The sequence below is a fragment of the Geotrypetes seraphini genome, chromosome 8, assembly GCF_902459505.1.
Source record: "Geotrypetes seraphini chromosome 8, aGeoSer1.1, whole genome shotgun sequence".
Lineage (NCBI taxonomy): Eukaryota > Metazoa > Chordata > Amphibia > Gymnophiona > Dermophiidae > Geotrypetes > Geotrypetes seraphini.
In genome coordinates, this window is record NC_047091.1 from 29,474,226 (window position 1) to 30,050,941 (window position 576,716).

The following is a 576,716-nucleotide window of genomic DNA, read 5'->3' on the forward strand; positions in this document are numbered from 1 at the left end:
TAGTCGACTCTATTCCACACCAGCTGCTGAAGTAAGCTCTAGGATGACGGCTGGGAGTTTCTCTTAGTTATTTGCAAATTTATGGTATTCGTGAGGGGGCTGCACACCAAACCCCTTCGAACATGGAAGGAGACCTATATTTATATAGTCTCTTTTTACTAAGTCGCGGTAGACCCGTGCTCTTCAACATCTTTATAAACGACCTGGAAATTGGTATGACGAGTGAGGTGATTAAATTTGCAGACGATACAAAGTATTCAGAGTAGTGAAGACGCAGGAGGATTGCGAAGACCTTCGACGTGACATAAACAGGCTCGAGAAATGGTCCGCAACATGTGGATAAGTGTAAGGTGATGCATGTCGGTAACATAAATCTTATAGACGAATACAGAATGTCCGGTGCAGTATTTGGAGAGACCCCCCAGAGACAAGTCAATGAAGCCGTCCACGCAATGTGCGGCAGCGGTGAAAAGGGCGAAAAGAATGCTAGGAATGATTAAGAAGGGGATCATGAACAGATCGGAGAAGGTTATCATGCCGCTGTGCCAGGCCATGGTGTGCCTTCACCTGGAGTAATGCGTCCAGCACTGGTCGCCGTACATGAAGAAAGACACGGTACTACTCGAAAGGGTCCAGAGAAGAGCGACTAAAATGGTTAAGGGGCTGGAGGAGTTGCCATACAGTGAGAGATTAAAGAAACTGGGCCTCTTCTCCCTTGATAGAAACATTCAAGATACTGAAGGGAATAGACTTAGTAGCTAAGGACAGGTTGTTCACCCTCTCCAAGGTAGGGAGAACGAGAGGGCACTCTCTAAAGTTGAAAGGGGATAGATTCCATACAAATGTAAGGAAGTTCTTCTTCACGTAGAGAGTGGTAGAAAACTGGAACACTCTTTCAGAGGATGTTATAGGGGAAAACACCCTCCAGGGATTCAAGACAAAGTTAGACAAGTTCCTGCTGAACCAAAACATACGCAGGTAAGGCTAGACTCAGTTAGGGCACTGGTCTTTGACCTAAGGACCGCTGCGGGAGCGGACTGCCGGGTACTATGGATCATTGGTCTGACCCAGCAGTGGCAATTCTTATGTTTTTAGAGGTTTCTACCATGGCATAGAGCACTGAAGGCTCTGACGCTCATGGGAATTCTATGAGTGCCAGAGCAGCATCGGAGCATTTAGCGCTCTGGGCCATGGTAGAAACCTCTACTGCAGCTTAGTAAAAAGGAGGAGGGGGTAACAATTTAAAGAACCTTTTTGAAAAAATATGTGAAGTCTAGGCTTGGCGCATCTTAACATGGGATTTTCCTGCTCATGAAGCCCAGATTCAATGTAGCGCATTTTAGCTTTTTTTTTAATAGAAAATAATATCATGCAGGTAGTTTCTTATGTAGCCGTTAGCATGGTGCTCTCTGCTGTCGTTGGCGCTGGAGCACTTAGGGCCAGAGGCTCTAAATGACGCCAAGCTCGGTGAGGTTGTCAGTTTTTAAAAACGGCCCTGTTTACAGAATCACACCTAGCGACATCTAAGCAGACTTAGGCGTCGCTAGGCATCAAGACATAAGCGCCGCTCCATTAGACCAGCTTTTCACTCGCCTGCTATGGCGGCGCCTCTGTTGGACACCTAACGATACCTAAGTCAACCTCGCCTGTTCTCTGTCCATAACCACGCCTACTTTTAAACATAGGCATCATTAAGCGTCCTTAGGCGTGGGAAGGCGCCTCCACTTAGGCGTCATTAGGTGTCCTAAGAGTATGGCGTCCAAATTCTTAAATTGATTGATTAATGTTATTGTTTGATTGACTGAAAACCAGCGCGGTCAATTACCGTGCATATTAAGCCAGTTAAAAAAAGAAAAATTTGGGCGCAGATCCTGAACTTAGGCGTTGTTAAGCAGCTGCAATTAGGATGCCGTTTATAGAATTCCCCAGTTCCTGCCTATTATTTATGAGGTACTGGGTGCTCCCACATTACCACCACGTTATCCAATTAATGCACGTTAATCAGAACACATTAACTGGATGGCTCAGGCACACCTTCTCCCTGCCCATGGCATGCTGGCCCAGTGCAGAGTTTGGAGCACAGCGTTCAGCCTGGATTTATGTTGATTTTCCAATATCCACAATTGCTTTTCAATCTTTCAATTCATATTATGACCACTGAAGAAGACTTGTCTGTCGAAACACGGTCCATGTAGGGTCCTTTTTTTTCTGTCCTATGCATTTGTGGGCTTTTTTATAGCATCTTTCAATTGACTGAATAAATGCCTGAATCAAGAACATCTTTTCCGTGGTCTCTTTTGCTCTTTCCATTTCACTGTGGCATTGTTGGGTTTTTCTTCTTGTGTTGTCGACTATTCCCCCTCTACTAAACATTTTTCAAAAATAATGTGAAGGAAAGGGGAAATTACCTAAAAAAAGCTTTAACCTGATTTTTGTGCAATAACTACTCATTAGGTCTTAACATCTTTTAGTAAAAGAGCCCCTTATTTATTACTGACTAGCTGATTACCTGGCGTTGCCTGGATATTTATTTATCCCAATCAAATGTCGTTTTCAATAATTTTTACATGTGACTCCCTTCCTATCCCCACAGATAGTAAGTCATATGTATGCCAAGTTTGGTTGAAATCTCTCCATGGGTTCCAGAGTTATGCTGGAACATCATCTCAGTGAGGCCGAAAAGTATGGGTTAGATACTAATATCAGTCTTTTTTGAAAATTTTTACATGTCACACCCTTCCCACCCCCACATAGTGATATGTATACTAAGTTTGGTTGAAATCTGTCCATGACGGGAGTAAGTGAAAGTGTCCATGCAAAGAGTAGGCAAATATGCACCTAGATTAACATATTTTACACAAATTATATTCCTATTCCACTCAGGACGCGTATATACCATGCCCCAGCAATCTTTCTATTAAAATTATGCACATTCATGCCAACACAAGTACTTACAAGCCTCATTTAATTTTATTTAAAAAAAACAAACAACATTTTATATGTCTCTATTGCCACAATATGTTAAAACAATCTACCCACGTAAGGTTTTGGTAAGGTAAAAATCAAGAAATGCAGATGAACTAATTAGCTATATGTATGATGATTTTGGATTGCCATGTTTTAGTGTTTATGTATTTTTAAGCTTTTTTGTATGTTATTTTGGAAACCGCTGAGATTTTTGGTGGTATAAAATTATTTTAAATAAATGTAACTATTCATCAGGAGCCTTCCTGGATTTTGAGGGCTGAATTGACAGGAGCCCCCTCTCTATATGGTGCCTGGTGCCTCCACCTGAAGTAAAAAGGTATTGATGGGCAAGAAAAAAGGACATATGTCACCTCACGGAAAAAAGGACATATGTCACTGGGTGACAACTCTGCATCCCTGGAGTCACTGGATGCTTAGCAGCTCAGCAAATGAGACAGTTTCCTGCACTGTCTCTCCCTTCTTCCTCCCCCTTCATGTCGGGCCACGAAAAACGGTACTCTGCAAACTCCATCTTGGGATAATTGCTTGCTAGCTCTGCCAATCCAATTTCTTAAAATGTCAAAACATTTCTGTTAAGCCAGAAAATAGCTGCAGAAAATCACACAGTTTGTAGGACGTGACAGCTGTTTCAACAACACCTGGAGTCCCTGAATTAATCCTGCTTAGCTAATGCTCAGATGCAATTTGCTCCTCTGTCTGCAGGAATTCTTAGTGGAGAGAGAGGGCAAGACATAGCCTTGCAATTGAGCTGTCATAATCTCGGTGCAATCCCCACGGTTGGATGTGACACAGGGGCCATTTGAAAACATCCTTATTGCTCTGTGATGTTACAACTCTTCCTATTGTCTGAAACTGGGATCATGAATTACCTATTGGATAGTACAATTCACAGTCATTTGTATTTATTGCAGTTCATGGAAAGCCTTGAAAGGTAGGGTAAAGATGAACACGTTTCTGGAAGGCTAGAGAGTCGTGTTGCACACAGCAAATACCCTACATCATATAACTACTGTGTTTCCTCGCAAATAAGACCTATCTCGCAAATAAGACCTAGCATGATTTTTAAAGGTGCTCCTAATATAAGCCCTGCCCCCCAAATAAGCCCTAGTTAAGATCAATCCCCAATGCCCCTCGCGAATTTCCCCAACACTCCCCGACTCCATCCCTGACACACAGGCTGCTTCGCGGTCTTCCCCGCCAGGACCAGGCCTTCCCTCTGCTGCATCTTCAGTGATATGGCAGAGGGAAGGCCCTGGCGGGGAAGGCCATGAAGCAATCTATTCAGAGCACTGCCCGCTGCTGTTTTTGGTGGTCTCGGAGCGGAGGTATGTCAGTCTCACAGTGATAGGGTTGGTGGAGTTCTGCTGCACAGGGGGATGGGAGGGAGGGATAGAAAGATGCTGCACAAGGAGATGTGTGAGAGGGTTGGTGGAATTCTGCTGTACAGGATGGGTGAGAGGGGAGGAAAGATGCTGCACATGGAGGTGGAGAAGAAAGGAAAGAGGAAGAATTGGGGTGGAGGAGAGGACGGAAGAGATGTTTGTTGTACAGAAAAAAATAAGACATCCCCCAAAATAAGCCCTAGTATGTTTTTTAGACCCAAAATTAATATGATACTGTCTTATTTTTGGGGAAACATGGTAGATTTGTCCAAGAGAAATGAATTGATAACAAAATTACCCTATCACCAGAGCTTGGGAAACCAGAAAAAATATATTTAAAAAATACTGTATATCAATAATATAGTTGTTGTTTTTTTCTCTCTCTTGCTGAAACAAACAAACAAAACAAAGCCCTGGTAAAATATTCAGAGAAGAGTTTGAGTCAAATATGATAAGGAGGTTTGATTTGGGTGGAACTCAAGCCAGGAGGATTTAAGCATGGCGTCAGTTTGCACAGTTTATGCCTGAGACCAGAAGAACTTCTCTTTAACCCTCTTCCCAGTCACTTGGAGAAAGAAGCCTGGAATAAATTCTGAGGATCTCTGTCATGAGTTTTGTGTGTGGTTTTGTCTGCATTTGCCTCTCTTAAAAGCAGAAAAAAGGTTCTTAAATTGTTCTGGTGGTCCGGATCTTGCTGTTCCTGAGTAAGTGGGTTAGACATGTCAGCCACCATGCTGTGTCTTGCTTCAGGGTCTGCCGTGAGGTTTGCAGTTGGTCTTTATATGTATATAGTGGGGTTCTCAAACCTTGATTGGCTGGGGTTTGAGGTGGGTGACTTTCTCAGGAAGGCAGGCGATTTCAGCAGGGAAGTCTATTGGTCACAAAATTTGAATTTTAGCGGGAAAGCCAGTTGGTCAACTTGCTCAGCTTTAAAATTTGTGCCCAAGGACATTCCCTCCAAACTTAAAATTTGTGACCAACATATTTTTCCCTCCAATATTCAAATTTAATCAACTGACTTTTCTGCCAAAATTCAAATTTTGTGACCAACAGACGTTGCTGCTAAAATTTCCCGCCAAAATCTCCTGCCTTCCTGAAGAAATCACCCATCTGAAACCCCAGCTAATCGGGTTTCAGAACCTACTATTTATTTGAAAACCATTTCAGAAAACGCTTTGTATTGCAACACCTTTACAGCTCATGCATTGTAACACCATATCAGAAGCTCATCTAAACCGCTCTGAATTGACTATAGAAGCTTTCAATCTATATATATAAAATCGGAGGTATGTATGTGTGTGTGTATGTGTGTATGTGCCGCGATCACGCAAAAACGGCTTGACCGATTTGAACGAAACTTGGTATGCAGATCCCTCACTACCTGGGATGATATGTTCTGGGGGTCTTGCGGCCCACCTGCATACGTGGGCGGAGCTACAAACATAAAATCAGATTTCACCCATTCATGTCAATGGAAAAAATGTAAAAAGCTGCCATTCTCACAGTAATTCAAAAACGGCTTGACCGATTTGAACGAAACTTGGTATGCAGATCCCTCACTACCTGGGGTGATATGTTCTGGGTGTCTCGCGGCCCACCTGCACACGTGGGCGTAGCTACAAACAGAACATCAGATTTCACCCATTCATGTCAATGGAAAAAATGTAAACAGCTGCCATTCTCACAGTAAATCAAAAACGGCTTGACCGATTTGAACGAAACTTGGTATGCAGATCCCTCACTACCTGGGATGATATGTTCTGGGGGTCTTGCGGCCCACCTGCATACGTGGGCGGAGCTACAAACATAAAATCAGATTTCACCCATTCATGTCAATGGAAAAAATGTAAAAAGCTGCCATTCTCACAGTAATTCAAAAACGGCTTGACCGATTTGAACGAAACTTGGTATGCAGATCCCTCACTACCTGGGGTGATATGTTCTGGGGGTCTCGCGGCCCACCTGCACACGTGGGCGGAACTACAAACAGAAAATCAGATTTCACCCATTCATGTCAATGGAAAAAATGTAAAAAGCTGCCATTCTCACAGTAATTCCAACTACCTGGGGTGATATGTTCTGAGGGTCTCGCGGCCCACCTGCACACGTGGGCGGAGCTACAAACAGAACATCAGATTTCACCCATTCGTGTCAATGGAAAAAAAGTAAAAAGCTGCCATTCTCACAGTAATTCAAAAACGGCTTGACCGATTTGAACGAAACTTGGTATGCAGATCCCTCACTACCTGGGGTGATATGTTCTGGGGGTCTCGCGGCCCACCTGCACATGTGGGCAGAGCTACAAACATAAAATCAGATTTCACCCATTCATGTCAATGGAAAAAATGTAAACAGCTGCCATTCTCACAGTAAATCAAAAACGGCTTGACCGATTTGAACGAAACTTGGTATGCAGATCCCTCACTACCTGGGGTGATATGTTCTGGGGATCTCTTCACCCAAGAATTTATATGTTCAAAAAAATGTAAACAGCTGCCATTCTCACAGTAAATCAAAAACGGCTTGACCGATTTGAACGAAACTTGGTATGCAGATCCCTCACTACCTGGGGTGATATGTTCTGGGGGTCTCTTCACCCAAGAATTTATATGTTCTTGCTCCTGGAGGTGAAACTAAAAATTTTGTTTATAATCACGTTTTGCGTTAGTTGTATTGTATTCATTTTGTCAAATATTTCACATTATAATTTGAATATTGTACTTTTTATTAAGCTGTAAAACAATAATTTCATTCACCACTATAAAGTATCTTTATTTATATCCATTTACAGTGTTATTGCTATAATTAAATACCCGTGCAACGCCGGGTCATCAGCTAGTAACCTATATAGAGAGAGCATGACAGCTGAGACATCAGTTGCACTTACTCAGACATGCCAAGACCAGGTCAACCTCAACAATCATGACGCCAGCCACAGAAGCCTATGCGAGCAAGGTTCATAAAGGCCCATATTATTAGTTTTTGAGTAGATTTTAAGGACCTTTACATGTCCAGAAACTAGGGTTGTGCATTTGCTTATTGTTCTTTTGGCTTGTTAATATGCCTTAAAAAAATTTAAACTGCAAAACATGGATCTGCTAAAACAAATGTGTGCATGCTAAAAAAAAAAAAAATGCTTCTTATGTTTTGGAGGGAGCATGTCAGGAGCAGGAGTTACTGCATTTTAACCAGTTAGTGCATCCACATTATTGCACACTAGGGCCCGGATTCTGTATTGAGATTCAAGTTGTGCTTGCAAATCTGTGCATATTGCTGATTTGCACATGCAACTTAATTAACAAGCCAATTGCTAATTGGCACTAATTAAAAAGGATGCACAAACTTTCTGAGCATGGATAAATTCTAGTCAGCGTATCTCATAAGGGGGTGTGGCCAAGGAAGGGGCATGGGTGGATCGTAGTGGACGTTCCTAAAAGTTAGGCGCACTGTACAGAAGATACCCCATCCACACACAACTTAGGCGCAGGTATTGATGCCTGGTTTTCATTGGCTTAAAAGGGCGCACCTAAATCCTAGCCGCACATACTGCGCTAAGTGTGATTCTGTATGTGGCAAGTGCCTTTTATAGAATCAAGCTAACTGCTGGCCTGATCAGCGCCAAATTTTTAGGCACCATATACAGAATTTGGCCCGTAGGTGACACAGGAGCCGTTGCCCTTTATAGAACAGGAGGTGATAAGTACGCACTAATGGCAATATTAGCACAGGGCGATTAATGCAAAAATACAATCAAAGGCATTTTGAAGGATGCAGAAAAAAGATGGCCTTAGTGTGGGGAAAGCTAGTTAAAGAACCCTATAGTTGATGCCAATGAATTTATTATACATAGTTATCTGTTTTGCACATGTTAAAACGTTCTAATGCTTGGTAAAAAAAAGCCTTAAAATGAAACAAAACAAAAAAACACTCAAAAATCACGACAAAATGCTAAACAAAAACCAAACCCAACAATGAGCCAAATGTTTTAGCTTTTGCGCATGCCTTGTACACAGTGGCGCAGCGAGAGTAAGTGATGCCCAGGGCGAAGGCGCCCTTCTCCCAACCTCTTCTCTGCTGCCCCCCGTTCCTTCCCAATCCCCCCTTGCCGCACGCGCATCCCCCTTCCCTGTACCTTTTTAATTTTCCAGGCGAGAGCAACAGCAAGGACTTTCTGCCTACATCGTGTCGGCTGTCCCTCTGACGTCAACTTCGGTAGGCGTGGGACCCAGAAATGACGTCGGAGAGAGGCGGCACTGATGCGAGCAGCAAGTTCATAATGCTGCTCGCGCAGGAAAAATTAAGAGGTAGAAGGGAAGGGGCGCACATGCACGGCAGGAGGGGTCGGGAAGGGAGGACAGAGAGGGTGCCTGCGCCCTTTACAAAGACCATGCCCGGGGCAGATCCCCTCCCCCCCTTACTACGCCCAGTGTTAGTACATATGAATCAATGTTTCCTATGCATCGTCCCACTTTTTTATTTTTATTTTTTACTACAACTTTGATAAAATGCTTATGTGGGGGGAATAAAGTAGACCCTTCCCACTGTCCATATTAACTCATTCTCGCCAGCATCTGAGCTGCGAAACAGAGATGTGGTAGATATTTTGTAAAAATTAGAAAAGAGGACACACTTTTTCTAGAAATACTTTTTATTTAAAACTTTAAAACCATAGTATCCCATACAGCAAACTGTGCACTTTGATATTTCACAGTGTTTTAAAAAGGAAATAATTCAGCAATTTGTCTCGTCTTTTTTTTTTTTTTTACATCCGCCTGGTATGATCAGCGAGTAACACAGTTACTATGAAACCAAAACTGTTATAAAATGCTTACAAAAAACTATATTTATAGAAATTCTGCATGTCCACAAAGGGATAATAACCCTGATTGGCACAGAGACCAGGTTTCGAGAAATGTGTCAAGGTACAGACAGAGCAAGGATACGCTACCAAAAACAACAAGCACAATTGTAGATTGTCCAACAGAACCCACGAGAGCCGAAAAGTCATTTAGTGGGTCCCAAAGTGAGAAGATCCTTGACAAAGTGAAAACATCTACGAACCTTACAGCCAACTCATTCTTGTCTCTTGCATTTGTTAATACAGTGAATTAAATAAGGGTGTCAGTGGGTTATTGAAATCGTAGATTTGGCTTGGATTCTGGGGTGGTTTTTTTTTTCCTGTTCGCCAGCATTTGGGAACAGCAAAAATTCAATTTCCTATCCTTAGCTGCTGGAATAGAAATAATGGTGAGACAATAATATTAATAATGAAGAATAAGAGATTAATATGTAGGCAACTCTATATCATAAAGGCATCCTTTTGCTAAGGCGTGCTATAACAGATTTAACCCACTTTTATAATCTGCATATTGTAATTCGCTGATTGTCCAACTCTCTTCGGTGTGAACCACCTAGAAGTCGTCTGATTATGGTGGTATCGAAGAATAAAGTTACATTATATGTTATGTTAGCATTTAGCATGCACTAATTGTTATCATGCGCTAAATTGATTAGCACACCTTAGTAAAAGGACCCCAAAGTGACTAAAGACTTCACAGAACATGAGATTCTATGGAGAAGGATTCCAGTGCCACAAAAACCCAAGATGCCACTGTCCAAAGCTTTTTTGAACTCTTGTTTATATCAGTTTCCAAGTTTATTTACATTTTTATATACTGCCAATTGGAGGGACCATCGGTGTGATTTACTTGTGTGCACATTTGCTAATATAAAAAACCCAAAAAAACTCTCTTCCTCTTTCTGGGGTCCTTTAACTAAGGCGCGCTAATGGATTTATTATGCGCTAAGGTGCCCATAGAATATAATCTTTAGCATACACTAAATCGGTTAGCACGCCTTAGTAAAAGGACCTCTATTTTTTGTTGCTCTTTTCCTTGCCTGTGTCTCTGCTTTCTACCTCCGACCATGACAAACTCTTCACCCACCACTGCAACCAGTTTCAGTGACAGGTTCATTCCTCGCCTCCACCCCCCTCCCGGTCATTGCCCCTGATGCAGCCTTGTGTAGGCGAAACACGATGATGTCAGACACAGTATCCTCTTTGCTTAATAAAAGTCTTTTCAAGTTATTTCTCTTTCTTTCTTTTCATCTAATACTGCAGGAGATAAATGTTTTTTTTATGGAGTTCATCTACAGTGATGGCTCCTTGGATTCTGCTTGTGGACAATTTCCACCTATGTGCCCAGGCTCAAGTAAAAGCTGGCTTCAGAGCAATTTGGGAACTAGGATACCCCAGTTGTTGCAGGATCCTGGAAAAATGGCATTTGCAATTCCGCTCTCAAGTTAACAGGAAGTGACAGTGCTCAGGTTGGGGTTACCTTGGTAGCACAGGATTCCCTAAATACAGGGCTTGGAGTAGCCATCCCATTTTACCCCTGTCTTTAAGAATGGCCCTTGTTTAAGTGTGCTAATTCCCAAGTGAATTCAGCTAAATCACTTTCTCTTAGGACAAGCAGGATGAGTCAGCCACATATAGATATTGTCCCAACATCTCCCAATTTGCGGATAAGCTCTCCAATAGCTCAGAGAGATTTTTTTTTCTTTTTTCTCTGAGCACGTGCAGTGCCCAGGCCCCACTGGGCATGCCCGAGCCCTACCCATTTCCCCCTGCTTCCCCCTAATCCTCAGTCTTTAGTTTCCGCCCGTTCCCATCGGTCGGATTTTCTATAGCTCTTCATTACAACTTTTCTACTCATCACCTTGAAGATGCCTGAATCATCTAAAGAAACGACTGGGATGCAGGAGAAGGATGAATACACTGGATCCTCATGAATTGTGCGCCCACTGATTGGATCTGGCGCTCGAGGTTTCCGTGTTGCTTGCATTGTGCTCACATGTCACCACGTGCACGCAAGCTAAGGAAGAGGGCACTGGGAGACTTCATGAAAAGAAATGAGGCCCGAGATTCTTCCTCCAGCAGCCATCCTCATCGGAATGCAGCAGCGGGGGGATCCACAAGCTACAGCGGCAAGGAGCCTCCAGGATGCCCTGGCTCAGCTAATCCCCCCGCCTGCACTTGGCCCGGTAGAGAAATATCTCCCTGAGTCCCTGCATGCTGCTGCGTACAGCCAGCCTCTGCAGGGCAGCCAATAGGAGTCTCACCAGACCGAGAGATCTCTCCAGGAGTCACTGCATACTGCATGAGCAGGGGCTAATGGAGGAGTGGGCAAATGAGAGACATGAAAACTCAGAGGTCACCAGCTTGAAACATTCTCAAGAGTCACCAATGAGCCTGTTCTGAATGGTAGCTCCTGGGTACAGAGGGGTTTTATCTGTTCAGGCTAACTAGAAAAGCTGGGTCAGCTTTTTATTTTCTGGTGAGCAGATATTCCGACTTGAGAGCAAAACTTTCCAATCAGAAAGGTTTTATGCTGAGGCTCAGAAAAATCTGTCGAGATTTGCACGGAATAGAATTTCTCATGCATTCATAAACACCACTTCAACCAACGTTGCTGGTCAAGCAAAAGCCATCATGTCCTGTGCACAACCACAGAAAGCAGCAATTACTTCAAGTTTCAGAAATATCAAACCCTTGTGTGTGCGAGCCTGATTGTACATTTATATTCAGTGAGAAGGATGCTGGGATTTGACCGACGCTGCACTGCTCTTCCCCTGTTCTTTAGGAGTGCATGCATGGCTTTCCAAAGAATTATCAAAATGCAAATTGAAATGCGCATTTTTGCAAAAATCAAAGCAGAGAAAGCAACAGCAATCGAGAGGAATGATTTGAAGATGACAAAAGCCTCAAATGGAAGGACAACATTTCCTATGGCGCATTTTAGAACCACAGAGATGATTGAGAATGTTTTTTCTTAGGTCCCCAGACATTCACTGAGAAGCAGTGTAATGGGGCAAAACCAGGAATGGATCAGTTTCTCCCTGATTACTTGGAACTTGTCGGCAATCTTGACATGCAGCTGTATCTTAAGGTGAATATGGAAGATATCTTCCCATTTTGTGCATATTAAAATTATCTCTGAATTTTGCACAAAGATATCAGCTAATTTATTTTCATACCAAACATACCTTACATATCAGGTTTTATAATTACTCACAAATACTAGGGGGCATGAAAACAGGATGCTTTAAAAGACATATTTGGAAGCCAAATGACCCAGCACTAATTAGGCACATAAAGCTTGCAAGGGCTCAGAGCTAAAGAACACTGCTCTGTGAGGCAGTGGAACGTTTCCCAAATTACCGGAGAAGTACATAGTGCAATATATGGGAACCACTGGTCAGTGGCGTAGCGTGGGTGAGTGGTGCCCCTCTCCCGCCGTGCACGTGCGCCCCTTCCCCATACCTTTTTACCTTGGCACCAGCAGCCACTGGCTGCTCGCGTCGGCTTTGGCGGTCTCTGACATCACTTCCTAGGTGCGGGACCCGGAAGTGATGTCGGAGAGAGCACCGAAGCCGACGTGAGCAGCAAGTTTGTGGCTGCTCGCGCAGAAGATTATAAAGGTACGGGGGAAGGGAAGGGGCATGCACATACAGCGGGGGGGGGGGGAGGGGAGAAGAGCAGGAGGGGTACCAGCACCCCTGAGGAAAACCACACCTGTGGTGGACTGCCCCCTGCCACTGGGATGGATTTAACTTTGCAAAAAGTACTTGTAAAACCACCTTACACCTTCACTCATAACCACTAACACTGAGAGGAGAACTAGGCATAAGAGGTCAATATTCAGCTGTTGGGCGAAGAGGGGTCATTCTATAAATGGCGCCAGAACTTAGGTGCCCTACTGGCAGCTAAGTTAATTGAGAAATGCCATTTAAATGGCAAAAAGATTGGTAAAAATAAAATGCCCACCAGCACCTAAATAAAAGGCACCAGAATTGTGCCTATGTACTTGCTTAATGGCGCTAAATACCGTTATGGCTGTGGCTAATGCTGGCATTAACTACTATAAAGCACCTGCGTAGGCCAGATTCACGACATAGATAGGCGCCAAAAATGTAGGCCTGGAAAATCCTGACCTGCATTTCTGGTGCCTATCTTTCATGGAGGCGCAATTCTCTATAGGGCGCCATCGTGTGATTCACAGGCGATCGGAGGCTGCTTTATTGGCGGTCGCCGATATAGGTGCACTCTACAGAATCCGGGCCTGATCGCTTGGCTCATTGCTGATGCTGTTATTCTTGGATATGCAAAGCTGGGGCTGGCGTGGGCTTCGGCTGTGAATATCCATTTATTTTTAAGCCGGTTAAATCATAGCAGCTTACATCGATTTTCAAGCACTTAAGCGGCCAGGGGTTACTGCATAAAATAGGACAGCCTTTATGGCGGTCTAATTTATGCGCTAATATAACCTGTATTTTCTCCATTCAGTTTTGGTGGCAGCCTCTGTGATGGCTTACGGTAAAGGGTTAAAGGGCAAAGGACCATGGATTTGATAAACCATCTTTCTGTGGTGCAACCAATGCAGTTTACATTTATTATATGCAAGTATCTTCTCTGTCCCTAGAGGGCGCACAAGTTTTGTACCTTGGGCAGTGGGAGGGTTAAGTGACTTGCCCAGAGTCAAAAGGAGATGCAGTGGAAATCCTTATCAGCCCAATGTGGTAACCATGGTAACTTTGTACATGGAGGAATAGCCAGGGTCCTCCTTGTAGTTTAGAAGCAAGAATTCTGTAAGCATCAGTTTGATTCTTTCAGTGAAGGGGCAAAGTAGAAGCTCCTAGGAGCATGCATTTATCAGCTTATAATTGGCTCATTTAGGTGTATAAGGGGCCTTTTTACAAAGCTGTGGGAAAAAGTGCTAAGGCCACTTTTTGCTACAGATGGAAAATGGTCAAATTTTTCCATTTTCCAATTTAATAGCCATGCACTAAGGTTGCCTTGAGCACGCGGCTGTTAACTAAGGGCTCAAGTGTTAACCCTCCGTTAATCAGTTAGCACATGCAATACTGGTGCACCGATTAGTGCAGAAACGCCCACCCTCTGCCCCCAGACATGCCCCCTCGGCTAAAAAATAAATACATTTTTTAGTGCACAGGTAACACACACACATTTGCAATTTACTGCAGAACGTTTCAATGCACCCTGCCGCACACCATGGTAAACTAGAGCAAGCGTGTGTTAGTGCTCAGCGAAGCTTAGTGGAAAAAATGGCCTGTACAAAATTTGTGAGTGTACAAATCACTTATGCACTCATATATCGACAAATTAAAGCATGTACAAATTCATTTGTGTGTGCAGAATTTTCTACACACAACCTCCCTCCCCCCCCACACACAAATGTGTAAATCATTGCACCAAGAAAAATGCAAAAGCTTTGTTTTAAATGAAGACCAACCAAGCTTGATGTGGGCCTAAATCTTTCTGCAGTGCTGAATCGTGACATACCGTGAGCATGTGATGCAGATCCATTCCAATATTCTCATAATTATGAGTGAACGCAACATGGCCTCCTATTCTAGATCTGTTGTGAGGTTTTTGATGGCAAAAGAGAGGCACCAGTCAAAGCAGCTGTGTTTTGGGTGGGAGGGACACTCATCTAACTTGGTGGACAAACAAATCTTACTGTTCTGCCCACAACTGCACTTGGGGGTGGATATTGCCTCCTTTGTTCCTTATCGTGATGTAACAACCGTTTCACGAGACCTTCCCTATTGTACAGTAGAACCTGCCTCCCACTATACCAATGACCCTCTTCCAAAGCTGTGGCAAAAGAGGCCTTAGTGTACCCTTACACGGGTTTTTCCCCACACACAAAGGCCATATCTATCATAGCTGGAAAATGGCTGATTTTCATAAGAACATAAGAGCTGCCATACTGGGACAGACCGAAGGTCTATCAAGCCCAGCATCGTGTTTTGAAAAGTGGATAACCCAGGTCACAAGTTGTTTGTGGAATTCCAAGCGGTAAAGTCATAGTGCTCTCTGACACCTGATAGAAACATAGAAACATGATGGCAGATAAAGGCCAAATGGCCCATCTGCAGCATCCACTATCTCCTCCTCTCCTTATTGGCTAAGGCTCTTAACATTTGCATCTCCTCTCCCTATTGGTTAAGGTTCTTTACACCTGCATTGTGATGTCATAGAACTTTATGATTATAGAAACATTGTAACATGATGACAAGGCCAAATGGCCCATCCAGTCTGCCCATCTGCAGTAACCATTATTTCTTCCTCTCTCTAAAAGATCCCACATGCCTATCCCAGGCTTTCTTGAAATCAGACACTGTCTCTGTCTCCACCACCTCTTCCAAGAGACTGATCCATGCATCTACCACCTTTACTGTAAAAAAAAGTATTTCCTTAGATTACTCCTCTTAACTTCATCCTATGCCCTCTCATTCCAGAGCTTCCTTTCAAATGAAAGAGACTCGACTCATGCACATTTATGCTATGTAGGTATTTAAACGTCTCTATCATATCTCCCCTCTCCCGCCTTTCCTCCAAATTATACAGATTGAGATCTTTAAGTCTCTTGAAAAGTAGGCAAGGTTAGAGAGGGAGAATAGACGTGGTTGACTTAGGTGTCACTAGGCGTCTGAGATAGGAGCTGGTAAATTAGAGCTAATATACCGGCACTTACCTCTAGGATGTCTAGTGAACTCTTAAGTACACTTAAGCGCCATTAGGCATGATTGTAAAAAGGATGCCTCCTGATTGATTGACGACTGCGTAGATAGGCCTCTATAAGTTGGTTAGACATCATGTATAGTATTGGGCATTAATTAGCGCAGAAACACCCGCTCTCTGACCCCACAGATGCCACATCGGCCAAAAAAACCCAAAAAATTTATTTTTGGTGCATAAATGCTCACATGTGCACCTTATTGCATTTGCCTCAGGGTGCCTTACAATACGTCATCTTAATCTACAGCAGGGGTGTCAAATGTCGTTCCTACAGGGCTGCAATCCAGTCGGGTTTTCAGGATTTTCCCAATGAATATGCATGAGATCTAATAGCATCCAGTGAAAGCAGTGCATGCAAATAGATCTCATGTTTATTCATTGGGGAAAGCCTGAAAACCCGACTGGATTGCGGCTCTCGAGGACCGACATTTGACACCCCTGGTCTACAGAAAGCATGTGCCAATGCTTACTGCAGCTCGGTAAAAACACCCCCCCCCCCCCCCAAGCGAGGCTCCATGAAAAAGCCAGTACAGCCTTTTCCTGGCCGCTACGCAAAGAGCAGGTGACACAGCTGGCTGCAACCAGCAGTTCAACCCTGAAACAGTAAGGCAGGGGTAGGGAACTCCGGTCCTTGAGAGCCGTATTCCAGTCGGGTTCTCAGGATTTCCCCAATGAATATGCATTGAAAGCAGTGCATGCAGATAGATCTCATGCATATTCATTGGGGAAATCCTGAAAACCCGACTGGAATAATACGGCTCTCGAGGACCGGAGTTCCCTACCCCTGCAGTAAGGCTTATGACCTGGTCTGCCATCCTATGCAGCACTTTATTCAGAATCACCTCAATCCCAATCTCACGGCAAATGGTGTTGATCAGCTAATGAATTCTTTCAAAGGATTATTTAATTAATCACACAGTAGGAGGATGGTGAATTTACTCATGAATGAACCTCTTAAACTCACTAGTGTGACATCCTTAATTACTAGCGTAATTGTGGACATGAGGGAAGAAAGGACATAACCTTGTCACGATTGGGGTTTTTATTCTAGCTGCGGTAGTAGAAATGCAATGCCTTTATTTAGACGTTTGTTTAAAGTCACTGCTGTAAAAGTTAGAATAACAGAAAAAGTGCTTTATTTATGGGAGAGTTCAGGGCCAGAGCAGGTTACAGCTGACATGGTCAAGTTCTACTGGTAAAGAAGAAAAAAAAAGAATGAAAGAGAGCTGAAGATGAGGCAAGAGAAAACTTCTCAATACAAATTGCGTATACAAACGAGCAAAAAAGCACAACCAGCCTGAAGAAAGGGGGCAAAGATGACTTTAATTGATATGACCCAACATTTCCCGTGTTTCGGCTTCAAGCCTGCGCCAGGAGTCTAAAATAATAATATACAGCAACATATTAAATACATAAAAACAACCTCATGTCAAATCACATCTTGATCAAAAGAATGATAATAAAGAAATCATAAAGAACTTACCCCTCCCCCCCTTTTACTAAGCCGTGGAAGAGGTTTCTACTGCAGCCTGTAACGCTAAATGTTCCAATGCTCATAGAATTCCTGAGTGTCGGAGCATTTAGTGGCCTGGGCTACAGTAGAAACCTCTACCCTCGCTTACCCCTCCCCCCCTTACAGTACAGTGAAAGCGGTTTTTAGCACCATCTGGCATGTTGAATGCTCCGTGCTTCTCCTGACACTCACGTTCCTACGCTGCTCCGACGCTCAAAGAATTTCTTCATGTCGGAGCATTTAGTGGCCTGGGCTGCAGTAGAAACCTCTACCATGGCTTACCCCCCCCCCCCCTATACAATACAGCGAAAGCAGTTTTTAGCATCAGCTGACATGCTCTGCATTTGGCGCGCACTAAATCAGTTAACTATGCCTTAATAAAAGGACCCCTATGTTATTTATGATTTCTTTATTATTCTTTTGATTAAGATGTGATTTGACATAAGATGTTTTTTTTTAGGAGTTTATATGTTGCTGTACATTATTTTTATTAGACCCCTGATGCAGGCTTGAAGCTGAAACATGGGCCATGTTGCGGTATGTTAATTAAAGTCACCTTTGTCCCCTTTCTTCAGGCTGGTTGTGCTGTTTTGTTTTATTTAGTTTGTACTTTTCTAATCCCTTTCGTGTTGGCCTTGACCAATGCTAACTGTGTGCCTTGAACGTTTAATGAGCTTTAATGTACTTCCGCATGGGGACATCATGGAGACCTCTCACGTCTTGTTGAGAGATTTACAGCCTAGCGATGACATGGCTCCCCTTTGACCTTTGAATTTTTCAGACAGTTTAGCTACAATCTAAGTCTAGTTTGCAACATACCAGAAATCAAATTTTAATATGCAAAGAATTTCTTATTCAGCTGTTTTATGACAGGGAAAAGAAGTCCTACTTGGAAACTACCTCTATAAAGCAGACAGGTCTTTGGTAATTCTTATTGAATGGGTCTGTGGCAGGATCCCACTGAATTCACTCTCAAAAAAAATATCCGATGCTTGTTCTTGAAGGACAAATTAATGTTAAAAGTAGCCTGACATTGACACAAAAGCAACACGTACATCGCTTTCCATCACCAATGTGGTTGGAATTGGTATCACTTACTTCCTCAAAATGGATATGCAACGTTCTGTCTGGGCTGAAGTCTAGGGCCTGGCCTGATCTGTGCAGTTCTTGTGAAGGAAGGGAGAAATTGACCTTTATTCAGGCTAATGAGGGTTAACAGGGCCTACAGCACATGAGCGGACAGCAATGCCCTTCCTTCTGACAATTCCAATGGAGTTTGTGTTTAAGATGACAGCGGGTTCCTCCTCCTGTTGCTCTGGGGCCTGCCATTTCTTGGAATAGTTCAAGATTCCAGCCCTGTTAAAGATCATTTTGACCCTTCCCAGCTTGCTGTCTGATTCAGACAGATCTTGCCTTCTTGTTATGCCGTTTTCATGTCTCACATGGGCCTTATTATCGACAACAAGAAGCCAACACAGCATTGAGGTAAAAGGTCATGGTAAACTGCTCAGCAGCAAGCAGCTTGGAGAATCTGGTTTTACTTTAGACTTCGGATAAATGTGCTGTTTATGAAAATTCAGAATCAATGCTCATAGTCATGGTGAAGGACTCAACACCTGTATTAACAAAATGTTTGTTTGTTTGTTTTTTTTATTGCCATGCTCAAAGAAACCTAGTCTTTGTCTAGGCTTCTCAATATCCATTGAGGCCTAGGTCATCTCGGTTCTCTTTGTCTCCATATGTTGAACGTGTAAACAACAGACTCCAGGATTTAGCTTGCTTGGACTTCAAGTGGCCTGTAAGTACCTAAACCTTGATATCTGAAAAAATAAAATCTCGAAACAAACTAAAAAAATGTATCAGCTTGTAGTCCATGCGATAGTTGATGTTCTCCAGATGATCAATGAGCTGTGTTGAAGGCCTTGATCTTGAAACACAACCAAACCAGATTTCCCTTTGTTCCACACGAGTAGGCATCCGTCCTGTACTCAGCCAGGTCTATGGAAATACTGGTGTTAATCCAGTGTTACAGGTCATATTGTCCTTCCCTGGTAGCCTCCTGTCATTAAAAGTGTGCATGTTAATTACTGCATCCGTTTTCACCATGACTGGGGCCTGAGGTTTGTGTTTGATCCGCCGCTGGCAGGTGAGTGATAAGCGGAGTTCGTCAGCCATAGTGCTACAGAAAGTTCGCTAAAGGAAACAAAACATAAGAACGTCATAACGTCAACATATCCATAAACAGTCTCTCAGCATGTCGCATGTAGTCACCAGCAAAGTACAACGTCATACACCTACCTGACTACTTGGAAACAACACAGGAAATGTCTTATTTTATTTGTAAAGATAAATAAACTACACACTTTTTATTTGTGCTTTGTTTTAAGATGTAGGGCATGGCTCTTGCCCAACAAAATAATCCTCCCAAGCCATTCCCTAGCCACTGAATCCTGCAGCTGGGACATTAACCCCAAAAGACGACGGCCTTCTGGACTGATCACCAGAAATATAGCTCTGTGTATGTGTGCATATGCATGTAAGTGTGTATGTGCAATTTGCATGTATATATTTGTGCGTGAATGTAATTATGGCAAATCTAACCTGTAAACTGTCTATTTGTGTCGAGCTAGGATAAAACCTGTATTGGAAAACTTTCAGTGTAAGGATAACTATGGACAATTGTAACCTGTATATTATATATGTTAATATTAGACCCCTAGCATTTGTCAAGTTAGGATAATAACTTGTGCGTAAACTTGAACTGGAATTATGGCAAATCCAGTGCCAGTCGTAACCTGTTAACTGTATGCTATGAATGTTTAACCTGTAACCCGTTCTGAGATCTTTGGGAATAACGAGAGAGAAAACGAATTAAATAAAAAAATAGATTAATATGTGTGTGTCAGATAAGTTGAGGAAATATATTCATTCATGTTTTTTTTGCATTCTTCCCAGAAGTATTTACTCCAGTTACCATCTTTGGATGAAGTGAAATTTGTTAAGACACGAAAAAGGGCATTTTATGATGCAGGTTCAAATTTATGGCATGGATGGACAATTGAAATACACTTTCCCCTCCCTATTCGCGTTTTCAGCGATCGCGGATTCGACTATTCACAACTTTTTGCCCAGGCCCCCCCCCCCTAGAGAATCACTCGGAGGCAGCCCGCATCGACCAGAACCGGCCCCCAGGACTTGGATCAGGATGAGGAGGAGGAGGCGATCGGAGGGGGAGAAGGGCGATCGGAGGAGGAGAAGGGCGATCGGAGAAGGAGGAGGCGATCAGGGGAGGAGAAGGGCGATTGGAGGCGAGCAGCCGCCCCTTAGCTTAGCCTTAGACGTAGCTCAGGTGGCAACTTCATGCACGGACCTTACCTGGTGATCTAGCGGTGACATGGGGCAGCAGCGATCTTCCTACACTCCTGTTCTGTGCAGAGCCGTGCTGTGAGGTCCCGTGGTCTCACGAGACTACTATGGGCACTCCTTTTGTAGTCTCATGAGACCACAGGAACTCGCAGCACAGTTCTGCACAGGGCAGGAATGTAGGAAGATTGCTCCTGCCCCGCTAGACCACCAGGTAAGGTCTGGGGGTGGGTCAGAATCGGCCCAAAAGTTATTTGTGAATTTTCCTTATTCGCGGGCCGGCTCTGCCCCCAACCCCCATGAATACGGAGGGGGGAGTGTACAAGCCATAAAAAGTTCTTTGAGTTTCCGGCTTTTCTTCGGAGAAGTTTTATGATGTGAATTGAATCGGATTGGTATGAAATAATGCGTGCTAAATGTTAAGGTAATATTTTTATTGATAACGAATGGCAGATTATGTATAATTTATAGAAGAGTTATTGATTGGGAGGAGTATAATAGTTGGGGGATTATATAATTGGGAGAGCTTATTTAATATATTGCCAATTTTATTGTATTATGTATTGTTTTAGTATTGTAAACCGCTCTCGCATTTCGGTTTGAGTGGTATATCAGGTATTAAAATCAAATCAATCAAATCACATGTGCATGTGTGTGTATGTATGTGTGCAAGCATTTGCATGTGCAAATAGATAAATGTGTTTGTACATGTGCATGCATGTGTGCACATAAGTATGTTTATGTGTGTATGCATGTATTCATGTATGTGGAAGTGCATGTATGTGTGTGTTGGGAGAGAAAAAGAAAAAAGAGGAAGAGAGGGAGAAAGAGAGAGAGCAAAAGAGGGACAGAGAAAGAGGGAGAGAGAGAGAAAGAAAAAAGAGAGGAAAAAGAGGGATAGGGAGAAAGAGAGAAAAGGAGAGGGAGAGAAAAAAAATTAGAGATAGAAAAAGAGAGAGAAAGAAAAAGAGGGAGAGAGAGAGAAGGGGAGAGAGAGAAAGAGATAAGGGAGAGGGAGAAAGAGAGAGAAAAGGAGAGAGAGAGAGAAAAAAGAAAATGAGAGAGAGAGAGAGAGAAAAAGAGAGGGAGAGAGAAAAAAAAATGAGGGAGAGAGAAAGAGAGAGAGAGAGAGTAAATCTGTTGAAATGATAACACTTGCCTGTTGACGCTCCGCTGTTTTCCGGAGCTTATACATAAATTCTCCAATGGCCACAACCACCGAAAGAACCAGGCCTCCTGCTAACACGATGAAAATCCCTCCGACATTCTGGATCCCCAGGGCACTGGCCTCCTTGCTCTCCTCTTCAGGGCAGCCGCCCCCACGCCACCACTTCTCCTTCATTATGTGCAGTTTGTCTTCCTCCTGCAGCTGAAGAATAGCTAGTGTGATCCTATCGCGATAGGGCGAGCCTGGAGGGTGAAGCGCAGTTAAAGCAGATTGCAGGTGAGCCTACGCAGAGGACTCCACAACAGTCATGCAAAAGCCACACATTTTTTTCCACATCAAGTTGAGCGTGCAAAGTATGTCACGGACTTCTTGGTGTATGTGGGCTAAAAATAATTAATTTGGATCCTATCTCTGGCAATTATACTAAATGGCTTAACTGCAAACGGTGTGCAGACTGCAATTTTGTCACTCACCCATGGGAGTTCCAATTCCATAGCCTTTAGAATCAATTAGCCCTCCAATCTGGGTCAGGTTGCAGTTCCGCTGTATAATATATTCAATGGTGGTTGATTCCATTAGTAGAGCATAATCAGCTGTGAGGACTCGCTGAATCCCTTCCTCTTTATTTTTAACAATTGCTGAAGGCTTGCTGCTCATGAAAGCCCACATTTTTTCAAAAGTGGAAATCTTGGATTTCTAAAACAGAAGCAGGGACAATGACATATGAGATAGTAATTTGGGGGGCTTGCAACCCCATACCTATAAGCAATGAGCACAGATCCAGAAGCAAGCGCATTACTGGGCTTAAGACCGCGCTTGAATGAGACACCTCCAGAGTATAGTCAGGGCTGCAAGTAGGAGTCTTTTGTAGTGTTTAATTTCCCAAGTCACTTACTGGAAGTTTTGTTTTGATTCAGTTTTTGTTTTCACACTTGTTTTGGGGGAAATATTGGACTCCAAAATTTAAAATGATTTATATGGCGGGGAGAGGTTCCTGTCTGTTTAAATCGCCTGTCCAGAGCTAACCGGAAGTATTCAGCAGCAAGTGACTGGACAGTACCGCTGAAAATGCCCAGTTAGCACCCAATGCAAAACTAGCAATTTTGGGAGTGATCCCGGGCAGCGTCAACACTTGACCAGTTAAGTACAAAAACTAGCAGCTAACCAGCTAAGGTAACTGCATAAATACGACCATATCAAACACACTTCTTCCTAGTCTGTTAAATGCTAAATATTGCACTTAACCAACGGTGTGTTAGCTGGTCTTGTATACTCAGAAATTCAATCCTGGACGTTGCCTGTCATTGAATTTCAGAGGATAACATCGATGGTGGCTAGCAAAGCATTGATCACCGCCAACTGAACACTGAGCCTGTTGCTATGAGTGTACATGCTTTCCTAAAACTGCACATGTGCTAATAGTGTGTACATTATCAGGATAGAATGCACATTGTCCACAAAGAGTCCACACTGCCTCCCTGACCCCCCCCTCCCCCACTACGCCACTGCCCCAGCCAGTTGGGTTTTCAAGATATCCTTAATGAATATGCATGAGGCAGATTTGCATGCCTGTCACCTCCTATTATATGCAAATCTGCCTCATGCCCGGGTGCTTCCTACCCTTATTATGCCACTGCTGCAGTGAACTTCACATAAAAAGACCCAGGCACGTATCTCACCATAACCCCCTTATAGTGTCTGTTGAGCCCTCTAAAACACATCCAAAACCTACTGGACCCAACTATACACCACAGATGTTACCTATATGTAGATAAGACAGAAGAGCCCCTCGTCTTGGGATACAGGCAAAAACAAGAAGTCCCAACAAGGATCCCAGTTTCGGCGTTTAGAAGACGTCTTCTTCAGGGGACATGTGAGCAGAAATATCCATGCTGAGCTGATCGCTGATCTTTCTGCTCATGTGTTCCCCTAAAGGCATCTTCTAAACACCAAAACTGGGATCCTTGTCGGGACTTATTGTTTTGAATATGGGATTTACTATTTTGAATAAGGACTTATTTTGGTTGTTTAAGACATCCCCCTTGTCTTTCCTTGTTGTTTTTCCCTATATGTAGATAAGGTGGAATTTGGGTGGGTTTTGGAAGGCTCCCATAATGTACTATAAGTGTATTAGCTATAGTGGGATATGGACCTGGGTCCCCTTCTCTGCTTGCTGCTCTACTAGGAGTGAGCATAACATCTGAAGAGATCATAGAGCATTATTTCAGCTACAGCCTTCATATCTTTCCAACCTGGTGTTATTCCATGCCCCAAGGCGTTTACTACAATCTTTGAATGACAGGGTAGTTGTTCCTCATATCTCGAAGGCATATCTTGCGTCAACCAGAGATTGTGCATTCTTTTATTTAGTTCCGCGGCTATGGAATAACTTGCCCATAGACTTGAGAAAAGAAGAATCTTATATAAATTTCAAAATACATTTAAAAGCATATTTTTTTTCAATTGGCTTTCTAAAATTGAAAAATTGAGTTTGGGACTGTAATCTGTATTTATGTAATGATTAATCTCATGGAAATTTTTAGTTGTATGCATTAGTTATGGTTTATTGAGATTTGGTTTTATTATTGTTTTATTATTAGAATTGTTATTATTGAGATGTTGATTGTTGTAGTATTTTATGAAAAAAAAATAACTTTTGTTTTTATTCTTTCCTTTTCTATTTTTAAATGGAGCTCTTTTCTTAATGAATGTGAACTATACGTTGTAAATCGCTTGGATCCTTTTTTAGGCTCTTATGCAGTATATAAAGTTTTTAAATAAACAGATCGTATATGCTGGCTTTTGCAAAGCTACGGAAGAGGTTTTTACTGCGGGCTGGTGAGGTAAAATTGCTTGTACCATACTCATACTTTAGTTCTCCCACCTCAAATCGGTTGGCCATAACATCAATTCATTTGGTTAGGCCAGGGGTAGACAATTATGATCCTCGAGAGCCAGAGCCAGATCAGGTTTTCAGGATATCCACAATGAATAGGTATGAGATGGATTTGCATGCACTGCCTCCTTGAGATGCAAATCTATCTCATGCATATTTATTGTGGATATCCTGAAAACCTGACCTGACTATGGCTCTCGAGGACCGGAATTGCCTACCCCTGGGTTAGACTAATGTCAACTCATAATTCTGGGGGGGGGGGAGGGGGGTTTGCTGCTGTTCCAAATTTATGGAAAAAGGGAGGTTCCAAATGAGTTACATTGTGAACCTTCTTATTTCAAATTTAGAGCTTTATTGAAGACTTATCTTTTTGGATTGGAATTCCCTTAATTATATTATTTTCAGGCTCTGTTGCAGGGGTAGGGAACTCCGGTCCTCGAGAGCCGTATTCCAGTCGGTTTTCAGGATTTCCTCAATGAATATGCATGAGATCTATTTGCACGCACTGCTTTCAATGCATATTCATTAGGGAAATCTTGAAAACCCGACTGGAATACGGCTCTCGAGGACCGACATTCCCTATCCCTGCTCTATTGGATGTTTTATCACTTTTACCCACCCATCCCTCTTTACAAAAGCCATAGGTATCCTCTTTTTTATACACAAAATCTGGCAACCCTAGTGGGGAGGGAGGGAGACAAACATTCAAAATACTGAAGGGAATGGACTTGGCAGATACAGATTGTTCACCCTCTCCATGGTGGGGAGAACGAGAGGGCACTCTCTGGGATTGAAAGGGGATGGATTCCGTACAAACGTGGGGAGGTTCTTCTTCACCCAGAGAGTGGTGGAGAACTGGAACGCTCTTCCGGAGGCTGTTATAGGGGAAAACACCCTCCAGGGATTCAAGACAAAGTTGGACAAGTTCCTGGTAAACTGGAATGTACGCAGGTGAGGCTGGACTCATTTAGAGCACTGGTCTTTGACCTGGGGGCTGCGGCGGCAATTCTTATGTTCTTATGTGTTTATTAGTGCCGGCTGCGGCAGAAACAGCTCTGACGCTCATAGAATTCTTATGAGTGTAGGAGCTGTTACTTCCATGGCTGGCGCTAAAAACCACGCTATACTTTTGTAAAAGGAGGGGGGGGTTAATTTTTACTTTTGTATTCTTAACCTTATGGTAACAGATCTTTCAACATTGGCGTTCTTTTCCTTTTCTTAATTTTTGGAAACTGCACTGATGCTGTAGTGAAGAGCATTATATAAATACTAATAAACCTAAATACTCCAATGCTTATAGAATTCCTATGAGCATCGGAGCATTTACGTTGCCGGCCTGCGGTAGAAATCTCTACCGAGAGTTTATGAAAGAAGCCCACAGGCAGGTATGTACTGTTTCATTCACATCTTTGGGGGTGGGTGGGAGAAGGTCAGTGTCCACTGAGGGGGTGTGAAGGGGAGGTTAGGCCATGGGTTACCAGATTTTACGGAAGTAATATCTGGACCTATGACCACGCCCCCAGGCCTGCCCTATTCTGCCTGGCTCTTCCCTATTCCACTTAAGTCATGCCGCATTGTACCCCAGCCCTGCCCCCGGCCCCGCCTCCTCAACCTGTCCACTTGATCAGAGCAGCATCGGCTGTGCATTGCAGGTGTAACACGACGATATCACATGCATGTGCACATGATGTCATTCACGTATGCGCAGGTGCCTTCCTGATGCCGATCCCAGCAGAAAGCTTTTGAAAACTCAGGCAAAGTGCCAGGTTTTGAAAAGTCATCTGGATGCCTGGACATGTCCTTTAAAAGGAGCCAGGGTCTAAAAGGAGATACATGTCCGAGTAAATCCAGACGTCTGGTAACCCTAGTCAGGCCTTGAACCCTCCAGTGGTCATCTAGCCCAAAATGTCCAAATTGTTCCCAGGACGTTTTCTAAAACATTTGATTATTGCAGAAAAACGTCCAAATCATAAGCCTATCCCAGTCCCATCCAAATCATGCCTCTGCCATGCGAGCACACAAATAACATAACAGCATAGAAATCTGTCTACAAAACACACTTTGAAAAGCGTGAATTGGAAGGGTTTGGAGAGAAAAATGTCCATATGATTCTTTATGCCATATTTTGGACATTTTTTTCTTTTTTTAAAATGATCCCCATAGTATCTGCAATAATAATCTGCCCCCCTCCCCTTTTTACAAAACTGTAGCACAGTTTTTAGAGCCATCTGTGGCAGTAACAGCTCTGATGCTCATAGAATTCCTATGAGTGGCGGAGCTGTTACCACCGCGGCCGGCATAAAAAAACCATGCTAAACTTTTGTAAAAAAAAGGGAGGGGGGAATAATGTGATATCGTAAAATATTCACATAACAGAGAGATATGCTCCATTGTCCGCAGAATACAAATGAAACATTTTCAGGTGTATCTGAACAATGGAAATCTTAACGTGAGGAAGAACCCCATCCTTTCAATACATAAGTAGCCAGGGTGCTCTAAAGGTGACACGCATATTCTTTTTCACTTTATTTCCATGATTAGCTAGGTGCATTAACTATCCATGACTTTGCCTCAGGCAGACCCATCTGCTCTCTTCCAGACTTCTGCAGCTTATATAATTAATACGAGAATCTTCTACGAGAGTGCGGTGCTTGAAAAAGAAAATATGTTTCTCTTGTTCGGAGTGGTGGGGAAAAACCTTTTTGAAATAAGGGACTGTAGGGGTATTTTGGGCCCTCTTTTACTAAGCATTGGAGTATTTAGTGCTCTGGGCCGTGGTGGAAACCTCCACCGTGGCTTGGGCAGCGTCTGAGCCTTGCCTTGTCCTGCAGCCCTGGATAGGAAGGATCGTATGGTACAATGCAGTGGTTCCCAAACCTGTCCTGGGGGTTCCCCAGCCAGTCAGGTTTTCAAGATATCCCTAATGAATATGCATGAGAGATATTTGCATACTTGTCACTTCCATTATATGCAAATCTCTCTCATACATATTCATTAGGGGTATCTTGAAAACCTGACTGGCTGGGGGTCCCCCAGGACAGGTTTGGGAACCACTGGTACAATGCTACAGAATCAACAAACTGGGCAGGCGGCACCTTGGCCACTCTTTCATCCCACATACAAAATCTACACACAACAAAACGACAGTTCAAGAGCTTATTGCTGACCTACAAGTGTGTTCATTCTGCTGCCCCTCAATATCTCTCCTCACTTCTCCCTCCTTATCCGCCTCCCAGAGAACTCCGTTCCTCAGTTAAGTCACTCTTAAAGTTACCCTTCTCCTCCACTGCCAATTCCAGACTTCGTTCCTTTCATCTAGCTGCCTCCTGTGCCTGGAATAAATTACCTGAGTTTGTCCATCAAGCCCCTTCCCTTGTTTAAAAGCAGACTGAAAACCCACCTTTTTGATATAGCCTTCAATCTTTAACCCTACTCCTCTGATGTCATAATGCCTCATTCCACCAATAAGAGCCAACCTCATCAGTGATGTCACAATGGCTTGATTGTCCTGTACTCCCCTCTGCCCTCCAACCCAGCCAGCAGATGAACCGTTCCCCTTAACTGTATCCATGACATCCTGTTTGTCTGTCTTGCCTGTTGTTTAGATTGTAAGCTCTTTTGAGCAGGAACTGTTTTCTTATTCTTTGTGACTCTGTGCAGCACTGCTTGCGTCTGGTATCGCTATAGAAATAATGAATTGTAGTAAGAACAGTAGATTTATTATGGCCGCAGCATTGTACTACTTACATATGTTAAAGACAGTTTACAGTATCTTGCAATTACATATGTGAGTGCAATTTACAGTATAATGCTAGAGTTATCAGATGTCTGGATTTACCCGGACATGTCCTTTGTATAGAGGACATGTCTGGGTAAACAGACAGCTTTTCAAAACCCGGCACTTTGTTCCAGAGCTTAACTATTCTCTGAATGGGGGGAATAAAAATTCCTCCTATTGGTTTTAAAAGCATTTCCCTGTAACTTCATCGAGTGTCCCCTAGTCTTTGTAATTTTCCCTCTCCCTTTCTCCTCCTCCTCTGCCCCCAAATCCTATCCCCAGCTGAGTGCCTGGCCGCCGCCCGTTTGTGTTTCTGACTTTCTTATGCAGCAAGGTCAGTTTATTTCTGCCAGGAAAAATACAAATTTTCTTGCAAAAAAAATGAACTTTCCATGAACTTAAGGATAAAGCATGACAGATAATTGCACTATAAATTGCAGAAAATGTATTATAGACAGGTATTTATCAGCCACAATTGGTTCACCAGCCTTTAATAATTTTAGTGGAAGGAAAATCAACTGAAGGCACATTAACCTACAAATTAACACAAGTGCTTCTGGTTACTGCACATGAAGTTTTGCGTGCATGTTTTAAAATGTTCATTAAACTGAAGATGTGAAATAAACCTAAAACAAACAAATTGGTGTTTTTTTTCAGTGCATATTACTAAAATGTTTTCTTTGAGCCGAGAGTCACATTTCTTAAATCATAGAAAGAACAGCATATAAGTAAAATGACTAATCCATGGGGATATGCAGTAATATCACAAGTTTGCATATAAACACAAGGACAGAACGTGTCATTTTGGGATGTTAAAAAAGACGATTACAAATCAGGACCATAAGCCCCTGCATAACTCACACTCTCTTTGTATTAGAGTTACCATATGAAACATGATGGCAGATAAAGGCCAAATGGACCATCCGCAGCATCCACTATCTCCTTTCCCTATTGGCTTAAGCTCTTTACACATTGTGATGTCATAGAACTTTATGGTTATAAAAACCCTTCCAGTGCTTTTCTAGAGTAGTACCGTGTTTCCCCGATGATAAGGCAGGGCCATCAAATAAGACAGCCCCCCCTTTTTAGAAAAAATTGTAAAATAAGGCACCCCCCCCCGCAAATAAGCCACCCACCGATACCTGCGCTTACCCGAATCGGGTGGTACGGTGAGTGACTCTGTGTGGTCCCTCCGTCTACCGCGGGGGTCGGCAACCCGCGGCTCCAGAGCCGCATGGGCTCTTTTCCACCTTTGCCGTGGCTCCGGTAGTGTGTCACGCAGGCATGCAACTTACAAGTCCGGCGTCGCGGCGGGAAATAGCCATGCTGAGCAGTGAGCTCAGCACGTACACAGATGAAAGCCTTGCTTGCTGATTGGTCCGGCGGCCGTGCCGCCGGACCAATCAGCAAGCAAGGCTTTCATCTGTGTAGTGCTGAGCTCACTGCTCAGCATGGCTATTTCCCGCCGCGACGCTGGACTTGTAAGATGCACGCCTGAAAAAGAAATCATCCTGGCCGGGGTCGGTGTCATGCCCCGAAGATCTACAGCCTTCCTATCTCCCTCTCCCTTCTACCTGCTTCCGGCCACATCCCCTGCTCCGCGGCTCTCTTCGGCAACTCAGCAGCAGCGATCGACACAAGCTTCTGACGTCGGGGCCTACCCTCTGCGAGTCCCGCTTGTTTCAACTTCCTTTTTCCACAAAGGCGGGACTCGTAGAGGGAAGGCCTCGATGTCGGTAGCTTGTCTTGATCACCGCTGCTGACAAGTTGCTGAAGAGAGCCGCGGAGCAGGGGGGTGTTGCCAGGTGCAGGTAGAAGGGAGAGGGCCAGATGCAGGACTCGTGGGTGAGGGAGCAGAAGAGAGAGAGAAAGAGAGAGGGGAGGGAAACAAAAGGAAATATTTCATACTGGGCTGGGCCGGAGTGGAGGGAGGGTGGAAAGATTCTAGCTACAGGGTGCAGTAACAAAGGAAAAGGGGGGGAAAGCTGAAAATGGAGATAGTGACACAAAGAAGAGAAAGGGTAAGCAGGACCTACTGAATAAGGATAGAGATACAGAGGGGACATGAAAGGGTAAATAAGGCATCCCCCCGAAAATAAGCCATAGAGCATATTTTGGCCTTCCAAAAAAAATAAGACAGTGTCTTACCATCGGGGAAACACGGTAGCACCGGGAGTTGGGCAATATACTGCCGGGATTGGCATCAACACCAGAGAAGAAATGAATCTACTTATAAGATAAGTTATAAGTCTTTATTTTCGTAAAAAATAATATATATATGAACTTGTATGGAAAACTTTTTAGAAAAATTTAAATAAGATATGGAGTTTTTCTAGATCGTGGATGTATTTTCCTATGGCAGCTTTTTAGTTGGCATAGAGTTTTTCAGGTGACGAATATCTGTAAAAATACTGAGGTCTTTTCTCCATTTTCATTTTGAATTTTTTTTTTGACAACTATATCTGTGGATTTATCTCTGGTCTTGAGTTTTTGTGAATATCTTTTTGGTGGCTGTATTATTTTTTGATATTCAGCTTGTTTGGATTTGTATAGAAACATTGTAACATGATAGCAGATAAAGGCCATCTAGTCTGCCCATCCACAGCAACCACTATCTCTTCCTCTCTCTAAAAGACCCCACATGCCTATACCCAGGCTTTCTTGAAATCAGCATATTTAGCAGTCTAACTTACAGAGATGCCACCTCTGAATATCCACAAAGAATGTGTGTATATTTATTCAGTTTTCTAATCTATACCATTCTCTCAGGGGAGCTCAGAACGGTTTACATGAGTTTATTCAGTTACTCAAGCATTTTTCTCTGTCTGTCCCGGTGGGCTCACAATCTAATGTAGCAGGGGCAATGGGGGGGATTAAGTGACTTGCTCAGGGTCACAAGGAACAGCATGGGTTTGAACCCACAACGTCAGGGTGCTGAGGCTGTAGCTTTAACCAGTGCACCATTCTAGAAATCAAAAAGTAGTAAAAGTGAGTCAAGTATAGGACAATCAAGCCATTGTGACATCACTGAGGAGGTTGGCTCTTATTGGTGGAATGAGGCATTATGATGTCACAATACTAGCTTTGATTATCAGAGGCTGAAACTGTTCACACTTTATTTATATAATTTATTCAGGCATTTTTCCCTGTCTGTCCCAGTGGGCTCACATTCTGTCTAATGTACCTGGGGGAATGGGGGGAATTCAGTGACTTGCTCAGGGTCACAAGGAGCAGTGGGGACTTTAACCCACAACCTCAGGGTGCTGAGGCTGCAGCTTAATCACTGCTCCACATTTTCAGTCATAGTATGATAAAAGATAGCATGGTAAACATTGGCAAAGGTGACAAAGCAGTTAAAGCATGGTAAAAACATAAATGACAAAACCTAGTATGGTGAGACATAGCATGGCGAGTATAGTTTGGCAAAACATAGCACGATAAACAAAGCATGGCTAATATAGTATGACATGACTTGGTAAAAATGGTAAAGCAAATATGCATGACAAAACATGGCATGCAAGATGTGGGGTAGCAAGGGGTGGTGGGGGGGCGTACTGCCCTGAGCGCCATCTTCCTCCTCTCCACCCCACCTTCTCACTCCTTCCTCTGCAACACGCACACATCCCTTCCCTTCCCCCAAACTGTTTAAAACTTGGGCGCGAGCAGCAACCAACGTACTGTCCGCGTCGGCTTCGGCGCTCTCTCCGGCGTTGCTTCCGGGACCCACGCTTAGGGCAGTAAGTTGGTGGTGCGGGGGGGGGGATGGGGAAGAGAGCTGGGGAGGCCGCTCACCCTCGCTGCGCCACTGCATGGAAGACATGGGATGGCAGCTGTACAGTATATCTTAGTAGAAGGAGTCCTCGGTTTCACAATCATTACTGTAATGGCACACCACTGATAGCCTGGCAGTGAGCTACTTCACAAGGGAGACATGACCGTCTATAGTTTGAGTGGCTTTGCAGAGTTTTGTACAGAACTCTTCCCCAAGTAGTTTCTCAGAAAGAGGATGCCAGTTCAATGCTGGCGTTAAGGTCTAGCGCACGTGGCAATGCCCTAATGCAGCTTAGTTAATGTTAAGACTTTAATCAGTTTGGAATGCTAGTTGTGAGAACTTTTGCGTCCAATTGTGTTAGTGGTTTGATCTTAAATTCTTCTTCTTACCAGGCCTTTAGAAGATTGTGAAAAACTTATCTGTTTGATAAATCTGTATAATCTAGATAAGTTAATAATTTCTTAATGTTATATTTTATATATAATGTGTGTTTTGTGGTGTGAATTCGCTGTGTTTTTACAGTTCTTGCCTCTTATTGTAAACTGCACTGAACCGTGAGCTATTGTGGTATAAAAATACATTTATTATTACAGTGGTACCTTGGAATCCGAACTTAATCCGTTCCAGAACCCCGTTCGAGTTCCAAGACAATTTTTCCCATTGAAAATAATAGAAATTGGATTAATCCATTCCTGGGTCCCAGAAGCAGCAAGATTGGGTCCCCCTGGCAGAGTCAGCAAGATCAGGATCCCCCTGGCAAAGGCAGCAAGATCGGGCCCACGTGGCAGAAACAGCACGATCGGGCCCCCCACCAGCATAGACAGCAAGATCGGGCCCCTGCCAACATAGGCAGCAAGATTGGCAACTGCAAGTGGTGCTCAGCCCAAAGCTTCCCTTCCAAGCAGAAACAGGAAGCTGCGTCAGAGGGGAAGCTTTGGGCTGAGCAATGCTTGCAGTTCCTGTACATTCGGATTCCAAAGCAGCGTTTGGATTCCAGGGAAAAATCTAATTTTAAAAAAAGTTTGGATTCCAAGTTGTTCAAGTTCTGGGGCGTTCGGATTCCGAGGTACCACTGTATTATTATCTAAATCACACCATATTGAATATAATCTTCAAAGTGTGTAGCTATGACCCGCCTGTTCCATGCAGAGAATCCTGTTATAAGCACATTTTATTTTAATATTCTGTTTTGCTTTTTATGGGGACATTGTGTAGGGTAGACCATTATCAAAAGAAAAAGCTAGGAGTATAAGCCCCTTTTCATTCCCTTCTCCAAACATTTCCTTCATGTTAATCCTTTCCATATACTGTGGCACTTTCTTTTGACACCATGCTCCTGAAAAGGTTCAATCAAAGATGGTTCGGAAGGGGATATTCATTTCTCAAACAAACTAGGATTATTCAATACAGCAACTAATACATGTCAACCAGTTATGAGAGGAAAAAGGATCTCAGAAACCTGCTCAGCAACTGACATAAAGGTAAACTTAGTCTGAGACTTAGATTTCGATCATTGATCCTTAAAAACCTCCCAACAATTTACTGATCGACACTTATTAGTACTGAAGAATCCTAGTTTGTTTGAGCTGTAGCTTTTTGGGGGTTCTGCTTTCCATCTCTTTGTCTATTGATATTCATATCTTCCCTGTAAGGGACCACAATGCGCTGAATCTCCAATCATCCATGGCCAAAAACGGTTCAGCTGTCATTTGGAGAATTCCTGCGGCAAAAGCCTATGGCCTGCCATGATCAGGATGACATTCCGTGTCCCTGATCGACAGTGCAACAGATGTGCTGATGTGGGCACAGTGCCCAGCAACGTAGCACTGGAATAGGGTCCCTTACAGAAACAAAAGTCAGCCAGACCCGATGTGAATCTGTCATCCCTAACAGCAGCTGTGAAATGTAATCTTATTTTACCTTGCAATTTATTCTGTAGTGCAGCCACTGGGCGGGAAGACTGAGAGGCTCTTCCTCTCCAAAATGCAACCCTATTCTCGCTGGGGCCATTGCTATAACCGTATTGACATTCTTCCTGCATCTTAACCCTTCTGAAACTTGACATCCAAGCAACCAATAATAATTTAGATTTAGCAGTTCACTCTTCACTTATTCGGTCGTAATCTGCTGTGCACTTCCGAAACACCCAGGCTACCTCCTTGAGGGTGAAGGTTCAAGAAAGCTTTCAGAAGAGAAAATGGGCTGGGATCAAACGTTATTTCTCCATTACAGTACAGCTGGTTAAAAAAAACAACAACCCTGAATCAGTAAATCATTTCAAGACAGTCCTCTGTCCAGGCCAAAACCAGATTCTCGACTTGGGCAAGAGAGTAACTGGGACGGACAACTAGAGCAAAACCCTCCCCCTTAATTAAGTGAAAACCAACAGTCCTCTTTCTGAGGGTTAACAAAAACCTGCAAATGAGTTAATTTCCATACTGATTTCTTGTATTTTTCAAGTGAAGTTCATTTTTCAAAGCCCTTGTTCCCAACTTTCTAATTAATTGTATCTTCTAAGAAAAGCAAACATATATAAAGCTTGTTGCCTTGTCGGTGAATGCATATTTCCCCCAGTCTTTTGTACAACTTATTTAATTTACAGAAACAAACAAATGTGGTTTGGCTTTTCTCAGCTTGGGAGTTTAATTAAATAGCGTGCCATCACATCTAGTTTTGTAACGCTAAAGCATTCACATGCATAATTCAGTGTGTTAAAATATGGGTAACCGGAGCCAAGAAAACAGGTCTGGTTTGTATGTTTTTATCTTGAACATTTGTCTGCTTCCCCCCCCCCCCTCTTTTCTTTGGCACAAGCCTTTGTCTTGGGAAATGCCTTGTGTCAGATTTGAAATATTAATACAGGGAAAGGAATCAACAATAAGAGTGTCCTGTCATTTAAAACAAGATAAGGAATTTCAAAGACGTTTCTTGTGTCATTTGGCACCGTTTAAAAACAAAAATGACGCACATGGATGAGCAAAATTGTGTTTTGCTTTGGTTTTCATTTTAATCTGCACTACTGGTAAATAGCCCAGGTTCAAACATTTCAGTGCACTGTTGGCAGATGAAACACACTAAAATATTTTAATGTTAATATTTGTTTAAACATTAAAATATTTTAATGTTTAAACAAATGAATCAGAATTAAACAAGAAAGAAGAAAGAAAATAAAACAACAAAAAACATTTTGGCATGCACACTTCCAATGAAAAATTGCCAGGGCAGACTAAATTGTTGCTTTTGATGGGATGTAGAGCAAAGAGTTTAGCATATCAGTCTGGGAAAAAGTGTTTTTGCAAGTAGTGAGAGCTGAGACCATGATAAATAAGCTGAAATAAATAGTGATAAGTTTAAGAATCAGTTCTATAATTGAGCATGTGCACTTTGCATGTAAGTCCAACACTTCTCCCTCTCATCTCTCTTCCCCATTCATCTGTACCTCAAGCCTCTCCCATCACCATATCCAATATTTCTCTGTCCCTCCTTATACCCAACAATTCACCTCTTTCTTCATTTCCCCATGTGCATCATATCTCTTTCCCTGTCACCCATGCCCAACAGTTCTCCCTTTCTATTCCCACCCCACTTCAGCATCTCTTTCCCTAAATCCCTCCATTCTTCTATCCTATGTCCCAAGTTCATGCTCCCTTCCCTCCTTTCTTCCATACTTTGTCTGAAGTTTCCTCCCTTCCTTCTGTGTCCTAACATGCCCCTCTTCCTTCCTTCTGTGTCCCAACATATCCCTTGTACTCCTTCTCACTTGCCTCTCTCCCATGGGTGTTACTTCCTATGGCTGCTTCCCTCCTCCCTGCCTTACTTCTCAAAGCTGTGGCCACGGTTCCTACATTAGGCCCACAGTTGACTCGGAAGCCTTCCCTTCCTGTCCCAATGCACTCCTCTTCCTCCCTTCCATGTCCCATCGTACCCCTCATCCATCTTCTCACTTGGCTCCCTCATGCGGGTGTTACCACCTCTGGCTGGCTCTCTCCTCCCTGCCGTACTTTTCTTCCCAAAGCTGTGACTGCGGGTCCTGCACGCAGCCCACAGCTGACCCAGAAGCCTTCCTAGCAGAGAGGGAAAGCTTTCGGCTGTGGGCCGCATGCAGGATCCGTGGCTGCGGCTTTCAGAAGAGAAGTACAGCAGGGAGGTGGGAGCCGGCCAGAAGAGATAACACCCGAGGGAGGGAAGCAAGTGAGAAGGAAGAGGGGTGTGTCGGGACAAGGAAGGGAGGATGAGGGGTGCATTGGTACATAACGGGAGAAGCAGGACCCTGGTTTGTAAGTACGAGTCCGATGTAAGTTGGGTGTTCTTAAACTGAGGATTAAGAACATAAGAAATGCCTGCACCAGATCAGACCTGGGGTCCATCCAGTACAGTGATCCGCACACGCGGAGGCTCAGCCAAGTGTACCCTGGCGAATACATTAGTCACTCGTATCCCTCAATGTCTCCTGCAAGAAGATGTGCATCCAATTTTCCCTTAAATCCTAGAATGGTGGTTTCCGCCACCATCTCTTCCGGGAGAGAGTTCCAGGCGTTCACCACTTGCTGTGTGAAGCAGAACTTTCTGACGTTTGTCCTGGCTGTGACCCCTCTCAGCTTCAGGCCATGACCTCTGGTCCGAGTCTGGGTTAAATTTTCCAATGTGAATAATGCTGTTTCTTGCTCACCATCCTTTCCCCCTGCTGGTGAGTGAGCTTGCTCCATTTTGTCGATTCCTTTTAGCAATTTAAAAGTCTCTATCAGATCCCCTCTCAGGCTTCTCTTCTCAAGAGTGAATAATCCCAGTTTTCTGAGGCGATCTTTGTAGCTTAAGTTCTCCATATCTTTTGCTAGCTTTGTCGCTCGCCTCTGCACCCTCTCCAACAGTGTTATATCCTTCTTCAGGTATGGAGACCAATGTTGGACACAGTATTCCAAGTATGGTCTGACCATTGCTCTATAAAGCGGCATTATGACCTCCCTTGATCTACTCATGATTCCCTTCTTTATCATGCCTAACATCCTGTTAGCTTTCTTTGCCGCCGCTGCGCATTGAGCCAACGGCTTCAGGTCTTTCTCTTGTTCGCTCTTCCCCAATGTTATACCTAACAGTTTTTACTCATGCTCCTTGTTTTTGCTGCCCAGGTGCATCACTTTGCATTTTTCTACATTAAAACTCATCTGCCAATTTTCTGCCCATCTCTCAAGTTGCTTCAAATCTCTCTGGAGTTCTTCGCTGTCTTTTTGTGACCTGATTGCCCGGCATAGCTTTGTGTCATCTGCAAACTTGATGATAGCACTGGTCGTTTTTTCTTCCAGGTCATTTACGAAGATATTGAATAAGATAGGCCCAAGAACCGAGCCCTGAGGCACACCGCTAGTTATTTTCTTCCAGTCTGAGTACTTCCCATTTATGCCCACTCTCTGTCTTCTGTTTTCTAGCCATTTTCCTATCCATCTTAGTATATCCCCTTATATTCCATGACTTTGTAGTTTTTTGAGAAGTCTCGCATGAGGTACTTTGTCGAACGCTTTCTGGAAGTCCAAGTATATTATGTCAACCGGTTCTCCGCTATCAACTTGTTTGTTCACTCCCTCGAAAAACTGAAGTAAGTTTGTCAAGCACGACTTCCCTTTCCTGAAGCCATGCTGACTACCTCTCAGTAGGTCATGGTTATCCAGATGCTGTACTATGCTGTCTTTAATCAAAGCCTCAACCATTTTCCCAGGGACCGATGTGAGACTCACAGGTCTCTAGTTTCCCGGTTCTCCCCTTGATCCTTTTTTGAAGATTGGGATGACGTTCGCCATCTTCCAGTCTTCTGGTATCCATCCGGTTCTAATTGACATGTTGGCGAGGGATTGCAGTAGTTCTCCGATTTCCACCTTTAGTTCCTTTAATACTCTTGGGTGAATTCCCTCTGGGCCAGGGGATTTGTCACTTTTTAGTTTGTCAATCTGTGGTGAGGCTTTTTAGTTTGTCACTGTGGTGAGGCTGTCCTCTATTTCCCCCTTGAAAACTTTCACTGTTTTGGGTATTGATGTGGCGTCTTCCTTGGTAAAGACAGAAGCAAAGAAGGAATTTAATCTGTCTGCAATCTGTTTGTCCTCTTTGATGTATCCTTTTCTTCCTTGGTCGTTGAGAGGGCCCACTGTCTCCTTTGCAGGTTTCTTCCCTTTAACATATCTAAAAAAGGGTTTGAAGTTTTTGGCCTCTTGGGCTATCTTTTCCTCATAGGCCCTTTTGGCTTCTCTCACAGCCTTGTGGCACTTCTTCTGGTCATCTTTGTGACTGTTCCAAGCCTCAGTTGTTTTCTCGCGTTTCCATTTTTTAAATGAGTCCTTCTTTTCCCTAACTGCATCCTTCACCTCTTTGGTTAGCCAAGCTGGTTCTCTTTTGGCTTTAGTTTTCCTTCCTTTGGCTATCTGCGGGATGTATAGATTTTGTGTTTCGGTGATAGTATTTTTTAGTAGGGACCATGCTTGCTCTACCGTTTCGATTTTGGCTATCCTTTTCTTGATCCGTTTTCTTACCATGATTATCGTACCTTCCTTTTTTAAAGTTAAAGGTCGTGGTTAGGGTCTTTGTTCGCTTCCCCTTCCCGATGTCAAGTTTAAAGTAGATCATACTGTGATCGCTCGTCCCCAGCAGGACCGTGACTTCTACTTCTTTTGTTTGCCCAGTTATGCCATTTAGGACCAAGTCCAAGGTGGCGTTTCCTCTTGTCGGTTCTCCTACCATTTGTTCTAGGAAGCAGTCACCCATCATTTCCAGGAACTTTATTTCTTTGCCGCAGCTTGAGGTTACTAGGTTCCAGTCTAATCCTGGGAAATTGAAGTCTCCCATGATCGTTACATTGCCCGTCCTACATTCATGTCTTATTTCTTCTATCATCTCAGAGTCTGATTGCCTGTATGCTATCTGGCAATATGTTACATAAGAACTGGGTCAGACCAGTGGTTCATCGTGCCCAGCAGTCGGCTCACGCGGCGGCACTTAGGTCAAAGACCAGTGCCCTAACTGAGTCTAGCCTTACCTGCGTACGTTCTAGTTCAGCAGGAACTTGTCTAACTTTGTCTTGAATCCCTGGAGGGTGTTTTGCCCTATAACAGCCTCTGGAAGAGCGTTCCAGTTTTCTACCACAAGCTGGGTGAAAAAGAACTTCCTTACGTTTGTAAGGAATCTATCCCCTTTCAACTTTAGAGAGTGCCCTCTTGTTCTCTCTACCTTGGAGAGGGTGAACAACCTGTCTTTATCTACTAAGTCTATTCACTTCATTATCTTGAATGTTTCAATCATGTCCCCTCTCAGTCTCCTCTTTTCAAGGGAGAAGAGGCCCGGTTTCTCTAATCTCTCACTGTACGGCAACTCCTACAGCCCCTTAACCATTTTAGTCGCTGTTTTCTGGAACCTTTTGAGTAGTACTGTGTCCTTCTTCATGTACGGCGACCAGTGCTGGACGCAGTACTCCAGGTGGGGGCGTACCATGGCCCAGTACAGTGGCATGATAACCTTCTCCGATCTGTTCGTGATCCCCTTCTTAATCATTCCTAGCATTCTGTTCGCCTTTTTCGCCACCACCGCACATTGCGCGGACGGCTTCATTGACTTGCCGAACAGTACTCCCAAGTCTCTTTCCTGGGGGGTCTCTCCGAGTACTGCACCGGACATCTTGTATTTGTGTATATGATTTTTGTTACTAACATGCATCACCTTACACTTTTCCACGTTAAACCTCATTTGCCATGTCGCAGCCCATTTCTCGAGTGTGTTTATGTCACGTTGCAGGTCTTTGCAATCCTTCTGTGTCTTTACTACTCTAAATAACTTTGTATTGTAATGTAATGTAATGTAATTTATTTCTTATATACCGCTACATCCGTTAGGTTCTAAGCGGTTTACAGAAAATATACATTAAGATTAGAAATAAGAAAGGTACTTGGAAAATTCCCTTACTGTCCCGAAGGCTCACAATCTAACTAAAGTACCTGGAGGGTAATAGTGAAGTGAAAAGTAGAGTTAGAGGAAAAATAAAAATAAAATAAATATTTTAAAAAGACAGCATTGGTCTAATTTATTGTCTGCAAATTTAATCACTTCGCTCGTCGTTCCAATTTCCAGGTCGTTTATAAATATGTTGAAGAAACCCTCGATCCAAGATGGCCGAACGCTAGGAGGTCTGGGTACATTCTCCCTAAGCTCACTTCATTTACTTGTTTGCAAGAACTTTACCTGCTTAGAAATGCCGAAGAGGAGAGGACGAAGCGCTGGTGGAGCCTCACAGTGCTCCAGGACTGCCGTCTTCGGCAACATTGAGGAGCTGATGAGGAGAATACAGGAAACGCCAATACCATCAGGGAGTTCCCTGCAGGAGTCGCGCAGTGGTGGCGAATCTGTGCCGTTCTCCATAGGGCTGGAGACATCGCTAAGCCCCGATGTGAGAGCACCTCCCCCACGCCCTCAGTCCACCAGTTCCCCGCGAGCGGAGGTACTTCCGGAGGTCGGAGTTTACCTCCTCCCTGAGGCTAAGGAGATCTAAAAGGGAACTGTGCTGCCGGAGTCCTTGCTGCTGCAGGGAAGCCCAAATGTGGAGACTGAGGAGGAAGCAGAGGGGGAAGCAAGAGCCCAACAGGACGTTGGAAGGAATAGGTTGCCAGTGGGTGAGCTAAGTAAACCTAATTTACACTTTCTTCAAATAGAGAAGCCCCGGGAGGTAACATTAGACTCCGTGTGGGACCTAGTGGCTAACTTGGCAAAATCCATAAGTCCACAGTTACAACAACTTGAAATCAAATTTAATGATCATGAGACTGAGATTAAAAACCTGAAGACTGGAATTGAGGACTTTAAGACCTCAATACAGAATGTATATCAAGAACTAAAGGTTACTAAACAAATTACTGAGACATTAATTAAAGATAACACTAACTTAAGAAGGAAGATGGAGGCAATGGAAAATTTTTCCCGGAACAATAATCTTAGATTGATTAACTTTCCCAGGGTGCCTAAGATAGCCCCTAGAGAAATGTTGAAACGTTACATGATGAAAATACTTGAGCTTTCTGAAGAAACATTACCTCCATTTACACAGGTCTATTACCTTCCAAATAAGACACAGGAACAGCAACAACAACAGAATTTGGGACATGATTTAATGAACATATCTAATATTTTGGAAACATCTGATAAAGAATTGGTGGTTCCTTTACTTTTAACAGTAGCTCTCGCACCAGACAAAAACTGGTTGCTGAAACTTTTCTTTAAAAATAAACAAAAATAATTTTTAGGTTGTAAAATACAGATGTTTCCAGATTTGGCCAAGGAGACCCAGCGAAGGAGACGTGAATTTTTGTTAAGGAAACCTGGTGTTATAGCTCTAGGAGCTACATTTTATTTGCGACATCCATGTAAATGTGTAATTAATTATCGTTCACATAAATTTGTTTTCTTTGAGCCATCTCAACTGACAACATTTCTCTCAACTTCATGTTTGGAGAAAGATGGAACATGAGTGCTAAGTTTAAGAAAGGGTGTATTAACCTCAGTCAACTAGTATATCTTTGTAATTCAATTCTTATTATTATTATTTGCCCATCATCCACCTTGGATCCCATTTGAGGACTTGAGTAGAGATTTAAGCTTATATTTGATGTTTTGATGTTTCATAATGTCTATTTACTTATTTTCTTGCTGAATTTCCTTTCTGTACAAGTTATGCATACTTGATTATATTGAAAATTCAATAAATATATATAGAAATAAATATGTTGAAGAGCAGGGGTCCAAGCACCGAACCTTGCGGCACTCCACTTGTGATGCTTTCTCAGTCTGAGCATTGTCCATTTACCCCCACTCTCTGTTTCCTATCTGCCAACCAGTTTTTAATCCATGTAAGTATTTCACCCTCGATTCTATGGCTTGCAATTTTTCGAAGTAGTCGTTCATGTTGAGCCTTATAAGTCAGTAACCTTTTGTTATTTGTTAGTGTTGTCTGGTATGTATTTTAATTGCTGTTATTGTGTATGTTTGCCTTTGTAATCCACTTTGGGTAAAGGTAGACTAGAAATAAACTGAACTAAACTTTTGAAAACTGCCCACAACACCCCCTACTGGCAGCAATGCAGTTGGAGGACTCTCGCTCAGCTAAGAGGCAAGAGTGTAAAGGGCCCTTAATTAGCACATGGATTTTACCTTTTGAATTTTATTCTAAGTTTGTTTTCCCAACACAAGGTTTATTGCGAGCAGCATACAAAATGTCAGCATGGTCAGAAATCCCACCAGGAGATGCCATCTATTTTTCTCTCTGTTTTACCTGGTTACACATGACATCTTTCAAATAATATAAATTAACCAAGAGCATTGCTCATTATAATTAGCAAATTGTGAGTAGTACAGAAATACTGTAGAAAGCAAAGCCACTCTGGAGCCTAGTGATGCATCTCAATTCAACATACGATGTACGGGGTGGGGGAAGGGGCAGGGTAGGAAACATCCCACGACTCTACGTGCAGCATCTTCTACCACGCTGGGTGGCATTATAATAATAGTTCTACAGTTGTCATTGTAAAAAGGCTGACAAAAATAGAAATATATTCAATTTGAATGCCCAATAAACTGGATATATAATAAAATGCATTCAAGATAGACTGTAGAGCAGGGGTGTCAAAGTCCCTCCTCGAGGGCCGCAATCCAGTCGGGTTTTCAGGATTTCCCCAATGAATATGCATGAGATCTATCTGCATGCACTGCTTTCATTGTATGCTAATAGATCTCATGCATATTCATTGGGAAAATCCTGACAACCCGACTGGATTGCGGCCCTCGAGGAGGGACTTTGACACCCCTGCTGTAGAGGTATCACTGTGGTTTTATTAAAATGGTGGAGAAAAAGACCTTAGTGTCATGTTGGATTTATTGGAAAAAAAAAACAAAACCCTCCACTACTTAAATTCTTTAAAGTTAAGAACACATTTACTTCACTTCATGTTAGTAAGTAACACTGATGCACAGTATTCTGAGAGCACCTGACTATCTTAGCCAAAAAAACCTCGAAAAGAAAGCGAAAACTTATCTGCCGCAAGGGACACTGCCGTACAGGTCTTCAGCCGGAAGAGAACAGGAGGTACCGGCTAACAACTTTCCACACCGGCAGATTCGACAGCAGGTCAAATATCCATCTCATAGAAGTTTTCTAAAGCGAACTCCCTACCATGGTTCTAAATAGATTGATCTATGCTTTTAATTGTATTACTTTTTGATTTAATGTTTTCTATGGTTGCTTTGCACGATGTGTTGTTTCTTTTTATGTCTGTGGTTTAATTATTTTATGCGATGGTTTTACTGAATGTATGTTTATTCTGTACCTTGCCTGGATAGATGGTTATAAGTATTCTAAATAAATACGAGGTTCTTTTACTAATGCTAAGGGCTCCTTTTACGAAGCCGCGTTAGCGGTTTGCCGTGCGTAATAGCACGCGCTAGACGCTAACACCAGCACTGAACTGGCATTAGTTCTAGCTGAGTAGCGCGGGTTTAGCGCGTGCTTAAAAGCTGCGTGCGCTAAAACCTCTAACGCGGCTTCATAAAAGGAGCCCTTAGCGTATGCAAATTAACATTAGGCATGCGCTAAGTGCAGCGTGGCCCATAGGTATAAAATAGGACACACAGGATTTAACAGTTCTGTTAGCGCTCACTAAGCTTTAGTAAAAGTGTACATAAATCATTACCCCCTCCCCTTTTACAAAAGCATAACACGGTTTTTAATGCCGACTGCGGCAGTAACAGCTCTGATGCGCATAAAAATTCTATGAGTGTTAGAGCTGTTACTGCCACGGCCAAGGCTAAAAACCATAGTGCGGTTTTGTAAAAAAAAAAAAAAAAAAGGGGGTGTGTGGAGAAATGCATTTGCACGGTTAATAAGGGATATATACCAAATGGTAAACTACTCCCAGTCATTAAAGTTAATATCCATATATTTTGTATGCTATTTCTAGAAACCTAAACCAGGGGTAGGCAGTTCCGGTCCTCGAGAGCCGGAGCCAGGTCAGGTGTTCAGGATATCCACAATAAATATGCATGACATAGATTTGCATTTCAAGGAGGCAGTCCATGCAAATCCATCTCGTACATATACATGGTGGATATCCTGAAAACCTGACCTGGCTCCGGCTCTCAAGGACCAGAATTGCCTATCCCTGACGTAAACTATAACAGTTGGGAATACCCATAAGACCAATGTAGACTGCATAATGTGCTTTTTCTTGTATTTCAAGAGGTCCCATGTTTAAACGTTGAAACCCAAGCAGCTCTTACCTTGAAGAAGGACATGGTGGCTCCATTCAGTATAGTTCCATATTCTGTTTTCGTTTGCTTGGCTAGGTCATCGGCTGAGTCGATTGGGGATTCCATTCTCTCCACTGTTAGAAAGGCCGCAAGGTTGGCAGTGTATGAGGAAATAATGATAAGTGTGAAGAACCACCAGATGCCACCAATGATCCTTGTAGACAGGGCTTTGGGCATCAGTTCTGATCCTACAATAAAAAGGATTTATTTTTGATTAAAAACAAAAGAAATGACAAAGAACAGTGATTCAGGAATGTGTTTGGTCATGGATAAGACTAGAACAATGCATGTCGTGATCGATCTTTTCGTCAACCCATCTAAGATTTACCCAAAGAGGTGTTTGAAACTGCATGGCTTCCTTCTGGCACACGTAATGGGGGTCTACACAATCTCATTATCTTTGAATATTTCTTAAAATGTGTTATCAAAGCTGGATTATGGTAACTTAGTTTATGCAGGGATAGTGTCGGCACAACTAAAATGTTTACAAACTCTGCAGAATATGGCTATTTGTCTATTAGGTAAAATTAGGATGACGATGCATGTAACTGCTCTTTACTTAAAATTTCATTGGTTACCAATAGAATATAGGATTAAATTTAAAGTGTTGATGTTAGGTCATAAAGCTTTGTATGAGTTACAACCTGGAAGAACCATGAAATTAATAGCTACCATGGAAAGAGGAGTACGCTATGTGGCCACAAAATCTAAAATGTTTTCGTTAGCCGGAGTGAATTTATGGAACGCTCTGGTTGGACAATTAAGGCTATGCACAGACTTCCCTAAATTTAAGAAATGATTGAAAACTCAGTTGTTTGTTGATTCCTATATAAAGAGGTTGATTCCTATATAAAGAGGTTGCGTTAAGTTTCATATATTTCAGTTCCTGAAAACTCTACTATGCAAGCTGTTTGTTATTGTTTGTATAAGTTGCAGAAAATCTGTTTTACTACTTGGAATCTAGCTAGGTTCTTGGGACCTGGGTTGGCCACTGTTGGAAACAGGATACTGGACTTGATGGACCTTCGGTCTGTCCCAGTATGGCAATTCTTATGTGAGCCAAGTATAGAAATAATCAAGCCATTGTGACATCACTGATGAGGTTGGCTCTTCTTAGGCATTAGTGGAAAGAGGCATTATGACATCACAATCTCAGCTCTGGAATGTTGCTACTCTTTGGATTTCTGCCAGGTACTTGGGACCTGGGTTGGTCACTGTTGGAAACAGGATACTGGGCTTGATGGACCTTCGGTCTGTTCCTAATATGGCAATTCCTTTATTCTTAATCTGCTGCCTGTGTTCTTACCATCACAGGTGGACCTGCAACCTCATAGTTTCAGTTGAGCAGTAAAAACAGGTTTTGTGGGACTCCCAAATGTCTTACTTGCACCACCTTTGATGATAAAAACATGGATGGTTGACTCCTATGTACCTTAGATAGAATGCTACACTGGACTTGTCAGTAGACCACGCCCTGCCTCTTGGGGTTCTATAGGCTCTTTTTATCCCAGTGCTTTATTTTTGTTTTATGTACCCAGCCACTAACAAATTTCTCTAACATGAACAGGGCATGGTATCTAAGGTTAACATCATTACCGTGAGGCAGCCTGTGCAGATATAAATTGGTCAGAGACCAGAACTGTTAATAATTTAAAGAAACACTTTAATGTTTCAGAAAATTTAATTAGCTGCAAGTTTCGCTGTCTGCTATTATTTCAAATTTGGGAGAAACACATTATTTTAAAATCTTAACATATGGCCCAGTTCAAATTAGCACTAAAAGAATATTATGCACCACACACTTTGATCTATGCAAAAGAAATGCTGTAGGTTATTGAAAAGCACTGAAATGTTGTCAGACACCACATCTGAATTGAAATTTCATTCTCCTGCATCCCGAGGATTTTGCTATTTCAGATTCCAAACACACATTGAAGGATGGTGTCCCCAGAACACCTTATCTTACCAGCAATTGCTCCCGGGATTTACTGTATTACTTTTGAAAAGAGATAAGTTGCAGAGTGAGTACCTTCATAGAAAGTAATCTTTGGATGGTGCAATTTTAGCCACTTAAAGCAGTATTTCATAAAGAACAGTAGGCATCCACTTTTCTTTATCAAATAGACTTGAAATAGGCATGATTTTACCACCCTACAAGTCAACACCTGGTTATAAAATTCCCATCCACTTGTACAAGTAATATATTTACATGATGACAGGTAGAAAGCAGGTAGAACTTGAAATGGATAAGAAATCCACGTAATACAAGAATTATTAGTGGTGGCACTGCTGCTGAAAGTCGACTAACATAGGGCCATAGATGTAGATACCAGTATGACCCTTATTCTAGAACAGTGATTTTCAAATTGTGGGTCAGGACTCCAAAAGGAGTCTCATCCTCAATGGATGGGGGTCACAGAAACAAGGCTGCTTCCTCTCTGTCTGGGTGTCCTCTGTGATCGATATTCAGCACAAACTCCAATTGATTCAAAACACTGCAATCAGACTGATCTTTGGCATGAAGAAATACTTCACTGGCTACCCATAAATGCTAGGATTTTGTTCAAGCTATCCAGCACCTAAAGAATGGCACGGTGACAGAATTCATCACTGTTCCTGTCCACGGATAACTGTGGGAAACCATCCCCATGCCATTCTTTAAGGAGAGAGAGAGAGGAATCAGAGTATGAATGGGCCCAGCTACTGACCCTCAAGCCTTGCATTGAAGAATGCTGGTGTAGAAGGACTGAGGTTGAGACAGACACTAAAGAAGGACATGGAATGGTTTCCAGCCACTGACCCTCAAGCCTTGCATTGAAGAATGCTAGTGTAGAAGGTCTGAGGTTGAGATAGACTCTAAACAATGACACGGGATTGTTTCCCGTGGTTATTAATGGGGATGGGAACGGTGATAAAGGCTGCACCATCTATCATGCCCTCGACTCCAACTCTCCCAAACAAATAATCCACTTGTTCTCTGACTCGCTCTTCACATCTTCCAGAATCAACAGTAATTGTCAACTGATCATCCCCTCACCAGAAGAGTGAAATATAAGCGAATATTTAACACACTGCTCACTTACCGTACATTGCCACAAGAACCTGGAACAACGTCCCCACATCCATAAGGACAGAGTCAAACTACCTCTCTTTTAGGAAAAAGCTGAAAACGTACTTATTTGAGAAATTCCTTATTGCTCAGTTGCTCCTCCTGCTTACCTAGCTAAGAATCGTTTTCATTTGTCACCCCTATTTAACTTTATTGCCACACCCCTATGTGACTTTGATACTGTGCCCCTTCTTATCCCATATATGTATCTGAAATTGCCATCCTCTATATAATTGTATACCCTTCCCCCCTTCTGCCCTATCTGTTCTTAAGGAATTAGCCACTCTTACTGATGAGATGTAATTAATACCACCCATCCTACCTTTGGGCCTCTTACTTGAAAATCACCTTGAACCAGTATTGGATAAGTGCGATCCAGAAATTCAGATTAGATTAGCGACAGAGAGCTGGTTTTGTGAGCCAGTGTCATTCACAGACCCTGCCTCTCCCCTTCCTGTTAGACTAGAAAGCCTTTTCTATGAGTAATAACTTACAACACTATTCCTTGTACTGAGGACCCTTCCTTGTCAAAATTGGCAATAATGGTATTGGGTCATTCATCTCCTCAAACAAGGAACAACAGCCACTTATATCGTCTAAAATACTATAACACAGAGGAGGAAAAACATCTTCAACCAAGTCCCAAAGCCCCAAATGCTGAAATATTAAAAAGTTGCTCTCATAAGAGCAATATGGTTATATTCATAAAAGAAGCACATGTGATACAATTTCTGCTAAACGTCTTTGCTCGGTTGTAATTATAAATGCTTATTTAAGCTTCTGGATGTTTAATAATTCAGAATTTCTAGCTTTGCAAGTTGGTTGTAAGATTTTTCCTTCCTACTTGGGTCATTGATCTGACATGCTATATACATTCACATCAGGCTTGTACAGTATTGCAATGTGGACAGTATGGCATACTTTCTAGAACATTCTCTCAGGCAAAGCTGGGATGCTAGGAGATAGCCATGAGGGGCCGCTGAAAAGTTCTCAGCCCAACCAACAAAGTTGGGGCAGTCTTCATCGAGGGCAATACACGTGGAGGGGCATTTTCGATAGGATATCTGAGGTTGGCCGTTTGGGGCAAGACGTCCACAAACCCAACAGAAAAAAATGGCCATTTTCAAAACTGCCAAACGTCTATCTTTTATTTTTGAAAATTACCTATGTATAAGTTTTGGTCCTTAGGACATCTATCTTTTTTGGCCATTGTCAAAAATAAAAACGTCCACATGAAAAAGGCACAAAAGCAAGTTTTGTAGACATACCCAACTAATTTGTCTTATTGTGGCAGAGGAATCCCTATCAGCTGAGTTGGCAGGAATTCCCAAAACCATCTCAGCTGATGGGGATTCCTCTGCCACGATCAGCTGATGGCAAACCCTCAATGTGATATTTTTCCCCCCCATCTCTGGGTGGTGGGAGGGGGTTGTAACCACTGGGGGATTAAGGAGAGGTCATGCCTTAAATCCTTCAGTGGTCATCTTGTCAGTTTGGTCACCTTTTGGGTACTTAGATGTGTTTTACTTTGGTGTAAGTTCTGCCTAGGATGTCCCAGAAATGCTTCAATTATTGCTTCACAATGTCCGGGTGGCAGCCTGCCCAATGCCCACTCATAACACACCTCCCAACACAGCTTAGAAGTGCTGCTGAATGTCCAGAATGTTTGTTTTGATTATTGTTCTTTGTAACAAACAAATCAGCTACTCAAAAAATTTTTATTTTTCCACTGACCCTTAACGCAAATGCTTTCATAGATATAATAATGGTCTTTATGGATAAATTTCTGCACATTTAAGAGACATTTCATGGACCTTGGCGGTACCTTCTGTATATAATATACTTTTCTCTACACAAAATAGTGGCACCAAAGATCGTCATTAGTCACCCAATTAGTAGTAGTAAATTTATATTATAAGTTAGAATATATTAATAGTCATCTCACTCTACGCGGGTGGGTGTTGGCATTCCAACATAGAAACTATGTTTCGCCCTAATCAGGCTTTATCAAGGATTATCCCCCTTACGCTGAACGGCTCATGCTCCCCACGTTCAAGCGGTTAAAGCACTGAACGCGGGGAGCATGAGCCGTTCGGCGTAAGGGGGATAATCCTTGATAAAACCTGATTAGGACGAAACATAGTTTCTATGTCGGAATGCCAACACCCACTTGCGTAGATTGAGATGAGTATTAATATATTCTAACTTATAATATAAATTTACTACTACTAATTGTGTGACCAATGACGATCTTTGGTGCCACTATTCTGTGTAGAGAAAATTATATTATATGCAGAAGGTACTGCCGAGGTTCATGAAATGTCTCTTAAATGTGCAGAAATTTATCCATAGAGACCATTATTATGTTTTGATTATTGGCACTAGGACGTCCAAGTGCTGACTTAGGCAGGTTTTTGGACATTTTAAAGGTTTGATTATGAGCCCCTTAGTCTAGCAATTTTCCACTTTTTGTGTTCTGTATTTTTCCAATGGAACAACAAAAAAAAAAAAAGTGGAAAATCAGTGGACTAAAGCCCTGATTCTCCAAAGTGCGTCCCGATTTTAGGCAGCTGTAGGCGTCCTACAGCTGTCTAATCAGCCAATCGGGATGCATGTTTTTTAAAAAAATGCTCCCCAGGCAGGCCGCCTATATTGAAGGCGCCTCCGGGAGCCTAGGGAGGCCCGCAAGACGCCTAAGCTCGCCTAAGGGCCTTAGGCGAACCTAGGCGGCTCTACGCGTCTCCCTAGTAGAGGAAGAGATGCTTAAAATGTAGGCCAGCAAAATGCTGGTCTACATTGTAAGTAGATGCGGCTGCTATACTTATGGCAGTAAGGGATCTTCCTGCTGCAATAAGTATAGCGGCCGCAATTGCAGCCGCCTGTCCCATCGCCGACAGGAGGATGCCCAATCCTCCTGCCGGAACCCCCCTGGAACCCCCCTCCCCCCAAACTGGTATTCGCCGACAGGAGGTTGCCCAATCCTCCTGCCGGAACCCCCCTGGAACCCCCCTCCCCCCCAAACTGGTAATCGCCGGCAGGAGGATGCCCAATCCTCCTGCCGGAAAGCCCGACGACCCCTCCCTCCCCCAACTAACCTTTACATGTTGGTCGGCTGGACGGGTCTTGCTGCCGTCCAGCCGATGGGCCCGCCTCATGGAAATGAGACGGGCCCGGCTCATCCCCACTAAATCTAAGGCCTGATTGGCCCAGGCTCTAGAAGCCTGGACCAATCAGGCCTTAGGCATAGCGGGTCCGCCCATCCCCACTAATCCTAAGGCCTGATTGGCCCAGGTGCCTAGCCTAGCGATTACCAGTTTGGGGGGGAGGGGGGTTCCAGGGGTGTTCCGGCAGGAGGATTGGGCATCCTCCTGTCGGCGATGGGACAGGCGGCCGTGACTGCGGCCGCTATACATATTGCAGCAGGGAGATCCCTTGCTGCCATAAGTATAGCGGCCGCGTCTAATTTAACCCGATTCTCTAACCGGCGTCTGTACCATGGACGCCGGTTACAGAATCGGGGTTTAGTGTAGGACCGATTCTGTATAGGACACCTCTCCTGGGCGTCCTATACAGAATCAGGGCCTAAGTGCATAGCCCTCGATAGAGACTGCCCCAATTTTGTTGGTTGGGCTGAGAAATTTTCAGTGGCCTCTTGTATACATTGTCAGTGAGATAGGAATTAATAGATTTAATGTACCCCAGGAACCATGTTCTCAACAATGTTCAAATACAGAGCTTCGGTAACTCTCAATACCCGAGAGATAGTCGTGCATAACTCTAGTTGTCTCTGTATGCCAGAAGGTTGATACCATGGTGATTAGAATGCTTCTCTAAGTGTCGAATATATGAGATTGGAATTCCTGGCTATCATGCTTACCTGGAGAGATGAAGAATCTAAAAACAGGGAGATTTATTCCAGATTCAAGGCTTTGGCAGAAAAAACTGTCTTTGGCTTGGAATTAATCTAATTCATTGATATGGTGAATTCCATTTACATTCCCATGCATCACTTTGTGCAGACATGGCACTCCAGGGCAGTGCTTGCCTGGGATTGTTAGCATGGAATATTGCTACTCTATGGGATTCTATACGGAATCTTGTTACTCTTCATGATTCCAGAATCTTGCTACTCTTTGGGATTCTGCCAGGTACTTGTGATCTGGATTGGCCGCTGCTGGAAACAGGATACCGGCTAGATGGACCATTGGTCTGACCCAGTATGGCTATTTTTTTTTTTTAATGCTCTTTTTGATTATGAGATGAATAATAATAATAACAGTTTTATTTACCATCACTACCAATGGCTCAGGATGGTTTACAGCAAGAAAGAAATTAGCAGTCATAAAAATCAATGACAATTAAAATAGTCATCGTACATGAATTTAAAAAATTGCCAATAAAATCAAATAATTTTTGAATACCCACGTTCTCAGCCGTCTATGAAAGATCATGTAATCTTGCTTAAGTCCCATATTTCGTGCTAAACAATTCTAAAGAATAGCAGCAACTAGACTGAAAAGCTTCTTCTGTGAAGTTGTCAACCGGGTCGCCGAGGCTGCTGGCAACTGCAGGTTGCTCATGACTCTTAGGGGTGTAGTTATCAATATGGGCCACCATTAACACGCTATTTTACCACAGGTCCCGTTTTATGCAATGATACTTAGATACTAATAATTGGGATTAATATTAACATGTCTTAATGGTAGCTAACGTCACCCCCTAAAGCAGGACCTCTAGACATGTTCGGGCTATGTAAGAATATGTTATGGCTAATGAAATAGTTCATACAACACAAGTGCTTCATGATCTAAGATAGATTTGTATTGTATTTTTTTTTCCTTTTCGGGAACTAATTTTAGATTATGGCTTCCAGCTCTTCAAAGCCTCACCCAGACCTACCCTCCACTGATGTTTTCTGTTTCCACCAGTAGGACACTTTTGGTTGATAAAATTCCAGATGATACTAAATTTGGTCATTAGCATTACTTGTAAGATACATACATAGTAGATGATGGCAGATAAAGAGCCGAATGGTCCATCCAGTCTACCCAACTTGATTCAATTAAAATTTTTAAAATTTTTCTTTGTCAATGATATAACGCAATCATTCAATTTTGACAGTGTCAACATTGTGATGGTTACAGTCAAAAGATGACTTCAAGTATAAGATATAGGGACAATCGGACCCAGATATATTTAGATATTATACTTAAAAAATAACAAGAATTTTGTATTCTACAATAGCAAACATGAGTATGTCTTCAATGCTTTTTCTATGTTACCCTCCCCTCCCCCCACACACAGTGGCGTGGCAGGGGTGAGCGATGCCCCTCTCCTGCCCTCTTCCCTGCCCCCCTGCCACGTATGTGTACCCGTGCCCTTTCCCTTTCCCCCCCCCCCGGTATCTTTTTATCCTTAGCGTGAGCAGCCACGAAATAGCTGCTCACATCAGCTTCGGCGCTCTCTGACATCACATCCTAGGCGCGAGTCCCGGAAGTGACGTCGGAGAATGCTGAAACCGACGCAAATAGCAACTTCGTGGTTGCTCACACTGAAGATTTAAAAAAAAAAAAAAAAAATGGAACCGGGGGAAGGGAAGGGACAGCAGGAGGGGTGCGAGCGCCCTGAGGAAGACCGCACCTTCTTTACTTGCCACTGCACACGCGCGCACACACACACAGTAGATGCCACTTACAAGGAAATATTTTCAGTGTAACTGAGTTTTGATTTCTGAATACTATAATTATAGTGCAGAAAGCCATTTTTGTCAGGTTTCGGGCATGTGTCTGTATGAGCCATCAATTGCTCTAGAAGGTGCACTTATAATCACCCTTCTGCTATACAAGAAGCACAACAGCATACAACTCATTCAACAAACACCAGCCTAGGCGAGGAAACAATGCTTCACAGCACTGGCAGATACCCCGAGCCATTAACTGGCACAGTAAAGAGCTTTCAGTACACCTGCATTATAAGAAGATAAAAGTTCCTTTATGTTGACAAGCTCTTCTGTAATCGTTGCGAGACAAAAACTCCAATTTCAAGATCTAGCGCACCCTCTTGACAGCAGTCAACGACAGAGTTGCCCTCTCTGGTGCTCCACCGCCATGTGACAGCGACATTTCCTTCCTGTACTATTTGCTTCGCTGACAAGTGGAGGTAACGCTTTATCTTGTTTCTGTCAAATGCAAACAAAGCTGCGGTGGGAAAGAGCAAGAGAGAGAGACAGAGAAGAGAAAGATGACGGTGTACCTTGTTGCATGAGCGCTCCCACCGCAAACCAGAAGCTGTTCAGGAGGGTGAAGCTGTTTTCCACAATGTCGGAGCCTGGGTTGCACGGATGGGCATCGTACCACTCATAGGGGCTGAACCTGGTGTTGAAAACAAAGCAAAAATTGGTAAAAGTGGCCCAGGGCGGGGCGGAATTAACCCTTTCATGTCCGGTCTTTTGCTCGATAAGTGCGCCCAAAACTTACTAGACATCTCCGAAAACACGGTAGGAACAATAAGTCACTAGATAGATGCATACAAAAACAAGAAGATGGAATTAGCCATTAACGGGCATTAAAGGGTTGGAAGCAAGAGAGATCAAAATGCGTTATCCCAAGACATCTCCTGTGTGCAGCACATGGGAAAGTCCATGTGAAACGTGCATTTGTACTTGAAATAGAGAGTCAGCTTTCAACACTGTGAATCATCCTGGTTTTTCTCTCTTGCCTTTCTTAGCTCGTCATTCCATGGTCTCCCATCTTTTTAATAGTCGTTCATGGTTTCTGTCTCATCACCTCTGACTGCTCATGATAACTAAGAGGAGCATAATCAAAACATATGCCTAAGTCCGATTTGGGCGTATGGCAGGGTAAAATATATGCACAGCTATATGGAACTGGTCTCATTTACCAGCTATATAGCCTACTAGACCTTATGTGGTATTCATGACTGGGTATGGTGTATGGCTCATTTTATTTAATATACCGCTCTTCCTTATACAATAATAGAACGGTTTACAAAATTGATAAAACCTACAATAAAATTATCTATTTCTCAAAAAGAAAAAAGATTAAATAAATTTTAAAATTTTAAATTTTAAAAAAAATGCTAGTAAATCTGAAGCATAGCAGATCCGTCCAACTGAATTGAAGAAACCTGTTCAATGAGATGCGCTTTTAGTAAAGTTCTGAATCTTGAGTATGTAAGTTCAAGACGCAGCTATTAAAGGCTTGGGAGAAGAGCCACGTTTTCACCTACTGCTGAAGTAGAGGCAGTCTAGGTAGGGTTGGATGGGCAGCTTTCTAACAGAGTGTTTCTGCACATAACACACTGCAATATTTATTTAAGAACATATAACATAAGAACATAAGCAATGCTTCTGCTGGGTCAGACCTGAGGTCCATCGCGCCCAGCAGTCCGCTCACGCGGCGGCCCAACAGGTCCAGGACCTGTGCAGTAATCCTCTATCTATACCCCTCTATCCCCTTTTCCTGCAGGAAATTGTCCAATCCTTTCTTAAACCCCAGTACCATACTCTGCCCTATAACATCCTCTGGAAGCGCATTCCAGGTGTCCACCACACATTGGGTAAAGAAGAACTTCCTAAGTCGTTTACATTCAGGTACTCAAGCATTTTTCCCTGTCTGGGCTCACACTCTTCCTAATATACCTGGGGCAATAGGGGATTAAATGACTTGCCCAGGGTCACAAGGAGCAGCATGGGATTTGAACCCACAACTTCAGGGTGTTGAGGCTGTAGCTCTAACCACTATGCCATACCCTCCCCATATCTTTGGATATGTCTTGGAAAATTATCCTCAAACACAAAGAAAGGCCAATAGTCAATTTTAGAATTCCAAGCTTCTAGGAGGCGTCATTGCTGACAGCTGACTGTCAAAAAGCCAAGGCAGACACCATAAGCAAAGATCCAATGGTAGTACCACATAGATCACACAAGTCTAGGCTTACCAGATTTTACTTTAGTAAAATCCGGACCCCACTAGATCCGCCCACAGGCCCGCCCAGTTCCACCCATCCCTGCCCAGTTATGCCCCAGTCACGCCCCCAATCCTGCCCTAGCCCCCCCTCTCCCCCCCCCCCCGCTGCCTGCTTTCTTCAGGCAGGAGGGCATCCGCACATGCATGAATACTCTCCTGCCCAACGCAATGTCAATGAAAAACCTGGACTAAGTGCCGGTTTATGAAAAGCCGTCCAGGGAAATCTGGACGTCTGGTAACCCTACACAAGTCACTTTTAATAAAGTAACTTGCGTGATCTATCTGGCAGCTTGTACTAGTGGTCTCGGCTCAGTACAAATACGGCCATTATTTTTCATCAACATTTCTCTCCCTTTGCCTATTTATCCTGCTCCGGAGCCCACCTGCTGCGTCCGTGATGACACAATCATTGGTAGAAATAGATTGTGATGTCATAGGCGATGAGTCACAACTTTGATCAATGGGCGTTGATTGAAAGGTCAGACGCACTAACCCCTCCCCCTTTTACCAAGCTGCGCTAGAGGTTTTTAGCATGGGCCGGTTCAGTAAATGCGCCGACGCTCATACAATCCCATGCTATAAGCCTTTCTCGTATGGGATGTGTTCAGCCTAGGAAAGCTAAACTTATTTCAGGGCAGTGATGCTTTCTGAAAATGCTAATATTTGTAAACACAATTATTCACACCTCCTTTTTCTCATAAAGATTTAATTAAAAAACACGTAATTGGCATAATAAATGTCTGTGGAGCAGACATGTTAATTAGTGCCATTTCTCTTTGCTCGCCCCTAAAATTCTTCTACAATAGCTTCTAAATGAATTCTTTCTTAGAAGAAACCCTACTGCGTAATTAAACTATAAAACATAGTATGAAGCCAAGGGGCCAACCTGTTCAAGGATTCTTCCCCCCACCCCTCTAGTAATGTGGAACAAAATGTGACTAAATCGTATTGGAGCCCATACATTTCTGAAAAATCACTTTTTGAAATCCCCTTTGCCTTTTGCCTTCCTTCCTAGAGAAGATCTGACTATTTTAAGATTTGGGTGCACCATCTGGTTGCACCTAACAGGTGAGAGCAGTCTTCCCTTTTCCTCAGGAAATGTTGAACAAGTCTACTGCATAGGGTTGCCAGATTTTCCAATCAGAAAATCCAGAAACATTCCATGCTACTCATCCAGGACAAGCAGTGGCTTCCCCCAGGTTTTTCCTCAATAACGGACTATGGACATTTGCTCCAAGAAATTATCCAAACTTTTCTTAAAACCAGCTACATTTACCGCTCTTACCACAACTTCTGGCAACATGTTCCAGAGGTTAACTCTTCTCTGAGGGGGAAGATTCTCAAAACTTCACGGTAAAATCCAACGGGCTTCTATAGATGTCACTATTGTAATGATTTCAGAAAGGCGAGTCATTCTCAAAAGACCCCACATGCAAATGAGATTTGCGGATGTTCACATATGTTCGCTAAATTTACTTGAGATGAGTTGAGCAGAATACATCTGTATATTTAAAAAAAAAAAAAAAAACACCCCACAAAACTATTTGGGTTTTTCCAGGTACTAGTGACCTGAATTGGTCACTGTGAAGACGAATTAGATGGACTAGATGGACCATTGGTCTGACCCAGTAAGGCTAGTCTTATGTTCTTATTATTAACTAGATCTCATTGCATAAAATGAGACTTGTATTAAATAGCAAGTTAGTAGCATAATTACTGTGTATTACCATTAAGATGTTATTTACCACTAACTCTTGCTATTTTAATAACTTTTCCCCTTAATTAAAAAAGCGAAATGTCTCTAGAAATTGAAATCACTGTTTTATGTAATAAAAGTGATCCCAGTATAGGACCATTAAGCCACTGTGACATCACTGACGAGATTGGCACTTATTGGTGGAATGAGGCATTATGACATCACAATATCAGCTCTGGTCACTAGATACTGAAAGTCTTCACACAAAGGGAGGAAGTTATCAACGTGTGCTGTGTAGATGCGTTATTTTAACACGAACCGGTGCTAGTTTAGCACGGGTCTCATTTTATACAATGGGACCCAGTTATTGATAAGATAAAACAGAACATCATAATAGTTGCCTGCATTGATAACACATTTCAATGCTACTCCTCATTTCTGACAGTTATCAGCCCATGAAGCAAAAATAGGAAGCGTTGTTTTTTTTTTTTTCAGCTGGATGGGGAGACAGAGACAATGGGATTTGTGACAATTTACTTTGGATAGTTTTCCTTTCTTAGCATAAAGTATTTTAAATGTGCTCCCCCCCATTAGTCCACTTGGATACGTGAAAATAAGGGTAACACAAGTTGCAAGGGATACTATTGTATTAGGCTAACCATCGCCCCCCCCTTTTACAAAACCGTAGCGCAGGTTTTAGCGCCAGCCAAGGCGGTAACATCTCCGATGCTCATAGAATTTCTATGAGCGTCGGAGCTGTTACCGCCACGTCCGGTGCTAAAAACTGCGCTACGGTTTTGTTAAAAGGGGGTGGGAGGTGTTTAAATTAAAATAATACATCTCCTCTCTTCATCAGGTCAGTGGACTCCTCTGTGTCTTGCATCTGAATTCCTAAAAAGAGTTTCATAGGAAACTTAATGCTATGTCTGTCTGTCCAAGTTAGATTGTAAGCTCTTCTGATCAGGGACCGTCTATTAAATCTCAAAATGTACAGTGCCTTGTACGCCTTTCAGCGCTTTATATTAGTGATAAATAGTAGTAGAAAAAAATATATCTTCCCTCCTCCTTCCAGAAAAAGCTATTGCAAAATCATTTTAAATGTATTTACTCTCTGGAGGGTAAAGCTGTCTGACTGAAGACATATCAGTGTGTTGGTCTTGAAATATATGCCAGGAAGCGTTCAAATCCCTGCCCACAGCATTCTGAAGTCTGCAAACAAACTAGCCTTTGGACACCCATATGCTACTACTTGTCATTAAAATCAAGAGGCCGTCCCAGGGCTTCAGATTTTATAGCTCTGACACCTCTTAACAGATGACTGGAGCCAGCCATTTGCTTAGGTTTTTTTTTTATCATTTTACTGCCCCAAGGGCAAATCTGATGGATTTAGCAGCATATTTATAAGTAATCAAATCTGAATTAAGAAAACTGAAATAGACAAAATTCATGCCCGGCTGTGCCATTAAAACACCCCAGAGATGGATTGAAGTGGCACTGACCTACGATGATGGCTCCCTGCAGTCTCTGGCGGGTAGTTTTGAACTCCCAGCTCCTTGAATTAAGGTTTTGCTATCTGTACCGGGATTCCCTTTGGAGAACAGGCCGAAAAATAAAGGAGCGTTGAGACATTACAGCTGTCATTTTGCCATATATTTTCATGACCTCAAGATGCTATAAATACATATCTATTTAACTGCTGTACATATTTCTTTCTTGTGTCTTCTCCAGGCTCTGTAAAGGCCTTAATTGCATTGTGCAAAATTGAGGCCTGTGGGTTAATGTCTATACTTCTGTGACTTACAGCACACAGCTGGGCACGTCTGCAAAAATGCACTCTTGTCTTCAGACTCTTCATCACTGCAGGGTGAAAGCTGATTACAATGCTCAGCCTGTGTTTTACCCGGTCACATCATCACATTTTCTTGCATCATTCAAATAATGAATATTCTGTTTTCTGAGGGTATCATCTCCAGAACAAAACATGGACTGACAGCAACATATCAGTCTTCTTCTGTGATAAAGTGTCCACCTTTGAGATCCATACCTACCATAAGAAGGGTAAGGTGGAATAGCAACATTATGTCACTATTATACCATTTATGGTCCCTAATAGCCACTCATAGGGAGAAGGGTGAGGGATGGGAGGTCTGGGGGGTGGATAGGTTTGAATGGGGGATGTTTGGTGTGTTTAGGCTGGATGGTTTTTTTTAGCTTTAATTCTACCATGTTGGGACCATTACTGAGAACATTCTTGCCCTGGTGCTTTTGTATTTCATGTCTTTGAAGGAGGGAATTTGTAGTAAGGACTTTTTTCATAAGTATTATCAGTTCATATTGAAGCTCAAGCGTGCGTGTATTATCGCTGCCTATGTTGGGTCCACTATCATCTTTGACTTTATAATACACCGAAGAGGGAGTGGAAAATATGAAAAAGGATTTGCAAAAGTTAGAGGAATGGTCTAATGCCTGGCAACTAAAATTCAATGCAAAGAAATGCAGAGTAATGCATTTGGGGATTAATAATCGGAAGGAACCGTATATGCTGGGAGGTGAAAAGCTGATATGCACGGACGGGGAGAGGGACCTTGGGGTGATAGTGTCCGAAGATCTAAAGGCGATAAAACAGTGTGACAGGGCAGTGGCTGCTGCCAGAAGGATGCTGGGCTGTATAAAGAGAGGCGTAGTCAGTAGAAGGAAGAAGGTGTTGATGCCCCTGTACAGGTCATTGGTGAGGCCCCACTTGGAGAATTGTGTTCAGTTTTGGAGACCGTATCTGGCGAAGGACGTAAGAAGACTTGAAGCGGTCCAGAGGAGGGTGATGAAAATGATAGGAGGCTTGCACCAGAAGACGTATGAGAAGAGACTGGAAGCCCTGAATATATATACCCTAGAGGAAAGGAGAGACAGAAGAGATATGATTCAGACGTTCAAATACTTGAAGGGTATTAACGTAGAACAAAATCTTTTCCAGAGAAAGAAAAATGGTAAAACCAGAGGACATAATTTGAGGTTGAGGGGTGGTAGATTCAAGAGCAATGTTAGGAAATTCTACTTTACGGAGAGGGTGGTGGATGCCTGTAATGTGCTCCCGAGAGAGGTGGTGGAGAAGAAAACGGTGACGGAGTTCAAAGAAGTTGGGATGAACACAGAGGATCTAGAATCAGAAAATAATATTAAATATTGAACTGGGCAGACTTGCACGGTCTGTATATGGCCGTTTGGGGGAGGATGGGCAAGAGAGGGCTTCAATGGCTGGAAGGGTGTAGATAGGCTGGAGTAGGTTTTGACAGAGATTTTGGCAGTTGGAACCCAAGCACAGTACTGGGTAGAGATTTGGATTCTTGCCCAGAAATAGCTAAGAAGAAAACATTTAAAAAATTTAAATTGAATCAGGTTGGGCAGACTGGATGGACCATTCAGGTCTTTATCTGCCGTCATCTACTATGTTACTATATTAATACACACGTGTTTGAGCTTCAATATAAGCTTCAATATGAACTGATCTTACTTATGAATGCTTGTGGTATCACATGGACGAAACATAATTTTTGATTGTTTGGTTTTATTGCATGTAATCATGATGACATGAAAACAATAAATTTACTAACGGCTTAGCACCACATGTTACACACATGCCGTCAGCATTGACGTAGAGAAGGCTTCCTGCTGCAAAGCTTAGTCAAGATATACTGCACAAAACTGTAAGTGGCAAAGGCCATGGATCAAAGTGAAGCAACATTAGGTACTGAGATAGGCAGAGAGACACGTTCATCTTCACCGGAACAAGAAACAGCCTTACCTGGCAATGACGAACAGCACACAACTGACCCCCAAGTAGGCGAGTAAAATGTACATCCAGATGTCGGGGGACAGAGGGTTCAGGAAGGAAAAGACTCCTGGGTTGGTCCCATTTGGCTTTCTGTAGAGGATTCCGATGCCCAGGGTCATGAAGGGCTTGGAAAAATCTATGGCTTTCTCCCGAAGGTGGGTGATGGTTAAGGGTGCAACGGCAAGGTCAGCTTTCTGAAGAAGACAATAAAAGACAGAAATCATTTCAAAGAGAAGCAGGGTGGGTAGACCGTCATTAAGCAGCCTAGAAACACATACAGATTTATTTAGAAAGCCAGTGTGCTTCGTACATTTTGACCTAATGGCAACCAAATTTTATCAGCCTGGTAAGAGAGTCGCCTCAACTTTTCCTAATAACTTTTAAAAATTTCCTCCAGAATTAACTGTAAATATTATTTAGACACAGTATTATTTAAAATGTCATCTTTCTTTCTTCAAAATTCTCTTATCACTCCTTCTTTTTGTCTGATTCCTTGAGTCGTAAGTTTGATTTCTTTTGGGCCCTGATATTCAGCCAGCAGTGATCAGCATTTTATCCCAGGACAAGCAGGCAGGTATTCTCACTAGTGGGTGATGTCATCCGACAGAGCCCCGATACGGACATCTTGCAAGCATGTCTTGCTTGAAGAAACTCAGAAGTTTCGAGATGCCCGCACCGCGCATGCGCCAGTGCCTTCCCGCCCGATGCTCCGGGCGTGTCTCCTCAGTTCTTTTTCTTCCGCGGAGCTGAGAAGTCTATCTTCAATTTGCGCCCATTGAATCTCTTTTTTTGCCTTCTTTTTTGCCGCGGGTTGAGTTCTTTTGGCTCTCCTGTGCATTTATTTCTTTCTTTGATTTCTTTTTCAAAAAAAAAAAAAAAAATTTTTCCATCCGATACCGGGTCGGCCGCGTGGCTGGGGCCCCGCGCCTTCGACCTTGCGGCGGAGCTTTTCCGGCCTATGTCCCGGCCGATCACTGGTTTTAAAAAGTGTAGCAAGTGCCAGCGCGCGATTTCGCTCACGGACCCTCATCGACGCTGCTTACAGTGTCTGGGACCGGATCACTTCCCGAAATCGTGCCGGTCTTGCTCCACTCTGACGGCGAGAGCATTTAAGCGTCGCTGTCTGCTGTGGGAGTCCATGTTCAAGATGGAAGCTTCATCGGATCCTGCAGCTTCGACATCGACATCGACAGGTGCTTCGACTCCTTCTGCGAAGCCCTCTGCCTCCCCAGCTGCTTTGGGCCTCCTGAAACCGGCGTCGTTCACACCGGTTTCGGCCCTGGCTTTGGCGCCGGTGCCTTCATCCATCTCCTCGGAGCAGGTATCGACCCCGACAGTTCCTCCGGTGGTGCTCAAGGTGCCGAAGACTGGCAAGCAGAAGCACGTAGCACCCAAAGAGCGCGGAGACCGTGCGGAAGGGCCCCCTTTTGGTGCGGATCCCTCCATATCGGCTTCGTTGCGGTCCATCCTGGAGGCTCAGTTCGTGGAGCTCATGCAGACCATGGGGCCTCGGCTGATTGCCACCATCCAGGGTGACCTTCCAGCTTCGGCTTCGAGGGACGGTCCGCCCCCTCCTCCTCTTCCTCGCCGCACTACCTCGTTACTCTGCGAGGAGGAGCGGCGAGCGGTGTCCGGGTCCTCGAGGAGGTCCTCCGTTAGCGCTGTACCTCCTTTGGAACCGATTTCCTCGAGGAGGGCCTCCCTTAGTGATATGCCTCCCTTGGAGCCCATCCCCTCGAGGAAAGCCTCGTTTAGTGACCTGCCTCCCTTGGAACCGATTACTCCGCCCCATGACTCAGTGTGGCGTCCACCTTCGGGGCCACCCAGTCCTGGGCATAGCAGGAAGCAGGACGAGTTCTTCCGAACCCCCTATCAAACCTGGGCGGCGTCGGGGGAGCCTCCGACTCTGCCGCCTCTGCGATCGACGGCATCGAGTCCAATCTGCTCCTTGGAGGCGTCTGAGACAGTTTCTCACAGACGGGCTCGATCCCCTTCCAGGCATCGGGAGGGACATCGATCCAGACATTCTTCGAAGCATTCCTCTCGACACTCGACCGTCTCGCCTCAGAAGAAATTGCCTCAGTTGGGGTATGCTGCTTCGACTGGGTCTCCTCCTCCGGGTCCAGAGTTCGAGGACCCCAAGGTTTTCTACTCGTCCTGTTGCTCGCAGGCCTCTCTGGAGCCTGAAGCCTCTTCTTCTTCTAGTCCGTCTCGAAGACCGGCGACGGCAGACCAACTATCCTTTTCATCGTTCCTCAGGCAGATGGCGGATGACATGGACATTACTCTCGATGCTGGGTCTCGATATTCCAAAGAGTACCTCGATACCATGCACTTGCCTCGTCCTCCGGCAGAGTCCTTGCGACTTCCCCTGCACAAGCTCCTCGACCAGACCTTCATGCGATGCTTCGAGTCTCCTTACTCTATCCCTGCGGTCCCTGGCAAATTGGATGCGCGGTACCGCACGGTGCATTATAAAGGCTTCGAGGGTCCTCAGCTTTCTCACTAGTCCCTCCTGGTCGAATCCTCGCTCAAGCGGTCTCATCCTGGCCAGGTCTATGCTTCAGTGCCTCCGGGCCGCGAGGGCAGAACCATGGATAAGTTTGGTTGACGCATCTATCAGAATTCGATGATGGCGTCTCGAGTCCTGAATTACAATTTCCACTTTGCAGCCTACTTGGAATTTTTTCTACCTGTGCTTCGGAAGTTCACACCATATATCGAATCCCAGGCTAGGTTTGAGTTTGAGGAAGTGGTTGCTTCGCTCTCCCAACTTCGGCTTCAGTTAATGCAATCTGCCTATGATGCGTTCGAGCTCTCCGCCCGAGCAGCGGCCTGCTCGGTGGCGATGCGCCGGTTGGCCTGGTTGCGGACCATTGATATGGACCCGAATCTTCAGGACCGCCTGGCGAACGTCCCGTGTGCTGGGGCAGATCTTTTTGACGAATCCATCGAGACTGTCACGAAGAAGTTGTCTGACCACGAAAAGTCCTTCCAATCTATCCTTCGGCCGAAGCCTAAGCCTCAGCAGTCTCGACCTTCTCGTCTGCCGTTGATTTATCAGAGGCGTTATCAGCCGAGGCAAACTCCTCCTGCGAGGCAACCGGCGAAACGTCAGCCTCCCCGGAAGGGTCAGCCTAAGTCTCAGTCGCCTGCTGTCCCTAAGACCACTCAGCCTTTTTGACTGTCTCGTCGAGGGCATAACCAACCTCGTTCTACCTCCCCCTGTTTTTCCCATCGGAGGGCGCCTCCATCATTTTTATCATCGCTGGGAGGCCATAACAACCGACCTCTGGGTCCTTACTATCATCAATGATGGATACTCTCTTCATTTCCATCGGGTCCCTCCGGACCACCCTCCAAGAGAGTATCCTTCCAACTTGACTCAGACCGCCCTTCTTCTCCAGGAAGCTCAGGCTTTGCTCCGGCTTTGTGCCGTGGAGCCGGTCCCGACGGACCAACTGAACCAGGGGTTTTACTCCCGGTACTTCCTTGTTCCGAAGAAGACGGGTGACCTGCGACCCATTTTGGACCTCAGGGCCCTCAACAAATTCCTAGTCAGAGAGAGGTTTCGCATGCTGACACTTGCTTCTCTCTACCCTCTCCTCGAGCGGAACAACTGGTTATGCTCTCTGGATCTCAAGGAGGCCTACACTCACATTCCCATTCATCCGGCCTCCCGCAAGTTCCTCAGATTTCGGGTGGGACGTCTACATCTGCAGTATCGAGTGCTTCCATTCGGCCTGTCCTCGTCTCCCAGAGTCTTCACGAAGTGTCTGGTGGTGGTGGCCGCTGCACTCCGGAACAAGGGTCTTCAGGTATTTCCATACCTCGACGACTGGCTCATCAAGGCCCCGTCAGCTCCAAAGGTCATTTCGGCGACCTTGACCACGATCTGCTTCCTGCAGAGCCTGGGCTTCGAGATCAATTTTCCCAAATCTCATCTGCAGCCTACCCAGTCCCTTCCCTTCATCGGGGCGGTACTGGACACCATTCAGCTTCGAGCATTCCTTCCTCCTCAGCGCATGGATGCTCTTCTTCGTCTCTGCCAGTCTGTGTCTTCTCGCCAGTCTATCTCAGCGAGACACATGATGTGTCTACAGTTCATGTGACACCCTTTGCCAGGCTCCATATCAGAATTCCTCAGTGGATCCTGGCTTCTCAATGGAGTCAAGTGTCAGACCCGTTGACTCGACACATCATAGTCACTCCTGCTCTTCGGCAGTCTCTACTTTGGTGGATGACCTCTTCGAATCTATCCAGAGGTTTGCTGTTTCACACTCCTCCTCATCAGAAGATTCTCACAACCGATTCCTCGACCTATGCCTGGGGGGCTCATCTGGATGGGCTTCGCACTCAGGGATTCTTGACCAGTGCGGACCGCCTCCATCAGATCAATCTTCTGGAGCTCAGAGCCATCTTCTATGCTCTTCAAGCTTTTCAACATCTGCTTCACGACATGATGGTCCTCATCCGTTCAGACAACCAGGTCGCCATGTATTATGTTAACAAGCAGGGGGGCACGGGATCGGCCTCCCTCTGCCAGGAAGCTCTCAGAGTCTGGGATTGGGCTGTTCGCCACAATGCCTTCCTCAAAGCTGTCTACATTCAGGGGAAGGACAATGTCTTGGCAGACAACTTGAGTCGTCTCCTCCAACCTCACGAATGGACTCTCCATTCCAACCCCCTTCATCAGGTCTTTGCACAATGGGGGACGCCTCAAATAGACCTCTTTGTGGCTCCCCACAACTTCAAGCTGCCTCAGTTTTGCTCCAGGATCTACACTCCTCATCGACTCGAGGCAGATGCCTTTCTGCTGGATTGGGGGAATCGATTTCTGTATGCGTTTCCTCCATTTCCTCTCATTCAGAAGACTCTGGTCAAGTTGAAATCAGACCAAGCCACCATGATTCTAATAGCTCCTCGGTGGCCCAGGCAACCTTGGTTCTCCCTTCTACTTCAACTCAGCAGCAGGGAGCCATTCCTTCTTCCAGTGTTTCCTTCACTGCTTACTCAGCATCAGGGATCTCTACTTCATCCCAACCTGCAGTCTCTCCACCTGACAGCTTGGTTCCTCTCAACATAACTCCCCACCAGTTTTTCCAGGTGGTGAGGGATGTCTTGGAGGCTTCCAGGAAGCCTGCTACTCGTCCATGCTACTCCCAGAAATGGACTAGATTTTCTTCATGGTGTATTTCCAATTCTAAGGAGCCTCAGCGAGCCTCCCTATCCTCTGTGTTGGATTATCTTCTACACCTGTCTCAGTCCGGTCTCAAGTCGACATCTATACGAGTCCACCTGAGTGCTATTGCGGCTTTCCATCAGCCTCTACAAGGGAAACCTCTCTCTTCTCATCCTGTGGTTTCCAGATTTATGAAAGGACTTTTTCATGTCAATCCTCCTCTCAAACCGCCTCCAGTGGTTTGGGATCTAAATGTTGTCCTTTCTCAGCTTATGAAACCTCCTTTTGAGCCTCTGAGCAAGGCTCCAATAAAGTTTCTCACTTGGAAAGTGGTTTTTCTGGTGGCCCTCACATCTGCTCGCAGGGTCAGTGAGCTTCAGGCCTTGGTGGCGGACCCACCTTTCACTGTTTTCCATCATGACAAGGTGGTCCTCCGCACTCATCCGAAATTCCTACCTAAGGTGGTCTCTGAATTTCATCTCAACCAATCCATCGTGCTTCCAGTGTTTTTTCCAAAGCCTCATTCTCATCCTGGAGAATCAGCTCTGCACACTCTGGACTGTAAACGTGCTTTGGCTTTCTACTTGGATCGCACCAAACCACACAGAACTGCTCCTCAACTTTTCGTCTCCTTTGATCCAAACAAGTTGGGACGACCTGTATCGAAGCGCACCATCTCCAACTGGATGGCGGCTTGTATCTCTTTCTGCTATGCCCAGGCTGGATTACCCCTTCCCTGTAAGGTCACAGCCCATAAGGTCAGAGCAATGGCAGCCTCTGTAGCCTTCCTCAGATCGACACCGATTGAGGAGATTTGTAAGGCTGCCACTTGGTCCTCGGTTCATACATTCACCTCTCATTATTGTCTGGATACTTTCTCCAGAAGGGATGGACAGTTTGGCCAAACAGTGTTACAAAATTTATTCTCCTAAGTTGCCAACTCTCCCACCATCCCATTGAGGTTAGCTTGGAGGTCACCCACTAGTGAGAATACCTGCCTGCTTGTCCTGGGATAAAGAAATGTTACTTACCGTAACAGTTGTTATCCAGGGACAGCAGGCAGCTATTCTCACGTCCCACCCACCTCCCCTGGGTTGGCTTCTCTGCTAGCTACCTGAACTGAGGAGACACGCCCGAAGCATCGGGCAGGAAGGCACTGGCGCATGCGCGGTGCGGGCATCTCGAAATTTCTGAGTTTCTTCAAGCAAGACATGCTTGCAAGATGTCCGTATCGGGGCTCTGTCGGATGACATCACCCACTAGTGAGAATAGCTGCCTGCTGTCCCTGGATAACAACTGTTACGGTAAGTAACATTGCTTTCTTGACCATCGGCGGTGCTAACCCTGGAAATTTAATGTCAAACTTCCTAAAATACCTCCTCTTGTACTAACGTATAGCGTGAGTTTTTTTAGCGCCGGCAGTGGTGGTAACTGCTCCAATGCTCAAGAATTCTATGAGCGTCGGAGCAGTTACCATTGCTGCCAGCGGTAAAACTCACGCTATGCATTAGTGAAAGAGGGGGGAAAGTGATGTTTGCCAGTGTAAATAAACACTGCATTCAAATTACTTTTACTTGTGAAGTCACACAAAGTTTCTTAGATGATCTTCAAAAATGAATAACATGCAAGCATTTCATATTAAAAGTGAAAGAAGAAAAATAGAAATGTTTTTATATATCCTGTTTTTTGTTTTCAAACAAAAATAAATCCCTAATTAAAATGGCTTTCCTTGGGAGTCCATTCTTCCTAATTATTCTGTTAACATATATATAATTTCATACATATATCATATATATATACAGTATATATCATATAGCATATCTGGAAAATGGGAATGGACACTGAAATACAACACCATTGTTATATTACAGCTTGTTCTATCAGCTGAATAATAATCTAAGGTTCTCATTCTTCTGTAAACATGTTCATCCTTCCTCCGCTGCTTCCTCAACATGATCAACAAATCTCCAGGTCATTTTCTCGACTAATGCTAAGTTGTATTGTTTGTGGTACATGCAATGTGGGTCAAAAAAAGGCCAAATGTATTTCAAAAAGAAAATTACTCTCTACTGCATGCAATTATAATTAATTATCTGTCATTGTATAATCAGACAGTTTCACAAACAGTTTGGATTCCACACTCTACAGTAGAGAAAAGACCCAAGATGGTATCTATTATTTTAATTTGCAAAATGGCTGTCACCCATACGACCTGGCTGTTCTTTTTTTCTTTTTTTTTTTTTGAAGAGTATGCATGGCACGCCAGGAGGAAGATGTCACACTGTTACCATGGCACTAAATTCCTGTGCCAAGCACATGATTATATGTTTCAGAGGGAATACTGAGAACAGATGAAGCTTGTTGTGAATAAGTGGACATTACTTCTGCTGGAAATTTAGTGACTTGTATGACATTTCAACAGCAAAGCGCCCAGTGACGTAATAAGAGGGGCAGGGGTGCAGACTGCCCCAAGTGCCATCTCGATGGGGGCGCTGGCATATCTCTGCCCCACCATGCCACCCTCATGCCATCCGCCCCTCCCACCCATACCTCTTTAGATCTTCACCAGGGCGAGAAACCTCTCCTGCCTGTTGCTTGCGCCAGCCTGGTTCCCCTCTGAATCATGTCTGGGTCATGGGGCCAGGAAGTGATGTCAAAGGGAAACCCAACTCTGGCACAAGTGGCGTGCTGGAGTAGCTAGAAAGCTCAGAAAAGACTGTGGCGAGCCGTTTTGTTAATCTTCCGCTTAAATAAATAGAAGCTAAGCCGGCTGGAACAAGTTTAGCAACCATTGTTAAGGGCATGGTAAGTTTTAAGAATCTGCCTCTAGATGTGCCTCAAGGACTGGATTGAGAAGCAGTGATTTATAGTATTGTATAACTTACACAGGTGTCAGTTCCATCATGCTCCACCCAGAACCTTCCCATACCCTTGCCCAGGTAGGTCTCATAGAAACATGATGGCAGATAAAGGCCAAATGGCCCAGCCAGAGCATGCACTATCTCCTCCTCTCCCCAAGACATCCCACATGCCTATCCCATGCTTTTTTTTAATTCAGACACAGTCTCTGTCTCCACCACCTCTTCCGGGAGACTGTTCCATGCATCTATCACCCTTTCTGTAAAAAAGTATTTCCTTAGATTACTCCAGAGCCTATCACCTCTTAACTTCATCCTATGCCCTCTCATTGCAGAGTTTCTTTTCAAATGAAAGACTCAACTCTTGCGTATTTACACCACGTAGGTATTTAAACATCTCTATCATATCTCCCCTCTCCCACCTTTCTTCCAAAGTATACAGATTGAGATCTTTAAGTCTGTCCCCATATGCCTCAATATCAGATGGTACATGCATAACTTCTGGATCCTTGAAGGGCCAAGATATTCAATGCCGGTGCTTATACATGGCTCTAGGTTGAATATTTTGGTCTAATTCAGCTTGCCGTAGTCTGAATTTCACCCAGTTCACTTTTATATGTTCTGTCATGTTTCCATCGTTCTGGCATCAAAATATACTTTTGCTTTGTCTATCAGGTCAGTCTATTACTTTCATGCCCCTGGCTTTGCCCTGAACATCTCTGAGATCTGCAGTAGGTATTGATGTCTCATTCAATAGCCTGGACCTTACCAAAGAAGGAATCTCCACTCTTGAGCAAATTTTCCTCTCTCGCTGTCCCACTGGAACTCTGTCTAGTGTCTAAGTAGAAGGAAAGCCCAGCCATAGGGCACGGGGACATGGAGGGGATACACAAGTCATCATTCTTGCTTCAAAATTTAGGCTACCCTGGCACCATTATAAAAGAAATCACACTGGCTTTTCACTGCCCCTTCCCCCTACACACACTTGGAAATCGAGGCTCAAAATAGCTGAAGAAAACCTTTGTCAGTCTAGTTTGGACTTGGGAAATGTATAATCAAGCAGCAGGCGCACAAAGAAAAGACCACACGCTGTGCCTCTCCTGAGGACTTTGACGAGGTCTTTCCTTATTATTATGGAGCCTCACTTATACACGGTTTCAAGGCAGGTCACTGTAGACATTAAGAAGGAAGAAATAATATCGTAGCAGCATGAGGCAGCGCATTCATTTCACTTCCCTACAGTTTGTCTTCTGACCAAGCTAATAGCTTTGCCAGGCAGAGGCCAGACCTGTTCAAGTGCTGCTGGATGCTCGGAGAGTCTCAGGATTGCTAAGCACCTCAAGCTCCATTAAAGATGCAAATGAACCTCCACCTGAACGGCAGCCGGATCCTTTTTTCTTAATTGCAGATCTCAGAGAGGAGAAAAAGAGTAGCTTTTAGTGGCTGGCAGCATGATTTCATTAGGATGCACAGTGGAAGCCCCATTACCAAGCTCCCAACCTCATGGAAAGAGAAACAGGTTCAAAGTGCCCGAGGGCATTGGTTTCATCTTACCTGTATTTTCCTTCTCAGGGAACAGATGCACGTAATGTTCTTTCACGGGAAAATACTCAAGAGGTTGACAGGCTGGCAGAACTTTACTTTTACTGGTGAAGGTGTTTATTATTTGTAACATTTCTTAAGAAAATAAGAGTTGCCATACTGAGACAGACCAAAGGTCCATCAAGCCCAGTATCTTGTTTCCAACAGTGGCCAACCCAGGTCCCAAGTACCTGGCAGAAACACAAAGAGAAGCATCATTCCAGAGCTGAGATTGTGATGTCATAATGCCTCATTCCACCAATGCCTAAGAGCCAACCTCATCAGTGATGTCACAATGACTTGATTATCCTATACTTGGCTAACATAAGAAATGCCATACTGGGACAGACCGAAGGTCCATCAAACCCAGAATCCTGTTTACAACAGTGGCCAACCCAAGTCCCAAGTGCCTAGCTAGATCCCAAGTAGTAAAACTTTAATGGTCCATCAAGTCTTATTCCTACTAACTGAAAAAGCTACACTGGCTCCCGATTGAAAGTAGGGTAAAACTCAAGATCTTACTGCTGACATACAAAACCGTTCACTTTTCAGAACCACAATATCTAGCGGCCAGGCTACATAACCATACACCACCAAGCACCCTGCACTCAAGCCAAGAGTCCCCACTGCAAATACCCTCCTTCAGGACATCAAATACGAAAGCACCAGGGCAAGAATGTTCTCTGTGGTGGCTCCAAGGTGGTGGAACGTCCTGCTGAAGGAATTAAAGCTAGAAAGGGACACCAGAAAATTCAAGAAAGGGATAAAGACCATTCTGTTCTCAAACTACTTCAATCTGAAACTGAGAACTGACAGAGCAAGGAGGCACCATAGAGGGAAAAAGAAAGCTGGCTGGCAACACGATAAGAGGACAAGAAATGTACACACATAGGAGATGATGATATGATGGAAATCGTATACGGTGCTATAATAAATTAGGATGAATATAACTAGAATATGAGTAAATAGGGCAAATTAGGATGTGTGTAAATAGAGTTAGTTTAAAGATTAATGTAATGTAATGTAATGTAATTTATTTCTTATATACCGCTACATCCGTTAGGTTCTAAGCGGTTTACAGAAAATATACATTAAGATTAGAAATAAGAAAGGTACTTGAAAAATTCCCTTACTGTCCCTATGTAGGTTGATGTAAATATAGTATACTAAGTTAGAATGGTTAATGGTAATCTTGAACATCATGCATTATTTGCTAAAATTATTTAGAATGCATGTTATTAGGGTATTCATATACAATAGCGTAACAATGCAAATGCTTAAGATAGAGTGTAAATACTGTACACACAGTCAAAAAGACTAAATGTAAAAGATTTACATCTAATGAGAACATGGATGTAAATTAAAGAACTAAGGCCGATATTGGACAGACCTGCATGGTCTGTTTCCCATATATGGTGATTCGGTGTAGGATGGGCTGGGGAGGGCATCAATGGGAACTCCACTCATTTGGAACATGAGGATGTTACTGGCCAGCTTTATGGTAGATATCCTGCAAACAACGGGATGGTTGGATAGGCTGGAGTGAGCTTGGACGGCAGCTTCAGCATTTGGAAACTACCAGGTGGACTTTACAGTCTATGACCCAGAAATAGCAAAGAAGAGACAAGTTAATCTACTCATGTATTTTTTAAACTAAACTAAACCTTAGGTTTGTATACCGCACCATCTCCACAAGCGTAGAGCTCGGCACGGTTTACAGGGTTAGGTTGAAAAGGAGCTACAATGAAGGGTTATAGGAAATGAGCTAGGAAGATAAAGAGGGACAGGGTACCAAAGAGCAGGAGGTATTAGATTTTTGAAAAGAGCAAAGTTTTCAGGTGTTTGCGGAAGGATTGGAGGGAGCTTGAAATTCTGAGCGGGGATGTGAGGTTATTCCAGAGTTCTGTGGTTCTAAAAGGGAGGGATGTTCCTAGTTTTCCTACGCGGGATATACCTTTTGCAGAGGGGAATGATAGTTTCAGTTTTTGGGAGGATCTAGTGGAATTAGGGTTAGAGGAGTTCCAGAAGAGTGGGATAACGGGAGGGAAGATGCCATATAGGATCTTGAAAGCTAAACAGGCACATTTAAAGAGGACTCTGGAGTGAACTGGGAGCCAGTGAAGTTTGGACAGGAGTGGGGAGACGTGGTCAAACTTGCCTTTAGCGAAAATAAGCTTGGCCGCAGCGTTCTGGATTAGCTGAAGTCTATGGAGTTTTTCTTTAGTTAGGCTTAATTAGATGGAATTGCAATAATCCAGTCTAGAGAGGATGGTGGATTGAACAAGGACGACGAAGTGAGAATGATGAAAGTACGATCTCACTTTCCTCAGCATATGAAGACTCTTTAGTCTTCATATGCTGAGGAAAGTGAGATCGTACTTTCATCATTCTCACTTCGTCGTCCTTGTTCAATCCACCATCCTCTCTAGACTGGATTATTGCAATTCCATCTATTTAAGCCTAACTAAAGAAAAACTCCATAGACTTCAGCTAATCCAGAACGCTGCGGCCAAGCTTATTTTCGCATTTTTTTATCAAGAAGTTGAGGTGGTCATTGAAGGAGAGAGTCTATGATGATGCCAAGGACTTTGCTTGAAAACTCAAGCTGAAGAGTGGAGCCGGTATAATGGGTATAACTTATGGGCAGACTGGATGGACTGTTCAAGTGTTTATCTGCCGTCATTTACTGTGTTACTATATGTAAATACACCACACCAAAACCAAAGGCGAGTGCAGTATTGAAATCCCTCACAGAAACCCTCTAACTCTGTATTGCAACACCTTTGCAGAAGCTCATGTAAACTGCTCTGAATCGACTCCCCCAGTCATTAGTAGTGGTATAGAAGCTTTCAATAAACATACCTCCCCTCCTATGCCTCTGTCCCTTAGACAGCAGGGAGGCATATCAGGGGTGGCAGTCTAGTCGTTTGTATACATGAATGGCCCCATAGGGGCACAATGACCTCTTATAAAAAGCATTTCTGTACAGCGCTATAGAATGTTATAGAAATGAGAACCTCTTATTCAAGTTTATTAAAACAAATTTTTATACTGCTCAATCAGACTTTTAAGCGGTGTACAAGTAAGTGCTAATGGGGAACCAAAGACACAGGCTTACATAAGTAGAACTTGAGATAAGTTACAAGACAAATATCTCATAACATATAAACAAACGGGCACAAGAGGAAAGAGGGAGGAACTATAATAATCAAGTAAAGTTAACGTAAAAGGTAGGTACGATAGGAAGGAAATGTTGTTTTTTTTTTAATTATAATGATAATTAAAAAATTGAAAAGTTTTAGCCCTAATAAGGGCAGTTAGGTGTCAAAAGCATCTTGAAATAGAAAGGATTCTAGGTTATTTTTAAAATGAGAAAGAGAAACTTCTGTACGAAGATGGTTAAGGGTAGAATTCCAAAGAGAAGAGGCATTTACCGTGAAATTATTAGATCTAATGGTGTTGATATGTTTTAGGGAAGGAATTGTTATGAGATTTTGAGATGTAGGACGAAGAGCTTTAGAGGGGAAGTAAGGTTAGATTATTAATAAATTCAGGTTGGTTACTTGATTGAGTTTTAAATGTCAATAAAATAATTTTATAATTGATTCTATGCTCGACAGGGAGCCAATGAGCTTTGTAGAGAAGGGGTGATACGTGATCATATGTTTTTGCACTGAAAACCTTCCAAGCAGGTTCAAATTATACCATTGTTTACTGGCTCTTACGAAGTCTGTGCCACGTGCTCACCACTCCTCCGTAATCCTCCCGCCCTTGTGCATCTCTTTCATCAGGAAATGCTTGCTGTTATTTCGCTGTGATGTATTACGATCCAGGACCCACTGTGCTAGAACTTCTATCTATCGAAATTGTTACTTAGCTAAGCTTGATTACTTTTGGGGAGGAAAGAAACTAAAAGCCAGAGATGGAGATTTGCCCGATGGGCATAGAAGAAGACGAATGTCACGTCGTCTTTTAACAGAGGCCGAGGCTGATTCTCGCCAACTGTGCAAACTGAAAGGAGATGTCTTAATTCTGAATGTGTGATGGGCATAAAACAGTTGGAGATGGAGAACGGAAAGCCAGTTGTCCATTCTTGTAAATATCAGGTAGGGTTACTAGATGTCCAGATTTCCCCGGACATCTCCTCTCTTTAGAGGACTTGTCCGGACGGCTTTTCAAAACCCAGCACTTTGTCCGGGTTTTCAAAAGCTTCTTCTTTGGGAAATTTCAAGGTGCCTTAAAAAAGGCGCCTGTAGACAGTGGCGTAGCAAGGGTGGGTTGCACTCCCCTCCCCCACTGCGCATGATCCCCTTCGCTTCCCTTGTACCTGTTTAGCTCCCCAGCGTGAGTAACATCTTTAGGGTTACCAGACGTCCTTTTGAGGACGTCTGGGGGTTCCTGAAGGCTTTTCAAAACCCAGTACTTTGTCTGGGTTTTGAAAACAAATTGCGTCGGGAGGGGGCAGCCGCGCATGTGCAGATGCAGTGCGGTGATGTTGCATGCAAATGTGCATGCACCGTGATGTCATTGTGTTGCATGCGTGGATGCCTTCCTGCCCAACGAACGGACGGGGATGGGTGGAACTGGATGGGGGGGCAGGTCTTGAGATCCAGATTTTATTGACATAAAATCTGGTAACCCTATCTTTAACTTGCTGTCCGCACCAGTGTCAGCTCTCCCTCTGACGTCACTTCCTAGTCAGACCCAGAAATAACATCAGACAGGAGGAGGAGGAGTGGGATGGAGCGGGGGTGAGGCAGAGACGAAGAGAGGTGCCCCTTCCCTTACTACACCACTGCCTACAGAGAAACTTTATGATGCCTAGCATCAATGTAGGTGTGATTAACGCCAGAAGTGACATTAGGCACCAAAAAGCTTCTCCGTAGACACTATTCACACCTAAGGTAGGCGCCAAAAATATAGGCCTTGAAAATCCTGGCCTTAATTTCTGGTGCCAACCTTTTCCCAAGGCGCGATTCTCTAAACGGCACCGTCGCATGATTGACATATATTCGGCGGCAAGAAAATTCCAAAGGTAACCCCAAAATATTCTAGCTCACACAGGTCCCACTCAGATGTCTCTTTCAAATTGGGGTGATAAAAGGTGATCACCACCTCCGAAAAATCTAATTTCCCAAAAACGATGGGAGCCTTTCCTTTCCAATTACCAGTATTTCATCCCACAGACACAGATACAGTTAGTGTGGTGCTGGGGATAGAAGCAGCTGCTGGCATTATTCATAATTATTTCTGTTTGATGATTGCAGTTTCAATAAAGTAAGCAGTCACGGGGCAATGATATTCAAAAGTCTGAGCTTGTACAAGAGATTAATTATTGGAGAACGGTAATAAATGCAGGCCTCTGATGCTATTAATAATGACATAACCCCAGGATTAATGGACCCATCTCTTGTAACCAATCAGCTTTAACAAGGCCGACTGGTTTATTGTACATTGCCCTTTCGCACAATGCTATACTTAGACATCGGTGATAACAACACATTGGTGGAGGGATACTGTTGAAATTCCTGCATTTCATGATTGCTGGTAGCAAAAATCCATAAAGAAGATTAACTCTCGGTTCAGGCTGCAGTGGATAGTCAAACTGCAGTTGCTCTTTTGGAGGGAATTAGCTTCAGGTGTGGAATTACCAGACGTCCGGATTTAGAGAACACGTCCGGGCGTCTTTCTCCGGGTTTCGAAAAGCTTCCAGCTAGGAGCAATGTTGGGACGGCATCTGCGCATGTGAGGATACAACACGGTGATGTCAAGCGCATGCGTGCATGCGGGTGATGTCATCGCATCACACCAGCGCATGTGCAGATGCCCTCCCGACAAGTGAACAGGTTGAGGGGGCGGGGCTGGGAGTGGAATGGGGCGTGACTCGAGCGATACTGGGCTGGGATGAGCGGAACTGGGCTGGCCTATGGGTCTGGATTTTAGTTCCAGAAAATTTGTTAAACCTATTCCAGTGCAAACTGAGTGGGCAAAACTCAAAAAGGCAAGATGCAAGCACAGAGAATCTTCAGTTCCAAGGACGAAAAGGGAGATCAAAATAGGCTGCATGGTTTTGTGGTGGGAAGGGAGCATAGGCACACTTAAAGACTTTTATGGTTATCAGACATTTTCCTTCACATTCCATAAAGGTCACCCAAATTCGGGTTACTGGTCACTTGGACTGACTTACTAGGGGTTAGGCAAGGAATTAATGTTCCTTCTCCCAAGGGTCACCAGAGAGCCAGTTCTGCTCTGTTTTTCAGAGATTTTAACCCTGGAGTCCTATTTTCTCCCCCCTTTTCAAGTTTCAAGTTTATTTAATTTTTGATGAATCGCCTATTACAATTTCTAGGCGATGTACATATTATAATTAAGATAGAAGAAACTTACAAAATAAATTCAAATAACAAATTTAAAACAATTCAGACATGAGTTTGAGGAATGGGGTTAAAAGTTACAATATTTGGGATTGGTTAGAAAAAAAGGAAAAAACAAAAGGAAGGGATTCATAAAACCAAAGCACAATGTAATAAAGTAATCAAGTTTTAAATTAGTTAAAATAAACTAATGTTAAGAATCATAGGCATCTTTAAATAAGTGGGTTTTTAACAGTATTTTAAATTTTACAATATCTTGTTCAGATCGAATATACTGAGGCAGGGTATTCCACCATTGTGGGCCCATAACGGTGAACATATCTGATCTTCTGGTTCCAATAATCTTCAATGATGGTACCGAGAGCAGATTTTGATCAGATGATCGCAAGGAACGTTTAGGTTTGTATGGAATCAGTGATCTGGAAATGAACTGTGGCTCGTTAAATGCCAATGTCTTAAAAATAAGCAACAATATTTTAAACAGGATCCTGTGGCCTATAGGTAACCAATGCGCATCTATTAAGAGTGGGGAAACATGGTCAAACTTTTTTGCTTTATAAATTAATTTTACGGCTATGTTCTGAATTATCTGAAGTCTTCTTTTTTCTTTGTTAGTAATATTTAGAAATAAGGCATTACAATAATCAATTTTTGATGTTATAAAAGAATGAATTAATATATTCAAAGAGGATATGGTAAGAAATTTGGAGATAGACCTAATCTGACGAAGTTTGTAAAAGCAGTTTTTAACAATGAGGGAAATATGATCGTGGTATGAAAGTTTCTCATCTATCAATATACCAAGAATTTTAACTGATGGGACCAAATTAATTAGAATGTTATTAAGATAAAAAGGTTTTATAAGTGACAATTCTTTCTTCCAATTAAACAAAATGGATTTAGTCTTGTTGATATTTAAAGCCAGTTTATTTTTGTCCAGCCAATTTTGAATTTGTTCCAATTTTTGGTTTATAGCTAAAATTTCTGAGTGGTTTTCGGGATCCAAGGGATGTATGAGTTGGATATCATCCGCATAAGAGAATGGTATAAAACCTAAGGCCTGACTGATTTCTAATAAAGGAGATAAGAAAATGTTAAATAGTAAAGGGGATAAGATGGAACCCTGGGGAATTCCAAATGTTGAGGTAAACGAATTAGAATTTTCATTGTTGAATCTGACTGAGGAGGTTCGATTTGTAAGGTAAGATTTAAACCATTTTAATACTCTTTCATTTATTCCTTTTTCCTCAAGTCTGTGTAGGAGTAAATCATGATCTATAGTGTCAAAGGCAGCCGAAATGTCAAGGGAGAAAAGAATAACGGATCTATGGTGATCTAAATAGTATTGGATGTTAGAGGTCAGTCCTATCAGAGAGTATTCGGTGTTATGAAATTTTCTGAATCCGGTTTGATTCGGATGTAGTGCATTTGTTTTCTCAATGAAGTCAGAAAGCTGATTAAAGATCAGCTTTTCTGTTAATTTTGCAATAAATGGTATGTTAGCGATTGGCCGATAATTTGATACTTCATTTATACTAATTTTTTGATCTTTGACAATAGGAGTAATGGATGCCTTTTTCCAGTGGGATGGAACAGTAGATGTAAGCAGGCTATTCTGGATGAGAGATAATATGAATGGCCCAAAATGTAAAAAATATTTTTTTAAGTAGAATGGAGGTATTAAATCAAATTGAGAACTTTTTAAATTCATTTGTAGAAATAAGGATTCAATATCTCGAAGAGAAGGAATTTTGAAGTTTGAGCATTTTGCTGTCAGAATTAATTTAAAAGAAGAGAATCTGAGGTATTTGGGATAGAAGATATAGATTGAGTAAATGAGTTTCGAATTTTGTTTATCTTTTGAATGAATGCATCTGCTAACTCTTGTGCATTTAAGGAGGAATTTTGAAAAGTGTTCTTTAGGTTGTTTTTTGGATCCATGGATTTTAAAATTTTATATAGTATAGACGTGTTTTTTGCTTTTTCAATTTTTTTGGAGTAATATAGTTTTTTTACCAAGTTAATTTTTGTTTTATACAGTGAAACTTTATCTCTATATAATTGAAGATTATCAATTGTTTTATTATTTCGCCATTTTCTTTCAAGGGAGCGCACTTGTTGTTTAATCAATTTTAATTCTGAATTATACCAAGGATTAGTGATTCGATGAAGGGAGAGAGGTTTGGATATTTTTGGAGATATTTTATCAAGGAGAGATTGCAAAGATGAATTCCATGCAAACATTTGGGTTTCAATGGAGTCTGAGTGTGTTGTTAAAATTTCTGGATCAAGTAAAGAAGTTATATCTATATTATCTAGATTGTCAAATTCTCTATAAGATATAGTTTTAGTTTTAGAGGGTATAAATAGATTAGTAGTTTTAGCGAAAGTAAAAGTAAATGATATGAAATGATGATCAGACCAAGGGACAGGTACTACTGAAAGATCTAAAAGATTTGACTGTTGAGATTGTGGTAACAAGATCATATCTAGTATATGATTGGCTATGTGGGTAGGAATTGTTATTTGTGGATGCATCTGAAGAGGTATTAAGATATTAAGTAGGTCCTTAGTGTTAGAATTGTCAAAATCATCAAAATGTACATTAAGATCACCTAATATGAACGGGATAGTGGTTGAAGACGAGAAATCAAAAATAATATCCTGAAGATGTGTCAATTTATTTAAATCTATGGGTGGTGGTACATATAATAGTAGAAAATGGAGCTTATTATTTAAATTACATTTTAATTGTAGAAATTCAATTATAGCAGCTTTCGGGGATTGATCAGTTAAGTTTAGGAAGTTATGTTTATAGATAACAGCAAGTCCACCACCCCTATGGTTATGACGATGGTTGTAAAGATAATTGTAATTGGAAGGACAACAGTATGATAAATAGGCTTCTTCACCCTCTGCAAGCCAAGTTTCTGTGATGAATAAAGCATGTAGTTTCTTATTTTCAATTTCATCTTTTATTAAGTGGTATTTGTTTTTAATGGATCTAGCATTAATTAAGCCAAGTCTAAAATCACTGGTACTGCATATTTCTGTGCTATTACTGGAGGGAGTAGAAATAGGGATTTGTATGAGAGAGGAGTGAGTTAAGTTGCGTGTTTTATTAAATATAGGCCTATGTCCTCAGAAAGGTGGAATACTATTTCCAATTGAGTCAGTTAACATATTGTGGAGTGTTTGCTTGTTAAGATCGAAAATCTGATTGACTATGAATAAAAAGCTTAGCAGAAAAGAATGTATTAAAAGAAATAAAAATAGATTATTGGTTCTAAAAGAAGGATTAGGGAATTGAGATTTCAAATCGCCCTCCGGCTGCGCACGAAGGAGCGCACCAAGGAGCAGGATCTGCTCGTTTTACTCTTATGGTGAATTCCCCCCAAGTCCAGTGATAAAGGACCCTAATTCCTATTAGTCCAGGGAATCTATCCCCCCTTCAGACCAAGAACTCCCTTGCTTTTCCCAACCTCCCAATGCAAGGTCCTTTTCCCTCCAGTCAGTTTTCTGTCCATGCACATTAATATGCAAATTAGTTTAGCAAGCTCAATAGAAGAGCCCACAAGGCCTTCTTAGACCCAGATAATCTTTTGGTATTTTCCCCCCTTGTGGACGTTGATAGGATGTATAACCCATCATATTCATTCAACTAATCTAGTTAGTGAACCATTAACACTCAATAGTTGTCTGCTAACAATTGGTTATTGGCATTAATTAGGGCTAATTTGGAGTTGTACATGCAACTGCCTAAGGGTGGTCCAACAGTAGGGCTAAAGGTATCCCGAATAACATTCATGTGAAGTTTTGGTATCGGTTACATCATTTTGCTTTTACTTGAATATCGTTCAATACCTGCACAATAAAAAGAAATAATGAATAAGCGGAGGGGCATAATACCAAAATACATGGTTGTGTTTACATCAATTCTTTAACACAATCACATTTTGGGAGTTAATACGTGTCCGTTTGCAAATTTTCAGAATTAGTTGTGCAAATCCAAACCTCTCCCCCAGTTTCCTAAAAAGTTGGCTTTTTAAAGACGCTTTTAACTGATTCATTTAAATTTTAATATTTTACAGTGGACTAGGAACACTGCCAAGTGAAAATTAAGTGGGTTAACGTTCCCCAACCTCTTGTTTCATTACCTATCCCTTTTTATTTGTTTTTGAATTGTATTTAAGTCACTTTTTTTTACCTCCCTTTCTCAAACGTATTATTTTATTATAATTAGTACTAATTGTCCTGTTTTTTTATTTTTATTTTAACCTAATTTTTAGCTAAATGTAAATCGCATTGGATTTGGATTTTGCTATTAAATCAAATATTTTAAATAAACTTGAAACATGAAATAATAAACTTGAAACTTGAACGTCTTTTGCATATGCACGGCATACACATGAACCCAGTGGCATAGCAAGGGCAAGTGGCGCCCCTCCCCCAACCTTTTCTCCATCCCCCCGCCCCTTCCCCCGTACTTTTTAAATTTTCCAGGTGCTAGCAACATCACGAACTTGCCCGTGTCAAGTTTCAAGTTTATTAGGATTTTATATACCGCCTATCAAGGTTATCTAAGCGGTTTTTACAATCAGGTCTCAAGCATTTTCCCTATCTGTCCCGGTGGGCTTACAATCTATCTAACGTACCTGGGGCTATGGAGGACTGAGTGACTTGCCCAGGGTCACAAGGAGCAGCGCGTGGTTTGAACCCACAACCCCAGGGTGCTGAGGCTGTAGATCCAACCACTGCGCCACACACTCCTCCATCGTGGTGGCTATCCCTCTGATGTCACTTCCTAGACGCCCGGAAGTGATGTCAGAGAGGTGGCACCGACGTGGGCAGCAAGTTCGTAATGCTGCTCGCGCAGGAAAAATTAAAGAGGTGCGAGGAAAGGAGTGCACGTGCTTGGCGGGGAGTTGAGGTGAGAAGGAGGGGGGCGGTGCCCTATACATAGACCGTGCTCATGGCGGATTGCCCCCCCCACCCCCCCACTACCACACACTTTCTCAGTTCTTATCCATCTTAGGATGAATCCCTCCACTCCTTCCAGGACATAATTTATGTGATATTGACTATTTTATTTATTTAAAAATTTATATACCATTTACAAAATTACAGTCATACATATTTAAGAAATGCTAAACATGTTTCAACAAGAGAAACACAAGAAGACATTAACTAAGGTATCACTATTAAAATCTTTTTTAAATTCATCCTATCAGATGAATCATTTACAGGACAGGAAAGCATTAACAGAGAATAGCGTTAGCAGAGGAAGGCATTGACAAATAAGCTACAGATCAACATTATTAGGTTAGCGCTCTACCATTTCTGAGATGAATATTCTGAGTCGTTCTGTGAGCTTGGGAAACCAAAGACTGTTTTCCATGTGTTAGACATACACCATGCTGTGGTAGCGTTTTTAGCGAGCGCTAACCCCCGCGCTACGTGGACAAACTAACGCCATCTCAACAGAGGTGTTGGCGTCTAGCGCGCGGGGCGTTATAGCGCGCTGAAACCGCTAGCGAAGCTTAGTAAAAGGAGCCCACAATATCTGAAACCATTTGATGCCTCTAACACAAGGGCTCCTGTCTTAGAGTCTGGTTGGCTGTTTGCAGTGAATCTTTACAAGGAAAACTTATACATACAGCTATTATGCACTCGTGTATGACTAACGTCATTTTCCTTATTTGGCAGGCTGAGTCCACGAAGAGCGTCCCAGGACTCCCCCATGCTGAATCGGGTTCTGCCATTTTCCAAGATTGCAGTGCAAACACAGGGGTGAGTGAGCATCACTTCCGCCTCTTCATGAAGGTGTGCTGAGGGGGAGAGATCTGGGGAGCTCAGGAGGTGGGGGCCGCCACTAGACACTAGGGATATACCCTATGATTTGGGGATGGGCCGGATCGGGGAGTTGGAGGATCAGGAGACATTCAGAGAAGTTGGAGGATTGGTGACTGGCACATTTAACTTGGGGGGTGGGAAAGGTATTGTGAATTTTTGTGGGGGGGGGGAGGTAGTGGTGACCACTCACTTGACAGCAGATTTTGTTTAAATGCCTCTCTTCCTCTCATTTCATGAGCTGATCACTGCTCACTCCCTTGACAGGAAGGGGGGGGGGTACTTTGCAGTGAGCTCCAGATTGCTGCCACACATTTGCCTTTTTTTAGATTAAATTAACATACCCCCTCTTTTACTAACGCGTAGCATGGGTTTTAGCGCCAGCAGCGGCGGTAACTGGCACTAAAATCCATGCTATGCATTGGTAAAAGAGGGTTTTTAAAAAAAAAAAATTCATTTTTGTGCTTCTTTTAATTGTCTTTTTTCTTTTGCTTTCCTATTTTATTTATTTACTTAAAATTATTTATAACCCGCCTATCCACAAATCTAAGCGGGGAACAGTAAACACATACAAAATCATAATAAAAGGTACAGACAAATACATCACAGCAGAAGGCATGGTGGTGAAAGGTCAAAGAGACAATTTTGAGTTGAAAAATGTGGCTGTTATGGGGGAAAAAAATGCGGTATAAAAGGAGATGACTGACCTGGGAGTGTGCTTAGAGAGCTGTTTGACAATGGAAAACCAAATATTTAAAATAATCAAGGTGGGATACATGCAAATTCGAATGCTTTATAGATGGAAGCCAATATTTCCAGCACATGATCTCTCTACTGTGGTTCAGACGTTGATCCTGACTAGGATGGATTATTGTAATTCCCTGTACTTAGGAGTTGTGAAAGGGAAGTTGAGGGCTTTGCAAATACTTATCAACTCCGCTGCAAGATTGATCACAGGGGTTCCTAGGAGTACCCATATAACGCCTGTGTTGAAGAAACTACACTGGTTACCTATGCAAAAAAGAGCGCAGTTTAAGATTGTTGCGATTATACATCAGACATTGTATCATTCTTCCTCAAAGATCTTACAAGAATTCTTTGAGATCTATAAACCGAGAAGAGAGCTTAGAGACATAAATGGGATGAAATTAAGTTTTGAGGGTAGAATGTCGACTATGCATGCTAGGATCGGAGCGTCAGTGATACCTGTAGCTGGCGTAGACCTATGGAATGCCTTGCCTAGTATCCTGTGGTTTTGTATGGGGAGGATGAATTTTAAGAAAGTGCTGAAAACTCAATTATTTGCCAATGCCTTCTTATGCTAAGGGGTATTTCAGATGATAATCACCTTTTAGAACTTTTCTGACATCAATGCATGATTTAAAGCTTGTTTGTACTTCTGAATTGATTGAATTTGTGCTGTATCCCTTTTATATCAGGGATGATTAATTATGTTGTCTTGACATATAACATATGTCTATGTTATATGTTATAATCGGAGGGAAACAAGATTTTATGTACGTGATACGGAAATTGCATAGTTGTATGCGGTATATAAATTTTTAAATAAATAATATATTTTGTACACCATGCTGTTGATATACCGTAGTGCATTTAAAACTCTTAATAAACATAAACATTGGGGGGTTTTTCTGACAGTGCACAGTTTGTGGTCATTTACACGCTCATTGCTGGCAAATGTTTGCAAAAACCTCCAGTTAGAAGTCATGCAATCAGCGGCTCTAATGCATGTTTTTCCCCATCACATTACAGGGTACAGATAGAGTTACCTTACAGGACATTGAGCGAATGGGGTATGGATATTTTAGGTTAGGTAGGGAACACTTCCAGGTCATGGACCTGGGGGGCCGCCGCGGGAGCGGACTGCCGGGCACGATGGACCCCTGGTCTGACCCAGCAGAGGCAATGCTTATGTTCTTATGTTCTTAACCCCTAACAAACAAAAGAGAAAGAAAAATTCTTTCAACTATACATCAGACTTCGCGTCTTGTTTTGCATGTTTCTCGAGTTGTTTTGCAAGGATTATTTGAAATTGCTCAGCCTAGAAGGTGTCTGAGATCGAAAAATAGCATAAAACTGAGCTTAGAGGGTAAGATGTCGAGCTCTCACATTAGGATTGGTGCAGCGATGCCACCTGTGGCAGGTGCTAAGCTTTGGAATACGTTGCCTGGAATTTTGAGATACTGTGCTGGGAGGATGAATTTAAAAAAATTGTTGCACTCATATTTCTAAGGTACATCACACATCTGCTAGGATTGACTATACTCTCCTTTCCCGTTCTTCTTTTCACTGTGTCTCTGGGGCGTCTATTGGGGCCTTGGCTATTTCGGACCATGCTCCGATATGGCTTGACCTGCTGCTGGGGGGGGGGGTGGAATCGGGGTGGTGGATATAGATGGAGATTTCCTACAGCTCTTTATCATGACCTCGATTTTTCCTCCTTTCTGATCAAGTCCTGGAGAGATTTTGTTTCATTCAATGGGGAGCATGTGGAGGATGGGGACCTTTTTTAGAGTACAGCTAAGGCGGTGTTGCGGGGAGCCATTATAGAATATAGCTCCTGTAAGTGAAAGATTATAGCTTCTAAGATTTTGGATTTGGAAAAGAGGGTTAAACTCAGCCATCAGTTGTTTATTCGTTCTCCCACCACACAACATCGGCATGACTTCTATACTGCCCAGACGGCTTTCAATACCTTATTGCATAAGCGGGCGCGTAATTCTTTATTTTATTCCAAATATAAATTTCATAGGTTTGGTAATAGGCCTGGTCGAATGCTTGCCAATTTGACTAAGGGGTGGAAAGGTCCTACTTTGATCTCTTCACTGTGCTCTGCTCCGGGACAGCTTGTGACTCAGCAATCGCAGCTGGAGGCCCTTTTTGTTCAATATTATCAAACACTTTACACAGCAGAGGTCCGTGGATAAGGCCCAGTTGATTGAGGACTTCCTTGACTCTCTGGCATTACCCATCTTGCCGGATGCCGCTAGTGAGGTTTTCAACCTCCCTATTTCTCGGGAAGAGGTTCTAGGTGTGAAGAGGCTTCCCCTGGTTAAATCTCCGGGACCTGATGGGTTCAGTGGTGAATTTTTCAGGCTTCTTAGTGGCTACATTGTGGACCCGCTTTGTCGCTATTTTAATCAGGCCATTGAACATGGCTCCTTTCCCGAGCTGGCAAATCAGGCTCTTATTACAGTTCTGCCTAAGCCAGGAAAGGACCATAGCCTGGTCGAATCCTACTGCCCTATTTCCCTTATTAATGTGGACTTAAAAATATTGGCCAAATTGTTAGCGGTCCGCCTGGCTCCTTATTTGCCCATCTTGATACAGGAGGATCAGGTCGGTTTTGTGCCGGGCAGGCAGGCGAGTCATAATGTACGCAAACTTTTGTTGGCTATGGCACATTGTGACTACCGTCAAATTCCTTCTCTGGTCATTAGTTTTGACTCGGAGAAGGCATTTGATCGGGTCGAATGGGCCTTTCTTTTTCCGTTATTGGCTAGATATGGGATCTCGGGGTTCTTCCTGCAGGCCTTATGAACCTTGTATTCCAACCCGGCAGCAGCTGTGCTAGTTAATGGCTGTCCCTCCTCAGTATTTCGACTGGAGAGGGGGACTAGGCAGGGTTGCCCGTTGTCCCCACTTTTATACATCTTGTTTTTGGAGCCTTTATTGATTCGGCTTCGGCATCATCCGGATCTCTCAGGGGTGGAGGTGGGCGGCTCGTCGATCCGCTGCATGACTTTTGCTGACAACATTATGGTTATTCTTACGGACCCGAAGAAGGCTCTAGGTCCTTTATTGGATCTCTTTCATAGTTTTGGGGAGCTCTCTGGATTGAAGCTTAATGTCTCTAAATCGGAGGCTATGGCTTTACATCTTGATATTGATATGGTGTGGCCTCTTTTCCCACTGAGAGCGACACCTCTCCAGGTTAAATATTTAGGGGTCTATGTACCTTCCGCTCTGAATCAGTTGTATGAGGCTAATGTGGGGCCCTTAATTAAAAAAACGGTTGAGCTCCTATGTCTCTGGGGTGCACTCCCTCTCTCTTTGTCCGGGCGTATCTATTTGTATAATATGATGCTGGTGCCTCGATGGTTGTATCTTCTACAGACCTTACCCTTAAGGCTGAAACGTAGGGATTTGGATGTTTTATATAAAGCGTTGCGGACCTTTCTGTGGGGTGGCAGAAGGCCTCGCCTACCACTTCATGTGTTAATGTTACCTCTCTCTATGGGTGGATTTGGTCTGCTTGACCTTCAGCTCTAATTTGGCCTGTGGGCTGAGGGTTCTCCATGATTGGTGTCTTGAAAGTTCGGTTGCCCTAAATTATCCACTAGAAAAGGATTTGTTGGGACCGGTGGCGGGGTTGTATGTTCTTCATGCTCCTTCTATCCGCTTGCCCCTGCCTATACGGACTCATGTTGTCTGGGCCTATATGCGCTGGGGCTGGAAACTCTTGTGTAGAAAGTTTTCTTTGAACTTTAGTGAGACACCGTTTCTTCCCTTAGTAGGAAATCTGGACTTTACTCCGGGTTCGGAGACTCGTACTTTTAGTATTTGGCATTCCCGGGGCATTAAAAGAGTGGGGGGCCTTCTACATGAGCGGGGGCGCCTGCTTACCCCCTCGGAACTTCAGTCCTTATACGACCTCGTTGATATGTTCGGGTACTTTCAGGTGCGTAATTATATCTCTGGCCTAGACGCATTGGGGGTGTCAGCTCACAGTGCTGATCGCTTGGGTAGGTGTCTGGCTTTATGGGAACCGGTAGCCCCTAAGCTGAGCTATTATATCTCGACCTTACTGACCTTGTGTCCTGATACTCAGACTGGTCACTTGGCACGCGCCTGGAGCCAGGACTTGCAGAGTGACATCTCGCCGGATGTGCTTTCCCATGATTTTGGCAGCATTACGGCTGTTTCTTGGAGTATGATTCATCGGGAACAGGAATATAAGTTCTTGCATAGAGCTTTCATTTCACTAGTCCGGGCCTTTCGAGCGGGTTTTGCTGATAGGGATACTTGCCCTAAATGTGCCTCTCCTGGAGCCACGTTGGGGCAAATGCTTTGGACCTGCTCCTGTATATAGCGGTTCTGGTCTTGGGTTTGGTCTTATCTTCGCTCTTTCGTGCCGAATTTGCCAGCTTGTTCTCCTTTGATTGTTCTTTTTTATGTTCTGGATGGGATGGGATCTATGTCCGGAGGGCACCGTATGTTTGTGCAGAAAGCCTTCTTACTGGCCAAACGGGCGATTTTGGTGTGCTGGCGGGAGCAGGCTATCCCAACGGCGGTACAATGGCAACGTTCACTCTTTGAATTGGCCTTGCTGGAGCGCCGGGCTGTGTCCGGTAGGGTTCCCCGTAGTTGGGATCGTTTTCAGGAGATTTGGGAGGCTTATTGGACGGCTTTACCGCATCGTTCTAGGAGTTTACTGCTTAACTCATAGGATATGGGGAACTGCACCTCTTTCTTTTCTGCTCTCTGGCGCTTGTTGCTTGTTTCCTCCCTCACTCATACATATACATACCTGTGTTTTCCATACCTGTGTTTCTCTGACATCTTTCTTCTTGTTGTGCCATCCATGAGGGAGGGGGGGCTGGGTGGGGAGGTTGGGTATCTTTGGGGTGATATTTGTAAAATCATTTCTGAGCACTTGATTCTTTATGGCACTGTGTGACTGTTGTATTCTTTGTTGATGCCTTGTACTTAGGGTTTGCCGTGGTGTATTATTGCTCTTTTGGCACGGCTGCCTTTTGTTGTGTTCTGTGTTTTTTCTTGATTTGCTCAATAAAATATATTAAAAAAAAAAAAAAAAATTGTTGAAAACTCAATTGATTGTTAGTGCTTTCCTTGCTTTCCTGTGTTAGGTTTTTATTATTATTATTATTTTGTGAGAACTGTGCTGCAATTGTGTCTGTATGTAGTGTTCAACTTGTTATGAGCGTAATTTTTGTAAACCGTATAGTTAATATACGGTATATAATTTTTTAAATAAATAAAAAATGCGCAAAAAAAAGGCAAAACTGAACCTTTTCCATGCCTGTTCTTATTCCAGATTTTGGGTATCTCATATTGCAGTATGATGGGAATAACCTATCAACTTTATTCAAATTTTCTTTTCTTAAAATGAGTCTTAAAAAAAAAAAAATCCTTCAGTCGGAAACATGAAGCCCAAATGGGCTCAGCTTGCCCAGCAGCACAGATAGTCATAATTGATACCCATTCCCCTCCAGCAACTTGTTTTACACCTAGGGTTCCTTTTACAAAGGCGTGTTAGGGCCTTAACGCAAGGAATAGCGCGCGCTAAATTGCCACGCACGCTAGCCACTACCGTCCCCTTTTCAGCCCATAATGTAAGCTTTGGAGGTCTGACAAGCACAAAGCAAAATATACACTTTTAATCTCTATAAGCCACACAGATCAGCCATGGCACAACTATTTTCTGCAGAAGGGAAGCAGATACTTTACCTATTATGGGCTAACTGAGACGGAAAAAGATTGAGCTGGGCTTGGCTTAGTCTAATGTACCTACTGTAGCAAATGGCATTTTGGTTTGATTTTATCTGTACCTCTGGTGGCAAAGAAAGCATGCATTCTACGGCGTTATGAATAGATAAGGTTATTTCTCGTAATGATCAGCAGTAAATCACAGGATAAAATTTCGGTTATTTGCCATATGGAAACGGCCATTTGAAGCTCCCCAGGGACGGATTCATGCCTCTGAATTTCTAAGCCAACTGCACAGCAGTTCTGAGTAGTTGATCTGAAGTCAGCTGTAAAAGTCACTTTATTGTGAAGATGTTGTCACTGCAAATATTTTTATGTGCATTTATCTGGAAAAAAAAAGAAAATGCCTATGGCAAGCTTTTAGCAAACTTGACAGCTTTTTGGTGAGATCATTTAAAACCTTTCCTTCATATAGCTGGGGGGTTGAAATATAGCCCATAGTCTGTTATGGAGAAAGACATGGGGGAAGCCACTGCTTGCCCTGGATCAGTAGCCACTCTTTGGGATTCTAGAATCTTGGTACTCTCTGGGATTCTGGAATCTTGCTATTCGTTGAGATTCTGTATGGAATGTTGCTACTCCCTGGATTTTGGCCAGGTACTAGTGACCTGGATTGGCCACTGTGAGAATGGGCTACTGGGCTTGATGGATCATGGGTCTGACCCAGTAAGGCTATTCTTATGTTCTTACCTCTTTAAAAAGGGGATGTGCTTAAATGAACAGGAGACTCACAAGGACATTTGGGGTCTAATTCTAAAAATTGTGCCATGAGTTAAAGGTAGTAGATGCCCTCCTGCTACTTAACTCAGTTGCTTTAATTAGTTTTATTTGGCATGGTGATTGACCATACCGTTAAAAACCTACTGGTTTTAAAAGCATTACCGTATTTTCACGCATATAACATGCGCGTTATACACGATTTTACAAACCGTGCATAACCTTGCGCGTTATATAAATTTTTTTTACATAGTTCCCCCCCTGACGTCCGATTCACCCCCCCCGCAGGACCGCTCGCACCCCCACCCCGAAGGACCGCTCGCACGCATCCACACCCCCACCCCGAAGGACCGCTCGCACGCACTCCCACCTGCACCCACACCCCCACCCTGAAGGACCGCTCACACCCCCACAGCCTCCCGACCCCCACCCCATCATGTAGAAGCTCCTACCGGTGTCCTGCTGCTTCCTCTTGGCGGTCCCGGCCTACGCCTGCGTTGCTTCCTCTTCCGGCGGTCCCGCCCTTACTCTGATGTCAGAGAAAGGGCGGGACCACCGGAAGAGGAAGCAGCGCAGGCGCAGGGCTCACAGAAGGGCCGGGACCGCCAAGAAGAAGCAGCAGGACACCGGTAGGAGCTTCTACATGAGGGTCGGGAGGCTGTGGGGATGCGAGCGGTCCTTCAGGGTGTGGGTGCGGGTGCGGGTGGGAGTGCATGCGAGCGGTCCTTCGGGGTGGGGGTGCGGGTGCGTGCGAGCGGTCCTTCGGGGTGGGGGTGCGAGCGGTCCTGCGGGGAGGGTGAATCGGACATCGGGGGGGGCATCAGGCTTTCAGGGTGGGGACAGGACTTCAAGGGGGAGAGGAGAGTCGGGGTGGGCGAAAGGAGAGTCGGGGTGGCCAGAGGAGAGTCGGGGCGGGCGAAAGAAGAGTTGGGCGGCGACGGGAGAGTCGGGGCAGCATGCGCGGTATACGGGTGTGCGCGGTATACAAAATTTTTTTAACATATATTTCAGTTTCCCGCGCGCTATACCCGTGTGCGCGTTTTACTCGAGTGCGCGTTATCTACGTGAAAATACGGTACTCTGTAACTTCATTGAGTGTTCCCCAGACTTTGTAATTTTTGATAGATTAAAACATCGATCTACTTATACCCATCCTACACCATTCAGGATTTTGTAGACTTCTATCATATCTCCCCTCAGCCGTCTCTTTTCCAAGCTGAGGAGCCCTAACCTCTTTGGTCTTTCCAAAGAAGAGCGATCAAGATGATAAAGGGGATGGAACTCCTAATCCCACTATATCATTTTTCAGATATGGTGCCCAGAATTGCAGGAGCCCTTCCCACCTGCAAAGTAATTTAAACAAAATGACCGTGTGCTAAATGGCAACATATTAGCACAAGGCCATTAAACATCAGCTGCAAAAAGTCTGTCAGAGTTGTTACAGTACATTGATTGCTTACAGAGTAAGACCGGACCCTTCAGAGCTTGTCTTTCCTTACTAATTGAAAACACAATATTGAGGCACTGCCTCCTACTGGCAGCAATGGAGTTGGAGGACTCCAACTCAGCTTAGAAGGAGCAGTGGATGACGTATCATGGGCATATCACCAAGAGATGCACACAATTTATGGAATACTGCTGGGTGTGCTTAGTTATTGACTTGACATACGTAGGTGTATGTAACTTTTGCCAAGGAAATGCAGCTTTGTGCTAATATTTTCTAATGACTTAGACATGCCCTTAAGACTTAGACATGCCCTTAAGACAGCTATCTGAAGGAGCTTTTGTTAAACAGGCTAATTTCTGGCACCTATATTGAAGATCTAATGTATAGAATTGCTGCAAGGAGGTTAAGGCCAGGACCCCCAGTGTGATTGGGGATACTGGTAAGAAGGAGAAGAGGCAGTGAAGAGCGAGGGGTGAAAAATCAGATAGGTAGATGACTTAGCAGACACCATTCATTGGCTAGGCTCGTGTTTTAGCACTAGGTTCCCACGTTGGCTTGGTACTGCTTCACTATTGTTCCGTGAGCAATTCACAAGACAAAGCTCCTCTGGGCAGAAAGAAACTGAACATGAGTGTTTTCAAGGTTCTCAAGAGGACGTGGCTCCAAAATGTTCATGGTCAGAGCTGGCACTGTGTATTTCTTGGAATTTTTTCTTAGCCTGTGGGATAATGTCAGTAACCAAGTGCTGCCCTGCATGGGAAAGTTGGAAGAGCTACCGGTACTTGTTCTTCTGAAAAACAATACAACCCCCATGTCCTAGTTGGACAAACCGTCTCTAGTACTTCATTACCTTCGAATGTTTTGATCTCACAGTAATTCTATGGAATGAAGGAAGCTGGGGGTTTTTCTTCTTTTTTTAGCATGTGAGCTAAGAGCTTTCCATAATACAAGGGGGTGCTAAAAAGTTCTCAGCCCAACCAACCAACTTCCTAAATTCAGAGTGTTATTTTGCCACTGTAGCTAAAAAGAGTGTTATCCTATTTCATTAAGTGCCTTTTGCAGAAACAAAATTCTCCATTTTGACATTGTTTCAGTTCATTGATTAAACCATATCCATGTCATTCTCTTCTTGGTTGGGATGAGAACTTTTCAGCACCCCCTCATAACGTGGGACATTTTATATTCATCCCCCAATAACAAGAAGCGTTATTTCTTGACATAGCTTCAACAGTTATGGTGCTTAAGGAAAGATAGTCAAGAATACCTATAGAACATGACAACCAGATGTTACAGAGGTGATTACCCCCTTCATTTTAATGGTGTCAAAGAACATCTAGTTATGGAGAAATGATCACCGGACCATAACATCATCATGACAAGTTTTGATGCCCTTAATTCCAATAGTATACTACAACGATTGGCATGAAAAATGATGCGATTCGGAAGGAATTTTGTCATCATCAAACTGCATATCATGTCTCCAAAATACACTATTTGCATTCCCCATTGATATCAATCGAAGAGACAGAAAAGCCATTTCCCCTAAACTAGTTTAGAATCTGGCAATGAGGTTCATAACATTGGCCAGCTGAGGATGGAAAATACACAGAGAAGCCTATGCACTGTGCCAGTATTAATTTCACCTCTGAATTAAGATTACAGAACTCAGCTTGTGATACCTATTTCTCAAGTTAAAATGATGCATGGCGCTGACTCAACTATTCAAGTCTTCCAAATTTAATTCGTCTATTTTTTGTCCTTGCCTTATAGCTTGCTTTTTTTTTAACCACATACCACTTCCTTTTCACACGTCATCAATTGAGAAAAGCTTTTATTTTTTCCATTATATCTAAAATTTAAAACATTAATATAATGCTGAGTAACAAAATAAGAACAAACATATACAATATAACAAATAAACAAACACCATAACACATAAAATCAAATACAAACATCATAACAGAACAATTTGAAGGCGTGGCAAAGAAGACTTTACACATAACAAATAAGCTTTCGGCTGCCATCGGAACACCAGATCCTTAATCATTTGCATCTCATTTGGGCAGTGAATTCCACAATGCAGAAAGACTTAAAAGGAAAAGCCTAGAACCGCACTGTCCATCTCATTCCCCTCCCCTCACAAAATGATGTCAATACTGATGTATGCTGTGAACATTGGTAGACTGGCTGAGAAGACCATTATACTAGGACTAGAGGCAAAAGACAATTCCTATAGAATTAAAAAAACAGCAACAATAACTTAAAATGAATCAAAAACTCAACGGAGCTCTTCCAAACAGCAGACCTGGGCAGATTTCCATAAATTATACTGCAATAATCATAGCAAAAAAAAAAAAAAATCAGGTTCTGAACTATCATTCTAAAATCACCCAGTTCCAAAAACAGACACAACAGACGTAAAAATTAGTAACACAGTAAATGAAATGACCGCAGATAAAGACCTGAATGGTCCATCCAGTCCGCCCTGTGATCACACATATTACAATTCCATGATTAAATTAAAATGTCTTTTTTCTTTTTTATTTCTGGGCTATAGGCCCTTAGAAGTCTACCCAGTACTGTTCTTAGGTTCCAACTACTGGAGTTGCCACCGAAGCCCATTGGGTAGGTAGCATTATAAAATGCAACCCACCCAATCTTACTAAAGTGGAGACACTTATTCAAACTTCAATCCAACTTTATCCCTAGGAAGTTCATTTCAGTACTCACAGGCACATCACTGCCTAATACCGAATGGTAGCAGGGGGGTCTCATAATCCATCCATATCACGATAGATGACTAATGCCATCATCTTCTGTTTATTAGAGAAAAATCAAACCTCAAAATCACTGTACAACTACAAAAAAATAATGATAGAAACTGGAAAACTGCCATGCATCTGAACTCAAGAACGTCTGGGGAAGGCAGATAGGGTCTAAGTAGGGTTACCAGACATCCGGATTTATCTGAACATGTCCTCTTTTTAGAGGACATGTCCGGACGGCTTTTCAAAACCCGGCACTTTTGTGGGGGTTTTGAAAAGTTTCCAGCTCGGGACGGCATCAGGAGGGCATTTGCGCATGCGCAGATGCAATGCGGTGATGTTGCACACATGCGCACATGCGAGTGATATCGCTTCATATCTGCCCATGCGCAGATGCCCTCCCTGATGCGGCTCCGAGCATGAGAAGAGGTTGGGATAGAAGGGGCATGACTTGGGTGGAATAGGGCGGGGCTGGATAGAACTGGGTGGACCTGGGGGTGGGGCCATGGGTCCAGATTTTACGATCAGAAAATCTGGCAACCCTAGTTCTAAAGAGAGGAGGGGTTGGTATATGGTAGGTATGGGCAGATTTCACAGGTCAATTGGGGGTAATTCTCTATAGATCATCTATGGCCATTCTAGAATATTATCGTTAAATTCATATTTACAGTACACACACTTAACTCTAGGTGTGAGCACTTACGCTAGCTCAATGGCTGGTGTGCAAATGTTTATGCCTAACTGTAAATTCTATAACTCGCACGCACTTAACTACTTGACATGCCCCAGACCTGTCCATTCTCTTCCCAAGTCCATACCCTCCTTGAAGTTATGCACTTGGGAATTTGAGTGTGCAATTTATAGCATATTGTCTAAGGGTAGTTATGGGCATAACTCCCAATTAGGGACAATCGCACGCGGACAAATGAGCACAGACAAATGCGCACAGGACGTCAGAGCACCAGATTAAAAGTTAAATATAAAGTACTTCGAGGGGGGTTTTGGGAGTGTTGGCGCTGCCGTTGGAGGGTTCGGGAGGGGGTAACCCCCCCCTCCCATTACAGAGGAAACTTTAATTTTTCCCTGTTAAAGGGAAAAATTACAGTTTCCTCTGTAAGTGTGTGTGTGGGGGTTCCCCCCTAAAGGCAGCACCAACACTTCTAAGTAAACCCTAATCCTAACCCTCACTCCCCTCGGAGCGCTTTAAATTTAACTTTTAATCCGGCGCACTGACGTCCTGCGCGCATTTGTCTGTGTTCATTTGTCTGCGCACGATTGTCTCACGCGCTTTAGTCCCGTCACCACCAATTAATACCAATTTACTTTAATTCTAGCCAATAATTGACCGTTACAGCCAGTTAATAGTCAATTAAGTCATAAGGAGCAAATTCATATTGAGGCGCCAACCACGTTGGTGCGTGCTAATGATCAGTGCACGATAAATTCTAAGATGCCCATTATATTCCTAAGAACGTCTTAGTGTTTAGCGCATACTAATAGCATGAGCTAACACAGTTAGCGTGAGCTAAATCAGAGAGCACCCTCTGATGAAGACTAGATGGGCCATTTGGCCTTTATCTGCCATCATGTTTCTATAACCATAACACATTGCAAGTGTGAAGAGCCTTAGCCAATAGGAAGAGGAGATGCAAATGTTAAGAGCCTTGGCCAATAGGGAGAGGAGGAGATAGTAGATGCTGCGGATGGGCCATTTGGCCTTTATCTGCCATCATGTTTCTATAACCATAAAGCTTTATGACCTCACGATGCAGGTGTAAAGAGCCTTAGCCTATAGGAAGAGGAGATGCAAATGTTAAGAGCCTTAGCCAATAGAAAAAGGACATGAAAATGTTAAGAGCCTTAGCCAATAGGGAGAGGAGGAGATAGTGGATGCTGTGGATGGGCCATTTGGCCTTTATCTGCCATCATGTTTCTATAACCATAAAGCTCTATGACCTCACAATGCAGGTGTAAAGAGCCTTAGCCTATAGGAAGAGGAGATGCAAATGTTAAGAGACTTAGCCAATAGGGAGAGGAGGAGATAGTGGATGCTCTGAATGGGCAATTTGGCCTTTATCTGCCATAATGTTTCTATGTTCCTATAACTATAAAGCTCTATGACCTCACAATGCAGGTGTAAAGAGCCTTAGCCTATAAGAAGAGGAGATGCAAATGTCAAGAGCCTTGGCCAATAGGTAGAGGAGGAGATAGTGGATGCTGCGGATGGGCCATTTGGCCTTTATCTGCCGTCATGTTTCTAGAGTAGGGAGGGGCTCATCTTAATTCTTCCATCCAGGGTCCATTCAGTCCCAGCTAAGTCACTGGCCTTGGCACTATCCAGAAAGCTGATGATAAAGGGGAAAAGGACAAACTTTGCAGCCATTTTACTCCTGAAGTTTATCTCTATTATACACTGATGTTTGTAGATACTGAATTGAGTTCAAGTGTTGAGAGGGACTCAATACTGAGGTCTTGTACTGTGAAACACTCTTTTATAACTGTGTGCAGAGTTTGTTAAACTATTCAAATTCCAGGCATGCATTTTGGCTTCCATCCCACTAATTAGAGAAAGAGAGAGAGAAAGCAAAGAACGGCTGTATTTCATTTTCATCGAATTTCTATAATTCTTTGCCTAAACCCAAGTGTTCCTGTACGATTATTAACTTTTAAAATGTAGTGCTTCTGAATTGCCCTGATTTTACTTGGTTTCTCATATTCTAAGCGTTCTCATGCAGAAACCCCAAAGCTTGGCTTCTGACCCCTGGGATGGCTGGAGCTGAGGATGGTGCAGAAGCAGCCTTCGTGGCCCTGGAGTTGGGGGAGAGGAAAGAAGAGAGAGCCTTGCAGGCATTTTATTCCCTTTTTACCTAACAAATGAATAGGGTGTCTTAGAAACATAGATGGCAGATAAAGGCCAAATGGCCTATCCAGTCTGCCCATCCGCAGTAACCATTATCTCTTCCTCTCTCCAAGAGATCCCATGTGCCTATCCCAGGCCCTTTTGAATTCAGACACAGTCTCTGTCTCCACCACCTCTTCCAGGAGACTGTTCCATGTATCTACCATCCTTTCTGTAAAAAAGTATTTCCTGAGATTACTCCTGAGCCTCCCACCTCTTCACTTCATCCTATGCCCTCTCACTCCAGAGCTTCCTTTCAAATGAAAGAGACTCGACACATGCGCATTTACATTACGTAGGTATCATATCTCCCCTCTCCCGCCTTTCCTCCAAAGTATATAGATTGAGATCCTTAAGTCTGTCCCCATACGCCAGGGATCTCAAAGTCCCTCCTTGAGGGCCACAATCCAGTCGGGTTTTCAGGATTTCCCCAATGAATATGTATTGAAAGCAGTGCATGCACATAGATCTCATGCATTGGGGAAATCCTGAAAACCCGACTGGATTACGGCCCTCAAGGAGGGACTTTGAGACCCTGCCATACGCCTTATGATGAAGACCACACACTATTTTAGTAGTTTTCAACAAATTAGCCGATAGGGAGGCAGGCCAAAGGTCAAGCTTGCATCTTGTGCATTCATAAACAGACCCAAGTTCACAAATGAAATGTCCTGACCATCAGGAGTGTAATACATATGGAGTGGCATTTTCAATAGGCCGGCTGAGTTTGAATGTTTTGGGAAAGTCGTTCAGAAATCCAGTAGAGAGTGGAGCAAATTCTATAAACGGCGTCCTGATTTTAGGCAGCGGTAGGCGTCCAACCCCTGTCTAACCAGCCAATAGGGACGTACGTTTTCTTAACACAAGCCCTGAGACAGGCCGCCTACATTTTAGGCATCTGTGGCAGGTGCAGGGAACTTTCTTACCCAAGCTTTCATAGCTTGTTAAAGTCATACCGTACCTTTTTAAGCTTGCGTTTGGCTCGGAGGGCTGAATTCAATGAGTTTCTGGCATATTTTTTCATCAATTTTGGTGGTTTTCCTCTCTCCCTCTCTTATCCTTTTCTCTCTTTCCCTTTCTAATACTTTCCCATAATGAATTTGTAGCTCCTTTCAATATTCAGATTTGATTGTAAACCGCTTCGATTTTATTTGAGAGGCGGTTTATAAACATTAAATAGTCCCCATAACAAATACATAAGGAAATTACTTAGCAGCTGAATCTGCTAGAATAGCTTTGCAAATATTTAATAGCTTCTCTTAAACAGCTGAGGTAGCGAAACAATATTCCTGTTCTTTCATTCCCCAGCTACAGCAAGTGTACGGCAAAATAAATCACATCACTTGTATAACATAGATAAACGACATTCAAATGGCTTTATTAATCAAGAGTGTAGGGCAAATTGAAAGCATTAATATACAGATTTTTGCTATACATTATTTCTCTGCCATTTTGCCCTTCTGGATCGACTAACTCCAAGCCACGAGGGGAAGCGAAGCAGCCCTGAATTACAAACTCCTCATTCTAGCACACTCAGGGCTCTGTTAGTATGGTGTGCTTCGCAGGATGAGAAATTTAACATGCCAGGCCGACCCGAGACTCACCTTGAGCTCAGATTTGGAAAACGCAAGCCTTTAAACCTAAAATGTCCATATGAGCTCCTAGCTTCGCTCCTATCTGCAAGTAGGCAAACCTTTAAATGGCCAGAGCAAAAAGGGGGAAGGGTGGGTCAGAGAAGGGGAAAGCAGGGATCGGTGAAAGAAAGGCAAGAGACCATATGAGAGCCAGGTGTATCTGTGTTTCTAAAACTAGGGGTGGGCTGTCATTTGCAATTACAGGAAGTGTCGATGGCTTATCCCATGTCATTAGCAAATGAAAATGATCCGATTTTTTTTTTAAGACATTTTCTGCAGAATATTAACCCTTAGCACAGGGGTAGGGAACTCCAGTCCTCAAGAGCCATATTCTAGTCGGGGTTTCAGGATTTCCCCAATGAATATGCATGAGATCTATTTTCATGCACTGCTTTCAATGCATATTCATTGGGGACATCCTGAAACCCCGACTGGAATACGGCTCTCGAGGACCAGAGTTCCCTACCCCTGCCTTAGCAGCTACCCAGGTTACCAGCGTTGTCATGTGACATAGCCAATTAGCACCTATATTTATTGGCTGACCTGTTAAGCTGAATGGCTAGATTAGCTCACACAAAAAGCAGGTTTATTTTTGGGCCCTATAAGTTAGCTGGACAGCCGATGAACGCTAGTTTGGCCGGCTAAGCTAAAAGCAGCTAATTATAGGCTGGAAATTCCATGCCTGTCGCAGCTGACCATGGAATCGACCCAGCTAACGCTGAATTTCGCTCTCTCGGCAGGGGAGTTTTTCCCCGTTTGCTGCTAATCATGTGTATCATTTACAAATTGTGCATTCTCTTTGAAAATAGTACATGACAGCTGCGAACAAGCAATTTAACCAGTCGCCGGCTATTTCCAGCTGGTTAAGTCATTTTGAATATCATCCGGGAGATTTCCCATTGAGCAAGCTTAATCGTTGTTTATTTTAAGAATTTCTATACCGTTTACAACTAAATAATGACGGAATAGAGCTTCCAAGACTGTATATATGACTTCCTGCTGGTATTGAATGGAGGGGAGCAGCGGCCTAATGGTTTGAGCTGCTGCCTCAGCACCCTGAGGTTGTGAGTTTGATCTCAGTGCTGCTCCTTGTGACCTTAGGAAAGTCACTTATCCTTCCATTGCCCTAGGCTAGATTATGAGTTTGCCATGACAAATAGGGCTAATACTTAAGAGTACCTGCTTACTAGTCAATGCATTATAAATAGGGTTGCTAGATTTTCCAATCGGAAAATCCAGACCCCCTAAACTCGCCCCCAGGCCCATCCAGTTCTGCCCGTCCCCACCTTGTAATACCCTAATCCCACCCCCAGTCCCTACCTAGTCCCCCCTCCCCGCTGCCTGCTCCTCCCTCCCCGACGTGATCTGAGGAGGCTTTTCAAAACCCGGACAAAGTGCCGGGTTTTGCAAAGCCATCTGGACCCACGGACACGTCCTGAAAAGGAAATCCGAATGTCTGGTAACCCTAATTATAAACCACTTTGGAAAATCTCTTCATGAAAAGGCAGTTAAAAAATCCCAGTAAATAAATTTGACTTTATCCAGGCTCAAGTGGGTTGCAGACCTCTACCGTTTCTAGAGATGAAAGTTTGTCTCATGTCTGTCACCAGACGGGACTGCTCATCCAGTACATGTCTCCCCTTCTTCAAGTTAATAACTCTAGAAGATAAGGTTTTGTCCAATTCGTTGTATATTTTTTGTTAACATTTTGTTAACCGAGTCAAGCCCTCTTGTAGGATGAATCAATATATAAAATTAAAGATTGGATTGGATTTCCATAATGCCCTGGGAGGTCCAGTGGCAGTGTGTACTCATTTCCAATCTAACAAGCTTTGTCACATAACCTCTATAGCAGATCGTGTTCAAAGAGTTAGACAGAAGGCATTGTCTTTACGGTCAACAAGGGGCCCCTTGTCCGTGTTAATTCATGCTTTATGGCAGAGGCACAGGCCACACGTTACTGAGACCAATTTACAGCGCACGTGCGTTACCACCAGTCAGCAGCCTGGTCTAATGCCACTAGCAATTTCTCTGCCATTTCATTTTCACCGTCTGGCATGCCACTTTGCGGGCAATACGACTGTGTTTGGCGCGTCGGGGTGGTGGTATATAAGCATGAAACCAGGTCCAGCGTAGTCACTTAAACAGGGAAAAGGCTAGCAACCCAAGTGACTATTATGTCCATCCAGCCACCGTTAGGAACGTGCATTTGTGTGAATTTCATTTTTAGAATTAAATGAAAAAAGAAAGAATAAGATTTCATTTGTTTTTGCTTCTTTTAAAATTAAGACCTATCCAGCCACATAAGTTTCCCACAAACCCACCTCATCTATCTTGCACTGCAGCCGTTATTGTTCTGGCAGCTGGGGGGGGGGGAGGGTTTGAAGTCTTCATGGCCCTGCCTTCTTTCCCCACCACCCCACTGCTTCTACTTCCCGGAAGCCTCTCTCCTCAAATTTGTTCACTTACATTTGCATTATATTTATTGACTTCTATGCTGCCTTAACTTTTCAGTTCTAGGCGGATTACAATTAGAAATATCTGGCTATTTCCAGAAAATTACATTTTTATTCTACCGGTCATTGGACTGACCTCACTTGACATATGCACATGCACGTGACACCACTGCATTACATCCCGCTGCGATCCCGAGGTGGAAGCTTTGCAAAACCCCGGACAAAGTGCCGGGGTTTGAAAATCTGTCCAGACGCCCGGATATGTCCTCTAAAAAGAGGACATCTCCGGGTAAATCTGGACCTACCTTGCATGATTTCTTTACACATATTTTACAAAAGACTTTGAGTTCAGCAGAACCTTTTTATAAAATAATCAGGGAACCGTGCACGTCCCAACAGAGTGAAAGCCTTGTTGAATGCCCACTGCTGCTGACAAATTTCAAATCTGTGCTAAATTTATTCCCTATTGGTATTTGATTAGATATGGAATGAGAAAGAAAAACATAACTAATTCAGCATACTTGTTTTCATTTCCCCCATGTGCCTGGTAATCAGATAACAGAATTGTTCCTGAATATAAGAGCGTTAATTTTCCTAACCTTTACTAAACTTCCTGCGGTGGATAAGGTTGATTATTAATCATTGTTAAGCGTTGCCTCCCTAGCACTCTCTGATCGTGACATGGAAAAAAAAAAGCTCCATCATATGAAGACAAATAACCGAGGCCTAGATCTTTTTGGGGAGCTGTGATCGAATGAGACTTTCAAATTAAGGACAACACCAAACGGGAAAGCGGCCTACAGATGATGAGTGACAGGACAATGTAGTGGGGGAGAAAGGGAAAAAAAAAAAAAAGGAAACTTTTAGAGCTATTATCAGGCATCAAGGAATGGTGATTGGACTCCACTGTATTTAATATCCACAGGCCAGTCATGGGAATTGCAGGCCTTCGGTCGTTTTTGAAGGGCACATCGTTCTCACGGGCAGCCATCAAAGTATTTCCAATGACCTTCCGGAAAATAAGAGGGGTGGGGGGAGGAGGTATGCTCTCGCTCTCTTTTTCCTCAGCATCTTAGGTTTCTGTCACAGTTTTAAAAAGGGACTATTGCACAGGAAATATTAAAAGCCTTATTCATGCTTATCGCTAGGCTTTATATATCTTCCTTTGTCATAACATCAGGGCAGTTCAAAAATTAATAAACATAATAGAAAACATAGGAGTCCTTTTACTAAGGCGTGCTAACTGATTTAGCGCGCGTTAAATTCTAAGGCACCCATTATGCAGCACATGGAACGTCCCGGTGGGAGAAGGCCGCAAAGCAGCCTGTCTAGATTGCTGCTGCCGCCATTTGGAATAAGGTATTTCGGTCTTGCAGTCGGTGGGGTTCGGATGGGAGGGCGAGATGGAAGCGGTGGGGATGCGGCAGGGGGGGGATGGGAGGGAGTCATATTTTGATGATTGGGCTGCTCCAGAACTATAGGAAATTAATAGCAAGATGAGCAAGATGTTCTGCCAGAACAATTAATAGCAAGATGAGCTCAAGAATCACCTAATTGTAGGCCTAGCACAGATTCCATAGCTAGCAGGATTGATCCCCAATAATTTAATTCATTTTTAAGCTATGGTAGTAAGGTGCTGAGGAGATTACTACCGCGTTTCCCCAAAAATAAGAACTAGTTAATTGTTTGGGCCCAAAATTAATATATGTGTCTTATTTTCAGGGAAACACGGTACTATCGTCATACAGTTGTGCTGTGAAAAAGAGCTGGCTCATCATAAAAGTGCTGAGTCATTTGAGTGGCCCTCAGAGAAAGACAATCAAAACTTACCGGAAAAAAAAACAGATGGGCCGCTATCACGGCCGTTATTGTTAACGATTTCAAAAAGCCGAGTCATTCTAAAAAAAAAAAAAATCACGCATGCAAATGAGGTCCATGGAGTTCCGCGAAGGGTCGCTAAATTTACATGTGATGAGTCGCTGATGATAGCGATCGACACATGCGCAGATTACATCACGAAAAGAGGTTTAAATGTGCGGCATGCGCCGGTAAAAGCAACGCCGCCATCATCATCTTCGGGTCTCTTTGCATATCTTCTCATTGGGACAACGTGGAAAGCGCGAGGATAAGAATCACCATCCATAATGCCGTACGCTCTTGTAGCACAAAAGATGCGCAGCTCGCAAACGCCTATAATTCACGGGCTTTTTGTACTTTGTTTTATGTTGAATCTAATCATGAAATCAATAAATCTGCACTATAGATATAAATATCTTCCAAGGGATGTAAATCTTCTACAAAATCGTCAGCAAAAACAGTGGTTGCCTTGTCCACTATTTTGTCATACCACTATTTTGGCAACCACTGTTTTTGCTGACGAATTTAATCATGAGCCACAGCCAGAAACACATGAGAAATGCTTTTGTTCCCTCCCCACCAAAAAAGAAAAATCTACAATAATTCATGTGAATCTTGTATGTTATCATGGGCCACAGCCAGAAACACATGCCTGAGATGCGATTTTCACAGTACTGGCACTTCCAGAGCAGTCAGTGAATTTTTTGCTCGCCAAAAGTCAGTACCGCGCTTGGGGAATCACATGGCGATAATAGGGAATCACCCAGAGTGCTCATTTGAATATTGATGATTCCATTTTAATATTAATGACTTCGTTGTACTACATTTGCACGGCAGAGTCAGAGACTGCTAAAAAGCTCGGGAAAGACCGCGGTGAACCGTTTTGACAATCGGCCGCTAAACCGACTGGAACAGGTTTAGCGACCATCGTTAAGGGCACGGTACGTTTTGATTTAAACTTGCTGGGCCACGTTGACTGGAATGGGACAGAGGAAAGAATGGTGTTTAAAAGGTGCCAATGCCTGGGTTCCTGCGTAGATTTGAGGTACTGAGAGATTCCTACCTAAAATGACATGGAATAAAGTCAAACAGAATGCTTACAGGCTTCAGAAATTATCTTCCAGCTGAGCCCCTTACACACAGACCTTTGAATGCTTACTGCAAGACAACTGCTCAGCTGGCTCTACTGAAAACGTGTCTGAAGACAAACGACATCGCCGCTTGGCACTCTTGTTGCTAACCCTGGGGCTGGTGCAGAAAAGCCAGCAGTTAAAAGACACCACCGCACAGCATCTTAAAATCAGTGGTAATGAGGAAAGCCCAATGCAGGGACTTGAACACCAGCTCTGATGTTTGTCTTCTGCAGCAGCATCTGTGAAGATTTAATGCACCTTTATTCTTTTCGATGCGAGCATAAGTATTCACGGCTTGTTTTGTTGTCTCCAAGAAGAGAACTGGTTAAAAAAAAAGAGACAGAATGGGGAAGATGATGGCTCTGTGCACAGAAAAAGAAATCGTATCTGCCCATTTGCTAGACTGTGCATAAATATTAGCCTTACATAAGTTTTATGCAAAGAAAGCTTTGTGATCTTAATATTTATGTGCAGAATAACATTCCAGCGCACTTGTAGATGTGTTCCAAATACTTGTTTTATTACTCAGATGCGCGCACAGTACTAGCTGTCCTTAGTGTAGAATTTTGCACGTGTGTCCAGTGTGCTCTTCCTGTGTGCATCAATTTGGCATATATTCAGCTTACTGCATCAGCAAACACAAATTGAGCATGAGAAAAGACAAACGGTTTGGGCTCTTCAGCTTGGAAAAGATGCGGCTGAGATAGGATTGAAGTCCACAAAATCCTGAGTGGAGTAGAGCGGGTACCAGTGGATCGATTTTTCACTCTGTCAAAAATTACGAAGACTAGGGGACACTCGATGAAGTTACAGGGAAATACTTTTAAAACCAATAGGAGGAAATTTTATTTTCACACAGAGAATAGTTAAGCTCTGGAACGCGTTGCCAGAGGTTGTGGTAAGAGTGGATAGCGTAGCTGGTTTTAAGAAAGGTTTGGACAATTTCCCGGAGGAAAAGTCCATAGTCTATTATGGGGAAGCCACTGCTTGCCCTGGATCGGTAGCATGGAATGTTGCTACTCTTTGGGGATTCTGCATGGAATGTTGAACTCTTTGGGGTTCCAGAATCTATTGCATGGAATGTTGCACTCTTTGGGGTTCCAGAATCTATTGCAGATGACACCAAGATTTGTAACAGAGTAGACACCGAAGAGGGAGTGGAAAATATGAAAAAGGATCTGCAAAAGTTAGAGGAATGGTCTAATGCCTGGCAATTAAAATTCAGTGCAAAGAAATGCAGAGTAATGCATTTGGGGATTAATAATAGGAAGGAACCGTATATGCTGGGAGGAGAGAAGCTGATATGCACGGACGGAGAGAGGGACCTTGGGGTATTAACGTAGAACAAAATCTTTTCCAGAGAAAGGAAAATGGTAAAACCAGAGAACATAATTTGAGGTTGAGGGGTGGTAGATTCAGGGGAAATGTTAGGAAATTCTACTTTACGGAGAGGGTAGTGGATGCCTGGAATGCGCTCCCGAGAGAGGTGGTGGAGAGTAAAACTGTAACTTAGTTCAAAGAAGCGTGGGATGAACACAGAAGATTTAGAATCAGAAAATAATATTAAATATTGAACTAGGCCAGTACTGGGCAGACTTGCACGGTCTGTGTCTGTATGGCCGTTTGGTGGAGGATGGGCTGGGGAGGGTGTAGATGGGCTGGAGTAAGTCTTAACAGAGATTTCGGTAGTTGGAACCCAAGCACACTACCGGGTAAAACTTTGGATTCTTGCCCAGAAATAGCTAAGAAGGAAAAAAAAAAAAAAAAAAATTTACATTGAATCAGGTTGGGCAGACTGGATGGACCATTCAGGTCTTTATCTGCTGTCATCTACTATGTTACTATGTTACTATTGTTACTCTTTGGGATTCCAGAATCTTGCTATTCTTTAGGATTCTGAATGGAGTGTTGCTACTCTTTGGGTTTTGGCCACATACTAGCGACCTGGATTGGCCATCGTGAAAATGGGCTACTGGTTTTGATGGACCATTGGTCTGACCCAGTAAGGCTACTCTTATGTTCTTATGAATATTAATGTTTCCATTAGATGTCCATGTGCTAAACCTTCAGTGCAGAGATCTAACTCAGAAGTTCTCAACCTCAGCACACACCAGTCAGGTTTTCATTATTACCTATGATGAATACGCATGAAATGCATTTGCATGTGGTACCTTCATCCTATGCAAATCCATTTCATGCATATTCATTGTGGATATCCTGAAAACCTGAATGCCTAGGTTGGTCCTGAAAACTGGATTGAAAACCCCTCCTTTTATGCAAGCTTACTGCATCGGCCCCCTCTGTTTTGACTTGAGCAAAAGAGTGATAAGAAATGCCTCTCTGGCATGAAGGGGTGTTTTCGATATGACATCCAAATCTGAGTTTGGAAGTTTTGCAGAAGATGCACAAAAATCCAGTAGTAAACATGACCATTTTCAAAACAGAAAAACGTCGATACTTTATTTTGATTCAAAAATGGCAGTTTCTCACATGTTCTTGCCCTCAGTATGTCTATCATTTTGAACCATTAAAAAAATAACACATATACACACACACACACATCCAAAAGAAAAACACAGAAAGCAAGCCATTGGGATGTAGGAGGGGTAGCATGTTTACTAGACTGGCCGCACAGAACTTCATATGAAAAGGCCCAGGTACGTATCTCACCATAACCCTCATATATTGTATAGTGAGCCATCCAAAACCTACTGAAAAAAACTGTATGCCATTGGCGTAGAAAGGGGGGGGCAAGGGGGTCGGTCCACCATGGGCACCATGTTGGTGGGGGCGCCAACACCCCTCTTCCTCTCCGCCCCCGCCTCTTCCCATTCCTCTCCTTCTTGCGCGCACCCCCTCCCCTTCCCCCATACCTCTAGTTGAAGACGTTGTTTGGCGGTCAACAGCATACTCTTCACGACCCCGTCGGCTCTCCTGCTGACATCACTTCCAGGTGCTGTGCATAGGAAGTGACGTCAGAGAGAGAGCTGATGGGGTCGCAAGGAGCACATTGTTGACCGCCGCGAGCAACAACTTCAACTAGAGGTATGGGGGAAGGGAAGGGGGGTGTACGTGGCAGGCGGGATTGGGGTAGGAGCAAGGAAGTGTGTGCGGCAGGAGGAATTGAGGAAAGAGCGGGGGGGGGGTGTGGAGACGAAGGTGAGGGGGTGAGATGGGGTCAGTGATCACTGGGAAAATGTGGAGGGGTCATACTTTCATCCCTCCAGTGGTCATCTGGTCAGTTTGGACACCTTTTAGGCATTTATTCATTGTTAAAATAGGTCTAGCCTCAAATGTCCAAAATTGTGCCCTGGACGTTTTCTAAAATGTTCAATTATTGCAGAAAATATCTAAATCATAAGCCAGCCCTAGTCCCTCCCAAACCATACCTCCACTGGAGACAACAGGAAGTGGGCAGTGGTAGACCTGGAAGTTCATTAGTTGGAGGATATCACATGTCATGTAAGACCTATGTCAACACAATCAGGAAGTACAAATGGGAAGACCAAGGGGGGCCCAGCGTTTTGTAGCTGTTGCCATTTTCAATGTTTCTGCAGAACAAATTAATAGGGCCGGTATTTTTTTCTTGCCCCATTAAATATAGCAGACATTAATATCTCACACAGCCTCAGCAGAGTTTGAAAATAACCGTGACTTACATGGTCAATGAGCTCTCTAATCATGCCGTTCCATTGTCCCTTCTCGTCTTGAGCGCCATATTTCCCATCTTCCACTAGACGGATTTCATAGGTAAATCCAAGGATGCGTTCCAGTTCCTTCAGAAGATCAATGCAGTAACCTTCAAAGCGGTCACTACCAGAAAGAGGCTTGTCAGACTTCCGAAGCATGACATAGGGTTCTTCCTGGAAATGCAAAGAACTATGAGGGCTGGGTTCTAAATTGCTCATGAAAAATCTGCTTAAAAAGTAAAACACATCCTTGAGATAAGTCAACACTGTCAATCACGCATTAGGCGACTCTAACAGATTGTGTCTACATTGTAGGTGTCTCTAACATAAGCCGGGTTTACCAAGCCTACGCAGTAGAGGTAAGATGCCGGACCGGCAGCAGGATAGCTCTGTGAATTGCTACTGCTGCCCGGCAACATTTACAACAAATTGAAGCTAGATTGGGGGGGGGGAGGGGAGAATGGGGAAAATACTGATTGGGGGGAAGAAGGGTGAAAGCATTAGATGCCGGGAAGGCAGAGAGAGCCAACCAGGTAGGCTGGCCGGCAGCAAGTTACCGCTCCCTCAATAGTGCCTCCTGAGGCCGCCACCTTTGTTTGGCCTCATTATAGGGCTGCCCCTGCTACTAATACTGCTTACGCAGCCCTGTACACCATGGAACAGACAGTCCCCGCTCTAAAGAGCTTGCAATCCACAGTAGTTGAGCGGCCTGCAGTGATATTCAATGGCACTAAGTAATTCAGCATCACTCAGTATCATTGGACAACTTCGCTCAAGTAATTTAACTGTCTTGGAGCCATTTCTGGCTGGGTTAAATCACTTTGATCATCGAACCCATCTTGACTGTTTAATTGTTCAGTCACAATATCAATAGAAACATTTGAACGCAGGCACTCTGCGGAGCAGATTCCACACTCTACCCAGACAGCGTACTTTTAACGCAGTACCACTTTCTGTCTCCTAAACTGGTCCCGCGTTAACTAGCCGCAGGAGCCATATGCCAATGGGAACATTAATAATAATAATAATAATAATAATTTTATTCTTATATACTGCCAAAGCCATAGTAGTTCGAGGCGGTTTACAATAAGAGGAGCTGGACAATCAGCGACATACAACCTGCATTCGTAAAATAGTGAGGACACCCTCAAAAGATGCAGCACTAAATCTGCATTTACTACTTTATAAAATATAGTGGCGGGGCGGGGGGAGGGGGGGATTCACCCCGGGTACTTTCTTGGTGAGGGCACCAGCACCTGTACTCATCTCCCGCCCCCCCCTCCCTGCTGCATGCATTCGCCCCTTCCCTTCCCTCATATGTCTTTAATTTTTAGGGCAAGTAAAAGCCGGCAAATTTGTTTTAAGGCTTTCTATGATATGAAATAAACCAGGCACTTATCTTAGAAGGCCTTAAAACAAATTTGCCGGCTTTTACTTGCTCTTTAAGTGATTTAGAGAATATATTTAAATATTCACATATACTATTCATGATTTTATTGCATTTAAAAAACTAAAAAAAGAAAGATAAAAAATATTTAAAATAACTTTACAGAGTTTTTGGACCAGTGATGAAAACCTAACCCCGATTGTTCATAACTTTATTGATTGTGATCTAGGGGTTTTTTGAGGTCCTTTTTTCTCTGTTTTAAATACATTATATACTACACATAGTGTTCCACGTTTATTGGTTGAGTTTCTCAATTTTGGACACTTAAGGAGTTTCCACTTATTTCTTCAGTTTAATTTTTAGGGCAACATCATGAACTTTCTGCCCATGTCGGTGTTTTATGGGTGAAGGGAAGGATCATGTGTATCCAGCGTGGGGGGGGGAGGGGTGCCACTCATCCTTGCTACGCCACTGATAAAATCCTATGTTATGCTGCAGCAGCTGCAAATTTTAACACATTTTAGTAAAAAGACCCCTTAATTATTTTTTAAAAAAGGATTTATAGTTCAGAATTGTTTTTCACCCCTCTTTACTAGTTGAAACGAAGAGCCACTCTAAAGAATTCTAAGAAACCTTCTTTAATGAAAATTAACAGTTTTATTAAGGCAGAAGTCTGATGCTGGCAATCCTCTGAGAAGTTATGGGTGAAAGCCATATCATGTTCCGATTACATTTTTATTTCATCTGTGAAAAAAGACCTCATAAGTGAAAAGATAATGAAATAAATGTATTGGCTGTTTAAGGTATCAAAGTATTATTAATTTCCAACAGGCAGCAAAGACACAGCCGCGAACACATTCGAAAGCTGAAACGCAGCGCATTAAAATGTCTCCAGCCTCGCCAATGCATCTTGAGGTCTTAAACATTTCCTAAGGGGAAATTCTGAGCTCTGTGAGCTACTTATTCACTGACTATTTCACAATTTATTGCTCAAAATGGCCAGACAACCAATTCACAGCTTGCTAATCAATTTCTCAGCCAAGGTGCCCTCAATTCCACAGCTTCACGGCTCCTGCGCTGCTCTGCGAGAGCTTTTCTGGGCAGTGGGGATAAAGAGCTTACTTGCAAACAAGTCATGCCAGTATTAGCAAAGAAAACAAGAACAGAAGGAGAAAATGACCATTCAAACTTCTCCTTTCAAGTAATCTCTCTGGCTTATCAGTCGCACTGCTATAAAATCTTAACCCCAGGGCACCAGTTACTCATGAAATGATGGTCTCTCTTTAATTTTCTCACTGTTAAATGACTCCTTCAGTGGCTTCTCAGCAAAGTGGTTAACTTCCTTTGAGTCAAACTGAAGACTGTGAAACATCCATGGAAGTTCATGAATCAGGGGTAACATAACATCTTTTTATTTTGAAGAACCAAATCCCCCCTCAAGATGTATCCCTGCCTCCCTCCACCCCCCAACCATACGTATCCCTCTGTTTGCAGCGAAAAAATTTGCTAGGCCAATGTAGCTTACTCCATCTTGCAACCTAAACAATGAGCATGGTGGACAGCTGAAAAGATATCTACCTTCTCAAGGTAGAAAGGTAAGAAAAACATGTACGTGTTTCGGCCCTATGGCCTGCTTGAAGAGTGTGAATGATATTTTTATGAAAGAATTGAAAAGTCTCAACTGATTATTGCATTTTAACAATGTCCAGGGCAGGATTAAAGCACAGGCAAACTAGACATGGGCCTAGGGCCCAAATATTTAGGAGGGGCCCTCTCAAAAGTGTAAATCAAGGCAGATTTTTGTCCTGGTACTTTAGCTGCTGCCATAGAGAAGAGAATAGGGAGGGAACAGAGGGCGCAGACCATTGTTGGCCACAGAGGTCACTCTGGCTATTCTTCCTCACTCCTTGTGTACTTCCTGCTAGACAGCAGGGGGAGCCAGTGAGCAAGGCTTCTTACTTGCTCTTTCCTCCTCTGCTAGTTGCAAGGCTCCATTTGTGGGAGCTTTAAAATATATTTAACTTACAATGAGGAGCCCAACATCACTTGGTTGCCAAGGGCCCAACAAAGGGTAAATCCTGTCCTGACAATGTCCTTAATATTGAAACACTATCCTATCCTATCTTGCGATGTATTACATTACATTACTGTTTTCTATCCCGCCAATACCTTTTGATTTAAAAAAAAATTTGGTCTGGGCATTCCCAGGGAGCTTACAAAGTTGAACAGATAGAATAAGCTTGCAAGAATTGATAGATAGTAATAGATAGTAAGAGTGAAGGGGTCTGGGGAAGGGATTATAAGGCTTTTTTTTAGTTAGATATTTGACAAATTTTTTGAAAAGCATCATTTTTCAGTTCTTTCCTGAATGTTTTGCAGTTGGTCTGTTTTTGCTGCTCTGGTGGCTACTAGTTTGTCATATAGTTTTTTGCTTTGTATGCCTTTTAATGGGGGGGGGGGGGTGAAGAGAGCCTGTGTTCTCCTTGGTCTTCATGTGTTTTCTCTGATTAGGTGTAGTTCTTCCCCTTTATCCTTTTGTTTCCTGTACGTCCGCGCATCTTTGCCCATGTATCCCACTTTTTTTTTTTTTTAGTAACATACGCCGCTTAGAAACTTGATAAGCGGATTATCCCATTTGAAATAAACTCGGAAACTTGAAAACTCGTAAACTAAAGAGAAAACAAGCATTCAACAGCAGACAGACTTGGTTTTCAAGAGAACGCGCTCTGTTTCTCTTTAGTGTTTCGATATTAAGGGCATTGTTAAAAGGCACTAATTGGTTGACACTTTTCAATTTCTTTTCACAAAAATATGGTTCAGAAATTGAGCACCTAAGGTCGCCTTCATAGTCTTGCCAAGAAATCTGACAACATACACCAAAGTATCCCCAAAGCCAGGAGACCATCAAATGAAAAACAAACAACCACAGAAAATAAAGAAGGCATCAAGAAAAAGGAATGAATGTTTTAAAATCAGCCTGGCAGTGTTACTAGGCTGATTTAACATTTGACTCTCCTTGCTGCTCCGTTGAACAGACAAACTGTTCCCTAGTGCTAGAGCCTGACCTAGAATGCCTGCGGCAGGACTGGATCCGAGCCCTAGGCAGATGGTTGCCAAGTGAAGAAGAGATGGCAAGCAGGCACTCATAAAATTTGGACAGCAAGTACCACTCTCCATCATCTTCTAGCTACAAGTAATACCAGATGTGTCGGGTCAAATCTACCCTACCCCCTACCAAAAAAATCAACACACACCACAGCTGTGCTAGAAAACATGTTTGCTAAACCTTAGACTACTATCTCAGATGGTAGGAGGGTATAACTGAGAGGGATATCTCTAATAAATGATTGCAAAAGCGCAGAGAATTTGAAGGTGACAAAGGACAGAAGGATAAAACTAGTCCCTTAGGCAGCGGAACACTTTTTCGTTTGGGGGACCCAAAAGCTCCATCCTAGCCCCAGCAGGATCCTGCGGCACATCTTTCTCTCTCTCCAGCTCCCGACTCCCCCACCTACCTACTTCAGTTTTAAATCTAGCAGCCCCCACGCTGTGTCAACAAGCAGATCTGCCCTGGAAGTTTTCATTCTGCTGTGACGCTGTGTGGCAGACGTGTTTTGGCTGCGCTGCAGCTGGTCCGGGAGGAGGTGGGAGGGGGAGTAGAGCCATCGACTGTCAATTTGGGGGGAGACTGTGGCCCCTGCGGCCTCCCCCATTCCGATGCCTATGCTAGTCCATAATGTCTGCCTATTGAGACTAGGCAGTCAGGACAGAATCTTGAAAATGTTAAGAAGAATGAATTAACCAGCTTGGTCAGGACTGAGCCCTTTGTAATTCACCCCCTTTCTTACTAGTCCAGATTTTTTTTGTCATTAAAATAACAAAGGGAAGAGCCCAGCCGTACCAGAACTGTAGTGACAATCAGAGATCTGTTCATTAAAGAGTCACTGACATTGGGACCTCTTGTTTTGGAGACTTCAGTAATGTTCAGTCCACCAGAAGAGCTCCATATCCCAACCTGTAATGGAAGAAGAGTTACGAGACCTTCAGTTTCCACAGCACTGATGTAGCACTCGAGAACGTAAGTCATGCCAAGGTTCATCAGGCCTAGCATCCTGCCTCTGGTTCATTTGAAAGTTTCCAAAATGACCAACGTAAATGCTTTTGTTGCTATTTCATTAGGGTTACCAGACGTCCGGGCATGTTCTCCTTTTGAGGACATGTCCGGGGATCCGGAAGGCTTTTCAAAACCCAGCACTTTGTCCAGGTTTTGAAAAGAAATCGCATCGGGAGGAGGCATCCACACATGCGTGGATGCAACGCCGTGATGTCACGCGCACATGCATGCGACGTCACCGCGTCACATCTGGATGCCTTCCTGCCGAACAAACAGGCAGTAGGGGCAGAGTTGGGGCATAATGGGGCGGGGATGGGTGGAATTGGGTGGGCCTAGGGGTGGGTCTAGGGATCCAGATTTTACTAACGTAAAATTTGGTAACCTTATATTTCATAATATAAATATTTATGTGCCCGTGTTGACCCTCTGATATTTCAGATATATATGTTCTAAAAATAATGCTTCTATCACATGTAACTAACTAGTGCATGTATATCCAATTCACCTTGTCTTTTAGAACGGGTTCTATGTTGCCCATCCAGTCTGCCCATCTGCAGCATCCACTATCTCCTCCTCTCCCTATTGGCTAAGGCTCTTAACATTTGCATCTCCTCTTACTATAGGCTAAGGCTCTTAACACATGCATTGTGAGGTCATAGAGCTTCATGGTTATAGAAACTTTTGTAACATGATGGCTTATAAATACCAATTGGTCCATCCAGTCTGCCCATCCAAGTTTCCAAGTTTATTAAAATTTGTTATCCTGCACCAAGGCTCATAGCTTTCTGGGCAGCTTACGATCTAGGAGGTCAAATATTAGCTTTACATAAATCAATATAAAATAAATTAAATATAAAAAAGCAATCTAAATTAAATTAGTTTAAAAGGTTCATAAATCAAAATCAATATTTAACCCCCTCCTTTACAAAGCTGCGCTACTGTTCTTAGCGCCGGCCACCGCGGTAACAGCTCAGATGCTCGTGAGCGTCCAAGTTGTTACCGTGGCGGCCGGCACAAAAAAACACTAGTAAAGGAGGGAGTAAGTTTCTAATGTCTCCAGGGTTCTTTCCACTTTTTAACCATTCTTGTATGTAGCGGAGAAGAGAAATGTGTTTAGTTCTGATTTAAATTCTTCAAGATTCTCTAATAATCTGATTTTTAGTGGCAGACCATTCCAAAGTTGGGGGCTCTTATATGTTTGTGAACGATGGTATTATAAGGCGTCTTTGATTTTCCGATCTAAGTGATCTAGACCAGTGGTTCCCAACCCTGTTCTGGAGGACCACCAGGCCAATCGGGTTTTCAGGCTAGCCCTAATGAATATGCAAATCTCTCTCATGCATATTCATTAGGGCTAGCCTGAAAACCTGATTGGCCTGGTGGTCCTCCAGGACAGAGTTGGGAACCACTGATCTAGACGGCACATATAGATTCAGAAAATGTGCCAGATGGAGAGGTTCCTCTGTCTGTGTAATATGCACAACGCCCGCTATCTCCTCCTCTCCCTAAGAGATCCCACATGCCTATCCCATGCTATGTTGAATTTTGATACTATCTTCATTTCCACCACCTCCAGTATGAGACTATTCCACGCATCTACCACCCTTTCTGTAAAGCATTTTCTTACATTCCTCCTGAGCCTGTCACCTCTTAACTTCATCTTATGCCCTCTCCTTCTGGAGTTTTCCTTCATTTGAAAAAGGCTCGCCTCTTATACCTTAATGCTTCGGAGATATTTAAATGTCTCTATCGTATCCCCTCTCTCCCATCTTTCCTCCACATACTAAGGTCTCTAAGTTTAGCAGAACTTGAGACATCCCAACCCGGATGCCTCAATTCCGAATTGTTTGTCGTTTTGAAAATCTACCTCTACATTTATTGTTCACAATCACCTCAAAAGTTTCCCATGTGCTCCAGGATCAGGCTCTGTATTACATCAAATCATATCGAATTCAAGACAAACTTTTGGCTTTGATCTAACTCAGTTAGTCCATGCTTTCACAGGAAATGCCAAACAAAATTACAGTTGGGTTTTGGTTTTTCTGACGCTTTATTATATTCTTGTCATATTTATCACATATGCTTCTGAAAATATATTATAGGGTTTCCCATATTCAACTTTTATCTGCCGATGTTAAGCTGTTGCATTTACATTACTGTAATTTTCTTTTGCTTAAGTCTCACTTATTCTTGCTGTCCACCACCTTGGGTGAATTTCTTCCTAAAACATGGCAAATAAATCCTAATACATAAATGAAGTACAGAGTCCTGTGTCCCAAGATGATAACGGTTGCCTCGTAATTTAGGCCTGAACTCCAGACCAGTATCAGACACCTTGAAATTCAGGCTTATGAATATTTCATCAGCCAAACAGTGCATTATAGCGAAAAGGTGAATAATCTCCTCCGGGTAATGCCATCTTAATACTTAGAACATCTGTACTTTTTTTTATTGATGATCTGCAGGTTCAACAAATATAAGCTTGCATGAAGCAACGCTAAACAGAGTTTCAGATTCAATCACATTTGGGCATATCATTACCACAGCGTAGATGCTGGCAGAAGCTCGAGGCTTGAACAGGTTAAGGTCTCCATTGACAAAACAAACAGATTGAAACAAATCTCTTGTGTTGACTAAAGATTAAAGAGGAGTGAGAACATCCTCTTTGAGTATGCAAAGGATTTATCAGCTTCCTGTGGGCTTATGGTGGATAACATTACAGCGTACGGGTTCAACAGCGGTGTGCGTACATGAGTAGCCTCTTATGAGGAGATTAAGGAATGTAGAATGATCCCATTTTTGTAACCAGCAGCTTGGCATGTTGTATTAATAAGAATTGGATCAATATTCAAAAGTGCTTAAATGAAAATTCTTGCAAAATACCCCAACAATATTTGGCTAGTACCAGAGCAGAGAGAGCCGGACATATGCACTGTGTCCACTTAGCTATATGCACAGAGGCTGCATGGTATCAGGTCAAAATAGTCACAACAAATAAGCCCCTGACAAATAAGGCCCACTCCTGACTGTTTAACCCATGTTGCTGTTGCTGCAAGCTGAGGTACTTGCTCAGTGCTGGGCTTAGGCATGGGTAGCAGAGGAGAGATGGGGTGGGGGGGGTGTGCAGGGGAAAGAGAAGGGAAAATGCTGAACCTAGAATGCGGTAGAAAATGGAGAGAGAGAGAGAGAGGAGAGACAAGGCACAGACAAGATAGGGTTACCAGATTTTGCATGAGTAAGATCCGGACCCCCATAGACCCACCCCCAGGCCCGCCCAATTCCACACATACCCACCCCATTATGCCCCAGCTCCGCCTCCGCTGCCTGCTCGTCGGGCAGGAAGGCATCCACGTGTGGATGCCCCCTCCCGACGCGATCTCTTTTCAAAAGCCGGACAAAGTGTACTCAAAAGGAGGACTTGTCTGGGGAAATCCGGCGTCTGGTAACCCTAAGACAAGAGATGCTGGTCATGGAGTAAGAATGGGCAGGAACACAGGCTAATGCAGGATAAAATGTGGATAGGGACACTAAGGGTAGATGCTGAACAGGGACACAGGGAAGAGATGCTGGGCTTGATAGATAGAGAGGCAAAGAGGAGATGGATGGCAGACATGGAGAGAGAAGAAATGTCAAGGGCTATTTTGTTACACGGGCCATTTTGTGAAAGGCTAGCTGGTTTTAAGAAAGGCTTGGACAAGTTCCTGGAGGAAAAGTCCATGGTCTGTTATTGAGAAAGACATGGGGGAAGCCACTGCTTGCCCTGGATCGGTAGCATGGAATGTTGCTACTCTGGGGATTCCAGAATCTTGTTACTCTTTGGGTTTTTGCCAGATACTAGGGACCTGGATTGGCCATCGTAAGAACGGGCTACTAGGCTTGATGGATCATTGTTCTGACCCAGTAAGGCTATTCTTATGTTGAGGTGCCAGGCTAAATATCATCACTGTATATAGAATGCTGCATATTTACTGCTGAAAATTACGGAGGAGTAGCCTGATGGTTAGTGCCGGGGGCTGAGAAGCAGGAGAGCCCAGTTCAAATCTCACCGCAGCTCCTTGTAATCTTGGGCAAGTCACTTACACCCAGATTCTTTAAACAGTGCCCTTGTAGATGGCTGCCTTAAAAGTGGCTGTCGATCACGTGCCAACCACACCATGGTGCCATTTAGAGAATCGTGCCTCCGGCAAAGATCGGCACCGGAAATGTAGAACAAGGTTTTCAAGGCCTACATTTCCGAAGCCTACCTTTGACGTGAATCGCATCTCCGGAGGTGCCTACCAGCACCTAATACCACTTCCAGCATTAGGCACCAGTAGGACTGGCCACTGCGAGAACGGGCTACTGAGCTTGATGGACCATTGGTCTGACCCAGTAAGGCTATTCTTAGGTACTTAGGTGTCTCTGGAGTTGCTATTCGGTGCTGGTATTTTAAGTGTCAGTAGATGCACTGAACTTTTTTAAAGTTCCATTTTAAACGGCATAAGAACATAAGAATAGCCTTACTGGATTAGACCAATGGTCCATCAAGCCCAGTAGCCCATTTTCACGTTGGCCAATCCAGGTCCCTAGTACCTGGCCAAAACCCAAGGAGTAGCAACATTCCATAAAGAATCTCAAAGAATAGCAAGATCCTGGAATCCCAATGAGAGCAACGTTCCAGAGCTGTGATTCTGATGTCATAATGTCTCAGTCCACAGTGCCTCAGAGCCAACCTCATCAGTGATTTCACAATGGCTTGATTGTCCTATACTTGGCACACATAAGATCATAAGAACAGCATTTCCCTCTTAAATTAGGTGCCATTAGGGCACCTACCAACGCATAGGTTAAGGCACCATTTATAGGATATGAGACCCTAATTTTTCATTGCCTCAAGTTCAAGCTTAGGGCCCGATATTCAACTGGCAGCCATCAGCATTATGTTGACGGCCTGCTGATGTTAAACCCAGACATTCAATGCTGGGAAATGTCCAGGTTCCGGCATTGAATTTCAAGGTTTCCAGTGCCAGCACTGAACTGACTATGACAAACCACATAACACCCCCCCCCCACACACACACTTTTTTTTTAACAAAACCGCAAAAGTGTTTTGGTTTTTTTTTTGCACAGGCTGGTGCGCTGAATGCTCTGTGCTGCTCCTGACCACTTCGCCCCTGCCCCTCCTCCTCCTGGAACTAACCCCAAATAGCCGGCTTTCAGTTCTGCAGAAAATTATCAGCTAATTTATCATCCAGGAGCCAATTCTGGCCACTTAAATTGCTTCGAATATTGACCCCTTAGATTGTGAGTCCTCCAGCCTTCATTGTAGGCAAACCCGCCACGTGCACATTCATTGCAGATATCCCTAGAGAGTCCCTGAGGCAGCGGTAGAGGAGCCGCAAAAACGCTGGTCGCATCGGAGTCTTTGTATAAGGCTGCACGTTGTATGCGAGTGTCTTAACATAGAAACATAGAAACATAGAAATTGACGGCAGAAAAGGGCCATAGCCCATCGAGTCTGCCCATACCAATGACCCACTCCCTGATTCTTACTCTCCTAGAGATCCCACCTGAATATCCCATTTTCTCTTGAAATCTAACACGCTGCTGGCCTCAACCACCCGCTGAGGCAGCTCGTTCCAATGATCGACCACCCTTTCGGTGAAGAAGTACTTCCTAGCATCACCCCGAAATTTCCCTCCCCTGATTTTCAGCGAGTGACCTCTGGTTACCGAAGGACCTGTAAGACTGAAGATATCATCTTTCACCTCTATACGCCCAGTAATATACTTAAAGGTCTCAATCATGTCCCCTCTCTCTCTTCGCTCCTCCAGTGAGTACATCCGCAGTTTTTTTAACCTTTCTTCATACGTGAGATCCCTGAGCCCCAAGACCATCCTGGTAGCCATTCGCTGAACCGACTCAATTCTCAACACATCCTTTCGGTAGTGTGGTCTCCAGAATTGAACACAATACTCGAGATGAGGTCTCACCATGGATCTGTACAGTGGCATTATGACTTCAGGTCTTCTGCTGACAAAACCCCTACGGATACAGCCCATCATTTGTCTTGCCTTAGACGAAGCCTTCTCTACTTGATTGGCAGCCTTCATGTCGTCGCTAATGATCACTCCTAAATCACGTTCCACTGTGGTCCTGGACAAGGTTTCACCATTTAGTGTGTAAGTTCTGTGTGGATTTTTTTTGCCTAGGTGCATTACTTTACATTTTTTAGCATTGAAGCCTAGCTGCCAAGTTGATGACCACTGTTCAAGCTGTCTTAGGTCCTGCGTCATAAAGTCGGGCACACTGCTTTTGCCAACTATGTTGCATAGTTTGGCATCGTCGGCAAACAGTGATACTTTTCCTCTAAGTCCTAGGGTCAAATCTCCTATGAATAAATTGAATAGAATCGGCCCTAAGACGGAGCCCTGAGGTACTCCACTCATCACTGCTGACGTTTTGGAGGGGGTACCGTTTACCATCACCCTTTGAAGCCTACCATCTAGCCAATCCCTTACCCATGTAGTGAATGTATCCCCCAATCCCATCGATTTTAGTTTGTTCAACAGCCTTCGGTGTGGGACGCTATCAAAAGCTTTGCTGAAATCCAAATATATAACGTCAAGGGACTCTCCGGCATCCAGATGACTGGTCACCCAATCAAAGAAGTCAATCAGATTAGATTGGCAGGACCTTCCCCTGGTAAATCCGTGTTGATGTGGATCACGTAAATTTTCTTCGTCTAGAATTCGTCTTACGCCATTGTATCTTCAACACCATTGGCTGCCGACTCCTTTCCATATTCAATTTAAAATCCTTGTTTTTAACTTTTGAAACAATCCATTGCAATAAAAGTCCAGTTTATCTTTCTTCTCTTATTGCTTCTTAATGTCCATCAAGACTTTTGCGTTCTTTGAATGATCAGGGTCTTCAAATTCCTTCTGTTCAAGCAGTTCATTATGAATGAACTATAGAGAGAGAGCTTTTTTTCTATGTTTCACCCTCCCTCTGGAATTTTCTTCCAAATATAGTACATCTTGAATCAACTTACTTGAAATTTAGAAGTTTTTATAAAACATTTATCTTCGATAAAGCCTTTTCTATTTAGTTAGGTGACCCTGGTCTTGTGAAGGTCTGCTAACAAAGCAGTCTGCAGGATATTTTTAATCTTTTTTTATTTTCCCTTTTTTTCATCCTGTTATTTTTTTTTTAATTTGGATTTGGAGTTCTTTTCCTTTTAATTGTAATTTTGTAAATTTGTAATTTTGTAAAATTGTAAAATTTTGTAATTTTTTGAAGGAAGTCGGTAAATTAAATAAAACTAAACCATAAACCATATATGAAGAAGACTGCAAAAGGCACTGGGAAAATGGATTGCACATGGAGATAGATAAGTCAAGATTTATTTCCCATATGATTTAATTTATCAGAGCTGCCCTTGAGCAGGTGTAAATGATTTTTGAATTGATTGAAACTGTATGTTCCTGATAGACATTGGTGTGCACATATTTATGAGAAAAAGTGGGGAGGATTTTGCAAGCCATGATCAGGAAGTGGGGAGTCTCAATGATATTGTTAAGCAACCTGGTTTTCTGAGGCTTTTTCTTACTCCAAAGGAAAATATGTTTTTGATTAGAGGTTTATTGTTGTGAATGATATATTTAACCTGCCAGGGAAAATTGATTTTTGAAGGCTGAATCTTGCAGGGGTGTTTGCTTTTCTAGAGATTATCCTGAAAGCCAAATAGGCTGGAAGTGTTCTGAGCAAACACAAAACCTGGAAGAAAGGATCGATGTTTCACAACAAAAACAATGGATCCGAAGACACAGAAAATGGAGCAAATGTTCTGGATGGCCAGGAAACTTCTAGTGCAAAACTTTATTAATCTCAGATAGTAGATATCCTGCAAACAACCGGATGGTTGGATAGGCTGGAGTGAGCTTGGATGGCAACGTCAGCATTTGGAACCTAGGACAATACCAGACTTTACAGAAATAGCAAAGAAGAGTCAAGTTAATCTAATCATGTATTTTTTAATGGGTATAACTTATGGGGAGACTGGATGGACTGTTCAGGTCTTTATCTGCCGTCATTTTCTATGTTATAACGAAAAGCTCTTGGATACCAAAAACTTGTGTCAGAGTTATACAGTAATTTCATCATATAATTGATGCTCACAGGGTTTGTCGTAGAAACCGGACTCTATACGGGCCGTGTTTTGGCAGTACTTTGCCTTCCTCAGGGGTCCTGATGATACATAACCTGAGATTAAGTGAAATTGCTGCAGGTAGGTGACACAATTCCAAAGAACAATAACTTTCTTTATGGAAAACGCAGCTACTGACAACAGCTCATAGCTCATGGAAGTGTTCCGAGACTTGGATTAAGAATACCTGTTCTACTTATTAGGATTTTACTGGTGATATGTACTGATCTCACTGTCTTAAAAAACAGAGGTTAAGAAGGCTTTACTTGACTATCAGATCTTTGTGGGAAGAACACTCTGTCTGATAGGGATTTCCAACACTGCAAAAGCTTTCCTTTTCTTGGTATTTCAATGATAAATTCTCCAAACCATGACTGCAGATCTTGGACAACCTCAGACAAATTGCTGGCTGAAGTTTTCCAGTCATACTGGGAATAAAATGGACCCATGCAGACCAGAAGTCCATTCTACCTTTGTTTCACTCTACTCGTAATCTGAGTTGACACAGCGATGAGAGCTAAACCATTTACTCTTAGGCTTGAACTGTCGCCAACTGCCCTCTTAATACATTGAGTGACACAGAGCTAAATATGTACTGACCTTGCATACAGAGTTCTAACACATTCTCTAAAGTGAAAATACTCTGACTTTAGAAAAAAAAAAAAGTATCAAATCTTTAAAACCTCATCTTTATTCCACAGCGCATTTGTCGGGATTAAATAGAGAAACATAGTGGATGGCAGGAAATGACTGTTTGACCTACTCAGCCTGTCATTGTTGTCACGGGTCTTACTTGATCGTGGTCATCTCCATTCCTTCACTACTAAGGTCCCTTTTCGCTGAGCATTTTCCACTGAGGATTTTTCACAATGTTGACATCATGTTTCACCTCTCCCACCCCCTATCCCTTTTATGAAGCCACGTTAGGCTTTTTTTTATCACCAGCCATGGCGGTAAAAGCTCCGACACTCATTCTTATCATATAGCAAACTGAAACCAGTGAAATGAAACCAGTTACTCTGATATCACTTATAAGTGGGATAGTGAACTTCAAATACCCAAACACCCGTAACTTTCTGGTATTCCTACTGGGGTATGAATATCATCACTAGTTCACGTAAAACCCACTGAAGGCTGTTATGCATAATTTTAATTCAGCTCTACTTTTGACTGCAATAAAACTTTAATACTTAACTTTCACCCGATGGATGCTTCGCCGTTTCGCTATTTCTTGCTTCATCAGGGGTTTGACATTTTTACAGTCTAATCTTTCCACAGCCTCAATTGCATAAACCTAACATTCCGATTGCTATAATTCTTAAGCTTTCGTCGTGATCAGCTTGCAATTACTTTTAGGTACGGGTGTTTGAAGTTCACTGTCCCCCTTATAAGTGTTATCAGAGTAACTGGTTTCATTTCACTTGTCTCAGTTTGCTATAAGATATTATTTAGTTGAGCAAGTTGTGTTCCGATATGGTTGGATTTGACGTTGTTCTTCATTCTGACATTGCTCTACATATCCTCGAGATATTTGATAACTTATTTTTTTATTTTAACTTCATTCTCCACCAGTCACATTGTCCTTAGCAGGTTACAGTTACAACTGGTGATTTACTCTGGTACCGCATACCTTTCTGTCGCAATCCTGATTTTAATTCCTTTAACTTGAAGCCACCTTTGGAATGCAGAAAATATTGTCTTTAGCTTATTATTGTGGTTTGCTTTTTTTAATCTCATGTTTCACTTGAAATATACCATACTCTCAATATAGCCATTACCTGACAATTCAATCAAACTCTTTGATCACGGGAAGCCTCCATGAATTGAAAGGATTACATTATTTTTTTGCAACTATTTAAAAGATCAACCTCAAACCTAATTACAATTGGACAGCCAGGTATTGACTACATGCTCATAAAGAAGGAAGCACTCTGCTAGAACAGTAAGGTCAATGGAGGGGACAAGATTAAGGATATTAAAGCATTAGCCTTTGGTGCCAGAAGCCAATGGGAGACAATTAAAAAGAAGACTTGACACTGGTTAGAAGGTGAGGAGCTAGGTGAGTCAACAGTCATGGTCTAATCAATGAGGCTGGAAGCCCCAGGTTCTCCACAGTACAATAGATTAAAGTTTTAGAACAAGATATAGCTTTTGGTGTAGTAAGGAGGGGGGAGGCGAGGCGGGTGCCATCTTGGTGATGGCACGGGCACCCATACCCATCTCCGCTTCCCTGCTCCTTCCCTGTCCCCCCACCACCACCGCACATGCGCGACGCTTCCCTTCCCCCATACCTCTGGTAACTTTCTTGGTGACATCGGAGGAAGAGCCGACGCTGGCGCGACAGCAGGTTGGGGGTAGCTGTTCACGACAGGAACATTACAGAGGTACCGGGGGAAGGGAAGTGGCGCGGGCGAGGCAGGAGGGGGAGGGCGGGGAAAGTAGCGTGCGGAGGTGAAGGGGGCAGAGAGAAGGGCGGAGGAGGGGTGCCAAAGCCCTGGGCACCTCTCACCTCGCTACGCCACCGGCATATAGCAACCGCATTTTGAAACGATTTCTTGGATCACTCACCAAGGGGCTGAGTCTTTAAAGGGCGCGAAAAGTAAGGCGCTTCTTAGATGCCTAACTTAAGTGGCAAAATGCACTTACAGGTTCAATAATTAGTTTTAAAAATTTAATTGGGCGATAGGCGCCTATCCAATTCTATAAAATATAGGTGCCTATTGCAATGTGCTTGGCACATAACGTCTAAGTGGGCGTTTCTAGGGGTGCGCCGCTAAGCGCAATTCTCCAGAAACCTAGGCGCCTGAAACATAGGCCTTTAAAACCCTCACTTACATTTTAGGCGCCTAAGTTTTTACAAAGGCGGGCTAGCTGTGATTTTGTAAATGGCGCCTAAGCACAATTGACATGCGGCCGGTGCCTTTTTTTAAAAATATATATATAAGGCACCAGCTGGTTTAGGTGCCGTTTATAGAATCAGCCCCCCAAATGGCCAATTTAAAAAGTAAGGTGGAACCAGGCCATACGCCCAAATAATGAACTTCATGACAAATTGGGAAACAGCATTCTGGTTTCATCCAGCGCAGTGAACAATTGAACATGACACACTTCAGAACAGTGGTCTCAAACTCATGGCCCAGAGGCCACATGCGGTCCGCCAGGTACTATTTTGAGACCCTCAGTATGTTTATCATAATCACAAAAGTAAAATAAAACAGTTTCTTGATCATATGTCTCTTTAGCTATAAATGACAATATTATTACCGTGTTTCCCCCATTATAGGACCTCCTCCTTTAGTAAGACACCCCCTTTTTTTCCCCACCTGGGAAATATAAGGCCCCCCCCCCGAAAATAAGGCACTATTTGGCAAGCATGTCTTGGCGATCCAGAGTACTGGTACAGTACTGTATGCGTGGTCACACAACTTCCTGCTTCCGCTGTCCAGGAAAACAAGCCCAGGAACACCCTCTGTACACCGAAGCCCTGATTCTCCAAAAGTGCGTCCCGATTTTAGGCAGCTATAGACGTCCTACAGCTGTCTAATCAGCCAATCGGGATGCACGTTTTTAAAAAAAAAAATGCTCCCCAGGCAGGCCGCCCGGGAGAGGCGTCCTATACTAAATGCCGATTCTGTAACCGGCGTCTTTAGAGAATCGGGTTAAATTAGACGCAGCCGCCATACTTATGGCAGCAAGGGATCTCCCTGCTGCAATATGTATAGCGGCCGCGGTTGTTGCGGTCGCCTGTCCCATCACCGACAGGAGAATGCCTAACTCCTCCTGTCGGAACCCCGAGCCCCCTCCCCCCCCAAACTCATAATCGCCGACAGGAGGATGCCCAACTCCTCCTGTCGGAACCCCGGAACCCCCTCCCCCCCAAACTCGTAATCGCCGACAGGAGGATGCCCAACTCTTCCTGCCGGAAAGCCCAACGACCCCCCCGCCCCAACTAATCTCCCTCCCCCAACTAACCTTTCAATGTTGGTCAGCTGGACGGGTCTTGCTGCCGTCCAGCCGATGGGTCTGCCTCGTGGAAATGAGACGGCACGGCCCATCCCCGCTAAATCTAAGGCCTGATTGGCCCAGGCTGTAGAAGCCTGGACCAATCAGGCCTTAGGCATAGCGGGTCCGCCCATCCCCACTAATCCTAAGGCCTGATTTGCCAAGGTGCCTAGCATGGGCCAATCAGGCCTTAGATTTAGCGGGGATGGGCCGGGAAGGGGCGTGTCGCCTCATTTCCACGAGGCAGACCCGTCGGCTGGACGGCAGCAAGACCCGTCCAGCTGACCAACATTGAAAGATTAGTTGGGGGAGGGAGATTAGTTGGGGCGGGGGGTCGTTGGGCTTTCCGGCAGGAGGAGTTGGGCATCCTCCTGTCGGCGATTACGAGTTTGGGGGGGAGGGGGTTCCAGGGTTCCAACAGGAGGAGTTGGGCATCCTCCTGTCGACGATTACGAGTTTGGGGGGGAGGGGGTTCCGGGGTTCGACAGGAGGAGTTGGGCATCCTCCTGTTGGCGATTACGAGTTTGGGGGGGGGGGGGGCTCGGGGTTCCGACAGGAGGAGTTAGGCATTCTCCTGTCGGTGATGGGACAGGCGGCCGCAACAACCGCGGCCGCTATACATATTGCAGCAGGGAGATCCCTTGCTGCCATAAGTATAGCGGCCGCGTCTAATTTAACCCGATTCTCTAAAGACGCCGGTTACAGAATCGGCGTTTAGTATAGGACGCCTCTCCCGGGCGGCCTGCCTGGGGAGCATTTTTTTAAAAAAAACGTGCATCCCGATTGGCTGATTAGACAGCTGTAGGACGTCTATAGCTGCCTAAAATCGGGACGCACTTTTGGAGAATCAGGGCCTTAAATGTTTTTCTGGTTTGTGATAGTTTTTTCTGGTTTGTGATACAGCTTTTCTGGTTTGTGATGACCTGTACCATATACAGGTAATAAATGTCTTTTTTTCAGCAATAAATGTGTACTGTATTCTTCTTCATGGAAAAATAAGACATCCCCCTGAAAATAAGACCTTGTGCATATTTTGGAGTTTTTAAAAATATAAGACAGTGTCATATATTCGGGGAAACAGGGTATTAAGACTTAGCCAAAAGGAAAGATTTATATACTATAAAGAGTTTTACCTCATGCAAAATTGTCATTTCATTAATAAGACATTATTTTTTCTGATGCCTTCCAAGTACCAAAATGTGGCCCTGCAAAGGGTTGGAGTTGGAGACCACTGATTTAGAAGGAAAGGGAAGGGATTGGATATTCCTCCTTTCTGTGGTTACCATCCAAGTGGTTTACATACTTGTAGAACAGGTTTTAGAACGTTTTATCGTACATGTTAAACAAGAGTCACTGTGCCTACAGGGGTCAGTGGCTACCAGCTCTTCCAAAACATAATTTATGATTTTACAATCACTGTTTTATTAGGGCAGAGAGAGAAGAGAGTACTTGCCAACCTTTTCTATTCCATCCTCCTTCAGGCTAATGATATCCAAATCAAAATCGGTCCTTAATCCGCTTGTTTTGTTGAAAACAATACGCCCTGTTAGTCCATCCCATTGGGCCTGCGGGAGGTACAGAACATGAAGGCAATTGTTATGCATCATAAATCATAGTTCCCTACAACTGTACAAAGCTTCGCTTTAATTACTTCTCTAGCTGATGCTTCCCCCCCCCCCCCGCCCCAGAAGGCTGTGATTATTAATTAATCAGCCCCCGCCATAGCTCACACTGCAGAACAAAGATGGCATCTTCCATAGATTCTGGGCTAGCTCTCACCCAGAGCTGTGTTTGCACTTTTTTTTTTTTGGTAACGTTTCGTGCTGAGGCTTATTTGAACATGCAGGCAAAAAGAGACCACTCATTCTCATGTCCATCAAGCAACAAGAACCGGAAGTTATTGAAGAGACATTTGTTTTGCAGTGTGAAATAAGGGAATTGATGATTTGTATGGTCTGAGCCGCTGGTCGCTTTTGTTTGGATGTCAAATATTTATTGAGTGCATGTTTTATCTTTTTATTGTGCACGTTCTATTTTGTGCTCTGTAAAAAAAAGCAGGTTATAAATAAATTAATTAAAAAACTCCTGTTGCCTGGGATTTTGATTTTTCTGAGGGGACGGGGGGGGATCTTGGATCTCTGTTTTATAAGCAGCAGGGCTGATATATGGTTAAGTGCTGCTGAAAATTAGCAGAGACATCCAATCAAACAATTCACTGACTGTTTCTGGTCGGTTAAATCATTTTGAATATTGACTAGGTACTAATTAACACCCCCTCCCCCCCTTTTTACATAGGAACTCTGAGTGTCAGAGCAGTGCAGATGATTCAGCATACCAGCCGGCACTAAAAACCACTTGTGCATAAGAACATAAGAATTGCCAACTCCGGATCAGAACTTAGGTCCATCAAGTCCGGCGATCCGCACACACGGAGGCCCCGCCAGGTGTATCCTGGCATAGATTTAGTCCCCATATCACTCTATGCTACTCATAAGGAGATGTGCATCTAGTGTGCCCTTAAATCCTAGAACGGTGGATTCCGCAATTACCTCCTCTGGGAGAGCATTCCAGGTGTCCACCACTCGCTGTGTGAAACAGAACTTCCTGATATTTGTCCTGGACTTGTCCCCCCATTAGCTTTAGTCCATGCCCTCTTGTCCGTGTCACATTGGACATTGTAAATAACTGTTTTTCCTGCTCTATTTTGTCAATTCCTTTCAGTATTTTGAAAGTCTCGATCAGATCCCCTCGCCATCTCCTCTTCTCAAGGGAGAACAGCCCCAGTCTCCTAAGTCGTTCCTCGTAATCCAGGTTCCCCATACCTTTCACTAGCTTTGTTGCTCGTCTCTGCACCCTCTCTAGCAGTTTTATATCCTTCTTTAGGTTGGGAGACCAAAGTTGGACGCAGTATTTCAAGTGTGGTCTGACCATCGCTCTATAAAGCGGCATTATGACTTTCTCTGATCTACTCGTGATTCCCTTCTTTATCATGTCTAGCATTCTATTTGTTTTCTTCGCCACCGCTGCGCATTGCACCGATGGTTTCAGGGTCCTATCTATCAGTACGCCCAGGTCCCTTTCTTGTTCGGTCTTTCTCAGAGTTGTACCTGACATTCTATACTTGTGTTCCTTATTCTTTCTGCCTAAATGCATCACTTTGCATTTTTCCACATTAAACTTCATCTGCCATTTCTCTGCCCATTTCTCCAATTGACTCAAGTCGCTCTGGAGTTCCTCGCTATCCTTCTGCGATCTGATTGCTCGACATAGCTTTGTGTCATCTGCAAACTTGATTATTTCACTGGATGTTTCCTCTTCTAGGTCATTGATGAAAATATTAAATAAGATGGGCCCAAGTACCGAGCCCTGGGGCATACCGCTAGTCACTTTCTTCCAGTCTGAGAACTTCCCATTTATGCCCATCCTCTGCTTTCTGTTCTCCGGCCATTTGCCTATCCATCTTAGTATATCTCCCTCTATTCCATGGCTTTGTAGTTTTCTGAGAAGTCTTTCATGTGGAACCTTGTCGAACGCTTTCTGGAAGTCCAAGTATATAATATCCACCGGTTCTCCACCATCAATTTGTTCGTTCACTGTCTCAAAAAATTGAAGTAGGTTCGTCAAACATGATTTCCCTTTCCTGAAGCCATGTTGACAGGCTCTCATCAGGTCGTGTGTGTCTAAGTTTTATAAAAGGGGGGTGGAGGGTGGGAAAGTCTCACTGGTTATAATTGATGTGTTAAAATAATGTGTATGCTCTTTGTAAGGCACCCAGAATAGTAGGTAGTGCAGAAAGAAGATTTATTAAATAAATAAAACCATTAATTGATCTGTTAGACCTTTACTCTGTTCATTTTATGTTGGTCTTCTATTGACCATAGTTAAATAATGCAATTGGCTCAGAATTCTGCTGTTTTGCTTGCAACCGTGTGTAGATAAAGAAAGCATTTTACTCCATCTCTTTCATCTCTGAATTGGATACCAATTAGATACTGTCTGCAGTTTAAAACGCTAGCGGTTATCTTTATGGATCCTTTTTCTTTGCACACAGCAATTTCCTTTGGGTCCTTCAGCGGTGTCTCCTCTCCCTCGCCAACAAAAGCTGCCGTTCGGTCTGCTATTACCGAATATCTGGCTGAGTGGCTTGAGATTGGAGATTGATCTTTGAACTTTCTGAAAGAAGATACCAGGTATCACTCAAATGCAAACATTTGCAAAGGGGGTTTGGTTTACTTCACCACCACCAGGTTTTTCCAGATACCCTTCACTCACACACTTCTAAAACATGACCAGGTTTCTGCGAACACACCTTCCTGGTCAATCTGGCCACCAGAGATTGCTCCAGTCTCCACTGAGTCCTCTTTAACCCTCCCTGGACTTCTAGGTCTTCTGGATGCTTATGGTACCATTACCAGTCTCTATGCTGGTTGCAACCAGTCCCACTTGCCAGTCACCATTAGCCTAGGACCCCAAATTTCTCTGGCTACTTCCTGTTGGGTCTTCTGGCCACTTCCTTTGGTCTCTCCACTGGTCACTTGCCAGTCACTTCCAGCCAGGCTTCCACCAGTACACTGATCCCTCCATTGTCCCAGGCACAAAACCTTAGATTATCATCCCACTAAGGACAGAAAAAGTACCTGCAAATGTTGTGTACAGCTCTACATACATCTACTAGCACTGAGTTCCATGGGCCACTGCACATAGGGCTTTTGCTGCCGATCCTGTACCATTTTTATGGCCTGCCTTGGAGCTGTTTCTGCTCCATTGATGTCATTAAAAAGGTAAAACAGACTGACGAAGCATCAGAGCTTTCAAATGTCACCACTCACTGGGGCTAACAGCATTCCGTCGAGGACACCAGCCCTGTTTCCACATTCTGCATTTAATGCTTCAGTGCTAAAACTTGATCATTTCTGATCAACGAACCAAACAGATGGGATCTTGTGACCAGGCAAAACAGTGTGAAGGTCTCAGTCACACACACTGACTTGTTTCGCTGCAACGTGCATTAGCAAAACCACCTTCTCCTGCTGATGGAAATACAAAGTGTTATGACACCGAAGGGACTGGCAGAGGGAAGATGAGATAACTGAGCTATTTACCTCTGAGATTCATCCGGCTCTGTTATGGAATGAGCCAGCGATTAGAGCCTCAGGGCAGTCTGTCTGCTGGCAAGTGCCAAGATTTAATCAGGCTGCCTCAAGATACTGGTCACTTTGACTGCTGATTATTATTCTGCAAGACGAGCTTGCTGCTGTGTCTCAACTGAAGTTTGGTTTTAATTTTTGAAAAGAAAGAAACAATTCTTTAAAATTTTTGTTTTTACTGTATAGTACCTGCCCTTAAAAGAAATCCTGTCTCTCTCTCAACTGTTTCAAAACAGCAGGATTTTGCCCCCTAGATGCCACTGTTGCTTTATCATTTCTATGGCGCAATGCAATTTTTCATCACAATTAACCCAATTTAAGAAGTGAATTTTGAAGAATTAAGCTGTGCCCATCTGATTAGATGCTGTACATTGCAATAAGCAAAATGATTTACTCTATCCATGCAGCCCTTAGTGAGCAGTGGAATGGGCTGTTTTCTTCAGGCCAGGCACGGAAACAACAGCTTTAGAGTCTTAGCTGTGAAACCCTGAAATAAAGAAATGAAATACCCGCATACACACTTGGGCTGCAAATCGAGTGTTACCTCTTTTATAAAATTCATGAAGCGGTTTCCGAACCTCCAGGCTTTGTGTCGATGGCACTGCAGGGAATTGACGGTCATCTGAGGAGCCCTCTGGTAGCAAACTGACACGATATGAACAGCATCAAACGTCAGAGCCGCGTCTGTCTAAAATAAAGGGGGGAACAGCACTGGAGTTGAGAGGAGCAAGACAGAGGAGGAGAAATGCAATCGATCATTTTGATTTGCAGGATTTTTAATTGACATTGGAAAGGGGGCATGCAAGGGGTTCAGGTTCCCTAGGCAAAGTTTCTGCTTTACACTAGAGGTTTGCACGGGAACGAGGATCGCGGGAATCCCGCGGGTCCTGCGGGGGTCCTGTGGGAATCCACCCTAACCCACGGGACTCCCACAGAGACCCCCCTCTGGCTCACGGGACTCCCACGGGGACCCCCTCTAGCCAACGGGACTCTCACGGGGATGGAAGGCTTTGGAAGCAGGGTTCGTCCATATAATATAATGGACACGTCAGCCTTAGTAAAAGAGGGGGTTTATAAGTTAATTAACTGAACAGAAAACAAAAAAAGTTTTCCACCAAAGAGATTCTACAAAGAAAACAGCAGCGCAAACACAAAAGAAACTGTGGAATTGATGATCCTTACAGAAGTAATTGCTGCTTTTTATGGGGACGGGCAGGGATGGAGGTAATTCCTTGCGGGGACGGGTGGGGACAGAGAGAATCCTGGCGGGGACGGGTGGGAATGGAGAGGATCCTGGCAGGGACGGGCGGGAATGGGTGGGATTTCTGTCCCCATGCAACTCTCTACTTTACACCCCCTTAAATAACTTTTTTTGGGGGGGTGTTTTTGTATGTTACTTGCCCACTCTTCCTCAGGCAAAAGTGCACATTGATGGTTCTTTGAGTTGGGGGGGGGGGGGGGAATGCTGCCAGTATCTATTGTTACCTTTCTCTGCCTCCACCTTCCTCCCACGAAGAGGCCACCCTAGGCAACTGCCTAGTCTTGCCTAATAGTTAAGCCAGCCCTGTATTGAGAAAGCCTACAGAGAGACCAAGGGTTCCTTTTACTAAGGAGCGCTAGCAGTTTTTACTGCGCGCTAGACGCTAACGCCTCCATAGAGCTTGCGTTAGTATTTTTCGTTTAGCGCGTGGTTTACGTGCGCTAATCTTCAGCGCGTGCTAAAAACGCTAGCGCACCTTAGTAAAAGGAGCCCCAAGTCTATAACCTCGTAAACAGGAAGTGCAGGTGCCGTTTTAAATCTCTGTTAGGACAAAGTCTCCGGGTTCTCTTATCCCAAAGCCTCGAGAGAAAATAATCTGCATATTTTACCACTTACGATTTTGATACCTCTAGGCAATAGGAAACAGCAGATCCCAGAGAGGGTGGGGGGGGGGGTGAGGGGTCACAAGACTGGAAAGGCAGAAGGGGGGCAGAGGAAGGCCAGTGTGCTGATTGTAGAAATAGTGCCTCAGTCGATCGGCGCTTACATAAACGGTGCTGGCCCTGTGTCATTCCCACTTAGGCGCTATTTATAGAATCATGACTACAGGCGCCTACGTAAAAAACGTAGGCACCTGAAATGCAGGCGCCTAAGTTTTTTAAGAACCGTGCTTAGCAACTCCACCCATAGAAACGCCCACTTAGGTATTGGATGCTGCTAAGCACCATGGGATAGGTGTCTCTATTTTATAGAATTGGATAGAACCCAATTCATTTTTTTTGCAATTATTGAGCCTATTAAGGGTATTTTGCCAATTAAATTGGGTGCTCTTTATAGAATCAGCCCTGATATGTGCATGACCCTAAAGTACGCAGCTGGAGGTTTCATTTTGGCTTGGGTATTGGGTGCTCTTGAGATCTGGCACCCTAAGCAGTTGCTGTGTTGTCTATGGCTAAACCTGACCCCACTTTCATTTTGACGCTTCCTGCAAGTACAAAGCACCCATGACCTGTTGCACCTACTTTTTTTTTTTTGCGTAGGTATTTATTTCATGGAAAATAGGATACAAAGTTGAAAATTCAACTTAAGGGAGGTGTTTTAAAAGCAGCACTTACACATATAGATTGGCTGTACGTGCAAACAGTGATTTTCAAAAGCCACTATTTACGTGTGGAGATTTCAATCATTGATGCTGATTTCAAGGGGATAATGTTTGGATGTGGATAGGACTTGCTTTGGTAGGCCAAAATTAAAGATGTGCATTTCCCTTTTTACAAGAGAGATACAAGGGCTGCCAAAAATTTTGCAAGTCGGCCTTTACACCTGCCCCGAGTCATGCACAAGTGCCAACTTGAAGGGGCAGGAGCAAAGCCTAACAGTGTCACCTTCTCCACTCCAACATCTCCTAACATAGCATCACAATCCCTCCCAAAGAAAACTTCCACAAAATAGCGTTGTAGAGTCTAACCCGTCCAACATAGCATTGGTGTCTTTAACCCCCTTCCCCCCACCCCCAGATACCCCCTACTCTAGATTTGGCCATGAGGATGATCATAAAATAATTCTCGCACCGTCATAACTCCACTTAGAAGACCATCGGGCCTGGGTACCACCTGAAGCCGTTCCATAGACCACTTTTCAGCAATGGCAGCCACGTAGGGGTTCTCCATATTCAGGATACGAAATCCAGTTAGATTCACTCCAGAGTAGCGATACGGCTCCAGATCTAATGCATAAAGGTCCTTAAAAAGAAGGAAAGACCTCTTTACACATCTGCAACATTTTTCATTTTTTTCCCATCCTTGTTTCATTTTCGGACAGGGAAATGTAGGAGCAGAGAAATATCTGTAGCAGAATCCAACCAGGGTCAAAACCACAGTGCCTGTTCTGGGGCAATACCACCCATTTATATGGGGAGGTCTAATATTCAAAAGATTGCTTGCTTTTAACTTTAAGAGCTACAGGCCAGATTCTATAAATCAAACTCCAGAATGGGCTCCAGAAAAGATCAACACTATGCACGATACTATAAAAAGGGAGCGTTCTTATTTTGGGTGCCAGACTTAAGCCTGCTGAAACCAGGAGTAAATGCCCAAGATGGGCAGGCTGCTCCTTGTGACCCTGGGCAAGTCACTTAATCCCCCATTGCCCCAGCTACATTAGACAGTGTGTGAGCCCACCAGGACAGACAGGGGAAAATGCTTGAGTACCTGAATAAATTCATGTAAACCATTCTGAGCTCCCCTGGGAGAACGGTATAAAAAATAAATAAATAGTGTGAAGAGTTTCAGCCTCTGATAACCAGAGCTGGTATTGTGACCTCATAATGCCTCATTCCACTAATAAGAGCCAACCTCATCAGTGATGTCACAATGGCTTGATTGTCCTATACTTGGCTCACTTTTCCTACATTTTGATTTCTAGAGTGGTGCAGTGGTTAAAGCTACAGCCTGGGCACCCTGAAGTTGTGGGTTCAAACCCACGCTGTGCCTTGTGACCCTAGGCAACTCACTTAATCCTCCCCCCCCCATTGCCCCAAGAACATTAGATAGAATGTGAGCCTCCCAGGACAGATAGGGAAAATGTTTGAGCACCTGAATGTAAACCACTTAGGCTATAAGTGGTATATAAATACTTAAATATTCTGTAACAATGCATGCAATTTTTTTGACTGCTCCTGACACTGCCATGTCCTTCCCATGACCACATCTCCCTTTGAGTGATGCACTTTGGGGCTGATTCTGGAAGCAGCGCCTGATGTGTCAAGCGCTTACAAAACCAACAGGCGCTACTTCCAGAATCGCGGCTCGACGGAACCCTAGGGTTATGTCAGAATCGCAGCCAGCGGTGCGTAGTGGCGCTGAAGTCTGGCACCGCCCCCCTATCCACGCCCCCTTCCGGGCTTCAGCATCACATGTGCCACTAGCCATCAGGGAGATAGGTGCCAATTGGGGAGTCCACTTAGTGGCGGCTATTTTTTATTTTTTTGTTAATCACCTTTTAATTGGTGTTAAATGGTGCAATTAGTGTGTCATTTATAACAAATTAAAACAATTAAGTTAAGAGGCCTGCAGCCTACCACCATCTAACTTTCTGTGACACGATGAGAATCTGGCCTCATGTGATTTGGCGTGTGTAATAGACGTGCATGCAAAAACAAATTGTTGTTAGCATCCAATGATGGCTTGTTAAGGAAGTAGGTTGCACGCATGTCTCAACAGTTTGCCCAAATTTAGCCACCAAACTATGGACACCATATACAGAATCTGGGGATTTGATCCTAAATGAGTCTCTTTGAAAAGATACCAGGGCTGAAAATTCAGGAGTGGGTGATAACAGGGGTAGAATTCAGGCAGGGAAAAAAAGTTTGGAGTTTAGCACTGATTTCAGCACTAGCCTCATATATCTAGGCAAAAAGAATTGCAGACCTACATTTCAGCTGAAAATTTAGGAATGTCTATTTGGCCAAAATTAGGTGAGATATTTAGGAGCATAAATTGAGTCAGCTGCTGACCATTGCTCCCTTGAAGCTGAGCTGGGGTCCTCCAGCTGCACTGCTGCCAGTGGGGGGGGGGGGGGGTGAGGGGAGTGGACGCTGCTTCAATATTGTGTTTTCAATCTCTAGAAACAGGCAGGGTCTGTGGAGCTTGCCCGCTCCTCGGTATTGGAACTGTGCTAGTGAAACAGCGCCACCCACTGGCAGGAGCGTAGCTGGAGGACTCTGCTCAATTTAGAAGGAAGAGTGCTGCTGACACGGAAATAAAGTGGGTGCCAGCCAATATTCGGTACTGGCACCTTCATAGCTAAGAGGGCAATGATAGGACTATTGTCAGTGCCTGTTCCTCCGCCCCCACCCCTTTCCCGGCACGAACTTCACAATGTTGTGGCAGTCAGACAAGAGGTTTGACAGGACTGCGTAGATAAATGCTGCTGAATATTTGGGGATTTTAATGGATGAATATTGACCCCGTGTTGGCCATGTAAGTAAAGATGCAATAAATAAGAAAAAAAAAAAAAATCTCTTGATTTAAACAGAGGCATTGGAAATATGCGGCACATAGATATTTTAGATGCTGGAAAAAATGTCACTTTCACCAGATCTGCTGATTTTTTTTCAGTAAATTATTCCACAGCGAATAATGAAAACGGATGCTGTAACTGTGCAAATTTATGTGGGAGGGTGAGTGGGAGGTGGGACTTCCATTTAGGATTGGCTCTTCCCCAAAAATGCAACTTATTTTAAGGACAGTTTGCTCTTCTTCCAGCGTCTTGTGCTCAATATGTACAAGGTGTGACTTAATTACATTGTTTTATTTGTTCTTTTTTTTTTTTTTTAATTCAATTGCTAGCTTGCCTTTTCAGAAAATGATGCTCAAAGTGGGTTCCCGACACAACAGCATTAAGGGTGGGAGTAAGTAAGATCACAGCTTCGTTTACTGCGTGGAACTGCAAGTTGTTGAATCCCTTAGTAAAAGAACAATAGAACTTACAATCAGCTTCACAAACTGTGATATTCTAGTCCATTGGGAGTATCGGACCAATATACAGTAGTAAGAAGCAGTATGGTAAAAATGATGCACAATCTGATGGGCAGTAAGACCCTTCCCCCCTGAAGTACCTGTATGTAAACCGCTTTGAGTGTGGCTATAAAACTACAAAAAGGTGGTATGCAAGTTCCAGTCCCTTTCCCTGATGTCATAGTCCCTCATTCCAACAATAAGAGCCAACCTTATCAGTGGTGTCACAGTGACTTCATTGTTCCATAACTGGCTCACATCTGATATTATATCAGAGGTGAGTGTGGCGCGGTGGTTAGAGCTTCAGACTTTTCACCCTGAAGTTGTGGGTTCAAACCCCACACTGCTCCTTATGATTGGGGCAAGTCACTTAATCCTCCACTGCCCCTGGTACATTACATAGATTGGGAGCCCTCTGGGACAGAGAGGGAAGTACCTGATGGTAATACAATTTGTCCAAGTGGTTTATCAAATCCCAATCCCTTATCCTAAAAAAATCAGCACACAGATCATCACATTCACTGTCCATATGTGTCCACTTGTAACTTTTATTTCAGCGTTGTCAAACTTTGTTTTACGGATGAATGCAAGGGACCAGTGTCTTCCTACCAGAGCATCAATATGTCTGTAATAATGACCTATTTTTCTCAGTGCAACCAAGTGAATTATGCAGCAGTTTGCTAAGGCTTTCGGCTCTCTCTGTGCCAGGAGGCAGCGCTCTCTCTGTGTTCTCAGTGGCCTTGTACCAGTCGAGGCTGAATTCATAATGTCAATTTGCAGATTGCTATCAAACAAGAGATAAAAGCCGTTATGATATTAAGGTCAAGACACCCAGTCTGCAAATGAAGAAAAGTGACCTTTGTGCTGTTAAAGAAGAGAGCAATCATGTATCCTTCACTCGGCTGGCAGCTGACCAAACGCCTCTTGTTGGCAATTGGTCTGCACGAGAGATTGTAGCTACATAGTCCTGCTCTAATTTAATGCACTTCTTGGCTCTTGCTGCAATATTGTCATACAAAGCAACAAAAGCCAGTCGAAATGAGTTGGCAGATTCTGGATCCCCGGGAAGCTCCTCTAGGGTTGTTTTCATGGTTAAGGATTGCTGAATATCAATGGCTGAACTAGACAAGGCCACTTAAGCAGGCAGGAGCCTCAGCCACGCTCCACTGGGATATCTTTGTGTGTATGCCCGCCTGCAAAACCATGCAGAATCGGAGATATGTGTGTAGGAGCTATAAAAACACCATTGGCATATACACACACATACAGGCTTTCAGATGCCACTGTTGTAATCATTCTTATGTGCAATTAGCATACAATTGTAAAAACCAGTTTTATAGACATAGGGCCGGATTCTATAAACATCGCTGTCATCGTTGGCTGCCTATAAACTGGCTGCCAATCACGTGTCAGTCATGCCATGGCAATTTCTAGGATCAAGGCTTCGTAAAACATAGGCACTGGAAATGTAGGCCAGGGCTTTAAAGGCCTACATTTCTGATGCCAACAGTGTCAGGTATTGTAAAGTGCCTCCTTAACCGTGATGAAAGCACTGTTTTTCTAGGAACAGGTAGGCGCTTACATTAAAAAAATATCTATTTTAATTGTGTTTAAATGGCTTTTTTCCACTTAAGTGCCTCCTTAGCCGTGATGAAGGTATTGTTTTTCTAGGAACAGGTAGGTGCTTACATTAAAAAAATATATATATTTTAATTGTGTTTAAATGGCTCTTTTCCACTTAAGTGCCTCCTTAGCTGTGATGAAGGCACTGTTTTTCTAGGAACAGGTAGGCGCTTACATTTAAAAAAATATATATTTTAATTGTGTTTAAATGGCTTTTTTCCACTTAAGTGCCTCCTTAGCCGTGATGAAGGCACTGTTTTTCTAGGAACAGGTAGGTGCTTACATTTCATATATTTTAATTGTGTTTAAATGGCTTTTTCCACTTAAGTTAGGCCCTGGGTGCTATCTTGATGTGGCACTGTTCCCCCCTTCACCTGTCTGCCCCCTCACTCCTTCCCATTCCTCCCCCACAGTACTTCTAGCTCTTCACCAGCCTGAGCAGCAGCCCTAACCTGCTGCTTGCACCAGCTTCAGCGCTCTCCTCTGATGTTACTTCCGGGTCCTGTGACTAGAAAGTGACATTAGAGGGAGAGCCAGCATCAGTGCGGGCAGCAAGTTGGAGATGCTGCTCAAGCTGGGGAAGCTAAACAGGTACGGGGGAAGGGAAGGGGCGCGTGCACGGCAGGGGTGAGGGTGGGGAAGGACCAGGGGGTGGAGAAGATGATGAGGGGGTGCACCACCGCCATGAGCATCTTCCACCTTCACTATGCCAGTGACGTGCATACACATTAAATGCCAAAATTATTATTTGCAAGGGGGGGTAGGCAAGACTCCCCTGTACACACACAACTTTTTGAACTGCCATATGTTGCACGCAGCCTGTATACTTTGACCCTCTTTCCATCTGGCATAAATATAGGCACCTAAACATTAGACGCACTGATACTGGGCTATGCTAGCATTCTATAATTCAACTTTTGTAGAATAGGTTTCTACTGTGTGACCTTAGGGATCCTATAAGGAGGTGCCGAGTAATAGAAGTATCCTATATATATCCCTAGGTGTTGTTCCTGCCTAGGCCCCCTACTGTAAAGTTACCCTGTATATGCAGTAAGTCAAGAATGCTAAAGCCGCTATCCATGGTGCTGAATCAGACTGCTGCAATGCAAGCCTTTCTTTGCCACTTCGACTCTCACTTTAAGTTGGTTTATATGTTCAGTCTTGGCCATGTGGGGGATTTTTTAAAATTTTATTTTATTCTATTGTCCTTTAATACTCAATTTTTGGAAATCTACATGGAATCAAGTTAATAATCTATTAGAAAATCCGGTGACCATGTCACATGATACTGTTTTATTCGGTACGTCTATGAGAGTTAAGAGTCAAATATCATCTAATAATAATAAACTCTTACTCATTGTGACGGGGGTTGCCATACAACATATTATGAAAAATTGAGATAATCTAAACCAGTGTTTATTTAGAAGCATATTACTTAGCTTTATCATGTGGTCTCTGGCCACATGATAAAGCTAAGTAATATGCTTCTAAATAAATGTTTAAGTTAGCACTAATTTATAAACTAAATTCACAAAAGCAAAGAGAAACTAATACGTTTAAATATAACTTGAATAAATAAGGACCCGATGACGAGTTGACACATAAAGCTTGGAGCAATGAGATCTAATTGAGCTCCAAGTGGTGCCGCTGAGGATCCTGGAAGAACAAGTAAAAAGTTCTGGCACATAAGGGTATATAAATGGTAGTTAAGTTTATTCCTACTGTTTAAGGTATCTTTTGTTATTAACCGTGCCGAGCTCTACGCTTGTGGAGATGGTGCGGTATACAAACCTAAGGTTTAGTTTAGTTTAGTTTAGTTTAGTTTAGAGCACTACCAGATGTACACGGCATTGTATAGAGCCACAAAGGAGACAGTCCCTGCTTGAAAGAGCTTCAATCTAAACAGACAAGATGGATAAACAGGATGCCAGGGTAGCAGATACAGTTAGGGGGCATGGTAAATCTGCTGGCTAGGGTAGTGGGCAGAGGGGATTAGGGTTATGGATTTAAGACTGTATAAAAAAAAAGGTAGGTTTTCAGTCTACTTTTAAACAAGGGAAGGGAATGGACGAAGTCGGGTAGTTTATTCCAGGCATACGGGGCAGCTACATGAAAGGAACAAAGTCTGGAACTGGCAGTGGAGGAGAAGGGTAAAGATAAAAGCAGACTATCTGAGGAACGGAGTTTTCGGGGACGCATATAGGGAGAGATAAAGATGAGAGATACTGAGAGGCTGCGGTATGACCATACTTGTAGGTTGGTAATATACAGGGTCAATTTTATAGGTGGGTGCATCCACTTTGATGCTGTGCAATGAGTCTATTCTATAATGCATCTGAATCTTGGTATTGGTCTGCTCAACACATGCACACTACACATGAACACCTGTAGTTACAGCAGCCAGAGACATGGCATAACTGTGGTGGCATAAATATGGTAGGGACACAAGCAACTGATAATATCTATATATTTAAAGGTCCTATAGGCTGCTTAAAACCTAAGTTGGTTCCAAAATATACTTACATTAATCATAACATCAACATAAAATTTATTTCACTAAACAATAAAACAAATAAAATCAAACATTCTATATCCAATTTCCTGCAAACAAAAATATCCTCATCCATTTAAAAAACAATAAAGGCTACTGAAAATAAAGTGGTCTCTTAAAAACTTTTTTAAATCTCTGCATATTATTCACCATCCTTAACAGCTAGGTTGTTCCACAATTTTACTCCTGAAACTGGAAGTTTATTATTTATTTAAAACTTTTTTATACTGTTTATAAAAAAAACCACCCTAAACGGTTTACATCAAATAAAACATACATAAGATAAAAACCATATCGTAAAATCTCCATAAATAAACAATTTCTTTTCTTCAAATGCCAACTAATAAATCTTAAAAATGCAGTAGCAAACAGCTGAGTTTTCAACTGCTTCTTAAATTAAAACCAGTTTTCACATAGTCACAATTGGCCCACCAGAGTTTCCACCAGAGCTTTCCACGTTTTAACACTAGCAATGCAGAAAGTCATCGTTCTAGTGTCTGCATAATTTCCCTGCACGATCAGAATTAATAGCTTATGATTTTTAGATCGTAAAGATCTATGAGGCTTATAGAGTGACACAACTTGTCAAAATAGCAGTGTTTGATGGTAAATAGCCGAAATGCAACTGGTAACCAATGTAATTGCTTCAGAATTGGCGTATCACGTGCCATCCTGTCAACTCCCATTACTAACCCAGCTGCGGCATTTTGTACAAGTTGTAACGCTCTCCCTCTTGTTACATGCATATCTGGGAGTCTCACACATGCTTCACCCATAAAAATGGCCTCTTGCATTTAAATGTTATGCCACTAAAGGGTTCCCTTAGTACAGGGGTATCAAAGTCCCTCCTCGAGGGCCGCAGTCCAGTCGGGTTTTCAGGATTTCCCCAATGAATATGCATGAGATCTGTTAGCATACAATGAAAGCAGTGCATGCAAATAGATCTCATGCATATTCATTGGGGAAATCCTGAAAACCCGACTGGATTGCAGCTCTCGAGGAGGGACTTTGACACCCCTGCCTTAGTAAAATAATGCTTAGACACCCTGTTGGCATTTTCATGGGTAATTGTACACTTAAGGTGGCAAGTGCAAGTACTGTGTACACACAGGTACCCAGTTTGTAGACGTACACTTTATCCCCAGATTCTACTGTGTATTTGGCGTTAAAAATTGTACGTGCCGTTTAATTGACTAAGAAACCAATAGGCACTGATAATCGGGTATTGAAAATCAATTATCAGTGCTAGTTGGCATCACTTAATATTCACATGAACAATTTTAGGCCTTGGGATCAGCGTGCAAATTTTACACTTGGCTCCCCAAAATGGTGCAGCCATGGGAGGGTTGGGGGTGGATCGGAGATGTTCCTGCAATTTTTCTGTGCTGTTATAAAATGAGGAGGATCCATGCCTAATTTAGGCACGAGGATTTACACCACAATTCACGCCAAAAATTAGGCACAGATCCCAGTGCTATTCACAGTTCTATAAATGGCACCTGACTTTTAGGTGCAAAAATCTGTGGAACCACTCCCCCCCATTCCCCCCACACATATATACAGATACTTTTTCGCTCCCTAGTGGCCTCACAGTGGAGAGTTAAGCGACTTGTCCATAGTCACAAGCAGCTGCAGTGGGAATTTCACACGGATCCTCTGGTTCTCGTCTCACTGCACTATTAGGCTACGCTTCCACTCACTGCACATATGCTCAGTCGGAGGGTCTGAAGAGGGACATTTATATTTACAGCACCATTTATTTGGATTCATTACATGGGTGAGAGGATCGAGAGGCCAGGCACCCAAAGGGGCAGTGGTCTTGGGCATCTGCAAAACCGAATCAGTGGCAGCCAGGGAGATGGTTACGGGAGGGACAAGATAGGGAGGGGAAGGTAAGGATGGAGACTTAGCAGGCTCAAAGGGAAGGCAGGGGAAGACTATTAGGAGGGGCAAAGCCAAAGGGACAAATGAACAGCAGAACTGCGGGCAGGTACTGGGAGTAATTTAAGGGGTCAGCACAGGTGTGTCAGCATCTTTTGTGGTCCACCTTTTCAACCATTTCATTCCATTAATAAATGCTATGCATGATGGATAACCGGACCAGGGTTAGATTTAGGTATTCCCCGAGCAATCTCATTCTGATTTTAAAAAGATTTAAATACCTAGGGATATTAGTCTATTCTCGTCTCACCTTTAGTGATCAAATTTCTGAATTAATGAGGAATGGGTTTTTTTGACCCTTCGAAGGCTTCATTCTATTGGGCCAGAGGTCAGCAACCTTTTTATAGCAAATAGCCAATTTATCCAAAATGTTTCACTCAAGATTTACAAAGAGCCACAAGGTGTAGCTTCTCTCCCTTCCAACCCCTCGCAGGTCTCTGCACCTCTCATACATCCCCTGCCCCTCCCCATCCCACAGCCAAGGTTCTCTCCCCTCTCCAGCCCCTGACCCTTTAATATCCCTTCCAACCCCACAATTCCCCCTTCCGGGCCTACTGAGATACCTGGTGGTCCAGCAGGAGTGTTTGTGGCAGGTGCGCAGCCCTCTCGCTCCTGTCTCCTTACAGCTGCCTTCTAAAATGGCTGCCATGACCCCCTCGCAGCAGCTCACGGTACTACAGGAAATGCCGCGAGCAGCTGCAAAAGGTCACAGCAGCCATTTTAGAAGGCAGGAGCAAGAGGGCCACACTCCTGCCACAAAGACCCACCACCAGGTACCTTTGTAGGCCCGGGGGGGGGGGGGGGGATCGTGAGGTTGGGAGGGAAATTGAAAGATCGGGATGTGGAGAGCCACAGCCACATGCAAGAAGAGCCACACGTGGCTTGTGAGCCGCAGGTTGCTGACCTCTATATTAAACACTACTTTGATAAGAAAAATTTTATTCATTGATATATGCTTTCATTTTCTCCAAATCAGATTATTGTAAAATTATATAAGTTCAATCTCGGACGACTTCAAACATTCCAAAATTCTGCTATAAAGTTATTGGGTCATTAAAAGCAATTTTGATCACGTTGCACTTTTATTTTTACATTATCATTGGTTACCTCCATCATATAGAATTCTGTTCAAAATGTTAACGCTAACACACAAATTTTTACATATGCAGCAGCCTAGTTATTTAAATGTTTTAACTATCTCACATACTCCATTGCGCACACATAGATCGTTTCAAGATAACAGGTTGGTAATTCCAACTGTTAGAAGAACTACATGGGAATTCACTCGGTCCAAGGCTTTTTTTTCTGTCTTGCACGTAGTCTACAGAGTTCACTTCCCAAGTCAGATCTGTTTATAACCTAATTTAATAGCTTTTAAAACACCTTTAAAAAAAAAAAATAGATTAGCTTTTAAATGATTTCCTTTGTTTTAACTGCCAACTAATTTATCTAAACCATGTGCACCCTTCTCACCGAATACACACACTTTGCAAGCACCGCTGTTTTAATTTGAGTCTGAGATGCAAGTTAGGGCAGCAAACCCCCTCCCCCTCCCCACCTTCCCGGGATTACCCAGCCGAGAAGCATATTTTAGCTACTGAGCATGATTTAATGCTTGAACAGTTTTAGTCATTCCTGATCTAAACTCCCTTAATATGTCCCGCAGGGAAGGGGTAAAATGCAGACCTCGCGGATCTAAACCCGCACGTACTTAAAAATCTGAGGTCCATGCTGCTTGTAGTTAGTTTCTGGCTCTGACAGACCTCGGTGACAATTTAGCTCTGACGGATCCGTCTCAGCATAGGGAGGGAAAAGTATTAGGATCCATCAGCGCTAAAATGTCACCGAGGTCTGTCAGAGTCAGAAACTAACTACAAGCAGCACGGACCTCAGATTTTTAAGTACGTGCGGGTTTAGATCCGCGAGGTCCGTCAGGTCTGTGAGGTCCGCGTTTTACCCCTTCCCTGTCCCGCAGTTAAAATTTGTCCTTAAGTTAAAAGCTGCCTGAGATGTGCCAGTTCACTGCAAACCCCCCCCCCAAAAAAAAAAACAAAAAACAACCCAACCATCTCCTGTATCCCAGCTTCAAACCACAAGAGCAGAGTCAGTTTCAGGTTCTGTATTAAAAAAAAGAAGTTTCTCATTCAGCCCTTCTGTTTGGCAAAAAGTTGATGCTTTCCATGCCAAATGTTGAGACAATGTATCCGTTATTGACTAGGGACCATTTAGAAACATTCAAAGCAGCAACAACAGACTAATTCATCTGCACCCCATGAGTCTGCTAATATAGCAAACTAAGTACATGCGATACAACGTAGCCTCGAGGAGTGACAGATTAAAATACCTTTCCCTTGGTATGGCTGTTACTCTAAGAAAGTGGCATTAATTGTGGTTGCTTATCTATTAATTTATTATAATTCTCCCTTTCAGCTCCAGGCTTCCATACACATGAAATACACTGTATTCTCAGCAGAAGCTGATTAAAGCGGGTAATCTGGGGAGTGCTTAAAGCTGCCCAGAATAGATAGTAACAACAGCAGTAATTAAAATGTCATGTGAATTTGAAAAATAGGCATCACAAAATTTTCAAACTTCCAGGCTGCTGCAGAGTCTTCCTAATGAGTAAGAGGGTACCTGGTCTTTAATGCCAAGCATAACTCAACAACGCTTGTCCAACGGTGACTGATAATAGCGACAGCGATCACCAGGAAATGCATCGTCTACCCAGCGGATTTAATGAAAGCAGAAGTTAACTCCAGGACGAGTTATGGAAGTTAATTTCAAGATGAGTAATTTGAATGCAAGGAAGAAAAAACAACAAAAAACGAGCCAATACGTTTCCGGTCTCTGTATTAAAAGCAGTAATTCTCCACGGCTGAGTGGGAAGGATGACAACGCCGAGGAACCCAGCTGTAAGATATATGGCAAACATGGATTTAATTGGAGGACTAAAAGTGGAAAGATGTTGCTCATTGAGAGGCTACGGAGCATTGTGCCAGCTGACGTAAAGGTTGCGAATGCTGCCTCTGCAAAACTTTCCTATCCCCCAAGGGAACTAATATTTTTCTTCTCTAAAATAGAATAATAGGGTAACATTTGGATTTCTTAGGTATTCTAGGCACCCTGGTGCCCCTTGGGTACATAAATATATTAGTACCAAATTTTGGACAAAATTTGAGACTGATTAATTTTCCTAAATTAACCACCACTACAGCATTGGATATGTTTAAATGTTATCTTTCAGAGGTTTTGAAAGTCTTTTCCACCAATTTCAAAACTTTACTATATTTCCTTGGGAAAGAAGAACTCTCCGGAGGATCATCAGGAACCTGGAATAGATGTTTTGGACTTGACTAATTTATTAGAGACGTCAGAATCAGAGCAGTTAATGACTGCCACACTTTTTCTTCAATTAGCTCAAGATGCAGATAGAGATTGGCTCTTAAAGTTATTTTTTAAGTATAAAGATGCTTTGTTTTTGATTCAAAAAATAAGAATGTATCCAGATGTTTCTAGGATTACACAAAAAAAAGAGGAAACAGTTTTTGCTCTTGAGACCACAAGTTTTAAAATTGGGAGCAACATTTATATTAAGATTCCCCTGTAAATATTGGGTTAATTTTAGAGGAGCAAGATATATCTTTTTTGATTCTGCACTGTTATCTAGATTTATCTTGGACAAGGAGGTGATAACTGCAAGTACCCCTAGCAGTAGCCAAGATAACGCTCCTTAAGTATTAGGGACCACTTCAGGCTGCCTGATTATTTCCTGAGAAAATTAAGGAGTAAAATAGTCTTCGATCTTTGACACTCCTCCCTCAATGATTGTGCACTAACAGTTGATAGAATGGTATAATTTTCCTTTATGTTATGTTCATATATAATTGATGTATGATGGATACTGTTTTATTTCGTTATGATTGTGTTATCATAAAAATTTGAAATTCAATAAAGACAAAATTATAAAATGAATCCTCTATAATAAAACCCTAAGCGCGCATGCGCACTTAGGATGGCGTGTTCCCTGTCTGGGTCCGTGCCGAATTCCATTTTTGAACACGGAGGCAGGGAACACACCGGCAACTCCCCCCTCCTGTCCTCACTCACCAACCGCTGCCGCTCCTCTTCAAAGCAGCCTGCTGAGGTTCGCCAGCCAGCTGTAGCGAACCTCGCAGGCCGCTCTCCACCTTGGTAGCACGTTCCCTCTGATGCGATCGCATCAGAGGTAACATGCCACCGAGGTGGACAGCGGCCTGCGAGGTTCGCTACAGCCGGCCGGCGAACCTCAGTAGGCTGCTTTGAAGACAAGCGGCAGTGGCGGCAGCCCAGTATCTTCCTTCCAACCATGGCCAACTCAAGTCACAAGTGCCAAGATCCCAAAAAAGTAAAACTGATTTTATGCTGCATACCCCCGAAATAAACTGTGGATTTTCTTAAGTCCATCTTAATAATGGCTTATGGACTTTCTCTTTAGGAACTTGTCCAAACCTTTTCTAGACCCTTCTAAGACATTCTCTGGAAACAAATTCCAGACTTTAATTACACATTGAGTGAAGAAGCGTTTTCTTCAATTAGTTTTAAATTTACTACTTAGTAGCTTCATCGCATTATAATTACACTTAATGTGTTGTTTTGACAATACTTGTAACACACTTTCTGTGCTTCCCTAATCTTTGGGGTGTTTTTTGTTTTTTTTTTAATGTTCCTTTCTTCCTCTTTTTTGAGATAGTAAACGACTTAGATCTATTAATGACTTTACTGTATGTCAAATAAAGTTGTTTCTAATGATGACGATAATAAATTAAAAGAGAGAGGAGGCAGGTGATAAACACACATCTTCCTTATTCCATTTTCCTTGTCAAAACATACCTCTGCTGCTCATATTGTGTGTCTAACAATAATAGGTTTATTTTTCACTTAGTTTAGAATCGCAATTCCCACCGGAGTAGAGTGAAAAAGCCGAGAGTAGAAAATGAAGATCATGTGGGGCCTACCAGAGTGGTGAAAATGAAGTGGTAGTATTCAGTCATCATCCCCATTGCCATGGCCTGCAAACAAAGAGAAAATAAAGAGCAATCAGAATCCGTGAGAAGCCCAAAAGAAATAAATATATGCATAAAACCTGTAAGCGACAGTAGCAGGAAGGAAAATCTATTTCAGTTTAGACTATTGCATTTTGTGAAGCCTCTGGATATGCAAAGAGGCCGAGCTGATTATTCCTGGGTACAAAGACTTAATAATTATCGAAATCTATCCTGGGGTCAACACTGGTGCCTGTTCCAGCTTCACTATAGATCACTGTTGGTCCATCGTCTCCTAGGATTATCTAGATCTTGTTTTCCTGTGGTCCTAATAGTACTTAATTGCATCCAGCAGATACCATTAATTTTCTGCTCACTGCTTTCACAAATTGGACAATCACTTGAGTGATCGAGACTTGAAGAAACAAGAAATCAAGCAATAAAAATACGTTAACTGTGTATCAGTACTGGTGGGAAGATATCTTTTTGGATATAGGCAGATGATGAATAGAAGGTTTTGGATCATTTATTCAGTCTGCGAAGGAGAACAGAGAGCACAGAGGTGTGGGCAGTTCATAGACTTCATTCTTATATACTCAGGGGGTAATTCCATAGGGAGCCGGAAGATGCATACATGCAGGGCAGGATTAATTCGTCGATGGCCCCCTAGGCACACAAGTACACTGGGCCCCTTGCCCCGCCCTACCCCACCATGCGCCCAGACGGCAACAGGAAGCTGCGTCAGAGGGAAGCTTTGGGCAAGCAGCACCGCTTGCACAATTACAATTCCCGTTTCATTTCTTACCCGCGTTGCTTGTCTTACTTTCTGTCGATGAGGAGGGCCCCGCATTGCCGATCGGGGGGGCCCGCGTTGCCGATCGATGCTGGAGGGGCCCATCGCCATTTGGAAAAAACAATGTTGATGCCCTCCTTCATCGGGCCCCCCTGACAATTTCGAACCCTAGGCACGTACCTACTTGGCCTATTGGTTAATCCTGCCCTGCATACATGATGGTCTCCCAATAGAGGTGGTGGAGACAAAGACTGTGTCTGAATTCATGAAAGCTTGAAAGGAGAGAGTGGATGCTGCGGATGGGCCATTTGGCCTTTATCTGCCACCATGTTTCTATGTTTCTATTTAGGTGCCTAAATGGCTACCTGTGTCCCTAAATGACCTCTTACAGAATACTGTGTAGTGGAAAAGTATGCACCATTATTTAATCCACACATTTTGCCAGTGGCATGTTCATGGGTGGAGTCTGGGTGGAGAATGGATGGAACACACAGGTATGCATATAAATTATACCATTCTATCATTTACATGTATGGGCTTCTACTGTTGCTATTGTGGGAGTGAAGCTGTGGAACGATCTTTCTGGCCACTTGCAGTTGTGTGCTAGCAGACTGAATTTAAAAAAACCCCAAGTACTTTATGGTTATAAAACTATGATGGCAGATAAAGGCCAAATGGCCCATCCACAGCATCCACCATCTCCTCCTCTCCCTATTGGCTGAGGCTCTTTATACCTGCATTGTGATGTCATAGAAACATGATGGCAGATAAAGGCCAAATGGCCCATCCTGTCTGCCCATCCGCAGTCACCCTTATCTCTTTCTCTCTATGAGAGATCCACATGCCTATCCCACGCCTTCTTGAATTCAGACACAGTCTCTGTCTCCACCACCTCTTCCGAGAGACTGTTCCACGCAACTACCACCCTTTCTGTATAAAAGTATTTCTTTAGATTACTCCTGAGCCTGTCACCTCTTAACTTCATCCTATGCCCTCTCATTCCAGAGCTTCCTTTCAAATTAAAGAGGCTCGACTCATGCGCATTAAAATGCCGAGATGAGTAGCATCCTGCCTGACCTTTGTCTGATACCCCTGTAACCTTGTGCGTTATTTTTCACATGCTCTCAAATCCGACACAATCAAACTAGTGAAACTGAAAGCACTGTACAAGGAATAAAGACACCCCGCTCCCCTATCCTGTAACTTGCAATGCCACATCATGTATACAATCCAGGAAAGCAGCCTGTCTGCAGCTGCCTGTGACCCCCATGACCTGCCACTTCTGTAGCCAGCTGTGTAACTGAAAGTCCATCTTTTTGGAACTGCATTTTTATAAGCAATGTAATCTAAACATGGAATGATCTTTGATCACTTATGGCATTGCAAAGAAATTTTTCTCTGGGGTTTTGGTTTTTGGGTTTTTTTTGTATTTGTGATTTATATTATGTAAACTTATTAGGTTTAGGTGGTGTATACATTTTTTTAAATCATCTTTATTCAGTTCCACCACAAAACAATAACAAACATGGCTCAGTTCAAACAGAATAAGAAAGAACAACAGCCTACTCTACAATGCCAAACAGGACACAGCCATATATAGAACATAGGCCACGGAACTGGTAGTGTATACATTTTTTAAGTGCATGCATTTATATCAGCTATAGGTCTGGTGTATATTATCGCACCATAATGTACATGAATTTTGGGTCGCTTGCACTACTGTTTTATAAAGAAAAGTGTGCACCTACTTTCCTTATAGAACAGGTTTCAAATAATGTCATGATCAGCTCATATTATCTCTGCAGATAATGCCCCCCCCCCCCCACGCACTCAGTACTCACTTGTTTCAGGATCTGAGCTGCCATTATGTGGCTACAGTCAAATATGATACGAAACTCCTTGCCACGCTTCATTTCCTTCAATAAGGGCCTGGCATCGTCACTATCTATAGGAAGCTGACGGATCTTCAGCCGAATGTTGTATCGAGAGGGAGCCATGATAAGTTCTTGCAGTCGGATGAGGCCTTAAGGAATGTCATGTCGGGGAGATAAAAGCACAGTATGATCTGCAGGGAAGTTTTCTGCTTCAGTAAATCATGTAGACATGGCCAGTAGGGTCTGACGAGGTTGAGAGCAGCCCAGAGGTCCATTGGGTCCAATCTCCTTCTGATAGTCTTAAACGGTGGTTCCCAACCCTGTCCTGGAGGACCACCAGCCAGTCAGGTTTTAAGGATAGCCCTAATGAATATGCATGGAGCAGATATGCATGCCTGTTACCTCCATTATATGCAAATCTCTATCATATTCATTAGGGTTGTCCCAAAAACCCAACTGGCTGGTGGTCCTCCAGGACAGGGTTGGGAAACTAGTCTAAAAGGAGGAACCTCGAGCCAAATGCTCCAATCTCATTATCTTGCATCATATTTGAGCTTTCAATCAAGAATAAATAATCAACAAGTTTAATAATGGTTGAATCTTTTATAATTATTAAACTTGTTGATTATTTATTCTTGATTGAAAGCTCAAATATGATGCAAGATAATGAGATTGGAGCATTTGGCTCGAGGTTCCTCCTTTTAGACTAGTTTCCCAACCCTGTCCTGGAGGACCACCAGCCAGTTGGGTTTTTGGGACAACCCTAATGAATATGATAGAGATTTGCATATAATGGAGGTAACAGGCATGCATATCTGCTCCATGCATATTCATTAGGGCTATCCTTAAAACCTGACTGGCTGGTGGTCCTCCAGGACAGGGTTGGGAACCACCGTTTAAGACTATCAGAAGGAGATTGGACCCAATGGACCTCTGGGCTGGGCTGCTATATATATAATGAATGAACAGTTAAACATCCTATTAGTCTTCTAGGTCTTTGTACATTGGGTTAGAAATGCTCTGGAAGAATGCTTCCCACCAGGGCTTGGATAAGAATTGCATTTGCTATGTAAAAGTATCGGCAAGTTGTACTCTTTTTAAGAGCAAGGCAGACAACTAATTGTCTTCTTTGTGGGCTCAGTGGGTCCTCCTCTCTAACCTGGTCTATGGGTCATGATTTTCTCTCAATATGTACAAATCAGAATGGTATAATGAATTTACACGTGGCCAGGCTGACTTCCACATTCACCGGGTTGGATGGACAGATATGGTGTCCATTTAATACATTCCATTCCACAATGAATGCACAATGATTGCTGAGAAAAAAGGCATCAATGGGAAAGACATAAGCCAAGGAGATGTCATGACTATGATAAACTTCACAGATGCATTTTCTAATTAAGTAAAGCCTCAGTCAAAGCCATTATTCTAATTAAAATACATTGTTGTTAAACTGAGTGGTTTTTATCAGTAGGATTCTTGATAGGTATGGCCAAATAGTGTGCCTAAAACCTAGGATCCCACCCCCACCCCCATTTGCATTTTATGCTGCACCACGAAGTCTCCACTAGTTGCAGTCATTGATGCATGCAATTCTAGTTGTTCGCTTTATGATCAAACTCTCCATTTACCCGTGCTGTCATCATAAACCACGGTGGCTGACCTCCACTTTAAGAACTGCACAAGATCCAGAATGGCGTGGCTGAGAGAGGCGTAGTCTGGGTAGAGATTGACGTAGAACGTGTCCCGGTTGTCCAAAGCATGGTGCTTCCATCGGACCTGAATGTGTGGTACCTCTAGTGCATTGCAAATAGACTGGACAGCATTCGATGAGGAGCTATGAGAAGGTCCAAAGATTGCCACCACTCCCAGCGTGAGCTGATCACAGGCTAGAAGACAAGGGAACCAATCAACTATAAATGACACAGGAAAACTTATGTTCTGGGGCAGTATTATCTAAATTGTTCACCAGTTATAGCATGCTGAAAGATCAATATTTATGATCAAAACTGTGTCAGTCTATAATGTGAATATTAAAAACAATTTGACAAATATTCAAAACTATTTAACCAGCCAGGAATTGCTCTTGGCCATTTAAATAGTGTTTTAGTGCCTAAACATGGATATTCAGTGGGAGATAACTTGCTATCTCTTATTGAATATTCATGATTAGTGGCTCGACACTAACCAGAAATGTCATGCTGGCTAGGTGTGGACATTCAACACCAAATTGGCCATGTTTGGCTGTTAAAATAGACCATATAAATTAACTGAGTTTCTTTTAGCTTTCATAATTTTTGAAAGAGTCAAAATTCGATTCACCCATTCTACATTACTCAGGATTTTATAGACCTCTATCATATTCCCCCCACCCCCCCACCAGCCATCTCTTCTCCAAGCTGAAGAGACCTAACCTCTTTAGTCTTTCCTCATAAGAGAGGAGTTCCATCCCCTTTATCATCTTGGTTGCTCTTCTTTGAACCTTGTCTGATTCCTATAAATCCTTTTTGAGATACAGTGATCAGAATTGAATGTAATATTTAAGGTGAGATTGCACCATGAATCAACATAGACGCACTATAATATTTTCGGTCTTGTTTACCATCCCTTTCTTAATTTCTAGCATTCTGTTTGATTTTTTGGCCACCGCCGCACACTGGGCCTCTATGCTACGGTGGACTACTACTGCTACTTATCACTTATATAGCGCTGAAAGGCGTACGCAGTGCTGTACATTTTGACATTTATAGATGGTCCCTGCTCAGAAGAGCTTACAGTCTAACTTGGACAGACACACATGACATAGAGTGTAGGGGATGCAGAACCCAAGGTGAGAGGAGTTAGGAGTCGAAAGCACTCTCAAAGAGGTGGGCTTTTAAACGGGCCTTGAACAATGCCAGAGACGGAGCCCATTGTAGGGATTCGGGCAGCTTGTTCGAAGCATACGGTGCAGCAAGGCAAAAGGGACAGAGTCTCTCTGTCACCTGATAAAATGACTCCTATCAACAGGGACATTATAAAAAATGTATTGATGTTTGGGAGCCATTAACAAATTATTGTAAGGATTGATTATATTTAATAATATATTTCTTCCCCTTTTATTTATTGAAGTATAGGATGGGGGGGGGGGATGGATTTAATTTCAAATTTATCTGAAACTATAATGTTATATTGGAGGGAGGGAGGGAGGAATTTATATTTTGATTCAATATTTGTGTGATTAAATAGTGATATTAAAGTGTATATGATTGCATTATAAATCGCTTGTTGAAAGTTTAAAAATGAATAAAGATTTTTTTAAAAAAATGACTATCTTTTTATGTCCTTGTAAAATTTATACTTATAAAATTTAATCTGTTGAGGAATTTTAAGTTTTTTTTAAATTTAGTTTTATTTTGTGGGCACAATTTTCAGCTGACCATAATCAGTGTTTTGCTGACTCTGCCAGCTTTACCCCTGGATGTACAATGGCAGACATGTCATCATTTTCTGTAGGAAGCTGACGAATCTTCAGCTGAATATTGTACCAAGAGAGAGCTATGAATGTTCGGGCATATGCAACCAGAAAAAAACAGCTGGACATATAAATATTCTAACTCATAGCTAGTGTCACAACCCTAGCCCTAAAGCTCGGCTTGTGCCAGGTAAGGCTTTGGCTAAACCTAGCCCAGCCATTAAAAGAGCTAATCAGTGTGACAGGCTAGAGTCCAGGAATAGGGAAAACTCTGCATTCCCCTTTAAAACCCAGATTACAGATCCCTGGGGAGAGGAGGACTATGAGGGTAACAGCCTGGAACAGCCACAGAATCCTCCTCCTCACTCAGCTAACTCCCAGCTGCAGGACCTGATTAGAAGTCCTGGGAAAACTAGGCAGAAGCTGCAGGCTGCCCCTCCCCCTCAGAGAACAGGGCGTGGTCGCCTCAATGCACTAGAGGCTGCTCTGAAGAGGAAGCGGGAGTCTGCCCTGGGCCAGCCCAGGAAGGAGGTTTGCAGGACAGCTCTTCTGAACCTCAACTTTACCAGGACATTGAGATGGTGGATCCAGCCCTGCCCCTTAAGCTAACCAGCTAGCAGAACCAGAGCTCATGGACTACCTAGAAACTGCCAACATTACAGAAGCTTGCCCCATGGAAGAGAGTTAAGTTTCATTGCTGGTTGTTTTCTGTTTGTATGCTCATGCTAGCAATCGTTTAGTCTTCTTCCTGGGGAACTCTTTGCACCGGTGAGAAGTAAGGGAGCAGTGCTGAGCTCCTTACTAGGTGCCTGAAAGTGAAAACCTTTTTGGTTAGGTTTCAATATGCTGGACTGTTTGAGTTTATGTTTGTCTTTTGAAAGCAAGAAAAGTTTCAATTTTTGATTGTGTGCCTGAGGAGGTAGTTTGGGGAAGAATCCAGGCAATATCCTAGGTTGGGATTGTGGGGCCATTTGTGCATTCTGTTGCTTAAAGAAGAAAGTTAGTGGATTTGGCTACTCCCCTCCCCCACCAACTACTGTTAAGTTGGTTGGGGCCAAGCCACCCTTTTATCTAGGCTTGGACACAACACTGTTTTCAATTATAAAGAAAGTGTGATGATTGGTTACTGCCTATTTGCCAAAGGCAGAACGATTGGGACTACACTCTGCTACTTACCTGTGATTCCTGCAAGAAAGGTGTGAGTTGTTGGTTGTTTGTTTTCAACTCAATTTTATTTTGTTCCATTTTCTTATGTTTTGGGAAAGAATGAACTGAACCCTGTTCAAGCTTCATGTCCACAATAAAGTGGGACTTTATTTTCTTTTGAAAGTGACTGTTTGAATCTTGTTGCTTTCTCATTGGATTGTGTGACCAGCAGGACTTCCAGCTTTTCTGGAAGCATGTAGGACGCAGTCTATTCTGAGTGCTGACCGGAGCCAAGCGTATCCACGGGTCCGGCGGTGCCACATTTGGTGTCAGAAGTGGGATATAGCGCCTCCTGCTGGACGTTTGGTGAACTTTGAAAAAAAAAAAAGTTTTGGCTTTTTGGATTTTTTTTTGTTTGTTGTTTTAGTTTGTTTGTTTGTTCCTGTCTTGGAGACTGGTTCCAGATTTGGCGGTTCGGGTTACCAGTCGGAGCGAAGGCACTGAGGAGGATATCCTGGTGGCTGAACAGAAGCAGTGTGAAGCACGCAGTCGGAGAAGCCTCGCCTTCCCTACGGTGGACCAGAGTCCGAGGGTGTCCAGTAAGGACCCGACCAGGGTTGAGAGGACAGAAACGCAGACAAGCGACTGGAGGCCTACTAACCAAGGCGCAGACTCACCAATCTTTCTGGTAAGAGTACCTCGGCAAAGGGGGTTGGTGAGGGAGATAGTGGTGCTAGTGTGAAGTACCCCACTTGGTGTGTTTCTCCGTTTGTTCCTGTTCCAGGCCCGGAAGCAAGATGGATCAGCAGCAGCTGATGGCTTTCCTAGCTGGCGAAAGACAGAAACAGAGCGAAGACCTGCAAGCAGTACTAAAGACCAACCAGGACTTGTGGTACTGGTTGCAGGAACTGTCTAGGAGACAGCATGATGAGATGGTATTGGCGATGGGGGAACAGACTAAGGTACTGTCTCAACTTTTACAGAGGCCCTCGCCAGCCACAGGCAGTGAGCCAGGACTGAGCTTTACTCAACCAACTGCAGGAGCAGCTAACCCGCTCGCAATGTTAAATCTATGTAAGATAACACCGGCAGATGCTCCGGATGAGTTCTTATCTGCCTTTGAGAGGGTAGCTACTGCTGCTGGTTGGCCGCAGGGTCAGTGGGCTGTTAGGCTTCTGCCCTGCCTAGCAGGGGAAACATTATCCGCTTTTCAGACCTTATCCCCTGAACTGGCCAATGACTATCAGGCCATCAAAAGCCATATTTTAGAGTACCTGGGGTATACTCCTGAACATTATCGGCAGAAATTCAGATCTACCGTAATGCAGGAGAAAGAAAGACCTAAGGCTTTAGTCCAAAAACTATCTAAGCTTGCTGAGAGATGGTTATATCCTTGGTTAGGAGACCCTAGGGCTTTAGTGCTAGAAATTATCAGGGAGCAGTTCCTGGAATCAGCCCCCCAAAATTTGAGAGGTTGGGTCCGGAGGCAAGGCTGTAAAACCCTGGTCCAGACTCTGGAGGTTGCTGAGGCATATTTAGATGCCCAGGGCGCTGCCGAAGAGGAACGAGTAACCCCTGCTCAGAGTACGGAAAAAGCAAGGACAGCCATAGGCCAAGGACAAGCTGGAAAGACCTCAGGGTATGTCAAGCCTAAAGAGCCTGTGTTAGGAAAGGCTCTCACATGTTATCGGTGTGGGAAGGCTGGGCATACCCAGAGAGCTTGTAGGGTTCGAAAAGATCTCGTAGTAACCCAGGGAAGTAGAGCCAAGATCCCTGAGGAATACCAACTGGTCGTCTTGGTGGCAGGTAGGGAGGTCTCAGCTCTTATCGATACAGGGGCCGAGCAGTCGGTTGCATCAGCCCAGCTTTGGGATGACCTAGGAGAGGACCCGAACTTAGGTACTAAGGGAGTACCTATTACCTGCATTCATGGGGAATCCAGGGAATACCCCCTGAGAACCTTGACAATAGAGCATGACAAGAGAAAAACTCCCATACCTGTTGCAGTTTTGGAAACAGCACCCTACCCTTTAATCTTGGGAAGAGACTGGCTGGCCCTAACGAGGACCGAGGTTCCCAAAGGGGAGAGTGGCCCAGAGAAATGCGTGTTGGGAAGCCGGGTGGTAAGGAGAACAACTCCCTCTCCGGAGGAAAGGCAGCGAGCACCAAAACCTAAGAGCTGGAGGCCGACTATTCGTTGGGTCCCGCTCTCGGATAGGGCCATAGCACCCACTCGAGCTTACCCTAAGACAGCGGGTTATGACCTTTACGCTGCCCAAGAGCAGACTATCCCTACGAAAGGGAGGGTCTAGTGAGGACTGACATTCAAGTATCACGTCCACCAGGGGCCTATCTTAGGATAGCCCCCCGATCTGGGTTGGCTTTGAAACATGCAGTAGATGTTGCTGCTGGAGTTATTGACCCAGATTATAGGGGGAATGTTGCCGTACTCCTTGTGAATCAAGGGAATACTGATTATCAAGTACGGGTTGGAGATCAGGTGGCACAGTTAATATGTGAGAGGATTTGGCACCCTGACATAGTGCAGTGGTCCCGTCTCCCTGATACAAGAAGGGGGCAACAAGGGTTTGGGTCTACTGGGGTAGGAACACCAGGGGTTAGCCCACACCCAGAATTGTTACCCAATCTGCCGGGAGATGCGGGGGCTGCTACCCTAGCCGCACTTGAGGCGGAGATATTGAAGGTAAAGGGAGACTTAGCAGCAGCACGCCAGGAATGGGAATCGGGCTTTAAGTCTCAGGCTGAGGCCAGTTTCCAATCCTGGAAAGACCCCTTAGTCCAGGAGAATAAAAGATCCAGGGAAGAGGTCCTAGCTCAGTGTCAACAGGAATCAAAAAAACTTAACCATCTTGTAGAACAGTTAAAATTAGTTCAAGGGCAGATGCAAGAAAATCAAGCCCAACAGCAAGCTGTACAGCATAGTTTGAGGGAAATAAAGACTACCTGTGGAGAACTAACAAATAAAACAGGGAAGGCGGAGAGTTGGGCTGTAAGGCAGCAGGCTCAAGAAGAACAATTGGAGCAGCATGCCCAACACTTTGAAAAGGTCCTGGACACTTTTAAAGAGATGGAGCAAGACCTGGGAGAGTTAAAAGAACAAATTATGCAAATGAAAAAGGATGAGTTAGGAAGCATGACACAGGTCATAGTGGCCTTAGCCCAACGCGTGGAGGGGTTAGAAACTCCCAATGGACAGGACAGCGGGGCCTTGGAAAGTGGTTATGAGACCCCCCGTTTTAAGATGGCCCGAGGATTTTCAGGACCCTGACACACCATCCCTAAATCCAGGGAAAAAATTTAATAAACACCGGAAGCGTTGACACCCTATCCAGAATTCAGGAGGATGTGGCGGGCACTCCGCAGACTAGGGTTGGGCAGACATTAAGGGTGAGGGTATGTCACAACCCTAGCCCTAAAGCTCGGCTTGTGCCAGGTAAGGCTTTGGCTAAACCTAGCCCAGCCATTAAAAGAGCTAATCAGTGTGACAGGCTAGAGTCCAGGAATAGGGGAAACTCTGCATTCCCCTTTAAAACCCAGATTACAGATCCCTGGGGAGGGGAGGACTATGAGGGTAACAGCCTGGAACAGCCACATAATCCTCCTCCTCACTCAGCTAACTCCCAGCTTGCAGGACCTGATTAGAAGTCCTGGGAAAACTAGGCAGAAGCTGCAGGCTGCCCCTCCCCCTCAGAGAACAGGGCGTGGTCGCCTCAATGCACTAGAGGCTGCTCTGAAGAGGAAGCAGGGAGTCTGCCCTGGGCCAGCCCAGGAAGGAGGTTTGCAGGACAGCTCTCCTGAACCTCAACTTTACCAGGTTGAGATGGTGGATCCAGCCCTGACCCTGAAGCTAACCAGCTAGCAGAACCAGAGCTCATGGACTACCTAGAAACTGCCAACATTACAGAAGCTTGCCCCATGGAAGAGAGTTAAGTTTCATTGCTGGTTGTTTTCTGTTTGTATGCTCATGCTAGCAATCGTTTAGGCTTCTTCCTGGGGAACTCTTTGCACCGGTGAGAAGTAAGGGAGCAGTGCTGAGCTCCTTACTAGGTGCCTGAAAGTGAAAACCTTTTTGGTTAGGTTTCAATATGCTGGACTGTTTGAGTTTATGTTTGTCTTTTGAAAGCAAGAAAAGTTTCAATTTTTGATTGTGTGCCTGAGGAGGTAGTTTGGGGAAGAATCCACGCAATATCCTAGGTTGGGATTGTGGGGCCATTTGTGGCATTCTGTTGCTTACAGAAGAAAGTTAGTGGATTCGGCTACTCTCCTCCCCCACCAACTACTGTTAAGTTGGTTGGGGCCAAGCCACCCTTTTATCTAGGCTTGGACACAACACTGTTTTCATTTATAAAGAAAGTGTGATGGTTGGTTACTGCCTATTTGCCAAAGGCAGAACGATTGGGAATACACTCTGCTACTTACCTGTGACACCTGCAAGAAAGGTGTGAGTTGTTGGTTGTTTGTTTTCAACTCAATTTTATTTTGTTCCATTTTCTTATGTTTTGGGAAAGAATGAACTGAACCCTGTTCAAGCTTCATGTCCACAATAAAGTGGGACTTTATTTTCTTTTGAAAGTGACTGTTTGAATCTTGTTGCTTTCTCATTGGATTGTGTGACCAGCAGGACTTCCAGCTTTTCTGGAAGTACGTAGGACGCAGTCTATTCTGAGCGCTGACCGGAGCCAAGCGTATCCACGGGTCCGGCGGTCCCACACTAGCCATGATGAATCACATAAAGACAGATGCATAAAGACTATGGGTTCCTTTTATCAAGGCGCGCTACGGGGATTAGCGCGTCGGACATTTCATCAAGTGCTAACCCCGCAGCAGCCTAAAATCCTAACGACTCGTCAATGGAGACATTTACTAGCGCAGCAGGCGGTTTAACGCGCAGTATTCCACACGTTAAACCGCTACCGCGCCTTTGTAAAAGGACCCCTATGTGTAAGCAGTGTTATTTTGGTGAATTGTACTGAATATTGGCACTTAAGAGGCTACGAGTCAGCACCACCCATGGAACGCCCCCCAAATAGCTGTTTTGTCTTGGGCGCTAAGCAAGCATTTTCAGTGACTTGATCCAGTTAAGTTCATGCCCTTAAGGTATAGACAAGGTCTTTTACTAAAGCGCGCTTGTCGATTTAGCATACGCTAAATAATGCGTGCTAAATGCTAACATGGCCATAGAGTATAATGGGTGTGTTAGCATATAGCGCATGCTAATATTTAGTGCACGCTAAATCGGCTAGTGCGCCTTAGTAAAAGGACTCCAGAATCAACTAAACTTGAGGTCTCATTTAACAATTCAGACGTTAGCTTTGCCCCCAAGGAAACTCACACTTCCTCAGGACTTAAGCGATGCCACTCAGGGCTCAACACTTTCATTGCCCTGAGCGTCAGATCGTCATTGGTTCTTTCTCTTAGATTTTTTTGCTTTTAAATATTTTTACTTTTCCAAAATTTCCCAGACTAAGTTTAGTGATAGTGTTTATATATATATTAATTTTTGGAAAAGTAAAAATATTTCAAGTTTCAAGTTTATTTAAAATATTTGATTTGATCGCAAAAATCCAAATCCAATGTGATTTACATTTAGTAAAAAATTAGGTTAAAATAAAAAATAAATAAAAGACAATTAATACTAATTTTAATGAAATAATATGTTTGAAAAAGGGAGGAGAAAAAAAGAGGATTAAATACAATTCATAAACAAATAAAAAGGGATAGGTAATGAAACAAGAGGTTGGGGAAGGTTACCCACTTAATTTTCACTTAGCAGAAATTTAAAACAAAGAACCGATGACGATCTGACACTTAAAACTTAGGGCAATGAAAATGTTGAGCCCTGAGTGGTGTCGCTTAGGTTCTGAGGAAAAGTGAATTTACTTGGGGTACAGCTAATGCCTGAAATGATCCAGTTAATAAATTTGGTTAGCCCCAGAAGGGTTATTTAAATGGACAGAAGTTGTATGTGTTATTAAAACTTATTATACCACCTGGTCCAAGCGGTTTACAATAAAAATTCAATATAAAGAGAACTCCAATAATAATAGAAAAGACCTCCAAACGTTTACACAAGAATTAAATCATTCATTTAAAAAAAAACCTCAATTTAAAATAAATCAGTTTATATAACTCTAAAACTAAATTAAATCTAAATTGAATCTGAATGTCCCCTAATCCTACAATCATGGGCATCACACTGCAAGATCACTCAATTTCAATAAATGAGTAATCTCTGAAAAAGATAAATCATTACCAAACGCTTCACAGAAATATAAAGCTTTCAATGATACCTCCAATCAAACATCCTGAGGTAAATGATTCCATAAATGGGAACCAATGAAATATAATGCTTTATTTCTTGTTGATTCCCACTTTGCTTTGTTAGCCGAGGGAAAGACCACTCTATTGTCTTACATTGATCTCAATATTCTCATCGGTATAAGGGATTATTAAAGAATGTAGATACTCAAGCCCGACGAACCAATGTCAAAGTTTTAAACTGAATCCAATAACATATAGGCAACCAATGATATTCTATCAAATTTATTTTTAAAACCCAATAATGTGATCACATTATTTTGAATTGTTTGTAATCTCCTAAGATTAAATTTTGTAATACCCATATAAACAATATTACAGTAATGTAATTTAGACCTTAACAATGCATATTCTCCCAAAACAATTCTCTAATTGCCTGTAGTTTTCTCAAAGTATGAAAACATGATTTAACTAAACTGGAAACTTGGCCTTCAAAATTTAGTTGCTAGTCAATAATGATTCCCAAATACTTAAAGGTCGATACAAGTCTCTCTTAGCCGTTCAATCATTTTGACTATCGAGCCCTATATTAATAAGTGTAACGTTAAATCGTGTAAGCATTGAACCTGAAGGGTAAATCTGAGAGTTTTCATCAGTCTAAATAGGAAAAATCATTTTAAACTTTTTAAATTCATAACCCATATTTTTTATACATAAAAAAAAACCATTGTAAAAATAATGCAGGGATTTAAACGTGTAAAAATCAGCATGTAAAAAATCATCTACCTAAAACTGTCTTATAAGACATGCATCAGAAGGCTTTGTAGAGAAATACTGCCTCTGTAAAACGACTCCAAATATCCGCCATCATTTTTTAATTTGGTCAACTGCTGGAGCACTGAACTGCTACAGGGCCAATCAAATTCTCGTGTTCGTCTGCAGAGAATGCAGTTGGGATCACTGCAGCAGGCAGGGATTGCAAGATGATGAATGCCAGTGAGGCCTGGGCAGATTTTCAGGTGAAATCAGCGAGCTGGTCCAAACCTGTCTCCTTCTACAAACATTTGCTCTCCCCTTGCCATGCATGACCATCCAGATGGTCATCTCTTCTCAGGCATGGAGAAAAGGGTCATTGAGGAAACACACCATAGTTTCCAGCAGTACTTTTGGAAAAGAGATTTATGCTGTTCTTAAAGCCGTGGTGATGCAAAGTTTTTTTGTCTCAGGAATTAACTGCTGCCTTCCTATTCGAATCCAATCCAATTTTTCTTCTTCCAATAAAATCACCTTTTGTCAACGAATTTCATACTACTTCAGTTTTAGAAAATCAATAAAAACAAATTTGTTTAATCGATTGTAACCTAAGAATCTTATAGTGTATCACTTCTCCCAACCTGTACCTTATATTTGATGACTTTGTATTGTAACCACTTCACTGATTGTCCAGCACCTCTTGTTGTAAACCGCCTCAAACTATCATGGCTTTGGCGGTATATAAAAATAAAATTATTATTATTATTAGAATTGAAAATCCCCCTCCCTCTTTCTTCCTCTGTATTTGCTTTAAAAGCAGCCAGATGTCCTTACCTCCAGGTAGATCAATCAAATAGGCAAAACCCAAAATAGAGAACACCTCCAATACTAATTAGAAAAATAGTTCTAAGAGTGTTTTTGTTTAACAAAGTGGGTTGTGCATACACTACTCAAATTAAATATGAAGAACATCAATACATGTCTATAAATTTAGTGAGAAGACATCAATGTAGATTGAAAATTTATCTGGAAGTTTCACAGTTTGTTCGCCGGCCCTTCACATTGAGATAAGTCCCTCTCTTTAATATTTTGTCAGGGCTGCGCAGTCATTGTTTTACCAAAAATGGGTTGCACATTTTTTCACTCTCTCTAATATATTATGCATGTTTGCACTATTCACATTATATGCACAAAGGAAGACTCCATGATGGTGTTTGTCTGACTTTTCAATCTACACTGAGATCTTCTCAGTTCTTGTAAACCGTGCCGAGCTCCACTTCCGTGGAGAGGATGCGGTATATAAACTTAAGGTTTAGTTTAGTTTAGGTAGGTCAGGACATGCTTTAAAGAAACAGCTTTACCTTCAATTTCCCTCCCCAAAACAAATCATGGTCATTTACGTGATGGAATGCATCTTTTTTTTTTTTATTATCAGGCACCTCTAATCTGGAATGATTTACTAAACTAAACTAAAACTTAACCTTATATACCGGGTCTTCAACCAAAGGAAGCTCGCCGCGGTTAACAATAAATTTAAAAAATAAAGTAAACTGAAATACAAGAGAGTTAGTTTTCAAAATGTTTAAACGCCAGAGAGCTGCTAAAATTCTTAACTCGTTGAATTCCTTTCCTAGATGGAAAAGAAAGTTTAAATCGATGAATGCTTCTCGTATGTGAAAATCTATAAACATTCCAGGAAGTACTTACAGACACACTCACATAGGCCAAGAAAATCTTGGCATAAATGGAGTACACTAAGGCTTCAAAACCCGGACAAAGTGCCGGGTTTTGAAGGGCTGTCCGGACCCCTGGACACGTCCTCAAAAGGCCTTCAGGGTCTAGGCACAATCCTATAAGGCCACAGCACCCAACTGCAAGGGGGTGTATGCATGGGCAGAACACGGACACACATGTACTTTGTAGAATAGTATAAATTATGTGCATCACTTGGCACATTCAAATGTGCCAACTTATGCCTGCCATTGGCATGGGATAAAAGGGTACAGTCAAACATGGCCTCCAACGCTAACTTAAGCTAATATTCTATAATAGAATCTTGATCTCAAGGTTCCGTTATGGAATTAACACTAAACCCATGGCCCATGGGGTGCGTAAACTGAGATGCCCAATTTACAGAACAGTCGCCATACTTATATACGATATACTTATACGTCAATCATTACAGCCCTTTTGAAGTGACTCGCTGCCTCACTCACACTTCATTTGAGCTGAACTCACCTTTTCGGTTTGCCTCAAAACTATCGTAGAGGTTAATCCTCTGGATGTCGTAGGTTAGAGTTGTGTTGGGTAGCAATGTTCTATTCCTGTTGATAATGTTGGCGGCGAATCGAAAGGCGTGCTCCTCGGCGCTCACAAGCTGTCCGCCCGGCCCTTCTAGAAACTCGAAGATTCCTCCTGCAAGAATCAAACAAAAAAAAGAGGAAGTGAAAAAAGAAATAAAAACCAAAAAGCTAAGACTTGCCTGTAAGGGTTAAATCAGCCAGGCCGAGAATCCAGGAAGCCAACTGATCAAGGACCTCTAGAAATGGGATGTTCATAGCTATGGAATACTTGTTTCTCTTTTTATATTTATATTTGATTGGACGGATAGTTTACAATAATACATACAGTAATAATCATAAATGAGCCAATACCCAGGCACACTTACCTAAATAGCAGAGGGTAAAAATACAAATATAACCTCCAAATGTATACATTTTAATTTTATATTGTTTAATGTATGGACTTATATTCTGCCTGGCCAGTGAACTGCTACGAAGCAGATTCCATTAGAACTTAGAATATAAATTTACAGTATTAAAACAGAAAAACAAAACATATGGAGTCACAGTTTAGTGACGCTGATGCTATTTAAAGGGTCTCTTTGTGCATTCTTTTATATTTGAATGAGATTATTCTGATTTAGACTACTGACCTACAAATGCACTCACTCAGCTGCCCCTCACAATCTCTCTTCACATATCCCCCTATGATGCCCCCTCCCCCCCCCCCCCCGTGAGCTCTGCTTAGCTGGCAAGTCCCTCCTTTCTGTGCCCTTCTCTTCAACTACTAACTCCAGACTCCATCCCTTCTGCCTTGCTGCAGAGTATACTTGGAACAGGTGTCAGGTCAAAAGCGCGCCGGGACAAAGGCGCGCCCAGACAATTGAGCGCAGCGTGGAGGTGCGCGCCGCACAAAATTACTGTTTTTAGGGCTCCGATGGGGGGACGTGGGGGGGGAACCCCCCCCCACTTTACTTAATAGTGATCGCACTGCATTGTGGGGGGTTTGGGGGGTTGTAACCCCCCACATTTTACTGAAAACTTCACTTTTTCCCTGTTTTTAGGGAAAAAGTTCAGTTTACAGTAAAATGTGGATGGTTACAACCCCCCAAATCCCCCATAATGCCAGCGCAATCTCTATTAAGTAAACTGGGGGGGGGGCTCCTCAACAAAAAACCCCGTCTGATCCCCTAAAAACTAATTTTCTTAGGCGCGCGCCTCTGTCTTGCGCTCAGTTGTCGGCGCGCGCCTTTGTCTTTCGCGGGGTTGTCTATGAACCCTTGGAACAAGCAGGCCGTTTCCCTACAGTGGGCTCCGTCTCTGGCAGTGTTCAAGGCCCAGTTAAAAGCCCACCTCTTTGAGAGTGTTTTTGACTCCTAACTCCTCTCACTTCGGGTTCTGGCTCCCCAACCTTATATGTCATGTCTGCCTGTCCAAGTTAGATTGTAAGCTCTTTCTGAGAAGGGACCGTCTATAAATGTCAACCTACCTCGTTGAGAGTGCTTTCAACTCCTTTCACCTTGGGTTCTGCTTCCCCAACCCTACATGTCATGTCTTTCTGTCCAAGTTAGATTGTAAGCTCTTCTAAGCAGGGACCGTCTAAAAATGTCAACTCACCTCTTTCAGTGTGCTTTCGACTCCTCTTACCTTGGGTTCTGCATCCCCAACTCTATATGTCATGTCTGCCTGTCCAAGTTAGATTGTAAGCTCTTCTGAGCAGGGACCGTCTATAAATGTCAAAATGTACAGCGCTGCGTACACCTTTCAGTGCTATATAAGCGATAAGTAGTCGTAGTAGCAGACTCCTGATGAAGGCTTGCAAGCTGAAACACAGCTTGCTTTGAATCCTTTATGAGGATTTTTTTTCAATATAGACATTTTCCTAAGTTGATTACTTACTTACTCTCTGCTGTGCTATTTTCTACTCCCACTTGTTTGAACACCTACATTTAGGCCAGTGGTCTCCAACTGAAACCCTTTGCAGGGCCACATTTTGGATTTGTCGGTGTTTGGAGGGCCTCAGAAAACAAAAAGAGTTAACGTCTTATTAAAGAAATGACAATTTTGCATGAGGTAAAACTCTTTATAGTTTATAAATCTTTACTTTTGGCTAAGTCTTAATAATAACATTGTCATTTATAGCTAAAGAGACATATGATCGAGAAACTGTTTTATTTTACTTTTGTGATTATGATAAACATACCAAGGGCCTCAAAATAGTACCTGGCGGGCCACATGTGGCCCCCCAGGCCGTGAGTTTGAGACCACTGATTTAGGCCAAGTCAATGGTAGGTGTACATGGTTTCAACAAACTGCACCATGCAGCGGGTGTGACTTGTAATATTCTGTAAGTTGTGTGTCATGCCCACGTCCCTTCCATGTAGTTATGCGCTAAAGAAATTATATGCTACCTTATAAAGCAGTACATAATGCCATTAGTTCTCTCAGCTATTATGCCATTAGTTCCCAATTATTGAATTCCTCCTTATATGGAAAGGATGCCCCCTAGTGATAGTCTTCTGAAACTACTGCCAGCATCAACTTGGGCAACTGCTGTCTGGCATCCCTGGGAAAACAGTGAAGGATCTTTGGGTAAATCCTGGGGTGGGGGTGAGGTCATGAAGGGAGGATTCGGATCAAGGGCATGGTTTGAAGTCAGGAGTGGGGTTTCATTGGGGGAATGGATGTAGTTAGATTTTTTTTTTGGGGGGGGAGAGGATCAGACTTATTGGGCGGGACTTGGACATGGTGGGGGTTTGTACATGTCAGGGATTGAATATGGGGATGGTGGACTGGGCATCAGGGGATGGAATTTATAAAAAATGGGGATTAGCAGGGAGGTTCACTAGCCTTGCGCACTATTGACTAAGGTACACCGACAATATCGCGCACGTCAATTGTGCCCCAACCATAGCACCACGTCAAATGCGCACACCGACAAGTGCACGCATGACTGAAAGGGAGCAGAATTGTCAGGAAGGGCGAGGATTTGTAAACTGAAAGGGAGGAATCTGGAAGCGGAATTGTCAGGGCGCAATTGTAAGTGTAGCGGAATTTTTGGGAAGGGAGCGGAATTATAAACTGAAAGGAAGGAATCTTTTACACCCCCCCCCCCTCAAAACTGAAGGCATGGGAGCGGAATTGTCAGGTCGCAGTTGTCGTATGCTCATTTGAAGGGCCACCATGGCTGTGTTTTGTGAAGGTCACTGCCACGCTGTCGTAGGTAAACCAGCTGCAAAAAGTGCACACATTTATCAGCAAATAAAAAACACAACTTGTGTTTTTCTGATCATTTTCATTTGGCAACATTCTAGGGCTCAGATTGTGATGTCATAATGCCTCATTCCACCAATGTCTAAGAGCCAGTTTCATCAGTGATGTCAGAATGGCTTGCTTGTTTTATACTTTGCTCATATAAGAACATAAGAGCAGCCATACTGGGACAGATCAAAAGTCCATCAAGCCCAATATCCTATTCCAATAGTTGCCAATCCAGGTTAAAAGTACCTGGCAAGATCCCAAAAGAGTAAAACAGATTTTAAATTGTGATAGTTAGATTGCGAGCATGCCGGGACAGATAGTGAAAATACTTAGGAGTACCTGAGTACTATTCAAATATAAGCAGTGCATTTTTGCACGCCCTTCTTAATAATGGCCTATGGACATTTTTTATTTTTTTTTATTTTTCACTAATTGTTGAACAACAATTTAAAGAAATTAACAATTGAAATAAGAAACAATCAGTAAATTATAAAATAATTCCACATATATGACTAATTCAGTGTCCACAAAATAAGGAGAGAGAGACCATCACCTCCAAGGGAAGTTGGATCTGAGGAATAACTCATAACTAATCACATTACAGAGTGTAGTTGGATTTAACAAACTGCCTGGGAGAATCTGGAGCTCTAGAAGCTGTCTTGCCCTCTAAGAAGAAATTTAATTGATCAGGATCATAAAATATATATCAACTATTCTGATAGGTAACACAGCATTTACAGGGAAAACATAACTGAAAAGTTGCTCCCAAACTCAAAGTTAACTGACGATAAGCCAGGAATTTCTTCTGTCTGGCTTGCGTCCATTTTTACACATCTAGAAATATTGAAACATTGAAACCATGAAATTCCGCATTATCAGTCTTATAGTATAGACGAAGAACTGCCTCTTTATCCTGAAGGAAAACGAAGGTTACCAGTAAAGTTGCTCTAATAGTTATTTCTTCTTGTATTGATGTTTCCAACATACCAGTGAGATCCAAGTCTCCTGGTACGATTCCTTTGCCTTTATCTTCTTTGGGAATATTCAAGTAGTATATCTTTTGTAATGGTGGCATATTATTTTCAGGAAATTTCAACACTAATTTTAAGAAGGAATTAAATAAGTCTCTCGGTGTTTGAAATTTGGAGACCGGAAAGTTTAATAGTCTAAGATTTAAATTTCTATTTGCATTTTCTAAATTTTCCATTTTTCTAAAAAGCAAAGTCTTTTCCTTCAGTTGTGAATTAATGGAAACCTTCACTTCTGCCATTGATTTTTCCAGGTTGTCCATTCTATTAGACTGATTTAGGAATTTCTCTTTCAAAGCTTTTAAATGAATACTAGTACTCTATACTAAGGAAAGAAATTGGGAGCATACCTTATGTACTGATTCCAGTCCACTCCAAATTGCTTCCATGTCGATAACCTCGGGTCTTATTAAAGGAAGAGGTATAGATATTCCGGTGATTACCCCAATGGTTCCCAGCTCCTCCTTCACTGCTTCCTCGCAGATTCTCCTCCATTCTCTAATGTCGACTGCAAAGGAGTCGACAAGCCATGGACTGCTTCTGGGGTCAAGGGTGAAATCTGCAGCGCTGACGAAGAGATCATCTCCGGCGCCTCCTGCACTGCCGACGGCATCCCCGACATCTTCCCGGGATGCGGAGGAACTCCAGGCCCCAATGGGCTAAGAGAAACCTCGCTCTCCAGGACCGAGGTCTGCCCACCTCGGTCTGCGGATAAGCCCGATCCAACCAGGGTGGCATATGCTGTAATTGCCACTTGCCTCGTCAGTGAAGTACCAGATGAAGCTGGAAGAAAGCCCCTCTGTTTGCCCCTGTGCTTGGGCATAATGAAAGATAAAAAATGTTAGATGAAATAAAGATTGCCAACAAAGTGCAGCCTTCAGACGCGACTCACTCCGTCGTCATCTTGGTCTCCTTATGGACATTTTTATAAAGGAAATGATCCAAACCTTTTTTTAAACCCTGCTAAGCTAACTGCTTTCATTCCGAAGAACAAGCAAACACCCCATGATAATTATAGCAAAGAAAAAAAGTGGGGGAAAGGACTGTACACATCAACCTGAGATTAAAGCCAGTTTATTAAATACAATCATCTATTGTAACATAAAACATATATGATCAGTCTTTCCTTGCTATCCTTCCAGACCCGACACGGTCCGTGTTTCGGCTTCAGAAACGAAGCTTGCCTCAGGGGTGTAGATGAAAATCCAATAGATGGCGCTGAAACACCTGTCATCAGAAGGAAAAGTACTTTATGGCGCAAAATCAAATAACTTCTAAAATGTAGCAAAAAAAAATATCTGATCGCTGCTAGAACTGATCGCAGTTTGGATGCAATCCTGAGATGCATGCACAGCATAATTACCTAATGAGCCAATTAACCCAAATTATTGGTGTTAATTGGCAGTTATTTGGACTTACATGTGCTTCTGCCTGCGTGCTAGCCCATAGAGTTACATACTGAAATTGTTTCAAAACCAACCTAAAAGGGGGTGTGGCCATGAGAGGGATATGGGCGGGGTCAGGGAGCATTCCCATAACGTAGCAGCAATGTTATAGAACTCCTGGGTTGGGCACTGAACTTGTTCACACGGATTTACCCCAGGTTTCACTTGGTCTAAGTCCGCACTCCCAAAGTTGATCAGTTTCTACCTGACAAAGATGCAGCGAGACCTGGAAACCTACAACAAGCGCAATGCCAGCTGCGGAAACCCCGAGAGAACATGTTTTATCCTGTTTAGCTTTTCTATCGATACCTTTTTAAAATATTTGCTTCACACATTAGTGTTAAATTATTTTAATGTATAGTTGAACATTTTAATGCAAATTAACTACCTTCATGTGCTTTAATTTTTAGATCAACAGTATCTCCTGCGGTCAAATGTAAGACATTGAAAACATAACTAATCGAAAACCATCTCAATGTCCTTAATGTTCCTTTAATTTTCTTTTAAACTTTTTTTTACTTTTTTTAGGCCTCAGACTAACCATTAGGTGCCATGCATTTCTATGGTCACCAAACAAACTTATGGCAATGGCATCCTCATTAGCCCCATTATATATTTTTTCACATTTTTCTTATTTAAAGTGCTCAGTGCTATTTTTCTTTAGTGTCTCATATAACTTAATTCTTAAAATTATTATAACTTAATTGACTTATCTTAAGTCAGTCTTGTCTCGTACTATCATCGGGAAGGGACCTGTCATTGCCATAAGTTTGTTTGGTGACCATAGAAATGCATGGCACCTAATGGCTAGTCCGAGGCCTAAAAAAAGTAAAAATAGTTTAAAAGAAAATTAAAGGAGCATCAAGGACATTGAGATGGTTTTGGATTAATTTTTAGATCAGCATAAATTAAATCACTTTTGCATGGACTACATTTTTTCAAAGGGATTCTAACCCAATGGAGTTCAACAACCGTAGAGGCCATAGTTTAGGTTCATTATAGCCCAATATCTTGCCCCTTCCTTCTTGTAGACAACGATGACCTGAGAGACCAAAATCCAGTCCTCATTATCATTATACAGCTTCTGAACTTCGAGAAAGCTCCTCTCCTTATGCTGATGAAGCTTCGGGAGGCTTCAACCTCAGTAATATGAGACTCCAAACATCTGTTGAAACATAACGGGGTTTTCTAAATAGTCACTATGGGCAATGGCCCGACAACTAGAATTTATTAAACAGGAAGGAGTAAAACCAATATGCACAGATGGTACATATCATTATCATTGCTTCTGGCAAAAAAAAGTTAAAGCCTGATACAGGATGAAATCAGTCCAGATTTGCTAGCATAATGGAGATATATATATATAAGAACTGTATCTATAGAGAATCACATGGGAGAATCCTCTCTAGGGACTTGCGATTATTCTAAAAGTGACATTGAAAGCGCCAACCACATTTCCCGTTTCATTCTTCTGTCATTTCCCATTGGAAAAGACACAAAGAATTAGCAATGTTTCATCTTGTGCTGCTCGGCCATTTTTATTGTGCATTGTAAAATGAAACACATAAGGGAAACTGGGAGATGATGGAAATGTGCCTAGGCCAAAAATATTGTGTCTGATATTGAATCTACCTGGTTAAATCACACTGACTTGATGATCCCCAGATTTTCAGCCGCACGTAACTGAAAAATCTAGCGACATCGCCGTAGCGCTAGTCACATAGGGCCAGATTCTCCGGTAGGCGCCTGTGAAAATGACACCAAAAGCTTTGAAAGCAGACAAAGCATCCTTTCCTTTTTAAACAATGCTGTTTTAAACAACTCCTGTAGCAGCACAACCAAAAGACTTCCAGTCCACCTGCATTTCAAGGAGTCTTTCTGTAGCTGAATGGTGTGTTCGCCGAAACACAGACCGTGAAGGTTCCCCCTTTCTTAAAGTGGATTACTACTGTTCGAACTTTGGATATAACAGATATATCGTTATTTGTCTGCACTTTGGATATGATTAACTTTTATAAATAAGTCAAGATCAAGAACATCCCTCTCCATTCTCTTTTGCTTTGGCTTTGGACTTCACATTTACTGTGGAAATATTAGGGTCATCTTTTTCTTTGGTTGTCGATCAAAGTTAGATGCCATTTGTAGAATCGTGCCTAGTGTCGCCTAGCTTGACGTAAGCATCGCAAGGCATCATAATATTAGGTGCCGGTGTATTAATTGAGGGTTTTCTGGCCTAATGTATGGGTACCTAACTCAATCCATGACCAAACTCTACTTCTAACCATGCCTACGTTTCATGTAGGCGCCTTGGTGTAGACCCCTACCAGGAGGTGGTAGGTGCCTATCAAGTTAAGCATCTACCAGTTAATTAATTTTTTAGAATTGTTTTTTAATCATTCTGATTAATTAAAAAAAACACACACCCCAATAAGTTAGGAGTCTAACTCGGTAGACGCCTCAATCTAAATACATACCGGTAGGCACCTTTTACAGAATTAGGGCCTCAGTGCTGGGCCGGTCCAGGAGCAGAGGCAAAATTTACCTGGGTTAACAGTGATTTTCAGTCTACTAACTGGGAGCAAAAAGAATGTTCTAGCTTTTTCTGGGTAGTTTTCCAAAAACTGGTCTGAATGTCAGAGAGCACCCAGATAACTTCTGGTGGCAACACGTCACCCAAATATTCAAGGCTGGTACTCAGATTAGGCCTGGCATTGAACACCTGAGTCTGATCCTGTCCCTAGAGGGTCAGTGTCTTTAAGATCATGGGCCAATGTGAGCTCAGCATCAGGCTTGATCACCCATACCTCTATGTGAACAAACACAAATAGCAGATAAATTAATTTCTAGATGCAGGGGAAGTGCGGTCCGCCCCAGGTACGGTCTTCCTTGGGGCGCAAGCGCCCTTCCTCCTTTCCACCCCTCCCACTGCCATGCATGCATGCATCCCTTCCCCATCCTTTTTTAACTTCGAGCCACCAACTGGCTGTCCGCATCGGCTTTGGCGCTCTCTCTGACGTCACTTCTGGGAGATGTGCTTAGGAAGTGATGTCAGAGGGAGTGCCAAAGCTGACGTGGGCAGCCAGTTGGTGGTTCGACGTTAAAAAGGTATGGGGAAGGGAGCGCGTACGTGGCGGGGGTGGGTGGGAAAAAGGTGGGAGCCCTGGACACTGCTCATCCTTGCTACACCACTGTCTAGGGCAGCAGTTCTATAACTTGCCACACCAACTAGGTGCCATGAGGCCAAATGGTAGGTACCTAGTCTAAAAACAATAAGAAATTGTTTTATTGTGTTAAATGATTGCTGTTCAAGACTCGTGACTTTTGAAGCCTTTCTGTTTGGTTATCTTTTAAACATTTCGTTGTGCTTTAAGTGTACTTCCCATAGCATTAAGCCTTGTTTTGTTGTTTCGACTCCTGATGAAGGAGGACCTGCTGAAACACAACTGTGTCGGGTCTTGCATTGCTATGAACAATATATGAGCATTTATGCTTCCAAAGGTCAAATAAAGGTTACATAGAATCTTGGACATCTAAGTGTACCACGTTTCTTTGATTATATAGTAGCTGCCAGTTTTAAAGGTGCCATAAGGTCTACCAGGCTAATTATTTTATGGACTTTTCCTCCAGGAACTTGTCCAATCCTCTTTTGAATCCTACTTTATTGGTCGCCTTGACAACATCCTCCAACACAGATGCCACAGCTTAATTCCGTGCTGCCAAAAACACTTTCTACTAATTGTTTTCAATCTGCTGGCCATTAGTTTCCTAAAGTGTTATCTTCTTTTTTTCAGTTGTACCTCCATATATCTGAAACAGAATGACAATACGAAACGCATCGTCTTTTCACATAACCGTTCTAAGAGCGTTGGAACTGTCTACACAATACACCTCGCCTCGTTTCTGTTTTCCAGTTCCAGTCTCTATCCTGATTCTCTTCTTGCACAGCCAATCATGATCATTAATTAGAAAGCTCTAATGAAACAGCAGAATAGTTGATTAATCCATAATCTAAATCTTGATTACATATTACAGTGGGGACATTAAGTCCTGTTAATTACTGAAGCTTTTCCCGTTATAGCATAAGTAATGCTTCAGTGTTTTAGGCCTCGGAAAGATGAGTAGAATCTGAGGTCGTACGAGAACCAAGCTAGTATAAATTTGATGGGATTTTCAGATTTTCTCCAGATGCACTGGGGAGAAGGGAGATGGAGTCTAATTTTAAATATTTCATCTCCTGAAAGCTAAAGGGTTGTACGTGTGTTTGTAGTGAAAATGTAGTGTGTGTGAAGTAGAGAAAATCAGGAGTGAAGGTTAATATTCTTAATAGAAATAACCAATAATATTTCAAATTTTAATTTTTTTAACAGTGATGTGATAAAATTTTATGAACTAAAAAAAAAAAAAGAAAGAGGATTTTACAGCACCATTCTGAAATGTATGTCTATCTCATGTCATGAAAGAATTTCAAATACCACACTTGTCCCCTCCCCCCCCTCTCTCTCTCTCTCTTTTTTTTTTTTTTACAAAACCATGATAGCGGTTTTGCTGCTCCCGACGGTACAGCCTCAGCACCCTGAGGTTGCGGCTCAAACCCACACTGCTCCTTGTGACCCTGGACATGTCACTCCATTGCCCCAGGTCCATTAGATAGATTGTGAGCCCACCAGGACAGACAGGGAAAAATGCTTGAGAACCTGAATAAATTCATGTAAACCGTTCTGAGTTCCCCTGGGAGAAAAGTACGTCTGTCCGGTGGTGTCTGTAAATGGTTTTAATAATCCATTTAAGTCTCCCCTAATTTTAGATTTTGGTGTGAACTGCTTAGAATTCAAATAGGCAGTATATCAATATGTAATGAACTTGAAACTTGAATCATGTAATTTTCTGCTCAAACTCCATCCATTCACGCCCCACGCCATCAAAACACGGCATGCACTTTTCTACTAGCTGGCATTCTCTAAAACAGTGTCTCTCAAACTTTCTCGAGCCGGGACACACTAAAGGTAGTGGCCAAGGCTTGAGGCACCCAGAAGTGCGCAGTCGCCATGATGACTTCATACATATGCGTGACATCATCACGTCAATGTCCGTGCTTGTGCAGAGGCCCTCCAGTAGGGGGTGCCAGCAGGGAAGAGGGCCGGAGAGGAGAGGCACTGGTGCCAGATGATTGCCTACAGCAGTGTTTCTCAACAACTTCAAGCTAAGTACCCCCTAAGTCTAAGAAATATCAACTGAATACCCCAACCACAGACCTCCCTAGGCCCACCCAAATCCCATCCCCTTTACTAATTTTTTCCATTCATTTGTCATATACACAGCAGATATAAATTCTCAAAACTGACACATTTCAATCACTATATTGAAAATAAAATCATTTTACCTATCGGCGATCCTCTGCAGGCTGCTGTAATTAGCTTTTAAGATGAGACCGGGATGCCAGGGGGGAAGCTGGAGGACTTTGGAGAGAAGGGGGATACATGCAGGCCTTCGGTGAATCGGGCAGCGCTGGCGCTGTACCGCGTAGGGAAGTCAGCTGGCAGGCGCCTCTCTTCCTCCTCAGTGTGCCTCGGCACACTTGGAATCTCAGGAGACACACCGCTTGAGGTACACTGTACCAAAAGGTCATGTATGCGTAAGAACCGGCTAGAATGCCACCATTTTTGTGTGTTCTTGCTACTTAAAATTAGGCAATTACCCCCCACCCCCTCCCCCATTCATCACAACCACACCCAAAGCGGTGTGCATCCAGGTACTTCAGGCATTTTCCCTATCTGTCCTGGGGGGGCTCACAATCTATCTAATGTACCTGGGGGCAGTGAAGGATTAAATGGCTTGCCCAGAATCACAAGGAGCAGTGTGGGGTTTGAACCCACAACCTCAGGGTGCCGAGGCTGTAGCTCCAGCTAGTGTGCCAAACTCTCCACCCACACTATGCTAAGATTGGTCACGTTGACATTAGATTAACATATACAGGCTAGAGAAATACACATTAATCCATATGAAAAATTAATATGACCTGTATAAACTTAGCTTGGTGAACAGAGCTGTTAGTGATTCTTGAAAGAAAAACAAATGCAATTTTATTTATTTATTCAATTTTCTCTACCGTTCTCCCAGGGGAGCTCAGAATGGTTTACATGGATTTATTCAGGTACTCAAGCATTTTTCCCTGTCCGTCTATCTAATGTACCTGGGGCAATGGGGGGATTAAGTGACTTGCCCAGGGTCACAAGGAGCAGCGTGGGTTTGAAACCCCAACCTGAGGGTGCTGAGGCTATAGCTTTAACCACTGCGCCACACTCTCCCACTCAATTACTGCAGAGCGCAGAGAAGACAGCCCCAGGTTCCGTTTTTCATTTTTATCTCTGCTCAGGTTAACATGTCCTGCATGGTGGCAATGTGGAACACCTTTCTCTGCCATGCCTGCCATTTTTTTTTTTTTTTCCGCTTCGCAAGAGTTTTATGCAAAGAGAGAGATCATTACATGCATTGGACAAAGCCAGAAATACAGCAGCCAGCACTGAGTATGACCGGACAACATTTTTACCTAGCAACAGCAATCTCCTGACTCATTCCTTGCTCCGGGATGCCTTGCTGGTAATCCCAAAGACATGTGGTTCGTTGGACATCAGCCAGATCTTCTTGCCTCTTTCTTTTCAACAACGGGTAGACATTTTAGCTTAATCCTCCATTTCATTAGTTCTGCATTGGGGAATACTCTCTCTGAACGGTAAAATCTTGCCATTACAAGCAGCAAGATGAAATGCGGACTTCTTAAATAGCACAGCTAATGATAACATAAGTTTGCTATAATCCACAGACAAATATTCTCAGCTCTGCATGCAGACCCTTAAAATGTCAAAGCTCTTGCATGTTTTCTACGATACGGAGCCAAAATCTATAACCCGCGATGTTAATAGCGGGGAGCCATTTGTTAGGGCCTTGCGCCTGCCTTTTGATTTAAGTGTAAATCAATAGGCAGGTTAAACATGTCTTTTTTATATCCATTTTTAAGCTAAATGATCTCCAGAGAATGCCAGTTTGTGATGCCTCTCCCTGCCTCCAACGAATTGTAATTAAGCTTACATTTATTTTTTTTAAAAAACAAAACAACCTAAGCGTGCAATCGGGGAAAGTCTAATGCAAGAATCATAGACTACAGAGTTAGAACACCTAAGCATTAGTCAAGAAAGTATAGAAAAAGTCCTTCTGGATCTGTGAATTCAGTTCTTTTTTTGTCGTGATCAGCCACTGAACGAAGGGTAATGAGACTTGGTTAAGGCCCTCCTGCAGTAGCTACACCTAATTCACTTCTGCTTAGTCAGTACATCCTGGGGCCTGTGAGAGATTACTCAGCAATAATGTCAATTATAATGGTATCTGAAAGCAGCTGATAAACTGCAAAGCCCTAATGGGAATACTGCCCCCTTTACCTATCCTTAGCACAAATAGAAATAGACCTGCCTTGCAGATGCACAGGGGTGCGTGCGCCTATCCCTGTCTTGGTTTAACCCTTTATTTGGCATTGTTGCTCAGAAGCAGGGTTGCCAGATTTTCCCAGAGGAAAATCCAGACCCATGGCCACGCCCTCAGGCCTGCCCCATCAAAATCACGTCGGGAAGGGGCATCCGCGCATGCGTGGACGCAATGCAGAGACTTCACGTGCACGTGATGTCATTGTGTCGCATCTGCACATGTGCGGATGCCATCTGGGGCCGTGGCTGGGGCAGACGGGGTGTAATACAGGTGGGCCTGGGGGCGTGGCCATGGGTCCAGATTTTCCTTTAGGAAAATTTGCCAACCCTAGTTAGGAAGGCCCCCTTTAGAGAATCTGGCCCTTAGATGCTAACCGGTAATTTTCAGCGAGAATAACCAGTTAAGTATTGTTTATTCAAAGTATTTGATTAAACGCTTATCCAGCAGTACAAAGCGTTGAACAAAATTTAAAATTTACAGGAAGACAGACATGTCTGCAATGTAAAACATATATATATTAAATTATTGGACAAACTGAGACTAAACAGACAAACTCAAGTCTTTAAAACAATAGGAAAAAGGGGCGGAAATACAATTTTTATAGAAAGAATATATAAAAGGAAAATACAGTAGGAGAAGGGAGATAAAATAAAAAAATAATTAAGAAATTAATGGCATGGGAATAAAAAACAGTTGAATTTGTTAAAGTAGGTAGATAACTCATTAGCAATTATATGCATCCTTAAAGAGAAAACACTTTAAACCACTCTTAAATTTCTGCAAGTTACATTCTGCTCTTAAATATAGGGGAAGAGAGTTCCAGGTCAAAGGGGCAGTTACTAAAAAAATAAGGGTGCGACGAGTGCCAATTATCTTCAGAGATGGGACATTGAGGGTATGCCGGGAGGCTGATCTTAAGGCTCTAGGGGGATCATAAGGGATCAAGAGTCTGTCCATAAATGCCGGGGCATTGGTTTGTAGAGTTTTAAAAGTCAAGAGGGCAATTTTATATGTTATTCTGTTTACAACGGGCAACCAATGTGCTTTTTTGTAATAATGGAGTGACGTGTTCAAATTAGCAGATAACCTCAAACAAGCAATGTAACTGGCTGGTGGCCATTTTGGGCTGCTTAAATTGCTTCAAATATCAGCCCATTGATTTGCACGTAAAACTATGTTAAATCTTGTTCCACTTAAGAAATAAAGTCTCTTGGAATTGTACTTCTCCTCCAGCCCTGGCCTAGACAGGATCTATACTCTCTTTATCTTCATGGTTAATCAAAGCCAGGCCCGGCCTCCAGGATTAGGATTTCAGAAGGTTTCGAGGTAAAACTTGGCCTATCTTAAACTAAACTAAACTAAACCTTAGGTTTGTATATCGCATCTTCTCCACAATCGTAGAGCTCGGCACGGTTTACAAGAGTTGGGAGAGAAAGGAACTCCAATGAAGGTTAAAGGATATAGTGAGAAGAATATTTGGAGGGCTTAGGATGCCAAAGATGGAGTATGTATTACATTTTTGAAAACAGCCAGGTTTTCAGATGTTTGCGGAAGAGTTGGAGAGAGCTCAGGATCCGAAGGGGGGAGGTAAGGTTGTTCCAGAGCTCAGTGAATCTGAAAGGGAGGGAGGTCCCTAGTTTTCCTGCACGGGAAATGCCTTTTAATGAAGAAAAGGATAGTTTTAGTTTGTGAGTGAGTCTGGTGGTATTAAGATTTGTGGAGTTCCAGGAAAGTGGGATAAAGGGAGGGAGGATGCCGTGAAGGATTTTGAAAGTTAGACAGGCGCATTTAAAGTGGACCCTGGCGTTAATCGGAAGCCAGTGAAGCTTGGACAGGAGCGGTGAGACATGGTCCAATTTACTTTTTGCGAAGATAAGCTTAGCCGCGGCATTCTGGATCCGCTGAAGTCTATGAAGGTTTTTCTTGGTAAGGCTTAGGTAGATTGAGTTGCAATAGTCCAATCTGGACAGGATGATGGATAGGACGAGGACAGTAAAGTGATTTTGATGGAAATAGGATCTTACTTTCCTCAGCATGTGAAGGCTGAAAAAGCATTTTTTTGCCAAGGAATTGAGGTGGTCATTGAAAGACAAAGTACAGTCGATGATGATGCATAAAACATTGCTTGAGGACTCCAGCTGCAGAGTGGAGGCAGAGGGATGGAGGTGGGAAGTTGGTCTAGTTTTGGGCCGAGCCAAAGTAGTTTAGTTTTGGTCTCGTTCAGTTTCATTTTGACAGCATGGGCCCAGGACTGAAGGTTCGTTATACAGAAGGATATGTTCTCTGAGAGGTTGGTAAGGTTTGGGTCGGTCTCGAGGAGGACTAGGATGTCATCGGCATAAGTGTAAATTGTTTCTAGGGAGGATAGATGGAGGAGTTTAAGGGAGGACATATAGATGTTGAAAAGAATAGGGGAAAGAGGAGAGCCTTGCGGGACTCCACAAGTTGGTTTCCAGGGAGCGGATGAGGTGCCATTCATGTTGACGGTGTAAGAACGAGAACATAAGAATTTTGAGAACCAGTCTAGGACTGTGGAGTTGATGCCTATATCAGAGAGTTGGTAGACTAGGATGTCATGGTGAACAACGTCAAAAGCAGCGGAGAGGTCGAATTGAAGGAGGACGGCGAACTTATTTTGAGAGTGGAGTAGTTGGACCTTTGAGATTAAGGAGGTCAGTAAGGATTCGGTGCTGAAATTGGGACTGAATCCATATTGGTAAGGTAGGAGAACAGAGAATCTCTCTAAATATGATGCGAGTTGGGTGGCTATGATGGACTCGAGCAACTTGGTTAATAGAGGGATATTTGCTATTGGGTGATAGCTGGATGGTGTGGAGGGGTCTAGGTCAGATTTTTTCAGTAGAGGGGCCAGGGCAATATGACCCATTTCTGGGGAGAAGAGGCCCGAGTGTAAGGCGGAATTAATGAGTTCGGTAATAGATGAGATGGCCTGCACGGGAATTTTCTCATATTTAATTCTGTTGCTTGCAGAAACATAGCGAAGGCTTTTTCTGGAGGGCTGCATAAGAACATAAGAACTGCCATCTCCGGATCAGACCCATGGTCCATCGAGTCCGGCGATCCGCACACGCGGAGGCCCAGTCAGGTATACACCTGATGTAGTTTTAATCACCCATATCCCTCTATGCCTCTCGTAAGGAGATGTGCATCTAATTTGCCTTTGAATCCTAGCACAGTGGATTCCTTAATAACCTCCTTTGGAAGAGCATTCCAGGCGTCCACCACTCGCTGCGTGAAGAAGAACTTCCTGACATTTGTCCTGGACTTGTCCCCCCTTAGCTTCAAACCATGTCCTCTTGTCCGTGTTGCTTTTGTCTTCCTTGGGCTTCTCTGATCTGCCTGTGCTCTGGGTTTTTCCTTGACTGTCTGAACCACACTCTCCCTGCTCTGCCTTGACTGAGCCATGTCCTCTTTGCTCTTTACTTCAGGATTTAAGGTGAATGAGGGTTTGTTAGGGGAAACCGGTAACTTTCTACATACTCTATCACAAATAGAAAAAAAAATGAATAATAGTAGAATGAAGTCCACGGGGCTCTATTCAAAAACTTTATTGTCTCCACAGGCAAAGAATAATCCTTATAATGAAAACAGGTGGGTTTGAAAATGTGGGCAAATTTGATTACTAAGGCAAGATGAGATGATTGCCCTTGAATAAGCATTTTCATTTTTATCCACCTATATTCCGTATCATCACAGAGCTCCTACTGGGTCCTACAGGACCCATGTCCCTGCCCCCAGGCCCTCCCCAGCCCTGCCCCCGCAACCTGTTCTCGTGCTTGGAGCCACGTCAGAAGGGCATCCACGCATGCGCGGGTGTCATGCGATGATGTTTACTGTGTGCAGAGATTTCTAGGCAGCATAACGTTGCTTGAGGAAAACTGGAATCTCATTATCCAGTGACGCTTTACATTTTACTTTTGAATCTTCATTTTTTAACTTTTAATTTTTAGGTGTAATAATTCAACATTTGTTTACCCACATTTCAGCTCAAGTTTCAAGTGTATTATGGCTTGATGTATCACTTTACCTTCCAAAGCGGTTTACAACATAGAGTTTCTAAGGGCTCCTTTTACTAAGGTGTGCTATGCTTATTAGCACACACTAACCATGCGCTAAAATGCTTAGCGCACCTTAGTAAAACAGGGGATAAATATTATTTAAAAAGGGGAAGAGACATACATCATTAATATAATAATAATAACTTTATTTTTCTATACCACCAACACCCAAAGAGTTCTAGGCGGTTGACAAAGTAAGAGGACTGAACAATTCAGTGATGAAACAGAACACATAAGAAGCCACAATACGATATAGCGTTTTATAAAACTGTAGTATGAATACTATGATATAATCATCGATCAAGTAACACATTTTTTGAACAAATAAGGCTTAACTAATTTCCTGAAAGTGCAATAAGAGGCCGTCTGTTGAATCATATCATCTAACCAGACTTGAACTTTACCTGCTTGATAGGTCAAGGTTCTATGAAAAAACTTTTTATAACGGCAATTACAAAAAGTAAATGAACCAGAGCGCCGAGTAGACTTAATCAGACTATACGATTCAAAATGAGAAAAAAGGTAAGATGGAGATAATTCAGAGAGCACTTTATAACAAATGCAAGTAAATTTGAAAAGTATTCTAGCTTCTAATGGTAGCCAGTGCAGTTGACGGTAATAAGGGCTGACATGTTCCTGTTTTTTCAACCTGAAGAGTAAACGAACACCTGTATTTTGAATTAGCCTTAGTCTTCCTAGGATTTTTTATAGGATCCCAAATAGATTATATTGCACTAATCGAGAATAGACAAGATTAAAGCCTGAACTAATAGTCTGAAAGAAATAGGGTCAAAATATTTTTTAATGGTACACAATTTCCATAATGCAAAAAAAACATTTCTTAACAAGCTTATCAGTGTGTTCCACTAGAGTTAAATGACGATCTAGTGTAATTCCCAGAACTTTAAGAGAGGGAACTATTGAATATTCTTGTCCTCTTAAATAAAGAGTTTTATCCATGATTTTATCATTAGGACCAGCAAGAAAAAATCTAGTTTTTTCAGTATTTAATTTCAACCTAAATTCAATTGTCCATTGTTCAATCCAAATTAGGATAAAGGTGATCTGATTTTTTATTTCCGTAGTAAAAGAGATGACTGCTATCAGTATCGTGATGTCATCAGCACAAAAGGGAAATGGGCGGGGTTACAAGGCTTAAAATAAAAATGAGATGGCAGAGGTCTTTTGGATGCATTTTATGGGCTCCTTTTACAAAGGTGCGCTAGCGGTTTTAGCGCGCGCTTAGCATATGCTAAAATGCCGCGTGCGCTAGCCGCTACTGCCTCTTTTTAAGCAGGCGGTAATTTTTTGGCTAGCTAATCTTGTGCGTGCGCTAAAAACGCTAGCGTACCTTAGTGAAAGGAGCCCTATGTCTTTTGTGGTTACATAGAATCGACATAGCCTCACACTTTTTATCTCTTTTCCTTTCCCCATATGTATATCTTTTCTTTCTTTGTTCTCCTTTTCCTCATCCTTTCATACTGTTGGGCCAATCAGGAAGCACATCACCGTTCTCTTACATAAATTTATAACGCATTTCACATAAACATAATTAAATGTATGTCACAAATATAATAACACCAATTATAAGTGAAACATAGAAACATAGAAACATAGAAATAGACGGCAGATAAGGGCCACGGCCCATCAAGTCTGCCCACTCCAGTGATCCTCGCTATCTATCTTTGCGGATAGATCCCACGTGTCTATCCCATCTGGCCTTAAAATCCGCCACACTGGTGGCCTCAATAACCCGAAGTGGTAAGAGAAGATAGCATAGCTGGTTTTAAGAAAGGTTTGGACAAGTTCCTGGAGGAAAAGTGCATAGTCTGTTATTGAGAAAGACATGGGGGAAGCCACTGCTTGCCCTGGATCGGTAGCATAGAATGTTGCTACTCTTTGGGATTCTAGAATCTTATTACTCTCTGGGATTCCGGAATCTTGCTATTCTTTGAGATTCTGTATGGAATGTTGCTACTCTTTGGGTTTTGGCTAGGTACTAGTGACCTGTGTTGGCCACCGTTAGAACGGGCTACTGGGCTTGATGGACCATTGGTCTGACCCAGTAAGGCTATTCTTATATTCTTATCTCATTTATATGCATGTACACTATAACCATTTCTTCCAATCAGAATTACATTCCTGATTTATCATATTCTGACATCTGTGCATATTCCCATAGGACCCCAGAAGAAGGTTACTTATAACCGAAACACGGACCGTGTCGGATCTCCACCACTTACTTTCCTGCGCGTTATATGGATTGGATATTTGTTTGCATCGCTTTTATTCGTGAAGATTTTCAATGAACCTTTACATCAAGACCATTGCTTTTTGGGTTTCTGATACTTTACGTTGGACTATATGCCCTGGCTACTGAATCAGTCAGCTGCTGCCTCTCTAATAGCCCAAGGCGCCTAAATCGCCCTGCGCTGAGATGAGGTGGAAGGGGGTAGAAGAGGGGGGGAGCTAGCAGAAAGCATGGACTATGCACAGCACACGGCACATCCTCTGGAGCCTCAGAAGTAATTACCCAGAATGACCTTTTTCAGCAAAATCTGGTGTAGAACCAGGCAATTAAAGCTCAGTTTAATTAGCATGGAGCCAATATAAGACGGTACAAATTCATCCACAATTACATTAAAGGTGCTCAATTATCAAACCATTTTTGTGCAATTTCATTTCTTAACGATGCTATATTGTATTGCGAGTATATATGTGTTTTATTCCATCGCAGGTACTAAAAGGGTTAGGGTCTTAATTATCAACGTGATGATGTGTTGTTTCACTACTAATCTGTGCTGGTTTAGCTCAGGTCCCATTTTATGCAGTGAGATTTAGTTAGTAATAGTTGGGGTTAACAGTAGCACACATTAAGAACGTCCCCCTTCATTAAAGAAGAAAAGAAATATGTCTAGAATTCAAAGTCACTGCTGTGTGTAATAAAAGTGAGCCAAGGATAGAACAATGAAGCCATTGTGACATCATTGATGAGCTTGGCTCTTATTGGTGGGATGAGGCATTATGACATCACAATCTCAGCTCTGGTTACCACAGGCTGAAACTTTTCATACTAAGGGGAGGGGGAAGACGTTATCAATGTCGGCTGCTATTAATATAGGTTATTTTATCACTAACTGGTACTATTTTGGCATGGGTCTCATTTTATGCAATGAGACCTAGTTACTAACAGCTAAGCTTAGCAGTAAAATAATATGCATATATCTTTAGTTTCTAGGTTGAGAACTCCCTCCGTTATTTAACATACCTTTTAGCATGTGTTGTTAATTTGCAGCACAAAAACCAGTTAATATATTGCATTTAAAGCACACCGTTTACTGCAGTGTTAATTACCTAGGATAGGTTTTTCTGCTGAGAACCGGGATGCACTGAGGAAGGAGCAAAGAATGCACTTTGCCGTTAGCATGGGTGTTGATATGCCTTAGTGGCTAATGTCCTGCGTTATGTCAGGTGGTCGCGTGGCATGAAACAGATCTTAACTAAGGGATTGTAGCCCTGAGGAAACCCCCTAAGGGTGAAACATGTCGGTGCACTTGTCCCTTATCATCACCTCCTAAGTTAAGTATGAAAGCAGTCATGCTACATTAATCTATATAATTTATGTCATTGGAGTCTATATTAAAAATATTGAAAGATTTAATGCGTAAAGCCAGTTGTTATGAAATGTTATTGAACATCTGGTGGCATTTCTGAGGGCCTGAAGAGTAAACATCTAAATAGAAGGCATCTAAGAGGAGGCCGGAAGGAGACCTTCTCTCAACAGTGGTTTACTGGCTAATGTGGCAGATGATACAGAACGCATAAGAATGCTAATGCACTTCTCCCTCCGAATCCACGGTTTCAGTATCTGTGGATTCGGTTATTCGAATTTTTTTTTTTTTTTAACAAACAACCTATCTTAATTTTTTGCCTATTTTTAAGCCGTCCAAGCCTCCCTGGAACCTTACCGGGTGGTCTAGCGGTGAAGCGGGGCAGGAGCGATCTTCCTATGCTCCAGCCCCGTGCAGAGCCGTCATCAGATTGGCTGCCGGGAGTTCCCGTTGTAGTCTCGAGACCACCAGGTAAGGTTCCGGAGACGCAGGAGGGAGGCGGGGGTGGGTCAGAGCCAGTCGAGAAGTTATTTGCGATTTTTCATGCTTCGCGGTCTGGCTCTGCACCTAACCCCCGCGAATACCGAGGGAGAAGTGTTTTCAGTGGCACTTAACTGGCTAAGCACAGCAGAATATCGCACTTCATGCCAAACTCAAATGTTAGAGGTATTGCGGAGGGGGGGGGGGGGCAGAATCAGCTTAAGTGCTGATATTTTGTGCTTAAACAGCCAGAAACTGTTATAATGCCCATGTATTGCTCCATGGTATGTCTGCACCTCGAATACTGTGTTCAGTTCTGGTCGGCGTATTTCAAAAAAGATATAGCGGAATTAGAAAAGGTACAGAGAAGGGTGCCAAAAATGGTAAAAAGGGATGGGGTGATTAGCGGCTGGGGCTCTTCAGCCTGGAGAAGAGACGGCTCAAGGGTGATATGATAGAGGTCTATAAAATTCTGAGGGGAGTGGAAAGGTCTAGGGGGCATGCGATGAAGCTATTAAGTAGTAGATTTAAAACAAACCGGAAACAAAATATTTCTTCACACAACGTGTAATCAAACTCTGGAATTCATTGCTGGAGAATGTGGTGAAATCAGTTAGCTTAGCAGGGTTTAGAAAAAGTTTGTATAATTTCCTACAAGAGAAGTCCATTGGCCATTATTGAGATGGCTTGGGTAAATCCTCTGCTTATTCCTAGGATAAGCGGCATAAAATTTGTTTTACTCCTTGGGATCTTGCCAGGTACTTGGGACCTGGGTTGGCCACTGTTGGAAACAGGATGCTAGGCTTGAGGGACCTTCAATCTGTCCCAGTATGGCAATTCTTATGTTCTTATATTCTTATTTACTGAAGAAAAGTGTGTGCTATTTTTATGTGGTAACCTATGGCGACTTAAGAATATTGACTTAAGCGACTTTCTTTAACCAGCTTAAAAATACTTGGATATTCAAAGTCGAGGCCCACACAAGTCCCAACTTTGAATATACAGGATTAACTTCATCAATGGTGGGGGAAATGCTGATCACTACTGACTGAATATTGGACCCCATATTGCTAAGTTCAGTAGAAAACTTTTCTTAGCGTTAGTGAGATGACTACGTTGCCCAATTGCTAAGAATGTTTCCTACAATTACCACGGAGGGTCTGCAGCGACCGCAAGGTACCGTTTGCAGTTAATGCATGTGGAATGCATACCCCTAACAAGGCTTAGTAAATAAGACTCTAAACAAGATCTTACCTAGCTACACAAGCTCAGGGTAGGTAGAATAATTGGGAATCATAATTTGTGAATGGCAAGGCTAAACTATGGATTACCTCCGGTCGGTTTTACGGAACTTTTTTTTTTTAAGGTAACTTTGTTTTTATTTCGTTTCTTATTTTTCTTATCTTCTGACCTTGTATTTTTGCAAGGAACACATTGAGCCATCGCGATCGCAGTGCGATTGCAGTTCTCAGGCATATAAAAGCAGTCAAGGCTGGAAACAAAAGGGCCTCCAAGGCACACAATGTGCAGAGAGTTGCTTGCATGCTGCGTGCATTCCTCCTAACTCAAGCAATGGCATCATCTCTTCCCCACGATGCTGCCATATCCAGGGCTGCACTCCTTTTTGGCCAGAATCACAGCACTGTGGGATATGGCAGAAAACATCTGCAAAAACAACCCTGGCAGGACCACATGTGGTTTTCCCAGCTGAGTAATGTATTTATCATGTGACTACTGACCAAACTACTGTCCTTCTCAAGAAGACAGTTAAAAGAGGGTTTGGCAGACAGAGAAAATGGAAATGTCTTACAAACACGTAATAGCCTCAATATGTCACTCTATGGATTAGCATTATGATATTCTTAAAGGCAGAATAAAAATGTCTTCCCAGAAAGGGTCCAAAAGACCCAACACTTTTATCAAAATCTTGGCTCCATGGACAAACTGCCGACTGAGATTGGGTTGCAGGCACTAAGAGTGTGTCCCCGAGGAGAGCATGCTTGAGTGAGTCCCTTACCAGATGCCATAAGAACGTGGCCCTGCCATTGCATTATAGAATCAACTGCTGCCTGAAATACTGCAAATTTTGATGGAGATTATCAATAGTTTGGATATTATTATGGTCACTGGGCCATCTATTTTTAAAAGTACAATAAAACCTTGGTTTGCGAGCATAATTCATTCCAGAAACATGCTTGCAATCCAAAACATTCGTATATCAAAGCAAATTTCCCCATAAGAAATAATGGAAACTCATACGATTTGTTCCACAACCCAAAAACTTTTAATACAAAATACTATACGTTCTGTACCGCAAGACTTCACTCATTTAGAACGGTCACCATACTCCTGCAGCGTCAGAGTAAGAAGAACCATCGGCTCAGTTGTCATGTGCATATACTATATGTACTCGTATTGCAAGACCTCGCTCGTTTATCAAGTTAAAATTTAATAAAACGTTTTGCTGGTCTTGCAAAACACTCACAATCCATGGTTGTACCGTAAACCATCTAGAGCTTTTGGTGTCTGACAGTATATAAGATTTAAGTTGTAGATTTTGTGCCAACATTAAAAAATATGTCAAATATAAAAGACATTATGAGTACAGCTTTGATTATCTGGGAACTAAAATCTGGAACGACCAACCGGCTGGAATTAGATCAGTACCTACTTACTGCTCTTTTCGCAAATTGCTGAAAACCTACTTCTTTGAGAAATGGGCTGCCTTATAATGACGCCTTATAGTGCTGTCTTTAATTTCTAATTTTTTTGCCATTATTCTCTCTTTGTCCTTAATTTACTGTTTGCAATTTTTTTGTAAACCGCTTTGAATCCAGTTGGAGATATGCTCGGTATATAAGGCACCATTAGCATTACAACATTTCGATTATCCTCCAAAACAGTACTAATTCACAGAGTGCCTTTTAAATGACCCTCTCTACTGTCTTTCTACTTCCAAGATTTCTATTTTATTTCAATTTATTAACACTAAATATAGAAAATCTTGTTTGATTTCTAAGTCTCCAGGTATGTCATGTTTCCGGAGAAGATACAGCAATTTAAAGGATGAACGGTGAGCTTACAACAGGAAGGATGCTATTAATATTTCTGGTTAAATTAACTGATTAACTGCAGCTAGGGGGAAATGTATGGATCAGCATTTTATGCTGAATAAATGAGAAATTAATGGAATGTGGTCAAATTGTTTTCAGGAAATACAGGTAAGGATGATTAGAAAAAAAGATATTTAAATGGTAATCTAATCAAAACTCCACTCAGACTGGGAAAGTAGTAGAAACTGTAACTGGAAAAAGTACCTCGGAAGAGAAATGCTGTATCCTCGGGGCTCAATCAGGTAGGGCAACAGCAATACAAATAAGCAGTAAAAATGCAATTATTTCTCACGATTCAGAACTTTGGAAGCTACTTTATCATCTGCACTGGCTGGCACAGGGGGAGATGAGAAAGAGAGTCTCTTTGGTTTATTAATGGTCCCATCTAGGTAGAAAAGCACTAGAATAATATTAGGGGGGGGTTTTGCTGCACATTTTCAGTTCTAATAAATCCATAGAAAAATACAACTTTGTGACGTCATTGAAGTGTGCTCTCTGGCTTCCAGAGAACTAAGAATAGGAATGTGATGAGTCAGAATGTTCTACTGTTCACCTTGTCAGGAGGTCACCGTTACCAAGTCCTGTTATATTTCAGGCATTAAAGTTTGCAGGACCCAAACTTGTTATCTGACATTGGCTTCTGAAAGGCAAAATTAATTTTTTTAGCAGAAACATGACTTTTATAAATCTCATAATTTGTTGGCTTGGTTGGTTCTTTGGGAAGGTTTAGATACATCTGGTGTTGGAAATTGAGAAGTGGTGTGAATTTGAGAGGGTGTCAGAGGCTATTGTGTTGCCAGTTTTACAATTTTTATGTCCTAACGAGATCAACGGTCGATTGTTGTTCCTTTTCTATAGTGAAACAATTAGGTAAAGATATTGGGCCATGTTTGACTATGACTGTCAATAAATCTTTTGAAACTGGCATGATGCCAGTGTTGTTGAAAAGTACATTACTACAGAGGGATGGTCTGGATGAGACTCTATTAGGGGAATTACAAGCCATTTGTATGGAAGATCATTGAAAGGGTGGTCTTGGAACAATTGGAAGATTTTGTGGAACAAGAAGATGTATTGGATTGCCATCAATATGGCTTTTGAACAGGGCATAGTGTTGAATCATTGTTGGTTTCTATGGTAGATGAGTTGAGGATAGAGATGGATAACAATAACATTTTTTTGTGTGGTATCATTGGATGTGTTAAAAACTTTTGATATGATGGACAATAAGATTTTATTGGGTAAACTGGCAGCAATGGATAAGTACAAGGAGGTGTTAAAAAGCTCTCAGCCCAACCAGGAAGTGAATGACATGGAGCCATGGAACTTACAGGCTATTCCACATATTCACCCCTAAGTTCAACACACTTGGTACATCATGTCTGCAGTTTCCGTAACCCTTCCAAAAAATACTCTGACATCTGTTCACTGAATTACTGCTCCGCTGCTGCAATCACCTCTGAATCACACAAAAATTGTCGCCCTTTCAAACTCTTTTTAAGGTTTGGAAACAGAAAATAGTCAGATAGAGCAAGACCTAGTGAGTAGTGTCTATGCACTGAAACCCCAACTTTGCCAAAACATCCATCGTTTGGCCAGACTTGTGAGCGGGTAAACTGTCTTGCAAAAAGAGAACTCCTTTCCGCAGCTTCCCTCTCCTTTTTTCTTTCAGTGCCTCATTAATCAGCACAGCAAGTTACACGAACACAGGATGTCTGGTACGGTACTCGGAGAGACCCCCCAGGAAAGAGACTTGGGAGTACTGGTCGACATGTCAATGAAGCCGTCCACGCAATGCGCGGCGGCTGCGAAAAGGGCGAACAGAATGCTAGGAATGATTAAGAAGGAGATCACAAACAGATCGGGGAAAGTTATCATGCCGCTGTACCGGGCCATGGTATGCCCCCACCTGGAATACTGCGTCCAGCACTGGTTGCCTTACATGAAGAAGGACATGATACTACTCGAAAGGGTCCAGAGAAGAGCGACTAAAATGGTTAAGGGACTGGAGAAGGTGTCGTACAGTGAGAGGTTAGAGAAACTGGGCCTCTCCTCCCTTGAAAAGAGGAGGCTGAGAGGGGACATGATCGAAACATTCAAAATAATGAAGGGAATAGACTTAGTAATAATAATAATAATAACTTTATTTTTGTATACCGCAGTACCACAACAGTTCAGAGCGGTTTACAAGATAGAGACAGGTTGTTCACCCTCTCCAAGGTAGGGAGAATGAGAGGGCACTCTCTAAAGTTAAAAGGGGATAGATTCCGTACAAACATAAGGAGGTTCTTCTTCACCCAGAGAGTGGTAGAGAACTGGAACATTCTTCTGGAGGCTGTTATAGGGGAAACACCCTCCAGGGATTCAAGATGAAGTTAGACAAGTTCCTGCTGAACTATAATGTATGCAGGTAAGGCTAGTCTCAGTTAGGGCACTGGTCTTTGACCTAAGGGCCGCTGCGGGAGCGGACTGCTGGGCACGATGGACCACTGGTCTGACCCAGCAGCGGCAATTCTTATGTTCTTATGTTTCTCCACCGGTTAGAGGATGTAAATTTAAAAACTCTCATCAACATCTTTTCTCATATCAGGCAGCATTATGGGGTAAAGATCTGGAACTATTACTTATGCTCACTAATACTTATGGGGAATTTAGAAGACATCTAAAAACATATCTGTTCCTGAAGTACTTAGGCAGCTGATTTGTACAATCTTGTTCCACAATAACTGATCTCTAGAGCTGTAAATCAGTAGCTTTTACTTTGTTAGTTTTACTTAAATTTTAGCATTTTTAACCATTGTAAACCGCATAGAGCTTCACGGTCCTGCGGTATATAAACTGTTATTATTATTCTGCAATAACTGTTTGGCCCCTTGGAAGAAAGTCAGTCATTACAACACCTTCCTGATTCCAAAACACTGTGCCTTGACCTTTTCTGCTGACTTGAGTCTTGAATTTCCTTGGCCTTGGAGAACCCGATCTTCGGGAGGCGGGGCCTACCGGCAGGAAGGGTTGAGCACTTTCCTGCCAGCGATCGTGATTTCTGTGGGCAGGAGGGGTTGGGCACCCTCCTACTGCGATCATCAGGGGGGGAGGGGAGACTGGCGGCCATAGCCGCGGCCACTATACTAATCGCAGCAGGGAGATCCCTTGTCGAGATTAAGTATAGTGGCCACGTCTAAACAAACCCGATTCTGTAACCGGCATCTGGAACATGGACGTTGGTTACGGAATCGGGTTTAGTTTGGGCAGGTGTAGGCCCGATTCTGTATAGAATGCTCGGGACGGGCGTCCAATACAGCATCCGGGCCTTAGTGTTTGCATAATACATTTCTGGATTTCCTTTGGAGTTTTCTTCTGCAGGAATAGGAACTCCATGACGGCTTGGAGTTCCACCACACTTGAAAATTCTAAACTTTTCGTTGACATGGTTAAATCTACTCAGTGTCAAAACATAACATTATTGATTTTGCAAATTGGCACATTGCAAAATAAAATAGCACTCTTTTCAGCTACAATGGCAAAATAACGCTCAGCATTTAGGAAGTTGGTTGGGTTGAGAACTTTTCAACACCCCTCTGGTATATGATTGGTTTATCTCTTACTTTCAAAATCAATCAATTCAGGTAAAGAGGAGGGGTTATGCGTCTAAGGTGGTTCCCATAGGTAAAGGAATTCCACACGGGTCTGCTTTATCGGCACTTTTTTAAATCTTTATTTAGCATCATTAGGTGATGTGTTGCTCGAGCCATGTGTCAGTTAACATTTATATGCTAGAGCCATGGCCATTTCAGTAGCAAGGGTGAAGTTGTGGGATGATCTGGTTGGTCAATTGAGACTAATCAATGATATTGCACTGTAACTATGGCAACATGTAACCTGTATATTATGTCCAGTATATTGGTATTAGATCCCAGGTATGGGTAAAGTTAGGATAAAAAAAACTTGTATTCTGTATTAATTTGTAGTTCTGCTCCTACTTCCCTGAGCTTCGAGTAAGTTAAAGTCGATGTCTGTTTTTTATATGTTCTTTTCCCCAAATTTTATTATGTAATTGCTTAGAAAGCTTTTATAAGCGTTGTATCAAATTTATTTATTTTTTTAAATTTCTTTATTGATTTTCAAATTTTGACAGTGCAATACAAATACATTAAACATGAGCATTATACATAACGCACTTAAAATACACAAAATTAATCCATTACCAGTCATTTTCTCCCTCCCTTCCTCACATAACTATTACACTGCACATGCATATGTTATTGCATTATTATAGATAAATACCTTTAGCAATCCCAAATATCTTCCCTTCACCCCAAACTCCCCCCCCCCCCAGGATGTGTAAGGAATCTGTAAAAAGGGAAATACCTGACATTCATTGCAATTCAACATATGCAGTCAATGGGCTCCACACCTTATTGAATGTCATACTAGACCCCAAACACTCCACATTCATTCTCTCATATTTATACGTGGAACAAATATTTGCCCACCAAAATGTGTAATTCAGTCTGTCATAACTCTTCTAGTTATGCGTAATCATCTGGATGGCTAAGTCTAATAGATGCTGGCATTGTCATATTGATATAGGGACATTGTATCACATTTTTAATAAAATTTTGAAACTTTTTAATAATAAAACTTATTGAAAAAAACTTGTTCTGTAGCTGTGGCAAATTATAACCTGTTAACTATATATAATATATGTTAACTAACACAGTATCCACCTATCCTTTTGTTTTGTTTTTTCCTTTATTGTTCTTTCCTTTCAAAACATTGTCGTTCTCCCCCTTCCTTTCGTGCCAGTCCTTATATCTACCCTAAAGTCCATTTTTTTTGCATCTTGATGTTAGTCTGTTATTATGTCCTATCTGTTTCCCTTTTTATGCAAGCCGCTTTGCTATTTGAAAAGGCGGGATATTTAAGATTTTAATCAACTTGGAAACTTAACCCGTAACCCATTCTGAGCTGATTAGGAGAAGGGAATAAATTAATTAATAAAAGGTTCAGAGATTTTGAAAACAACTCTTTTTGTAGATGCCTATGGGATCGTGAGAAGTAGTGGCTAAAGGGATGAAGAAGATATAGGATGAACGCTCAGTATATTGTTTAGTATTTTGTATTTTGGATTTTATTGTGTGTATGTATTTTGGAACGCACTTAGGGCTCCTTTTACTAAGCCACGTTAGCGTTTTTAGCACACGCGGCTAGAACTAATGCCAGCTCAATGCTGGCATTAAGGTCTAGTGCGCGCGGCAATTTAGCTAGTGCTATTCCGCACGTTAAAGCCCTAATGCGGCTTAGTAAAAGGAGCCCCCTTAAAGTCCGTAAAAGTAAGCAGCCCGAGTTTATCGACAGACTTCTCATTCCGTATAACCCATCCCAAACTCTTGGCTCTATGTCTCAGAATCTCTTTACTATACCATCACTGAGGCTAATTAACACCATGAGATCTAACGATTTCGCGGTTTACAGCACCCACCCTATGGAATTCTATGCCTAATCATCTACGAGCAATATCTGTATTAGATCGATTAAAATCTAGTCTAAAAACTTTTTTTGTTCCAGGATGCATTTGGATAAAAACTGCCCTTTTAAGGACAAAACAATCCTTTTCCGATTTCACCCACCCTTCTTCCCTTTGATGTTCTTTTTGCAAATATTGTAGTTCTTGCCCATCTCCTTATGTTTGATGTAAGTCATGTCATTTGTTCTACTTACATTCCCTAGTGTTGTCCATCTATGTTAATTTTATAATTTGTTTTTATAGTATCTATTCTCTGTATTATTAGAAGCCTGAATGGGCGGTATAAGAAATTTTTAATAAACATGAAACTTAACAAACTTGAAACTAATAAGATGAATAGTGTATGACAGTGCTCAGTACTACCCTTGAGTGCAATATTTGAGCTAAGGGTGGATTATTCTGCGCTATTTATTGCACACTCTTGCAAACAGAAGTTACAAACGATATGAAATGATAACATTTCCTGTTCCATTTCAGTTGTTAAACATCTCTACAACCCTTCTCTTATGATTAATATTTTCCCAAAATTAAAAAAATAAAATGCTGCTGGTTCATTTCATAGCTTTCCCTCAGCTATTTAACCAGACTTAATTTCATGTTCTTCAATCCAGAACAATTTCTTATATTTTGACATCTGATCTTCTACACCTGATGGATCCCATCCTTGACAAGGCATGTTTCAGAAGCCTGAGACTGTAGCAATTATGATAGCTGGTGAGGCAGGAAGACCATTACAAGAAACATTTTATAACTTGTTGCCTAGGTAGAGAGGACCAATTTTATGGAGGAACGTAGGTTCTCTGTGTCTTTATACAGCAGCTTCTGAAAAGCTGTAGAAATTGTGCCTAAAATTAAGCTGTTTACACCTTCCTGGAAGCAGGTGTAATGTTCACAAGTATTGCATGAACCACTTAAGTACTTTATAAAATATACATGGAAATCTCGATTCCATCTATGCTGCACCCAAATTTCCCCTGACCCACACCAGATCTGCACTCATTCAGTTATCGTAGACGTTTATATGTAGAGGTCGGGGTTGGAGCAGGGTTTGGAATTACAAGAAACACCTGAATTTTCAAAAGTGACATGAATTTTACCCAGGAAAAAAAAGTATCTGCATGAATCAGCATTTGCAAATGGATGGCGGCACTTTTCATGAGATAGGATTGTACGATTACAACTCACATCAGGCGAACCATAACCAGATGCCATCTACACCAAAATCCAAAATGATGAAATAAACTAAAAAGCACAATATAAAAAACACCTCATATAGATCATCACAAATCCATAAGCAGGGATGCAAGAAAAACCAAAGGCAACATCTTTTCAGAGACTAAAGTAGAAATAAGTGTAAAGAAAAGAGTCTTTAAGGGCAGCCAAAACTCTTGGAGCCAGTAAACAACATAAAGCCCTGGACTACTAATTGTCCTTTTGTTACTTAAGAAAAGCAGCCAACCGTGAGGGCTCAAAGAAAACATTTTACAGAATGAGACTTCACTATACTTTTACAAGGAAATTTCAAAAAGAAAAGTGTTCCTATTTGGAAAGCACAAAGCCTAATGGAAGAAATTGTTTTCGGTTGAGTTCTGTGGCCTTTGCTACATCAGAAAACATCAGAATCTTATGATGCATAAATACCTTACTCTGATTTTTATTTTAAAGGGAATTCCACTTTGCATAGAATATACAGATTAGAACCAAGATATACTCAGTTTCCGATGGTCATTTAGGAAAGGATCTGCCCCACATGTATTGTGTAAGTCCCTGAAGTGGAAGCAGCCATTTTACAAAGTTAAATGTTGAACAACGTGGATCCTGCTACTTCCATGTGGATATGATGGGCCCTTACATGTGGCACTGGCTTCACTCACTGGCCCTTTAAAGAGCTGAAGTGGTTTACATATTTTAGACACCTTTGCATTTTGTACCTAGGGCAATGAAGTGTTAAGTGACTTGCCCAAAGTCACAAGGAGCTTCAGTGGGAATTAAACTCACAACCTCAGGGTGCTGAGGCATCTGTCCTAACCACTAGACCACTCCTGTGAGACCCTTGCAGCTTATCCAGTTTACATCCTGCTGCAGTACCATAGATCCCAGTTGATCTCTTGCTTTTCCGTACACTAATTCAACAGAGAGAATTTGCTGCGATTATCCCAAACTTTCTTGACCTGGAAATCCAAAAGACAAGTGAACTGCATCCATTTCAAAGGCTTTGTTGTGCTCGGCCGCTTCTCCTCAAGGGGCATATTCTAAAATTTTCTTTTGTGAACACAGAAGGAAAATAGAAGGAAGTGTCTGTTCTATTTCTTGTTTTATGCATTTGCTCCACGTCAGGCTTTAATGCGTGCAACAGGATCAAAGATCTTTAATGGATTTATAGAAGGCCTTGTTGTGCACACATGAAGTCTGGGAGGTTGAATGATTAATCAGCTCCTTCTCTGCCTCTGTGGAGTGGCAGGTGAAAGCTATAATTAAAGATTTAATAAGCCGAGTTGGAATAGGTGAAGTGACACTTCTGAGCAAAGGCCCTTACGGGGATCTTTTTGTTGCTGTTGTTATGTTAATGGAGGAGCTGAAAGTATATTAATTATAAGTGATGACAAACCCTACAGATGTTTTCTTCTCTGTGTTGAGGGGGAAAAATGTATCCCTATAATTTGGGGATCCCTTTAATCCAGTTCTGTCAATCATGGGAAAACTGAATCCCAAGAAGAGACCCTTTAGTAACACAATTTCCCTGCTTTCAATTTCCGTATCCAAGGGCTACAGTGATTTAAGGTTGATCCATAGCATACTCTGGCTCTAGGAACAGGTTAGCTAATGCACATGGTCTCATTTACTGAGAATCACCTGAAATCCAGATCAAAGGTGTTCTGGAAGATTGGATGAAGAACGTTTTACCTCTTCTTATATATACCATATTTCATTTCATGTATCAGAATTTTAAGAGATGGTTTCTATATGTAGACTAATGTGTCAAACCTGGAAAAGACCGACACCGTCACCGGTGGGGAAAACTTTATTGAACAGTAAAACTTTTGAAAGGACAGAAGCAAATTTTCCTGGTGACTATTTAATGGAATATCGTTCCACAGTTGTGACTCCACAATTGAAAATGCATTTTGCATGATTTCCAGAGAGTTTTACAATGCTAAGAGTGTTCTTGCTCACTAGACCTTAATGTTCTGGTAGGAGTATAGGAACAGAAAAGGTCACAGAGATTGTTGTTCATCAGACTATAACTTGGTTTTAAGAAAACTTTGGACAAATTCCTGGAGAGAAAGTCCATAGTCTGTATTAAGACATGGGGGGAGCTTCTGCTTGCCCTGGATCAGTAGCATGGAATGTTGCTACTCTTTGAGATTTTAGAATCTTGTTACTCTTTGGAATTTTGGAATCTTGCTATTCCTTGGGATTCTGTATGGAATATTGCTGCTGTTTGGGTTTTGGCCAGGTACTAGTGACTTGGTTTAGCCACCGTGAGAATGGGCTACTGGGCTTGATGGACCATTGGTCTGACCCAGTAAGGCTATTCTTATGTTCTTAACTCTAACAAATCAAGTCAAGGTCAGTCAAGATGGGTGAAATGTGATCAAAGGGCCAAATTCTATAAACGATGTCCCAATTGGTAGGCATCCTACTGCTGTCTAACCAGCCAATCACAATGCACATTTTCTTTAAAAAAAACAAACAAACCCGAGGCAGGCCGCCTACACTGTAGGCATCTGTCACGGGTGCAGGGAGGCGCCTAGGGACGCTTAAGCTCACTCAAGGGTGAGCATGGGCGTGGTCTTGCCCGGAAGTAGTCTTAGGCAAGCTTAAGCGGCCCTAGGTGTCTTTCTAGTGCCATGTTAGGCACCAGAAATGTAAAATGCTGGCCTACATTTTAAACAGACGCAGCCACTAAACTAATTGCAGCAAGGAAATCTCCTTGCCACGATCAGCTGCGGCAGGAAACCCCTGAACCCCACTGCAAGTTGGCCGGCAGGAAGGATGCCCACTCGCTCCTGCTAGAACCCCCGAAACAACCCCCGGCAGGAGGGATGCTCACTCTCTCCTGCTGGTACCCCCCCCCCCCCAAACACATGACCCTCCCGATATCCTCCCAAATCTGTATGACCTGTATGTACAGGTTGCAGGGTTTTTTTTTTGCAGCGCTATTCTACCTATGTTTATGACTGTCACTTTATTCTGAGTCTTTTTTCTCCACCTGCTACCATTGCAGATAGATTGTTATTCGTTTTCGCTGTGGTTTTAATCCTTTCCGATAGTAAAGTAAATTTAGTGTTGTTAATTCTGTTGAAACCCTTATTGTTTGTGGTTATAAAAAACAGACTATCGTCTGCGTACAATCCAATTGAGATGGGGCTTAGAAGATATCGTGGTACTGAAACGTATCTGCTAGGTTTAGCAATCGTTATAACACAAAAGGAGATAAGCCTAACTAAGAAAAACCTCCACAGACTCCAACGGATTCAGAATGCTGCGGCCAAGCTCATCTTCGCTAAAAGTAAATTTGACCATGTCTCTCCGCTCCTGGCCAAGCTCCACTGGCTTCCGATAATCGCCAGGGTCCACTATAAATGCGCCTGTTTAACTTTCAAAATCCTATATGGTATCCTCCCTCCCTTTATCCCTCTTTCTTGGAATTCCTCAAACCCTAATACCACCAGATCCTCCCAGAAATTAAAACTATCCTTCCCCTCGCTAAAAGGCATTTCCCACACAGGAAAGCTAGGGACCTCCCTCCACTTCAAAATCACTGAGCTCTGGAACAACCTTACCTCCCCTCTTCGGAACTTGAGCTCTCTCCAAGTTTTCCGCAAACATCTGAAAACCTGGCTTTTCTCAAAAAATGTAAGTCTCCCTCCAACTTAGGAATCAAGGAAACTCTTATATCTTGGCATCCCAAGTCCTCTAAATTTTCTTCACACTTCTACCTCTAACCCTCTGTTGTAGTTCCTTCCTATTTCTCCTACTGTAAACCGCGTCGAGCTCTACGAACGTGGAGATGATGCGGTATACAAACCTAAGGATTAGATTAGATTAGATAAGACGTCTTCAGATTGCACAGAACACTGCCATAAAACTTATTTTTAAGGTTAGCAAATTTGATCATGTAACCTCTCACCTGATAAAAGCTCATTGGTTGACAAGTGCATATAGAATCCCCTATAAAATTGTCCTTCTGCCCTTTAAGACTTTAACATGAAAAGCACTGATCTTCTTAGACAAACTCTTTCCCCTTCCTTTACTAAAGTGTAGTGCGGATTTTAGCGGCGGCAGTAACTGCTGTGACGCTCGTAGAATTCCTATGAGCGTCGGAACAGTTACCGCCACTGCCAGTGCTAAAACTTGCAATTTATCAAATTTTAATAAAAACGAGTATATGCCCCTCTCAATTCAGATCAGAATATTTTTTTTTTTTTTTTTTAAATCTCCCTTGATCTTTCATACGCATTCAGCTGTGTTGGTATATGGGAATATATTAAGGGGTGTGTGGGGAGAACCCGTTTGTATGTGGGTATGCCCGTTTGTAGCTGTATGTGGGGGTGGTGTGTGAGTAGAGGACAGACAGACAATCGGACCTTAGCAGTAGGAAGAAATGCACCCCAAGTGCTCTAGATCAGTGGTCTCAAACTTATGGCCCAGGAGCCATATGCGGCCCGCCAGGTACTATTTTGAGGCCCTCGATATGTTTATCATAATCACAAAAGTAAAATAAAACAGTTTCTTGATCATATGTCTCTTTAGCTATAAATGGCAATATTATTATTCAAACTTAACCAAAAGGAAATATTTATAAACTATAAAGAGTTTTTACCTCATGCAAAATTGTCATTTCTTTAATAAGACATTAGCTATTTTTTTCTGAGGCCCCTCCAAGAACTTACAAATCCAAAATGTGGCCCTGCAAAGGGTTTGCATTGGAGACCACTGCTCTAGATGGAAACTGTATCAGTAATTCTAGGCTTGCATCTAATTTACTTTTTCTAGGAAAAGTCATAGACAGAGAAGTATTGTATCAATTACAGTCCTATCTAGAGTTAACATGGTGCACTGGATATTTGCCAATTTGGCTTTTGTTCAGAGTTTAGCACAGACACTGCATTGATGGTCTGTTTGATGCTCTGACTGGAAGGTTTAATTCTGTGAAAGATTTCCCTTCGTCTTTCGCTGGTCTTTACAGCCGTCTTGGAAACTGCATCTTGGAACGTTGGAAACATAACGTCCCATCACATCAGTGGCGTACCGAGGGTAAGAAGAACCCTGGGGTAGTGGCACCCCTCCCCCGCCCTTTCCATGCTTCCCTCTGCTGTGCACACATCCCCTTCCCCCCTCTAGTTGTTCACTGCCGCGCATGACAAGAACTTCAACGTGCTCCTCGCGACCCATGTCGGCTCTCCCTCTGACGTCACTTCCTAGGCGTGACACCTGGGAGAGATGACGCGGTCACGAGGAGAATGTTGAAGTTGTTGCTGAAGGCACCAGGGGTGGACTGCCCCTCTCCTTACTACGCCCTTGCATAATATAAAAACGTTATTTATATACTGCAGTACCTTAGAAAATTGAAACCATGCAAAAAAAAATAAAATAAATACGATCATGTTTCTCGTCTTCTCCGCAAAGCTCATTGGTTCCCCATCACACACTTCTTCACCTATAAAATACGACTTTCTTGCTTTCAAAACAAAAGACTCCCATCAACCAGCTTTCATTGAGGAACTTTTAATCCCATAGGAATCTTGCAGGACCCTTTGATCTAGCAATCAAAACCTGCTCACCGTCCCTCCAACATGAGAACTCTTTTACGATGCCACTCACAACTCCATCTTCTCTGTCATGGCTCCCACCCTGTGGAATGCCCTTCCCGCTGATCTTCGTTTAGATAAATTTAAATCCAACCTTAAAACGTTTTTCTTTAAAGACGCTTTCACCCTGTAAATTCCATTATCTATGAAAATTGATCATCCTTTACAAAACAACCAAAACACTTCTTTTCAAGGGACCCCCCAACCTAACTGTACTTCCCTTTCCCATTTTCCTCTTTTTATTGTTATTTTCATCTCGATGTATTTATTTTTCTCTCCTTCCCATCCTCTCCTAATGTATCATGTACTTCTACTTAGTTTAGATAAGTTTTTTTTTAAATATATATATTTTTAATATATATTACTTTTTTTGAAAATATTTTTATTATTTTTATTTTTTAACACAAAACACAACATTCAGAAACATAGCCCAAATAGAAAAACAAGTGATAAGAAAGTCTATCGCGTTGTTCTTCGTGCAGACCATAAAGACTCAAAACAGACCACTACTACCCCCCCCCCTCCACCCTCTCCCAACCCACCCACCCACTCCCAGAACTCCAGTGTCAAAAGTTCAGGAGAGCACTTCGGGCTCTATGGGATAAGTTGTCCCAAACAGGCGTCCAAATAGCCCGAAATCTTCTCCAACGCCCAGAACCACCATGTTTAACATCCAAATATTCATATTTTAACAAATATATATTACATTTTATTGTAAGCCGTTTAGATACCTGTATGATAAACAGTTTATCAAAAATAAAAAAAAAACTTGAAACTGTGACAATAAAAACAAATGACCTAGAAATTATAAAAATGTCTTAAATAAGTAGGTTTTCAATAATTTCCTGAACTGCTGGTAAGAGGCGGAGCTAACGAGCAGATGCACAAACTCTTATCACAAGAACCTGCCTGAAAAGATAGAAGTCGTTGAAAATAGCTCTTGTATAAATGACCCTTTACCGATGGGAAAAGCAAACAAATTACAATTACGTCTTGGGTGTTGTGAACTAATGAATAAAAAATGACCCGCAAGATAATCAGGTGCTAAACCATGTAAGACTTTAAAAAGCATATACAACCAAACTTAAATTCGACTCTGGCCTCAACTGGTAACAGTATAGTCTTTGGTAATAAGGTGTGACATGATCTGATTTTTTTTTTTTTTCAAATTGAAAATTAATCGGACTGCCAGTTCTTAAAAGGGTTTTGGAATCTCCTCTCTTGGCTTGTTCTCAGGGAGCACCTTTCCAGGGCCCTGTCAAAAATCTGGAATTTAGCCCGTGGGAGATCCCCCAGGGAGGACTGTATGCTGGCCTGATCTTTTCAAGCTGCACACTACACGACCAGGTGATATAGAGGGTCTTTTTTTTTTGTTTTGTTCCCAATGGAGTCAAAATGCAATGCCTGTCATCAAAACAAAACAAAAAAAACAGAGATAAAACTCCCCCAGCCAATAGCCAGAGAACAATAGGAAGAACAACACAAATACAGCAAAGTGTGCAATAACAACTGTTTAAAAATACATCAACCAGCCTCCCCCATTCCCCCCAATACCACCCCCCCCTTCCAGTGACACACAGAAAACAATACGCAATCAGGTATAGACCAGGACCAATCTCCATAAGAGCTATAGGTCCCCCTTCGAGCTACCCCTGGGGCCCCCGGGATCCCCTGCAGCTATCTCTTTCAGAGCATTTTTCCATGCAATCAACTCGAGGGATTCTGCAGCCATCCACATATGCAATACTCCCCATTTTGCTACCAAAAGGGCCAAGTAGAGAAATTTCCAGTAATCCCCAGTAATATCCTGGGCATGAAGATTAGCCCCCCATGGCCCAACACTGGGACCCTATGAGACCACTGCATTGGTCTCTGTACCCCCCAGGCCGGAAACGGAAAGACTCCATTCCAATAATCACTCAGTGTCATTTTTGATATGAGGTATAAATCCATATTAAGATGTTTTGAGGATCATGCACAAAAATTCAGTACCAAACATTCCCGTTTTCAAAACTGCAAAATGTATATCTTGCTTTTTTCAAAAAATGGTATATTTTGCAGATATGCTATCTTTTTTGAACCATTAAAAAAGTCTTATACCCGTTACATTAACGGGTGCTAGAATATATGTGTGTGTGTCTGTCTTTATTTTTTTCTCTCTCTCCTTAGCCGCTTTCTGTATTTCTGTGTGTCTTTCTTTCTTTCTTTTTTTTTCCTTGGCTGTCCACTACCACCCCTTGCCTGCTCCCCCTGTCCATTCTCCCTTCCTTTTACCTCCCCTGTGTTCTCCACCACCCCATCACTGCTCACCTTATCCAGCAGCAGCCCTTCTCTCTTTGTTTTACCTCCCCCTATCCATCATCACCTCCTTCCTGCTCTCCCTGTCCAGCGGTAGGCCTGCCTTCATTTTTCTGCCCCCCCTGTCTATCAGCACCTTTTTCCTTCTCCCCCTGCCTCCCTTCCTTTTTCTGCCCCTCCATTTCCGTGTGCTGCAGCATTTCCCTCCCACCCCACTTCCCTGTGTAGTATTTTCCTCCCCCCCCATACCTTCCTCCTTAACTCCATGCCCTACCATTCGAAGCCGGCAACAGCAGCAAATTTTAAACGCTACTTCTGCCCGAAGAAGCCAGGCCTTAACCACAAAGCTGGGGGGGAGGGTTTTAAAAGATATTGCGTCGGTGGTGGTGGTGGTGGGGGGTGGTTTGAAAAGCCAACTTGCCTTTTTTATTGCTTCAAAATCCGTTTGACTGTGATGTTGCCGATGACCCAAGTCAAATTCAAATGGAAATTATTGAACTTCAGGCAAATGAACGCATTAAAGATAAATCCAAGGAAAGAAACTTGATCGATTTTTATACATTTTTGAACTCTGAGCAGTTTTCAAATTTGAAGGAACTTGCTTTGAAAATTTATCTTCATTTTTGGGACAACATATCTTTGCAAACAAACTTTTTCCTGAATGAAATATATCAAGTCAAAATAAAGGGCAAATTTAAACTAAACTAAAACTTAGGCCCTGTTTTACTAAGGTGTGCTAACCGATTAGCGCACGCTAAACACTAACGCATGCATGTTAGTCTATGGACGTGTTAGCGTTTAGCGTGCTAACCGGTTAGCGCATCTTAGTAAAACAGGGGGTTAGTTTTATAGACCGAGTCATCAACCAAGAGGAGCTCGACTCGGTTTACAATAAAGTAAAACCTAATACAGTACATAAATTTGAGAAGAAAAGGTAGACTGAAATAGTTCATTTCCAAAATGTTTCGCATACAAAAAAGTTTTCAGAACTTATCTGATGAACATTTGAAGTCGCTACTTGTAAGTAGCGTTTCAAAATTTGAACCTCAGTTTAAGATTTTAAAAACACAGAAACAGTTCCACTATTCACATTCATGGTTTTATTATAATTTGTGATGAAAATATGAGAATTTGCTGGTCGTGTTCGTCGCCATTAATATACGATCATTTAATCTCACATACTCTGTAATTAGTTTATAAAATTTTCTGCTTTCAATAAAATTCATAGATCTAGAGTTATTTATCTTTGCATGCATGTTAGTCTAATGTCGTTCGGGTTTGGCCGCCACAGCCAGCAGCCGCAGCGGCCGACATCCGCCTCAGGCTGCCGACAGCCTCCGTGGCCAGCAGCCGCAGCGGCCGACATCCACCTTGGGCCGCAGACAGCCGCCGCGGCCAGCAGCTGCTGCAGCTGACATCCGCCTGGGGCTGCCGACATCCGCCTCGGGGGGGGAGGGAGAGAGAGAACTTCGCGCGCATGCGCACTCCTACCTGCGGTGCCCTACAGCTCACAGAAAACGGGCGCACACAGGTGGGAGTGCGCATGCGCGGCTTAGCGTTTTATTATATTAGATATATATACAGTATATATCCAAAAGAAAAATGCACAAAACAAGCCTTTGGGATGTTGGAGGGGCCAGCATGTTTACTAGACTGGCCGCACAGACATCCCAGCAGAGCAGTGGGCACTGCAGAAAACTTCAGGGTCTCCAAACTTTTTGTCACAAAGGCCACATTGGGTACTTCAGCACTTTTCAGTGGGCCGTAGTAAAAAAAAAAAAGATAAATAACTCTAGATCTATGAATTTTATTGAAAGCAGAAAATTTTATAAACTAATTACAGAGTATGTGAGATTAAATGATCGTATATTAATGGCGACGAACACGACCAGCAAATTCTCATATTTTCATCACAAATTATAATAAAACCATGAATGTGAATAGTGGAACTGTTTCTGTGTTTTTAAAATCTTAAACTGAGGTTCAAATTTTGAAACGCTACTTACAAGTAGCGACTTCAAATGTTCATCAGATAAGTTCTGAAAACTTTTTTGTATGCGAAACATTTTGGAAATGAACTATTTCAGTCTACCTTTTCTTCTCAAATTTATGTACTGTATTAGGTTTTACTTTATTGTAAACCGAGTCGAGCTCCTCTTGGTTGATGACTCGGTCTATAAAACTAACCCCCTGTTTTACTAAGATGCGCTAACCGGTTAGCACGCTAAACGCTAACACGTCCATAGACTAACATGCATGCGTTAGTGTTTAGCGTGCGCTAATCGGTTAGCACACCTTAGTAAAACAGGGCCTAAGTTTTAGTTTAGTTTAAATTTGCCCTTTATTTTGACTTGATATATTTCATTCAGGAAAAAGTTTGTTTGCAAAGATATGTTGTCCCAAAAATGAAGATAAATTTTCAAAGCAAGTTCCTTCAAATTTGAAAACTGCTCAGAGTTCAAAAATGTATAAAAATCGATCAAGTTTCTTTCCTTGGATTTATCTTTAATGCGTTCATTTGCCTGAAGTTCAATAATTTTCATTTGAATTTGACTTGGGTCATCGGCAACATCACAGTCAAACGGATTTTGAAGCAATTTAATTTCCCTAGCATTGGCAGCCAAATCATCAGAATTCCATACATGCCAATATGTGAATAAATGAATACGCACTTTTAAATATAAATTTATGCAATTACAAATCGAGTATTACACCACTGCAAGTATTCTTATGGACAATTAACCGTAACAACTAGTAACGAACTTCCAGATTCAATTTAAAGATTTGTCACAGCGCCAGAGCTACCTATAACGCTGCGAATTAACACGGTCAATCCAGGCTGAACAAGTAGGAAGAAATACCGTGAAGTATACAATTACAATTCAGTGTTAAATAAAGTTGTGAATAATATTAATTAATATTAACATAATATGGAATATCAATATATTTTGAACACAATTTTAATTAATGCATTTGAAATGTGTTTTGGGTTTTTGGTTGGTTTGTTTTTTTTGTGGATTCTCATTGGAAAATTTGTTCAATTGGGCACATTTTCGCACAATTCTTCCACGGGCTGGATAAAATCATATCACGGCCAGATGTGGCCTGTGGGCCACACTTTGGAGACCCCCTGCATTAGAGGATAGATTATATTATACTCCTATTGGAAAGACCCAGGCATACATAAGAAAGCTGTCATCATTTTCCAATATTTGATTTTGTTTGACAGTATCTGTCATTGCAATACCTGCTCAGCTGAGTGGCCAGCCATGAAAAATAATCAGCCCTTCCAAACCAATGTCGTGCTCCTACACTGTTGTCTTAAACCATTGCCTCTTTGCTAGTTCACACAAAAGAATTGGTGGCATCATCAGCATGCATTAAGATACGCATCAATGTTCCAATCCCCTCTTCCAGATTTAGGCTGCCTTCACTAAAACTTCCCTCTCTTTCCCAGTTTCCATGGTGAGGCCTTCCCGCTGAAAAGGGACCTATATTCGGTGCCAGACGCCAAGCCATGCATGCTTAATATATTTCACTGCTGGCTGAAGTATCTTTGCACCAACCGTGAAAGGAAAGATCCATTTCTTCCCCCCACCAGTTAACGGGTCAAGGATCTCTTGACAAAGACTGTGGATTGGATTTATGTCCGTTTTGGTCTTGCTTGGAAGAATCTGGAACTGTTTCAAGTCTTGTCTTTTTCACTGTTGCACTGTATTGTGATGCAAGAGTTCCAGAAAATCTTTTTTAAACCCCCCCCCCCCCCCGAGATATGCCACTTCGCTGAGCCCTCTCTTCTTGATCCCGTGATAATATGAAAAATACTCGATAGTATGATTTCAGGCTGTTTCGTTCCTCTTTGCATAATATACTGTATATATGGTATACATATTTTTTGTTTTTCCATTAATTTCCTGCACATTGGATACATATCTCAGTATAGCAGGGACATGAAAAAGATATAGGAAGACACTTTCTGAAGACACTTTCAGGACACCTTTTTGGAGTCCACGTACTGTGTTCATTGTTCTTACAGAATTTTTGATCATTTCTTTTTATTTATTTATTGATAACTTACCAAATTACAAATCTGACAATTGCAGAAAAAAAGATTCAGAGGGTAAAACTAAACCAAATTACAAATATTAAGAAAAATTTGACACATCCCAGAAGTCCATCACAGGAAGAGGCTATAGAAATTAAAAGGTGTAAAACAAAACTAAGAATACATCATAGGATAATTCCTGATACAAACAACTGCATTGCATTTTATTTTCCAAGTAATATCTATACACTGAGGCTATATATTAATACTCTGAAAATCTACACAATCAAGATAATGGCACATCTCTTACTCTACCCACCAAAAAAACCCCTCTTAATTGATATGACTGAAAAAGAGACACCAGTTATAGTCTCTGTACCAGGAGTGTCCAAATTTGGTGCTCACCAGGTTGGGTTTTCAATAAGGAATATGCATGAGGCAGCGCATGCAAATAGATCTCCTGCATATTCATACGAACATAATGGCCTTACTGGGTCAGACCAATGGTCCATCTAGCCCAGTAGCCCGTCTTCACGATGGCCAATCCAGGTCACAGGTACCTGGCAAAAACCCAAATAGTAGTAACATTCCGGAACACCAAAGACTGTCAAGATTCCATGAAGAATCTCAAGAGTAGCAAGATTCTAGAATCCCAAAGAGTAGCAAGATTCTAGGATCCCAAAGAGTAGCAACATTCCATGCTACCGATCCAGGGCAAGCAGTGGCTTCCCCCATGTCTGTCTCAATAACAGACTATGGACTTTTCCTCCAGGAACTTGTCCAAACTTTTCTTAAAACCAGGTGCATTAACCGTTCTTACCACAACCTCTGGCAACGTGTTCCAGAGCTTAACTATTCATTGGGGAAACCCAGACAACTTGACTGGATTGTGGCCCTCAAGGTTGGACACCCCTGTTCTAAATGAATATCAACTGAAGTAATTAAGATCAGACCTGAATGTTCCTTATCAGCTCCTTCTCTGAAAGAATCATCTCTTGTGCTGTGCTCAACTCAACTCGGCTGGGAACAATAAGCCAGGGCAGTGTGTGGCCTAGTGATTAGAGCTACAGCCTCAGCACCCTGAGGTTGTGGGTTCAAACCTCATGCTGCGCCTTGTGATTCTGGGCAAGTCACTTAATCCTTTACCAATACCTCCCTGGAAACAATTTTAATTCTGTTTCTATCTCTGAAAAGTGGAGAGTCTCCTTTACTTCGGGCTCCTTTGGGGTTCTGGAAAGTCCCGATCCAGATAAGTTATTTTGCAATTGCAATTACAAAATTTTTTGAATGATTTTGACAGCTATTGTAAAGGGACGGGAGGTTTTTGAACCATTGAGGTTTTTACCCTTTCTAGCATGTCTGCTTAATACAAATATCAGCAGCATACGGGGTTCTGTGGCCCTTTTCCTCCTTGAGTAAATTGATCTTTAAGCAGATTGAAGTAAAGAAGATTCTCCACTTTTCAGAGATATAAACAGAATTAAAATTTTTCCAAGGAGGTATTGGTAGTGAATATTTTTTCTCTCTTTTTCCTGTATTTTTTTTTTGCAAGTCACTTAATCCCCCCTTGCTCCAGGTATGTTAGATATAGGGCTCCTTTTACTAAGCCGCGTTAGGGCGGAAGAGCGCATGCTAGACCTTAACGCCAGCATTGAGCTGGCGTTAGTTCTAGAAGCATAGCACGTGGTGTAGCGTGCGGTAATTTCCTGCGTGCGCTAAAAACGCAAGTGCACCTTAGTAAAAGGAGCCCATAGTGTGAGCCTGCTGGGACAGATTGGGAAAGATGCTTGAGCACCTGAATGTAATCTGCTAGAAGCAAAATAACAGAGTTGCACGTAAATAAGACTATTTTCCCTTTCCCCAGAGCCAACAAACTTATCCTTGGAACCTATCACTGATGTAACACCAGGAAAAGGCTCCTTTGGCTTGATTCCTTACTTGCCCATGGTAAAATAAATAGGCAAAACAACAAAATTCCTGGCCTCCACGATTCTCCATGGGGCTCCAAAGGGGTTTCACAATACATGCCTCTTTGGCTTTTTCCCCGTGGCTACATGCCATCAGCTCTTAAAAGAGGAAGATTCTCAATGATGACATCAGCACAGCTGTGCACTGGGTTCAAGCGACTAATATTGATCCCAGAAGAGCTCATCTTTGTTTCATAACCCTACTGCACACCAGCCCAGCCAGCAGATTAACCTTTTCCCTTAACTGTATCCATGACATCCTGTTTGTCTGTCCTGTAAGCTCTTTCTGGAACTGTACAGCGCTGCGTGCGTCTGGTAGCGCTATAGAAATAATTAGTAGTAGTGTGAAGAGTTTCAGTCTTTGGGAAGCAGAGCTGAGATTGTGATGTCATAAGGCCTCATTCCACCAATAAGAGCCAACCTCATCAGTGATATCACAATGGCTTGATTGTCCTGTACTTCCCTCTGCCCTCCAGCCCAGCCAGCAGATGAACCGTTCCCCTTAACTGTATCCATGACAACCTGTTTGTCTGTCTTGTAAGCTCTTTCTGGAACTGTACTTCCAGTAGCACTATAGAAATACGTTAATAGTAGTCGTAGTTGAGTTCAGACTGGATTCCACTGACCTCTTTAGCACTTAATGGGAGAGGCCTCTCAATGATGATGCCAGTGTAGGAATGCTTGGAGTTCCAGCAACCTATGTTGTTCCCAATAGGTCTCACCTCCATTCGGCACAGGCTGGATTCTATCAATCTCTTCCGTATTACTGTTGGCCACTTCAGATTTAACCAATAGTTGTAGGCTATCATTTTTTTTTTTAATTGTTAATTCAATTCTATATAATGATAGTGAAAAAGCGGTCACACTAGTTCTCTTATTAATGAAATACAAAGAGTTCAGCAGCAGTTTGGTAGGGTGAGGGGTGAGGAGCCTATTTCTAAGTTTAAAAGACGGGTCTTAAAGCCTATTCTCTGAACACACACACAAAAAAAGAGAAACATGAAGGCACATGAAGACCATATGGCCCATCTAGTCTTCCTATCCATGCCACCTATTATTCCTTTCTTTCTCTTAGAGATCCAATGTATTTTGTCCCAAGCTTTCTTAAATCTTTCTGGATATCCACAATGAACATGCATGAGAGAGATTTGCATACCAAGAAGGCAGTGCAGGCAAATCTCTCTCATGCATATTCATTGTGGATATCCAGAAAACCTGGCCTGCCAGTAGATCTCAAGGACCGGACTTGGGCAGCCCTGAGCTACACATTTTGGCCCAGATTCTCGAACCGGTGCTAGTATTGGTGGCCGCCTTAAAAGCGACCACTGATTGTACGTCAATCGTGCATGAGCAATGGTTTTGGAACCGCACCGACGCAAAAGATAGTCGTTGGACCTGTTTTGCCAGGGTTTTCTGGTCTACATTTCCAGCACCCATCTTCACGTGAATCGCTCCTACATAGGTGCTGTAGGCCGCCTGATGCCACTTCTGGCATTGGCCACGCCTACTCTGGCATTCAGCGGCCTAAAGCGCCTACATAAGCGCAATTGTGGCACCAGTTTTCCAATCTATACGCCTCAAATCTTGATTAAAAACACCATTTGGTCAGCATTTTTAATGGAAGTATGGGCGCCTAGACAATCGATTCCATTGCGAGAATCTGTGCCTTTATCTCCATCGTCTGCAAAGCATTCACTACCCTTTCCATGAGAAAGTATGTTCTGGGCTTATTTCTGAATCTATCCCCTTTCACCTTCATCCTATGTCCCCTCCTTCTAGTCCTTGTGCGGACTCTGGTGGACTTTGGCAGGTGCCTCAGGTCGTTTTATTTCCATTCTTTCTTTTGTTCCTCCTTTTTAATCTTTTACTTCTTCTTTCAAATTTTTAAATTTTAAACTGCTCCTATGTTTCTTACTAAAGAGCCCTCCAAATAGCTGAATGTCAGTCATAAATAATACAGTGCTAATTTAACAGATGAATCCTCAGATGACTGTCATGAGCAAAAAAACCTTCTATGCTCAATTTACAGCCCAATTCTTCATCAATCCTTCTTTTATCCACCCTTTTTTTCATGCTCAATGACTTTTTCTTTCTTTCTTATTTTTATATACAGTATATCATTTATAAAACACTATCTCTCCCGCATTATGAGGGCTACCTCTCCCGACAAGATCGTGTTTCAACAGCTTTCTTCAGGGTTGAGGCACCTCCACTTTTAATATAATCTGCAACAAAAAATTCCCAGGACTCCATATCACTAAATAATCTCTTATAATAAAACGCTAAGCGCGCATGCGCACTCTCACCGCCGTGTTTACTGATCTGTAGTTCCGTGGTCGGCAGAGTGCGCATGCGGGCTTGCCGGCTCCGGCCAACAAAGTTCATTTTTTAGTTCAAAGCCGCCGCCGCGGCTCCTCTATCAAACCTCACCAGAGTCAGAGAAGACTTCTGACTCTGGCGGGGATCAAGAGAGGAGATGAAAGCGTCAGCTTTGAACTAAAAAATGAACTTTGTCTGGCCGGGCATCTGGGGTCTGCAATGCGATGGTGCGGGTGCACGGAAGGCAGACATTGTGTGAGCAGGGCAGGATGACCGACTCCCGAAATAGGCAGCTGCACGCTGGCCACTTCAACGCTTCCTCCTTGGCTGCTCAACGAAACGCGACAAAATAATGAACAAGCAAACAGACCCACGCGGAGGGAGGATAGACCTGTGAGGATGGTGGACAAGGTGTGAGTGTGTGGAGGGTCCATCAGGGTAAAGGGCTGGGGACGGGCAGCCTGCCCAAAGATTCAGTGCAGTGGCCAGGGAGGGGGTTGGGTTTGAATTGGTGCAGGCTCTGGTGTTGAGGTGTTTTTGGCAGAGCAGGGACGAGGGACAGGGGGAGTAGGGAAGAGGTGCTACTGGGCCGGGGAAGCAATGAAGAGGGACAGGGGGAGCAGGGAAGAGGTGCTGCTGGACAGGAAAGTGGAGTGAGGAGGGAAATGCTGCTGGTGAGAAAAGGGGGCTCGGGCTGAAAGGGAACAAATGGGAAAAGGGGGCTGGGGGTGGGTGGGTAAAAATGGGTTTGGAGCTGGGGCTGAAAATAGGGGACATGTGAGGGAAGGAGGCTTTACTAGCACCTGTTACTGTAACGGGCTAAAACACTAGTTCTATGAATATATATATATTCACACAAGCTCATTCCAAAAGGTAAAAGGTAAAGCATACCATATAGCCATGTTCTAACAAGGTTCCAGCATATGAGGGGCAGCTGAAATGTTCTCAGTCCAACCAACAAAGTTGGGGCAGTCTCCGAGGGCTATACCCTTCATCCATCGATTTTCCACTTTTTCCGCTCTGTATTTTTCCAATAGAATTGAAAAATAAGTGGACAATCACTGGACAAAGTGTATAGTCTTCAATAAAGATTACCACAGCTTTGTTGGTTGGGCTGAGAACATTTCAGTAGCTCCTCGTATGTGCCCTTCCTACTCTCTACACAGCATTACTGCTTTCCACAAACTTTGGCATCTGTCTGTACTAGGAACTTCTCTCATGTGAGGAAAGACTAAAACGGTTAGGGCTCTTCAGCTTGGAAAAGAGACGGCTGAGGGGAGATATGATTGAAGTCTACAAAATCTTGAGTGGAGTAGAACGGGTACAAGTGGATCGATTTTGCACTCCGTCAAAAAATTACAAAGACAAGGGGACACTACAGGGAAATACTTTTAAAACCAATTGGAGGAAATATTTTTTCACTCAGAGAATAGTTAAGCTCTGGAATGCATTGCCAGAAGTTGTGGTAAGAGCTGGTTTTAAGAAAAGTATGGACAAGTTCCTGGAGGAAAAGTCCATAGTCTGTTATTGAGAAAGAAATGGGGGAAGCCACTGCTTGCCCTGGATCGGTAGCATGGAATGTTGCTACTCTTTAGGGATTCTGCATGGAATATTGCTACTATTCAGGGTTCCGGAATGTTGCTACTCTTTGAGATTTTGGAACGTTGCTACGCCTTGGGTTTTGGCCAGGTACAAGGGACCTGGATTGGCCACTGTGAGAACGGGCTACTGGGCTTGATAGACCATTAGTAACCCAGTAAGGCTATTCTTAGGTTCTTAAAGGATTTCAACGGGGAAAAAAATGTCACTGCAACGTGGAGCAGACCGATTGGGCAGTTGCTACACTATGGGCATCCATTCAGTTTCCTCATTCAGTCTCTCTGGGGCAGCGCATGAAGCTGAAAAAACCAATTTTGTATTTCTTTTTATTGACAAAATAATACATATGTCTTGGATGTATCTATACATAAAACACACTGAGAACACAACCTGTAGTGGTTATACCATACAAACGTAAACAAACTCTGTACATAGTTTCATATGAAAAAAAAGAAAACTGTATGCCAAAAGAAAGAGAGAAAACAACATAATGTATTATTCGCAGTCCACTCCTCTTTTTTGCTCCCTGATTTACCCCCCTCCCCCAATCACACCAGTTCAGTAACTAAAGCTCGCCGGACATTGGTGCGGTGACAAAGACGCACCAACAATTGCGCGCAGGACGTATGCATACCACCGGTCCCGCCACTTTAAACCAATAACATTACTGCTGTGAGTGGGGGTATGGGGGGGGAAGCCCCCAGTACATGTAGAAGTCCTCACGCTCCCATTGCAGGGGGGGGGTATTGGAAGGGTGAACCTCCCCAAGTACACTTAAAACTTCCATTTCCCATTCAGTTTTCGGAGTTCGGGAGTTTTTCCGTGTAGTGGGGGGGGAGTGTTTCCCTCCCCACCCCCCATGGGAGCACGAGGACTTGTAAATGTAGTCCCCCCCTCCCCCCACACACCTTTATGGCTAATGTTATGGGTTTAAAGCAGCGGGACCAGCGGCACGCATATGTCATGCGCACGATTATCGGCGCGTCTTTGTCGGAGCGCTTTTGTCCTGTGCTCAATTGACGGGTCACCATCACACCGCACAAAGGAAGAGAAAGAGAAAAAAGAAAGAAAACACTCCCGTCCCCTTCTTCCACCCCTCCATGTTGCTTTTTTACATTAAAAAAAATATATTCCGCTTTACTAAAGAGCAGCGTATACAATAGACAAAAGCTATTTGTTTGTTGGTGTTGGTTTTTCCATCTATCGGTTAACTGGGGAGCAGCTGCTGGGATCCTGATACAAACAACATCTTTTACACCAGTCATAAAATCTACCCTATGTCACAGTCAGATAACATAAATAATGCAGTGTGCCCAGAATATCACATATTCCAAATCTATAGTATAACCTGGGGCATGTACACTTGAAAAATAATAATTCTGTTTGCTGTGTCAGTGATAGGAGAGCGCTTATCTCTGCAGTAGGACTAGCGATTTATTCTGTTTACCCATTTAAAAAACTTACCCAAAGGTGTTCAAGTACAACTCATAAATCTTTATTAACGCACAGCGTAACAAACCTATTACCCAATTAAAAGCTGCTTCTTTTCTCGTTGAGATATAAAGACAACAGCGAAAGCAAACCTCTAAAAAAAAAAAAAACCCTAAAAGAAATGTCCATTCGTCTGGCTCATACGATCCACTGTGATATCGGACAACAGTGGAAGACTCATGAAGGTTATGATCTTTTCAGAAATAGCAGTTTAGTGGTGGAAATGTGTGATGACATCACAGAATAGCCGAAAGTTACTTCTGTCTGCATGATGCTCAAATGTTGTCATAATCCAAGAAAAGGGACCAAGTCTTAGAAATGGAGTTATTCAGCAGGCCAAGTAATCAATGCAAATGTTAAGAGCCTTAGCTTATAACAATAATGTTCTATGACCTCACAATGCAGGTGTAGCCTATAAAGAGAGGAGGAGATAAAGGCAAAATGGCCCATCCACAGTATCCACTATCTGCCATCATGTTTCTATAACCGTAAAGCTCTATGACCTCACAATGCAAATGTTAAGAGCCTTAGCCTATAGGGAGAGGAGGAGATAGTGGATGCTGCGGATGGGCCATTTGGCCTTTATCTGCCATCATGTTACAATGTTTCTATAACCATAAAGTTCTATGACATCACAATGCAGGTGCCAAAAGCCTTAGCCTATAGGAAGAGGAGATGCAAATTTTAAGAGCCTTAGCCAATAGGGAGAGGAAGAGATAGTGGATGCTGTGGATGGGCCATTTGGTCTTTATCTGCCCTCATGTTTCCATGTTTCTATAACTCTATGACCTCACAATGCAGGTGTAAAGAGCCTTAGCTTATAGGAAGAGGAGATGCAAATGTTAAGAGCCTTAGCCAATAGGGAAGGGAGGAGATAGTAGATGCTGCGGATGGGCCATTTGGCCTTTATCTGCCATCAAGTTTCTATGTTTCAAATGAAACACATCCCTAATATCCATTGCATGTTAATATGTGATCCCAAAATGAGCTAATGATATAAAACAGTTTTCCATACACACCCGTACTGTGTTTCACCATATTTGGTGCACAGAAAGATGGTGTCTGGTATTCATTACATACTGTGAAACACTTTAGGGACCAGCGAGTCCCTAATGAGGGAACAGAGGGTAGTGTACCATGCCCCACTTTTAGTTTTTGATGGAGTGGAAAGCGTGAAGGAATTGATTTTTCCTGGTGCTCTGAAGCAGTTTTAGTGATGAAGCAATAAGTTTCATGGGCCATGTGCACGCTCTCGGTTTATTCCTTGACCTCACGCTGTTTTTCAGCCACTTCGATATAGTAGATTTAACACGAAAGGCGAAAAGGCATAAAATAAACGTGTGAGTTATCTGTGGCAATAGCACTGGAGATAAACCAAGTTTATTTATGAGAAAGATGGAAGTGAGAAAATGGATGTTCCTTATAAAGTGCCCACAGTGTTGGAGCGTTCTGAATGCAATAGATGTTTTGGGGGCTTGCTGGCTCCCACATCTTGCAGACACATGTCAGGCTCAGTTGTAATCCTGAAGGGAATCTCTGTGTCATTTCTGTCACATGCACCCGGAATAAATCTTCAGCTGCATTGCACACACGGCAGAGAATGGGATCTTGAAGAACTTGTTCTAACAGCAAGGTGGAGGACAGTATTGTCAACCTTGTTCAGGTAACTGGCTGCACTAGATTTTGTCAAAACAATTATCCAGACAAAGGGGGAATAGTTTTGAGAGATCTGATTTGTACAGATAAAAAGTCAAGTTTTTGCTTTCAAAAGTCAACTCTAGACTTTCAAATACATTGTGGATTGTGGACATTCAGTTTGCAGCAATCAAAAGGTAATAAATATTTTTGCATTTGTTTATTCAAGTTTATTATTAAGTTTATTAGGTTTTTTTATATACCGCCTATCAAGGTTATCTAAGCGGTTTTTACAATCAGGTACTCAAGCATTTTCCCTCTCTGTCCTGGTGGGCTCACAATCTATCTAACGTACCTGGGGCTATGGAGGATTAAGTGACTTGCCCAGGGTCACAAGGAGCAGCGCTGGATTTGAACCCACAACCCCAGGGTGCTGAGGCTGTAGATCCAACCACTGCATAGAAACATGATGGCAGATAAAGGCCTATTAGCCCATCCGCAGCATCCACTATCTCCTCCTCTCCTTATAGGCTTAGGGGCTCATAATCAAAACAAAAATATGTCCAAACACCAGCTTAAGTCAGTACTTGAGCTACCTAAAATATAGGTCGTCCAAGTGCCGATAATCAAAACTGTTTTTTGGAAGTATTCAGAGACTTTTTAGGCCTCTGAATCCTGCTGGGCGCCCAGAGCTCAAAGGGACAGTTTTGGAGCAGTGGTTGGGGGGAATAGCCTTACTGGGTCAGACCAAAGGTCCATCTAGCCCAGTATCCCGTCTTTGCGGAGGCCAGTCCAAGTCACAAGTATCTGGCAAAAACCCAGATAGTAGCAGAATTCCATGCTACTGTCCCATGTAGACTATATAGTCACATGTAGACTATGGACTTTTCTTCCAGGAACTTGCCAAACTTTTCATAAAACCAGCTACATTAACTGCTCTTACCACATCCTCTGACATCATGCCCCAGAGCTTAACTATTCTCTGAGTGAAAAAATATTTCCTCCTATTTGTTTTAAAAGTATTACTCTGTAACTTCTTCGAGTATCCCCTAGTCTTTGTAAATCTTGATGCAGTACAAAATCAATCCACTTGCCCGTTCTACACCACTCAGGATTTTGTAGACTTCAATCATATCTCCCCTCAGCCTTCTCTTTTCCAAGCTGAAGAGCCCTAATCTTTTTAGTCTTTCCTTACACGAGAGGAGTTCCATCCCCTTTATCATCTTGGTTGCTCTTCTTTGAACCTTTTCTAGTGCTGCTATATCTTTCTTGAGATAAGGAGACCAGAAATGAACGCAATTCTCTAGATGAGGTCACACCATGGAACAATACAGGGGCATTATAACATTCTTAGTCTTGTTAACTATCCCTTTTTTAATAATTCCCAGCATCCTGTTTGCTTTTTTGGCTGCCGCCACACATTGGGCAGAAGGTTTCAACATATTGTCTACGATGACACCCAGATCCTTTTCTTGGGTGCTAACCCCCAAGGTGGACCCTAGCATCCGGTAACTATGATTCAGGTTATTCTTCCCACTGTGCATCACTTTGCATTTGTCTACATTAAATTTCGTCTGCCACTTGGACGCCTAGTCTTCCAATTTCCTAAGGTCTGCCTGCAATTTTTTACAATCCGCACCAGTCCCAGGACCGAGCCCTATGGTACTCCACTGTTTACTCTCCTCCACTGAGAAAAATGACCATTTAACCCTAACTTCTGTTTTCTATCTGATAGCAATCTGCCTTTTTTTCTAGCTCTGAGGCTGTGGGATGATTTTCCAATCCATTTGTAGTGAACCATCATACAAGAAATTTTAAACCCTTATGAATATCTTCGCAATGGGACGGCAGGTTGCTAGGCATCCAGTAGGATGCTGGGCTTCCAGCCTGCAGCCTACCTTGCTCCTCAAGTTTTGTTTGGGGTTCTCCTTTAACCACTGGAGTTCCTTTCTATTTTTTAAATTAATTGCATCATGTGCACCACTGTGATCTACTCATCAGTCCAGGTGGTATATCAAGGTTTTAAATAAGCCTAAACGTATGCAAACACACTGTGAAAGATATCGCTAGACCTGTGGACCATTTCATGCCTCTTGGCAGGTCCTGGAAAATTTTGTATTCATTGCGGCAAAAGAAGATAAAGTACTGGTGCTTCCGGGGATTTCAGGCTTCAAGATGCTGCTTATCAAATAATCTTCTTGAGCCAGACTTAACTTCAGTCGCTGTCGTAGAAGGAGCTATAGCTGATTTTCATTCTTGACCTAAAGCATTTGATTTTTGACTGATATTTTAGGAGTTGTGAAAGCCCATACGCTGTATAAGCCATTGATTTGCTGCCTTGTCATAAAGTTCAGGAATTTATACTGAATAAAAACCAATTTACCGTCTCTCTCTCTTTCATTTTCCTGGCATATAAACATATATTTATTCAAGAATCTCCTGCATCTCTACTAACAGGGCTAAGTTTAAAAGTCTCATTTAGAACATGAAGTGCGAGTGACAAATGACCTTGAACATGATACTGAGCTGCATTGTGGAAAGGGAGATTATGGATCTTTTTATTAAATTCTATGTTTGCTACAAACGCTGAATATCATCAGGGACTAGAAAATTTCTGGCTCCACCCTGGCACTAACTGGACAGCACCATGGTAGCCTACTGGGATTTGGATAAGCACTGATGAAAACCCAGGTTGGACCCAGTATAAGAACTGTTCTTTCCCAGATAACTCCTGTTCAAAATCCAGTCCTTGAATTGCAAACCTTCGGGGTACAGGGAAAATGCCTGCTCAACCAGAATGTAACTTGTCTTGAGTTTATACTGAAATGAGGTGAGTAAAATCCGATCCAAAACCTAAGCTGGGTTCTAAAGAGTTGCAACAGCAGACCTGGGTCAGTGCGTGGAGCATGGCGGAAGCGTCGGCAAGACTTTCATATCCTTTACAATTTAGCCCCAAAGGCAGTTTTCAATGCTTAAAATTTCAGCTGGTGAATGGACATGGCCTGGCATTGTATGTCCACATTCAGTCCAGTATTACCCGTGAAAAACTCAGAAAAATTTTGGGACACTGATTCTCCCAGATTTGACAAGAATATTATAGCAGTGAAGGATCTCTGCTTGTTTACTTCTTTTCAAGGAGACGAACCCGTTTCTGCTCCTGACGAAGCTAGCAAAACGGAGCTCCGTCGAGCAGTAACAGCACTTCTTTGGGACTCACATAAGTTCTTGATTGCTTTATCTTCATTTTTAGGAATGTGAGATATTAAATTTTGATAGAGCGGTTTGTGGATTCGCAATAGGCAATTTTAATTTCTTTTCACTCAAAAGTACACTGTGTGCAAAATAATATTAAATAGATTTTTTACAGACACAATTATATTTTCTAAAAGAAATAAGAAAAAAAAATTGTAATAAGACTTGATGATATTCGGGGCGGACTCATTTAACATAGTAACATAGTAGATGATGGCAGATAAAGACCCGAATGGTCCATCCAGTCTGCCCAACCTGATTCAATTTAAATTTTTTTATTTTTTCTTCTTAGCTATTTCTGGGCAAGAATCCAAAGCTTTACCCTGTACTGTGCTTGGGTTCCAACTGCCGAAATCTCTGTTAAGACTTATTCCAGCCCATCTACACCCTCCCAGCCATGTACTTGGTGCATGTCATCCATGAGTCATTGGCCTGGGGTAAAAACTGTGAAACACTGTTGCAGTTCCCCCAGTACTGAGCTCTTAATCAGTCAATATAGACACCGGGGCTTGCTCTTGAGGGTAGAAATTAAATAAGGGGTCCTTTTACTAAGGCATGCTAGCTGGATTACTGAGGTCTAATGATCAACATTTACTAGTTATTCCCTCACTTAAAATTATTAATACACGGCGGCATTCTATTTTTTCTGTTACGGCTCCTCAAACATGGAACGCCCTTCCCATTTCCTTAAGAGGAGAAAATAATTTAGATAAATTTAAGAGCAAACTAAAAAGCTTTCTTTTCAAGGATGCTTTTGATACTTAAAAAGCTTGACTAAGAGTTTCATTTAATTTCCATAACCGTGTTAAGGTTCATTGTTTATTCCCTCCCTATTGTTTTTTTACCGTAATTGTCTTCTTTTCTATCAGCAATTTGTATTTATCTACCCATCCTTTCCTCTCGTTTTTACATGTTTGTAATGTTAGTCTTTTAACACGTTACGTATGTTTCGTTTTTGCTTGTTTTGTTACCCCCTTAATTGTATGTAATTTGAGTAAGCAATTAATCAGATATACAATAAACTTGAAACTCGATTTAGCGCACTCTAGGGGAGGTTAAGTCTTGTTGCCAAATGTTTTGTTCTATTGTATATTGGGGCCATTTTTGCTGTGGTTTAAAAAAAAAACCCAAGCCCTGACCGCCACTGGCTAAATATTGACCAGTTTAAAAACATTGGGGGGTGATATACAAAGGGATTTCTATAGGTAAATTATCCACAGAAAAGAAAAGATTCCTGTATATTCTCCTCTCTCTCTGTCTCAGTGGGGGGGGGGGGGACAGAAACTGGTGCCGGGGTCAGAAATGAGGTGACCTGGAAAACATGTCCTCAAACTTCCCTGCACAACTGGTTTGTGGGCAAATTTCTTAATGGAAACACCACAAGGAGTTTCCATTTAAAATCCGCTTTCAGCGCTGTAGCTCCAACTGCAAACAACCCCCTCCCCCAAGACTGTTAATTATGGACATAAAAAAAATCTAGGAAATTTCATTCTCTTCTCACGTAAGACCAGAAAAAAAAAAGTTAATGCAATTTTTCATAATTAGCTACAACAATAAAATCGTGCAGAGGTTAATATTCATTTTTTACACTTGGTTGGTGACAGCAGAGTAAGTCATATCATCTTTGCCCACCGCAGAATGATGAAGACAGTCCACGTGGAAGACGCCAGCTGCCCTCCGCTTCTCACTCACTCATGCAGCTGCCTGAGCAGCCATTAAGCAAAATGGTCAATAATGACCGAGATCGCCACCAGACGGACGCCCGCTTCCATTAGATTGAATGGAAGGGTCTGGGATCGCTTCCCTAATTGAAAGGTTGAAGTGGAACACATTTCCATGGCATGGTAACTTTTAAAATGACTAAATGGCTTTAAAAAAATTGAAAGAAGGAGAAACAGTCAGCAGACTGCTGGTTTTACTCGTGTCGTTCAGCCTTCAGGTGCTGAATCAAAGTGCTCATAGAAACATAGAAATAGATGGCAGATAAGGGCCACAGCCCATCTAGTCTGCCCACCCCACGGCTCCAGATTCTTGTGCTAATAAAAAAGAGGAGGAATTTATCTACATCGACTGAACCCTAGTAGCATGATCCATTGTGGGGTGATTTTCAAAGCCGTTTGCATAATTTACCCACATAGATCAGCAATTCCGGTCCTCAAGAGCCCCAAGCAGGTCAGATTTTCAGGATATCCACAATAAATATGCACGAGATAGATTTGGGTCATAAACAGGAATGTTAGTTGGGTTTGTTTGGCTTTTTTGAATCTTTTTTTTTTTTTTTAATTACAGTGGATCTCTGATGAACATCCAGAAAGACTTCCCAAAATTCTGTGCAATGTTCAAATGGCCTTCCCGAGACTAGCGTTTGGAAACGGAGTTGACTAGTCAGATTATTGAGCATTACAGATTCTTCACAGGGAGTTCTAGGAAATCTCTACTGACCTCCAAAACCTTACAAAATGTAGGGGTCCTTTTATTAAGGCGCACTAAATGATTTGGCGCACGCGAAATGCTAAGGCGCCTATAGAATATAATGGATGTCGTAGCATTCGCTAAATTGGTTAATAAAAGGACCCCATAAAGACCAAAGGAGCAAAGTTGAGTCTCAAAGGAATTATGAGTATATAAGATTTTTGTGTCTATTTAAGAATGATGCAGTTTGGGAGATGTTCTGTTAAGGCAAAGGTTTTTACAAAGGGTAGCATAGGCTTCATTCACTGACAAGGAAAAATAACTTCCGACCTAGCTTGGTGAATGTCGAACCTTGCAAACTGCAGTGATGTCCTAATCCAAGATGCTCTTTGTGCTGTGAAGACACTTTTGTCCAACTTATTCCAGGGTCAGGCGTTCAGAGTCGATACAGATTAATTATCGAGCGCATGAAGGGCAGACCATCTGGGATGCAATGCCATTTCTAGGGCAGGCAGAAAATTATAACCTCCGTCTCCCCCTGAAATGCTTACTCCTGCCAGAATAAAATGTTGACCTTCTGAAACCAGAGCACCCAGCTATGAAACTGGAGATGAGGACTTATGTGAGGGTGCAAATTGGAGAGGCGCATTTGCTCTGATGCAGGACAAGGCAGAGTACAGTCTGAAAAAAAAAATGGATGAAAGGAACTACAAGCTATATACATGACATAAGAACATATAAGTTGCCGTACTGGGACAGATCAAATGTCCATCGAGCCCAGTATCCTGTTTCTAACAGTGGCCACAATCACCTGTCAAGATCCCAAAGAGTAAAACAGATTGTATGTTGTTTATCCTAGGAATAAGCAGTGGATATTCCCCAAGCCCATCTTAAAAATGACTTATGGACTTCTGCTTTAGGAAATTATCCAAACCATTTTTAAACCCTGCTAAGCTAACTGCTTTAATCACATACATTCTACAGCTCAAATCATTCTAATAAGGAGAAAGACAAAGGGAGAGGTCTGAGGTTGTGTAGGGGAAATGGAGAGGAGATGCAGCCTCCAGGTGAATTTATAGAGCTCCTTCCCAATTTCTGCCCTTGACCCCAACATGTTTAACACTGGCCCTCTACAGACTTCTACTCCGTACACTTCTCCACACTACATTCTCTGACCCTTAGCAAATTACCAAACTTCTTACTAAAAAGTGTGTGTGGGGGGGAGTTATTAGTGTGGGCTATGTTAACATGTATTATTTTAGCACAGGTCCCATTTTTTGCAATGACACTTAGCAATAACTGGGGATAACTGTAAATTATGGGTTTTAACGGTAGCCCACTAGATAAATCCCCCCTCTTATTTAAAGAAAAAAGAAATGCCTCTAGAAATCAAAATCACTGCTACATGTAATAAAAGTGAGCCAAGTACAGGACAATCAAGCCATTGTGACATCATTGATGAGGTTGGCTCTTATTGGTGGAATGAGGCATTATGACATCACAACCTCAACTCTGGTTACTAGAGAGTGAAACTCTTCACACTAGTGGGGGAGAGGGAAATTATCACTGTGGGCTACCATTAACATAGCTTATTTTAACGCACATTCATGGCACGTCTGAACTGTAGTCCACATTGATGACTTTCCTTTTCAGTCTTTCAGGGCCACGGCATTTGCAATCCTGATAAAAATGGTAACACCGGCAATTTAGACAGTTATGCTTCCATCAGTAGAGCACGAACTGAATGTATTCACCCCTTGGCACAGGCCCCAAGTTTCAGTGCAAATGAATCAGGGAAATAAACCATCTCTCAAGTGGAATAAGCCTGCCAATTTTTTTTAACTAACAACAACAAAGAGTAAGATGCCGAATTTTCGTAGTGTGAGGGGTTGTATGTTGGTAGGTGGTTGCCTACATTGCACTGATAATCTGGAGAACCCCTCAACAGAAACGGTAATTATTTGGTTGGGAACAGGACCAGGACTGGAGTCCTCTGGGAGGCCGTAAGCAGCATAATGGGTCAGACCAAAAGTCCATCTAGCCCAGTGTCCTGTTTCCAGCAGTGGCCAATCCAGATTGCAAGGACCTGGGCAGAATCTCGAAAAGTAGCAATGGGTTTCCCTAATACCGTATCAATCTATTGGCCTTTCCAAACCTTTTTAAAACTCTGCCACATTAACTACTGTATTTTTACCACATTCTCCAGCAGAGAAAGCTTAAGTCAGCAAAAAAATGTGTGTAAATATAGACACGGCTATAGGCATGTGTTTGGTGCAACTGCCAGTGTTCCGAAAATTACACACTGGAATAGTTGGCACAACCCTGACCTGCCAACATCCCGTCCTTGTGTATGTCCCTTCGCAGTTCTGCATCATAGGATTTACGCAGTGCAGTGGTGCAGTGGTTAGAGCTCCAGCCCCAGCACTCTGGGATTCTGGGTTCAAATCCTGCACTGCTCCTTGTGACCCTGGGCAAGTCACTTAATCCCCCCAGTGCCCCAGGTACATTAGAAAGAGTGTGAGCCCGCCAGGACAGACAGGGAAAAATGCTTGAGTACCTGAATAATTTGTAATCCGCATAGAATTGTAGGATATGCAGAATATAAATAATTAAATGAAATAAATGAATAAACTTAGAGATTATGGTTGCTATATTACCTGCGTGCAATTTCTAATTAGTGTCTATTATTAAGGTCAATTAGTACCACTTCAGGTCCAATCAAGCAATTAAGTTACACACATAAGTGAAGCTTTCTAGAAAGTGCAGGCGCATTTCCATGCACAACTGCATGCAATATATAAAATCAGTGCTTATGAGCTTCATCTAGTTCCAGCCAACAGAGATTAGTGAAGCTGGCAAATTGGGCAACAGTATAATAACGGGCGATTTCAATTACTATTTAGAAAAGGAGGATAAACATGTACTCAAGGTCACAATTATAATCAACCCATGTTAGTTATTTAACCACCCAGCACTCTCCCTCGTACCTTCATCTAATCTAATCTAATCCTTAGGTTTGTATACCGCATCATCTCCACGTTCGTAGAGCTCGACGCGGTTTACAGTAGGAGAAATAGGAAGGAACTACAACAGAGGGTTAGAGGTAGAAGTGTGAAGAAAATTTAGAGGACTTGGGATGCCAAGATATAAGAGTTTCCTTGATTCCTAAGTTGGAGGGAGACTTACATTTTTTGAGAAAAGCCAGGTTTTCAGATGTTTGCGGAAAACTTGGAGAGAGCTCAAGTTCCGAAGAGGGGAGGTAAGGTAGTTCCAGAGCTCAGTGATTTTGAAGTGGAGGGAGGTCCCTAGCTTTCCTGTGTGGGAAATGCCTTTTAGCGAGGGGAAGGATAGTTTTAATTTCTGGGAGGATCTGGTGGTATTAGGGTTTGAGGAATTCCAATTGAGGAATTCTAATCACAAAATTCAAAAAATAAGGAAAGAAATAGAGTGGAGAAAAACACCTCGGTTCGTCTTCCTTGTTCAGAAAAAGCTCCACTCTAATAATCAAAAAAATATACAAGGTAATGAAATGCCTTTGATACTGAATGTTCTTTCACTTTTTCACTTTTTCAATATTCACAATATTTTATATAGGTGGTAGCTTAGTAAGGTTCGAGTTCTGATCTAGCCCTCTTCCCGGTAGCAAAGTAATTAGCAATGCCATTGATGGCTATAAGATATAATTCGATTTTCATTTAACATATAAAAAGGAATTTCCAAACATAAGTGACAGTATTGGCTCCCCTCACCCAAGAACTCGTGCAAGAAATATGGATTGCCTATTAGCGGTCAAATCAATACAAGCAGACTCGTAACAGAAGAATAATAGGTTGTGATGTGATGGAAATAAAATATGACAGTCTTTAATTTATGAAAAGAAAAAATGCATTACAAACATTTTAAATAACTTAAATCTTACAGGCAGTTTGTAACTAGAATTTATCCCTCCTATAGCACTAAATAAATAAATAAATGTTGTCTGACTTTCCAAACTTGTTGGAGGTCTTCCAGATTTTATTGTGGGGGAGTTTGGGGTCAACAAGAGTCCTCCTCCTTGCAGTGGGTGAATATTTTCTAGTTATTTATTTTTTAAATGTCTATACCGTCTAATTCCTAGGCGGTTTATAATATATCCACATACATAATATTTTAAAGCAAGTTTCCAAGTTTCCAAGTTTAATAAATATTTGATTGATCGCTTTATCAATTTCAAAGCGATTAACATAAGTTTAAAATTACAATATATAAAATTTACAGAAAAACAAACAAACAAGACAGAACAAATTCATTACAGGACAAATTGGAAACAATAGGGTAAGGAAGGGGAGAAGTTACAATATATTTGAGTAGAGTAGAGAACAAGTAAGGGAAAAACACATGTTGGTGGGATAAAGGGAAAAACTTATAAAGAAATAAGTGAAAAGAAAAAACCGAATAAAATTTAAATAAAAAAGGCGTCGTTAAATAAAAAAGTTTTAAGATTACTTTTAAATTTGTCCAAATTAGATTCTTCACGTAGATAGATAGGGAGAGAATTCCAAGTTTGGGGAGCTGTAACTGAAAAGATGTATTGTCGACGTGTATTGATTATTTTTAATGAAGGAATTGTTAATAATCGCTGTTTATCTGATCTTAAAGTTCTGTTGGAAGAATAAGGAATTAGTAATTTATAAAGGAACGCCGGAAATTTTGATTGAAGAGATTTAAATGTAAGTAGGCAGAGCTTATAAATTATTCTGTGGGCCACAGGGAGCCAATGGGCCTCCTTGAGGAGCGGAGTGATATGATCAAATTTTTTTGCATTAGTAATAAGTCTAATAGCAGTATTTTGTATTATCTGCAAACGCTTGATCTCCTTTTGAGCGATACCTTGAAACAGCGCATTGCAATAATCTAATTTGGATATAATGAAGGAATGAATAAGAATCTTTAAAGAAGCAGTACAAAAGAAATTTGTCAAATGATCTAACTAACGCTGACCGACCCTCCACAGATCCCAACGCATACTACATCTACTAACCATGGGCCAGATTCACGAACCTGCCTGATCGGGCCTGATCCTGGCAGGTCCGATGAATTCTTAAAACAAAAATATGCAGATGGGATCGATCAGAGGAACGCCCCCATCTGCCTGCCCAGATCGCTGGTTTACGATCCCCACGCATGCGCAGACCATCTGCTTTCCCTGCAGATGGTCTATGCATGCGTTTAATGTCCTTTTTTTTTTTTTTTTTCAGGCCCCGAGTCTCCTGCTTTCACAGAGAAGGACTTTTGTTATCCCCGGCAGGGGCAGCCTTTTCCCGGCGGTGGCAGCAGCCTCTTCCCTTTGCCGACACTCAGCTGGTCATGCCCTGCTCTCTTCACCTTCCCTGCAGTACGAGCCCGCAGATTTAAAGCGGGGCTGCACTGCGACGTGCAGCCCCTCTTTAAACCCGCGGGCACACACTGCAGGGAAGGTGGCAGAGATCCAGGGCTCAGAGCAGAGAGGAAGCAGGGCAGAAAAAAACCTCCGGGGCAGAGTGCAGAGCGGCAGTGGAAGATTGGAGCAGCCAATAGGAAAGGAAATGTAGAAGTCCTCTGTAAAACCGTGTGACATGTTATACCTTTGGAGCTCAGCACAGGGCGCATTTAGTTCCGCTCACCCACAGCTGAAGAGCGGTTCCACAGCTAGATTCATGGGAGATAGGGGAAGAGTGCAGGGCGGCAATGGAGGAGGAGAGTTGGCAGAGACGTGTGCGACTGGTTCCCAGCAATCGCTTCTATTCTTGATCGGCCAGCCCAATCGGTGTTCCAATTTTGTTTGGTGAATCGCGTCCCTGTCCACTTTGCATGGCGTTTCTCCTCTTTTGCATGCACGGATTCGAAGTGGATCTCAGGAGAGGTTAGTGAATAGTGCAGGAGGGAAATCTGGTCGCAAACCGATCGGTACACAATCTAGCCCCATGTATTCTCCCTGGAAATGCCCAGGCCAACTCTTGTCGTAAACCGCCTAGAGCTGAAAGGTATTGGCAGGATAGAAGACACCGATGTAATGTAAAAATCATCAAAACCTACATTACACAGTCAATCCTCAATCAGAACAAATCAGATCCTCTGAGAAAGAGTTAACAAACAATTGAGGAGTTTCCTGAAAGTTACTCTATTGGCACATTTTCTTAACTGCCCTACCATCGAATTTTATAATTTCACTCCAGCACAACAAAAGATCATTGCACTAGTCTCTACATATTTTGGATTAACATTAGCCTTTAGCAGAGCAGAATTATCAGAATGTAACAACCTTTTGGGCTGGTAAATGTTCATCTTACTCTTGAAATACTCTGGAACTGTACCATACAACAAATTGATGACAAATCATCACAATCTTATATTGTTCTCTAAAGGCCGCTGGCGACCAGTGCAATTGCCAGAGACAAGGTGTAATGTGAGCGTATTTTGATGTTCCTGTAATCAATCTGGCTGCAACATTGTGCACCGTTTGCAATGCCCTGATCAAGCACCAAAGAGAAAATGTCCCCTAAAAATATAGAAAAGAAAACAGAAGAAGAGGACCAACAAAAAAATCCAAATAAAAGGGGGGAAAAAAAAAGAAACCTTGGAGTCAAAGAATTACAGATGCTAAAACCCCAAAGTCAGTGAAAGTTCAGAGGAAGGATTCGACATAGTGTCATATTTCAACACAATTGCTTGCCTCAGGAGTCAGTTTAGGGGGTGAAGAACTTGTGTGCACGGCAGAAGAGCTGGGCTTGGGTGTGATTGTATGCGATGATCTTAAGGTGGCCAAACAGGTTGAAAAGGTGACAGCGAAAGCTAGAAGGATGCTAGGTTTCATAGGGAGAGGTATGGCCAGTAGGAAAAAGGAGGTATTGATGCCCCTGTATAAGACTCTAGTGAGAATGAGATCTCATTTAGGATATTGTGTACAATTCTGGAGGCTACACCTTCAAAAAGATATAAAAAGGATGGAGTCGGTCCAGAGGAAGGCTACTAAAATGGTGTGTGGTCTTCATCATAAGGCGTAGGGGGACAGACTTACAGATCTCAATCTGTATACTTTGGAGGAAAGGCGGGAGACGGGAGATATGATAGAGACGTTTAAATACCTATGTAATGTAAATGCACTTGAGTCGAGTCTCTTTCATTTTAAAGGAAGCTCTGAAATGAGAGGGCATGGGATGAAGTTAAGGCTCAGGAGTAATCTGAGAAAATACTTTTTTACAGAAAGGGTGATAGATGTGTGGAACAGTCTCCCGGAAAAGGTGCTAGAGACAGAGACTGTGTATGATTTCAAAAGGGCCTGGGATAGGCACATGGGATCTCTCAGAGAGAGAAAGAGATAATGGTTACTGCGGATGGGCAGACTGGATGGGCCATTTGGCCTTTATCTGCCATCATGTATCTATATTTCTGTCTGTGGTTTGGGAGTTAAATAATCCTCAAAGGAAATTACCGCCCCCTCCCCCTCCTTTATGAAGCCAGATTAGCATATTTTTATCACTGGCCATGGTGGTAAGAGTTCCGACGCTCGTAGAAATTCTATGCGCATTGGAGCTTTTACCGCCATAGATGGCAATAAAAAAACACTAATGCAGCATCATAAAAGGTGGTGGTGGGGGGGGGGGGGTAGGTTAAGTTCTTTCATTGCTAAACGCTCTGAACTCTCACTGTCTTTGAGCGATTTGTTTTATGTGGACCAGTTGGTTTACATTTTATTATTATTTTATTTTTACAATAATCTTAGAATTTATCATTCATTGACTCCAAAGTTTCCTTTTTCTTTTTTGTTGGTCCTCCCCTACTTTTCTTTTTAACTGATGACATAAACTAACTTCACCAGACATGCAGACCAAGCAAACGGCATTGCAAATGAGGAACCTGTGCGCAAGGAAACTTTCAACTCAACCAGGCAACTACGGGACACGTCGAGTTATCCATCAGAAACAAGGTGGCTTCAGTCTCACTAGAAATGTACAATAAACCCTGATGTCAGATCTTATCAAGTGAAAGACATTGCAGTTTGTACAGATCTGTAGCTTTGCCAATATCATTATCAATCAGAAGGCGGCTTTCCCTTGTCTGACTTGCCTAAGATTCCACTTGGATAGAGGTGCCTGAGAAAAAAATCACAGCATTGATAGGAAGAGAGGAAAAGTCATTTTTAAGGTTGAGCATTTCAATTAACTCAATGTTAGATCTAGTGTCAGACAGTCTACAATCTACTATACTTTGGGGGGGAGGGGTTTCCTAACAAAAGTATCAGGACAGAAAGAAGACCTAGGGTTAAGGTCATTGCGGTACTCAACCACAACCTTTTCAAACTGGAATCAAACTGGAGGAGCTACAGGAGTGGTCTCAAACTCGTGGCCCACCAGATACTATTTTGAGGCCCTCGGTAGGTTTATCATAATCACAAAAGTAAAATAAAACAGTTTATTGATCAAATGTCTCTTTAGCTATAAATTGCAATATTATTCTTAAGACTTGGCCAAAAGGAAATATTTATAAACTATAAAGAGTTTTACCTCCTGCAAAATTGTCATTTCTTTAATAAGACATTAACTATTTTTTCTGAGGCCCTCCAAATACCTACAAATTCAAAATGTGGCCCTGCAAAGGGTTGGAGTTTGAGACCAGTGAGATACAGTATGTGGACAGTGACTCTGGAATAGAATGAAATCGAAGGAGTAATTTTAATTAATTTAATTTTTTTTAACCTTTGGTAAATTGCTCTGTATTGTTACATTTATTTATATTGTTAGATCTACTGTTGTTGGTTTTTTTTTTCTTTTGTCTGCAAAGTAACCACATTAATTCATTCTTCTTGATCTCTTGAGTCTTCTTCCCTCCTTTCTATTTCATATTTATTATACAAATGTTGTTTTCTCTTGGGCACTTTTAGTGTAGATTGTGAGCCCTCTTGGGACAGAGAGGGGAGTTCAATGTGCCTACTGTATTCATTTTGTAAACCGCTTAATATTTATGTGCAAGCAGTATATCACATGCAATACAAAACAACTAAGTTAGTGCTGACATTTTCTTAATTGCCTTTTCCCTGTGTTAGCACTCGCTGTCTCCTTAATTTGCTTCGTACCCCCAAGTTGAGTGAGGACTTTTCCTAGCTAACACTTTGCTCACCAGAAGTTCAATCATGTCTTTGCAACTCTACAGAAGCCTGTTGCAAAAACTATTAAATTATCTGGATAGCGTAGCTGGTTTTAAGAAGGGTTTGGACAAATTCCTGGAGGAAAAGTCCATAGTCTGTTATTGAGAAAGACATGGGGGAAGCCTCTGCTTGCCCTGGATCGGTAGCATGGGATGTTGCTACTCTCTGGGGTTCCAGAATCTTACTATTCTTTAGGATTCTGAATGGAATCTTGCTACTCTTTGGGTTTTGGCCAGGTACTAGGGACCTGGATTGGCCACTGTGAGAACGGGCTACTGAGCTTGATGGACCATCGGTCTGAGCCAATAAGGCTGTTCTTATGGACAGATTAAGCCAAATAGGTGTTTCACACAACTAGCCTGAGAAATTATGCATGTTCTTTCCACTCCAGCAAATTTCACACTCGACAAGTCTGTGGCCATAACATGAATTTTCTGTTCTTAGACATGAATTTATAATATGCCTCAAAAAGGCCCTAATTTCCAAGTGAAATGTATGTAAAGGTAGAACATATCTGGTATTTCAAAGAAGAAAAAAAAGTCTTTGCCATTTGAACGGTTGAATTTCATTGAATTCATCCTATAGCTGTTTTAGAATTCCTCCAACACCATGTAGGTGGCTATCTCTTGTAATTATATTATTAGTTGTAAAGATAAATCTATATTTTCTGTCACTTATAGAGAGAGTTTTGAACAGTACTGTCAATACTGGATTTAACATATCGCTCTACAATGGACTGTTTAATTGATTCTAATGAACAGCACCAGCATGTTGAAGATTTGGCAGCCGGGCTCAGATATCTGATTTATTTAGCAGCAGGGCGTTATAAGAGCGCCTTTCTATTGCCTTGTAGGATCTATGTACAGTCAAACCTTGGATAGCGGATAGCATGGAGTTATGAGTGTTATGCAAGATGAGCAAAACCGTTCATTAGATTTTAACTCAATAAACGAGCGTTGTCTTGAAGTACGAGCACGTATACGTGCGTCACGTCAAGTACGCACATAAGAACATAAGCAGTGCCTCCGCCGGGTCAGATCATAGGTCCATCCTGCCCAGCAGTCCGCTCCCGCGGCGGCCCAAACAGGTCACGACCTGTCTGAATCACCAGAAGGGGCCCCTTTCCACCTTGGTTTCTCATTTAAGTCCTATCTTCCCATCAAAGTCCTCACCCTCTGGTCTTGCCCATGCACGACCTGGTTGGCTTTCTATACTTATTACCTGGTTAGCTTTATATACTTGTGTTACATCCCAGCACCTCTCTCAGTATCCCACGATCCCTTTATCCCTCAGGAATCCATCCAATCCCTGTTTGAATCCATGTACCGTACTCTGCCTGATCACTTCCTTCGGTAGCACATTCCAAGTGTTCACGACCCTTTGGGTGAAGAAAAACTTCCTTGCATTTGTTTTGAACCTATCTCCCTTCAGTTTCTCCGAATGCCCCCTCATACCTGTTGTCCCCCTCAGTCTGAAGAATCTGTCCCTATCCACCCTCTCTATGCCCCTCATGATCTTGAAGGTCTCTATCATATCTCCCCTGAGCCTCCTTTTTTCCAGAGAGAAGAGCCCCAGCCTATCCAACCTCTCAGCGTATGGGCAGTGTTCCAGCCCTTTTACCAGTTTCGTTGCTCTCCTTTGGACTCTATATATGTGTATTGCATAGCTGAGCGCAGCTGAACATAATAATGCATCATGCCCGATTCACCCGCAGTTCAAGCGCGCTGCATAAGTGCGCATATCAGCTACGATTGTATTGAAAAGTAAAGTGCAGGTTATTTGTTTTACTAGATATCTTTTCATTTTATACAGTACAGTATTTTGTATTAAAGTTTTGGGGTTGTGGAACGAATCGTCTGAGTTTCCAGATGATGTGGGAAATTCGCTTTGATATACGAGTGCTTTGGATCAGGAGCATGCTTCCGGAACGAATTATGCTCACAAACCAAGGTTTTACTGTAATATTTGTTTTGTATTTCGCGTAGGGTTGTAGATAGTGCTGGCCATAAATATTTTCAATAAATAAACTAAGGCCAGTACTGGGCAGACTTGCACGGTCTGTGTCCGTATATGGCCGTTTGGTTGAGGATGGGCTGGGGAGGGCTTCGATGGCTGGGATGGTTTAGTTGGGCTGGAGTGAACTTTGACAGAGACTTCAGTAGATGGACCCTAAGCACAGTACCGGGCAGAGCGATGGATTGTTGCCCAGAAATAGCTATGAAGATGAAAAAATTAAATCAGGTTAGGCAGACTGGATGGACCATTTGGGTCTTTATCTGCTGTCATCTACTATGTTATATTGTAGGAGACTGTAATGCATCCATTAACTTTCTCATCCTATTCTGTACTATCTTGAAAATACATAATGTAATGTAATATACTGTAAAGATGGAAAAAGGCTGGTGAGGAAAATGAAAACTGATTGTTGGATCTCTGGAAAGATTACAAACAATTCCGCTCCATAATGGATAGAACTGAAGCGGAAGGCACTTAAACAAATGTGTCCTCCTGGTGAAGAGCTTCAACAGGAAAAGAAATATTTATTTACAAAAAGAAGGAGCAGAAGGCGCAGGCAGTACAAATTAGCCATCAAACAGAGCTGGTAATTATAGGTACTTCACTGTCGTCCAAGCACAGATTACGAAACAAAGAAGCCACTCATTAGTCAAGAGATGCTGCGAGGGAACTCGGTAAGTTAATGATATTGGGCAGGACTGGCTGTCCCACAGGTGTGACGACAGATGAGACCCAGAGAGCGTCGCAGGTTCCCTAAAGTGTTTATGGAAGAGGAGAGCTATGGTTTGCCAAGAGAACAAGTATAAGGAGCATGATTTGAAATCCTAAACGGTACCAAGTTGGACGAATGTCAACGGCTGTAAACGCCAAAATAAAATGGAATGGTTTTCCTATCTGACCAATCCTCTTTCATCTCAAAGACATTAACCACAAATGTTATAACATTGGCTACCCAACTTTATATTTTGCATGCAAATTTGCCCATGCAATTTTTAGAGTAAGGTCAGTTTGCACGTGTAACTTAATTTGATAATTGGCTTTTAATTGCTGTTAATTGATGGGAATGGCACCAATTAGGTTTTGCGTACGCAATTGCAACTTGCTATTCTAGGAGCATGGATATGGCAGGGGATGGGTGGGATTTCTGTCCCCGTGCAACTCTCTATTCTGGACAGGTCGTCTGGTAACCCTACCTCTACATAAATAACTGTAGCCTCTAAAGAGTAAGAAAATCTCTGGTCGTACGTTAACTACTATTCGTAGACAATTCATTCACATAAAACAGTGCGTGGCAGGGGCAGGTCAGCGGCATACCTAGGGGTAATTCATACAGGACTTGTAATTCATACAAGTTATGCTCCTAATTGCCAACTGTTAGTTCACATGGTAGACCCGATTCTATATATGGCGCCTAAAGCATAGACACCTAGGATTGCAACGCTTAGCACTGTCAATCTTAAGTGAGGCACCATTTAGAACCTCGGGGGTTAATGCCCAAGAAAAGGATCTGTCACTGTAGACAATACGATGAAGCCTTCTACCCAATGTGCGGAGGTGGCCAAAAAAGCAAACAAAATGCTAGGAATTATTAAAAAAGGGATGCTTAACAAGACTAAGAATGTTATAGTGCCCCAGTATCGCTCCATGGAGTATAGCGTTCAGTTCTGGTCTCCTTATCTCAAGAAAGATATAGCGGCATTAGAAAAGGTTCAAAGAAGAGCAACCAAGATGATAAAGGGGATGGAATTCCTCTCGTATGAGGAAAGACTAAAACGGTTAGGGCTCTTCAGCTTGAAGAAGTGCCATTGTTCCATACTTAACCAGGCGAAATGAGCACTTTCATTAATGCAGTCCAGCTTGCCCAGTTAGGGATGTGAGCACTGGTAATGAATAGAGCTGGTGTCCACTTAACGTCCAGGACCACCTCTGCAGTGCCAGGTCAATATCATGGCAGTCAGACAAAATACTCAACAGCACTGTCTGGCTAAGTACAGCTAAATATTGACTCCTGGCCTGCTCCTGCCTGCTAAAGCCACCAGGAATACTTTTGAACATAAGAACATAAGAAACGCCTTCACCGGATCAGACCAAGGTCCATCTAGTCCGGCGATCCGCACATGCGGAGGCCCATTTAGGTGCTCCTTGTTGGAGACCCGGATTTCCCGTATCCCTCAATATGATTTGCAAGAAGGTGTGCATCCAACTTGCGTTTGAAACCCAGCACAGTATCCTCTGCCACCACCTCCTCCGGGAGAGCATTCCAAGCGCCCATCACTCGTTGTGTGAAACAGAACTTCCTGACATTTGTCCTGAACCTGCTGCCACTCAGGTTCAGACTATGACCTCTTGTCCGTGTCACATCTGAAAATGTCAGTAATGCTGCTTCCTGGTCAATTTGGTCAAATCCTTTTAATATTTTAAAAGTCTCTATCAAATCCCCACGCAGTCTTCTCTTTTCGAGGGTGAACAGTCCCAGTTTTCCAAGGCGTTCCTTGTAGCTTAGATTCTCCATGCCTTTGACTAGTTTTGTGGCTCACCTCTGCACCCTCTCATTCTTTTTTTCTCACTTTATTTTAGCATTCACCAAATCAGCATAATATGTGCCAAATCATTTTAGAGTATTAATACCACGTAGCAACTGCTACAATGCAGAAACAAAAAGCAACCCCTGAAACAACAAATGTCATTAATTCCTGTTATTTTATGTTGACATCACAAAGCTCCTTCGAGTCTGCGCTGTGGAAAATGCCTTTTGTTTCAGCATGGGATGCATGGAGGGCATTCGACATTCAGCCTGATAGGACGATGTAAGGAATTATTAGGACGAGCTACAGAAGAAAGCAAAGCCTAAGGGCTCCTTTCATGAAGGTGCGCTAGCGGTTTTATTGCATGCACTGGATTAGCGTGCGCTAGCCGAAAATCTACCACCTGCTCAAAAGGAGGCGGTAGCGGCTAGTGCATGCGGCAATTTAGCGCGCGCTATTCCCTAATTGTTCAAAGACACAATTATTTGTGATGTGTTTGTCGGGGTGTCGCAAACTGTGTGCCGTGAGATACCGGCGAGGAGGAGAGGCGCTGGCATCCAATATGCTCGAGGCGCGTCCTGTAGCCAGTCAGCCGGCGCCTCTGCTCCTTCGCCTCGCCTCTCCTTCTGCAGCAGCCCCGAATCGGCGGTACTAAGAGGCTCAAGGCTGAGGCCGGAGGACGTCCACACATGCGCGGATGTTGGCATGATGATGTCACGCATGCATGTGACATCATCACCTTGATGTCGGCGCCTTTCCGGGCGCCCTCCGGCCGCGGCCACGAGATTAGTGTGCTGCAGCTCAAAAAGTTTGCCACGCACTATTTTATGTGAATGAATTGTCTACGAATAGTAGTTAACGTACGATCAGAGATTTTCTTACTCTTTAGAGGCTATAGTTATTTATTGATGTACTTATGTAGAGGTAGGGTTACCAGACGACCCGTCCAGATTAGAGAGTTGCAAGGGGACAGACATCCCACCCATCCCCCGCCCGTCCCCACCAGAATCATCTCCGTCCCCACCCGTCCCCATCAGGATCCTCTCCGTCCCCACCCCTCCCCGTCAGGATCCTCTCCGTCCCTGCCAGAATCCTCTCGGTTCCCACCCTTCCCAATCAGGATCCTCTCTGTCCCCACCTGTCCCCGTCAGGATCCTCTCCGTCCCCACCCATCCCCGCAAGGAATTACCTCCATCCCTGCCCGTCCCCATAAAAAGCAGCAATTACTTCTGACAGGATCATCAATTCCACAGTTTCTTTTGTGTTTGCGCTGCTGTTTTCCTTGTGGAGTCTCTTTGGTGGAACCCTTTTTTTGTTTTCTGTTCAGGTAATTAACTTATAAACCCCCTCTTTTACTAAGGCTGACTTGTCCATTATATTATATGGATGAACCCTGCTTCCAAAGCCTTCCATCCCCGTGGGAGTCCCGTTGGCTAGAGGTGGGGTCCCCGTGGGAGTCCCGTGGGCCTGAGGGGGGTCCCCGTGGGAGTCCCGTGGGCAAGAGGGGGGTCCTCGTGAGAGACCCGTGGGTTAGGGGGGGATTCCCGCGGGATTCCTGCGATCCCCGTTCCCGTGCAGACCTCTAGTCCAGATTTCCCCGGACATGTCCTCCTTTTGTCCGGGTTTTCAAAAGAAATCGCGATGGGATGGGGCATCCACGCATGCGCAAATGCAACATGGTGACATTGCATCATTGTGTTGCATCCTGTCATGCCTTCCTGCCCAACGAAGAGGCTGGGAGTGGAGCTGCGGGCGGAGCTAGGACATAATGGGGCAGGGATGGGTGGAACTGGGCGGGCCTGGGGGCCGGGTCTAGGGGGCCCGTATTTTACTGACATAAAATCTGGTAACCCTTTGTACAGAATATGAATAAGATCAGTAGGGCGGGTCGCAGCAGTTTTGGTAGATAGACGATGTATTAGGGTTTTTCTTTTTTAAAATTATTTTGTATGTTAATTGTAAACTGCCTAGACTTTTTAGGTGGTATATAAATTATTAAGTAGATATCCTAATGCCTCTTTATCTCTCCATTGTGAAACTGCTCCTGCAGTACTGTGTGCAATTCTGGTTGCCGCATCTCAAAAAAGATATAGTAGAACTGGAAATGGTACAGAAAAGGGTTAAAGAGGTTCGGGCTCTTCAGTTTGGAGAAGAGACGGCCGAGGAGAGACACAACTGGGGTCTATAGAATGCTGAATGGAGTGTTTGCTCTTAGAAAAAGAGCGGACTGGGGAACATGCCATGAAGTTACTTAGGGCTCCTTTTACAAAGGTGCGTTAGGGCCTTAACACGCGGAATAGCACACGCTAGCCGCTACCGCCTCCTATTGAGCAGGCGGTAGTTTTTTGTCTAGCGCGCGCTAATCTGGTGTATGCGCTAAAACCACTAGAGCACCTTTGTAAAAGGAGCCCTTAGCGGCACATTTAAAACAAATAGGAATATTTTTTTCCCCTCAGTCTATGGCTAAGCTCTGCAACTCGTTGCCAACGTAAATGGTAAAAAAACCAAAAAAACAACAAAAAACAGTTCATATAGCTGGGTTTAAAAAAGATTTGGACAAATTCCTGGAGGAAAAGTCCACAACTGTTATTAAGGTAGATCTGGGGAAAGCTGCTTTTACTAGGGATTAACTATTACCAAATCTTGCTAAGTTTTCTTGTGACTTTACCAAGAATATCTGACCTGGACTGGCTACTTTTGGAAAAACAGAATACTGGGCCAAATGGACTTTTGGTCTGACCCAGTGAGGCAACTCTTATGTTCTTAACCGTTCACCGTGCTCAAGGTTCAGCTTCCAGTAACATGCTGCTGAGAGTTTCTGGGAAACAACTTCAATTGTTCGATGGACTATCTCTCTAAGGGCAACATTTTCCACTTATTCCTCTTCAACAGCAAAAAAAAATAATTGTTTATTGAAAGCTTCTATACCGCTGCTAATGACTGGGGGAGTCAGTTCAGAGCAGTTTACATGAGCTTCCGTAAAGGTGTTACAATACAGAGTTTGCGTTTCCTGGGATGGTTTCAATCCAGACATTATTAGACCATAATCAATACATTATTAAACCTCAATCAATTCTTGTGCTTTTTTAACAGTGTTACAATACAGAGTTAGTGTTTTCTGAGTTGGTTCTCAATACAGCCCTCTTAAACCATAATCAATCCTCTTCCTTATTTCCACCTATAATATGTAATCAATCTACCTGCCTATACATACCTACATGCCTATATAATATACAATATATCATATTGCCTAGTAAGTGTAAGAACTGTGGCCTGTATGGCTCCTGCAGTAACTGCATTAAGTTTCAAAGGAACATTGGGCTATTTTTATGGGGTCTTTATTTCTCTGGAATGTTTTAGTTCAATTTGTCCCATTTTTAAGCTTAATGTATATTTCAATCTATTTTTCCCTCTAGGGTTAGAAAAAGTACCTGTATAATATATGTAAACTGCTTTGGTTGTACCACAGAAAGGCAAGATAATCAAATGCATTTTCAGTTATTTGGCCCCCAGACAGACAGACAGAAGGAGAGACATTCTCAACCTCCTTTGTATACTACTATTATTAATTATTTCTATAGCACTACCAGACGCACGCAGCACTGCGCAGAGTCACAAAGAATAAGAAAACAGTCCCTGCTCGAAAGAGCTTTGTATAATTTCTTTCCAACATTCTGTCAGGTTGGAAAGAAAGTTCTGCTAATCTTTTAACTCTCTTTTGTTAAGGAGACTGAACACACCACATTACCCCAAATTCTATAAATAGTGCCCAGATTTGGGTGTGATCACGAGATCCACATGCGAATAAATTTGATAATGAGCCGTTAATCAGTGATTGGCTGTTAAGAAGCAATTGCTAACATAGGGCTAGATTCACTAACCTGCCCGATCGGGCCCGATCCATGCAGACCCGACGATTTCACCAAACTGCAACATGTAGATGGGCCGATTATCGACCTGGACCTCTGGCCCGGCACTTTTTTTTAAAACTTTTTTTTACAGTCCATGGTTTTAACCCGCTTTAAAGCCTGCTGGTTAAAACCATGGGCTTACACTGCAGGGAAGAGTGGGAGAGTCGGGGCAGGCAGGCAGATTAGGGCAGGCAGGCGATCAGGGCAGCTACAGTCAGGGCAGGCAGGCAGATCGGGGAAGCAGGAGATCAGGGATGACAAGGCTGAGAGCAGGGCGGCAGAAGACAGTCGGAAAGGGCTTCAGCGACTGGTCCTCAGCAGTTGCTTTTTGGGTTGATCGGCCAGCACAGAGAAATCGGCAAATTTATTTGGTGAATTGCATCCCTGCCTACTTTGCATGCAGTTCCCCTCATTTGCATGCACAGATCGGAATCGGATCGCAAAACAGGTTAGTGAATACTGCAGGAGGGAAATCGGGTCACAAAGGGCTCGCAAACCGATCGGTACACGATCAATTTGCTCAGTGAATCTAGCCCATAAATTGGCTTAGAAGTTATTCCTCCTTTCCTATTAAAACGATTCTATACTATTTTTGGTCCATATATCAAGGAGTTAGTCAATTCAAGTTTGTCCTCCGGATCCTTACCTAAAATTTGGAAACAATCAATTATCCATCCGATTATTAAAGATAAAACTGTTAGTACGCAAGATCCTTCCAATTATCGTCCCATAGCAAATATACCATTTATGGCCAAACTCACACAAAAAATCGTTTTCCAACAACTTTCTGATTTCGTTGAGAAAACCAATGTTCTACACCCTAATCAGACCGGCTTTCGTCATTGTCATTCAACAGAATATTCCCTCCTAGGACTTACCACCAAAATACTCTACTTTCTCGACCATCATCAATCTGTTTTACTCTTCTCTTTAGACCTTTTCTCAGCATTTGACACCATTGATCACTGTTTACTTTTAACAAGGCTTCAGGAAATCGGTATCTCAGACCAGGTCTTGGAATGGTTTATATCCTACTTTAAAGATAGATCTTCTAAAGTAGTCTTCAATAATACTTCATCTGAATCCTTCTCATGTAAACACGGTATCCCGCAAGGCTCTATACTATCTCCTTTACTTTTTAACATTTTTTTAGCGCCTCTCTTGACTGTCTCACAATCCATCGGTTTCACCACATTTGCTTACGCGGACGATGTCCAACTTCTTCATTCCATCGATTTAAATAATAAGGAAGAAGTAGTTCTCATTAATTACAAATTAGAAAAAATTAAATCCTGGTTGGATGTTAACAAACTTTCACTTAACATTAATAAATCTAAACTAATGATCTTTCTGTTAAAAGAAGGTACAACACTTTAAGCTCCCTTGAAATTTGAATCCTCCCCTATTAAAACTGTTCCAACTTTAAAGCTTTTGGGCGTTACCCTTGACAGTAAATTTTCGTATCATTCTCATATCAGCGCAGTTGTCCAGAAATGTTTCCATCGATTGAGAATGATTCGTTCTCTTTCTAAGTTACTGGACCCTGCCGCACTGAAAACTTTAATTCACTCATTGGTAATTTCCTGTTTAGATTACTGTAATGCCCTTTATAAGGGCATTACAAAAAAGGAGATCAGACGACTACAGATCGTCCAAAATACCGCTATTAAGATCATTAGCGGGGCAAAGAAATATGATCACGTCTCCCCCCTTCTAATCAACGCTCATTGGTTGCCAATCGAACACAGGATTAATTATAAAATTTTACTTTTAACATTTACAACCAGAATGAATAACCAACCCGATTTTATTAATAGCCTTTTAATCCCGTATGTCACGTCAAAATCCCTCCGTTCAACTTTTCAAAATCTTTTAGTTATACCTTCATTAAAATCAATTAATACTTTACGCACCAACAACTTTGTTGTTACTGCTCCTTCTCTCTGGAATTTATTGCCTATATATCTTCATAACAAATCAGATATAAAACAATTTAAAACAGGATTAAAGACATTTTTATTCCGAGACGCTTTTTGTTAAAATGCCCTTTTAAGAGCCAAGTTTATAATCAAATCTTAATCTTTCTTAATAATTTTTTTCCTAACCTATTGTTTTAGCCATTTATGTTCTGCCTATCCTATATCAATTGTAGTTCTTCCCCATCCGTCCCTTTGTTGCCGTATGTCTGTGCAAGTCACTTGTTTTCCCTGTTTTAATATACGTCTCAATGTAACTGTTTAACTTGTTTTTATGTAATTTTATTATGTTAACTGCTTAGAAATTAGATTAAGCGGTCAAACAAATATTTTAATAAACTTGAAACTTGACTTGAGCACAGATCTGGCTGCATGCAAATGTACTATATAAAGATCATGCCCAAAACCTCCCACACACCATGCAAATGGCCACGAAAGGGCTTGGACAAGCCAGGGGCATTTACAAAAGATGTGCTCAGTGTTTACAGAATTGCAGGGATCTGTGCCCAATTTGCCCGCCAGGATTTACATCACATTTCAGTTGGTGTAAGCAGTGGCAGAAAGGGAGGTGCCCGGGGCAGTGGCAACCGGCATTGCTGCACCACGCGCCCTCTACTTTTCTCCGCCACTTAAGTGCCCCCCCTCCCCCAGCATACCTCTTGAAATGTTCACCGGATTGAGCAGTGTCTTCCACCTCATGCTCACTCTGGCCTCGTCTCCCTTCTGACGTCACACCCTAGTCCCACACCCTAGTCCCGTGGCCCCCCCCCCTTTATTTAGGGTTTCCAGATGGCTTTTCAAAACCCGGCACTTTGTCCTGGTTTCGATAAGTTTCCTGTAAAAATCGGGTCAGGAGGGGGCATACGCCTGACGTCATCGTGTAACGTCCACACATGTGCGGCTGCTGTCTGGGAGCGGGGCTGGGGGTGGAACTGGGCAGACTTACGAGCATAGCCATGGATCCGGATTTTCCTTCGGGAAAATCTGGTAACCCTACCCTTACTGCGCCACTGGGTTTAAGTCCTCATGCCCAGAATTGGGCGTATGAATCCCTGCTAGGTGATACTACGTGAAGGACGCTTATTTTTTGATGCCGTTGACTGAATCTGGTTCATTGCTCGTACCCACCTGCAGAGACTCCAAAGTCAGTTAATAATGCATTCTTCAGCAATGAGTCTACAGCCAGTCCCTGCTGGGAGCTCCCTCATTACCATGTAGGTTCCTCCTTGAGTGTTTCAGAAAATAGGATTCTGAGATATGATATGGATTTTTTTTTCCCCCTTTGGTAATAATCTTTCTTGCCATTCATCAGTCTAATGAAAATTAGAACAATCACCTTACTGCTTCAGATCGACTCCCTGCTTCACGCCGGGAGATTGCAGCAGACTGATTACTGTTAAATTAGTCTTCAGGAGATATCTTGTGGCCTGCACAAAAGAAATGGGTTACATGCCTGAATAACTGTGTGTTTACTCTACAGGCTCTGACGGGGCCACTAGAAAAAAAAAAAAAAACACTTAACCTCTTTTTTTTTTTTTTTTCTATTTTCTAGTCAGAAAGCAACATGGTTCATCCATCCCAAAACCCAACCCATTAAAAAGCAGCTTTCGAAACCCTGGTGACTTGAATGGAAAGAAACGGATTTGCTGTGTAGAGAAATTTCTGAACATTTCTTCCCCAAAAGTGTGATGTAGAAAAGGAAAAGTCTTGTGAATAACTGCTGCGATCGGTGGGTTTGGCTGCAGGTACATCTAGGGCTTTATTTTGTCCACATTTAAGGCAAATTAATAAGGAAACAAGTCCCACCCTATAACGTAAAATCCCAAATACCATGTTTTCCTTCCCATGAAAAGAATGGGTCCTCATTAATCCCATTCCTTTAAGAAGGGGAAAAAAAATGACAGGACAGAATACTGACCCCGGTGTCAAACCAAGAGTAGGGTTACCAGACGTCTGGATTTCCCCGATCATGCCCTCCTTCTGAGGCACTTTGTTTGGGTTTTGAAAAGCTTCTGCCATTGGCATCTGTGAATGCGCGGATGCAACATGGTGACATTACGTGCTTGCACATGCTTGGATGCCATCCCAACGCACGATCAGGTTAAGGGGCGGGGCTAGAGGTGGGATGGGGTGTGACGTGGTTGAACTGGGTGGACCAGAGAACGGGGCCATGGGTTTGGATTTTCCTTCAGGAAAATCTGGTAACCCTAACCAAGAGGGCTGAGAAAGTGCTGGCTTTGCCCCCACCGCTCGTAAAAAATGACAAAAAAGCCAGGAGTGGCTCAACCAGCTGGAGGCAGAGTTTAACCGGAAAAGGCGTCGTCTTTAGATTTCGACCCAGATTCAATAAATAGCACCTGAAGTTGACGCGCTTAGCTGATCTAGGCACCTGACTCAGTTGTTCAGTTAGGCTTAATTGGCACCATTAATTGAACAGTGCAATTAAAAAGCTCTTAAAACAATTTAAAAAATGAATTAGCTGGTAGGCGCCTACCATATTGAGGAAGTTGTCTACTCTGAGGCATCTATCAGGAAGTAGATATTGTTAAGGTCAGATCCTGGGAGGATTTGGGACATGGTTTGACTTAGGCCAAGAAAACCCTGGCATAAATGGAGAGCACCTAAGGTTTTAATGCCTACCAATGCCTAGGACTGCTTAGGTTGCTACTAGGCCTGATTCTATAAATGATGCCTAGCGGATGATTGACAATTGCACTCAAAGGATTTATTATTTGATTTACCGCTATTGACATAAGTATTTAGCGGTGTAGAATATAAAAAATGTATTAAGAATGCAATACAAGTTAGATGCTGTTTATAGAATCAAGGCCTTCATGCCTATTCTTTCAAAATTCTATTGCATATGGATATAATTTTGCTTTCAATTTTGAAAAATTTAGGCATGGAATGAATTCATAGAAAGTCAACTTTACAAGTGCAGAACTTCATAATTAATGCAAAGAGGAGGCAATTCCGTAATTAAGGCACTAACCAATATACACCAGATGATTAAAAATATTTCCTCATAGTTGTGTACAAACACAAAGAAATATTTTAAAAATCCACTTAAACACTCCGCCACAAATAGGTGGATATCAATAGTGCACTTGGTTCTATAAATGGCACTTAGAAATCGGCATAGCTAAAATTTAGCGCTAAGGATTTTTCAATCAACAGCACTCAGAGTCAGGTGCCGTTTGGAGACTAGCCTTTGCCGTTGGGATCCACACTTCCATTTTTAGGCATGAGGTTTTACACCAATTAAAAACCTGGTGCAAATTCTCACATCTAAATTGCGTGCCCTCTACAGGAAGGGCATTCCACCACCCTCTCCGTGAAGAAATCTTTCCAGACATTGCTCCTAAAACTACCATCCTGCAACCTCATACGATGTCCGCTGGTTTTACCGCTTCTCTGTCTCTAGAATAGATATGTTTGTAGATTAAAACCCTTCAGGTATTTATAACTTGGTGTAAACGCTTATGCTCACCCACTTTTCAGTAACATTGCGTGCAAATTTTGGGAATGCTTTTGACACACCCATGCTCTTCCCATGGTCACATCACCTTTTTGAAATAGGTACATGTGTATCGCATGAGCATGCCCATATCTGAGCACTCAAACGTGGACACCATAACGTAGAATCCATGGGTTATCGACCACTATAAGTTCCACACGCAGGTCCTGCATTTGGGCACAAACACTTACAGCAGCTCTGTGGCTGGCATTATTTTTTGGCCCAAAATAACTTTCCCAGTTTCAGTAGCATTTATAAAAGAAAGCAAGGACCTCTTTTCATGGACAGAATAATACGTAATGGAAAAGGTTAATGCATAATGGGCAATGGATCTGATCTATAGCCTTCCTGCGGTACAACCAAGACAGTTTACATATTATTTACGGGAATTTTTCTCTGTCCTTGGTGAGCTCACAATCAAAATAAAGGTGCATTGCTATAGACTTGCCCTTATGAAACTGATTTATATGTTAATCAATTTTTATGTTTGTTTATCAAATTATAGATGCATTAATTTCTGAAATGAAGCAAAAAAAAAAAAAAAAAGTCCAAAAATCATTCAAAATGATCCTAAATTGAATCAAAAATTTATTCTGTGCCCGTCCACGCAATCTCAATGCATTCCAGTGTGTATAATTTCAATTTGCCTCACATGACTGAGAATCACGAGCACCGGAGCAGGCAGACATGGATTTGGGAGAAGATTACAAATACAAAATAATTCTATAAAAATAATTACAAGAACAAGGAAATTTGACCATGTTATGCCCCTGCTGAAGAATGCCCACTGGTTACCCATTAACCACAGAATCGCCTACCAAGTAGCATTAATAACATTTAAGGCCCCACTATTTTTGGACAGAGTGATTATCCCTTATAATCCTTTTTGTACCATAAGATCGGAGGATAAAAACCTTACCATACCATCTTTGAGAACCATAAATACTAGGCGGAACACTCTCTTCTCAGTCAAAGCCCCATGGTGCGCCCTCACCTGGAGTACTTTGTCCAGCACTAGTCGCCGTACATGTAGAAGGACACCGAACTACTCGAAAGTGTCCAGCGACTAAGATGGTTAAAGGGCTGGAGGAGTTGCCATACAATGAGAGATTAGAGAAACTGGGCCTCTTCTCCCTCGAACAGAGGAGACTGAGAGGGGACATGATCGAAACATTCAAGTTACTGAAGGGGATAGACTTAGTAGATAATGACAGGTTGTTCACCCTCTCCAAGGTAGGGAGAACGAGAGGGCACTCTCTAAAATTGAAAGGGGATAGATTCCGTACAATTGTAAGAAAGTTCTTCTTCACTCAGAGAATGGTAGAAAACTGGAACGCTCTTCCGGAGTCTGTCGTAGGGGAAAACACCCTCCAGGGATTCAAGACAAAGTTAGACAAGTTCCTGATGAACCAGAACGTACACAGGTAGGGCTAGACTCAGGGCGCTGGTCTTTGATTAGAGGGCCGCTGCGTTAGCGGACTGCTGGGCATGATGGACCACTGGTCTGACCCAGCAGCGGCAATTCTTAATGTTTAAATTTAGAATCTATTACCGACCCAAGTGAAGGAAAAAAAACCCTAGATAAATTCAAAGGGAAATTAAAAAGCCACCTCTTTAGGGGATGCCTTTGAATAAGAACCTTTCTGAGTTCAATTTGACTTTGAACTTCAAGTCGCGCAAGGCCTTCTCTTTGTAAAATTATTCCCTTATGCTTTGCTCCTTCTTCATTCTCTTTCCTATATCGATTGTAGTTCTTCCCAATTTCCTTTTATTTTAGTCTACCTTTGTCCAATGTAAGTCATTGTCTCACAAACGATTGTATATCGCTTTGAAATTCTGAAAAAGCGATTTTATCAAATTTTTTAATAAACTTGAAACTGTCATAAGAATAGCCGCTGCTGGGTCAGACCAGTGGTCCATCACGCCCAGCAGTCTGTCCATGCGGCGACCCCCAGATCAAAGATCAGTGCCCTAACCAAGACCAGCCCTACCTGCATTTGTTCTGGTTCAGCAGGAACTTGTCCAACTTTGTCTTGAATCCCTGGAGGATGTTTTCCCTTATAACAGACTCTGGAAGAAAATTCCAGTTCTCTACCACTCTCTAGGAGAAGAAGAACTTCCTTACGTTTGTACGGAATCAATCCCCTTTTAACTTTAGAGACTGTCCACTCGTTCTCTCTACCTTGGAGAGGGTGAACAACCTGTCTTTATCTACTAAGTCTATTCCCTTCATTATCTTGAATATTTCGATCACGTCCCCTCTCAGTCTCCTCTTTTCAAGGGAGAAGAGGCCTAGCTGCTCTAATCTCTCACTGTACCGGCAACTCCTCCAACCCCTTAACCATTTTAATCGCTCTTCTATGGACCCTTTCGAGTAGTTCAGTGTCCTTCTTCATGTACGGTGACCAGGGCAGGACACATATTCCAGGTGAGGGCGTACTATGGCCTAGTACAGCGGCATGATTACCTTCTCCGATCTGTTCGTGGTCCCCTTTTTAATCATGCCTAGCATTCTGTTTGCCCTTTTTGCCACCACCGTGCATTGCGCAGACGGCTTGTCGACCACTATTCCCAAGTCAATTGGACAATACTATACTAGGGTTATCTATGTTCATTTCTCGATAACCTTGGAAAGTGGCCAACTTAACAAAACTCTGCCCTGTTAGCAATTTACTTCTGTCACCACTGGCCAAAAATCTGTAATGAAAAATGATCTCCGAAGTTCATGGAAACTAGTGGGACACACGAGATGCATGTACCTGGCAAAAGTATGAAGCAAAACACAAATTATTACAATGGAACAACTTTTCTTGCTCTCTTTCCTCCTACACAGGATATGGGAGACTTGCAAAATCTTTGGCTATGCTAATGAAATTTGACTAATATTTTGGTGGATGTGCTCTACGTATTATGGAAATTCTAGGCTTACAGTGGAAATAGAGTGGAAAAAGGAGTCTTGTCAGGTACAATTAGAGCAGGTGGCTCTCTCTCAGAATGCATGAAGGATTTACACATTGTCTCTATTCTTGGTCAATGTTCTCCGGGGAAACAAGCTCAAGCATCATTAAAAAGAAGCAACGTGACCTTGATTCATCGCTGCCAGATTTTCACAAGGGAGTAAGAGGATTCTGACGCAACCAGTCACTAGCCTATTCGTCAAACAGAACATTCAACAGGAGAAAGCCAGAGATCTCTCACTGAATATCAGTGATTAGCTAGCTATATGCTACTTAGTCAGCCAGCAGCCATTCCTGGCTGGCTAAATAGCATTGAATATCAAGCCTAGGGTGTCTCACTGATGTGCATTTTGAAGTGAGTTTTTGGAAACTCAGAGGAACAGTGTTCTGTAGGATGCTTCTCAGGGGGTCTTCCACTAAGCCATCTCTCTCCCCCTTCAATCTGTTCAAAATTCTACTATATGCCTCGTATTTCGCCAAGGTCGTCATGCTCTTGTTACCCCCCTTGTCGAGTCGCTTCATCGGCTCCCTCTCCGCTTCCGCATACAGTTCAAACTCCTTTTACTGACCTACAAGTGTATTCACTCTGCGGCCCCCTCAATCTCTCTCCTCTTATCTCAACCAATAATCTGTCCTGGGAATGCCGTTTTGTCAGGTAACTCTCTCTGGCCTCTACCCTTCTCTACTATGGCCAACTCCCGACTCTGTCCCTTCTGCTTTGCTGTGCCATATGCATGGAACAACCTGCCTGACTTGATATGACGGGCTACGTCTCTGGCGTTATTCGTGTCCAGGCTGAAGGCCCAATCTTTCAAAACTGCATAAAAGCCTTATTAACCCCCTACCAATTTGTAAAACATCACATTTATTTGTAGCCTTCCACCCTCTCTCCCTCTTCTCCCTTTGTATTTCTCCACATGAACAGCATGTATTGATTTACCATTTTTGTCCAGTGTGCCTTTTATAATTAGATTGTAAGCTCTTTTGAGCAGGGTCCGTCTCTTCTGTGTTTAATGTATAGCGTTGTGTGCGTTTGGTAGCGCTATAGAAATAATAAATAGTAGTAGGAGTGAAGATTCCTAACTGGCTGATATTTAAAAACACTTATCTGGTTAGCAGAATAATCAGAAGCACTTAACCACCTCAGTATTATATTGACAGTACCAGGACAGCCTTTGAGGAGATCTTGGGCAGAGTATGAGGCTATCTGATCAGCGGCAACATTCAAAACAAAAAAAGGATAGTTAACTGTGTAAACTCATGGCAGCCATACAGGATTAGACCAAAGGTCCATCAAGTCTAATATCTTGTTTCCAACAGTGGCAATCCAGGTCACACACACCTGGCAGGATTCCAACAAACAGATTCTATGTTACACCACCGGCAGTGGCTCTCCCCAGCTCTGTCTTAAAAAGGGTCTATTAATTTTTTTTCACCAGGAACTTTTCCAAACATTTTTTTTTTAAAAAGAATTCAGCTATTGTTTTCCCACATCCTCTAGAAATAAAAGTCATTTGCTCTGGAATCATTCGTGGAACTCCACCCCCTCCCAGGATTCATTTTGCCTCAGCACTAGAAGTTATTTCCCATCACAGACAGTCACTTGCCAGAAGCACCATGGAAATCCTTTCCTCGGCGGTTCAATTAAATATACACTCTGGAGTGGTTTCCTCCCCATATTCCAGTCATTGACCTGGCGTTCCAAGGGAGTCACTTTCTCCAGTCATTCACTGGAACAGTCTAACATCGGTGTCAGTTTCTGTCACAGGTCGTCACTGGCAGTACTGCAGAGGAGAATAATTTTGCAAATATAGAGAAAGCAGCAAACAGAAAAGGAAAGGTTTGGGTTTTGGATTCATCTCTTTACTGTGTAGGCAGATGCCTTGTACATTACCAACACTAATACATAGATTATTGCACCGTCTCTGCCAAAGAAATATGAAAATCTAGGAGGCCAATGTAATACATTCATACTAAATAAAAACCCCAGCGAGCCTGCTCTGTGGAAAGGATATAGAGTGAGATTCCTGGGATGATCTGCTCTACCCAAGTGTTTTGAAAGAGCTCTCTACACATTTCACGCCTAATTAATATCCAAGTGTAGCTGGTTCTAGATAGTTCCTCTGGTGGAAGAGAGAAGTTAATGATTTTAATACCTGGAAAACTCTATTATACATGGCTAGCAAAGGGTTTAAAAGGTGAGAATGAGCACTTCCTGTTTTCTCTTGAAAAACAGGAAGTGCCTATTTTCAGTGGTGTACCAAGGACAGGGCAGTGGGTGTGGTCTGCTCCAGCTGCAGGCGGTAGGAGGGATGCGCTGAGCAGTCACGGAATCACAGTCTACAGGTGTGCGGCTATCGGCTCTGGTGGTCCCCTGTCCCCCCTAACATCAACTTCCGGTTCCGGGGCAAAGGACCAGCAGAGTGACTACTCAATGCACCACTGTACTGGAAGGAGGGCAGAAGTGACTTGCCTGGAGGAGAGGGGTATTCCACCCCAGTTAGCAACCAAGTTAAGTACACCGCTGCCTGTTCTCACATTTTAAATCCTTTGGCGGTGCTAGTGAAAAAGCATTTAGATGCAGGAATACAAGGAAGCCCCACTGCTCTGTGCCAGCTGAGAGGAGAGGGCTAAGGCTGGAGCTGGAAGAAGGGGTAGAATGCTGTTACTAAGGTTGGGGGGTGATTGATGCTGCCAGAAGAAGGGTCTGGCACTGGAAAATTGTGTTTTGGGCATTGAATGGAATGCAAGGCTCTCCATGAATATTCAGTTCTGTGTCCAGTGTCCTGGGGGGGTTTGCCGAGGGTTTTACATGGAAAATTGTATTGAGCACCTCTTGTTCCTGAGACATCTGATCTTGGTTGTGTTTATGACCTTTGCTCTCTGTATGCCCGGTAGGGCGGTTTTTTTCTGGATTGATGGATGTCCCTTTACTCTGTTATGTTATGTGTGTACTGGTTTGCTCAATAAAGAAATATTATATATTAAAAAAAAAAAAATGACAGCACTGCTCCTCATTTAGAGCTGATCATTCTTATTATGATTTCTGCCATGGAACAATGGCTAGGGACAGGGCAGGATTAACCAAACCAATAGGCCAAGTAGGCACATGCCTAGGGCCTGAAATGGTCAGGGGGGCCCGATGAAGGAGGGCATCAACATTGTTTTTTCCAAACGGCGATGGGCCCATCCAGCATCGATCGGCAATGCGGGCTTCCCCCCCCAATCGGCAATGCGCCCCCCCCCATCGACGGAAAGTAAGACAAGCAAGCAACGTGGGTAAGAAAGGCAACGGGAACTGTAATTTTGCAAGCGGTGCTGCTTGCCCAAAGCTTCCCTCTGACGCAGCTTCCTGTTTCCGCCTGGGCGCATGGTGGGTTAGGCGGGGCAGGAGCCCCAGTGTACTTGTGTGCCTAGGGGCCCTCAACAAATTAATCCTGCCTTGGCTAGGGATACCATATTTTGGGCTGCAAATCCCTGGACACATAGCCCTGCCCTGCTCTGCCTCCAGTCCCGCTCTGCTCCACCTCCACAAAGCCTCCTTTGTTCTTCCCCAATGAGCTCCGGCCGCGCCTGGAGAGCCTGCACAGATATGTGTGTGTGACGTTATCCGCGCACACTCACATGAGTTCTCACAGTGGATATAAACAGAAGGGGAGTTTGGGTGGAGCGCAGGTGGTGTGCCTGCCTAAATTATATGATTCCTTAATATACACAGGCTCGAGGAATGGGCATCAACATGGCAGATGAAGTTCAACGTGGATATGTGTAAAGTGATGCATGTCGGTATCAAAAATCTCATGCACGAATACAGGATGTCCGGGGCGGTACTTGGAGAGACCTCCCAGGAAAGGGACTTGGGAGTTCTGATCGACAAGTCGATGAAGCCGTCCACACAATGTGCGGCAGCAGCAAAAAGGGCAAACAGAATGCTAGGAATGATAAAGAAGGGGATCACGAACAGATCAGAGAAGGTTATTATGCCGCTGTACTGGGCCATGGTGTGCCCTCACCTGGAGTAATGTGTCCAGCACTGGTCGCCGTACATGAAGAAAGACACGGTACTACTCGAAAGGGTCCAGAGAAGAGTGACTAAGATGGTTATGTGATTGGAAGAGCTGCCATATAGCGAAAGAGTAGAGAAACTGGACCTCTTCTCCCTTGAAAAGAGGAGACTGAGAGGGGACATGATCGAAACATTCAAGATACTGAAGGGAATAGACTTAGTAGATAAAGACAGGTTGTTCACCCTCTCCAAGGTAGAGAGAACAAGAGGGCACTCTCTAAAATTGAAAGGGGATACATTCCGTGCGAACATACGGAAGTTCTTCTTCACCCAGAGAGTGGTGGAAAAGTGGAACGCTCTTCTGGAGTCTGTCGTAGGGGATTCAAGACGAAGTTAGACAAGATCCTGCTGAACAAGAACGTATGCAGGTAGGGCTAGTCTCAGGGCGCTGGTCTTTGACCAGAGGGCTGACGCGTAAGTAGACTGCTGGGCACGATGGACCACTGGTCTGACCCAGCAGCGGCAATTCTTATGTTCTTTCTTGCAGAAAGTACCTGCTAACGTTTACAGTACCCCTTGGACTGGTATAACTGCAGGCATCTATATATGCGTGTGATATTTTATGCTCAAACTATAAAGCGGACACAGTGTGGTACCCCTGTGTCAAAACAAATGTTTTAAAAGACAAACTCAAGAATTGTTTAGACGCAGGGGTATTTGAGGTCTTTTTCCTCATTACTAACCCCCTCTTTCACTAACGCGGGTTTTAGCGCCGGCAGCGGCGGTAACTGTTCCAACGCTCATAGGAATTCTACGAGCGCCGGAGCAGTTGGCGGCGCTAAAAGCCGTGCTGCGCATTAGTGAAAGAGGGGGGCAAATTTGGGATCATGCACCACACTGTGCTAATTTTTATCGTTTGGATTTGGTTTTGGGCTACACAGTTTGCTGTCACACGTGTGTGATATTTTATGCCTAAACATGAAAAAAAAAAGCAAAACAAAATAGGTATTTGGATACTTTTTCCAGAAGAATTATCAAAATCAGAAACTAAGGGCTCCTTTTATGAAGGTGCGCTGGGGCCTTAAAGCGCGGAATAGCGCGCGCTAAATTTCCCCGCGCTAGCCGCTACCGCCTCCTTATGAGCAGGCGGTAGGTTTTCAGCTAGCGCGCGCTAATCCGGTGGGTGCGCTAAAAACGCTAGCACACCTTCGTAAAAGGAGCCCTAAAGCTCCCTGCAATACTCGGAACATCAATCGATAAAATAATATGCATGTGATGAAATGCCCTCAGATAAAAACACAAGATATACAGCAAGTAAACCTGTTAATGCCGTCTTAAAGGTAAACAGTTTTCTCCTTCATGGGGCTAATCTCAACAAAGCACTAAAATATGTCCCTTTTTGATTTGTATATATCACATTTAGTTTATATTTATCACACGTAACTCAAAGTGCAAAAAAGTCACTTATAAAAAAGGCATTTATATTATTTTATTGATTTTCTGAGTATTATAGTAGCTTTAGTTTCTGGTTTTGATAGGTATACATGAGAGAACAAAACATCTATATAAGGGGGGGGGGGGGTTGCTGAAAAGTTCTCAGCCCAACCAAGAAGAGAATGACCTGGATATGGTTCAATCGATGATCTGAAACAATGTCTAAACAGAGAATTTTGTTTCTGCAAATTGGCACTTAACGAAATAAGATAATGCTCTTTTTAGCTACGGTGGCAAAATAACGCTCAGAATTTAGGAAGGTGGTAGGTTGGGCTGAGAATTTTTCAGGACCCCATGGTATGTAATAAAAGTGAGCCAAGAATAGGACAATCAAGCCATTGTGACATCACTGATGAGGTTGGCTCTTATTGGTGGAATGAGGCATTATGACGTCACAATCTCAGCTCTGGTTACCAGAGACTGAAAATCTTCACCCTACAGGGGGTGCTGCACAGTTCTCAGCCCAACCAAGAAGAGAATGACATGGAATGGTTCAATTGATGATCTGAAACAATGTCAAAACATAGAATTTCTTTTCTTCAAATTGGCACTTAACGAAATATATATATATAGTTTTAATATAATAGCCTTCAATCCATAACCCTACTCCTCACTGCCCACCAACCCAGCCAGCAAATACTGTATCCATGATGTCCTGTTTGTCTGTCTTGTCTGTTTAGGTCAGTGGTTCCCAACCCTGTCATGGATGACCACCAGGCCAGTCGGGTTTTCAGGATAGCCCTAATGAATATACAAGGAGCAGATTTGCATGCCAAGCACCTCCATTATATGCAGATCTCTCTCATGCATATTCATTAGGGCTATCCTGAAAACCCGACTGGCCTGGTGGTCCTCCAGGACAGAGTTGGGAACCACTGGTTTAGATTGTAAGCTCTTTGTAGCAGGGACTGACTTCTTTGTGACTCTGTGCAGTGTTGCATAGGTCTGATAGCGCTTTAGAAATAATTAATAGTAGTAGTAATAAGATAACACACTTTTCAACTACGGTGACAAAATAACGCTCAGAATTTAGGAAGTTGATTGCATGGGCTGAGAACTTTACAGCACCCTCTCGTATGCAATAAAATCATGCAGGTGCATAGTTGACTTAAAACACGTGACATTACAAAACTGGCCTCAAAGTGAAATGGACGGCTATTTCTTCCAGGAAGGAATCACACTGATGAATGTTTTGGATGGATACAGGCCCAAATTTCAGTGTCTGCGGCAGCTAAATTGAAAAGTAAAAGAAAAAAAAAGAGGGAGCCTTGGTTCTCTCTGCCTGGTGGAAAAGAGCCTTCAGAGCTTCATGCCAGAATCCATTACCCAGAGCACATATCTCTGCAAAGCAAGCGCCAGTGACCAGTGTCCAGATTCACAGCAGTCTGTGAGAGCTAATATACAATCATTCACTTAATCAGAATGAGTGTGTCACTGGCGGTTTCACAGCCCCCCCCCCTTCCTGCTCGTTTATCGGGTTAGATGTCTGCCTCTGTACTGCAGCAGAGCGGTTACAAGTCCACTTAAGCTGAGCCTCTTATCAGGGTCTTCCAGTGAACAAGAAAATTTCCAATCAGTTCAGCTTGCAGTGGTTGGCATGAAGGTGTGGCGCTGCCCTCTGTGAAGGTCTTGGAGCAGAGGTCCAGGACGGAAAACATTTCATACAAGGGGGAACTGTGAAATATTGAATCAAAGCAGTTGAGAAATGCAAAGCACTAGTGGGGGGTGGGGGGTGCTGAAAAGTTCTCAGCCCGACCAAGAAAAGAATGACGTGGATATGGTCCAATCAATGATCTGAAACAATGTCAAACAACATAGAATTTTGTTTCTGCAAATTGGCACTTAACGAAATAAGATAACGCTCTTTCAAGCCACAGTGGCAAAATAATGCTCAGAATTTAGGAAGCTGGTTGGTTGGGCTGAGAACTGTTCAGCACCCCTGGTATGTAATAAAAGCGAGCAGAGTCTAGGACAATTGCGTCATTGTGACATCACTGATGAGGTTGTCTCTTATTGGTGGAATGAGGCATTATGACATCACATTCTCAGCTCTGGTTACCAGAGACTGAAATGAAAGTTCTCAGCCCAACCAAGAAGAGAATGACGTGAATATGGTTCAGTCAATGATCTGAAACAATGTCAAAACACAGAATTTCCTTTCTGCAAACTGGCACTTAATGAAATAAGATGCCACTCTTTTCAGCTACGGTGGCAAAATAACGCTCAGAATTTAGGAAGTTGGTTGGTTGGGCTGAGAACTTTTCAGCACCTCCTGGTATGTAATAAAAGCGAGTCGAGTATAGGGTATTCAAGTCATTATGACATCACTGATGAGGTTGGCTCTTATTGGTGGAATGAGGCATTCTGAGATCACAATCTCAGCTCTGGTTGCCAGAGACTAAAATTTGTCACACTAACAGGGGGTGCTGAAAAGTTCTCAGCCCAACCAAGAAGAGAAGATATTTATTTATTTGTTTCATTCGTTTTCCATACTGTTGTCCCCAAAGAGCTCAGAGCAGGTTACAGGTTAAACATACATGGTATAGAGTTAACAGGTTACAATTTGCACTGGATTTACCACAATTTCAGTACAAGTTAATGATACAAGTTTTTATCCTAACGACACACTTGCTATGCTCTTTCATTTCAACAGGCTTGGCTGTAACATGAGTGTTAAAAGTCCATTATCTGCACAGTCACTTAGATCGCTTTCCAGAGAACCTTGGTGACTTAAGCGAAGAGCAAAGTGAAAGATTTCACGAGATGTCAAATGTACAATAAACAACACCCGTGTCCAGAAAGTGTCTATGTTGACGACGAGCCTCTGAATAATGGTTATTTTTTTACCGTGATGTTTTCATATTTATCACATTCCTCCATATAATAAACACTCATGGAAGAATTCTTCCAATTATTTATTCCTATTTAGAGAACAACGACTAGTAAAAAAAAAAAATAAAAAAAATCTAAGAGAGGCGTCTGCTGCTGTGAGTTGAGTAATAACAAGGATTCCAGATTATGATCTTAACAGACAAGGTATCCTGTAAATGTAAGCTGTCATCTATTGTCTCCACTGAAAACATCTCTTAAATGGTGAAAAGGGTCATATAGAGAGGAGGAGGGGGCCAAACAGATGGAGGGCAAGAAACTTGTTACTGAAAACCAATTTCAAATGATAGACTACAAGAGAAACACAGTTATCGAGAATAAAATCTACAAGGATTCATTGTCATCAAGACACAGTATGGGGCCAGGTTTGGATCTAAAAGTGTTTGTTTGCTTTGTGCAAAGAGAAGAAAAATGTGGAGAATTTTTTTTTTTTTTTTTTTAAAAAGGAGAAAAGAGGTATGTCAGCGATGTCCCATCTGTAATTTATGCTAGGTACCCAGGCCGTCTGTGTTTATCAGGGTTGTGAAACAGAATCTGCAAAGCGCCACAGCAAGAAGAGGAAAGAAGGGATAAGTGAAGATGGTTGTAAAACACACAGGAGAATACCCCTGAGGTTCTTGTTGGACCATGTCCTGGCCATTTGGTTGAGAAAGCAGGCTGTAAATAAAATTGTGATCCCTATCATAAGAACATTAGAATAGCCTTACTGGGTCTGACCAGTAGCCCGTTCTCACGGTGGCCAATCCAGGTCCCTAGTACCTAGCCAAAACCCAAGAAGTGGCAACATCCCATGCTACCGATCCAGGGCTTGGAGAAGGTCCCCCCAGAGTAAGAAGGCTCCTGAGAAAGCATAGAGTGTTTGCCAGGTCAAAAGACCTGTGGCACAGCATAAGAACCGTTCTATCACAAGATAGATTCTATCATACAATAATCATCTTCATATCATTCCAACTAGAGAATGACAGGGTGACAGAATTCATCACCGTTCCCATCCCCATGGGAAACCATCTCGTGTCATTCCTTAGTGTCTATCTCAACCTCAGTCCTTCTACACCAGCATTCTTCAATGCAAAGCTTGAAGGTCAATGGCTGGAAACCATCCCGTGTCATTTTTTAGTGTCTGTCTCAACCTCAGTCCTTCTACACCAGCATTCTTCAATGTAAGGCTTGAGGGTCAGTGGCTGGAAACCATCCCGTGTCCTTCTTTAGTATCTGTCTCAACCTCAGTCCTTCTACGCCAGCATTCTTCAATGCCAGGCTTGAGGGTCAGTGGCTGGAAACCATCCCGTGTCATTCTTTAGTGTCTGACTCAACCTCAGACCTTCTACACCAGCATTCTTCAATGCAAGGCTTGAGGGTCAGTGGCTGGAAACCATCCCGTGTCCTTCTTTAGTGTCTGTCTCAACCTTAGTCCTTCTACACCAGCATTCTTCAATGCAAGGCTTTAGGATCAGTGGCTGTGCCCATTCATACTTTGATTCTTGTCTCTCTCCTTAAAGAATGAAACAGGGACGGTTTCCCGCTGTTATCTACAGGGACAGGAATTATTAATCCCAGTTATTAGTAACTAGGTCTCGTTGCATAAAATGGGACCTGTAGTAAAATAACACATTTAAATGGTGGCCTACGTTGATAACTTCTCCCCTGAGTGTGAAGAGTTTCAGCCTCTGGTAACCAGAGCTGATGTGAAGGGACATTTTCGATGTGACGTCTACATTGGTGTTCAGACGTTTTGTGGAACCTGCACAAAAATCTAGTCCAAACGTGTCCATTTTCAGAACTGCAAAATGTCTATCTTGGTTTTTTTAAATTGACCATCTTTCAGACGTGCGTCTCTTTTAGAACCATTAAAAAAAATGTCTAAAAAGAAAATGCTTAAAACATGATTTTTGGTAGACTGGCCAAACAGACAACCCAGCAGAGAAGTTAGGGCTACCAGATTTTACTCCTGAGCGCCTATCAGCTCTTAACTTCATTCCATGTCCTCTCACTGTTTGATATTGGCAGAAAAACATCCAGGTCATAAGCCCACCCTAGTCCCACCCAATACCCCTTTGATATTTAGATGAACTATAGATGAACAGCGTAGATATCCATCTAGGAAACAGGTTTCAAAATAGCGAATTGGAAGGGTTTGGTGAGAAAAACATCCATTTGCCCCTTTACGCTTCTGTTTGGATTTTTTTTTTTAAAGATGATCCCCATTATGATATCATAATGCTTCATTCCACCAAAAAGAGCTAACCTCATCAGTGATGTGGCAATGGCTTCATTGCCCTATTCCTGGCTCACTTCTGATATTGTGATGTCATAATTCCGAAGAGCCAACCTCATCAGTGATGTCACAATGGCTTCATTGCTCTATTCCTGGCTTACTTCTGATATTGTGATGTCATAATGCCTAAGAGCCAACCTCATCAGTGATGTCACAATGGCTTCATTGCTTTATTCCTGGCTCACTTGTGATATTGTGATGTCATAATGCCTTATTCCACCAATGCCTAAGAGCCGACGTCATCAGTGATGCCTCTGTGGCTTGATTGCCCTATACTCAACTTACTTTGATTTCTAGAGATTTCTGTATTCTTTAAGTAAAGGGGGTTGCTTTCATAGAAACATGAAACATGACGACAGATAAAGAATTATTTTATTTGTAACTCCTGTTATTGGTATCTAGGTCTCACCACATACAATGGAACCTGTGATAAAATAATTCATGTTGATTACTAGACCCTCAGATCATAAGCGCTCTGGAAATGAGACATACTTGAATGTAATTTCCACTGATACCAATTAAATGCCCTAAATAGAATCCAAAGCAAACACGTACTGATGAACTGTGAAGCCTTTGTTTAAGGTATAAAGAACGTGCAGTGGAATTTTCATCACAGAATTTAATACAAATTGCTTGAAACGGTGACATATGGCTCATGGACATGTTCCCCATCATCTCAATATTATAATTTTATTACGGGAGCAAGTGTAAATATCTGCTGTGAAAATATTAAAATAAAAGGAAAAGCTAGGATGGCTTCTAAAGTCAATGAAGCTTTAAACAGGCAACCATAATCTTGATTAAATGTTTAGCGTGTTTAATTGACACCCAAAAAAATATCACATCATAAATTTGATTGCTACCACTTTAAAAAGCCATTGAAACGGTCCCAGTGCTTAGGAAGTGCCTTAAAACAAACTCACAGACATCAAGATCTTTCTAAATAAAATACCCACCAAGAATTTAACATGGTCAAGTGCAGAATCTATTCTAATCTAGTCTTCAGTTTATATACTGGGTCATCTCTCGTCGGAGCTCGACTCAGTTTCCAAGAAGTCAAGAGACTAGAATATACAGTCAAACCTCGGTTTGCAAGTAACGTGGTTTGCGAGTGTTTTGCAAGATGAGCAAAACACTCCTGCAAACCTTGACTTGCAAACCGAGCATTGACTTGATATGTGAGCCCCCACCCCAGGAATCGGCTTCGCACCCCCCACGGCCTACCCCCAAACCCTTACCTCAAGCGGACCCCGGCATGCACCAACCCACAGGACATACGCATGCCGCTGCTAAAAGAGCCTGCCGCTGCTAAAAGAGCCTGCCACCGCTCTGTGCTGGGCTGCTGTGGTACCTTGAGCATTTGCACATGCTCAAGGCCTTTGGCTCCCACCCTCTCCGAGATTCTCATGAGATTCTCTTGTACCCGTTCTACTCTGCTCAGGATTTTGTAGACTTCAAACATATCTCCCCTCAGCCATCTCTTTTCCAAGCTGAAGAACCCTAACCATTTTAGTCTTTCCTCTTACGAGAGGAGTTCCATCCCCGTTACCATCTTGGTCGCTTTTCTTCAAACCTTTTGAGGACATGTCTGGGGGTCTGGATGGCTTTTCAAAACCCGGCACTTTGTCCGGGTTTTGAAAAGCCTCCTCAGATCGCGTTGGGCAGGGAAGAAATCCGCACATGCAGTGGGGGGCAGGGCGGGATTAGGGCATTACAAGGGTGGGGATGGATGGAACTGGGTGGGCCTGGAAGCAGGTCTAGCAGTCCTGATTTTCTGATTGGAAAACCTGACAAGCCTATAAGTAGGTAAACCTGTATTTTAGTGCTCGAATGAGATCTTCTAAAATTTCCAGGGGTGGGGATTTGCACTTACAAGTTAGACACAGAGAACATGAGAAGTGACATTTATTTGTAAGAAATAGAACTGAAGAGCTGGGGGGGGGGGGGGGGAGGAGGCAGGAGCAACAGGGGGAGGGGGCTGGGTTTGACTTTTTTCTGCTTGGCTCCAGGCTCATCCACTCCTTTCCTCTTCCCTTCCCTGCAGGCTACCTGGAAGAAAGGGGCAGGAGCAAAACATCCCTGTTGCATTCCAGGCAGTGTCCCCCAGAAACTAAGCCCTGTTTACACATATAAAAAGATGTTTTTTGCACATGTAAAATTTTAGAAGGTGGGAAGCCTTTGCAAATAGATATTTAAAGGTGTGGGTTCTGAGTATGGTTCGAGCAGTCCTAATTATACATGTTTTTCTAAAATTTTGCAATGCAAGGATACGTACAACTTTGGAAAATTTCCAGGTGGCTGTTTATATCTGCTTTGAATCATGCAAAACCCTTGTTAACTGCTCATCGGGACCTAAGGTTTGGAGGGGCACCTGTTTGCCTCTCGGGAGTTTAAAATAACCTCAAAATGCCACAAGGTTGAGTTTGGAGCTTGGCTTCTTAATTAGTATCAAATAAAATCCACCATTGACGTGATTTTATAACAGGATAAGTCCAAAAATGCACGTATTGTATGTTTCAATGTATAAAATAAATCAAAGCTATTTGAATAGCCCCAATCCAACATTCAATATTTGGGCTATCATCTAACAAGATCCTCTTTATCACTTCAAGAGAAGCAAGTAACGTCCAGCATTCCCTAATCACTTTGAAGAAGTATTTAAGATATAATCATCAGTCCTTTCAAAGGACATTAAAATAGAATCCCCTGCAAAAAGGCTTCAACAAAATGAAATAAAGCCAATCGGTTCAGAAAATTATGAAAGAATTTAGCCCAGCTGTATCAATATATGTCAGCAGTAATCTTCATAAACCAGGCGACTTCAAAGGCAATCCAATTCAATGTCATTTGAAAAACGTCAAGATCAGCTCTTAGAACAGGTTAAAACTCTCTTCATCAGGGCTGTCTTTGCAGCAGTGATTCATCACGCAGCTGATCATTAAAAGAGCCTATCCCAGAATTACATGTAACTGGGCACCGGTTATGAATATTGGCTGTGCCCAGTTAAATTTCCGGTAGTGGCATTAGGCATCTCTTGAGCCATCCACCCACCCCGGACAAAGTGCCGGATGTCTGGAAACCCTAGGAATTAGAGGAGTGGAAAACAGCTCCTTGTACTTATACAAGTCCAGACTGATAGTCATCCGGAACCCACATAAGCTTTGATGGCCAGCACATATAAAATTAGCCAAGTGGAGGAGTGGCCTAGTGGATCGAGTTGCTGCCTCAGCACCCTGAGGTTGTGGGTTTGATCCCAGCACCACTACCTGTGACTCTGGGTAAGTCACTTAAACCTCCATTGCCCTAAGTACTGTAGTTAGATTGTGAGCCTGCCAGGACAGATAAGGAAAATGCTCATGAGTACCTGATATTAAAAAAAGAAAAAAACTTGCTATATAGCCCCTTGGTACACCAACAAATCCACACAGGACAATTCCGCTGCGACAAATGCACACCGATAATTTTGCGCACGGATAAGTGTGCGCAGGACAATTGCAGCCTGTGAAGGATAGCTGGAAGACCCTGATTTGCTGAGACTCCTCAGCACCGTCCCAAGGGACGGGGCCTGAGGAGTCTCAGCAAATCAGGGCCTTCCAGATATCCACTAAAAGGTTCCCATAATCATGCTTTAAACCTAAACCTAACTCTAGATTGGAAGTACTGAAAATTTTTTTAAGTGTAGTGGAGGGGGGGGAGTCTCTCCCTCAAAAGAGCCCCCCTCAAAAATGAAGGTTATTTTGTTACCCTCAAAAAGACAAAATAGTATCCTGTCGGGGCGGACCTCCCATTCAGTGTGCGCATTTGTCATGCACGCAGATGTCGGGGTGCAATTGGCAGCGTCTGTTTGTCCTGCGCGCATTTGATGGGTCACCCACCACCTTGGGTGAATCACACTTCATAAAGGTGATTAATTCATAAATACTGGAGCTCAGGCATGACCTGGCATTGAACATCCAGGGTAATTCTATTGTGCGCTATTGACTGGTATCTGTACACAATATACGCTATAGGTAGGGTTACAAGACGTCCAGATTTACCTGGGACATGACTTCTTCTTAGAGGACATGTCCGGACGGTTTTTCAAAACCCGGCACTTTGTCCATCCAGGAGCAAAGTCGGGAGGGCATCTGCGCGTGGGTGGATGCAACGTGGTGACATCACAAGCATGCGCGCTGCATGCATGTGACGTCATCATGTCGCGCACGCGCAGATGCCTTCCTGATGCTGCTCCGAACAAGTGGACCAGGCTGAGGGGGTGGGGCTGGGGCATGACTCGGGCAAAACGAGGTGGGTCCTGGTGGGCCTGGAGCACGGGCATGGGTCCAGATTTTACTTCTATAAAATCGGGTAACCCTAGCTATGGGCCACGTTCCGTAGATGGCGCCTACAGTGGACGGCGGCTTAAAAAATGGCACCATTCTTGTGTCAATCACACTTAGGCGCCATTTACAGAATTGTGATGACCAGCGCCTTAAAAAAAAAACCCTTAGACACCAGTAATGTAGGCCAGGGTTTTAGAGGCTTACATTACTTGTGCATAGTGGTGATTAAGGTGACCCCATGCATAACCACTCCTACTTTGACCTTAGGCACCTCCTTAGACATAATTACAATGCCTTCCTTAATAGGCGTCTATCAGTACCTACTTTTTTTTTTTAACGAGCTTTTAATGGGTTTTTAATGGTGCGGCCAATTACCGTGAAGTTGGTTGGTTGGGCTAAGAACATTTCAGCACCCCCTTGTAAATGCATGTGCATGAACCTGAGTGGTACAGGGGCCTATTTTACGAGGGTTCATATGTGCATAGCGAGGTGGTGGAAAGGAAAACGATGACAGAGTTCAAAAAGGCGTGGGATGAACACAGAGCATCTCTAATCAAAAAATAATGGGTATATATTGAATGAACTAAGACCAATGCTGGACAGACTTGTACGGTCTGTGTCCCGTATATGGCCATTCAGTTGAGGATGGGCTTGGGAGGGCTTCGACAACTGGGACGGTTTAGATGGGCTGGAGTGAGCTTTAATGGAGACTCCAGTAGATGGAACCTAAGCACAGTATCAGGCAGAGCTCTGGGTTTCTGGACCAGAAATAGCTAAGAAAAAGGACAATTAAATTGAAATCATGAATTTTTAGAGTGTGTACGACTGGGCAGACTGGATGGACCATTCGGGACTTTATCTGCCGTCATTTACTATGTTGCCTGTCGCCTTTATGCAATAGGCATACTCTATGTTTCTATGTTAGGCTTAAATCGAGCGTCTCCTTGGACTCATCACATAGACATCTTATTATACAATCTGGTTCTTTTCACATAAGTGCAGGACCGTTGCGAGTTGTACCCTGTGCAACTCACCTTCTCACACCTTGATCTGCCTGCTTCACTGCCGCAAATGGGAAGAGATGGTGAGCTGGGCCCCCCTCCCATATGATAATGCTTAAAAGTTTCCTTTTGAGAACAAAGCCTTTCATTTTTACTGTTGGAGTGGCTTTCCCTTAATCACCCAGAGAAGAAAAAAAAGAATCCCCCTCTGTGGCTTCCAAGAGAAAGGGGATCTCATCGTGAAAACAAATGTCCTCAGCATGTTCTCCTAATGGAAGATGGTAAAGCAGGATACTGAAGACGGTGTGACAGAATGGGAAAGTGTGAATGAAGCCCCTGGAGTTGGGTCTTCTCACAAAGAAAAGCTTTTCTGGCTGTAACCGCCGAAGAAATACATAACAGAAAATCCATCTTGGGCAGATGAGACTGAAAATGAATCTCGGGCTGACGTGATGGATGCAGGCCCCCGAATGAAAGGGGTCTGGGGTGGATCTTCTCATTATGATTACTTCCCAGCCTCCAGAGTTAGCTGGAATTACTTTTCTGAAAATGTATTGATTCTGCCCAGCTATTAAATTCCTTCGCACTAAATAGATTTTCTAGAAATTATCCTGCACCCTGTCAATTAATATCGTGATTTGTTTGGGAAAGGTTATTCATACATTTATAAGTGATAAAAATAATAATTACATGTAGCCAAGTGGCCACTGCTTTTTTCCCTTTTTTTTCCTCTTATTTTCTTATGAAGGATGATCCCTCATCTCATGCCAATCATTCTCAGAGACTGATGGTCAAAGCTGGGTGCTGAAAGTGCATGCCGATGGCCTACAACGCAACGGTAATGCAAAAAATAAAAAAGCTCAACAATGCTCAAAGCAAATCATATTTTAATTTAAGCAAAGTTAAATCTGGCTATTGAACAGGAGGTAGAAGGAGGAATATGCAGGGTCTGTAGTTGGAATGACTTGGGGGTGAATGAATTAAGGGAGAGTGTTGTGTTGTGTTGTGTGTATGAATGAGATTTATAGGTTATTGTATGTAGTGGGATATTTGAATTTGATAGGTTATAATAAAAGTATATATTTTGATAACGTACCATTGTAGTGAATGGCTGCCTGGGTATTTAGTATTTAAATTTGTTGAAGCTGGTTTTTTTTTTTTAATTAATTGATGCTCTGTGTTTGAGAAGTGGTTAAGTTAAAAACATAGGCACCAATAATATAGGCGAAGGTAATAAAGGCCTATATTATGGGCGTCTTAAGTCCTTTAGAGAATCTTACCTAGTGGCCCCCCTAAGTCTTTCTCCATTCCTGAACACACCTACTTTGGTATTAGGCAATGATACCTTGTGATAGGGGACTATCTTTTGTAGAATCGCGTCTATCTCTCAATTAATTTTTTTTTTTCCAATTATGAGCTTGTTGATGCCAATTTACTGATTAAACACCGCCCCTCCCCCCTTTGTTAGCATTTTCTATCGCTGGCCGCAGTGGTAAAAGTTCAGATGCTCATGGAAATTCTGTGAGCGTCGGAGATTTTACCGCCATGGCCAACAATAAAAAAAATGCTAACGAGGCTCTTTCTGTACTGTGAAGCTGGATTGCTCTGCTTTCTTATTGGTCACAGGATGTTCTGCCAACAAATATCTGTTGCCAAAAGCAGGGCTAGATTTCAATTTGCTTGTGACATTTAATTACTCACCTTTCCAAATCCAAATTCTATGTGAGGTACAGGTTCAGGTACCCAAGTTGTTTCCCCATCCAAGTGGCCTTAATTTAATTTAATGTGGTGTCTTATATACTGCTAAATCTCCCAAAGGAATCGAAGCCATTTGCAAAACAATTACATTGACTTAAGTAATGGCCAAGAATCTAATCAAACTAAGGGGCTCGAAAAAGCCCAGATGGACGTCTTACTAGTCAAAGCGTCCAAGTGGCCATTTTCAAAACTGCCTTTTTAGAAGTCTTTCTAGTTGTTTTTCCTCCTGTGCGTCTAAATCTTAAAGGGGTGTGTTAGAGGCATGTTTTGGGCAGGATTGGGGTGGGCTTAGCACTTGGACCCTTTACAGTGATAATCAAACATTTTACAAAACATTTCAGGGCACAATTTGGATGTTTTGGGCTAGACCTGTTTTTAAAACGAATAAGGGCCAAAAAGGTACCCAAACTGACAAGATGACCACTGGAGAGATGAAAATATGGCCTCCATACACTCCCCCATTGGTCACTGATCCCCCTCCCATCCCACAAATATCTGCATGAAACAGCTGTATAGAGATAGATATGTATGGTGGCCAATCCTAGTGGAGCTGGTGGACAGTGAGGTGGACTGCAGAGAAGGGGACCCAGGCACACTAATACTCTTGTGGTGGAAATGTGGAAGCCTACCAAAACTCATCAAACTGCCATATAGGTGACACCTGCAGGCATAAAGGCTATTAGGGTGGTAGACAGATGGGTACAATTTGTTTTTTTTTTGGAAGGCTTACCATATAATGCATGGGAGTTATGGTGACATGTGTACCTGGCACTCTTAATATGAAGTAAAGAATGACACGGGGACAAATTTATCCCTGTCCCCACAGGAACTCAATTTTCCCATGAGTTTTGTCACTGTCCCTGCCCCATTCCTGTAAGCTCTGCCTTAACTGCACAAGCCTCGAACACTTATGATTTTAAAGTGTTTGAGGCTTGTGCAGATGAGGACGGAGCTCAGGCATTGGTGAAATGAGGCATTATGACATCACAATCTGAGCTCTAGAATGTTGCTACTTAGGATTTTAAATAAGTGGTTGAGGCTTGTGCAGATGAGGACGGAGCTTAGGCATTGGTGGAATGAGGCATTATGACATCACAATATGAGCTCTAGAATATTACTACTTAGGATTTTCAAGTGTTTGAGGCTTGTGCAGATGAGGACGGAGCTCAGGCATTGGTGGAATGAGGCATTATGACATCACAATATGAGCTCTAGAATATTACTACTTAGGATTTTCAAGTGTTTGAGGCTTGTGCAGATGAGGACGGAGCTCAGGCATTGGTGAAATGAGGCATTATGACATCACAATCTGAGCTCTAGAATGTTGCTACTTAGGATTTTAAAGCGTTTGAGGCTTGTGCGGATGAGGATGGAGCTTGCAGGGATGGGGCAGGGACAGGAAAAGAACTCTTCGGGATGGGAAAATGAGTTCCCGCGGGGGACGGGGAAAAATATGTCCCCGTGGCATGCTCTAATATGAAGATCACAGCAGTGCCCCCTAGGGCACCCCATTGCTCTGCTGGCATGTCTGTTTGGCCAGTCCGTTAAAAATGCTGGCCCCCTCCTACATGCAAATGACTTGTTTGGGATGTTTTTAATTTGGACTTTTTTTTCAATAATGACAAAAAAATTAGATGTCTTGCTGGCCAAATCATCTGGGCCATTTTTGAAAAACAGACATCTTGTGGGTTCAAAAACCAACATTTTCTCCACCTGATTTTTGGATATTTTTCTCAAAACGTCCAAAGTCAGACATAGACATCCTATAAAAGATGCCCCATCTCCATGTTGCATCTGAGACAAAGGAGGGTGACGTGACCTCCCTGGGATCATACAGACTGAGAGACCGTAGGAGAACCAAGATTTGATTAAGACACTGGCACAAGCAGATCACTGCTTATAAAATTAAATTATGACCTCTGACTTCAGCACAGTCAGGAATAAGCTTACTGCATTAATGGGTCCTTTTATTAAGCGTGTGCTAATTGCAGGTTTAAAGCGGGTTAAAACCACGGGCTCCATTTATCTTTTTGTGAGGGCGGCAGCTGGCAAGAGCGGGACCAGCTTTTAGGAGCCACGCGGGTTGGGGTCAGTGGAGGTGGCGGCGTTTCCCCGAAGTCAAAAGTTTTAAAAGTTAAAAAAAAAAAGATTGCTGCTCCTATGGTCTGCGCATGCGCGTGGATCGGCGAGCCGTGCAGGCAGAAGGGGACGTTCCTCCAATCGCCCTCATCTGTATGTTTAAGTTTACTGAATCAATCCCGATCGGGCCCTATCGGGCAGGTAAGTGAATCCAGCCCCTTGTCTTTTCGACTCAATCTTTAGATTTGCCGGCCGAATTTTATAGTTTATAGAGTTTTTTTTATAGTACACCTTTAATAGGCAGATTATAAAATCACATACATAATTAAACAAACATGCATATTGGAACAGGCTGCCAGAGTCAGTATGCCATGCTCCTTCTCTAGGAGTATTCAAATCCAAGCTAAAAGCCCACTTTTTTGAAGCTGGTTTCAACTCTTAACTCTCACTCACTGTCAGATACCTTTACCCATTGTATCATTCCTTCTACCAGAATCTCCCCATCCCTTAGATGTCCTGTGTCTGTCCAAATTAGATTGTCAGCTCTTCAGAGCAGGGGCTGTCTATCGAATATTAAATGCACAGCGCTGTGTATGCCTTTCAGCGCTATAAAATTGATAAATAGTTGTAGAAGCAGTAAGTTTAAAAAGGGAAATATTCTGCAAGAAAAGTCTATATTATAATCCATCATTAACCATGTAGGCTTGGAAAAGCTACTGCTTATCTGTAGGTAATAATCATATGCAGAGATAAGCAGCATACTACCCAGCACTTGTCAGCTGGTTTAACTACTGCTGGAGACAGGATGCTGGGCTTGACGAAGCTTTGATCTAATCCTTATCTTGTCTTAGTGGTACTGTCACCTGGAGAAACTCCTGTCTTGACACCCTCAGAATCCATTCCAAGACTAAACTGTGAATTTCTGCACTGAGGTAAGAAACAGAAAGACCCAAAAGCAATATGAAAGGCCTGTAACCTTCAACATGCAAATAGGTAAAAACAAGAATGCTGCTGGTAGATGAACCCTTACTGACATATATTCTTATCAGAAGAGTAAAGCCGTAATGCATCTTATATTCTCTTAGAAGTATAAGGTCAAAAATAATGAATCAAATTTGAAAGCACAAACCTAGCTTAGCCAATGTATCAACCTTTCACCTAGTCTAGAAAAAAAAGGCCTTTCTTTATATTAGTTAAATGACCACAAGTAAATTTTAACTATGTCATATAGTACATAAATGAGGCATATGGAGATAATGAGTAATTATAAGACACCTGCGCATAACAGCATGTAACCGTGATGTCAAAGTTGAACAAAAGCATGAGTTGTAAAGGAAGGAATGGATGAAGAGCAAAAGAAGAACCTCAGTAATGTCCAACATCCAGGACTGGGAGAGAACATAAAAACATAAGAATAGCCTTACTGGGTCAGACCAATGGTCCATCAAGCCCAGTGGCCCGTTCTCACGGTGGCCAATCCAGGTCCCTAGTACCTGGCCAAAACCCAAGGAGTAGCAACATTCCAGAATCTCAAAGAGTAACAAGATTCTGGAATCCCAAAGAGTAGGAACATTCCATGCTACCGATCCAGGGCAAGCAGTGGCTCCCTCCATGTCTTAATATCAGACTATGGACTCTTCCTCCAGGAATTTGTCCAAACCTTTTCTTAAAACCAGCTACGCTATCTGCTTTTACCCACAACCTCTGGCAACGCGATCCAGAGCTTAACTATTCTCTGAATGAAAAAATATTTCCTCCACATTGGAGGATACTCTATAAACAGCGTCGAAACGTAGGCGCCCCTAAGTTAATTGAGAAACACCATTTAAAATGGTGAAAAATGGTAAAAATAAAGTGCCTGTGGTGTGCAATTTTATTTCACAATTGAGAAAAATCTGTGCGATGGCCCAGCACACACGGGATTCGGCCAATATGGCCTGCCACAGGAGCCTTATTGCTAAATTACTATCCCTTGTATGATGTAGCGTATAATCGATAGAAAACTCTTAGAAGATCCTCATAGACCTCTGCACACACAGCAAGGCAGAAGGGATGGAGTCTGGAGTTGGCAGATGAAGAGAAGGGCGCAGAAAGCAGGAACTTACCCATTAGCCTACATTTCCAGCGCCTTCGTATGATTGACGAGCGATCGGTGGCTGCCAATATCAGCGTCCTCTAGAGAATCCGGGCTATTGTTTTGAAAATAATGCACCCTTGTCCCAAATAAGGCGCACTCTTTTGAAAGAGAGCACATCGGCAATTATAGTAGAAACCATGAATATTTATGTTCCTTTCAGCGTGTTTGGAAGTTTTAACGGACGCAGCAACATGGGATATGTCATTGCACCTGGCTGCTTCCATGCCAGTAGGACATGGTGAGAGAAAAAAATGAAACTTTCTATTTTGGGTTCTGAGAGTTATTTAGAGTCCAGTGGTCATGAGTAATTAAATAGGGTGACACACATTACCTATTGTGCTTACTGGCTTATTGACTTCATTGTTTGGGAGCTTTCTGTTTGTACTGGGGTAAATTCTCCAGAATCTCTTGTTAAAGCCAAAGATAGGTAATTAACATGGAGGAAAAAGGTCTCGGTAACCCTGCGAACCATCCACAAGGGATAATGATCGTTCGCATGTGTATGGGGTTCTGATGTCTGTCATTGACCAGAAAACCTCCTAGTAATTCACTATTTTTAACTTGGAACTTTTTTCGTTTCAATTTTATATTTTTGGGGGGTTTTTGACGTTTTAAATAAATAAGATGATAAATAAATAACTTATCAATCGTTCAATAATGCACACTTTCAGTATAGTGCTTGCAGAAAACGCTGAGTGGGACTTATCTTAATCTGCATGTTAATTACCTATCTTTGGCTTTAACATGAGATTTTGGATTTGGTTATCTATAATAATAAAACGCTAAGCGCACATGCGCACTCTCGCCGCATGTTCCCTGATCCCTGATCTGTCGGGATGTGGCGGCAAGAGTGCGCATGCGCTAGATGGTGCAGAGTGAGGGGCCGGCACTTAGGGGAAGGAGAGCAGGCTTGGGATTCGGTCAGCCCTGGCCAGACAAGACCCCCTTTCCCCGCCGCACCCAGGCCGTGGCGGTCCCCGCCGGCAGAGGTGGAAAGATAGCTTGGCAGCGGGTTGGCGTGACAGCGGCATGGGCTGCGCCCACCTAGCACCATGAAGCGGCCCAGACCAAGGCGGCCGACGATTGGCTGGGGCGACGGCGCTCAGAAGTCCCGGCTGGGAGCGCGAGACTGGTAGGTGGGTGGGCGCTGTGCCTGTCCGGGGGTGGGAGGCGAGACCGTTAGAGTGACGAAGACCATAGCAGGAATCTCCAAGCCTTGCCAGTGGAAGACATCAGCCACTCAATAAAGATATGAACCCCTTTTGAAAGCTTGTAGCAGTCAGCCCTTGTAGCCGCCAATGCTGGTACCCTACACATGCTCAGTTCATGTGCCGCCTCAGGAGTTGCGATCTGTCAATTGTGCGGAACTATATATTCCAACTGTTGAAGAGTTGAAGCTGCAGGTGTCCCATGACAGTATTTTTTCATGCCTGGGTCCTAGGGAATGGAATAGGCTTCCTTTGTATATTTGTCAGCAGAGCAATCTATAATAATAAAACGCTAAGCGCGCATGCGCACTCTCGCCGCATGTTCCCTGATCCCTCGGGATGTGGCGGCAAGAGTGCGCATGCATGCTTACTACGTCACCACAGGCGGCGGAGGGAGTGAATGCGGAGTCCTGCCATCGCCTTCCCGAGCATGCTACTTACCGTTATGATGCGTCTCGTGCCCGTAGCGTGGCGTAAACAAGAGCGGAGCGAAACTGGAGGCAGAAAAGACAGCGGACTTCCCCCCTTCCCTCAGAGCAGGCCACACCGCGCCGCCCCTTCACAACGCCAGCCACAAGGGTGATGTCCATTGGCTGGCTCGGCGGCAGGTTGGCGTGACAGCGGCATTGGCTGCGCCCGCCTAGCGCCACAGAGCGGCCGAGACCAAGGTGGCTGACAATTAGCTGGGGTGACGGCGCTCAGAAGCCCCGGCTGGGAGCGCAAGACTGGTAGGTTGGCGGGCGCTGTGGCTGTCCGGGAGAAGACAGACAGACAGAGGGCCAGGGAGAGAGACAGAAAGAAAGACAGACAGGGGGAGAGAGAAAGACAGACAGGGGCAAGGAAGAGCGATAGAAAGAAAGACAGACAGGGGGCCAGGGAAAGAAAGGGGGCAGGGAGAGAGACAGAAAGAAAGAAAAAGAAAGAAAGAAATGCCTAAGTCTACACATCTATTCTAGCACCCGTTAATGTAACGGGCTAAAAAACTAGTAAGATATAAACTATCTCTTGATCCTCATCGGATTTTGTTATAGAGTTGTAAATTTTCCAGGACCCAGCTAATAAAAGAACCATCACCAGCTCTCAACAACGTAAAACCCTTTGAGTTTGCTGAGTGAGGCTTCTGTCCATGGCCATCCGAAGAAGCGTGGGGACAAGATCTGAACTGCAATGTCTTTCATGTTGGTCTAAATTTAAAGACTCGGGTTTACCATTATTTAGCGGGATTGGTGATAAATGCTTCATAATCTTAAGCAAGATAGAAGAAATTTGTTTTCCAAGCTTAAGTGCGCACAATCTGTTATTATGTTGAATGGAAGCCTTTTGAGGTTTGCTGCTTTTCAGCGTCGTGCATAAAAGCCAAGTGTTTCGAAAAATAACTCATTAATCAGCCTTTCTAGCATGCTCTAAAAATGTTCCAGGCTGTGAGGTCTCCTTTGTAACAGGAGAAACCACCTGACGAGTTGCTTTTTCTGGGTTTCTAAGGGCTTTTTTTGTCGCTGTTGTTATGTGAATTTTGTTGGCTGTTTTAAGAATAGCAGACAACACATTAATAGCTTTTATCAGTGTTCATTTGTAGATGTGACATCATTTTGAGGACTGAATTAATAAAAGGCTCATTGAAAAAGAAAATAATTATGCAAAATGTCATCACGGTCCTATCTTGAAAAATTTAATCGTGAGAAAGGTATTATAATGCAGGCAAATGGAAATGTTGGAGCATTTTTCTCCTGTGTGTACACAGTTCCGTCTGGCCTTTTCCATTAGCTTGAAAACATTGACGGTCTTAGGATTGGCTTAGCATTGTAGACCATGATTACGATAGATAATTAAATAACCTCCCCTTTTTACAAAACCGCGTTAGCGTTTTTTTAATGCATCAAGAGCAGCGCACAGCCTGCCAGCCTGCAGTAAAATCCGCTATTGCGGTTTTGTAAAGGGGGGGGGGTAAGTCTGGAATACTAGGGGATGCTTTGTAAACTGTCCATATTACTCCCTTTTAACAAAAATCTCCCAAAGCCTTCACTACTTACCCCACACTGTATGACCTGCTCCCTATTGACTCACTCTTATTGCAAACCGTCCCTACAATGTTACCTTACTCTATACAAACAGTCATGCACTCAAAGCCTTCTTGTTTCTGTTTTTTCGCTGTATGTCCAGCTCTTCTTTATTGTAAACCGCCTCGAACTAACTTGGCTTTGGCGGTATATAAACAATAAATTATTATTATTATTATTATTATTATTATATTTACCTAAACCCTTTGTACTAGAGAGAGAGAGAGATGTGTGTGTATGTTTGAACTAACTCAATGCATGTGACTCAAGCCATGCTAGTGGAAAAACTTCTTTCCGAAACAGTGCAAACCTTTTTTCCCCAGAAGCACACCATTGTGGAGGATTGTGCCATGTTTTAGAAAGAGTGCATCCTTTCTCCAAATTGTGTGCCCTCTTTCAAAACATTGACCACTCAACAACTTTGCTCCTGAGACAAAAAAAAAAAAAAAAAAAGGCCAATAAAAATGATCAAATCAAATATTCCTGGAAACACAAAGGGGCTGATTTCTATAAAGGCCGCCTAAAGTAATTGGCAAAATTCTCTTAATAGCCTCAATAATTGTTAAAACCAAAAATGTCATTGTGCGATAGGCACTATACAATCCTATAAAAGATAGGAGCCTACTGCATGGCGCTTCGCGGCACCTAACGACTCATGTGGGTGTTTCGGCAGGTGGACTGTGATTAGCTGCCGCTAAACGTGATTCTCCTAAAATTTAAGTGCCCGAAATAGAGGCCTTTAAAATCCTCATGTAAATTTCAGGGGCCTAAGTTTTTGCATAGGTGCTGCTAGCCACAATTCTGTACATTACACCTAAGGGCTCCTTTTACAAAGCTGCGCTAGCGGTTTTAGCGCACGCTAACGCCACCATTGAGCTGCCGTTAGTTTTTACACGTAGCGTGGGGGGCGGCGCACGCTAAAAATGCTAGCGCACCTTAGTAAAAGGAGCCCTAAGTGTGATTGACGCACGGCCGGCACCATTTTTTTTAGACACCGGCCAATGTAGGCACCGGTTATTGAATCAGCCCCAAATGAAAATTATCTGGCTCTCATCCCTAAGGACCATATACATTCTTAGTTTTTTTGTTTTTGAACTGCACCTACACTGAGCTCTCTTCTGTCTCGCAGAGCTTTTTAATAGTACAACCAACCACCAAAACAAGTCAGCCTGTTGCCAAAACATCCGACTTTTGATCCTCAAGCTCTTGCTGGATAGAACCCAGCCATGACCAGCTTGCTACCCTACCTTTCAGATTAAGAACATAAGAATCGCCCTTTTGGGAGAGACCGAAGGTCCATCAAGCCCAGTTCCCAACAGTGGCCAACCTAGGTCCCAAGTACCTGGCAGAAACCCAAAGAGTAGCAACATTCTAGAGCTCCAATTGTGATGTCATAATGCCTCATTCCATCAATGCCTAAGAGCCAAACTCATCAGTGATGTCACAATGGCTTGATTGTCCTATACTTTGCTCACATAAGAGTTGCCATACTGGGACAGACTGAAGGTCCATCAAGCTCAGTATCCAATTTCCAACAGTGGCCAACCCAGGTCCCAAGTACCTGGCAGAAACCCAAAGAGTAGCAACATTCTAGAGCTCCGATTGTGATGTCATAATGCCTCATTCCACCAATGCCTAAGAGCCAACCTCAGCAGTGATGTCACAATAACTTGACTGCCCTAGACTTGGCTCACATAAGAATTGCCATACTGGGACAGACCGAAGGTTCATCAAGCCCAGAATCCTATTTCCAACAGTGTTGAGCAAGATGAAATCAATGGGGCTGGGAGAAACACTAACTACATGGGTCAATGACTGGCTGAGTGGCAGACTTCAGAGGGTGGTAGTTAACGGTACCCTCTCTAAAACATCGGAGGTGACCAGTGGAATACCGCAGGGCTCAGTCTTGGGCCCGCTCCTTTTTAACATATTCATAGGGTACCTAACTCAGGGGCTTCAAGGTAAGATAACGTTATTCGCTGACGACGCCAAACTATGCAATATAATGAGAGACGGCAATTCACCCGATAGTATGACATAGGACCTACATTTGTTGGAGCTTTGGTCCTCGATCTGACAGCTGGGCTTCAACGCTAAGAAATGCAAGATCATGCACCTCGGCAGCAGAAATCCGTGCAGAACTTACACCTTGAATGGTGAGACCTTAGCTAGAACTTCAACAGAACGAGACTTGGGAGTGATCATCAGCGCAGACATGAAAACTGCTTATCATGTGAAGAAGGCTTCATCTAAGGCAAGACAGTTGTTAGGTTGCATCCACAGGAGTTTCGTCAGCCGGAAGCCTGAAGTCATAATGCCATTATACAGAACCATGGTGAGACCTCATTTGGAATACTGTGTGCAATTCTGGAGGCCACACTACCGAAAAGATGTGCTGAGAGTAGAGTCGGTGCAACGGATGGCCACCAGGATGGTCTCGGGGCTCAAGGATCTATCATACGAGAAAAAGCTGAAAAATTTGCGGCTGTACTCACTCGAGGAACATAGGGAGAGAGGAGACATGATCGAGACGTTTAAGTATATTACCGGCAGTATCGAGATGGAAGAAGAGATTTTCTTTCTCAAAGGACCCTCAGCCACAAGAGGGCATCCGCTCAAACTCAGGGGCGGGAAATTTTATGGCGACACCAGGAAATATTTCTTCACCGAGAGAGTGGTTGATCCTTGGAACGAGCTCCCGGTGCAGGTGATCGAGGCAAACAGCGTGCAAGAATTTAAGAGCAAATGGGCCCGGATGGGTATCGGAGTGAGTTCTATAAATTGTTGGTGACGGAGATAGCGCCTGTGCTGGCTGAAGTTTATAATCTGAGTGTTGCTAAGGGCTTTCTTCCTCGCTACGTGAATTTGGCGTCTATTATAGTTCTCCCGAAGCCCGGTAAGGACCCTCTTTTACCGGAATCGTACCGTCCTATTTCTTTGTTGAATTATGAGGCGAAGCTTTTGGCGAAAATTTTGGCTACCCGCCTGACGCGTGTCTTGCCCTCGGTGATCTCGGACTCTCAGGTGGGGTTTGTGCGGGATCGCCCGGTAGCTAAGAATATCCGGCGTATCTTGTTGGCTCTGGAACGGGTGGGACAGGAAGGTAGCCCCTCCATGCTTATTAGTTTTGATGCCGAGCAGGCTTTTGATAAAGTGCGGTGGGGTTATCTCTTTGCGGTGCTTAGGACGTACGGTTTGGGCCCTTTCTTTTTTGGTGCAATCCAGGCGTTGTATAGTGATCCCGCTGCACGGATTATGGTTAATGGGACTTTTTCGGGCTTTTTTAATATTCACCGAGGGACTCGCCAGGGCTGCCCCCTGTCGCCGCTTTTGTTTGTGCTTTCTTTAGATCCTCTACTTCGTGAGCTTCAGGCTAATGCGGATATTCGGGGATTGGCATTGGGAGAGTCCCATTTTAAACTTGCGGCGTTTGCGGATGATCTCTTGGTCTTTTTAACGGACCCGCAGCGTTCCTTGCCCGTGCTGCTGGAGAGCCTTCGGGAATATGGGGATTTCTCCGGCTTTGCCTTGAACTTCGCGAAGTCTGAGGCTCTGGCTTCCTCGGCTCACCTTCAGCAGTTTTGGGGAGATCGTTTTCCGTTGCGCTGGGCTGACTCCTCTTTTCGATACTTGGGGATCCAGCTGACTATGGATGTAGCCCAACTGTATCGCCTTAACATCGATAAACTTCTTGCCGACACTAAACTGTTACTGGCCAAATGGCAGGCGCTGCCGCTGTCTCTGTTGGGTAGAATTCATTTATTCTGTATGGTTGTGTTCTCGAGGTGGCTTTACGTTCTCCAGACTCTTCCCCTTTCTTTGTTGCAGAGGGATATTCGATCCCTCTCCTCCATGTTGTCCCGGTTCTGTTGGGGAGGGCGGAGACCTAAACTGAAATGGTCCTTGTTGGTGGGGCCTGCCTCCGGGGGAGGTTTGGGGGTGCCCGACATCAGGGTTTATAATCAGGCTTGCTTGCTGCGTCATGTTAGTGATTGGGTGTTGGGCACCTCTTTCTACACGGATCTTTCTATGGAACGGGATCATTTCTATCCTCTTCATCTTTTGTATCTCCTTCATGCCCCTTTATCTAACTTGCCGAGACCCTGTAAGCGTAGCCTTCTGTTTCGGTCTTTGTGGACAATGTGGCATCAGACCCTTCGGTTGTGGAATCAGGACTCCCATACTAGTGCCCTTTTGCCATTGGTGGGGAACTTAGCTTTCCTTCCGGGGGTTGGACCTTCCGTTTTTGGTCGCTGGAGGGCTCGAGGGGTGGAGCAGCTGAGGCATGTTCTGCAGGATGATGGGTCTCTCCTTTCTTGTGCTGAGTTGGCGGGGAGGGGGGTTCCTGAGATTGGCCTTCCTTTTGCCTATTGTCAACTTAGCCATTATGTGGCTTCCCTCCCGGGGAGTTCCTTGCAGGGGGATTTTGGGACCCGGCTCTGTACTTTTCTGACAGCAGATCCTGATACTAGGGTCTCTATTTCGTTTTTTTCATTGCCAGATCATGGCTCTTCGCCCACCTAGGGTTTTTCCTGGTATTCTAGAGGCTTGGCAGCGGGACTTGGGCAGGGACTTGGGGGACAATTTTTTGTTAAAATCCCTGAAGCGTACTGCGGGCTTGGTGCATAGTGCTGAATTACGTGAATGTCACTTTCGCACTGTCCTGCGGGCCTATGCTTCCCAAAGTCAGGCTTACTATATGGGTTGTATTGGCACTCAGTTATGCATCCGCTGTTCGGTGGAGGTTAATTCTTACTTTCATGGTATTTGGAGCTGCAAGGGGATTCAAGCCTTTTGGACGGCGCTGGCCTCCTTTTTACAGGGCTTGTTGCAGACACCTGTGCCAGTCTCAGTGCTTTCTATGTTATTTGCCCAATTCTCTTTCCTGTACATGTATACTTCTTCTGAAAAATTATTTCTAAGTAAATGTTTTATTTTGGGGAAGAAATGTATTTTATGTTGCTGGCTTTCTCCTGAGCCCCCCTCCTTTTGGCATTGGAGGAATCGACTTCACAAACTTATGGGCTGGGAGGCCCATTTAGCTTGTTCTTCTCGTCGCCGGAGCAGAGACTTTGTTCACACTTGGACTCCGTATTTGAACATTTTGACCCCTGAGAGTCGTAGCCGTATATTGAACAGGCTCCTCCTGTGAGTCCTGCATCTCATTGCAATTGATGTTCCCTGCTTGAGAGTTGTATGTTCCTTGGGGGGGTGGGGTGAGGTGGGAGGGGGGGGGGTTCTCTCTGTGGGGTGGGGGTGGTGTTCGATCATGGAGGACATCAGAGTCCAGTCCTCTGCGGTTGTGGGGTGATATTGTATACCATGTTTTCTACTGCTGTTGTACTTCCTGTTGTCATTGCTTAATAAAACAGATTTGAACATAAGAGCAAATGGGATGCCCATGTGGGATCCCTTAGAGGGTTAAGCCAAGGGAACCTGTCACCAGGAGTGGGATCCCTAGGATAGTAGACTGGGGGGTGGGTCAGTAGAGTGGGCAGACCTGATGGGCTATGGCCCTTATCTGCCGTCATCTTCTATTTTTATGTTTCTATGGCCAATCCAGGTCCCAAGTACCCAGCTAGATCCCAAGTAGCAAAACAGATTCAATGCTGCTTATCCTAGGAATAAGCAGTGGATTTCCCTAAGCCATCTCAATAATGGCCTATGGACTTCTCTTTTAGGAAATTAGCCAAACTTTTTTTAAACCCTGCTAAGCTAATTGATTTCACCACATTCTCCGGCAAAGAATTCCAGAGTTTAATTATACGAGGTGTGAAGAAATAGTTCTCCTAGGACAAGCAGGATGAGTCAGCCACATATGGGTGTTGTCCCAACACCTCCCAATTTGCGGATAAGCTCTCCAATAGCTCAGAGAGATTTTTTTTTTTTTTTTTTCTCTGAGCATATGCAGTGCCCGGGCCCCACTGGGCATGCCCGAGCCCTACCCATTTCCCCCTGCTTCCCCCTAATCCCCAGTCTTTAGTTTCCGCCCGTTCCCATCGGTCGGATTTTCTACAGCTCTCCATTACAACTTTTCTACTCATCAACTTGAAGATGCCTGAATCATCTAAAGAAACAACTGGGATGCAGGAGGAGGATGAACACACTGGATCCTCACGAATTGTGCGCCCACTGATTGGATCCGGCGCTCGAGGTTTCCGTGTGGCTTGCATTGTGCGCACATGTCACCACGTGCACGCAAGCTAAGGAAGAGGGCACTGAGAGACTTCATGAAGAGAAGTGAGGCCCGAGAATCTCCCTCCAGCAGCCATCCTCATCGGAGCGTAGCAGCGGGGGATCCACAGACGAATCCGGTGAGGAGCCTCCAGGACGTCCTGGCTCAGTCAACCCCCCCGACTGCAACTTGCCCGGTCGAGAAATCTCTCCCGGAAGTCCTGCATGCTGTCGCTAGCCGTCGGCCCCTGCAGGAAGCCGATAGGAGTCTCACCAGACCGAGAGATCTCTCCAGGAGTTCTTGCATGTTGCTGCTGACAGCCAGCCTCCGCAGGGCATGAAGAGAAATGAGGCCCGAGAATCTTCCTCCAGCAGCCATCCTCATCAGAATGCAGCAGCGGGGGATCCACATGCTACAGTGGCAAGGAGCCTCCAGGATGCCCTGGCTCAGCTAATCCCCCCGCCTGCACTTGGCCCGGTAGAGAAATATCTCCCGGAGTCCCTGCATGTTGCCGCTTAGAACCAACCTCTGCAGGGCAGCCGATAGGAGTCTCGCCAGACCGAGAGATCTCTCCAGGAATCCTTGCATGTTGCCACGCAGCCATCCTCTGCAGGGCAGCCGATAGGAGTCTTGCATGCTGCTGCGTAAATCCACAGCCTCTGCAAGCAACAGATCGGGGCTTTCACCCTCCAGACGGCATGCTGCCTCTTACAGCCGGCCTCTGAAGGGAGCCGATTGGGGTTCAAAGGTAAGTCCTATCTGCTTGTTTTTGGGAAAACCTCTGATAATCTGTTGCAGCCCCGAGGGCTCTGCCCCACCCTCCTCCCAATCTGAATTTAAGGAGAAAGAATCTCCCATGCTTCTTTCCCTTGGAGGGGACCTGCAGACCTCTCCCCCCAGTAGGAGACATGCTGCCCCAGAGTTCAGCTTATAAAGGACATGCTGAAAAAAAACAAAAAAAAAAAAAAACTCGATGTTTCTTTCCCTCTTGGGGTCCTGCAGAGTCTACAATTCACACCTTTCCCACCCCTCCCCCTCCCCCTCTCAGGTTGGGAACGAGGAGTCTGCCTTTCTCAGCAGGGTGCTGATATCTTCAGAGATGCGGCATGTCAGACCATGCCTCTCCAAGGGTGGGGGTTTGAAACTCCTCAGTCTAAAAGCTGTTTGCTCTTCATAAAACCTAGGCAGAGTGTTTTTCCAGCTAGCATGAGGGACTCTGTACTATTCATGATTTCTATAGCACTGAAAGGCATATGCAGCGCTGTACAGTTTAATATACAATAGGCAGTACAGCAGCAGAAGCCCACTCAAGAGGCATTATCACTCCTCTTTCTCTGCCTCCAGGCACAGAGGGAAACGCAGCCAGGAGCACTGGCACAGATGAAGGGGTGCATCCTGCCCCCTCTCTGCAGGCTCTCCCCCCCTCTCAAGAAGGACAGAGAAGGGTGGTGGGGTACATGGAGCCACCCAACCAGTCAAGTGGAGCAGCACATGAACCTGCGAACCACCAGGGGTGGGACCAGCAGCCACAGTTAATCCTCCTGCTGACCCACTCCTCTCTCAGCGGGCTACACTCCCCACAATGCCCCCCTTTAGAGGGAGCCACGCACAACAACATGGCGCGGTTCAGCGGCAGGCCATGCACCCAAGCAACGGAGGAACAAGCTACACACCAGCCTCCAGCCACGCCCCGAGTCACCACCCACAAAAATAAATAAATATTTACTAAAAAATCCACATGGGGGGACAACAAGTACCCAAGACAGAGTACTACAAGGCCTGAACTACCAGTACCAGTACTTCACGCAGGCAGTGGCGATTCCAGTCCACAAGAACCTCCTGGACTGCAGAGACAAGATTTGGCTGACTCCCTCCTCAGGGCAACCAACATCAAGGAGACTGGGATTGAAGTACCAGATCTTTCCAGCCCAGGGATTCGACAACCCGCAGCAGCCATACATGGACATTGCGGTAGCTTAAGAGAAACAGGGCAGCACGACCCCCTCCCTCCAACCCCCGTCAGGGAAGGACCTGAAAAACCCTGGTTTCCACGGGGAAAAAGACCTTCGAGGGCGCAATGCTGAGCGCACGAATTGCTGCGCTCCAGTTCCAGATGCGGCTTTATCAGGAGGCCAGTGAGAGAAAATAAATAAATAAAATAAAATAGAGACTCCAGCTCACAACTGAGCCAGTCCACACTGACAGCAGTCTGTGCCCCAGCACTCGCAACAGTAACATAACTGCTACGCAAACAAGCACCGCCCGAGGGGCAGGGGCATCCAAGGGCAGCCCTCTCCCCAAGACAAAAATAGAACCTTGACCACCCTCCGGCCCAGCAGGATCAGATTGTCTGCGAAGACTTGGCCCAGGATCACCATCGACCAGTGGGCCCTCAGCATCATCAAGCAGGGATTCCGAATTCGTCTCCACTCCCGCCCCCCCCCCCACAAGTGGGCGGGACACCCTCCATCTGACGACCCAATTTTCCTGCAGCAAGGAGAGGACCTGCTTCGGCAGAATCAATAGATGCGGTGACGAACAGAGGAGATCACCAAGGGGTTTCTACTCTGGGAACCCCCGCGTCACCATGGACAAGGACAACGCTCGTCCCTGGATCTCTGTAAGCTCAACAGATACATACACAAGGTCCAGATGCACTCTCTGGGTACAGTCTTGGCCCTGTTACAGCCCGAGTATTGGCTAGTATCCCATGCACCCAGCCCACAGGAGGCATCGTCGCTTCTAAAGCCAAGACAGACGCCTCCAGTACAAGGTCCTGCCCCTTGGACTCTCAACGGCTCCAAGAGTGTTCACAAAGTGCGTGGCAGTGGCACATCCTCGCCTTCAAGGGGTGCGCGTCCTATCTTATCTCGACAGCTGGCAGCCCCGTTAACCACCATAACCCTCCTCCAAGAACTGGGGTTCCTCATCAACTACATGAAGCCCAACCTGATACCCACCCAGGGGATATCGTTCATCTGGGCAGTCATCGACACCACGCAGACCAAGGCCGTCCTACGGGACTACCAGATCGACGCCATGACATCCCTGGCCCAGTGCTTCCCTGCCAGCAGCTCATCGTCAGCACGCTCCGGTCTTTGTTGTGCAGCACACCAAACTACTCATGTGATCCCTGAAAGGGCACCTCAGACATCACTGAGACTAGTGTACCCAACCTCTGACCACCCACCCACTGGAGCTCAGGGCCTTAGGGAATGCCCTCGAAACCTTCAAACAGGCAGGGCAGTCCTCACCCAAACAGAAAACCAGGTGGCCTCGCACTATGTCAGCAAACAGGGAGGGACAGGGTCAACCTCGCTATGCAAGGAAGCTTGCCACATGTGGGAGTTCTCCAACTCCATTCAATGCACCATCCAGGCAACTTACCTCCTGTGGGAGCAGAACAACCTGGCAGAAAGACTCAGCCACCAGCTGGATCCCGATGAGTGGTGTCTCAACCCAGCGGCGATTAAGAAGATCTTCAGCACCTGGAGCACACCGAGCATCGACCTGTTTGCAACCGAACCGAACTCAAAATACTCGACCTTCTGCGCAAAGAGATCAACCCATCGCCATCTCAGCCCCGACGGTCTGTCTGTGAGTTTGAACACCCTAAGTCCTGCAGAAGATTCTTCAGGACAGAGCAACGGTGATCATGATTGCCCTGATCGGGCTCCTGCAACCATGGTTCCCGTTCTGGCAAGGGATAGCGGTTCACCCACCTCTCCCCGCTCCAGATCAGTGCAGTTCTCATTACCCCCTCCACCACGACCTGCGTCCCTTAGCCCTGACCGCATGGATGATGAGAGGATGAACCTACCACAAGACGTGGAGCACACTCTTATGGCAGCCAGAAGACCTTCAACCAGAAAACGCTATGGGTTGAAAGGGAGAAGGTTCCGCTACCAGTGCACAGACACGCAGCGAGACCCCTACAACTGCCCCATACCGGACATCCTGCAGTACATACTGAGCTTATCTCAGGGGGACCTAAAACTCACTTCCATCAAGGTCCACCTAAGTGCAATCACGGCATACCACGCTGGCCTAGACAGCAAACCAGTGTCGAGGCATCCAGTAATCACAAAATTTCATGAAGGGACTGTCCAATCTGCACCCACCGGTCAGACCACCACCGCCCGGATGGGACCTCAACTTGGTGCCGCATCATCTCACCTCGACCCCTTCAAACCTTTGGGGGAGGCAGATCCCGTATTCCTGGCTGGGAAAACCCTGATCATCGTGTCTACCGACACACTCCCTCATGAGAACAGGGTGGTACCCAGTACCCATCCCCGATTCTTGCCGAAGGCGGCTTCAACGGGCCTCCCGGCACTCTACATCTCCCCACAGGGAGGCACACTGCCACCTCAGCAACACCTCCTGGACTGTGTGCGGGCCCTGACTATGCAGCAGATTAGACAAGCCTCAATTGTTCGTCTCCTACGACCAAAACAGACCGGGACTTCCGGCCACCAAATGCAGGCGCGCGCGCTGGATATAAGAGTGCATCCCCTTCACCTATAGAAAAGCGCAGCATCAACCGCAGGTGGGAGCCAACGCCCACCAGCGCAGAACCATAGCCAACACAACGGCACATCTGCACCACACACCAATAGGGGACATCTGCGATGCAGCCACATGGTCCTCCATGCACACCTTCACCAAGCACAGGTTTCCTCCCAGGAGGGACAGCAACCACTAGCACAGCCTTGACAAACACTGATCAAGTAGGGTGTTATAAATATCGACAAACACTGTTCAAGTAGGGTGTTATAGATATTGATTAAGTAGGTCTTCCAGCACTCCTTCTAGACTGAATGTGTAATAGGCAAGTATGAATTCTCACATGCAAGTACGATTTGTCACTGTTGACCAGTTGGTTTCTCACTGTTCATTGATTGTCATTGACCAATTTCACTGTTCTGTGAGTTAAGTAGGTCTTCCAGCAATCCTGTCTAGTCTGAAGGTGGAATAGGCAAGTATGAATTCTCATATGCAAGTACGAATTGTCACTATTGACCAGTTATGAATTGTCACCGTTGACCAGTTGGTTTTCTCACTGTTCATTGATTGTCATTGACCAGTTTCGCTGTTCTGTGAGTTAAGTAGGTCTTCCAGCACTCCTGTCTAGACTGAATGCGGAATAGGCAAGTATGAATTCTCACATGCAAGTACGAATTGTCACTTTGGACCAGTTGGTCTCTCACTGTTCATTGATTGTCATTGACCAGTTCACTGTTCTATGAGTATTATTGCTCAGTTAACACAGTACTTTATCTAAAACCTTGTTTCCACAACCTTACCTGCTTTGCCTGATTACCCTGCCCGGCTCGGCCTCCACAGCCAGGCGAGGGATGCACAAAGCGCTAAGGCGCAGGTCCAGTCGGTACATCCCTCGGCTAGGGAGTCACCCATATGTGGCTGACTCATCCTGCTTGTCCTAGGAGAAAGTGTAGTTACTTACCTGTAACGTAGGTTCTCCGTGGACAGCAGGATAGTCAGCCACACAACCCATCCGCCTCCCCATACGGCCGACCCGGCCACAGCTAGGAACATCCTGGGGATTAGGGGGAAGCAGGGGGAAATGGGTAGGGCTCGGGCATGCCCAGTGAGGCCCGGGCACTGCATATGCTCAGAGAAAAAAAAAAAAAAAAAATCTCTCTGAGCTATTGGAGAGCTTATCCGCAAATTGGGAGGTGTTGGGACAACACCCATATGTGGCTGACTATCCTGCTGTCCACGGAGAACCTACGTTACAGGTAAGTAACTACACTTTTCTTCAGTTTGTTTTTAAATCTACTACTCAGTAGCTTCACTTAGTTGCTCCACTGCCATCTCTCTGAAGCTTGGTGGTCATACTAACCGAAATAATGTATGCAGGCCAGTTAAATGTATTCAGCAACGCTAAATTGCTTGTGAATGTGTCTGAAGAAAAGATCCCAAATGTGCAATCCAAGAGAAAATACTGACTAGTTGACCAGCAGTAGGGGGTTGGGTTTTCCAAACCTGAAAACTATGATTGACGGCAGTTCTGATATAAGGAAAAAAAACTGGAGAGATTTTATGAATGGTTGGAGCTGGGGACGGATTGAACTGGGTCATTCATGAGAGATTTGGTATTATACCACCATTTACCCTGGTATTTTTCTTTGGCCCATTAGAAAAATTCTGTTCCTGTTGTCTGCGACTCATGAAAGAGAATGAAAAATGACAATGAATGTCTGGCATAGGAATTGTTGAGTATAACGCTTTTGCCATTCCACTTTTCGGTTTCCTATGATATCAACACGTTCACAATCCAATTACAGATACTCTATTGCTTACTGGTGGAATGCCAGACAGCTGCGTTTCCTGGTATTTAAAAAGAATCTGCTATAATATTTTGTAATACATTACCATAATAATTGGGAGGAATTTGCAAATGAACCGCTAACTGACTGATAGATTTCTTACAGAATCTGTGAAGGTTACGTGGAGGGTGAAAACATTTCCCTGTGTCAATGAACGCACTTTTAATGTTTCTGGAAGTGCTATTTAACTTGTGCTGTGCTATGACATTTGCATAACAAAGACTTAATGCGCTCCTTGGTGCCGTAATAGGAGACACGCTGCCCCGCCGCTGCTTAATCGCTTGAACCGAAAAGGAGAGGGGGCAAGCAGCCCTCCTGTAGGTGACAGATGAAGTGCTGAGTGCTTCATTTGAAACTGGCATTTCGTGGTGCGATCTCACTTGCTCTACAACATTTCTCAGTGACTCTGTTCTTCACGTTTAGTGCGGTTACTTACCTGTAATGTAGGTTCTCCATGGACAGCAGGATAAGTCAGACACATGTGGGCAATGCCACCGGCAGCTCCCATTTGCTGAATAAGCTCTCCAATAGCTCAGAGAGGTTGGTTTGTTTTTTAGCTCTGAGATTGAGTGATGCTGGGACCCCTCTGGTAGGGTTACCAGACATCCTCAAAGGAAGACATGTCCAGGGGTCCGGATGGCTTTTTAAAACCCCAGTACTTTGTCCAGGTTTTGAAAAATTTGGAACAAATCACTGTTGGGCAGGAGGGCATCTGCACATGCCACTCAATGACATCACACGCATGTGACATCATCACGGCGCATGCATGCATGTCCTCCTGCCCAACGAAAGCGGGGGACAGGACTAGGGTGATATTGAAGGCGGAACTGGGGCATAACCAGATAGGGATGGGTGGAACTGGGCAGGACTGGGGACGGGGCTAGGGGGGGGTCAGGATTTTCCAAACAGAAAATCTGGTAACCCTACTCTCTGGGCATGCTCAGGCACTTCCCCTTCCTTCCTCATATTGGTCCTAGCTAGTACTGGGTTGTCCCCTAGGGGAGGAGAGTGGCTGACCTATCCTGCTGTCCATGGAGAACCTACATTACAGGTAGGTAACTGCACTTTCTCCTAGGACAAGCGGGATGAGTCAGCCACATATAGGTGATTCCCAAGCCAAGGCATGTGCGGATTGGTCTAACTGCTGCATTTTTGCCATGGCGCATTCCTCACCTGGCTGTGATTGGCTGAGCCAGTTAGAATTAAAGTCAGACATGTTCAAGGTGCAGGAATTGGTTTTTACTTCAGTTGCCTTCGGAGCAAGGTGAGATGGAGGAGCTAACTTCTTTATTATATCTATCTATCTATCTATCTATCTATCTATCTATCTATCTATCTATCTATCTATCTATCTATCTATCGTGTGCATGTAAGTTCTAATTCTACCAATAAATTGCTTGTTAATTGGTCATTATCTGCGCTGACTGGCCTGTCTCCTCACTTTTATATTCCTTCAGCAGGGGAAGATCCAACATAAGTACCCTGAGAGCAGGAATGCTTTTCCACATTAAAATACATTGGACTATATGCTCAATTATCTAAAATTCCTGGTCTGATTTGGCCTATTTTCAAACTGAATGCGCCTTTTTGCTGGGGGGGGGGGGGGAGGTTCCATGCCAAGTTTCATCCTGTTATGTTAAGTTTTCTATACTACAGAAGCTGGAACTACTTCTTCTATACAAAAGTGTTGGGTCTTTTATTTGAGGAGAGAGCTTATACTCCTGGAGGCCCCTGTCTGATTTAGCCTGTTTTTGAAGACATTGGGCCTGATTCTCGAAACGCACGTCCCGATTGCAGGCGGCGGGTAGGTGTTCTACCACCGTCTGGCAGCCAATCGGGATGCATGCTTTTTTAAAATAAATTGTTTCAGGAAGGGCCCCTACATTGTAGACGTCCGTAGCATGTGTATGGAGATGCGTAGGGACGCTTAAGTTTGTCCAAGGTGGGGCGTGGGTGGTGTTTTGCCCGGATGTGATCTTGAGCCTACACATCTCCATAGGCTCAAGACAGACGCCTTAAATATAGACCTGAAAAATGATGGCCTACATATAAGGCATCTGTTCAGCAATGCAGATGCGATTATGTTTAGGTCACCGATGCATGATTGTGGGCCCAATGTGTCTTTTTTATCCGTTTTTCCCTCATTCCATGCTGTTGAATTTTCTAAAAGTTTTTCTTCCCACAGCCAGACATACTTGATTCCTTTGGTATAATTCCTTCCAAATTCCACTGGGCTGGAAGGAATAAAGAAACATTTTTTCTCCTTGTTTTCAAACTCCCCAAAAGGCACACACAGAATTAATCGATCTTCCTCCTTGTAAAGCACAATTTGTCTTGCCCACTTACCAGCAGAGGCAGCTTCTCTCACCAGCTCCCTCTCGTATCCTGCCATCGTAATTCTAGGGTTTTCCAGCATTGAACATATGATCTGACCCTAGTGAGGTCTTCTGTGGTTTAGAGAAACCTCCAGGAAGTGCATAACTAACAGGTTAGCATAGGTCACATAACCTATCTCTGTTCAGAGCTACAAGAAGGACAAACTGAACGTTAAAGCTTTACAATATCACTCTTCCCTTCCCTTCCTCCCTTTTAACTCCCTTCATCTCTCTGTTCAAAAACATAGTCTGATTATTAATGATGGAAGACCTTTTCTCCGGTGCTACGTTCTCTGGCATTTCAGCTTAATGTCTCTTGGTCTCACCAGCTCTTTCCCTCTCTTGAAATACCCATTCCAAGACTCTGCTCTCTCGCTTACTAAGGTACAACAGTGAGTAGCCCTACAAGCTAGGGTTTTGAACTACATTCAAAAGAAAAAATGCTGCAGATAAAACGTGTCTTCTATTGCATATTCTAAGCATGACAATCCCTGACCATCTGTTCCCACGGCAAAGCTTTAAGAAGACAAAAGAAAGAAAAAAATAACAATAATCCTCCATAACTTTGTTTACACATTTTCCATAGAAGCCTGCCCCCCCCCCCCCCGTCTTTTCTCCTCAGCAAGGCATCAGTCCGTATCCAGGCAATTGCCTGAATCCTGGCCCTGCATTCAGCGTCTTACGCCATCAGCGGTCCACACATAATTGCAGGCAATTTGCCGAGTCTCTCAACCAGTCTTCACATTTGTTCCTCATCTCTCTTGAAACATGCTCTGCTCTTGCACTGCAACCCCATTTCCCAGAAATGGAAGAGCCTCCCGTATTAACCTCTCTTCTCATCCCCTTACTTAATTTTGATGGTAAATGGGGGAAAAAATGCAAAAATAAAATTGAATTGGGAAAAAAACCCAGAAGTTCTTCTCTATTTTTTTTTTTTTTACAGTATATATATAAAGCCTGAATTGTCATTTCCCTAAAAAAAAAATCAAAAATCTATTTACTGCAGCCTCACATTCTCATCAAATCTCTCCCCAGGCTGAATCACAAATCAATATTTATTGTCTGTGTACAAAATAAGGAAACTATGAAGTCCCTCTTGTATAGCAAAACTCACATCACCCTTGGAATTCAGATGTTTTTACAAGTGTAAGATCCTTGTTGGAGTGTATTTTCTGTGGCACGCTGGCTAACAGCCATTTAACACTTTAAGTCACACATTTGTTTGGTTTTGGATTGTAGAACTCACCTTTCCAAATTCAAGGTGAGTCACTTACAGGTATAAGAGGGACACCCCTGCCTGAGGAGATTTACAATCAGACTGGTTGATACTCAGAAGTACAGAATGACACGTGAGTTTTTTGTTGCTGTCGCTGTCCCTTCCCCATTCCTGTAAGCTCTGACTTAACCGTACAAGTCTCGAACACTTATGATTTTAAAGTGTTTGAGGCTTGTACAGATGAGGATGGAGCTTGCAGAAATGGGGCAGGGGCAGGGACAGGAAAAGAACCCGCGGGGACAGGACGGGGAAATGAGTTCCTGTGGGGACGGGGAAAAGTTTGTCCCCGTGTCTTTCTCTACTCAGTCGCAACTTATCTGGAAGCACTTAAGGTCCTGAATCATGTCCTAGGTTGGTGAGAGAATGCAGGTCTAGGACGAATCGGCCCTTTCACTGCGATGGACTGGCCACGATGAATCGTCCCATTTCAGAGTTTAGGGGCGATGCCCCCAATCCCCCAAATTTAAGCATTTAGAGGCAATGACCCCCCCCAACCAAGATTTCAGGATTTAGGAGGTGATGCCCCCCACCCCCTCCCCCAAATTATATATCCATCTCTCCTCCCTGTTCGCAATCCAGCACCTCTGTGGTGGCTGACGGGGAGCCCGGACCCTGGGAGAAGAAGCTGCCACCGGAGCAGCTGTATCGCTGTGCCCACCCTCTGCTGCCAGAGCTATTGCATCATGTCCTTCATGCCTGGGCCCTGGGGGGATAAACAGCCACCGGGGTTGCTGCACCCGCTGTGTCGACTGCCCTTTGCAAATGCTGTGAAGCCCAGTCTTCCCCTAATGGGACAATTCATCGTGGACATTTCGTCATAACTGCGCTGAAACATCCCGCAATGAAAAAGCTATGATGGTGGTAGATGCATGGAACTGTCTCCTAGAAGAAGTGGTGGAGACAGAGACTATCTAAATTCAACAAATCCTGGGATAGGCACGTGGGATCTCTCAGAAAGAGGAAGAGATAATGGTTACTGCAGATGGGCAGACTGGATGGGCCATTTGGCCTTTATCTGCCATCATGTTTCTATGTTTCTATATTTACTACCAATAGGGAACGATATAAATCTATAATTGTGATAATATACTCAGTGCTGGGCCTTGAGCATGTGCGTATGCTCAAGGCCTGAGAGTTCACGTTGAACGTGAACTCTCACGTCGAACGTGAACTCTCATGGCCCAGCACAAGAAGCAGATCTTCAGGCACCGGCATCACGCATAGGACATGCTGGTGCCGGTGCCGCTGCGGAGGCTACAGCAAAGTAAGAAGAGGGTTCGGGTGGGTTGGGGGAACCTCAGGTCACAGCGGGGGGTGCCCGATGGAAGCGGGGGGGTGCCTGATGGCGGCGGGGGGTGCGGATCGCCGGGGGGGAGGCCTGCGGGGGGAGTAATGCCAGTTCTCGTGGGGGGGGGAGCAGCGCTGCTAGCCTCGGGGAGGGGGAGGGTGGAGGTGGGAACCTATCAAAGCGAGTTTCCATTATTTCCTATGGAGAAACTCGCTTTGATAAACGAGCATTTTGGATTACGAGCATGCTCCTGGAACGGATTATGCTCGTAATCCAAGGTACCACTGTATATATATGTGCTCATTTAGATAGTGCTCAGACCCACAACCTTAAGTGTTCAAGTGTATAAAACAAAACACAGGCTGCCATCAGACCATCATAGCACCATTATTGTCTATACCACCTAATATCCATATAAATAAATTTTTTAACAATAAGCTCCATAAAGCTCTATGAGCTCACAATGCAGGTGTAAAGAGCCTTAGCCTATAGGAAGAGGAGATGCAAATGTTAAGAGCCTTAGCCAATAGGGAGAGGAGGAGATAGTGGATGTTGCGGATGGGCCATTTGGCCTTTATCTGCCATCATGTTTCTATAACCATAAAGCTCTATGACCTTACAATGCAGGTGCAAAGAGCCTTAGCCTATAGGAAGAGGATATGCAAATGTTAAGAGTCTTAGCCAATAGGAAGAGGAAGAGATAATGGTTACTACAATGGGCCATTTGATCTTTATCTGCCTTCATGTTTCTTTCTTTCTTTCTAGGTCTCATTCTGAGAGGATGCTGGATTAAATGGCAATTTGGGGTTCTAGTCTATTTCATTTTTCTTTTCTTGTGGGTAGGAAGCTGGCATTTTGTTTTAACTTATGTTTTCCCTTTCAATCCCTTTTCTATATTTCATTTCAAATAAGCAAAATGCAAACAACAGCAACAACAACATCAACAACAAAAACACATAACCAAACAAGAAAATGTTTACGTGCAAATGCCTAAAACTCATCACCAAAACTTTCCCCTTCCACTAAACCATGGTAGAGGTTTCTATTGCGGTCCACAGAGCGCTAAATGTTTCGACGCCGGTCTGACGCTCATAGAATTCCATTTAGCGTTCTGGACCTCAGCTTAGTAAAAGAGGGCGTAAACCCCAGTGCAAATATTAGAGTTACACAGAAAAGCTGCAGGGTAAAAGGGGAGAGGAAGCAATTAACACTGAAAAGTTCATTTAAAAAAAAAGAAATGAAAAAATTGTACCTTCACAGTAACAACCTACATTACCAAGATAGAATGTAAAATGTCTTTAATTAAATGTCCCTCTTAATTTGCATTTGCAAATTTGTGCACACCAGGTATCCTATTTTGCATGCAGTCACGTCTATCAGTTGCAGTAAGCTCTGGATAGGATGGAAATAACTCAGGAATAAAATAATTTGAATCTTTTATTTTAGCTGGCCCTGATTTGTTACTTAACAGTCTTCAGTATTTAACCCTTTACTGACTAGATTACTCTCCATGGTCTGCAAGGGCTTCAAAAGAAAGAAAAGTCAAAGCAAAAATCATTCGCTCCCCTGCGGTTTCTCATGCATGTAATTTTCCCCCCAATAAATATGCAAACAGCATTTGCTTAGGTAATCATAATAAATAACCCTTGGATGGAAAACGGTTCAAGATTCTCAAGTCCGCTCCCTCACGGGCAGCGATGATTGCCAAAGCCCGCTAGACTGTGTTTCAAAATGCAGCTGTCATAACAATTTACAAATTACATCCCTGTTGGCAGACACATTCATTATTCGCATGAAAATGGGTTCCCCCTACCACCCCTCACTAGGCTCAAAAAGCTGTTTATTCAAAGTGACCTTACTAATGCCGTGGAGAGGAAAGGCAACTTGGCAACTGCTAAATATTAAGCTTGACTCATTAATTAGATCAAAAGAGAAGCGTGGAGGTGGGAGAGGGGTGGGGAGAAGTTGAAACTTAAATGAAGATACATTAAACCGATAACAATCTATGTATGATACGAGGGGATGCTGAAAAGTTCTCAGCCCAACCAATCAACTTCCTAAATTCTGAGCATTATTTTGCCACTAGCTGAAACCATGTCATCCTCTTCTTGGTTGGGGCTGAGAACTTTACAGCACCCCCTCGTTCTGTGATGAGTTTGTCTATGGTAACCAGAGCTGAGGTTGTGATGTCATAATGCCTTATTCCACCAATAAGAGCCAACTTCAGTGATGTCACAATGACTTGATTGCCTTATACTTGGCTCAATTTTATTACATACAAGGGGGGTGCTGAAAAGGTGGTAAATTAAGGTAGAATAAACAATAAACAATGTGTGTGAACAGCCAAGCTGACCACATCAGACAAGAAACCTCTCGGGACATTTATGTCATTGATGGAGAACTTTCTTCCTCCCACCCTCCCCCGCCCATTGTACCAGAGGTAGCTAAAAAGTTCTCAACCCAACCAAGAAGAGAATGATGTGGAGCCATGAAACTTACAAGTTATTCCATACTTTTCTTGACACTTTGTTTCAATGAGGCAAATGCATCTAGTAAATGGGCACAAGTAGAGGGAAACCAAGCCATTGTGACATCACCGATGAAGTTGGCTCTTAGGCATTGGTGGAATGAGGCATTATGACATCACAATACCAGGGGCCAATGAAAAGTTCTCAGCCCAACCAAGAAGAGAATGATGGGGACCCATGAAACTTAGAAGTTATTCCACACTTTTCTTGACACTTTTTATTTCATTTCATGTCATTGAGACAAAAAAAAGTCAAGAAAAGTGTGGAATAACACATAAGTTTCATGGCTCTACACCAGGGATGCCCACACTTTTTGGGCTTGCGAGCTACTTTTAAAATGACCAAGTCAAAAAGATCTACCAACAATAAAATTTAAAAAAACAAAGCACACAGAGAAAATGTTAATTATCATTTGCATTCATGGTTTTTTTCAGAGGACTTTAAAATATGCAATGTCACCTCAGTAACAACTATACAAAAATAGACAAATATACCCCCTCCCTTTTTACTAAACCGCGATTGCGTTTTTTAGCACAGGGAGCTGTGCTGAATGCCCTGCGCTGCTCTTAATGCTCATAGGCTCCCTGCGCTAAAAAACGCTGTTACAGTTTAGTAAAAGGGGGCCATAGTGCAAAATATAGACAGCAGTTATAAATTATCAAAACGGACACATTTTGATCACTAAATTGAAAATAAAATCATTCTTCCTACCTTTGTTGTCTGGTGATTTCATGAGTCTCTGCCTACACTTTCTTCTTTTGACTGTGCATCCAATACTTCTTCCCTTCTTTCAGCCTGCTGTATGCTTCCAGATATTATTCCCTCTGCCAACTTTTTCTTCCTCTCTCCCTGCCCCCTCCCCTTTCTTTCTGTCTCCCTGCCCCCTTTCCATTCTTTTTTTTAAGGTTGGATGCAGGGCCTAGCATTTTTCTCTTTATCTCCCTCTCTTTGTCCATTTCACCTCCCATTGTGAGTCCAACAGCAGCTCTCCCTACTTATCTCCCTCCTTCCCTGATCTGTGGCCCTATGAACTTGCTATTTTTGCCATAGAGGCAGGGTTCCTCCAGGCCAGCCCTAGGGGCCTGTCATAACTTCCTGTCAGGGCCGGCAGTGCAGCCACACAGGACACAAGTAAGGCCGGGGCTTCAAAACTGTGACTTGCCCATTGCCTTCTCTGCTTGGCTGGGGTGCAGTGGATGGGGTGGGGTGGGGCTCATGTCATATCGGCCACGTTTCCAGCTTGGGACGATCTTGCTTCATGTTACTTTGTAGGCTGAAAGGTCCAAGGCCAGCTGGAGGTAGCATAGACAAAGCGTTTGTTGGATCATGGAGGGGGTGATGCTGGGCTATAGGGAGCAGGAATCGGATGTCAGGGAAAAGGAGCTGGCTCCAAGAGAGTGAAAATGGCAAAGACACAGTAAAGCTGCTGGACTAGGAGGAAGAGGCAATGCGGGATGAAATGCATTTTGGTCTCTTCACTGCTTTTTAGGGGGGGAGTTTGACTGTGGCTTTCGGCAAGGTCTCGCTGCAGCCAGGCAAATGGCACTGAAAGTTGCAAGACAACGAGAAGGGCGGAGGCTGCGACTTCGCTGCCATCCACCAGGGATTTGAGTATCACTGACAGCCGGAGGGAGGGAGCATGAAGTGCATCGATCGGAGGCCGCACCTGTTGCCCCGATGCTCAACTCCGTGTATTTGTCCTCGAGCCAGGGCTGGAAGTCCTCGGGCAAAGACCCCCACAAGCCCAGCTTGAAGGAGGAGCTGGCCCAGGGCAACGGCGCGGAGAGGGTGGTGCCATATTTCCTCTCCCCGACGTCATTTCTGAACTTGGAGAGGAAGTTCCGGGCCAGCCAGGCAGCGATTGGCTGGCCCGGAACTTCCTCTCCGACCTCAGAATTGATGTCGGGTGGGGGAAATTGGTTGGCTCGGCGCTTCTGAGTTGGGAAGGAGGCAGAAGGTGAAGGCAACGCGATCGACTCACGTTGGCAACGCGATCTATCGGTCGATCGCGATCAACCTTTTGGGCACCCCTGCTCTACACCTTTCTCTACTTGGCTGGGCTGAGAACTTTTCAGCAGCCTCTCATACTGTCCACTTTATGCCAACGTGGCCCCTGCTAGAAAAAGAAATGTGAAGATCAGTGGCCTTGATTTACGAGTCTAATTTATCAGCCCAGTGTTGAAAATTGGTGACAAACTCATGACGTTTCTCCCTACCCTATATCTGTCCCTGTGGCCAACCACTTTTTCTGCTACTAAATTTAGGAGTTTAGTGAAATTTTGAGTATAAATTTAGGTGCTCAAGGCCGGTTTCGGTAAATGATGTCCAAAGTTAAGCCCCATTAAGATCCGTGCTAAGCATCGGTTCTATACAGGTCTCTTTTAGAACGGTATTTAGAGTGGATTTACGAGCTCAGCTTTGTGTGTGAAAGACGCTTGAACCTGCTCACGTCCCTCCCATTGCCACAACCCCTTTTGAGTTGTGCACTAGGAAATTTAAGTGCAGATATTATTACATTACATTAGGGATTTCTATTCCGCCATTACCTCGCGGTTCAAGGCGGATTAGAAAAAGAGTTAGAGAAGGTGGATTACAGAAGATGTCTGGTCATTTTCAGAGAGAATAAAGAGTAGAGTAGGTTGTTTCTGGGTATTGGGGAGTTAGCGGCGGGAAGGAGGAGGACTTGTGGTGTTAGGTCTTTTTCATGAATTTCTTAAACAGTATGGTCTTTATTTTTTTTTCTCAATGTTTTGTAGTGTCAATTATCTCCAATAAATGATTGTTACCACCTGACTAATTGCTTTGCACACACATCTGGGATCTCCATCCAAATTTGGGTGGGTGACCTACATGGAATTGGTGTTCAGCCATGGTAAATTTTTAGAGAGACCAATTTAGGTCCCTAACTCTCAATGCTATCAGCATACATTCTTTGAATTCTCAGACCCCGGGTATTTTCCTTTTCAAAACACTACAGCTGCCTAAGCTTTGTCGTTTGGCTTCTTATTTAATCTCGCAACCAATTCAAATCTGAGACCTGAAACTCCTGCAATGGAAATTCAGCAGCAAAAAAAAACAAAACCCAATTTTCTTTTCGTAGGTTGTCACAATAAGCAATTCAGAAAGTCGAACGGATCCATGTGTGTTTGCCCTATTAGTGCAGAACTGACTGCTTAAAGGATGCAGAGATTCCCAGGGCGCAGGCATCATCGGCAAAGCAAACTTCTGGCAAATCGGTTCCTTTGTACAGCATCCAACTGGAGTTTTTCACCCCGTTGCCTCTTGTTAACAAGGGTCTCTGCATATGTACCGGAGGTCACATTACAGTAAAGATGTGCGCAGAATTGAATCAGTTCAGCAGACGGCCACCAGGATGATCTCGGGGCTCAAGGGTCTCTCGTATGAAGAGAGAGTGAACAAATTGCAGCTCTACACTCTCGAGGAATGTAGGGAGAGGGGAGACATGATCGAAACATTTAAGTACCTCACGGGACGTGTCGAAGTGGAAGATGATATTTTCTTTCTCAAGGGACCCTCGGCCACAAGAGGGCACCCGCTCAAACTCAGGGGCGGAAAATTTCATGGCGACACCAGAAAGTATTTCTTCACAGAGAGAGTGGTTAATCATTGGAACAAGCTTCTAGTGCAGGTGATCGAGGCAGACAGCGTGCCAGACTTTAAGAATAAATGGGATACCCATGTGGGATCCCTACAAGGGTCAAGATAAGGAAATTGGGTCATTAGGGCATAGACAGGGGGTGGATAAGCAGAGTGGGCAGACTTGATGGGCTGTAGCCCTTTTCTGCCGTAATCTTCTATGTTTCTATGTTTCTATCTCCGTTTGATGGGTCTCAGGGACTAATTACGCATTGTGGTAATAATTAAAACAGACTCAAGGTGCTGAAAAGGTAAATAAAGAGGAGTTAAAAGCAGCCTGAAAACAAAAAGGTGGGCATTAAGCTTAGATTTTAATACAGCCAGAGTTGGAGCTTGACGTACCAACTGAGGAAGTCTATTTCACACATATGGTACAGCAAGATAAAAGGAGTCCGGAGTTGGCAGTGGAGGAGAAGAGTACAGATAAGAGAGACTTACCTGATGAACGGAGTTCCTGGGGAGGGGTGCAGGGAGAGATACTGAGGAGATGCAGAATGAATGCAATTGACCTGGCGACGCTTGAAGAATGGTCTGAAATTTGGCAGCTAAAATTTAATGCTAAGAAATGCAAGGTCATACATTTGGGCTGCAGAAAAACAAGGAAACGGTACAGATTAGGGAGTGAAGAGCTTATGTGCACGACAGAAGAGCGGGACTTGGGTGTGATTGTATGCAATGATCTTAAAATGGCCAAACAGGTTCAAAAGGTGACGGTGAAAGCTAGAAGGATGCTAGGTTGCATAGGGAGAGGTATGGCCAGTAGGAAAAAGGAGGTATTGATGCCCCTGTATAAGACTTTGGTGAGACCTCATTTAGAATATTGTGTACAATTCTGGAGGCTGCACCTTCAAAAAGATATAAAAAGGATGGAGTCGGTCCAGAGGAAGGCTACTATAAGAGAAATACACACCTGAAGTTCGTTTCCCCATCGGCTAGAGGATGTAAATTTAAGAGACACCATCAACAACTTCTATCGTATCAAGCAGCCTTATGGGGCAAAAACCTGGAAAAACTAATTATACACGCAAATAACTATGGCGAATTTAGGAATCACCTAAAAACATACCTGTTCTTGAATTACCTAGGTAACGAATCTGTACAATTGCTCCCATCACAATCTCTCCCCTAAATATGATCCTGTAAACTGTTAGCCACTAATCTCTAACTATGTATGTTCCATTCAATTTGTAGCATCTTTCTAATCATAGAACTTCATGGTCCTGCAGTATACAAACTGTTGTTTTTATTATTATTATTATTATTATTATTATTAATAAAGATCTCAATATGTATACTTTGGAGGAAAGGTGGGAGATATGATAGAGACGTTTAAATACCTACGTGGTGTAAACGTGCATGAGTCAAGTCTCTTTCATTTAAAAGGAAGCTCTGGAATGAGAGTGCTGGTTAGAATTGGGTGGGCCTGGGGGTAGGTCTAGGGGTTTGAATTTTCCTAACGGAAAATCTGGTAACCCTACCTATGAGAGGCAAGTTGCAGTAATCTAAGCAAGAGGTGATAAGAATGTGGATAAGGGCTTTGGTAGTGTGTTCAGAAAGTCTATTGGATTTGTGCAGAGGGAGAAGTTTACAAGCTGATGAGAAAGGAAGGATGAGAGTCTTATCGACAGAAATAGAGAAAGAGGAGAGGTGAGTTTAGGAGGAAAGATAAAAAGCTCGGTGTTGGCCTTGCTCAGTTTTGGATGACATGGGGACATCCAATGTCCAACAAGCAGGCTGAGACTTGGACCTGGATTCCTGAGGAAATTTCTGGTGTGGTGAGATAGATCTGGGAGTCATCAACATAAAGATGATACTGAAAGCCATGGAAGAAATCAGAGCACTAAGGGAATATGTATATAGAGAGAAAAGAAGATGTTCCAAGAGGTACACCGACTGATAGTCGAATAGCATTGGAGGAGGATCCAACAGTGTCCAGTAAAAGTGAGACAGAAGAGAGAAGAAGACCAAGAATGAAAAGAGCCCCCAAATCCAAGTGAGGACAGCATATCAAGGAGTAGGTGATGATCAATAAGGTCAAAAGCAGTGGCTATGTCAAAAAGGGTGAGGACAGAATGAAGGCCCAGGTTGGATCTGCCCAGCAATAGGTCACTGGAGACTTTAGCTAGGATTATTTATTTTGCAGGAAGAGGGTGAAAGCTGGATTGTAGTGGGCCAAGAATAGCTTGCAAAGAAAAAGAGTCAAGACAATTTTGCTGACCAATCAGCAGTTGCTAAGCAACAGGCTACCACACGGCTGGTCAGTGCCTGAGATCCTCGGTTTGGTTTCCCTTAAGGTTGCAGAAAGGAGCTTCTCCACTGTACAATCACTCAACACACAAACCTGTGTACAGAAAAAGTAATTCAGCTTAGATTTATCAGAGGACATATTAGCGCTCTAGCACAACCTTGCTGAGAAGAAGTCAGAGTTAGGAGCAGGCTAATGTTTGCAACGACATAGGAAAATGTAGATGAAATAACCTGCTCTGTTAAGAAACAAAAATGAGCAGAAATAACATCTTCTGTATTTTGTGGTTTGCGGAAAATAGCCTGCACACTTTCCCATGCCATTGTGCTCGCGCAAGCTCAGTAAAAGAGCTCACCCTCTTTCCACATAGCGCGTTCTATTTTCAAAGAATGAACGCTTTTATCAGAAACCAACAAAACATCCAGAAAATCCCCTCCAATGACAAGAGATGAAAGATTTCTGGCTGCTCATTCCTAAACACGTTCAGGCTAATATTCAGACCACAGGAGATCGCCCTGACCTTCCACGGTCAGCGGCGATCCTGTCAATTCAATGCCAGCACTATATCTGGCCATACGCATTGAATTTTAGGTCTATTTTTGTCCGGTCAAGACATAGCCAGCTAAGTCTCAACGGCCAAAGATATACCACTCTTTTATGCGCTATCTTCGACTGATGAACTTAGCCAGTGAGCCACTGAATGTTGGTGGTTACCAGCTATGTCGCATGGAATGCTGAATATCGGGCCAATGAGAGAGAACAGCTTTTATTCTTCGGTCTGTGTAAATAGGCCAGATTCAGTAACTGGTGCTTTACGTTATGATCCGTGCTAAGGGTGCCCTGCGCAGACCGCCCCTTATAGAATGCTAGCTTGGCACACTTTGAGATGCTTGAACATGCCAACGGCTGTTGACCAACTGATGGTAGTTAGGCAAGCAACTACAGGAATTCTTTAATTCCGCCCAATTTCTGCGAATGCCCCTGACCCACCTATGCCTCTCCCACGGCCAAACCCCCTTTTCAGTTGCACACACTGAAATGTAGGCATGTAAGTCATAAAATAGGGTACGTAAATCCTAATTAATGCCAAGTGCCAACTCCTAAGTACATGTTAACTCTAATAACTGATTGTTAATGCCTTATTGACTAATTAATTTACCTGTGGATCTGGGATCCATGCCCAAATTTGGGTGTCCAATCAGCGGTGCAGTAAAGGAGGGGGGGGGCAGAATGCCCAAGGCACCGTCTTCTCCTCTCCACCCCCATACCTCTTTAAATGTTCACCGGTACGAGCAGCATCTTCCACCTGCTTCTCGCACGCGGCTTCCTTCTGACATCATTTCCTGGTTGCGGGACCAGAACATGACGTCCGTAGGGAGCTGAGGCCGGGGCGAGAAGCAGGTGGAAGATACTGCTCGTGACAGTGAACATTTCGAGAGATGTGGGGGCGGGGGGAGCTCAAGCATTGGGGAAGAATAGGGGGGGGGGCGCATGGTTTGGTGATGTCGGGCACCACCTCTCCATGTGCCAAACTCCCTAGCTACACCACTGTGCCCAACACAAAATCTGTCTGTCTGTCTCTCTTTTTCATGTATATATTGAAAAAGAGAAACAGACAGACAGACACTATTTACACACAGAGGAATAAAAACTTTTTTTTCTCTCTGTTTGTCCCAATGAGCTCAAACTCTATCTAGGGCTCCTTTTACTAAGGTGCACTAGCGTTTTTAGCGCACGCTAACCTCGCGTTACGTGCCAAAAACTAGCGCCAGCTCAATGCTGGCGTTAGCGTCTAGTGTGTGGGGCAATTTAGCACGCGCTAAAACCGTTAGCGCAGCTTAGTAAAAGGAGCCCCTAGTGTACCTAGGACAATGAGAGGATTAAGTGACTTGCCCACGGTAACAAGGAGCAGTGAGGGATTTGAACCCACAACCTCAGGGTGCGGAGGCTGTAGTTCTAACTACTGCACCATACACACACACACACTCTCTTATACCATGGAAATATGATTGAAGTCTACAAAATCCTGAGTGGAGTAGAATGGGTACAAGTGGATCGATTTTTCACTCAGTCAAAAATCACAAAGACTAGGGGACACTCGATGAAGTTACAAGGAAATACTTTTAAAACCAATAGAAGGAAATTTTTTTTCACTCAGAGAATAGTTAAGCTCTGGAATGCATTTCCAGAGGTTGTGGTAAGAGCGGATAGCGTACTGGTTTTAAGAAAAGGTTTGGACAAGTTCCTTTAGGAAAAGTCCATAGTCTGTTATTGAGAAAGAAATGGGGGAATCCACTGCTTGCCCTGGATCGGTAGCATGGAATGTTGCTACTGCTTGAGATTCTAGAATCTTGCTACTCTCTGGAATTCTGGAATCTTGCTATTCCTTGGGATTCTGTATGGAATGTTGCTACTCCTTGGGTTTTGGCCAAGTACTAGGGACTTGGATTGGCTAATGTGAGAACGGGCTACTGGGCTTGATGGACCATTGGTCTAACCCAGTAAGGCTATTCTTATGTTCTTATGTTATGTTCTTGATAAACCTTATTATACTTTGAAAACAGGAAAAACTGCTCCACAGAAAAATCAAAATCAAAAGAAAACAAGATTCTAAAAACCCAATGATCCGACATGATTCGTGTTTCGGCCAAAGAAATACAAATGATATACAAGCCACACAACTTGATTCACGATCTACAAACAATAAGTAACCACAATCCAGAAATTTGCATAAAAGACAAAACTGTCTGATAAACCTTACCAGACATCTCTTAAATATTTTTTTCTTCTGGAATGAGAGAGGTTGGGAGATACGTCTCCAAGGAACCTGTTTAGAGGTTAAACTAATTGCCAATGATGTTTTTGTTTTTTTAATCATCATGTATATGCTTATTACAGAAAGAAATGCTACCCGATATAAGATTTCTCAAAGCACCAGAGGAGTATTTAGATATTTACAGTTTGTTTTTCCTAAATACCATTGTCTGCATTTTTCCCAATCTGTACAACTGACAGTAATTAAGCCGGCTGCATGTGATATCATACAGAGCAGCGTGGCACGAATGGCAGTTTGCGGTAGAATTGCTAGCCAGCCTTGCACAGTTTCTCTCATTTTAATTTTCAGACGCCTACCAGTTTGTAGCTTTATTTGGTCAATCTTGGCAACCTAGACTCATAGTTAAGGTTGAAATGCAGCAGGGACTTCCTGCCCCCTTTTACTGAACCGCGATAGTGGTTATTAGCGCAGTGAGCTGCCCTGAATGCTCCGCGCTGCTCCCGACGCTCATAGGAACTCTATGAGCATCGGGAGCAGTGCCCAGCATGCAACGTGGCTCCCTGAGCTAATAACCACTATCACGGTTCTGCCTCTCACACTCAGTGAGGGATTTTGCCCACTCCTGATGTAATTTTCTAGAGCAGTTTCAGTGTGTAAAGCTTGTTTACACACAAAAAAAAGGGATCTTATCCATTTGAGCAGGGGTAAACATGCATGAGCGTTCCATGCAGTGAACATGTAGACCACACACGGGTATTTGGAATGGGCTGTTCTTTGTGGCAAAATTAATTGGTCAGTAATACGAGGAGCTGCTGAAAAGTTCTGTGGAGCCATGGAACCTAAAAGTTATTCTACACTTTTCATTTCAATGAGGCAAATGCATCTAGCAAATGGGCACAAGTATAGGGAAACCAAGCCATTGTGGCATCACTGATGAGGTTGGCTCTTAGACATTGGTGGAATGAGGCATTATGACATCACAATACAAGGAGCCAATGAAAAGTTCTCAGCCCAACCAAGAAGAGAATGATGTGGAGCCAGGAAACTTACAAGTTATTCCACACTTTTCTTGACACTTTTTGTTTCATTCATATCATTGACTCCACATCATTCTCTTCGTGGTTGGGTTGAAACTTTTCAGCGGTCCCTTATAATTCTAATGGCGTGAAACTCAAACTGGGGTGTGGCCAGGAGCTTGTCAAGGGAGTTCCAAATTGTTGAGTGAGTAGTTACAGAATACCTAACTTGGACACCAGCATTTTTAACAAGGTTTCAGCATTTTCACAAGGTTTCAGCCAGCGCCCAGAGTTAGGCATGGAAATTGCTGCTAAGAGTTATTCAACAAAGGCTACGTGACTTTTGTAAACTTGCATTTAGGGTCTATTTTTTTATGCTCATTTTCAATGCCTTTTACTGAATCTGGCCTTATGTGCAAAGAGACTACTTTTTTTTCTTACAGAGTGTGCACTCTTCCCAGATAATGTGGTTTTACCATTTTCCTTTCTCTGGAAAAGATTTTGTTGTACATTAATACCCTTCAAGTATTTGAACGTCTGAATCATATCTCCCCTGTCTCTCCTTTCCTCTAGGGTATACATATCCCCTAAAGGAAAGGAGAGACAGGGGAGATAGGATTCAAACGTTCAAATAGTTGAAGGGTATTAATGTAGAACAAAATCTTTTCCAGAGAAAGGAAAATGGTAAAACCAGAGGACATAATTTGAGGTTGAGGGGTGGTAGATTCAAAGGCAATGTTAGGAAATTCTACTTTACGGAGAGGGTAGTGGATGCCTGGAATGCGCTCCCAAGAGAGGGGTGGAGAGTAAAACTGTGACTGAGTTCAAAGAAGCGTGGGATGAACACAGAAGATTTAGAATCAGAAAATAATATTAAAGATTGAACTAGGCCAGTACTGGGCAGACTTGCACGGTCTGTGTCTGTGTATTGCCGTTTGGTGGAGGATGGACTGGGGAGGGCTTCAATGGCTGGGAGGGTGTAGATGGGCTGGAGTAAGTCTTAAAAGAGATTTCGACAGTTGGAACCCAAGCACAGTACCGGGTAAAGCTTTGGATTCTTGCCCAGAAATAGCTAAGAAGAAAAAATACAGTAAGCATTTTTGGTAAATACTGTATGCCCTTGACATTTGTTCCAGAACAACAACAAAACATTAAAAATCCCAACTCAAAATATGTTTATTTAAATATTTGATATCCCACCATTACAGAAAGCAGCTTACAATAAAATATGGCATACGTATAAAATGCTAAATAAATGCTAAAATAAAAGAATACCATATATTGATAGGAAAGAAAGGGGGGGAAAAAAACAAACAAGGCCAAACATTACAAACTATTTCCAATTGAAATAATCAAACCCATGCAATTAGTCTCAGAGACAGCCAAACCAGACTTCCAAATAATACTAGAATGTAGGTATTCTCCATGGTGCAACCTCATCTTGGATATTGCGTTCATTTCTGGTCTCCTTATCTCAAGAAAGATATAGCGGCACTAGAAAAGGTTCAAAGAAAAGCGACCAAGATAATAAAGGGGATGGAATTCCTCTCGTATGAGGAAAGACTAAAACGGTTAGGGCTCTTCAGATTGGAAAAGAGACGGCTGAGGGGAGATAGGATTGAAATCTACAAAATCCTGAGTGGAGTAGAACGGGTACAAGTGGATCGATTTTTCACTCCGTCAAAAATTACAAAGGCTCCTTTTACGAAAGTGCGCTAAGCGTTTTAGCACATGCACCATATTAGCACACGCTAGCCGAAAATCTACTGCCTCCTTTCGAAAGGAGGCAGTAGCGGCTAGCGTGTGGCAGTTTAGCACGTGCTATTCAGAGCATTAAGGCCCTAGAGCGGCTTTGTAAAAGGAGCCCTAGGGGACACTCGATGAAGTTGCAGGGAAATACTTTTAAAATCAATAGGAGGAAATATTTTTTCACTCAGAGAATAGTTAAGCTCTGGAACGCGTTGCCAGAGGATGTGGTAAGAGCGGATAGCGTAGCTGGTTTTAAGAAAGGTTTGGGCAGAAAGACCTTGGGGAAGCCACTGGATCAGTAGCATGGAATGTTTCTACCCTTTGGGATTCTGGAATCCTATTATCCCAGGACAAGCAGGCAGATATTCTTAACACATGGGTGACGTCACCGACGGAGCCCTCGGTACGGACCTTTTTAACTAGAAGTTTCTAGTTGGCCGCACCGCGCGTGCGCGAGTGCCTTCCCGCCCGACGGAGGAGTGCGTGGTCCCCAGTTTCTTCGCTCCGCGGAGCGAAGAAGACGCGTGTGTTTTTTCAACGGCCGTTGAAACCACTTTTTTGCCTTCCCGCTCGCGCTTTTTTCCTTAATTTTTCTTCCTTTACCTTCGGGTTTATTTTTCTTTGATTTGCAAAAAAAAAAAAAAAAAACTTTGCTTTTTTCCCTTTTTCTTTCGTTTTTGCCCCGGCGGGGCCTGTTGCCAGTATACAGGCCTCGGGCTTCGATTTTGCGGAGGCTATCTTCCCCTTCATGCCCCCGCAGGTCGGTTTTAAGAAGTGCCAGCGGTGTGCGCGCCCGATCTCCATAACTGACCCACACAATTGGTGTTTGCAGTGTCTGGGTCCGGAGCATCGGGCGGACTCCTGCACCCGCTGTGCTACTCTTCAAAAAAGAACCCTTAAAAACCGAAGAATTCAGCAAACTCTCCTCTTCGGCACCGAATCGGCGATGGACTCCTCACCTTCAACAGCGGTACCTCAAAAATCGGCACCGTCGTCCTCGACACCGACCGACCCCGCATCGGCGTCACTGGCGCCAGGTAAGCCGGCTAAGAAGCCTTCCTCTTCCCTCGAGCGCCCCTCCGGCTACGGTGGCGACACCGTCCCTACCGGCATCGCACCGGTCCCGCAAACGCTCCGCCCCGATCTCGGTGAGTGCCTCGTCATCGGCCTCCTCATCGCCGGGGCGTGGAGCGGCATCTAAGGAACCGAAGAAAAAGAAAGCGGTTCCGATGCCACCCTTAGATGACCGTATCTCGGCCATCTTAAAGGCTCAACTCGAAGAACAGTTGAAGAAACAACTCGAACAACTGTTGCCCACTATCCTGGCACCGCTCCTTCCGGTACCAGACCGGCCCGAGCCCCGTACCGAGCCCCCGGTGTCCACCCCTTCGGTACCGGTGAACACATCCATGCCGATCCTTTCGGCCCAACAACTTCAAGGCGATCCGGTGGTTCTTTCTCAGGCCACATTGGATCCTCCTCGGCACCAGGCGGTACGGCATTCTTCTCGGGACCGAGATAGACGCCGGTCGTCCTCCCCTGGTACCGTTTCGGTGCGCTCTGGAAAGTCCTTGTCTAAAACTCGACATACCGCGCCCTCCACCCCGGTGTCTCGACCAGAAGTCAGGGACCCTGACTTATGGGAGGAAACTCCTCTCGGTACCGAGGAGGATCCCTCCTCATCTGATGAGGAACCATCGGCACCCGATGCCACCTCTAAACCAGAGCAGTCCTCATTTTCTAAATTTTTGAGAGAAATGTCTGCTGCTCTATCCCTTCCTCTGGAATCGGACTCAAAAAAGTCTCAAGCCTTTCTAGAGGCTCTAGATTTTGAGCAACCTCCTAAGAAGTTCCTCAAGCTTCCCGTGCATGACATTCTACGGGAAACGTTCTACAAAAACTTGGAAAATCCCCTCACGGTACCGGGAGCCCCCCGTAAACTGGACAACCTTTACCGTGTCATTCCCATTCCTGGATTCGACAAATCTCAATTGCCCCATGAGTCCCTTCTGGTTGAATCCACCTTAAAAAAGACTCAGGGCTCCAGTGTCTATGCCTCTACCCCTCCTGGCAGAGAAGGTAAAACCATGGACAAGTTTGGCAAGAGGCTTTACCAGAATGCCATGCTTGCAAACAGGGCAAACAACTATTCCTTCCATTTTTCCTTCTACCTGAAACATTTGGTCCAACAACTGTCTGCCCTCCAAAAGTACCTTCCTGAGCGCAAGGTCCCGCTATTCCAACAGCACATCTCTGGCCTTCTCCAAATGCGCAAGTATATGGTCCGCTCGATATACGACTCCTTCGAGCTCACCTCTCGGGCCTCTGCCATGGCCGTAGCCATGCGTCGCTTGGCCTGGCTCAGAGTCTCCGACCTGGACATCAACCACCAGGATCGTCTGGCCAACGCCCCCTGTCTCGGGGATGAGCTTTTCGGAGAGTCACTGGATTCCACCACACAGAAACTCTCTGCCCATGAGACCAGGTGGGACACCCTGATCAAGCCGAAAAAGAAGGCTCCGCCTGCCCGACCCTATCGGCCTCAATCATCTTACCAGCAGAGGTTCTCAGCCAGGCCACTCAATCCGCCTCCCCAGCAATCTCGGCGGCCCCGTCAACAGCAACATCATGCTCAGGCTCGATCTCAGGCCACTCAACCCTCTAAGCCTTCTCAGCCTACTAAACAAACTCAGCCCTTTTGACTCTTCTCTCCAGGGCATAGCCAGTCATCCACCCTTGCTACCTCTTCCACAACCCATCGGAGGTCGTCTCACCATTTTCTCCAGCCGTTGGGAAGTCATTACGTCGGACCAGTGGGTCCTCAACATCATCCGCCACGGCTACTCTCTCAACTTCCAGACTCTACCTCCGGACAACCTTCCCGTAGAGTCTGCTTCAAACTCATCCCAAACCCCCCTCCTCCTGAGGGAGGTTCAATCCCTCCTCCTTCTCAATGCCATCGAAGAAGTACCTCCAGATCAAAGGGGTCAGGGATTCTACTCCCGCTACTTCCTGGTCCCCAAAAAGACGGGAGACCTCCGTCCCATTCTCGATCTCAGGGACCTCAACAAGTGTCTGGTCAAGGAGAAGTTCAGAATGCTCTCCCTTGCCACGCTTTACCCTCTTCTTTCTCAACACGACTGGCTATGTTCCCTGGACCTCAAAGAGGCCTACACTCACATCTCCATCAACCAGAATTCTCGCCGCTACCTACGGTTCCAGGTACTGCACCATCACTATCAGTACAAGGTGCTACCGTTCGGCCTAGCTTCCTCACCCAGGGTCTTCACCAAGTGCCTTATAGTGGTAGCGGCCTTCCTCAGGTCTCACAACCTCCAGGTGTTCCCCTACTTGGACGATTGGTTGGTGAAAGCACCTTCATCTCAACTCGTGCTACAAGCCACTCATCACACCATCTCTCTCCTCCACCTCCTGGGGTTCGAGATCAACTACCCCAAGTCGCACTTGCTTCCCACCCAGCGACTTCAATTCATTGGAGCAGTTCTGGACACCACGCTAATGAGGGCCTTTCTCCCCTCCGATCGCCAGCGGACCCTGCTCCATCTCTGCCGTCAGGTACTCATGCACCCCTCCATCCCTGCCCGACAGATGATGGTCCTACTGGGTCACATGGCCTCGACGGTGCATGTCCTTCCTCTGGCACGCCTCCACCTTCGTACGCCTCAGTGGACTCTCGCCAACCAATGGTCACAGACTACGGACCTTCTTTCTCATCCCATCTCTGTGACATCATCTCTTCAGCAATCTCTCCAATGGTGGTTGAACTCCTCAAATCTTTCCAGGGGTCTGCTTTTTCATCTGCCCCCCCACTCTATGATCATCACCACAGATGCGTCCCCCTACGCGTGGGGAGCTCACCTAGGAGATCTACGCACCCAGGGACTTTGGACCCCACAGGAGCGTCGTCATCACATCAATTTTCTGGAACTCAGAGCCATGTTCTATGCCCTCAAGGCTTTCCAACATCTCCTCTGCCCTCAAGTTCTCCTCCTTTGCACGGACAATCAAGTCTCCATGTACTACATAAACAAGCAAGGCGGCACCGGATCTCGCCCCCTTTGTGTGGAGGCTCTGCGCATCTGGACCTGGGCCACGGACCGCAATCTTTTTCTCAGGGCGGTCTATATCCAGGGCGAACAGAACTCTCTGGCCGACAATCTCAGTCGCATCCTTCAACCCCACGAGTGGACGTTGGACCCTCCGACTCTGCTCTCCATCTTTGCTCGATGGGGCACTCCGCAGGTGGACCTCTTTGCAGCACCTCACAATCATCAGCTGCCCCAATTCTGCTCCAGACTCTTCTCTCCTCACCGTCTGGCCCCGGATGCATTCCTGCTCGATTGGAGGGATCGGTTCCTGTATGCCTTCCCTCCACTCCCTCTGATGTTGCGGACCTTGTCCAAACTCCGCAAAGACCACGCCACCATGATTCTTATCGCGCCTCGGTGGCCTCGCCAACACTGGTTCTCACTCCTGCTCCAGCTCAGCTCCAGGGAACCCATTCTACTTCCTGTGTTTCCTACTCTACTTACGCAACAGCATCAGTCTCTGCTACATCCCAATCTGTCTTCGCTCCACCTGACAGCTTGGTTTCTCTCGGGCTGACCTCTCCGGAGAATCTATCTCAACCGGTCCGCCTCATTTTGGACGCTTCCAGGAAACCGGCCACTCTCCAATGTTACCATCAGAAGTGGACCAGATTTTCCTCCTGGTGTCTCCGGCATCATCAAGAACCCACCTCCTTAGCGGTGGAAACTGTCTTGGAATATTTGCTCTCACTGTCCAACGCTGGCCTCAAAACTACCTCCATCAGAGTCCACCTCAGTGCCATCACTGCGTTTCATGAGCCTATTCTCGGAAAACCCCTCACGGCTCATCCTCTGGTTTCCAGATTCATGAGAGGACTCTTCAACATCAAACCGCCTCTCAAGCCTCCTCCTGTCGTCTGGGACCTGAATGTGGTTCTCTCAGCTCTCATGAAACCTCCGTTTGAGCCTCTTGCCACAGCTTCTCTCAGGCTTCTTACCTGGAAGGTGCTTTTCCTAATTGCCATCACCTCTGCCAGGAGGGTTAGCGAACTGCTTGCACTGGTTGCCGACCCACCTTTCACTGTTTTTCACCATGACAAGGTTGTTCTGCGTACCCACCCTAAATTCCTTCCCAAGGTGGTCTCAGCTTTTCACCTCAACCAGTCCATTGTGCTGCCCGTCTTCTTCCCTAAGCCTCACTCGCATCCTGGGGAACAGGCGTTGCACACGCTGGATTGTAAGCGTGCCCTTGCTTACTATCTTGATCGCACCAGAGCTCACCGTACAGCCCCTCAGCTCTTTTTGTCTTTCGACCCCAACCGTTTGGGTCGTCCTGTCTCCAAACGGACACTTTCCAATTGGCTTGCTGCCTGTATTGCTTTCTGCTACGCTCGGGCCGGTCTCTCACTGGAAGGAACTGTCACGGCCCACAGAGTCCGAGCTATGGCTGCTTCTGTAGCTTTCCTCCGTTCCACGCCCATCGAGGAAATCTGCAAGGCGGCCACTTGGTCCTCAGTTCACACGTTCACTACTCACTACTGTCTGGATGCGTTCTCCAGACGGGATGGACACTTCGGCCAATCTGTGTTACAAAATTTATTTTCCTAATGGCCAACCATCCCACCTCCCTCTTTGTTAGCTTGGAGGTCACCCATGTGTTAAGAATATGCTGCCTGCTTGTCCTGGGATAAAGCACAGTTACTTACCGTAACAGGTGTTATCCAGGGACAGCAGGCAGATATTCTTACGTCCCTCCCACCTCCCCGGGTTGGCTTCTTAGCTGGCTTATCCTAACTGGGGACCACGCACTCCTCCGTCGGGCGGGAAGGCACTCGCGCACGCGCGGTGCGGCCAACTAGAAACTTCTAGTTAAAAAGGTCCGTACCGAGGGCTCCGTCGGTGACGTCACCCATGTGTTAAGAATATCTGCCTGCTGTCCCTGGATAACACCTGTTACGGTAAGTAACTGTGCTTTCCTGTCTGGGATTCTGGAATCTTGCTATTCGTTGAGATTCTGTATGGAATCTTGCTACTCTCTGGGTTTGGGCCAGGTACTAGTGACTTGGATTGGCCACCATGAGAACGGGCTACTGGGCTTGATGGACCATTGATCTGACCCAGGGGGGTGGCTTAGACAGAGCAGAGGCAGAGCTGCAATGTCTGTACATAGGGCCAGATTCTACTGTTCTGTATATATGGCACTTGAAAAAAACAAACGGTACATTATAAAACCATGTCTAGCGCTATTCTTTAAACCACATCTAAAGTTAGGCACAGTTTATAGAATGTACCTAGCAGCGAAAAAGACCTTATTTCATTTAAGAAAATGTTAAAAACTTTTCTATTTCAAGATGCATTTGATACATGAAATGACATACTAAAAAAATTTCCTACATCATATAATAATTTGACAAAATTTTATTAAATCCCCTCCCTCCTTATTGTTTTTTTCCCTTTTATGTAAAATTTCAACAAATAACGACATTGTAACTTTTCCCCCCTCCTCCCTACCAATTCATGTCTGTCTAGATTTTAACAATTTTTAACTTTATTTAAGTTACTTTGACTTTTTTCGTCAATTTTAATAATATTATTAGTAAATTGTCTGTTCTATGTCTAACCTGTCTAAATTGTATGTTAAACCACCGTCTGGTGGCTTTTACTATGTACATCGCTTAGATATTGTGATAAACGATTCATCAAATGCCAATAAACTTGAAACTTGAAAATTTAGGTGTGGCCATTTATACCAAATAAAACCTGGAGTAAATGCCCACGCCTAAAATTCAGCGTGGACCAGGGACCGCCCATGCCCCTCTCATGGCCACATCCCATTTTTAGATCTGTGCATTAGAATTTACGCGCAGGAATTTATAGAATACACTTAGAAAGTTGCATTCGTAAACTTTAATCAGTGCCAGTTAGGGCCAGTCATTAATTGTTAGTAGCCAATTATTGGGGCCAATTAGCTCATTAAACAATTAAGCTGTTTGTGCAATCTCGCCACAAGCCACCATAGAGAGAATCCGGGGAATATTGTATAAAATACATGTGTTCGCTCATAGAATGCTGTAGAAATTTAGACCCTCTTCGGAGCAAGTGTTAAACTTGTGTGTGTGAGTCTGTATGGCATTAAGGCTGCTTCTGGGCACGTCCACTTTATTAAAAAAAACATGTAGGTACCTTTTTTGAACTTTTCACATAAAATTACCCCATCCACATTGAAAGGGAAATACAGAAAGACCTTGGATTGCAAGTAACTTGGTTTGCAAGACAAGCAAAACATTTTATTAAATTTTAACTTGAGAAACAAGCAATGTCTTGCAATACAAGTACATACAGTATACACACATCATATCATCACATCTGAGCCGATGGTTCTTCCCTCTCTGACACTGCAGGAGTTTAGTGACTGTTCTAAATGAGGTCTTGCAATACAAGCACATAACAGTGTTTTGTATTAAAGTTTTTTGGGTTGTGGAACGAATCATCTGAATTTCCATTATTTCTTATGGGGAAATTTGCTTTGATATACGAGTGTTTCGGATTACAAGCATGGTTCTGGAATGAATTATGCTCACAAGCCAAGGTTTTACTGTAGTATATTTATATACTGAATCTGCAGATAAGGGAAAGTAGTGGAGTGATAGTAAGGTTATGCATGCACTTCCTGCTTTGTTTCAATAACGAATTCCTAATTAGACTAGGCAAATCCCAAAGCATATTGGCTGAGTAAAATCATCGTACACCAGATAATATGGAAGTGTCATTAAGAAACTGGAAACATGTGGCACCCCAGCTGGCAAGGTAAAATTGCAGCCCCATCCATTTACCTTTCAACTGTCAGATCCTTGGCAATAGGGAGAGATTTAATTAAGTCGGTGTTTCCGCCAAAACAGGCCCTGATGATATGCAGATTGGATTGGTTAATAGCTGGATGGTTGCCTTAGAGCAAAACTGGTATTTCTGTAACTATAGAAATGTAAACGGTCATCCTTCCAACACTGGAGACGTCTTTGGAAAGCAGTATTTTGGACTGTTTTTATCTGAGAATTAAATACTAGAAATGCTTTGTAGAGCGAATGTTAATTCTCAAATAGCAGGCTTATTAAGGAAACATTTCTAAAAGACTGAGCCACCAAGGTAGTTATATGTTGGAAGATAGGAATGCATATGGGAAAAAAACAGTTCATTTCTGAAACATTTCTTCCTGATTTTCATACCTTTGTTTGGATCACTTTATATAGTTGTCCATCTAGCCCAGTATCCTGTATCCACGGTGGCCAATCCAGGTCACAAGTACCTGGCCAAAACGTAAAGAATTGCAACATTCCAGAATCTCAAAGAGTAAGCAAGATTCCGGAACCCTACATAGTGGCAACATTCCATGCAGAATCCCCAAAGAGTAGGAAGATTCCAGAACTCCAGGCAGTAGCAACATTTCAGACAGAATCTCAAACAGTAACAAGATTCCACATAGAATCCCAAAGAGTAGCAACATTCCATGCTAACAATCCAGGGCAAGCAGTGACTTTCCCTACGGTTTTCTCAATAGCAGGTAGAACATTTCCTCCAGGTCCAGACCCTTTTTTAAACCCAGCTATGCCAACCGCTGTTATAAGAATGAAATATTACTGGAGACAAGACTTCTCAATGTATAAATCAAATAGGTAGACTTAAAAAAGGATGTCAGAAGCTAGGCTTATACTGTTTTCACATACACTCAGATTTGTGTAATCCGACCAAGAGCCGTGGCTCCTATAGCCGAACCCACCGTCCCATCACTGTGTATGACTTTGGTGCAAAGATAATAATAAATAAAGGCAAAGTGCTCTTAAAATACTAAATTTGTTCTCAATGGCAATAAGAGGAAAAACCACTCCACTTAGCTGTAAAAGGTGTTAACAGGTCCTGACATGGGCCATGTTTCAAGGTTCTGTTTCAAGGAACCCAAAGGAGATATGAAAGACTTCAAATGCCAAAGAAATAGTTGCTGTAATGGGACGGTGGGTTCGGCTATAGGAGCCACGGCTTTTGGTCGGATTACACAAATCTGAGTGTATGTGAAAACAGTATAAGCCTAGCTTCTGACATCCTTTTTTAAATCTAACTATTTGATTTATACATTGAGAAGTCTTGTCTCCAGTAATATTTCTGTCAATGATTTTGACCTCTCAGTTTTGTATATTTTGAGAGCATTTACTTCACCACTAATTACTTTTGACTTAACCGCTGTTATAAAACATCTTCAGGTAACAAGTTCCAATGCTTGACTATTCATTGAGTGAAAAATATAATTCCTCCTATTTGTATTTTTCATGTAACTCCGTTGAGTGTCCCCTGGTCTTCGTAATTTCTGAATGAATATAAGAGTGATCCACTTGTACCCGTTCTACACCACTCAGGATTTTGCAGACCTCAATCATATCCCCCCTCAGTCGCCTGTTTTCCAAGCTGAAGAGCCCTAACCTCTTTAGCCTTTCCTCATACGAGAGGAGTTCCATTCTGTTTGTCACATCAGTTGCTTTTCTTCCTTCAAGCTTTTCTAATTTACTGTGTCTTTTTTGAGATACGGCAACCAGAACTAAACGCATTTTAAAGAATCATCTTCCATGCCCAACTTTAGGCATGAGAATTTACACCAACTGAAGCCTAATGTAAATCCAGGTTCCTAAATTGTGCACAGATCCCCCAAACTCTATAATACTGCGTACATCTTTAGTGTACAACCCCTGGCCTGCCCATGCTCCTGACATGACCATACCCCAGTGGTGCGCTAAGAAATTTACATACGCATCTTTATAGAACAGATCGGAGAAGGTTATCATGCCGCTTTACCGGGCCATGCTGTGCCCTCACCTGGAGTACTGCATCCAGCACTGGTCGCTGTACATGAAGAAGGATATGGTACTACTCGAAAGGGTCCAGAGAAGAGCGACTAAGATGGTTAAGGGGCTGGAGGAATTACCATACAGTGAAAGATTAGAGAAACTGGGCCTCTTCTTCCTTGAAAAGAGGAGACTGAGAGGGAACATGATCGAAACATTCAAGGTACTGAAGGGAACAGACTTAGTAGATATGGACAGGTTGTTCACCCTCTCCAAGGAAGGGAGAACGAGAGGGCACTCTCTAAAATTAAAAGGGGATAGATTCCGTACAAACGTAAGGAAGTTCTTCTTCACCCAGAGAGTAGTAGAAAACTGGAACGCTCTTCCGGAGTCTGTCATAGGGGAAAACACCCTCCAGGGATTCAAGACAAAGTTAGACAAGTTCCTGCTGAACCAGAACGTACGCAGGTAGGGCTAGTCTCAGGGTGCTGGTCTTTGACCAGAGGTCTGCCGCGTGAGCGGACTGCTGGGCATGATGGACCACTGGTCTGACCCAGCAGTGGCAATTCTTATGTTCTTAGCAAGATGTGCATTTAAATCCAAATTGTTGCTAGAATCAATAATTGAATTAGAGTCCAATTTCTAGTGCTAATTGGCTGGTTCCTCAAACTGCATGGGCAAATAGGACATGAACTCAAATTTGTGCTTGCAGTTTTGAGCACCATTTATAAAATCCATGTGGAAGTTCAATTGTGTAAGTAGGTGTCCAGCTGTAGTTCACTGAGCGCTAGCTCTATGACAGCATCTATGCGCCAAGATTCCGTTAGTGGATACTTGCGTAAATCAGCATCTGTACACCTATAATTGGGTAGGCGTACTTGTTACATGTCAATAACGGGGAAAATTGCACCTCAGAACCACACTTTAGGGTGTAACTTCCAGTATTCTGTAGGTAACATCCATATGTGGGAGCCCCACCTATACCCTATTCATGCTCTGTCCACATGTATCCCAAACCCAAATTTTGCTCAGTCCATGGCTTCCAAAGGGGAGGAGAGTTGGTTTTTGAAGAGCTGAACTCTTTATATATTCATTTTGGGCTCCTTTTACCAAGGTGCGCTAGCGTTTTTAGCGCACGCAGGATTTTAGCGCGAGCTAAACCCACGCTACACTTCTAGAACTAACCCCAGCATTAAGATCTAGCGCGTGTGGCAATTTAGGGCGCGCTATTGCACGCGTTAAGGCCCTAACGCACCTTTGTAAAAGGAGCCCTTAGTTACTCCTGTGAAAAGGCGTTACCTGCAGCCATAGCATGCCCAAGGTCATGAAGTCACAAAGTACATGGGTGGCTTTGGTTAAATGTCACTAACCTACTTAACCGATTTTAAAAACAGATGAAAAAATGCAGTTGCCATTTTTGGTTCCTTTTTTATGCATTCTAATCAAACAAAATCAGGAGGCTGACAATAATTAAAAAAAATAAAAATAAAAAAATCCCATTCAGCCTGATAGAATATTCCAACCCACCAGGCAAAACACAGGCTGCAAGTTCCAAGCTTGATTGATTGCCTGCCACAGATGAATCACTTGAAAGTACAAGGTAGATAAAGGAATTGATTGTTCAATAAATCATTCAAGATTCCAGTGCTTCAAAAAGATCAAATATTATAAAGTGGTCTCTGGTTAGAGTAGGAAAAACTCAAGTCCATCACAGGAGGTCTACAGCCAAAATGAAAGCCAAGGGCTTCTGTTATATACTGTATGTCTCTTTAGAAAAGCATTATTTAATTGCATTAAGCTTTACAGATACAGGAAAGTAGAGTCAGCTCTAGACAAGGATGGATAGAAAAATTTGGAGTATCTTACTTTGTTTACCCCATCCTATGGATCCATTTATTGCTAAAATGGTCATAGAGAGGTTCTCTCTGTGGTCTTTCTTTCTTCCACATTAGGGACCTATTCCAAGATGAAAGCATGGATCAGTTTCTAGTTTTGTTCACATATAAAGCTGCAGCTGACTTCAAATTTTCACAAATACATTTAATCTGGCAATACTTCCAGAGAAGCCAACCTAGCTAACACAGAAACATAGAGACAGGTGTAGAGAAGAATCATTCACAAGTGAAGGTTCTAAACTTAAAAAAAATACACACCTAATTTTGTTCAGATGGGAGATTATGTGAAGGAACATCTGGAAGAAGTGGGAAAGCTATTGTAAGGAGCTATTGTAAGGGCGACAAACCATTTTGTAAGGAAAGTAAGTAAAATTAAGAGGAAAAGAAGGCCACCCTAGTTTTCAAGCATAGCAGCTGAGAAGGTAAGGCATAAGAGATTAGCTTTCATAAACTACAAAAGATTGGAGGAAGACAGGCAAAAAATATCTGGAAAAGTTAAGAGAGGCTGGTCGAGTAGTCAGGAAAGCAAAGATGCAAATGGAAGCTAAAAATAGCAGACAGTAAAATGGGGGGACATGATATTTTTTAGATATATTAGTGATAGGAGGAAGTGTAAAAGTGGCATTATGGGACTCAAAGGTGAAGGGGAGAAGTATGTAGAAGGTGATAAATATAAGGCTGAATCGCTTAATAAATATTTCTGTTCTGTGTTCACAGCTGAAGCGCCAGGAGCAGGACCACAGAAAACAAAAGCAAATAGGGCTGGAGATATGGCAGACCCTGATCGAGTTTCAGAAACTGTGTTCGTGAGGAGCTAGCTAAACTAAAGGTGGCTGAAGCGATGGGGCTGGATGCTGTACATCCGAGGGTACTGAAGAAACTTAGGGAAGTTCTGGCAGTTCTTCTGGCTGACCTTTTCAATGCTTCTTTAGAGTCCGGAGTGGTAATGGAGGATTGGAGAGAGGCAGATGAGGTCCCTCTACAAAAGTGGAAGTAAGAAATAAGTAGGAAACTACAGGCCGGGAAGTCTGACTTCTGTGGTAAATAAATTAATGGAAAACAGAGAATAGTGCAGTTTCTAGAATCCAGTAGATTACAGGACCCAAAGCAACATGGATTTGGTAGAGGCAGATGTTGTCAGATAAATTTGATCAATTTTTTTGACTGGGTGACCAGAGAATTGGATAGAGGGAAAGCGCTAGATGTGGTGTATTTAGATTTTAGCAAAGCCTTTGCCAGTGCTCCACACAGACATCGAATAAATAAACTGAGTGCCCTCAGTATGGGCCCCAAATTGATGGACTGGGTCAGGAACTGGTTGAGTAGAAGGTGACAGAGGGTAGTGGTCAATGGAGATGGCTCTGAGGAAAGGGAGGTTGCCAGTGGTGTGCCTCAAGGTTCTGTTCTTGGGCCTGTTCTTTTTAACATTTTTATAAGCGATATTGCTGAAGGGCTGGTAAGATTTGCCTCTTTGCAGTTGATACCAAAATCTGCAATAGAGTAGAAAACATGAGGAAAGACCTAGTGAGTTTGAGGAACGGTCTGAAAGATTTAATGCTAAGAAATGCAAGGTCATACATTTGGGATGCAAAAACCAGAGGGAACGGTACAGGGGGTGAAGAACTTTTGTGCATGAAAGAGGAATGGGACTTGGGTGTTTTTGTTTTTTAAAATATTTGATATCTTTCCTTTACAAAAAAGTTAAAATAAAATATAATATACTAAAATTAATTAAATAAGGAATGCCAAATATTAATAGGAAAGAGAAAGAAATCTTTCATTACAAGGCCAAATATTCAAACCTATGCATTTAGACGTCCTTTTACAAAGACACACTAGCCGATTTAGCGCACGCTAAATCCATTATATCCTGTGGACGCGTTGGCATTTAGCATGCACTAAATCGGCTAGCATGCCTTAGTGAAAGGACCCCCTTAGTCTCAAAGACAGCCAAACCAGTCTGCCAGACTCAGGAGTAATCTAAAAAAATGTGTTTTTTACTGTAAGGCATGGAATAGTCACCTGGTAGAGGTGGCGAAGACAAAGACTGTGTCTGACTCCAAGAAAGTGTGGGATAGGCATGTGGGATCTCTTAGGGTGAGGAGGAGATAGTGGATGCTGTGAATGGGCCATTTGGCCTTTATCTGCTGTCATGTCTCTACGATGGCAGAAAAAAGGTCAAATGACCCATCAAGTCTGCCCATCCGCAGCATCCACTATCTCCTCCTCTCCCTATTGGCTAAGGCTCTTAACATTTGCATCTCCTCTTCCTATAGGCTAAGACTCTTTACACCTGCATTGTGAGGTCATAGAGCTTTATGGTTATAGAAACATGATGGCAGATAAAGGCCAAATGGCCCATCCGCAGCATCCACTATCTCCTCCTCTCCCTATTGGCTAAGGCTCTTAACATTTGCATCTCCTCTTCCTATAGGCTAAGGCTCTTTAAACCTTCATTGTGATGTCATAGAGCTTTGTGGTTATAGAAACAGAATGACAGATAAAGGTCAAATGGCCCATCAAGTCTGCCCAATCCACAGCATCCACTATCACTTCCTCTCCCTAGGAGATCCCAAGTGCCTGTCCCATGCTTTTATGGATTCAGACACAGTCTTTGTCTTAACCACCTCTACCGAGAGACTATTCCACACATCTACTACCCTTCTGTAAAAAAGTATTTCCTTAGATTACTCCTGAGCCTATCACCTCCTAACTTCATTGCATGTCATCTCACTTTGGAGCTTTCTTTCAACTGAAAGAGGCTTGCCTCATGCATTCTTATGCCACATATATATTTAAACATCCCCTCTCCTACCTTTTCTCCCGGGATATTTAAGTGACTCTTGGCTGTTAATAAGGAGCCTTCTGTGAACTTTCCTTACAATGCCAAGTTGTCAACAAAGACAGCAGTGAATGTGGTAGAGGTTCATGTTCCAGAAAAGCTTAGGGTTTTCCTTTTGGAGGGGTCGCTTAGGGGACATAACAACATGTGTGTAGGGATGGGCTGTCATTTTCAATGAAAGTCATTCACCAATTTTAGTGCACACTCTTCTTAAAGAGTGTACACTGGGTCAGATTCTATAAGTGCATCCATATTTATGTGCCTATTTTTGTGTGTGTGCCCAAGATGCATATGCAAATTAATTGCTTAATGAGCTCAATGACAATAATTAGGTGCTAAAACACAATTATTGATGCTAATTAGCACTTGTTAATATTTGCATGCAGATTTGGCTGCACCCAATACTATAAGGGAGTGTCTAACTCCTATAGCACGTATCAAAAGGGGACTGGCCATTTCAACTAGGAGTAACCTTAGACGGACACCTATCCCTATCCACCCACATATCCCAAGTAGTCTCTACCTCCGTCAACTGAGAAGGATCAAACCCTACATCTCCACACCTGACCTAGCCCAACTCCTCTACGCATTTGTCCTCTCCAGAATGGATTACTGCAACTCCCTATTTAATGGAATAACCAAAAAAGATCTCAAGCGCCTCCAACAGGTCCAAAATGCAGCTATCCGCCTCCTACATAGCCTCAACTACCACGATCCCATCTCCCCAGCACTCCGCGCTGAACACTGGCTCCCAATTAGCCAACGCTGTGCATTCAAGGCCCTGGCAATAGCACACAAAAGAATTTATGCCACCACCCCTTCCTACATAAAATCCAAGCTACCCATCTACATCCTCACCCGCACCCTCCGCTCGGAAACGGAGATACGCCTATGCATTGCCCCCAGAAGGTCCCTCCATCTCAGAAACCACCCGCAAATGCTCCTACAGCCACTTCATTCCCCAACTCTGGAACCAACTCCCCCCTCAACTCAGACTACAGAACTCACTAATGACATTCCAGAAAATGGTAAAGACCCTCCTCTTCAACTAAAGGTCACCCTCAGTCTACACCCAACCCCCTTAAACCCCACCTCTACCCTTCTTTCTCCATTCTAATCTTCTGCCTAAATTTCTGTATAGTCCACTCTCAGCCTTTACTCAGATAACTTGTATCTAAACTAAACTACTGTTCTTAATTTGCTGTATAGTCCCTATATCTAAACTGCTGCACAGTCTCGTATGTCCAAGTATTTAAATCTACTGTATAATCTTGTATGTCCAATTCACTCCATTGTGAATGTTTACTTGTAAACCGTTCTGAGCTACTGGGAGGACGGGATAAAAATATAAATAAATATTCCATTATAGAATCAGGAAAGAGAGTGCACTCATTAAAAAGTGTGCATTATATGCAAAAAGGGTATACTCATTTCTGATAATGTGCTCATGTGTGATAATTTGTGGATATGTGATGGTTCAGACATGCACTTTTGGGGAAAAATAGAGCAGGCTCTTTCCACTTAGGACACACTTTTTAATGAGTGCACCTTTTTTTGCCTCTAGTGTGCGCTTTTTAAGAAGACTGCAAACTCGTAACAACATTCATTCCAGAAAAAAAAAAAAAATGAAAATGACGCAAAAATTATCTGGCTGCCCATCTCTAAATCTAGGCTGAGTGGGCAGCAAAACGCAAGTGACATAAGGTAGGGCTGCCTGCAAAATATCTAATTGTTTTACAACTCCTCGCTGTCCCTGGTGCTGAAATAAATACAAGGCTTCTGACTACAAATTAGAAGAGGTTCCAATGCCTACGAAACAGCTGGCTTCCAGCTGTTCTGAAACCGTTGCTCACTGCAGATCTGGGAATAGGATTGGGGGAGGGAAGGGAAAGAAAGGAAAGGAGAGAGAAGAACACGTTTCCGCTCTGCTGCATATTTCTTAAATTTAGCATACATTTTCCTAGAAAACAAACTGCCAAGACTGCTCGGTACCACTCTGCTCAGTCAGTCCCTGACACAATTTAGTTTCATTCTTAAAATAATCAATCTTCAATGAACTGCTTGCCTTACTGAACATGTTCTAGCGTATTGTCCCTTCTTCAACCAGAATTCTGCCTCTCTGTCCTCTTAGATTTAAATTTGCATGTAATCGACTGCTATATATCCCGCAGAATGTGTTGGTGTTCAGGAATATATATGTACACACATTATTTACATGCCAGTTGAGAAGGAACACCAAGACAGAGGTGAGTAACATATAGTAACATAGTGAATAACGGCAGATCCATCCAGTCTGCCCAATAGCCACATTCATTCTCAAGGGAATGTTGAAGCAACAAACTGGTAATTATTCATTTTTGTCATACTATGTGTGGTCTACGAGGTCTTTGAAAATGAGCCCCTAAATCTTTACAATTCCCAAGCCCCAAAGGAATTACTTCAAGAAAGTTGTTTAAAAGTTTATTTTCCTACCAAGCTGCTTCTACCTGGTCGCTTCTTTCTAATTACTTAAAATCTATACCAAATTTCAGCATATTTAAAAAGGCACTTAAGACAATTATGTTTTGAAAGTTATGTTCTATGTAGATGATAGATGGATAATGTGTGCTTTATAATATGTAAGTCCTAATTTATTGATCTAGCCTTTTTGCTGTTACTTGCTATGAACTAATTATTGGCAATAGCAGGCCCTAAAGCAGTGGTCTCAAAGTCCCTCCTTGAAGGCCGCAATCCAGTCAGGTTTTCAGGATTTCCCCAATGAATATGCATGAGATCTATGTGCATGCACTGCTTTCAATGCATATTCATTGTTGAAATCCTGTCAACCTGACTGGATTGCGGCCCTCAAGAAGGGACTTTGAGATCCCTGCTATAAATGATCGTAACTGTAAAGTGGAACCTTCTACCAACTAAACTCTTTGGGGCAAATTCTATAAATGGCATCCCAATTGTAGATGATGGTAGGCATCCTACCGCTGTCTAACCAGCCAATTGGGATGCATGTTAAAAAAAAAAAAACACTCCGAGGCAGGCAACCTATATTGTAGGCATTTTCACGAGCCTAGGGAGGATGCGTAGGGTCGCCTAAGTTCACCCAAGGTTGGGAATGGGCATGGTTTCACCCAGAAATGGCCTTGGGTGAGCTTAGATTGCCCTAGGCATCTCCCTAGGGCTGCAATAGGCATCTTCCTAGGGCCGCGATAGGCACCTGAAATGTAGGCCAGCAAAATGCTGGTCTACATTTCAAATAGACATGGCCGCTAAGCTGATCACAGCAAAGGAATCTCCTTGCTGTGATCAGTTTAGTGGCCATAGCAGGGAACCCATTCATCCCGCGAAGTTGGCCGGCAGGAGGGATGCCCACTCCCTCCTGCTGGAACCCCCGAAGCCCCTACCCCTCCGAATGGCCGTGGCAGGAGGAGGGCCCAATTCCTCACCGCAATGGCAAACCCTCCTAACACAGATGAATCATGGTGGTTAGGTACGCTTAGGTGTCTGTCCATGAGGATAGACGCGATTCCATATAGGATCCAGCCCTTTAAGTTCATCAACTTTAAGTTAGGCGCCTACATAGGCAAGCCTAGCCAATGTAAGTGCCTAACTTAATTGATTAATAGACTTAATCAGCACTGATAATTGGCACTTAACTTCATAATTGGCTTTAATTGGACTTAATTGAAAGTTAGGTATCTGAGGTAACAATGTCTCTTTCATTAGATAGTTTACAGAAAGTGAAATATGCTGACAGAGGAGCGAAAATTGTCTCTGTGGCCAGAGTGAAATTATGGAATAACTTAGGGCTCCTTTTACGAAGCTGCGCACTAAACTGCCGGCCACACTAGATGCTAACGCCAGCATTGAGCTGTCATTAGTTCTAGCTGCATAGCGCGGGTTTAGCGTGTGCTAAAAAACTGCGTGCGCTAGAACCGCGAACGCGGCTTCGTAAAAGGAGCCCATAGTTGGACAGTTAAGGACGACAACTAACTTATAGCAATTTAAACAGTTTCTGAAAACCTTGTTATTTGTTGAAACTTTTTCCTGAATAGAGGTTGATTTAATGTATTTAATAATAATAATAATAATAATAACTTTATTCTACTATACCGCCATAGTCGGATGACTTCTAGGTGGTTCACACTGAAGAGAGCCGGGCAATCAGCGAATTACAAAATGCAAATAGTGAAGCATTTGTGGATGCGATTAATGAAGTTGTGTGGGGGTTTTTTTTTTAGGGTGGGGGGTGAAGTATGTTCATATTTTGTTTAAAATTTGGAGGAAAATGTATGACTAATATATTTCTGTTTTATTGTTTTATGATGTTTATGATGTATTTTTTTATGTTATCTGTATTTTCTGTATGTGATTTTGTAACCTGCTTAGGATTTATGCGAGCTAGAAGTTTTTTTAAATAAATAAAAATAGATAAAATAACTTGAAAAACACGATTCTATAAAAAGTAAGAGCCTAGTCCAGAGTGGGCATGGTTAAGGGTGGGTCATGAGCAAATTTTCAAGTTAGGATCTCTTTATGAATTAGGTGCTATTAGGCACTTAACATAAGTGCAGGAATTTATTCATTTACCATTTATTTTAGGTATTTATATACTGCCTAGCAAAGTGGTTTACAATCAGGTACTCAAGCATTTACCCTGTCTGTCCTGGTGGGCTCCCAATCTATCTAACGTACCTGGAGCAATGGAGGATTGACAGCCCAAGGTCACAAGGAGCAGCATGGGAATTGAACCCACAACCTCAGGGTGCTGAGGCTGTAGCTCTAACCACTAGGCCTAAAGTTTGGATGACTGGCAGTGCACCTATATAGGGCACCTAACTTTTACAGAATCGTGCATAGTTCCAAACTAGTTGGTGATGATGTTTTAGACAGGCTATATAGAATCGAGCTGCTAATATTGAAATTACCATTTCTGCTTTTGATGTCACTTGAGTTGTTGTTACGCTTCAGTTTTATCCCATTTTAAACTGAAATTAAATCAAGAAAAGATCAATTTTTTTTTGCTTATTCACAAAAGACCACTATCAAACCATCAATTAAGGTAAATTCATCACCTTACATGATATGTTCAACTATTAAAATATTGGGCGTAGTTTTTATTGGCATCTGACCACGAAGAACCAGATCGATGCTGTGATTCGAAAGGGATACTATACTTTGTGGAAATTACGTACCATCAGATCCTACTTTGAAACTTCTATCTTTTAAATTCTGGTTCAATCACTATTGCTGAGTCTTCTCGACTATTGTAATATCATTTATTTGTCAAGTACTAAGAAAAATATGACTAGACTGAAATTGATTCAGAATACCACAGTTAGATTGATTTATGGCCTGAAGAAATATGATGACGTGACGCCTTTTTATCGTGAGTTGCATTGGCCCTGATGGAAGCCCGTGTCACATTTAAACTAGGATGTTTATGTTATAAAGTTGCCTTCAGCTTACATAGTAACATAGTAGATGACGGTCCATCCAGTCTGCCCAACCTGATTCAATTAAATTTTTTTTAATTTTTTCTTCTTAGCTATTTCTAGGCAAGAATCCAAAGCTCTACCTGGTACTGTGCTTGGGTTCCAACTGCTGAAGTCTCCGTCAAATCTCACTCCAGCCCATCTACACCCTCCCAGCCATTGAAGCCCTCCCCAGCCTATCCTCCACCAAATAGCCATATACAGACACAGACCGTGCAAGTCTGCCCATTACTGGCCTTAGTTCAATATTTAATATTATTTTCTGATTCTAAATCCTCTGTGATCATCCCACGCTTCTTTGAACTCAGTCACAGTTTTACTCTCCATCACCTCTCTCGGGAGCGCATTCCAGGCATCCACTACCCTCTCCGTAAAGTAGAATTTCCTAACATTGCTCTTGAATCTACCACCCCTCAACCTAAAATTATGTCCTCTGGTTTTACTATTTTCCTTTCTCTGGAAAAAATTATGTTCTACGTTAATACCCTTCAAGTATTTGAACGTCTGAATCATATCTCCTCTGTCCCTCCTTTCCTCTAGGGTATACATATTCAGGGCTTCCAGTCTCTCCTCATACGTCTTCTGGCACAAACCTCCTATCATTTTTGTCGCCCTCCTCTGGACCACTTCAAGTGTTCTTTCGGCCTTTGCCAGATACGGTCTCCAAAACTGAACTTAGCTTAGCTCCATCATACTTAGCTGAAAGATTAGCAGAAAGTCACATCCTTGTTTTGTTTTTCCATCAGTTAAGGGAGTAAAAGTAAGAACTATCTTGAAAACACCTTATCATATCAAGCAGCCCACTATGAGAAAGATTTTCGACATCTATTGCTTACATCCGGTTCTTATGTACAATTTAGAACACTACTGAAAACTTTCCTCTTTTCAAAATTTTTGAACTAATCGTTCTCATTGTTAATATTTGTATAAACTTTTGTAAACTGCATCGAACTTACGGTTATGCGGTATAGAAATCTGGTGTTATGTTATTTATGTTATGTTTTTAAAATCACCTTTGGCATAAACTACTTAAAAAAACAAAAAAAAAACCAAGCAACAACAAAGCAAAACAAAGAAAACAATAAATACTTAAATGAAAACAACACAAAGAACCATATTCTGTAAATAGTGCCTTGATCACGCCTACTAGCACCTATCTTAACCCCCCGTCCCTTTTTACAAAACATAGCACAGTTTTTAGCGCCGGTCATGGCGGTAACAGCTTTGACGCTCATAGGAATTCTATGAACGTCGGAGCTGTTAACCGTCGTGGGCGGAGCTAAAACCACGCTATGGTTTTGCAAAAGGGGGGGGGGTTAATTGCTGTGGTAATTGTGTCTTTTACAACCAATTAAAAGTGTGTTTATAAAAGTAGGCGCCACTAAGCACGGTTCTCCCAAAAACTTAGGTGCCAGTAATGTAGGCCTTTAAATCCCTGGCCCGTACTTAAGTTTTTTTCTTAGGCACTGGTATCCTTCATGACAGTGGCTAAGTATGATTTACACGTGGCCAGTGCTGTTTTTCTAGGTGCTGGCCGATTAAGGTGCCTCGTACAGAATCCAGGCCAAAAAGCCCCTAGGATGTCCAAAAACATAATATAAACACCTCATTTGAAGACGCTAACAAGTTATTATACTATAAAACCACTTGATATGAATGTTGGAGTATGTTTTAGCCCTGACCCAATGAGATAAGGCATCCTACACTCATATGGGTCACAAGGCAGCCTCCCAGGACCACAAAGCAGGGTATCTCTGGTTAGCTTTACTTTTAGTGAGTGGCTTGGCCATGCCTACAACCTCATGCCAACAGGAGCTCAGAATATATGTTGCTTCAGATGCTTATCATTGTTCTACTAATAATCATTTTTACATGAGAGAATTTTGGATTTCTCTCATGCATCTTTTATTAGTAACTCAGGGTAAGTTACACTCAGGCACAGAAGATATTTCACCCTCCTCAAAGGGCTCGGAAAGTCAGTCTGTACGCGCTGTGCAGATCAACAGAAGAGAATCTACTCCACAAAGCTTACGCAGACAGACAAGACAAGGCACATTTTGGTTAAGATAACTAAGACTTGGAATAGACAACGCATTCAAGCTGGAAAATCCCTTATTTTAATGACACAGCTCCTGACAGGAACAAGACATAAGATACAGTACAGCTATGATTTCCCCAATTACAGTTCGGTAAAACCCAGGCAATTTAAAGAGAAATAAAACAAACAAAAAAAAAAAAGCCAAGGTAGGTGAGAAGCCTAGACACCCCCTAAGAAAGGGATAAGACTAGAACAGACATTTGAAAGTGGAAATCATTTCGCTTCTCTCACCTCTAAACTAGTGTGGAGACGGTATTTTCTAATCCTGATGGATGTGACACGTTCAGTGCAAGACGGGTGCACCAAGTAGCATCATACGAGGATGCGTCAGATGGAATTGGCTCAATTCATTTGTATTTTTTTTCTGTCTCCCAGTTTGCACCCCCCCCCCCTAGAAGCTCCCAGAGTGCCGTGCAGATCTGAATACAGAAGCAAACTACAGCAACTGATGCTGTATGGGAAGCTAGGGGGGTGCCGTATCTCAGGGCATGAAGGGATGGGGGAGCCCAACAGAGATGCGTGAAATACAGCAGCAATGGATGCCGTATTTTGGAATATTAGGGAGACGCCAGTTAGCCGAATGCTTAGAATAATAGGCAAGAAACAAAGCCACTAGGTTCAACACCTGCTCTAGCCACTGATACGTGCTGTGATCTTGGGCAAGTTAGTTCATCTCGAAAGGCGATATATCAAGGGACCCCTTTGCTTTTAACTCCCATTGCCTGTGCATTTAAACTTTAAGCTGTCTGGAGACTGGACACAATCGGTATGGCTTCCTAATACAAGGGTGTTTTGAAAATTCTGCTAGAAAAACAAGTTAAACAAGACAGTCTCCATTGAGGGCTATACACCAATCCAGTGAGTTTCCAGTTTTTTTCCTATCATAGGACAAATAGCTTATGAAAAATTGGAAACTCCATGCTCCCTGTGACCCTGTGTCACTTAATCCTCCACTGCCCCAGGTACATTAGACAGACTGTGATCCCACCAGAACAGATAGGGAAAATGCTTGAAGTACCTATGTGTAAACCGCTTTAAGTGTAGCTGTGAAACTACAAAAAAAAAAGTGGTATACAAGTCCCAATTCATAAACTTGCTGGACTAAGGGCCAGATTTTCTATTATCACTGGTAAAATCTGACGGGTCACTGTAGCGGCTGTAAATTTAATGATTCAAAAAAGACGAGTCATTCTCAAAGAACCATGCATGCAAATGAGGTTCATGGAGGGGACATGATCGAAACATTCAAGATAATGAAGGGAATAGACTTAGTAGATAAAGACACATTGTTCACCCTCTCTAAGGTAGAGAGAACGAGAGGGCACCCTCTAAAATTGAAAGGGGATAGATTCCGTACGAACGTAAGGAAGTTCTTCTTCACCCAGAGAGTGGTGAAAAACTGGAACGCTGTTCCGGAGTCTGTTATAGGGGAAAACACCCTCCAGGGATTCAAGATAAAGTTAGACAAGTTCCTGCTAGATCAGAACGTATGCAGGTAAGGCTAGATTCAGGGCTCAGGTCCTTGACCTATGGGCCGCCGCAGGAGTGGACTGCTGAGCACGATGGACCACTGGTCTGACCCAGCAGCGGCAATTCTTATGTTCTTACATGAGATCCATCTCTGGTGATAGCAATCGGCACATTCGCAAATAGTCCAAGGAAAGAGGCATGGGTGGATAGGAGGGGGTGGAAAACTATCAGCAAATGCTATGTCATTGTGTCAATCATTGGTGCGCCAAGCGTTATTGGATGGAGGGGAAGGAAGGGAAGGTGCAATTGTCGGCTTTCAATCAGCAAATATAAGACATGCCTTTAATACACACCTATAATACATGCACTCAAAATGCGTGCTTGTGAGATTTTTTCCCATCACTATATTGCTATAATTTATGTGAATAGTGTGTTTAAAATTTTTTTTTTTTAAATCATGAGCTACAACCAGAAACATTTGTCTGAGATGTGCAGAGAAACACACTTTTCATACTTCTGGCACCCCTAGACCAGCCGGTAATTTTTGGTCATTAAAATCCAGCACTTTGCTTGGAGAATCATCCGGCAATGATACAGAGTGATCTAATTAATATTAATTAATATCTAATTAATACTAATTAATACTAATTAATATTAATTAATATTTAAATGACCTGGAGTGCTCATTTAAATATTAATTAGCCCATTTTACTACCATTTTAATAGTAATGACCTCATTCTACTACATTTGCATGGCAGAGTTGGAGGCTGCTAGGAAGCTCAGAAAAGACTGCGGTGAGCCGTTCTGATAACCGGGCAGTAAAATACTGTCATGCTAAATCGGCTGGAACTGGTTTTGCAACCATCGTTAAAGGCGTGGTAAGTTTTGATAATCTGGCCCTAAGTGTATCACCTTTCATGGAGACTACGTTGTTTAACTTGCTTTTTTTTACAAAATTTTTTAAACCACACTCGTAATTCTAGAGGAGCTTCAACCCCAACTAAACCTTAACTTCTGAGAACATGAATTTCATGATATCGAGTCCCAAGTTTATCACATCCCATCTCTTAAATGTAATATAACAGTTAAATGAAAACACAAGTTTAACACTCATGCAAGTCAGTATTAACCAATAGAGATGCGACACCTCACCAAAAGTCATCATCCCTTCCCCACCCTTTTCCATTCTTCCCAACACATCATACTATAACATACTTTATAGTCAATAATTGGCCAACACACCAATTGAAAATAAAACAGTAAGCCACAGCCTCTTTACTGCATTTTAAATGTATAACAAGGAATTATGAACAATAACACACCAAGTTACGCTTAAGAATATGACAAAAAATGGCTCCTCCCCCATTAGTTACTTGCCTTGTCAGCCAAGTAGCGGTCCACCAACTCCATCTCCAACAATCTTCAATCCCCCCTTCCTCCGAGGAGCAGGAAAAAGCCGATATCCTTGGGGGAGGGCTACTTTAAATATACCCCCCCCTTCAAGACCACCTGGCTGCATGTAATAGCCAATGAGCTAAAAGATAGGGTTTATTTATTTATTTAAAATTATTTATAACCCGCCTATCCATAAATCTAGGTGAGTGACAAAATAACATACACAATGCGCTAAAAACATTTTAGGGGTTAGTGGGAAAGGGTGCCTTAGTTGAAATATCCAGTCAGTCCCAAAGCACCCTTCCCCATCCACCTTGCAACCCCATCCCCTTTCTGGAATTTTCCCCAACTGCTACCCCTCCTCCTCCTGTCCTGGGTAAGGGTCCAGCCCATGATTATCTGGGCCGTTCAAAACAAGCTTTTGTATCTCTTTAACTGCTGCATGACATCTTCAACACGAGTATATCTGAGGAAAAGCAGTGGAAGATAGGAGAACACCTCTGCAATAAAGAACCACACTGCAAGTACAAAACCTTTAGTAACTGGGAAAAAAAAACCCAAAACCTAAGAAAAACAACTTGTTTTTTGTCCTTGAGCTCTCCCAACCTCAGAAGTCTTTCACGCCTGTCATTCAAAGAAAAGCAGCTGAGGGTTGACCTGAAAAGCTCACAGACTCCAGCAACTTTTATTCTTGGCATCTTTTTGAAGTATCACGATCCCTTGTTTTTCAAATCTCTCCTGGAGGCACAGCTGGCTATTGGGGCTTTCAGGATTACCACAATGATAGATTTGCATACAATGCTAGTCTAATATATGTAATTTTCTCATGTGCAGTGTAATAATAATCGCCTACAAGCCTATGAAAAAGGTGTGCTATAAACCCAGTAGCTAGGTAGGAACATCTCAAGAGGGTTGATTTATTGCTCAAAATCCTCAGTATTTTTTCCAGGAATTTACATCAAGTTACACATTTAGAATTTGAATATATTTGCTTTTTTTTTTTTTTTTTTTTTGGGGGGGGGAAGGAATTTGGAACTTTAAATTGTTTCTAATTGGAAGTTGATTCTCTATGACTGCAATTTCACAAATGGTTAACCAATCAGGGAAAAGAAAAAAAATGTGATAGATTTGTTTGTATTGGACTAACCTTTGGGAGTGAAATCCCTTTCCTCGGGCCAGAATGGGATGAGCAAAAGAAAGCATTACCCAACAAATATAAACGAATCATAAGAAACATTGAAATTCGTAGGGTTTTAGTACAAAAAGCAGGATTTCATCTCCTTGCTCTGGGAGTTGGAAGTTTATGTGGGGATAAAATTTTTAAGAAACACCCCACAACCATAAGAATAAAAACTCCCCAAGTGAACCTTGGGCAGTGAGTCTTCAGACACCCGATAGCTCTCCATCTCTGACCTTTTTTTTGAAAAGCCTCCAACCTCCACTAAGCATTGCTTGGAGGAAGGCAAAGAGCTGCAGCTCAGTGATGGGCAGATGGAAGGGGAAAAAATATTTTTGGCAGAAAAGCGTAACGAAGGCAAGCTCTAAAGGAAACCCTGCCCTGTCCCCGTACAGCAAACACGCCGAATTAAACGGAGCAATTCTGTCCATTGACTCGTCCGTCATCCAGTCTATTTGTTTTCAGGACTGCTCTGCCCAACTCTGAGGTGAATTTACATTAACACTGGGGAGATTGCAAGTAACAACACCTTCCCCCCTCCTCCAATGTACTGGCAAATATTGCACACTAGAGAGTGCACTAGGGGATTTGGACTTTTAGAGAACGTTCTCTGTTACTAACCCTGGCGTGTTGAACTTCTACTGGTTAACTGGAGGGCTTAGAAAAAGAGAATGCCCAAAGAGAGGGAATATAAAATGCTAAGCCCATCAAATGTAGGAAAACCGTGCAAGCTGAGCACCTGATATGAAGAAGGGCAACCTTGAAACTGCATCCTATTCTGATTTTAGTTCCTCACAGTAAAAGAAGTTTGCAGGTCCAAATTTGTGGTCCCAGGGAATAAACATAAAAACTAGGAATTGGACAATGGCAGATGCATCTTTTTTTTTACGATTCAAATGTTCAGAAATGCAAGGTTTTCAAAATGCACCGGAAACTGGGCATCGCACCATATTGATAGCACTACAGGAGAAAAAAAAAGATATACACTGTATTACTTTAGGGCAGAAAATAACGGGAGCCCATCTTTTAAGCAACTAAAGGTGGCATGCTAGGGAGGGTGGGGATAGAGGAGGGGAACTCAGTGCCAGCGACTTTCTTGTCCAAATGTTTTGGCGAGGGTTTATGTACTTGCTGGGCAATCGTTAGATGCTGAGTGGCTTGATATGTGCCATCAAACCCCTCTTTATGAAGAGCATTGGTCGGAGAGGCCTGGAGTCAGTGGGAGAGCATAGGAAGCAAGTGCAACTCACGGTAGTTAAAAAAAAAACCCAGCCCCTGCAAGGAGCAGATGCTTATGGGCACATCTGTAGCCAGATGCTAAGCAGGAAACTCCAACATCCTGGACCCTGCAGATCTTTGCTCCATTTACTCTGTTACAACATGGAAGAGGACATCAGGAACAAGGTGTAGACTCACAGAAACCTTGTTCCTTTAGAACAGGGGTGTCCAACCTGCGGCCCGAGGGCCAAATGCAGCCCCGTGAAGTATTTTGTGTGGTCCTGGTCAAGGGTGATGCAGTGTTTTCCTCTGCTGCCCCCTGGTGTTTATCATCTTGCCAGCTCCCTCCTCTGTCTTGCTGCAGCGTTTGCACATTTGTGCGGCCCAGAAACATTTTTTTCGGCCAGTGCGGCCCAAGGAAGCCAAAAGGTTGGACACCCCTGCTTTAGAACGATCTTAGCCGAGGCTGAGCTCTGGTCCCAGATGTCTAAAGCAATTCACTTCCAGAAGAGGGAGAAAAGGGGCGTAGATTGATTTTCACTCAGCTTTTATCTGGCCCTAACCCTTGGATGGTCAGAGAAATTTCTCATTGTCTGAAGTGGTCAGTGCACACGGAGAAATGGTCCATGTCTGTGGGTAAATTGCAGCACACACCCCTCTCTTCACCCAAATATACCACTTTCTCTCTTCTGTCCCCCAAATCTACCATGCTCGTTAACTTCCTCCTGTTCAGATGGTCAGTTCTTGGCATCTCTTCTATGGTCCTGCCCTTATTATACATGGCACATAATGAAACTACACTTTCAGCTCTCGAGGACTGGAATTGCCTACCCCTGGAACTAAACAATGCCTGCTGGGAATCAAGGCAGGACATTCGGATGAATCCTCCCACTCTTGTAAATCACCCTGGGAGTTTTAGGATTCACAGAGTACCTGAGGCCTTGATTTGTATTGTCAAAATGTTTGCACACCCTAAGGCAGGGGTAGGCAATTCCGGTCCTCGAGAGCCACAGGCAGGTCAGGTTTTCAGGATATCCCAATAAATATGCATGAGATAGATTTGCATCTCAGGGAGGCAGTGCATGCAGATCCATTTCATACATATTCATTGTGGATATCCTGAAAACCTGTGGCTCTTGAGGATCGGAATTGCCTACCGCTGCCCTAAGGCTTCAGAAACAATGGACAAAGTTGCCCCCCCCCCCATGCACCAAGTACAGGGCAGGTCATGCCCAGTGCATCTCATCCTCCAAGGTGTCAAAGGATAAGAACTCAAGAAGATAAGAAAATTAGAGTGCATAGCTAAAATCACTGGCTCAGAATAGCAATTAAGAAACTCTGAATTATAGGTCTTGCCCTGTGGAATGTTGCATCCGTTGAAAATCAGGGGTGGGAAATTTCATGGCAACACCAGAAAATATTTCTTCACTGAAAGGGTGGTTGATCGCTGGAATAATCTTCCACAACAGGTAATTGAGGCCAGCAGCGTGCCAGATTTTAAGAAAAGATGGGATCGGCATGTGGGATCTCTTCATGGAGGTAGTTAGGGGGTGGGCCATTAGTGTGGGCAGACTAGATGGGCCGAGGCCCTTTTCTGCCGTCATGTTCTATGTTTCTATTCTCTAGTGAACAATCCTAACACCATACATCCTGGAGATATTGCCTACATAATGTGTGAGGGTTTCCCTAGAGCAAGGGTCCTCAGCATACACCGAAGCAGTCAGGTTTTCAAGATGCCCACAACGAATGTGCATGAGATAGATTTGCTTAGAATGGAGGTGGTGCATGCAAATTTATCTCATGCATATTTGTTGTGGGCACCTTGAAAACCTGACTGCTTCGGTGTGTCCCAAGGGCTAGGTTGAAAGCCCTTGCCCACAAATCTATTTCTTCATATTGTCTAAATGCATTTTTACATCGCCCCTATCATACTGTCGCTGTATTTAAATGTGTGCCAAACCTTGTCAAAATGTTGTGGGCATAATGTCACTTTGAGCATGTGTTTTAGGGATGTGAATAAGCCAGTGTTATACATATTGGAGCCTGGATATGAAAGTCAAATTCAGGATAACATTGATCATTTGCCTGTATTGATGCTATTTTTGCGCAGGAAGGGTGGAGAAAACATGAGTAGGTTGTATCTTGCCAACATAATCTTCTGAAAAAGGGGGAAAAAACCCCAACCCCTTCTGACTGAAAAATAAAATGGAACAATGGTCCATACCTAGACTCTACGTACAGGAGATGCCTTTTTGAAAGGGACATTTCGGTCAAATTCACAGTGCCTGCCTCATGCATTATTTCCTTATTTAAAAAAAAAACACAACAATTTTGCATTCAATACAACACATCTGAACCAGCTACTTTCACTAGTACGAGGGGGTGGTGAAAAGTTCTCTGAAACAATGTCAAAAACATAGACTTTTCTTTCTGCAAACTGGCACTTAACAAAATAAGATGAAACATTCTTTTCAGCTTCAGTGGCAAAATAACGCTCAGGATTTAGGAAGTCGATTGGAAGGGCTGAGAACTTTTCAGCACCCCCCCTCCCCCCCCCCCCCCCCCCGCACACCACATTATCCACTATCTTTGCTGACATATGGGTCAGACCTATTAAAGAACATTTCCCATTTTACGTCAATGTAAAAACATACTTGGTGGATCAACAAGCAGGAGATTAAAATAATTAGCAAAATCACTGGAAATGAGTCAACCCAAAATATTTTTTTTTCTCCCAAAACTCCAGAGAATGAAGACTTACTACAGTCTTTATAAAAATGAAAAGTGGGGGCAGTTGTGGGACCAGGAAATAATCATGTATCTGGATCAACCCATCTTGTACTTGGAGTGAAGAAGTAGCAAACTACCCTCCCCCCTCCCGCCCCATGGTGGAGCTTTTTACTGCGGCCCAGAGCACTAAATGCTCTGAAATTACTCTGATGCACATAGGAATTATATTTGCACTGGAGCATTTAACGCTCCGGTGGGGGTGGGGGTGGGCTGTCCACCGCAGGCGCTGTCTTCCTTAGGGCGCGGTACCCCTTCTCCTCGCCACCCCCTGCTCCTCTCCTTGCCTAGCATGTGTGCTCCTTGCCTTCCCTGTACCTTTTTTCTTCCCCGGCGTGAGGTTGCTGCCCGCGTCGGCGTCTGCGCTCTCTCTGATATCACCTCGGGACCCGCACCTATGAAGTGACGTCAAAGAGCGAGTCGACACCCATGTGGGCATGCTGCTCACGCCGGAGAAGTTAAAAAAAAAAGGAACGGGGAAGGGGGCACGCACGCAACAGAGGGCAGTGAAGAATGTGGGGGAAGGGCACCACCGCCCTGGGTTCCGCTCACCCTTATGATGCCACAGAGGCCGCAGGAGAAAGCTGTACCGTGGCTCAGTAAAAGAGAGCCAAAGAAACTAAAAACCCAGGTAGAACAGGTTCAAATCTGGCCCCGTTCTTTGTGATCCTGAGCAAGCCACTTAACTCTCCACTCTCAAGTATAAATTAAATTATAAACCTTCTTGGCAACAGAAAAACACCTACTCTACTTGAGTATCACTTCCCTTGAGTACTGCTACACACCGTGAGCCTAATCCAGTCCTCGAGGGCCGGAATCCAGTCGGGTTTCCAGGATTTCTCCAATGAATATACATGAGATCTATTTGCATGCACTGCTTTCAATGCATATTCATTGGGGAAATCCTGAAAACCCGACTAGATTCCGGCCCTCGAGGACTGGAGTTGTCCACCCCTGGCCTCATCTCAGGCCAATAGTTTAGAACTAAAAGCCAAATCCAGCTAACCTCCAGGTTTTCCACGTAGGAGAACAGGCAAATAACATTGCCCAGAGTTGGACAAGAACTAGAGGACACCCCAACTCTCTAAGGAGGGAAGCTATCAACATGGCTATTTTACTGTTTGCTCCTTATTAGTAACTTTGGTCTTATTGCATAAAGGGAGATCTGCGATAAAATAATACACCTTAACAGTAGCGTACCTTGATTACTTCCTCTCTAAATCACACTGGATGGAAAGATTTTGATGGGGGGGAGGGAGGCCCGGTTTTTCTGACTTATTAAAGGTCAGGCAAGGTCGTTGACTTTAGTCTCGGGTTTGTTTGTTGGGGTGTTTTGGTTTTTTAAAAAAAAAATATATCATAATTATGGCTTCTGTTTATTCTTTTTACAAATACGGTACTGTATCTCTCTTTTCAGAAGACATAATATAATAACTAATAACAGACATAATATAATAACAAATAACAGATATAATATAATAACAAAATGGACCAGCTACAAGAATATGCCATTTTCTTTAGCAGAAAATCAGTCATCAGCTAAAGAAATATGCTGGTCTCTACTCATGATAAACAGCACTATCGTCGGAAAAGATGACTCACAAACAGGCAATAGTTTTTTGTTTTTTTTGGAAAACTGCTAAATAGATCGTTCACATTAGAAAGTGCACCCGATTTTCACCGCTTTCAGGATACAATTTCCTGGATTTGTAATTTATCCGAGCAATTACTGGTGGAGGAGGGGGTGTTTAAACATAAACTACCATGGGGGGTGGGGGAAGGATTCTAACTGTCTGTATGCTATATAGCTATATAGGTACAGAAAATCATTCAGATGCTAATGAGTGACCTCTTTTTCCAGCAGTCAAAGCACGCAAACACATGGAAAATGTCCTCCTTCTCTGTCCCTAACCCCTTGAAAAGCAGAGTAAATAAACTTGTAAACTCATAAGCCCACATCTAAGTTAGAACTGAATTATTGTGCAGATGGAATGTTGCGGGGTTATCGCATGCGTGCGGATACACGAGAGGGAAGCGAGCGCGCCGTATTTCTCGCAAACTTTTTTTCTCTCCCCCCCCCCCCCTCTCGGTTCAATTTCTGCAGAAGCAGCTGAGCTGAAACACACTTCACAAATAAATGAAATCAGCCGCCCTCAGCGCAACAGGAAAGGATTCAACCAGAATGACTGGATGACCTTTGGCTTTCAAGGAGGGAGGGAGAAGCTGTTTCAACAACCAAGTCGCTGCCAGAATGTCGATCTTATTGGTAACAGAGCTGGGGGGGGGGGGTCTCTGAAACTCACATCACAAGCAAAAAAAAAAAAAGCCCCCTGGTATTTCCTAATACTACAGGTAGACCAAGCAGCTGCTTGCTCTTTTTCTCTTATGACTAAAGCCATGCATTTAGGGGGGGGGGACGGGGACCATTGCATGCTTGTGCTGCCCTGGTACAATTGGCATCTCTTCACTAGTTCCCTGAATGACACTCTCATCTGCTTTCTCTTGGCTGTCCATTCTGTCTCCACTACGTTCAATCGATCCTCCTTCATTGACATTTGATGGCTTTTCTCTAGGTTTACAAGGATGCATTCACAAATCCCAAACCCGGCAAGGAGCCTCAAAAATAGACAATTCAAATCTGCTCCAACTCCTCCACCATGATTTCTAGGAAAAACCCAAAAGGCAGGAGTGAAAGTTGCCAAGGTCCCAGCCCTGAAAACTGCTTCAAGATATGCGGGAAACAAAAAAAAAAAAACAACACCCCAAGCTATTCACAGCCGGATCACCCTACCCGTATAACCTTCTCTCCCCGACTAAAGCCAGCAACAGAGGCAAGGAAGGAAAATGAAAACAAGACGTTACCTATCCGGATGACATGTGGCATCCCATGGGAGTTCTGGAGCCAAAAGACGCAAATCAGAAGTCCTGCCAAGTATTCCAAAACCATACTCCGAAAAGGCAGCCAGAAATTGGTCATTGTTAGGAAAAAAAAGCCTTCAAGGAAGCTAAAGCAGGATCCCTCTGAAGGGGGGGGGCGGGGAGGGGATGGGGTAAGGGGGGGCGTTTAAGAGCCCAAGGGCAACCAAAGGAAGGAATTCTCTTGCTTGCACCCCAGTTTTAAATAGGAAAGGAAGCCCAGCAGAGTCAGTTTCACATGGTGCATCTTAACGTGTGCCGTCTTCAGCTGTTAAGTCAAAGAAGTATTTTTTTTTTTTTAAAGAATAAATAAATAACAATAATAATTTTTTTAAAAGGGTTTTCTCTCTTCCCCTTCCCTAGGTCAGTCCCTTGTTTCCTCTTGTCCAAATCGGTCCTTCACCTGCAGAGGCTGGTACCGGCAAGCCAGGCTGCTGGCGTCTGTTCCTCCCTCCTCCTTACTGATGCTGTGGTCTGGCTCCCCCAAAGCCCAGGCGTGGATTCTGCTCACGAGAGATCAGGAGATGTCTGGAATTTGAGGAAAGGCATAAGAATCGCAAGGAAGCATTTCTCTCGAGCTCAGAGGCGTAAGTGAATGCATGGCAATGAAAAGTACTAAGGGCACAGAGAAGGCTGCAGGCTGTTCCTTGCCTGAAGCTGGAAAAAATTTTAAAAAAAATATTGTCCTGCTCAGGTACATTAGTATCACTATTTTGTTCTATTGGATCCAGATGTATCAAAAAGAAATTGATCCCCCCCCCCAATACACACAGACACATATTCTATTCCCCCACCCTACTTCACTAGAGCATCTTGGCTGGGTCACTGGAAGATTAACCCATTTTTCCCTGCAAGTGCAGGGTTACTTTATATTCCTGAAAATAAAAAGTGCAAGGTCAAGAGCACGCTTATGCAGATTTCCAGTTGTCCAGGAACATTTTAGAAATTCCATTCCTCACTGGAGCTAGAATGGAAAGGGGAGCATTTTTCTCCCATTCTGGCTGGACCAGAGAACCCGTGTTTTTTTTTTGTTGTTGTTGTTTTTTTTTTGTTAACTGAACATTGCCAGGGAGAGCAGAGTGCATCTGGGAAATGTCCAATGTCCAAAATCTCTGGGCATGGCAGCGAGTCTTTGGTGGTAAGAAATGGCAGAGGCAGATGATAAATTTTTTAAAATATATATTTAAAGTAGCACTACACGCCACACAAATCTAGGACATAGTGCTTGCCTAGTTCAGTTCACTGTTTCAATTAACATTCTCACGGCTTCCGAATGGCTACAAATTATCTCTCTATGCGCCCCTTAGCAGCTGAGAAATCAGATCCAGGCTAGAGCTAACCTGTGTCCAACTGGAACTGAGTGCCTCACATGTCAGACCGTGAGCAGGGCGAGCGGGGGTTAACTAGAGCCCTGTTACAGCAAAGGATGGTATTTGCCCAGAAGTAACCTGCAAAGATCCAAGCACAACATTTAGGAGGTACATACTAACTTCTGTCAAGAGAATAATACATGATTTTTGACTCTTAATGCACACTGAATGTTGCAGGTGGCATAACAAAGAAATACAAAGCACGCCAACTGAATAAGGCAACTTGTGTTGGATTCCACAAGCTGCATTATTTGTGTAAACATAATGTCAACTCGAAGCTGACACATGTGCCATTGTGCCGATACCCCCAGGTACTGTTTTAAAGGGGCAGGAGCTTCTCTTCCTCCTAGAGACCCTTATGTGGTGGCTTCACCCTTAGTAGTAGTTCTGCAAGACTACCACTAGGGCACCGTTTTGAACCCAGCATCAAAATGTAGAGGAACAATTGTGGATTGCTCCTTTCCTGGAACCTCTAGCCCAGTGTTTATCAACTCAGTCCTGGAGCAACCAGGTTTCAAGGATATCCACAATGAATATGCATGAAATAAATTTGCATATAATGGAAGCAGTGTATGCATATTCACTGTGGATATCCTGAAAACCTGGCTGGTAAGGGGGTACTCCAGGACCGAGTTGAGAAACATTGCTAGACCACTGAGGATAGAAAGATGCCTACAGAAGGCCTACAAGGGGGTCTCTGCAAGGTTATCTAAAGCAGTGGTTCCCAACCCTGTCCTGGAGGATCCCCAGGCCAGTCGGGTTTTCAGGATAGCCCTAAAGAATATGCATGAGAGAGATCTGCATATACTGGAGGTGCCAGGCATGCAAATCCGCTCCATGCATATTCATTAGGGCTATCCTGAAAACCCGACTGGCCTGGGGGTCCTCGAGGACAGAGTTGGGAACCACTGGTCTAAAGTGTTTGTTTTTTTGTGGAGGGGGGTATCTCTATAAAGAGGACTGGGGGGGAGGAGGCTCTTTGGTGAAAGAGGAAGGGGAAGCATACAAGCTTTGGAAAGGTCCAGCCCCTTTAAAAGGTTTTCCTGGGAGCTGAATAATACAACTAGCATGCTTGATTGCCAGTTGTGCTATTCATTTAGGCCGGGGCCGATTCTACAAATGGTATCCCGATTGTAGGCAGCGGTAGACATCCCTATTGTCATCTCACCAGCCAATCAGGATGCACATTTTTTTTAAAAAATCCATGCGCCTAGTGAGACATCTAGGCATGCCTACCAATACCCAAGGCCAGTACGGGTGTGGCTTCCACCGGAAGTGGCCTTGGGCATCCATAAGCATCCCATATGCGTCTCCGTAGGCGTCAGACAGACGCCTTAAATGCAGGCCTGTAAAATTCTGGTCTATATTTACGACATCTATTAGAAAAAAATGACACGATTCCCTAAAGGACGCCGATGTGGGATTGACACACAATCAGCGGCTGCTTCTTAGGTGGCCACTGAGATTGGCCTCCTTTAGAGCAGGGGTAGGCAGATCCGGTCTTCGAGAGCCACAACCCAGTTGGATTTTCAAGATTTCCACAATGAATACGCACGAGATTAATTTGCATGGAGTGCTTCCATTGTATGCAAAGCAATCTCATGCCTATTCATTGTGGAAATCTTGAAAACCCCGACTGGGTTGTGGCTCTCGAGGATCGGAATTGCCTACTCCTGCTTTAGAGAATCAGGCTCTTACAGTGGGAGTCGCTAACACCCAGACTATGGATGCCCACAGTAAACAACGATGCATTAAAATGACATCTTTCCCTCAATAAAACATAGCCAGTGCCAGAAAGAAAAGGAAGAAAGATAACAACTAACTATAACAGGATAATTTTATCTAGGATTACCCAGATTTTCCAAATGGAAAATTCAGACTCCTAGATCTGCCCCCAGGCACATTACATTACATTACATTACATTAGAGACTTCTATTCCGCCTATACCTTGCAGTTCAAGGCGGATTACAAAAGAGCTAACTGGACATTTCCAGTGAAGTTACAACAGTTTGGGTTTTTTGGAGGGTTTTTTTTTTTCCGTTACAAGGGAGGAGAGGTAGCTGGATTAATTCCGGAAGAACTTGCAAATTGGATAATAAATTGACTGTACATTACTGTGTGATATAATAAATAGATTACAGTTAGAGTACAAATAAGATTACGTTACATTTCAGGGATCTGAATGCTTGGTTGGTGTTTTGGGGAGGAAGAGATTATTTAAGTGGAGGCTTTGGGGGAGAATTTTTCTAGGAGGAGAGGAAAAGGTTGGGTTAAGATATGTGGATAAATTTTTTGAAAAGTAGGGTTTTGATTTCTTTTCGAAAAGTTTTGAAGTCGCCCGTTGCCGTCAACAGCTTGGTAATGGAGTGGTTAAGTTTTGCTGCTTGCGTCGCCAGAAGGTTATCAAACATCTTTTTGCGCTAAGTGCCCTTGAGTGGAGGGAAGGCAAAAGGGTTCGGAGTTCTTCTTTGTCTTGAGGTGAGGATCTGTTTAGGCGGTTGTTTAGAAGGGGGGGCGGAGCCCTGTTATGCTCAGATCCCGCCCCCCCTCCCCCCCGGCTGTCTGCTTTCATCGGGCAGGGGGACATCTGTGACGATGTGATGTTATCGCGTGCCTTCCTGCCCGACAGCGATTTGTTGGAAGTTTTTCAAAAGCCACACAAAGTTCCGGGTTTTGAAAAGCCGTCCGGACGTGTCCTGAAAAGGAGGGAATGTCCGGTCACCCTAATTTTATCAGAATATAAAAAAAAAAAGGGAGGATTTTTAAAGCAGAGTTTTTATTTATAAATAAATAAAAACTACATTTCAAGTAGACCATGGATTAGGGTTATAACGCTGTGCAGCTGCGTGAGGGAAGACGAGCCGCGACCATGACTTTCTGGAACTTTAATGGCCTCCCTGACAAAGACAGAGCACTGGAAATATAGCAGATAACTAGACTGCTTTGTCAACTTGCTGAGACCAGGCTGGTGTGAATTTATTTTTCTCATTTAAATAATTTGGGTCTCTTCCATCATTTCTCAATAGCTTTCCATTCGCCTGCTGTCTTGTAAATGCATTGCCTTGAACATCTGAGGAACAAGTCTTTAATTTTCTTACAAACGCCCCTATTAGTCTATTTCCTGTTATCCTTTTAATTTCTCTGTCTTTTTTTATTTCCTGCCTATCAGGCACAGAAACCCAAGCCACTGGTACTGAAGGAGTTGTTAATCTTTGCACTATCTCTCTCCTATTAATATAGAACGGGTTCCATTAACCCGAATTTATAGTTCAAAACCTTAACAAAGAAATAAAAGATTTTTATCATCATAAAGTAAAGGGGGAAAAGGCTTACAATTGCTATATTATGCAGTCTATAATGTTAATGCTGGCAAAAGACAGCCCATCTGTGTACAGAAAAATAAAGAGACCCAATTCTACGTTCTCAATATAAACATTGCATTTAATCACGAAATAGGAGCATTAACATAATGATCGTCTCATAGTGTGTCAGGCTGGCTGTTTTGGGTCTTTAAGAGTTGCAGAATTTTGATTATTTTTTTCTAGATATTTCACTAATATTCATGAACATTTGCATTTATTAGTGTTTCTGGGGACAGTATGCAGCCCCTCCCCTCCCCCCCCCACCCCCCAGCAGCAGAGCTGACCATCTCTCAAGAAGTTTCCTTCAAGTGAGGTTCTGTGACCCAGTGTTTGAAGGGATGCACTGCGGTTCCTTCTGTTTGCAAATCAGTAGCAAGGACAAGATGGACCTAAATAAAAGAATGCCAAAAAGCCAGGACCGATGTGAAATCTTTCTCCAAGAAGTGAGACTGAGCCATATCACCTCTGGACTTTATTATCATCTGTAAAAACAAACAATAGTTTTAAAAGATGCACATTTATTTTGGGACACAGATTTAAAAAAAGGCAAATTAAATAAACAGATGTTACAATGGGCCGCTGAAAAGTTCTCAGCCCAACCAACAAAATTGGGGGAGTCTCTATCGAGAGTTATATACTTACCTTCCCTCCCCCCTCCCCCCTTACAAAAGTCATATTAGGCTTTTTTATCGCTGGCTGCAGTGGTAAATCTCTGATGGTCATAGAGCTACTGTTCTAGAGACAGGTATGTACTGTTCAATTCAGGGTATACAGTAAACCCCCACGAGTTTGCAAGTTGCGGACTCAGTCTTTCACGGTATTTTCCGACCGCTTCTTTTTGTTACTAAAGTCAGGCTACATCAGTCAGGAGCTGCTTTGAGATAGATTTGCATCTCAAGGAGGCAATGCATGCAAATCCATCTCTTACATATTCATTGTGGATATCCTGAAAACCTGACCTGACTCTGGCTCTCGAGGCCCGGAATTGCCTACCCCTGGTGTAGCCTGACTTGAGTACCAGGAAGAGGCGGTTGGAAAATACTGAGAATGAACCCGCCCCCGATTTTCAGCACCTGCTGGCGCCCCAGCTGTCTTCTCCTGCCATCGAACTGCTCCTAAACCGCATTCGCCTTTTTTTGAAATTCACGGGTGTTCCTGGAATGGAATCCCCACAAATTTCAGGGGTGTACTGTACTCATTTCTAATAATGTGCTTATGTGTGATGGTTTGTGCATATGGGTTTGAATTGTAGTCTGAAATGGATGGGAAGCCAATGAAGTGACTTTAGGAGAGAGTTTAGCAGCTCTCCCGGAATATGAGTCGTTCAGCCGAATTCTGGACAGATTGGAGGGGAGAGAGATGACTAAGCGGAAGGCCTGAGAGTAGCGAGTTGCAGTAGTCTAAGCATGAGGTGATGAGGGTAAGGACAAGGATTTTGGTAGTGTGCTCAGAGAAGAAGGGTTGGATTTTGGAGATATTATAGAGGAAGATGTGGCAGGTTTTGTGATATGTTGTATCTGGGCGGAGAGTAAAGAGTCAAAGACGACTCCAAGATTACGAGCAGACAAAACAAGAAGGATGAGAATGTTGTCTACAGAGATGGAGAACGAGGGAAGCGGATAGGTGGGTTTAAGTGGGAAGATGATCTGCTCTGTTTTAGCCATATTCAATTTTAGATGGCGGCGAGACATCCAGACAGCAATGTCGGACAGGAAGCTGAGATTCTGGTCTGGGTTTCAGTAGAGATATTTGGCGCAAAGAAGTAGATCTGGGAGTCGTCAGCATAAGAACATAAGAATAACCTTACTGGGTCAGACCAGTGGTCCATCAAGCCCAGTAGCCCATTCTCATGGTGGCCAATCCAGGTCACTAGCACCTGGCCAAAACCCAAGGAGTAGCAACATTCCATGCTACTGATCCAGGTCAAGCCGTGGCTTCCCCCATGTCTTTCTCAATAACAGGCTATGGACTTTTCCTCCAGGAACTTGTCCAAACCTTTCTTAAAACCAGCTATGCTATCTGCTCTTACCACAACCTCTGGCAATGCGTTCCAGAGCTTAACTATTCTCGGAGTGAAAAAATATTTCCTCTTATTGGTTTTAAAAGTATTTCCCTGTAACTTCATCGAGTGTCCCCTAGTCTTTGTAATTTTTGACGGAGTGAAAAATCGATCCACTTGCACCCGTTCTACTCCATTTAGGATTTTGTAGACTTCAATCCTATCTCCCCTCAGCCGTCTCTTTTCCAAGCCGAAGAGCCCTAACCGTTTTAGTCTTTCCTCATACGAGAGGAGTTCCATCCCCTTTACCATCTTGGTTGCTCTTTTTTGAGATAAGGAGACCAGAATTGAACATAATACTCCAGATGAGTTCACACCATGGAGTGATACAGGGGCCTTATAACATTCTTAGTCTTGTTATCCATCCCTTTAGAGGTGATACTGGAAGCCTTGGGAGGATATGAAAGTTCTGTGCTCCTTAAAACTGCTGAGTAAATATATCACATTAGTCCAGTGGTTCCCAAACCTGTCTTGGAGGCTCCTGAGCCAATCAGGTTTTCAGGATATCCAAAATGAATAGCCAGACAGAAACCTCTTCAACATAATTAAAGAACTGATATTGGGTCTACAATATTTACGGTTGTACCCGACAAACCGTAGCCACAGCCTCTGTGACTCACTGGGACCCAGAATACCTGTGCCAGAGATTCATGCTCTTGTATCTCCCCAAAATAGTAAATATATATTTGGTACTTGGCAAGCTGAGATTGTTAGTTCATGAGTGCCCTCTACTGAAATATTCCTACCTATCATCTTTGTTTGGGTGTCAGCATTTTGATTGACAAGTTCCAACTTATTTTTTAATTTTTAACCTGGAAAAAGAATTTTGAGTATCCTCTCTCCCAAGGACAAATTTAATTGCTAGTGTTCTTTTCTGGTGTGCCAGGCATTTTCGAGCCATAGACTAGCAATGTTTAGTGGTACAGATTTTTAACAGACATATTAGAGAAGCATGCATGCAGCCAGCACTGGAAATCAGGACATCTAAGAAAAAAAGACAGAGAGAGGGAAAAAGAGAGAGAGAGGGAGAGAAAGAGGGAGAGAGAAAGAAAGGGAGAGAGAGAGGGAAAAAGAGAGAGCGGGAGAGAGAAAGAAAGAGGGGGAGAGAGAGACAAAGAGAGGGAGAGAGAAAGAGAGAGACAAAGAAAGAGAAAGAGAGCGAGAGAAAGAGAGAGTGAGAGAGAGAGTGAGCGAGAGAGATGATGATAATAATAATAATAGTGGAGTTATTTCTGGACATCTATCCATTGAGGTGCGAGAAGGACTCTGGGGTGGAAGATGATGCTCTTGTCACTGTTCCAGGGACCTGTAGAAGAATCTGCTAAAGAGTTCCTAAAACATTTCAAAGCTGAAACAGAATGGGTGTTATTTGTAATAGATGTTTCTAAAATACTTACGAGGGTGAGAAAATACTTTTTCACAGAAAGTGTGGTGCTTTCCAGTGGACCTTCTATTCACTGCATTGCTAAAGAGATCATTTTGTGCCAAGCATCCTGTTCTAAATAACATGTGATAATGGTGTTAGTGCATGCAGCTTGTTAGTAAATGACTCCGGGCGTACGACAATTGGTAGGATGCGAGAATCGGTAGGAAGTCATTTGGTAGAACAAACTGCATACTTCGAAACACCAAAAAAATGCTATTTTTGTTCAACAATTGATTATAAGCCCTACTCCTCCCCCCCCCCCCCCCCGTTTTTAAAAACTGCGATAGCAGGTTTTAGTGCAGTCCAGCACGCTGAATGCTCTGTGCTGCTCCTGACGCTCATAGGATCTCTATGACTGTTGGGAGCAGGGCAGAGCATTCGGCGCACTGGCCTGCACTAAAAACTGCTATTATGGTTTTGTAAAAGGGGGGTGGGGCTAGTTTTTTAAACAGTGAATTTAATAACATATCTACATCATTTATAATTTTGCAACAATACATGTAGGGGTCCTATTACTAAGACGCTTTAGCACGCGCTAAATGCTAACGTGTCCATAGAATATAATGGACGCGTCAATGTTTAGCGCGCGCTAAAACGGCTAGCGCGCCTTCTTAAAAGGACCCTTTGATGTGCTTATAAAGATCAGCATATTTCTTTTTCCTTTGTTCCTGCCTAACAATCGTTCAATTCTAAACTCCCCAAAATGCCTCTTTGCTTTTGAGAGCAGCAATCAGACGCCAAATAGTTGGCTAATCACAACAAACTAGCGATGATGCCATGCCTCAACTGAATCATTTGATCAAGGTAGATCAAATAATTCTGCTAAGGGAGTTACACTGGCTACCAATAAAAAAAAGAGAAATCAATTTAAGGTTGCCTGTATGGTTCATATACCAGTATATGAAGAAAACCCGAATGGACGAATCTCTCCAGGATCACATTTGCGAATTCCTTTTATAGCTCATGATTGACACAGTGTTGTGAATTGGCCTTTCTTTCTCCGTTGCATGTCTGCCAGAAAAAGTTACACAAATATACTTTTGAATTTCAAAGCCCCAAAGTTTCAAATGGTCTTCCTCTGTGTTTATGTCAACAAAACTCACATTACCACTTCAGGAACATGCTAAAGTCGTTCCTTGTCTCTCAATAATCATATCAACCATTGTCCATATTTAATGGTTTAAGAATCTTATTTTACACTGCATTGAAACCGTGTTGAAAACTGCGGGATATAAGAAACTCGACGGTATGGTATTGCTCTGTTCAAAGCTCTTTCATAGTTGTTACAAACTAGCAAGGCAAAAATTGCTTCCCTGGGTCAAATTTGTTGTATTCTGCCTAGATATGTGTTTAATTCATGAGGAGTATTGGCGATCGAGTTTTCTTTCACTTTTAGCAGCATCTCCAGCGGCGTGGTTTTATCTGCATTAGTATAATAAACCATAGCGCTATTTCAGCAAAGTGTCCACTGAAGAAGGCGTCATCTATATGCCGAAACTGGGAACCCTGTTGGGACCACTGTTTGTAATAAAGATTGATCATTGCTTAAAAAGACACCTCCCTTGCCTTTTGTTTGTTTGACTGTCTGTATACCAAGGCGAAGTGTCCTTCTGTGTGCCTGTTTCCTCAAAATAATAAACATGTTAGGAAAGGGTGCAAAAAAAATCGAACAAAAGACCCGGTATGGATAACAAATGAAGTGAAGAAAGCGATAGGTGACAAGAAAAAATCGTTCCAAAAATGAAAAAAGGACCAAACCGGGGAGAACTGGAAGGAACACAAAAGACACCAAAAAGAATGTCACCGAGTGGTTAGGAAAGCAAAAAGAGAATACGGCAAAAAGAGAATACGAAGAGAGGCTGGCTGGGGAAGCAAGAAACTTCAAAACGTTCTTCAGATACGTTAAATGGAAGCAGCCGGCGAGGGAGGAAGTAGGACCGTTGGATGATGGAGACAGAAAGGGAGTGGTAAAGGAGGAAAAAGAGGTAGCTGACAGGTTAATCAAGTTCTTCTCGTCAGTCTTCACGAGCAAGGACACATCCAATGTACCAGAACCCGAAGAGATCATAAGTGGAGATCAGGAAGAAAAACTGTTGCAATTAGAGGTAAGCCATGAGGATGTCCTCAAACAGATAGATAGATTGAAGAGTGACAAATCACCAGGCCCAGACGAGATCCACCCAAGGGTACTAAAAGAGCTAAGAAACGAGATAGCGGAAACACTCCGACAAATTTGTAACCTATCCTTAAAAACTGGGGAGATCCTGGAGGAATGGAAAATAGCAAATATCACACCCATCTTCAAAAAGGGATCGAGGGGTGACCCGGGGAGCTACAGGCCGGTAAGCTTGACTTCAGTTCCGGACAAGATGGTAGAAGCACTGAAAAAGGACAGCATCTGTGAGTACATAGAAAAAAATGGACAACTGAAAGCGAGCCAGCATGGCTTCTGCAAGGGAAGATCGTGCCAAACAAACTTACTGCACTTCTTTGAAGTGATAAACAGCCAGATGGACAAAGGGGAATCCATAGACATCATTTATCTCAACTTCCAAAAAGCCTTTGACAAGGTACCTCATGAACGGCTACTTAGGAAGCTGTGGAACCATGGGGTGGAAGGGGACGTATACAGGTGGCTTAAACACTGGTTGGCAGGCAGAAAGCAAAGGGTTGGTGTGAAGGGCCACTACTCGGACTGGAGGTGGGTCACGAGTGGTGTTCCGCAGGGGTCGGTGCTCGGACCGCTGCTGTTCAATGTATTTATAAATGACCTAGAAACGGGGACAAAGTATGAAGTCATAAAATTTGCAGATGACACCAAACTCTGTAGCAGGGTTAGAACCACGGAAGATTGTGAAGACCTACAAAGGGACCTAAACAAACTGGAAGAGTGGGCAAATAAATGGCAAATGAACTTCAATATAGAGAAATGCAAGGTCATGCATATAGGGAAAAAGAACCCGATGTTCAGCTACAAAATGGGGGGGATCAGTGCTAGGGGAAAGTACCCTTGAAAAAGACTTGGGTGTGCTGGTAGACACAACAATGAAATCAACGGCACAATGCGCAGCAGCCTCAAAGAAAGCAAACCGAATGTTGGGTATTATTAAGAAGGGTATTACAACAAGGACGAAGGAAGTTATCATGCCGCTGTATCGCGCGATGGTGCACCCGCATCTGGAGTACTGTGTCCAATATTGATCACCGTACCTCAAGAAGGACATGGCGATACTTGAGAGTGTTCAGAGAAGAGCGACGAAAATGATAAAAGGTATGGAAAACCTTTCATACGCAGAGAGGCTAGAAAGGCTGGGGCTCTTCTCCCTGGAAAAGTGGAGACTCAGAGGAGACTTGATAGAGACCTTCAAGATCATGAAGGGCATAGAGAAGGTAGAAAGGGACAGATTCTTTAGCCTATTGGGAACCACTAGAACAAGGAGGCACTCAGAGAAACTGTAAGGGGACAGGTTTAGAACAAATGCTAGGAAATTCTTTTTCACTCAGGGGGTTGTGGACACCTGGAATGCACTTCTGGAGGTTGTGAGAGGACAGAGTATACTACTGGGGTTCAAAGAAGGATTGGATAAATTCCTGAAGGATAAGGGGATTGAGGGATATAGATAGAGGTAGAGATAGGTTATGATAGGGCATAGATAGAAGGACAAGGGGGATTAAATGATTTAGACAAGGATAACCTTACAGGTCATGGACTGATGGGCCACCGCGGGAGCGGACTGCTGGGCACGATGGACCTCTGGTCTGACCCAGTGGAGGCAACTTCTTATGTTCTTATACCAAGGCGAAGTGTCCTTCTGTTTGCCTGTCTCCCCAAATTAATAAACATGCTATTAAACTCACTTTAAAAAAGAAATTAGGTCTTTCAATCATCTTTGGTGCAAAAATAGCATTTTTTAGGTGTTTTGAAGCACACAGTTTGTTCTAATTGAATTCCTACCAAATTTCTGTCTCCCCCAATTTTCATCCTACCATAAGAACAGCCTTACCGGGTCAGACCAATAATAATAATAATAACAGTTTATATACTGCAGGACCGTGAAGTTCTATACGGTTTACAATGATTAAAGATGCTACAAATTGAGTAGAAAGTTACAATGATTAAAGATGCTGCAAATTGACCAATGGTCCATCAAGCCCAGTAGCCCTTCTCACGGAGGCCAATCCAGGTCCCTAGTATCTGGTCAAAACCCAAAGAATAGCAACATTCCATACAGAATCTCAACAAATAGCAAGATTCTGGAATCCCCAGAGACTAAGTAAAGATTCTGAAGCCCCAAAGAGTAGCAATATTCCAGAATCCCAAAGAGTAATAAGATTCCAGAATCCTAAAGAGTGGCAACATTCCATGCTACCGATCCATGGCAAGCAGAGGCTTCCCCCATGCCTTAATAACAGACTATGGACTTTTCCTCCAGGAAATTAAGTTATGAGTTGAGCACCCCCAGTCATTTTCAAAAATCGGCTCCTACGGTTTCACCCCTGGGTTTAGCTGGTTCTGTAAACTTGGTGTGTACCTCCTAAACTGGCCTCTTTCTCTCCTTCATATTTCCCCAACCAAAAAGAACAGCTATTACACAAGAAACAGAAACTTGAGACTGTAATCCTTACATAGGGATCAACGTATAAGCATTAGAGTTCAAGATTTCATAAATGCAAAGTAAACCTCAAGTCTTTCTGAAAGGCTGTCAGTACAGGCAAGCATGATTTGAAAGTCAAACGAAGCCAGCATCCATCTCATTTAAACAGCACAGCAAGCTGGGCCCTCACTAGATCAATTCATTTGCACGTCTCCTATAAAACTATGCTTTGCCCGTAAATTGTGTTTGCAGCGATCTGTCAAAACACCTACTATATCTAAATGGAACTCGCCTTGAGCCAGGTGTGAGCCAAATCCAAAGAAATACAATAAATTTGAGAGAGGAGTTATGTAATTCCCGCTGGTGCCCTTCTCCTGATAGGTTATCACAGCACTGTTGTATAACCATGGAACGCACAGCATTCACGCGGTCATCAGAGGGAATCAGCAATCTGCAGTGAACACCCACGGAGGCAAAAACGTCAGGCTGGTAGTATGCAGAGAGCTGCTTGTGTGTGTCATGTGTCAGCTAATCAGGGGTGTGCACACCACAGCAGGCACAACTTGGAAAATTGCAGGGTGTCGTGTACTTTGAAAAGGGCAACTGGGAGTGAAATGAACAAGCGTGGCCAGCTCAAAATTATCATCCTTAAAAAAAAAAAAAAAAAGGCGCACTTGTCTAAGCGGTTGACAAATGACACGGTTCAGTTTATCACTTGCATCCAGCCGCCCCCTTCTGTACCTCCATTTATCCAGGGCCGCCGTACGCAGATGCTTCTTGGCAAGGAGCTGTTAAAATGCGTGGTAATTCCTGTATCCGGAAGCAGGAATTAAAGGACTTTTGGAGTTTGGGAGCAAATTATCACCTCTCTGGTGAGAAAACCTTTCAAATTAAATAGTGAAAATAAAACAAAACCTTATTATTTTGAATCAGGTTGGGGGGTGAGGGGAACATTTATGCCAGCAGTGGTCAGCGTTTTTTTGGCCACTGCCAGCATAATATCTGGATATTCAATGCCGAACTATGTCCAAGTACTATCAGGGTTGTTACTCAGGTGTCTCATTTCTGGAACTTGGTACTGTTGACAATAGAAAATATAGCAAGTTTTTAAAATATATCCTTAACGTGTTATAGAATCAATATGAGTACTAATTTTTAATGTTTAATGCTCAGTCTGAACAAGCAGGTAAAGGTGGTTTACAAAATTAGTTCTATGTGTAAGCTTGAAATCTTTTGGTGGCCCTCAGCGTTTTCTCATATTCATACTGCGGCCTCTTTATATGAAAAAAGGTTAAAGACCATTGCCTTAAAGGGTACAGTCTATTTCCCCCTATATACTCTTTTGAATATCAGGTCCCAAAGGTAAATGCGAAGACCAGTTGACCCAGTCTATAAAATCCTGAGTGGAGTAGAACGGATCGATTTTTCACACCGTCAAAAATGACAAAGACTAGGGGACACTCGATGAAGTTACAGGGAAATACATTTAAAACCAATAGGAGGAAATATTTTTTCACTCAGAGAATAGTTAAGTTCTGGAACGCGTTGCCAGAGGTTGTAGAAAGAACAGATAGCGTAGCTGGTTTTAAGAAAGGTTTGGACAAGTTCCTGGAGGAAAAGTCCATAGTCTGTTATTGAGAAAGAATTGGGGGAAGCCACTGCTTGCCATGGATTGGTAGCATGGAATGTTGCCACTCTTCGGGATTCTAGAATCTTGTTACTTTCTGGGATTCTGGAATCTTGCCACTCTTTGGGATTCCGGAATCTTGCTATTCTTTAGGATTCTGAATGGAATGTTGCTACTCTTTGGGTTTTTGCCAGGTACTAGGGAACTGGATTGGCCACCATGAGAATGGGCTACTGGGCTTGATGGACCATTAATCTGACCCAGTAAGGCTATTTTTAGGTTCTTATGCCTCTCAGCTCTCCTGATCCCACTCCTCACTTCCCTTTTGACAGGGCTCCAACGGTCATTTCCCCATCCCCAAGTGGCCAAAAACTCACAAAGCACATAAGCACAATAAAAACAAAAGCATCGTGACACTTTCTACAATCCCTACAAAGTTTTCAAGCACTGCTGTAATTACACAATTTCATCTCTTGTCAGCTAGGCTTGTTTTTCTCTATTTGATTTGAGTTCTTAACTCTTTCCACAGACAAGTCTGAAGCTATTCATTTTTCCATGGTAGTTTCTTTGTGTCTATAAGAAGTAATTATTTCTCTGCCGATAACGGCAGAAGAAAGCAGGCAAGAGAACATAAAAAAATACAAAATAATTCTATTCATCAAATTATCAGAATTTCCTGCTAACTTTGCATGGCAGGAAGTACGGGTGGCTTATTCTTTAGACATTTGTAACATTTTCTTTTCAGTTCCTATAATTCCTTTGTGTTAGCTCTTAAAAGCATTTGTGTCGTCTTAAAGCTATCTCTGCCCAAGAAGCTCAAAGTAACAAAATTATTAACGTAAACACAATTAAGTTTTCTGAAAATCCTTTGCTGCTTGTGTTTACCCAGAACATATGTTGGATAATGTGCGGCTAATCTAATTGGGCAGCTTTCATACAAAAAAAGTTGGATTCTCCAGATGAGCCGGATACAAAACAAACATCTGCAGCTCAAATATCTAGGCATGGGGAGGGGAAGGAGGAGGGTGATTGGCTAAGCAGATGGAGGAGAAAGAAAAGGATGCCAAGCAGAGGATGGAAGAGAGAAAGGAGCACGCTGACTCCTACTTGTAGTGCCAAGAGACTACCACTAGGGATTAGGCTGGCAATTTGAGAGCTGGAGCTCGACGGGTGAGAGCAGAGAGGGAATGCTTCCACCCCAGCTCACTGTACCAAAACAAACACCTCTGAGCGAGGGGAGCTTCCTTTGGGTGGAGAGACCTCAGATAAGGGGAGATCAGGGTGCTATGCAGCATGGGGGAGGGGGGAATCAGAGTTGCAGTACAAAATGGGAGGGATCAGAACGGGGGATTGCCGTTATAGCAAAAGCCTGCCGCATTATTTCCTTATTTCACTATGAGCCATGACACCAGCCATGGAAGTCTAACAAACCGCAGAGGATTTTTTTTTTTTATTGCCAGCCACTACGGTAAAAGCTCCAGTGCTCATAGGAATTCTATGAGTGTTGGAGCTTTTACTGCAGTGGTCGGTGATAAAAAAACAAAACAAAACCCTAACACAGCTTGATAAAAGGAGGCCTAAGTGAAGACTCATGTTGTCCAGTGACAGTAGATTTTTTTAAATATATGAGCCCACCAAACATTACCTCTCTTTAAAACAGTAACACCAGAGGCATAGTAAAGAGGGAAAGGGGAAGGCAGTCCGCCCCGTGCACCCTTTTGTGAGGACGCAGGCATCCGTCCTCCTGCCCGCTCCTTCCCTGCCACGCGTGCATGCTGCTTCCCTTTCCTGGTACGAGCAGCAACCCTCAACCTGCGGTCGCCCCAGCATCGGCTCTTCCTCTGATGTCACTTCCTGGACCTGTGATGTCAGAGGAAGAGCCAGTGCTGGCTCGACAGCAGGTTGGGAGCTGCTGCTCGTGCCAGGACCGTTACAGAAATACGGGGGAAGGGAAGTGGTGCACGCGGCCAGCAGGAGGGGGTGTGGAAGGAGCGTGTGGAGGTGAGAGACAGAAAAGGGCCCCAGGTGCCTCTCGCTACGCCACTGAGTAACACTGCAAGTATACCAAACACAGTGTCGCCAGTTTAAAATGAAAGGAAACATTCTGTGAAATAAGAAAATGTCCTTTCCCTCCATTTCTGATCATTTGCATAGGTTATATGGTTGAACAACAGCAGAAACAAAACCGAAGTCAAAATTAAATGATTTTTTCCCCCCATGCTCTTCTAGGCAAGTTCAGATAGATTTTGAAATTTAAGTGCCCTGGAAGGATCAACACTTGAATTGCAGTGCAATAATCCCCAAGTGTTACAAGCAGCTGTCTCCAGAACACGTCTTGTGATTTACATAGCTTTTCACGGTGACTTACCCAGGAGCCCTAAATATTTATACATTTTAATAGCCTTTGTGATTTACCCTCCCCCATTCCCACCCCCACCTTCTTCCGAAAGCCATCGAGGAGCAAATTATGGCAAGCACTGAGCGAGCATCTTTGTAAAAACGTGGGAGAGGAATCAGAAATTCACGCCAGACGATGCGATAAATAATTAGACCCTCTCCTAGATATCCACGGTCTTTGGTGAAAGGCGCAGAGGTATTTTATCCGTTTTAACTCATATGCTCTGACATGTTTAAATCCCCAAACTATAAAACATTGTTTAGGGTTCACATCTGGATGAAGAATGTGTTATTCTCACATTTAAGAATACGGCATTACCATTCTACAACCTTCAATCCCAGTCCTTGAGAGCTACAAAAAGGCCAGGTTTTCAGGATATCTCTAATGCATATGCATGATACATTTGCATATCTACAGTACTATTTCCATTGCATGCAAATCTCTGTCATGCATATTCATTGTGGGTATTCTGAAAACTGACCTGTTGGCAGCCCTTGAGGACTGGGCAATAATACCACTTTTCTAGAGTATTGTTATATTCCTGGTACATTATTACCCTCCAAGTCCTAAATACTCTACTATGAAGTTATAACATGAATCTGTGGTATTCAGAAGGCTTTTCTGGTGTTATTTTCTGTCTGTCTGTCTGTTGACTCTCCTTATTTTTCTCTCTGCTCTTATTGGGCCAGCTACCTTCCACAGTCAACGGAAAAAGTGTAGTTACTTACCTGTAACGTAGGTTCTCCGTGGACAGCAGAATAGTCAACCACATATGGGTGTTGTCCCAACAGCTCCCAATTTGCGGATAAGCTCTCTAATAGCTCAGAGAGATTTTTTTTTTTTTCTCTGAGCACGTTTAGTGCCCTGGCCCCACTGGGCATGCCCGAGCCCTACCCATTTCCCCCTGCTTCCCCCTAATCCCCAGGATGTTCCTAGCTGTGGCCGGGTTGGCCGTATGGGGAGGCAGGTGGATTGTGTGGCTGACTATCCTGCTGTCCACGGAGAACCTACATTACAGGTAAGTAACTACACTTTCTCCTAGGACAAGCAGGATGAGTCAGCCACATATGGGTGACTCCCTAGCCGTGGGATGTACCGACTGGACCTGCGCCTTAGCGCTTTGTGCATCCCTCGCCTGGCTGTGGAGGCCGAGCCGGGCAGGGTAATCAGGCAAAGCAGGTGAAGTTTTGGAAACAAGGTTTTAGATAAAGTGCTGTGTTAACTGAGCAATAATACTCACAGAACAATGAACTGGTCAATGACAATCAATGAACAGTGAGAAACCAACTGGTCAACAGTGACAATTCGTACTTGCATGTGAGAATTCATACTTGCCTATTCCACATTCAGTCTACAAAGGAGTGCTGGAAGACCTACTTAACTCACAGAACAGTGAAACTGGTCAATGACAATCAATGAACAGTGAGAAACCAACTGGTCAACAGTGACAATTCGTACTTGCATGTGAGAATTCATACTTGCCTATTCCACATTCAGTCTAGGCAGGAGTGCTGGAAGACCTACTTAATCAATATCTATAACACCTTACTTGATCAGTGTTTGTCGATATTTATAACACCCTATTTGATCAGTGTTTGTCAAGGATGTGCTAGTGGTTGCTGTCCCTCCCGGGAGGGAAGAGCCACTTCCAAGACTGCTCGGCCGAATGCATTTGGAGCGTGGAATGCTATGTCGAGGCAGTAGTGCTTGGTGAAGGTGTGCATGGAGGACCAAGTGGCTGCATCGCAGATGTCCCCTATTGGTGTGTGGTGCAGATGAGCCATTGTGGTGGCTATGGCTCTGCGCTGGTGGGCGTTGGCTCCCACCTGCGGTTGACGCTGCGCTTTTCTATAGGTGAAGGGGATGCACTTTTTATATCCAGCGCAAGCGCCTGCGTTTGGTGGCCGGAAGTGCTGGTCTGTTTTGGTCTTTGAGACGAACAATTGAGGCTTGTCTAATCTGCTGCATAGTCAGAGCCTGCACACAGTCCAGGAGGTGTTGCTGAGGTGGCAGTGTGCCTACCTGTGGGGAGATGTAGAGTGCCGGGAGGCACGCTGAAGCCACCTTCGGAAAGAATCGGGGGTGGGTTCTGGGTACCACCCTGTTCTCATGGAGGAGTGTGTCGGCCGACACGATGGTCAGGGTTTTCCCGGCCAGGAATACAGGATCTGCCTCCCCCAAAGGTTTGAAGGGATCGAGGTGAGCTGATGCGGCACCAAGTTGAGGTCCCATCCGGGCAGTGGTGGTCTGACCGGTGGGTGCAGATTGGACAGTCCCTTCATGAAATTTTGTGATTACTGTATGCCTCGACACTGGTTTGTTGTCTAGACCAGCGTGGTATGCCGCGATTGCACTTAGGTGGACCTTGATGTAAGTGGGTTTTAGGTCCCACTGAGATAAGCTCAGTATGTACTGTAGGATGTCTGGTATGGGGCAGTTGTAGGGGTCTCGCTGCGTGTCTGTGCACTGGTAGCGGAACCTTCTCCATTTCAATCTCATAGCGTTTTCATAGCGTCTTCTGGCTGCCATAAGTGTATGCTCCACGTCTTGTGGTAGGTTCATCCTCTCATCTTTCATGCGGTCAGGGCTAAGGAACGCAGGTCATGGTGGAGGGTAAGGTTCCCGCGTTGTGTTATGAGAACTGCACTGATCGGGAGAGGTGGGAGAACTGCTATCCCTTTCCGGAACGGGAACCATGGTTGCTGGGGCCCGGACAGGGCAATCATGATCACCGTTGCTCTGTCCTGAAGGATCTTCTGCAGGACTTAGGGTATGGCGGGTAGGCGTATAAGAGTCCGTGGTTCCAACTCACAGACAGACCGTCGGGGCTGAGATGACGATGGGTTGATCTCTTTGCGCAGAAGGTCGAGTATTTTGAGTTCGGTTCGGTTGCAAACAGGTCGATGCTCTGTGTGCCCCAGGTGCTGAAGATCTTCTTCATCACCGCTGGGTTGAGACACCACTCATCGGGATCCAGCTGGTGGCTGAGTCTTTCTGCCAGGTCGTTCTGCTCCCCCGGGAGGTAAGTTGCCTGGATGGGGCATTGAATGGAGTTGGTGAACTCCCACATGTGGCAAGCTTCCTTGCATAGCGGGGTTGACCCTATCCCTCCCTGCTTGTTGATGTAGTGCATGGCCACCTGGTTTTCTGTTTGGGTGAGGACTGCCCTGCCTGTTTGACGGTTTCGGGGGCATTCCCTATGGCCCTGAGCTCCAGTAGGTACATATGGAGTGAGGATGCCTGTGCGAGGATCGAGAAGGTGTGTGTCCCCCCCTCCATGTTTGGAGGCATCCATGGTGGCCACCAGCTGGTGAGGTGGTGATCTGGTTTCCCTTTCGCTAAGTTATCTTGGGCCGTTCACCAGTGAAGCGTCTTGTGTATGGGCTGGCGAATGGGTATCTGGGTGGTCAGAGGTTGGGTACACTGGTCCCAGTGACGTCTGAGGTGCCCTTTCAGGGATCTCATGTGTAGTCTGGTGTGCTGCACAACAAAGACCGCAGCCGAGACACAGGAGGGAGCGTGCTGACGATGAGCTGCTGGCAGGGATGCACTGGGCCAGGGATATCATGGCGTCGATCTGGTAGTCCCGTAGGACGGCCTTGGTCTGTGTGGTGTGGCTGACTGCCCAGATGAACGATATCCCCTGGGTGGGTATCAGGTGGGATTTCATGTAGTTGATGAGGAATCCCAGTTCTTGGAGGAGGGTTATGGTGGTTGTCGGGGCTGCCAGCTGTCGAGATAAGATAGGACGGGCACCCCTTGAAGGCGAGGATGTGCCACTGCCACGCACTTTGTGAACGCTCTTGGAGCCGTTGAGAGTCCAAGGGGCAGGACCTTGTACTGGAGGTGTCTGTCTTGGCTTTAGAAGCGACGATGCCTCCTGTGGGCTGGTGCATGGGATACTAGCCAATACTCGGGCTGAAACAGGGCCAAGACTGTACCCAGAGAGTGCATCTGGACCTTGTTGTATGCACCTGTTGAGCTTGCAGAGATCCAGGAACAAGCGTTGTCCTTGTCCATGGTGACGCGGGGGTTCCTGGAGTAGAAACCCCTTGGTGATCTCCTCTGTTCATCACCGCCTCTATTTATTCTGCCGAAGCAGGTCCTCTCCTTGCTGCAGGAAAATTGGGTCGTCAAATGGAGGGTGCCCCGCCCATTCGTGGGGGGGGGGGCGGGAGTGGAGACGAATTCGGAATCCCTGCTTGATGATGCTGAGGGCCCACTGGTCGATGGTGATCCTGGGCCAAGCCTTCGCAGACAATCTGATCCTGCTGGGCCGGAGGGTGGTCAAGGTTCTGTTTTTGTCTTGGGGAGAGGGCTGCCCTTGGATGCCCCTGCCCCTCGGGTGGTGCTTGTTTGCGTATCAGTTATGTTACTGTTGCGAGCGCTGGGGCACAGACTGCTGCCAGTGTGGACTGGCTCGGTAGTGAGCTGGAGTCCCTATCTTATTTTATTTATTTATTTTCTCTCACTGGCCTCCTGATAAAGCCGCATCTGGAACTGGAGCGCAGCAATTCTTGCGCTCAGCATTGCGCCCTCGAAGGTCTTTTTCCCCGTGGAATCCAGGGTTTTTCAGGTCCTTCCCTGACGGGGCGTCGGAGGGGGGGGGGTTGTGCTGCCTTGTTTCTCTTAAGCGCCAAGGCTACCGCAATGTCCCTGTATGGCTGCTGCGGGTTGTCGAATCCCTGGGCTGGAAAGATCTGGTACTTCAATCCCAGTCTCCTTGATGTTGGTTGCCCTGAAGAGGGAGTCAGCCAAATCTCGTCTCTGCAGTCCAGGAGGTTCTTGTGGACTGGAATCGCCACTGCCTGCGTGAAGTACTGGTACTGGTAGTTCAGGCCTTGTAGTAATCTGTCTTGGGTACTTGTTGTCCACCCACATGGATCTTGAGAAAGGCTGTGAGTTTCTGGAGGGACTTGGGGTGAGTCCTCGTTTGTAGGTTTTCTTTCTTTTTTTTTCCGTTAATTATTTATTTATTTATTTTTGTGTGTGGTGACTCGGGGCGTGGCTGGAGGCTGGTGTGTTGCTTGTTCCTCCATTGCTTGGGTGCATGGCATGCCGCTGGACAGCGCCATGTTGTTGTGCGTGGCTCCCTCTAAAGGAGGGCATTGTGGGGAGTGTTGCCTGCTGAGAGAGGAGTGGGTCAGCAGGAGGATTAACTGTTGCTGCTGGTCCCACCCCTGGTGGTTCGCAGGTTCATGTGCTGCTCACTTAACTGGTTGGGTGACTCCATGTACCCCACCGACATTCTCTGTCCTTCTTGAGAGGGGGGGAGAGCCTGCAGAGAGGGGGCAGGATGCACCCCTTCATCTGTGCCAGTGCTCCTGGCTGCGTTTCCCACTGTGCCTGGAGGCAGAGAAAGAGGAGTGATAATGCCTCTTGAGTGGACTTCTCCTGCTGTACTGCCTGTTGTATATTAAACTGTACAGCGCTGCATATACCTTTCAGTGCTAAGAAAACATAAATACTAGCAGAGTCCCTCATGCTGGCTGGAAAAGCATCTGAAGTGCAGTGAACTGCTCTTTAGGCTGAGGAGTTTCAAACCCCCACCTTTGGAGAGGCATGGTCTGACATGCCGCATCACTGATGATATCAGCACCCTGCTGTGAAAGGCAGACTCCTCGTTCCCGACATGAGAGGGGTAGGGGTAGGGGTGGGAAAAGTGTAAACTGCAGACTCTGCAAGACCCCAAGAGGGAAAGAAGCAGTTGGTTTTGTTTTTTTGTTTTGTTTTGTTTGTTTGTTTTTGTTTTCAGCATGTCCTTTACAAGCTGAGGTCTGCAGGTCCCCTCCGAGGGAAAGAAGCATGGGAGTTTCTTTCTCCTTAGATTCAGATTGGGAGGAGGGTGGGGCAGAGCCCTTGGGGCTGCAAAAGATTATCAGAGGTTTTCCCAAAAACAAGCAGATAGGACTTACCTTTGGGGCTGGAGGGGGAACCCCGATCGTCTCCCTGCAGAGGCTTGCTGTACACGGCAGCATGCAGGCTGGAGGGCGAAAACCCCAATCTGCTGATTGCAGAGGCTGGCTTAATGCGGCAGCATGCAAAAACTCCGGGGAAGATCTCTCAGTCTGGAGGACGAAAACCCCGATCTGCTGACTGCAGAGGCTGGCTTTACGCGGCAGCATGCAGTGACTCCTGGAGAGATCTCTTGGTCTGGTGAGGCTCCTATCGGCTGCCCTGCAGAGGCTGGCTGTAAGCGGCAACATGCAGGGACTCCGGGAGATATTTCTCTACCGGGCCGAGTGAAGGCGGGGGGATTAGCTGAGCCAGGGCATCCTGGAGGCTCCTTGCCGCTGTAGCTTGTGGATCCCCCGCTGCTGCATTCCGATGAGGATGGCTGCTGGAGGAATATTCTCGGGCCTCACTTCTCTTCCTGAACTCTCTCAGTGCCCTCTTCCTTAGCTTGCGTGCACGTGGTGACATGTGCGCACAATGCAAGCAACACGGAAACCTCGAGCGCCGGATCCAATCAGTGGGCACACAATTCATAAGGATCCAGTGTATTCATCCTTCTCCTGCATCCCAGTCGTTTCTTTAGATGATTCAGGCATCTTCAAGGTGATGAGTAGAAAAGTTGTAATGGAGAGCTGTAGAAAATCTGACTGATGGGAACGGGCGGAAACTAAAGACTGGGGATTAGGGGGAAGCAGGGGGAAATGGGTAGGGCTCGGGCATGCCCAGTGTGGCCTGGGCACTGCACGTGCTCAGAGAAAAAAAAAAAAAATCTCTCTGAGCTATTGGAGAGCTTATCCGCAAATTGGGAGCTGTTGGGACAACACCCATATGTGGCTGACTCATCCTGCTTGTCCTAGGAGAACCTGGAAATTCAATGCTACCAGCCACCGGCACTAAACTTCTGGTCTAAGTGCAGCCGAGGCAGACATACCCAGTAGAGAATGACACAGGAACAAATTTTCTCTGTCCCCACAGGAACTCATTTTCCTGTCCCATCCCTGCGAGTTCTTTTCCTGCCCCATTCCTGTAAGCTCCGTCCTCATCTGCACAAGCTTCAAACACTTTAAAATCATAAGTAGTAATATTCTAGAGCTCAGATTGTGATGTTATAATGCCTCATTCCACCAATGCCTAAGCTCAGTCCTCATCTGCACAAGCCTCAAACACTTTAAAATCCTAAGTAGCAACATTCTAGAGCTCAGATTGTGATGTCATAATGCCTCATTCCACCAATGCCTAAGCTCCGCCCTCATCCACACAAGCCTCAAACACTTTAAAATCATAAGTGTTCTAGGCTTATGCGGTTAAGACAGAGCTTACAGGAATGGGATAGGGACAGTGACAAAACTCACGGGGATGGAACAGGGAAATTGAGTTCCTGTGGGGAATGGGAAAAATGTGATTCCGTATCATTCTCTAATTCCCAGCCAAGCCAATATTCATCAGCTGACCAGCTAAGTCATAGCAGTCAAAGACTATCCTGCTATTTAGGTGGGTGTATCTGGCCACTAGGCTTAGCCGGTCAGCCAATGAATATTGCCACTGACTGGCTGTGTGGCACGACATAGTGACCAGATTATTCAGTTCCTTTCTCCAGCTGAATATCATCAGTTCGCTGGTTTAGAGGTGTTTAGTCAGCCAGGAATCATTCCCAGCCAGTCAAACACCGCAAAATATTGGACGGATTGTTACTATTCTTTAAGCTGCCAAGCAGACCAGTTTGATTAGAAAGAAGTTTGTATTCCATATGCAGTTTCAGATTTTGTAACATCAGCCAGAGGAAGAGTGCTTGGATCTCCCGACCTTTGGTTATGCATTTCCTAGCTTCCCCTCTTTTACTAAAGTGCGATAGCGGTTATTAGCGCAGGGAGCCGCGCTGAATGCTCCGTGCTGCTCCCGATGCTCCTAGAGTTCCTATGTTCCTGTTTTAAGAACCACTATTGCGCTTTAGTAAAAGAGGGTGTTCGTGCAGTTTGGAGTAGAGGACCCACAGGGCACTTAATGTATATGAAAAGTTCAGATTGAGGGATTCTTATGGCCTTTCTTTTTCAAAAGAACCTTCTAGGATTACCATATATCTCACTGCATGGGTATTCTGCATTCACTCCCTCCCTACTCCGTACAAGACCCGGTGGGATTTCCTCTCAGCTGCCCCCTTGCAGCATCTTGGATCTTGGAGACGGGACACGTTAGTCCGTGGACCACTCCAAACAGAATGAAATGAATATTTAGTACCAGTTTTCCCCTGACAGAGAATGTAGCATGAAGAAGGATCTAAAATAAATGTGCGTTTGCAAAATATACCTCGCTCAACGTCCCTATGGAATTTTCTGATTCTGTTTGAATACACGAAAGCCAGTGGTGATTCCATGTCATAAGAACTAGAGAATGACACGGTGACGGTTTACCCGCGGCCACCGCATTTAAGCCGCGGGTCACCGCCGAAAACGGGGAAGAAAACTAGCAGTCGCTGCGGTGACGGGGACAAGGCCATTCACCGACCGTGGAAACGGTGAACAGGTTTGTCCCCGCGGGCCAATGTACCCCCTTCTAGGAACCGCTATTTACCTGTGTTTCACCGTGCTCCTCATTTGTCAGATCAACCCTTCCTGCCAATCGCAGCAGAAGGGTACCCAACCCCTCCTGCCGGTCCTCCCAATGGCCTCCCCTAAGATCGCCGGCAGGAGGGTACCCAACCCCTCCTGCTGGACCCCCCCCCAACGAACCCTCCCACCCCGGAACCCCCTTAGTCTTACTTTCCAAGTTGGACCGGACAGCTCCTCGCTCGTCTGGCCAGCAGGCCTGCCTCCGTCCAAACGAGGCGGGCCCGCCCCTCCCCTCCCCTCCCCTGCCTCCCAATGGCCTCCCCTAAGATCGCCGGCAGGAGGGTACCCAACCCCTCCTGCTGGACCCCCCCCCCAACGAACCCTCCCACCCCGGAACCCCCTTAGTCTTACTTTCCAAGTTGGACCGGACAGCTCCTCGCTCGTCTGGCCAGCAGGCCTGCCTCCGTCCAAATGAGGCGGGCCCGCCCCTCCCCTCCCCTGCCTAACCCACAGGATCCTAGGGCCTGATTGGCCCAAGCACCTAAGGCCCCTCCTATAGCGGGAGTGGCTTTAGGTGCCTAGACCAATCAGGCCCTAGGATCCTGTGGGTTGGGCAGGGTAGGGGCGGGCCCTTCTCATTTGGACGGAGGCAAGCCTGCTGGCCATACGTGTGAGGAGCCGTCCGGTCCAACTTGGAAAGTAAGTCTAAGGGGGTTCCGGGGTGGGAGGGTTCGTTGGGGGGGGGTCCAGCAGGAGGGGTTGGGTACCCTCCTGCCGGCGATCTTAGGGGAGGCCATTGGGAGGCAGGGGAGGGGAGGGGCGGGCCCGCCTCATTTGGACGGAGGCAGGCCTGCTGGCCAGACGAGCGAGGAGCTGTCCGGTCCAACTTGGAAAGTAAGACTAAGGGGGTTCCGGGGTGGGAGGGTTCGTTGGGGGGGGTCCAGCAGGAGGGGTTGGGTACCCTCCTGCCGGCGATCTTAGGGGAGGCCATTGGGAGGACCGGCAGGAGGGGTTGGGTACCCTTCTGCTGCGATTGTCGGGAGGGCCGTTGGGGGGGTCTACAGGAGGGGTTGGGTGCCCTCCTGCCGTGATCGCTGGGGGGAGGGGAGACTTGCAGCCGTAGCCGCGGTCACTATGCTAATCACGGCAGCATTTAAAGTACATGTCATGTTTGTTTTTGCATTGCTAGCCCCAGGGGTGGTGGAAGATTAGTGATTGAAAAACTGTATGAAAAATAACTATTTTAAATTTAGTGATCAAAATGTGTCAGTTTTGAGAATTTATATTAATTAATTTTTTCTCTGCGTGTTTTGTTTTTGTATAGTTATTAACTAATATTTAACTAAGTTTTAAAGTTTTAAAGAATGTTTCCTTTATACGTAAATAAAGAAAAGTGAATGGGATTGCAGTGGCGGTGACGGGGCGGTGAATGGGGTGGCAGTGGCGGTGACGGGGCGGTGAAGAGGATGGTGAGACGGGGACGGGGCGGTGACGGGGATGGTGAGACGGGGACGGGGCGGTGACGGGGATGGTGAGACGGGGACGGGGCGGTGACGGGGACCAATTTTTTCACCGTGTCATTCTCTAATAAGAACATAAGAACTGCCGCTGCTGGGTCAGACCAGTGGTCCATCGCGCCCAGCTGTCCGCTCCTGCGGCGGCCCAAAGGTCAAAGGCTAGTCCCCTAACTGAGTCTAGCCTTACCTATGTACGTTCTGGTTCAGTAGGAACTTGTCTAACTTTGTCTTCAGTCCCTGGAGGGTGTTTCCCCCTACAACAGCCTCCGGAAGAGCGTTCCAGTTTTCCACCACTCTCTGGGTGAAGAAAACTTCCCTACATTTGTACAGAATCTCCCCCCCCTTTTAACTTTAGAGAGTGCCCTCTCGTTCTCCCTACCTTGGAGAGTGTGAACAACCTGTCTTTATCTACTAAGTCTATTCCCTTCAATATCTTGAATGTTTCAATCATGTCCCCTCTCAATCTCCTCTTTTCAAGGGAGAAGAGGCCCAGTTTATTTAATCTATCGCTGTACGGCAACTCCTCCAGCCCCTTAACCATTTTAGTCGCTCTTCTCTGGACCCTTTCAAACAGTACCGTGTCCTTCTTCATGTACGGCAACCAGTGTCCGTAGGCTCATAGGCCACGGTCAAAGCGGTCCAACTTTGTACCAGTTCAGCCATGTTGGATCATAGACACCTGGGCCCAGTGGCATAGTAAGAGTGTGGCGGTCCGCCCCGGGTGCCATGTTGGCGGGGGCACTGCCCCCCCCACCTCGTCCCACTCCTCCCCTTCCCCCATACCTCTAGTTGTTCACTTCTAGTGGCTCTCCTGCTGATGTCACTTCCGGGTCCCCATCTAATATCTGCACTTGGCCCCTCGGCTATATGATAAGCTGCATTGTAGAAAAGCATTAGCGTCATATCTATGTTATTTGAGTGTTCACATGTGTGCTTATTAGATGTTTCACAAGTATTATGCTGGCATTGTAGTATATCTCTCTTATTTGAATTTCAGTGCTATTAATGAGTAGATAAACTGTTTCATGCTAGTCCTATTATTAAGTTTCAATTTACTGATTTTTAACTCTTCCTCAGCCACTGTATTTACATTTGCTCTTTCTACTACTGTTATGCTGTTAACAAAATTGCAGGTTTTATGTTGAATTCTGCCTGCTGCACACCCGCCTTGTACACAGCAGGTGAATCTCATCATAAAGGAAATTAATAAATCACATTGAATAAATAAATAAATAAACAGGTAGCTGACTTAAAACAAGTATAAGGAAACAGGCATTGTTAATAGAATGGGGGCCATTTGGTGGTCTAGCTTAGCTGCCTGAGTTGCTAGCAATCCGTCGAACATCTTCTTGCGTTGCGTGCCTTTGATTGGGTGGGTGGGGGGTGAGTGAAAGGAGTTTGGGTTCTCCTTGGCCTAGTTCTGTTGTTCCGGATAAAGCGATAGAAACGTGATGGCAGATAAAAGTCAAATGGCCCATCCGCAGCATCCACTATCTCCTCCTCTCCCTATTGGCTAAGGCTCTTAACATTTGCATCTTCTCTTCCTATAGGCTAAGGCTCTTTACACCTGCATTGTGATGTCATAGAGCTTTATGGTTCGAGAAACATGAGGGTAGATAAAGGCCAAATGGCCCATCCAGAGCATCCACTATCTCCTCCTCTCCCTATTGGCTAAGGCTCTTAACATTTGCATCTCTTCTTCCTATAGGCTAAGGCCCTCTATACCTGCATTGTGATGTCATAGAACTTTATGGTTATAGAAACATTGTAACCTAATGGTAGATAAAGGCCAAATGGCCCATCTAGTCTGCCCATCTGTAGTAACCATTATCTATTAATTTGGGCATGAGGATTTACTCCACGTTTCAGTTGGCATAAATGGCTACACCTAAAGTAAGTCGTACTTTCTAGCACCAAGTGTTAGTCTATAAATGGAGCCTAACTTTGAGTGCAGTTTTTAGAATAGCGCTAAGCACAATTTTTGGGTGCTGATTTTGTAGGTGCCATTTATAGGATCTAGTCCGTAGTGTATATATGTCAAAGATGCTATAGACAGCTGTCATGGATGGCAAGATCAAAACTGTCTTAAGGACCTAAGTAGTGGCACCGAGGCTCCCTGTAAGGATTGGCCAGGCAAATGCTTCCTCACGGAAGCAACAAGTTCCACCCCAAAATGACAAATTTCCAGATTTGCAAGTATTTTTGTGAGTGGCCTTTTAAAATCTGTGAGCGCCGCTCCTAGAAAGTATGAGTGATTGCTCATATGCTCAGCTTAGAGGGAGCATAGAACGGCACCGCTAGTGATAAAGACACCCGAAGACAAACTGCTTTATACCGTCTTCGACTGTCTTGACTGCGTCCATTGCTGGAGCTGCAAAGCTGTTATTAGCAGCATCAATGAAGTCATTTGCTTTTAACGACGTTGCTCTTTAACTGTATTGAACTCTGGCTCTGATTTAATACCTGCTGTTTACCAGGTGGAAGCTGAACATATAGGTGATATATTTCGCGGTTGTGTCCTGATGCCTAACATACAGGGCCATGGTTCTGAGTGATTTAAAAAAAAAAAAAATTTGGTACTTTGGACCTGAGATCCAAAAAGGGCCAGGCGAGATCTGTTTGTGGCCTCGAGGTTTTCATTATAGCAAAGCATTTGCAAGGCTTATTTGAGGAATGAGGACCTTTTCCCCTGCCCTTCACAAATGCTTCTTATGAATATGATGAGGGAGAAGAGCAATTCACAGACTTGTAAAATGTCCTCTGTCGGGAGTATCAGCGTTTGGGGGGGTGTCGGGATGGAAGTTTGGGGGTATCGGCAGTTGGGGGCGAGTCATGGATTCAGGGGGGCCTGCAGGCAGGAGGTAGTGGGTATCCCTCCTGCTTATCACGGTTGGAAGGGGAGGGGTGCTTTAGGGTTTCTGGCAGGAGGAAGTGGGTATCCCTCCTGCTGTGGGGGTTTGGGAGTTCTGGCAGGAGGGAGTGGGCATCCCTTCTGTCGATGTCGGGGGTCTCCTGCCACAGTCACTCAGCTGATCACGGCAAGGGTATCCCTCCCCCCCCGGTCAGCTGAGCCACCAGGCCTCCCCAAAGCTGTGGCTTCAGGGGAGCACTGCTTGCTTAATTGATCAGGGTTGACTTCCCCTGCGGTAATCAGCTTATGGCCTGACTTTAGGATCCCGCGGTGGCACAGATAGGTGGCTGAAATGTAGGCCAGGGTTTTCCGGGCCTACATTTCATCTGCCTATCTTGCCGTGAACCGCGGCTAGGTATCCGCTGTAGTCCGCCTAACACCACTTCCAGCTACCTAGCCGTGACGCCAGCCACCTTTTATTTAGGGGTCAGTAGGCACTTCAACACTGCCATTTTTTGCCATTTCTGAAGGTATTTTTCAATTAACTTAGGCATCGGCATGACACCTACCAATGCCTATGTTTAGGCACTGGTTATATCATTTCCCTGTAAGTATTTAGCCCTCAATGGAGACGTTGTTTAACTTGCTTTTTTATACCAAACTTTTCAAACCACCCTCGTAAAGTAATATTGCTTCTGATTTTTCCAGGACCCAGGAGAAAAAGTGTTTTGTTTTTTCTTGACAGGGGTGGGGGGGAGGTGGGGGGAGGAAGGTGTTGAGCACAGAACATTGTAATTTCCTTCTGCACTGATGAAATGGGAAAAGTTGGTGGAAAAAAAGAAAATCTTCAAAGAAGCAATAAAATATGACTTTAAAGAATGGACTAGGCTTCTCTGGCAATCAAATAGGATAATTCCCCCATTTAGTTACACAAAGATGCTATTCTACAAGAATGATATTATCCTCTTGCTGTTTTACAAAAAAAAAAATCAAGGTTTTATTTTCAGATGATAATAGTATTGAAAAAAGTAGGTCTACTTGAAAAAGTCTATTCTGCATGGATAGGTACTTTTTTTTTAAAATCAATGAACAACATGGTAAATGGATCGGAAGACTTTGGGAGTGAAGAACCAAACTAGAGGCGTTAATAACGATTGCATTCAACTGGCCCAAAATTGAGCAAATTCAGCTGGTTTGTGAATGATTATTGACGAGGAGGATGGCGGAAGGAAAAGTCAATATATATAAATATATTTTTTCTTTCAATAAAGAGCCTGGCAGCAATAATATGTGATTGTAGGCTTGCTGGGCTGGACAGCAGGAGTTGCTTTGCAACCAATTGTTCATAATCTTCATCCAATTCGCCTGGCTGGTATTGTGCTTAAGAAAATGAATCGGAACAAGCATTTTGTATCGACCCTTTAGCTGAAAAAAAAACCCCTAAAATACCGAATGCAGTTACATGGAGGGACATCAAAGAGTGTAGTTCTTCCGCCCTCTCCTCCTGGTTTCTGAGCAGCTTATTATAAAGTTCAGTAATTATCGGTGCTTATTAGGCTGAGAAGGCTCAGGGGTGATGTGATAGAGGGTCTATAAAATACTGAGTGCAGTGGAAAGGGTAGATGTGAATCGCTTGTTCACGCTTTCCAAAAATACTAGGACTAGCGGACATGCGATGAAGCTACTAAATAGTAGATTTAAAACAAACCAGAGAAAATATTTCTTCACGCAATGTGTAATTAAACTCTGGAATTCGTTGCCGAAGAAAGTGGTGAAATCAGTTAGCTTAGCGGGGTTTAAAAAAAGGCTTGGATAATTTCCTAAAAGAGAAGTCCATAGGCCATTATTGAGATGGCGTGGGGAAATCCACTGCTTATTCCTAAAATAAGCAGCATAAAATATGGTTTTCTCCTTAGGATTTTGTCAGGTACGTGCCTTGCTGCGCCATAAGCTTGGATCCAGCTGCGCAAATCCCTAAGGCGGGCTCTGTCTCTGGCAGTGTTCAAGGCCTGTTTAAAAGCCTACCTCTTTGAGATGCTTTTGACCCCTAATTCCTCTTACCTTGGGTTCTGCATCCCCTACCCTCTATATATTGTCTGTCCAAGTTAGATTGTAAGCTCTTCCGAGCAGGGACCGTCTATAAATGGCAAAGTGTACAGCGCTGCGTACACCTTTCAGTGCTATATAAGTGATAAGAGGTAGTCCTTGTGACCTGGGTTTGCCACTATTGGGAACAGGATACTGGGCTTGATGGACCTTCGGTTTGTCCCAGAACTTTAATTCTTATGTGAGCCAAGTATAGGACAATCAAGCCATTGTGACATCACTGCTGAGGTTGGCTCTTAGGCATTGGTGGAATGAGGCATTATGACATCACAATCTCAGCTCTGGAATGTTGCTGCTATTTGGGCTTCTGCCAGGTACTTGAGACCTGGGTTGGCCACTGTTGGAAACAGGATCCTGGGCTTGATAAACCTTTGTTCTGTCCCAGTATGGCAATTCTTAAGTTCTTAATTAGCAGCTGATAATTGATGCTAATTAGTACTGCATCTCAGTGGTAGTGCATGAATCTGAATAGGGAGAATGAGCAGGAGAGGAGCACGGGTGAGTCATGGCCATTCCTAGAATTTATGCGCATTGTTATAGAATATGTCCGCCCAACCGTAGGTGCAAGTACTTAGGCCTGGTTTTCTTTCACCTAAAAGTTGTGATGCACACTGGCCCAGAGCGCTGTTGTGAAGCTGTGTCATTCCTCTCCGGTTGCACATTCACAACGGACCTAGAGTCCAGGGAAGTGGGATCCTGGGCCCATGGAACACTGCCGGAGTTTTTGCTTCTTTTGGCGATTTGCACCGTAGGCGTATTTCTGCCGCATCTCTGGCTTCTTCTGTTTTGGGGACTTGGAAGGCTGCAGTAATTGCTTAGTACAGTTTAATAAGAACAAAATGAGCACACAGCAATATTTTCTCTCTTCTTCTAAGAAAGGAAAATCCCCATGAGTGGGAAATCTGATAGGAATGATTTCCAACACAAGCTGGTTACCAGCCCCTTGTGTTATGGAGAGCAGCTTTACCATACTTAGTTGATCTTAAAGCAGTCACCGACCAAAAAGTAATGCTTCTGTCACATTTGAAGGTAAAATGCAAGACGGGAGACGGAGGACGGAAGAGGAGGATTTGACATGCTTAATCACGTCAGCAGTTGCAGTGACTGTCAGGGAGCCATAATTAAAGTAGAAATGTCTTTTCTTCATGTGTTCACGTGTTTGTGAAAGACAACAGTAATTACATGAAAAAGCGTTCACTCTTTCTTCCCCACGGTAGCTCCGCTTTGCTTTAAAACTTAAACAAATCTCGCAAGTATAGTTACCTTCACTCGGGGTTACGAGACGTCCGGATTTAAGCAGACATGTCCTCTTTCCAGAGAAGTGTCCGGGTGTGCGGACGGCTTTTCATAACCCGGCACTTTGCCCTGGGTTTTGAAAAGCTGGTAAGACCGGGGCCGAGACTGGCGTGCATCTGCGCGTACGCTGATGGGACGCGGCGATGTCACACGCGCATGCGTGCGACAACGTCATGCTCGTCTGCGCATGTGCAGATGCATGCCAGACCCGGCCTGAAGAGGTTTGCGTGGGGGCTGGGGTTGGGAGGTAGAACGGGGCTGGGGGTGGGCCCGAGGGTAGAAAGTGGCTGGGCCACATGTCCTAGAGGCCAACTTAACAGCACTGTGGAATTTGTAGCGGCTGATCCTGCCCTTTGATGTCAGAGCTGCAAATCCCATAATGCCCTAGGAAGGGGTGATCAGACATCCAGGGTTGTCCACAAATCTCCAGCCTGGAACCCATCATCTCTGCCAAGGTGGCTATAGAGTCACCATATGGCTCCAGAAAAACTCAGATGTCTCAATCCATCTTCCTTTTTCCGGAGCCATATGGAGACCCAATTTAGAAAGTGTTCTCTTCAATTCATGCAACTAAAGTCTGAACCAGTGGCTTAGTAAAGGGGGGGGCTGTCTGTCCGGCACCTGTCCTCTTTTCTGCCCCCTACTCCTTCCCCGCCCCCCCTCAGTGCCACGCATTCAAATCACTTCCCTTCCCCTATACCTCTGCAAGGTTCCTTCCCCGCCCCCTAATGCTGTGCGTGCATCACTGCCCTTCCTCTGTACCTCTGTAACATTCCTGGTGCGAGCAGCAACACCCAAGCTACTGTCACACCAGCACTGGCTCTTCCTCTGATGTCACTTCCTGGACCCATGCCCAGGAAGTGATGTCAGAGGAAGACCGGACTCTGGTGTGACAGCAGCTTGGGAGTTGCTGCTCGCACCAGGAATGTTACAGAGGTACAGAGGAAGGGCAGTGATGCACGCACAGCATTTGGGGGCGGGGAAGGAGCGTGTGGAAGAGGGGGTGGAGAAGGGGCGGGGGAGGGGCGCCACCACCTCAGACGCCTCTCACCCTCGCTATGCCACTGGTCTGAACAATGGAGCGATGCAGATTTGTTAGAAAGCATTTGGCTCATTATTCCCAGGAGTACAAATGCGGCCTAATAGTGTAATGGCCTGACACCCAGCAGAAGTGGGTTCAATTCCCGCTGCAGCTCCTTGTGCATCTGGTTAAGTTACTTAATCCTCCATTGCTTTAGGTACCAAATAAGTATCTGTTTATAATATGTAAACAGCTTTGATCAAAGCCAAAGAAAGGCAGTGCACTTCCCCCTCCAAATTCACAGAGTTTAGGGGAAAAGCCAGCCTCCCGGATATGGAAAAATTGCAAATAACTTTTGGGATGACTCTGATTCACCCCCACCTCCCTCCCGCCTCCCAGACCTCTCCACACCTTACCTGGTGGTCTATCGGTGACATGAGGCAGGAGTGATCCTCCTACGCTCCAGCCCTGTGTAGAGCCATGAACAAAAATGGCTGCCACTGTAGTCTCATGAGACCACGGGAACCCAAGGCAGCCATTATTGTTGACAGCTCTGCATGGGGCAATAGCGTAGGAATATCGCTCCTGCCCCACTTCATCACTAGGCGTGGAGAGGTCCAGGAGGTGGGGGTGGGTCAGGGTTTAAAAACTCGCAAATAACCAAAGTTGCGGGACCTAAACCAGTGAATTTGGAGGGAGAACCATATGTCCAATCTTTTTTTTTTTCTGTTCCATGGAATTCAGGGCTGGTTTTAGCAGAAATTAAGGGTCCCCCAATCTCCTCCCCTGCTATTATTACCACACATAAAACAACTTTAAATGTCTTCCTCGTGACGTGTTCTGCCCATGCAGAACGGGAAGTGCAGCAGAAGAAGAAGGACAAGTCACGAGGAAGACTGAGGTCCCAGCGCCTCTCTTTTCACTGCCAGCCCAGATTGAGGCAGGTGAGCAAGCGCTATCAAAACATGGGGATAGGAATAGAGAGAGAGGAAAGCCGCCGGCAACGGCGTAGTAAGGAGGGGGGTGGGGGAGTCTTCCCTGGTTGCCGTCTTGGTGAGGGCGCAAGAACCTGTCCCCCTCTCGCTCCTTCCCCGCCCCTCCACTGCCGCTTCCCTTTCCCCCACACCTCTGCAACATTCGTGGCGTGAGCAGTCGGGGTCAGCTCTTTCTCTGATGTCACTTCCTAGACTAATGCGATAGCACCACAAACGTTACAGAGGTATGGGTGAAGGGAAATGGCAAGCGCGTGGCAGGAGAGAGTGGAAGCGGGGGAGGGCACCTCTCATCCTCGTCGCATCACTGGCTGCCGGCACCTATATCGGGCTGTGCTGGAGAAAAGGTACTGGGCCACGGCACCCTCTGGAATTGTGGGGCTCAGGAAAGCTGCTCTGTTTGCTCCCCCTCCCCCCAACACTGGCCCTGCTAGAATTAAAACCTCACAAAACTACAAGGTCACAGGTGCACCGTCCACCTATACTACACATCTCTATACATGTAATTGAAGGAAAGCATAATTAGCTTAAGCCATGATATGCTCCTGGTCAAAGTATTCCTCTGTGTGGTGACAAGGCAATTAGAAAGCAGAATATATATGTTGAAAAGTTCAACAGAATGAGATTACACTGATATTTAATTTGTTGTGTAAACCACCGTAATGTACCCTTGAATGCGTAGATAGCAAATCTTTCAGTTAGATAAATATAAACCAAGAGCTGCTGAATGGAGTTTTCTCCTTACCAACCACATAAAAAAAAAAAAACAATTGAAAGAGAATCCATTTTTTTTACTGCATCAGGATTGACAAAGACTAGGGGACATTCGGTGAAGTTACAGAGTTAATACTGTTAAAACCAATAGGAGGAAATATTTTTTCACTCAGAGAACAGTTACGTGATTAACGTAGCTGGGTTTAAGAAAGGTTTGGACAAGTTCCTGGAGGAAAAAGTCCGTAGTCTGCTATTGAGACAGACATGGGGGAAGCCACTGTTTACCCTGGATCGGTGACATGAAATGCTGCTACAATTGGGGTTTATGCCAGGTACTTGTGACTTGGATTGGCCTCCGTGAGGACCAGATACTGGTCTAGATGGACCATTGGTCTGATCCAGTAAGGTTATTCTTATGGATTTGGACAAGTTCCTGGAGGAAAAGTCCATAAACTGCTGTTGAGTGACATGAGGGAAGCCACTGCTTCCCATGAATCAGTGGCATGGAATGCTGCTACTATTTGGGTTTTTGCCAGGTACTTGTGACTTGGATTGGCCTCCGTGAAGACGAGATACTGGTCTAGATGGACCATTGCTCTGACCCAGTAAGGTTATTCTTATGGATTTGGACAAGTTCCTGGAGGAAAAGTCCATAAACTGCTGTTGAGACTGACATGATGGAAGCCACTGCTTCCCATGAATCAGTGGCATAGAATGCTGCTACTATTTGGGTTTTTGCCAGGTACTTGTGACTTGGATTGGCCTCCGTGAAGACGAGATACTGGTCTAGATGGACCATTGCTCTGACCCAGTAAGGTTATTCTTATGGATTTGGACAAGTTCCTGGAGGAAAAGTCTGTAAACTGCTGTAGAGACCGACATGAGGGAAGCCACTGCTTCCCATGAATCAGTGGCATGGAATGCTGCTACTATTTGGGTTTTTGCCAGGTACTTGTGACTTGGATTGGCCTCCATGAAGACGTGATACTGGTCTAGATGGACCATTGCTCTGACCCAGTAAGGTTATTCTTATGGATTTGGACAAGTTTCTGGAGGAAAAGTCCATAAACTGTTGTTGAGACTGACATGAGGGAAGCCACTGCTTCCCATGAATCAGTGGCATGGAATGCTGCTACTATTTGGGTTTTTGCCAGGTACTTGTGACTTGGATTGGCCTCCGTGAAGATGAGATACTGGTCTAGATGGAACATTGCTCTGACCCAGTAAGGTTATTCTTATGGATTTGGACAAGTTCCTGGAGGAAAAGTCTGTAAACTGCTGTAGAGACCGACATGAGGGAAGCCACTGCTTCCCATGAATCAGTGGCATGGAATGCTGCTACTATTTGGGTTTTTGCCAGGTACTTGTGACTTGGACTGGCCTCCGTGAAGACGAGATACTGGTCTAGATGGACCATTGCTCTGACCCAGTAAGGTTATTCTTATGGATTTGGACAAGTTCCTGGAGGAAAAGTCTGTAAACTGCTGTAGAGACCGACATGAGGGAAGCCACTGCTTCCCATGAATCAGTGGCATGGAATGCTGCTACTATTTGGGTTTTTGCCAGGTACTTGTGACTTGGATTGGCCTCCGTGAAGACGGGATACTGGGCTAGGTGGACCTTTGGTCTGACCCAGTAAGGTTATTCATATGTTAAGAACATAAGAACATAAGAACATAAGAAGTTGCCTCCGCTGAGGCAGACCCTAGGTCCATCGTGCTCAGCGGTCCGCTCCCGCGGCGGCCCATCAGGCCCATTTCCTGAGCAATGGTCTATACCTATCTATACCCCTCAATCCCTTTTTCTTCTAGGAATCTATCCAAACCTTCTTTGAAACCATTTAATGTTTTCTTGTCTACAACAGCCTCTGGAAGCGCGTTCCACGTATCCACCACCCTCTGAGTGAAAAAGAACTTCCTAGCGTTTGTTCTAAACCTGTCCCCTTTCAATTTCTCCGAGTGCCCCCTTGTACTTGTGGCGCCCCTTAATTTGAAAAATCTGTCCCTGTCTACTTTTTCTATGCCCTTCAGGATCTTGAAGGTTTCTATCATGTCTCCTCTAAGTCTTCGCTTCTCCAGGGAGAAAAGTCCCAACTGCTTCAATCTTTCGGTATATGGAAGTTTTTCCATTCCCTTTATCAGTCTAGTTGCTCTTCTTTGTACTCCCTCAAGTACCGCCATGTCTTTCTTGAGGTACGGCGACCAGTACTGGACGCAGTACTCCAGGTGCGGCCACACCATTGCACGATATAGCGGCATGATGACTTCTTTCGTCCTGGTTGTAATACCCTTCTTATTTGAATATCTTTATGGACTGCCTTGGCATTAGCCAGATAAGGCCAGAATCTATAAATGGCATCCTTATCCATGCCGTTTAGCAATGCCTAACTTTGTAATTGGTGCATAACTTTTTTTTTTTTTTTTTTAATTGGCTTGGTAATTGACCATGCCAGTTTCCAGCCAATAACAAAAAAAAAATTGAAATAACTAATTAAGAATTCCACGTGAAACTCAGGCTGTCTAGCAGTGCCGAAGTGGAGGAAAAGTAGGAGTGGTTAGAAGCGGAAAATAGGCGTGGTTTACTTAAGTGTCACTAGGTTCAGAGACAGGCGCTGGTAAAACCTGGCCTAATACACGAGCCCTCACCTCATGGATGCCTAAGTCCACTTAGGCGTTGCTAGGTGTGATTCAATAAATGGTGCCATGTGGTGATTGACAATATATAGGCCCCACTAGACGCCATTTATAGAATCTGGCCTACGGTGCTTGCGCCGTCTGTGGGTGGAGCTAAGGCAGTCCCCAGAGTTATCCAGGTAGCAGTGATATTTAGCCCGATCACTAGATAACTCTCCTGGGTAAAGTTAGGACAGTGAAAAGCCTGTCGTAACGTTATCCAGTTGGCAGTCTGGATAGTGACCTGAATATCTTCACTATGTAAGTTGCACCGGCATTGATCCCCATATTTAGATGACCCGTCAAAAGCGCAACGGACATTGGCGCGCTGACAGTCACACTCCAACATTTGCACGCAGGACCAATGTGTGCTGCCGCATGAAGCTGCTCTGACCGTTCCTGTTTGCGCTTTGAAGGTGTGTGTGGGGGGGGGGACCCCCACTACACTTAAAAATCCTCATGCTCACGTTGAGGGAGTATGTGTGGGTGAAACCTCCCCCAATACACCGAAAACTCGCACTCTCCTCCCGAAGCCTGGATTTTCCACTCTGAGGGGGGGGGGGGGAAATCCCCCACTAAAATCCAGGGATGATGACGTGGTTTGAATTTTAACTTTGACAAAAAAAAAAAACCCAACACACTTTCAATAGCACCCCGAAAATCCTGAATTCTGTGCGCAATTGTTAGTGCGGCTTTGTCGGAGCGCTTTTGTCCTGCACACAAAAGTCGGTGTACCATCCAGATTTTAGCGCTGGCCACTATCTGGATGCCAGTGTTGAAGATGTTGCATTTCTTTCAGCCACGGCTCCCATTTTTGAAAAACCTGCTAACTGCATATTAGTCAGTATATCATAGTCAATGACAGCAGATAAAGACCTGAATGGTCCATTTAGTCTGGCCAAAATCCACAAGCATTATACATTCACAGTTAAATTGTATTTTTTTTTTTCTTTGCTATTTCTGGGACATACACCACAGAAATCTGCCCAGTACAACCTTTCGGTTCCAACTGCTGGAGTTACCGTCAAATCTCACTACAGTGCCGGGTTTTGAAAAGCCTTCCGGACATGTCCGCAAAGGAGGACGTGTCCGAACATTTCTGTCCTTCAATCAGTTTCTAATCCAGTTCACCACTTTGGCTCCTAACTTCAGCCTCCTATGATCACCTGTCAGATTAAAAAAAAAAAAGAAAAGCTACCTCATCTCTATCCAATCTGGAACTAAGCTGGAACTTGATAAAAGGAACTGACTCCCCCTCAATTTTGTTCTAAGGAAGCAGCAGTTTGAATACTGAATCCAGAGTTTTCCCCCTTTCTGCTTTTAACATTAAAATCTATTATATTGAGGATGGCACTGGCCTGTTGATGGTTTCAAGAATTGTGTGTTAGTTACTTTTTGTTCCATTCCTGTTGCATGATTTTTCTAGCAAAATGAAGATCTTTATATGCTAAATAAAGTCTTGTTTCGGATTCTTGTTGCTTCTTGCTCTTGAGTACATCGGAAGAAGCTCAGACTCTATCAGAATGATCCACCCTTTAAGCATCAGACTGGGACTGAAGTAATTCCCAGTCAACGGTGCCTGGCTGGCCTGAAAGATACATCTTGTTTCTTTCTTGCAAATCTGCATTTCTTTCTCCCCAAAAGATGAAAGTCTGGATGCAGCTTTTCCGCTCACAAGAACGAGGAAGGCACTTTGCCTTTATGGAAATAGCAGCACAGAACCGTGGCGGAACGAGTGCTTGCTTTAATAAAATGTACCAAAGGAAATGAATCTAATGCAATGTTTACACAAAGCAAAACACTTCACATCTCAGTTTTCGAAAGAGCTTTGGAGAAGTCTTTTCTGTCTAGGGCTCTTTTCATACGAAAGCATATTTTAAACCAGTGGGGGAAAAAAAGTGTAATTGTATAAGGCTGTGAATAGGAGAGAAAAGATTACATTTTCAGACAATATATTTAGAAATGAAAGTGATATATTTCGCAGAGTAATTCATGTCATTTGTTCAGTGCTTTGGCAGCCATAACCTGCTTTTTTGCTGTTTGACAAGGATACTGGCAAGGGCTCAGAACTACTGCTCAGCCACGATCTATGGTCAGCAAATAAAGTCTTTATTAATTTAGATTTAAAAATCTGTGGCAGCAATTCTGTTACTCGGTGCCTCTTTTTGGTGCATCAGAATACGAGAACAACCCCACCGCATTGGTGTGCCAAAAAGAAGACACTAAACTAAACTAAACCTTGGGTTTATATACCGCACCATCTCCACGAATGCAGAGCTCGGCATGGTTTACAGGAAGAAGGATGAGAGAGGAACTACAGTGGAGAGATTAAAGAGTTAGGTGTAAAGGGGGAAGGTGAGAGGCCTAAGAGGGGGGAAGTGTTACAGTTTTGAGAATAGCCAGGTTTTTAGGTGTTTGCGGAAGAGTTGGAGGGAGCTTGAGGTTCGGAGTGGGGAGGTGAGGTTATTCCAGATCTCAGTGATTCTAAAGGGGAGGGATGACCCAAGTTTGCCTGCATGGGAAATACCTTTTATGGAAGGGAAGGATAGTTTAAAAATTTGGGAGGATCTGGAGGAAGTAGGGGTTGGGGAGTTCCAGGATAGAGGGATAACGGCAGGAAGGATGCCATGTAGGATCTTGTAGGCCAGACACGCACATTTGAAGTGGATCCTGGGGATTACTGGGAGCCAGTGGAGCTTAGACAGGAGTGGTGAGACGTGATCAAATTTGCTTTTCGCGAAAACAAGCTTAGCTGCGGCGTTCTGAATCCGCTGAAGTCTGTGGAGGCTTTTCTTGGTTAGGCTGAGGTAGATAGAATTGCATTAATCCAATCTGGAGAGGATGATGGATTGTACTAGGACTGCGAAGTGTTTTTGATGAAAATAGGGTCTGACTTTCCTTAGCATGTGAAGGCTGAAGAAGCATTTCTTCACCCGGGATTGGAGATGTTCGTTGAAGGATAGAGAAGAGCCTAAGGTGACACCCAGAACTTTGCTTGAGAACTCGAGCTGTAATGGGGGGCCGGAGGACAATGGGATGGAGGAAGGTAGATGGTCTAATTTTGGGCCGAGCCAAAGGAGTTTTGTTTTGGACTCGTTTAGTTTCATATGCATTGTGAATGCCCAGGATTGGAGGTTCTTTATGCATGAGGATATGTTCGTGGAGAGGTTAGTGAGGTTCGAGTCGGTCTCAAGGAGGACGAGGATGTCATCAGCGTAAGTGTAAAGAGTTTCAAGGGGGGATAGTTGGAGTAGTTTCAGGGAGGACATGTAAATGTTAAAGAGGATTGGGGAGAGGGGTGAGCCTTGTGGGACACCACAAGTCGGGGTCCAGGGGAGGATGAGGTGCCGCTCATGTTAACCATGTAAGAGCGGGAGCGCAAGAATTTGGAGAACCAATCAAGAACTATGGAGCTAATGCCTATCTCGGAGAGTTGGAAAATTAGAATGTCGTGGTGGACAACGTCAAAAGCTACGGAGAGGTCGAATTGTAGAAGGACAGCAAACTTGTTACGAGAATGCAGTTGCTGAACTTTAGAGATTAGAGAGGCCAATAGGGATTCAGTGCAGAAGTTGGGTCTGAAGCCATATTTGTAAGGTAAGAGGATGGAGAATCTTTCTAAGTAGGAAGAGAGCTGGGTAGATATGATAGACTCGAGCAGTTTGGTGAGGAGAGGGATATTTGCTATTGGACGGTAGTTGGATGGTATGGAGGGGTCTAGGTCAGCTTTTTTCAGTAAAGGGGTCAATGCGATGTGTCCCATTTCAGTGGAGAATAGGCCTGATAATAGGGCAGAATTTATGAGTTTGGTAAGAGATGTGATGGCCTGTGCAGGGATTTTCTCAAATAGGTAGGAGGGAAATGGGTCCAGGATGCAGTTGCATGATTTTAACTTGAGGCAGAGTTTAAGGGTCTGAGAATCAGATATGAGCTCGAAGACAGTCCAGGATCTGTCGGCAGGGATGGGGTTGAGAGCAGCTAGGGTGGGGTTGGGTTCGGGGGGCACCAGAGAATTGTAGGAGATTGCGGGCGGGAAGGAGCGCCTTAAGGTAGAGATCTTATCATTGAAGAATTTTGCTAGGACCTCGGCTGAAGGAGATGAGGGAAGAAGGGTGGAGTCATTTTTAGTGGTTAGGGAGCGCCAAATGTTGAACAATGTGCCATTCTGGTTTTTGGATTTGGAGATCTTGTCTCCATAGAAGTTCTTCCTTGCTTTTTTTAATATTGAGATGTAGATTCTCCAGGCCTGCCTGTCAGATGAGGATTTGGATATTTTCCATTTTCGCTCTAAGGCTCGACATTTTTGTTTCAGGTCTCTATGGAGTGGAAGGTACCAAGGGGCTTTATGGGGATAGGTGATGGATTTAGTGGTTTGGGGGGCGAGGGAATGGTAGGTGGACTTGGAAAGGGCGATCCAGTTGTGCCAATTGTTTTCAGAGTCTGCAAGCTTGGGAATGGAGGGGAGGAGGTTGAGGAATTTGGTCCAGAACAGATCGCTCGAAATATTTTTCCGGAAGGTAATAGAATTGGGGGATCGGGGTGGGGATCCGAGATGAGACATGAAGATGGGGAGGCAGAAGGCCCCTAGGAGATGGTCTGACCACGGGATGTGTTCCCAACGGGTGTCTTCGGCAGACGTTTTATAAGCGGTGAGGTCGAGGAACTGGATGAGGTCTAGGGTATGCCCTTTTTCATGGGTAGGAGCGGATGTGGGGGGGGGAGAAACCTAGGGAGATGAGGAAGTCATTGAATTCTATCGCGTCCTTGCTGGTGGAGTCGTCAAGGTGGAGATTAACGTCTCTGATGATTAGTAATCTTTGGAATTTGAGAAAGGCATTAGTTATGGTCTCGAAGACAAGGTTAGAGGAATTGGACCAAGGGATAGGTGGACGGTATAGTAACAGGATGCCCAGTGGGTGAGGATGGAGCTCATCATTGATTGAGGCTAGCATATATTCTAATGAAGCGTGGGTGCCTCTCTCGAGGAGCTGAACATCAAAGAAGGATTTGTAGAGGAGTGCCAGGCAACCTCCTTTGCGGTTGATTCTGGGTGAAAAGAGGCCTTGGTAGCCATGGGTGCAGAGTTTGTTTTGTATGAAGAGGTCGTCTTTTGAGATCCATGATTCTGTGATGCATAGGAATCCAGGATCAAGGTCCTCAAGGAGGTCCTTCAGAATTTGAATTTTATTGCATGCGGATCTGGCGTTGCAGTAAAGGGTCGGGACAGGGGTGAGAGAGTTAGAGGCATGGCAGGGGAGGTTAGCATGGGGGACAGGCTTTAGAGAGGTGGGATTGACTTTGCGGGGGTTTTTTCTGGTGGGGTGATTCCTGGGGCACGTCAGGGTGGGGATTCTGGTGCCAGGGCCAGAATTGTGACTATTTGAGGAGTCGAGCAGGTTGGGAGAGGGAGGGTTCAGGCAGAGGGAGGTGTTGAGAGATGAGCAGAGCAGGAGTATAAGGAACCAAAGGGGTGGCCTCATGGTTTTTGTTTTTATTTTTGTCAGAAAAGGGCCTTAGCAATGGGCAGAGACTAGTAACTGGACAAATTCCAGCGGAGGGGCTTAGCGATGGCTAATTGGGTAAGAGCCTTTATAATGCAATCAAGTAAACTGTACAGATCACGATGGAATTTGAACATGGGAGACTTAAGCCAGGCAGGCAGAGTGGAGGCAGCGGACTGTTCAGCAGGGGCTGTAGGGGGCGGAGTTGGTCTCCCACGACGGCCAACTCCTTCCCTTGCGGTGGCTGGAGCCGAAGAAGGGCTGAGCAGGAAAGATGGTAGTTTTTCAGATTTGAAGAAACGGCTCAGCAAGGGTTGTTGGGGGCGGAGTTGGTCTCCCACGCCGGCCAACTCCTTCCCTTGCGGTGGCTGGAGCCGAAGAAGGGCTGAGCAGGAAAGATGGCAGTTTTTCAGATTTGAAAAACGGCTCAGCAAGGGCTGTTGGGGGCAGAGTTGGTCTCCCATGCCGGCCAACTCCTTCCCTTGCGGTGGCTGGAGCCGAAGAAGGGCTGAGCAGGAAAGATGGCAGTTTTTCAGAGTTGAAAAACGGCTCAGCAAGGGCTGTTGGGGGCGGAGTTGGTCTCCCACGACGGCCAACTCCTTCTCTTGCCTTCCATGCGGAAGCTCAGAATTTGCAGAGAAACCGTTATCCCCTGCTGGATCGGGGGAGGGGCAGAGCTGTGCTCTCAAGTATTCCACCCATATGCAGTGGTGTAGCGAGCGTGAGAGGGGCCCGGGGCAGTGACCCCCTCCCCTGCCCTTATCTCCACCCCTTCACCCCGCTCCTTCCCCACTGCAACATAACAACTTCAACATGCTCCTCGTGACCACGTCCTCTCCCTCTGATGTCACTTCCTGTGCGAGGCACCCAGAAGTGCTATCAGTGTTGAAGGTGTTACTCGCAGCAGTGAACAACTCGAGATATGGGGGAAGGGAAGGGGGTTGCATGTGCGGCTGGGGGCAGAGAAGAGGAGGGGTGACGGAGCCCCCAACATGATGGTGCTTGTGGCGGACCGCACCCCCTTACTCCACCACTTTCCCTTATGCCAAGTCAATGGCAGGCATAGGAGGGCATGGCTGGATCCATCAACCAATGTACATATCTGATCATATGCTATAAGGTGCGTATGTCGGAGGGTGACACTCCAATGTCTCACCCATGCTCATAAGAACATAAACACAGCCATAGTGGGACAGTCCGAAGGTCCATCAAGCCCAGGATCCTGTTTCCAACAGTGGCCAACCCAGGTCCCAAGTACCTGGCAGAAACCCAAAGAGTAGCAACATTCCAGAGCTGAGATTGTGTTGTCATAATGCCTCATTCCACCAATGCCTAAGAGCCAAACTCATCAGTGATGCACAATGGCTTGACTGTCCAATACTTTGCTCACATAAGAATATAAGAGTTGCCATACTGGGACAGACCAAAGGTCCATCAAGCCCAGTATTCTGTTTCCAACCGTGGCTAATCAAGGTCACAAGTATTTGGCAGAAACCCAAATAGTAGCAATATTCTAGAACCTCAAAAAATAGCAACCTTCCATGCTACCAATCCCAGTGCAAACAGTGACATCCCCCGTGTCTGTCTTAATAGCAGACTATGGACTTTTCCTCCTAGAACTTGTCAAATGTTTTTTTAAAACCAGCTCCTGCTCATGTACGCCCCCTTTTCAATTACATACTCAGCAACTTAAGTGCAAGCTCCAATTCTGCATATAAGTGCATCAGAAGCATCCAAACATAAGAACATAAGAATTGCTGCTGCTGGGTCAGGCCAGTGGTCCATCCTGCCCGGCAGTCCGATCATGCAGCGGCCCCCAGGTCAAAGACCAGTGCTCTAAATGAGTCCAGCCTCACCTGCGTACGGCCCATTTTAGCAGGAACTTGTCCAGCTTAGTCTTGAAACCCTGGAGGGTGTTTTCACCTACAACAGACTCCGGAAGAGCATTCCAGCTCTCCATCACTCTCTGGGTTAAGAAGAACTTCCTTACGTTTGTACGGAATCTATCCCCTTTTAACTTTAGAGAGTGCTCTCTCATTCTCTCTACCTTGGAGAGGGTGAACAACCTGTCTTTATCTACTAAGTCTATTCCCTTCAGTATCTTGAATGTTTCGATCATGTCCCCTCTCAGTCTCCTCTTTTCAAGGGAGAAGAAGCCCAATTTCCCTAATCTCTCACTGTACGGCAACTCCTCCAACCCCATAATCATCTTAGTCGCTCTTCTCTGGACCCTTTTGAGTAGTACCGTGTCCTTCATGTACGGTGACCAGTGCTGGACGCAGTACTCCAGGTGAGGGCGCACCATGGCCTGGTACAGCAGCATGATAGAAACATAGAAACATAGAAAGATGACGGCAGAAAAGGGCTACAGCCCATCAAGTCTGCACACTCTACTGACCCACCCCATTAAGTCTGAGTGCTGATGACTCAGTTCCTTAGCTCAACCCTCGTAGGGATCCCACGTGGATGTCCCATTTATTCTTAAAGTCGAGCACGCTGGTGGTCTTGATCACCTGCACCGGAAGTTTGTTCCAGTGATCCACCACCCTTTCTGCGAAGAAGTACTTCCTGGTATCACCACTAAATTTCCCTCCTCTGAGTTTGAGCGGGTGCCCCCTTGTGACCGAGGGTCCCTTTGGAACGAATATATCATTTTCCACCTCGACACGACCTGTGACGTATTTAAATGTCTCAATCATGTCACCCCTTTCCCTGCACTCCTCTAGAGTATAGAGCTGCAATCTGCCCAGTCTTTCTTCGTATGAGAGACCCTTGAGTCCAGAGACCATTCTAGTGGCCATCCGTTGGACTTGCTCGGCTCGAAGCACATCTTTACGGTAATGAGGCCTCCAGAATTACCGTAACCTTCTCCATAACCTTCTCCGTAACCTTACCGTAACCTTCTCCGTAACCTTACCGTAACCTTCTCCGATCTGTTCGTGATCCCCTTCTTTATCATTCCTAGCATTCTGTTCGCCCTTTTTGCCGCCGCAGCGCATTGTACAGACGGCTTCATCGACTTGTCGATCAAACTCCTAAGTCTCTTTCCTGGGAGGTTTCTCCAAGTATCGCCCCGGATATCCTGTATTCGTGCATGAGATTTTTGTTACCGACATGCATCACTTTTCATTTATCCATGTTGAACCTCATTTGCCATGTCGATGCCCATTTCTCGAGCTTGATTATGTCATTTTGTAGATCTTCGCAATCCCCCTGTGTCTTCACTACTCTGAATAACTTTGTATCATCCGCAAATTTAATCACCTCACTCGTTGTACCAATGTCCAGATCGTTTAAAAAAGATGTTGAAGAGCACGCAGAAGTACCTTACATAGAACTCTCCCCTGTTCCCCTAATTCTATAAACCTGTGCACACAAATTAGCATTTGGGTCTCGGTTGTATAAATGGCACCTACTACATAGGCACTGAGGAACACACGTTTTTCACCTGCCAATCTTAAGTTAGGCCCAACACAAAGCAACAGCGATGGAGACACACAAGATGGATGGCAAAAGTAACATTTAAAAACCTTTATTCCAGAAACCAATGGATGGCATAAAAAGATTCGACATGAATCGTGTTTCGGCCCCTGAAGGCCTGCATCAGGAGTCTATGAAAATATTGAAAAAAAGACGGTGAACAAAAGTATAAACTACCCAATAGAACTTATACCACAAAAGTATATAAAAGCGGTACATAAAAAATGAATATGAAAATATACAGTAAATATAAAAATATAAATATAGAAACAGCATAAATTGAAAATGGAAATAAAAGGACATTGTCACGTATAACAAATATATAAATATCGTAAAGGAAAATGTAAAAATAAATATACGAATAGCCTTACTGGGTCAGACCAATGGTCCATCAAGCCCAGAAGCCTGTTCTTATGGTGGCCAATCCAGGTCCCTAGTACCTGGCCAAAACCCAAGGAGTAGCAACATTCCATACAAAATCTCAAAGAATAGCAAGATTCTAGAATTCCAAAGAGTAGCAACATTCCATGGTACCGATCCAGGGCAAGCAGAGGCTTCCCCCATTTCTTTCTCAATAACAGACTATGGACTTTTCCTCCAGGAAATTGCCCAAACCTTTCTTAAAACCAGCTACGCTATCCGCTCTTACCACAACCTCTGGAAACGCGTTCCAGAGCTTAACTATTCTCTGAGTGAAAAAAAAATTTCCTCCTATTGGTTTTAAAAGTATTTTCCTGTAACTTCATCGAGTGTCCCCTAGTCTTTCTCATTTTTGACGGAGTGAAAAATTGATCCACTTTAATGCAAGAAAGAGAAAGGCATATTTATTTGTACATCCATCTTGTGTGTCTCCATCGCTGTTGCCTTGTGTTGGACCTTTGCGGTGGATTTTTGTCTTCTGTTTTTGAATCTTAAGTTAGGCCCCATTTATAGAATCACTCCTAGCGTTGCCTAAACTGGGCTTAGGCACCAATAGGCACCCTAACCTTAGACGCTTCCTATTTAAGCCAGGCCTAAATACTGGCGCCTAAGTCCATTTTAAGTGCCTACATGTGAAATGTCTGGACATTTTTGGAATTTTTGTAGAGAATTTCCAATTCTTAACCATTGCTCTGACCCCAGCAACCTTTGGATATCACATATCCTTCTTTTGTCAGGAATCACAAAAAGTGTTAAGCAAGGAACACCACTGACCTAAACCAGGATGAAGCGTTCTCATTTTTAACGGTCTCTTTCTCATGACTTTTAATACCCTCTCCTAGCTGAATTGTCGATGACATCTACATGGAACCTGCCCCTGGGAGCTCTCAAGCACACAGTGACTGTCTTTGATTCAGAGAGTGAACAGTTTGCGACAGAAAACAGCCAGCCTGGTACAGAAGCCATGTTCAGCTACCCTGCCGCTCCACTGGTGGTCCAATTTGTTACGGAAATGTATGTGGCTTTGAATTAGCCTGGGGGAAAAATATGACTACATGAGGTTGATCATTTGGCCTCATGCTGCCTCCATTCTTTCCTCTTTCTACTTGAGAAGGATTTTTGTTGTTTTTGGGGGGGAGAGGGGAGGGGGGTCTTTATTCTCCCCAGCAAATTTACTGCAATACTCTTGATCACAAAAGGGGGTAAAATCAATGCCTTTCTTGTGCATTGGGCTGAAACGGTATCCGTGCATTATTGCCGCTGGGGAGATACTGATAGCTCGTCAGCTCCATCCTTAGTATCATCTAGAGCTGATTTGCGAAAAGTACTGCAATTATCCAAGGCAAGTCATTTCAAAACCCGTATGCAGGATGAAAAGGAATCAAAACAGGCAGAAATGATTGCAAAGAGAAAGCTTTCAATATTGAATCAGAGTCGTAAGATCCAAATTAGAGCTCTGAGAAGGAGGAGGGGGTGGGGAGAATCACGCTAGGGGCTCCGTCTGGGATGCTTTATCTTCGACATTAGGGTTCTGGTGCCAGATCATGTCGGGCCATTGACCTAGAATCTTTTTGAACTTCGTTCCTTTTTTCCCATTGTAGCTGGAATGGGAAGTGGAGGCAGCTACTGGCCTAAACCCGGTACCATTTGTCTTTATTTATTTTTAACACTGACCATCGGCTCAAAATGCCCAAGCGTAGGGGCACTTTCTATAAATTTCTATGATATTTAGCAAGCGCTTAAACGGCTCTCGCGCCTTAGTAATAGGACCCCTCAATTATCACGTGGTGGAATTTTTTTTTTTTAACTTTTGTTTTTAAATATTTTTATTGACTATAAACCGTGTAGATAAATTTTGATGGACGGTACAGCAAAGAAATAATAAACTTGGAAACTGAGCATGGCTGCCTCTTCACCGTTTTCCCCTTTAGCCCCGGCTTTTTCTCCGCTGTCCCCTTCACTGCAGTTCTGAACCACCCAGACCAGGGGTGGGCAACTCCGGTCCTCGAGGGCCGGAATCCAGTCGGGTTTTCAGGATTTCTCCATTGAATATGCATGACATCTATTTGCCTGCACTGCTTTCAATGCGTAGTCATTGGGGAAATCCTGAAAACCTGACTGGATTCCGGCCCTTGAGGACCGGAGTTACCCACCCCTGGCCTAGCCTGATAGCCCCCCTGGAAGCAGAGCGCCCAATTTAGGGCTACCAGACTTTATAGGGGTAAAATCCGGACCCCTAGACCCTCCCAGTTCCACCCACGCCATCCCTCAGCCTCACCCTAGCCCTGCCCCCTCAGCCTGCTTGTCTTAGTCGGGAGGGCATCTGCACATGCGTGGATGCGACATGATGACATCACACACACACACGCGCGCGCATGGCATTAGGGTTTCCCAGTGGTAGAGCAGAGTTTCTGTAAGGGTGCTATTTCTGAGCCTTGGGAGAGAGTGGCTAAGTAGCTCATTCGACTACATTTTCACGCGGTGTGCACCGAACTTCAGCGCCCACGGTGTTCCGTGTGCTCTTGCCCTCTGAACACCTGCGTAGCCTGGACGCTGAAGTTAGGGTCTCAACATTGGACTTTTAGTGCATTCATGCGATAAACATAAAACACGATACAGCTATATTTAGTTGAATAGGCCAAACTCCTTAGGAGGTGTTTAAATATGGTGCACTTGACTTCAATAATAAACCTAATATTAGATATGAATATAGGTAGGACGATCGATTTGCTGGTAACATAAGTGGGATGATTGATTATGCCATAATTATGCCGGTTTTAATAACTCTATATTGCAACGCCACCACAGAGCTCCGTGTATTTCAGTATAATGCCTCGCAGAAGCTCTTTGTAACTCTGTATTGAAACATCTCTACAGAAGCTCGTGTATTGTAATGCCTTTACAGAAGCTCATGCAAACCGCTCTGAATTGACTCCCAAGTCATTAGTCGCGGTATAGAAGATGGCAATAAAGTACAAAGGAGGCGTGGACAGGGGTGGGTCCGGGGCATGTCTTCCAGTTGCATGCATAAATGACAGAATACTATTCACCTTAGGAGCACAATTGCGCCAGCCTTTCACATGGCATAAGTACTCGCCCCTAGAGTTTGGCGCGTGCATGCCGTGTTATGTTATCCTGTAACTACAAAGGCGGCGTGGACAGGGGTGGCTAATTCGGCAATAGCAGCTGTCATTACAGAATTAGCACTTTGGTTTTGATTCTATAAATGGTGCCTGAGGAGCGCAACTGTTAATCACCTGCTAGGTGCCATTTATAGAACTCTAAACTGATCTTAGGCACCAGAAGGTGTTAGAACATAAGAACTGCCATCTCTGGATCAGACCTTCGGTCCATCAAGTCCGGCGATCCGCACACGCGGAGGCCCAGCCAGGTGTACACCTGGTGTCATTTTAGTCACCCATATCCCTATATGCCTCTCAGAAGGAGATGTACATCTAGTTTGCTTTTAAATCCTAGGACGGTCGATTCCGCTATAACCTCCTCTGGGAGAGCATTCCAGGTGTCCACCCTCATTGCGTGAAGCAGAACTTCCTGATATTTGTCCTGGACTTGTCCCCCCTTAGCTTCAGTCCACGTCCTCTTGTCCATATCACGTGGGACATTGTAAATAATTTTTTTCCCTGCTCTATTTTGTCGATGCCTTTCAGTATTTTGAAAGTCTCAATCATATCCCCTCGCAGTCTCCTCTTCTCAAGAGAGAACAGTTCCAGTTTCTTAAATCGTTCCTCATATTCCAAGTTTATTAGCTTCGTTGCTCGTCTCTGCACCCTCTCCAGCAGTTTTATATCCTTCTTTAGGTTGGGAGACCAAAGTTGGACACAGTATTCCAAATGTGGTCTGACCATTGCCCTATAAAGCAGCATTATGACTTTCTCCGATCTACTTGTGATTCCTTTCTTTATCATGCCTAACATTCTATTTGCTTTCTTTGCCGCTGCCACACATTGTGCCGACAGTTTCAGGGTCCTATCTATCAGTACACCCAGGTCCTTTTCCTGTTCACTCTTACCCTTACTTAGGCGCTCTCCCATTGATTCCTGAGTGTTCTTGGCCTAAATGAGTGTACTTAAGTTAGGCTCCTACCAGCGCCTAAGTCAAACCGTGACCAAAACCTGCCCAGAATTTGCCCCAACCATGCCTACTTTCTGGTAGGCGCCTTGGAGTAGATGCCCACCTCAAAGTGGAAGGTGTCTACTGAGTCGGGCACCCACCATCTAATTCATTGTTTTTAAATTGCTGTTTAATGGTGCTTTTCAATTAACGATGCCAATTAAGCCTAATTGAATAATCAAGCTAGGCGCCTAGATCGCACCTAGGCAAGCCGATCTGTGTGCCCAATTCCAAGCGCCTTTTAAAGACTAGATCTTGATGGACCTTTGGACTGATCCAGTAAGGCTATTCTTATGTTCTTAACGCCATTCACCGAATTCCCCCCTCCCCCAGGGAGTCCAGACCATGTGTCATCACAGCATATGGAATTCCAAAGGGCCACAAGAGAAAGGGGTGAGTCTTTCCACCCCCCCAGGGAAGAGGCCAGGGTTTCAATTTTTAAGGAGAGCTGGGTTTATTCACAGTAGAAGGGGTGAGGGCAGAAGTAGGGTAGTTTAAAACATAAAGGTTTATGCCATTGGTGCACAAAGGGAGATTTCTGAAAAAGCAGAGCCCAGATCATCCTCCCCCCTCACCCCGCCACAATTTTCAAAGCCTTTTGATGACAAAATATGATCCTAAATGTTTCCCCTGGATTAGCATTTTAACTACACAGAGAATAGACAACAATAGGCTTCTGTGAGAAGCCAAACTGTGGAGGTTTGACACAGCAGAGTATTTAAATTAATTGAAAGGTGTTTGAATTTTAAAAGCATTTTCCTTTTGCCATCCTACTAACTATCCTTCAGCATACAGCCAGGCAATTAATAGAAAAGCCTTCGGTTCTTTCAACTGCCTCCAGATTTCACTTAATCTAATTGTGAGGCAGCCTTTATTAAGCCCCACTGCCGACTTTTGATCTGCTTCTGTGCAAGAGCTTTTGTGTACGCCGTTTGAACAAACCGGTCCCCAGTTTGTAATGCTTACATGGAAATAAAAGTTGTCAAAGATCCAGCCTTGTAGCAGAAAGAAAGAAAACAACGGGGAAAAACTACAAAAGCCCCCGAGAAGTCCTGCTTACAGCACCGAACAATTAATTACAAGCTTACTGCTTGTTCTTAGACAATCAAATTCATTTGATTAAGAAGAAAGTGAGCAGAAAAACAGGAGTTTCTTCTTTTCTTTTTTTTTAATTTCTACCAATCATAAAATAAACATTTGGAAGAGAAAACCGAAACCGCATTCTCAGTTCAAACAGGCGCTCTTTTCGTGAATTTCCCTCCTCTTTGATTTATTTATGATTCCTTTCACAAAAGGGTCTTGCGGAGTACAATGCAGAAGTGACACATGGCTTTTTCTAGAACTAAACTCTCCTGCTTCACAGATTATCCTAATAACTAATTGCTGCCACATGAAGAAATAAAATGGAATGAAGTGGTGATATCTGGAGGCATTTCTTGACAGAAACAGGACGGCAGATAAAGGCTAAATGTCCCATCTAGTCTGACTATCCACAGTAGAGAATGACACGGTGGTTGTTACCTACGGCTAGAAAAAATAGTGGTCGCTGCGGGGATGGGGACAAGGTCATTCACTGCCCCATGGAGCGGTGAATGATATTGTCTTCGCAATGAAGCAATCACGGATCACACAGTCCAGCATCCTGCGTCCTGCCATCTCCCTCCCTCTACCTCACCTTAGGTGCCGACTTTTACGCTTCTTCTCCCAGCCGCGTACTTTCAATAAGCTGCATGCGAGGCTGCTGGAGTTATAGAATCTTCTCCTCTGATGCAACTTCCTGTTTCCGATTGCGTCAGAGGAGAAGATTCAACAATTCAAGCAGTCGCGCGTGCGGCTGGGAGAAGAAGAATTAAAATCGATATCTAGGGTGAGATGGAGGGAGGGAGATGGTGGAACGCTGCGATCGGGCGGGAGGGGACTGCTGGACCGCGCCATCCGTGATTGCACATGTTCCCGGCTCACACTAGGAAGGAGGGAGTGAAAGGGAAAGAGATGCTGGGCCAAGGGGATGAAGAGGGAGAGAAAGAAACCCAGAACAGGAAAGAAAGGGGAGGACAGGCAGGTGAGCCAGATGCTGGAAGCAGGAGAGGGGGGGGGAAGAAAGAGGGAAAGAAGCTAGATGGGGTTGTAGAGAAGAGACACATTGGTGTGGAAGAGGAAGAGAGGGGAAATCTGGACACAGGAAGGTAACAGAAACAGAGAGGAAATTATGTGCATGGGGGCTTAGGGACAGAAACATAAAAGGGACTTACATGGGGATGGTGTATGGGGGGGGGGCAATGCCAGATACATAGGGGAGATATTAAAAATGGGGAAAATAGGAACACAGAAGTGAGATGGTTTGTGGGGATGGGACGGAGACCGAGCTCACAGGCTCCGGCAGCTTGCACAAATTACATTGTAACGCGCCACAAAGGTAAGAGGGAGGGAAATGGTTGGACCGCTCGAGGGATGCTGAAGAGCAGTAGAAAGGAACAAACGCTGAAAGGAGTGGCGAAAGGGAAGGGTGGTGGTGGAAAGGAATGGAACAGACACTGAAGGGGGGTGGCGAGGAACAGATGTTGAAGGGAAATGTGGAAGACAAGGTGGGGAGAAGACGCTAAAGGGAAATGGGGAACAGAGAGTGGGGAGAAGACGCTGAAGGGAAATGGGGAACAGAGAGTGGGGAGAAAATGCTGGAAGGGAAGAAAACAGAGATGCCAGACTATGGGGGGAGTGGAGGGAAGAAGATAAGTGCCAGACCCATGGGGGGGAGGGTGAAGGGAGAGCAACAGTAACAGAGCAAATGGAAGACGCAGAGAGAAGACAGACAGTGGATGGAAGGAATTGAATGAGAAGATGAGGAAAGCAGAAACCAGACAACAAAGGTAAAAAAAAATTCTATTTCTTTTTTTTTTTTTGCTTTAGGATAAAGTACAGTAGTATATTAGTTGTGTTGATAAAAATTTATAAACAAAGCCCTGCCAGCTGAACATCTCTTTCTCTAGTTCAGCAGCCAGAACTTTGATTTATAAGGAAGGACTAAGCTATATATTGCAGTACTGAGGCTTGTATGGATTCTATGGGGACAGTAGTCGAGGGGATGGGGCGGAGGATGGGGCAGTGACAGGGACACAATTTTTTCCCCGTGTCATTCTCTAATCCACAGTAACCATTATCTCTTGCTCTCTCCGAGAGATCCCACATGCCTATCCCAGGCCCTATTGAATTTAGACACAGTCTCTGTTTCCACCACCTCTTCCGGAAGACTGTTCCACCCTTTCAGTAAAAAAGTATTTCCTTAGATTACTTCATCTTATGCCCTCTCATTGCAGAGTTTCCTTTCAAATTAAAGAGACTAGACTCATGCGCATTTGTGCCACGTAAGTGATTAAATGTCTCTATCATATTTCCCGCCTTTCCTCCAAAGTCTACAGATTGAGATCTTTAAGTCTTTCCCCATACGCCTTATCACGAAGACCAAACACCATTTTAGTAGACTTTCTCTGGACCGACTTCATCCTTTTTATATCTTTTTGAAAAGCCCACCTCTTTGAGAGTGCTTTCAACTCCTAACTCCTCTCACCATGGGTTCTGCATCCCCAACACTATATGTCATGTCTGTCTGTCCAAGTTCGATTGTAAGTTCTTCCAAGCAGTGACCATCTATAAATGTCAAAAATGTACAGCTCTGCATACGCCTTTCAGCGCTATATAAGTGATAAGTAGTAGTTTAGTAAACAGACAGCATTGGAATTGAAACATGACTACGAACAGTTAATGCACAGGCTTACACGTGAAGGCATTAAGTCCTGTATTAGCTAAGAAATGGATAATGGTGGGGAAAGAGCTGAGATTGCACCTTACACTTAACACACATATGCTATCATGAGTGAACTATTAATGCAGAATATGGAGAGTAATTTTTATTACAGTGAGCCTATTTCTCCCTAATCTACCCCCACCTAGCCCCCTTGTTCCTCCCAACACCCCAGGACTTACTAGGAGGTGATCAGTGCTGGCGTAGTGGCCTAGGACAGAAGCAGCCCTCTCTGCTTCCACCTCATCCAGCTTTGGGAAACAAAATGACTGCCATAACCCCAAACAGTAGTCATCTGGTATAACCGCTAGGGGGAATCCTTCCATATAAGAAACCAATCCGCACATAGGTGCTCCCTCCCCCACATCTGATCCCTCGCCTGCCCCTGACACCTCAATTTCTCAATCTCCCAACCTCATTCACTTCTGAACCTCTTGACACCCTCCAATGACATGTTCAAGATCCTTGCCACCCTAATGAAAACCCCAACTCCCCAATATCCCACGATCGTAATCCCAGACTCCCTGACACTTCCAATTACAATATACTCAAATCCCTTAGTGAGAATAATCTCAATAATAAAGACCCCTAATTTCCCACTAAATATGAAAGAGTGCAAAAAATATCATTAACTAACTGGAAGGGCCTCAGTAATCGAGCCTACGCAAGTCATAGACTCTGACCATACGAGTCTGCGTGCTTCCCCGGCTCCTTAGCTCTAATCATCGGCAACCTTCCAGTCCCTAATCTCAACTAAAAAGGTTTTAAATTTATTGTAAATAAGTTCCTTAAAAAATTTTTTTAACTCTTTATTTAAATTAATTCCGAATAACTTATTCTAAGATATTAACTTTCTAAAAATCTAAATTCTCTAAATAGATGCACTATTTCCTAATAAGAGACTTAATTTAAATATCCAATATCCATTGAAATTACTTAGCTTTCATATATCCCCAGCAAACTGCTTCAAATCAAGCCAACGTGGCCAGCGTTTCGTGGAAACTTATTTAAACCCACTGCTTCAGGGCCAATTAGTCAAGCATGCTGCGGAAAATAAAACCACAATCAAAAAACGGAAATGAATAAATAAAACTTATAAAGTAGTAGATTAAACAACCAATTACAACCCTGAACCTCCAGCACCTGCGAAGCACAACCCTGACACCCCACCCCCACCATGACAACTCTAAAATCCCCAACTGGTGTAGTGGCTTGAGACAGGACCAGCCCCCCCCCCTTTGTGCACTCCCTGTCTAGTTCCAGGACCTGCCACATGTTCCACTCCCGAAATTGCGCTCTGTGGAACGCGGTGATTTGTTTGTTCCACCTGTTAAACAATTGCGGTTGAAGGTATCGAGGGCATGTATGTTCTCTTGAAAAGGTCCACAAGCATGGAATGAGATCCCTCAGAGCAGAGAAATGCGTAGAATTTTTAAAAAAGGCGTGAAAAAGTTTCTATTATGTAAAATGAAATATGGGAATTAAAGTCTTTCAGATAATTGAAAGCGCTGCTCACTGATATGTTTGATTTCTGGATTTCTTTGTATTGTCTGTAAATATGTTTTAATTATGCAAATATGTAACATTTGGAACCCGCTTTGTATAAGGCGGGAAAAAAGTCAATAAACCATATAAATTAAAATGGCTTCCATGACCACTAGTGGTAGACTCATGGTATTACTACTAGGGACACCCTTCCATATAAAGAGGCATTCAATACAAAGAGACTACTACTAGGGGTCATACCAGAGCTGGATGTGGTGAAAGCCGAGGGAAAATACTCTTTCCCAGACAATCACACATCATAAGAACAGCCATACTGGGTCAGACCAATGGTCCGTCAAGCCCAGTAGCCCATTCTCACCAATCCAGGTCCCTAGCGCCTGGCCAAAACCCAAGGAGTAGCAACATTCTAGAATCCCAAAGAGTAACAAAAGATTCTAGAACCCCAAAAAGTATCAAGATTCCATGCAGAATCGCAAAGAACCGCAAGATTCCGGAACACCAAAGAGCAGCAACATTCCTTTCAGAATCTCAAAGAATAACAAGATTCTAGAATCCCAAAGAGTAGCAACATTCCATGCTACCGATCCAGGGCAAGCAGTGGCCTCCCCCGTGTCTTTCTCAATAACAGACTATGGACCTTTCCTCCAGGAACTTGTCCAAACCTTTCTTAAAACCAGCTACGCTATCCGCTCTTACCACATCCTCTGGCAACGCGTTCCAGAGCTTAACTATTTTCTGAGTGAAAAGAACTTCCTCCTATTGGTTTTAAAAGTATTTCCCTGTAACTTCATCGAGTGTCCCCTAATCTCTGTAAGGTTGTTTATGTGGGGGAGGGGACAAGGGAAACTGGGCAGGTGAGTAGAGGTGAATTACTTTGTACACATGTAGGTCTCTCAGTCCCTAGCACATAGAGCTCCTTTTAATTTCATCTCCCAAGTGGACCACCTTGTATTTCTTCTCATAATCCTAACTGCTAAACATTAGACTATTTTTCTAATTTTTGTAGATCAGTTCTCATGTTGGCTACTGATGGGGTCGCGTCCAGTCGTTCCACATGCATTAGCTTAGCTGTCAGTGAAGCTGCAACCCAGCCTTTCTATTTCTGCATCCCCACTGCGGTAAAACTCTACTTTCCTGACAGCCTTGTTGTTTCACAAGAGTTTTGGACACAATATTTCTGAACAGAAGGTAGAAGATTTTTTTTTTTTTTTCTTATATAATTTGCTCAAATCTTGTGTCAGTTTGCAGTCTGGAAATATTGTGCAGCTTCTGTCTGACAAGAAAGTTTGGGAAAATATTTTTTTAAAAATTGAACTTAGTTGCCAAAAGTTAGGCCTATTCCCCCCTCCATCTTATTTGATAAGAGCATATAGAGCATTTCGAATCCCATATTTTGGAAATTGCTCCCAAGTGTTTTAGCCTCTGCCACCCCCCACTGTAAAGGATTTCTTGTATCTACCACCCTCTCTTTAAAGAAATATTTGTTAGAGCATGGGTGTCAAAGTCCCTCCTCGAGGGCTGCAATCCAGTCAGGTTTTCAGGATTTCCCCAATGAATATGCATGAGATCTATTTGCATGCACTGCTTTCATTGTATGCTAATAGATCTCATGCATATTCATTGGAAAAATCCTGAAAACCCGACTGGATTGCGGCCCTCAAGGATGGACTTTGACACCCCTGTGTTAGAGCATCTTCTGAGTCTGCTTCTTTGAGTCACATTTCTGACATTTGAATATTTCTATCCTCTTTCCCTTTGTGGCATCACTTTTTCATTCTGTTTCAGCTTCATTTCATTTTTAAGATTTTCATTTCATTGGTTTTTTTTTTTTTTACCAATTAGCACACAGTAATACGATGCGCTAAAAAATGGTGTTAATGTGTACCAATGTGAGATTTTCCTAGGTGCTTAGCCTGTTGCTAGGGAGTCCCTAAAATAGTTGTTCTTTTTCTCTTTTTTCCTCTTTCCAGGTCTTACACCATGTTCCAGTTAAGCTGAGTACGAGTCCTCCATTTGCATTCCGACCAGTGAGAGTCGCTGCCTCACTATCACAGGTTCGATAGTGAGGGATGGGTAAGCTCTGCAGGACATTAGGGAACCTGCTTGTCCTTAGCGATTGAAAACACAGTACTGAAGCACCGCCCTCTGCTGGCAGCAATGCAGTTGGAGGACTTCCGCTCAGCTAAGTCGCCTAACCCCAGCTATCTCCCACTGAATATCCCAGTCAGTGGCTTGTCTTGTCACCGGCTATATCACATGACATAGCTGCCAGTGATAATATTCATTGGCTGACCAGCTAAGTTTAGCACCCAGATCAACCCACCTAAATAGTAGATCTCCTCTATTTGGCTGCTATGACGTAGCCAGTCAGCTAATGAATGTCAAGTATGGCTGAAAATAGAATGGAAATTCAATGCCGGTCACCAGAAACAACCCTGGCACTGAATTTCTAGGTTTCCTGCCAACCGTGGGAGGATGCGGGCTGCCTCCTGTAGTCTGAAAATTGGCCCCAAGGTGATTGTTTTGTTTGGATGCTTGAATATCTTTCATTTTTGAATGAAAAACTGTTTTGGAGTCCCCTAAATTATTATTCCACATTGTTTTGGACTGATTAAAAAATTATCCACATCCATAATCATTGATATTCCCAATGTCTTTTCAAACAAAATACACTTTATCGTTAAGAAATTCCAAGGGCTTACAGGCACCATTGAAGTCACCTTTCATTAGGCTACCTCCAGCATCTTGTACTCCCTTTGGAAGTATGATCCCCCCCCCCCCCCAACACACACATACAAACTAGACATAATAGGGGCAATTCTATAAAGATAGCTACCATGTTTCTCCAAAAATAAGACCTACCCTGAAAATAAGCCGTAGCATAATTTTCAGGGTAGGACTTAATATAAGCCCTACCCCCAAAAGTAAGTTCTAATCTCCAGAAGCCTAACCCTAGTGTCACTGGATTCGCCAGCAGCAGCGCTTGCCCCGCCGTGCAGCCGAACCCCCGCTAGCCCTCCCATCTTTCCATCTTTCCCTTCCATCCGAACCCCACCGACCTTCCGACTATGAGACCTACAAAGAGCAGCATCGGCAGCGTTCTGAACTGACTGCTTCATGGCCTTCTCCTGCTGGGGCATTCCCTCTGCCACATCACTGATGATGTCGTCAGTAATGCGGCGCATGGAAAGCCCCAGCGGGAGAAGGCCGCCAAGCAACCAGTTTAGAGTGTTGCCGACATTGTTATTAGGAGGGAGGTATGTAGGTGTCACGGTCAGCAGGGTTTAGATGGGAGGGAGAGATGGAAGGATGGGAGGGTCAGCGGGGGTTCGGCGGGGCGGAGCGGGGGGCTGCTCAAGGGTTCTGCTGCATGGAAGGGAGGGATGGAAGCTATGCAAGGGTTCTGCTGCACAGGGATGGGATGGGATGGGAGGGAGGGATACAAAGATGCTGCAGAGGAAAGGCACAAGGGGATGGGTGACAGGGGAGGAAAGATGCTGCACATATGGGGAAGAGAAAGGAAAGAGGAAGAATTGGGGTGAAAGCAAGGAAGGGAAAGATGATCATGTACATGAAAAAAATAAGACTTACCCCGAAAAGAAGCCCTAGTGCATTTTTTGGGCCCAAAATTAATATCTGTCTTATTTTCAGGGAAACACAGTAATAATTAGTCACCCAAAATCTGTGTGGTAAGATATGAGGGGGTGCTAAAAGGTTCTCCGCCCAACCAAGAAGAGAATGGCCTGGATATGGTTCAATCAGTGATCTGAAATAATGTCAAAACATAGAATTTTGTTTCTGCAAATTGTCACTTAACGAAATAAGAGAACATTCTTTTATGCTACAGTGGCAAAATAACGCTCAGGATTTAGGAAGTTGGTTGGTTGGGCTGAGAACTTCTCAGCAGCCCCTCAATGGCTTCTGAGTTCCCTGATTCTGTTATGAAATGCAGTCTAAGTTGGCATTTGGGCGCCAACTCTTAAGCCGTGTAAATGTTGGCACCCTGGTGAGCAACATACACCATTCTATTAGCTTGGCAGATGTGCACCCCACCCGCCCACATGCATGACCCCTTTGCAGTTACACGCTAAAGCATTAAGGGGCCCTTTTACCAAAGCCATGGAAAAAGTGTCCTTCGCACGCCCCTTACGCAGGTCTTTCCCACGCATTAAGGCCACTTTTGCCAGGGCTGAAAAATAGCTGATTTTCCTATGTTCTGAATTAACAACCACATATTAATTTTGCAGTCATTAAAAAAAAAAATCATACCGTGTGACCCCTTCCACCACCTATTTTGTGAGCGTAAGGGCTTCCACGCTAACCCCCAAGTTAATCAGTTAGTGCCCCATGTGCTGAGTAACACTGTCATACTCATTTTCCACCTCCACCCCGAAACACGCCCCCCTTCCCAGAAAATATGATTTTGTTTTGTGCGCAGTGTGTATGCGCAAATTGGCAAATTTACGCTGGGATGCCTCAGCGCCTATAAGCATGCGTTACTGCAGCTTCATAAAAGGACCCCTTAGGCCAGGGGTGTCCAATGTCGGTCCTCGAGGGCCGCAGTCCAGTCAGATTTTCAGGATTTCCCCAATGAATACGCATGAGGTCTATTTGCATGCACTGCTTTCATTGTATGCTAATAGATCTCATGCATATCCATTGGGGAAATCCTGAAAACCCGACTGGATTGCGGCCCTCGAGGACCGACATTGGACACCCCTGCCTTAGGCACTAACTTTAGAGACTAGCACCGAAGTATAATTAGGCGGATTACCCCCATTTCAGTGACTAACGTTACGCCTAGTTGGTATCTAACATGTGATACAGAAGATAGAATAAGGGGGGATGCGTTCATGGATCCTCACCAATGATAGAGGAAGAGGCGTTTTCCGTGATCGAGGCTGTCAGTTTAAAAAAAATATCTTCAACGTCCCCTGTCGTTTCAAGCTACAATATAGGATGAAGATCTGAATTCTCTAATAGTGACCTCTTGCTCGTATCAGCATTTTAGGAGACAACTGAAAACGTATTTGTTTACAAGATTCTTAGGAAATTGATGTTTTACATTCAATTGTATATGTGCAGGTTTGTTGTTTTTTTTTTTAATTCTACTATGTAAACCGCATAGAGCTTAATAGTATTGTGGTATGGAAATACATTTTTATGTTATGTTATATTATCATAAAGAATGACCCGAGGACAAATTTGTCCCTGTCCCCATGGGATCTCAATATCCCCGTGAGTTCTGTCCCTGTCCCATTCCTGCAAGCTCCGCCTTAACCGCGCAAGCCTCAAACACTTATGATTTTAAAGTGTTTGAGGCTTGCGCAGGTGAGGACAGAGCTTAGGCATTGGTGGAATGAGGCATTATGACATCACAATCGGAGCTCTAGAATGTTAATACTTAGGATTTTAAAATGTTTGAGGCTTGTGCACATGAGAACGGAGCTTAGGGTTTGGTGGAATGAGGCATTATGACATCACAATCGGAGCTCTAGAATGTTGCTACTTAGGATTTTAAAGCGTTTGAGGCTTGTGCACATGAGGACAGAGGTTGCAGAAATGGGACAGGGACAAGATGGGGATACTGAGAAAATTTGTCCCCGTGTCATGCTCTACGGGGGATCATCTCTGTTTCAATGGATTGTTTAGAGTAACTGCTGAAAGAGATCTTGGCAGTGGGTCCCAACCATATTGTATGCAAATCTCTCTCATGCATATTCGTTGCAGAGAGCCATAAAGTCAGGGCTCCTGGGTGCACCGGAGGTTCTGCTAAACCTTACATAGCCGCCTCTTTTTAAAAGGTAGAGCAATCATAGCCAGACTTAACGAGACAAGAGTAAATGATACGCAAGATATGAAGCATTTCTTTGTAAAAGGTTCTGTTTAACTGTAAGCATTATCAAATACAAAGATAATGTACGATGTCAAGGGCAAAATCCTACGAATGTCATTGGATGCAGACACATTTGTTCCCACCAACTTTTACCCTGTGCTAATTGCGTTCCACTTCTCCTGCTATAGATAGATGGAATATGTTTCTTGGTAGCACAGCAGCTGTTAGGAACCATCAGCTCAATTTTCAAAGTAATTTGCACATGGTTCCTCTGAAAGATTTTTGTTTTTCTTGCTCGTGAAACAGGTTTAGCTCCCCCCCAGTCTGCTTTTTCTCTATTTCAGCTCTCTTGAGTCTTTGGCACAATGAATCCCTGGCACTGACTGTATTTTCCCAAGGTCAGATTAAATGATACAGCAAATAGAGAGACTGGCTTCACTTGTTTCCTTCTGTCTTGTTGGCAAGCGGACTCTAGCAATTTAACTTGTACAGTAGACACAGGTATAGTGTGTGTGTGTGTGTGTGCAGGATATTACCGCACGTTACGCGGCTAGAACTAATGCCAGCTCAATGCTGGTGTTAGCATCTAGCACTTGCGGCAATGTAGCGGGCGCAATTCCACGCGTTAATGCCCTAAGGCAGCTTCGTAAAAGGAGCCCTATGTTTAATTTTTATATAGCTCTCCGTAGTTGTATTTTGTCTGTTATAAAAATTTAATAAAATGTTTGTACTGAAGAAAATATCATTTAAATACTTATTTTGTTTCCCGGTGAGTTTTGCTTACAAAAATCTGTCATGAAAGCAATATGTAGGGTTTGGTATTGCCCAAAAGAGGTTGCATTGCAAAAGTTCGATAACTCCTAGAAACAAACATTCTGCATTCAGACTGGAAACAGCTGAAGGTTTTAGCAGGCATAGGGCAGAAGCTGGCAGCTGGGTGCACTTTTTCAGGTCAGGTGAATCCAGTCCTGCTTTTAAGCCTCCCACCCGACCCCGATCACCTGCATGGAGTAAAGCTTTGCTCTAGCTAAGAAGTAGCTGCAAATCCACCCAGCCTATCTAGAAATGAAGGCGCCCAACGAGGGGCAATAAGCGGGAAAAAGGCTAAGCTGAAAAGCAAAATGCACCATTTCAGGGACCTTTAGTTTTAGACAAAGATATGAAAAGTTTCATAGGCTAAATGCACTGCCTGGTTAGCAGGGGCTCTACATAAGGAAAGCTGTTCTGGTTCTGCCTACGCTTGCTATTCTCTGTATAATGGTGGTCTCAGCAGGAAAACACACAGAATAACATATAGGAAAGAAAAGTAAGGAAAACGGCCCTGGGAAGCAAATTGTTCCTTTTTATTTTTGCAACTAAAACATGTTTAGGTTGGTTTGCATGTTTAGAAGCCGGATGGAATCCTGGTGGCCGTCTGAAACAATAAAGACACTCAGTCCCAGTCAGCGTCTGGCAGAGGCACAAAATCCCAGCTGAAAGCCGCTACTGCAGAATGGACGGTACCAGAGGGGAAAAAAGCGCCTTCGAAATGGCCATTACACTCATCGGGATGGCGCTGCCTTACCAACCGAGCAAACAGCACTCAGGAGCTAATGGAGACCAGGTTGCCCGAAACGGCAAAAGCCCACTTATCCCTTCAATGACCTCTCTCCCTTCCTCCAAAGAAGGATGTTTAAATGCAGCAATCTACTGAATTTGAATAACCTTGAGCTACCAGTGAAAAGGCACCACAGTTCAAACAAATAAAATAAATGTTGGCAATCACTCATGGTTTGGGGATGCAGTGGTTTCACCTGCACCGCTCCTACGGCACAAAGGAGCTTGCATTTTCATTACACTCGCCTTTACAATGGCTCCCTTCAGTGATTAGAATAAAGACACATCAGAGTAACTAAACAGTGATTTATGAGGCTGTAAAGCTTTCACTGACTTCAGTGCCTTGCATGAGTAGGTTTTAACAAGGGCATAAGCTCTGGCAGAAGTCTTTCTCTGCTCTCCACACTCTGCTGAACCGGGGCACACGGGACTGATAACATGAGAGCTGCCCAGTGACCAGGATGGAGACTTCTTGGGCCAGTGCTGGTTTTAAACTTCCATCCCAAAGCAGTGTGGGGTTTGTAGTTCCTAATTCTATCCATAATAATCAGGATGTGGTTGGCAGAAATCCAGGACTGGCCTGCAATCTCCCTCCTGGATAGGGGTTACCATATGGCTCCAGAAAAAGGAGGATGGATTGAGACATCCGGGTTTTACTTCTATTGCTTTCAATAGAAGTAAAACCCGGATATCTCAGCCTGTTCTCTTTGTTCTGGAGCCTTATGGTAACCCTACTTCTGGAACTGAGTCATTTGGAATCTCTGTAAAATTACAGTATGTTTTCAGGTTTCAAAAACAAATCTTCCTCTAGTGTATTTGTCAAGAGAATCTCAAAAGATGTAATGAATACATTTTGATTTGGTTTATTTGGATGCTCTGCATTTAATAAATCTTTCAAGTTTTGAAACCGGGGGTCACATCGTTGGGGGCTACCTTTTATTTAAGACATCCTTGCAAGTGCATTGTCCGTTATCATTCCATTAAATATGTATTCTTTGAGCCTTAACATTTGATTAATTTTCTGGCTATGTCCCCTCTGGACAAGGAGAAAATTCAACCTGAGCTCTAAAGAAAATAGCAACTCCCAACTCAATCTATAGGCACTTTTTTACTTCTTTAGGTTGTTTTTTTTCGCAAACTAATTCTTGAATCCAAAGAGGACTTGAGCTAATTTCACCGTAATAGTTTTTCCTGTAAACTACTTAATTTGTTAAGTAAGGATTTATGATTGTAGTATGTTTGGTTAAATTTGCTTTCTGTACAAGTTTTACTTGATATTATATTGAAATCAATAAAATACTTAAACAATAAATCTTTCAAGTCCCAAACTGTCCCAGTGACATGGAGCTAAGGCTTCTAATGAATGCTGGAAACCCATAGATGCAACGAGGGGAAAACCAGCACCTCCGGAGCCTGTCCAGGCATCTTCAAGGCTACCAAGTTGTCCAGTTCAGAAGACAGCCTTCAGGCCATGTCTGGATTTCTTCCAAGCTAGTCCAGATGCACGATAGGTTTCTGCAGGGTTGGTTTCAATGAGTAAAATCTGGAACTACAAATCCCACATGGCACTGAGATATATAGTAAGTTCAAAGGCAGGACTGACCAAAATATCCCCCATTCCATCACCCCTCCTTAGCCATGCTCTAAATTGGTCATGGGTCAAACTGGCATCATTACTTATTTGTTTATTTAATTTTTTTTACTGTTCTCCGAGGGGAAACTCAGAATGTTTTATATGATTTATTCAGGTATTCAAGCATTGTTCCCTATCTGTCCCAGTGGGCTCATAATCTATCTAATGTAATTGGGGCAGTGGGGGGATTAAATGATGTGCCAAGAGGGCACCCAGGGCAGACCACCCCATTGCCCCCCCCTCCCCACTTATTACTTCACTGCTCACAGTGTACCTCATTCAGTCTGGAGAGTGGAAAATCTACTTCATAATTCAAACCAAGATCATTTCCATTAGCAGCTCACTGGGCACTCTTTTCAACATGCACATACAGCCTTCATGAGAGAAAGCCAAGAGACTGCTCTTCCACAGCTTGTGTGATGGATTTGTTCTGTTCTCTAGAGTTAAACTGGCTGTTAAAGACCAAGCTGTGTTCTCTCCATTTCACCTCATCAGAAAAAGACGAGTGAGGGGCAGGTGTCTGAATACTTATTGCTAGGGTTACCAGATTTTGCACTGATTCTCCTCCACTGTCAACTCCAAACTCCGTCCCCTCTTTCCTGCCACACCGTATGCCTGGAACAGGCTGCCAGAGTCAATAAAATCTGGACCCATAGAACCGCTCCCCATGCCCGCCCAGTTCCACCCAGCCCCATCCCCTCAGCCTGTTCTCGTTGGTCGGGAGGGCATGGGTGTGACGCGATGATGTCACGCGTTGCATCCGTGCATGCGCGGAAGCCCTCTCCTGTCGCGATCTAAAGAGGAAGCTTTTCAAAACTCAGACAAAGTGCCGGGTTTTGAAAAGCCATCCGGACCCCCAGACTTGTCCTCTAAAAAGAGCTTGGATTTGAAGACTGCTAGAGACGGAGCGTGACGTATTGACTCTGGCAGCCTGTTCCAGGCATATGGAGCGGCAAGAAAGAAGGGACGGAGTCTGGAGTAGAGAGTTGCGCGGGGATAGAAATCCCACCCATCCCCGCCAGAATCCTCTCTGTCCCCACCAGGATCCTCTCCGTCCCCATCCGTCCCCGCAAGGAATTACCTCCATCCCTGCCCATCCCCATAAAAAGCAGCAATTACTTCTGACAGGATCATCAATTCCACAGTTTCTTTTGTGTTTACGCTGCTGTGTTCCTTGTTGAATCTCTTTGGTGGAACCCTTTTTTTGTTTTCTGTTCAGGTAATTAACTTATAAACCCCCCTCTTTTACTAAGGCTGATGTGTCCATTATATTATATGGACGAGCCCTGCTTCCAAAGCCTTCCATCCCCGTGGGAGTCCCGTTGGCTAGAGGGGGGTCCCCGTGGGAGTCCCATGGGTTAGGGGGGGATTCCCGCGGGAATCCCGTGATCCCCGTTCCCGTGCAGACCTCTAGTCTGGAGTTGGCAGTGGAGGAGAATCAGTGCCCTGTTTGTAACCCTTTTCTCAGGGAATTGCGACAATAAATGCTCTGAGCGTTGGATAGTGTTGAATTCAAAGCTCTTGTCTCGTTTCCGTGATGACCACTGCACTGCTGCTCTTGCTGTGGAAGATGAAGCCTCTCCGTAATAAGTCTCCAGGGCTCTGCTGCCCTGACAGGAAGTCTGCAAGAGATCATTACAGTTGCACTTTCACTTCATTTCAATTAGATTAATCATGGTGTACTAATGAAGTGATTTATAGCCATCAATTGATGGCGGCAAAATATTACCTTGATGGACCGAAAGAGCCACTGACTGCAGACCTTTTCTCTGGTCAGTAAAAGGAGAAACGAGTTCATTATTGAACAAAATAGCTCAAGGAGACCATGAATTAGGAAGATCACTAACTACATAGCTCCTAGGGAAATGTATTCCTTAAATAAGGAAACATTTTATGGAATTCTCTTCTCTCTTCTAGTGAGAAATCGGATTGATGTTGGCAGAGAAACAGATAAGCTCCATTACTAGGGAAAACCTTTTAAATGCTCTAATGCCAAAGCTGGGTCTTTTTCGAAAGAGCCAGTGATTCATTCCTAATTTTTTTCCTTCAATATCGGGAGTCTGCTAGAAGAGGGTCCTAGAAAATAAGGCCATCCAGGTCTGGAGGTCCCTACCTAAGGAGCTGAAAACCTTGAACTCAGAATTGGAGAGTGGAGGAGAGTGTGAACTAGTGGCCCTGATGTTGTGGGTTCAAACCCCACACTGCTCCCTGTGACCCTAGGCAAGTCACTTGATTCTCCACTCCCCTAGGTAAATTAGATAGAGTGTGAGCCCACCAGGACAGATAGGGAGAAATGCTTGAAATACCTGTATGTAAAATTGCTTTGAATATGGTTGTATAACTACAAAAAGGCAGTATATAAATCCCCATCCCTTTTCAGAAATTTCTGAAGACCTATTTATTTAAGAAGTATTTCTTGAAATCTCTCTTGCTATATCCTTTTTTTTTTTGGAAATCTTCTGCTGTTGACAGTTTGCTTTGAATCTCATTGGACTTCGGCAGAATATCAATGATATACGAGTATAAATGAAAAGAATCATTTGCGAGGGGAACGTGTGAGCTAGGAGTGGGAACTCTTGGTGCAGTGGGGGGGGGGGGTCCTCAGATCTCTATTCACAGTTGTAGAGGTTTCATCCCTGGCTTCACATCCCCTCGGCAATCTGAAATCTCTTGATAGCTGCTCAAGCTGGCTCGTGGACTTTACAGCAGAAGATTCCTGAGGAAGCTGGATTGGCGAAACAGGGATGACCCTGTAGGATGTCTGCCTTTGCCTTCGAGGTTTGTGGAGGAGAATGCCGCCGGAAACAGCTGATGAGTGTCCGACGGAGCGCGGCTGTAAACAGGAACAAGCTAAGTAGATTCTGATGTTTTCCCGCTGTTATGCTAAATGTTTGGAGTCACTGCCTGCATTTCCTGCTGTGGTTGTTAAACTGAAGAATTTTGAAGACCATGGGATATCAAATGAGGAATACAATTTCAATTTAAGACTGTATTATTAAAATCAGCAGAAGCTGGGAGGTTTTTTGGGCCTATAAAGCCCAACTGAGGCCTTTTTTTCACCCCAACATAGAGAATGTTATGGACCATTAGCAGTAGAGGGTGCAAGGCAAGCGGTTTCTATAGTTTTTTATTTGTGTAAGATATGGGTAGATACTGTTCCTTCCCATTCGTTAGTTCTAAGCAGTCATCAGGATCCAGATACCCCTATAGTTGTACTGGAAATCCTTGCGACCACACAATAATGGGGACCCCCCTCCCCTGCTCTTTTTTCTGGCAAGCTATAGGGATGATTTGTCCAGCTGCTTTTTACCCAGGGTATTGGAGGCCACCAGAGATTTTAAACGTGGGCCTTTTGGTTTCCAGCCCACTGCTCTAACCATCAGGTTAATCCTCTGTTCCTTAGCCAATAATACAGTATATCGCAAATGGGTGGTTGGGGGCTTATGACCCTTATGCTACAAGGGGTGGGGCTGGGGCTGAAATCCCATCAGTCTACCTTTCCACCCTAAACCAGAGCCTGTGCCTGTGACTGGGCAATGCCCTTCCTTGATACAAATAATAGATTTCAGGTACTTAGGAGCTATATTTGTCAGAATTGAAAGGGGTCCACCTAGGTTTACCAGATTTCTTGAAGGGAAATCCAGACCCATGGCCACACCCCCAGGCCCATCATTCCCCCCCCTCAGCCCCCACCCCCTTAACCTATTTGTGCGTCGAATGGCATTCCACGGATGCTGTTCCGACATTGGAAGCTTTTCAAAACCCGGACAAAGTGGCGGGCTTTGGAAAAGCCATCCGGACACTCGGACATGTCCTCTAAAGGAGGACAGGTGCAGGGAAATCTGGACATTTGGTACCCTAGGTCCACTCCCTCCAGCAAGTAATACAGTCCCTTGGGTGTCCTATACCTGGAAGACAGGTATTGAGAGGCCACATAACGCTCAGCAAATTTCATAAGCCACTGGCTGATGTACCTATCGGAACATTCCCCTTCCTCCTCCACAGTCCGTTTTACCTGACTAAAATTGTCCTTGGAGAAGGACATCATGTTTGGGAAGATCGAAGGAACCAGGCAAACAGCGACCTGCAATCAGATGGCTGGCCACGTTGAAAACAACCAGGGGATGATGCTGGAGGACCTTGGTTTCGATCTGTAATTCATCGAGTCGCTCGGACTTGAGCACGAGTCGATGGCACCTAATACGCACATGCTTTTAAGCACATTTATTTATTTATAAGAACATAAGAAGTTGCCTCCACTGGGTCAGACCAGAGGTCCATCTCGCCCAGCGGTCCACTCCCGCGGCGGCCCATCAGGTCTGTGACCTGTGAAGTGGTTTCTGACCACTTCTATAACCTACCTCTAGTTCTATCTGTACCCCTCAATCCCCTTATCCTCCAGGAACCTATCCAAACCTTCCTTGAACCCCTGTATAGTGCTCTGGCCTATCACATCCTCTGGAAGTGCGTTCCATGTGTCCACCACCCTCTGGGTAAAAAAGAACTTCCTAGCATTTGTTCTAAACCTGTCCCCTTTCAATTTCTCCGAGTGACCCCTAGTGGTTATGGGTCCCCACAGTTTGAAGAATCTGTCCTTATTCACTTTCTCTATGCCCTTTAGGATTTTGAAGGTTTCTATCATGTCCCCTCTAAATCTCCTCTTTTCCAGGGAGAACAGCCCCAGCATTTTTAACCTGTCAGCGTATTCAAAATTTTCCATACCTCTTATCAGTTTAGTCGCTCTTCTCTGGACTCCCTTGAGTACCACCATGTCCTTATGTACATACATAAAATAAAAATTTTATAGAAATCAAAACAAGCTAGGAACAAAACCAGACATAAGTTCAATTGCTCAAAGAAATGCATCGACAAATAGTTGAGTTTTTAACATTTTCCTAAATGCGTTCCTGTCTCTACATCTTCGAATTTGACCAACAACGTAACTCCTGCACATGTAAAAGTCCTGGCATTCGTTTCCACATATTTAGGGTTAGTCTTCGTTTTCAGCAATGCTGAACTTTTGGAGCGCAATGATCTTAATGGTTGATACTCGGACATCAAACCCTTAAAAAATTCAGTGATTGTACCATATAAAAATTGGTGGCATAACATAATTGCTTTGTATTGAATTCTAAATACAACTTTCAGCCAGTGCAGTTGTCGGAGATATGGAATAATATGCTCATATCTTGATGTTCCAGTCATCAATCTAGCCGCGGCATTCTGTACCACCTGCGGTGCCCTTTAATTGAGGATCCCATAATAAAGCACCTGGAAAGGAAAGCAGATGCCCATCTTCCTCTATAGCAAGGGTTCACAGCCCAATTCTCGGTTTGCAGTCAGGTTTCCAGGATACCCACAATGAATATGCATGAGATAAATTTGTATGCATCGCTGGCATTATCTGCAAATCTATCTCATGGCACTCATCTAACCTCTGGATTATTCATTATCTTTAAATTTGCCTAAGGCTAAATCTCTGCCAGTGAGGAGTTGAAGCGATGTTCTCATGTAGGGGGAGAGAGGGACAGGGCACCAGAGCAAACATAAGGATGCCGGCTCAGCTTCAGCTCATGAGGTTTATAGGAAACAGGCATGTTTTGGCAGCTAACATCTCCAGGCTTTGCCTGAAGCCATCTTTTTGCACACAGTGAGAGGCAAATGTTTTTTGGGCGTGAATCTCCTATCCTGAAGTTCTTTCACGTTATAGGTTCACCACATGAGCAACCCGATCTTTTGTGATTCGGGTGGATATGCAAAGAGTGACAATTTACAAAAAAGCTAACAAAAATTGTGTTAATGATGTTTATTTATTTAAGAAATTTGTTTGATTTTCTTTTGGAGAAGCAAGACCGAACAAATAATAGCAGAACAAAACAAAACATCAAATTGATATATACCAACTGATAAAGAAACAGGTGAGCAACACCGATCTCCAATCTACTATAACAGAGTCTAGTTCGTTCTGGGGTGATTCAAGGGCAGAGTTGGAAGATATGTGAACACCAGTGACATTGGTGCTGCTAATGGCATAGAGAGGAGTGTGGAAGTAGCCTAGTGGCTAGAGAAGCAGACTGGAATCCAGAGAGATCAGAATTTCAATCTTACTCGCTCTCCTTGTAGCCTCCGACAAGTAAATTATTGCTCCATTGTCTCAGGTACCTGTACCTGAATTTATCTTACCTTGAGGTACTATTGGAAGGAAGCGAGCTAAAGGTAGGGTTACCAGACATCTTTTTAGAGGACCGTCCAGGCATCCGGATGGCTTTTCAAAATCCGGTACTTTGTCTGGGTTTTGAAAAGCTTCCAACTCGGGACTGTGTTGGGAGGGCATGGGCGGATGCCCTCCCTACGTGACTCCAAACAGAGAAGAGGTTAGGGGTGGGGCTGGGGTGGAATGGAACGTGATTTGAGTAGATCAGGGCGGGGCTGAGTAAAACTGGGCGGGCCTTTGGGCGGGGCCCTGGGCCCAGATTTTAGGATTTAAAAATCTAGTAACCCTAGCTAAATGCAAATTTTCAAACCTACAAGACAGAGAAAGCACTCCTGTCTCTGTCCAACTAAACATGTGGGTACCTGCAGTCAATATCAGCTGCCCCCCCTCAACTTCTGAGTTTTGCAAATCAATCTTAAGCATATTCATTGGGGATCTTCTGAAAAGCCGTGTGGATCAGTGCCCACAAGGACTAGAGGTTGCCTATTCCTGAACTGATTCTTTCTAGGTTCTCATTCACTTAAACCTAATGTCTGACCAATGTTCCTAAACCTCCAGAAGAGGGGCTAATGATCAGACTTACGAAAAGACCTCCACTGTGTAGCTGTGAGGGCCATTAACAGTGGATGCACTCAATACTTGCACATTCTTTTTTAAAAATAGCTTCTCCAAAACCTTTAACGGTCTCTCTAACGCCATTATTTTTTTTTATTTTTTTTGGGGGGGGGGATGTGATCAATAGTTTTTGGTCAAGGTTTTAATGCAAGCATGCACTCACGAGTTCTCTGTTCGAAGCACAGAGGGTCAAGGTTCCTTTCTGCACTTGAAGGCTCAAACTTTTCAAGGTGTGCCACTTTCTGCTCCTGGCTCTGTGTGATGGAAAACAAATTACTTTATTCTTATCCTGTTTAAATAGAATGAGTTGTGCAGTGGCAGGAGTATTAGGCAATTTAAAGAGCTGCATATATCACGGAGAAATAGTCTTGCAGATAAGCAGGGATGGCGTGGAATTAAATGGAATCTCCAGATATGGCAGCCGGTTAGACAGCTGCGGGGACACTGCAGAGAAATTGTGTCCCGTGAACAGGATGGAGAGCTGGTAAATGCTGCACGCTTGAACACTGGGGAAAGATAAGAAGAATAGAAGTCTGTGATTCCAAAATGAATTCTGATGCACGGTGCTGGAACTTTGTGACTCGTTGGGCCCTGGTACCTGATGACCTTTCCTGTTCTTTCAAGTCACCTTAGCAACCTTAGTCACCCTATCCTCCTCTTTTTAACACTTCTCCCTCCATATTTGCTATGATAGGGGGATTAACAGAACCGCAAATACAGAAAACCCACAAATAACTTTTTCCTATGTCATTCGCTGTTTTCTATTAAAAACCATTGTGAATGTGGTGAAACCGCGAATAACATGGTAGAAGACCTGGCCTGTTCCTGAAGGAGAGGCAAAACACGGTGAAGAAAGTGCTGGGAATCGGCGATTTTCTCTATGCAAGCTGATGTAATTTGGGGGGAGGAGCCAGCAAGCTAAAAACCATGAATAATCGAAACTGCAAATGCTGAAACCGCGAATACAGAGGGAGAAATGTACCTTGTTTGTTCTTACCCCTTGATATTGTAAACCTTTTCTGCTCTTGTCATTTTATTAATTGTACAGTATCCATTTCCCTGCTGTGTTGATTTTATTGTTGTTTTTTTAATTATTTCCCTTTGATTTTTATCTATGGTTAACTGCTTTGATTTGACTTTTTTTTTTGTTAATAATAGTGGTAAATCAAATTAAATAACTAACTGATAACTGTAACAGTATTGTGCTTGTTCAGTATATGAATATTTCCATAGACATAAGAACATAAGAATTGCCGCTGCCATCGTGTCCAGCAGTCTACTCACACGGCGGCCCTCTGGTCAAAGACCAGCGCCCTAATTGAGACTAGCCCTACCTGCGTACGTTCCAGTTCAGCAGGAACTTGTCTAACTTTGTCTTGAATCCCTGGAGGGTGTTTTCCCTTATAATAGACTCCGGAAGAGCATTCCAGTTTTCTACCACTCTCTGGGTGAAGAAGAACTTCCTTATGTTTGTATGGAATCTATCCCCCCTAATCTATTGTTAAATGGAACAGCTCTAGAGATCAGTCTCAAATCCCTGGGGGGGGGGGGGGAGTTGCCTTACTGTCTGGTCACCCATGGCTGGTCTAACCACTAGGTAAGACCAGTTGACCATGGCAGCAGTTTCGGGGGAGCAACACAGAGCAGCTGCATTCAAAACTAAGCAATAGATCTCGACATCCGCATAAACTCAAAGACCATTTGTGTGACCGATGGGAAATTTTCAAATTGCAAATTTACCTAGGTAACTCTAACTTTAAAAAACTGCCGTCATTCTGTGGGCGTGTCTGATTTATACACACACTGCACTATGGCAATTCTTAAGTTCTTATGTGAGCTAAGTATAGGACAATCAAGCCATTGTGACATCACTGATGAGGTTGGCTCTTAGGCATTGGTGGAATGAGGCATTATGACATCACAATCTCAGCTCTGGAATGTTGATACGCTGGGTTTCTGCCAGGTATTTGGGACCTGAGTTGGCCACTTTTGAAAACAGGATACTGGGCTGGATGGACCTTCAGTCTGTCCCAGTATGGCAACTCTAATGTGCGCCAAGTATAGGCCAATCAAGCCATTGTGATATTACTGATGAAGTTGGCTCTAAGGCACTGGTGGAATGAGGCATTATGACATCACAATCTGAGCTCTAGAATGTTGCTACTCTTTTGGGTTTCTGCCAGATACTTGAGACCTGGGTTGGCCACTGTTGGAAACAGGATACTGGCTTGATGGACCTTTGGTTTGTCCCAGTATGGCAATTCTTATGTTCTTATCTTTACCAGTATGATGTCTTGGGTGGAGGTATGCTAGGGGCCTACAAGTTAAGAAGAGGGGCAAAGACTGAAGGTTTGTCTAGGCCACTCAATATCATGCACTGAACTTGGGTTCAGCTCGAAACTCTTTTTGGATGATGAGTGTTATAATATTGTGGGTATAAAGAAAAATCCTGCAAAGACCAGCAAGAATGAAATTGTAGAGTGTGACCTTCTGAAGTCCCCAGTACCCGACATCTGTTCTGTCCAGTGGATTGCGAGCAGGGCCTTCAGGGGATTCGCCCCACCTCCTAAAGGCCCTGATGGCACTGCTCTGAATTTGATTGGTTGAGCAGGAAACAGGCAGATGCTGCTCAGCCAATCAAATTCAGATCAACAGACAGCTGACTAAAAAGCACCAACTTTATAACAAGGGCAAAAGTCCGGCATGAAAGCTAAAGCTAAGTACTAAATTATACAGTATATATTTTGAAGAATTTAGAAGCTTAGAAGCTAAAAGCTACAAGTTAAATTGTAGGGGGAGGTTTCAACCAATGATATTTGTCCCACTATGGTTTGCAAGCTAAGTCGAAATAGTGAGCGGCAAACGGGGATCTTAAGTTTTTCTTCCAGTACAGCAATTGTACTGTTATACCTATGTCCAAGCTACAATATGGCATAAATATAATTTTTTTTTAATGCAGTGAGTATTTTTTTTACGGTTTGGAGAATCCCCAGTCCAAGAGCCCTGCCTTTTTCTTTGAAGCAATTTTACTGGTTTAGCAGGTCCCCTACTCAGCAAATCAAATTGCATTAAGCAAAAAGTAAACAAAATTTTTTTTTAAAAAGCTGGGTTGTAGAGCTGGGGATTCACTGAATTCCCTGAATGCCCTCACCAAACACCACTGTTTATGTCCACTGATATTCCAAGGTGCTGATGAAATGCAAATGAAGGGAGGAACATGGCAGAGAGTAACTACACCCTGAGATATCCTGCTGAACTAAATAAGGAAAGTCACTTGCTTGTTTCAACATCAAGAGTATTAAAAGAAAATTATGACTATTCTAAACGATCCATTGAAAAACAATTAATCAGGCTAGGGTTCCAAAACGGTGTCCTGTCCATTGCCTTCTCTACTTGACTGTGACACAGCGGGCGAGTGTGTCATACAGGGCATGTTTTCGGCTTGTCTTGAACTACCCCCACACTAATCAAGAACCAGAAAAACTATTCCCTGCCACTCTTATATGCAAGATCACGGTTTCTGTGGTATAATTGTACATATCAGTGAATGAGGGAAACAACTGACAGAATTCCTGAGGGACAGAGGCTCGAACCGAAAAGTCCCGTGGAGCGAGAAAACAAGTTTAAACCACTTTTTCTCCTCGGGCTAAGAACAAGAGCTTGGTGTACCACAGCAGGACCGTAACAACCACCAGGCAAGCGCGCAATTTCCGCCTGGATGATTTATGATTGTTTATGTCATTTATAAAACATTTCACAGTATTAAGCTCTTCGGCTGTGTAGATTTTTGCTCTCACTGTAACTTAAGGCTTTCCCTGTTACAATACCACCAGAAAGAGGTCACAGAAAATAAACAAAAGGATAGAAAAGATTAACTTTTCCTTCCCTTATCAGTCACTTAGACCTTCTTGCAGCACAAATCGGCTTTGCAAATCAGCCAAAGACTGATTTACTACAGTGCTAATAAAATAAAAAAAATACCCTGCAAAATGTGACATGCTACCTGAAAGATGTTCGATAATATCGCTATGCTTGTTACAAATGATTTGCATAAATATCAGGACAAGGAGAGGACAAAAATAAGCTCATGCATATGCATTATTCTAAATAGCAGCATAGTATGGATGTTTTATTAAACATCATAGTCATGTGGAAGTCAGTTTGCAAAATATGGCATGCAGAATTTGCAATTCTTCAAATGGGCTTGCTAGCGGACTGGGACAGAGAAGAGGCAGGATAAGACCAGAGGGAAGGTGAAGCCGCATTTCATCCGGAACAAGATGGACTGCTTCATGGAGGGAAGCTGGTGAATTACATGCTTTCAGTTTACGTATGCAAATGAGGGCTCCATTCGCTCAAAGTCAGTTTTGCTCCCCAGGGGCCAGGTAACAGGAAATTCTCAAGTTTTGTTGAAAAACAATTCTTGTAAAAAGGGACTGGGACTTATATACAGGCAGTCCCCCCGGTTTAAGAATGCTCGTCTTATGTCAAACTCGTACTTACAAACCAGGATACTGCCTCTCCCTTCCTTTGCCAACACTCCCCTTTTTCCGCCCTTCCTGTCCCAACGTGACTCACCTCTTCCCTTCCGTTTTCCAATGTGCCCCTCGTCGGCCCCCTCTGTTCCGCATCCCAAATTCATGCCTCCCACGTTTACCTCTTCCTGTCAGCGGTGGCTCCAGCACGTGGTCCCCTGGTCTTGCAAAGCCGCAATCGGCAGCTCCTGTATGCGGACCGTTGACCTGGAAGCCTTACTTACTTACATTTTGATTCACTATATCATTGTGTGCCACGTCCCAATATACTAAGTGAGGATTTTTTGGGGATTTGCAAGCATTTTCTTCCCTAAGTTTAGGTGTTGGGGGGTGGTTTGTACTAGCATTTTGGGAGGGGCATGTCATGGGTGGGATATGGGCATGAAAGCGTTATCCAGCTAGCTGGTTTTAAAAAGTTTTGGATAAATTCCTGTAGGAAAAGTCCATAGTCTACTATTGAGACAGACATAGGGGAAGGCACTGCTTGCCCTGGGATTGGTAGCAAGGAATGTTGCTGCTCTTTGGAATTCTGGATATTGCTACTCTTTGGGATTCTCGTGTATGGAATCAAATTCCTGTTTGAGATTTTGTCTGGAATGTTGATCCTATTTGGGGTTCTGGGATCTTCTTTACTCTTTGAGATTCTAGAATGTTGCTACTACTTGGGTTTGTACCAGGTACTTGTGACCTGGATTGACCACTGGATATAGGGCTTGATGGATCATTGGTCTGACCCAGTATGGCTATTCTTATGTTATTAAAACCAAAACAAGAAAATAGCCCTGTTTTTGGAATGTGTTAGAAATGGCCTTAGTGCATGGAAAGTCCCCTATTAAACTGTGCTAAGCCCATTTTTTCCATGATTTTTAGTAAAAGTGACCCAGCATGCACTAATGGGTTAGCATAGTTTCATGTGATAGTGTGTGTTACTAATGTATTTAGAGGTAATTTTAAAATATATAGGGATCCTGATGTCATAATGCCTCATTCCAACAATACCTAAGAGCCAACCTCATCAGTGATGTCACAGTGACTTGATTGTCCTATACTTGGCTCACATAAGAATATAGGTACATATGAATTGCCATTCTGGGACAGACTGAAGGTCTATCAAGCCCAATATCCTGTTTCCAACAGTGGCCAACCCAGGTCCCAAGTACCTAGGTAGATCCCAAGTAGTAAAACAGATTTTGTGCTGCGTATCCTAGGAATAAGCAGTGAATTTCCCCATGCCATCTCAATAATGGCCTATGGGAATCCTCTCTTAGGAAATTATCCAAACCTTTTTTTAAACCCTGCTAAGCTAACTGATTTCACCACATTCTCCGGCAACGAATTCCAGAGTTTAATTACACATTGCATGAAGAAATATTTTTTCCGGCTTGTTTTAAATCTACTACTTAGCAGCTTCATCATATGTCTCCTGTGATAGGCAATTATCGGTCAATATATTTTTTTTTTATTGAAATTGTTAAGGTGGTTTGAGGAAAAGATAGGCACCTAAATTATAGAATCTGGCCTGTTGGGTACACATAGATTTACTTAATAGTTTAAATTGTTGATCATATTGATTGTGTGCTCTATATAGATATGATTATTTGGTTTTAATGTGATTGTATTGTATATAAGGCTCCATTTTACTTATATATTGTATACTTTCTTCATACTACTAATGAAAAGCAGTGTAACCATTGTTGCAAAATCAAAGTGCTGGGTGTCATTGACTCATTTTCTGTTGTCTTCCCCAGCAAGAATTACCCTACATGAATTTGGGGAGACTTCAGTGCCCTTAAAAAGCAGGTCTTGGTTTGGTGGTGAATGAAACAAGTTCTTATCACTGGACCTAGAGCAAAATTAGATTAGAAAGTAAAGGTTTGATACGGGAAGCCCAAAGAGCAGCACATAGGGGAGAAGAAAGCAATTTGAAAGTAAATGGTAACCTTTAAGAACCTCAAGGCTGGGGCATGACCAGAGGGACTCCAGAGCAGGTAAAAACATTGTTATACAACTTTGGCCAAGAAAGCATTGTTTTCAACAATCAAAACCAAATTTTCTTGCCTCCTTCTTCTTTTTTACAACCCCAGCAGCTCATCAGCCTTTGAGGAAGCTCAATGGTTGCATTGACCCTCTGGTACTGACTAACGAGAAGATGAACAAACACATAGCAGTGGAGGCTACAATCGTATGAATGCATTCAAGGCTTGGGCATGAGGCATCCCACACAGAATGTCCCCTTCACCCCCACCCCCTCCACACTGTCCCAGTTAGGCTCCCAAGCTAAGCTGGGAAGCCTAAAAATAACCATGAAAAACAAGTAACATTTTCAGATTTGATGCAAGTGAGATCCCTTATTCTAATCAATGGGAAACATAGAGTATGTTTTGTTTTGTTTTAATACAGGGGTAGGCAATTCCAATCCTCGAGAGCCGGAGCCAGGTCAGGTTTTCAGGATCTCCACCATGAATATGTATGAGATGGATTTGCATGCACTGCCTCCTTGAGATGCAAATCTTATCTCATGCATATTTATTGTGGATATCCTGAAAACCTGACCTGGCTCCGGCTCTCAAGGACCGGAATTGCCTACCCCTGTTTTAATGCAATAAGGTTGATCTTCAATAGGTCTTATGTGCCCATTCAGTCTGCTTTGCTACTATGATGCCAGTAGACCATTAACTTGTATTTTGCAGTAATTGAACGCACTAATTGTATGTTATTTATGTTTTAAAAATATTTTGGGGGGGAGGGGGGAGGAAGCGTGTCAAGGGCAGGGAATAGGTGTGAAAATGTTATCCATTCAAATTAGCGCATATGAACTGGGAGACACAGGCTTAATTTGGGAGCACTTTAGCAAAGCTTTCGATAGTGTCCCGCATCGCAGGCTGTTGAGCAAGATGAAATCAATGGGGCTGGGAGAAACACTAACTACATGGGTCAATGACTGGCTGAGTGGCAGACTTCAGAGGGTGGTAGTTAATGGTACCCTCTCTAAAACATCGGAGGTGACCAGTGGGAGTACTGCAGGGCTCAGTCTTGGGCCCGCTCCTTTTCAACATATTCATAGGTGACCTAACTCAGGGGCTTCAAGGTAAGGTAACGTTATTCGCTGACGACGCCAAACTATGCAATATAGTGAGAGATGGCAATTCACCCGATAGTATGACACAGGACCTACATTTTTTGGAGCTTTGGTCCTCGACCTGGCAGCTGGGCTTCAACGCTAAGAAATGCAAGATCATGCACCTCGGCAGCAGAAATCCGTGCAGAACTTACACCTTGAATGATGAGACCTTAGCTAGAACTTCAACAGAACGAGACTTGGGAGTGATCATCAGCGCAGACATGAAAACTGCTGATCATGTGAAGAAGGCTTCATCTAAGGCAAAACAGTTGTTAGGTTGCATCCACAGGAGTCTCGTCAGCCGGAAGCCTGAAGTCATAATGTCATTATACAGAACCATGGTGAGGCCTCATTTGGAATACTGTGTGCAATTCTGGAGGCCACACTACCGAAAAGATGTGCTGAGCGTAGAGTCGGTGCAACGGATGGCCACCAGGATGGTCGTGGGGTTCAAGGATCTATCGTATGAGGAAAGGCTGAAAAATTTGCGGCTGTACTCACTCGAGAAACGTAGGGAGAGAGGAGACATGATCGAGACGTTTAAGTATATTACCGGCCGTATCGAGATGGAAGAAGAGATTCTCTTTCTCAAAGGACCCTCAGCCACAAGAGGGCATCTGCTCAAACTCAGGGGCGGGAAATTTCATGGCGACACCAGGAAATATTTCTTCACCGAGAGAGTGGTTGATCCTTGGAACGAGCTCCCGGTGCAGGTGATCGAGGCAAACAACGTGCAAGAATTTAAGAGCAAATGGGATGCCCATGTGGGATCCCTTAGAGGGTTAAGCCAAGGGAACCTGTCACCAGGAGTGGGATCCCTAGGATAGTAGACTTGGGGGTGGATCAGTAGAGTGGGCAGACCTGATGGGCTATGGCCCTTATCTGCCGTCATCTTCTATGTTTCTGGCACATTAATGTGTTACAAGGTTCACATGCTAAGCAAAAATTTTAAATGGGATTTGCAAAGAATATATATTTAAAATGCCTTAATAGCATTAAATCTGGGCTTAGCACAGGGGAATCCCCTGCATTAAAACATGTTAAGCCCAGATTTTAATGCGCTGTAGTAAAAGGGTACATTTTCATGGAATTGAATGGCCCCACCCTACCCCCACTCAAGGGGAGGTGGTAGAGGAAAATAAGTCGCATAATTAAAACAAGCCTGAGAGACGCAGAGAAGGTCGCTATTTGTGAAGAAATGAGGAAGAAAGCCAGAGTCTGTCTATGGTACTGCACCAGAGGCTGGATGAGTCTGAAACACTACCACCATCATCAAGTTTGTATATTATCATGGTGATATACAAGTTGTAAGTAAGCATGCGTTTTCATTTTAGATAATGAAAACAAATGACAGAAGAGTAAACCCTTTACTTTTCAGCAACCATGAATTAAACTACGAGTTTACTATTGTTTTGCAATCAGCGACCCTATATAAAAACACTCACGTATCAAAAGGGGCCTCAAAGCTCCGAGGGGATCCCTATAATTAGAAGGATCAACCTTTTCCATGAGTCCCAATTATATTTTATAGGCCCATAAACAACTGGAAAAAGAGCTGGGAAGATAAAAAAAACTCCCCTAGAGAGAAAAAGTTCCCAGACCCAAAAAATGGTGACTCACAAATACATTATAAAATCAGCACGAAGATTCCTGAAATCAAAATTTGAAAATCAAAAATCAGCAAATGAGGAAAGAAAAACACAGAAAAAGAGGACTTATCCGTGTCTCCAAGTACCCGTTCATCTCGTTTTTCTGTAATTCCACGTTGCACATTTCAAATGATGGTCATAATTCACAATGGCTTCGAGCTCCGAGTTCAAATACACCATAGACCAATGTTCAATGACTCTCCTTACTTCCTCTTCTCGACAAGGAGCCTTGTTTCGCAAGCAGCTGCTTCAGGAGAAGAATCAAAGTAGCAAAGCTCAAAACAGGGAATGTTAACATCTCTTGTTGCATTCTAAACAAAATAAACACAAACAACTTTATTTATTCATTTCATTTCTTACAGCAGGCCATTGCTCTCAACCTAAACTCATGATTCAAAGCTGTTGGCAATAAACGTTGTCCAACTAGAAACTCATGAGAGACACACCGGTAAAACCGTAGTAATATTTTTATTATGATCTTGCAAGACCGGGTGTCTTGTAAGTAGGCACACCGGCTTCCCTCAAAACTCCATCTTTAAGGAGCCTCAACACATGTATAATCTGCTAATTCCGTACACCCCAACACGCACTCTTCGTTCTATGGACCAACATCTTCTGACAGTACCGTCATTAAAGATTATAAGCAAACTATTTTTGCGGTTATCGCCCCGCAGACATGGAATGCCCTCCCATTATATTTAAGCTTAAAGTTCACTTTTTAAGGACGCTTATAATTGTTAAATATTCTTTGGCAGCCTCCCTTCCTAAAACGCCTGCATTTTAACCATGTTAACTACTTCTTTATAGTTCATCACATTTAGGGCTCCTTTTACTAAGCTGCGCTAGCGGTTTTAGCGCGCACGCTAGATGCTAACGCCTCCATTAAGCTGGCGTTAGTTTTTCTGCGTAGCGCAGGGGTTAGCGATTTTATCAAATTTTATCCAACTTGAACTTGAAGCTTGAACTTGTCCAACAGCCTCATTGGTTGGGACTCAGAGGCTCCAGTGGCGTAGTAAAGGGGGGGAAGAGAGGTGGTCCGGCCCGGGCGCCATCATGCAGGGGCGCCAACACCCCTCCTCCACTCCACGCCCGCCTCTTCCCACTCCTTCTCCCCTTCCATCAAGTTGCAGACCGCCGCGAGTAACAATGCCGTTGTGCTCCTTGCGACCTTGTTGGCTCCTGCTGACATCACTTCCGGGTGCAGTACGTAGGAAATGACTTCAGAGGGAGAGCCGACGCAGTCGCAAGGAACACGTTGAAGTTGCAGAACTCCCTCCTCCTCTCTGACCCCCCCCCCCCACCTCTTCCCACTCCTCCCCCATCACATGCACTTCCCCATACCTTTAATTGTTCATTGCCGCAAGCAGGGGCGTTTGGGTGGGGGATCTCAAGAGCTGGGAGAATGTGCTTTCTTTTTCTACCGTTTCAGAGTATTCGGCTTGTGGAGGCAGTAGGGAGGGCAGAAGAGTTTTTGGAAAAGATATGAAAGGGAAAACCTGAAATTGTATTTGATTTTCTTTCGATTCATTTCGTAGCCTGAAATGAAATGGGAGATGGCCTTCGTTTTTCCTAGCTCATGTCAGACAAAGCTGTGTAAAGAAATGCTTCCTTATCTTCCCCAAACACCCTCTCATCCCCTCTTTGAGTGTGTCTGTGACATACTCCCCCTCCTCTCTAGGCTGTGCACTGCTTACTTGGGGGCTCTGCACCACCCCTGAATAAAACAGCAACACAGGGCTAAAGGAATTTTGAGCAAGCTGTAATCCGCTATTCATAAAGATTGCATCAGAGAGCAGCAGAGCAGAGGGGCTCTGAGGGAATCGGTTTATTTTCCTGGCGATCAGCAGTGGGGTCACGCTGTTTCTGATGAAAATGTGTTTTGCAAACAAATTCACTTAAGAGCGGCTTAGCTTTTAATGAGCCCCGCTTGCTAAGATGCAGCATCCTATGGCAGCGGTTTTTCAACTCGATCCTAGAGTATCCCCTTGCCAGTCAGGCTTTCAGGATATCCACAATGAATATGCGTGGAAAAAAATGTGCATATAATCAAATTTATGCAAATTCAATGTGGATATCCTGAAAACCTGACTAGCAAGGGGTTACGCCATGTCCGAGTTCAGAAACAATGTACAAGGGTCACAGGACCATTAAAATGATTCCATGGACAGCCATCGCTGCTCCCTTGCCCTGGGACTTTACAGCTCGAGCATTTGCCGTGAAATGAGCTAAACTGCACACAACAGGATGAATGTCAAACTTTTTAATATAAAACATTTAATGCGTCACATCACAGGGCACTGAATAAAAACCTCATTATCTGTTTGACAAATGGCATTACAAGTGGCTCGGCACCTCTGCATCATTATGCCAATTTGTAGATTTTGCTGGGAAATGCGGCGCTGGCCCTTTAATTGCCTGCCGACATCTGCCGACCGCACACTTGATCATCCCCACGTTGTAGCCTGACTCCTGGCGTTTAGTCTTGTGCTGACTGGGACGTTCGTTTGGAAACTGAACAAGGGGAAAGACGGAGCAAAATGAGTTGCAGTAGCTGAGATCTTTTGATGACGGCTGGAAACCAGTGGCACTGTGACCAATTAAGGCTGCCAATGGCCTCGGCGACATCTGAAATTACCATTTTATCTATAGTATTTCAGAAGCAAACACGGGTGGGCTGATGCATCCACTGTTATCCCCCAGAATCATAAATCCCAACGATATTGCTGGTAGAGAGTGACGGATAATTGTGTTCCCGTGATGGTCTGTGTTACCGTTTTTCCCTCTCCTGCCTACGGAGATGTGCAAAATTGGCATTTGTAGAAGAAATGTGGGGAAGAGAGAAAGATGAAATGGAAGAGGTGTTGAGTGACGGCCTGACCAACTTTTTTGCGAAGCTTCGTGATGCTCTTTCTCTAAGGGGGTCCTTCTGTTAAGGTGCGCTAACTGATTTAGCGTTCGCTAAAGATTCGCATGTGCTAAATGCTAAGGCACTAAATAGGTTAGCATGTCTTAATAAAAGGTAGCAAAGAGTGGAGGAGCGGCCTAGGGGTTAGAGTATTAGACTGACAACTAGGAAATCCTGTTTGAAGCCCCCCTGTGGCACTGTGTGGTTTTGGGTGAGGCTTTTAACCCTTCCTTGCCTCAAGTACATAAAGTAAGATATAGGCCCTCTAGAGACAAGGAAATACAAACTCACCTTGAGCTACTATTGAGCAAGGTATGAACCGAATCTAAAGAAATAAATATGAAGAAAATGTCTCTGGAGAGACAAATTGAGAGCTGGATAAGAACATAAGAATTGCCACTTCTGGGTCAGACCAGTGGTCCATCGCGCCCAGCAGTCAGCTCACGTGGTGGCCCCCAGGTCAAAGACTTAACTGAGACCAGCCCTACCTGCGTTCTTTCTGGTTCAGCAGGAACTTGTCTAACTTTGTCTTGAATCCCTGGAGGGTGTTTCCCCTATTTGAATCCCTGGAGGGTGTTTTCCTCTATAACAGCCTCCGGAAGAGCGTTCCAGTTTTCTACCACTCTTTGGGTGAAGAAGAACTTCCTTACGTTTGTACGGAATCTATCTCCTTTTTTTTTTTTTAGTTCAATCATCTTTATTGACAGTTAACTTTAGAGAGTGCCCTCTTGTTCTCCCTACCTTGGAGAGGGTGAACAACCTGTCTTTATCTACTAAGTCTATTCCCTTGAATGTTTTGATCACGTCCCCTCTCAGTAAAAACGGTCGTTAAGACCTTGTGGGTCATTGTGGACTGATTTCTTTTGTTCGATTTCCCAACAGCAATCGATTCTCTAACGGCTTACAATGCAAATGAGCTTGTCTGGTGTCTATACGGGAAAGCACACGGCAAGCCATTTTATACATCGGTTCGGCAAATTAAGTCAGTCGCTAAACCAGTCAAACTGGTTTAGCGACTTATCATTAGACGATCGGAGCATTTAGTGGATCCAGGCCGGAGATATTAATTCTATTTGTTTTTAGTGACTTTTTGTTAAGATTGAATGACTGCATGTGTGCTGTCTCTGGAACTTTTCTTTCGAAACTGGCTTTCTTTTCCTTTCTGTGGTTTGTTTTTCGTAATTATGTTCATTGCTTTGGCGGTATATCAAATCAATAAATGATAATAAGAATGATCTACTATGGTATTCGAAATCTTCACTCTAGCATTCCATTTTAGGAGTCACCATTCATGAAAAGGATCTCAGGATCATAGTGGATAGTATATATATATTTTTAATCTTTATTGATTTTCAAACTTCGACAGTGCAATACAATTAATTGAACATAAAATACTGCATAAAACGCACTATTAACTACACAAGTAATACATAAAACAATAGTGGATAGTATTGAAATGTTTTGCCCGGTTTGTGTGGAATTAAGAAAAACAAAACCAAAAAGTCCCAAATTTCCCCAGGATAAAAGGCGAAGCAAAAACAAACAGAACTGCGGAAATCACAATGTTCTGGACCTCTGTTTTATTTCTTCCAACAAATCTTTAAAACAGTCTTAGAAACTCTATATGCATTTGTACTTGTCGACCCGACATGGGCCGTGTTTCGGGGGGAAAAAACCAACTTCCTCAGGGGTCGAAATAAAGAATAACGAGGTTGTATACGAATGTGGAAAAAATACTTGGCCAACCAAGTGTGAAGAAAAACTCCGGAAAACGAAATGCTGCGGCACATATGTTGACTGAAGAAAATCATTATATCTCTCTATCCATCCATGGCATGACCACACATAAGAATAACCTTACTGGGTCAGAGCAATGGTCCATCAAGCCCAGTAGCCCATTGTCATGGTGGCCAATCCAGATCACTAGTACCTGGCCAAAACCCAAGGAGTAGCAATATTCCATTCAGAATCCTACAGAATAGCAAGATTCCGGAACCCCAAAGAGTAACAAATGATTCTAGAATCTCAAAGAGTAGCAACATTCCATGCTGCCAACCCAGGGCAAGCAGTGGCTTCCCCCATGTCTTTCTCAATAACAGACTATGGACTTTTCCTCCAGGAACTTGTCCAAACTTTTCTTAAAACCAGCTACGCTATCCACTCTTACCACATCCTTTGGCAACGCATTCCAGAGCTTAACTATTCTCTGAGTGAAAAAATGTTTCCTCCTATTGGTTTTAAAAGTATTTCCCTGTAACCTTGAGTATTGTATGCAATTCTGTCACTGCACCTCCCCCCCCCAAAAAAAAAAATACAGCAAAACTAGGAAAGTCACAGAGAAGGGTGACCAAGTTGATATAAGGCGTGGAAAGATTTCTCTATGGGAAGAGGGTAAAGAGACTAGGGTGCTTCAGCTTGGAGAAGAGATGACGGAGAGGATAGAAGTTTACAAAATCGCTTCAGAAAAGCGATAAAAACCCATCTTTTCACCTGACTCTCGTAATCACTCCCTTAATCTCTATTTCAACCCCAGCAAAAATGATACTGCCACCCTGAATGTGCCCTCCACTTGACTTGCCGGCATAACTAAGGGTTCTTTTACTAAGTCTCTAGGCGCACACTCGGTGCTAAAGTTCAAGTTCAAGTTCAATTTTATTTGATAAATCGCCTATAAAAATTTTCTAAACTATGCAAGATCTTATCTCCTTACTGGTGGCAAGTCAAATGCGCGCATCTATAATGACTTGCGCACATCTGACCGCGCGTGTTTGTCTGCACGCACTTGTCTTGCACGCAAATACACCAAAAATGACTAAAACTATCCTAGAACATAAGAAGTTGCCTCCACTGGGTCAGACCAGAGGTCCATCGCGCCCAGCGGTCCGCTCCCGCGGCGGCCCATCAGGTCTATGACCTGTGAAGTAGTTCCTGACCATTTTTATAACCTACCTCTACTTCTATCTGTACCCCTCAATCCCCTTAACCTTTAGGAACCTATCTAAACCTTCCTTGAACCCCTGTACTGTGTTCTGACCTATCACAACCTCCGGAAGCGCGTTCCATGTGTCCACCACCCTCTGGGTAAAAAAGAACTTCCTAGCATTTGTTTTAAACTTGCCCCCTTTCAGTTTCTCTGAGTGACCCCTAGTACCTGTGGTTCCCCACACTCTCAAGAATCTGTCCCTGTCTACCTTCTCTATGCCCTTCAGAATCTTGAAGGTTTCTATCATGTCTCCTCTAAGTCTCCGCTTTTCCAGGGAGAACAGCCCCAGCATTTTCAATCTGTCAGCATATGAAAAGTTTTCCATACCTTTTATCAGTTTAGTTGCTCTTCTCTGGACCCCCTCAAGTACTGTCCTTCTTGAGGTGCGGCGACCAGTACTGGACACAGTATTCCTGATGTGGGCGCACCATTGCACGATTCAGCGGCATGATGACTTCCTTCGTCCTGGTTGTGATACCCTTTTTAATGATACCCAACATTCTGTTCGCTTTTTTTGATGCTGTCACACACTGTGCCGATGCTTTCAATGTTGAGTCCACCATCACCCCCAGATCTCTTTCAAGGTTGCTCACCCCTAGCAATGATCCCCCCATTTTGTAGCTGAACATCGGGTTCTTTTTCCCTACATGCATGACCTTGCATTTCTCTATGTTAAAACTCATTTGCCACTTTTTTGCCCATTCTTCCAGTCTCGTTAGGTCCCTTTGCAGGTCTTCACAGTCTTCTGTGTTTCTAACCCTGCTGCAGAGTTTAGTGTCATCAGCAAATTTAATAACCTCACATTTCGTCCCCGTCTCCAGGTCGTTGATAAATATATTGAACAGGAGCAGTCCGAGCACCGACCCCTGCGGAACTCCGCTCGTGACCCATTGCCAGTCTGAGTAATGGCCCTTTCCTCCAACCCTCTGTTTCCTGCCTGCCAGCCAGTGTTTGATCCATCGGTGGACATCCCCTTGCACCCCGTGGCTCCACAGCTTCTTAAGTAGTCGCTCGTGTACCTTGTCGAAGGCTTTTTGGAAGTCAAGGTAAATGATGTCTGTGGATTCCCCCTTATCCATCTGGCTGTTTATTCCTTCAAAGAAGTACAGTAAGTTCGTGAGGCACGACCTTCCCTTGCAGAAGCCATGTTGGCTCGTCTTCAGTTGTCCCTTGCTTTCTATGTGTTCGCAGATTGTGTCCTTGACCAGTGCTTCCATCATTTTTCCTGGGACCGAGGTCAAGTTCACCGGCCTGTAGTTTCCCGGGTCCCCCCTTGATCCCTTCTTAAAGATAGGTGTGACATTTGCTATTTTCCAGTCCTCTGTGATCTCCCCAGTTTTTAATGATAGGTTACATATTTGGCGAAGTGTTTCCACTATTTCGTTTCTCAGCTCTTTTAGTACCCTTGGGTGGATGCCGTCCGGACCTGGTGATTTGTCGCTCTTCAGTCTGTCTATCTGTCGGAGGACATCCTCTTTGCTTACCTCTAGTTGGACCAGCTTTTCATCATGGACTCCGTTTATGATCTCCTCGGGTTCTGGGATATTGGATGTGTCTTCTCTTGTGAAGACTGATGAGAAGAACTTGTTTAACCTGTCAGCTATCTCTTTTTCCTCCTTTACCACTCCCTTCCTGTCTCCATCGTCCACTTCCTCCCTGGCTGGTTGTTTCCCCTTCACATACCTGAAAAATGGTTTGAAGTTTCTTGCTTTCCCCCGTCTCTCCTCATATTCCCTTTTCGCTTTCCTGACCATTCGGTGACAGTCTTTTTGGTGCCTTTTGTGCTCCTTCTGGTTTTCTTTTGTTTGGTCCTTTTTCCATTTTCTGAAAGATGTTTTCTTGTTACTTATCGCCTTTTTCACTGCATTTGTTATCCACGCCGGGTTTTTTGTGCGATTTTTTTGCACCCTTTCCTAAACCTGGGGACATACAGGTTTTGTGCTTCGTGCACCGTGCCCTTGAGTAGGGCCCAGGCTTCCTCTACGGTCTCCATTTTCCCTGAGCTGTTTCTGAGCTTTGAATGTTTTGTATTTCTAGCTGCTCTACCTATAGGGCCTATCGTTTGCCATGGTACTGTGCTCAGCCACCAGATCTTGTATCCATCCATGCCGTTCATAAGAATTATCCCTCTGTTTCTGTTCTTCCCTTTAATCTGTTGTTCCGAATATCTTATATGTGAATTTGCATCCTTGTTGCCCATCGTTTGCCATGCTACTGTGCTCAGTACCCAAAACATGTAAACTTCTCCCTCTGTATTTGCAGTGATTGGGGGCCAAGCAGACCCGCGAATACGGAAAAACCGCAAATAACAAAAAAGCTCGATACGCGAAGGACAACTTTCCTCAATGACACATAACGGCATTATCTACTCCAACCGCCCTAACCGCGTACTCTACACTAAGCTCAAGCCATAAAAAATAAATAACCGGCAGGACGGAGAAACTTCCGCATCTATTTATTACTCATCCACCACAACCACAAACCTCGCCACTCTCTCCGACCCGCCACTTGTACAGTTCTGTTCCATTCAAGGCAGCCTAACCGCATTGACCAATGAGGATGGAGAGCTCCACAAACAGCATATTTGAACCAATCAGCAGAGGAAGAGCGCATAAGGAGGAGATGCTAGATTTCTAGTTAAATAGGTTTTCTCGGCTGTTAAGGGGTTCGAGACAAATCTGAGCCAATGGGGTGCGGGAACAATTCAGAAAAAGAAAAGAGCATGTGGACCAAGGAAAGGCCAGCTTGTGGACAAGGATGGCTCAAACGGGACTGGGCAAAAGCTTTGCGTGACGTAAGGTATGAGCCAATGGTAAGCAGCGATTTTCTCTGAAGGAAGTGCTAGGAAAAATGTGCCAAAATTTTTATCGGTACAGCACTGGATATAATATTTTTTGGGGGAGGAGCCAGCATGCCAAAAATCACAAATAAGCGAAATCGCGAGTGCTGAAACCGCGAATAAGGAGGGAGAAGTGTTCATAGGAATTTCTACTACTGTTCTTCATCCTTTCAATCTGTTGTTCCGTATATCTGCTGTATGTGAAGTTGTAACCTTGTTGCTAAACCTTCTACTGTGTTTGGAAACTTGTAACCCGTTCCGGGCCCTTCTGGGAGGACGGGCTAGAAATTCGACTAAATAAATCAGAATAATAAATAAAAGTGCGCTGGGCTGAAATTCCCAATATCAGAATTATTTAATTGAGCGAACTGGATTTGGAGACTCGAAAGCTCGGACACTTCAATGTGTTCCTTAATTATCTCTTTTTTAGTTTTTTTTGTATTGTAAACTGCTACTTTCTGCTTTTAATACCGCGTTTTGGTAATAAATAAGACATTTTTACAGGATAATCTAGAATTGGGCTGAAATAGACATTTCGGTGTTTGCGGGAGACCTCGGCGCTGCGCTTTCATCACTTGTACAGCTAAGGCAGTGGTCTCAAACTTGCGGCCCTGGGGCCACATGCGGCCCGCCAGGTACTATTTTGAGGCCCTCGGTATGTTTATCATAATCACAAAAGTAAAATAAAACACTTTTTGATCATATGTCTCTTTAGCTATAATTGATATATTAATAATATCCAAAAGGAAAGATTTATAAACTTTAAAGTTTTACCTCATGCAAAATTGTTATTTCTTTAATAAGACACTATTTTTTCTGAGGCCCTACAAATCCAAAATGTGGCCCTGCAAAGGGTTTGAGTTTGAGACCTGAGCTAAGGGGACCTTGTAAGAGTAGAAGCAGCTGTGAAGGTAAACGGGGGCGGTAGGACGAAGGGAAGAAATGAGGAAAAGGCTTGAATACCGAGGAAGTTCCAATGTACGTGAGCTCAAGCGAGAGGAGGCAGCCTGGTGGCTTAAAAGCTGGGCGTGGAGCCAGGAGATCTGTGTTCAAATCCTCTTTGGAAGACTTACTCTGACCTTGGAGAATTATTTTGAAGTCAAATTTTAAAATGTCTCGAGTTCAAATCAATTTTGGGCTCCTTTTACAAAGGGCCTTAACGGGCAGAATAGTGCACGCTAAATTCCTGCGTGCGTTAGCCGCTACCGCCTTCTTTTGAGCAGGTGGTAGATTTTCGGCTAGTGCGTGCTGTAGTGCGCTAATTCAATGCGTGTGTTAAACACACTTTGTAAAAGGAGCCCTTTATTTTGAAAACTTTTTAAAACATTCAGACATAATAACATGCAATTGAAAATATTTCTATACAACAGTCATAAACATAAGCTAGGAATACATAATAATAATAATCAATAATAATAAAACGCTAGAGCGCGTATGCTCTCGAAAGTGTGTTAGGTGTGGCACCGTGAGGTGTGCTTCTGTGGCAACATTCTAACCTCACGGCGCATGCGGGGGCTGAAGGCGCGAGACTGGGATCTCTCCCTGTCCTCGGCGCGTCACCGCCCGCCCTCACTCACCGCTGCCTCTCACTCGCTGCCTGCCCGCGTCCTCGCCGTGTCACCTCACTCGCCGCCGCCAACACGCTGATCCTCCTCTTCAGAGCAGCCTGTGATCGTGGCCGGCTTTAAAGAACCTCACAGGCCGCTCTCCAACCTCAGTAGCACGCTCCCTCTGACGCACGGGATCGCGTCAGAGGGAACGTGCTACCGAGTTGGAGAGCGGCCTGCTAGGTTCGCTAAAGCCGGCCACCAAGATCGCAGGCTGCTTTGAAGAGGAGCAGGCCAAAGACGCCGGGATGGAGGGGAGAGTAAGAAGGGGATCAATACCGGGAGCCAGGGAGAGGGAAAGGGAAAGGGGGCTGCTTTGGGGGGAGGGGTGTGCTGGGGGAGACAGAAGGGGCCATGGAGAGGGAGAGGGAAAGGGGCTGCTTTGGGGGAGGTGTGGGGGCCAGCTTTGCTCTGGGGGAAGACAGAAGGGGCCATGGAGAGACAGGGAGAGGGAAAGGGGGCTACTTTGGGGGGGAGGGTGTGCTGGGGGAGACAGAAGGGGCCATGGAGAATAGGGAGAGGTGTGCTGGGGACAGACAGGTTTGCTCGGGGGGGGGGGAAGACAGAAGAGGGCCATGGAGAGACAGTTAGGGAGAGGGAAAGGGGGCTGCTTTGTATCCACTTCAGGAATTATTCATTGTTTATAATATTATATGTCATCCTGAATTTTTTATCCCATCATTTGATAACTTTATCACCCCCCCTCCTTTTACAAAACCGTAGAATTCCTATCAGCGTCGGAACTGTTACCGCTGTGGCCGACGCTAAAAGCTTCACTATGGTTTTGGAGGAGGGGGGAGGGTATATGTGCATATGCAATTGTAAGAATGAATTAACATCACTAAATACTCACCCTGGCGTTCATTTTTCTACATTTATTTGTTTACAGTTCTGTATTTGAACATCTTTCGACTGAGTCTCTTAAGGAAGATTTTGTGCTTAGCGGCTTAATGCCCAAGAAAAGGATCTGGGTGTCATTGTAGACAATATGATGAAATCTTCCCCCCAATGTGTGGTGGCGGCGGCCAAAAAAGCAAATATGATGCTAGGAATTATTTTTAAAAAGGGATGGTTAACAAGACTAAGAGTGTCATAATGCCCCTGTATCGCTCCATGGTGCGACCTCATCTGGAGCATTACGTTCAATTGTGGTCTCCTTATCTGAAGAAAGATACAGCGACGCTAGAAAAGGTTCAAAGAAGAGCAACCAAGATGATAAAGGGGGATGGAACTCCTCTCGTATGAGGAAAGACTAAAGAGGTTAGGGCTCTTCAGCTTGGAAAAGAGACGACTGAGGGGAGATAGGATTGAAGTCTAGAAAATCCTGAGTGGAGTAGAACGGGAACAAGTGGATCGATTTTTCACTCTGTCAAAAATTACTAAGATTAGGGGACACTCAATGAAGTTACCAGAGGTTGTAGTAAGAACGGATAGCGTAGCTGGTTTTAAGAAGGTTTGGACAAGTTCCTGGAGGAAAAGTCCATAGTCTGTATTTGAGAAAGACACGGGGGAAGCCACTGCTTGTCCTGGATCGGTAGCATGGGATGTTGCTACTCTTTGGGGTTCCGGAATCTTACTTACTCTTTGAGATTCTGGAATGTCTTTGGGATTCTGGGATGCTACCACTCTTTGAGTTTTGGCCAGGGACTAGGGACCTGGATTGGCCACCGTGAGAACGGGCTACTGGGCTTGATGGACCATTGATCTGACCCAGTAAAGCTATTCCTATGTTCTTATGCTTCATTGCCACTTTCAGGCATTAGTGTCTACTTAGCAGCGGAAGTACTGGCCTTTTGAAATGCAGCCACCCTGTGACCAATTACACTGTGCATTGATTTTCAGAGAATGCTGCTGAAAATCCCTACAGATGGAGCTGGCTAGATAGCGCCAGGGTGGAGCAAGCACGGAGTGTTGGCGTTCTGCCTAAGTCTACAGATTTTAAGTGACTCTCAGCTACTATTCACATAGCTACGTGGTTTAATTTAGCCCAGCAAAAAAATATTGTTCCAAATTTATCCAACCTCTGACTATTGCCAGCGAGCTCTATGACGCCGGCATTCACAGCTGTATACTTATATTTAGTGCTAAATAACATTGCTGAATGTATGCAAATTGTTTAAACTATGCAGCCAGTGTTCCAACAGAAATTGCAGCCCATGACTTGAGGATCTACCCGTTACTTTGCTGTATTCCTCCCATCCCTCCCCACTGACTACCTAAATTGGCCTTCAAAATTCACAAGACAGCCAGATTAAGCCTTGAGAAAAGGGGGCATGAGATTCTGTCTGTTTACCACAGGGCTCCCTGAGTAGAGAATGACATGGGGACAAGTTTTCCCCAACTCCGCGGGGACTCATTTTCCCGTCCCGTCCCCGCGAGTTCTTTTCCTGTCCCTGCCCCATTCCTGAAAGCTCTGTCCTCATCTGCACAAGCCTCAAACACTTGAAAATCTTAAGCAGCAACATTCTAGAGCTGAGATTGTGATGTCCTAATGCCTCATTCCACCAATGCCTAAGCTCTGTCCTCATCTGCACAAGCCTCAAACACTTGAAAATCTTAAGCAGCAACATTCTAGAGCTGAGATTGTGATGTCATAATGCCTCATTCCACCAATGCCTAAGCTCCATCCTCATCTGCACAAGCCTCAAACACTTGAAAATCCTAAGCAGCAACATTCTAGAGATCAAATTGTGATGTCATAATGCCTCATTCCACCAATGCCTAAGCTCTGTCCTCATCTGCACAAACCTCAAAAACTTGAAATCATAAGTACTGTAGCAACATTCTAGAGCTCAGACTGTGATGTCATAATGCCTCATTCCACCAATGCCTAAGCTCCGTCCTCATCCGCATAAGCCTCAAACACTTTAAAATCCTAAGTAGCAACATTCTAGAGCTCAGACTGTGATGTCATAATGCCTCATTCCACCAATACCTAAGCTCCGTCCTCATCTGCACAAGCCTCAAACACTTATTTAAAATCATAAGTGTTCGATGATTGTGCGGTTAAGGCAGAGCTTACAGGAATGTGGCAGGGACAGCGACAAAACTCATGGGGAAGGGATGGGGAAATTGAGTTCCTGTGGGAACGGGGACAAATTTGTCCTCGTGTCATTCTTTGTCCCTGAGGAGTCCTACAGGACTTTTGACATGTGCAGGCAGCTCCGGCGCACCAAAAAGTAAATTTAATTTTGGGGGGATAAGGGGGCGGAGAATGGGCATATCTGTACTAATTACTGTGCAATAACTGATTAGATCAGGATTAGCGTATGAGCTCTTAGACTCCAATTCTATAAATGGTGTCTAAAACTGAGTAGTGTGACGCTTAAGCACGATTTTATAAAAGTTAGGCATGCTTTATAGAATTACGCTAAGTGGTGCCTAAAGTGGGCTTAGATGTTAGTAGGCTTTTCTTGACCTAAATTGGTGGCGCCTAAGTCCAAAACAGGCCCATGATCTGTCCCCTATCCACACCTACTTTCGGGTAGATGTCTTGGACTAGGCGCCTACCTCAAAGTGGTAGACGCCTACCATCCAATTAAATCCATTGGGCAGTAGGGTTATGAGTTGAAGGCTAACTTGATTTGCTTTGGGCCTATAGAGGAAGAGGTACATAAGAACAAAAGAGTTGCCATTACTGGGACAGACTGAAGGTCCATCAAGCCCAATATCCTCTTTCACAACAGTGACCAACCCCAGTTACAAGTGCCTGGTAAGAGCCCAAGGAGTAAAACAGATTTTATGCTGCTTCATAGTGGCTTATGGAGTTTTGTTTTAGGAAATTATCCAAACCTTTTTTTTTTTTTTAACCCTGTTAAGCTAACTGCTTTCACCACATTCTCCGGCAATGAATTTCAGAGTGATTGGGGCAGGGGGTGCCTAGGACATGAAGTAATTTAGGCTAACCACATCGTCGTTTTTTTCCTGAAGCTCCCATTGTTCGGGATTGAGAAATAGATGCTAAAACCCAGAAAAGGAGTGAAAGAAACTAGAGGGAAGAACACCGGCCCTGGATGAATCTCTTCATAAAGGCAGTTAATAAATCCCAATGAACAGAATAAAAATAAATAAAAAAGGACTTTTCTTTTGAAAACCCAGAACGAACTTTGTACAAGGCTGATGAAAGCACAAAGGTTGAGAAGTTGCTCTGGGAACTGTGGAATCCTTTGTGGCTCACGTCAGACATATATTTGGAAGGACTTCACCTCCAGGAGTAAAGCAACAGAAAAATCATCAAAGTGTTACCTGGAATTCAGACCCTGATGTTCTTCCCAAGACACCAGAGACTCCATCTTGGATAAGGCTATTACCAATGTTTTATTGATCACACAAAAGTACCTCACGGCAATTTAGCCCAAGCTTGAGAAAAGGAATGTTTTATTCCTGAGAATACAGTTCTTTCTTCATCCCAGCGCTGCTTCTTGGTAGCTTTGATGTGCTCTGTTGATATTTGCAGACTTCAAACAGTATTTATTCAAGTTTGCTTTTAAAATAATAAATAAAAATTCATTCGGCTAAGGAGAAATGGACAGCGAGAAGGAGAAATGTTAGTTTTGGTTTACATTTTCAGTCATACCGAACTGACTAGGATTTTGGCACTAGCACTGATCATTTTGCTGCATATCAGTTCTTATAACAATCAACTCATCCGTGGATTGCTCAGCAGAGCCATTCAGGCTGTCCCCACCTTCTCCCCAACCCGTTCAAGGAAGGGGCCATTCACCTGTCGCTGTGTTCTTTCTTGGCCGTATGCTGTGCCTATGACCCCACAATGATCTCCCGTTGTTGCATCTATAGCTGCGACGGGTTCCTTTTGGGGCAGAAGGGAGGGAACACCGCCATGATCCCTTGGCAAAGGCCTTAGTCCTGGTCACCTCGCCCTCACTTTCCCCGCCCCTAATTGGCCCCCCTCTTCCCCTTCTCACCTGCCCCCTTCCAGCCGCCCCCCCCCCCATTTCCCTTCCCGGGCAACTGCCTTGGCCCTTTTGTTGCCACTGACCCCCCTAGACGGAGGTGAGCTAGTCCTTTATATAAAGCCTTTCAGAGACACAGTAAAACTTGTCACCTCTTAGTAGAGGATTCCAGAAGTGTTGCAGCCTGGCAGGCTTTCCTTTTATTTCATTCTGGAGGGATTTGGAAGTTTTCTTTTCATTCTTCTTATTGCATTTGGTTTCCTGAGCATGGCTAAACAGAAAGCAAGTTGAACATTGCACGCGTCTAAGCCTCTATTAGCAACATTTCTGTAAAGTATTTGTGTGATTGCAATACATTGAAATTAAAAGGAAAAAACAAACAACTTGAATTATTTAACTGTCTGTTCTTCCTGTCTGCGTGTTGCCAGCGGAAACAAGAACGTCCTCTTGGTTGCTTATTATAAGCATGCACTGTGAGGCAAAAGGACTAAAGATACCTTTTACTCCCACTAAGATTTTTGGTTTTCTGAGTACGTCCTAATCGCACTAATTACATCTTCTGAAATGTTATTTCTAGTGCATGAACACCCCCTTGAACCATATTAGTCAAAGAGAAGAGATTTCAACTCAGGGTATACTGGTTCGGTGCCAGCAGGCCGATGGAGGCTGGCTAGGCCCTGGGGACCTAGGTAACATCTTCACCATGTGAAAGCTTAGGGCTCCTTTTACGAAGCCGCGCTAGCGGGTTTAGTGCGCGTGAGTTTTCATCACGCGCTAACCCCCGTGCTGGCCGAAAAACTACCGCCTGCTCAAGAGGAGGCGGTAGCGGCTAGCGCGTCCGGTTTAGCGTGCACTATTACGCGCGTTAAACCGCTAACGCACCTTCATAAAGGAGCTTAGTGGTAAGCCAGGTAGTCAAAATAGCAAGGGAGTCAAAGTATATGCCTTGAAATACCCCCATATCGACCTCTGTATTCATTGAAATATGCAGAGTCCACACTATTCAAATGAATGTGTTTCTTGAAAAGAAAAATCATTGTTATATAAATACCGCACTCTCCGAAGTGATTTAACGGATCAGAAATGGCTCCTGGCTGGTAAAATTGCTTTTTGGGGGGCTCACTGGTCATATTCAGCTGCATTGCATCAGATAGTGACTCTGAAAATATCCGGTTAGTGCCCACTGTGGAAGCAGCTATACTGGGGGCGTTTCGCACTTAACTAGCGGTAAGCGCCTAAATAGGAGCGCGTTCAAGTCAGTCCTGTCTTTATATGCTAATCCATAACCGGTTAAGTGCTGGATTTTGCATTTAACCGGCTATGGTTTCGCCAGCTCCCTGTATCGGAAAATTCAAGGTCGAATCCCGGATATGGCCAGGCGTTGACGACCCAGGTTTAACACCGACGGTGGCCAGCAAAACACCGATCGCCCATGGACTTTTATTTGGAAATTCTGTATTCTAGATGGTCACATGTACACATGTTTAGGATTGCAGCATTTATACAGTTCTGTGCGCACATACATGCCTGGCACCCCATTGCGGTTCTGTAAATGTTTGCTTAACATATGCATAGCATGTATTTCCAAGGAGACGGGGTATATGCATGTCTCCCACTTGCATATCTAACTTAGAGAATAGCGTCTCGATTATCTGACATAAATGGGACTGGCCCACTCTTGGATAACCCAAGATTCTGCACACAGGGCGCTACATCCCTCCCTCACTTCCCCCCCTTGCCCCCTGCTCCCCATGAAGCACAACCTCCTATCCTGCATGCCCACCTTCCAAATGAATGCTCCCGGACCCCCACTTGTGCCTCCCATCTCACCTGATCAACCAGAGGCCCCACTCCCTTTCCAGGTCTAGTTCAGAAGCGCTGGTGGTCCAGAAGTGAGGTCAAAGGAGGAGTGACCCCCCCCCCTTTCCCTCCTGCCCATCCAGCTTGGCTTTCATCATGTGCAGGGGTGACTATGTAAACCATCAGAGGAGAAACAGCAGTGTCAGCCTAACTTGGGCCTAGTTATGATCCCACCATCCCCCATCTGTTAACAGTTGATTTCATTGCTAATTATTATTTGGAATTTTAGGTACTCCATATTTTATAATAAATATATATATTTTTTAAATGTCACAGGTTACACTATTGTACAAGGGTGGGGGAAGGGATGTGGCGGTCAGACAATCAAATAATCTGAATGAATGCTCGTGTGCGCGCGCGCGCAGTCACATGGCTTGAGGTGTTCTTTTCTGCACCCCCTTGCTTTGCACCTCACCTACGCTATGGCCTTGAATTAAAATATGTTGATCAAATGCTGATTGAAGGTAAGTTTTTAAATGATGTTCTCTGTTTTTTTTTGATAATTTACAAAATTTATTTGCATATTCTTGTTTCACAATTAGGGTAAAATGCCATTAAATCCTGAAAAGTCTGATTATAATCAATTTAAAGCTAAAGCAAGAATCTCTTCTTGAATTTGTATTACTCATCAATGATTGCATTGTTAGGGGTTTTTTTTTTTTGTTTGTTTCTTTGTAAATAATTTAGACTTTTCTGGTGGCAAAGTTCTGGAAGTATGTTAGAAATAAAAAGCTCCCTCTAATCTAGATGTTTTCCCTATCTTACTGTGGTACCTGGGGCAGTGGAGGGATTCAATAACTTGCCCAGAGTCATAGAGAGCAGACTGGGATCAAACTCATAACCTCAGGGTGCCGAGCCAGCACTCTAACCACTGGGCCACTCCTCCCCTCCATCTCTGTGCCTTTCCTGCCTTACCCCATTCTATTTAAGGCCCCCTTTTATCAAGCCACGGTAGGGTCTTTATCACCAGCCATAGCAGTAAAAGCTCCGACACTCATTAATTCCTATAAGCATCAGAGCTTTTAACGCTGCAACTGGAGATTCAAAAAACAAAACAAAACAAAACACCAAAACCCTAACACAGCTTGATAAAAGGGGGCCTAAGTTAGGGTACTTGGATGACCACATAGGCTGGGCTAGTCCAGTTGGACCCCCCATCACATGTGTCAGGAGTGCAGTTCCTTAATGGGACAAAACCCAAGCCTGGCTAAATCTATTCACGGTGCCATGACATTAGCCGGTTACCTTAACCACTGACGTAAAGCAGAGCACAGCCTAGTGAAAACGAGGGCAGATAAGCAGAGCTTGTGTGCAAATCCATGTGTAAATAACAGCTCTCTAAATTTTATGAATGATCTTTTCAACGTAATTTCTTATATATCACTTGCACGCTCAAAAGCTATCAAAGCAGTCTCAAAGAGTGCACCTGAGGCTAGGGAGGGTTAAGTGACTTTTCCAAGGTCACAAGGAGCCACAGTGCTTCTCCACCCACAGAAGCGCCCCTGCTTCTAATCTCCACCCACTGACTAATCAATAGTCTACTCCTGTTATTTTAACAGCTTCAGAGCTGCTGCAAGTGACAGCACAGGAAAGGTGAGCAGGTTTTCTGCCATTTGTGCCTGTATTCTATAAAGAAAATTAGGCACTTAATTTTCTTCATAGAAAAGGTGTGGGACGTGGGAGAGGGACGGAAGGAAGGATGCAGCAAGAGAAACCTACCTCTGGCTCCTTCTCATGTATAGTGTATGACTGTTAACCCATGGATCACCATGGAGTAGAGAGCTTCCTGTTTAGAAGACTAACCCCATCTTGTCTTGTTAAAGGCTGTGATCCGAGGAAGGGAGACAGAGAGAGAGAGCAAACAATTAGGTATCCAGAAATCTAACAAGCCCTCTCTTAAACAAAATTAGAAAACATAGCCCTCTCTTTTACTTCAGCCCACGCCAATCTCCAGGGCGTAGAGAAACTTCTGTGGAGGAAGAAGTTGCTCAGCTGGGCATAGGGAAACCCTATTCCATCATTGCTTGGACATGTGATGACATTTAAAAGGGGGGGGGGATAGAGGAGAGAGATACTGCATTACAGATGCCCATTCTTATGCATTTCCCAGCGTTACCTGCTTCCTGACACTCTCAGGGCTAGGAAGCCAGGCTAGACGGACCCTTGGTCTCAATATACTGACAGCTCCTAAATTTGTCTGACTACATGAATGGGGGCGTTAGAATGAGATGCCATTAAAGGCAAAATGTGCGAAGGAGTGCACGGTCTTCCGAAAAGAGGACCTTCTCTTTCACAGATCATAAATTATCTGCTGTTACATTATGTAATAGAGTGAAAATGCAATTATCACGGCTATTCCCAACGCCAATAGCTACTGACACCTTACTGGCGAAGCGTCGCTGACCATCCGAGGGTTTCTTCCCCCCCGTCACCGTGCACTGCCCCGCCTCTCCGTGCGCTGTCCCGACTCTCGTTCACCTGCCCTGACTTTCCGTGCACTGCCCCGCCTCTCCGTGCGCTGTCCCGACTCTCGTTCACCTGCCTTGACTTTCGGTGCACTGCCCCGCCTCTCCGTGCCTGTCCCCCTTGAAGTCCTGTCCCCCCTTGAAGGTCTGCCTGTCCCCCCTTGAAGGTCTGCCTGTCCCCCCTTGAAGTCCTGTCCCCCTTGAAGGTCTGCCTGTCCCCCTTGAAGATCTGCCTGTCCCCCCTTGAAGTCCTGTCCCCATCCTGAAAGCCTGATGCCCCCCCTCGACGTCCGATTCTTCTCCCCCCTCGGCAGGACCACTCGCACCCCCACCCCGAAGGACCGCAGACTCCCCGACAATATTGGGCCAGGAGGGAGCCCAAACCCTCCTGGCCACGGCGACCCCCTAACCCCACCCCGCACTACATTACGGGCAGGAGGGATCCCAGGCCCTCCTGCCCTCGACGCAACCCCCCCCCCCCCCCAGCCGACCCGCGACCCCCCTGGCCGACCCCCACGACCCCCCCCACCCCCCTTCCCCGTACCTTTGGAAGTTGGCCGGACAGGGAGCCAGACCCGCCCGTCCGGCAGGCAGCCCACGAAGGGATGAGGCCGGATTGGCCCATCCGTCCTAAAGCTCCGCCTACTGGTGGGGCCTAAGGCGCGTGGGCCAATCAGAATAGGCCCTGGAGCCTTAGGTCCCACCTGGGGGCGCGGCCTGAGGCACATGGGCCAAACCCGAGCATGTGTCTCAGGCCGCGCCCCCAGGTGGGACCTAAGGCTCCAGGGCCTATTCTGATTGGCCCACGCGACTTAGGCCCCACCAGTAGGCGGAGCTTTAGGACGGATGGGCCAATCCGGCCTCATTCCTTCGTTGGCTGCCTGCCGGACAGGCGGGTTTGGCTCCCGTCTGTCCGGCCAACTTCCAAAGGTACGGGGAAGGGGGTGGGGGGTCGGGGGTCGGCCAAACTAATCAGCGTCAGCCAGGCTAATGGAGGGCACAAAACCTATTTGAAAGCTACATTTGCCACTTGGCTGATTCCATTACATGCTGTAATATCCAGGTGTCACATCTCCCCTCGGAATGTCCGTCTCACGGCTTTCCTGATTTAGTTAGGCAGCGCTCGGTGCAAGAGAAAAGCCCATCCCAGGATGCTCAGGTGAATAAAATGCAGGAGAGCGATCTCTCAGCACTTGCTGGCAAAAAAAAAAAAGCAAAGGAGTAGGGGTATGACCCAATGTCTTCCAGTCAAGTTTAATCAAGACTCGACATGGAACCATGTTTCGGCAGACACCCGCCTGCATCAGGAGTCACAAATTCTACAATAAAACAAAAGATTATATAAGATAAACAAACAATTAGATACAAATAGACATGTGCCTTTAATCATGTAAGAAATCTCAAATGGCAACAATCTAAGCTATTACTCTTCCTGGATTTTGCAAAAGCAACAGCTGATCGTAGAAAGAAATTCTTACTTATTTGGCCCTTATATCACTCTATGGTACAGCCACTCCTCAAATACTGTGTGCGGTTCTGGTTGCCATATCTCAAAAAGATATAGCGGAATTAGAAAAGGTACAGAAAAGAGCGATGAAAATAATAAAAGGTTTGGAATGAATTCCCTATAAGGAGAGTCTAAAGTGGCTGGGGCTCTTCAGCTTAGAGAAGAGATGACTCAAGGATGATATGATAGAGGTCTATAAAATACTGAATGGAGTAGAAAGGGTAGATGTGAAACGCTAATTCATGCTTTCCAAAATTACTAGGAATAAGGGGCATGCGATGAAGCGACTAAGTAGTAGATTTAAAACAAACCAGAAAAAATATTTCTTCACACAACGTGTAATTAAATTCTGGAATTCATTGCTGGAGAATGTGCTGAAAGCAGTTAGCTTAGCGGGGTTTAAAAAAGGTTTGGATAATTTCCTAAAAGAGAAGTCCATAGGCCATTACCAAGATAGCTTGGGAAAATCCACTGCTTATTCCTAGAATAAGAACATAAGAATAGCCTTACTGGGTCGGACCAATAGTCCATCAAGCCCAGTAGCCCGTTCTCACGGTGGTCAATCCAGGTCCCTAGTACCTGGCCAAAACCCAAAGAGTAGCAACATTCCATACAGAATCTCAAAGAATAGCAAGATTTCGGAATCCCAGAGAGTAACAAGATTCTAGAATCCAAAAGAGTAGCAGCATTCCATGCTACCGATCCAGGGCAAGCAGTGGCTTCCCCCCATGTCTTTCTCAATAACTGACTATGGGTTGGAAACAGGATACTGGGCTTATTGAACCTTAGTTTTGTCCCAATATGGCATTTCTTATGTTCTTAAATAGAGCTCCAAAATGGTGGTTTAAAAACCAGATTGGTGACCTTTATTGACTTGATCTTGGGCCCCTCCCAAGTGGTGGCTCGGTGAGAACGCCCTTCTTTTCAGGATTTCCACAGGAAAGATTCAGGCCTACTCTTTCACTGTCATGATCTAAGATAAGATTTCTCCATTTTTTTAGATTCCATCTATCCCCCATCCTTTAACTTTTCTGTAATGCTTTTAGTGCCCCTCACCAAGTACTCCCCGCCCTCACACACACATACGCACACATACACAAACAGATCATTTATGTCAGATTGCAGTTTTGCAATTTAAGTCATAGTCCCCGTCCCTGCCCTGTTCCCACGAGCTTAATCCCCATCCCGTAAGCTCAGTCCCCGACTCCTCCCCATTCCCACCCCCGCAAACCATCTGACCAATCCGCACAAGCCTCGAATAGTTATGATTTTATACTGAACTTATTTTATTAAAGTATTAAAAGAAACTATGGTATAAATGTGTACATATACGTAAGATGATTAATTATGGTATAAATGTGTCTGTAGTGAAAACTATCGCAGAAAACGCTAACTCTATATTGTGACACCATTGCATAACCTCATATAAACTGCTCTGAATTGACTTCCCAGTCATTAATAGTCGTATAGAATATTGTGTACAATTCTGGAAGCCGCATCTTCTAAAAGATATAAAAAGGATGGAGTCGGTCCAGAGGAAGGCTACTAAAATGGTGTGTGGTCTTCGTCATAAGGCATATGGGGACAGACTTAAAGATCTCAATCTGTATACTTTGGAGGAAAGGCAGGAGAGGGGAGATATGATAGAGATGTTTAAATACCTACGTGGGGTAAATGTGCATGAGTTGAGTCTTTCATTTGAAAGGAAACTCTGCAATGAGAGAGCATTGGATAAAGTTAAGGCTCAGGAGTAATTAGGGAAATACTTTTTTGCAGAAAGAGTGGTAGATGCATGGAACAGTCTCCCGGAAGAGGTGGTGGAGACAGAGACTGGGTCTAAATTCAAGAGGGCTTGGAATAGGCACATGGGATCTCTCGGAGAGAGAAAGAGATAATGGTTACTGTGGATGGGCAGACTGGATGGGCCATTTGGCCTTTATGTGCCATCATGTTTCTATATTTCTATAGCAAGATTCAAAAATACTAGATTAGATTAGAACTGTCAAATTAAGGCTACAATAAAAAAATCAGGAAGCCACTGTTTCAGGCTATATTTCCAACTTCCAATCTGCAGTTAGATACAGAATATTCCTTTTAATGAGATTCTCGTACATTTGTGGCTATATTTGCAATAATTTGAACCAAGAGGTAATTGAAATTTTATATTTGGGACCCTAAAACCTGCTGGGGTGGGGGAGGGTATGGAGGAGATCTTGGTGATCAAGGATTTATTAGTCATTTGGCAGTAGCAGCCCTTCCCCTCAGAAAAATGCATCCTCTGCGTCAGTTTTGCTTTTTCTTGAAAGTAAAATTTCCATGTTGAAATCACCAGGTTGTAATCAGTTTGCTGTAATTTTACACCTACAGGATGAGAAAAAAAAAACACCTTACCAGAGTGGGTGGATGCCGTTAAAATTTCAACATTTTCCAAGATGAAACCACATGGCCAGTGTTGCTACATGGCGCAGAAATGAATGAAATTGGTGTGCCCACCAGTATCTGCGATTGACTGTCACTCCAAAAGGTAACAACATGAGCTGGCATACTCCAGGTTAGCTTTTTTTATGCAAGCTTTAAAATAAAAAAGTAATCAGTTCTATGTTTTCCCCCTCTTAAGCCTTAAAATGTGCCTTTTAGTAACATAGGGCTCCTTTTACTCATTTTTAGCGCCCGCAGGATATTACTGCGTGCTATACCATGCGCTATGCGGCTAGAACTAACGCCATCTCAATGCTGGCATTAGCGGCAATGTACTGTATGCTATTTCACGCATTAAAGCCCTAGTGTACCTTAATAAAAGGAGCCCATAGTAAATGGTCCATCCAGTCTTCCCAACCCTACCCTCTCTTTAAATTACTGATTTTATTTAAATTGTCCTTTTCCCTAGAAATTTCTGGGCCAGAAACCCAGAGCTCTGCCCGGTACTGTGCTTAGGTTCCATCTACTAAAGTCTCCGTCAAAGCTCACTCCAGCCCATCTAAACCATCCCAGCCGTTGAAGCCCTCCCCAGCCCGTCCTCCACCAAATGGCCATATATGGGACACAGACCAGGCGAGTCTGCCCAGTCCTGGCCTTTTATGGGTTAAAGATCCATAACCAAATCAAGTTTTCATATGGAAGCAGCCCTCAGGACTAAAGGGCACGAAGTGATTTTTATCTCTACACACACTTGACCTTTAATTAATTTTTGATAGCAAACACAATTTCAGGCTTTTTCATCCAAATAAACACAGAATACAATAAAAGACCCAGTTTGAATAAATGATATTACAAGTTGGTGTACGTTGGTATCTTGAATATGGATGGCAGCCTGGATAACACTGTATACAGGAACCCCACCCATACCAACTGTTATCTACATGTGGAGTCCCCTTTCCACCCAACCACAAAAAGACGCATCCTACGCACACAGTAAAACAGGGCACTAAGGGCCAGAATTTATCAACGACACCTAGCTTGGTAAGTGCCTAGAAAAGCAGCACCTACTGCATATCAGTCAAAGTTAGGCAAACAAAAGAGTTGGATAAGTTAAGAACATAAGAATTGCCGCTGCTGGGTCAGACCAGAGGTCCATCGTGCCCTGCAGTCCGCTCATGTGGCGGCCCTCTGGTCAAAGACTAGTGCCCTAACTGAGACCAGCCTTACCTGCGTACATTCCGGTTCAGCAGGAACTTGTCTAACTTCGTATTGAATCCCTGGAAGGTGTTTTCCCCTATAACAGCCTCCAGAAGAGCGTTCCAGTTTTCCACCACTCTCTGGGTGAAGAAGAACTTCCTTACGTTTGTACAGAATCTCTCCCCTTTTAACTTTAGAGAGTGCCCTCTCATTCTCTCTACCTTGGAGAGGATGGACAACCTGTCTTTATCTACTAAGTCTATTCCCTTCAGTACCTTGAATGTTTCGATCATGTCCCCTCCCAGTCTCCTCTTTTCAAGGGAGAAGAGGCCCAGTTTCTCCAATCTCTCACTGTACGGCAACTCCTCCAGCCCCTTAACCATTTTAGTCACTCTTCTCTGGACCCTTTTGAGTAGTACCATGTCCTTCTTCATGTATGGCGACCAGTGCTGGAACAGAATATACGCAAGTAACGCTAAACTCAAATAGGGCGCTGGTCTTTGACCTAAGAGCTGCCGCGTGAGCGAACTGCTGGGCACGATGGACCACTGGTCTGACCCAGCAGTGGCAATTCTTATGTTCTTATGTTATGTAAGGCAGAGATGTCCACTGCCAAAGTCCGGATCAACCAAAATTGGAACAAATAGAGGTAAGTAAGGAGGATGTCCTCAAACAGATAGACAGGTTAAAATGCGGCAAATCGCCGGGCCCAGACGGGATCCACCCAAGGGTTCTGAAGGAACTAAGACAAGAAATAGCGGGCACAATCCAGCATGTTTGCAACCTGTCCTTGAAAACTGGAGAGGTACCAGAGGACTGGAAACTGGCGAATGTCACACCTATCTTCAAGAAGGGATCGAGGGGTGACCCCGGGAACTACAGGCCGGTGAGCCTGACTTCAATTATAGGGAAGATGGTGGAAGCTATGATCAAGGATGGTATTTGCGAGCACATCGAGAGAAATGGCCTACTGAGAACAAGCCAGCACGGATTCTGTAAGGGAAGGTCATGCTTAACGAACCTTCTGTACTTCTTTGAGGGAATAAGCAGTCGGGTGGACAATGGGGAACCCATAGACATCATTTACCTCGATTTTCAAAAGGCTTTCGACAAGGTGCCACATGAAAGGCTGCTTAGGAAGCTGTGGAACAACGGGGTGGGAGGGGATGTGCACAGATGGATCGAGCACTGGTTGTCGGGTAGACTGCAGAGGGTCGGAGTAAAGGGACAATATTCTGACTGGCGGGGAGTCACGAGCGGTGTGCCACAGGGATCGGTGCTGGGGCCGTTACTCTTCAACATATTTATCAATGACCTGGAAAAGGAGGCAAAGTGCGAGGTTATAAAATTTGCAGACGATATCAAACTGTGCGGCAGAGTTAGATCCAGGGAGGAGTGTGAGGACCTGCAAAGGGACCTGGACAAGCTGGAAGACTGGGCAAACAAATGGCAAATGCACTTTAACGTGGAAAAATGCAAGGTCATGCATATAGGGAAAAAGAACCCGTTGTTCAACTACAAATTGGGGGGGGCATTGTTGGGAGACAGCAGTCTAGAGAGAGACTTGGGTGTGCTGGTGGATGCATCACTGAAGCCATCTGCACAGTGCGCAGCAGCCTCGAAAAAATCCAACAGGATGCTGGCATCATAAAGAGTGGCATAACAACCAGGACGCGGGAAGTCATCATGCCATTGTATCGGGCGATGGTGCGTCCGCATCTGGAATACTGCATTCAATATTGGTCGCCGTACCTCAAGAAGGACATGGCGGTACTTGAGAGAGTCCAAAGGAGAGCAACGAAACTGGTAAGAGGGCTGGAACACTGCCCATACGCCGAGAGGTTGGATAGGCTGGGGCTCTTCTCTCTGGAAAAAAGGAGGCTCAGGGGAGATATGATAGAGACCTTCAGGATCATGAGGGACATAGAGAGGGTGGATAGGGACAGATTCTTCAGGCTGAAGGAGACAACAGGTACGAGGGGGCATTCGGAGAAACTGAAGGGAGATAGGTTCAAAACAAATGCAAGGAAGTTTTTTTTCACCCAAAGGGTCGTGGACACTTGGAATGCGCTACCGGAGGAAGTGATCAAGCAGAGTACGGTACAGGGATTCAAACAGGGATTGGACGGATTCCTGAGGGATAAAGGGATCGTGGGATACTGAGAGAGGTGCTGGGATGTAACACAGGTATAGAAAGCTAACCAGGTAATATAGAAACCCAACCAGGTCGTGCATGTGCAAGACTGGAGGGTTAGGACTTCGATGGGAAGATAGGACTCAATGGGAAACCAAGGTGGCAAGGGGGCCCCTTCTGGTGATTCAGACAGGTCGTGACCTGTTTGGGCCGCCGCGGGAGCGGACTGCTGGGCAGGATGGACCTATGGTCTGACCCGGCGGAGGCACTGCTTATGTTCTTATGTTCTTATACAGTGCCAAAGCAATTGATGACAGCGAATATACGTAGACTCGATGCTGACAGTGTTTTGACTAAAATAGCCTTTGTCAAGAGTCTATTTTGTAATAGTCTTCTTATAAAACATCAACAAATGGTGAAAACACTGAAAATGTTGAACAAAGATAAACGGCTGAGTGAAAAAAACTGCTGAAAATAGAAGTCTATTACAAAATAGACTCTTGACAAAAGTTATTTTAGCCGAAACACTGTCAGTGTCGAGTCTACATTCTCTGTCATCAATTGCTTTGGCACCTACATTTGTTGTCATCAATAAAGGCTGTTTTGGTTGATCCGGACTTTGGCTGTGGACATCTCTGCCTTACGACTCTTTTATTTGCTCTGGTGTTTTTGTCATAAATGTTCCTTTATGGCTTTTTCTCTAGGCGCCATTTGTAGAATTGCACCTAGTGATGTTTAAATCGACTTAGATACTGGCAGATGTCATAAAGTTAAGCACTGGTATATTAAGTCAGGGTTTTCTTGGCCTAAAATACCAGCGCTTAACATAGATGTCTACCAGTGCCTAACTCAACCCACACTCCAACTCCACCTGCAACCATGCCTACTTTCCATGTAGGTGTCAATAGGTGCCCCAGTATAGACACCTACTGCAAAGTGGTAAGTGCCAACCAAATGAGGCGCCTACTGACTAATTAATTTATTTAAATTGTTTATCAGCACCTGTTAACCAATTTTTTAAAAAAGATTAGGAGATTAGATCGATAGGCGCCCCAATCTAGGCATCTACTTTTATAGAATCGGGACCTAAGAGTTTGAGACCCTGACATTATTCAGAAAGGAAATAACCACCCTCCAGGGCACTTTCTTCGTCAATAGCTATAGCAAAATGGTCACTTCTTAAACCCTCAAACTTCTGGACCACCCAACTTGTGAACAGTAGCGTAGTGAGGGGGGGGGGGCGGCTTGCCCTAGGCACCGTCTTTATGGGGGCGCTGGTACCCTTCTTTCTCTCTGTCCCCCCTCCACTACAGTACCTCTTTAACGTTCCCTCTGCAACCCCAACCTGCTGCACACACCAGCGTCAGCTCTTCCTTTGACATCACTTCCTGGAGCCACGTCTAGGAAATTACATCAGATGGGGATGGGGGGGCGCAGAGGAGGGGCACCATCGTCCTGGGCACCTCTCATCCCCCACTACGCTACTGCTTGTGACGCAGCAATAACTATCAACACCTGGACTAAAGTCCCATGATAGAACATAGATTCCTAGTGCTCCCCTATGTCTAAGGAGTAACAGACCACATAGGCAAATTGCTAAAAAACTTCAGAACAGCGTAGAACATAACAGAGAAGCTGGCATCCACATCACACATGTGAAGGGTCAGCTACCTCCTCTTCCCACATCACTAGAGCTTATGAAATTTTATGCAGCTGCAGATACATAGGTGAAATTGGCCAAAACACGAAAGGCTACAAGAACATATGAGATACTTACAAATTCAGGAAACAGAAAATCAGCTGTGCATCTCCATGTAAAAAAAAACAAAAACCGACGATTACATTTAATGACACAAAGATCCTTGAAAAAGAAGGCCTTCTGATGACCAAGAGAATCAAAGAAGCCATGGAGTTAGCAAGATGCCAAAAATTCCTCATTGGAGACAAAGGACTACATAACAACATAAGAACTGCCGCTGCTGGGTCAGACCAGTGGTCCATCATGCCCAGCAGTCTGCCCACGCAGCAGCCCCCAGGTCAAAGACCAGTGCTCTAAATAAGTCCAGCCTCACCTGCGACATAACCCAAAAATAATATTGGATATACTCCTAAAGCAAACTCTAAACAAGCAAAATCCTTAGTGGTGTAGGATGGGTACAAGTGGATTGATTTTTTTTACTGCGTCAAAAATGAAAAAGACTAGGGGATACTTGATGAAGTTACAGGGAAATACTTTTAAAACCAATAGGAGGAAAAAAAAAAAAAAACATAGAAACATGACGGCAGATAAAGGCCAAATGGCCCATCCAGTCTGCCCATCCACAGTAACCATCATCTCTTTCTCTCTCCGAGAGTTCCCATGTGCCTATCCCAGGCTCTTTTGAAATCAGACACAGTCTCTGTCTCCACCACCTTTTCTGGGAGACTGTTCCATGCATGCACCATCTTTTCTATAAAAAAAAGTATTTCCTTAGATTACTCTGGAGCTTATCACCTTTTAACTTCATCCTATACCGTCTCATTGCAGAGTTTCCGTTCAAATTAGAGAGACTCAACTCATGCGCATTTACATTACATAGGTATTTAAACATCTCTAGCACATCTCCCCTTTCCCGCCTTTCCTCCAAAGTATACAGATCGAGATCTTTAAATGTGTCTCCATACGCCTTATGATGAAGACCACACACCATTTTAGTAGCCTTCCTCTGGACTGACTCCATCCTTTTTATATCTTATTTGAAGGTGCAGTCTCCAGAATTGTACACAGTATTCTAAATGAGATCTCATCAGAGTCTTATACAGGGGCATCAATACCTCCTTTTTCCTATTGGTCATACCTCTACCTATGCAATGTAGCATCCTTCTAGCTTTCTGCATCACCTTTTCAACCTGTTTGGCCACCTTAAGATCATCACATACAATCACACCCAAGTCCCGCTCTTCTGTCATGCACATAAGCTCTTCACTCCCTAATCTGTACGTTCCCTCGGGTTTTTGCAGCCCAAATGCTCTGGAATGCATTGCTAGAGGTTGTGGTAAGAGTGGATAGCGTAGCTGGTTTAAAAAAAATTTGGACAATTTCCTGGAGGAAAAGTCCATACTCTGTTATTAAGAAAGACGCTGCTTGCCCTGGATCGGTACCATGGAATGATGCTACTCTTTGGGTTTTTGCCAGGTACTAGTGACCTTGATTGGGCTGGGAATTCTCCAAACCCCCTGAAGGCCCTGACAGTACTGATCTGAATTTGATTGGCTGAGCAGATTCTGCCTGTTGCCTGATCAGCCAATCAAATTCATAGCAGTGCCTTCAGGGCCTTTAGGGCAGTGTTCTTCAACTGCTGGTCCGTGGACCGGTGTCGGTCCGCAGAAATTTCCTGCCGGTCTGCAGGGCCGGCACGTGCATCAGGCCTGAGACAGTGTTCTTCAGCTGCCTATCCACGGTGCGATCGATGTGGTGTTGTCTTCGGGCGGCTCCCTCTTCCTCAGTGCTGCAGTGCACAAAGACACGGGCAGCGGCTCCTACGCACTTCCCACGCCTGAACCGGAAGCCTTTTCTCTGACATTGCAATGAGGCGCAGGACACACGAGGAGCCGCTGCCCATGTCTTTGTGCACTGCAGCACTGAGGAAGAGGGAGCCGGACTGAAAACAACTCCGGGGGCAGCATAAAATGGCAAAGTGGGAGCAGGCCAGAAGTTAAGGCACAGCATGGAGGGAGGGAGACAACAAAGGTAGGGGGAATGATTTTAGTTTTGAATTTAGTGATTGATTTACATCTGCTGTCTGTATTTTGCACTGCTCAGGAAGAAATGCATTGGTTTCTTTTCCTCTGGGGTTGTGCTGCATGCAGAGTCTTGCATCTTAGGGTTTGTTTGTATATATTAGTACTTTTAGTTTTTGGTCCAGTATTTCCATAGGGGTTATCTGCGTTCTGGAAGGAATGAATGTTAAGAAGCATACAGTGTACTTTGTGTAGTTTAATTTTGTGGTTAACCATTATGTGTTGTTAATACAATTATATTGTGTGTGTGTGTATATATGAAAAATGAATGAAAAAAATGGTGTTACAATTAGTACTATTATGGGGGTGGGGTCTGGGGCAGAGATTGGGTGGAGATGGGCGGGGTCTAGCCCACAACTTAGCCCAGTGTTCTTCAACTGCCGGTCCGCAGACTGGTGCCAGTCCACAAAATCATTGTTTTATTTCCGCCGGTCCATAGGTATCAAAAGGTTGAAGAATACTGCTTTAGGGGATGGGGTAAATCCCTTGAAGGCCCCGACCACACACTGCTTATGCTCCTATTCTATAAAAAGTGTATCTAACCTCTCTCACACATTGATGCAAAAGGGATATTAATGGAGAGGCATGGGTGTTTCGGGAGTGTTAATGTGGGAGGGGAATGTGCGTGTCTGGGTGTTAATGTGGGAGGGGAATGGGCATGTCAGGGTGTTAATGTGGGAGGGGAATGGGGGTGTCGGGGTGTTAACGTGGGAGGGGAATGGGCGTGTCGGGTGTTAATGTGGGAGGGGGAATGGGCATGTCTGGGTGTTAATGTGGGAGGGGAATGGGTATGTCTGGGTGTTAATGTGGGAGGGGAATGGGTGTGTCGGGGTGTTAATGTGGGAAGGGCATGAACATGTCAGGGAAATTCCAATTATTCTACACACTTTATGGAATAGTTGTCCAATCTAGCTGCCATGTTTAAGCCACTCTGAGACAAGGCATTAGTGCTCATTTCTAAAGTTTAATCCAATAACAATAGGCATAAACAAATATTCCCAAGGAGTATAATCACTCTTGCTTCCCAAAAAAATTTCCTTGGGTACTAATTCACTCTTTCATAAATCATTAATATAAATGTTTTCAGAATTCACAAGCTTCAGTGGAGCCACTTAGTGATCAAAAGATCTCTTTGCACTGAGCTTTAGTGAATATATTTCTACTTCTCTTAATTGAATGTGGTTCTGCAATCCTAATTTAATCACTTATTTAAAATACTTTTCAATCACTTATCTTAAACAATGTTGTCCATCGGCCAGGGGTACTTAATCCGACATGTGTCTCCCCTCCATGGCTTTAGCAAGGATCACCCCTATAAATTAAGGACAAACACTGTTTTAATAATCCCTCAATATCAACTCTTATACCCAACATCTAACCACCTATTATCTTATCCTGCCGAGAAACCATTCACCCCTATTTGCTTCGGACAAAATGGCTGCTAAATTTTTCAAACCTGCTGCTCTGTGCCCATCGGCTTAACTACCCCTGGCCTACAACTGAAGGCGGCATAGCCTGCTGACAGGATCTGGGGGGGCCCCGTGCAAAATTTCTGCCCTGGGCCCCCAGCATGATTTACACCAGTCCTGCATATTATCCCTCAGAAATGCCTTTTAAAACTACCCCCTTCCCTTTCATTGCGCAAAATTTAATCCTAATGCCTCAGTTACCTGACAGCTGGTACAAGTGGAAGGACCTGCTGGTTATAAGCATTAGGCCCATACACCAAGAACATGAAATCTAATTATTGTAGACTATTTAACAGATTTAAAGGTAGCACTGGGTTAAAACACACACAGTATTGCCATCTGTTTAAGGAACATGCAAGTTGATTTGGTTGAAGAAGGTGATCTAGGTGAAAGGTTCCCTGAGGACACATTGCAACAAAATTAAAGCCCCTGAAGACCTTAATATAATCCTGCTATCCAGCACGGACTTCCAGTGCCTTCACCCTGAAACGGCTGTGTGCATATCTCTGAAATGACTTCTGATAAAGTGTATTAATGCGGCACTTCTGGCCAGCGTGCTGTAGAGAAGATAACAAAGGAATTCTCTGATTGCTTTGAGGCTTGTCATTCCTACCTTTGTGAAAATGACATGGTAACAATAGTGACACAGGAGATGACGGTAGATAAAAACCTGCACGGTCCAGCTAGTCTGCCTAATAAGAGAAACTGAGAGCATGTGTTGCAGTTCAACATATATATTCTTGATCTTGGCCTGTCCTTTCCACTTTCAGGGTGCAAATCATAGAAGTCTTCCCGGCACCAGATATATTCCCCCAACTACTGGAGTAGCCGTTCAGGCCCACTCAAGCCCATCCAGATCTAGCTAGCCATAATTGGGGCACAGACTGTAGAAATATGCCCGGTACTGGATATAATTTTCAACTACTAGAGGATGAAGTTACGAGGTGATTGGCTCAGGAGTAATTTAAGGAAATACTTTTTTACAGAAAGGGTGATAGATGCTTGGAACAGTCTCCCGAAAGAGGTGGTAGAGACGGAGACTGTTTCTGAGTTACAGAGAGCCTGGGATAGGCACGTGGGATCTCTCGAAGAGATAGAGATAATGGTTACTGCGGATGGGCAGACTGGATGGGCCATTTGGCCTTTATCTGCCATCATGTTTCTATGTTTCTTATGTTTTTCAAAAATGATCTTATAAAATTGCTCTCCCCATTGACGCATTGACGAAATGGGTTGGGAACTGGCTTGGAGGTAGGCTTCAAAGGGTGGTGGTGAACGGCACACCCTCTGAAATGACGGAGGTGATCAGTGGAGTGTCGCAGGGCTCGGTCTTGGGCCCAATCCTATTCAACATCTTTATAAGGGACTTGTCAGAAGGGCTTCGGGGTAAAATAACATTATTCGCCGATGACGCCAAACTAAGTAATGTAGTGGGCAAATGCATAATAGATGATGTTTCAATGCCCGACAACATGATGCACGACCTACTCCTACTGGAGCGCTGGTCTAGGTCCTGGCAACTCAACTTCAATGCCAAAAAATGCAAAGTTATGTACCTGGGCAACCAAAATCCATGCAAGACTTACACCCTAAATGGAGAGATCCTAACAAGAACTGAAGCAGAACGTGACCTAAGGGTGATCGTCAGTGAGGACATGAAGGCTGCCAATCAAGTGGAGCAAGCTTCATCCAAAGCAAGACAAGTCATAGGTTGCATACGCAGGGGTTTCGTCAGCCGAAAGCCGGAAGTCATTATGCCGCTGTATAGATCCATGGTGAGGCCCTATCTGGAATACTGTGTGCAATTCTGGAGGCCGCATTATCGCAAGGATGTGCTGAGACTGGAGTCGGTTCAGAGAATGGCCACCCGGATGGTCTCGGGACTCAAGGATCTCCCATACGAGGAACGGCTAAACAAATTGCAGCTATACTCACTCGAGGAGCGCAGAGAGAGGGGGGACATGATCGAGACGTTCAAGTATCTCTCGGGCCGCATAGAGACGGAGGAAGATATCTTCCTTTTCAAGGGTCCCACGACAACAAGAGGGCATCCGTGGAAAATTAGGGGAGGGAAACTACGAGCTAACACCAGGAAATTCTTTTTCACAGAAAGGGTGGTTGATCGCTGGAATAGTCTTCCAATGCATGTGATCGAGGCCAGCAGCGTGCCTGATTTTAAGGCCAAATGGGATCGTCACATGGGATCTATTCACAGGGCGAAGGGCGGGGAGGGATCTATTCATAGGGCGAAGGTAGGGGAGGGACATTAAGGTGGGCAGACTAGATGGGCATTGGCCCTTATCTGCCATCTGTTTCTATGTTTCTATTCTGCCCCAAGAGTGCAACATTAAAATAAAGGCAACCTACAGGCTAAGTAATGTGATGGTTAACACACATTGTAAACAATATAACACAATAGGCCTGCCTATACGTAGATGGTAGATGTTCAAACCAGCACATATGCATAAGGAAATACAAAGGGGTGCTGAAAGGTTCTCAGCCCAGCCAACCAACGTCCTAAATTCTGAGCGTTATTTTGCCACTGTAGCTGAAAAGAGTGGTATCTAACTTCATCAAGTGTCAATTTGCAGCGACAAAATTCTATGTTTTGACCTTGTTTCAGATCATTGATTGAACCATATCCAGGTCATTCTCTTCTTGGTTGGGCTGAGAACTTTCAGTTTCAGTCTCTGGTAACCAGAGCTGAGATTGTGACATCATAATGCCTCATTCCACCAATAAGAGCCAGCCTCATCGGTGATGTCACAATGGCTTGATTGTTCTACACTTGGCTCACTTTTATTACATGCCAGAGGGTGCTGAAAAGTTCTCAGTCCAACCAACCAACTTCCTAAATTCTGAGCGTTATTTTGCCGCTGTAGCTGTAGTGCTATCTCATTTCATTGACAATTTGCAGAAATTAAATGGTTTCAGATCATTCTCTTCTTGGTTGGGCTGAGCACTTTTCAGCATCCCCTCGAACAGTTTTAGATGGGCTGTAATTAAAGTACAATAAGAAAGGACTCATGCTTAAACCCTTCTCCCTATCTATAAACTGCTTTGATAATAACCACATGAAGATGCTATGCCAAGTCCCAACCCTATTCCTTTTCCCTTCTCTAAAATTATTCTCATCATGGGTACATGCCAGCTCTATTCCCTCTTCCAACCTGTAAAGGTAGATCCTTATTTCTCCTTTGCCTGTCACAACATTACAAACACATGTCACTTTGGTGACAGGTGAATTATAGTTGCCATCGGATCTGGTTATTGTTAGCTACTGCTATACCTAGAACCCAGAGTGACCGGGTAAATTATTTCGTCTTGCGTGTGCTTTTTGAAATGTTTATAAAGGGGTCCAGGCTTTGAGATAAACAGTGAGGGTCCATTTGTATTCTGCAGTGGTCCTTCCTTGCATCGCCTCTCCATCGCACCGATTACCCCGCATCAGCAGATGTAGAAGCAATTTCTGAGCGCACGCTAGCAGTCTGAAAAGTCTCCCTCACCACAGCCTGTGATTCTCTCTAGATAAGAACAGGTTTTTGCAGGCTTCCTGCGGGCTGCAGTAATTTATTTGTAAATTAACTCCTTGGATTATTTGTCTGGCGGAGCAAGAGGTGATGCGCCATCCATAACATGGCACCCTATGGTCTAGGTATACCACGGAAGGAACAGAGGCTTTTCTATGAGTGGCCGTGGCATCTGTTACATTAACATTGCGGAACTTGGATTTTTTTATGGTCTAAATTTGTTATGGAAATATGAAAACAGCATATTAACGCTGGTTTTTACTAAACTGCGGTAGAGCTTTTTGCCACAGGCCGGAGAAGTAAATGCTCCAATGCTCATAGGAATTATAAAATTTGCGGATGACACAAAACTCTCCGGTAGGGTTAGATCTGTAGAGGAATGTAAAGAACTTCAAAGGGACCTGAACAAACTGAGTGAGTGGGCAAATAAATGGCAGATGAGCTTCAATGTAGAGAAATGCAAAGTTATGCACATAGGGAAAGGAAACACGATGTACAACTACACAATGGGGGGGAGGATATTGGGGGAAGGCAACCTAGAAAAGGACTTGGGGGTTTTGGTGGATATAACAATGAAACCGGCGGCACAATGTGCAGCGGCCTCGAAAAAGGCGAACAGAATGTTGGGAATTATCAAAAAAGGTATCACTACCAGAACCAAGGAAGTTATCCTCCCGCTGTATAGGGCGATGGTGCGACCCCATCTGGTGTACTGCGTTCAGTACTGGTCGCCGTACCTTAAGAAGGATATGGCGATACTCGAGAGGGTCCAGAGAAGAGCAAGAAAAATGATAAAGGGCATGGAAAACCTTTCATATGCTGAGAGGCTGCAGAAGCTGGGCCTCTTTCCCTGGAAAAGCGGAGACATAGAGGAGATATGATAGAAACTTATAAGATCATGAAGGGTATAGAGAAGGTAGAGAGGGACAGATTCTTCAGACTGGCGGGGGCAACAAAAACAAGAGTGCACTCAAAAAAATTGAAGGGAGACAGATTCAGAACAAATGCTAGGAAGTTCTTCTTCACTCAGAGGGTGGTGGATACCTGAAATGCGCTTCCAGAAGAGGTGGTAGAGCAGAGTACGATTTTGGGTTTCAAAATGGGATTGGACGAGTTCCTGAAGGAAAAGGGGATCCAGGGGTACAACTAGAGGGTTACTATTCAGTACAAAAGGCTGTAAAGTAATAGAGTAGTAGAGTAATAGATCACTACAGGTCATTGACCTGGGGGCTGCCACAGGAGCGGACTGCTAGGCATGATGAACCTATGGTCTGACTCGGCAGAAGGAGTGCTTATGTGCTTATGAATAAACGTTGGCACATTTACCTTGCCAGCCTACGGTAAAAAGCTCTACCACGTTTTAGTAAAATGAGCCCTAACTTACCTCACCCCTTCTTTTCATAAAATCACGAGAGTGGTTTGTAGCACCAGCTGGCGCACTGAATGCTATGCGCTGCTCTGACGCTTATGGGGGTCTTTTACTAAGGCACACCAGCCAATTTAGTGCGCAACAAATCGGAGAGCGTGTCTTAGTAAAAGACCCCCATAGAGTTCCTATGAGCATCAGGAGCAGCGCAGAACATTCAGCGCGGCTTCCTGCGTCAATAGCCACCATCGCGGTTTAATAAGAGTGGGGGGGGGGATTAAAGAAAAAACTGAATTTATCAAGGCTGGCATTTCTTTTAAAAAATTTGCGATATTGCTCAAAATACATGAATTGTTTTTAAAAAGCAATTTTAACTAACTCCTTTCCTAACTGAATTTTCTGATGTGTCTCAAGCATTATCACAAGTTTCATGTTTATTATAAAATTTGATTAATCGCTTATTCCAAATTCTAAGCGACGAACAAATCAATAAAATTACAAAATTAGGGGAGACAAACATAACTAACAAAAAAGACTAAATCTATGAAACATAATAAAAACCAACTTTGCAAACATAATAAAACACAAGGAAAGAATAGGAAAGAAATACAATCTGATTAATAAAAAGAAAGATAATTAAGGTCAAAAACAATAGGAAGGGGAAGGACAAAAACTCTGAAAAGATATAAAGATAAAAAGAAACCTATATTTTAGATAACATGAGACCCCGAGCACAATCAAAAATTGGGATGGCTGGTGCTTTATGGATTATTAAAAGACAAAATCAGAAAAGCACATGATTGTAAATAAAATAAACTGTACGGTTTTAATAACCTGAAGCAGGGTAAGGGGATTTTATAAGCAGGAACACTCAAAAGCTATTTTTTTGCTAGTGAAAAACATCACCAAAGATCTTTGAAAGAGAAATTCTGAACCTGAAATAATAAATGTGGAAATAAAAACCATTATTTCCAGAGTCATGTGTGAAGCACTAGCCTCAAGCAGACAGAGCAAATGAATAATCATGAAACACAGAAGAAGCCTTGGAAATGACCTCTATAGAATATTCTTTAAAATGTATTAAGGGTCAGTGCTAAAGAACGTTGGGTTCAAGATTAGAAATCCAACCCCATCCTCCTCCTGCCCCATGAAATTCCAAAATCATGGAAATAATCTAGTATCAGTCCTTATGCATTAATTTTAACCCCAGTTCTTTCTGTGCAAAGCTGTGGAAAGGGACATAAATGATCAGAGACAAGTAGAGGAGGGAGGGACATGTGGTCATTTAAAATGGTTCAAAACACAACTAATTTTTATTTCATTTCCATGGATAAAGGTGAGCCGGTTGATGTAGTGTATCTAGATTTTCAGAAAGCTTTTGAGAAGATCCTCATGAGAGGCTCCTGAGAAAATTAAAGTGGCAAAGTTCAGTTGTGGATTAGGAATTGGCCATTTTTCTCAGTGGAGGAGAGTAAACAGTGGAGTGCCACAGGGGTCTGTCCTGGGACCGGTGCTATTTAACTTATTTATAAATGATCTAGAAATTGGAACAACGAGTGAGGTGATTAAATTTGCAGATGTCACTAACCTGTTCAAAGTTGTAAAAATGCATGTGGATTTTGAAAAATTGCAGGCAGACCTTAGTTACATTGGAAGACTGGGAGTCCAAGTGGCAGATGATATTTAATGTGGACAAATGCAAAGTGATGCACATTGGGAAGAATAACCCAAATCACAGTTACTGGATGCTAGGGTCCACCTTGGGGGTTAGCGCCCAAGAAAATGATCTGGGTGTCATCGAAGACAATCCGATAAAATCTTCCACCCAATGTGTGGCGGCGGCCAAAAAAGCAAACAGGATGCTAGGAATTATTAAAAAAGGGATGGTTAACAAGACTAAGAATGTCATAATACCCCTGTATCGCTCCATGGTGCAACCTCATTTGGAATATTGCGTTCAGTTCTGGTCTCCTTATCTCAAGAAAGATATATCGGCACTAGAAAAGGTTCAGAGAAGAGCGACCAAGATGATAAAGGGGATGGAGCTCCTCTCAAATAAGGAAAGACTAAAAAGGTAAGGGCTTTTCAGCTTGGAAAAGAGATGGCTGAGGGAGGATATGACTGAAGTGTACAAAATCCTGAGTGGAGTAGAATGGGTACAAGTGGATCGATTCTTCACTCTGTCAAAAATTAGAAAGACTAGGGGACACTCGATGAAGTTACAAGGAAATACTTTTAAAACCAATAGAAAGGAAATATTTTTTCACTCGGAGAATAGTTAAGCTCTGGAATGCATTGCCAGAGGTTGTGGTAAGAGCGGATAGCGTAGCTGGTTTTAAGAAAGGTTTGGACAAGTTCCTGGAGGAAAAGTCCATAGTCTGTCATTGAGAAAGATATGGGGGAAGCCACTGCTTGCCCTAGATAGGTAGCATGGAATGCTGCTACTTCTTGGGTTTTGGCTAAGTTCTAGGGACCTGGATTGGCCACCGTGAGAATGGGCTACTAGGCTTGATGGACCGTTGGTTTGACCCAGTAAGGCTATTTTTATGTTCTTATGAGTCCATTTTAAATAGAATGGGTTCTGCATCCCCAACTCTATATGTCGTGTCTGTCCAAGTTAAATTGTAAGCTCTTCCGAGCAGGGACAGTCTATAAATGTCAAAATGAACAGCGCTGCATACACCTTTCAGTGGAACTGAGTTAGGCTTTGCCAGGTGTCTATGGTTAGGGCACTTCGCAACACCTAACCTAAGTGCCATTTCTAGGATCAGACCCATTGGGCTTGATTCTCTAAATGTGCATCCCAATTTTAGGTGGCAGTAGGCCAATTAGGATGCATGTTTTGTTAAAAAAAACTCAGGTGAGGAAGGATGCCTACATTATAGGTGTCTGTCGCATGTCTACGGAAATGTGTAGGGGCGCTTATGGATGCCTAAGGCATAGAATGGGCATGGTTTCCCCTGGAAGTGGCCTTGGGCATCAGTAAGTGTCCCCATGTGTCTCTGTAGGTGTGAGGCAGACGCCTTAAATGTAGGCTTGTAAACTGCTGGCCTACATTTAAGGCATCGGTCAGGAAAACTAGCCTTGATTCTCCAAAGGACTTCAATGCCCGATTGACACGCAATCAGAGGCTCTTTTGTAAACAAAGAAGCAAGTAGCAGGGAGGAAATACTCTGCACTTGGTCGCTCTTCAATGAATGCTCTCGACAGAGGCAAGGAGGTAACACTCCAAACGAAGATCAGACTTGTCCACGCACTCGTTTTCTCCAAGGTCAGTTACGAATGCGAAAGCTGGACACTACAGAAGCAAGACAGAAAGAAGATTGACTCATTTGAGCTTTGGTGTGGGAGAAGAATTTTAACTACAAACAAACCCAATAGAAGAGTACTGGAAAATGGCAAGAAAGCGAGAAAGTCTCCCCTGACCCAATTCGGGTGGGGGGGAGAGACCGTCCTGATAACGAATACATGTGAATGGCAAGTCTTCAGTCCCACAGCTCGCAAATGGGGAAATACCGCCCTTAATACTCAGCCGCCACAATCATACACCCAACAGGGTATTTCGTGTGAAACATCCCTGGACAACCCCAAATTGTGCGAATTATGTGCTGAAACCGGTGCACAAACTAGAGTGCTAATAGTGAATCCAACTAAATAAAGAAATAGTTCAATCAAAAGAAATAAATTGTCAGGCTGTCTCTACCCCCCAGTCCGAGGGTACACAGCAGCCAAAGTTAATCCAAGCCGAACAAAAATCACAAGAGCTGGACAAGATCCGGAGTAAGCTCATATAGAAGTATTTTAGGCATACCATGGACTGCCAGAAGAACTAACAAATCGATTCTGGAAGAGATCAAACCGGCTATGTTACTCGAAGCCCAAATAATGAAGTTACGACTATCTAATTTTGGTCACACCGTCAAAAGAGAGAGCTCACTGGAGAAGGACATCATGTTTGGGAAGATCGAAGGAACCAGACAAAGAGGGCAGCCTGCAATCAAATGGCTGGACATGTTGAAAACAACCATAGGGATGACGCTGGGGGACTGTTCTGGACTAGCACAAAACTGATTTCTTTTTAGATACGCAATTCATCAAGTCGCTAGGACTCGGACACGAATCAATGGCACCTAACAATGCCACTATAGGTGTGGCTAATGCCAGAAATAGAATTAGGTGCCGTAAAGTGCCTATATAGGCGAGATTCACATCAAAGATAGGTGCTGGAGATGTAGGCCTTGAAAACCCACATTTCCCAAAGCTGCGATTCACTAAACGGCGCTGTCATGTGATTGGCATGACATCAGCGCCGTTTAGATAATCTGGCAGTTAGTGAAGAAGATAAAGCTGCAATTAAATTTTTTCAACAACGAATGGCCACCAGGATGGTCTCGGGACTCAAAGAGCTCCCGTTTGAGGAAAGGCTGAATAAATTGCAGCTATACTTGCTCAAGGAACATAGAGAGAGAGGAGACATGATAGAGACGTTTAAATATATCACAGGCCGTATAAAGGGCCCTCGGCCACAAGAGGGCATCTGCTGAAAATCAAGGGTGGGAAATTTCATGGCGACACCAGGAAGTATTTCTTCACAGAAAGGGTTGTTGATCATAGGAATGAACTTCCACTTCAGGTGATTGAGGCCAGCAGTGTGCCGGATTTTAAAAGGAAATGGTATACACACGTGGGTTCTCTAAGGAGGTAAAATCAAAGGGGGTAGGTCAATAGAGTGGGCAGACTTGTTGGACTATGGCCCTTTTATGCTGTCATCTTCTATGTTTCTATGTAAAACAAAGCCTATGGCGCAAAGCATTTGCTAAGGGGATTTCCTAATAAAGGCTGGACTAATGTATTTTCAGTGGTCATACAATATGTTTAAACGATTGCAAACGATTTTGAAACTAGGTCAGAGTTTCCAGTTTTCTGGATGCCTTGTAGATTTTAGTCCTGCCCAAACCATGTCCCCTTCAAATCCCTGTGTAATAATGGATCTCTGTGTGTAACTAGCGGCTTTTCGAAATAGTCATTTACATTTGAAGATGTTTCTTAAAATAAAGACCTTCACCTTGTCTTTACTGAGCGCGAGTGAACAGGCCAAAAGCCCTTATCTGCTTACAATCGCTTTAATCTCTAACTCTTCTGTTGAAGACTTGGTTCTTGTGGCTGAAAAACTCGTTCAGTTTGCATTTAATATTTAAAATTTTTTTTAAAAACCCACATACACAAAATATGTCATCAGCACCTCTCATTATCCACTTCATCAATCTACAAACGATTGGTAATTATGGTCTCCCACTCATCCTTCTTCTTCAGCTAGGCTGCATAACAAACAACAACTTTATCCTTCACCTCATGTGTGTACCTGCTTGGAGAATGTAAATGAATTCGATTGCCTGTCATTATATAATTTCTCTAAATGTTAAATCTGAACATTTTGGTGACTGCAGAAAGCAAAACAAGAGAAAGTGCTAGAACCGTGAATATCTTCTTGGATTATTTGCAGGAACTCAAACTATCGCTGTCGATTTTTCAAATTTCAGTGTTGTATTCTTTTTAGAAAGAGACACATCAAAGGACTTAAAATTCCCCAAAATGGATTTTGATTTGATTTATTCACTCATTTAAAATGGGATTATAGCAGCATTCAAAACAAAGCCATAGAGTTGAGTGATTCTGCCAAAAAGAAACAAAAATCCTACTCTTCAAAAAATGCATAAAACCTATTGAACACGATCAGATCCCAAGCTTCACCTACTACCCTATCTACTCCTTATCAAATCTAAAATGTTCAAATTACCCATTATGTATTACCTAATTTCATGACAATTCTTATGTAATCCGCCTATATATGTCGTAACATCATGACAATTCTTATGTAATCTGCCTTGAACCGCAAGGTAATGGCGGAATAGAAATCACTAATGTAATGTAATCCTATTGGCTCTCACGTTTCCATTGTTGGATTAAAGATGATTCTGATTGGATTGTTTACTCACAGGATCTCTTTACCAAACGTGTTTCTTGGTTATTCTTGTCTGTGGCAACCTATTGTGTTTCAGGGAAGAACTCTGGGTTTGGCTAAAGCAGAAACATTTTCTTCTTGACAGATGGCGGAAGAGTTACCCAAAAGCCACCAAACAAGACCCATGACCGCACAACAGAGTAGCATAAACGAGTGGATTGGATATAACAGGTGGCCCTTATCTGCTGACACCTTCTGTCACAATATTGAAAGGAAAAAAAAAATGTAGCAAGCCTAGGGCAACCTAACCCATCACCCAGTCCAAAGTTCACCTGTCTTTCCCAAGTCCTTTCATAGGCTCTCACTGCCTGTCAATGAAGGAAATTTCCTGTTACCCCCATTCTCCATAACAGGCTACAGTGAAAATTTTGGTTGGCCATCACTTTCTTTCCCTTCACTGGTTTGTTTGTTTTTTTTTTTTGGGGGGGGTAAGAATACCCTCTTAATTCTATAGTCTGGATTAAAATAAACACAAATAAAATGTTTCTCACTCCCCTCCATTCACTTTATGACGAATGAGTGAGCCTCATATTATTTCTAAGGGATAAAAGAGTATTTCTCAATAGCCTAGGATCAAATAGAATGACTACCCCACCCGGAAAATCTAATAGTCACCAGTCTCACCTATAATTGGAAAAAAAAACACATTCACCCCCTACTCCATCTTACCTGTCTGGAACCGGAGTCTCCAGCCACCGCCACTGTCATCACAACTGTCATCTCCTTGCCGGACCCCTCACTGTTCTGCGTAGCCATCTTCCATCACCCCACACTAGTACTACCTCCGCCATTGCCGCCTCCTCTCATGACACTTCTTCCTCTACAAAGTGGGATGGAGAATCATAGGAATATCCGGTGCAGCTTTTAGTGCCTGGATTCTATATGCTTAGGAGAACAGCAGCCATTTTTGAAGTGGGAAATAGAGAGTTTTTCAGCCCACTGACAGTATTGTCTCATAAGAACTTAAGAATAGCCTTACTGATTCTTTCCACACTAGAAAAACACTACAAAGCTTCTTCCCGGGTCCTCCCAGACCCCTCCTCCCAACCTCTTAACACCTGCACTGTACCCATGGATAAAATTTAACTGTTAAATAAGAGGAAATGTTGCCAAGGGTAGGGCAAATATTTCAGAGACGTGCGTAACAATCAGTAATACTCATCTGTCCTGCAAAGATATCATGTGTATCGGTAGCATGGAATATTGCTACACCTTGGGTTTTGGCCAGCTACTAGTGACCTGGATTGGCCACCGTGAGAACTATTTTTATGTTCTTATGAGACAGTATAATTACCCTCCCCCCCCCCTTGCAAACTCCAAATACCTGAGCTCATCTGGTAGGGATCCTCAAGCCCTATCAGTGAAAGAGATTTGCGAATGACATGGGGACAAATTTTTCTCCGTCCCCACAGGAACTCATTTTCCCATCCCAGCAAGTTCCTGTCCCTGCCTCATTCCTGCAAGCTCCGTCCTCATCTGCACAAGCCTCAGACACTTTAAAATCCTAAGTAGCAACATTCTAGAGCTGAGATTGTGATGTCATAATGCCTCATTCCACCAATGCCTAAGCTCCGTCCTCATCTGCACAAGCCTCAAGTACTTATTTAAAATCAGAAGTGTTTGATGCTTGTGCAGTTAAGGCAGAGCTTACAGGAATTGGGCAGGGATAGTGACATCGACAAAATTCGCAGGGATGGGATGAGGAAATTGAGTTCCTGTGGGGATGGGGAAAAATTTGTCCCCCATGTCATTTTCTAGAAGAGAACCTCTTCTAGTAGGCAAAAGCTCTCCAACACTTGTAGTTGGCAGCACTTTCCATGGGCATTTCACTTTGTCACCCCTCCCTCGCATGTTTACAATGCACCATCACCCATACGTGCCCAGTTTTCACATATACATTAAAATTGAAACTTTGCAGGAGGGGGACGGCAGCATGGTAACAACCCTTGGACAGCACCACCAACTACCAGCATTGGAGAGTTTCTGACTGCCAAGAGCAGGATCTCTTCAGCTGGCAGGGCTGGGGGGATCCCCGCCAGCCAAATCGACGGATGGTGCTACAGGTTTGGAGGCCTGAGCCCAAAGCGGGTGAGGAGCATAGGCTCTCGTGGGCACCCTCAGGGCGGCGCTACTGGTCGTGATGGTCTATTTCTGAAATGTAACTCACGTCTTTTGAAGGGGACTGTAACGCGTGACAATCCTATTGCGAGAGCAATCCACATAGAAAAATCGGCTTCTCCACACCGCATGTTATACGAAAGAACATGTGATAACATGAAACGTGCTCCTTAGTACATGCTAAATGAAACAAAAAACAAAAAAATGCAAATCCCTAGAGAATCTCTGACCCTAAAGTCTTAAGATTTAAGGAAGTCCAACAGCCGCCCGCGCCGTTGGGCATAGTGACGGATCATCAGTTATAGACCGGTCGTCATTCTCTGCTTATTCAGATGCTAGCTGCTAACCAGAAGTGCCACAGAGGCCATTAAAAAGTTGGAAAACACGCTGTACAGGGAAAAGCCTAGCCCATGTCCACAGGGTTGCTTTGCGTATCCTTCAATAACTGTAATTGCCTTTGCTAATTTTGTTTTTTTCCATTTTACTCTCTGCAGGAAGAATCATTGCAAACAATTTAATTCTCTAATGCCATCAGAATTACAGTTCCGGAAAACAAATCAATGTATCTAGCTGAACAAGAGAGTTTTGGTTGGTGCAGATAAGGTTTGGGAAACACAGTTCCCCTTTTGAATCACAAATCCATTTGTTCAAAAGAAGGTTGGGTGGTGTGACAGCTATATTAATTAGCAGCCAGCCTGGGTAGAAAATGCTAGGGGAAAGACAGAATGTTAGCATAGCAAATGAAGACTGTGCCTTCATAGGAACATACATGCAGTATAGTATTATAGGAACATGGTTCACGCTGAGGATACGTTGAAACCCTCAGCTCAATGTGCGGCGGCTGCTAAGAAAGCAAATAGAATGTTAGGAATGATCAGGAAAGGAATGGAAAACAAAGATGAAAATGTTAGAATGCCCTCGTATCGCTCTATGGTACGGCCGCACCTCGAAAACTGTGCGCGGTTCTGGTCGCTGTATCTGAAAAAAGATATAGCGGAATTAGAAAAGGTACAAAGAAGGGCGACAAAAATGATCAAAGGGATGGGACGACTTCCCTATGAGGAGAGGTTAAAGCGGCTACGGCTCTTCAGCTTGGAGAAGAGACGGCTCGGGGGGAGGGGGGGATATGATAGAGGTGGAGTGGAAAGGGTGGATATGAATTGCTTGTTCGCTCTTCCCAAAAATACTAGGACTAGGGACATGTGAAGAAGCTAGCGTCCTTCTAGCTTTCACTTTCGCCTTTTCAACCTATTTGGCCACCTTAAAATCATCACATACTATCACAGCCAAGAGAAATAACCATTTCTGACCTTAAAAAAACATGGGGTCCATATAATAATAATAATAACTTTATTCTTGTATACCGCAATACCATGGAAGTTCAATGCGGTTAACAAAAGAAGAGACTGTACATTTACAGCGATGTTACATATATGGCAATGATAAGGCATATAATATGGAGGCCTGACATAGTCAGGACAATTAGATAAAACAGAGATTGATTAAGAGAGGCCATATAGTGGATTGGCAAGGTGGGCGAAGTCAGAGAGTTTGGAGGCATATTGAGGTCGGAGAGGGGGGCAGGGAAGGAGGGAAGGGAGAGTTAGCGGAATTTGTCGAAGATGGTAGGTTTTTAGTGACTTCGTTAGCATTTAGTGTACACTAAAACAGCTAGCAATCCTTAGGAAAAGGACCCCCATATCACAAAAATATCATTATTCACTTATAAATATTTAAGACTCAATTACAACTAGTCATTTTAACATTTTGGGAGGAAGGGATTTTCCAGATTCACTTGGAAAATCTGTCAGTATGTTTCCCTGGTGGATTCAGGGGAAAATCTGGCCAGAATCAATATGGATTCGCCTCAGATTTGCAAATTCCTGCAAAGTTCTTTAAGATTTGTCTAGAACAGTTGGAACAAAATTGAACCCTTTTTAAAAATAAGATTATACCTCCCTAATGACGAGCCTGTCAGATACACTGCAAAGCCAAAGTCCTTGTTAAATGGTCCCTCAAATGCATTCCATTTGGGGGGGGGGGTTAAAGGCATTCCGGTAAACATCTTTCAGAATCAGATGGCAATTCAAACTCTTTACTCGGGAAACTGAAGGATGGCTGTAGTATAAATTACAATTCAATAGTTCCTGGGGTCTTTGCTTTCATCAGACTTTAATCCCTTGCAACTGGATTCTTTGCAGGTTTGCACAGCCTTGTGTTAGATGAACTGAAGAAGTTGTGGTACCTGATCTTTTTGAAACCACACAGATCCCATCCCAGATTTCCCCTTATGCATTTATTTACAGGTTAATTATTTTCCACTTGTCTTATCGTGTACTTGGGGTGAGAAACTCGGCAATGCCTGTTCTCTTGTAGGGCTTTCTAGTATATAAGTAGATAAAATTCTTTGCTAGATAGTTTCTAATTCAGAAGCTTGAGTTTTAAATAATTATTTTCATTTCTATGTTTCACTTTGTAGTGTGAATGTCGGCTTCTTTCCTGATGAAGCTCTTTTCAAATTAATGAGAGCGAAACGGAGATCTTCCGTAGCCACCATGACACCTTGCTATCGAAGCTAAGTGAAGTTATAAACTTCGATAGTTCTATTTTAGAATTATAATCTATAGAATTTCATAGAGTTATTAAACTTAAAAATATAAATTATACCAAAAAAATTTTTTGAATACAAAAACTATCTATAGAGGGTTTCTGATATTACAGAGCGTATATTGGAGTAGTGAATAAAAGATCGATGATAGCTCACCCTAAGGTGTGAATGTCGGCTTCTTTCCTGATGAAGCTCTTTTCAAATTAATGAGAGCGAAACGGAGATCTTCCGTAGCCACCATGACACCTTGCTATCGAAGCTAAGTGAAGTTATAAACTTCGATAGTTGTAAGACATATCGAGCTTTTAGCCGTGAGCGCTTGAGATCCTTTCAAAAAACTCTCCTTGAGCTCTGATTAGAATCCCTTTCTACTTGTGATTTAGCCTTTTTTAAGGTTTTTTTGTGTGTTTCACGATTTTTTGGAGGATATTTAGGGCTTAGTTTATTGACAAAATGGAAGTGGAGCTAGCTAGCGAATGGGACAGGTGGGTTAGAAGGTGGAACAACAGGAGAACAGGGGCAAGATTGCCTGGAATAAAGACTACCCTAGAATCTTAAAAGAAGTGATGGGATTGTGTTCCAGGATGTTCCCTCAAAAATTAAGCCCTGGTCCTCTTGTTACTTTGGGCTTTTGACAGCTGAGTTCTCTCACTGCCAGTTAAAACATGCCTGCACAGTTGGGTTTAGGAGCAAATAGATGAGCTTTATAAAGGATTAGGCAAATGAGAATTGGTTTAGAGGAGAGACAATGAGCAAAGATTCATAAAATAATGGTATGAATTTAATAAATAAGTTGTTCATAGTTGTTAAATCACAAGAGGATTCTGAAAAACTGCAAGAGGGCCTTGTGAGACTGGAAGACTGGGTGCCAAAATGGCAGATGACGTTTAATGTGATGAAGTGCAAAGTGATACATGAAGAGGAACCCAAGCTATAGCTACGTGATGCTGGGTTCTGTCTTAGGAGTCACTGGCCAGGAAAAGGATCTCGGCGTCATTGTTGAGGATGCGCTGAAACCCTCAGCTCAATGTGCAGCAGCGGCTAAGAAAGCAAATGTTAGGAATTATCGGGAAAGGAATGGAAAACCAAAGATCAAAATGTTATAATGCCCTTGTATCACTCTATAGTATGGCCGCACCTTGAATACTGTGTGCAGTTCTGGTCGCCGTACCTCAAAAAATATATGGCGGAATTACAAAAATTACAGAGAAGGGCAACGAAAATGATAAAAGGGATGGGACAACTTCCCTATGAAGAAAGGCTAAAGCAGCTACAGCTCTTCAGCTTGGAGAAGAGACAGCTCAGGGGGGATATGATAGAGGTCTATAAAATAATGAGTGGAGTGGTAAAGGGTGGATATGAATTGCTTGTTCATTTTTTCCAAAAATGCTAGGACTAGGGGGCATTCGTTGAAGCTACTAAGTAGTAGATTTAAAACAAACTGGAGAAAATATTTCTTTACACAATACGTAATTAAACTCCGGAATTTGTTGCTGGAGAATGTGGTGAGATCAGTTAGCTTAGCGGGGTTTAAAGAAGACTAGGATAATTTCATAAAAGAGAAGTCTGTAGGCCATTATTAAGGTGGGGAAATCCTCTGCTTATTCCTAGGATAAGCATCATAAAATCTGTTTTACTACTTGGGACCTGGGTTGGCCACTGTTGGAAACAGGATACTGGGCTTTATGGACCTTCAGTCTAGCATCAGCTTCTAATTAGCTCATTGCTATATTAACATAGAAACATAGAATTTGACGGCAGAAAAGGGCCTTCGGCCCACCAAGTCTGCCCACTCAAATAACCCTCCCCCTAAGTTCTTCTTTGAAGTGAACCCACATGTTGATCCCATTTGTTCTTAAAGTCAGTCACGTTATTGGCCTCAACTACCTAAAGTGGAAGCTCATTCCAACGGTCAACTACCCTTTCGGTGAAGAAGTACTTCCTAGTGTCACCATGAAATCTCCCGCCCCTGATTTTTAGCAGATGCCCTCTTGTCGCCTTAGGTCCTGTAAGGAAAAAGATCTCTAAACTTCTATCATGTCTATTCTTAATCCTGACAGAGGTCTCAGTCTCCCTCACCTATGCAGACTTTATTGATATAAGAAGAAAGTTATGTAAAAAATATATGTAAAATGTATGTTCTTGTTTGTTAGTGGAGAACAACAGCATTCAGATAATGGATTGGGGGCAGCTTATTGGTTCTAGGGCTAACATTTGGCCTCTTATCCAAGATGGGAGGAGTGTGTGGCGCAGTGGTTGAATCTACAGCCTCAGCACCCTGGGGTTGTGGGTTCAAACCCCGTGCTGCTCCTTGTGACCCTGGGCAAGTCACTCAGTCCTCCATAGCCCCAGGTACGTTAGATAGATTGTGAGCCCACCGGGACAGAGAGGGAAAATGCTTGAGTACCTGATTGTAAAAACCGCTTAGATAACCTTGATAGGCGGTATATAAAATCCTAATAATAATAATAATAATAATAATAATAATAGTTGTTCACAGTCTTAAATGCAATGGGGGGGATTAAGTGACTTGTCCAGGGTCATAAGGAGCAGCGCGGGTTTGAACCCACAACCTCAGGGTGTTGAGACTGTAGCTCTAACACTGCACCACTCTAAAAATCAAAATGTAGGAAAAGTGAGCCAAGTATAGGACAATCACCCATTGTGACATCACTGATGAGGTTGGCTCTTATTGGTGGAATGAGGCACTATGATGTCACAATACCAGCTCTGGTTACCAGAGGCTGAAACTTTTCACTCTATTTATTTATTCAATTTTCTATACTGTTCTCTCAGGGGAGCTCAGAACAGTTTACATGAATTTATTCAGGTACTCGAGCATTTTTCCCTGTCTGTCCTTGTGGGCTCACAATCTTGCTAATGTACCTGGGGATTAAGTGATTAAGGGATTAAGTGACTTGCTCAGGATCACAAGGAGCAGTGCGGGTTTGGACCGCTGAGGCTGCAGCTTTAACCACTGCACTACACTCTCAGAAATGAAAAAAAAAGAATCACACAGGCACTTGTTGTTTCCTTTATTCTTTGCGGTACATTTTATACCTTATTTACCATGGACCCCTGTTTCAGCCTGAGTGCCGTTTACTGTCTGCCTAACACTGGAGCGTCTATGGAAAATCAGTCCCTACAGAGATAACACTGGTCGCTTGATATCCCGTCACCCACCCCTAGTGTTATGAACGGTGGCAAGTCAAATGCGTGCAAGACAAAGCGCCCAAACAATTGAGCACAAGACAACTTAGCTCAGGACAATTGAGCGCAGCGAACTACAACACATGTGCACATGCAACGACAGTTGAGTCTTGCGTGCTATTTTCTTGCGCTGTTGTCTTGTGCTCAATTGTCTTGTGCTCAGACGTCTTTGCGCTCACTTGTCTTCGCGCAATTGCCCGCCCGCATTTGACTATGAACCGTTATGAACTGGACCCATTCTAACCTAACCCTTTCTCTTTTCAGAAGAATTACAAAGAACCAATAAATATCAATCTAAATTCACCATTTTATTGAATATATTTGCAAGAATCAACAAGAAACATATCGTTCTTCATAATTTTGAGCATATGGTTCCTTAAATTCAAAATCCATTTTAATTAGTTATTAGCCTAAAGGAAACATGTTAGTGAACAGAAAAATAAGCGTGGTCTCTTAGAATTCTAATGCAAATTAACGAAGCAATTGACAGAAAATACGTTGTAACACTCTGTGTGTGTGTTTATACCACTATGATCTGCAATGTGACCCAGAAAGCTATGATGCACTGGACTAGTTTCTCTAGAGAAAACAGGACCTGCAAACCCATCGATGCAATGAGTAAACGAGTTAGATTAGCATGTCATAGAACAACAGGGCAAAACAAAAGACGCTGCGGAGCAGATGTTCCTGATGCAGACTTTATTGATATAAGAAGAAAGTTGTTCACAGTCTTAAATGCAATGGGGGGGATTAAGTGACTTGTCCAGGGTCACAAGGAGCAGGGCGGGTTTGAACCCACAACCTCAGGGTGTTGAGACTGTAGCTCTAACCCTGCACCACTCTAAAAATCAAAATGTAGAAAAAGTGAGCCAAGTATAGGACAATCACCCATTGTGACATCACTGATGAGGTTGGCTCTTATTGGTGGAATGAGGCACTATGATGTCACAATACCAGCTCTGGTTACCAGAGGCTGAAACTTTTCACTCTATTTATTTATTCAATTTTCTATACTGTTCTCTCAGGGGAGCTCAGAACAGTTTACATGAATTTATTCAGGTACTCGAGCATTTTTCCCTGTCTGTCCTTGTGGGCTCACAATCTTGCTAATGTACCTGGGGTAATGCAGGGATTAAGTGACTTGCCCAGGATCACAAGGAGCAGTGCGGGTTTGGACCGCTGAGGCTGCAGCTTTAACCACTGCACTACACTCTCAGAAATGAAAAAAAAAAAAAAAAAATGAATCACACAGGCACTTGTTGTTACCTTTATTCTTTGCGGTACATTTTATACCTTATTTACCATGGACCCCTGACGAAGGTGTGTTGTCCGAAACACGGACCGTGTCAGGTCCCTTGGTTGGTAAAAAGGTTTTATATTACTGCACTTCAACTTTGGTATAATAAATATTGCCTGCATCTTGTACACTGTCTGCAGTTTTTGTTTTGGTGGATTTTACTGCAGATTTCGTTGGATTTTCTCTTTTGTTGCTAAATGCTAATCCCAACACACATACATACATGCCATAGCACATATGTGTAGAAATGCTAGTATTTACACATGTATGTGGACAAATACATGCCTACCTAAATGGCTAAGTGCTAATCTCTACATGAATGAATACATGCCATGGTATGGCATGTAGTTTGAAGGTGGATGACTGGAATCTAGGCAGAGAATGGGCGGAGCATGCATTTGTTGTTTTGGTGCCTTCGAATCATGCTCGAGTCCTAGCGACTTGATGAATTGCGGATCTAAAAAGAAATCGGCTTTGTGCTAGTCCGGAAAGGTCCTCCAGCGTCATCCCCATGGTGGTTTTCAACGTGTCCAGCCACCTGGTTGCATGTCGCCCTCTTCGCCTGGTTCCTTCGATCTTCCCAAACATGGTGTCCTTCTCCAGTGATCTCTTTCTTCTGACGGTGTGACCAGTATATGGCAGTGGTAACTTTATCATTTGGGCTTCGAGTGACGTAGCCAGTTTGATCTCTTCCAGGATTGATTTGTTAGTTCTTCTGGCGGTCCATGGCACACCTAAAATCTTTCTCTAGCACCAAAGTCAATCTTCTTTCTGGTTGGTTTCCGTAGTGTCCAGATTTCACTGGAGCATGCATTTACACGTGCAAATTACAGAATACTATAAGTGGCGTGGATTTCTTCGCAACTTGTGTGTATTTGGTGTGGTTGTGCCTAATTGTACATGGGTATTTGTGGTGCTACACTAATAAAGCAGGGTTGTCCATCGTCGATCCTCGAGGGCCGCAATCCAGTTGGGTTTTCAGGATTTCCCCAATGAATTTGCATGAGATCTGTTGGAATGCACTGCTTCCACTGCATGCAAATAGATTTCATGCATATTCATGGAAAATCCCGATAACCCGACCTGACGAGGGCCGAGGTTGGACATCCCTGCTATAAAGGAAAGTAGATGCCTTTTATGGTGTCTAAAAATAGCTGACCCTTCACGTATCCATCATATCAAGAGCCAAAGTTGAACTTTAAGTTTAGATTAAGCCCTAGAGATTTTATTTCTCGGCAACTTTGCTGATGCACTAAAGTTTTTTTAAAAAAGAGTAAGAGGCAATTTTAAAGACAGCAGACCGTAGACCAAATACTAATCAATGCATCTTTTGTCTCTTTAATAAGAGGTTGCCACTGCACTAGACACACACTACAGATGCTGAGCTGTAAATTGCGCCTTTTCAATAGAGAAGATATAATTTGTGGTCTGGAAATGCTTAAGGAATAATTACGTAGGAGACACATTTAAACTTTCCTTTCTTTGGCCTGCATTTATTTATTTTAAGTTTGGGCATGTAAACTTCTCCAAGGAAAAATAAGAATAACAATATTATCTTGTCAGACAAATCTGATCAATTTCTTTTACTGGGTGATCAGAGAATTAGAGAGAGACTGCTAGGTGCATAGAAACATAGAGTATGACGGCAGAAAAGGGCCGATGGCCCAACAAGTCTGCCCACTCGAATAACCCACCCCCCTAAGCACTTCCTTGAAGTGAACCCACATGTTTATCCCATTCTTAAAATTGAGCATGTTGCTGGCCTCTACTACCTGAAGTGGAAGATTATTCCAATGATCAACCACCCTTTTGGTGAAGAAATACTTCCTAATGTCCCCATGAAATCTCCCACCCCTGATTTTTAGAGATTCTTGTCGCCATAGGAACTGTAAGGAAAAAGATGTCTTCTTCCATCTCCATACGGCCAGTAACATATTTGAATGTCTCTATCATGCCTCCCCTCTCTCTGCGTTCCTCAAGAGAGTATAGCTGCAACCTACCTAGACGTTCTTCATATGGGAGATCCTTGAGTCCTGAGACCATCCTAGTGGCCAATCTCTGAACCGACTCTATTCTCAGCACATCCTTTCGATAATGTGGCCTCCAAAATTGAACACAGTATTCCAGATATGGTCTCACCATGGACCTGTAAAGAGGCATCACCACTTCAGGCTTTCGGCTGACGAAACTTCTCCGGATGCAACCCAGCATTTGTCTAGCCTTGGATGAAGCTTTCTCCACTTGATTGGCAGCCTTCATACCTTCACTAGTGATTACTCCCAGGTCCCGTACTGTAACGGTTCTAGTTAAGGTTTCACCGTTCAGAGTGTAGGTTCTGCAAGAGTTTCCGCTACCAAGGTGCATATCTTTACACTTCTTGGCATTAAAGCTCAGCTGCCAAATAGTAGACCATTTCTCCAGTAAAAGTAGGTCCTGTGTCATACTGTCGGGTACGGTACCTCTGCCTACTACATTGCATAATTTAGCATCATCGGCAAATAATGCAATTTTACCCTGAAGTCCCTGAGGCAGATCCCATACGAAGATATTAAATAGGATTGGACCCAGGACCGAGCCCTGTGGTACTCCACTGAACACCTCCGACGTTTTGGAGGGAGTATCGTTTACCACCATCCTTTGAAGTCTGCCACTGAGCCAGTCTTTAACCCATGCATTAATGTTTCTCCTAGTCCCAGTGAGCTCATCTTTTTCAATAATCTACGGTGTGGGACACTATCAAAAGCTTTACTGAAGTCCAGATATACTGTGGTGTATTTAGATTTAGCAAAACCTTTGACAGTGTTCCACGTAGGCATCTAATAAATAAATTGAGTGCCCTTGGGATGGGCCCCAAAGTGACGGACTGGGTCAAGAAATGATTGAGCGGAGGGTGACAGAGGGTAGTGGTCAATGGAGATCGCGCTGAGGAAAAGGATGTTACCGGTTCAGTTCTTGGGCCTGTTCTTAGTAAGCAATATTGCTGAAGGGCTGTCAGGTAAGATTTTCCTCTTTGTAGATGATACCAAAATCCGCAATAGAGCAAACACTCCTGATGGTGTGAATAACATGAGGAAGGACCTAGTGAAGCTTGAAGAATAGTCTGAAATTTGGCAGCTAAGATTTAATACTAAGACATGCAAGGTCATGCATTTGAGCTGCAAAAACCCGAGGGAACGGTACAATTGAGGGAGCGAAGACCTTTTGTGCACGAAAGAGAGGTGGGACCTGGGTGTGATAGTATGGGGTTTTTTTTTTCTTTAGCGCTGACGGATCCTAATACTTTTCCCTCCCTATGCTGAGACGGATCCGTCAGCGCTAAATTATCATCGAGGTCTGTCAGAGCCAGAAACTTACTACAAGTGGCACGGACCTCAGGTTTTTAAGGACGTGCGGTTTTAGAACCGCCCTGAAACGATCCTTCTCTCATAGTATGACCAAGCTGTGGAACCAGCTTCTCCCGGACATTCGAGCTATAGATAACCTGCTACCCTTCCAGAAGGGGGTAAAAACCATATCGTTCTCGAACCAGTGCATAACTGCCCTGAAACCTTGAAGGCCAGGCCCTAATGGCATGCAACTGACACCAATCAGCTAAGTCCCTCTGCTGATGACAGAATTTTGTCCACTACGGAGACCATCCAACATGCCAAGATCTCACCAGTCTAGCGGTGAACTAACGCTGTCACCATTAATCCCTGACTCTAGCTTATGACACCAGTAGCCCAACTAGATACCCCCAATACAATGTACATGCACATCTATGACTCGAGTATATATTGAATGTAATCTAATTAAATGCCTCCAATTACATTATGCCATATTGAAAATTCTTCCCTTGATTAGGGTTGCCAGACGTTCGGATTTCCCCAAACATGTCCTCCTTTTGAGGACATATCCGGGAGTCAGGACGGCTTTTCAAAACCCGGCACTTTATCCAGGTTTTGAAAAGCTTTCCAACACATTGCATTGAGAGTAGGCAGTGGGGGGCGGGGCTGGGGTGTGACAGGACGGGAATGGGAGTGGGCGGGCCTGGGGGGCGGGTCTAGGGGTCCAAATGGAAAATCTGGTAACTCTATCCTTGATGCCTCCAGCACACCCAAAGATGCCTCTATAACTTGTGCCGATCTTAACCCAAAACCCAGCCCTAGTGTAAACGTACCTCTGTAACCCTCACTCCACTTCCCCAGCGTACTGCTGCCCTGTGAGTGCGCTCTCTTGCTCTATTTCCACCCATTAGTAAAATGCGAATATACCCTTCATCCTATGCCGCCTAATATTGTGAATGTACCATCGTTACCCGTTCTGGGCTCCTGGGGAAGGACGGGCTTTAAAATAAAATAAAGGGTCAAGTTTATTTCAGTTCGATATACCACTTAAAATGAATCTTAAGCGGTTTACATAAAGCGTTGCTGAAAATTATTTAAAACAAGGAGGCAAACCTAAGATAGACAATTAAAATAACGAGGGAGAACACGTGAGAAACATAAGGAAAACCTCAAAGGTTACGTCGTATCAAAAAAAACCAAAAAACTGGTGGGGGAGGGAGAAAATAAAAGGGAATGAGGTTAAGCTGAAAACGGGAATCGGGTCTATACCCCAAAGGGTCTATACCCCGGACAGCTTTTCAAAACGCGGCACTTGGTCCGTGTTTTGAAAAACCTCGAATCGCATCGGGCAGGGCGGAAGTCCGCACGTGCGCGAGACATCATCGCGTGGCATGCGCGGACTTCCATCCCAACAAGAGCAGGGGGCGCGGCTAGGGCAGGACTGGGGGAGGGAATGGGTGGAACTGTGCGGGCCTGGGGGCAGGGCTAGGAGGTCCGGATTTTCCGATTGGAAAATCTGGCAACCCTACCCAAAGGCATCTTTAAAAATAATAAATAAATACTGTCCTTAGGTTTCGACTACTGGAGTTGCCACTGAAGCTTACTCCAGCCTAGCCAAACCATCGCCTTAGCAGGATTCAGATCGTGATGGTTTGCCCATTCAGATTCTACTTCGAGATTCTCTGTGTTCATCCCACGCTTTTTTGAATTCCGTCGCCGTTTTCCTCTCCACCACCTCACTCAGGAGGGTATTCCAGGCATCCACCACCCCTTTACGTGAAAAAGAATTTCCTAGCATTACTCCTAAGTCTACCACCCCTCAACCTCAAATTATGTGCCCTGGCGGGGGCTTTAAGCACCTGAAATGAGCAGAAACATCCTTCCTGAAGGTAATATTGCAGCGTGCCCTACTACCTTCGAGACACCGTAGGATATTGATCTGATGTTTACAGTTCTTTTGGACAGAGCTAAAGCCCTTAGGCGCAGTAAGAAACAGAAACATTTTCTCTTTTATGTGGCAGCTGTAGACACTCTGCTGCTGGCTTCCCCAGGGAAGGCAAGCAAAAAATTAACACCAGCAACGACCTGCAGCCATCTGACGCTAGTTAGCTGTAATCTATGTAGGTGATAAGCTAAGGAGCGCAGGGGCTCCTCGGGGACTTCCAACCGGGGACGGTGAAAAAGACGCAGTAGGTCACATCATGATTCAAGGGCTCCAGATGGCAGAAGGAGCAGCAATTCTGCGTTTGCATCCTTGTGGCTTTGCCGAGGACCTTGGGAGGCATGGGACATGGGAATCTCATAATGACTTCCTCGTAGGTCCACACCAGGCCCGCCTGAGGCATTAATAAATAGTTTGATGTCACTGCAATTCTGTTGAGTTGACGTTAAGTATATTTTAGCATTTAATGTTCTAGTCTGTAGCTGTGCCTAATAATGAAATGAAAGGCTTTTTAATACTATAGGATGATTCATTGTCTCCAGCAGCAGAGAACTTGGGGGCAAAGTATAATTTGTGACATGGCATAATTTCTTTTCAACTAGATTCCTTCTTTTTTATTATTATTACAAAAGCCGAAATCCATACATTTTGTAATGATTAGCTTTGCAGATGTATTAAAATGTCAGGCTGTAATACTGCTTTTATGGGAAGAGAATGAAGAGTGACTTACAGCCGTGGCGGGGTTTCCACGACAGTTTCATCGGAGCATAATGGGCCGTTTCGCCTTGAAAATGCTACCTGCCGAGTGGCAAATGGGGGGGAACCCAGGGATGAAAGGAAACAGCTCTGCCCCCTTGCGATTTGGGCAGGTCGCTGACTTCTCCCTTAATTCCGGTCTAAAAATGGAACAGGCAATGCAACGAGGACCAGGTTCTCTAAAGGAAGCCTAACTTAACCCCCTCTTTTACTAAACCGCGATAGCGGTTATTAGCGCAGGGAGCCGCGTTGAATGCTCCGTGCTGCTCCTGATGCTCATAGAGTTCCTTTGAGCGTCGTGAACAGCTCTCTGCGCTAATAACCGCTATCAGCAGATAAAGACCTGAATGGCCATCCAGTCTGCCCAATAGTCACACATATTATAAATTCATGATTAAATTGTCTTTTTTCTTTAATGTTTCCGGGACATAGACCATAGATATCCAGCTGATACTGTCCTTAGGTTGCTGTCAAAGCCCACTCCAGCCTATCCAAAACTTCTTGTCATTTACAGGACACAGACATTAAGGGCTGGATTCTGTATGGGACACCCAGTCTCAGAAGCTTATGAGAATCGCACACAGGCGTCCTATAGAGAATCGTGTCTGTCCTCATGGACAGTCACCTAAGCCCGCCTAATAACCCGATTCTCTAACCGATGTCCATGTCAGAGGAGCCGGTTAGAGAATCGGGTTGCTGCTCAGCTTATCAGAGCAAAGGATCTCCCTGTTGCGATAAGTTTAGCAGCCAAGGTCAACCCCCATCCCCGAACATTGCCAGCAAGAGGGATGCCCTGTCCCTCCTGCCAGAAACCCCCCCCCCCACCCACCCACACATCGATGGCAGGAGGGATGCCCAGTCCCTCCTTCCAGAACCGCCCACACACACACATCGATGACAGGAGGGATGCAGGAGGGACTGGACATCCATTTTCTAGATCCAAATTACAGTAAACCAAAGCCTAAATCCTAGACCACCCTAAAGTAGATTCCTTATCTGAAAGAAACATCTCCAGCTGACAAGAATCCTAGAATAGGCTTTCAATAGCCTTATCTTTTCCTTCTGCAAATTCAGAGTAACCAGGAGAATTGTCCTAATTTGTATTGCATCCTGAGATGTCTACAGAAAATCAAATTTATAGTCTCCAGCTCACCTCGGTTCTTTGCCTGCTTCTGAAAATAAACCAAGGTACAAGGCAAAAAGGTAATTAAATCCGAATCTTCATAACGCAAAACTTGCTTAAGATATTTTCTCAAAAGAATATTTGGTGCAAGTACGGTAATCTATGACGTGGACAATTCAATACACAAGAGCCAAATAACTAGCACTCTGGAGAGCCTTCATTTTTATCAAATGCTAGGATTTTGGTCACACTCTGCTAAGACAAAATTGCATTACCATGGAATAGAAGCGCTTAACCAAGATTAAGGGCTCCTTTTACTAAGGTGCACTAGCGTTTTTAGTACACGCAGGAAATTACCACGCGCTACGCTTCTAGAACTAATGCCAGCTCAATGCTGGCGTTAAGGCCTAACGCACATGCAGTTCCGTGCGTTAAAGCCCTAACACGACTTAGTAAAAAGAGCCCCAAGTTCTGGTGACCACTCTCTAAATGTCAGCTAATGTATTAGACAGTGAGACAGTCTCTGTCCGAGACACTTCTGGATATTGGCCAAGGGACAGCCGTTTCTTGAGGAAATTCAGTCTGAGACATGCCTTCGCTCGGCAGGGGATTTCCCGTGTTGTTTCAAACAAAAGCACACTTCTAATTCCTTCCAAGTCTTTAAAAATAAAATACGCCGATAGTAATTTACCAGAATATGGAAGAGCAAAAGCATTGGTCCCCGTTGATTAACGCTTTTCCCTTGGAAGGCTAATAACAATCCCTCTCTCCTACTGTGAGCTGTTATTGATGGCCATAGGAAGGAGCCCGTGAGAAACTGAAAAGCACAAATTGCAGAGAACCAGGGGGAACAATTATTACAACCATCTCCCTTTTGTGTGCCAGACCATTAAGAGGGCTGGGGGGGGGGGGGGTAGTAGAAATCCGGAGCAGAAATAATTGTTGGTTTATTTTCCAAAATGAACCTTAAGTATCAAGCTGTTAAGAAGATCTGACATTTTTTTTCTCCGAATTGGTCCTGGGGCAAATAGCATAGCTTAAAACTCTATTCCTATAAGATGCTTTGCGGTTATTTAATTCTCTAAGAGGTTCAGTGGTTTCCCCTAACTCTGGGTGTATTGCATTCCTCTCAAATGTCACAAATAATTCTTGCAGAAATGTTTATTTGCCTAATGTAACTTTTAGTGGCTTGATTATTTGTCAGGAGAGGAAAAGCTGCCCTCCCTCCAGCCTACGCACTTATTTCTTGAGGTAATCAGTTAGACTCAGCTCTTTCATCTTCTCCATATGAATGAAATGCTCTTGCAGCCAAGTGGCTTATCGAGGAAAGAAAGAAGAAGAAAAAAAAAGGCTCTAATTTTAAAAATTGTCTTCCATTTTAATTTGCTTTCCAGTTTAGGGGAGAAATCTGCAAGTTAAGTGCTTGGTAAGAGGGAACAGACCACGGCTATTGGACAAAGTACCTAGGCCTGAGGTACGAACTGGTTTATAGAGCTGGGAATGGTTCATCTCTGAGCGCAAATTCAACGACAGCATTCCATTATAGAATACTAGCATAAATTGGCATTTGCGTGGCAACATTTAGATTACCCATTCACGCTATGTCAATAGCAGGGGTGAATGCATACCCCTAAAAGCAGCACTTTACTGCACAACTTACAAAGGTGGTTTGAAAAGTTTGGTTAAAAAAAAAAACAACCAAGTTAAATATTTTTTTAAAAACGGTTATATTTCTCAACATAGGCTTCATTGCAGCATGTAGTCTTAGGAGGTCCTTTTATTAAGGCGTGCATGCTTACGCATCCATTATATAGCGCACATGCTAAATCGGTTAGCATGCCTTAATAAAAGGACCCCTTATTTATTTATAACCTGCCCATCCACAGATCTGGGCGAGGAACAAAAGTAACATACTTCTGTGATAAGCAAATTAATGGAAACGCTTTTAAAACAGAAAATTAGGCATTGATCCCCAACTCTATAATACTGTGCATTATTTAGGGCTGGTTTCTGCAACTGGCGCTGGTATCAGCCAGCACTTCCAAAACCAGCACCGGCCGCACTGGTTGCAGAATCACAGCCACGTGTAAGATAGACCCCAGAAACGTAGGCCAGGGTTTTACTGGTCTATATGGCTGGTGCCTACTTTGCATGAGAATCGTGTCTACAGGGGCTCCTACCTGCACTAACATAAGCCACACCCACTTTGACCGTAGGCGCCTGTTCTGTAGAAACATGATGACAGATAAAGGCCGAATGGCCCATCGACAACATCCGCTATCTCCTCCTCTCCCTAAGAGATCCCACATGCCTGTCCCATGCTATCTTGAATTCAGATACTGTCTTCAAATCCATCACCTCCATTGGGAGACTATTCCACGCATCTACAACCCTTTCTGTAAAGAAGTATTTTCTTCTACACTTCTCCCTCCATATTTGCAGAGATAAGGGATTACCAGACCCGCGAATGCAGAAAAACCGCGAATAACTTTTTCATGTGTTATTCACTGTTTTCTATTAAAAACCATTGTGAATATGGTGAAACCGCGAATAACATGGTGGGAGACCTGGCCTGTTCCTGAAGGAGAGGCAAGTGCTGGGAATCGGCGATTTCTCTATGCAAGCTGATGTAATTTGGGGGGAGGAGCCAGCAAGCTAAAAACCATGAATAATCAAAACCGCGATTACAGAAACCGCGAATACAGAGGGAGAAGTGTATTACTCCTGAGCCTATCACCTCTTAACTTCATCCTATGCCCTCTCAATCCGGAGTTTTTCTTCATTTGAAAAAGACTCACTTCCTGTACATTAATACCATGGAGATATTTAAACGTCTCTATCATATCCGCTCTCTCCCGTCTTTCCTCCAGAGTATACGTATTAAGGTCTCTAAGTCTGTCCCCATACGATTTATGACAAAGATCCCCTCCATCCTCTGTATATCTTTTTGAAGTTGGGGTCTCCAAAATTGCACACAATATTCCAAATGGGGCCTCACCAGAGACTTACATATCGGCATTATCACCTCCTTTTTCCTACTGGCCATTCCTCTCCTTATGCACCCAAGCATCCTCCTGTTTTTAAAAATAGATTTTAATTGGTTTTAAACAAGGTGGTCAATTATGACATCATTTATCACCAATTAAACCAATTAAGTTAGGCGGCGGTAAGATGCCTACTGTCGCTTAATTTTCAGCATCCTTACGAGAATCACCCCTGACCTACCCATGCTTCTCACATGGCCACACCCCCTTCTCAGTTGCGCACTAACCATTTGCCCGTGCATCTATACAGAATAGCGCTTTTGCAAGATGTGCACGAAAGCCACCATTAACACCCATAATTGATTGTCAGCACCCAGTGCGCTAATTGGCTTGAGGACTCAGATTGTGTGCAAAACTCGGACGACTGCCTGAATTTGCACAGGCCATTTTGAGCACTATGTATAGAATTTGGGGGTATATGCGTAATTTTTGGACATGGCCGTGTCCTGCCTGTGTATTTCCACGAATGCCTTCTTGCGTTTATGCGCTAAACAACTAGGGGTCCTTTTACTAAGGATTTAGTGCGTGCTAAAGACGAGCGCACACTAAATGCTAAGGCACCCATTATATTCTAAGGGCACCTTAGCATTTAGCATGCCCTAATCTTTAGCATGCACTAAATTGGTTAGCGCTCCTTCGTAAAAGGACCCCTCTAGTGCGTTAAAGTTATAGAATATCGAATGGTGCCTAGGCAGCACTTATATGCAGAACTGTGACAGTCATGTGTATAAAGAAGGACTTATAACTTATATAACTTGCAAATCCGCATCTAACTTTAGTTAACCTGTTCTTATAGAATGAGTCATTCTTTTTTCTCATTTGATATATATATATTTTATCCCAGGACAAGCAAGCAGCATATTTTCACGTATGGGCGATGTCACCGACAGAGCCCCGGTATGGACCACTTTAAAAGTGCATCGCCACTTTTAGATCTTAGAAAGTTTGCGATAGCCCGAACCGCGCACGCGCAAGTGCCTTCCCGCCCGACGTAGGGCGCGCGGTCCCTCAGTTTTTTAAGAAGTTGCGTTTTCAACAGCTGTTGAAAACATTTTCATTTTGATGCCTTCCCGCTCTCACGGCTTCTGACTTTTCAGTCAGTTTTCTATGCTTTTATTTTTCTTCTTTTGTTTTATTAAAAAAAAGACGAGATTATATATTTTTTGTTTTTCTTTTGCTGTTGTGGGCTTCAGTTTGGCATGCCTTTATGGATTGCCCTAGCATTCGTTTTTCCTATGGCTGTCTTACCGTTCCTGGCCCTTCCGCTGATAATTCTCATTGGATATATATTAGAGAATGACACGGTGACAAAATTCACCACCGTTCCCGTTCCCTCGGATAACCGCGGGAAATAATCCATGTCATTTTCTAGTGTCTATTTCAATCTCAATCCTTCTACACCAGCATTCTTCAAAGCAAAGCTTGTGGGTCAGTGGTTGTGGCCATTCATACTCTGATTCTTATGTGAGCCAAGGATAATGAAGCCATTGTGACATCACTGATGTGATTGGTTCTTAGGCACTGGTGGAATGAGGCATTATGACATCCCAATATCTGCTCTGGATACCAGAGACTGTCATTCTGTAGTGTCTATCTCACCCTCAGTCCTTCTACACCAGCATTCTTCAAAGCAAAGCTTGCGGGTCAGTGGCTGTGCTTATGTGAGCCAAGGATAATGAAGCCATTGTGACATCACTGATGTGATTGGCTCTTAGGCACTGGTGGAATGAGGCATTATGACATCACAATATCTGCTCTGGATACAAGAGACTGTCATTCTGTAGTATCTGTTTCAACCTCAGTCCTTCTACACCAGCATTCTTAAAAGCAAAGCTTGCAGGTCAGTGGTTGTGGCCATTCATACTCTGATTCTTATGTGAGCCAAGGATAATGAAGCCATTGTGACATCACTAATGTGATTGGCTCTTAGGCACTGGTGGAATGAGACATTATGACATCACAATATCTGCTCTGGATACCAGAGACAGTCATTCTGTAGTGTCTGTTTCAACCTCAGTCCTTCTACACCAGCATTCTTCAAAGCAAAGCTTGCGGGTCAGTGGTTGTGGCCATTCATACTCTGATTCTTATGTGAGCCAAGGATAATGAAGCCATTGTGACATCACTGATGTGATTGGCTCTTAGGCACTGGTGGAATGAGGCATTATGACATCACAATATCTGCTCTGGATACCAGAGACTGTCATTCTGTAGTGTCTGTTTCAACCTCAGTTCTTCTACACCAGCATTCTTCAAATCAAAGCTTGAGGGTCAGTGGTTGTGGCCATTCATACTCTGATTCTTCCCTCTCTCCTTAAACAATGACATGAAGATGGTTTCCCGTGGTTATCCGCGTGGACGGGAATGGTAATGAATTTTGTCACCGTGTCATTCTCTAATATATATATATATTTTTTACCTTGTATGATACTTTTGTCTTATTTAGTATATCGCTGTGACATCCTTTCAGGCCACCCAGCAGTATGTCAAGTTTTAATAAAGATAAGAATATTATTTTATTTGGGGATTATCTTGATGGTATTGATTTATGTTGACAGGTGATGGCTGCTTTCTTGTCACATTGGAGCAAATACCGCAGTCCGGGAAGTGACATTATGCCATTACTGAGAAGAGTCAAACACTGGCCTCAACCAGCTGAATTGTTTCCAGATGTTTAGAGTCAGATTCTGCCTGGGGGTCTCTGCCCCTCTGAATATCTGGGCACAAGGAGGCTGTCGGGAGTTATCCAGGTACCTCTGAATGGCAGTACTTTGATACCCACCTGGTTAACTTGAGATAGCCTTTTTTTCTGTCTTGAGTTAACTGGACAGTTTATCCTTGTGATTTGCGGGATTTAAGAAACAGTAAACCTGACACTTCCTCAGCATACGTTTTTTTTAATCTCTCCGTTGAGCAATCTTTTTCAAAATTTAAATCACTTTTGAAGACCTATTTTTTTCACAAAGCTTTCCCAGGGTAATTCTGAATGAAACTCAAGGCATCAGTACGTTTATTATGAAATTTTAACCATTTTAACTGTATATTTTTTAATTTGATTGTGAGAATGTTTCTTATTTCACTGTTTTATCTTTTCTTTTAATGAATTGTGCAGAACAGGCTAATCCTCCAGGGCTTTTGGAAGGAGGGGGGGTTCCTGCAGATCTTACCTATAAAAACTGTAAGTTTGTTACATTACCCCCACAGTAAGAACACCTGCTCCCTCCCCGGATGATCCATTTCCCTCATTCATGCTAACAGCACAAAAAAAAACCCAAAAAACCCCAAGCCCACACTTGTTCCTCTTTCTAGGATTAAACAAGTCAATTGCAGACCAAAAACAGCCTTGCAATTTGACCGGTGGCTAACTTCCCTCCCCCATTTTTATTCTGCTTTTTGAATAAACCTATTTCTTTCTGAGTTCAGACGGTAAAAATGTAATCAGGCTACTGTAATATGATAACAGAATGCGACTAAGCAAGCGGCCCCCCAGAGCCCCATTGTGACTGAATACCCTGTTAATATTTAGCTGTAGCGGCAAACATTATGGACTGCAATTTATAAAAGCGCGCTTCTTGCTTCAGATTTCCCATAGCTCGCGCTCCTGGAGGTTCATCTCATCACAAGGAATCCCATTTTGCCAAGGTTGTAAAGGTGACATTTTCTTTGAGACTTGCTTTCTATTTGCTGATCCAGTGAAGCAGGGGCTGGTGTGTTCGGAGAAGTAATGGATATTATCAGCTGCAAACAGTTCCAGACTGCTGATAAAAGTTCCAGGCAGCCAAGCTTGCAAGCAGGCATCTGTGTTCCATTAGAAGTTAACTCCAACTTTGCCTGTTTATTGACTTAAGCCTAATATCTTGCTTTCCTGATTGCATTCAAAGCCAGTTACAAACAATCACAAATGCTAAAATAGTAAAACGTTACAAAAACCACAGTGCTTCAACTACTCGCCTATCTGAGAAAGAAACCCAGGGGGTAGATATTCACCCTGCAGTGGGTCAGTGGGGTTAAAGCCGCTTACAACCATGGGCAGAATTAACCCTGAATATTCAATGATGAGCCACGTCTAGGCTCCAGCATTTAATATCTGGGTATGTGTGATCTAGTTAACCAGAAGATAAAGTTGTCCTACGTCTAGGGTCCTTTTACAAGATTGCAGTAACAAATGGCCTTAGCACGCCCTGACACAAGATTTTCCCACACCAAATGCTCGACACTTCAGTAATACCGTTGAAATAAGCTTACAGGGTAAGAAACCACAATGAGCACTGCAAAAAATCTTTATTGATTTTCTTTTTTTTTTTTTAACATTTTTATTATTTTATTAAATTACAGTAGTGTAATGCATTTAATTGAAAATAGCAAAATATTATAAAGAATACACTATTTCAAACAAATAATATATAAAATCATAACTATACCCAACCCCCTTCCATCAATTATTAATATTAGCAATACTAAACAACTTTAATATGAAAATTTAATATCCATTTTCCCAATACTTTTCCCTACCCTATCCCCCCATCCCATCCCAGATGTGTATTGATTTTCCAATCTTCAATAGTGCAATACATAAATATATCATATATAATAAGTCAATATAAGTGCATTTAACTTTCAAATATACATAACCAACCAATTTCTCCTCCTATCCACCCACCTAATGATTATTTAATAAAACACAGAAACATAAATTTCCCCAGTAACCTTACCCTATTAGCCATATCCTTCCATCCTCCCACCCATCCCAAGTGTAAATATTTAAAAATCAAATTATGACAGAAATAACCCCCCCCCCAATCCGCCCTTCCTTGGATGTGTACCAAAATAAGCAAAAACTGACTCGCAATAAAAAACCTATTATAGGGGGGAGTGTATGGCGCAGTGGTTAAAGCTACAGCCTCAGCACCCTGGGGTTCTGGGTTCAAACCCACGCTGCTCCTTGTGACCCTGGACAAGTCCATTGCCCCAGGTACATTAGGTAGATTGTGAGCCCACTGGGACAGACAGGGAAAAATACTTGAGTGCCTGACTGTAACCAACTGGACTGAGTCCATAATGTAAACCGTTCTGAGCTCCCTTGGGAGAACGGTAGAGAAAATTGAATGAATAAAAAATAAATAAACATAAGATGTCAATGGGCCCCATATCAATTTAAATATACTACCATGCCCCATGCAAAAAATCTTCTTAAAAAGGTGGAGAAAAAAAGCTTCAAGTACACAAGCAGTAGTAATTACTAATATTACAAATACTTCCAAAACCACAATTATATGCATTAAAAAATTATATGTGATTAAAACATCACAAAAAATAAAAAATAGGATAAAAAAAGATTAAAAATTTTTAAAAATGCAACAAAATAAAAAAAAAATGCATTCCATTCCACTCTAGCCTTTCAACCTTTAGGCCAAACAGTATATAATGTAAAACTAAACCATTCTTTAATTTGCCACAATATTCTCTTTCTCTTTTTTGTTATCATACGGGCACTTACTTTCACCTAGTTTGTAGATGGTAAGGGCTCGTGCGGTATATTCTAAATAGAAATGTAGATGCACTGACTGGTAAGTACAAGGACACCCACTCAACACCCTGGCGTGCCCCCTTAAAAACAAAAAAAAGAAAATTTGATAGCACACAGTTAGATCGCACATTTTGAAGATATTTCCAGACGCCTGAGCGTGTCTGGCATGCTCCATCGTTTGCTGCATGAGGGCCTTAATATGTGCTATTTAGCTCTTAATGTTACCTAAAGAGTCCTAAGGCCTTTTGACTTAACATACTGTGGTGATATTTAAGTCACTATGGGTTAGTTAGTAATGAGATGCAAAATATGCAAATACCCTAACACGACTAGTGGTGATGCACTACAGGCAATGTAAGGGCGCTGGGGTTGTTTTCCCACCTCGGAGCATTGGGCCACAAAGCCCTCATAAGGAAACATGACCCCTTGTGGTGGGGTTCCATTTGTAGGAAGGAGCTAGACTGGGCAGATGTGACTGGGCCTCATTCCTGCCCAAAGACCTTTGGTCCCCCCTTGACCCCCCAGATGACCCTTCCTTCTGGGTGACCCGTCATTCACGCGCCGGACAAACACTTGCCGACATTCACGCGCCGACAATCTTGCGCAGGACTGATGAGCGCCGGCTTAAAATACTTCCTGTTAACGCTGTGAGGGGGGGTGTGGGGAGGAACCCCCCACCCACTAAACTTACAAGTGTTCGCACTCCCATTGTGGGGGTTGGGGGAACCCCCCCTCCACTACACTGAAAATTGATGAAAACCCCAAAATCTAAGGAAAACGGCAGCGTAGTGGGGGTTCCCCTACAAACCCCCCTAATGGAGGCGTGAACACTTTTAAGTTTAGTGGGGGGGTTCCCCCCCCCCCCACACACCCCTCACAGCAGTAACAGGAAATGTTTTAAGCCGGTGTGCATCAGTCCTGCATGGGATTGTCAGCATGCGTTTGTTCTGACACGTGAATGATGGGTCACCCTAAAGGAGGGGTCATCTGGAGAACCAAAGGGGGGACCAAGGGTTTCTGAGCAGGAATGAGGCCAAGTCACCCCCTCCCCCAACAGAAGCATGAACACTTGTAAGTTTACTGGGGGGGTTCCCCCCACACACACACCCCTTCACAGCACTAAAGCCAGCGCGCATCAGTCCTGCGCAGGATTGTCAGCGCACTTTTTTCCAGCGAGCTTCTGTTACAGTACCCTCCTTCGGTTCATAGACAGTAACGCGGAAGACAAAGGTGCGCGCCGACAACTGAGCGTAAGACGGAGGTACGCGCCGAAGAAAAAGACTGTTTTTAGGGAATGCGACGGGGGTTTTTGTTGGGGAGCCCCCCCCACTTTACTTAATACAGATCGCGGCGGTGTTGGGGGGGGTTGTAACCCCCCACATTTTAGTGAAAATGTAACTTTTTCCCTAAAAACAGGAAAAAAGTTAAGTTTTCAGTAAAATGTGGGGGGTTATAACCCCCAAACCCCCCACAACGCAGCACGATCTGTATAAAGTAAAGTGGGGGGTTCCCCCCCCACACACCCCCGTTGTAGCCCTGCTGATTAATTCATCCTTGGAATAGCAGTGCTATTCTTGTAAGGTGGGATTTAGCAACCTGCAGTACTGGGATCCCACTGGTTGCAGTATCCTGCAGGAATCAAGGTGTGGTAAAAGATGAATCCCTCCTAGGTGTGAATTAGTTCCTATCACAGCTTAGTAAAAGGACTCCCTTTATTTAGTGTATTCACTAGCTGGTTAGCGGACTGAATATCTCTACTAACCAGTTAAGCGCCAGTTCCTTCCAGGCTCAATCTCCAAACTGTGCCATATTGGTCAGAGGCATTATTCAGTATTGCTATCTGGTTAACTCATCTCAGCAGGGTTTTACCAGCCAGGGCCTCGCCTGATTGGTTAAACCCTTTTGAATTTAAGGCCCAGTTGTTGGGGAAGGGGGGGTTTCTTTTCTCTCTTTTTTTTTTTTTTTTTTACCAAAAGCCAAATAATCAGTGACAGGTTATTTGGGATTTCATTCCAAACCTCTGGAGTAACCTTAAGGTAGAAGCTGTCACATGCCATCTCTGTGAAATGAATCATCTTTCAGAGCAGGTGCATTTAAGGGAAGCAACACATAGTCTATTTCATCCCTCTCGCCGGTGAGGCATGCCACATTTTTTTTTTTTTTTAATAATTTTTTTGAAGCCTTCATTCTCTTTCCTGTGTAATTTGCTTTCACAGACTGTACTTTCGCTCACCTGATTGAGACGAGAGCTTAATGCTTTGAAAGGTAACCTTTTCCATCTGAAAATATTGCCCGGAGCGTAACCCCTAATGAACGAGGGAGTGAATTAAATTCCTGCAACGTTGGGTCCTTGCGATAGAGAGAAGGAGCTGAGAGCAGCGGTCTTTTAATGTGTCGTGAAGTTCCTCCATGCTGCCGAGGATGGTATCCGCTCATATCCCGCTGACATTTACCATATGTCTGTTACAGGATTCTTTTACTGCACCATTAAATGTTTGTTTCCGATGCTGTATCATGTTAGTCCAATTTCTAGCACTCAATTTGTTATCCCAAGTTTACTTCATTTCTTGTCTTTGACCATTTTACTATTGTTCACAAAATTGCAAGTTTTATGCCTGCTTTGGTGAATCTCATTGTAAATGTGGTTAATAAATCTCAATAGCTAGCTAAAAGGCCCTTCCACTAAACTGCATTAAGCATTAACGTGATTTAACATGGGAAAATAGCCTCATGCAGGACGCAGTGAAGGATTTTGTTTCTAGCATGTGCTAATCATAGCCAAGACTGAGCCTATCTTTCCACCTAAACCCGTCTCTCCTCGTTCCCCATTCTGTTTCATATCCTTGAAACAAAAAATGTCAAGAAAAGTGTGGAATAACTTGTAAGTTTCATGGTTCTCCACCATTCTCTTCTTGGCTGGGCTGAGAACTTTTCATTGACCCCTCATATTGTGATGTCAAAATGCCTAATTCCACCAATGCCTAAGAGCCAACCTCATCGGTGATGTCACAATGGATTGATTTCCCTATACTTGTGCTTATTTACTAGACACATTTGCCTCATTGAAATGAAAAGTGTGGAATAATTTGCAAGTTTCATGGCTCCACCTCATTCTCCTCTTGGTTGGGCTGAGAATTTTTCATTGGCCCCTCGCATTGTGATGTCATAATGCTTCATTCCATCAGTGCCTAAGAGCCAACCTCATTGGTGATGTCACAATGGCTTGGTTTCCCTCTATTTGTGCCCATTTCTAGATGCATTTGCCTCATTGAAATGAAACGTGTCAAGAAAAGTGTGGAATAACTTGTAAGTTTCGTGGCTCCTCATCATTCTCTTCTTGGTTGGGCTCAGAACCTTTCAGCAGCCCCTCCTATTGTGATGTCATAATGCCTCATTCCACAAATGCCTAAGAGCCAACCTCATTGGTGATGTCACAGTGGCTTGGTTTCCCTATACTTGTGCCCATTTTCTAGATGCATTTGCCTTATTGAAGTGAAAAGTGTCAAGAAAAGTGTGGAATAACTTGTAAGTTTCATGGCTCCACATTATTCTCTTCTTAGTTGGGCTGAGAACTTTTCAGCAGCCCCTCGTACTAGTGCAGGACCCCTAAAATAATAATTTGTTCCAAATACTCTACGTATTAATACTAGTTAAAGGACAATGGTGGTTAAATTCTACTACACGCAGATTCCTTTTCTCACAAGTTTAGGCCTGAAAGATTTGGCCTCTATGCAATCCATTTTGGATACAGGGTTGATCCATGTTCCCCCCTCTCCAGTGGCCCGTTCATTATGAACTCTCTGGTTCGTATATAAAGGTATTAAATTTTCCAAAGTTGACCTTCAACCTCCACAACATTTTGGGAGTTTATCTGTGTGCAAAACATACTCAAATAATGCAGATTTCCAAATGGGGGAGTTCCTAGCATGCGGACAGTGGCATAGGAAGGGAGGCACAGTCTTCCTAAGGGCGCAACGCCCTTCCTCCTCTCCGCCCCCCGCTCCTTCTCTTGGTGCGCACGCATGCCCCTTGCCTTCCCCACACCCTTTTTAATTCCCTGGAATGAGATCGCTGCCCGCGTCACTATCGGCATGCTCTCTGATGTCATTTCCAGGACCCACGCCTATGAAGTGATGTCAAAGGGCACGCTCACACCAACGTGGGCATACTGCTCACGCTAAAGAAGCTAAAAAGGGAAGGGGGCGCATGTGTGGCAGGGGGCGAGAGAGGGGCGCCACTGCTGTACCGGACATGATGCACCCTCACCTGGAGTACTGCGTCCAGCACTGGTTGCCATACATGAAGAAGGACACGGTACTACTCGAAAGGATCCAGAGAAGAGTGACTAAAATGGTTAAGGAGCTGGAGGAGTTGCCGTACAGCGAGAGAAACTGGGCCTCTTCTCCCTTGAAAAGAGGAGATTGAGTGGGGACATGATTGAAACATTCAAGATAATGAAGGGAATAGACTTAGTAGATAAAGACAGGTTGTTCACCCTATCCAAGGTAGGGAGAACGAGAGGGCACTCTCTAAAGTTAAAAGGGGATAGATTCCGTACAAACGTAAGGAAGTTCTTCTTCATCCAGAGAGTGGTAGAAGACTGTAACGCTCTTCCGGAGTCTGTCATAGAGGAAAACACCCTCCAGGGTTTCAAGACTAAGCTGGACAAGTTCCTGCTAAACTGGGCTGTACGCAGGTGAGGCTGGACTCATTTAGAGCACTGGTCTTTGACCTAGGGGCCGCCGTGTGAGCAGACTGCTGGGCAGGATGGACCACTGATCTGACCCAGCAGCGGCAATGAAAACTTAGGTTTTCAGGCAATGAAAACTTATTTAGGATACACGAAGATCACAATAGAAATTAAAAACACCCGATTTCTCCTGAGAGAAAGAACCAACTTACCAGAGATAGGAGTATATTCCTCTAGGGCAGGGATGGGCAACCTCAGGCCTCAAGGGCCACAGCTGGTGAAGAGATTCCTGACTGATGGAGTTTACAAGATTTCCAGAATGTCCGTGCATGAGATCGGTTTGCATGCCCTGCTTCCATGATATGCAAATAGGTTTATTGCATATTCCTTGTGGAAATCTTGAAAACCCGACTGATTTGTGGCCCTCAGAGACCACAGCCGCCCACCCCTGCTCTAGAGAAAGTCTGTTCTTTAGCTGGAAGAGATTCCTGAGTGATGGACGTCGGGATAATACGAGTGCTTCCCTTCTGTAAAATCTCAGAGATATTTTTTTTATCATAAACTGACGGGCAGCTGCGTATGAAAGCACCGTGCTTTGGGACAAATCCATTAAAGCTTCTACGTAAGCATCAAACGGTCAGACTTGGGGGGGAGGGGGGGAAATGCTAGGTTAGTTAAGCAAATGTGGTGGGGCGTCAATATTTGGGGATTTCCATTTCCCTAATTAGTTTGGTTGTTGTTACAGATTATACTGCAGGGCAGCTAAAGAGTCAATTGGATGAATTAATCAGTTTGTAACTGGGAAGATTGAAGTAACCACAGCATATATTTTGGGCCTCTTTTTCGTTTGCGTTCTAATGACTGCCTAAAATGGGCAGGTGAAATAGAAGTTAGGTCCTTTAACGAGCCGAAGAGAAGGCATTTCAACGTCCACATGCATGGCAGGAATAGAGACTTTACTATGCGAGGGAAGTCCATTTCGGATATGCCTCGCTGAAGATAATATATCCATATCCTGCTTGTTATAAGCATATTCTGTGTACCTGTCAATGATAAATCATGGTTCCAGCATTAGAATCACTTACCGGCATGTTTTTGCAAGATATAAACCATAGTACATTTCAAAGCTGACAAAACAACTACAACTGATGAGTTCAGTATTAGCTATTATATTTATTGGAGGCCTGTACCTGAAAATCTAATTTTCTAAAGGGAATTTTGAGAGCTTTATAAATATAGACAAACCTAAGGATCTTGGCTTTTGGTGGTAGAGCAGCGTGTTGTGTCAGTATTGTATAAGGATCAGACTGCTTTAAAGTTCTTTGTTTAAGGAATAGCGCTGCGTGTGTCTGATTAGGGTTACCAGATTTTACGATTGTAAAATCCGGAACCGGAACCCCGCCCCCCCAGGACCCAGTTCCACCCAGCCCCGCTCTGTTCCACCCAAGTCACACCTCGTTCCACCCAGCCCCGCCCCCAACCTCTTCTCGTGCTCAGAGCTGCATCGGGAGGGTATCTGCGAATGCGCAGGTGTGGCACGATGACATCAAACGCATGTGTTCATGCATGTGATGTCACCGCATTTCATGCGCAGATGCCCTCCAGACACTGGGTTTTGAAAAGCCGTCCGGATGCCTGGATGTCTGGTAACCATATGTCTGGTGGCGCTATAGAATCAATAAATAGCAGTAGCCCTCAGTCCCGCCCATTCCCGCCTGACATGCCCCAGCCCCGCCCCAATCCCATCCTGTCCCCACCCCCTCTCCGCTGCCTGCTCTCGTCGGACATGATGGCATCCGCACATGCGCGGATGCGACAGGATGGCATCATATGCACGCATTCGTGCATGTAACGTTATGGCGTGGCATTCGCGCATGCCCTCCTGCCCGATGGCGATTTGATAGAAGCTTTTCAAAATCCGGACAAAGTGCCGGGTTTTGAAAAGCTGTCCGTGGAAATCCGGACATCTGGTAACCCTATCTATAAATGCCATTCCACACCGAGCACCCTTTACAGCTTAGCATGGATCATCCCAGTGCCTAACTTTGGTGTCATTTATTAAATCTATCTCGTGTGACTTTTGCTTGTGTGCTGGAGTTACAGATAAACCAGGCTTCCTTAAAACCTTGTCATTTGAAAATCTTCATTAAAAGAAACAATGATCAAATGCTATTGCCTAATTCTTTCTACAGTAATCCCTTCTCTCCCCCACTGAAAATAAAATTTGAAAGCATATTTGGAACCATGGTCTTTTCCTGTTTTGAACCCTTTTTTGGCAGCATTCTTTGTGCTTACAGAAATCAAGAGCAAAAATATAGCAACGTCAGGATTTTAAAAATTAGATTTACTATACTTACAACATGCAAACAGAAAACCTCCAAAGATCGAGATCTGGAATGCTAGAAGAGAAAAAGACCTCCCTTGGTCCTTTTGGGTTCTAGGACAGGTGATATCAAGTCTCCACAACAGATGGGCTTACGCCTCCCAGCAGAGCAAGGCCGTGGCGAGTGCCTGACTGATCCCAAGCCTACAGAGAGAGAACTAAAGCCATAGAAGGTTTCCTGGCAAGCGATGAATAGCAAACCACTTTGGCACAAAACCGAAGCCTGTCTGAAGAATGTCAAACGACTTCCTAATGTTTTTGTCTAGGGGCTGCAAGACAAGTGCCGACGGCTTGCAATTTTCTTAAATATTTAAGCAGGGGGGCGGCAAGTAGGTCATCCATATTTAATGAAAGGAAGGAATAAACAGGTGATGCGCTGATCTCCTTGTGTCTTGTCGGCTGTGACAGCTACAGCTGCGATTACTTCATAGGTTCGTTCACGTTACGTTGCTTCTTCTGATAGGAGAAAGCGCAGCCATGTCCTGAAAATGACCATCATCCGGAAATGCTCATTTGGCCGTCCTGCAGATTTGTGCCAGCATCAGCCACTCTATTTTATGCATAAGAGCGTAGAGTCTACAATAAAGAGAGCAATGCATCATCATGGAAGCGCCACAATTAGCAGAAACCACATGTGCAAACTTCCTTGAGGCCATGGCATCCATCAGAGACCTAAAATTTAAATGCTGCACTTGGATTGAGGGTGTACGCATTCCTGTCCCACAGAAGAGGATTTCCAAGTTGAGTTAGAACTCTGATAGACGACATTCTACATTGCGCGTGCAAAGGACTGAACTATACAATATACGATGTACATTCTTGGAATAATGGTGGTGAGGATAAACATGGTCAAAATTCTATTCCTCCAGTTGCGTAGCGAGCCCGAACTATGGGTTAGACACTAATATCTGTCATTTTCGATCATTTTTACATGTCACCCCCTTCCCACCCCCACAATATTTTTCCCCAGATAGTAACGTCATATGGCTGAAATCAGTCCATTCGTTTCAGAGCTTGCTGGAACACACACACAGATCCATCCGATTTTATATACATATAGATTTGATTAGACGCTTATAAAAATTTCTAAACGATATACATTGATTAAAATGGGGAGACACCAAATTTTTTAAAAAAGTACATGTCTGAACATTCACCAAAACTAGACGACAAGTTGGAAAAGAAGGGGGAACTACAATTTTAGAGAAAAGGAGACATTTAAGGGATGAACAAAAGGAGGGTTGAGGAAAAACGAGGCAAAAAATTAGGGTGCCTTGATGGGTAGGCAAGTGAACTAAGGGCTAGATTCACAAAGCAAACCGATCGTGTACTGATCGGTTTGCGACCAGATTTCCCTCGGGCCCCATTCACTATCCTCTCCTGCGATCCGCTTCAAATCCATGCAAGCAAATGAGGAGAAATGCATGCAAAGTAGGCAGGGACGCAATTCACAACATGAATTTCACGATCCGACTGGGCTGGCCGCTCAACTCAAGAAGCGACTGCTGGGGACCAGTCACAAACCTTCTTTTTCCACTCTCCAGCTCCATTGCTGCCCTGCTTTCTGCTGTCCCAATCTTGCTGCCTTTACTTTTTCAGGGACTGCAGAAGCCCTGGGGCCAGGGGGAGAGCAGTTGGCCATGTTGTAGTTTAGGGCTGCAGTGGCGACGCAACTTTAAAAATATGAAACTAAAATATTTCATTAGCTCCTTTCGCCACCCAGACTGATCTCTGCTGCCTTCCCTGCAGTGTGAACCCGCGGAAGGCGGCAGAGAGCAGAAGAGTCTGGGCAGCAAGATTGGCTGGAAGAGGAGAGCAGGAGAGTCAGCGCACGTGAAGTTAAAAAATAAAGTCACGGCTGGACGGGACCATCTACAGATGGTCTGTGCATGCTTCGGGATCGCAGATTTGCAATCCGTGCCAGCAGATGGGGGCGTTCCTCCGATCTGCATACTGAGGATTGGAGGGCACGGATCGGGCAGGTTCGTGAATTTAGCCCTTAGTGTTGCTAACGCCCTAATCATAGTTTTCAAATGCATCCATAAAAACATTTGAGGGAGCCTTTAAATCTATTTAGTGCAGTTTCTTCCCTGATGTAAATAGGCAGGGAGTTCCAGAGCTAGGGGGGGGGGAAGGGGGCTGTGACTGAGAAAATCGTTGTGCGTCTCGTGTTGATTATCTTCAATGATGGAATGGAGAGAAGGTGTCCCTCATTTGATCTAAGTGAACAGTAGGGTATAAGCAGTTAAAAAAAATCTTTGCATACTTCAGGTCTGACCCAGCGGAGGCATTGCTTATGTTCTTATGTTACCCTGAGCTTGGCAAAACCTGCCCAAACCATACCCAAGCCACATCTCCACACCCCTGTGAAATCTCTGCATGGTGTGTTCCACATGGATAACAGCAGCTTTCTGAAGCCACTGTTTACACGTGCAGGCAATCCACATGCGTACATGCTTTGTTTGGGGTTTTTTTGCATGTGAAAATGCTTCTAAAATAAACTCCAGTACCAGAGAATCCTTTTCTTTTTTTTTTTCGCTGTGTCGCTATCGCTAAGGCTTTTGTGGCTTTCCAGTCCTGCTTCTGCTTTGCAAAGTTCAATTTGAGCTTTTCTTCTCATTGGTGCTACCAGATCTCCACGGGGTCTGTCGCCTTCAATTCGTAGAAATGGTCACGTTCTTTAATCTCCACATGATTCCCTGAACGCAGGGAGAACGCTCTAATCTCTTCCTGGAAGTCTGAAGCATGCAGTCAGTGATACAAATTAAACAGTGGAAAACATTTTCTTCCCTTCATCTGCCATCATATTTCTATGTTTCTATGTGCGTGGGATCTCTTAAGGAGAGGAGGAGAAGTGGACGCTGCGGATGGGCAGATTGGATGGGCCATCTATATTTGACAACTCAAAAAAATCATGAAAACTCTACCTGACATAAATCAGGTGACCTTAATATTAACTCTAAATAATATATCACCTTAAAAGATTTATTTCCCAAATTTTGACTTCTTTAAATAAATAAATACATTAAAGTGTGAATATGTGAAAAGCTCGGACCCAACAACCAACAACCAACTTCTAGTGATCAACAGGGAGCAGGTTGTTAATGAGACCATCATAGCTGATCACCATCTCATACCACCGCATACAGTTAAACACTAACTTATCAGCCTCTACTTATCTTAAGCGGTGTTGCTGCTGAGACCCATCCCTCAACCGCTCCTGTCTTAAAGCCTTGTACACTTCCCCCTCCCCATTCGCGGTTCCTGCACTCGCGGTTTCATATAATCGCGATTTTTTTCTGGGGAGGGGGAAAATTTTAAAAAAACAGTCTTTTTTCCTCCCTGCCGCCTTCCCGGCCTTACCTGGTGGTCTAGAGGGTTTTTGGGGCAGGAGCGATCTTCCTACGCTCCTGCCCCGTGCAGATCGCCATGAGGAAATGGCTGCTGGGAGTTCCCGTAGTCTCTCGAGACTATGTCGGGAACTCCCTACAGCCATTTCCTGATGGCGATCTGCACGGGGCAGGAGCGTAGGAAGATCGCTCCTGCCCCAAAAACCCTCTAGACCACCAGTTAAGGCCAGGAAGGCGGCAGGGAGGTGGGGGTGGGTCAGAGCCGGATAATTGCGGTTTTTCGGCATTCGCGGTCCGGCTCTGCCTGTTTCCCCCGCGAATGACGAGGGAGAAGAGTAATCCAAATTCTAACGCTGTCTCATATAACCATAAACCTTTATGACCTCACAATACAGGTGTAAAGAGCCTTAGCCTATAGGAAGAGGAGATGCAAATGTTAAAAGCGTTAGCCTTGAATGATTAAAATCAAAATCTTTAGTGGCTTTTGAACGTCAATTTCCAGGGAGTTACTGTATACACGCAAGTATCAGAACTTGTACATAGAAAGTGGCACATGAGGCAGCTGTTTCCACATATAGCTAGTTAAAATTCACCATCTCTTTTGCATCGGTACCTGCCCCTGAGACAGATCTCCGGCCATCAGAGTCACACACTTGTGAATGAAAACATAATACAGCAAAGATGGGCTTTTAAAAACAGTCACGTTACAAGTTGTTTTCTGTAGCATAATCAGTTTCTCTGTGACCTGCTTGATTTACAGATGCACAACAAACCAAAACGCACTTGACATTTTACTCAATTAAAGCAATTAGATTTTTCAGAACTATGTACATGGAGATATTTAATTTTCATTGCTACACGAGCTGCATGGAATTTCTTATATGTACCTGAAATCATTATTTCCTGTTGCTCCATCTACTGGTATTACAGTCTCTTCAGAGAGACTTGCTGACAAAGGGACCAGAACTTACCTCCATCTGCATAAAAAGTAGTTATTGATACATCTCAAAGTCAAATTTGCTTACTGAGAACACTTAAAATATTCAATAGCCATCAGTTAAGTTCTGTTTGGGTCAGTGTAATTTCTTGCAAGGTCACCGGGTGGCACTGTGCTGATTTAGGTGTTTAAGTATTGTGGCCTACACTTCATAATGTATGGTGTCTGAATTGTTTTGTTTTTGTTCATTTACAGATCTAACTGATTTTTTCAGAGGAGATGTTGTTCAATCCCTTTGCCAGCCTGTAACCAGATGAAAAGCCTTATATACAAAATAAAGTCCTATTTCAAATTCATGACACATCTTGTTCTTGAGAACAAGCTTGAAATGTATTAGTAATGTTCAGCTGTTTGAAAACAAATGATAAAATGCTGTAAATAAGGCCATTTTCAATTTCTTTGCTGTGAACAAACTAAAACTAAAATGGCCATGAATTCCAAATTACCTAAAAGTCCATTTTTTGGTCTTGGGCTTTATTTTTGAAATTTAAATGTATAGTTAGTAAATTGTTTTCATTTGTATTGCAATTGTAGCCTATGGGACAAGGAAAACAAACATTTGTTTGGTTGGTCATTGCAAGGCTAACCAGGGATCAAACTTGTGACCCTTGGGAGGAAAGGCCAGGGTTTGCAGCTGAAGTTACAGAACCAAAGAAGAAAGCAAAAAATAACTAACTTTTGAGCATGAGAAGAAACGTGCCTAAGGAGGATTCAGTTAGACCAGCAATTGATCTATAACAGGGGTAGGGAACTCCGGTCCTCAAGGGCCGGAATCCAATTGGGTTTTCAGGATTTCCCCAATGAACATGCATTGAAAGCAGTGCATGCAAATAGATCTCATGCATATTCATTGGGAAAATCCTGGAAATCCGACTGGAATATGGCTCTCGAGGACCGGAGTTCCCTACCCCTGATCTATAATCAAGGGCCCAGCCCATGGTGATCCAATAGGTCCACCTGCCACAGCCTTCTATATTGATTTTGTAGATCCTGTAACTTCAGTTGTAAGTCTCTAGCCTCTTTCTCCTGATGATCATAAGTTCAATTCTCATTGACCCTGACACCCAGAAAGGATGGAATCATTTTGGGAGGAGAAAGGGAGCTGCTTGTTCTTCCACACTAAAGCTTTATGACAAGCAGTCAAACAAGCCTATCCCAGCCGCACTTTTTCCAAATCCCATGGCAGTTGATGTCATCATGAATCCGAGACCCACATCATTTTCTTTTCATTTCAGGGGAGAGAAGCTTTTTTTAGGAAGGTATAGGCTTCTGAGGAAAAAGGGGTAAAAAGGTTCAGATGAGACAATAGAAAAGCAAAGAGCACGCATAAAGTTTCATTGAAAATGGATGGAAACCTCCACTGTTAGATTGCAAAAATTGCTTGTCCTGTTAACTTTAATAGAAACAAATGAAATCATTCAGAATGCAGAAATGAGCCAAATGGGTGATTTGATAGGAAAATTAAGTGAACCCCCAAAAATTTCCCATGTGTGTTTCTACAATGTCACATTCCCAAATTGGTTGTGAAAGTTCTCCCTCGAGGCTGGCTTTTAGAGTTTCTATAATTTGCATATACTAGATTTCCAATGTATGCATATTCATTGTGGATACCCCCCTCCCTCCCCCCCCCAAATAAAAACTCAAGAGGTGTTAAATAAGGCTTCAGATCCAGGGTGGAAAACAGCAACTTTAGAAACAAATGTTTTATATATACCTATATATTGTAAATGGTGAATGATAAGGTCACAGTATGAGTAGCAGCCCTCAAATAATGTCAGTCTTGAAAATCAGGCCCTTCTCAGACCTAAGGTGGAAAAAGCAAAATTGAAATGCAGCCCTTTTTTCTACCGTGTTTATTAGTACATCCCTCTGAGCTTTGCCCAAATCAAAGCTCTGTCTGCTGCATTGTAGTATAAAGCGGCGTCTGAAATGCATCTGTCCTGTGGCCTTGCCTGACGCAGGTTCTGTACTCTTGTTGGCTTAGCAGCACCTGAGTCTTTCTCTTTGTCCCTCTTTCCCCTGGCCCTGCAATTATTCAACTCAATGCCAGTCTGGCAAGAAGAGTCAGAACTTAGCCTAAAAGCTTGGAAGTTGCAGAGTGTACTTTATGGGTCTACATGCCCACAATATTTATTTCATTTGGGGCTTGGTTTAGCTGAAAGTGGTTGCTTCATTTCATATAAGAACATAAGAATTGCCTCTGCCGGGTCAGACCAGAGGTCCATCGTGCCCAGCAGTCCACACTCGCGGCGGCCCCCCAGATCCATGACCTGTAAGTACTCTTATACCTAAATCTTTTATTCCCTAATTGTTTAATTTCCTGTATTGTAGCCCTCTATCTATACCCTGCAATCCCCTTTTCCTTCAGGAAGTCGTCCAATCCCTTCTTGAAATCCAATATTGTACGATGTCCTATCACCTCCCCTGGAAGTGCATTCCAGGTGTCCACCACCCTCTGAGTGAAGAAGAACTTCCTAGCATTCGTTTTGAATCTGTCTCCTTTCAATTTTTCTTGAATGACCTCTTGTTTTTGATGTCCCCGCTAGTCAGAAGAATCTGTCCCTTTCCACCTTCTCTAAGCCTCTCATGATTTTATAAGTCTATCATGTCCCCTCTAAGTCTCCGCTTTTCCAGGGTGAAAAGCCCCAGCCTCTCCAGCCGTTCAGCATATGAAAGGTTTTCCATGCCCTTTATCATCCTCGTTGCTCTCCTCTGGACCCTCTCAAATATCGCGATATCATTCTTAAGGTACGGTGACCAGTACTGGACGCAGTACTCCAGATGCGGTTGCACCATCACTCCATATAGTGGCAGGATAACTTTCTTCGTTCTGGTAGTGATACCTTTTTTGATAATGCCCAACATTCTGTTCGCTTTCTTTGAGGCCGCTGCAAATTATACCGCCGGCTTCATCGTTTTATCCACCAATACTCCCAAGTCTTTTTCTAGGTTGCCTTCCCCCAGTAATCTCCCTCCCATCGTGTAGCTGTACATCGGGTTCCCTTTCCCTATATGCAAGACTTTACATTTCTCTACATTGAAGCTCATCTGCCATTTATTTGCCCACTCCCTCAGTTTGTCCAGGTCTCCTTGTATTTTTTATTAATTTTCAAAGGTAACCCTTCTTCTTCAGAATAGAAATAAATGTTGACAAATATCTATATATATACAGTAAGTGAAACACAAAAGCATTCTGATGTCAGTTTCACAGGAAGAGGGAAGGGGTGAGTAAGGTGAGAAATAGGGAGGGCTGGGTGGGTGGGTGAGAGACAGAGAGATATGTCTTAAAATGTTAAGACAATCTAGGAAGTAGGAACGTAACACCTTTGAAATCAAAATGATAACATATTTTGACACCCACCAGACAAGACTTAACAAAGATCTTTGGCATTAAAAACCATAAAATTATACTTTTTTGTCACCTTCTTATCACCCATCTATATCTGTCTTTCACCCACCCAACCCTCCCTGTTTCTCACCTCACCCACCCCTTCCCTCTTCCTGTGAGACTGTCATTGCAATGCTTTGTGTTTCACTTATATATACAGATATTTGTCAACATTTGCTTAATTCTGATCTGAGGAAGTGGTCACCTTCAAAAGCTAATTTTAAAAAATGCAATAAAAAAGGTATCACCTTATTCCCTTTGTTTTCTTTTATTTCTATATAATACCTTTTAAAGTGGACTAACATAGCTATCACACCATTTTACTTTCACATATTTGAATTAGCACAAGCTAAAATAATTTAGCATGTTTTTGAAAAAGTATTTCCTTAACTTCATTCTATGCCCTCTTATTCCAGAGCTTCCTTTCAAATAAAAGAGACTCAACTCATGCGCATTTACATTACGTAGGCATTTAAACGTCTCTATCATATCTCACCTCTCCTGCTTTTCCTCCAAAGTCTACAGATTGAGATTCTTAAGTCTGTCCTCATACACCTTATGACGAAGACCACACACTTTAGGTCGGTGAACACGCGTTTCATTACCGCAAGGCCCATTTTGTGCAGTGGCACCTCTCTCCCGCCCTCTTCTCCACCCACCCCCCACTTCCACCTGCTCCTTCCCACACCCCCTCCTGCTGCATGCATGCTGCTTCCCTTCCTCCACACCACTATAACATTCCTGGCGGGAGCAGAAACTCCCAAGCTGCCATCGCGCCAGCGTCGGCTCCATCACTTTCTAGGCGCGGGTCCAGGAAGTGAAATCAGAGGATGAGCAAACGCTCAGAAGCTACAAGGAAACTCCCTTTGTAGCTCTGAAGATGAGATCTCTAATTAGCTCCTCTTCAAACTTCTATCATAGGCAAAAAACCCTCCTAAAAACCAGCATTCATGTGTCACAGAATTATAAATTACAAAAAGATTCTTATCTGTGTTATTCACTGCAAACAGTCCCTAATGTTCTTGCCAAAACCGTTTCTTGCATGTTCCATAGATGAACAAATTTCTCATTCTGCTATTGGTCAGATTAAAAATCCTGTACATGTCGACGGTGGCCATCGTTATGGAACTCCAAAGTTGTTGCATCAGGGATGTCTTATGCTCAAAAGACTTTTCAGCCACCGCTGAGTTGATCTACCCCTGCACATGTTCAGTTTCATGAAATCTGAGCATGCTTGGAGGTGGGGATCAAGTGTAGCGGCAGCAGCCGATAGAAAATGCTGCCGGTGGAGGTCCTCTTCAGCTGGAGGAGCCTGGGGATCCCCGCCAGTCAATGCAACAGATGCCCAGTGCTGGAATTCTTTAAGGTGACTTAGGGGCTAGGTTTCACTTCTGATACCAAAAGTGAGCATTTTTGTACAGTAATGTATTAACATTATCAAGAAAGGTTTCAGTTTTCAGGGTTGTTCAGTGTTTAGAACTTCAGATAAAAGAGTAGTGTACCTGTATTACTCATCAGAGGTAAGAACATAAGAAGAGCCTTATTGGGTCAGACCAATGGTCCATCAAGCCCAGAAGCCTGTTCTCACAGTGGCCAATCCAGGTCACTAGTGCCTGGCCAAAACCCAAAGAGTAGCAACAATCCAACATCTCAAAGACTAGCAAGATTCTGGAACCCCATCGAGAGCAACATTCCAGAGCTGAGATTGTGATGTCATAATGCCTCATTCCACAGTGCCTCAGAACCAACCTCATCAGTGATGTCACAATGGCTTAATTGTCCTATACTTGGCTCACATAAGAACATAAGAATAGCCTTACTGGGTCACACCAATGGTCCATCAAGCCCAGAAGCCTGTTCTCACTGTGGCCAATCCAGGTCACTAGTACCTGGCCAAAACCCAAAGAGTAGCAACATTCCAACCAGAATAGGGGGGAGTAAAGACAATTATCCACAAATCTACTGCAGAGGCTTTAAACTGAGAAAAAGGGGAAAGCCGATAGTTGACCTGACGTCGACGGTTCGGACAAGAGTATCCAAAGAAGATACTGAGAGGGAAAAATGCTGGGAACAGGCAAGACACGAACAACAGAAGCTGTTGACCAACAAAAAGGACAATCAGATAAAATTAGAGGAACAGGAGAGATCAGGAAATCATGATGCAGACGAAAAAGATACACCAAAAAATAAGGAACAAAGGAACAGAAAAGATACACCAAAAAATAAGGAAGAAGGGAACAGAAATGAGGGACCGACAGCCCAAATAGGGGATGGTATGGGGAGCAAAACACATGTAAAACCAGCAGAGAAAAGAAAAGACCAGGACTTAAATTGCTTGTACGCTAATGCAAGGAGCCTAAAGTCCAAAATGGGAGAATTAGAAGCCATAGCCATAAAAGAAAACCTAGACATCATTGGAATCACGGAAACATGGTGGAACGAGGATAACCAATGGGACGTAGTGCTGCCAGGGTACAAACTCTATAGAAGAGACAGGACCAACAAGAAGGGTGGAGGAATAGCACTATACATAAAAGACACCATACCCTCGACCGGAGTGGATATAGAACCAAAGGCGGAAGGACTGGAGTCATTATGGGTCAAATTACCAGGAAAAGGTGGCCTTGACATAAGACTGGGTCTATACTATCGTCCACCTGGACAAACGGAAGCAAACGACAAAGATCTGGCGGCAGAATTGAGGCGGGAAGGCAACAACAGGAATGTGACAGTAATGGGAGATTTCAACTACCCCGGGATAAACTGGAGTATTGGAAACTCAAACTGTGCGAGGGAAACAAAATTCTTGGAGGCTGTGAGCGACTGCTTTATGGATCAGCTTGTCAAGGAACCAACAAGAGGAGATGCCACTCTTGACCTAATCCTCAACGGATTAGGGGGACCTGCAAAAGAAGTGGAAGTAGTAGGGCCAATAGGAAACAGTGATCACAACATGATCCAGTACAAATTAGGAGTAAGTACAACAAAAGGCAAAAGAACCACAGTGACAACGCTCAACTTCAAGAAAGGGAACTATGATGCTATGAGAGCAATGGTAAGAAAAAAACTTAGAAACAGCTCAAGGAAAACAGAAACTGTAGAGCAAGCCTGGTCTCTATTCAAGGGCACAATGCAAGAAGCACAACATATGTACATCCCCATATTTAGAAAAGGGTGCAAAAAAAACCGAACAAAAGACCCCGCATGGCTAAACAATGAGGTGAAGAAAGCGATAGGAGACAAAAAAAAATCATTCCGGAAATGGAAAAAGGACCAGACTGGGAAAAACTGGGATGAACACAGGAAAAGCCAAAGAGAATGTCACCAAGTGGTTAGGAGAGCGAAAAGAGAATACGAAGAGAGACTAGCCAGGGAGGCAAAAAACTTCAAATCATTCTTCAGATATGTTAAGGGGAAGAAACCGGCGAGGGAGGAAGTAGGACCGTTGGATGATGGAGATAAAAAGGGAGTGATAAAGGAGCAAAAAGAGGTAGCTGACAGGTTAAACAAATTCTTCTCGTCAGTCTTCACAAGCGAGGACACATCCAATGTACCGGAACCCGACGTGATCTTCCATGGTGATCAAGAAGAAAAACTGTCGGCAATAGAGGTGAGCCATGAGGATGTCCTCCAACAGATAGATAGATTGAAAAGCGACAAATCACCAGGCCCAGACGGAATCCATCCTAGGGTACTAAAAGAACTAAGAAATGAGATAGCGGAAATACTCCAACGAGTTTGCAACCTATCCTTGAAAACTGGAGAGATACCGGAGGACTGGAAGATAGCAAATGTTACACCTATCTTTAAAAAGGGGTCAAGAGGAGACCCGGGAAACTATAGGCCGGTAAGTTTGACATCGGTTCCAGGCAAGATGGTAGAAGCACTGATAAAGGACAGCATCTGTGAGCACATAGAAAAAAATGGGCTGATGAAAGCGAGCCAACATGGCTTCTGCAAGGGAAGATCGTGCCAAACAAACTTACTGCACTTCTTCGAGGGGGTAAACAGCCATTTGGACAAAGGGGAACCTGTAGACATCATCTACCTTGACTTCCAAAAGGCCTTTGACAAGGTACCCCATGAGCGGTTACTTAGGAAGCTGTGGAACCACGGGGTGGAAGGGGACGTACACAGATGGGTCAAACACTGGTTGGCAGGCAGGAGACAGAGGGTTGGAGTGAAGGGTCACTACTCGGGATGGAGAAAGGTCACGAGTGGAGTTCCGCAGGGGTCTGTACTTGGACCACTGCTGTTCAATGTATTTATTAATGACCTGGAAACGGGGACGAAATGTGAAGTTATAAAATTTGCGGATGACACTAAACTCTGTAGAAGGGTCAGAACTACAGAAGAGTGTGAGGCCCTACAAAGAGACCTAAGCAAACTGGAGGAGTGGGCAAATAAATGGCAGATGAAATTCAATGTAGGGAAATGCAAGGTCATGCATATAGGGAGAAAGAACCCGATGTTCAGCTACCAAATGGGGGGATTAGTATTAGAGGGAAGTAACCTTGAAAGAGATTTGGGTGTACTGGTGGATACAACAATGAAGTCAACGGCGCAATGCGCAGCAGCCGCGAAGAAGGCGAACAGAATGTTGGGTATTATTAAAAATGGTATTACGACCAGAACGAAAGAAGTCATCCTGCCGTTGTATCGGGCAATGGTGCGCCCGCACCTGGAGTACTGTGTTCAGTATTGGTCACCGCATCTTAAGAAGGATATGGCAATACTTGAGAGGGTCCAGAGGAGAGCGACACGAATGATTAAGGGCATGGAAAACCTTTCATACACTGAAAGATTGGAGAAGCTGGAGCTCTTCTCCCTGGAAAAGCGGAGACTCAGAGGAGACATGATAGAGACCTACAAGATCATGAACGGCATAGAGAAAGTGGAGAGAGACAGATTCTTCAAACTTTCAAAACATAAAAGAACAAGAGGGCATTCGGAAAAATTAGAAGGGGATAGATTCAAAACAAATGCTAGGAAGTTTTTCTTTACTCAGCGGGTGGTGGACACCTGGAATGCGCTTCCAGAGGATGTAATAGGGCAGAGTACGGTACTGGGGTTTAAGAAAGGATTGGACAATTTCCTGTTGGAAAAGGGGATAGAGGGGTATAGATAGAGGATTATTACGCAGGTTCTGGACCTGTTGGGCCGCCGCGTGAGCGGACTGCTGGGCACGATGGACCTCAGGTCTGACCCGGCAGAGGCATTGCTTATGTGCTTATGATAGAAATGCTGACTTATAACTCAAGACTCCATGCAGTGAGCTACAAATATTTTTTGTTTCATATGTTATATCCTCTCTGCTAGAATGTCAACACAAGTAAAGCAATTGTGTGAGGGGCCATTGTTAATGAAACTCAACAGGCTGGAAAATCAGTTTATAAATGCTGCTGCAGTCCTGGAAAACTGTGGAGGGAATACGTGGAGGAATTAATTCTGATAAACTCATCAACGTGTTACTCGAATACAGATGCAACAGAAGGGGAATGCTTAACATGAGGACTTCTCAGCTTTTTACCGTTTCCAAAGAGGGTCCCCGCTGTGCAAGTGCAAAGCATTGCTCACGCACGCATAGTGCACAGTCGGTGAAGAAGAGCGTGCCCTCTTTGAACATAGAGGCCCTGATTCTGTAAGAGGCACCTACCAGTTGTCCTGGTACATGTGTAAGGATTAGCCCCCAAAATGTAAGAATTTTGGGGGGTTAACGATGAAGCAAATAAGCCCCAATGATATAATGTGGGGCCTTACAATCCGCCAGGTCCCGGGTTCGATACCCTCATTGAAGATTCAGTAGGCAGTAAAATCACTGACAAAGACAGCTAAGAGTGATTGCATAACGAATATATATTGTGCAGAAATAGGCATACTATTACAGAAAAGCAAGATTTATAAAGATACATCAAGCATAGTAACATATAGTAACATAGTAGATGACGGCAGATAAAGACCCGAATGGTCCATCCAGTCTGCCCAACCTGATTCAATTTAAATTTTTTCTTCTTAACTATTTCTGGGCAAGAATCCAAAGCTTTACCCGGTACTGTGCTTGGGTTCCAACTGCCAAAATCTCTGTTAAGACTTACTCCAGCCCATCTACACCCTCCCAGCCATTGAAGCCCTCCCCTGCCCATCTTTCACCAAACGGCCATACACCGACACAGACCGTGCAAGTCTGCCCAGTAACTGGCCTAGTTCAATATTTAATATTATTTTCTGATTCTAAATCTTCTGTGTTCATCCCACGCTTCTTTGAACTCAGTCACAGTTTTACTCTCCACCACCTCTCTCGGGAGCGCATTCCAGGCATCCACTACCCTCTCCGTAAAGTAGAATTTCCTAACATTGCCCCTGAATCTACCACCCCTCAACCTCAAATTATGTCCTCTGGTTTTACCATTTTCCTTTCTCTGGAAAAGATTTTGTTCTACGTTAATACCCTTCAAGTATTTGAACGTCTGAATCATATCTCCCCTGTCTCTCCTTTCCTCTCCTTTCCTGTACAAGCATTAGAATTGTACAGAAAGAAATAGAAATAAGCTTTGCAAATACAGAGACTTCTTCTGAATGAGAGAGAAAAGAGGTGCGCCTAACTTATATATTTTTTTTTCACTGGCTTAATTGCTGCTGATAAAAGCATCACTGAAAAGCAACTTTAAAAATTTTTTTGAAAAATCAATTAGCCGGTAGGTGCTTAACTTGGTAGGTGTAATCTTTGTATGATCTGAGTTCTGGCCTCAGAAGCAATGGGAAATAAAATAATAAGGCAACTAGATGGTGCAGAAAATTTATTTTTGTATAGTAAAGAGGCTTACAAGGAATTCAGGAAGCACCTAAAAACATACATGTTCCTGAAATACCTAGACAACTGACCCGTTCCTCTCTCTCTCCTCAATAACGGTCCTCCTGACCTCTTACTCACTTCTTCTTTCCCCACTTAAGTCCAACTATTCTGTAGAACTTCACGGTATTGCGGTATATAAACTGTTATTATTATTATTGTTATCTCAAGGGTGGTGGATGCGTTTAATGCGCTCCCAAGGGAGGTGGTGGAGAAGAAGACAGTGACAAGAGTTCAAACAAGCTTGGGATGAACACAGAGGATCTTGAATCAGAAAATAATGGGTACACATTGAAGGAACTAAGGCCAGCACTGGGCAGGCTTGCCAGTTGAGGGGCTGGGGAGGGTTTCGACGGTTGGGATGGTTAAGATGGACTGGAGTGAGCTTTGATGGAGACTCAGTAGATGGAAGCTAAGGCAAGGCTCTAGGTTTCCGAGCCAGAAATATCTAAGAAAAAGGACCATTTACATTAAATGAATTAATTTATGGAGCATGTATGGTTGGGCAGACTGGATAGACCACTCGGGTCTTTATCTGCCATCATTTACATGTTGCTATGAAAAAGTAAAAAGCTTAGCAGAGAGATATCACAGAGCTGTTTCATTGCTTCTGGAATGTATCGCAAACTGTGTGCCTCCCGAGATTTAAGGTGTGCCGCAGCACACTGGGAAGGAGAAGAGGCAATGGCGCTGACTGCCTGCATACCTGACGTGCCTTTCGCAATGAGAGGCACATCCTGTAGGCAATTAGCAAGCGCCAGCACCTCTCCTTCTCTCTGGCCCTCTTCCTTGCTGGCACTGGTGTCTCAGGGCCCATCTGGAAGGCCATCACACATGCGTGACATCATCATGACAATGTCTGCGCACTTCTGGGTGCCTCGAGCCGCAGCCACGGCTCGAGAAAGTTTGCAGGACACTGGTATAAGGAGAAAGAGTGGCTGAGGAGGGGGGTGTGAGTATATATCCTATACAGAGAGAGAGACTTTGTGTGTGTGTGTGTGTTCTGGGTAAGTCTAATATTTATATCTTTTATAGTATTTTCTGTATCCCCTATTGGAATTTCTTTTGATCTGCTGTCTCCTAATTAGCAAGGAGGTGTGACTCTTCAAATAAATGGTTCTCAGAGATATGGAGGGCATAATTAAAACTTATCATGCCGCTGTACCGGGCCATGGTACACCCTTACCTGGAGTACAGCGTCCAGCACTGGTCGCCGTACACGAAGAAGGACACGGTACTACTCAAAAGGGTCTAGAGAAGAGCAACTAAGATGGTTAAGGGGTTGGAGGAGCTGCCGTACAGCGAAAGATTAGAGAAACTGGGTCTCTTCTCCCTCGAACAGAGGAGATTGAGAGGGGACATGATCGAAACATTCAAGGTACTGAAGGGGATAGACTTAGTAGATAAGGACAGGTTGTTCACCCTCTCCAAGGTAGGGAGAACAAGAGGGCACTCTCTGAAGTTGAAAGGGGATAGATTCCGTACAAACGTAAAGAAGTTCTTCTTCACCCAGAGAGTGGTAGAAAGCTGGAACGCTCTTCCAGAGGCTGTTATAGGGGAAAACACCCTCCAAGGATTCAAGACAAAGTTAGACAAGTTTCTGTTGAACAAGAATGTGCGCTGGTAGTGCTAGTCTCAGTTAGGGTGCTGATCTTAGACCAGAATGCCTCTTAGAAAAGGACTGAGATTGTCCCAACAAGGATTCCCGTTTCGGCATCCGTAGATGCCTTCCTCAGGGGATGTATGAAAGCTAAACAAAGACATAAACGTATAAATATATACAGGACATACTTAACAGAAAGCACATGATTAGAGAACATATAACATAGAAAATGCTTTATAAAATATGAACTTTGAACATAAAAAAACAAATTGAACCTTGCACGATTGAACATAAAAAGAGATAATATAAGGACTGTGTTTAAAACTTTTAAAATGGAGACTAAGCGCTCCTTTTAGTAAGCTGCGCTAGCGTTTTTAGTGCGCGCTGAATTGCTGCTTGCGCTAGACGCTAACCCCAGCATTGAGCTGGCGTTAGTTCTAGCCACGTAGCGCGGGTTTAGCCTGGGCGGCAATTCAGCGCACGCTAAAAACGCTAACGCAGCTTAGGAAAAGGAGCCCTAAGTGCTATATGGATGAATTCCCAGTCAAAATTGGAGAAGCGCGAATATCAAATGTACAAACTCAACATCTATGCACAACTGAAAATAATGTAGTGGGTAGTGGATACATGGAACGCGCTACCGGAGGATTTAATAAGCAAGAGCACGCTACAGGGCTTCAAAGAGGGTCTGGACAGGTACCTGGAGGACAAAGGGATTGAGGGGGTACAGATAGGAGTAAAGGTAGGTAATAGGGATAGGATTAGAGGATTAGAGGCAGTTACAAAATTAGTCAGGGACACTGTTCAGGTAATTAGGCCTGATGGGCCGCCGTGGGAGCGGACCGCTGGGCAGGATGGACCTCTGGTCTGCCTCAGCGGAGGCAACTTCTTATGTTCTTATATCAAAGCCTCAGGTCAAATTTGATCCTTGTGAAAGAACTACCGACATTTCCTGAGTTACACAAAGCTTTAGCAAATACAGTGTTGCCCCGGTCATTCGCGGATGACCGGGCAGGAGAGAGCAGCCAGAGCACTAGCAAGTGAAGGGAATCACTGGCGATATGCTCCGACCGCCTCTTCCTGCACTAAAGTCGGGCCTCACCAGGAAGAGGTGATTGGAGCATACTGCCAGTGATTTCCTTCACTCGCTGGCGCTCCGGCTGCCTTCTCCTGCCTCTCCGGGTGCCCTCTCCTATCTCTCCCGCTAAAAACCGTATTTGCGGTTTTTCAGCATTCGCGGGGGTTCCTGGAACGGAGCCCCCGCGAATATCGGAGTACTGTAGATGAATTTTTTAGCAGGTTTTTAAAAGGTCTGAATTCAGAACACAATCTCGAACCTTTCATTGCATTCCTTAGTCTTGGGCCAGCTACCGAAATCGCTGCCATCCAGCTCTTTTTATAGTGCACGTCGTGAGTTTGTTCGAGGGACAATTGTGAGCGCAACTCTCATTGTGGCATATATTTTTTCAGTGCCTGAGTCAACTACTGTGGTGCCTCCCCGTAGAGTACATGATGTATTGTGGTCAAAATTTTGTACTCCATGCGGTACTCAATGGGCAACCAATGCAATTGCTTCAACACTGGCAATATTTGCCTAATCTGGAAAAACTCATCTAGACCAAGGAGAACTCAAGCACACTTTATCCACCTCCCCAATCAAAGGCATGCAAAGCAAAAAAATATATGACGGTCTATTAGCCACCAGAGCAGCAAAAATAGACCACCACCTCTCAAATCTGCTGACCACGACGCCCAACTGCAAAACATTCAGGAAAGAACTGAAAACCCTACTATTCAAGAAATTTGTCGAATGATCTAACCAATCCGTATCGACAGTTCCCAGATCCCGACGCATACTATAGCTATCAATCTTGTAATCTCCCTGGGAATGCCCAGGCTAATTTCTTGTAAACCGCCTAGAACTGAAAGGTATTGGCGGGATAGAAGACATCACTGTAAAGTAATGTAATACCCCTGTGATCATCCTTGTAAACGTTTATCTTTGATTTTGTTACATCCAAAAATAACTCGTTAGAAAAGTCTAGTTTAGAAATGACAAGACTTTGGATTACTACTTGAAAATCTAGAATTGATAACATTGGCTTTAATGAAATAGTGTCTAGTGCCAATTTGCCCTCTTACAAAAAGGCACTCCCTTACAAAACTGCCCTCATCAGGTTCAATGAGAACATAAGAACATAAAAATAGCCTTACTGGGTCAGACCAATGGTCCTTCAAGCCCAGTAGCCCGTTCTCACGATGGCCAGTCCAGGACCCTAGTACCTGGCCAAAACCCAAGGAGTAGCAACATTCCATTCAGAATCTCAAAAAATAGCAAGATTCCGGAATCCCAGAGAGTAACAAGATTCTAGAATCCCAGAGAGTAGCAACATTCCATGCTACCGATCCAGGGCAAGCAGTGGCTTCCCCCATGTCTTTCTCGATAACAGACTATGGACTTTTCCTCCAGGAATTTGTCCAAACCTTTCTTAAAACCAGCTACACTATCCGCTCTTACCACAAGCGTTCCAGAGCTTAACCATTTTCTGACTGAAAAAATATTTCCTGAGCTCTGACAGGAATTTCAACTGGAGAAAGAAACGTGATCCTTACTGGTGACCCTCACGGCTTTGTCATAATTTAGGGATTTACATTTTGACACACAGAAAACCACTGGAAAACACAGAACGTTTCACGCACCTCACCTGTAAGCCTGGAGCAAAGAGCAGGCTGGGATGTGTGAGTCACAGTTTGGCCTGGGGCAATGACATTATCTTTTAATTTGCGTGGGTGCACCTCTCGGTATTTATATTCCGTTTTTGCACCTACTGGAATCATCAACAAGAGCCTGCTGGAAAAGGAAAGAAAAAGTCTTTTAAGGGCTAAAACATAAAATTCAATTAGAATTGTCAGAGAAATGTCATCTATATTAAGAATGTTTGCTGGCATTAAAAGCTGACAAAAAGACTGTGTTGCCATAGATATAGACAAAGCATGCTTTTAAGACCTTCTCAGAACTTCCCATGTGCTCTCCCTCTCTTGCAACCCACTTACAAATTATGGGGCAGATATTAAAATTCAAGTACTTTTTTTTCTAAATTTGCAAGCATTTACTAGCATAAGTTTACATAAACGTACCTAACTCTAGTCATGAGCCCTTCATGCTGGTGACTAAGTTTAGGCAGTTAGGCACATAAATACCAGTTTTCTATAACCTGCACTTATAACTGCTAGGCAGGATTTTACTTTATTTTTAAAAATTGTACGTCCCTTACCCAAACGTCTGCGTGTTACATTACATTACATTAGGGACTTCTATTCCGCCTATACCTTGCAGTTCAAGGCGGATTACAAAAGAGCTAACTGGACATTTCCAGTGAAGTTACAACAGTTTTGGGGTTTGTTTGGTTTTTTTTATTGCAAGGGAGGAGGTACCTGGATTAATTCCGGAAGAACTTGCAAATTGTGTAAGGATACAACCGCCCAGACAAGCCTCGGTCTTTGACGTGATTGGTCCTTAAAAACTAACGGCGAGTCATTTTAGTTTTATTTTTTATGCAGTCGTTCTCCTAACTTGAGCAACAAAGCAATCGAGGCTTTGTTTCCGTTTGGATCTTCTTATTTTTGCAAACTTGGATTTTCATCTCTGACAGAAATTAAATAGAAAAAAAAAAAAAAGGGGGGGGAACGACTGCAGATGGTGGATGATGAAATGGGTGTTTGCTTGTTGACTATTCAGCCACATTTTGAGTTAATTTGCACTCAAAAACAAGCTCATCCATCGCATTGATTAGCAATTCTATCTACTTTAGTTTCACCGTTTTTACACTTACCTACACGTAGCTTTATGAACTTCAAATAACTCTCAAATTTAAATTTTGTTGGTTTTGCAATTTTATAATTTCAGTTATGGTGTGCCACGAAAAACATTTGCTTCGTTTAGTGTGCCGGAGCTAAGAAAAAGTTTGAGAGACACTGGTCTATAATTTGCATATGCAAATTTGTGCTGCATGGGCTGAGTTCACTAAAAGGCATCGAAAAGATCCACGCTAAGCTAGTGTTCTGTATCCGACTGTGATGGGGTGTATGTCCCATCACGTGAGAGAGTACCGTCCTGAGGGAAAGCCTACCTCAGGATGACCCCTAACCAGTGTGCCCAGGGGCAAGAGACAACCCGGGGTAAAGAGGGAATAGCTGGGTACAGCTAGTTCCTAATTGGGGTGGTTCTAGTCATAGTGGAAGACTAGGTAGGTGGTGTTCGGAACCAGCTACCCCTATTACTCCGGAGTACACTGTTGTCCAATAGTAAAGACTGAATGACCTTGCCATTGGACTTGAATAACTAATTTGCATCCTAATTTGTATAAGAACCGAGTAGCAGACGGAAAGTGGTGATCAGTAAAGAAAAGAGACTCCTAGAACCTTAAACTGGATCCTGACGGGGAGGGGAGCTCTGGGTTGGACCCTCAATCCTTGGGGGGGACATTTTCGGGGGTCAACAGGGACCTCACCTTGAACTGACAGGGGGGATTCATTAATGGACTCCCAGCAGGAAGGAGCATAGGGGGGCTTCTTGGAAAGAAGAGCTCCTGGGTGACCCTCGAAGGGAGGAATGCGGGCCTAGTACCTAACCCTCGGTAAACCCAAAACCCTCGTGGAGCACAAGAGCTCCGGTGGAACGGACACTCGGCCTATTCCCCGATAGGCGGTGAACGGACACTTGGCCTAACTCCTCAGGTAGGCGGGGCAAGAAGCGTGACAACGACACTCGCCTGTTTGCAGAACATTAGGTTGGCGTGGATGTTGCAACTAACGTTGGATGCTGGATTTCTGCCTGCTGAAGCCTGGTGTCATGTCAGATCCCAGCTTAGGCATGATTACGACATTGTTCTAGTACACTGTGTCCAGTGGCACAGCGAGGGTGAGAGGCGCCCCTCCCACCCCCTCTTCTGTGCACTCCACCACCTCCACACACTCCTTCCCCCCTCCTGCTGCGTGCACACCGCTTCCCTTCCCCCGTACCTCTGTAACGTTCCTGGCGTGAGCAGCAACCCCGAAGCTGCTGTCGCGCCAGCGTCGGATCTGATGTCACATCCTAGGGCACGGGTCCAGGAAGAGATGTCAGAGGAAGAACTGATGTTGGAGCGACAGAAGCTTGGGGGTTGCTGCTCGTGCCAGGAATGTTACACAGGTACAGGGGAAGGGAAGCGGCATGCACATGCAGCAGTTGGGGGGGAAGGAGCGGGGGGGGGGGGGGCAGAGAGGAGAACGGGTGTCTAACTTCTGGGAATGCCCATGGATCTGCCCATGCTCCAATAGTAGCTACACCCCTTTGAGTTGCGCACCATGAAATTGAGGCACAGAGGTTACGGAACAGCAACTAGGGCAGATGCAGGTGGGGATCCAAATTGTTGTCCATTAGTTCTAATTAGTGATTGTTGATGCCTCGTTAACTAATTAATTTGCATGCACACCTCCAAATTTTGGTGATCTCTATAGAATCCAGGGGCAAACGTAAAGTTGGTTGTGCGACGTTCGGGAATTTAGGGGTTACTGGAGTTTACCGCCATGGTAACTACTAACGCAGAGCCATGTCAAGGGGGCTTTAGGGTAATTTAACTCTTATTAGCTACAAAAACTGCTGCAACTCGCTGTGTCCATTACTCGGAAAGGCAATCTGAAATCCAAATATTCTGCATCTTAGCAGCTTGCTTGCTTATCTGAAGAAATAAAAGCTTGCAGCGTGCATGCACCATTAAATCATTGTCAAAATGATCATTACGACCATGTCTGTGTAAACCTTGATAGATATTGTGTGTGGATGATACTTTAGGGAAAGGGATTAGAACTTGTACACACAGGTACTCCAAGCATTTTCCTTATCTGTCCCACTGGGCTCGCAATCTATCTAATGTACCTGGGGTAGTGTAGAATAGAGAATGACACGGTGACAAAATTCATCACCGTTCCCGTCCCCGCGGATAACCACAGGAAATAATCCCATGTCATTTTCTAGTATCTATTTCAACCTCCGTCCTTCTACACCAGCATTCTTCAAAGCAAAGCTTGTGGGTCAGTGGTTGTGGCCATTCATACTCTGATTCTTATGCGAGCCAAGGATAATGAAGCCATTGTGACATCACTGATGTGATTGGCTCTTAGGCACTGGTGGAATGAGGCATTATGACATCACAATATCTGCTCTGGATACCAGAGACTGTCATTCTGTAGTGTCTATTTCAACCTCAGTCCTTCTACACCAGCTTGCGGGTCGGTGGTTGTGGCCATTCATCCTCTGATTCTTCCCTCTCTCCTTAAAGAATGACATTAAGATGGTTTCCCGCGGTTATCTGCGGGGACGGGAACGGTAATTAATTTTGTCACCGTGTCATTCTTTAGTGTAGAATTAAGTGACTTTCCAGGGTCACAGGGAGCAGCAAGGGATCTGAACCCACAACTTCATGGTGCTGAGGCTGTACCTCTAAATACTGCCCCACATTCTCCTGAATAACTATCTCAGAAGGAGCAATGCTACAGGGGTGCTAGAGGTGGGGGAGATTCCTAGTTTCTAGGCTCGAATAAATGAATGAAGGCTCCCTTTTGCCCTTCATTAGCTAATCACAGCAATGAGACGTTGGAATTTAGTGTAGGGTTACCAGATTTTCCCAAACAAAATCCGGACCTATGGCCCCACCCCCAGGCCTGCCCAGTTCTGACCACATCACGCCCCAGCCCCTCCCATTTGTTCGTGCATCAGGAAGGCATCGTGCGCATGCAGGGATGCGACGCGATGACATCACACGGGTGCGCATGACATCACTGCGTTGCATCGCACACACTCCCCCAGCGGGAGCACGAGGAGTTGCATCACACACACATCCCCTCAGAACACAAACAGAAAGGCCTCAAACCAGGGGAAGCAGCGTCGCGCATTTGTTCTGCGTGCAAATATTGGGCCATGATTGTTGGCGTGCCAAAGTCCTGCACGCTTTTGACGGATCACCGCTTGTGATCACTCCTGCTGTTTGAGGACATGAGGATAGGGTAAGAGGGATCTAAGGGGGCCAACGCTCTAATTGGGTTTTGTTATCTGGATTGGGTGGGCAGAGTCCCCAAGACAACATTATTTCATTTTGTCTGGGGTTTCCTTTCCTTTTTTGTATTTAATTTGGATAAGCAAAATACCACAAAAAATAAACCACAAACGCGTTTAATTTTTTTAAAAAAACCAACTAACCCCCTCTTCTACTAAACCGTGTTAGCGGTTTTAGCACGGGGAGCCGCAATGAATGGCCTGCGCTGCTCCCGACACTCATAGAGTTCTTATGAGCGTCAGGAGCAGCGCGGCTCCCGGCGCTAAAACTGCTAGTGCGGTTTAGTGGAAGACGCCCTAAATATTTCCCAGTGCATGGCACCAGCTCTCAAGGTAGACCCACTTCAGATTAACTCTGATATTTATATTTATTTCTTTTATTTTAAAATTTATAATCCGCTTAAATCTGAGCGGTTATAAAAACAAACAACAGAATAACAAGTAGTTACAGAAATACAGGAGTATTTATAATTGGTGGTAACATCTCAATAAAATGCTAAATCATTCCTTCTCAACCTTAAGATACACCAAAACACTAAGAGGTCCTTTTACTAATTTAACGCCTTATTCTATGGGCGCCTTAGCATTTAGCGTGTGCTAAATCGGTTAGCGCGCCTTAGTAAAAGGACCCCTAATTATTCTAGTACCTTTGCTAATGAATGCAAGGGCATAAGAATCATCATAATGAGTCAGGTCAAAGGTCAAATCCAGTGGCCAGTTCAGATCAGAAATACCTGGCAAGATCCAAAAAAGTAACAAGATTATATGCTACTGACCTCAAGGGATAAGCAGTGGCTTTCCTCAGGTCTGTCTTGAATGATTTATGGACTTTTCCTCCAGGAACTTGTTGAAATCTATGCTAACAAATTATAACATCCCCTGGGATCAAATTCCAGAGCTTAATTATGAATAGGCTGAAAAAAATATATTTTCTCCTATTTGTTTTAAATGCACTACTTAGTAAACTTTTAAATTTTTTTGAAAGAGTAAATTGATTTGCATTAATCCATTCCACTCCTCAGGATTTTAGAGGCCTCTAATGTCTTCTTTGTTTTTCAGTTTCTGGTATTGTCGGTTCCATTTGCAATGTGGTGTGCAAGCGCTTCCAGCTTCATTGCGAAAGGTATGTCAGTTTGCATTTCTCTTCTCAGTTCTAATTGAGTCTTTAGCGTATTTTTTAAGGTTTGGATTTCAGATAGTATTAAATCTTGTGTTCTGTTTTTCTCTCTGTCGGCCATTTTGTCAGGCATCAGTGGCCTGGTTTTAGGCCTCTTGAGACCTGATGAGATTGCAAATTGAGGATCCAATTTTGCAAATCTATTTTCAAGAATTTGTAGAGAATACGTTTAAAAGTCAATGGTTTGGTAAAAGTTTTTGCTTCATGGAGAGAGGGCTCTTACAGAAGACGACTGTCCCGGATATGCTTTCTAGCGCCTGCTGATTTAATAGACCAATATCTCATCTCTTGTCAGCTTTCTCTCCAGTCTGAACAACCTTAACCTTTTTAACCTAATTTCTTAGAGGAGTCATGCTTCTCTAATTCCATTTTATTTTTTAAGATGTATTTGATTAGAATTGCAAATAATACTTATGGGGAGGGGGGAGAATTCAATAAATGGAGCCCAAAGATAAGTTTCAAGTTTGTTATTGATTTGATATACACTTTTCCCTCCGTATTCACTGTGATAGGGGATTAACAGACCCGCAAATACAGAAAAACCGTGAATAATTTTTTCATATGCTGTTCACTGTTTTCTATTAAAAACCATCATGAATATGGTGAAACCGCGAATAACATGGTGGGAGACCTGGCCTGTTCCTGAAGGAGAGGCAAAACACGGTGAAGAAAGTGCCGGGAATCAGTGAATTTCTCCGTAAACGCTTGGAATCTGCGATTTCTCTATGCAAGCTGATGTAATTTGGGGGGGAGGAGCCAGCAAGCTAAAAACCGCAAATAATCGAAACCGTGATTGCTGAAACCGCAAATACAGAGGGAGAAGTGTAACCCTTATCATTTATTTCAAGGTAAATAAAAAAATAGGATAAACAGAAAAAACAATTAACATAACTTAATAGTGGAGTAGCAAGGAAGTGAGGCACTCCCCCACCTTGTTCCTGCCCCCTCCACTCCTTCCCCGATCCCTCCTGCTGCACGTGTGCGCCTTTCCCTTCCCCCTTACCTCTATTTGTTCACTGCCGTAAGCAAATAGAACATCAACGTGCTCCGTCGGCTCTCCCTCAGATGTCACTAGCTCGGCGTGGCATCCGGAAGTGATATCTGCAGGAGAGACAATGGGGTTGCGAGGCGCGTTGAACAACTAGAGGTTTTCTATCCTGTTCTCCCCAAAGGGCTCAGAAAGTAGGCCAAGAAAACCCTGACCTAAAAGGCAGTGCGCCTAAGGATTCGCCTACCAGCAACTAAGAATGTTTAGGCCCCGCTGGGCATGATTCTATAAATGGCGACAACTGCGACTAGGGTTACCAGACGTCCGGATTTCCCAGACATGTCCTCCTTTTCAATGACGGCTTTTCTAAACCTGGCACTTTGGGTTATGAAAAGCTTCCGCAAACGCGTCGGGCAGGAGGGCATCCGTGCATGCACAGATGCCTTCCTGCCCAACGAGAGCAGGCAGCAGGGGGCGTGGCTAGGGCGGGACTGGGGCAAAACAGGGCAGGGCTTGGGGGTGGGTCTAGAGGTCTGGATTTTACTAAAGTAAAATCTGGCAACCCTAACTGCGACAAATGGCACCTAGAAGTTAGACGCCATTTATAGAATCAGGGCCTGTGCTTGCACCATGGACAGCACGATGGCTTCCGCTTCATTGTCCATGCCTTTAGCAATAATTCCTGACATTCAATTTGACTTTTCTGGCTGCTGCCATTCACGCAACCCTTCGTATTTCTCTGCTGATGTAAACTGCCCTAATCTGGCACAGAATTCCAGCTCCTTCCACGATACAGAGCAGAGAACATACTTGGTAGCCGTAATGAGATAAGAATGTTTTGGCTGGCATTTCTGGGGGTTAACTGCAAGGAATCGGAGATATTCTTTTTTCCCTGTGATTGCCAATGAGTCAGTGCAGCCCCCAGTTGCTATTTCAGCAGAAAGGTGCCTGAGAGAGAAAAAAAATTACAGCTTCAGCATTTAAGATAGTAATAAACTCATATTACATCCCCCTCCTCTTAGTTCTACTGTGGATTCCGCTTTCACCTTCGATTCTAAGCACCTTTTACTCCTCTGTTACCAGTGGTGTACTCTCTTGTGAAAAGACTTTACAGCTACTGAGTCTGGTAGATTTATTTTGGTTGGGTCGGTGGGTTTGAAAGCAGTTAGCTTAGAAGGGTTTAAAAAACATTTGAGTAGTTTCCTAAAAGAAAAGTCCATAAGCCATTATTAAGATGACCTTGGGAAAATGCACGGCTTATTTGTAGTTTTATTTTGTTCTATGTGATGTTGCCAGGTACTTGTGACCTGGGTTGGCCACTTTTGGAAACAGGAAACTGAGCTTGAGGGACCTTCGGTCTGTGGCAACTCTTATGCTCCTATGTGAGCCAAGTATAGGACAACCAAGCCATTGTGACATCATTGATGAGTTTGGCTCTTAGGCATTGGTGGAATGAGGCATTTTGACATCACAATATCAGCTCTGGAATGTTGCTTCTCTTTGGGTTTCTGTTTGGTACTTGAGACCTGTTGGAAACAGGATACTGGGCTTGATAGACCTTTGGTCTGTCTCAGTATAGCAACTCTAATCTAATCCTTTGTTTTATATAACACATCATCCCTGCAAAAGAGGGTTCGATGTGATTTACATTAAGACATTGCACTATAAAGGAGATGCTTGGCCCTGGGAATGAGGCAGATGCTAAAAGTATCACTTAATAGACAAAGAGGAGAAATAGGAAAGACCTCAAGTCTGACAAAGACATGATATGAGAAGGCACCTGGCTAGGAATGGGCCAATTGCAAGGGCCACTTAAAATTGCACGGCTTAGTTCAAACATTTTATTGTAAAGATGTGATTTTTTTTCATGAACAGAGGTATGAAAAGGGAATACAAAGAAACTTACAGCATAACACAGAGAAAAGTTATTTCTTAGGGGAAACATTTATTTATTTATTTATTAAAGTTACAGATGACCCTAAACTGTTCAAAGTTGGCAAAACGCATGCAGACTGTGAAGAGCTGCAGGAAGACAGGGCGTCCGAATGGCAGATGAAATTCAATGTGGACCAGTGTGAAGTGATGCACATTGGGAAGAATAATCCAAATCATAGTTACCAGACGCTGGGGTCCACCTTGGGGGTCAGTGGTCAAGAAGAAGATATGGACAATACGCTGCAACCTTCTGCCCAATGTGTGGTGGCGGCGACGGCGGCCAACAAAGCAAAGAAGATGCTAGGAATGATTAGAAAAGGGATGGTAAACAAGACTGAAAATGTTATAATTCCTCTATATCGCTCACTGGTGTGACCTTACCTTGAGTATTGTGTTCAGTTCTGGTCTCCTTATCTCAAAAAAAATATAGCGGCACTAGAAAAAGTTCAAAGAAGAGCGACCGAGATGATAAAGGGGAAGGAACTCCTCTCGTATGAGGAAAGATTAATAAAGAGATTAGGTCTCTTCAGCTTGGAAAAGAGACGGCTGAGGGGAGATAAGATTGAAGTCTACAAAATCCTGAGTGGTGTTGGGTACAAGTGGATTGATTTTTTTTTTTTTTTTTACCTGCATCAAAGATTTACAAAGACACTCAATGAAGTTACAGGGAAATACTTTTAAAACCAATAGGAGGAAATATTTTTTCACTCAGAGAATAGTTAAGCTCTAGAACATGCTGTCAGAGGATGTGGTAAGAGCAGTTAATGTAGCTGGTTTTTAAAAAAGGTTTGGACAAATTCCTGAAGGAAAAGTCCATAAACTGCTGTTGAGGCAGACATGGGAGAAGCCACTGTTTGCCCTGGATCGGTGGCATGGAATGGGTTTTTGCCAGGTACTTGTGACTTGGATTGGCCTCCATGAAGATGGGATACTGGGCTAGATGGACCAGTAAGGCTATTCTTATGTTCTTATCTTTTACTATTAGAAAGAATGACTTATTCTAAGGTAGGGACCAGCAGCACAGAGGGCATCAGTTTTAGATCAGGGTGGGCACGAGTATTTTAAGGAGACTGCTGTGCCCTCTTATACCTACTGCTGTGAATTAGAGATTTAAAGAGTTTACATAAAACATGACACTGGAAAAACATACCTGACAATTATTATAAATATAATATGTTTGTGAGAAGATACTGGGAAAGGGAATTATGGACGCTCTCATTATCTGCCACAGCTTATAGATTCCTCCAGTCCCTGTGCTGTATTCTCTTGTTCCAGGAACAGGAGAGTTTTTAAAAGTCCTCCAAAGCACTAAAGGACTTTTGCTTAAAATGCTAAAGGAAGCTGACAGTATGAACTGCACTCAGCAGTCTATTGATTTACCACACATCAAATTCCAGCCTTAGCTAAGGAACTGAGGACTAAGGGCACATTCAATGATGTATAAATAGGGACGGAGTAAGTAGGAGTGAATATCGGGACGTCCTCCTAGCCAGGAGCTGATTTATGGGCGGGTGAGGCAATGGAGGTGTGACACAGGAACCAGGCATGGAGCAGGAACTGGGAATTAAGCAGAAACCAAGCATGTGGCAGGAACTTGGGTGAAGCAGAAGCCGGCCACGGAACAGGAACTGGGAGTTCACACTTTGAATGATATGCACATTGATTATACTTCTCCATCCGTATTCGCGGTGGATGCGTTCCAGCTATAGCACGAATATGGAAAAACTGCAAATAACTATTGTATATGTTGTTTGCAATTTTTTGTAAAAGACAGCGTTTTTGTTATTAAAACTGTGAATAACATATACAATAGTTATTTGCGGTTTTTGGAAAAGACTACTGTACTGTATTACAAAATACTACAGTATTAATATTCACAATGCAAGCAGCGATTCTGAATGCTTTTGCCAGCTTTTAGAGCTTTAAATATGCAAGCAGTGATTCAGAAAGCTTTAAGCAGGCAAACGATTTTCTCCATGCATGCTGGGAAGCAGCATTTAACTCTATGGATGCTGGGAAGCAGCGTTTTTCACTGTGCACGCCGTGAACCAGCGATTTTCAGGGTGAAAGTTTTGAAACTTCGATTTTGTAGGAAAAAGCATGGAATCAGACTGAATGTTGGTAAGGGCTAAACTTTTTTTTACAGTACAGCAAAAGTAAAGGAACTTTAATCATGACGTAATCTTTAGGGGCGGAGTCAGCCGATGAAATATCGCCAATATGCGAAACCGCAAATACGGAGGGAGAAGTGTAGTTGGAATTTTGACATTTTCCTACGTAGGCCTTAGAGCTGTACCAAATGCCAAATGTTATTATTTGGCTGAATATGAATAACATATTCTGGGCGCTATTCGGAGCTGAATCAAATCGAATGCAAATATTCGGTACAGTCCTAGTATGTGCCATCATTCTAACCCTTTGCATGTGTATTTGGTGCATAAATGTTCATGCCCCACTGCCCAACGGACAACTTCTACAGAAAAAGTGCCTCAGTGTCTGGGAGCCTACTTTTTATAAAAGCATATAAATTCCCATGGTGCCTCTATAATATAGGCTCCATTTTGGACTTCTCACATGGGTATCATTCTATCAAATCAAACCAGGACCGATAAGCTACATTTTCATTGTCCGTTCCACCTGTGATCTGAAATTAGACCTGGTGCTGGCGATGTCACGGGCTGGTAGCAGTCAATTTAGCTCTGCCACTATTGAGAAAGACATGGGGGAAGCCACTGCTTGACCTGGATCGGTAGCATGGAATGTTGCTACTCTTTGGGGTTCCGGAATCTTGTTGCTCTTTGAGATTCTGGAATGTTGCTACTCCTTAGGTTTTGGCCATGCATTTGTGACCTGGATTGGCCACCGTGAGAAAGGACGACTGGGCTTGATGGACCATTGGTCTGACCCAATAAGGCTGTTCTTATTTTTTTTCTCTCTCTCTCACACACGCACACATGCATACACACAGAAAAGGGAGTACAATAGACAAAAACGAGTGATGAATGACCCATTAAACAACACCGCTTATCTCCACCGTTCCTGGCATCTTGTACGACATAAATCAGGAACAGGGAACAAGGCAATCACTGTTACGAGATAGAGCTGAGAAAGGATGACCAACAACACTGCATAAAAAAGATGACTGTCGACCTATTTATCACCTTCTTAAATATATTTTTAAAGCCCTGTGGTTGTAAGTGGATGAAGTTTATGGACTAAAGTTGGTATTTCATGGCAGGATTACCTGAATAACCTTCCAAAAGATAAAAGGGGGAGGTTTAACCCTTGAGCAAAACTTCTTAATGATTCCTGTGCCCTAATCATTTTGCCTCTTGTAAAATTTATATGCCAATAAGATTTTTATCCATAAAGGGAAATAAAAGCCTTAAGGCAAAAATGATAATCCATGCAAGCCAAATAACTTACGGTTTTATTTACTAATTCAATTTGACTTTTTCTAAGGTATGTTAACGTGAACACTGTATCTTCGGCGCCCTGGCTGAGGAATGCTGCTCATATGTGAAAAGGTTATACGGAATCCGGCAGATTTGTCCTTGGACACGACAATGAATTATTGCAACTTTGGTGGACTCCTGAGAGTTTTGTACCTCCCTATAGCTGTCATCACTTCTTCATATGTGGGGACTGGTCTTGTTTTCTTATCCAACTCTTGAGGAATGTTACTGCCACAGCAGGACGAGAAAGAGAAATGGAAAAGGTCACATATGTTAAAAAAACAAAAGACCAGCAAGCAAAACCAAAGAGACTCTTTCACTAAAATGGGTGAGTGATTTAACACTATACCTAGTGTGACCATATGGCTCCAGAAAAAAGGGGACGGATTGAGACATCCAGGTTTTACTTCCATTGAAAGCAATGGAAGTAAGGAGAACAGATTGAGACATCTTGGTTGCTTTCAATGGAAGTAAAACCCGGATGTCTCAATCCGTCCCCTTTTTTCTGGAGCCATATGGTCACACTAACTATACCTAGTGAAGGGCCTGTCCTGCATGCACCCTGATGAACAGGTCAGAAAGCAACCTTCTACAGCTACTGAGGTGATCGAACAGGCACAGGAGCCAAAATTAGTTAGAATTTGCACAGGTTGCAGCTGGAGCTGCCATCTTGACTGATGATGTCACTTCCTCCATGTGATAGTACACTTTTTGACTGTGCTCGGGTTCTGTGGATGATATCACCCACATGTGGGACTAACTGCCTTCTCTCCTCGGATAACACCTGCTATAGGATATTCCTAGATAAATGATCTAGTATCTTTCTGCTATCCGCTTAGAAGTATAACTGGTACTAGCGGAATATAAGATCCATTACTATAAATGCAACTGTAGCCTGCATGATCGCATTTTAAAAATGCCCATTATTATGCAGTTATCATCTCCTATGTAGGCGGTAGAAAAGGCTCCTGTACTAAGGGCCAAATTCAGTAAAGGGTGTCAAAACTTAGGCATCGGGAAGATTTAGAGAAGGGTGACGAAAATGATAAAATATTTGGGATGACTTCCCTATGAGGAAAGGCTTAAGCGGCTAGGGCCCTTCTGCTTGGAGAAGAGACAGCTCAGGGGTGATATGAAAGAGGTCTATAAAATACTGAGTGGAGTGGAAAGGATAGATGTGAATCGCTTGTTCACTCTCCAAAAATACTAGGACTAGGGGGACATGTGATGAAGCTACTAAGTAGTAGATTTAAAACAAACTGGAGAAAATATTTCTTCACACAATGTGTAATTAAACTTTGGAATTCGTTGTCGGAGAATGTGGTGAAATCAGTTAGCTTAGCAGGGTTTAAGAAAGGTTTGGATAATTTCCTAAAAGAGGAGTCCATATTCCATTATTGAGATGACTTGGGGAAATCCACTGCTTATTCCTAGGATAAGAAGCATAGAATCTGTTTTGCTACTTGGGATCTAGCTAGGTACTTGGGACCTGGGTTGAGCACTGTTGGAAACAGGATACTGGGCTTGATGGAACCTTCTTCTGTCCCAGTGTGACAGTTCTTAGTATTGGACAATCAAGCAACTGTGACATCACTGATGAGGTTGGCTCTTAGGCATTGGTGGAATGAGGCATTATGACATCACAATCTCATCTCTGGAATGTTGCAACTCTTTGAGTTTTTGCCTGGTACTTGGGACCTGGGTTGGCCACTGTTGGAAACAGGATACTGGGCTTGATGGACCTTCGATCCGTCTCAGTATGGCAATTCTTATGGTCTTAACTGGTATTCTGCAAAGGACATTCTGCATGGATCGATCTTTACACATATGATATCGGTGTAACTCCTGGCGTGTACTTTAGGTATAGATCCATAGTATTCCGTAATACTGAGTGCATCTTGTGTGAACACCCCTGACCCATCCATGCCTTTCCCATGGCCACACCCCCTTTTGAGTCATGCGCTATAAAATTTACGCATGCATCTTTATAGAACGGTGCTTAGCAGATGCAAACGCAAATCAAAACGGTTGCCAATTAAAAGCGCTCAGTTATTGCTAATTGACTCATTAGCCCATTTAGCTTGCGTGTGCATCTCGGGAAACAAAATGGCCCCCAAAAGAAATTTCCTAGTAAACAATGTGAGAATTGACACCAAAGGAAGAATTTCCGGCCGGCCCGTCCCTAACTTCCAGCCTGTGTGGCTTTACCAGAGCACTGACCGCAGTTCCCACCACACCGGTGCATGCATGCTCACCCCGACAGTTGCCAAAAACACTTGTTCTCTAACAGAGGCCAGATTGCTGACCAGCTGTTCCTCCAGAGGGATTTCAGGAGCGGATCGGGTGCCTTGTCACAGCCTGGGTCACTGTTAATGAGTGAGCCCCAGTAGACTCGACCCCTTCGGATAAATACTTCCAGGAGACTTGATTGCAGTAACTCAGCTGTTTGGACACTGCAGGAAAGGTTAAGATAGACTATTCAGTCCATTCCTGCAGGAAAAGGGAAGCATTTTATGCAAAGAAAGCAATGTAAATATTTCCCTTTGCAGGAAAAATAAAGCATTCAGCTACTACAGCAACAAGTGTATCGTGTGTAATGCTTATTATTCCTTATATATTTTGGTTCTTTCAAAATCATTGCTGGAGTCACTCACTGGCAGACAGTCCTCAGGGACAAAGCATGCTACGGTTGGCGTTTCCTTCAGCACTATATGTCCTAAAGGAGGGTGTTACCCCTCCAGTTTTTCCTATCACTTCCTAGATTATATTCTGTTGCCAACTAAGTCATTTCTCATCACTTTTCATCTCAAATGGAAGCTGGTTCTTTGGCTCATCCCTCCAGTCTCGGATTGCCGTCATTAGTTCATTAATTGCTTCCTAGAAGTGGTTGACCAGATGGCTCTTTGAACATTTTGTGGTGTTTTTTTATTTTTTTTATTTTTCATTCCATTTTCTTTTTGCCTGTCATTCTAAATGATTTGAGTGACCAAGATGGTAAAGGGGATGGAACTCCTCTCATACGAGGAAAGACTAAAAAGGTCAGGGCTCTTCAGCTTGGAAAAGAGACGGCTGAGGGGAGATAGGATTGAAGTCTACAAAATCCTGAGTGGAGTAGAAAGGGTAAAAGTGAATCGATTTTTCACTCTGTCAAAAATTACAAAGAGTAGGGGTCACTCAATGAAGTTACAGAAAAAATACTTTTAAAAACAATAGGAGGAAATATTTTTTCTCTCAGAGAATAGTTAAGCTTTGGAACGCATTGCCAGAGGTTGTGGATACCGTAGCTGGTTTTAAGAAGGGTGTGGACTATTTCCTGGAGGAAAAGTCCATAGGCTAGAGGGGTGCTGCTTGTGACGGAACTCCTGAGGACACCTCGGAGAAGGACTTCCTCCCCAGATTATGTCCGAGTTCTACAACAAGGTTTAGAAGATTCACCTTGAATTCACAATCAGGTCAACCCCCCCCCCCACCCTTCCTTCCATCTGTCCCTCCTGCCAACCTCCCCTCAAGCCCTGCCATGTTTTTCTCCTTTTCTGAAATCACTGGAGAGGAAAATGCTCATCTCTCTTCCTCCAAACCTATTCCCTGCTCCTCTGATTCGATTCCCACCCACCTACTCAGCGCTATCTCTCCTATTGTCATCCCTCCTATCTATATCCTCAACCTATCACTCTCCAATGTAACTGTTCCTGATACCTTCAAACACACTGTAGTTATGCCTCTCCTCATAAAACCGTCACTAGACCCCCCATCTCCCTCCTCCACTTCTTATCCAAGCCACTCAAATGTACTGTTCACCGCCATTGCCTGAACTTCCTTTCATCTCAAGCTATTCTTGACCCTCTTCAATCAGGCTTTTACTCACTACATTCCATGGAAACTGCCCTTGCCAAAATCTCAAATGATCTGTTCTTTTCCATATTCAAAGGTCTCTACTCTATCTTCATCCTTCTCGATCTGCCACTTTCAACACTGTTGATCTAATCTAATTCTTGATTATTTTTTTTTTAATACCGATTCATCCCAACAGGAGGGCTTGACTTGGTTAACAAAATATTAATAAAATTATACAGGAGATTAGAACAGAAACTATACCTTTTAGGCCAGATTTATATCTTTTATGATTGATTATTTGAAATAAATATGTCTTCAGTACTTTACGAAAAGTGGGTAGATGCGAGAGAACTCTATTTATAATAGAAGGAAGGTCTACGGGTCCAGATTTTACAAATGTAAAATCTGGCAATCCTACCTCTAGTCCCCTGAACATGGTGAAGCAAGGGGGGGTGCCTAGCATCTCCCTACAAGGGAGGGCGGTGGGTATTAAAAACATATTCTCCCCCATCATCTCTCTGGACCTCTTGTAATTGTTACCGGCAGCAAGCAGGGTCTCCTACCCCCTGCTTGCACTGGCTGAGCCAGCGCTCTGATATCAGTTCCTGGAAGTGACATCAGAGGACAGACTAAGGCCGGCACAAGCAGTGAGGGAACCCTGCTGCTGCCAGTAACAACTCCAAGAGGTGGGGGGGGAAGAATCTATTTTTAAGAGACACCCCCCCCTGCCACACTGGAATGGGGGAGGAGAGGTAGCAGTGCCTCTGCCACGTTCACCCATCCCCCTTACTACTCCAGTGCCCCTGCTGGCTGTGGCAGCTTGGGGACACTGTTGTTGACTGCCCAGCATGGCTGGAAGTACATCTTCAACTGGTGGTGCTTGGATATCCCTGTCAGCTCAGGTATTTATATTTTGGGCTAACCAGATGTCTGGATTTCCCCGGACATGTCCGGACGGCTTTTAAAAACCTGGCACTTTGATACCAGCATTACGTTCTTGGACCCCATGATTCAAAAACCGGACATCACAGCCATCCATAATGTATTCTGGATCACAATCTACAAGATGGCAGATTGTGACTTCCTGAACATTCCACTCGTGCCTAATGAAAATGATTCTTAACTAAAAATTGCTCGGAAAAGGCAAACCTTACTTTGTTAATCAAATTATTTATCCGTATTAAGTAAAGCCTTATTCTTGGCAATTACGTGTGCATGAGTTTAATTTAATTAGTGGTTTAATCTCTAATTATACCATGTAATTAAAACTTAACCACATATTGCATTCTTCTGTATTAGAAAACAATAGAACGGAAGTAATTGTTTCCTTAGACAGAAAGAAACAATTTTCCAAAATCCAGCTAGGAGGTCTGTGGATGCCTTTTTGAACCAATGAACCATCAAGATAATTTACAGAGCGACTAACCAAAGGAGGCCATTTTGAAAACCTTGTATGGCTTTGACGTGGAAATAGCAGAATTTACTCCTGTCAAAGCCCTAGGTGAAAATGCTGTAGAACCCAAAGGGACCCATGCAGAAAACATTATCACGGTTTTTATCCAGTTTAACTGTGGGTTTTTACTAGCAGAATAAGGCAGTAATGGCTTCTATAGAAATCAATACCGCAGACGATCGTGGGGGACATCAGAGTCCAGTCCTCCGCGGTTGTTGTTGGGTGACATTGTATACCATGTTTTCTACTGCTGTTGTACTTCCTGTTGATATTGCTTAATAAAACAGATTTGACCATAAAAAAAAAAAATGCATGTTAATGTTGTCAGTAAGAATTCTGGGGTCAAGCAGAAAAAAACCAACAACAAATTTTCACATGCTTATAGCGTCCGTTTTTACGAAGGAGGACACCTCAACAATACCTGAAGCGGAGAAAGTGTTTGCAGGAGAAATAGAAGACAGCCTCACCACAGTTGAAGTGGACTTAGCCCAGATATACTATCAGATCGACAAACTTAAAAGTGACAAATCACCTGGACCGGATGAAATTCACCCGAGAGTCTTGAAGGAATTGAAGATTGAAATTGGAGAGTTATTGCAAAAACTTGCAAACCTGTCAATCAGAACTGGTCAGATACCAGACGACTGGAGGAAAGCGAACGTCACGCCAATTTTCAAAAAAGGATCGAGAGGAGAACCGGGCAACTATAGACCTGTGAGTCTTACGTCTGTCCCCGGCAAGATGATTGAATCACTGATCAAGGATAGCATAGTTCAGCACTTGGACACACACGACTTGATGAAACCCAGTCAACATGGATTCAGGAAAGGGAAATCGTGTCTGACGAATTTACTCCAATTCTTTGAGACCGTGAACGAGCAAATTGATAGTGGAAAGCCGGTGGACATAATATACTTGGACTTCCAGAAAGCATTTGACAAAGTTCCACACGAAAGACTTCTCAGGAAGCTACAAAGCCATGGCATAGAGGGAGATATACAAAGATGGATAGGCAAATGGCTGGAAAACCGAAAGCAGAGAGTGGGCATAAATGGGAAGTTCTCCGACTGGGAGAGAGTGACTAGTGGTGTGCCCCAGGGCTCGGTACTTGGGCCGATCCTTTTTAATATTTATATCAATGACCTGGAAAACGGAACATCCAGTGAGATCATCAAGTTTGCAGACGACACAAAACTCTGCCGGGCAATCAGATCGCAGGAGGACAGTGAGGAACTCCAGAGCGATTTGTGTCGGTTACAAAAATGGGCGGAGAAATGGCAGATGAAGTTCAACGTGGAGAAATGCAAGGTAATGCATTTAGGCAGTAAAAATAAGGAATACGAGTACAGAATGTCAGGTGCAACTCTGGGGAAAAGTGAACAAGAAAGAGATCTGGGTGTACTGATAGATAGGACCCTGAAGCCGTCGGCACAATGCGTGGCAGCGGCAAATAAGGCAAATAGAATGTTGGGCATGATAAAGAAAGGAATCTCGAGTAGATCGGAGAAAGTTATAATGCCGCTTTATAGGGCAATGGTCAGACCCCACTTGGAATACTGCGTCCAACATTGGTCTCCCTACCTAAAGAAGGATATAAAACTGCTGGAGAGGGTGCAGAGACGAGCAACTAAACTAGTGAAGGGTATGGAGAAACTGGAATATGAGGATCGACTTAAAACACTGGGATTGTTCTCCCTTGAGAAAAGGAGACTGCGTGGGGATATGATCGAGACCTTCAAAATACTGAAAGGAATTGACAAAATAGAGCAGAGAAGATTATTTACAATGTCCAATTTGACACGGACAAGAGGACATGAAATGAAGCTAAGGGGGGGCAAGTTCAGGACTAATGTCAGGAAGTTCTGCTTCACACAGAGAGTGGTTGACATCTGGAATACTCTCCCAGGGGAGATTATTGCGGAATCGACAGTCCTAGGTTTCAAAAGCAAACTAGATGCATATCTCCTTGAGATAGGCATATAAAGATATGGTTGGCTATAAAATAAGCCAGGTGAATACCTAGCAGGGCCTCCGCGTGTGCGGATCGCCGGACTTGATGGACCGAAGGTCTGATCCGGAGATGGCGCTTCTTATGTTCTTATGTTCTTATGTTCTTAGGTGTCCTACCACCAGCTAGAGAACCAATTGGGACACTTGTTTTTAAAAAAAAATTCATTGGGCTTTGGACACTTACAATATAGGCTGCATTTGCGCGCACATGGAAGCATCTAGGCACGCCTACTGAAGCCTAAGGCCGGCATAGGCATGGTTTACGCTGGAAGCAGCCGTAGGTGTCCATAGGCTTACCTAGGCATACCAGATGCCTTAAAGGTAGACCTGTAAAATGCTGGCCTCTATTTAAGGCGTCTGTAGAGGAAACTAGACGCAATTCTGGACGCCGCGCTGTTTCAAGAATCAGGTCCTCAGTGTTTAACAGAACCTTTTGTAAAATTACTGGAAAAAGTAGAGGTGTCACAACTCCTACCCATCCTTCCTCCGCCCCCCACCTGCCACGCTCACGCCTCCTTCCCTTTTCCCTTCTCCGGTGTGAGCAGCATGCCCACGTCGGTATCGGCTCGCCCTTTGATGTCACTTCCAAGGCGCGCGTCGACGTCAGAGAGAGCGTCGATGCCGACGCAGGCAGCAAACGCACACCGGGGAAGTAAAAAAAGATACAGGGGAAGGCAATGGGCATGTGCGCAGAGCAAGGAGAGGAGCAGGGGTGACGCTCATTTAGGAAGACTGCGCCCGGGACGGACTGCCCTGCCCTTACTATGTCCCTTTACCCATCACATTTCCTACTTAAATGCCCTATGAAAAGAAGACCGTATGAGCTCCTCTCCCCACCCCCACTCCCTCAGCGAGAATTTATGATAGACTCTAAAATCAGTGATCATCATCTCATGTGGCAGAGCCAGGCTCACAGATGGCACGGGCACTCGCACCCGAGACAGAAGCCGGTGGTCCTAGCCGATGCTCCGCCCTTCCAGATAAAAGCGTGCGGACCTTTCGGTGAGCGAGAAGTTTAAAGACTGCCGATTTTCTGCTGGCTTTCCAGTCAAGGCTTCCTCCTGGATCCCCAGCCCAATAATATCCACCACCATATTTCTTTAAGGTGACGGGAAATAAAGCGTCTTTTTCCTTCCCACCTGTTTCCACAGAAAAACGGTACAAAAATGCTGGCTCATTCAGAAGGGGCAGCTCTTTCCACCGCAGCTACAGAATGTCAACTGGTGAAGTGGCTCATTCAGCTGCTGATTGCAAGATTGGATTTTACCCAATTCCCCACACAGAGGAATCAGTGAGCAGCTTTATTCTTTCTCTCTCTTTTTCCTTCCTATTTTTCTTTTTCGCTGCAACTGTTGCTCTGATTACCTGTCAGTCATGGAATCCCATTAACATTTGACACGGTGTGCATTACAATTATCCCCATCAAATTAAGTAAACCTTTCACATCCCGTAGCAGAGAGAGAGGAAGACTGGAGATTCAATCAACATAATTAGTTCAATCAGAAAAGAACTTCTCTTCATCAAGGAGGGGAAAAAATAGCTAGACTGCCGTAACGTTTAAATGTCACATCATACGGAAATATTTTACAGCTCACCTACTACATAGAGTGTCTTCTTGGAATTACATGTCGTCTACAGCTTTCTTGGCGTATTCTAGTTCACTCTTAGCTGTCAGCTTTTAGAAATCCTTCCACTGCCTCACTCTTGACAAGCCTGCTTCTACTGGGAGAACTGCAGAGGGGATAAGGCAAAGGCCCTTGCCAGTCTTGGGAAACAGCAAAACATGTTGAGGCCGAGTGCATCACACGGGAACAAAGAGGGGCGTGTATTCACAAACAAAACACAAAAGCAGAGTTGCGTTGAAAAGCGTCCGTTGGCATAAGGCAGTGGTCTCCAACTGAAACCCTTTGCAGGGCCACATTTTGGATTTGTCGGTACTTGGAGGGCCTCAGAAAAAAAGAGTTAATGTCTTATTAAAGAAATGACAATTTTGGATGAGGTAAAAACTCTTTATAGTTTATAAATCTTTCCTTTTGGCTAAGTCTTAATAATAATATTGTCATTTTATAGCTAAAGAGACATATGATTAAGAAACGGTTTTATTTTACTTTTGTGATTATGATAAACATACCAAAGGCCTCAAAACAGTACCTGGTGGACCACATGTGGCCCTCAGGCTGCGAGTTTGAGACCACTGACCTTTGGTCTGTCCTACTATGGCAGCTCTTATGTTCTTATGTGAGCCAAGTATAGAAATAATCAAGCCATTGTGACATCATTGATGAAGTTGGCTCTTACGCATTGGTGGAATGAGGCATTATGACATCACAATCTCAGCTCTGGAATGTTCAAGTTCAAGTTTCAAGTTTCAAGTTTATTCAGATTTGATTAATCGCTTTATCGTAATTCAAAGCGATGTACATAATAAAATTACAATTTAAAAAGTAATACATTAAAGAATGTTGACAAAACTAATGACAAATTTGACAATACTGGAAACACTTAGGAAAGAGAAGGGCTAGAAGTTACATTATAATATAAAGATGGGGAAAACATTTAGGGAAAGTACATGAGGCAGGGAAAAGAACAAAGTCTTGGAATGTTGCTACTCTTTGGGTTTCTGCCAGGTACTTATGACTTGGGTTGGCCACTGTTGGAAACATTTCCTGGGCTTGATGGACCTTTGGCATGGTCTCTAACTCCAACCCTTTGCAGGGCCACATTTTGGATTTGTCGGTACTTGGAGGGCCTCAGAAAAAAAGAGTTAATGTCTTATTAAAGAAATGACAATTTTCATGAGGTAAAACTCTTTATAGTTTATAAATCTTTCCTTTTGGCTAAGTCTTAATAATAATATTGTCATTTATAGCTAAAGAGACATTTGATCAAGAAATGGTTTTATTTTACTTTTGTGATTATGATAAACATACCGAGGGCCTCAAAATAGTACCTGGTGGGCCGCATGTGGCCCCAGGGCCGTGAGTTTGAGACCACTGGCACAAGGCGATCGTGTAAAAATCAGTCACATGTGGCCAACAGCCTGCAGTTTCAGTCCTGTCCAACACTTACCCCTGATGCAGCCTGTGAAATGGAGGCACGTGCCGGCTGGACACGTCCAGCATGAACATCCATTTTACAAACCGAAGCACCAATTTGAAATGACTGTTATCTTATTTCGTTAAGTGCCAATTTGCAGAAACAAAATTCTATGTTTTGACATTGTTTCCGATCATTGATTGAACCATGTCCACGTCATTCTCTTCTTGGTTGGGCTGAGAACTTTCAGTTTCAGTCTCTGGTAACCAGAACTGAGAATGTGATGTCATAATGCCTCATTCCACCAATAAGAGCCAACCTCATCAGTGATGTCACAATGGCTTGATTGTCCAAGGACTGGCTCATTTTTATTACATAGGAGGGGGTGCTGAACAGTTCTCAGCCCAACCAACCAGCTTCCTAAATTCTGAGCATTATTTTGCCACTTTAGCTGAAATCATGGTTGGGCTGAGAATTTTTCAGCACCCTCTCGTATGTCATCACAGGAATGTCCATCTTATAACAGGTCCACACAGCTATAGCAGAGCAGTGGCCTATTAGTTTGAGCAGTAGGTTGATAAGCAGGGGACCCTGGTTCAAATCCCACTTCTGCTATATGTCATTTTTTTTTTTTTTACTTCTCAGCCCTCCATGAATAGAAAAATATCTGCTATACCTAAATGTACGTCCTTCTGTAACCTTCAGCCTTGCACGTATCTTATATGTTCAAGTACAGTAGGGTTTTTTTTTTCTGTCTCTGGAGGGCTCACAAGTCAAAAAAAAAGCAAAGAGGGATTTGAACCTGGGTCTCTTGAGTCCATTGTACTAAGCATTAGGCTACTTCTCAGATCTAAGAATGTCCATAATTCCTGAAGTTATGCTAGATCAGAGGTGGGCAACGAGGGCCAGAATCCAGTCGGGTTTTCAGGATTTCCCCAATGAATATGCTTGAGATCTACTTGCATGCACTGGGGGACAGCAATGACAGGGGGATTTAGGAGGCAGTGGCATAGCGAGAAGGAGCGGCGCCGACGCCCTGAGGAAGATGGCGCCCGGGGCGGACCGCTCCCTCCCCCGCACTGCTTAATCAGAGCACCTTTCTAGAACTTGGACTTGGCAAGTACCAGGTCTAAATATGGATGTCCATCTTTTTTAAACTTGGACAGCCCTGTGTTCAAAATAGGACGTCCAAAGTTTGGGCCCTCCCGAAACATGTCCCCTTGCCATATGTCACATAGTAGATGACGACAAGATAACGACCTGACTGGTCCATCCAGTCTACCCAATTGTCACATTCATTATCGGTTCATAATTCAACTAACAATGAATGTCATGTTAAAATGCTCTCATTACCCCTTCTTCTCAAGTCACTTCATCGGCTCCCCATCCATTTCTGTTTACAGTTCAAACTGCTCTTACTGACTTACAAACGCATTCACTCTGCAGCCCCCCAATATTTCTCCTCAGTTATCTCCCCCTATGCTCCCCCCCCCCCCCGCAAGCTCTGTTCATCGGGTAATTCCCTATTATTTGTACCCTTTTCCTTCACTGCCAACTCCTGCTGCACTGTATGCCTGGAACAGACTGAGTCATTACGTCAGGCTCCGTCTCTAGCAGTCTTCAAATCCAAGCTAAAAGGCCACTTCGAGACCGCTTTCAGCTCCTAACTCCCACTCACTGTAAGACACCCATGTCCATCCAATCATTCTCCCAACTTCTATATGTCTTATCTGTCTATCCAAATTAGATTGTAAGCTCTTCTGGGCAGGGGCCCTCTATTGCAAGTTAAATGTACAGTGCTGCATATGCCTTGCAGCACTATAGAAATTATAAACAGTAGTGGTAGTAAAATGAATACACTTGACCCTGATCTTCCTTTGCCATTTTCGGGACATAGATGGTAGAAGTCTGCCTGGCATTATTTTAATGTCCCAACCAGTGGCTTAGGAAGGGAGGGGTGGGGGGTGGGATGGACCGCCCTGACTGCCATCTTGGTGGGTAACTGGCATCTCTCTGTCCCCCCTCCCCCACATCCGGACCTCTTTAAATCTTCACCAGCGTGAACACCTTCTCAGGCCCTCTGCTTCCACCAGCCTAACTCCCTTTTGAAATCACTTCTGGGTCATGGGGCCAGGAAGTTACATCAGAGGGAAAGCCTATGCTGACATAAACAGCAGCCCTGGAGAAGCTGCTTGTTCTGGAGAAGATTTAATGAGGTATGGGGGAGGGGGAGGAAGAGTGTGAGTGGCGTGGGGGACAGGGAAGGATCGGGAGGTGGAGAGGAGAGTACAGGAGGCACCACCACCCCAGGTATCTCCTACTCTTGCTATGCCACTGGTCCCAGCCATAGCATGTGCCATTGAAGCCCACTCCAGCCCATCCTGATCTGCATCACTATAGACATGACATAGATCACGTACTATTGGATTTTTGAAGGGAATCCAGTATGAAGTGAATCATAGAGGTAGGTTAGGATCATTTCCTAAAAAAAAGAAGTCCATAGGTCATTCTTGAGATGGCTTGGGGAAATCCACTGCTTATTGATAGGATAAGCAGTATAAAATCTGCTTTACTGTTTGGGATCTTCCTAGGTGCTTGGGACCTGGGTTGGCCACTGTTGGGGACAGGATCCTGGGCTTGATGGACCTTTGGCAGTGGTCTCCAACGCAAACCCTTTGCAGGGCCACATTTTGGATTTGTAAGTTCTTGGAGGGGGCCTCAGAAACAAAAAGAGTTAATGTCTTATTAAGAAATGACAATTTTGCATGAGGTAAAACTCTTTATAGTTTATAAATCTTTCCTTTTGGCTAAGGCTTAATAATAATATTGTCATTTATAGCTAAGGAAACATATGATCGAGAAACTGTTTTATTTTACTTTTGTGATTATGATAAACATACCGAGGGCCTCAAAATAGTACCTGGTGGGCCGTGAGTTTGAAACCACTGACCTTTGGTCTGTTCCAGTATTCAACTCTTATGTTCTTATGTGAGTCAAGTATAGCACAATCAAGCCATTGTGACATCATTGCTGAGGTTGGCTCTTAGGCATTGGTGGAATGAGGCATTATGACATCACAATCTCAGCTCTGGAATGTTGCTACTCTTTGGGTTTCTGCCAGGGACTTGAGATCTGGGTTGGCCACTGTTGGAAACAGGAGACTGGGCTTGATGGACCTTCGGACTGTCCCAGTATGGCAATTCTTATGCTCATATGTGAGCCAAGTATAGCACAATCAAGCCATTGTGACATCATTGCTGAGGCTGGCTCTTAGGCATTGGTGGAATGAGGCATTATGACATCACAATCTCAGCTCTGGGATGTTGCTACTAGGTTTCTGCCAGGTACTTGGGATCTGGGTTGGCCACTGTTGGAAACAGGAGACTGAGCTTTATGGACCTTTGGTCTGTCACAGTATGGCAACTCTTATGTTCTTTTGTTAAAGTCTGCCTGTCAGCGGCCTTTGAAGCTGTGCACCTCTTTTTTCCACCTTTTGGTGAGAAGCAGGGCCAGTTTAAGAAAAACATGGAGGCTCTGTTGTGCCTAGGAAAACTGTTTTCAGGTTGGACATCTCTGGTCATTGAGTGTGGCTGAGCAGTAGATTTAAAACAGAATCACATGCTCAGCTTGGTCCGCAACTTCTGGAAACCCCAGGCTTCGTTCGGATTCACTGAGACAAGATCAGTGCCCCTGCTCAATGAGATGTTTGTGTGTGCATATCTCTTGAGTTGCCCTGTACAAAATTATTCACCGTGGGACCAGGTTTTGTACAGGCACAGAAAGACTTTTGAACAGAGTAATATGAATTCTAGACTCGTGGTGTCTAGACAAGATGCAGGAAGCCGAATGCTCAGATGTAAGGCAAGATACCTAGCTTAGAAAATTATCAAGAAGTAAATATTCTTAAAATAGACTGCCAATGATTAAACTGCTCTATATTCTTAAGAGTCCATAAAGGAACTGAACTCAGATCACTTTCTTGAGCTGTTGCACAAAAAAAAAAAAGCCAAAGCAGAAATCTATGTTTCGTTAAATACTCCCAAAGAAAGCATTAGAGCAGCTCAGAATTCATAGAGTCTTCTGGTCCCATATTCACCTCAAAGAACCTTCAGTTCCTCACAACAGCACTTATTAGTCATTCCCTCATTTAGATAACTTTTCCTGGATTTCCATAGGAATTCTTCATTCTGCGTTATGGCTCCTACTCTCTGGAATTCTTTGTCTTTTTACCTTCATTCTGAGAAATCATTTGTAACCTTCAAGGTATAATTAAAGGCCTACGACTTCTCTTGGGCCTTTAGCTCTTAATTTACTTCCTCCTGATGGCTACTTTTAAGAGCATAAGATCCTACGAATAGCCTTCCTGGGTCAGACCAATGGTCCATCAAGCCCAGTAGCCCGTTCTCACAGTGGCCAATTTAGGTCCCTAGTACCTGGCTAAAACCTAAGGACTAGCAACATTCCATAGAGAATCTCAAAGAATAGCAAGATTCTGGAATCCCAGAGAGTAACAAGATTCTAGAACCCCAAAGAGTAGCAACATTCCATACAGAATCTCAAAAATAGCAAGATTCCGGAATCCCAGAGAGTAACAAGATTCTAGAACCCCAAAGAGTAACAACATTCCATACAGAATCCCAAAGAGTAGCAACATTCCATAGAGAATCTCAAAGAATAGCAAGATTCCGGAATCCCAGAGAGTAACAAGATTCTAGAACCCCAAAGAGTACAAACATTCCATGCTACCAATCCAGGGCAAGCAGTGGCATTCCCCATGTCTTTTCTTCTGTTTGGGGCAGATTGAAATTCTTTATTCCCTCCCTTATCACATTGTCCATCCCTTTCCCCAACCTTTTTATTTTTATTGTAATCCCTGATTCCCTCTTTCCCATGTTCTCAATTATTTTCCTTTATGTTTTGCCTTCTTTCTGTTCTTACCCTGTTTTGTTGTTTTTTTGGGGGGAGGGGTTGTTTTTAAATTTTTTTTTGTAAACCGCTTAGATTTACCTTCTGGTTTTATATTTGCGGTATATTAAAAAAACTTGAACATAAGCAACAGGGAGAAAAAAACCCCTTAAAAAGAACCATCACTGCAACCTGAAAACGTAATATACTGCAGGCAGGCCAGAATCGTCCCTTCCCCTTAATATCTACACTGACTATTGGCCAGTGCCTGGTTAGCTTCCAGGTCAGCCATCATACCCAGATTTCCAATACTGGAAGCTGGGCAGGTCCTGGCTTTTAATATCCGGTATTGGTTCAGCCTGTGGCTGGAAGCATCTTGTAAAATATCTACCCTTCTGTAAAACACCAGGGGAACTGTAAATTTATTAACCCGGATGTTCCCTTCGTCCCTCGGCATCTTATGCAAAACGGAGCTTGGTGCGTTTTAATGCATGCTAAAATACAGAGAGAAAAGGGAAACATGAAAGTTATTCCTATGGCTCTGCTAGATGAATCCAGTTTTCTACGTGGGCCCGGCACTATTAAACTCAACTCACTGAGCCAGCTGTCGTATGAAAGGTTAATACGTCCCCCCCCCCCCTCCTTCTTTGCTATTTTGCTCATCAATTCCATCATATTTGAAATCATCAGCTGTTGCATCCCTGCCCCTTCTGCAGTGGTTTTTCTCTCTCTCTTTAAGCCTCTCTTTCGGCAATTCAACCGCATTACTAATAGTGGGGTTGAACATTATGATAATAACTCCAGTATGTTCCATTCCATCTAGGGTGATTCGGCATGAATAATCTGACCTGATGATCTGTGCCTTCAGCATCTTACATAAATGGATACAGGAGAAAAAAAAAATGTATTAGCAAAAAGAGTGGGGGAAAAAAAAAATCGTACCCTTCAAGTCAAAACTGCTCTCTGCACGGGAAATGGATAGCTCGGTGTCATTTTCTAATGTATTTAAACTAGAGAAAGCAAAGAGGGAAGGGAACAGCCATCCACGGAGAGATATTTGCAGGTAATAGCGGTGGACTTTTAGGCTGTAAATTAGTCACAGAAATGTAAGCAGGAGCCGACTTCATAAGACACTCGCTAACACTTAATGACCTATTACTCTCAAATTTGGCTGCGACTGACAAGAGCAGAGCTGACTTTTTCCCCCTTGATTACTCCCTTTTTTCGATGTTAGCCTTAGCTTCTCTTACCATTTCATAGCATCAAATATTAAACAAGGTTGAACCCTTTATCACGTGTATCTTATCCGCATATTATCTAAATTCTTTCACTACTTTGCCCTGCAGGACACAATATATTTGTTACAGAATAAGCTTAACTCAAAACTAGAATGGAGCAGGAATATGAAACAGAGCTTTGCTTACTACATAGGGACAGTGGCATAGTGTGGGTGAGTAGTGTCCCTCTCCTACCTTCTTGCCCGCCCCTTCCCCGTACCTTTTTATCTTCAGCGCGAGCAGCCACGAACTTGTTGCGCCTGCCTCAGCTATGGCGCTCTCTCTAACGTCACTTCCAAGGCGCAGGACCTGGACGTGACAGAGAGAGCGCCGAAGCCGATGTGGGGCAGCAAGTCCACGGCGGCTCGCTCCGAACTTAAAAAGGTATGTGGGGAAGGGAAGGGGCGTATATGTGGGGAAGGGAAGGGGCATGTGTGTGGCAGGGGGAGGAGTGGAAAGTGGTTGCGAGCAGGAGGGGTGCCAGCGCTCTGAGGAAGACCACACCCAGGGCGGAGCACTCCCCCCTCCCCATTCCCTCCTTACTACACCACTGCGCAGGGATGTTTATCTTAGACTTTAGGACAGGGAATGAGTAGCATTTTCACAACAAAAGATTACGGAGAATAGGAACGGAACAGAATGAGCAATAATACAGCATTCTTGAAGCCCTAAAGCAGAACAGCGCCACCTTGTGGCCTTACAAGAGTAAGTAATCTTCAATATAGTAGGCTTTAACTTGGGACCGCTGCATATTTCAACACTATTCATACTGTTCTTGAGTTGTAAGACAGTCAGCATTACGGCGCTGTAATTTTTTTGTACATGCCTCACTTTAATAGAAAAACGTAATATGCAGTTAAGTGCTGTGGCTATGTAGGAATTGTTGGAATTGAATCCTGCATGTCCTCCGAAGTAGTAATTTCACCTGCACTAATGACACAAGTGAAAGCCCATAGAACGCACTGCTGTTTGCAAGAAATGTCAACAATATTACGAAATGAAAATGCATAGAAAAAAGGGACATTTTCCCCCAGATTCTGTAAAGGTTCTCCAAATTTGGGTGCGCAGAGCAGGTGCACGTGCAAATTAATTAGTTAACGATCAATTATTGGTGTTAATAGGTACTAATTTGGATTTATTTTCACATCTGCCTATTCATGGTTCTATAACGCTGCGCACTCAGGGCCAGAGTCTATAACGGGCACCTGCATTAGGCGCTACTGGGCCCCCCAATCATGGATGCCTAGCAATGCCTAACTAAAATGCATGTGCGCAACACAAACTGTGTTAATTAGCTTGACTGCGCCATTGAAGTTAATTGATCATTTTTTTAAAAAAAATTAAATAATTAAGAGTTCTGCGCAAAACTCAGAGTGGTACATAGTGATGCCTACGTTGAGGTGCCCTCCGACGCCTAAAAACACCTACCTAAAAGTAGGTGTGGTTAAGGGGTGGAGAATAGATGTCGCTAGGCATCCGTGTTAAGTGCCAGCAATGGCGTGCAGTCAGGGCACTGCTTTGAATTTGATTGGCTAGCAGGCAACAGGCAGAAGCTGCTCAGCCAATCAAATTCAGATCAGTACTCTCAGGGCCTTCAGGTGGTTCAGTGAATCCCCAGCCCAAGAGTCCTGGTTTTTTTTGTGTGTTTGTTTGTTTGATGCAGTTTGACTGATTAAGCAGGCTGCCTACTCAATATATCATTAGTTTTAAAAGTATTTCCCTGTAACTTCATCCAGTGTCCCCTAGTCTTTGCAATTTTTGACGGAGTGAAAAATCGATCCACTTGCACCTGTTCTACTCCACTCAGGATTTTGTAGACTTCAATCATATCTCCCCTCACCCTTCTCTTTTCCAAGCTGAAGAGCCCTAACCGTTTTAAGTCTTTCCTGATACGAGAGGAGTTCCATCCCCTTTATTATCTTGGTCGCTCTTCTTTGAACCTTTTCTAGTGCCGCCATAAGGAGATCAGAATTGAACTCAATACTCCGGGTGAGGTCGCACCATGGAGCGATACAGGGGCATTATAACATTCTTAGTCTTGTTAACCATCCCTTTTTTAATAATTCCTAGCATCTTGTTTGCTTTTTTGGCCACCGCCACACATTAGGAAGAAGGTTTCATTGGTTGATCGCTGGAATAATCTTCCACAACAGGTAATTGAGGCCAGCAGCGTGCCAGATTTTAAGAAAAGATGGGATTGGCATGTGGGATCTCTTCATGGAGGTAGTTAGGGGGTGGGCCATTAGTGTGTGCAGACTAGATGGGCCGTGGCCCTTTTCTGCCGAGATGTTTTATGTTTCTAATGACACCCAGATCCTTTACTCGGGCGCTCACCACCAAGGTGGACCCTCGCATCCAGTAACTGTGATTTGGGTTATTCTTCCCAATGTGCATCACATTGCTTTTGTCCACATTAAATTTCATCTACCACTTGGACTCCCAGTCTTCCAATTTCCTAAGGTCGGCCTTCAATTTTTTACAATCCACATGCGTTTTAACAACTTTGAACATTTTAATGTCATCTGCAAATTTAATCACCTCACTCGTCCTTCCAATTTCTAGCTCACCTTCTCCCATCTCGCTTGATTTGTCCCTCTCCTGGGACAGTGAAGAGCTGTGATGAGCTTTCCAGAAAGCATGGATAAAGTGTACCTGAGTGTCTTTCCCCACTGCTGCTCATTGACACGTCAACCAGGGGACAACCTCAGTCCTCCTCATCACCATCTCCAAGCTTTAGCTCTTCACCTGAAAAATATTGAACAAGTTAGCTCTACCGCTATGCCAGGTAACTTTTGAAAGGAAAACTCATCATTTCACTAATCAGAATCCTCACCAGGAACTTTACCTTGACAATGGATCTCTTCTCCAAGCGATGTTTTGCTTTTTGGTTCTTCATTACCTGTTGGTTCTCAGCGTTCATGCATCTTGTTATACTTAACTTACTTTCTCATCCATATGTAAGCAATGTCGCCTATTCATGTACTCACTTTTATGTATTCCCTCTGTGTTTTACCCTTCATCAGTCTGGTATCTACATGCATGCATCATTCCTGTACTGAATGTATCTCTTTTTTCATGTAATCCACCTTGTGCCTTCCCCTAGGAAAAGGCAGAATAGCAACGGCATTGCAAACAAAATTATATACATATATCGAGAAAAACACTCGCCAGTTATTCAGCCTTTGAAAAATGCAGCAGTCCCTTAAACTCTCCTATATGAGACCAGGCTGCATCTGGCTTTCATGACGAGGAAATACGAGTATGCCCAGCATTACAAAATCAACCGTGCCAGGTCATCCAAATCCAGGCTTTGCTGTTTTGCATGCAGAGAACTGTAGTTCCGATTTCCCTATGCAAGACTACATCTCCTAGCATGCCAGGGCTGCTGGCGAGCACAAACATAGCAGTCGTGAGGGAGCTACAGAGGCTTTTGTTTTGACTCGGTTGTTGCCTCTCGAGGGAGCCACTCACAAAAGGAAAAGCAGCGATGACAGCTTTGAGAGTATATTGTAGTAATAATGGTTAAGTTAACCACTGCCTCAAATTGCCTGCTTATATTCAGATTAGTCCCAGTAGTAGTGATATCACTTGCAGTTCTATTTACTTAAGCTGCTAAGAAAAAGAAAAAAAAAAGAAACTTTGAGCGAGTCAGTACACAAAAAGACTGTGCGTGTTGGTTTTCTTTGATAACTTGAACCAGGCTATAGGAGGTGGGGTGAGAACTTTTCAGCACCCCCTCATAGTGTGAAGACTTTCAGTCTCTGGCAACCAGAGCTGAGATTGTGATGTCATAATGCCTCATTCCACCAATAGTTCTCAACCCAACCAAGAAGAGAAAGACATGGAATATGGTTCAATCAATGGTCTGAAACAATGTCAAAAGCACAGAATTTCATTTCTACAGATTGGCATTTAACAAAATAAGATGCCATTCTTTTCAACTGCAGTGGCAAAATAATGCTCAGAATTTAGGAAGTTGGTTGGTTGGGCTGAGAACTTTTCAGGACCCCTTGTATGTAATAAAAGTGAGCCAAGTATAGGACGATCAAACCTTTGTGACATCACTGATGAGGTTGGCTCTTATTGGTGGAATGAGGCATTATGACATCACAATCTCAGCTCTGGTTGCCAGAGACTGAAAGTCTTCACACTATGAGGGGGTGCTGAAAAGTTCTCAGCCCAACCAAGAAGAGAATGACCTGGATATGGTTCAATCATTGATTTGAAACAATGTCAAAACATAAGAATAGCTATACTGGGTCAGACCAAAGGTCCATCAAGCCCAGTAGCCCGTTCTCACGGTGGCTAATCCAGGTCACTTGTATCTGGCCAAAACCCAACTTGTAGCAACATTCCATGCTACCGATCCAGTGCAAGCAGTGGCTTCCCCCATGTCTTGGACTTTTCCTCCAGGAACTTGTCCAAACCTTTCTTAAAACCAGCTACGCTATCTGCTCTTACCACATCCTCTGGCAATGCGTTCCAGAGCTTAACTATTCTCTGAATGAAAACATAGAATTTTGTTTCTGCAAAATGGCACTTAATGACTTGGGAGTTCTGATCAACAAGTCGATGAAGCTGTCCGCGCAATGCGCGGCAGCGGCAAAAAGGGCGAACAGAAAGCACAGTTACTTACCGTTAACAGGTGTTATCCAGGGACAGCAGGCAGATATTCTTCACGTATGGGTGACGTCACCGACGGAGCCCCGGTACGGACCTTTTTAACTAGAAAGTTCTAGTTGGCCGCACCGCGCATGCGCTGGTGCCTTCCCGCCCGACGGAGGAGTGCGTGGTCTCCAGTTAAGATAAGCCAGCTAAGAAGCCAACCCGGGGAGGTGGGTGGGTCGTAAGAATATCTGCCTGCTGTCCCTGGATAACACCTGTTACGGTAAGTAACTGTGCTTTATCCCAGGACAAGCAGGCAGCATATTCTTCACGTATGGGTGACCTCCAAGCTAACAGAGAGGGAGGGGGGATGGTTGGCCATTAGGAAAATAAATTTTGTAACACAGATTGGCCGAAGTGTCCATCCCGCCTGGAGAAGGCATCCAGGCAGTAGTGAGTAGTGAATGTGTGAACTGAAGACCAAGTGGCCGCCTTGCAGATTTCCTCAATAGGCGTAGAGCGGAGGAAAGCCACAGAAGCAGCCATAGCTCGGACCCTGTGGGCCGTGACAGCTCCTTCCAGCGACAGGCCAGCTCGAGCATAACAGAACGCAATACAGGCAGCAAGCCAATTGGACAGCGTCCGTTTAGATACAGGGTGACCCAGACGGTTAGGATCGAAGGTCAGAAAGAGTTGAGGAGAGGAGCGGTGAGCCCTGGTACGGTCAAGGTAGTACGCCAGGGCACGCTTACAATCCAGCGTGTGAAGAGCCTGTTCCCCAGGATGAGAATGGGGTTTAGGGAAGAAGACAGGCAGTACGATGGACTGGTTGAGGTGAAAGGCTGAAACCACCTTAGGAAGGAATTTAGGATGGGTACGCAGAACCACCTTGTCATGGTGGAAAACAGTGAACGGTGGATCGGCGACCAGTGCATGTAGCTCACTAACCCTCCTGGCAGAGGTGATGGCAATGAGGAAAAGCACCTTCCATGTGAGAAATTTGAGCGAGGTAGTAGCAAGAGGCTCAAAAGGAGGTTTCATGAGGGCTGACAAAACCACATTGAGGTCCCAGACGACGGGGGGAGGCTGAAGAGGTGGTTTGATATTGAAGAGGCCTCTCATGAACCGGGAAACCAGAGGATGAGCCGTGAGAGGTTTTCCAAGAATAGGCTCATGAAACGCAGTGATGGCACAGAGGTGCACTCTGATTGAGGTCGACTTGAGGCCAGCGTCGGAGAGAGAGAGCAAATAGTCCAGTACAGTTTCCACCGCCAGAGAGGTGGGATTGTGATGATGAAGGAGACACCAAGCGGAGAACCGGGTCCACTTCTGATGGTAACATTGGAGTGTGGAGGGTTTCCTGGAGGCATCCAAAATGCGACGGACTGGCTGAGACAGGTTTTCTGGAGAGGTCAGCCCGAGAGAAACCAAGCTGTCAGGTGGAGGGAAGACAGATTGGGATGTAGCAGAGACTGATGTTGCTGCGTAAGCAGAGAAGGAAATACAGGAAGAGGAATGGGCTCCCTGGAGCTGAGTTGAAGCAGGAGGGAGAACCAATGTTGTCTGGGCCACCGAGGGGCGATGAGAATCATGGTGGCCCTGTCCTTGCGGAGCTTGAACAGGGTCCGCAACATCAGAGGAAGTGGAGGGAAGGCATAGAGGAACCGATCCGTCCAGTCGAGTAGGAATGCATCCGGGGCCAGACGATGTGGAGAGAAGAGTCTGGAGCAGAACTGGGGCAGCTGATGGTTGTGAGGAGCTGCAAAGAGGTCCACCTGTGGAGTGCCCCATCGAGCAAAGATGGAGTGGAGAGTGGGAGGATCCAGGGTCCACTCGTGAGGTTGAAGGATGCGGCTGAGCTGGTCGGCCAGGGAGTTCTGTTCGCCCTGGATATAGACCGCTTTGAGGAAAAGATTGTGGGCTGTGGCCCAGGTCCAAATTCGGAGGGCCTCCTGACAAAGGAGACGAGATCCGGTGCCGCCTTGCTTGTTGATGTAGTACATGGCGACTTGGTTGTCCGTGCACAGGAGAAGAACCTGAGGATAGAGAAGGTGCTGGAAGGCCTTGAGAGCATAAAACATGGCTCTGAGTTCCAGGAAATTGATGTGATGTTGACGCTCCTGAGGGGTCCAGAGTCCCTGGGTGCGTAGATCCCCTATGTGAGCTCCCCATGCATAGGGGGAGGCATCTGTGGTGATGATCATGGAATGAGGGGGCGGATGAAGAAGGAGGCCCCTGGAAAGATTTGAGGAGTTCAACCACCATTGAAGAGATTGCTGAAGAGACGATGTTACAGAGATGGGATGAGAAAGAGGATCCCTGGTCTGTGACCATTGGTTGGCGAGGGTCCATTGTGGTATTCTCAGATGGAGTCGCGCCAGAGGAACCACATGGACTGTCGAGGCCATGTGACCCAGAAGAATCATCATCTTGCGAGCAGGGATGGATGGTTGGAGGAGTACCTGTCGACAGAGGTGAAGCAGTGTCCGGTGCCGGTCGGCAGGAAGGAACGCTCTCATGGAGTTGGTATCGAGAAGAGCTCCGATGAACTGAAGGCGCTGCGTGGGAAGCAGATGCGACTTGGGATAATTGATCTCGAACCCCAGGAGATGGAGGAAAGAGATGGTGTGGTGAGTGGATTGCAGCACAAGTGGAGCGGTTGTTGCTTTCACCAACCAATCGTCCAAGTAGGGGAACACTTGTAGGTTGTGGGACCTGAGAAAGGCCGCTACCACAATCAGGCATTTGGTGAACACCCTGGGCGATGATGCGAGACCAAAGGGCAGCACCTTGTATTGATAGTGGTGATTCTGAACCTGGAATCGGAGGTAGCGACGTGAAGCCTGATGAATTGGAATGTGGGTGTAGGCCTTCTTGAGGTCCAGGGAACATAGCCAGTCGTGTTGAGAGAGAAGAGGATAAAGTGTGGCAAGGGAGAGCATTCTGAACTTCTCCTTGACCAAACACTTGTTGAGGTTCCTGAGGTCGAGGATAGGACGAAGATCTCCCGTTTTCTTGGGTACCAGGAAGTAGCGGGAGTAAAAACCTTGACCCCTCTGGTCTTGCGGAACTTCTTCGATGGCATTGAGGAGGAGAAGGGATTGGACCTCCCGAAGGAGGAGAGGAATTTGGGAGGAGTGAGAAGCAGACTCTACGGGAGGATGATCTATGGGTAGAGTTTGGAACCTTAGTGAGTATCCGTGACGGATGATGTTGAGAACCCACAGGTCTGACGTGATGGCCTCCCAGCGGTGGAGGAAGATGGTGAGGCGGCCTCCGATAGGCTGAGGAAGAGGCATGGAAGGTTGGAGACTGGCTATGCCCTGGAGAAAGGAGTCAAAAGGGCTGAGGGTTTTTAGTCGAAGGGAGAGGCTTGGTCGCCTGGTGGGACTGAGAACGAGCCTGAGTGTGTTGTTGTTGTTGGCGAGGCCGGCGGGATTGTTGTTGAGGAGGATTCAGCGGCCTGGCAGAGAATCGACGTTGATAAGAGGACTGAGGCCTGTATGGTCGTGCCGGTGGAGTCTTCTTCTTCGGCTTAATGAGGGTGTCCCATCTGGTCTCATGAGCCGAAAGTTTTTGTGTTGTGGTATCAAGAGATTCCCCAAAAAGTTCATCACCAAGGCAGGGCGCGTTGGCGAGACGGTCTTGGTGGTTGACATCAAGGTCAGACACTCTCAACCAGGCTAGGCGTCGCATGGCTACAGCTAGTGCAGAGGCTCGTGAAGTAAGCTCGAAGGAGTCGTAAATCGAGCGCACCATAAATTTTCTGAGCTGAAGGAGGCTGGAAATCTGCTGTTGGAAAAGTGGGATTTTACGCTCAGGTACATACTTTTCCAAAGCAGAAAGTTGTTGGACCAGGTGTTTCATATAAAATGAAAAATGAAACGAGTAATTGTTGGCTCTGTTAGCCAGCATGGCATTCTGGTACAGGCGCTTTCCAAATTTGTCCATAGTTTTTCCCTCTCTGCCAGGAGGGGTGGAGGCATACACACTAGATCCCTGAGATTTCTTTAGAGTAGACTCTACGAGGAGGCTCTCATGGGGCAATTGGGTTTTATCAAATCCCGGGATCGGGATGACCCGGTATAAACTGTCCAGTTTTTTAGGGGCACCTGGGACAGTCAGTGGGGTTTCCAAATTTTTATAAAATGTTTCCCGTAGGATATCATGTACGGGGAGTTTAAGAAATTCCTTGGGAGGTTGGTCGAAGTCCAAGGCTTCTAAAAATGCCTGGGACTTCTTGGAGTCGGACTCAAGTGGGATGGAGAGAGCCGCAGACATCTCCCGAAGGAATTTCGTGAAGGAGGATTGCTCGGGCTTGGAAGTGGTTTCAGCCATAGAGGGTTCCTCATCGGTAGAAGAGGCGTCCTCTTCGGTACCGAGTGGGGATTGCTCCCACAGGTCTGGGTCCCTGACAGCCGGTTCAGTATGGCGTGTTTTAGAAAGGGACTTGCCAGATCGCATGGATACGGTGCCGGGGGATGAAGACCGGCGTCGATCCCTGTCCCTGGAGGAATGGTGTCCATCCCGGTCCCGAGATGACCGGCGTCGATCTGGGGCCTGGGTCGGGTCCTCTGCCGAGTAAGTCTGAAGTACAGGCTGAGCAGATAAGACCGGCATGGATGTGTTCAGCGGTACCGAAGGGGTGGATACCGGTGGGGCGGTACCAGGCTCGGTCTGGACTGGTACCGGAAGGAGCGGTGCCAGTATGGTTGGAAGGAGCTGTTGGAGTTGCTTCTGTAGCTGCTCCTGAAGTTTGTCCTGGAGGATGGCCGAGATCCGGTCCTCCAATGGGGGCACCGGTACCGCTTTAGATTTCTTCGGTACCATAGGTGCTGCTCGACGCTCCGGCGATGAGGAGGCCGATGACGAGGCACTCACCGTGATCGGAGCGGAGCGTTTACGGGATCGGCGGGACGTCGGAAGAACCGGTGTCACCGCTGTAACAGGAGGTCGCTCAAGGGAAGTGGAAGGCTTCTTAGCCGGCTTACCTGGCGCTATCGACCCCGAAGAAGGATCAGGCGGTGTCGATGTGGCCGGTGCCGATTTAGGCGGTGCCGTCGACGTCGGGGCCTGCTCCATGGTAGAACCGGTACCGAAAAGAATATTTTGCTGTATTTGCCGGTTCTTAAGTGTGCGTTTCTTGAGAGTTGCACAGCGGGTGCAGGAGTCAGCCCGATGCTCTGGACCCAAACACTGAAGGCACCAGTTGTGCGGGTCAGTCAGAGAGATCGGGCGTGCACACCGCTGGCACTTCTTGAAGCCCGGTTGCGGGGGCATGAAGGGAAACACGGCCTCCGCGAAATCAAACCCGGAGGCTTGTATGATTACAACAGGCCCCGCCGGGGCCGGCTGCAAAAAAGCAAAGAAAAGACACGAGTTTTTTTTTTTTTTTTTTTTTTTTAAACGGAAAGTAAAGTCAAAAGACAAAATATAGAACAAAAAGGATCAAAAAAATCGCGAGCGGGAAGGCAAAATAGAGTTTTCAAAGGCCGTTGAAAGCACATGCGTCTTCTTCGCTCCGCGGAAACGAAGAAACTGGAGACCACGCACTCCTCCGTCGGGCGGGAAGGCACCAGCGCATGCGCGGTGCGGCCAACTAGAACTTTCTAGTTAAAAAGGTCCGTACCGGGGCTCCGTCGGTGACGTCACCCATACGTGAAGAATATGCTGCCTGCTTGTCCTGGGATAATGCTAGGAATGATAAAGAAGGGGGATCACGAACAGATCAGAGAAGGTTATCATGCCACTGTACCGAGTCAAGGTGCGCCCTCCCTGGAGTACTGCGTCCAGCACTGGTCGCCGTACTTGAAGAAGGACACGGTACTACTCCAAAGGGGGCAGAGAAGAGCGACTAAAATGATTAAGGGGCTGGAGGAGTTGCTGTACAGTGAGAGATTGGAGAAACTGGGCCTCTTCTCCCTTGAAAAGAGGAGACTGACAGGGGACATGATCAAAACGTTCAAGATAATAACGGGAATAGATTTAGTAGATAAAGACAGGTTGTTCACCCTCGCCAAGGTAGGGAGAACGAGAGGGCACTCTCTAAAGTTGAAAGGGGATAGATTCCGTACAAACGTAAGGAAGTTCTTCTTCACTCAGAGAGGGGTAGACAACTGGAACGCTCTTCCGGAGTCTGTCATAGGGGAAAACACCCTTCAGGGATTCAAGACAAAGTTGGACAAGTTCCTGCTAAACTGGAATGTACGCAGGTGAGGCTGGACTCATTTAGAGCACCGGTCTTTGAGCGGACTGCTGGACAGGATGGACCGCTGGTCTGACCCAGCAGCGGCAATTCTTATGTTCTTAGTCCCAAATACATAGTTTAATAATAGGAAGAAAAAAACTCAATTCTTGATACTGTCCATTTGAAAAATGACTATGGTAGAAAAATGTACAATTTGTATTATAGTGTGTGTGTGTGGGGGGGGGGGGGGGCAACAAAGTTCAGCTCATGGCCAGTGTTGTGTTGTTGTAGGACTTCCCTCAGTGAGAAACACTTGGGTTTCATGACCATAATTTAGCAAAGGGTTCCAGACAGTTCCCTCCGATATCTAAATAAAGAAAAATAAATGATATGAAAGGTGGTTTATGAAGTACACGAGCAAATACTTCCAGCCTGGTTAAGTATGTCATGCACTGGAATATTATGAGCCCATTTTACATAGTAACAAGATGGCGGACCAAGATCAAGTCGGCCTACCGTGTCGGAATTCCTGTTCGCCGCATTCTGTAACTGTTGACACAATTGTTTGGTTTTTTTCATCTGTCCCTGCTTTGTTAAGCTCACGCGTCTGGACTATTGTACCGACCACGTCCTTTCTCTGAAACCTGCCGGTTATTATTCTTTCACTAATTGGGCTCAGTTCAAGGAATTCCCTTCCGGCTTTCTCCGCCATTACATCCAGACACCTGTTTCACATTCCCTCTGCCCTAAGTAAACATCAAAAGGGAAATATTCAGAGCAGAAACGCCAGCATTTCTTTATAAATAATTCAAACAGAAGTTGTTTAATTTTGTTTTATCCTGTTTCATTTCCAAGTGGTTTTTAATGCTGATATCTCTCCGTTATAAAGCAAGTTGAGGTTCTGCTGTGCTGTGACCTTCATTAGAAATGTGCCCGGACAGAGCAGGGTAGATGTAACATATAGAAATAGCAAGAGAGTCTCATAAATGAATATACTTTCTTATCTTTTTCTTCTGAGTTCATCGGTATATATCTGGTTCATTAGAATGCCTTAAAATTTTTAATGCACACTAAGGCTATTGACTTAGAAAAATATCCACATGTAAATAGCTCCATTTAACCCTGTATATCACACGCATATGTGCTAATTTACACACTACAAAATTTGTGAATAAGTTGCACTCAGAAGTCGGAGGAATGCCCCCATATGCCTTCCCGGATTGCTCGATAGCGATCCCCGCGCATGCGCTGGACCTCAGGGCCGGCATAGATTTTTAAAAAAATAAAATCAGGCGATCGTTTTAATGGAGCCCGTGGTTTTAATCCGCTTAAGCTCGCGGGTTAAAACCACGGGCTTGCAGTGCGGGGAAGGGAGGCAGGCAGGCAGCGTGTTCGAGGCTGCAGGATAGGGGCTGACAGGGCAGAGAGGAGGGTGGAAGAAGGCAGGGCAGCCAGAAAGGGCTTCAGCGACTGGTCCTCAAGCAGTCGCTTTTTTTTTTTTTTTTTTGATCGGCTAGCCCAGTCAGTGTTGCGGGGTTTTGTTTAGTGAATCGCGTCCCTGCCTACTTTGCATGCCGTTGCCCTCATTTGCATGTGTGGATCGGAGGATGGTCGAAAGAGAGGTAAGGGGTTCAGACCGGGGTCCCTAAGGGGTCGTAAACCGATCGGTACACAATCGGTTTGCTTTGGGAATCTAGCCCTTAGTCTACTGACAAACAGGTATTTCACTGAGTCAGGAAATATGTGAGAAATTCTGTTGAAGAAGATCGAAAAGGTGAGTAATGAAATCTGCCAAAAAGAGACACATAGGGAGAAATGCCACTTAGCCGAAAGAAAACCAACTCATCAATCAGGGCGGGTTTGTGGCCTGCTTACTGTACCAGCTAAACAAGCAAGCCTAATCTCTCAGCTTGGGAAATGAACCCTAGAACACTCTAATGGGCTGATGCTCAAAGCCAGGGGCTAAAGCCCACAAGGCATGACATAACAAAATTTCTTATATACTGCTACAATCTCACGGTTCAGTGCGGTTTACAAATTAAGAAATACTAACATTATAGCAGGTCATAAGTATTAAGTCCAGATATTTCCCAGGAAATATTCACATTATAACATATTCTAAAGTTTTAGTTTAAGTATTTCCTAAAAAGGGACTTGATCAAGAACCAAAAGCACTAACAGACACATGCACACAAGGATTTTGCCATGGTTTCCTGCGTGAAACCAGAAGTGCAAGCATGCATCGGGCTATTTACCTAAGCTTTTAAATATGAGCCTTTCAAAAATTGCACGTAGAATGTTTTAAAGGCTCGGATAAACAGACATGGATGTGTGCCTTTTGCTCGGACTCACGCATGCGTTTTCTTCTTGCTTCAGCGCTTAAAACTTGCACAGGCTTCCTCGGGCTTGTTAAAAAAGGACATAGCGGTCAGTTCACTCTGAAACGCTGATGAGAATCATCTCCTTGAAATCCTTAACGCTGCCCCTTATTCATTTTACAGCGTTAGAGGCCGTCATATCATTCTGTGCACCGCAAAGGAATATTTGCCTCGTTCTCTTAGGCTGTCCTTCCAGACTTATCATGACAGCTGCACTTTTTGACTTACAAAGGCTGCTTTAGATGGGATGACATGTGACCCTCTGCAGTCTTAGATAACACTGGCCAACACTCATTTTGGTGCCTCAAATGTTAGACTTGCTTCTGGGTATATCTGACCTGCTGAATCCAAAAATGGCACCAGTTTTCTCCTATCAGCTCTAATGAGATACAGAACATGTGCCATATACCAGTGTTTTTCAACCTTTTTACACCCGTGGACCGGCAGAAATAAAATAATTATTTTGTGGACCGGCAAACTACTAGGACTAAAATTTAAAAACCCCGTTTCCGCCCCATCTCCGTGAGCTCGGTCACCTCAGTAACTATAGAAAAATAGACAAATATAGTGCAAAATATAGACAGCAGTTATAAATTCTCAAAACTGACACGTTTTGATCACTAAATTGAAAATAAAATCATTTTTCTTACCTTTGCTGTCTGGTTATTTCATGAGTGTCTGGTTGCGTTTCCTTCTGTCTGTGTATCCTTTCTTTCTTTGTGCACTCAGGCTCAAGAATTGTCCCTTTCTATTCCCTCCCTCTTTCCTTCCTCTGTCCTTAGTGCCCCCGGTGCCTCCTTCCCATGTCTTTAGTGCCCCCAGTGCCTCCATCTCATGTCCTTAGTGCTCCTTCCTGTCTTTAGTGCCCCCAGTGCATCCTTCCCATGTCCTTAGTGCCCCCAGTGCTTCCTTCCCATGTCTTTAGTGCCCCCAGTGCCTCCTTCTCATGTCCTTGGTGCCCCTTCCTGTCTTTAGTGCTCCCAGTGCATCCTTCCCATGTCTTTAGTGCCCCCAGTGCCTCCTTCCTATGTCTTTAGTACCCCTTCCTGTCTTTAGTGCCCCCAGTGCATCCTTCCCATGTCTTTAGTGCCCCCAATGCCTCCTTCCCATGTACTTAGTGCCCCCAGTGCCTCATTCCCATGTCTTTAGTGCCTCCAGTGCCTCCTTCCCATGTCCCTCTCACTGCCTTCCACATTTGGCCCACCCCACCCCAGAAGCCAGCCTGCCTGCCTGCCTACCTCCTTCCCTCCCTGCCGCGCAAAAAAAAGCCTCCCTGCTTCCTTTCCCCGGGTCGGCTGCTATCTTACCGCCCTGCTGCTGCTAAAGCCGACAGGAAGTCTTCTTTCCGACGTCAATTCTGACGTCGGAGAGGACGTTCTGGGCCAGCCAGGTAGCGATTAGCTGGCCCAGAACGTACTCTCCGACATCAGAATTGACGTTGGAAAGAAGACTTCCTGTCGGATTTAGCAGCAGCAGCAAGCTTGCCGGCCCTGCGCGGACCGGCAGAAATTTCCTGCGGACCGACACCGGTCCGCGGACCGGCGGTTGAAGAACAGTGCCATATACCACTCTTCACTCTGCTTGCCCATTAAAAAAAATCAGGATATAATTAATATAGTTTAAGCATGAAAAAAAATATTAAAAATGAAAAGAAAAGTGTACAGGGAAATGAGGAGAGTTTGTGTGCTTTAACGTGTGTCCTGTTACCTGAAAGAACAACGCTCCAGGATTTGATTCCTTTTGCCCGACGTCACTACCAGCTGACTTAAAAGCAAGTGCCAGTAACAAACAATTAAAGACAAAGGCCTAGATTCATTAAACTCTCCAATCGTGTCCCGACCAGTTTGCAATCGTTCCCCGACCCAATTCACTAACCTTCTGCCCGATCCATCTCCCACCCGATCCAATCTGCCTATGCAAATGAGGGGAAATGGCCTGCATAAGTAGGAAGTCATCGATTCACTAAGCGGAAGAAGAAACACCGATTGGGTTTGCCGATCCGAAATGAAGCGACTGCTGAGGACCAATTGCTTACTGTACTTGCCGCCCTGAAATCCCAGTATCGAAGTTACAAAACACCCATCAAAATAAAAAATAAAACTCTACATATGCCTATGAACTCCCTTTTTATATATTCTGCAAAAAGCGCAGTGCTAGCCCATGGTTTAAAGCGTGTTCTGTTCCATAATCCGGCTGCACAAATTGAAATGATTCCATTTAAAATGTCCACTCGTAGGGCCAGCAAGTAAACTGCAGCCACCCCTCCCCCTTTCCTTTGAGCTCGCTTGTGCGAAGAGCAAGCGCCTGCACAAACGGCATCTACAACCAACAAGGAGAATCTGCGCAAGCGTCTCAGTCGTCCGTCCAGATCATTGGCATGCTGAATCTAGTGAATCGGTCGCTCGTCAAAACCCGGCTACGAATCGCCCAGCAACGATCAGTGAGTTTAGTGAATCTAGGCCACAGAGAGTTTGTGTTCTTTCTTTCTGCTGTTTTTCTTCAGCTGATTCTTTCCTTTCGTTTTTCTTCAGCTGATTCTTTCCTTTCGTTTTTCTGGAGCTGAATTGTAGATGTTTGGGTTTTTTTCTTTCTGTTATTCTTCTGGAATCAGTTCTTCTGTTTTCTTCTGGTTTTATCTTATGACTGTGTTTGATTTTTTTAGTTTTTTTGTAATCCACTTAGGTATAAGTGGAATATACGTTTTTTAAATAAATAAACATTGCTTTGATCTGAGGCTACTGGTTCCTACCGTGGTCTTCTTTTCTCTAGACTAGAACTTTGCTGTAGTCACTCAGGCCCAAATTCTGTAACCGGCGCCTAATGTCAGGCACCTAGTTTGAAGGCACTCAACTAGATAAGCGCCTACCTAAATTGATTAACAAAGCTCAATTAAGCTTTTTAATCAGCAATAATCAAAACTTAGGTGCCTATCAAGAAAGAGCGATTCTGTAACAAGACGCCTCTACAAATTTAGGCGGCCTTCAAAAAAATAGGCGCAATGCACGTTAGGCGTGGGCGTGGCTTTGTGCTAGGTGCCTTGTTGCATAGTCGCTGCTCTTAAGCGTGCTTAAGCGCTTGCATGGCCCCCTAACTTTTAGTTGTGACTCCAGCGGATTCAGAATACTGCTGTAAGCTTATCTTCGCAAAAAGCAAATTCGACCACATCACACCGCTTTTGTCCAAGCTCCACTGGCTTCCGATAATCTCCAGAGTCCACTTCAAATGTGCCTGCCTTACTTTCAAGATCCTACACGGCATCCTCCCCCCCCCCTTTATTCCTCTTTCTTGGAACTCCTCTCACCCCAATTCCACCAGATCCACCCAAAAACTGAAACTTTCCTTTCCCTCTCTAAAAGGCGTCTCCCTTGTAGGAAAACTAGGTTCCTCCCTCCCTTTCAGAATCACTGAGCGCTGGAACAACCTTACCTCCCCTCTTAGGAATCTGAGCTCCCTCCAACTCTTCCGTAAACATCTGAAAACCTGGTTATTCTCAAAAATGTAACTTCCTCCCTCTCTGTTTACTCTAGTCCTCTAAATTTCCTCTTCATCTTTCCCTCCACTGGAGTTCCTTTCCACCCTATTTCTTGTTAACCGTGTTGAGCTCTGCGAATGTTGAGATGATGCGGTATACAAGTTTAGTTTAGTTTAGAGCTGGCCTTTTTATTGGGCGCCTCCAAAATAGGTGCCACTCAGCGCAATTCACTAAACAGCTCCCAATTGTATTTGAATCGCGCTGAACGGTGCCTAGTTTGGCGCTTTTTATAGAATTTGCCCTATATTGCATTTCTTTATCTGTTGGGGGTTTTTTTTTTCATTCACCACTACATGGGAAGATCCCCTTATATCAGGGGTATCAAATGTCGGTCCTCGAGGGCCGCAATCCAGTCGGGTTTTCAGGATTTCCCCAATGAATATGCATGAGATCTATTTGCATGCACTGCTTTCATTGTATGCTACCAGATCTCATGCACATTCATTGGGGAAATCCTGAACACCCGACTTCTCCTCGAGGTCTGACATTTGACACTTCTGCCTTATATTATAATCTTCCTCCCCCTACCTGTTGCAATATTAATCTTTTCTCAAGGCCACTGTGGATCTCTCTTTGGAACCCCATCACACATGCATTCTAAGTCCAGCCACTAGATGTCACCATTAAGCAATGGCTGAAATTCCCTCTTAAGGGGGGCAGTGATCATTGCTTTCATTGCATATCCAGCCCCAGCCAGCACAAGGGGAGTGGACCTTCAGCTTGGATATCAAACCAGGTTTTCACATGGCAGTGTGCAATATTGATGTTGAACCATCAGTTAGCCCTGCTTTGGTTTTTTGGTTTTTTTTTAATGTATGATACGCAGACCTCTTATTCCATCTACCAACATCTACTTATCAACATGCAGATTACACATTTAACCCTGTTGAGTTCTTACACTAACATCTAGCTGGTTGCTGCCTAGAGTCTGAAACCCAGCCACGTTTTATTAGCAATATCTAAACATGAGCCTTTTGGAGCATGACAAATGGAATCAGCAGAGCCATGCTTATATCACAGAAACACTGACAGGCCAGCAGGGATGGCTGAAGATTACAGACACGATTACTCTCTCTCTTTCCACTCTCTCCAAGGAAATCTCAAGACATTATGGGGGCGATTCTATAAAGCAGACACCAACAATTACCAAATACGTGCATATACAATTAGACTTTTAGCCTACTATGATGGGGTGGGCATCCCGTCACCAGAAACCCCAAATTTAAAGAAGAAGGCCTCAGTGAAAATGCACTACCTGAAAACAGCATGGGTTTAAAGCCGGGGACAGATGCCTCTGATGAAACTCTCTTGCATACAGATTTTCATATGGACCCTGCAAAGATACCTGGGAGCTCGCCCCGAGGGAAAAAGGGGTTAGAAAACAAGACTCCCAGGGCTAGTACCCTAGAAAGGGAGAGCTTGTCAGCAGCTCTCCGGTGACCCTTGAGGAGATGAATGCAGGCATTTGATTAACCCTTGGTATGCCAAAAGAATCCTGATGTGGCCAAGGGTACTCAGAGTGATTAGGGAGCCCAAGAGAAGACCAGACTGTGACCGGTGGTGACTAGAAGTGACCACTGCTCGACACATGTATGTGTGCATATGTAAATTCTCAAACTGTGCCAAAGTTCTGTTCTATAAGTCCACACATATCTTCCATAGTGTATCTGTACATATATACATGGGGGGTCTGGGTGGACCATGGCTGGGACTCACATTTATGCATTCAACTTATAGAATTCTGTAAGTTAAGTGTATATCTAATGTAGTATGGTATATCCAGCATTTGGGCGCAGGTATTTACACCGGTTCATGCCTAACTGCATTCTTGCACATACACCTGATTATGCTAATATTCTGTAAGGGACGGTATGCAACAGGCTCCTAAGCAGTCCTTTAGACAGTAGATTGGCCTCCCCTGAAGGTTTCTGTAGCCAGGTTTTGGATAGAACTAATTGCAAAAAAGCATGCCAGGTCACCTTTGATGGTCCTGAAGCAAATTAATGTCAACATGCAGTGATATACCAATGTACCTTGAAACCACCTTTGGATTGGCTTTCGAGCGGAGTAACTGTTGTGCCCTGCAACTAAGAGGCAGCCAGCTGATTCAGAGACCACAGCCTCGATTGCTTCTCCATATTTATCATTTGTCATTGGCTACGGGACTATGTATGTCTGCCAGACAGACTCACAGGAGTTGGCAGAGCAGAAATTCAATAGTAAATATGAAAAAAATGTATGCGATTAAGCTTGGTAGTTGGAGACTGCTATATATATCCCCTGCTGCTGGTGGGGATTTTTTTCCCCTTCTGCTTGTCTTCCCCCGGGTTCTGAAGCGTGTGCAGGTGATTTTTGCGGGCCCTCGGGGACATCTTGAGGCACTGAGGGCAGGCGGCCATGAGGTGAGCCTCTCCTAGGCATCGGACACACACCTCGTGGGGGTCTGTGGAGCTCATTTTCCTCTTGCATGTCGGGCACTTCTTGAATCCCGGTTTTGCAGTGGTTTTTTCTGCTTCCATTGCCCTTTTCTTCTGGTTTCTTTGTCTTCTTCTTCTTTCTTTCTGTTTTTCGTTTTTTGTTTTTTGTGGAGAGCTGTGATCCGGCCGTTTGGGAGGGCGGATGAACTAAACTGGATTAAATGAGGGACAGCACAGGTATATATAGGGCTACCTGCACATGCTCAGATGAGGCTCCCAAAGCCTCACCTGAGCTCTAGGAGAGCAAATCCGAATTGGGGACGTAGATGACGTCACCAAAAGTGGGGCTGACTTATACTGCTTGTCCATGGAGAAAATAAGATATGGACATGTTTGCTTAAATTCACAGATTGAATGTTATTGTATTTAATTTGCATCACACTCGTATGTTATGACACTTTTGACTTTATTTTTTCATTTAGATTATTATTGTATTATATTATATTGTTTGTTTGGGTTGTTTTGGGTTTTCTTCAAAAATTTTAAAATAAAATATTATTGAAAAAAAAGAAAAGAAATTCAATAGCCATGCCTTTTAGAAGCTGGAGCATCGGGATTCGTTGTCCCAACAATTCCTACGGGTGGAGAAAGGGTGGCATCGATCCAGTTTCCTGCAAATTATCCTATAAATTAAAACTGCACAAGGAAAAGCCCAAAACTCAGGGCAATCAGGAGAAAATCAAATAAAAAAAGGAACAGAACATTTTGCACAATAGATCCCATTGCATGAGCAATAATCTTCTGGGATACCAGAAGATGTGCGAACCTAATTGTCAGCCTAGCATTGATAGCAGTCAGCATTTTCGGTTGGCCTAACCAATGTCAGCAGAGGCCTATGGGACATTATATCAATCTGACTCTGGAATGTTGATGCAGATAGACCCTAAATGCTCCTGCACAGAATTCCCATACATTAAGCATCCAGCCAGACTGGATTATTTATCAAGAAGATAGGCCACTTAAATGGGACAAAGAAGGCAGAGACTAATCCCATCTACCATGCCTGCAAGTGTCACATCTTCCTTATCAATTAAACTAACCATTGTTTCCAAACAGTTTACAAATTATAAAAAGAAAGATACTGGGAAATACAATAGTTTCTATTTTAGAATAAGATTCCAACCTATAAAAGCCTCCTCTCTGCAACATCCCTCTCTCTCTCTCTCTCTCTCTCTGGAACCTGAAGTTTGGACTATCACCCCTCCCCTCTCTCTCTGTCTTTCTTTGTCCTCACAGCACCTATTCAGGAAGCTGTCTTTTCTCTCTCAGTCACAAGAGCACAGAAGCAGTCTCTGAATCCACTCTGTATTTGTAAAGCTTATGTCTATTTCTTTCTGTACGTTTGTAACCCAGTATATGCTTGACGTATCTTTATAAACCTTGCCTTTCAGTACATTATATTCTGTATGCAATCACTTTGTCAGTAATTTCACTTCCTAATGAGAATCTTCTACGAGGGTATTGAACCCGGGGCCTAGCGGAGTGTTAGGCCGCCACAATATATCATTGGGGCCTATGTGCTTCAACATTACCCCTCCAAAACCTTACATTTGGGGGGCTAATCCTTACACTGAAAGGTCACTTGGACACACAAAGTCAGAGGCGTGAAGAAAGTACAAGTTTTATTCACAGCATGCATGCTGGACTCCTGAGCTCCAAGCTGGCTCAGAAGTGCCGAAACCAGGAAGTTACAGAGATATTTATTCATTTTTCTGGCTATACAACTGAATTCTAGAAAAAGCTTTTCACGTGTTACTTTTCTTAACACTCATTGGTTCTAAGCTCACACTAGCAGGTCACTAGCAGGACACCTATCTAACTCTTACAGTTAAATGTACAGAAGGGCAGGGTACATCATGGCTCAAACTCTTATCTATTCAGCTTACAATATGGTAAGGTAGGGACATACATTTTAGGCAGATGCAGTCAATAGATTATACACTGTTTTCAGCTATGTAGGCCAGAGCAATATTTTAAACAACAGTTAACTATTTCATGACCCTACATTCCCCCCTTTCAGGCTGGCGTACCTAAGGAGCCAAGCCTGACAAAATAAAATTAGGGGTCAGGAAAGTCGGGGTCCCCAGTGGGTAAGGGACGATACTGGGAGAGGGCCAATGCAGCAGTGGAACGTTTGACAACAGAGTCCATAGTTCAGTGGAGCAGCTTTATGGCTATGGGGACCATACAGGGCAGGCAGCAAAGGAGCAGAGAAGACAGGGCAGCAACCAGCAAGATGATCTTCAATGCTGAACCAGAGGGCAACCAGGAGCTGAAGGTACCAGAGATCCAGTCTGCAGTAAGGTCACGCCAGGTCTGGTCAGGAACATGAGCCAGTTTGGTGATACGATCCACATCGTTCTCAATCACTTTACTCAAGTTCAAGGCAGCAGTTGGAGAATTTATCACAGGCACAGCAGCTAGTAAATAGTCCAAAGCTAGACGATTCTGATAAATAGCAGTGCACATTTTAGCATTCGCTCTGCCAATGGTACTCAAAGCTCGGGAGGTCTCATTGGTTATCAGTTCAAGTACAGCTTATAGACAAATAATGCAGTTCAGCATATAGATTGGGGTCCGATAGCCCCAGGTGTCATCCTCGGTCCATGTGGCAGGTCCATAAGCAGCAATGATCCGTTCTGCAGGCCAGTCATCACCCCATTCACCTATTTTAAGGGAATTGGTGGAAGTAGACCGCTTTTGGCGCCTCTGGTGTTGAATACAGGGGCTCCCAGGTGTTCACCATCGGCCAGCGGTAACAGGAAGAAGCTGGGACGGATCATGCAAAGCACACATGTACCAGTCCATTAAGCAGGCAACCAAGAGTAGGCAAACGGATCACAGAGCCAATATCAACTATCAGGAGCTGACCATAATTCATAGGAAGTTCCATTAAGCAGTGTCTGAAGGGCTGAAGACAGTGGGAAGCAACAATGGAGGTTCACAAGGCCCATCGTGAAGGTCGTGGACCTAGAACATAAGAACATAAGAACATAAGAAGTTGCCTCCACTGGGTCAGACCGAGGTCCATCTCGCCCAGCGGTCCGCTCACGCGGCGGCCCATCAGGTCTGCGACCTGTGAAGTGGTTTCTGTCCACTTCTATAACCTACCTCAAGTTATATCTGTACCCTTCAATCCCCCTATCCTCCAGGAACCTATCTAAACCCTCCTTGAACCCCTGTACAGAGTTCTGGCCTATCACATCCTCCGGAAGCGCATTCCATGTGTCCACCACCCTCTGAGTAAAAAAGAACTTCCTAGCATTTGTTCTAAACCTGTCCCCTTTCAATTTCTCCGAGTGACCCCTAGTTCTTGTGGCTCCCCACAGTTTGAAGAATCTATCCTTATTCACTTTCTCTATGCCCTTAAGGATCTTGAAGGTTTCTATCATGTCCCCTCTAAGTCTCCTCTTCTCCAGGGAGAACAGCCCCAGCATTTTTAACCTGTCGGCGTATGCAAAATTTTCCATACCTTTTATCAGTTTAGTCGCCCTCCTCTGCACTCCCTCGAGTATCGCTATGTCCTTCCTGAGGTACGGCGACCAGTATTGAACACAGTACTCCAGGTGCGGGTGCACCATTGCTCGATACAGCGGCATGATGACTTCCTTCGTCCTGGTTGTGATACCCTTTTTGATGATGCCCAGCATTCTGTTTGCTTTCTTTGAGGCTGTCGCACATTGCGCCGATGGTTTCAGTGATGTGTCGACCATCACCCCCAGGTCCCTTTCAAGGGTACTCACCCCTAGCAGTGTTCCCCCCATTTTGTAGCTGAACATCGGGTTCTTTTTCCCTACATGCATGACCTTGCATTTCTCTACGTTAAAACTCATTTGCCACTTTTTTGCCCAGTCTTCCAGTCTCGTTAGGTCTCTTTGCAGGTCTTCACAGTCTTCCGTGTTTCTAACCCTGCTGCAGAGTTTGGTGTCATCGGCAAATTTGATAACCTCACATTTTGTCCCCGCCTCCAGATCGTTGATAAATATATTGAACAGTAGAGGTCCCAGCACCGACCCCTGTGGAACTCCGCTCGTGACCCATTGCCAGTCTGAGTATTGGCCTTTCACTCCAACCCTCTGTTTCCTGCCTGCCAACCAGTGTTTGATCCATCGGTAGATATCCCCTTGCACCCCATGGTTCCACAGCTTTTTAAGTAGCCGCTCGTGAGGTACCTTGTCGAAGGCTTTTTGGAAGTCAAGGTAAATGATGTCTATGGATTCCCCCTTATCCATCTGGTTGTTTATTCCCTCAAAGAAGTGCAGCAAGTTCGTGAGGCATGACCTTCCCTTGCAGAAGCCATGCTGACTCGCCTTCAGTTGTCCATTGTTTTCTATGTGTTCACAGATTTTGTCCTTTACCATTGCTTCCATCATCTTCCCTGGAACTGAGGTCAAGCTTACAGGCCTATAGTTTCCCGGGTCACCCCTTGATCCCTTCTTAAAGATGGGTGTGACATTTGCTATTTTCCAGTCCTCTGGGATCTCCCCTGTCTTTAGGGAGAGGTTGCATATTTGGCGAAATGTCTCTGCTATTTCGTTTCTCAGTTCTTTTAGTACCCTTGGGTGGATGCCGTCCGGGCCTGGTGATTTGTCGCTCTTCAGTCTGTCTATCTGTCTGAGGACATCCTCTTTGCTTACCTCTAGTTGTACCAGCCTTTCATCGTGTTCTCCGTTCATAATTACCTCGGGTTCCGGAATATTGGATGTGTCCTCTCTGGTGAAGACTGACGAGAAGAATTTGTTTAACCTGTCAGCTATCTCTTTTTCCTCTATTATCGCTCCTTTCCTGTCTCCGTCGTCCAGTGGTCCCACTTCCTCTCTGGCTGGCTGTTTCCCTTTCACATACCTGAAGAAGGGTTTGAAGTTTCTTGCTTCTCCTGCCAATTTTTCCTCATATTCTCTCTTTGCTTTCCTGACCTCTTGATGACATTGTTTCTGGTGTCTTTTGTGCTCTACCTGGTTTTCCTTTGTTGGTTCCTTTTTGCATTTTTTGAAGGATGATTTCTTGTCGCTTATCGCCTTTTTAACTGCAGTTGTTATCCATGCTGGGTTTCTAGATCGATTTTTTTTGCACCCTTTCCTAAACCTTAGGACACACAGGTCTTGTGCCCCGAGCACTGTGCCTTTAAGCAGTGTCCAGGCTTCCTTTACGGTCTTCACCTTCCCTGAGTTGTTATTGAGCTTTTTTCGTACCATTTTCCTCATGACCTTGTAGTTTCCTTTTCTGAAGTTGAGTGCAGTCGTTGTGGTTCTTTTCACCTTTGATGTTCCCATTTTTAATTTGTACTGGATCATGTTGTGATCGCTGTTTCCTAACGGTGCTAGTACCACCACTTCCTTTGCGGGTCCCTCTAGCCCGTTGAGGATTAGGTCTAGGGTGGCCTCCCCTCGCGTTGGTTCCGTGACCAGCTGCTCCATGAAACAGTCCCTTATCGCCTCTAGGAATATAGTTTCTTTCGTGCAATTTGAGTGCCCAATGTCCCAGTCTATTCCTGGATAGTTGAAATCCCCCATAACCACCACTCTTCCACTTTTGCTCATCTGTCTCAGTTCGGCCTCCAGGTCCAGGTCGATTGCGTCTGGCTGTCCTGGTGGTCGATAGTACAGTCCCAATTTGATGTCAGCTCCTTCCCCTCCTGTCAGCTTAACCCATAATGACTCCAGACCGTCTGCCCTTATTGTTGATTCTGTTCTGGATGAAGGAATAGAGTCCTTTATATACAGTGCTATTCCTCCCCCCTTCTTGTGTGCCCTGTCCCTCCTGTAGAGTTTGTACCCTGGTAGGGCCACATCCCATTTGTTGTCCTCCGACCACCATGTCTCTGTGATTCCAATTATGTCTAGGTCCTTATTTCCAGCTATAACTTCTAGCTCCCCCATTTTAGTCCTTAGACTCCTAGCATTTGTATATAGGCATTTTAAGTCCCAGTTTGTTACCTTTTCTTTTGGATCTACTCTTGATTTGTTGCTTCTGTTTGTCTCCTGTGCTGCCTCTTGTGGTCTGTCTATCCTGTCCTCTGCCTGCTTCTTTGTTCTTTGATAGCTCTCTGGTTCCGGCTGCTTCCTCTTTGTCTTACTCTTTAGCTTTAATTTCCCCTCGGGTCCCTGTGCTGCATCTTTGGGTTTATGCCCATAAAGCATCCATTTTGTCTCTAGCCCACTATTTCCAGTTCCTGTCTCAGTATCCTTGCTCGATACTGTGGTCCGATGTGTCGAGGTCCGATCGACTGTCGGCTTTCCCCTTGTTATCAGTTTAAAGTCATGTCTATGCAGGTCTGGATGTTACGTGCCAGCATCCTCGTCCCAGCCGTGCTCAAATGCAGTCCATCTTTCCTGTAGAGTTTGTTTTTCCCCAGGAAGGTTGACCAGTTCCGTACAAAGAGGAAACCCTCCTCGTCACACCATCGCCTTAGCCATCCATTTGTTGCCTGCAGCTCGGTCTGCCTCCTCGCATCTGCCCTTGGTACTGGTAGGATCTCCGAGAAGGCTATCTTCCCCGTCCTCAGCTTCAGTTTCCTCCCCAGGATCTTAAAATGCTCGGTCAGTGTAGTCATGTTGAAATTCCTTCTGCTGACGTCATTTGTTCCGACGTGGATTATCACTGCTGTGTCCTCTGTCTCAGCTCCCTCCATGATTCTCTCGATTCTGTCGGAGATGTCCTTTGTCCTCGCCCCTGGGAGACATGTCACTAGGCGGTCCGATCTGCCTCCTGCTATGTGACTGTCCACCTCTCTCAGGATTGAGTCTCCCACCACGATAGCAGATTTTCCTCCCCTCAGCTTCCTCCTGGGTCTCAGGTCTGTGTCGATGATTGGGTCCTCCGATCCTTCATTCTCCTGGTTGGTTCCTCTGCAAGGTTCCTCGCCCTCGGCTCCTGGTGGGTCCTGGTGGGTCCTGGTGGCTCCTGGCGGGTCCTGCCCTCCATCCGATTTTTCCCTTCTGGGGAGCGGGTAATCCTGTGTCTCCACCATCCTGCAGGCCTCGTCGATGAATCTTTCAAGCTCTCTGACCTGTTCGTTGATGTGGATTTCTATGGTGGTGTCCTCAGTTGGTTCAAATTCCCTTGGGTCCTCTATGGAGCGGAGTCCCTCCAGTTCCTGTACCTTGATCTGCAGTCTCCCGACCTCCCTCCTAAGGCTAGCCAGTTCCTGACATCGACCGCATATGTAGGCCTGCCTCCCGGAAGGTAGGTAGTCATACATGTGACAGTCAATGCAGTATACTGGAAAGCTTTGCTGGCCTTCTGCTGCATCCATGTTTCCTTCCCGACTCGTGTCTAGGTAGAGAAGTAGAGAGAGAGAAATAGTGAAAGTGACGTAAAAGTGAGGGTCTGTGAAGTCAGGTATAACATGTCCAGCTGCATTGCCTCCCATAGCCACTGTTCTCCCATACCAGTCCCTCCTCATACAAAATAATTGCTAACATTAAGAGTCTGACCTATAGTTTCAGCAAACTATATAAACAGATTTCTAGTGATTACAGGATATTAGTATCTACTTTCATAATTTCATAAAACTGGGGAAACACCACAGAGTGATAGACAGGAGCACATGAGTGGGATACAATTCGGACATATACAACAGTACCTGGGTTTCACCTTTTACCATCAATATACAATGCCATGCGGTCTCTGGCCTTCTGGACTTGGACATTGGCATTCCAGTTATATGGGTCAGTGATAGTGAAAACCATGGGATTACAGTAGCCTGTAGTACACAAGGGGCCGGAGCTAGGACCTATAGTAAGGGAGGCAGACGGGGTATTCTTTCTCATAAAGGACAGGCTCCACCATTAGTGAAGGTTTCCTCATAGGGGCAGTTCTTAAAGGCATCAGGTTATACAGACCTATATACTTAGCACATTTGGTATAATAACGCTGTCAATCTAGGGAGCCACACAAAACTGAATTAGGGGTAGTACCATGACTTTGAGAAACATCAAATAGCACACATGTATCACAATACAAAGACACCGGGCGAGTGGGGTCTACAATAAGAGTCTAGTTGATAAGTGGACCCTCAACATCATCAATGCAGATTTCCGCCCACTTTTAAACTTCATCACCAGTAGGTTGGAAACAGAAAATACCCTCAAATGTTTGACACTTTCTGTACTTAACTCCTTCATGCAAACAAACATCAGGCAAAGGGGCTGCACTTGTTAAGTACAAAATACAGAAGAAAGAAACATAAGTGAGGGCAACACAAATATCATATCTATATATACTAACATAGGAAGCTCATTTTTCTTTCAGGCACAACTTAGAAAACTTCAAACAGTTATACTCAAGACACTTGCTAAAGGCAGTGTGAACCACAGGCAGTCAATTAAACTCAAACACTTATAAAGAATTATATTCAGAACACCTGCTAAGTACAGTGGTAAATATTCAGAACTTTTGAGGTCTTAGAAAGCTTCAGCTGAAGATCCGTGTTGTAGTGGAACCAAGTTTCATGTCCGGACACCTTGACAACTGTAAGAGAAGAAATTATTACAGTAAAAGGACCTATCCACCTAAGTTTCAGGGGGTCTGACTTCCAAGTTTTAGCCATACTGTATTTACAGGGACATACCCATGGACTTGTGTAGCTATCGATAGTGGGGCCCTTTCCAGGACCCATTTGTGGAGCTCTTAAAGGGCTTTAGCTAAAGACTGGACCTGACTCTGGAGGATATCTGATCCCAGAGTAGCAAAGGAACCAGGATCTGGGTTCACAATGGGTGGTGGCCGGCCGGACATGAGCTCAAATGGGGCTTAGATGGGATGCATCTAATCTGAAAAAGAACAGAAGGCAGCAGGACAGGCCAGGACAGATTAGTTTCTTCAATTCATTTTGTGAGAAGGGTCTTAAGAGTTCTGTTTATTCTTTCGACTTGACCAGAGCTCTCAGGATGGTAAGCAGCATATAATTTCTATTCAATTTGGAGGGCCTGAGCAATTTGTTGGACAACATCGGCAATGAAAGCAGGGCCATTGTCACTGCCTATAAAAACAAGGAGATCAAGGCACGGAATTATTCAGGAGTTGTTTGGTTACGTCTCTGGCGCGTTCAGTGCAAGTAAGGAAGGCTTTGACCCATCTAGTCAGGGTGTCTGTGAAGACTAGGAAGTGACTGAGGGAACGGGAAATGGGCATGTGGGTAAAATCTACAGACAGAACCTGCATCGGATATGTTCCAATAGGTTGGTATCCAAGAGGTGGCAGTCATCTGATTGGGAATTTTATTCTAGAACCGACAACACACTGTCGGACCATATTCCGGACTAGCTGATCAAGGTGATTGATAAAGAAATGTCTCTTGAGAGTCCATTTTCATAGCGGGTTCTCCAGAGTGTGCCAGATCATGGCATCTTTTGACAATCGTGAGGGCCAGGTGTTGAGGAATAACTATGAGGGTGTTGTGCTTGCGTTTGAAGTATCAGTGTGTGGGTCTGGATTGGCACTTGAATTGGCGCATTTTGTATCCACCCCCCTTTCAGGACAGACTGGCCCAAAATAATGCATGCCCAAGTCTGTTCCTGAGAAGCGTACTGGGGTGTAAGGGAATCCAGAAAAGGAATGATTGTATACAGAGGAGCCGAAAGAGGGGGCAGAGACTGGCAGCTCGGGCTGTGCGGTTGTCAAGGGCATTGCCACGAGAGACAAGGTCCATCACGCGTCTGTAAGCATGGCAGAGCATAACAGAAACACGTGAGGGTAGTTGTACGGCCTCAAGAAGGTCAAGAATGAGGGGAGCATGATGGATCAGGCGGCTGGAGGCTATAATGAAACCTCGATGTTTCCAGATGGCCCTATGGGAATGCAAGTTAAGGAAAGCATATTTGGAGTCAGTATATATATATTGCAAGACTGAGAGGCAGAGTGGCGCAGGGCAAAAGTGAGGGCATAAAGCTCAGCTTCTTGGGCAGAAGGGCCAGAAGGCAGGGGCCTGAGTCAGAAGTTTTTGGAGGCAGCGAAAAGACCGCTCCTGAAGTTGGGTCCAGACAAAAGGGGCTGAGTCAGCGCCTTTGGTGGAATCATACAGAGGACGAGCAATAGTAGAGAAATCAGGGATCCAGATGGGACAGTATCCTGCAATACTGAGAAAGGTGCTCAGAGCCTTGCAGTTATCAGGGACAGGGAGACTACAGACAGCCTAGACCTCGGTGTAGGAAGGGACCTGGTACCCTTGGAGATTTGAAAGCCAAGGTAGGTGACACGAGGAAGGCATACTTGAAATCAATGTAAATATGGCCACAGGAAAATTTAAAAGGCAGACCCACTATCTGAAAGACTCAGATAAATAATAATAATAACAGTTTATATACCGCAATACCGTGAAGAGCTATGTGGTTTACAAAAGATTAGAGAAGGTACAAAATAATTGAACTTAAGATGTGTACTAACACATAAGAATTGTTTTCAATCCCTATTCTATATCAGGTTCCTACCCCAAAGAGCTGACTTATAAAATTAAGCTAAAAGCAGTTCTGGATCCACCCACTAAGCAGGGTAGTCTGACACAAGCGCTCTCTAAAGCAGCAGTCCCTTCACTATCAGCTGACTGGCAAAAATATTTACTTCAATACAAAAGCATTCCTAAAAATTACATTGTTATACCTAAACTTACAATTTTTATATACAGAAATACAAAACAAAGATTGGAATATACAGTAAAACTTTGGATTGCAAATAACTTGGTTTGCAAGTGTTCTATAAGACAAGCAATGATTAAATTTTAACTTGCTATACCAGCAACGTCTTGCAATACACGTACATACAGTATAGAAACATCACATTTTCACAACTGAGCCAATGGTTCCTCTCTATATGACGCTGCAGGAATGCAGTGACTGTTCCAAACGAGCAAGGGCTTGCAATACAAGTATGTATATTTTTGTACACTAGTGCCCTGGAATACAAGCATACTTCTGGAACAAATTATGCTCCCAAACCAAAGTTTTACTGTACTCACAAGTTTAAACATTGTTCATTTTTATTTTTTTTTACAATCAACATGGGTCTCAGTAGAGACTTACTCCCCCTTCCTACAGAATTTCACAAAGGAGAGAGAGTTGCTTAAAGATCAAAGAGATCAAATTACAGATGTAGTCCTTTTCAGAACTTTTAAATTTAGACAAATAACTACTAAATTTGGACAAAGAACTTCTTTTTAGCATGGAATATAAGTTCCAGAAATCATATTTTTCGTTTATATGCATTTCTGAATATGCATATACATTTTATAACATAGCCAAAAACTTCAAATGCAAAACCACTTATCTGTTTCAGGAGAAACCACATTGGAAGTGCTACACACTTCATGGCCCTTATCAGCACAAAAGGAAAAGTACTCTCCTCTCATGCTGTGAACAACTGACAGTTTAAACTTCACTGATACATTTGAACAGACAGAAGTCATAAAGAACCCGGGATACTGCAGGACTTGGGAATCAGATGAAGGGAAGAATTTGGCAAGGTCTGAAGCAAGGGCAGTGCTGAATAGAGAGGGGCTAATTTTAAAGCCCTGGGGTAGACGGGTCCAGGTTACTTAGGAAGTTTGTCCAGTGGAAGGGTTTTCCCATTGGAATGCAAAAATTGGCTGACTGGAAGAGGAACTGGCAGCAAACGAATGCATAAAAACCTGATGAGTTATGTCCTCTTCCAGGGAGCCAGAGGGGGCCAGCCCACACCAAATATCGGCCATTCTAACTGGCACAGACAAATAAGGGTTGATTTGTTAAGTATAATCAAAGACAAATTCCTTTTTTAAAATTAGCTAACATATCAAGGGATCCCCACAGGTAGACAGACATCCCCCCATTGTGCAATGGAGGACAAAAACACTTCCCTGAATTCCTGGCCCCGCCCGTCTCCGGACTAGGGAAACGCAGTACTAACAGGTCCACACTCGCTTCGTCCTCAAGGACGTCTCAGACACTCTCAAACACACAAAACACAACAGATTTCAGTTCAGTTACTCAACCAGAAAATAACAGTTCCTAGAATCCCTTTCCCACAACTTTTCAGCGACAGATCACGTGGCTTACTAGGCAGGAGACGAGAGACAGGATAGGGATGATCAATCCCCACTTACCAGATAGTGGCCACTCCAGGTACAGATACAGATACAGATACAGATTCTTGTACTTTAAACTGAGACTAGATAAGTCAGTTGAAGCGGTCCAACGTCCTGAGGTCTGCCAACCCCCCAAAAGGAAGGCAGCCGGCTAAGCAGACATATCAGCCGTAGGACCAGAAACAAGTGACCAATCGAGTAACCAGTGGTCAAGAGACCTTCAAGTCCCTGTTCGGGCGCCAAATGAAAGGTCACTTGGACACACAAAGTCAGAGGCGTGAAGAAAGTACAAGTTTTATTCACAGCATGCATGCTGGACTCCTGAGCTCCAAGCTGGCTCAGAAGTGCCGAAACCAGGAAGTTACAGAGATATTTATTCATTTTTCTGGCTATACAACTGAATTCTAGAAAAAGCTTTTCACGTGTTACTTTTCTTAACACTCATTGGTTCTAAGCTCACACTAGCAGGTCACTAGCAGGACACCTATCTAACTCTTACAGTTAAATGTACAGAAGGGCAGGGTACATCATGGCTCAAACTCTTATCTATTCAGCTTACAATATGGTAAGGTAGGGACATACATTTTAGGCAGATGCAGTCAATAGATTATACACTGTTTTCAGCTATGTAGGCCAGAGCAATATTTTAAACAACAGTTAACTATTTCATGACCCTACAACACTAATCTTAACACCTCCCCCTACACACGTCTGCAGTCATGAAAGCAAAGCAAAATCCAGCTATTTCTACAAAATGGATCTGACTGTACTACCAGGCAGTTCTAATTTAGTAAAACTCTGCTGCCTGCTCAGGATGGTGTTCCTGGATTCTTGCCCTGAGTGCAACCATCCTCCATCACGAGGAATCTCTGGAAGAAATAATGAGGAAGATTAGGTGCAATTATTTAACTCGGTAACTAAACATTAACTACAGATTCATTGATTAGAGGAAGATTTGGGAGGTGAAAACAAACAGAGCCGTGCAATCTAATTGTAATTCTTTTCAGATGGTACACCGTTTTTGGACCAGATTCCAGGGGCTGTAACGAGGGGTACGTACGAAGGACTGCTGCCAAGCGCACATAGCCGCGGGTGGGAGTGAGGCGCTGGAAAAATAACTGAAAGGCAAATGTGGTCAGGCAGTGAATAAAAAAGGCAGGAAGTGCGCCTCTCTCCTATCACTGTATTGGTTAGGGGGCTTGTAATGTAATGTAATTTATTTCTTATATACCGCTACACTCCGTTAGGATTCTAAGCGGTTTACAGAAAATAGACAATAGTGTGCATTAAAATTATAAGTAATATAGGTTTACAGAGAAATATACATTAAAGGATACAATAAAAATAAGATAAATAAATAAAGAATAGGTACTTAGAAATTCCCTAACTGTCCCGAAGGCTCACAATCTAACTGAAGTACCTGGAAAAATAACAATTAGTTGAGTAATAAAATGTGAGCACTTACTACCACCCATTTTGTAGGCAGTGAAGCCCTGAATCTATAAAAAGCGCCCACATCTAAATATTTGTGGTAAGAAAGGAACAAAGGGGAGAGGGGAAAAGGGGCTGGAGAAGAAGAGCAGGCAAATTTTGATTTTTGACATGATTATAATGTATGAAACAAACCCTTCGAAAAGAACTGTTGGGAGGGGTTTTTTTTGGCCCATAAAGGCCTTTTTCTCCCAATTTTACTATTGTGGGGTTTGGGTTTCGAGCAGATTTTTGCGAAGAATGGGTAGGGCAAAATGTGAATAGAAATAAGTAAGAATTGAAAAAAGTTTTTGAAATAAGTAAGAATTGTTTTTATGATTTTTTTTTTGAGAAGTGATATTATGAACTTGTTCTCCCAAAAGATTTGGAGTGTTTATTCCCCTTTTTAGTGCAT

General features: G+C 43.9%; 1 protein-coding gene across 1 annotated transcript; it reads right to left on the reverse strand.

The window, feature by feature from the left end:
• Window positions 1–18,150: 18,150 nt before the first annotated feature.
• GRIK3 (glutamate ionotropic receptor kainate type subunit 3) lies at window positions 18,151–338,741 on the reverse strand. The gene is made up of 16 exons (XM_033956508.1): window positions 338,627–338,741; window positions 164,893–165,069; window positions 152,654–152,911; window positions 150,990–151,171; window positions 148,329–148,382; window positions 134,274–134,444; window positions 131,767–131,910; window positions 127,533–127,640; window positions 113,673–113,786; window positions 108,355–108,558; window positions 61,382–61,605; window positions 54,151–54,269; window positions 44,760–44,977; window positions 22,493–22,715; window positions 22,011–22,261; window positions 18,151–19,681 (listed from the first exon to the last, which is right to left on the reverse strand). The coding sequence occupies exons 1-16, from the start codon at window positions 338,739–338,741 to the stop codon at window positions 19,487–19,489; spliced, it is 2,757 nt and encodes a 918-aa protein (XP_033812399.1). The 3' UTR covers window positions 18,151–19,486.
• Between the last annotated feature and the right edge of the window lie 237,975 nt (window positions 338,742–576,716).

What these genes read in the sequence shown, in the direction of transcription:
- GRIK3 (XM_033956508.1), bottom strand. Translation starts at nt 338,741, where the DNA reads ATGACCAATTTCTGGCTGCCTTTTCGGAGTATGGTTTTGGAATACTTG. An exon ending in TTTTGAGGCAAACCGAAAAG is followed by an intron (nt 152,912 to 164,892) that starts GTGAGTTCAGCT and finishes CTTGTCTTCTAG; the next exon opens with CCTGTGATCAGCTCACGCTG. An exon ending in TGGAATTGGAACTCCCATGG is followed by an intron (nt 22,262 to 22,492) that starts GTGAGTGACAAA and finishes TTCACCCTCCAG; the next exon opens with GCTCGCCCTATCGCGATAGG.